General features: G+C 44.7%; 8 protein-coding genes and 2 long non-coding RNA genes across 19 annotated transcripts in view; 5 read left to right on the top strand and 5 right to left on the bottom strand.

Moving 5' to 3' along the window:
• The first annotated feature begins 22,262 nt into the window (after positions 1-22,262).
• On the top strand, positions 22,263-45,506 carry LOC137159650 (uncharacterized). The gene is made up of 3 exons (XR_010921682.1): positions 22,263-22,465; positions 25,643-25,777; positions 45,401-45,506. It is a non-coding gene; the product is annotated as an uncharacterized lncRNA (long non-coding RNA).
• Positions 45,507-67,117: 21,611 nt separating this feature from the next.
• Positions 67,118-330,385, top strand: PHF21A (PHD finger protein 21A). Of its 3 annotated transcripts, XM_067557628.1 has the most exons (19): positions 67,118-67,514; positions 120,428-120,552; positions 121,877-121,919; positions 156,803-156,956; positions 159,987-160,019; positions 167,782-167,847; positions 297,915-298,112; positions 302,830-303,081; positions 304,257-304,343; positions 306,814-307,110; positions 308,936-309,034; positions 311,697-311,748; positions 312,956-313,035; positions 313,489-313,549; positions 316,816-316,979; positions 324,289-324,444; positions 326,105-326,180; positions 326,500-326,603; positions 328,778-330,385. In XM_067557628.1, exons 4-19 carry the CDS (start codon positions 156,903-156,905, stop codon positions 329,024-329,026), a joined length of 2,028 nt encoding a protein of 675 aa, XP_067413729.1. In that variant the 5' UTR covers positions 67,118-67,514; positions 120,428-120,552; positions 121,877-121,919; positions 156,803-156,902; the 3' UTR covers positions 329,027-330,385. The 3 variants fall into 3 exon arrangements, with proteins under 3 accessions (XP_067413729.1, XP_067413730.1, XP_067413732.1); XM_067557629.1 differs by lacking the exon at positions 120,428-120,552; XM_067557631.1 differs by lacking the exons at positions 67,118-67,514; positions 316,816-316,979 and adding an exon at positions 316,739-316,761 and having other exon boundaries at positions 118,891-120,552.
• Positions 111,155-112,216, top strand: LOC137159592 (uncharacterized protein F54H12.2-like). The gene has a single exon (XM_067558084.1). The coding sequence runs from the start codon at positions 111,155-111,157 to the stop codon at positions 112,214-112,216; it is 1,062 nt and encodes a 353-aa protein (XP_067414185.1).
• A 10,413-nt stretch (positions 330,386-340,798) lies between the features above and the next one.
• Positions 340,799-381,335, bottom strand: LARGE2 (LARGE xylosyl- and glucuronyltransferase 2). Of its 5 annotated transcripts, none has more exons than XM_067557622.1 (17): positions 381,217-381,335; positions 372,710-372,908; positions 361,445-361,586; positions 354,679-354,859; positions 352,529-352,800; positions 351,733-351,815; positions 351,060-351,183; positions 349,081-349,252; positions 348,694-348,798; positions 347,531-347,643; positions 346,968-347,093; positions 346,555-346,710; positions 346,120-346,283; positions 344,674-344,952; positions 343,446-343,592; positions 342,920-343,115; positions 340,799-342,761 (listed from the first exon to the last, which is right to left on the bottom strand). In XM_067557622.1, exons 4-17 carry the CDS (start codon positions 354,776-354,778, stop codon positions 342,564-342,566), a joined length of 2,235 nt encoding a protein of 744 aa, XP_067413723.1. In that variant the 5' UTR covers positions 354,779-354,859; positions 361,445-361,586; positions 372,710-372,908; positions 381,217-381,335; the 3' UTR covers positions 340,799-342,563. The 5 variants fall into 5 exon arrangements, with proteins under 5 accessions (XP_067413723.1, XP_067413727.1, XP_067413725.1 ...); XM_067557626.1 differs by having other exon boundaries at positions 346,120-346,277; XM_067557624.1 differs by lacking the exon at positions 361,445-361,586.
• Positions 381,336-381,483: 148 nt separating this feature from the next.
• On the top strand, positions 381,484-389,623 carry PEX16 (peroxisomal biogenesis factor 16). Its single transcript, XM_067557627.1, has 11 exons — positions 381,484-381,704; positions 382,628-382,663; positions 383,423-383,499; positions 384,444-384,577; positions 385,020-385,123; positions 385,773-385,853; positions 386,397-386,549; positions 386,855-386,927; positions 387,307-387,426; positions 388,121-388,185; positions 389,243-389,623. The coding sequence occupies exons 1-11, from the start codon at positions 381,569-381,571 to the stop codon at positions 389,299-389,301; spliced, it is 1,038 nt and encodes a 345-aa protein (XP_067413728.1). The 5' UTR covers positions 381,484-381,568; the 3' UTR covers positions 389,302-389,623.
• A 3,163-nt stretch (positions 389,624-392,786) lies between these two features.
• On the top strand, positions 392,787-395,004 carry FREY1 (Frey regulator of sperm-oocyte fusion 1). The gene is made up of 3 exons (XM_067557621.1): positions 392,787-393,208; positions 393,938-394,005; positions 394,836-395,004. Exons 1-3 carry the CDS (start codon positions 393,144-393,146, stop codon positions 394,970-394,972), a joined length of 270 nt encoding a protein of 89 aa, XP_067413722.1. The 5' UTR covers positions 392,787-393,143; the 3' UTR covers positions 394,973-395,004.
• A 478-nt stretch (positions 395,005-395,482) lies between these two features.
• MAPK8IP1 (mitogen-activated protein kinase 8 interacting protein 1) lies at positions 395,483-443,374 on the bottom strand. The gene is made up of 12 exons (XM_067557620.1): positions 443,175-443,374; positions 430,942-431,047; positions 417,121-417,354; positions 409,782-409,863; positions 408,223-409,098; positions 403,536-403,611; positions 402,009-402,181; positions 401,458-401,567; positions 401,144-401,263; positions 398,900-398,970; positions 398,142-398,240; positions 395,483-396,862 (listed from the first exon to the last, which is right to left on the bottom strand). Exons 1-12 carry the CDS (start codon positions 443,258-443,260, stop codon positions 396,790-396,792), a joined length of 2,106 nt encoding a protein of 701 aa, XP_067413721.1. The 5' UTR covers positions 443,261-443,374; the 3' UTR covers positions 395,483-396,789.
• A 7,671-nt stretch (positions 443,375-451,045) lies between these two features.
• CRY2 (cryptochrome circadian regulator 2) lies at positions 451,046-485,718 on the bottom strand. Its single transcript, XM_067557619.1, has 12 exons — positions 485,468-485,718; positions 479,499-479,607; positions 472,380-472,522; positions 468,661-468,845; positions 460,955-461,043; positions 459,603-459,743; positions 458,691-459,002; positions 457,555-457,706; positions 457,165-457,367; positions 456,634-456,723; positions 454,175-454,316; positions 451,046-453,171 (listed from the first exon to the last, which is right to left on the bottom strand). Exons 1-11 carry the CDS (start codon positions 485,650-485,652, stop codon positions 454,177-454,179), a joined length of 1,749 nt encoding a protein of 582 aa, XP_067413720.1. The 5' UTR covers positions 485,653-485,718; the 3' UTR covers positions 451,046-453,171; positions 454,175-454,176.
• A 412-nt stretch (positions 485,719-486,130) lies between these two features.
• On the bottom strand, positions 486,131-491,672 carry SLC35C1 (solute carrier family 35 member C1). Of its 4 annotated transcripts, XM_067557615.1 has the most exons (4): positions 491,567-491,672; positions 490,623-491,164; positions 489,339-489,872; positions 486,131-486,365 (listed from the first exon to the last, which is right to left on the bottom strand). In XM_067557615.1, the coding sequence occupies exons 2-4, from the start codon at positions 491,131-491,133 to the stop codon at positions 486,274-486,276; spliced, it is 1,137 nt and encodes a 378-aa protein (XP_067413716.1). In that variant the 5' UTR covers positions 491,134-491,164; positions 491,567-491,672; the 3' UTR covers positions 486,131-486,273. The 4 variants fall into 4 exon arrangements, with proteins under 4 accessions (XP_067413716.1, XP_067413715.1, XP_067413719.1 ...); XM_067557614.1 differs by lacking the exon at positions 491,567-491,672 and having other exon boundaries at positions 490,623-491,411; XM_067557618.1 differs by lacking the exon at positions 491,567-491,672 and having other exon boundaries at positions 489,660-489,872; positions 490,623-491,411.
• An 18,430-nt stretch (positions 491,673-510,102) lies between these two features.
• LOC137159648 (uncharacterized) overlaps positions 510,103-527,171 on the bottom strand; it is a 17,550-nt gene continuing 481 nt past the window's right edge. The window contains exons 2-3 of the long non-coding RNA XR_010921681.1: positions 519,562-519,664; positions 510,103-510,200 (exon numbers count right to left, since the gene is read on the bottom strand). This is a non-coding gene — a long non-coding RNA (uncharacterized lncRNA). The remainder of the gene's footprint in view (positions 510,201-519,561; positions 519,665-527,171) is intronic.

The following is a 527,171-nucleotide window of genomic DNA, read 5'->3' as shown; positions in this document are numbered from 1 at the left end:
GCTCATGCAGCTCCTATATTACCAAGCATACTGGAGGGGAAAAACCCTCTGATAGGTGCTTAGTTTACTCTGCCAGCATCTAGGCAGAGGAAGCAGTGTGCTTGTCACTGGACTGCTCCTCATTCTTTTAGGCAGCACCAGAACTGCTGAGGAAATAGATTTGTCAGTCTTCTGGGAGCAAGTGGGTGTCCCTGTGAAGAAGGCGAGAGAAAGAACCACAGGAAAACTCCAACCACTACAACAGTAGAGAAGATATTTCCATCTTCCTCAGAAAAGAAATAGTGGAGTGCTTTTCTCCTAGCTTTCCAGGCAGAGGACTCCTGCTCCTGCCCCCCAATATCTCCTAAGGATTAGGGTTGTTCAGGAATAATGTGCACCAGCGGAACTTGGGGGTGGGTGTGTGTGGCAGGACTGAGGGCTGAAACAGCAGTGAGTGCTAGGGTCAGGACTGAGGTGCATTGGTAGAGCTATAATAGGGGAAGCTTGCACAGTATCTGCCCTCACTAGCTTAATACTAGAGTCACTTTTGTAAGTACTAAAATTCACCCCAAGACTTTTTAAAAATTAGATAAAGCCTTTCTAATTCAGTGTCTCACCCAGGTTAATTTAAGGAAATCTCTTTTCAGGAGCTGAGCTCTGATCACCCTTTACACACAGCAGGAAAGTCAGGGGAGGGTGTGAGGTATAGCTATTGTTTGTATTAACTAGGTAGGAGTGTCATCAGAAAAGGTCAAACAAAGTAAACGTGACTTGTTTGTCTGAACTGCAAATGAAAAACACTTTGGCACATTCAAACAGGGACTTCTCCATCCTGGAGATTAAAAATATCTCAGAAAAAAAAAGTCTGCCAGCCAAAGATCCTGCTTTGTATTTACACTTTCTTCTAAAACATAAATGTTCTAAGCTCATATTCCCCTGTCTCCTGTTGACAGTGTTATATATAAAGAGGTGATGAATGATAATATTGAACCCACCTCACTAATACTTGTGTTGTGATGCCACTATTCTATATCCAGGAGAGAGCTACCATAGCCATGACCCTCTATAACACTTGCATAGGGTATTGAAAAGGTCACATAACATCCTTCCAACTTTGGGCTCCAGCCTGAATCCAGTGAGGTCAATGTAAATGTTGCCATTGACTTTAATGGGCGTGTATGTTCAACTCTTTGTACCCAATGGAAGAATTATTTCTGCAACCTGAATTCAACCCAGGAGTCTTGCATTATACAGAAAGACATAAATAACATAATTGGGGGTGAGGGAACATGTCACATGGTAACATGACACAATCTATATAGGTCACACTGCTCAGAGCTCCCAAGCATTATATTCAAATTCCCCTTTATACTTACCCTATTCTGCCAGAGCATGGTCCAGGAAGGCTGAATCTTTTATTTAATAGGGTCATAGACCAATTAAAAAACCCCCACACAAAATGTCATATTTCTGCAATATCTCATAGTCACACAAAGATAAGGACAAAGCAGTCCTATATGGATGAGCTCAGCTAAAATGGCAGAAGTCTCCCTTTATGGAAAACTATGCAATTAAAGGAAATTAAACCAATAGGGTGGTAATTGATAGAAGTTACTCTAAAAACCTATGGAATTTAACAATTTCTCTAGGTTTATGGAAACATCCTATTGAATGCTATAGAAGAGTTTTAATTTTCTATTTCATTCCATAGCACTTTTCCAAAAAATAAAGATCAGAGAACCTACCTTCTCCTAGAGGAGATTTCATTCAAGGTGCCCCTGATTGTACGCGGTGATGATGAAGAATTTTGACAAATGTACATTTTCCCTTGACTCCCTGGCTATCCTTCTGGGAGAGTCTGAAGACAGAAACAGCACCTTTCTGGGAACCCTGGTTGCTGCAGGATCCTGAGATGGAAAACAATCATTGCTGTAAGTCAGCATCCCAACATGGGGAGTCAAGACCAAAGGTCAGAGCAGGGGCAAACCTGATACTGAGGGTAGTGGAGGAGTTCATAGTCAGGTTCCAGGCCAGGGCCAATACTAAAGGTCAGTCTAAGTCAAGTTTTAGGGTCCAGGTCAGGAGGCAAAGTCTACATCAAGCCAAGGTCAATGTCAGGAGCAGAAACAGTCATGGCAGCAACAGAAGATCCACACTGTTGTCTGGACACTTCCGCTACTGCCCTTGGGTTTATAAAGGATGGGGAGCCAATCAGGCACCATGAGGTTGCTGCCTGTCAGACCCCTTGAGACGGGACTTACCATGGGCTTTGTCCACAGCAGGTCATGGGGCCACAGAGTGCAAGCAGGTTGCAGGTACCACTAGGTGGCAAGATGGAGCTGTCAGCAGCCGGTAGCTCTGCAGGCCTGGGGTTTTAGATCCATGGGGTCTTACACTGTTAAGACTGAACAAGTTCCAAAACTGACACGTGCTGGCCTGTCATAATTTGGTTCCATAGCTATATGTACAACATCAAAATCCTTGCTGCTTATTGGAATTAGAAAACGGTTTTTCATAATAAAAAGGATTCTAATCTTTCTGGATTTCTCTACTGCTGTGATTGAAAAACACAATTGTCCTGATTCTCCCTTGGCTTTCATGATAATGAAGTCATTTATACCTGTAGAAAGGGGGAGTAGAATAATTCCAGCATGGTAGCATTTTACACCCACTCACTCTACACAGATGTACATGATGACTCAAGATGCATGACAGTGGTGAGTTGGTCTCAGTGACCTTAAACTTGTATACAGGAATCTAACCTTTTTCATTTTACATCCTACAAAACAGAGGCTGTTTCTCCAGACAAAGCTATGATGTCTGATAGCTGTATGGAGGTTGAGCGTTTCCTGAGGAATGTGGGGTGAATTGCAAATATCAATGATTTTATGTTTCTCTGTGCATATATTGCTTTATTATAGAAGCAACTGTTTGGGCTGGGTTTCTCCATTCCTTTTAAGCCTAGATAGACAATTTTCTGATGATTCATGCTGTTAGAACTGTTTGTTGGGGGTTCAGAACATTTAGACTGGCTTTTTGTGGTTGCCACCATATCATGGAGTTTTGGCTTCGAGTATGGCTGAAAATATAATTTGACCTGTTTAGTTATCCAACTTGGATGTTCATAGAAACTGAACTGCTAGCTTCTGTCACACATTTTCTGTATAGTCTGTAAGGTTCTATTGAGTCTATTGGATGCAAACTTCAGTGTGTCCTTTGGAATTGATATTTCTTGCTAGTTCTGCCTTTCTTCCTCTCCCTTTCTTTTCTGATTTATTATTTGTTGAATAACGACAGTTTGCTCACTGCTATGCAGAACATAAAGGCAGACAAGACAGTCCCTGCCTGGTGGGGTTTATGATCTAAGGATTCAATTTTATCTTCTCTTATACCCCATACAATCCCTCTAAGGACAACCAAGATGCACAGGGCATAAGTGAGGGCAGAATATCACGCTAAGCAAGGCACAGGAGTAGGGTAGGCCAAAGGTGATCTCATCTCCACACAAGACATACTAGATGTAGTGGTAAGGATCAAACCTTCATGCAATCAGAGCTTTTAGTTTGTTTTTTGTTTATGAGGCTGATTTGACAAGTGTGGATAAGGCAAGATGGAGGATGAGCAACCACTGAAAGGGCTTGTAGCAAAAATGTCTTTTGAGGAGAGATTTGAAGGCACTTGAACTTCCTCTCCCTTCTTTATCCCCCTGCACACTTTCTCATTTTCTTCCAGCTGCTGGTTTAAACACACAGTTTTTCCCTGCAGCCGGATTCAACTGCTTTCCATTTCCTGCTTCTGTGTCTATTCTGTCTCCCTGCCAAGTACACAGAACACCTGTTCCTATCTGCCTGGAAGCACTGGGGGAGGGCAGAGATTAAAGAATCACCCATATCTTACCTTTCTGCTACAACTAGAAGAAGAAAAAAGAGTTATGAAATTAGAGTGCTCATAAATGTACTGCAGCGTTTCAAACAAGGAACAAGTTGTGTCGTGTGTCTTGTGTGCAAATATGCAGAGCTTTCACTGTGTAAATTTCCTTTTCTGTGGCTATGAGTGTATACATACTATTTTTAGTTACTGAGCTCAGACAGTGTGCAAGGTATACAGGTGTGTTTGTGTGTGTTAGAGGCATGTATGTGTGTCAGAAGAATATCTATGCACAAACTATGCTCAGATCAGCAGAAAGAGCAGGGAAAAGTGAATAGAATATTAATTGCATTTTTGTATGTGGCTGAGATTCATGAATGTTGTGGCTTCAGTGAGCATCCTGATGTTATGCAGAGAATGAAGGGGAAGCCACAAATAGAGGTCCACATTAAACTTATTATTTTTTATGGGATGAACTCAGGGCCCTCACACAGAACTAAATCAGCCCTCCAAAGACTGAGTGAGTGAAGAACAAGGAAGTCAGGGAACTAAAGAATTATGGAAAGGAAATAATTTTTATAAGACATAGATCCAGCTGTAAGATCCTAGGAGCTGTTCCTACAGAGTGGCCCTTCACAGTGTTGTAAGTATGATTGAGCTGCTAGTCTCAGGTCTTTATTATATTGGAAAGTTAAGCCTCAACACTGCTAATTGATGAACATCAAGCAACAAGAACTGGAGCTATCAGTTTTAAAGGTGACCTTTAAAGATAAAAAATCAGTTTGTAACCTACTTTGGTTCTTGATGAGGGATAAAGAAGGCCTAAGGCCTAACTTTTTTTTTGATTTTGTAAAGAAAAGTTTGCTTTCTCTGTTTTTACCTCAGCAACAGCAGAAATATTAAGTGTTGTTTTCCTGGTTTTTGCAGCAGTTCTCCTTGGAGGTTCATAAACTGGAGTGGGAACTTTCAGAGCACTTAATTGAAGGGGAACACTTAATTGAAACAGAGAGGTTTTTCCTCCCAACTGTTTGTCAGGCAGTTGAGTTTACTGGTATCAATAAAAATAAACAAAAACAGAATTTAAAACCAATATGAGTAAAAATTACTTCCCCTCTCTATTAATCAGGACACTAGGGTACTGAGAAACAGAAGTACACAGAGAAGAACACGGCCAGATTACAGCATAGACATATACCTAGGGCCCCATCTCCTAGGGTCATGTGATGATATCAAAATATCACCTTTCATTTAAAATTATTATGTTTCTAGCCCTCCTGGTTGTGAGGCAAAGCTTGAAAATGTGACCCAAGTGTAACCAATGCAGTGATGTCTACCTGAGTCCGCAGAGAGCCTGAAACAATAGTTCTGAGGACTTGAATAGTCTCATTCATCTTAATGGTTTGGCTATCTCTGAAACCTGTTGCTCAGTTGGTGGGGATGGGAGAGGGGGAAGAGGAGAGCTTGGTCAAGATTGGCCCAGCACAGGACTGAGGGCTTGTCTACACTTGAAATGCTACAGCGGCATAGCCTATGCCAATGGGAGGGCTTCTCCTGTTGGTATAAGTAATCCACCTCCCCACCATGTGGTAACTAGGTTGATGAAAGAATTCTTTCATCGACCAAGTGCTGTTTAACCGGATTAGGTGGGCTTAACTATGTCACTTAGGGTGTGGATTTTACATACTCCTGAGTGACATAGTGAAACCAATTTAATTTTCCAGTGTAGACTAGGGTTGAGTGTGGGGCACTCACTGTAGCTATCCCCTCATGGCTCTGCTGGGATGGTATTGGTAGCCCCCACACACACACTGGGTCCCATGTTTGGGGGGGAGCAAGGGGCTAGATCCCGCTTCTGGAACAAACCTCCATCTTCCTGAAATAGGGAGTGATGGTCCAGAAAGGGGAAGGGACAACCCAAAGCAGGGTTGTGGCAGGCCTCCAACCAGTCTAGCAGATGGCTTTAGGGTGGGTGGCCCCTGCTATCACCACCAGAGGAAGGGAGGGAATCATAGTGTGGGGGCAGAGGCAGGAGGCTCCATGTGGGGTGTGCCTGGGAACCTGGGTTGCCGTAATTTGGCCCTGAGGAATAGCAAGATACATGGAAATAGAATGTAAAGAAACAGAAAATAGTGGGGGTTCAAGCAGGAAGAAGCTGAATACCTTGGGGAAGAGAACAAGTTGAGCTTTGCTTTGACACACTGTGTGTCCCCTTGGCCCTAGCATCAACATTAAAAACCTGAATACCCAGGTGAAACTCTGATGGGTGACTCCTGCTTTCCTCTTGGCTGTGCTGGCATTTAAACCAGCTCATAGTGGAAGATGCACACGCAGATCATGACCATGTGGGACAGAGTTTACCCACTGATCTGAGCAGAACAGATTCTAGCACAGGCATCCTCGTCTATGTCTCCCTGTCCCTTAAAGGGTTAAAAAAAAAAAAGGTCTGGGTTCATATACCGAACTGTATAAGAGAAAAATACAGACTAGTAATTCAGTCATGTCTCATCCCAGTTCAAATGACATTGTTTTAGTCTTGGCTGCCTCGCCCCTCAGAGGGTAATTAAAGACTTTCACTAGGGGGAAAGATAGACATGGTGGAGGAAACCTTTATTACAGACTCATCTCTCAAAGAAAAATAAACCCCAATGTAATGTCTGAGGCAAGTTGCCAGGATCATCCACAAGAAAAAAAAATTACAGTTAGGGCTAAAATAAAAGGGGAGAAAGTGTTAAGATATCTGAAAGGATCAGAAACATTTTAAGCTAGTTGTTTTACAGCATCTGGACTGGGGAATTCTGAGAATGAATTTCCAAATATCTCTCACTTTCAGGAGTGTGGGCTTTTGCTCTTTCTTCCTTTCTTTCTTTCTTTCTTTCTTTTTGTGTGTGCATGTTCCCATGTATCTGCATATGGAGTCTCCTTCATCACCCTGAACATCGGTCAAGAGAAGAGAGTGTGCCCTAGGTGTCCTAGCCTAACACTAATCAAAGAAACATGCCTAGGACTGGAGGTCCCTAGGTGGCCCCATAAGAACTCTTCCATTCCACATCTGATCTGGATCAAGGGCATGTACCAAAGGAGAGTCCACCTATGCCCTAGGATAGGCTCCTCCTCCTCATTCTTCTCTTTGATCCTTTAGCAGGTATATTCCTTTGAGAGGACACACCGGGACCAAAAGTACCAATACCCTTATGGTGTGAACAAAGGCTGTAGAATTATTTCTGAATAGGACATGTCATGCTTTGTCAGTGTTTATAGGAGAGCTCATTTTTAGTTACATTCAAAGCTTATTTTGTCTACTGACCTTGGTTAGCCAGCACCTCACTGTCTCAGGGTTCTGTTGTCTTGATGCTGCATCAGAAAGACCCTCTAAACCAAAGAGACTTGCTTCTATGTAGATGTAGGAAGATGTGTGTGTAGTGTGAGGGGTGAATTTAATCAGATTGCCATTAAGATGTTTCCAGTGCACTGGCTGAATTTTTATTGTCCTTTTTCACTCAGTCAGTGAGTTCAGAAAAAACATTTACCTTCTGGCCTTTCCATTCAGACATGTTGACATTTCCAGTCATTGCTCTTCTCTGATGGAGAGGATTGACGTCAGGTGGGCATGGACTGATTAGAAGCTTGAATGGCTGTGACTCATTCAGCAAAGGACTGTGCGAAGGATTCATAACGCCTCTCTTCCCTCTTTATCATTTGTTATGGTTGTTTTTAAATAAAGCTAAACCTGATTCACAACTTCAGGGAAAATGCAGCTCAATGCAGGCTCTAATAGGCATCTCCATGGCAACAGACTTTATCGGGCATGCTTGCAAATGTCATTGTTAACAGCAACCCTAATAATTGTCCCTGCCTCGTATTGGAAGACTAGTAAGGCTAGTTTACAGCTCTGTGGGGCTGAAACCAGGTTAGCTGAACCAGACTGAAACTGTTTCAGGATAACTATTTTAAACACAGTTTGACTCCATCCAGACTGGTCAGTGAGATTGATACATTTTCAGGCTAGCTCATTTTAAACAAACACTTAAGGTGGATGAAGCCTTGTTTCCTGATATATGTTTCCAGATCTCTCACCGGAGCTGAATTTCCAGGTGGAAAGCCCTAGGTGGCTCTCCTAAATCTGCAAATGGATCAGTCCATGGTGAGCCCTTTGATACTGCTGTGCACAATATAGCTTTCAACCTGTCACAAACTGAATGTGTGACAATGGCCTTTAAGGTCTGTGACAAACTAGAAACACCGTGAAGTATAAAATACACCTGAGAGCAACAATAGTAAGAAAGAAACTCTTTCAACACCTAAACTGCTTCATCTAATCTCAGGGTCATGAGTGTGCATTTGTGATATCAACTGACTTAAAGGGGGGGAAAATCCAACATTCAAGTTTGTGTGGCATGGGGGTAACAATACTATTTGCAAGTACTGGAACAGGTGGGTCTAGGCCCACCCAAAGCTAGAGGCCAACCCGGTCAACTGAGGGGGAGAAGCCATTGGACCCAATCCACAACTGGATACTGGAGACAGCAGATGAAAAAACAGGAACAGCAGTGAGGTCAAAGTTGAAAATCAGGGAATCAGAAGTGGACGTAAAAGAGAGAACCCCGGAAAGTGCTCACTGACTCTCAAAGGTGTCTAAGGAGTCAGTGGACACTACTCAGAGCAACTCTGCCCAGAGATGTTATTGAATAAGGGATTAGAAATAGGCCCCACAGTTGCAGAGCCCTACCTCCCTCCAACTTCCTCTTCCTGAAGTGATGGATGGCCATCTTGGCCTGGGCCAGGAGGAGAATGATGAGGAGGTCCCACGACTTTAAGGGGTTACAGGTGGGGTATGCATTGATCAGGAGATATGGGGAAAAATGCAAAACCTCAGTGAGAAGTTCTGGAGTACCTGGAAGAGGGGCTGCAACCTGACACACCCTACATAGATGTGCAGCAGGGATGCCCTCTCACCACAAAAGGGACAGAGTTGGAGGAGTTTGTGAACCTCCCCACGTACATGTCTGTGCTCACGACTCCATGAAGGAGCCCATGGGGGTAACATTGTTGCCAAGTTTCATGATTTTATCGTGAGTCTTGCTTTATTTAGTGCTTTTCTTAAAGTCCCAGCTCCTAGAGTCATGGGATTACATGAGACTCTCAGCTTTCATTTATGAAAAAAAAGTAAGTTTCTAGACCTGATGATTGCAAAAAACTGCCTGAAAATGTGGCTCCTAAAGGCTATAACACCAGAAGACAAAAAGAAACCCAAAATTATTTTATAAATCTCATGATTTTTAAGTCAATTTCATAATGTGTTGAGGTCCGATTCATGCTTTCTGAATTTTAGGGTTGGCAAGACTGGGGTAAAATATTTGCAATGAGGCAGTTCAGAGCTCCTGTGCTCCACTTTGTGGATGCAGCAGATCAACAGTTCTTACTACAGAAAAAAGGGAAACGTTTCCCACACCTGTGCAAAACAGCCCCTCCCACAACTCCAGAAATGTTGGGTCAATCAACAGTGCTGGTCAGAGGCAGCAGAGCAGGAGCATGGGGAAGACCCAGCTTGCTTGTGGCCATCAAGAGAAGGGAGAAGTAGTTTACCCAGCCTTGAAGCCCTGGCTCCCAGGGGAAGAGAGAGGCAGTATTTGAAGTTACCCCCACCCCAAACCAGAGATGAAAGAAGTCATGGGAGGACATCATCTTTCTGGGATTGAACACTTAATGTACTCTGGAGCCCCTTACCAAGATTCATGCTGGCAAGAGACACCATGCAGGCAGTCGCTGCAGATTGCAATTTAGCTCTTTCCTAAATGCACTGCAGTGGCCATTGGGTGATTCAGCAGAAGCATCCTTTTCTTATTCCATACACTGGAGTAATTTTAGCCCTAGGGCAGCAGTAATGAAATAAGGAGCAACTGGAAATGATAGGAAAGGACAGACACATTCGAACTCTACAGGACAGGCAGACACAGACCAACCAAAATCTTTCTAATGTAATTTACTGACAAGTTTGTGATTTATTTTCTGGCTTAGTCCTCATTTCATGTTTTCATTTTTTTCCCTAGATGTGTTGTATAAATTTTTTGTACCATAGACACGTTTAAAATCAACCTTAACTATAGTATAGCCCTTGTGATAAGGGCCGCTATGATCTATTGTGCTACAACACATATGATAAACTTCATGAAAAGGTATCAGTTTGATAATAGTTTTAAATACAGCAAATGCTTTATATTATCATATAGATAGAGTCAGTGACTCATGATTTTTTAAAAACATACTTAGAAAATGCAACATTTTCCTGACAGGTATACCGAACCTGGAAAATCTAATTTATAATAAAATTCTGTTCTTTATAGATCTATCTGGACTCAAATCCAAATCAGAATCTCTCTGGATTCTCCAGTGACTCTAGTCTTGTCTAGTAAATACCATGGGTGCAGAGAAAACCACAAATGAAAAGCAGTTCTACCACAACGGCTGGTCCACCATGACTCCAAACCCTAAATTGCTTGCCCTCTGAGCATGGTTTCTGACTGTGAATGATGCTGACAGAGCTTGCTAACCAGCATTTAAATAAAGGGAAGGCAGAAAGTCCTCCTGAATCAGTGTCATTTGCTTTGGGAAGGGCTGACCCAGAGAAGGCCACAGTCAGAGGAAATCAAAACCCACTGTCTCCTCCTGGAATCAGAATTGAAGGTCACAAAGCAAAGACCCTAGCAACAAATTTTGGCATCTGATTTAAAATAATTCACTTTCATGTGCAAATGGTGCTTGGATAAGAAGAAATACTAAAATGAAAAAACTGACCCAAACACCCAAAGATTGGGGGAAATGATGGATGTAAGAAACTTGGAATGAAAAGACAAATGCTAGTATTTTAAACATAAACTTTACACCCAAAACTATTAGCAATGAATGTATGGCCATATTTTTTCTTTTATTTATTTAACTCTCTTCAAAGTAAAACAGGATTGATTTTATGGTACCGTGATTTGAGGACAGATTTGAGAGAAACTTAGAGAAGTCGGGGATGAAAAGCCATTTTAGATCCCATCCAGTCCATTTCCTGGAGTAAGGACAAGATTATTCTGTGTTGTACATTTAGTGTTTTGTCCAGTCTAATTATTATTATTATTCACAAGTTATGGGGTTGTCACTACCTTTCATTTTCACTCTTTACAGAATATTAATAATTTTCAAAGCCAGTAAGGTGGCTGTTATAGCAGGGATTAATTGGACTCTCCCATTTGTCCTTTTCTGTATTATCAGAATAAGTGGACATCTGAAGAAATTAAGGCACTTAAAAGGCACATTCATACATTTAAAACTGATCAAAGGAAATACTTTTTTATACAATGCATAGTTAGCCTGTAGAACTCATTGCCACCAGTTATTGTTGAGGTACAAACTAAGGATCAGATGTTTATATGAATAAGAGTATCCCCAGTTATACCAGCTAAGAGAAAAATTACATAAAATATCAAGATTTTCAAAGGTGACTTATGAGTTTGGGTGCCTCAATTTTGGGGTTCTCCTCTTCAGACATCTTAAAGGGTCTTGATTTTAAGTGAGCAGGGGCTCCACTCCTTCTGAAAATCAAGTCTCTAAGGTGTCTTCAAATACAGAGGCATTTTTGAAAATCCTGGCCTCAACCCTTAAATTTCGGGACACTTCCCCCATAAGCGGGATAGTGCAAAAATATCTATTAGACATTTTTCCCTCTTCCTCTGATACATCTGGTACCAGCCACTGATTGGGACAGGATACTGGACTTGGTGGACCACTGGACTGAGCCAGTTCCTGTGTTCTTGTGACCCACAATAACTTACAAAAGGTCTTGCTTTATTTTACACAAAACCAAGTGCCAGGAGAGACTAAAGGTGTTTCCAGCTAAAAGCTCTGCCTAGTCTTTTGCCCCATCTGATCATTCTCTTTGGTTCATTCTCCATTGTCCCTTCCTGTAGGTTGCTGTACTCTCCTACTTCACCAGCTGCCTGGTGGATTATTTTTGTCTTGTATCACATAGTCCCAATGTTGCAATTACACTCTGACCTCAAAGGCTTACTTTTAAAATTACACTTCTTTAGAAAACCCTCTGTCTAGTGGGTTGTTTTTTATTTTTACATCTAAATGGTTAAATTTTGGGTGTGGATGTGGAGAGAGGAAAAGTAGAAAGGAAAAACAGATGGAATTAGAGAAAGAGCAAGGCAGAAAGAGAAAGACAGTGAGAGCCAGAGATTATTTTCCTCAAGCTGGCAAAGGCTGTGGGTTCTGGAGAGGTTACACTCTGCTCCTTGGAGACCAGAGGGCCTTTTCTTCACTCAGCAGCACCTGCTTCTGCCAGCCAGTCTAGAGCAGCATTCGGTGTAATCCTCAATGGAGTTTTATTCAGTTTTCCTAACTGAGAGACACTATTTCATTTAAAGACAATGACAAACCCCACCCCATTATATCCCTTACTCTTCCAGCCCCCAAATAATTCCTGATACCAAAGCTAAGTACTTCATGTCAAACACTATGTAAAATTTATTATTTCCTTTTGCGCCCACAGGGTGCAAGTCATTTTCTAAACTGAGAAGATATGAACCTTGCACTGAAGTACTCCCAGTCAAGACAGACAAGTACAAAACTTGGGAGTAAGGGAGCAACAGACATATAGTTGTGTTAATAATTATAAGAAAATAGGATGTGTAAAATAGAGCCAAGTTACTCATTAAGCATGACAGTGTCATTGAGTTTCTTATAGGCATCATGATCATATTAAGATTTAATACCTTCCTCAGAAAAAGGTTAGAAAGGAAGCACTTTATCTGGGGAGTGGAGAAGGAAAGGCAGGGGGACTTCCTGTCTTGAACAGGAGGGAAAGGGCAATGGTATATTATTGGAACAATGTACAGATGGGAAGTAGTGCAACAGCTACAGTAACATCACAGAGCTGGGTTCACTGAAGCCTCTCCATCTTGATGTACACTAAAGAAATACCTCCCCACCCCCACCACGCACAAATTCTAAGTAGTTTTAAAATCAATTCAGCTAAACTGATTTTAAAACTGATTGGAGACATACTGAAGACAAGGCTCCCACCGACATGATGTTTTTGAAACCTGTCCTCTTTATAGACATGCTGCTTGGCCAGTAGTTGCTCTTCTATCTACCTGAGTTTGCATGTGCTCACATCATTACATTTCCTCCCATGTGTGTATCACTTATCTCTTTTTCGGAACTTGTTACTTTTCTGTATCTTTTCCATACTCTGACTATTCTTCAGCCATAACACTGTGAGCTTTGATCATGTCAAATTGCATAAGCCAAAAGCATCAGTTCAGGTTAGTACTTGGATAGGAGATTGCCAAAGAAAAGTCAAGAGCTGCAGGATTTTCAGTAGGCGGTACTCTGAGTCAGTTTGACACCAATGTCTCTATGCTGTGGGAGGTTCTTTCTTTTGGATGAGATACGAAACAGAGATCCTGATGAACTGTGGTTATTAAAAATCCCATGGCACTTTACATAAGAATCAGAGTGTTAGTGTTGGAGTCCTGGCCAGAATTCTATTTGAATAATTACATTCTGCCTCCCTATATTCCTCTGGCAGTTTCAAACTGGCTATTTCCCCCTGAACTGTTGTTTAGTATTACTGTGTGCTGTTAAACAACTCATCTGTTTCACCTCAGAGGTAACTGTAATGTACTAGTGGGTGAACTCATTCTTGTGTATCACTTGTGAAATGCTTTGGAATCCTGTAAGATTAAAAGGGACTTTACACACACCCAGGAGATCCTTGACAGCACAGAGTAGGTAGGGATTTCACAGCCATTTTTACCAGCAGATCCAGAATTCAGCAATACTTAGAAGTGGTAACAGGGGAACCGAGCATGTTCTCTTGGCACAAGAGAAATCTAGGCTTCCCCCAGCTGGATTAAATAGGCCATATCCATTTACCAGCATGTGCTGAGTTGAATGTTTGTTTTGCTAGGTATCAATATCCAAGACATGAGCCAAAGATATGAAATCCAGAAGTAAAAAATACAAATTCCAAACTCAGTTCCTGCAATGAGCTCTGATAGTGTGGCCCGGTTTTGTCTGAGGGGTCAATCAGTCACTGCCTCCAGAGAAGCTTAGTTAAGCTCAGATAACACAACAGAGCTTCCAAGAAACCTCCTGCCCTCCCCCTACAGACACATCCTCCTTTGCACATCTGGATAAAAGCTTCCAAGCAGAGCCTAGAAAGATGAATGGCAGCAGTAACTTCAGGCACAGAGTCCCCAAGAGCAGGGCTGTGCTCCCAAAAAGCATTGCAAACTCTTGCATCATACAGAGGCAAGAGAAGCCAGAGCTGCTCACAAGTCAGAAAAGATACTCTGGCAGCTGTTGCCCTAGGGTATTGGTTGTCACTCAGCACAGTGAATGGTGTTTTTATGGGGAAACTCAGTGCCATGATTTATTAATCTTTTACCAGAGACAGAGGTGAGACTCTTCCCAGTTTGCCTAACACTGCTGCTGCAGGCAAGGCTGAGCCTGCCGTTCAGTATTGGTCTGACAAATCTGGCTCCAGCTGCTCTGCTTTATTAATGACAGGAGCCCTGAAGGGGTGGGATCCAGAGGCATCAGACAGAGATTTTTTTCCCCTTCATAAGTACAAAAGACAAGAGGAATGCTCCTGAGGAATTTCTCGCCCTTGGAAAGGATATAATAAATCTCCTTGGTTGTGATATTCCGTTTATTCCATGGGAGAAATTCAAAAGGAAAATGTATATTATGGAGCTTAGCTTGCAGCTTACGCTGGCAAAGGATGTCTTAGAAAGAATGTTTATTGGCACTGAATTTCCTGACTTTGTAAGTGACCAGCCTCCTCTTTAAGAGTCATTGTAAAGCTGCCTGCTGTGACTTAAGTGCGTGAGTACCACCTGCAGGGCAGACTTAGGTATCAGGACACAAACTCCAAACTGGCTGTGAGTTCTCTATTTAGATTCCACCAACCAATTATCAAGTGTAAGTGCCTCTGGCACTATAATAGCCTAAACATGGAGTCAGATGATCCCCTTGGGTACTCCAATCTATCTTGCCATGCAGGTGAGCAAACCTTTGTGATAGATGGTTCCTTATACCAAGGATCATGGCAATATTTGGGTTACTCCCAGTCCCAAAGGACCGGTCACTTAGCCCAGGCACTTTAGCTATCACCCCAAAGACAATGCTTGTAGCCAATCCCATAATGAACTGTATGAAGATTTATTATATAGGTATAGGAAACAAGAAAGTTATTTACAAGGCTAAAGCAGGTAAAATATATACACAAATGAGTAACAATCTAAAGTTTCAAAAAGTAGTAGAAGCTTCTATAATAAGGAAGTTCTATATGTCCTTTAGGACTAACCCAGACTAAGCATTGGGGATCTCTGCTTATGCCTAGGAAACTGCCCTCTCTCGGCCCCCCCCCCCCCCCCCGAGTCTAAGTAGCATAGAGATCCAGTTCCTTCTTATCAGGGGTTTTTATATCCCTCCTCCCTTGTGCTCTGAGCTGCAAACTTAGCTGATGGGAGGAATCCGCTTGCATAACTTATCTTCCCGGGGATGGGGGAAAGTGCAAACCAACAAACGTCTTTTGTCCTCTTTATTGTTCCACAATAGTGCATCTGGTGTCACTTGACCTATATTAATATATACCATGTGCAACATATTGAATTTTGACATTATGTACAGCCACATGCAGGTACTACGCTGAAGGCACAGTCTGCAGGGATGAGATATGAATTGCCTGAACTCTAAATTCTTCGTGTAGTGCCTCAGTCAATTTGCAGAGCCCCAGGGAATTTTCAGCTACCCCTCCACTTGGGAACCCAGTTTTCACTATATACACCTCATCTTCCCTGGGTTTTCCTCAGCAATTGAACTTTCTGCTGTACATGGTATTCCAGATGAGGCCTCACCAGTGTTGTGCACAAAGGACATTTTTATTTTCACTCTAGTCTTAATATGCAATACCTTTGTCTGTACATCCTAATATAGTTTTTGTCAGATCGAATTGAATCAAATCTATTTAATCTCCAAATACTTTATATATGGGCCAGTGAGCAACGGAGTTTCTTGGGTAACATTTATTTTTCAACATATTTGTGACATCTCATTCCACCCACCAGACTTGTGAATATATATAAACCATGGAGGTGTTTACAGTAAAAGGCCCGAGGCAATATCAATAAGCTGAAGGAGTGAGGGTGGAGGTATGAGAAATTCATTTCAGTGAGCTAGACAACTGAGGGTTGCCTTTTAGCTTTTGGAAAGTGGCAAGCAGTGACATAGGATGCCCTTGTCACACCCTGACACCTTTGCAGTCAGATTTTCACAGGGTTTTTCACAAGCTACATTCTGTACAGAAAAGAATACAGGAAATTCTCTAGTGAGATTTCTTTTATACTATAACCTGTTTCTGGAAGAGACATTTATCACTTTATTTTCTTTCCTTTCAGTTTTTCTCTTTTATGCTGAAAGTTGGCTGTTTTATTTCTATGCTCTGTTTCCTGTCTCTTTACAAAAGGAACGTACAACTTGCCAACTGGGACCAATCAATTATCCCATCTAGTTCTGAAACCTGCTTCCTACTGTGCTGGGAGAAACCAGTGATCCACCGGGTCCACTAATGTGTATCACTGTCAATCTTTTAGAAAGAAAATGAGGGTGACAGAGCATCAAGGGGGATGGAGGAGACTGAGAAATTGTGTTCTCTCCATTTCTCCCCCCTTTCATCTTCTCTCTTCTTGTGGATCCCCCACTCCATTCCTTCTTTACTAGTTACTGTAGTGAAGAGGAGGGGAACTGGTTGGTGGTAGAGAAAAGCTGAATGGTTTCCTCTATACAAAGCATTGCCTGTGGGCTGTTGACAATGCTGTAGCATTTGAGTGTGAGAGAAGCAAGCAAGTATTGAACCTTAATGGGTACAGTACTTCCTTGTAGGTAGCCATGAGGGAAGTAAACAGGACCAGGACCAACAGGCCGAAGGTCAGAGGCAATAAGTGTGTTTTTCATGGTGAGAGTGGAAAGTCAGGTCTCCCCGAGGTCTGCTGAATGGGGAGGCTATCGTTCCCTCTATGCTCTCCCTGTTCCCAGAATGGGATCTGGAGATTTCAACAAGATTCCAAATCAGCCACAAAATATTTATGTTACAGGAGACGAAAATGTTTAGAGGATGAATGAGTAAAAAAACCTGAATTTGCAGGTGTCACCATAAAATATAGGTAAATTGACGTCCCAGAAACATGGCTCCTGCTAAGAGACCAGAGGAAGTAACAAAGTAGTCCATTTAAGTTTGTCATCCTGCCCTCTGCCCCATCAGGAGAGATCAATGACTCCATCCACTCTGGTATCTCAATGCCTGCCATACTGTGAAAAATGTAATGGTCCATCTAGTGCAGTGGCTTTCAACCTTTCCAGACTACTGTTCCCCTTTCACAGTGGTGTAGCTACGGGTGGGCCTGGGAGGGCCATGAACCACCCACTTTGAAAGCAGGCCCACCCAATCAGATTTGAAGCAATTCATCTCACATTTTTATCAGCCTCTGTAAAACGCTTGTGACACAAGGCTTGTGCCCACCCGTATCAACCACAGGCCCTGCCAAAAATCAGTTCTGGCTACGCCTCTGCCCTTTCAGGAGTCTTATATACCTTGTGTACCACAAGTTTCACCTCACTTAAAAACTACTTGCTTACAAAATCAGACATAAATATAAAAAAGTGTCACAGCACACTCTTATCGAAAAATTGCTTACTTTCTCATTTTTTACCACATAATTATAAAATAAATTAACTGGAACATAAACATTGTACTTACATTTCAGTACATAGAGCAGTATAAACAAGTCATTGTCTGTATGAACGTTTAGTTTGTATTGACTTTACTAGTGCTTATTTTTAGCCTGTTGTAAAACTAGGCAAATATCTAGATGAGTCGATGTACCCCTGGAAGACCTCTGCGTACTCCTGGTTGAGAACCACTGATCTAGTGGGGCCCACAGACCTCCCCTATCCACATGACCGAGTTGCATTGCCAGAAGCATTCTTCTGAGGGCATCCTATAAAAGGCCCCAGTTCCTACAGAAAAGCCTTCCACACTTGCAGTTTCCAGGAGTAGCCTGACTGTGTATTCAGTGCTCTCCCACCCCTTTGGGTCTTCACACCTTGACTGCCAGGGCTCCAGTCACTACTCTAACAGCAATGAATAAGAATATGATAGAGTAAATGGAGACATTTCCTTTAGTCCCAGATTGTGATGATCATCTAATGTTTCACATGATGACAACTAATAACCTTTGTAAGTTTACCACTAGCTAGAGTAACAGGAGATGCTATATTTATCCATGTGTTCAGTCCTTTCTGAAGGGCATGACCCTATTTACCTTTATAATATCATACAAAAGGGAGTCCCACATCTGTACGATAAAGCAGAATTTTTAATCTAGTTTCAATCTATTGCCTTTTAATTTTAATGCAAGGCCCTTTGTTTCTGTAACATGGGAAAGGGTAGGTAAGAGAGCATGAATGGCCTTCTCCTGAGTGTTATTCATTAGTTTATGTAACTCCACCATGCAAAAGTTAGGGATAATGCACCTTCTTCATCTTGCCTTGTCTTTTCTCCCTTTCAGTTTCTCTATGAGGGCCTAGCACTGTCCCATTTTCAGCAAGGGAAACACGCTTGTGATTGTGATGGATACTCACATTAAAGGAAAGTAACAGTGAAGACATCACAGCCAAATGCAGAAGTGCATGGAAAAACTGCCCTCTGCTGCCTGGACAGTGCAAACACCGTGACGCTCTTGTCTCAGGGGACAGGCAAGTCTCTCACTGCAGCCTATAAAGCAACTGGATGCTCTGGGAGCATCTCTCAACCATACAGCATCCAGATCACTCCAGCCAACATTAGAGTCTAGATAATCCAGCATCACCTTAACCCTTCTCCCTTTCCTTTTTTTTTTTTTTTTTTTTTCCTTTTCCATGATGATTTACATCAAACTCTTTACAAAAAAAATTCACTCCTGATTTAAAAACAGAAATGCCAACTTTCAAATCAAAAGGCTAAAGACCAACCATGCTCTAAGTATATGGAAATGACCCTTTGGAATGGACACTTCTGTACAACTTCAGATAAAGGCACCACTTCACTTTACATCTGTAACAATGTACCTATTTCAGTTTTTTGCAAGACCTATAGAATGGTATGCAGTAGCCTCATAACAATGTACTTACTTTTACACCACAGTTATTAAAATGATTGCGTGAATGGCAAGAAATCCACATAAATGTTAAGACTGAAGTATATTTAACAAAGCTGGCAATTTTTCATGGTTTTAAATTGCTCTCTACACAACTGTCCTCTAACCAAGATCTGATTCATAGATTCTAAGGCCAGAAGGAACCATGAGATCATCTAGTCTGACCTTATATTTAGTCCAGGCTATAGAATTTCCCCAAAATAATGCCTAGAACATAGCTTTTAGAAAAACATCCAGTCTCGATTTAAACATTGTCAGTGATGAAGACTCCACCACGACCCCTGGTAAATTGTTTCAATGATTAATTATTCTCTCCATTAAAAATGTATACCTTATTTCCAGTCTGAATTTGCCTAGCTCCAACTTCCAGTCATTAGATTGTGTTATACCTTTCTCTGCTAAACTGAAGAACCCATTATTAAATATTTGCTCTCCATATAGGAAAATCCACACTCGTGAGTGATGTAGTTATATCAACCTATCCCCCAGGGTAGACAGCGCTATGTCAACAGTAAGACTTCTCCCATCAACAAAGCAATTCCTCTTGGGGAGGTGGAGTACATAAGCTGATGGGAGAAGGTCTTCCATTGGCAAAGGTAGCATCTTCACTAAGTGCTACAGAGTCGCAGCTGCATCAGCCGCTGCAGTGCTATAAGTGTAGTAAGTCCTCTTTGCTAAACTATATAGATTGCGCTCCATGTCTATCACTGTAAAGCAATGTTTTCTACTCCTTTAACCTGCCTTTTTTAGGTAACAGTCTTAGCTGAGGCCAGCTGCAAAGATTGCAGCAATTGGAGGTAAACTGAGCACAGCAATACAGGTTTTTCTTATTCTTATATTCGTTCTGTATCATGGATGTGTTGGTCATGCATGCTCTGTGGTTAAGGTTGTGTTGAAAATTAAAGTTAAAGTAGGGACTTATTCCCTTAGATTTGTAAGTAAACTAAATATTCCCTTACTCACTCCCCTCACCTGTTGAAGGGGTCTAGATGGAATTTTTGTGAATGTTTATGCGACTCTACTAACTATATTACAAGTTAGTGGCATTTAAAATTACTCTTTTGAAAATTTTCACTTCTTTTTGTGTCATTTGGGTCCCCTTAGTTTAATACTGTGGGGAAAAAATCTTCTGAAAAAGTCTAATAAACCTAAAACTTTCTATATTTATACATGTTAATAATGTCTCTAGTATATGGTAGATGAAGAATTTGGTGTCCATTTACATTTTTAACCATAACCATTTCTAATTAAATTGCAATAATTGCTGATGACTATTTGTGTCTTGCTAAGGAAATTTAGCAAGGTCCAAAAAGGGGTTGGACATATATATGAATAACAAGAATATCCAGAGTTATCAGAGTTAACAAAATTTTTGGAAGGGATATTAAGCCTCATGCTTCAGTACTTCAGCCAATCACTATTAGGGATCAGGCTGAGATCTAATATTGGGGAAAATTATCTGAAATCTGTCTACTGTGGGGTTCTTATACTTTCCTCTGAAGTTGGCCACTGTCAGAGAAAGGAAACTGGACCACAGGTCTGATCCAGCATGGCAACATTATGTTACCATGTTCATAGTCTATGTCATTGTCTAATATTTTTGCTGTTGAATATATGCTCCAGGAGCTAAGCTTTCATTTTAAAAAAATCATTCTCACAAGAAATACTTCAATTACAGTATGTTAATGTTGCATCAATATTTATTTTGCAGATCTACTAACTTGACAGTCCCTTTGTGCCAGCAGAGCAGCACAAAGGAGCCATACGTTTGAGAGAGAACTGGACAGTAACTTGCATGGTTTCCCCTTCTGTGCTGTGGGCCCCTCGTTTCCTTTCGCTTTGAAGAAGGTTTCAGTAACAGCCAGGCAGATAGGAAAGATCCTGGCAACTTGGGAACCTTTCTGCCCAGGGACCAGTGGGAACTGGATAGCAGTGCAGAGGCCAGGGAGATTCCGGATTAGAGCGCTGGAATCTCTTGCCTCGTCTGCAGGATATAGGGATCGGGAAACAACACCCTCCCACCCCCAAACTATTGCAAAGAAACTCTTCCCTCCCTAGGAATAACCCACATATAGGGGGTGGGGCTGACTGAAGATCGAATGGGGGGGGGGGGGGATAATTTGGCTGCCTGCTTCTTAAGGCTAAGCGTTGAACTAGCTAACCTTGGGGGAACATCGGATACTCCTGGCTCAATTGAACACATTCCAAACCTCCCTCCCCCGGCTCAGATCCCCTTTTCCAACGGAGCCAGAAATGGAGTCACACACTTTGGAAACAAAGCAGGAGGGAGGAAGGACTTCCTGTTCGAATGGGCTGGGGCAGGCTGCTGCCGAGCCGACACTTACCGCTACCTTTTTAACCCTTGCGCTGCTCTTACAAGGAAAGGGTTGGGTTTTTTTGTTTTAAACCCCCGCCTTTAAGAACGTTTTAAACCCAAGATACGGGGAAAGAGTTCCCTGCAGGCAGGGCTGGCTTGGCAGCCAAAGGAGGGGAGCAGGGGCTGGTGCACATCTTTTCACACACACCCCCCCCCATCATATTATGAAGTTCCCATGGAGGGTGTTTCACCGGAATTAAAACAAAACTAAACCTCGCAGCCCCTGTGTGGCTTGGGGGTTAAGCACGCAGGACCTCTTGTTTTCCTTACACAATGCACCAGGCCTCTTGGTCCCCCCAACTCTTTTCTCCCTCCTCCTCCTCCTCCTCCTCATCATCATCACCGAGCGGGGCAGAAAAGGGAGCCCTGTTCTCCCCGTCCTTTTCTCCAGACGCTCCACCCTCCGATTTTATATCTTAAATACAAAATGGCTCAGAGTCAGAGCCGTCAGCTGGCGCTCAGCTCCCCAGCTGGTATCGCAAATGTCCAGCAGAGGGCACCAGAGGAGAGGGAATGCCCCCAATATCTGACCCGGAAAGCTGCGGGACATGTTTCTCATTGTGTTCGCTGAGCTTTCCTTGCATGTTGCTACTTACCAGCTACAGCAGGGGCACGCTGTTCTTAAGAGCGCTACAAACCTTTCCGATTATGAGGCTCCACAACGCAACTGAGTGCCAACTTTCTGTCTCTCTAAAACCTGATACTCCTCCTCCAGAAACACATTATCTGCAAATGGGCCTCTCCTGGGAAACTCAGATCAGTGTAGTTGTAGTACAACCCCTTCCCCTTCTCATCCACAGCAAAGTACACACACACAGAGCCAAGGAGTGAACATGAGGCCCTGCTAGGAAAAGCTCCTTTCTGATTGCCTGCAGCTGACTCTGCAGTAACATGAGTAGCTGCTTAGTTGTTTAAGAATGCTACTTTTACTTGGGTCTTAAAAGCAGGATTATGAGAAAACAGAAAAATGAACTTCTTGAAGATGACCTGTGCGGTGAGTTTTTGTTAGAGACAAAGTGGGTGAGGTAGTAATATTTTATTAGACCAACTTCTGTTGGTGAAAGAAACAAGCTTTCCAGCCACACACAGCTCTTCTTCAAGTTGAGTTTTTGTTGTTTTTTGTATTGGGGTTGGGTTCATTACATACAGTAGAAGACTCAGTCCCACTGGAATCTTTTATAAAGCATAAAATGCAACGTTAATAAATACGGTGCACTTGTATAGCACCTTCCATCTAGGAATCTCTAAGCACTTTATAAATATGAGTTAATTAGGCTTCAATGCCACAGCAGAGCTACAGCATTCATTTCACCCACCTCTGTGGTGGCATTTGGCAGCTGTTTAACCATGCTCATCAACACTATAAAACAGTCCAGGACAGGAAGAAGAATCTAGGATCCAACTGAAACCGCAGGTGGAATTTCCCATAGATAGAATGGAATTCACTGAGTTGGAATTTGGCCAGAACATAGGATTTAAACACATTAACTCATTCAAATGCAATCTTTAATGGCCAGAGTTTTGTGTTTGTCATGTGAAAAATGGCCACTCCAACATCACAGCACTCCCTAACATTGTGTTGAAGAATTGGTTGGGTATTGACTGAGAGAAAAATGTGCCACCTACTGAATCGCCAGCATTGTTTATAAGCACCCAGGTGTTGCATTTGAAGTACTGACCCAGCACAATAAGACACAGCTTGTGAGAGCTGAAGGGATCACAACATCCATGGGTATGATTGCAGAGCTTGGTAAATAGGAACCGGAACAGCACAATCAGTGGAGCATCACTTTAATCTGAAGGTCCTGTGTTCAGAAGGAAATTTGTAGGCAGATATCTACCACATTAGCATGTTTGATGTAATAACCTGACTAGAGTGCCACATGGGTATGACATTGTCCTAGGACAATTCGACCTCCCCAGCATGCAAGGTTAAGGCACACAGGGCTATACTCCTTATGAGGATACAGGGTCCATTCCTCTCCACAGCCATCCAGCTCTGCTAATCCCACACAGTCCTTGCACGTAGATCATGAATGACTGCTATGGAAGTGTTATCCAGTGTGCTGATTTAGTGTAGTGCTACAGGAACTCCCGGCCTCAGTTTCCCTTCTCTCAGAGCCATTTAAGAACTCCATACAGTCCAAAAGGGTATGGTAAAATTACCCTGCTGGGGCTCCATTTTATTAAATCCAAACAAATAAAGTCTCTTCCCTTGGGCTCAGAGGTTGCACAGTCCTCCGTGCTAGGGTCTATGGTCTCTGGGTGCACCTCTCCCTTAGGAAATCTCTTTTCTATCTTTTTCTGGCCCCAGTGTATAAAGTTAACTTCCAATATGATTATAAAAGAACAAATGTAAATATTATTCTGCACAAAAGAAATTGCTATAAAGAATACATTGCTTGTGTACTTTCTGTTGTGCTCTTACAGGGATTCTAAACATACCCAACAAATAAAACATTACATAGGATTCAAAAAGTCACCAAGTGATGGCATAAAAAGCTCAGGTGTAAATATTCAGTCAAAAATCCTAGAATAATGAAGAGAAGGCTACAGTCAATGATGCAAAATGTACACTAATACCAAATTAGGGAAAAATGTTATATAAAGATGTGATATCCATGTTCTAGCATCCATGTGAAGGTCTCTTAGAAAAGGGCCATTTAAATGGTCAAATTAGACAAGGTATGAGTAGGATGAACTATATCCCCTCCTATGGTTCATAAATCTACACATGGGATCTGTGAACAGAGGAGTGCCAAACTAAGTTTGCCATAACCCAATCTTAACATGACCATTCCAAAACCAAGCCTTTTTCTAACATGCCTATTTCCCTACTTATCATTGCAATACAGTGATAAGTAACCCTAAAAAATTCACAGGCCTGTTTATTTTAGAGATTAAGGCCTGGTCTTAATCTCTTGAAAGTTATACTAGTATAACTATATTGGTTAGGTGAGTAGTTTTTTACTGATATACTGGTGTAAGTCTTAGTGTGGAGGCAGTTATAAAGGTGCCTTATACTACCAATATAGTTTATTTCCATTGCCATACAAGAACATCTATACCAATATAAAGCTCCTTTATACCAGGGCTCGACAAACCAGGTCGCCATGACACCTAGAAATTTAAGTCTGGCGCCTAGTATTTCTCCGGGAAGCAGCCGCCGGGATCCGGCCAGGCCACCACTGCACCTGTGGCAGGGCTGGGAGGGGGGAGCACAGCGGCTGCTGCGCTCCAGCCAGGGCACCCCACCACTGGGCCCACATTGTGGGAGAGGGGCGGGGCTGGAAGGGGAGAGCAGCTGCTGCACTCTGGCCAGGGTGCTTCGCCGTTGGGCCCACGTTGTCTGGCTCCTTAATTTTTGGGCTGGCTCCTAGCTCCAAAACAAATTTGTCGAGCCCTGCCTTATCCCAATATAACTACATCCATACTGGGAGGAGGAGGGGGGAGTTGCACCTCTTTAACTATATTGGTATACTTAAAATGGTACAGCTTTCTAGCTCACACAAGGCCTATACTGCGGTAGTGTCTGAAGGTCTCAATCAATCTCAGGGAGGAAGGATAGGCTGAAGGATAGGGCACTGGATTTGGACACAGAAGCTCTGGGTCCAACTCCTGACCAAGCCACAAACTTCCTGTGTGATCCAGGGCAAATCACTTGGTCTAGCCAGTGCCTCAGTCTCCCATTTGTAAAATGAGTATAATATTTCCCTAACGTCCAGGGATGTTGTGAGGATAAAATTAACTAATGATTGTGAGGTGCTCAAATGCTACAGTGATGGGAGTCATATGAGCATCTAGATAGATGGGGCCCCATTGGGCTGCATGTTGCGCAAAAACATAGCAAGGCCAAAGACTTTGCAACAAGATGCAACATGTGAGTGAAGAATGCAATAACACAAGGCTTATGATAATACGTTTACATGGTTAGAGGTGTGCACAACTTGATGGCTCGAACACAGTTGAAACATTTTTTTCTTTTATAAATAAATAAAATCTGCTGACATCCCCCCATCTTCCCCTCAAGCTAGGAATGATCACTTGTTAGCTGATTTCTTGTAGGTATCTTAGTAGTGCAAGTGCTGAAGAGGAATCTGAAAGAAGAGAAGATAGTGGGCTTGCAGATTAGCTTTTTAATTTGAAACATATCTTTTTGTTTCTTTTTAAGGTTGTGAGATGTTCCACTTCGCTATGAATTGCTGGCTTTTTGTCTGAGTGACATTCCCAATCTGCACTATGCAGGGGATGTCATATCAGCCACTGACTCTTGTTGGAACCCAGAACTGGCCTATGGAGGGGTCAGGTAAGCAGCATTTTCATTATATACTACATGGGTTTTGCAGAGTATTTATGTATACTCCAAATTACATGAAATTTTTATTTCAAAATCTTACAAAACCAGGTAATATTATAAAACAAAAACCAAACATAACTCACCACTTATGGTGCCTCTAGGCTAGGTTAACTCCAGGTTTATAGTGATATTCCAAAATTTATAAGGAGTTCCTAGGACTAGGTCAGAAAGAGAACTCTATATTAAAAAATGATGGGAACTTATAATATGGAAGGAAAAAACATGAGAACGTAGAAATAAATATAACTGGGGTAACCCATGCTTTGCCCAGCTGAGGGCTGACTGAACAGCTCAGATACTACAGAAGGGGCCATTTAAGTAGTGATAGACCAATGTTATCTCACCAAAGTTGAGTAGAAAGTTAAATAAAATGATTCTGAGAAATGTCAGAGAAACTGTTGAGTGGAGCATTTCCACATATGGTTTATGATGGGAATATCCAAGAAAATAAAAAATATGTGGATAGAAATACTAAGGATAAGAGAAACTACCTGCGACATACCCAATTGTAGCCAGTCATAACAAACAGATGTTCAATTTTACTACAGTTCTTTAACAAAGATGGGAAGTCCTTACTGTGAACACGTTAATTGACAATATGAGGCAAACAATCAGGAAAGTTTTAACAAGTATAATCATGTCCCTACCTATAATTCATAGAAAAAGATTCACATGTTTAGATAGCATGAATCCAAAAATGTACCATGGATACTTTTTAGTTTAAATCCATCACATATTTATTAAGGAGCAAAATAATCAATCAACCAACTGGATCTTCAAGGGCCTTTGCAACGTAGTTTCAGGAAATCACATCTGGATCCTAATCCCACTTAAAATTAAGAGTCTTGGATCCAGGATTTTGGTTCATCTAATAAGAAGTTGGTACCAAAGTTTGGGGATGTTCAGATTTAGAGTTTTGTACACTTATTTATTGCTTTCCATAATATCCTGTTACTATTTCTGACCAAATCATCCACCTGCCATGGATATTACAATAAGCAGATTCCCTCAGGCAATAGTTGGATCTGGCATGCTACCAGGTACAATCCCACCCTACTGGCCAAGTGCGGCTTTCTGCACTGGGTGCTGGACATCTCTTAGAAGGTGCTGAGCAGACATTGTGGAGATGCTGAGCATAGTATAATAAACAATTATGTATGCAGGAAACTTACAGTGCTGTGGGATTCACCCTTTAGTGTATATAGCTTCTCCTATAATTCATGAGTATTGTTTTAGGGTAGCATCTATGGGCTCCAAACAAGATTAGTGCCCTACTGTGCTAGTTAATGATCATAAACATAGCAGGGGACCATTCCTGCCCTGAAGAGCTTACAGTCTAAATGGACAAGACACACAAAGGGTGGATGAAGTAACTTGCATAAGCAGGGGCTGGCCTTAGGGAAAATGGTGCCCTGAACTTGCATTTTGGTGACCCTGGCCCCTGCTGCCTCCCCATCCATCCCCTGATCACCCCTGGCCCCCCGCTATCTCCAGGGCTCCCCATACCCTGCATCTTCCTTGGGCCCTACTGCTTATCCCCTTCTTACCCCGAGCTCCCTTCCGTGGCCTCACATCCAGGCCCATTCTGCTCCTTGCCTCTTGACCATGACTCCCCCTAACCACGGTGCCTAGGCAGTCACCCACCCATAAGGCTGGCCTCATCCATAAGGCTGGCCTTTGCATAAAGTCATACAGCATGTCAGGGGCTGTTAAGAACATAAGAATGGCCATGCTAAGTCAGACCACTGGTCAGTCTAGCTCAGTATCCTGTCTTCTGACATTAGTAGGTGCCAGATGTTTGAACAAAACAGGGCAATTTATCAAGTGATCCATCCCATCATCCAGTCCCAGCTTCTGGCAGTCAGAGGTTTAGGGACATCCTGACTATCTTAGCTAATAGCCATTAATGGACCTATCCCCATGAACTTATCTAATTCTGTTTTGAACCCAGTTATACTTTTGGCCTTCACAACATCTCCTAGCAATGAGTTCTACAGGTTGACTGTGCATTGTGTGAAGAAATACTTCCTTATGTTTGTTTTAAACCTGCTGCCTATTAGTTTCATTGGGTGACCCCTGTTCCTTGTGTTATGTGAAGGAATAAATAACACTTCCCAATTCACTTTCTCCACGCCATTCATGATTTTATAGACCTCTATCATATTTCCCCTTAGTCATCTCTTTTCCAAGATGAACAGTCCCAGTCTTTTTAATCTCTCCTCATAGCTGTTCCATACCCCTAATCATTTTTGTTGCTCTTCTCTCTATTTTTTCCAATTCTCATATGTCTTTTTGAGATGGGACAACCAGAACTACACACAGAATTCAAGGTGTGAATGTACCATGGATTTATATAGTGACATTATGATATTTTCTGTCTCATTATCTATCCTTTTTCTAATGGTTCCTAACATTCTGTTAGCCACTGCACATTGAGCAGATATTTTCAGAGAAACTATCCACAATGACGCCAAGATCTCTGTCTTGAGTAGTACCAGCTAATTTAGACCCCATCATTTTATATGTATAGTTGGGATTATATTTTCCAATATGTATTACTTACATTTATCAGTACTGAATTTCATATGCCATTTCGTTGCCCCATCCCCCAGTTCTGAGTGATGTTCCTCAGAATAAGGATATTTGAGAGTGTAGCAAGGCGCTGTAGCCTTCCTCGGAGCCTGGGACTGAGGAAGGGTTGCTCTGTCCCCACTGGACAGAACCAGGCCCTGCAGGCACAACCACCTGGAAACAGAGGGGTGGAGCCAGACCCAGGACAGGAAGTATAAAAGGCAGGACCAGCAGCTCAGTTGGGGGGAAGTTGCTGCCAGAGGTAGACGTATCTCTCCGGAGGCTGCAGCCTAGGCCTGACCCAGCCCCTGCGGCTGTTTGGTATAGACTCCCTGTCACCCGGAGCCACCAGCCCTTGCCGAGCCTACCAGGCCCGAGCGACTGGAGGGGGCTGCCTGACTCTGGTGACTGGGTAGGGCCGCCAGACCCTGGTGACTGTGTGAGGCCGCTGGACCCCAGTAGCTGAGAGGAGCCAACCCTGCCCGCTGGATGGGAGAAACAACCCCGGAGGCCGGTCCTGACCTGGAGGAGCTGCCTGACGCTGGGAAACCCTGGGGGCCCTGCAACTTGGAGGAGCTGCCTGACGCTGGGGAACCCCGAGAGCCCGGTGACCTGGAGGAGCTACCTTCCGCTGAGGAGTTCCCAGACTTACCGCCAACCGACGCGGAGGGACTGGCAGGCCTGCGGCGAGCAGAGGGCCCCAGCAACTCGGAGGAACGGAAAACAGGTACCTGGGGACCAGAAGAGGAAGTGGCCCAGGGACAGCCATAGCCAGTGGCTGAGTCAGGGACTAGGCCCCGTCGGCGTGTTGTGGCGGGAGCCCCGCCGACTGAGTGGCAAACGCCTTTGCCACTGCTAAGGCCCTGGGCTGGGATGCAGTGGAGATGGGTGGGCCTGTGTCCCCCTCCCCCTCTTCCCTAGCCACCCTGGGAGAAAGTGATCTGCCTTGCTGTGACACCCAGCGGAGCCACTGCTTGCTCGCCCGCCCTGCTTAACGGCTGGGGCGATAGACTGCTTGCTCGCCCGCGATAAACTACTTGCTCGCCCGCCCTGCCTAAGGGCCAGAGTGACAGAGTGCGTAAACAGCCTGCCTGTGGGAAGGCCGGGGCTGTAGACTCATAAACCGGCTGCTAATTCCCCTCAGCAGCGGCGCTGTGGCCTTCCTCGGAGCCTGGAACTGAGGAAGGGTGGCGATGCCCCAAGCCAGACTGTGCTGAACGCTTACAGAGAGGTATAGATAAGTCCTCATAAGTAAAGTCCTTGACAGGATCTGTTCCAAATGCTAGCCATTGCAGTGTTGCAAGACATACATAGATCTATCCATCTGTCTGTCAGGCCTCAATTTTTGCGCTGTAACATTTGGCCCCAGTTCTGCATTCTTCTGTTCCAGTGTGTAGATGGCATACTCCCCATATTTTGGGGCAGCCAGGGTGTCTGACTGCTCAGTAGTTAGAGGAACTCATGGCTGCTCTAATTAATGCTTTCTTTCTCAGAGCACCATGAGCCATGGGAAGCAGAGAACAGCCACAGCTAGGGGTGCAGAGAGGGGAGAAAAGGGGGAACAGTTATATCAGGGCCCTGAGCTTATAGTCCCACAAAACATCTGTAACATCTTTGTAAACATAGTGAAATGGGAGGCGGGGTCCCTGTGAACATGATGTGTTGGGGCCCCAAATTTCTCTTGACGGGCCTGGCCACAGCACAGAAGACTTCAGCCTCCTCTGGAATGCCGCCTCCTACTCCTACCTTGCCTTCTCTTGTTCACATCACAGCCTGCATACTAGAAACTGAGCTGGCATTGGGCCACCCCGACAGCTGTATGCAGGCCAAGGAGCTCTTTTGTACAGGGGATATTCCTGCACTCTTTATGGTCCAACTTAAACTGGCAAAGCAGTTTAAAGGGTCTGCATTGTGAGATAGAACTGGGCCTCACATTTAAAACTATAAAAGCTATGAAACTTTAAAACTATGAAAATGAAAGAAAGTTTCAAAATACCAAGACTGTCCCTCCCACCAAGATCACCAATACAGAAGTCCAAACTCAGGGACCTTTTTGTGCCTTAGGAATAGCAAGGCTGCAGACAACACACATGCAAATAATTGATTTCATTGATTTAATTATAGCTATAGGTTTCCTGCTTTTCAGCTCCTGGAAGCTCATCTTCAGTCATAACAATGCAAACATTTTGTAACAGCCATGAGGCAGCACAGGGCACGCTCTATGCATGCACAATAAGGTGTTCCACTCTGCCATCACCAGACACACAAGTAACAGAAAAAATAAAAACCTGTCACAGCATAGAGCAATGGCCTGTTACTCCTGACCAATTAAACAGCCTGCCAGCAATACTTGAGGATGTAATCACACATCCTACAGGTCAGAGATAATCAACAGAGCTGGTTGAAACTCAGAATTTCCATTCTATGAGAAATTTCAACATATTTAAATTTTTCTTTGTGCTGAATCAGAACGGAAAGTTGAAATTTCTCATGAAACAAAATTTCTAAAAAATTTCATTTCAGAAATGTCAAAAGCCACCCTATTGCTACATTTCATTTTGGTAAGGTAAAAGTGCTTTGTTTTGAATGTATCATTTTGGCTTTTATATAATATAATAATGGCAAAGTTGAAGCAAAGAAGTTGAAATTAAACAATTTGACCTTATCAAAACAAAGTGCTCGACCTTATCAAAATGTAATTTTTGTTGAAAATTTTTACAAAATGATATGTTCCCAAAAAACATTTCAATTTTATCAAATCAGCATTTTTCAATTGTAGCAAGGGGGCACGGCCTACCTTCAAGACTAATGGGGCAGAACCACTCTCCACCCCTTGGCTGGTGGAACCAGGCAAGCCACACCCCCTGCCAGAAGCAGAGGCGTGGGACAGGAAGTTTAAAAGGCGGTCTGTTTGGCTCAGTTGTGCGATAGCCGGAAAAGAAAGCAGACGTCTCACACCTGCTGCCAAGCTTTGTGCCCAAGATAGAGCTCTGCCACGCTGAGGACCCAGAGGAGGTGCTGGCATTGCTCATGGACCAGTACCCGGAGGAGCCACTGGGACTGCCGCTGGCCATGTACCCCAAGGAGATGGAGGAATCCCAGGAGACAGAGGTACACTCCGAAGGGTTAGTAGGAAGTGACCCAGGTACACCAAGTCAGGTTGTGTTGCCAGAATTCAGGTCAGCATGTTTCTCTGGGATACCTGCTGACCCAGTAGCAGAACCATCTGCCACTGTGAGGGTCCTAGGCTAGGACCCAATGGAGTAGGGTGAGCCCAGGTCCTCCTACCCTCTGCAGCTGGCCCACCCTTAGGGAGGCCACCTACTCACCTTAGGCCAAAAGGCCTGCATTTGTCTGCTGCCTGCCTGAGCCAAGAGGCCAGGTGAAAGACTACTTACTACTCTGCCCTGCCCGGAGGGTCAGAGCTCCTAGACTGCTTTCTGCTCTGCCCTACCCGGAGGAACAGATCTCTCAGACTACTTATAGCTCTGCCCTTCCCAGAGGAACAGAGCACTTAGACTGCTTACTGCTCAGCCCTGCCCAGAGCGCCAGAGCCCTGAGACTGCTAATTCCCCATTGAGCATTGCCTTTGTAGATCTAAGGTAACGAGAGGGTATGACTTCCCTCCAAGACTGACAGGGAGAGAGAGCCACCTACCCTCAATGGAAAACTGTACTGTCAGAAAATTTTCAACCAGCTCTTATAAGCAGTGAATTCCTTCTTAAAACTAGCTACTAAGTAGACGACAACGACAAAAACAAAAATCACTTAAACACCATACAGAATCCAGGAATAAAGACACACCATCCTATAAAAAGTCATCTCTGAGTCACATATTCCATCTACAACAGTGATTCAAATGTCCCTAGTTGATCTGCATGGTGCTTGCAAAAAAGAATCTGAAACAAGAGTGTTCTTATTATTATGGAAGTAACCAATGTGCACAGAATTTTAAGAAAAAGATTCTTCCAGGTGGAACTGCTCAATCTGTGATCCAGGTTGGGTATTCATGGATGTTTTATGTATTTTTACATCAAAGTGCTTTTACTTGTGGAAGGTGTGTATCACAGGTTGCACTGACTTTCACTGTGATGATAATGTGCCTCTTTGAAGTTTTAATCAATGTAACAGAGAGTGTTCTGATACAGCAAATACTTTTAATCCAAAAGGTGGATTAGGTTTAATCCATGAAGCTTTAAACCTGGTTAGCTGGTTACTCAGGCGTGGTCTACACTAGGGAATTAGTTTGGAATAACTACATCACTTAGGGTTGTGAAAAATCCACACACAGTTAAACCGACCAACCTCTCAGTGTAGACAGCCCTATTTCATCAGGAGAATATCCCATTGATTTAGCTACTGCCTCCTGGGGAGGTGGATTATCTATTCTGACTGGAGAAGCGCTCCTGTTGGTATAATTAGCCTCTTCACTGAAGCTTGCTGCACCACTGCAGTGTTTTAAGTGTAGACAAGCCCACAATGACAGATTTTTTTTAACTCTAACCCAAAATGTTTATGAAAAACTGTTTCTAATTTGTGATGATTCTGTTTATTTTATAGGATGTCTCACAAGGAATTAGTTAGCTGTAAAATATACATTATATCGTGAACACTGGTGGATGGCATAGCAAACATTTTAATACTGCAATTAGATTATTGCAGGTTAAATGCTTCATAATGCATTGAAATTGATCAAATGCAGTGGTTTTTTTTACTGATAAATTCTGGAAACAGATGCTTGCCTTAAGATTAATAGTGTCTGTAATCCTTTTACCCTAACCTACTCTATCTTTGAACCATTAAGCCACATGGTGTGTTCATCACAAAAAAGGCCACAGAGTATATTAACTCTTATATAGCATTTTTCATCTGTAGACCTCAAAGTTATTAATAAAGGAAGGCAAGCAGCACTATCCCATGTTTATAGATGGGAATATTGTCACACAAACAGGTGAAGTGACTTGCTCCATGGTCATGCAGCAAGTCAACCATAGATCTGGAGGTAGTCTCCTGATCCCTCCCTCTCTCCCACCACATAGCCACAGCCAGTGCTCCACCCACTGAGCTACTCTGTCTTCTATTTGCCCATCATTCACCTGCTTTCTTAGTCTGTCACATGCTGTTATACAGTTCTACTGTTATACAGTAACAGGTTGAAAGATAGGAAACAAACAGTAGCAATAACTAGATCATTTTCACAATGGAGAGAGGTAAATAGGGGTGTCCAAAGATCTGAACTAGGACCATTGCTATTTAACATATTCATAAATGAGCTGAAAAGGAGGTAAACAGAGAGGTGGCAAAGTCTGCAGATGATACAAAATTACCCAAGACAGTTAAGTCCAAAACTGACTGCAAAGATTTACAAAGCGATCTCACAAAACTGGGTTACTGGGTAACGAAATGGCAAATGAAATTCAACATTGATAAATCCAAAATAATGCATGTTGGAAAGCATAATCTCAACTATACATATAAAGTGCTTGGATCTACATTAGCTGTTACCACTCAAGAAAGAGTTCCTAGAGTCAGTGTGAGTACATATATGAGAACTGGAAAAAGTAGAGAGAAGGGCAACAAAAATCATTAAGGATATGGAACAGCTCCCATATGAAGAGAGATTAAAAAGACTGGGACTATTCAGTTTAGAAAAGAAATGACTAAGGGGGAATATGATAGAAGTCTGTAAAATGATGAATGGTGTGCAGAAAGTGAATAAGAAAGTGTTATTTACCCCTTCACATAACACAAGAACCAGAGGTCACCCAATGAAATTAATAGGCAGCTGGTTTAAAATAAACATAAGAAAGTACTTCTTTACACAATGCACAGTCAACCTGTAGAATTTATTGCCAGGGAATGTTGTGAAGGTCAAAAGTATAACTGGGTTCAAAAAAGAATTATAGGTTCATGGAGGATAGGTCTATCAATGGCTACTAGCCAAGATGGTCGGGGACACGACACCGTGGTCTGGGTGTCTCTAAACCTCTGACTGCCAGAAGCTGGGACTGGATGACAGAGAATGGGTCACTCAATAAATTGCCCTGTTTTGTTCATTCTCTCTGAAGCATCTGGCATTAGCCAGTATCAGAAGACAGGATATTGGGCTAGATGAACCATTGTTCTAACCCAGTATGGCTGTTCTTATATCATCCCTGGTAGCTAACTTCTTAGGACTCTTTCACAGGTGAATATTCCTGCATAATGTACATTTTAATGAGTAATTCTGATGTATATTAATTAACTTAGTACTCTTCATAAAAATTCAAAGTCTAACAAATAATATTATTACCTCATAGCACTAGTTTATTTTTCAAGATAAACATACCTGCTAAATTCCTGCTCTTCAAAAGCAAAGGACAATATGTTCAAATTAGCAGCTAAACAGTCATTTTGTTCAGAGAGGAGATGCAAGTTAGCAAAGCTGAAGCTAATTTCTGTTTGCCAGTTTAGCTACTCCATCTCCACACTTTCCTCACTACAGACGGAAGCAGAGTTGGTTGATAAACGGGAGGGGGCATCACAAAAGATTTTTTTCAAAATTGTTTGTTTTTCTGTTTTTTCATTGAAATACAAAGCTTAAAATTGAAAAAAAAAAATCAACCAGCTCTGGAACTGATTGGAAAATTGGGAGAAAACATTGAAAAATATTCTCAAACTCTTTTTTTGATCAAACGTTTTTTGTTGTTGACATTGACAAATTAAGACAATTTCTACCACTTCTAGACAGTAGTTTCCTTAATCAAGAAACAGCAAATAATAAGGGCTCTCCTCAACACACTGAACTTGATTCACTATTTACACCAGAAAAAAGTGAGTGCAAAGTGAGTGCAAAGAGTGTTAAATGCTACCTAACAGTAGTGTTTCACATCCACTTTGCACTGGTGCAAAAGACTTGAAAAGAGGTAGGGCAACAGAGAATCAAGCTCATTGTGTAAGGCAGAGGTAGTCAATTATTTTTTGTCAAGATCCAAATTTCTTGGTTAAGGTATAGTCAAGGTCCAGACCTCAGAGAAAATAATAATAATAAAATAACAATAATAGTAATAAGTAAATAAAAATATTTGGGGTCCGTTCAAAAGGGTCTGGCGATTCAGATTTGGCCCACAGTCTGCCTATTGACTATCCCTGGTTTAAGGCCTTGTCCATGCACAGAAGTTCTATTGGTTTAACATAAATCAAGTTTTGATACGATTTTGTAACTTGTACAAAACCCTGCATCTAGACATTCTTATTTCCACTTAAAAATTGTTTATTTCTGATTAGTTTAAGTCAATAATGAATCTACTTAAGCTAATTTGATAGAAGCCACTCTTAAACAGAAGTGAGAATGTTTACACACAAACTTTCCTGGTTTACTAACTCAGTTTAAAAGCACACAGTTAGTTAAAATGGGGCACAATTTTGTGTAGACAAGGCCTGACTTACAAGTTCCAGAACATCCCCAATTAAAGCAACCACAAAATTATGGAAGTCGTTAGTACAAACATTGTCTTCTATGCTATTACAATACATAACTGTAACTATCAGTATGGAAAATTGTCCTAATGTGACAATAGCTGAGTGTATCAATCCCAATCACAGTGTGTGAGGGGTGTGTGTGTCAGGTGTCAGAGCAGCTGATATAGGCTAATACGTAATGAAAAACAAAATCTGTCTGAAAGAACAAATACATAGTAAAATCCCTGACAAATATGCTTTCACTTTGTAAAATAAATAATTGTGAACTAAGGCTAAACACCTCAAACATAGTGTAGGAGGAGTCCATTTAATATGCTTAATTAACATATTAACCAGTCATTTATTAATCACACAAAGTATAAATGGCTGAGAAAAAAAACCACATTATCGTCTTCCTGTTTGGAATCTTCTTGCTCCTTGTGACTTTATAATTTCCTTTACATAACTCTGAAATGGTGTACAAATCCCTCATTGGGTTAATGTGCTGCTCTGGGTTCAGTCAGCCCTGGTCCCCTTCACCTCCAAGAGCTGCCAGGCTTGGAGGGAGTGGTTAAAAGGAGAGAGGCAGCTAAGTTGAGAGGAGGCTGGGCGGGGAGCAGATCTCTGATGGTAGCTCCCTGAAGGAGGGCCTGGCTGGAGCTGGGACCTAATCAGAGACCATTAGATGCCAGAGCCTCCTTAAGGGAAGGTAGGCCAGGTGGTGTGGGACTGTTGTGTTCACTTTGTTACCTGGGACTGTTGTGTTTTCTGTTTGCCCCAGGGTATTGTGTTTTCAGTGCTACCTGGGACCTGCTTATGGTCTGAATCGGTCTACTGGGGATGACTGCCCTCAGTAAGCCTCTGTTGGTTTGCCCCCTGGTGGAATTGATGCAGTGTCATTTCAGGAGCCCTGAAATGCCATGGTCACAATCATGCAAAACATAAAATCCACTGACACTTGCTTTGTTTAATTAAACCCTTACACATTCCTTCTGGCTTCTTCAACATGCCCATTCAATGTGGCACACTGCTGCATAGCAATATACCTACCACTCCTCAGTGATTCTAATTTAAACCCTCACACATTTCTACTGGTTCATTCAACAAGCCCATTCAATGTGGCACACTCATATCAAACATGCGTAGTCTACTAAGAACCATTGCACTAGCCAAAGTGACCGAGGTTGATGGCATTGCACCAGGTACTGTGTAGTGAGGTTTCCAGATCTGTCTTAGTCCTTCAAATCCATGAATCTGTGGGGTGGTCCCAAGGTGACCCAGGTTGGGTCAGGGCATGTACCCCTTCACATATTGATGGAAAGTTAGAGACCACTGGTACTGGTGTGGAGATCATGCACCAAATTTAGCAGAATGTTTGGAACCCCAGCTCATTTCAGAGTGAGCCAAAGTGCTGACTGTTGACTGAATCAAAAGCCACTTTGAAGTCAATATATGCCACACAAAGCAGGAAGTTAAATTCTCTGTGCAGCTCAGCCAGAAGTTGAAGCATCCATTGTTAACTGCCCTGTAGTTAAACCCAATTGCTGTGGACACTGATTATCTGGTAAGGAGCAGCTGCATCCTACCCAGTAGAATGTGAGGAGAACTTTCCAGGGACCAATAACAGTGAGATTGGCCTGTAGTTGTCACACGTGGTGCAAAATCCTTTGCCCTTGTATAGGGACACTATGATGCCATCTTTCCATTCTTATAGTACTTTGCGTAATGCCCACACTTATAAGAACAGCTGATGCAGACTGATTCTTGCTGCTTCTAAGACACCTGTGAGCATCTTGGGTGGAATACCATCAGGTCCAGCAGCATGTTCATTCTGTAACTTTTGGAAGGCCTTTTGTACTTCCCTGAGTGACGAAAGGATCAATGCTCATCCTGGGTCTGCAACTGTTCGATTTGCCAGATCACATAGCTCTAGACAGACACTAGCAGGTCCATGGTTCAGCATGCTTTCATAATTAGTCTTCTATCTGTTCAGGAGCTCATCTGTCGATGAGCAGGGAGAGCTGTCTGGTTTCATGATGAGGATGATAGGTGGTTGCTTATGGCTGCCAGCGAGATGCATGATGGCTTTGTTTTGCCATGACCTGGAAAATGCTATTCAGATGTTTACATTCTTGGACATCTCCCTATTTACGTACATCTGCCTTTTTTGCTAATGTATCAAACACCTCTTCAGAAAGCCACAATTTCTTGCATGATTGTTTTGAAGCCAATTGTTCCAGTGACAGCATGTGATAGAATGTATACCACTCCAAGTGATTTCCACATAGTCTGAGAGGACACTGAGATTACACAGTTGATCCTCAACAGCCTATGTGTATTTCATGGCTCAACAGGATCCTCAGAAAGACACTGGATATTGTACTGTTGATGGACATCTGGCTTGTGAGGAGTTGAAAAATGCAGTGAAAACAGAAGAACAACTACTCTATGGTCTGAGTTTGTTGATGCTTCTGCAATGTGGAAGACCTGGTGAGATTTCACTACGGAATGATTTCTGATGAGAATGTGATTAGTTTCCTACAGGGCATATCCCCTGTTTGAAATCTAGGTCCGGCGATGGTTGTTAAGGGGATTAAACCATGAGCCCATAACAGACAAGCCCTTGGCTGCACACAATGCCAAAAGCTGGGTGGTGATGTCATTTGAGCAACCCGAATTAAAGGGATCTATCACAGTTTCATACCCAGTTCTATTGCAGCCAGCCACAGCAATGAAATCTCTGAGCACTAGCAGCGTGTCATGTGACAGAGTTGTGGCACACTAGTGTATACTAATATACCCATTATTCCTCAGTGATTCAAATTTATGTACCATTTCTATGTTATGAAATCCCCAGTGCAGTCTGAGCATCATTGCAAGAAAATGTATCTACTATCATAGACTACTTACAAATTGTCATTAGATATCAGATGTTACATTAGACAAGCATTTGCTGTTAACTTAGTACCTTCTAACAGCCAGGTGACTGTCTGTTTATGAGTCAAATCTATATAGCAAGGCACTTTATAGCTCCCATCACCATAGTATCTCAGCAACTTGATCCTACAAATCCATGTGTTAGAGCATCTGCCTAACTTTAAAGGAAATCCTTCTTTTTAGGAAAGCTAGTATCTTACACTGACATACTTGTGCTCCCGTAATATAATCGAGCATTACAAAAAGGATAAGGGAAATGGCATGTTTTGAAAAACAAACAGTAATCACTGATGCAGTAATTTGCATCCCTAGATTTTACAATAGTGCCTAAGTGTCACTTTCCCTTTATATAAGGGAAAAATACACATACAGAAATCCAGTGAAGTGGATATCACACAAAGTAAGTTGATAGTTAAAATAGGATTTGAATCTAGATCTTCTCATTTCCATACAATTTCCCTATTCCCTACTGTACGTATGAAATGCAGCATTTCAGAATATGAAATCCCTTTCAGGACTCAAACTTATGTCATATTTCACTAAATGATGCTGGAAGTATCCTTGTACCAGAAAGACTGGATGAAGAGAGGGTGTAGGAGAAGCAACGAGTTACCATCAGGGGAGATGATAGTACTGTACTAGCTAGTACAGGTATCACAGGTATGCCTACCTGGGCTACAATCACACCTGCACTTGCAATGTAGACATACTTTAGGGTTCATGGTGCCCTAAGGGTAGACACCAACTCCTTTAGACTGATTTTACGGGTCTCTTTTGGGTGTCCCTCTATAAGATGGTAGTTACAATTGTAAATACCAAGCTGTATTCAATCCCACCCACCTTGCGAGGGCATTAATCATAAGGCATAAGGTATTAATCAGGTAGGAATCACAAAGCTGTGGCTTTAAAATACTTATTCAAATGTCATGGTGATGAGTGTGATATAAGCATTTCCTAGACAGGCAGTTATCAGGAAGTCACTACCACAGTAACAGAACTATGAAATATTTAGAAGCTAAAAACAAAGATTTCAATATCTTATGTTTGTAGAGTAAAACTGAGCAGTTTTGGCCCAATTCACTTTGTACAGTCATGTATACCAATGCAAAGTGAGTGGAAAATGTTACTAAATCAGAATGATGATAGAATTTTATACCCACTTTGCATTTCGATTTGCACTGCTGAAAATGACTATACAAGGAGCAGGGCAACAGTCAACTGGGCTCCTTAAGTAAAACCTTTACTTAGTTTCCCATGCTTGATGGGTCATAAATGAAGAGGCAATTTGGTATCTATATGTGGGAGATACCATATGAGCAAGATAGACCTAGAAAGGAATGGTTCAAAGAAGGCACATTGCCATTAGCTCATCATTCTTAGCCACTGGGAAGAGTAAAAGGAGTGTGTTGCATCAATTGAGTTGTCGCAGGAATATGTTAATCTCTTAGCAGGCTTCAGTCAAGTTTTTTTTCCTTGCTCACCTGACTATTATATTAAACAGAGCTTCTATTTTCCTGAAGATGTAAACATGATGGTGCTTACAAGACTGAAATAGCAATGCATTGTCATTGTTGTGTGGTTGCTGACCGGCTTTCTGGCCTTCAAACCTCAACAATCAGAAATTTAAGGATGTAAAAAAAGGATATGGCAGGACATTCCAGGATGGGAAAAAGCCTATAAGAAATACTGGAAGAAGGAGTGAGAAATCAATAATTCTGCACTTAGATCAGAGATCAATTAGCTCAAATCAAAATAATTTGGATCAGAGGTGGAGATCAGTAGAGATCAAAGACCTTTTGAATTAGAAACCTAGAGGACTGGAGATCACAGGCAATTTGAGTCAGAACTGGAAATGATTGGAGGTGTGGAATGGGGTTTTATGTGGAGGGATATTTCCCCCCCTCTACTACTGTTCAAATAGCAATGGTAATGTCTTAGATTATGACCTTTAACAGAAAGGGTGGAATATTGGAATAAGAAGGTTCCAGGGGGTGGGGATCATGAATGATTCTTGGGGAATGCAATCAGGTATGTATAACTGCTTAAACAGATAGATAGTGGTAGTTGAAAGATGGCAATTAGGGTTGAACAGCTGAAGAGAGAGGGAGAGACCTAAATAAAGGGTCAATGACAGCAACAGGGCACTCATCAGGCATGGGAATAAGATTGGTAAAAGCCAAAGAAGAATGGATAATAGGGAATTGAGTAAATTATATGAGAGCTGTGAGCAGACAGAGATAGTTAGCTGCAGAAAGGGAAAGAGAGCGATTAAGAAAAAAATTAAAAAAAAAAAAAAAAGAATCAGGGAGAGAGTGAGAACAGAGAGAGGAAAATAGACTGTAAAATCCACCTGAAAAAGATAAGTGAGCACCTAGCTACCATATCTCTCACTATAATGAATGTCTGGAAGAATTAACTTGCTGCCTGAAACAAGTTATGGTAAGAAATAGGGTTTACACATGGAGGGATCTTCTTTCCTCTCTACCGCCAGTCAACCAAAAAAGCTAAAAGTTTTAGAAGATGTCTCTTTTACAGGTGAAGGAACCTGTACTAAGGATTTTACAATGAAGGTTGGGAATGGGGAGTTGGCTCAGACTTATTTTGGAAATTTTTCAATATTTTAAAAGTGTTTGTGGTTTGTTTACATCAAACAAATAAATTTTACAAAATATTCTGGTAAATGTTCAACATCAAACTTTTAATAAAATTGTTATAAAAAGCATACCTTGCTGTTTTCTCTCCCATGTTTTGATTGATCTTTTCTGCAAGATTTAAACAATTTTAATAATTTCTTCCTAATATAGTTTTAGAATCACTGGTCTCTCTTTTGTTGATTTCTCTCCTGTTTTCTTGTCTCCTGATTTTCTCCTTCCCTGTCCCCCTTTCCTCCTGTAGTCCCCTCATCCCTTCTGGGACCCTGTTTCCTTTCATGTCTCCTTTTCCTGTGTTTTTCCCTTCTACCTCCTTTAATGTGCTTTCCTTCCTTGCTTCCAGTCTGAATTTCATCTTGAATTACTCCCTCCTTCTAGTCTCTCCTCTTTCCTTCCCCATAACATATCTGCTATTTCCTCTCTCTTTTTTCATTCCTTCCATCTCTCCTGATCTCCTCTGGAGGCCCATCCTCTTCTTCTATCCTTTCCTCACACCCTGTTTTCCTTCTCTGCTCCTACCTCTTGCCCATTGTCCCTATCTTCTCATGCCCCCCCCCACCCCCTCAATTTACCCTCTTCCTCTGCTTCCTTCCATCTCCACTGCCCCTCAGTTCTTCCATTTCTCCTCTTCTGCTCTGTACCCCTCAGCTTCCCCCATCCATTGTTTACCCCTCCCTCCTCTGCTCCTTGCTGTCTACACTATCCCCATATGTGGGATTGACCTTGCCTAGTTTTACCTTGTGGTAAAACTAAAGTGCTTTGCCTTCACTGTGTTTTTATCTTGGGATAGGTAATGTGTATTAGATACCCTGAGACAAAAAATGCAGCTTTTTTGGCAGTAAAAGCAAGGCCAGAGAGAAAGGGGGAACATGGGTTGAAGGATGAATGGGGAGGTTGGGTAATTTCCTGGATCTTGTCAGACTGAGCAAGGGAGAGGGACTTCCCTCATGGCTCAGTGTGTGGGGATCATAGCTGGGGATCTGGGTGATGAAAGTGAGTGACATTTGTAGAGAGGAGAGTGACAATTTGAAGTGAGTTGGGTAGTTACATCTAGGGTGACAAGAAGTAACAGATCGGGGTGTGACAGGGTGCTGGGCAAGAACTGCTAAGTCAGCCCTCTGTCACACCAGCTCCAATTTAGGGAGCTAATTAGAGAACGGGAGACAGCTACCCACCCAGTTAGCCTGGTGCTGCATAAAGGGCTGAGAGGAAGGAAGCCAGGGTGTGGAAGTAGAGTGATAACTCTTCCCTTCTGGGTGCAGATGTTAAAAGTGCAAGCTTTGTTTGGGAAAACGTCGTGGGAGCAAAACCTGTAAATAAAACTGCACCAATGGTTGCTGAATCCCAGGGTCTCTGAGTGACTTTGTGAGAACAGAAGAAGCGGAAGCAGGGTAGGTTCAGTGAAGCCCTATTACAGGGGGTAATAGGAAGTATCAGTTGGGGTGACAGTTGTTGGAAAATGCTAGGGAGTGATAGAAGGCAGGTGGCAGTTGAAGAGCATGAAGTGCCAGTGGGGGTGACAGGAAGTGACAGCTGGGAGGTGACAAAGTTTCAGTTGAAGGGGACACTTGGAGCTGGAAGGATTGACATTTCGGGGGTGGTAATGTATAAGTGCTGGAGTGATGGGTGGGCTGATAGTGAGTAACAGGTGGGGGTGACATTTGGTTGTACCTGGTGATAGTTGAGGGTGAAGGGGAGAAAGCTGGGAATGGCAGTAAGGGTAATGCAGGGCTTGACATTTGGGAGAGTGCCAGAATGACGGTTGGGTGGGGATAGCCAGGGAGCTGCCAGATATTGACAGTTGCAGGCAATATATGGGGGAGACAGCATGTGACCATGAATGATATTTGGTCAAGTGGGAATAATAGGGAGTGTTGGGGTTTCGGCAGTCTGTAGTGACAGAGTGTGCAGGTGGAACTGACAGTTGGGGAGTGGGCAGTTAGTAGTGAAGTGGAGTGGGCAGCTGGGAATTATCACTATTAATGATATTTGAAAATGGCAGGAATGACAGTTGGGGACTGAACAGCTGGGAACTAAAATCCAAGAATGATCATTGGGAAGTGGGAAGCTGAAGTCTGACAGGAAAATGTAGTTGAGGATAGCACTGGGGGAATGGCTGGAGTGACTTCTTGAGTGTTGGTTGAGGGGTGGCAGGTTGAGTGTGACAGCACTTGTTACTTTTGGGGATAGTGGCGAGCTGAGCAGTTGACAAGAGAAAGGCGTGGAGAAAGTGTAGTTACAGCAGCATGATCCCCTTGAGGAAGAATAGGATTGGGAAAGGCCAAGAGGGTTCAGTGTAAAGTGTCTGAGACGAACCCTGTAAGGAAAATGAGTTGACTCAGTTGAGGAAAGCAAAACATTACAGCAAGAAGAATGAACCAACAGAATCAGGGAAAAATTGAAGCAGACAGACAGACAGAGAGAGGAAAAAAAAAAACAGACTATGATATCCACCTGAAAAGATAAGTGTGTTCCTAGCTATCTTTTACTGCAGTGAATGAGGGTATGTATACACTACAAATGCTACAACTGCAACTGCTCCACTGTAGCACTGTATAATAGACACTTACCACAATGACAGAAGGAGTTTTTCCATCACTATTGTAAATCCACCACTCGAGAGACAGTGGCTGGGTTGATGGAAGAATTCTTTCATCGACTTAGCTACATCTACAGTGGGGTTTGGATGAAGTTTCACAGCCCTGAGCGAAGTAGCTAGGTTGATGTATTTTTTAGGTGTAGACCAAGCCTCAGCTGGAATCACAGACAATCTTATCCCTTATTTAAATGTAAAAATATTATTTATTTATATGTTTTGAGATAGCACCAAAAAGCCCCTAGTCACATCAGAGCCCCATAATGCTTCAGGTTTTTAACACACTAGACATAGTTCTTGCCCTGAAATGCATACAGTATAAGACAAAAAGCAGACAAAGGGTGGGAGTACAGGATACAACTTGTATGTAAAATTGTCAGGGAAATTATATTAGGACGCACGCTGGGTGAGGTAATATCTTTTTACCTGAAGAAGAGCTCTGGGTAGCTTGAAAACTTGTCTCTTTCACCAACAGAAGTTGGTCCAATAAAAGATATTACTTCAACCATCTTGTCTCTCTAGTATCCTGGGGCCAACACAGCTACAACAATACTGCAAACAAAAAGGGAAACAATAGGCATAGGACTTATTAGTTCTACTTTTTCCCCACCAAAGACAAGTAACATGGAGAGTCAGGAAGAGGGATATCAGCAAAATATGTACAATATTTACATACATATATTTTATATATACATTGAATACTTATTTTAAAAAATAAATACACATCACCTATATCCTCAATCTATCTCTTATCAGTCGGGCAATTTTTTGTAGGCCTTTTCTCACACCCCTCACAGCCTTAACTTAGGCCTCACTACCCAACCGCCACCATCCACATGCTCTTGGGATCAACCACATGAGGTAAGAGTCCTCACCACCCCCTGGAAGGTCAGGGATGTCCTCCAGTTGCTGCACTTTCACAGATATGAGAACGTCCTTTGCAATCTTAGAGTGTGCCTCTGCTCATTTCTGCTGACAGACAGATACACACAGAGTCCTTTAATTAAGACTGTGGGTTGTGCTCTTAACATGGGGCATTATGGCTTGAATTTTGGCAAAGAGGAATTTGGCATTTTTGCTCTTACAATAACTAAATATAAATAAAACAACTTTGGTGAACCAATGGGAACAGTGAAATGGAAGGGAAAATAGGTTGTGTTAAATAAAAATAGAAATTAGGCTGGGTAAAAGTGAAAAGAAAAATAACTTTGGAATTTGGAAGAGGGTAGTTGAGGATATTTTTAATATATATATATATATATATATATATATAAAGGAGTTAATGAAATACATAGCTAGCACTGCCATGAACTCTGTGCTTGTATGTTTTATCACTTTCTCCCACTTGACGTCTTTTTTTTTTTTTTTTTTTTTTAGATTATAAGATCTTTGGAAAAGGGGCAATAGCTTATATTTGTCAGCACCTAACACAATGAGCTCTAATTATGACTGGAACACCAATAAATAATGATATCCAAAGAAATCATGTCATGGATCATGGAGGTCATAGTCTCTCTCTGCAGAGGTATGTGAACTATGTAATGCACCTGGAATATTATGTTATTATGAGCAATATGGGTGGGATCCACAAAGGTACTAGACATGGAAATGCTGAGTGTCACAGCACCTAACTTTTAGGCACGTAGAAAATCACAGGAAAAACGCTGTGATCCACAAAGCCGGGTTAGGTGTTTAGGCTCCCTATACAATCAATGGAGAGAGAGAGGTGCCTAGAATGCAATCCACAAAAGCCAGCATACTAGGCAGGGAGCTGCCTAAGCTAGCCAATGGGAGATGCCGACAAGAGGGGCATATGCAAAGTCCCACCCTCTCTCAGAGATATGCATCTAAGTTCAGGCTGCAAGGAGATGTCTAGCTCTTAGTGAACCATGAATAGGAACCCTTCTCCTGGAGTCAGGCAGCCCAGGTGCTTAAGCTGCTTCTTGAAGGAATAAATTCTCTGCATGGGCAGCACTTGAACCCTCACATTCGGGGAGGCTAGCCCATGGCCCTGCGCCTTCTGTCTGAGGTCATATCCCTTCTGCTCCCTCCCTCGCTGGAGCCCCAAGTCCCCTACCGTGGCTGGAAGAGCCCCTCCCCACCTGGCCAGCTCGCCCTAGGCAGCCCGAGTCCTGGCCCACCAGCTGGCCTGAGCCACTGGCCTTGGCTTGCCCCAGCCCCAAGCCACCAGCCCTGACCTGTCCCAGTCCCGGGTGGCCCAAGTCCTGGCCTGCTAGCTGGCCTGAGCTGCCAGCCTCAGCCCTCTCCGTCCTGTCAGCCTCAGCCTGCCCCAGTCCCAGGTGGCCCAAGCACCAGGCAGCCCCGTCCCCAGAACACCAGCCGGGTGGCTCCAGTGCTTGGTGGCCTAAGCGCTGGGCAGCCCAACCGCAGGGCACTGTACAGGAGGCCCCAGCACTAGGAGGCACGAACGCCAGGCCTCGCTGCCCGGAGTCCCAGAGTACCGGTTGGCCCACCCTAGCCCCAGCCCCTGCCCACTTTGGGGGAGAGGCTGAGCAAAGAGGGAAAAGTGAGCAGTGAGAAGAGCGGGACACAGCAGGAGTGGGCGGGGCCTTAGGGTGGAACGTGGCGGAACCACGCCTGGCTGTTTGGGAGGCTTAGCACCCCTGACCTATGATAGCTGCCATCCATGATCCTGTGCTTGATGGGAAGAAAGGATTTGAACAAGGGAAGATGCTCTAACCACTAAACTCTGGGATAGTCTGATTTGGGGCTCCCTCAATATCTCTCCTGTTGAAGCTCTTCCACTCCAGATAAACAATGAAAGAGTGACTGGAGCAAGTATTTATCCACAGTGGTATAGTCATTGAGCTGGGGAGAAAGAGAGAATTTGACTTTTAAAACACTTTTAATAATACCAATACAAAAATACAGTAAAAACAGAAAAATAAATTACAGATTCAAAAACAGTTGTCCTTGCCCATCCCAAAGTGCATGTTCAATAGCCTACTGCTGAATAAACTGATTCAAATTCCTTATAAGAGTATATCTAAACTCTAAATGAAGGCATAAACCCACGAAAAATCTAAAAAACCAAAGAACATCAGCAACCCCTGTACCAAATAATTTACATTGTCTGATTTTTAAAATGGCCATCTTTGCTTGGCCCCAAATAAAGTTTGCAAGGCATACCACAGATCTATTTACGAAACTGTACTTAAGAGCAAAAATAAATACAGTAGGAAAAAAATCAAGGGACAATAACCCAAAAATACCGTGAAGTAAAACAAATAATGGTGGTAACCTGGAATAAGTAAGAAATATATGCAAAACAGTCTCCTCCATGTCACAAAAAGGACATGAGACAGACATCTGCAGAGTCAAACAATGTGCAAACGTTTTTGTGGCACTAGTCCTGTGAAGAATTCTCCATTTGAGATCACCAATCCTCTTTGCAGTCAAAGCCTTGTATACAGTTCACCCTACCACCAGAAGCTGTCTTCTCCATACTGTATCAGGATAATCAACAGACGTTCAAAAATGACAACTCTTTGCCACAAGCATACACAATGGCTTTTGGCCTAATCTATTAAAGGTAAATTCATAAGACTCATTGAAGGCAAGCAAGCTGCCAGGGTTGTCAACATCCCAATCCATAACAGGAGTAACCGGCAAGAAAATAGAAGCATTTGTATAATCAGGCATGGTTCACTCAAGGGGCAATCATCCACACAGGCAATACTGCCCCTAGGAACGGTTGCTTCCACCTCTGATAAAAACTGAGAAACCCAGTGAACAGAAGGATAATCAAACTCAATAGCCAAGATATCAGGTAAGAATCAGGTAAAACTAGTCAAATCAATTAAATGAACCAGTTTTCTTACACCTACTGTAGTGAGGGAAGAGACCAAAACTATTAGAAACAAGACTAGGAATTCTCATGGTAGGGTTATAAACAAGGGGTTCAGCAGACAGTCCTGGGAACTCCAGTTGCCTATCTTGTGGCCTCAGTTTAAAAAATTTCTAAGCCTTTAAAAGGCTTTGATTAAAAACTAGGCAACACCTCAAAATTGAGGCACCCAGGATCCAACAAAAAAAGTTCCCAACCAAAACCCAAAACCCAAAACCCAAACCCCCTACCTGCCCAAGAAAAGCAAAGGCCATTTGCTTCCAAGGAACTGGCTCATCCCGAAACAACAGCTGCTGCAGAGTCTGTAACCAAAAAACAGCAACTCTGCTCAAAAGATCAATGAGACTGTGATCCCCTTCCCCAATGGGCAGACACAAAATACTGTGCTTCAGCCAGTGATGGCCATCCCAGAGAAAGTCCAAAAGAACCTACAGAACATTTTCTAAAATGGGTGGAAGGGAATCTAAAACAATACACTTATGCCACAACATGGAGAAAATTAAATTGTTAATGACGAACACCTGTCCTCGGGAGGAGAGTTGAGGCACACACCACTTCCACCTTTGCAACTTCCTCTCCAACTTTTCCATAACTCCCTTCCAATTCCAACCGAAAATATCATCCGGTTCCAGCATAATTTCCAATGCCTTAAAACCAGTTTGGTTCCACAATAGCCCCACTGGTAAAGTGGTGTGTGTGTGTGAGAGATCACCCAAGCCCCCAGCAGGTGTGTTTCACTCTTCCCCCAATTTATGTAAGCTGAGGAAGCCTGCTTAATAGAGTGCTGACATTCAGTCAAAACCTGGACATCACAATCATGAGTAATAAACACAGTCACACCATCAGCATATGTGGAGACTATCACCAGAGTACAAGCTAGAAAAGGGAAAGAAAGACCAGCAGGGTGCTTTCACAGTGTGTGAAACAAAGGCTCAATGGAAAGAGCATACAATAACCCATACGGGAACAACCCTGTCTGATTCCCCTACAGAGTGGAAAGAGAGTGCTCAAAACACCATTCACCTTAAGTAGACTTTATATATCTTTATGCATTAACTGAATGCAGGAGACAAATCTGGGCCCAAATCCAAAAGCACAAAGGGTGCAAAGCAAATATCCATGATCTACATGATCAAGGCCTTCTCTTGATTGAGGGAAATGAACCCAACATGAAAAATCAAACATTTTTTAGGCCTAAATTACATCCCGCAATAGGAAAATATTATTAAAAATGTTGGGGATCCAAAAGATCAGAGCAGAGGTGGATGACTGAGCCAATCACACTTTTCAATCTATTGGCCAAAGGTTTTGAAACAAGTTTATAGTCGGAGTGAAGCAGGCACACAGGTCTCCAATTCTTCACCTCCCCAAGGTCCTCCTTTTTAGGCAATAGGGTAAGAACTGCTTGATGACAACTGAGTGGCAATATCTTCTCTCTGACGCTTTCCTGAAAAACCTGGAGCAAGTCAAGTCCAGGAAGCGTCCAAAAGATGTTATAAAACTCAATAGACAAACCATCAATACCGTGTGCCTTCCCTGAAGCACAGCCATTTAGGATAGAAGTCAATTCTGAGTGTCAGGTCCTGTTCAAGTCTGTCCACATACAATGTTGAGTTCCTAGAAAGATTCTCAAGGAGTCATCAAGTCTTAGATGGTCACACAGGCTCCACCACATACAGGTCTGAGAAAAAAATCTACAGCAAAATTCCTAATCCCCACAGGATCTAAAAGCACTCGGCCTGATGACATCTTTAAGTGGCCAATCATCTTCCATTCCACGTATTTCTTTCCAGGCTGAAGAAAAACTGAGTAGGCACATCCATTTGAGAAAGGCCCTGAAATCAGGCCCTAAGCAATGCACTGTGAACTTTGCTATCCAACAGGACCCACAAGAGCTGTTGTTATATTTCAAGCTCTCATGCAACCCAGCATCATTAATGCCATGAAAGGCTTTTTCAGGTTCCACAGTCCCCAATTCTAACTCCGGTGAAGGCCCAGGTTGTCTGCTGTGCATATTGCTGACAGAAACATTTACTATTAACTTTACCCACCTCCCTCACCATTGGCCAAGGAGAGGAAAAGATCCTTTGAGGCAACTCTGGCTCCCCCAGAGTAATTGAAAGTGTCCCAAAAGTGAACATCTTTTAGAGTGCAAGTGTTAAAATGCCAGTATGGATGACAGTTTTGCATAGAAGAAAGAGACAACACAAATACGATCAGACCATGATCTGAAATCCCAGTAGGGAGAATACAACTAGAAAGCAAGCAAGACAAATGATGAGTAAAAACAAGAGAGAGAACTGGCACTAGCACTCAGCTAAGTGTACTGCTGTGCATAAGGGTGAAAAAGTCACCACAAATCAGTCAGGTTAGAAGGCTATAAAAGAGTTGCAAGTTGCTGAGTAGACAGTGGATGTGGTTCCAAATGATTCCTACCCAATCTCTCCTTAAGAGTAAAATTAAAATCGCCCCCCAAAATTAAAATATCACTTGTCAAACTATTTGTCAAAAGAGCACCCAAGCTCTGAAAAAACACACACACCAGCTTTCCCTAAAGTAAGAGCATAGACATTGATCAAAAACATTGATATTGCTCAAAAGTCATTTGAACTGTCAATAAACAGGAGCAACATCCTGCACAGCCACCAAATCAGGCTTCATCTTGTCTGCAAAGAGAATGGCAACCTCTGCGCTTACAGTGGACCCAGGACTTAGAAAAACCTCTCTTCTCCAATCAGCGAGCCCATCAGTTTGGTTGCCTGCATCTGTGTGAGTCTCTTGCAAAAATGAAACGTCCATCTTTTTCTGGGACAAGTACTCATAAAGAGCTATATGTTTTTTAATGTTCCTGCACCCATTCACATTCAGAAAGACACATACAAAATTGACCACCAGACCAGTAGTCATCAGAAAAAATAAGAAAAAGACAGACACAGAACCCCCTCCACCCCAAACCTTAAATAAACCACCAACTTCTCCTATATCCATTAAGTCCAAACAGTTCCATGGTCAAAGAGACACATACTTTGGTCATCAGTTTTTTTTAATCTGTACTACTTCTGTTTGTCATATTCAGATACAGAGATACATCTCATAGTATACTGAACAGACAACAAAAACAGGTTAAGGTCAGGAAACCATTCTGCCACCTCTATTCCATGTTTTCCTTTAGTCTCATCCAGAAACCTACCAATAGCATCTGGGGTATATCTCCCTCTCAGGGAGTTCAGGACCAAAGAATCTGTGAGTTCATCATCCCTTATACACTCGGACTGAGAAGCACTACCGATCTCGAATGACGGCGCGAGGGGGGGGAGGGTGGGAAGGACCTCAGAGAGACTGGAGGGAGGGGACTTCTGGGACCGAGGGAGCGAAACTACTACCTGAGAATTCTCCATGCCTCCAGCCAAAGAACCACTCTCAACAGTGTGCTTCCCACTGTGCTGACCAAACTAACCTGCTTTTCAGGACCCTCAGAAAGTGGAGCCTTTTCCACCTTCAGTGATTGTTTTGTTCTGTAAGGCTTTGCCAGAAAGTCAGAATCCTCAGCCACGGATTCCATAGCAAGAGGCTCAGACCTAGAGGCCACCGAGTCAGGAGCCACAGAACCAATAATACCATTTCCCCCAGGTTGGAAAGGGGGACTACTTCCCCAGCATCAACATTCCCAGAGACATCTAAAGCATGTTGGAACCCAGCCTCTGCTACAGCCACTCCATTCTGTGCTTTACTCTCAAAAATGCCCACGTTCCCAGGCAGGGGGTCACCATTCCTGGGGCAGCCTGCCTCTTCTTAAGGCACTGATTAACCAAACATGTCAGCCTCCCTCAATGAAAACAGGCCATGTTCTCAGGGGCAACACAAACACAGTGCAGTCAGACTCCCCAATCCTATACTTCAGGGAAGCTTTTCACACTTTGGAAGCATTGTTTAATATCTCATAAACCTGCCTACAAAGGGATGAGACATGCTGAACCCTTGGAGTTTTACAGCCCAAAGGAATCCTCCTAGTAGGGCTAGTGATCTTACCATAACTTGCCAGGTCTCTAGCCAGCTGCTTATTTCCTAAGAAAGGAGAAACATTAGAGATAGTGACTTTAACTGCAGGTGTTGGGAGGGGCACAACAGGGACAAAAACACCCCACACAGCAATCATTTCCACAGGGCTAAGCGAGGCAACAAACACAAGAGTGTTGCTTGTGCAGGAGACATTCCTCACATTTTTAAACTCAGTCACCTTTCCTGGAGCTAGAACGCACTACTCCACAGAGGCAGAATTTGGAGGCAAAATCCACAACCTATGGCTATGGGTTAAACTCTCAGGAGCCACAACAAACTGAGGTCTCTATCCCCCTTTGCTGGTCATGTAAGTCCAGAGAACAGAAAAAGCCTGCTAAAACAACCTAAGTCCTGAAATTAAACCCACAACCACAAAACTAAAACCCAAAAAACCCAAACCGCATTTGCCCAACAGAAATAGAGAAAACAGCAAATCACACCCACTCTCAAACTTACTCCCAAACACTCTCACAATCAATCCTCTGACAGAGAAAGTGACTCTGTAGTCCAGTGTCTAGGGTACCTATGTGGAGATTGGGAGACAGTGGATCCAGTTTCCCTTCTCCAACTACTTGTTCATTAGTTATCCCCAGTGGATCAGCTTAAATAGAAAAGAGAGAGGGAGTCTCACATCAGAATATCCTATCGCTCAGTGGTTGTAGTATGCTCTTGAGAGATAGGAGACACCTGTTCGAATTCTTTTGCCCTATCAAGCAGAGGGGCAAAATGAAACTAAGTGTCCCATATCCCAGGTGAGTAAGCTAACCTCTGGGCTAAATGGGACACCTCCTCCAGCCAGATTTTGAATGAGATCCGATGAGCCGGGCCCGGGCAACCTCTGAACATGCCAACCGGATCAGGTCCTGCCTGCAACTTATGCAGACAAATGCCTAACTTTCCTGGTTTATGAATCCCTCTAGGCCTTAGGTGGGAGATAAGCATCCAGATGCCTAGAAGAATGCAGCAGTGTGCATGCTCAGATTTAGAACCATAAACACCTAGGGAATTTTTACTTTGAAAACTTAAGTGCTGAGTGAGCTGAGGTCCCTACAGGGTTTGGCAGGAGTTTTGTGGATTTCAGCGGAGCCAAAACTGGGACCTAGGTGCCTAAACTTGAGACTTAAATGCCTAAGATCCTTTTGCAGATCTGGGTCTATGTTACCAAAAAATATTAACAAGCTGGAGGCTGTTCAAAGAAAAACAACAAAAATAACCAGTAAACTGTAGGGGACGATTTACGAGGAAAGATAAGAAAAGCTACATATGTCTATCTTTCCTAAGAGATTTATAAAAAGGAACATGCTAAGAATCAACAAATATTTCAAATGGGAAGAATTATGTAGGCCTTTTTCCTGCCCCGTACAGAGGAGGAGTGTTGTGTGTATTAACATAAGGTAAAAAGTGATGAGCTGGACAGAGAGCACAGGGTACCTTTATCCTGCATTAATGAGACGCTGCTGTGCAGCCGCCAAGTTCCTCATGCCTTGCAGCAGAAGTGAGGCCTAAGAAGGGAGTGAGTATTTAAGTGCCTTACAGACATACTGAGGATCAAACTTAGGCCTTTTCTTTACACAAAAGTTATAACAATTTAACAAAATTGGTTTACAAACTAATTTAATTGAATTGGTGCAACCTTCTTATGTGGACACTCTTGAATCAGTATAAGGCAAACTTTATATCAGTTTAAAGACACTGAAACTTATTTACAAGTGCCCACACAAGGGAGCTGCACTGATTGAACTAAAAAAGTGTCTAAACTGAGTTAGTTAAACTAGTATAACTTTTGTGTGTAGACAAGGCCTGAAATTCATGTATTTTTAGAAATGCCCATTCTCTACCCATACCCTACTTTTTCCCCTTTCTTTCTTTCTTTCTTTCTTTCTTTTTTTACCATGAGCTCTTAAGAGTAACAGAACAGCCGCATAAGGGGCTTCACATGCTTGTTCAAGACAGAGGATGCCACCTAGTGCTCAAACATACTTACCCACAAGTAGCCTCCACTTGTGCTGGAGTGAAAATGTTTTATGTTCCCTGCTGTTCACCAAGCAAGGACTTGCAGGATCAACTTGTGTGATACATAGGTATATAACTAGACAAAATGGCATGAAATTAAGAAAGGGAAAATTTAGGCTGAATCTCAGGAAAATCTTCCTGACAGTTGTCGTATGATGCTATAAATAGTCTCCCAGGAGAAGTGGTGGAAGCCCTATCACTTGGGACTTTTAAACTAGACTGGGACAAAATACTAGAAATGTACCTTTGGGAACATTCCTGCCTTGGCTTCTGGGAGACGGATTGGATGATCTCATAGATTTTTTTTCGATCTCTTGTTCTTTGCTCAATATTTCCAGCCCAGCAAGTCATTTAGATATTAATATGATAGGTAGTTTATAAATAGGTAGGGGTTCAATTGTTCTGAGTAAGGAACAGTGCACTTCACCCCACAGGGAGTTCCAAGAGGCAAAGTAGCCTTAACAGACTAGAAAATCTAGCAGTATGTGTTTGTGCAGTGCCTAGCACAATGAGGCTCTGATCGGACTGGGGCTTTTGGACACTACTGTAAATAATAATAATAATAGACTGTCTCAGGCAATCCTAGCTCATACTAGAGAATTCTATTGCAACCCAGCACATCTCAAGTGTTCCCAGCCTAATCAAATGCATCAATCCCACTTAAGACATTTCTGACATTAAACACATTTTTGGGGGACAATGGAATTCCATCTTATTCAAGACTAGGCAAAGTGATAATAATGTATATTTTTGTTCCAGTATTAAGGGGAAAAATTGTTTGATTCTTTTAAAAGAACTAAACCATTACTTTCTTCATATATGAATCAGAGACTCAGTATATAGCTTGGCCTCCTAGGGAGTTTCCCCAACAAACAGCTCACACTAGCCAGCCAAAAGCAGACATAGTGACCTAGGAACCAAAAATCAGCAAAAATCTCTGCTGTTTCTGCATCTGCCTATGGTGAAAAGGAGCCATCTCGATGCCAGAAGGAGATAATCCGCTGACAGCCGGTTATGCTAGTAAAGGTGAATAAACACAAGCTATTCGATCCCCTCCAAGGATTCTACAGTAGAGAGGGAGTGATGCGCAACAGTTCCTATCCATAAGCTCTTTACAAATAGTAGGAAAACGTTTGTTTCTTGGGAATAATTAATTTTTTTCAGTTAAGGTCCAAAATAGAACTGAAAGGGATGAGGGAGTAATATTGTGGCGCTCTGTGAGTTTTGGTTACATTTCTCGCATTTGCCCGTATTGTGTATGGTAGGTATTTTATTTCCATGCAGGCAAACAGAGTTTGAGGGCTCTTCTCTTTTCTATCAAGACTCCTATTTCTATGAAAGACTTATCTCTTCTGTCAGGAAGGAACTCCCCAAAGGTGTTTTAACTCTTGAATAAATGCCCCAGAAATATCCATTGATATAATTACTTCTCACCCTTGCCATGCTAGATTCTACTCTCTGCTGTTACTGTGGAAAAAAGGCAAGGATGTTGTGTAGACACCATGTGACAATCTCCACATTTACAACAGAAAAAATTATGTGCCTAGGAATTTTAACAGTTTTATCAAATAATAATTTCATGTAACCTTTATTAGAATAATTTTCTTATTGTTTTAATTTGTGTTGTTTTGTCTCAGGAAGGCTATTTTATTGCATACTTCCATCTGCCCAAACCTGTATTCCTGCTGAAGGAATGTGGCATCTGCAGGGTCTCATTACCTAGGGTCAAGTGTTCCAGATAATAAAGGGTATTTGTAGAGGGGTAACTTTTCAATCATTTTTAATAGCTAGTATAGCAAATAAGTCTGGCTCCCATTTCTTCCTCTAATTGTCCCTTTCATCTTAGTGTACCCCCGATAATTGTATTTTAATAATACTTAGCGTTTTTATAAATATTACATGGACTCATATACTCATAGACTTTAAAGTCAGAGGGGATCATCATGGTCATCATGATGTCATCCACATTGCAGGCCACAGATCCTCACCCACCCCATCCTGTAATAGACCCCTAATCTCTGACTGAGTTACTGAACTTCTCAAATCATGATTTAAAGACTTCAAGTTACAGATAATCCACCATTTACACTAGTTTAAACTGTGACTCATGCCCCATGCTGCAGAGGAAGGCAAAACCCAACTCACAGGGTCTCTGCCAATCTGACCTGGGGGAAAATTCCTTCTCAAACCCAAATATGGTAATCAGTTAGACCCTGAGCTTGTGGGCACCCTTCAGGAAGACAACTGGGAAAGAATTCTCTGTAGTAACTCAGAGACCTCCCAAACTAGAGCACCATCACCAGCCATTGGAGATATTTGCTGATAGCAGTCTCAGATCAGCTGCATGCCATTGTAGGCAATCTCATCATCTATCCCCTCCATAAACTTATCAAGATCAGTCTTGAAACAAGTTAGGTTTTTTGCCCTCACTGCTTCCTTTGGAAGGCTGCTCCAGAACTTCACTCCTCTGATGGTTAGAAACCTTCATATAATTTCAAGCCTAAATTTGTTGATGGCCAGTTTATATTCATTTGTTTTTGTGTCCACATTGGCACTTAACTTAAATAACTCCTCTGCTTCCCTGGTATTTATCCCTCTGATGTATTTATAGAGAGCAATTATATCTCCCCTCAGCCTTCTTTTGGTTAGGCTAAACAAGCCAAGCTCTTTGAGTTTCCTGTCATAAGGTAGGTTTTCCATTCCTCAGATCATCCTAGTAGCCCTTCTCTGAACCTGTTCCAGTTGGAATTCATCTTTCTTAAACATGGGAGACCAGAATTGCATGCAGTATTCCAGATGAGAACTCACTAGCCTTGTATAATGGTACTAACACTTCCCTGTCTCTAATGGAAATACCTCATCTGATGCATCCTAGGACTGCATTAGCTTTTTTCATGGTCTCATCACATTGGTGGCTCATAGTCATTCTGTGATCAACCAATACACCCAGGTCTTTCTCCTCCTTTGTCATTTCCAACTGATATGTCCCCAGGTTGTAGCAAAAATTCTTGTTGTTAGCCCCTAAATGCATGACTTTGCACTCTGCACTATTAAATTTAATCCCATTCCTATTACTCCAGTTTACAAGGTCATACAGATCTTCTTGTATGATATTCTGATCCTCCTTCATATTGGCAATACCTCACAACTTTGTGCCATCTGCAAATTTTATTAGCACACTCCCATTTTTTGTGCGAAGGTCCATAATAAAAATGTTAAATAAGATTGGTCCCAAGACTGATCTCTGAGGCACTCCACTAGTAACCTCCCTTCGGCCTAACAGTTCACCGTTCAGTTTAACCCACTGTAGTCTCCCCTTTAATCATTTCCTTATCCACCTTTCAATTTTCATATTCATTCCCATCTTCTCCAATTTAACTAATAATTTCCCCTGTGGAATTGTATCAAATGCCTTACCGAAATCCAGGTTATATTTTTGTCTAAAAAATCAGTTATCTTCTCAAAGAAGGAGATCATGTTGGTTTGGCACAATCTACCTTTTGTAAAATCATGTTGTATTTTATCCCAATTACCATTAACCTCTATATCCTTAACTACTTTCTCTTTCAAAATTTGTACATCTGCAGAGCAGTTCAAAAACGTTATCTAATTCATGTTCTACTTAGTTGTCATTCTTGTAAATATAACCTTGAGAAGGTGGCACTTTTGGATATGCTACCATGTATAGGACAGCAGGGGTCCTCGGACTTTTTCAGTGTGTGGGGCTACATTTTAATACAATCATCTTGTGGACAACCTCTTGTCCTTCTCATCCTATTATTCCCATCACCTGTTCTCCACCCCCATTTCCCATTCATGATCAGAGTAGATAACACTTCTATTGTCACTAAAGCAATTGTTTACATGGAAAAGTAGTGTTAGGAAAGTTGTTAACTACTTTTTATCTTCCATTTAGAAGAGTAGGTCCACACTGTCTGCATTTGCTCTTCATTTCACCTTCTCCTCCTCACATCCATTTCCTCTTTCTCTCTTCCTGGTCCTCTGCATATGCTTCTCTGCTACCTGGTCCCCTTCTCTTCCTGCAGGCTTCCCTGCCACTTAATTCCTTTCTCCCTTGGTTATGCTGACTCACTGCCTGTTCCCTTCTCCCTTGGACACATATTTCCTGCTCACAACTGGCAGCTCCAGTCCTTGCCAGTGGCTCCTAATTCTCCCTCCTCCTCCTCCTCTATGTAGTAGTTCCCTAGTGGAAGCGGATAGTTTGGTTCCTCCTTATTTCCAGCTTCCTTGCAATGAAGAGCCTGGATGCCCAGGCTGGCATACAAGCAGATGGAAACAAGGATGATCTAGCACCAATAACAAGATAGCTCTTCGTAAAACACCAGCAAGTGCTCCACAGAGCACCAATAGTTTCAGTGATCAGAACTTGGGAACTTCTGTCATAACATCAGCATTTTCTGATCCAGCCTGCCTCTTAATTCCAGAAAATATTGTTTTGGGGACTGGAAGTATGATGACACTAATTGAGTTTGTAAAAGTTAGTGGGTAATAATTAAGCAAGGCCTTCAAACAGTCCTATCCATATTTCTTAGTATGAGTTACATCTTTTTAATAAAAAAGTTGCCTCCCATTTCCATAAATATAAAGAGAATACTAATGCATAGTTAGTATACTTTTCTTTTTCATGAGGTATAGACACCATGTAACTAAGGAGTCACAGAATGAAGCCAATTATATAATGTAGGCAACTATGAATAGAGTAGAAACCTCTTATGCTGATTTAAAAAAAAACCAACTTCACTGCTGACCAAATCTTACTCAATTTACTCATGAAATAGTCCAATTGACTATTATTGACTCATTGAAATAGTCCAATTGACTCATATGAATCAGGTGAGCAGGATTTAGGCCTATAACTGGAAGTGGAGTTTTCACTTTGCAATGTATTGAAATAATTGGAAACTTTCATTCTGTTTATTATAGTACACCCAAATTAACGATAAGTGGATCTAATAGAATCAAATCTGAGTGCCTTACAACATATTGGAGGAAACAGGTTTCTTAGTTCCTTTCCACCCTCTAGTCAGCAGCAATTTGTTTTTTGTTGGGAAAGCTAGATGGAAGAGGTTAATAAATGTGTTAACATTACCTATACATCTTTTTCAGTTGCAAAACATGGATGTGTCTACATTACTAATATTAATTATTATTTCTGAATACCCAAAAACATTCTTGGGCAATCTTAACTGTGGCATTTCCTAACTTCTTCGTGATTAACTTTGCAATCTTAATAACATTCTTACAATATAGGCTTTTAATGGCTATAGTAAAAATAAATGATAAATGAAATTATATGAGTGTAGTCATACTTATATATGCACATATAATATGACAATGCCAGTATTATTTTATAGTGCATTTCTAGTATGACACATGACTAAGTAAAAAGGCACATTCTTACTAAATAGATTTACTCCCTATATGTATTTATTTATATCAGCTTTTCTCTGACTGCTCTGATTTTACTTTGCTTCTCTCCAGTCTGTCCAAAATGCAACTACTAAAATCATCTTTTTCACCCATATATCAAATCATGCCACGCCTCTCTTTGAATCCTTCCACTGGACTGACATCCCACTCCCGTCCTGTTCGTACTGGATTATATTTAAACGTCAAGGACCTGCACAGTAGTGTCCCATTCTACATCTTAGATTTTGTTTATCATGTTCCCCCTAACCTCTGTCATTTCATCAGTGATGCTAGTGATATTGCACCTTTGGTTTCCTCCTGTTTCCTCCCATCTTCTGTGCTGATTCTTATCAATGGAATGTCCTTTCAATCCCAGATAACAACGTGATGGATGATGTATTAAAGCGTAAATTTGACATAGTTCTTCCATGATGCTTTCATACACTAAACTGCATCAAAAACAACGAGAGTTCTGTGGCACTTTAAAGACTAACAAATTTAATTTCAGCAGGCATAGCTTTCGTGAGCCTCACTCACTTCCTCAGATGCAGTAGGTAGAAATGATACAGCAAATAGGTAACATCATGATGCCTCCTATCATTTCTACCTACTGCATCTGCACGAAAGCTTATGCCTGCTGAAATTAAATTTGTTAGTTTTTAAAGTGCCATAGAACTCTCATTGGTTTTGCTGTATACAGACTAACATGGCTACCCCTCTGGAACTCTTCTAAACTGCATCAGCTTTCTTCTCACCCAAATATTATATAAGAGGAGGAAAGATATAGAGACTGAGATAAAATTAATAGCCCAGGTTTTCAAAACTGGGTGCCTAAAGTTAGGCTCTGAAGACCATAATTAGGCACTTAAATACAAGTGGCCTGATTTTTAGGTGCTCAGTACATTTGAAAATCAGGCCAGTTAGTTAGGCACCCAGTTGTAGAACTTAGGAGCCTTACTTTAAGCATAAATTTTGGAAACTCTGGTCAGCATTTATATTTAAATAATTAAAAATACTAAGTTATCACCATCCTCTGGATTTTCCAGTACATCTTGTTTGTCTACTTTTCTTTTAAATTGTAAGCTCCCCAAGGCAGGGCTTGTGTTTTTATTTGCATTTTGTATAGTGCCAAGCATATTTTTAACAAATGGAATAATAATAGAATGTGCTGAACTGTCTGTTGGTGTTGTCCTTTCCTGTTTATGTATTTGATTGTTTGAAAATGGGGTCATTTTCCCATGTGTGTTGTTTACTTATTGATATGTCTATTTCTGTAGTTTGTTTGTTGAGATGGTTGTCTGTCTGTGTACAGAATCTGATTGTTAATGACATGTGTCTTTGATTTACTGATGTGGCCTTCTGCTTGTTTATGTAGCTTATAATGTGCTGATGTGATCTGGTATAAAAGTTGTCATTTTTACTTTTGTGAACTCTTAAAAATTCATTAAATAATTTTATTTGCAATCATTGCATTTCTGTATTGCTCTCTCTCACCCTGCTGAGCTTTTTAAATGTAGAGGAGAGGGACCAAATCAGTCTATCTATGGGATCTGGAAGAACGCTATTTGCAGGAGATGGGATGTCCCATGATCACCAATAGCCTCCCTACTTCCTGTAGCAACATGTACTGTGATAACTAGTGCTACAAAATTAGTCTGAATTAGGTGATATTTTGTTGTTTAATAAACACAAAAATTGGGTGTTGGATGCCCCCTTTCTTCTATAAATGTAGCGGCAATTGTTCCTAGGGTTTATTTCATATCTCAGGTATAAAAAATGAATAGTTATTCATTGAAATGTTTCAAATCTTAGCAAATAGGCTATATTCAATTGTAATTTTAAATGGTGTGTGGGGTTGTATGCAGGCTTATCCAGCATAGCCCACCACCTAGGTGTCCTAGACACTGTCTCCCTTGTGATTGCTCAGATCTTCCTAAAAATATCATCTTGATTCCTAAAGACAGATGGCACTGCCTAGATCTTGTTAGTCCTTTGCTATTTGTTGGAAGGGATTAGAACCACCATACTATTTAATAGTGTGTGTATTTCCATATGTATTAAGGATTATTTTATATAGAGAAAGATGTTTCCTAGAGACCTAGAAGTTATAGACTTGATACAGAATTTCTGGGTGAGATTCTATGACTTGTGTCATGCAGGAGGGCAGAGTAGATGATCATAATGGTCCCTTCTGGCCTTAAAATCTAATATTCAGTTAGTACAAATTATCTTAGAATATTCAGCCAATTTCATTGTTTCATTGACTAAGTAAATGGCATCTACTATAATAGAACTACTAACAGATTGAGAGAGGGGCTTCTGAGAGGCCTTCTCAGAAAAATCTGCAAGACAAGGTTCTTGGGTTAGAAACCTTGTGGAATTTTCTTAAAGTCATTGCTTTAAGTTTGAGTTATCCCTCTGGTAGAAACGGCCCACATACCCATGGATCTGCCCAGCTACTGTGAATCCACAAGAAGCACACACACATTATTCCATTGGGGTTGCACCGGTAGGGCTTCCTCCACCTGTCACTACCCCTGCAAGGGACTTGAGGGGAAGGACAAACCAAAGTTAGCTCAGCCTCAGGGTGCCTTACCTTTTCAGCAGGTATACTATACTGCTAGTTGCCAGGGAGTACCCCCCCGACTCCACTCTGATCCAATCAAGCCTTTCTAGTTACACATAGATCCTCAGAAACACAAGGATATAATAGTGCAGTGGAGGTGGATGATCCACCCTCTGACTGTGAAGGGGCAGATTTGTATGCAGAGGCAAACGTCCCTTTGCATGAATCCTGGTGAGATAATCTCACACACAAAATACAGAGATGGAAAAGTCTAAAGGTTCCCAATTTTTTTCTCTTGTGAATGCTTCCCTTTCCCAGTCATGGTTATGTGGACCATGTCCCCTCCCGTTCATAATCATGTAACATCCCTGTCCGTTGACATAGAAAAATGATATTAGGTAAGTATTTAATGTATTTCTAGCTTCTTTTAATGCAGGTTAGCTACCGGAAACCAGGAGGAAAGTGCCACATGATCATCCAGCTCTCAATGGACTAAAAGGTAATTCTCCATGTTCCACAGTTTGGGAACCTCTATTCTACTTCATTATCAACTCATTTAATGAGGTTTGTTGCAAGATTGCTCTCTATGGTATACTAAACAGTTTTCTCCAATCTTTCTTTAAATGTCCCAAGCATTAGCACTATCCCATTATTACCTGGGATGAGGGAGGGAAGGAGGTGGAGAGTGCCAGTGGCATGAGATTATGTAATATTTATTATATTTTAAAAGTAAATGTTTATAAATTGATTTTCAGAGATGCTTCTGTATTAATGTTTCATCTTCATAATGTGGACATTGCCTTCCACTCCTCTTGGTTTCAGCCAAACTGATAGGAAAACACTTAAATATGAAAAGCAATGTCATTTGGAGAAGTTCATATATGCTTTGATCCAAACCTCATTGACATCAAAGATAGTCTTTCCACTGACTTCTGTGGGCTTTGGATCAGGCCCATATATTGCAGCACTTTTAGGAAATATACTTGGAAAGGAATTTGACTGATTACATTACATCTTTGACATTTACCAGAGAAAGTGTAATATTTGTATGGATTGAAATTTGAATTTTAATGAATAGCATCACCACTTTACTTTGGGCACAGGGGATAACTTCTCTTGTACACTAATTGAGAAAATAGCTACAAAGTGTTCTTTTAAATTTTCAGATACTTTCTGGGGTGGTTCTGCTGCCACTGTGAAGGAGACACACCAGGTACATATATGTGGACACGACATTCCATAATAATCAGTGTGTGTAAAGCCTTATCTGGATACCAGAGGGTATAATCAGCTCTGACTACATGTATAAAGCCACCATAAGTACTCCTGGGAATTATGCTCAGACATCCATAGAAGACTCTACTGTTGATAGTTTTATTTACATATCTAATAATGAGGTGGATGAGATCATTTTAATTCACAGATTTAAAAACAGGAATGACATAATTACAAATTCTTAAAACAACCAGTTACATTTCTGATAATCAGTATGTGCGGACACTATGGTAGTATAGGGTCTCCTCACACACACTATTAGGAGATGAAAGTCAATACCACACAATATTTATGTTCTCCCTATGGGTAATTTTCAAATACAAGTAAATGTTCTTTGGTGAATTTTGTCCAATTTCATTAATATACAAGGATAAACTTCTTAGTAGAACTCATCCATTTCTACCCAATACAACTGATTCAAACCGCATATAACAACTCAATAGGGTAAACCCACTAACCAAGTTTTTCACCATCACTAAGTTTATTTTACCTTACATTTTATCTATTTTTGTGGTGTCCTTTTCTAAGCAGAACCAAACATGAGTCGAAATGAGCCCAAGACTAACTATTTTTAGACTACATTGGCACCTTTTTGCCAAAGTCTTCCCACAATAACTGAAGGTAGAAATTAAGTATACACATTAACTAAAGACAGTTCCCTGATCTGCAGGGTCTGAACACTTTCAACTTGCACTGATATCAGTGCAAGTCATTCGGTGTTAGGTGTCTATGCTACAGCTGTGCTGCTGTAGTGCCATCATATAGGCACCTGCAACAGTGATGGAAGGGGGTTTTCTGTTCCTGTAGTTAATCCATTCCTTTGGAGAGGCGGTAGGCAGGCTGACAGAATTCTTCCGTCAACCTAGCAGTGTCTACACTGGGGCTTACATCAGCTTAATTATGTCTCTTGGTGGTGTGAATTCTTCACATCCTGAGCAAAATACCTAGGTTGACCTAAGGTTTAGGTGTAGACCAGGCCTAACTGCCTTATGCCCCTTTAAAAGTCCCAGCCCAGGTAAAGTAAGTTGAGAAAACTGAACTTGAGAAGTTAAGAGCAGGCTCCAATATGGTCAACTATCTGAATGTTAAGTGCTGTATTTGGTTGTTATAGATAGCATAAGCTAAAGAGAGAAGTGTATAAAGTAAAATAAAAATATTTCTTTAAAATGGACAGAGTTAGTAAAAATTACACAGTTAATATGTTCCTGTCCCAATAAAATAATCCAGATCATATGCTGCAATTGCTATCAAGACTTTCATGGCAGTCACAAGCATTTGGCTTCACCTGTTGATTCTCAAGACATCCAAGCAATGCCAATAGCCACTGTAAAAACACAGCTTGGTATGTACTATGTCTAGTAATGCCAACCCTAAGCATTCAAAAATCATGTCAAAACCCCCAAAATCACAAGGTTTTTAAAATATTGGGAGGTCTTTTTATTTGCCTCCTGTTTGAGGCTTTAGGTTGTTTTCAAGCTTGTATCCACAACCCCCCAGACTAGAAACTTACTTAAAGAAATAAATAAAAGTTGATATTCTCTTAGATTCATATGACTTGAGAAGCAAGGGCTTTAAGAAATGTCACGAGACTCAAGATTAAATCATGAGTTGGCAACACCAGAAACTGACTGAAAAGCATGGAAAATTAGCAGTTAATTAAATAAACAATACTATGGCAGCCCAATTTTTAGACAATTCTGATAGGAATCCTTCTGGTAAATCCCCACTCACTTTGAACACATAAGAATTCACCAGATGATAACATTGTATATTACTACCCAATTACAATGAGTCCCTTAGTTACTCATCATGACTGCTTTATGGATTTAGTTTCACAACATAATGAGTTCATCCTGACTTCCTGAAACATCTTTAGAGATTATACACACTTACTTTTCATCACAATTTGTGACAATGTTAAAGAAATAAGACAGCATGACCACTTCTTAAAAAATAAAACCACTTTTGAATTACACAAATAATTGACTTTCTGTAAACATTTCTGAGAATCCTGCAGTGTTTAGCAAATGAACAATCCCACTGATTCAGCAACGATGACTCAAATGGGTAAGATAAGGCCCAAATGTTTTTGAGAAACATATGATACTTTTACAAGCCACAGATACATGTGGGAAGGATATGTGTTATCTATGTTTATCAGTATTATATATTACAGGCATAAAGACTAATACATTACAATCATATTATTATTTATATTCCTGTGGCACATAAGAAACCTAGTCATGGATCTGTGCCCTATTGTGCTAGGTGCTGTACAAACACAGAACAAAAATATATTCCTTGTCTCTCTTTTCATATTTATTTTAAATTATATACATTAAAACACTTTGGATATATAAACAATATTACATTTCTTTATATTTTGATTATATTGCTATTTAAAAAACACCAAATACCCTCATTTGTCTCTCATATATAACTCTTATTGCAACATTAGTAGAGCTAACTTAGCCTGTTTTGATTCCTCCTGAAATTTTAACTTTCCACTATTTTTGAAAATCAGTAGTTTATAGATTGCTGCTGTTTTCTGTTACTCAGTACAACATGAAACCAAATGGCATCATCCAGCACTATAGAATGGAAAACAAACAAATAAATAAACTTAGAAAAATAAAAACAAGTGCATTAAGGGGAAAGAGAAGAGCAGCAGTGAAGGTAAGAAGATGAAATCCTCCCTGCATCCAAAGTAAATGTGTGTACTAATGCTAAAAACAATATGGCAAAGAACTGGCAGTTTGTTGTGGATAGAGGAAGGTTGCTCCTGGGAGGTTATAATTTGCTTTGGGAATAAGGATGTATGAATTTGTCCTCTCTTCCTCCTGCAGTGGTGCATTACCAAACAGCCCCTTGAATCGGGATGAATTGATAGGGAAACTTGTGTTTCTCCTCTTCTTTTTCCCTGATGCATCAGCTTCCTGTGCAGAGCCCTTTGCACTGGGGATGATTATTCTTGTGTTTCTTCTACTGCCCTGTTGCATCAACTTCCTGTGCAAAGCCCCATGCATTGGGGTAATGATTCTTGTGTTTTTTCCTGTTGCCCTGATGTATCAGTTTCCTATACAAAATCCTTTACATTAGGATGAAGATGCTTGTGTTGCTGCTGCCTTAGTGCATCAACTGCCTGTGTAAAGCCCCTTGCATTGGGGTGAGTATTTATGTTTCTCCTCCTGCCATGTTGCATCAACTTCCTGTGCAGAATCTCTTGCATTGGGGGTGAGGATGCTTGTGCTTCTGCTAGTGCCCTGGTGCATCAGCTTCCTGTGCAGAATCCTTTGCATTGGGTGAGGATGCTGATGTTTCTCCCCTTGTCTTGGTGCATCGGCTTTCTTGCGCAGAGCCCCTTGCTTGCATTGAGATGAGGATGCTTGTGCTGCTCTCCTACCGCTGCCTGCCCCGGTGCATGCTCCCTTTCTCCCTCCCCCCCGCGCTGCTGCTCCACTAGAGTTTGCTGCCCTACTTCACTCTACTTTAGTTTCACTCACTTTACATCCGGGTTTTTTCCCTAGGCAATGGGAGCCGTAGTACAGCCCGTTCCTTAGGCAAAGGGAAATAAATTCGCCGCACCAACACGTCAAGTAGTCCCCTCAGGAGGAGCCAGCGAACCCTCCCTCCCCCTCCAGCGGAGGCCGGCGACCCCTCCTTCCTTATGCTCAGGGACGCGGCATGGGGTTTCAGGGAGGGGGAACCCGCCTCGCCCCCAATCTCTGTTTCCTCCCCAGTCTCCTCCTCCTCCCCTTCCCCGCTTCAGAGCCGGAGTAGTTGTGAGAGAGCGTGTCGGGCGCGCGCAGCGGCAGCTCGGGAGCGCGCCCCAGGCAGGCAGGGAGGCCGGCGGCGGAGCGATCCCGGCGAGAGGGTGCTGCGGCCGGGCCGGGTGAATGGGATTGAAGAAGAGTTCAGCTTCTCGGCTTGTTTTTGTGTCACAGTTTCTCTTCTCCTGCGCCTCTTCTGCTTCGTTCCTTTCTTCCCGTCCGCCCCCTGCTCCCCCCGGCAGGAGGAGCCCCCCGGGGAGAGGGGGAAGGAAAAGGACCTCCCAGAGGAGAGAGAGAAGAGGAGGAGGAGAAGGGAGCAACCTACCATCTTCCACTCCCAGCTTAGATTAAAGAAAGTGAGAGGAGGAGAGAGAGGAGCCCAGAAGAGGGGGACAGGGAGGCCCAGAGGAGCCGCAGCACCTTCCCCCTATGAAGAAGAGCCCTCCCCCTCAGAGAGAGGTCCTGCCAGGGGGACCCCAGCCAGCCACCAGCAGCACCACCACCAGCAGGGTGTAGTATCCCACCTTTTGGATTCGCCTCCTCCTCCCCCCTATTCTCTCCTTCTGCTTTTTTCTCTGAGTAGCTCTATCCCTCCCCCGTGCTTTTCTGTCTGTGGCTCAGGGAGTTGGTTGGGGGAGGGTGGAGGAGGATAGCTGGGGTGTGGGGGGAGGAGCAGTCTCCATAGGACTCTTCAGCCAACTTGGAGCTAAGGAGCAACAACTTCAGTGTTGTAACCCCCGCCCCCCCAACCCGACCCCCAAGGGGGTAAAGCCCTAGGGGGCCGTGTCCTTTCTCCCGCCCCTGCATGCACTGAAGTAAGTTTCTGAGGAGGGGGAGAGAGATGGAGGTGGGTGACACATTGGAGCTGTGGTGAGGAGCAGGGGGAAGGAGATGACACATTGCACTGTGGATGGGGTGGGGGAGGGAGGTTTATCCCCTCCTCTGCTGGTTTCCTTCAGAATGATTATTTCCAGGCCCTTTGCTGTTGGTTTGATTCCCCCCCCCCTGTGATGCTGATAGGGAAGTTTTACTATTGTCTTTGAAACGATGCTGCTTTGATGATTGAGAATTTGTAGTAAAGCTGCTACTGCAGTTTTTTTATTTTTGTTTTTTGTTTTGCTTTAATTTGCCTTTATGACCAGAGCAGCACTGGGAAAATTCCGTTTCTTCTGCAACTTGTAATTCAGAAGTATCTCTTGCCCCCCTTATTCTGAGGCTGCCCTTCTTGCACAGGTACACAGTTCAGTGGAAGGACACCTCTGGGATTTCACACTCCTACTTTGGCACATATTTGTGGTGATTAGAGATGTGTACCTTTTCTCTTCCATTTCTCTCTCTGTGTGTGTGTGTGTGTGTGTGTGTGTGTGTGTGTGTGTGTAGGAGGAATGGGGCTGTGTGTGGGACTCTGCCATTTGGTCTAGACCCGTTGTGCACGCTCCTCTCATCACTTCTTTCTCTGTTTGCTTTTTTATTATTCTGAGTTTCGCTGTTGATAGGATTTCTTTCTCTCTGACTGCATTTGCAGCATGATGGGTGCTTGCAGGTCTGCACTGTTAGGTTTTAGATTAATTTATATTGGATCATCACATGGAGTCCTTCATTCAACTTCTACTCACTTGAGTGTCACAAAATGAGTATGCTCTGGTTAGGGTACAAATGTGCATCAGCAGAGTAATTTCCAAGTTCTGATTTTTTTGATGGGGCGAGATTGCTAGTGGAGAGGAGGTTTTTTGTTTTCTTTGGTTTACAAATGTCATCGCAATTCAGTCACATGTTAGAATATTCTTTGTTTAGATATCAAAGTAGGGTATCCAATATGTCCCCACTTTTTATTGTAAGTAATCGTGATCCCCTGCAAGTTTTATAAATTTATAATTGTAGATGTGAGGTTCTTGATGTTTGTTTGGACCAAGCACTGAACTTGACAATGAACTTTTGTTCGTTTTTTTTTTTTTTTTTTTATCACAGTAGTGGATGGATTAAAAAAACTTCCTATTGGGAACAATAATTGGCATGTTGTGTATAGTAGGTCTGAAAAGGGAAACATCTGAGATGGACCACTTGTGCTCAGGAATGTTAACATTTTAATAATTAGAGACTGACAGCTACATTTGCACTCAGGTTAATTTGGAGGCATGCAAGAGTTTTCTCAGTCTAAGTTCATTATAGGAAAGAATGAATTTATCACATTAAACATATTTGCTTGGTTGCAGAAGGAAGACTAAAAGGCAGTTACCCCATATGCTTATGTTAATGGGGCACTTTTACAAATATCTTAGAATTTTAATTATCAAATGTGCTTTCCTCTATTTATAATGTTGGACATCCTTGGTTTGCTTTTTGCATTTCACTCAACTTTGGCAATGAAAATAACTGGTTAGTTTCACTTTCTATTGGATCAGTTTCATCTTTGTGATTTCTTCCTTTGCTTACCCAAAGCTGGCGCTGTTTGGATTTGCTATGCTGTAGGGGAATGTTTAATTTTAATGACAAATAAGTTTATTTTAATATTTAATGTGAAGAAAAATGGTAATAGGTTTTATTGAAGTTTAATAAAAAAAACTTAAAAACAATCTAAGTTTTGTGCCTTAACCTACTACTTGCCAGTGTTCCTGTAAAGATATAATGTAAAAAACAAACACTTCCCCCACAAAATCTAACCTATAAACTTTTGAAAGATTTTAGGTAAAACATATGAATGGTCCTGAGTTCATAATCGTGTTCAACAGTAATTTACAATTTTAAATACAAAGTAGTATTCAATAAAGGACAGTTTTTAAGAGCAAAGCCCCAAACCAACCAAACAAAAACCTCACCCACAGCACAACTACAGTTTATAAACCTATACTAGTTAAAGTAGTTACTCACCCACATTTTAGTATAAACATCATTTTAAAAAAAAATCTGGGAAACTCTTGATTTCTGAATGGAATTACCAGTTTTCCTAGAGTAAAGAATTTAGTATTTTAGTAAACATGATGGTTTTAAAAATGTATTTTTCCATGGAATTGTTTTTCACTGTAAACTTGCAGCTTTATTGAGATGGAGAAATTGTGCGAGTATGAGGTTATACCTTCTAGAAGTTTGAGCAACTGACAGCGGGGATGTTAAGCAGTCCCTTTACATGATTGGAAAATTAAAGCTATCCTCTCCTTTGTAGACTGTCACCTCTGAGGTTCTCTTTTTGTACAAGCAAATTTTTGTCAGGTATTGTCCAGCAGGAGGTGCTTGTGCAGCGAATGCCCATCAGCAGCTGGAAGTCAGCTATATTATACTTGTAACATGCTTGAGCTCTACTGATCTGGGCAATGAAAGATCTGATATTGTTCCCACATTTGGGTTTCAGTTAAGTAACAAGCCTGGCGTACTGATACATAATTAAAAGGAGCCTCTCACAAGGTATTTTCATAATTTAAAAAGTATTTTTACTATTGTCTATTGGACAACTGGAAGGTTAATATTTGAAGTCATTTTTGTTTTCTTTTCCTTGTCCATGTAGAGTTATTTATGCATCCTGGTCTGGGCTACTCTTGCCAGTTTGTTTTTATAAGGGTGCAAAAGCCTGTGGGGTTGCTGGCATTTACTTTCTTCCCTTTTGGAAGTGAAAATATAGAAACATTACCTTTTTTGGGAAGGAGTTGTAGGAAGTCATGGATTTTACAGGTGTGGGTTTTTTGTTTTAAAGAAATATTTATATGTTAAGTTTTGGCCATCCAACTTTGACAGTAAGTCAGAGTTTTAATGTAGGATTTTAAAAGTGTATTCCCCCTCCTTAGTGCTGAACTTGCATTTCTATTCATAGTACAGGGTCTGAGTATTTCTTATCCTGCCTATATTCCTATTTTGCGGGTGATATACTTAGAAGATTTGAAAATGCAAATAGAAATTGTAAACTTTTTTGTATGTTGTTGAATTGGTTGGATATGCACAAAGCAGATCAGTTTCTTGTTTTAGAAATATACAGTTTGTTTTAACTGGGCCTTTGAAGGCTTTGTAATTCTGTATGCTGTAGGAAAGTTCTAATAGTGAAGATATGTCGTCATTGCAATTGTTCATGCAGTTTGTTTTATAATGGAGGTAACTGTCCTTAAATATGAAAATATTGGAGTTATTTAACAGTTCTAGAGTATTCAGTGTACTTTGTGCTCTGGAGAACTTCTACAATTAAATGATATAATTTTAATTTGTTTACTACTGGGATTTCTGGTTGAATCTAATATAAATCTTAAAATTTACAGGGACTTCATAGGATATCTTATTTGGTACAGCAGAAACTCAGAATTACGAACACATCAGGAATGGAGGTTATTTGTAACTCTGGGTATGTCTACATTGACGGCGGCACTGTCAGTGCCTCGGGATCGATTGAGCTGCAGTGGAGACCCGCTCAATCGATCTGGAAGTTGATGGCGTTAATCCACCCCTGCAAAAAGAGTAATGCTGCGTTGACCGGAGGGCATTTCCAGTCAATGCAGCATAGTGGGGACACTGCAGTAAGTAGAAGTTAGGAAGTCAACAGGAGATACGCAAGCTGCTCTATGTAGCTTGTGTATCTCCCATCAACTTCCACTGAAATTTGCCGTCTAAAATGTTCATAACTCTGAACAAAATGTTATGGTGGTTCTTTCAAAGCTTACAGCTGAACATTGACTTAATACAGCTTTGAAACACTACTATGCAGAAGAAAAATGCTGCTTTCCCTACTGTGCTGTATTTGCTTCCCCGCCCCCTGCTGCTGCCTTATTGTGTACTTCTGGTTCCAAATGAGGTGTGTGGTTAACTGCTCAGTTCATAACTCTGGTGTTCGTAACTCTGAGGTTCTACTGTATATTTTAAACACCTTGTGCATATTAGATAAAGTGCCTCTGTGCTCTGCCATTCTGTGCACCTCCATGCATATGTCTGTAATTAGTTGATATCTTTTTAAACTCTCTACATCTTGGTATGGCCACAGACTCTGGAGGAAAGCATCTTTACAGAATTTAAGAAGCTGACATCATCTTTAACTATTTCCACCATGACTTCAGTATTGGGGCAAATGGAGTATAATGCTGTAAGGCTATATAAGTTTTAAGGTGTCTGAACCCACATTGTCCAAGTACTGTGGATAGTAAGAGGCTAACTTGGTTTTAAACTTTTCCATGCTAGGCATGAGGGTACTGTGGGTTTTACCATGCCAACCTTTACTTGTAGAAACAGTCTAGCTGAAATCAATGGAGCATATCTAGTCTCCTTCTCTGTGGATATGGAGTCACCCAAATGAGGGAACTGGTGCAGTTCCACTATGCGGAGGGGCATTCTGTGGGCCTGACCACGCAGGAGGAGAGGCCCTGGTGTGCCGTATAAGAGGAAAAGTGCAAGAAGATCCATTATTATATGCACCTTGTTCTCCCCTGTCCCCCGCATGGGGCAGTGTAAGGCCACGTCTACACTAGTGAGCTTAAAGGAGCACAACTGTACCGATGCAGCTGCATCGCTGTAAGATTACTTGTGTAGCCAATCTATGCTGATGGGCGAGAGCTCTCCCATCGACATAATAGCTACCATTGCTCGTTGAAGTGCTTCTCCCGCCGACATAGAGCTGTGCACACTACCAGTTATGCCCCAGCTGAAGATTGCTCTTCCCTCCTTTCCCCTGCACCGGCAGGATATCACTTCCCTTCCACCTCCATGGCCCCAGGGCTGGAGGAGTTTTGTGCCCTGACAATCATGGTGGGGTTGGGGGGGAGAAGGGGCTGTGCCTTTGCTTGCCCCTCCTGTGCATGCCCCTGCTCAGGAGTATGGTTTTTCACAACCTTGAGTGACATAAGTTTGCCAGCGCAAGTGGCAGTGTAGATGTGGCCTCAGAATCTGCTGAGGCTAGGTCAACCACTCTGAGGTCTGGAGGGAAGATTTCTGCTTCTGCACATGTACCTGTTGCCCCACCCAGTTACTTGTGCCAGAAACTAGACTCAGGATTTGTGCTAATGTGTTCTACTTTGTGTTCTACAAAAGCTTGTAGGATCAAACCATATATTAGTAAGGTGGAAGAAGTGTGGTACAGGTCCATATATTGGGAAGGTGGAACCAGTGTGTTACAGGCAAGATGTCTGTGTCATGTCTTTGTTAATAGTTTTTGTACATGTCCTACATGTTATAGGTGGTGATGAATAGACTAATTTGTCAAGTTTGATCCAATGTCGAGGAGGTGTTTGCCTCATATATCAATTATGAAGGTAAAGACTGTGCCTGTAGAAAGTGGCCTAATTTTAGATTGAGGATATTTTGAATACTTTTACATTTCTTTATTTTCCCAGTCTTTTTATTTTGTCAAGTTATAGGGACTTGACCAATTTAAAAGTCTCTTCTATATGATTCTTTTTACCTACTGTTGTTACTTGTAATAGATTATATCTATTTTGTTAATTATTTGTTTTTTTTTCCTTTGTACATTTTACAACGCATTTCATTTCACCTTTTGTCTATGTGGGTTTTTGACAGCAACAATGGAGAGAAAAAAATCTTAAAATAGTAGAATATGGTTGTACTACAATAACAATTGGCAAGGAGTCTTGGGCAGATGTGGGAACTGAAACAACTACTAATTTATTTGTTTTTAAAACTGACTACAGTATGAGTTGACCTTGTCTCCTTAACTCTCTAGAATTTCATGGCTTTCAAATTACGTTTTAAAACTATATATAAAGCTCTTTTAGGCCCCCTTCACTCCCTCTCTTAAATTTGTCATACTTAAATCCTTAACAAAATTTTAGTCTTGAAATGTCTACAAGTTTTTAAAGAACTTTATTAAGAAATGGTTCTGTGACACATGGTTATTTTAGACTTCAAAAGAAAGGATGTATTGGTCTCTACATTTAAGTATTAATCAATGCAAACCAGTACAGGGTCCCTTGCAGAGTTTATAATCACCATAGGAGTCACCAAGTAATCTCTGCCTAGGAGCTCCACACCCTGATAGCTTGACCTATTCCAGACCCTCTCTGCCTTCAGACTCTTTCTCATATGCTATTGCAAACACCCACTCTTGCGTCAGAGATAATATGTGGGGGCAGTGTTTCTTAAAAAACTGGATCATGTAATTTAAAAATTAACCACACTCTCTCAAACTCTTACGTAGATGCTCTTTAAAAAAAAAATCAGATGGTGTGTCAGGAGTGTAGTTCTGTTTGTGAGTTTTATTACTGGCATATATTTTATTTTAAATTATTTCTTAAAATAGCGTGTATTTTTTTTGTTGAGTAATTTTACATTTCCATGCTACTGTGCTTTAGAGATAAAAGGCCACATTACCAAGTTCATTCACTATAAAAATGGCATTGAGTATGCCTTAAATGAAGGACAAGGTGGGTGAGGTAATATCTTTTATTGCACCAACTTCTTATGGTGAGAAAGACAAGCTTTCAAGCTTACACAGAGCTCTTCTTAAACAATTCTTCTCATTGTATAATTAGGAATGTGCTCTGAAAACTTTAGGTGATGTCACATATTTTTTCATGGGGGAACATCAGATGAATGCATGGTTGAAACAGAGTGAGGAAGAGGATAGGGTCTAACAGGTTGGAGCCTAGTACTATGATGAGCTAATCTTTGGACTCTGTAGGGCTGTGAAAAGAGAACTCAAACACAAGAGCCAAAAGATGGGTTTTGTTTTATTGTTTTGGCTGCATGCAGAATACAAACTCTCAGTACTTGAAAAGAAGAAGGAACAGCAGAAAGGAATTGATTTTTGTCACACACACACCCCCCCACACACTGGGGATTCAAGTATTGTTAACCATGTGCAGCTCTAAATAGTGTAAATGCAAGCAAAATAGTAGTTGATCTCTTCAGTCAATTAGCTATCAGAGCTTTAAACTCTTTTAGCCAAAACTTCCAAGTAATCACAATAATTATTTTCTGATAAACTGGCTGATAGTAACCATGGCAACAGCTGTCTTTGGCCTTATGGACAGTATTATTGCTGTATTGATGAAGCCTTTAGATGCTTTTGTAGCCTGTTGCCTATGTGGTGAAGTGCAGTAGAATATCTTTTAGGTGACTTCAGCAGCATTGCCAGTTGCTTTGTTGTAATGTGCCATTGCCTGTCTCTCTTGTATTCCATAATCTCTTGGACCTTTCTCTGTTGCATATTTGTGGAGGTGCTGATGATGCCTGGCTATCTGGAAATGCAAGAACTGTGCTGTGCCTCTTAGTACAGACTGTACTTGCATTTTTCACTGGTCTTTCAGGAGGGAAAAATAAATAAATATCTTAATTCAGAGTTCAAAATAATGACTTCTGGGTTTGGAACACAGTATGATTTTCCTTCCTTGATGAAGTCTTCTTAGAACAGGTTGGTAGTGGGAGCTGCCCTTCCCTCTATTGAACTGGAGTACGGTGTATGTTTTCAGAGGCCTATACTGAAATACAGCCATTTAATTTTCAGCTAAGCTCAACTCCCTTTTAAGAGAGAGGAAAAGCTGCTGCTTCAGTGCATTTTGATGATGAAGGAAAAGAGTAATGTATTTCTAAAGAATAAGTACTGGGCAAGGGAAATACAACCCTCACAAAAATACTTTTCCCAATGAAAATCAAAAGTGTTATTTGACAACCTACTTTAATGTTAATGAATGTAACAGTCCCGATTAAAAACTCGAGTTTTTTTAAAAGTATGCAATTTCTATATATTTTATATATAGAATTTCTATATATTTTAATCTAGCTAGACTATTGCTGCTTTTTTTTTTTTTTTTTTTTTTTTTTTTTTGAGTTATTGGTGAGTTTAGTGTTTCTGTTGTTCTGTGTTAATCTTAAATTTGATAAATATAATGAGCTAATGTTAACTTTGGACCTAATGTACTTTTGGGATCTCTGTATGGTATGTATATATGATATTGTACAATGAGATGGTCAAAATGTGGCCCATGGAGACGTGTATTATAGACTACATCTGACCTCATCTTTAATAAGAATGTGGCTTATCATGGAGACTACAGGCCCCAGTATGCAAAGCTTTATTTTTATTTGAGTAGCCTGCTTAGATAAAGATGGACCATTGTGTGCTGGGTTCTGTAGTTTTTATGAGCCAAACTTTCATGTTCATGATGATGGCTTGTGAACACTGCTATATTTTATGTAAACTAGATGTGATTCTCAGGCTGCCAGCAAGTTGCTTAAGTGGCCCTTAGTTGGGCAGTTTGGAAATCCTTGATGTTCATATTATGCAGTAGAAATATTCTTTATTTACAAGTTCCTTGTAACCTGTAGTTGAGTACTGTGTTTAGAGAATAGTAGCTGTTGGAAGATTTCTTTCTGCATGTTCAAGAATTATGTAATTAATTGCACTAATATACTACTTGATTTGTGATTGTAAAGGGTACTAATGATTGTTTTTGAGAGTTGTTTTTTTTTTACATGTCTCAGAGTAATCATGTTATAGATGGGTAACATTTGGCACAACAAGCCTTCACTCATCTGCTCCCAGTACTGTTTTCTTCTTCTAAATTAAAGCATTGTAGCTGTGTGGCTCGTACTGCTCTATAGTTAAAGGTGAATTGAAAGGCTTTTTACCTGCCAAGATCTGACTTCAATGTTCTGTGTTTATTGAGGTCCGGTGATACCGTAACTAACCTCTAAAACAGAGCAGGGAAGTGCTTTCCTTTCACTGCTTTAGGGGTTAGTGATGTCATTAGCTGTTACCAGGGAAACACAGAACCCTGAATTCAGGTTTTGGCAGGTAAGAGGATTACGTTAAGTTCAGATATTTTGATTTTTGAGTGTATTTGAGCATTGCTCATCAACCCCTAATACAGTGAGAGTTCCCACTGAAGTCAGTGGAAATCCTGCCTGAGTAAGGACTGCAGAATCATTTAATTTATTTTAGCTCTCTTACAAATACATTGGGCCAATTTAATTCCTTGAATACCTTCTTAGGCTTAAGTGGAGTTAAACCAGAGATGAATTTGGTTCATGCAAGAGCAAAAAATCTGAAATCAATGGTTGAAGAAATAAATTTAAGTATTTAAGGTTCCAATCCTGCAAAATCTTATATATGTACTTGACTTAAACATGTGAGTATCCTGTTGAAATCAGTAAGAATATTTGCATGCTTAAACTTCAGCATGTGTAAGTGTTTGCTGGAAAAGGGCTTTAGATGTATAATCTTGGAATGTGGCTTCTGGGCGTATACAATAATTAGCTTGCATACAGGTCCTTTTGGTAAAATTCTTTTCTCTAATTCACTAAGCAAATCTAGTTGTCTGTAAACTGTGCTTATACCTGCGCAGAATGTTAGAGCTCTGCTATAAAGAACTGAGAGGGAATTTTATCCAGAGTACACATTATTTGAATGCATATTTTCATAAAGACTATTCAAATAGTAGCGCTCTCGTCTACCCATTATATGTATTTTAAAATATTCTAAATATTTTAGATGGTTATAGCGCCTTTTGAGGCATGACATTTATTTTTTTTTCCAGGGCTGGTGTATTGTATATATTAAGCACTTTATTTCTGATGGTTGTCTTTAAAACCCACCTCCAAAAAAGGAAATTAATATAGAAATTTGTTTAAATAATGCCTTGTATACATTATGTATATGTAATGAGTTTGCAATTAGTTAGTCATAGCCATACACCCTCAATTTAACATTTGGAGTAATTGTCCAACATCTCTGTGATTTGATTGGCTACAACTGTATTTCAGTATAACTACTATTCATAAGGTGCTTTTATCTTAAGCAAGTGCTCCAATGGGCTTTTTCTGTTAAAATTCTACACCGGCAACCAGGCATCCATGAACAACCCCTGTAACAACAACCCACCTTGCAGGGCAAAAACATTTCAAGTTTCAAGCTATGGCAAAATTGTTATATAAACAATGCTGAGAAATGTTTGAAGCAGGGGGAGGAGTTGTCTTTTTTATTTGAGTTTGACGCTAATTGAGAGCTTATAAAACATGCCAATTAGCAGCCCTTGAAACTGAAATCTTAAGCTCTGATCCTGCTATGAGCTCCCCTGCCCTCAAGAAGAGTCCTAGTGAAGTCAATAGGGCTCTCTGAACACAAGGGTCTACCCACATAGAATTCACTGCAGGACTAGAGCTCTAGTGACCCAAAGGACAAGTACTGCAGCATGGACAGAAGTAGTTCATTACCAGTACCTCGTTGTGTCTTAGTTTCCCTTTCTTTAAAACTAACATATGATACTAACTGCCTTTGTAAAGCACTTTGGGATCTACTGATGAAAAGCACTATATAAGAGCTAGGTAATATTATTAAAGGCTTTTGCTTTAATTGACCAAAGCAAAGAAGTAGTCAGACATTATTCCCCTTCGTGCCCAAGCTATAGCATTGATATAGTCTCTACCCTCTCTTGCTGGTACAACAGAATGGTTTAAATACAAATGTCCAACCTTAACTTTGAATAAACTATCAGTTTATAACAGCACTGTAAATATATCTTTCTGTAACTTGGAAAAAAGGGACATGGAGGTCTCAGGGGATTGGTAATGAGAGATCAAGCTTTTTCCTGGCTTGAATCCATCTTAAGTCAATAATAAACAAAATTGCATACAATTTCACAACTGTTGGTCTCTGTGAATTGAGATGGTGATCCCAATCCTGTTCCTAGTAAACATCTCTTTTGTCTTACAAATCCACCGTCATATTTGGTATTAATTGGCCCTCTTGTTGGGAATTTCGTCAGAGAGATCAAAAATTGAAAGGATCTGGCAAACAGAACTTCCCCTTTATCCCACAGAGAGGATGTCTCTAGGTTAACTAGTAACTTCAGTGTGCTACGTAAGGGGCAACTTTCTCATTTTAAAAAAAATTGAGGTTCATGTGGTCCCTTGAATCAGAGAAGGGATGAAAATCTGTCAGATCTCTGCTTATGGTCATAGAAAATGTTGGATAGGTAGCACTTCATTGTCCGTCTTCACCCAGTCCTGGCAGAAGTCACTCCTCGGGGATCCATATCTGTGGGTACGGAAGGGCTTGACCACAGGGATAGGAGAGGTTAGGGATGGAAGATGGGTGTTCTCCATACACTATGCTGTCTTTCCCTCACCTCTCTAACAAGGTTAGCTATTAAATTAAAAAAATTAACGCTGACACTACCTTCATTAACTTTTGTGCATTGCCTCCTCACTGTTGCCCCTTCCTGTCTTGCTGGGCTTCCAGAAACAGTGGACAGTAAGAACCATGTTGCTTTTTTAGAAGACTAAAACCTTATTATATTGGTGGAGAGACGGAAGCTTAACTTTGCTCTCTTTGTGGGGACCTTTCATAGCTCCCTATGTTACTTTTTTTTCTGACATGTAATGATCTGTCTGAATTGTGAGGAGTTGAGATTCTCCCAGTATAAACAATATCAGGGAGGAGTCTTGAACTGTATGGAGTGAAAGATGCAAAGAGAGAGAGATTAAAGGAAGGAATGAAATATTTCAGTGGTTTTTTTGTGCATATTGTTTATAAACATCATTTCAGAAGTGGAATAGGGTGATTTAAAACCTTTTTTGGTATCTTTTTCTTCTTTCACATAAAATGTGGAATTTTCCTGCTTCCTGCAACTTTGTTGGTAGCACAGACCTTGAAAATTTGTGTCAGTCAATCTGTACAAAGGAATTATAATAGCCATTCAGAACAGAGATCTGCATGATAATTTTATTGTTGGTAAATGACCATTCAGTGATTTCAAATAAAATACCTATAATAATCAAAGAGCAGGGAATTGCACAAAGGAAAAGAAGCATCTCTCACACTTCTTGTGTTATATGAATAACAAACAATAAAAATGTCCATTTCTACCTCAGTAGTACAGCAGTCTTGCACACGGGCTGTGAATTCAATTTCATTTCACTGTACACAAACTAAAACTGTACACTTATCCAATTTTTATAATCTGATTAGAATAAGTGTTCCTATTATATATTTTATAACATTATAGTTTGCAAATCTCTCGCTCATATTGGCTAAAAATGGCCATCAGAAAAAAAGGATTTGTATTAATAACCGTACAGTTATTTCAATGCCTCATTCTGGCTAGTTACTGCTCTCATAACTCTGTCTGCATGTCCACAATAAATGTGGCCACTCTAGCTTCTGATGCCTTCCCCATCTAATCCCAAATACGACATTAAACAGATGAATTACTTGTATGGAGGGAGGCGAGAGCTAACCCTTCCTTAAGGTCCAAAGAGGAATAGTAGTAGGGAGATAATGGGAGATCTGGGGCTGATTAGATGATAGAGTGCAGAAGGAAGGCCCAAACTGAGGTGAGTAGGTATGCTTGGAGGTATATGGTCTGGAAATTTTGAGAGCAATAGGTAGTCAGAGAATAGGAGTCAGAGAGAGAAGACAGAGAGCACTACAGCAATACAGTATAATAAAGCTTTAGGATGTTCCTTGTTGGCTAATAACATATCCTGGATTGCTAATAATACCATATATATTCAAAATATTTTACAAAGTTTGACAGCTGCTGTAAATAGGCTTAGCTCCATTCAGATCAATGGAGTTATTCTGATTCTCACCATTTGAGAATCTGGCCCATTCTTTTATTCTGTGAGGAAAGTAGACAGCTAGGTATTATTTTCCCTGTGTTATAGATTAGGGGGCTGAGATGGAAAGAAAATGACTTGCTTAAGATAACAGTAAATTAGTTGCAGACCTGGAGCTAGAACTCTGCCCTCCATGATTTTTTTTTACTAATTCAGTAGAATTCTGCCTCCTTTGGTCGCCTTGAATAAGGTTACCTTATGAACAGGAACACCCTCAAGTTATTATGTAGTTGCTGAGCATCAGTAGCATGCTTTGTACTATACAAATAAACAACCCCTGCGCCAGTGGAGTTTACAGTTTTATAAGATGCAGACTGTGCAGTTCAGACATCCAAATATATTGGATGGTTGGTCATTTTTTAAATCCTCAGATTTTTTTTAATCTAATTTATTTTTGTTGGGTTAGCAGTGGAACAACATGGGGGGAGGGGATGTTCTTTTAACCAGGAATTTGAATGAGGAAAGGGAGGTTGTTTGGTGCACAAAGAGAGGAAATGAGTACTAAATGTAGGATGTGACACTGAAGAACCATATAACATTCAAGTTACGTAGATTATAGGGAAGCACCAGCCCCATTATAGTTAAGGTTGATAAGCATTCAAGTTTGGAAATGTAGAAATTAAGATTGTGCATGCAATCTTAACTGCTCTCTTGCATGTGTGCATTATGATACAATCTTTCATTGCATGATCAGGTACTGTTTCTTATATAAGGATAATAACATAGCTACACTTGAACAACCAACACAGCTTTCCTTGGATTTAGTTCAGAAAAAGTCACAGTTAGATGGACTGTGTCAGTAAGTCTTCAATATTATTCTCTGTTTTATCCACTATGTAGTTTGAAGTATAGTTTACTATATACTTTTCACAGTATTCAATTACATGAGTACATATTATCTGTGCAAACAAACAAGGGGGCTGAGTTTTTTAACTTTATTTTTATTGTTTAAGGGGGCAGAATTAAGGTTAAGGTTTTTCACTTTCTAACTTACTTTCACAGCATATCTAACAAGATGAGCACCAAATGAGGCAGTGTGGAGTAAGTGTCCTGCTGTTTATGATACACTCAGTAAAGTTAACCTTGTTCTATGCCATGTAAAAAGCTGCATTATGAGAACTGTGTTTGTAAAGTGAAGTGTTCAGAAGTCAAGAAATGGCAAAACTATAATTCCAAGTACTATCTTGACGCTTTTCCCTTGTGAGTATGCATTACGATCTTTAATTACATGATCATATACTATTAGTTCTCATCTTGTTCATTGTGCTGGTTGGATGTTGTGCAGTTATTGAAGTGGGGATAAATGTATTTTTAAATAACTTGTTAAAGCAAAAGTGAAGATGAAAGATGAACAGAGTCAACTAAAAATGAAAAATGTATTTTTGGACATTACATTATTATTTGTGTCCACAAACATTATAGTAATGCTAGTCATAGATCAGGACCACCTGGTGCTGGGCTCTGTACAAACACAGAACAAAAAGATGGTCCATGCCCCAAAGACATTAGATTGATAAGGAAACAGTACCACAATACATTGACTTCCATCATAAAATAATGTAATATTTTAATTATGACCTTAGTATTATCAGCAAATATTCAGTTGAGGTGTACAGGTTAAAATGTGCAGTGTGTTATGTGATTATAGGGCTAGCATAAAGTTGTAATTAAGGCTTTGTATTATACTGTGAGGGGAAATTAGTTTGTGTTGTATAGAATTTCTCTATCTGTTGGAGGCAGTTGAAAGTTCCCTGTGATGATGTGAGTCTGTTACTCTAAATGGAAATAGTTTGCATAAGCATTATGGTGAAGAGCTATCCCATAATTTTTATGCCCTTTTTAGGGTTTGTGCTAGAGAATATGGCAGGATGATGTTACACTTGAAGTTTAATCCCTTTTAAAACTGAGATTTTGTTTACAGAATATAATATATGGAAATCAGTTACATAGTGTTTAGTAAGTCCATTTGAGAAAGGCAACTGCCATGTTGTATACGTGCCTGTATGGGATGATGTCGATACATACATAGTATACCTGTTATATAGTTAGGGTTTCAGAGTTTGTGGTTTTGCCACTTTGCCTGACACTTACTTGGCATACAAGTTTTTGAGAAAATTTTCTTTTATGGTGGGCATGATACAGATTTATAGAACAATGAATGGTACAAAGAAGGTAAATCAGCTACACTTACTTCATCCTTCCTCATGGTACAAGAACAAAGGGACATTCATTGAAATTGAAAGGCAACAAATTTAAAACTAGTAAAAGAAAATAATTTAATACAATCAGTAATTAATCTGTGGAACTCACTGCCACAATATTATTGAGGCAAGGAACTTAGTAAGATTCAAGCAAGGATTAGATCACATGAATAACAAGAATATCCTCAATTATATAGGATAAACATTTTAAGGGATGTAAACTCTTATGCTTCATGACATAAGGCCACCAATATCTTGGGTCAGAAGAAATTATAACTGTGGGCATGTTTGTGAATAATTTTCTTGCAGGGGAAGGTTTATGCTTTTTAAAGAATTTTATGTTTGCCCCTATTAGACAGGAGATACTGAATCAGATGGACCAACTAGTTAAATCTTGTGTGGCAGTTTCATTGTCCCTGGAATTGTAACAGATCTGTTGAAATAGTTATATTTGCAGTTTCTTCACAGATAGGGAGAATACCAACGGCAATGCATTAGTGATACATTGCGTCATACGAATATGAGTTTATGGGTTATATAAACTGTTGATACCTGAATTGCATTTCAGTTAGGTTTTGTATATGTTACATATATCTATACAGCTTCAAGTTAGCACTTTTCCTGAATGTCTTTTTCAAGAGATGGGAACTTGCACAAATAGTATAAATTCATTCTGTATTACTGTAATCAGTATAACAGTACTATGTTTCTTCTTCTAATGACCTCTTTATATTCCCACTTATAGGATTGATGGTTCCTGGCATTGAGCTGGGGAATATTCTTGATAAGTGTCCATTGGGGTCTTCTCTCCCTCTCCTATTGCAGAGGATTCAGTGGATATAAAAGGGGCCTCAGCTGTCCTTCAGTTCCTTCTTAACTGCCAAATGCAGCAAGCTCATATTGCATGCAGTATCCTTGATGCTTACTTTGCTGGTCTTTCCTTTTCTTTTGCCCTTTCACAGCTGTTTAATTCTAGTTTTAAGTTTTTAATATAAAAGAACAAAATAAAAATGGTACCTATTGGGTATAGGTATTTTCCGGACCTGCATGGAGTGAGAAGGCTGCTTCATACCCTCCTATTAATCCACTGGGTCTGAGGAGCATCCCTCATTAAGTCTGTCAATATGTAAGTCCAGTGTCTATGGAGATCTTCTAGTCCAAGTGTCTCTGTGCTGTGCTTAAGCAGTGATTAGGTCCCCAATTTTAACCAGTTGACTGAGACCAGTGCTGAAGTTATGATACAGTTCACATGAAACTGAGGTCTCCAGATCCCTCCAGGTTGACTTTATTTAGTACCAGTGTCCTGATGCTGTCAATTGTAGTGAACCAGAAATGGTTTGTCCACTTGAAGTGGCTCTAAGATCCCCAGAGCCAGCTAGGTTTACAGAGTCCAGTGCCTAAGTTATAGTACCATGGACTCTCTACCACTGCATGAAAAGGTTCTTGGCCATTTAATGTCCACAGAGCATTCTGGGTCACCTTCATCTGGTGGCAGGCATCTGATACATTAGACTCTGGTGGATCAGTGTACATTGTAAGTGTCACTAAGATCCCTGATTCTACCAGTGCTGAAAATATGCCACCAGTGACTTTGGTAAATCCCTAGTTGAAGTGGTTCTGTACCCAACTCACATGACAGTAGGATCCTTGGGTCTACTTGTTTAAAGTAGTTCAGAGCCAAACATCCAGCACTGTTATCTTGGATAAACCATTTTTCAATGTGATTTGGTGCCCATTATCTGAAATACTCAGGTCATTGGGTTTATTCAGGTCAGCTGGGTCCAGCGCCAACACCAGTAACTGTCCCTGAAGTGCCACTTACTAAAGGTGTGCGAAATCCTACGTCACTGGTTCTCAACCTTCGGCCAAGGGCCGCTTGTGGCCCAATCAGCACACAGCTGCGGCCCATGTGATATCCTCAGTGCCATACAGGTGGTGTGTATATATGTGTTATGTGGGCCACATCCACACAATAGAGAGAGCTGCATATGTGGCCCACAATGACAAATAGGTTGAGAACATCTGCCCTATGTAAATGTCAAGGTGCTGAAGGACTTGCACCCTTGATTTGTCTCTATCAACTCTATGCTTAGCAGTCCAATGCTGAGAATCCAGCGCTGTAGTTTCAGAAGAATTGCATCCCTGGAGGTTCTGTGTCTAGTATAAGTGGCTTATCGGTCCCCAGACCTATCTAGATTGACTGAGTCTGGTGCTGAGCACCTGTCATCACTGACTATTGGTTTTTATAGATGGCACCATAGTCCCCTGAGTCAGCATTCTTAAATCTGAGTCCCCTGTCCTGGAATCTTTACAGTGTCAGACATTTAGTTTCACGTACACACTAATGTCTACCAAGATTTACTTCCAGGCCCTTCAGAGATAGTTGAATGAGCTGCTAGGCATTCCTTTTGTTGGAGTCTCTCCAGATGAAATCAGTAGAACTGTTCATGTTTTCAGTCAGGAGTTCTGAGTAGAACCTGGAATGGCCTGTGTTGGCTCTGAAATCTTTCAACTAGGTTCCCTAGCCAAAGTGTCCTTGAGCTCTGAGACATCTTGGCACTGAAACCTTGGAAACTGTTCCCTGACCCAGGTTGACGTGGCTTCAGTATCTACTGGGTCTGCACTATGTAGTGGCTCTAAAAACGACAAAAGAATTCTCATCTGGTGCTGATACCTTGATTTTTTTTTTAACCATCAAATACCATTGCTGCCTAGAGACACCTAGGTTCCAAACACCAGTGTTAGTGGGTTTTTTTTTCTGAAGATGGACTGTAAAGTGCTTTCCTAGAGTCTGCTTCTTTATCAATAACTGATATAGATTTGGTGAACCAATATGCTTTTCCTATTTATGTGCAATTAACTGAACAGAGATGTCCCCTTAGTTTTTGGGAACAACACTTTTTTGTTTTAAAAAAAATTAGTTTTGGCAGCCACTCCTTGGACCACTCTGCCTTGCAATTGAAGGTCTCAGTTTAGACGGGATTAAGCCTTCTGGTGTCACATCTTCGATGCTTCAGTTTGGGAACCAGTTCTGCTCAAGTGCTTGGAAGAGCTTGGACTTGTATCCTCCATTTGGGGTTATCAGACTCTCTGTTTCGGGTGCAGATGCCTTGGATGTTTTTGATGATTTTAGCTCAGTGGCTCTTTCCAGATTATTGCACCCCTTTCAGGAGTTTGATTTGTCTTGCATACCCCAAGTTTCACCTAACAGCACACTATTACTGAAAAATTGCTTACTTTCTCATTTTTACCATATAATTATAAAATAAATCAACTGGAATATAATTATTATACTTACACTGAAATGTATAGCATATAGAGCAGTAGAAAGAAGTCATTGTCTGTAAGAAATTTTAGTTTGTACTGACTTCGCTAGTGCTTTTTATGTAGCCTGATGTAAAACTAGGCAAATATCTAGATGAATTGATGTACTCCCTGGAAAACCTCTGCGTACCCCCAGGAGTACGTGTACCCCTAGTGAAAACCACTGTTTTAGCTGAACCTGATCACTCAGATAGTGACAGTGCCCAGTGTGAAAGCACTTAATTTGGAATTCTGAACCAAGACTGACACCAACAACTCCAAGAAATTAGTGCTCTGTGGTGCTATTCATCGGCCACCATAGCACATAAAATTAATACCTATAAGGTGATACACGCATTATATATTGCCTTTTTAAAGTGACAAACTCCATATGTTAGTCCAACTATCTGTAAACATCCATGAGCTTCTTTCTTTTAAGCAGCAAACTTAACCTCCCCCCAAAAAAACAAACAAACAAAAAACAAAAACAAAACCCCTTAAAAAATCCACCCTACTATCCTGACCTCATCTTTCTTGGACCTCAGGGTGTTCAGGGCTATATCTAGTAGACTGGTCCGCAGATGGATTCCATACCAGAGCAGCTGGCTGACACCTTCTGCAGGCTATGCTTTTTTGGCAGTCTAATGGATCCTATTGAATAGGAGGCGCTTTTGACTAAACAAACCTCTTTTAATGTTGCAATATATTACACTTTATACATTTAAGAAATGTTACAGATCCTGCCAGGCTTTGTGGATTGTGAGTTCAGCTTCCACCTTCACATGCTCAGAGCAAAAGTCTTCACTCACCTTAAAATAACCTAGTTTATGGAAAGGTTGCATCCCAGTGGGATGCTTGAGGTTAATTGCTTTGCCTTAATGGTTGCTTCAAAGGAAACAGTATTTCTTCTTAGTAATACACTTGGCTGTGCTGTGGACACCATGCATTTAGCTGCCCTGGGGACATTCATTCCATTTTACTTGGGGTTAGGAGTCTTGTGTCACAACCCTTGGGACCAGTAGACTGCTGTTTGTCAGAGTATCCTTTATACCATACACCTAGGAAGATGGCATTCCCCATAGCCATTGCTACAGACCATAGACATAGTGAGATACAGGCCAAATGGCCAGTTCTCTATAAGCTGTAGTTCATATGGGAAATGTGATTTGGTCGATGACCTCTTCCCTCTTTCTAGTCTTAAGTCATCTCCTTTTCCATTCTGTACAGAAAGTTATCCTGTCTCTATTTCCCCAAGTCTCTTTTACACCCTTGTTATGACTTGGTAGATGTTGATTTACTTGCAGATATCAAAAGGTGTTCAGCTAATTTGAAGGTAGCAGCCATTGCATGCTGCCTAATTGTCTTTCTCATAGAATTTGTATAGGTGTTACTTGAAGCTCTGTGTGCTTGAAGTAACAATTCATCCCTCACTGAAGTCAGCTCTGGGTGAGTGAAATTGTGATCACTTCTAATGCTGTCTGGATGACAGGTAAAGAGCTGATTCTCGTCTGGTAGTTTTGCAGTCCTTGTTTGTCTAGAACTCCTCAGCCCACCTTTTTATGGGGTTGTACTGCTCACTCCACTCCTACAAGTGAGAATATGCAGAGGCCATACAAAGGAGAGAGGTTACTTACTATTAACTGTTGTTCAAGAGTGTTGACTCTGCATATTCATATTCCCTGCCCACTTTCCCCACTCTGGTCAAGACTCTCAGATTTAGGGAAGTCGTTGAAGGGTGGTTGAGGAGGGGCGAGTAGCCCAAACAGACACTGATGTCTAAAAGATTACTCAGGTCAAGGCCAGGAGGCACCAATCCCAGAATATGCAGAGATGACACTTCTGAAGAACAAGTTTACTGATAAGTAACCTCTCCCTATGGTTGAGGTGGCACTTTCATTATAAACACCTCATTTTTGGGTGCTTATAATTTTTAGAAAAAATTATCTCTGGGTTGCAATTACTGAAAGGATGAATCACCCAGCAAGTAACAGGTTTATCTGGTTCAGGAGGGTGTACTTTACACCTCCCGGCACTGACTTATCTGAATTTGGCTCTGTATGGACTGCTACCGTCAAGAGGTCAGACCTGTTAGGGCATCATTCCATTTAAGCATTCTTGCACTGTGCAGTACACAGGATATTTTGAACTTTTAACATCTTTCCTCTTGTGGCACTTCCTCGCTCCACAAAAAAAGCAAGTAGGGAGAGTATATAGTCCAGAAAACTCAAAATTATCGTTCTCATAGCAATCATAATCCAGTCCATCTATGCATATATATTTTGATGTAAAATTTCACAGCATATAGTATAGATTTTTACATATCAGTGGTTCAGGGTTATTTAGAATTTCCTGACTTTTGTGCATTTAATAATCTGAACTATGATTTTGTGTTAAAATATATATTAACAAAACTAGTTCTTTGATCAGTATATGTACTTAAGTTTGTATGAATGCATATTTTTAATGTTTGGCAAATTGTGATTATTTTTTTCCTGTATATTAGTATTAATCTCTTGTGGAATTTGAACCATTTCTCACGTACTGTGTAACTGCAGTAGGAACCTGTTAACTGCCAAAAGTTTTCAATTAATAAAAATTGCACTCATACAAAGGGTTTGTATTAGAACTTTCAATCTGACTTCGTTAGGATCGGACTGATATTTCAGACATGCTTGAGAGTGGCAGTCTGAAGTTACTTTTATTTTATCTTTAGAGTCTGATAAGCCAAAGTTGTTTGTTTTTGTTTTTTCTTTTAAATCCTCTGGGAGCCCTCTGCCCTGAGCTGGATAGACTGTTTCATGGATTAAAGAAATACTTTTATTCAAACATCTTAAAGAACTTGCAAACATGTATTGAATTAATCCATGCAGAAGCTCCCTAAATTTAAGGAAGTAGTATTATTTCCATTTTATTGTTGGAGAAAATGAGGCACTTAAGTGATTTCTGCCCAATACAGTGAGTTAATCTCAAACTGGTGATATCCAGGACTCTTGACTCCAAGATCTTGTTGTCTAACTACTAACTAGACAATGTTTCCTTACTTTTAGGAATGGGTAAGTTTCAACACCTTGCCTGTCTGCAAGATTGGCGCTTGTAGAAGAGCAAAGGATTGGCATAATATGCATATATTCTAGTGCCACTACCACCACAAAACCAACACCTGCTGTTTCGTTTGAGATCCTGGAATTTTAATTGTTTCATCCCTTTCTAATTTTTTCAACTCTCTACTGATATTAAAAATTGCACATTTTATTATAGGTTAATGTTGGGGGCTGCTAACCATGATAGCGTTCTTTTTTTAAAAATAAGGATGGCTATCCTCAGAAGTCACTTCTAGTGCTATTAATGTCCTTTTGTTCTAGAACTATATATAACTAAGACAATCACATCTGTAGATTTCAGACTTGATTCACCCTTGCTAGTGCAAGGATGCATATATCTCTTGAGCTGGGAGAGGCTGCTGTGTGGTAGATGGTGGTCTTTTCCCTCCACCTCCCTCTTAGCTAGGGCAGGCAGATCTTGGAAGGCCAGGGATTGGAATAGGTCTTAGAATTCACTTTCTGAAAACAGGTGTTTTCTAGAAATGAGAAGAGGAAGCGGCTGCTCAACTCTTTAGCAAATGTAAATTCAAGAAAAGGACCATATTTAATGAAGAAGGGGCAGTAGGAGTTCAAAGGAGAAAGCCAGCAATCCATAACGATAGATGGGGGACTTCCCAATGTATATATAAGATTTTATATATTTGACAGTATTTTCCCAGGCTTCAAATGCCACTTGTTGTAGATTATGAGTTCTTTGTGGCTTCTGTCTTTGAACATGTTTTGTAAGTATCCAGCCTGATGAAGCTTCTGTTCTGATTGGAGCCTGCAGATGCTACCACGGTTCAAATGTTTAATAGTAGCTATAAAAGTGGGTGGTTGTGGCCAGGGAGGTCAAGTTGTGTGCTGATTCAGTGCATTTTCCGGGAAATCTTTAAAGCCACCCTTCCTTAACTCACTAGTGGAAAGTTGTTCCCTTTGCATACATACTAAAAGCAAGTGGTTATATTTGATATCTTCTGTGTAGTAGTTCTAAGAATGTAATAAAAACTGTTCTCGCCCACACTGTTTTGGGGTGGAGGGTAGTTCGATTTTCTTCCCCTTCTTAGCTCAAAGTTTGTCTAGATTTTATTCATTGGATTTTTATGCACATTTAAAAAATATAAACAGAGAGAGAGAGAGGAGAGAGAGAGGTGTGTGTAAAGTATAGATGCCTAAAGACTTGAGAGAGAAAGAAGACAACTGCTCCTTTTATCTTCGAAAGGCATTTAGTCTCCTTTGGCCTGGAGACATGTACATAAGAATGGCCATACTAGGTCAGACCAATGATCCATCTAGCCCAATATCGTGTCTTCCAACAGTGATCAATGCCAGATGCTTCAGAGGGAATTAATAGAACAGGGCAATCATCAAGTGATCGATCCCCTGTTGTCCAATCCCAGCATCTGGAGAACACCCAGTGCACAGGATTGCATCCCTGACTATCTTGGCTAATAGCCACTGATGGACCTAACCTCCATGAAATTCTAAGGCTTCTCCTAGTCTTTAGCTTTTCATACTGAAACAAAGCCACTGGGCAATCTTTTGAGAGTCAGTGTTATAGTGTGTTGTGTACCCTACATACCATTCAGAGCAGAGCTATTAGAATATGTGTATTGGTGCTCAATCTCATTGCTTCAATTCCTGGGTGACCACAAGAATAAGACCTGTGACTAGGTGGACGAAATGCATACTGGATCACAACAGGTCTTTTGTCTGCCCTGAAGACAAGAGCTAAAGTTAGTGTATGTTGCTGGTCAGATCAACAATATTAAGCCAGATGAGAGAGCCTTCTGACTGGAGAGAATAAAAGAGAGGAGGCAGGCTTCAGAACTGGGCTACTCTGATAGAGAGGTCTTAGATCTGATGAGAGGACTTAAGGTTCCTAATTTAAGTTATGGCCTGAGTACCTCAAGAGTAGCCCATTGTAGGGCTTTGTCTTATTGATAGTTTAATAAAATCAAACCTCAGGATGGGGGTGAATTTTAATCCTGGATCATGCTTCTGGACTGTGTCTTAAAGCAAGTAGGGGAAAATTACTTGCTCACAGGGTGCAACAGGAAGCAGCTGTAACAGCAGTCTTCTTGTCCCTCCACTTCCACAGGGCTGCCATGAAAGCAATAACACAGCCTGACAGAATAAGTCTGATTGTATTTAACAAGCAAAAGAGGCAATCATTGGTGGTATAGAAGAGAAGAAAAACAGCCCAAAGGAAAAAATAGGGCCAAAATGTTGTATAGTAAATTGAGGTGGTTGGCTTTTTTTTTTTATAATTTCTTTTTAAATGAAGAGACTGAAAGGCTTTAAAAAAAAAAAAAAAAAAAAAGCAGACAAAAAGCTGGTAGGCCTAAATTTAAAGGGAAATCATTAGCAGAGATGGTGTACTGATTTATCTGGAACAGGGTCAAATGCAGAGAGAGTCTCCCTGACTCACTCAGGCCTACTGGCAGTTGTGTTGGAGGCCTTAGGAATGCAGATAGCTCAGCAAGTATTTTCTCTCAGAGTGACGTACATGGAGTGTGTGCAGTATGCATGCTAAATGCAAGTGGTTGAATTGACTTAACTGCAGCAGTTCTGAGAATTAATAAAATTCATTCTCACCCATTCTTTTAAAATTATTTTTTGGGGAAGGGTGAATTAAATTTAATGACCCTATTTTAGCTGAAAGTTTAAAACTATTGTTTTACCTCATTTTTTTCATTTGATTTTTATGTACATTTAAAAAATAAAAATCCAGAATCATGTGTTCTTATAAAAAGCATTGATGTTCTTAAGTGTTTTATAATAATTTATCTGTCCATAAAACTAAAAATCCATGAACACCTTTGTGGTGGTGTTTATTTGCTTTGTATAATAATCTATATGCAGAGCATATTGTTGTTGTTTGACAAAGGTGATCTTGTTTTGAGTGGGCCTTTGTGCTCAGGGGAGATTAGGAATGCCAAATTGACAACATAGTATAAAGAAATAATGGCCAGTGAAATAAAATAAATGTTCAAGTAAGAAGCAAGCCAGATACAAATATGGAATGAAAATATCTTTTAGTAAATGTTAGCAGACTATATTGGGAACAGATGTTGCATTAATTCAAGAGTATAGAAAATGTGGCAACTCTATGATGGCAATGGAGGCGCAACAGTGGTTCTAATCTTTTATTGGCTTCCTAGAACCCAAGACCCAACAGTATCAATGAAAGTTTATTTCCTTTTCAATATCTGTAGGCTTTTATAAAAATAAAAAATTGGATTCACACACTTAAACTGCCTCTATCCTTTTTCTGTAGGATTCACTTCTAGGAGGTGACAGGGTCATTTTAATGTACGTTCAGATTTTGGCTTATCATGAAATTTTAAAAACAAGGAGACAAGTATTGCTAATTGTTCTGTTTCCTTTGTCATCTGAACACTTCTTCAAGTAGGAAATCATTTCACATAGACTACTGAATTGCAGGTGACAATAACCTATATTGATCAGTTAGCTAAATCTGTATCAAATAAGAACCAATGTTATAAAAGTGGAGGGCTCTATATCTTATTTCCAATGCTTTTATCAATCAAACATCCTTTTTTTCTTTTTTAAAATTATCCTACAAAGATAAATTAAACTCTCTTGTATTATTTTAACTTGGAAATACTTACAGCAGTAAGCAAAACAAACATGAGATTCAGCTGTTTACTTGAATCCTCAGTTCATATCCTCAAATGCTGTCTGTACATTACGCAGTTTAATTTTCAATGCACCTGCTAAAATAAAGAAATAAAATACAAGGAGTCAGATCCTCAGCATGTGTAAAATCATTGTAGCTGTAGTGGTTCAGTGGAGTTACACAAGTTTATGCCAGCCAAGGAACTGGCCCAAGTTTCTGTTACAACATGTTAACTTTAAAGGTGACCTGCAAAATGATTTGTGCTATTTTTGCTGCTTTGACGTATAAAGAAGGTCTGAGATGGCTTTACTGCCTTTTTTTTTTAACATTAGAAATACATGTTTTCTCTAGTTATTTACAGTACCTTCCAGGTAAAAGGTAAAGAATTGGTATGCTTATAATATCAGATACCAAGCAAAAGTAACATGGTCAAATAAGAGGGGAAGTGATTTTTATTCTGACTTTAAAATTTTGTGTTTTGTTTTTAAACTCAAATGCCTGACAAATAGGTGGGAAAAAAAAGTTTTTTCAATGATTCAACAACCCATGCACTTAATTTAAACTCTGAAAGCTCCCTCCCCACGTTCTCCGTCCACATGTCTGGGATATCAAAAAAACAAATACCTTCTCCCCCCTCCTCCCCCCCCACCACTTACCAGCAAAACAGGAAGACACAGAGTAGACGTTCCTGATTATTCCAAAATTAAAACAACCCCCCCCCAAAACACACAAGTAAGGAACTATTAAAATGTTATTATACATCATAAAGGGGCCTGGAGAAGGAGTAGTCCTAGCTGTTTCACTGGCCAGGGTGGAAAATGTTTTTGATTTCCTTGCCACAAAAATAACTGAATGGTATATAGGTCTGGTAGCCCCTGGAAATTGGTGCCCTGGTTGCCTGCCCCTAGAACCAGCCCGAACTAGGGGGCCCAAACCCATTTTTTTCTCACCCTTTCCCCACTTTGTAGGACAACCTTAAAGGGAGACAGTCTGGTTTGATGAAAGCAAAGAAATTTCTTCAGGTAGAACTTGAATTTACAGAGGCCCAACAGAGAAAGTAATTTTAGTATATTGAGGCATTTAATATACTTTCCTTTACATTGCTCATTCAGATGTTTCATGAACAAATTGAGAAGAGATTAACAAAAATACTTTTTTCATGTTGAAAGCACATTATAGACTTGGAGCTAATTATTTAATGTTTTAAGGTCACTTACCATGAGATTGCTTGCATTATATACTATAGTCACCAGTGGCCTGAACTCTGAACCTGTTTGTGTTTATTAAATAAAATATACACCTTTAGTGGGAGTAATTTTTTGACCTATCTACATAAGAAAAAGCAGAAATTGTGCAGCTAACCCACATCTATGGATCACTGGGAATCTACCCCTTAATGCTTTTGGATCTGGTACGGCAGTGCATGGCACTGCCATTGACCTCCGTGGGAGTCTCATGTGGAGAGATTTCAAGATTTGGTCAGTCGTGATTTTTTTTTTCTTGCCTTTAATGCACAAAAAGTTTGTTTAGTGGTGTTTTACTATTTAATGCAAAGATAAATTAAAAAATCCCCCAGCTATGTATTAATTGAAAAATGCCTCCTGTAATCCTGTCCATTGCATTTGAAGCAGAAAATACATTTAAAACACAGATTTATTCCTTTAACCAGTATTCCATCAAATGGTTTTCATTGTGCTTTGTTTCTATGGAAATGGTGTACAGCTAATATTATTTACAAGATGGAAGTAAAATAAGGTGCCTAATGGGACCCCCTACTGCTATGACAAAGAGACTTAGGAAAAATCCAGGCTCTTGGGATTTTGTACAAGGTTGATGGAAGTCTTCTGTAATGGAAAATCTTTTTGGTTGTAAAAGACCAGCATTAACAATAAACAAAGTTTATTTTCACTATAGGTCCCTATGTCGGATAACATTTTAAAATTCATTTTCTTGTTTTGAATTTAATTTTCTACATATTGCTTCCCAGAGTGGAGTGATTTAAATAATTGATTTTAATCATGATTTAAATCAGTAAGCCGGAAACCTTGATTAAAATGAATTATTTCAATCTTGTTTGGGTTTGTACTTTTTAGTTATTTTCCTAAGGAAAAGTTGACTCTTATTGGCTGGTAACCATTAAAACATGTTGATTTGCAACTACGTTTAGATTTTACACTACATTTGGTTCTTCTTTTTGCTAACTAGGACAATATTCTGTGTCTGTACACATTTATTTAAGCCGTTATGTAGCTTAACCTATTTATTCAGATTAATAAATTAGAAAACGGTGAATGACACATTTTTTTATTTACTGAGTGATTTTTTATTTGTGATTTGTGTCAGCTGCAATTGGATGGAAATTGGAATTCAATTAGAAGTGTGCAAAAACAGCATTTTATTTATTAACTGAATAAAATTACCTTAAATATGCTGGATACATAAGAAGAAAAAGTTTATCAGAACATGTTTTGCATTTAAAACTAACAGATATATTAAACAAAGGAAATATCAGTAGTTAGTGAATTGTGTTTCTGGTCACCATGCTCTTCAAGATTTAGAACTGGTAGAGCTCATCCTCTAGTTTTTATCCATAGATTAGAAAAAGAAAACAAGTTTTAGTGCTTTTTCAACCCCTACTTGGTTTCTTTACTTTTGAATGAATTAGTCACTGAACTGATCTAGTTGAATAAACTGGAATGAAGAAAATATTCTCTCTGCACCTGCAGTAGGACCAGCTGCCATCAAAAGCTGGCTTAGCATTCAACAAACTCTGGTTCTTCTTTGAGTGATGGTCCCTATTAGATTCCTCTGAGGGGTTATATGCATGAGTCATGCATAAACCCCTTAGTTGAATATAGATAGGGACCACACATCTCGAAGAACCTCCAGTTATAGGTAAGTAACCTCCTCTTCCAGGTGCGTAGTCAGTGACTTCTGCCAGTTCAGTGGTTTGATTTTAAAACTTGGGAACAAATAGGTACAACTTAATTTTTGTTTTATTTAAATGGTTTTAATAGATTAGCTTTAACATATGTTGTCATCACTTCAAACTTAATTTTAATTAGGCTTATGTTTAAAAGCAAAAATGTATTTAATTTAATTAACATCTGATTTAAAATCAGATTTTATTTTCTCTTTAAAGAAATCATTGATTTTTTTTGCCACTCTCTTAATTCTACAATATGTCTTAATTGCTCTGCACCAAAATGTTAGTTGGAGTTTAAGAAACATTGTAATCTATTCATAGTTAGTGTCTGCTAAAATTAGGGCCTCAAAAGTGTTCTCTATTAATCTTTTTCACTTGCTTATAATTTTCTGAAATACTTATGTATTGTAGTTTGCCCAAAGCTGATTTTTGTTCTGGAAAAATGAGTCAAAATCTCTTCGGTTATGAATACACAATAAATATACTTTCTCCTGAGTGGGTACCACCACCTTCTTCTGCTGCTGGGCTTTCTGCTTTTGTCCCAGGTTTTGGAATTAGAGATTCATTTTGTAAATTCACTTGTTTGCCACCTCCCCCTGATGGTGCATTGAGAAACTGCAGTCTCCTCAGCTTCTGCCACTGCACTGGGAGGTCACAGCTCTTCAAGTATCCTTCTGTTTTAGAGGCAGGATACTGTCTGCTTTTCTTTTTTTTTTTTTCTTTCAGTCTACCAACAGTTCTGGCAGGGAGATGGTCTTTAACAAAGCGTATAGGGAAGGCTGGGGTTTTCACCCTGCCACAGCACTTCCTAGCAGTAGTTGTAGCCCGCCTAGCCCTAAAATCAAAGGGGTCTACTCGCTCCTGACCTCAGCACCTGCTTTCTCTCCCATACTCACCAGCAGCTGCATTAGTAAGACTACTTGGAGCACTTTGAGTTTTTTTTCAGAGACAGAACCTTGCTTTTTTGGGCTTTCCTGCCAACAACCCAGTGAGATGTATCCAGGAGGAAGGAATTTGGTCAGTGTAATGAGGAAAAAAGCCCCTGACATGTGGGATCCTTCACCAGACTGTTGTAGTTGCAAGCTTTTTCTGCCCTGAGCGGTGAGAGTGTAATGTGGGGCAGCACCAGTGCCCATTCCCTGTTTTGTTATTGTTTGTAATCATTTTAGGGGTTGTTTGGGGTTTTTCCATCCTCCTACTCAGGGAAAGCTCTGAATTCCATCTTGCCTTGTACTCTCAAAAGAAACTCAGATCCTGCTATTTTCCACCTTGTGTGGCACTAAAAGTTCAAAGTGCTATGTTTAACTGCCTAGAGTCCCATGTGTGTTCCCCTTCCCCCGACCCATTAGTGGAGGAGAGAGAACTGTCCTGTAGTACAATGATTTAGGATCTTTTCCTGCAGTGCAAAGTAGATTAGCTGATAGATCTTATTAATTTATCCTTAAGGATAGTACACCAAGCAACTCAGCCCCCCCAAGACACCCTTAAGAAAGTAGTCTTTCCTATACCAAAGTTACTGGAAAACGAAGTGGACTCAGAATGTATTCCAGAAAGGATAACATCTGTCAGCTGGGCTGCCAAAAGCTCTACCAAATTCAAGTAGCTAAGGCTACCAGATTTGGCCTGGCTTTTCTCCGGGATGGATCCTGAAAAATTTCTAGTTTCTCAGATCTCTGAGAAACTTGCTGCAACATGTTTTTTGAGACCTGAACATAGACACCGTCTCCAGGAGGGATCTTATCTAGGCACCCTAGGTGACTCTTTTTGGAGGATCCATAAGGAAAGCATTTAAGGATTCTTTGGACCTGAAAAAGATCATGCTTGACCAGCCCACTCCTAGAGTTTACAGGGGAACTTAATATTCTTTCACTACAGCTTTCAACAGTTCTAAAAGTCCTATTCCTTTGCTCCTCTTACTCCACCAGCACCAGAAACCATTTTCCAGACATCAGCCAGATTGCCTCTCACCTGGCCTCTCCTGCAGACAGTGAATCTTTGTCAGTTCCAGAAACCTGTCCATACTGAAGAAAAAGTTCCTTAGTCTTCCTTCCAGACCAGTACCACATCAGACACATTGACTCAAAATAATTCAGGAGGACTCCTTGTAGTATGTCAAGTTCTACCCTCCTCAATCCTTTCTGTCATCTCCACCATCTCCACCTCCATCAAATTCTTGTTAGCATGGCAAAACACATCTCCTTAGAGGACATGATTTCTGTGCTAGCCAGTTTTCAGGTTTCTATTAAAGATTCTTCATGGTAGAAAAGAGAACAAGAAATCTCCCCCCCATCCTAGATTTGTGTAGAGTGTGCACCATGGGAAATGGCTACCTCTTCACTCCCTACAGAATTTTCTCTTTCATTGGCGTTAAGTGGGAGTTAACTTCTGCTGATCCTTCTTTCGTTAGTGTAGCTCTCTCTTTTTTGGGGTGGAAATCCCAACAACATTTAAGAGCAAGCCTCCGAGTGATCTGCCAGTGATCTGATTAATAGCCGACATGAACCTGTCAGATAGGGGGCACAGATAGGCTCCCTCATTATTCATGGCAAATGGTTTATTCTGGAAATCTCAACATATCATCCAGTTTTTGGAATTGCAGGCAGTAAAGAGCATGATATTTAGCCTGTTTCCAAAAAATCCTTGAGAATTTAAAACAATAGGGGAAAAGCAACAACAAAAAACAGTTATGTATCTGTCGTAATAAGGAAGGAACAAAAAGCAAAATGCTGAAGAATGAAACGAGAGAACTCCTGCTGTTCCTCAGAGCAACAGGATCAATCCATGAAAACCACATACATGCAGGGTACCAGTAACAGCCAGGACAGCTGGATGCAAGAGAATCGAAGTAAATCCACAGATTTTTCAACCAGGTAATGGAGGAATGGTCTTTCCCTCTTTAACCTATCAGACAATGAAGCTTTGCTCCCAAAGTGTGGACACTTTTCTTTGACAAGCAGTGCTGCCTTATGTCAGTTCTCCCTTCCAATTGCCAAGATGGTGGCCACATAAGAGCTTATGTAAACTTATCTCAAAAAAATGGGTGCCTGTTGCTCTGCCAGTATCCACTCTGGACTGATTAATGGAAAAGCTGAACCTGAAAAGTCTTCTCTTAGCATGGAGAGAACTTATTTTTTATCATAAGATGGGAGCTGGATGGAGAGAAATTAAATGCTTTCTGCTTTCAATTTGGTTACTTGATTCTGTGTAGGAAAAAATTTTCTTCCTGTATATTGCTCTTTTGTTTTCTAATTTTATTCTCTAGCTCTTCAGCTATGGCAATATGCTTGAGCTTCAAACACGGGTGCAGTACTTAAAGTGTGCCAGCAGGGGGAGCTGACAAGAAAACATACAAAAAACAAACCCTCCCAAACTGCCCCAAAACAACACAAGCGGAATATATACCTCTACAGTGTGAGATGAAGGCAGAAACCCATCAGTACTGGATTGATAGGGCAGGAGGAATACAGTTAGAAAAGAAAACTACAGGTAAACAAACTAATTTTCTTTTCCCACTCAGAGAAAAAAGGAAGACTTCAAGGTAATTCAAATGGTTATTTAAACTTTGAAACATGGTACTTAGTGGTCAATGGAGCCGGTCAAAAACAGGAAACTGAATTTTTCCTTGGGGGGAAAAAAAGATAATGTTGAAATTCAAAAAATTTCAATCAGCTCTAGTTGTAAGAATTTCTTGAAATAAGGAAATCTGGGTTCAATTAGGAGTATAGCTTTTCCAAGTCTGAAAAAACTGGCTGTATAATAAGCTAAGTTAAATTGAAAACACATCTGAGCATGGTCAGAAGACAATTGTTTTTTTAGATACAAAAGTTCTTCCCCTTTTTGTGGTGATAGTGCTCGTTCTCTATGACCAAATAGGCTAGGGATTGCAGTTCTGAAGCTGCTGAAGGAGCAGTTTGTATGAGAGGTGGTTAATGCCTCATTAAAGTGCATACAGCAAACTCCTTCCCCAAAACCCAGGGACAGAAGAAAGTCATAATTGACAATAATAGAAAATCTTGTGACTTTATGGTCTTTCAGCAATTTTTGCTGTATTCTTCAACATTCCTCAAATTCTAAATTTAAGTTTATCACTTTCCTTGACAGTCCTGTATTTGGCACCATGTAAACAGATATGCTACTGCCCTGTTATTCTGGTTTTGCACCCAAACAGCAAAAGTGTGAACTCTCTCTTCCTCCGCCTACTGTTAGCAAAGTGTGAATTTCAGATCTTAATTAGGGCTATTTATATGCTAATATTAATAAGCATGAGACATTAAAATTAAATGCAAGGACTACATTAAAACAACAAAGTTGCTCAGTTAATAATTCAGAATCTTACATCAATATGAATTTAGCCATGTTGCACAGCTTAGGTATTTTGTGGTATAGCTGTAAAAAGAAGCAGTTGGCTGAGTGAAGTCTAACCCTCAATTCAATGACATTTTTCTGTCTGTAATGCAATAACTTGAATGTCACATCTAATCAATTCCAAAATTTCAGGGAATGTTATAGACATCAACGAACAGAATCCTATTGATTGTTGGTTAAAATCAAAAATCAGAAAGAGGGACTTGGGGGACATAGAGAGCCCCTTATATCTGGTTAGCAAAATCGTTCGTTTCAGTTGTGTATGTCATTTGTCTGTAGATCAAAGAACCAGTTGATAACAGCAGTTAACATCTTCCAGCATAACAGTAACCCCATTTCAACTCTGCCCTTTCTCCCAGGATAATTTTAAAACCATTGACAGCCTTGAATGACTTATCTCTTAGACACAAAGAAAAGAAATAGGGGCACACAAAGCCACTAAATGTTGGGTAAGAGGAATGAGGGGCACGTGGAGTCCCTGATGGTGTGGTGGGATGGGGGAATAGTGGACAATGGTATGGGGGCAGGGAGATGTAGGAGGGATGGGGCACAGGCCATTGTCATGTGGCAGAGGGAGAATGGGGGGACACAGAGCTCCAGGTATAAGTGGGGAGGTTGCAGTGAGTTCCTGAAATAAAGAGGGGAATAGGGAGGTGATGGCACACAGAGAGCTTATGGGGGGGAATGGAGGAATTCAAGTTGTTGTGTGCAGTGAAGTTGGCCTGCATAGAAGCAATAAAGTGTTCAACCCTCTGGTATAGTTTTAATGAGGAAAAGTAAGAGAATAAAAAGTAAACAGAATGTTTACTTAAAATTTTTTTAGACTGCCATCAGCTCTTTATTTAAAGTGGTAACTGTTACGTGTTTTTGGTTCTTGTGGATCATTGTTCAGACCCAATTGTTTTAATGTGCCAGAAGTGTACTGTTTCATCTCTAGATGTGGGGAAGAAAGTGGAAATATCTAAATATTTGTTTATTTTAAAGATGGCTTAAGTTGCTAATCATTGATGAATTAAATGAATGCTGTTAACTTTTGCCTTTGAAATGTAAATTATCTTTAGCTCAGTCATATTTTCTGATTTTGAGAAGTATGCTAGGCCTGTTCTGAGAGGTTTTGGTAGATCTGAAGCAAAGGTGAAAGAAATTATCCTCTAGTTTTAAAATGTATTTACACTGTTTTCTATAAGTCAAAAGGAGACTGCCAGTTTTTCTCTGCTACTGAGTGCAATATTGCTGTTGAGATGTAAGGCAAGACTCAACACTGTAAGGTGTGGTAATTTTTATATACTTAATTTTGGTCATCCACAGATGCCCGAGATTTTAAACTGTTTGTCTGGAAGTACTCCTTAATTACTCTTGGCTGCCGTACAGTAGGAGTTTCTCTTTCTCTATATATGTATTTTAAAAACAATAATGTAGAATAATTGTAGCTGTACTATGGGAAGGTTTTTTCCTTTGCACTATGATGCAGCTTTAGGGTTTTAGCACTTGGCCAATTTGTGTAATGTTACTGCTTTTGTGAAGAGTTCTGATCTAGAATTTTTTTTTTTGCATGTCTTGCCATTGTTTGTTTCTAAAATTTTGAAGATAAATTTTAGTGTTATGTTTAGCGTGGATGAACAGAAGTATTTTTGGGATAAATAACCTTTGGTGTTTTAACAGTGGCCTCCTTTAGAAGCTTAGGGCCAAATTCCGCATTCCAATGCATGTGTGGTGCTCCTGCTGCAGTCAAAGTTGTGTGTAAACAGGCAAGGATAGAATTGGACTCATAGTCTGAAATCTGTGTGCTTTGGAAACTCTGTTGGGCTGAGTGTTTTTGTACTGATGTGTACGTGTAACTCACCGAGTAATGTTAATGGGAATCACTTGCCAGCATCAGTGGGGAAAATAGAAAGAAGTTCTATACATACATCTGACTGAGGCTTACTCTTATTTCATTGCACTAGGATTTACAGATAGATCTCCGTTAATGTTAGTAAGAGTCATTTGCACAAATCCCCACACAAAAATAAGAGCAGACCCCTTACACTGTCATGAGGATAACTGGTTTGATCTTTGTTGTTGCTGATGAGTTTTTTAGTACTGGTGCTTCTGACTGAGTTATTGAAACGTGAACCCTGTAATCCTGGGATAGTGAATGATTTACAAATTACAATCTAATTTTTTTTGTTAAATCTTGTCAAAATCTTACATGCCTGGGGCAAGTTTTTTTTTTTTTTAAATTGGCAAACCATGTTAAAAATCCATACTTAATCATTTTCATGGCATGCAGTTATTATCATTATTTTTGGTACTGCCCACTATGTGTTACGTGCTTTCCGTTTAAGAAACATGCTCTGAGTAGCTGATAATGTGAAGTCAGAAAGGAGGTCAAAGGAAGCCCCATCTAACATTTTCCCCTTTTACATGTAGGGGCTTCCCTACATAAATTTATAGGTCACTGCTAGCTTTCTCTACAAACAACAAGGTTCACTATAAGTGCAGCAGAAGTGTGTCTTGAAGACGTTTTTAAATATGAACAAGGTAGGGGACTTAGAGATGATCTCAAGGAGGTTGTAACATGCATGGGGTCAGCATAAAAGAAGGCATAGAGGAGATTGAGTGAAAATCTGACTAATGGCAGACGAGATTGAGAGCATGAGGTGGGGAACACAAAGTTTGACAATGGATAATAGGTAGGGAGAGGCAGAGTTATGTAGAGTTTTTAAGGTGGTGACAAGAAGCCTAAACTTGGTGTAATATCATATGGGAAGTCAATAGAAGGATTCAGTAATGTGATCAAAGATAACTTTAGCGATGGCATTTTATACGAACTGAAGGGGAGTACTGTATGTGTGTGCATGTGTGTTTGTTTGGGAGGCCAGAGAGGAAATGTTGCAGTTATCAAAACAGGATATAATGAGGGGATAAATGAGGGAGATGGTTATGGTGAAGAGGAATGGACAGATCTCGGAGATGTTGCAGGGGAAGAACCAATAGGATTATTGGTGGCATAGTTTTAGCACAGTTTTCCTGATTAATATGGACAAAAAGGTTTGTTTTGTTTTTTTTTTTGTTTTTTTTTCCCCCTGATATCCATGCTACAGGGCCTGTCTAATTTTTACTGAGTATATAACTGAGTCCACATACAACATGGTTCACAGATATTTCCTAACATGTTTCAGCTTTGCTCATGAACAGAACTGTAATTGGTTTTTAACACTTACTCTGCTATATAGATGGGATGGCTTTACAGTGGCTATGTAACTGGGTCAGTCAGTCCTACCTGTCAAGTCTGTGCACAAAGACTTCAAAAGTGCATTGCACCATGGGAGAAACAGTCACAATCCTCTAACTTTTGCATGAACAGCAAAGGCAATATGGGATATCTGCCCAGAATTTTCCCAAATGCATTGACTTAAAAACAGTTGTGTTGTGAGGTGTGTGGATAGGCCAACACTGTTAAAGCACTACTGTGCTGGGAAAAAGGTTGCTGTATTCACTGAATTGTGTTATCGTGTGCCTGACACAGTAAGAGCTAGGACATGATTATGCTTCATGTGGGTCTACTTATAGTGTGGAGAGAGCACTAAATCATCATGTATAGGCAAAGCCTCTGTCAACACTAGTTTCAAATCCTGTTTAGAAATACCCTGTTTCTAGAGACTGAAAAATATCTGTGATTGGAAATACTGGGCTAACCATGACTTTTCCTTTGTATCCCATCCTTCTTTCTAATCGTAGTTTTTTGGTTACAATAAAGTACATTTACATTTTATAACTTAAAGCTTATAATAAGTATCTGATTTTCATAACAGAAAACTTTGTTATATAATATATTTAGTATGAAGATTAAAAGTGCTATCTAAAAAGTGCTGTACAAATATTAAATATTTAGGCCCCAGTCCTGCAAACACTTGTCTGTGTTTAACTTTAAGCAAGTGTGTTGTTCTACTGAAGTCCGTGGAGGCTACTCATGCTTATAATTAATCACAGATAGAAGTGTTTTAGGATTGGGGCCTTAATTTTTACAACACGCCTGTGAGAGATAAGCAAGTATTCTCATTTTAGAAACTCTGATAGAGAAGTTAAAGTTGACCAGAAAAGGTGGGCGTATATATGCCTTTTTTGTTTTTATATATAAAGAAAGCCTAAAAAGAGTATGAGTGATGTCTTTTTATTCAGGAAAATAAACTTTTGGGGATTATTCTTGCTTGTTTGTACATTAAAAATATGTTGTTTCCCCTGCTTTTCCTGGAATATTCTAGGAAATTGTAGGATTATGGTTTTTCAGAAACTGAAAAGTAAAACCTGATGGAAAATGAGGGAAATGATTTTTATTAGGACTATTAAAAGCTTTGGTTTTTATTAACAATTGTTTAACTCAAACGAAAGAAATTCTTTGACTTAAAAACTTCTGTTTAGCAGTATTGCCAACCTTAGGTGCTCAACAGTCGAGTCAGGCCTCAAAAACCATGATATTGGCCTAAAAATTTTAAGATTTTTTTTTTTTAATTGGAGGTTTATTTTGCCTTTTGGTTTTTGATCTTAGAGGGTGCACTTGAAAACATGACCCAAACATTTCTCTGCAAATGTGAAGCATTTTTTTAAATGAAAGTGGAGATTCTGACGAACACATGGCTCCAGAAGCCAAGGCTTTCAGAAAAACAGCAAATATTGTGAGACTTGACCTTGTTTGTTTAGGGATGAGAGAGCTTGCAGTTTATATCTCTGGATCCTTGAAGGGAAATTTTCAGCAACATGGAAAAGACAGGACTTGATAGTTCTGAAATAAAACATTAGCAAGTAGACATTTTCTCCCACTCACTTTAAAAACAATCAAACAAAGTAAAACTCTCAACTTTTCATGCCTTTGTTACAGGAGGAACAGTAGCAACCCATATATTTAGGTTGCCTGATATTTTTGAGTATATACATTTTTTTTGTTTTGTTTAAAGCACACTGGATTCCTGCTGCAAACCATGGAGGCTTTAAATTTGGCAGGGAGATAGTCCTGGAATCATAGAAGTACCTTGGACCTACGGAAATCTAGTTAGATAGGGCAAGCGATGAGTTGTTTAAAATTGCCTTTACAGCTGCATGTCATAGAATTAATTACATGTCCCTCGGAAATGACTTGCTATAAACAACTATGTAAAAAAGAATGTTAAGACTGCAATCAAGTACCCAAAAATTAGGAAATGCCAGAATTAAGTTTGCCTATAAAAATCTTAAATCTGTTTTCTTTTGCATATATATTATAATAGTCCTTAATTACATTGTTATATGAATTAGAATTAGGAGTCAGTATGTCCCAAATCCTAATCTTGGCTCTGCTACTAACTCAGTGTGTGGCCTTGAGCAAGTTACATTGCCTAATTTTTTCTATTCTGTGAAGTAGGGCAGTAACACCTATCTACTACACGGGAGTATTATGAGGATTATTTAGGCAATATCTTTACATAAAGTACTATAAAAATACTAAGTAATTAAAAAAATTAAATTCTAGTGTCTTAAATTGAGAGCCCAATTACTGAGGCACTCAACATTATTGGAGACTTTGCAAATTTTGGCTTTAATCTCTTTGTGCCTCATTTTGAGGTAAACTTCCTACTACTTCACAGGGTTGTTGCAGAGAAAAAAAAATCAATGTTTTTTAAGATCAGAATTTTCTATGATGCTTATCACCATAGTATCTGTGAGAAAACCAGTAATTCTTTATTCACTTCAGGGCTTGGTTAGTGTACAGTAAGTAAGGCCTGGGGCTGCACGAATGATCACGGTAAAAAGAAATATTGAACAGATGCCTCATTCCCTAGGCGACAGCCATCCTCTGTACTGAACTAGGCAGAGTTCCTGTGGGAAAAATAGTATGTGATCATGTAATTAAATACTGCATCATAATGTATATATGCACACAAGGACAGAATTAAGGTTGCATAGGCAGTCTTAATTCTGGCATTTCATAACTCTTGAGTTCTTGACTTTTCAAATCCTAACATTCTTTTAACACTTCTTTAATGTAATACATTTAATGAAGAAGTGAAGAGGGCACAAGCCTGTTTTTCACCTCTTTAGGTCATCTTTTAGTGACTTGCTCAAGGCACACACAAGTCACTTTACGGAGCCTGAATTAGAACTCTGGAATTTGTGTTTTGCTGTCCTTTGAGTTCATAGATGCTCTCAGGCTGGGGATTACAACTCTTCGCCTCCTTTCCTCTTTCCCTCCCTCTAGCCCAAATGGCTACAGAGAAGTGTGTGGGTTGTAACCATCCTTGCCCTTCCCATATTACTATACTGGAAGGGGGTGGGGTACTCACTTGATGGAATTGGGGCCCCAATATGGAGGAGGAGCATTACAGCACTGGGACATCCTCTGTCTCTAAAAATGGGTGATTCCTTCTTTAAAACAGAGAAAAATATGTGTTTTCTTGTACTTCCTACAAATGAATATTAAGACTTGCTCACTCTAAGGTTGTAGTTAGAGGTCTTGTGAAAGCTTCTTTGCTTAGCTTTCTACAGCCACAGCCTTTTATATCACTCAGACATAGTCACAACTTTAGTATGTTGTTGATGAAAGGAGACCTATTGTGTTTGTGGTGGTTAAATGATCTCATGTGTGTGCGCTTTAGAGCCAATGAAGGGGCTGCTGATGAAGGAAAAAAATGCAACCAAATGTGGGGTTTAAATGAGAGAGAAATAGTTATAATTTGTGAATTAAGGCTTATCTTGAAATAGCTGTCAGTGATGTGGATATTTCAAATCTTGTACTGCTTACATCCAAATTACTGTTGTATAGGTTGCTCAGTGGACCCTTACACAGAAATCAACCCCCCAAAAAAACTTCACTTCACCAACATTTAGAAATTGTTATAACTTTCCTTAAAACTTAAAAAAAAAAAAAAAAAAAAAAAAAAAAAAAAAATAATAAATCCAAGTGCCATACTAAGGAAAAGATTAGTTCTAAACGCACAATCCAAAAACTCTGACACTAAGAGGATATGCATATTCACTACGCAACAGTAGGCATTAAATTTCCTGCACAGATTCCTCCCCAGTTCTGTAAATAGATTAGCCAAGTGCAGTCTGTCTCCTGCATTTGCATTGAGTCCCATTGACTTTGGTGGGAGTGCACATGATCACATGAGTCTTCGCTAATGCATCTAGTTGTAGGATAGAGGCCCAGAGCCTAAGCTCTACAGTGGGATACTATTGATCATGTTGTAAGATCAGGGACTAAGATGGTTTCTAGTAAAGTAAAAAGACTGTTTTGGATTTTTAGTCTGTGACAAAGTTAGTTGAGCCTAAATAAAAATGAGAATGCACTTGTAACCATCCTAGTAAATATCTTAGAGCAGAGCTATTTTAATTGAAGTATGTATGGGGTCAGGCCCTAATCATGCTTGGACCCAAGCTTTGCTATAATTTATTGTCTCATAGACGTATAAGAAACAATGATGGTCAGTGGTACAAGGGGCCTATCATCAATCAAACGTTATCCCTGTCCACCTGTTACTGGAAGTCCCGCCCCATCCGCCCACCCGTCACCAGAAGTCCCGCCCCATCCTGTCACCTGACTTCCGGCCTGACCCGGGAGACCCCACCCCTTGACCCTTAGGCCCAGTCCCCTCACCCTTAAGCCCCGCCCCTGTCACTGGAAGTCCTGCCCAACCAGTCACCTGACATCCGGTCCCACCCCAGGTTATGCCTTCTGGGTCAAGATGGGCACCTGACCGGAAGCAGGTGGTGTGACCCCTCCAAGAATGCCTCCTGCCCGCTCCCCACCAATGGGAGACTTTCGCCCTCTGGGACCGCCCCGAGAGCGGGATTGGACCCCAGATGGCCACTTGACCAGAAGGAGTGGTGTGATCCTTCTGCCAATCGGTGTACTTTTCACGCTGAGAGCGGGATTGGCCCAGATAGGGCACGGGGAGGAACGGGGCGCCCCCTCCGCCAATTGCAGCGGGCTTAGGCTGTCCCAGAAGGGAAAGATGCACCAATCAAAGATGGGGTGGAATCTCTGGGGCTCGACTGTTGGTTGCCGCCCCCGGAACTCTCGGGGCCTTTAAAGCGTCTCGTTTTTGAGACCGCGTGGTTCACAGCTCGTGGAAAAACGCCGAGAGGAGAACATGGACACCTTCACCCCTCCCGTGAGGCCTTTGGAAGTTGTTTTGGCTCCTGGGGGTCTTTAACTGCCTGTGGAGAAAACGCTGCACCAGCGACAGTTCTGAGGACAGCCCTTTGGCTCAGCTTTTGTTCGACATGCCAGAACCCAAAACCTGAGCGACCGTGAGCCAGCCCGATGAGCCTGACTGCCTCACGTTGTTCATCCCTACAGAGCCATCGGCGGGGCAGACTGAAGGAAAAGACGCGGCGCAGGTAAAGAAATGAGCATGGGTGGGGAGTGTGAGGGGATTAGTAACCAATCCGGGTCGTGTAGATCTAAAAACAAAAACAAAAGCTAAGCAGTAGAGACTTACAGCTATTTCTTTTCTGAAAATCTCTTGACAGGTCAACGATGCCTTTCTACGGGCCTTTGAGAACCTACACATCGGTAGCCCTGTGAGAGTAAATCAATCATGCGTCAGCTGTTTTTGCTTGTGTGTGAAACACCTATCTGAGAGGGAAACAGCAAAATGGAAGAATGAACCAGCTCACGGGACGCTGTAAAAGGGCGTGTTAAACCAGGCGGTTAATAAAAATAGTTTAAATTTGTCAGCGTGACCATGTTCCTCCATACTTGTGTTAGAAAACAGGTATTACGAGTGACAGCCATGTTAACGCAGGCGGCTCTTTTAAAAAAAAATATATTACACCCCTGGGGAAATTGGGAGCTTCGGAGGGGTGAACTCTCTTTTTCAAGCACCTGAAAAGTATAGTGAAACTTTGAACAGGGGAGCAGTAACAGCCTGGCTGTTGAACCAGGACACTTACACAAACCATCTTGAATACGTTTTAAAAGAACAAGATAGTTGTTTCTGATGTGGACGCACAATGGCAAGCAGATTTGGTGGATATGCAAAGGTTCGCCAAACACAACAGCGGTTTTAAGTACATCTTAACAGTGATAGACATTCTATCCAATTATGCCTGGGTCTTAGGCCTCAAAAACAAGATGGGCGGCAAAGTAGCTGAGGCCTTTAAAGGTATTTTCAGCGAAGATCGCGTGCCTCAGAAATTACAAACCGATCAGGGAAAAGAATTTTTAAATAAACCTTTAAGCAGGTTGTTAAAGCAGCACGGTGTTTGCCATTTTGTTACTAATAACGAAGTCAAAGCAGCGGTTGTGGAGCGATTTAACAGAACTTTAAAATCTAGGATGTGGAGATATTTTACCTCCTGCAATACCTTTTGCTACATCGACACGTTACCTGAGTTTATAAAGAGTTACAATCGGAGCTTTCACAGAGCCATACGCACCAGACCCGTCGATGTTAACCCCTCAAATTCTCTGAAGGTGTGGAAAACGGTATACAGAGACGGTTTAGAAGTAAAACCGGTTGTTGTCCCTTTTAGAAAAGGCGACTACGTGAGAGTATCTAAAACCAAAGGAGCTTTTGAAAAAGGTTATGAACAAAGTTTATCAATGAGATATTCATATTGGATGAAGCCTTAATTAAGGGACAGAGACCTGTATACTGATTAAAAAATTACGTGGGCAAGACAGTTGCTGGATTTTTTTTTTACCCTGAAGAATTAGAAAAAAGTGAACCCCAAATGGGACAAGGTTTACAGGATTGAAAAAGTTCTAGCGGGAAAAGGGAGAAAAAAAGCAGCTGTTGGTGAAATGGTTGGAGTGGCCCGAGAAGTTTAACAGCTGGGTGGAAGCTTCTCAACTCTGCGACGTTTAGACGCAGAAGAAAACGATTACTCCTGTAAAGAGAGGGGAAAGAAAATGAGCGATGGGGGCTTTTACGTCACTTCGCTCAGCAACACCAGCTTTGGGGGTTTTCCCCAAAACACCAACTCGAACTTTACCGTGCAGCTAATTAAACCCTTGGATCTCCCAGATGCCTGGGAGGTCGGTTAGTGGAAATACAGTACACGCACAGCTGGAACAACATCAACGAAGATACCCTTTTCAAAATCACCTTTGTAGATAAGAAATGGAGTTTCGTCCTACGACGAGGTTATTACTCGTCCATGGCCAAATTACTGGATCATATGAACAGCACCATGGCTCGTCACACCGGGTCACCTGAGGTGGTCATGAACTATGATCCCGTGGGTAGAAAAGTTAGACTTAAGACTGCTGATGTTGCTTATATGTTTTCTTCGGTCGGAAAGCTGGCTAATACTCTGGGTTTGTACCCCAAGAACAGCGTCCATAAAATCCCCTTCTCGGCAGACATCACACGGGGGTTTCAACTCTTTGTATCTGTACATGGACATCGAGGAACATCAGTTTGTGTGGGACTTTTCTGTTCCCCTGTTACGCTGCATTCCCATTCGAGGAACGAATAACGAGTTTATCACCATCACCTACGATAAACCGCATTATGTCCCTGTCAGTAACCACCTCAACACCATCACCATTGAAATAAAGACAGACCAGAACAGACATGTCTCAATTCGCTCCGGCAAGGTGATCGTCAAGCTGCACCTGTGCTCCCAGAGAGAGGGAGGCTTCTAAAAAACAAAACAAAACAAAACATGGTGATCCTAAAAAATTACGGCGACCCCACTGTCTACAGCAACTATTACAGAGCCCAGGCTGGATATGTCCTTCCCGGTTATCACGGGTCCCCTGTGATATATGGTGCTGGAGTGGGTGGAATATTCTGTAGCCTCTTCAGAAAAGCCATACCGCTTTTGAGGAGTGGGCTAGAGATTATTAAACCCCACGTCAAAACCGGGGGGAGGCAAAACGTGGTAGGCAACGTCTCCCGGGCTGTTTTGGAGAAGGTGAAGAAACCGCCTGCGCAGGAGGGGTCGGGGTTGATGTACATTAAAAGGAGAAAGAGAAAGAGGAACGTGTCATACCCACGACGCACGGGTCCCCTGAAGCCCTTTAAAAGAGAGGCTGTGACGCATGGGGCCAGCCATAAGCGAAAGACCAAGGGAAAGCGTAGGAGACGCTCACCACCTGGTAAAAAAGACATATTTTAATCAACATGGCTTTCTTTCACTGCGGGTCTGAAGAGTGCGCCAAATCTGAGCTAGACTTGTTCCAAATAGCCCCCACCCAGACCAGCATCGAGAAAAGCATCTACATCGAGGTGCCACTGCTATTGGCCATTACGGAGGCATCCCATCTCAGCTTCTTTATAGCCGAGAACGGCATAGATTATATGGATTTAAACAACACACTTCTGTACCTCTGTTGTAAGATCGTAAAGGGAGACGGAATCGCCCTTGCCCGCGACGCCGTGGTGGGCCTGGTGAATTACCCCATGGCTTCTATTTTCAGCCAGCTGGATGTCATGCTGGGAGACCGCTTCATAAGTCAAAGCAATGACTGTTATCCTTACAGGGCCTTTATAGAAGCGATGCTCAATTACAGTGTCGACACCCTCGCCACGCAATTTTCTGCTGGCCTCTTTTTCAAAGACACCCCCGGACAACACAAAGACACAGCACTGGACAGCAAGAATCTAGGGTTTGTCAGGAGGCCAAATCTGACGGCCCAGAGCAGGATAATAGAGCTGTTGGGCCATCTGCACAGCGACCTGTTTTTTCAAGAAAAACTTTTGTTGAACGGCGTGCATGTGAAAATTAAACTGACGCGCAGCAAAGATGCCTTCTGCTTAATGGGCAATGGAGCCGAAGGCTATAACCTGCGCATCGTCTCAGCGTTCCTTTTTGTGAAGAAAGTACGGTTGGCCCCGGGCATCCGCCTGGGGCACACTGAGGCCCTGCTCATCGCTAATGCTAAATACCCGGTGGACTGCATGGGAATGGAAGTGATTAGCATCCCTGCAGGCAGCAGGGTCAGTAACCATGAGAACCTATTCTTGGGACAGCTACCCAAAATGCTTGTTTTGGGTTTTGTGGATAATGATGCCTTCAGTGGAAGTTATGCTAAAAACCCCTTGCACTTTAAACATTATGATATTAATTTTGTGGCCTTGTACGTGGGTGGTGAACAGATACCCACCAAGCCTCTGCAACCGGACTTTGAGGCCGGGTGCTGCATGAGGGAGTACATGAATCTGGGACAGACAGTAAACACATGAAAGATTGTGCGCTGCTCATCGACCATGTGGAATTTGCACAGGGTTACACATTGTTTGCCTTTGACCTGTCTCCCGACCAGGAATGTGCTGACCACTATTCCCTGATTAAAACCGGGAACCTGAGAGCAGAAATACGTTTTGCGAAGGCTTTAACGGCTACCTTCAATATGATTGTGTATGGGGTTTTTGACAACGTCATAGAGAAATCAGAGCAGAAATGTTCTTTGACTACATGTGAACATGGACACCGTGCAGCTCTTGTGCGTCTTATCAGCGGACCCTGACACGAAACAGGGTTTCTTAGATGTGTTCCCTAGCGATTGGCTCCCCGACGGCAAGCTGTCTTGGAGACCCCTGGGTTTGGTGGTCAACACGCATCCGCACAACCAACTGGGTGAACGCTGGCTGGCCTTGTACCTGAAGAAGCGTGACCACTGAGAGTTTTTTGACTCATACGGACACCCCCCTCCCCCCCCCCCGCCCCAACAGCGTGTTGTTTCCTAGAAGCATTATGAAATTTTTAAACAAAAATGCCACCGATATTGCATTTCACACTAATTACAAGACCCCTGTTTTGTCGCCTGTGGCTATTTTTTTTTTTTTTATTTTTTTTAAACACCACCATATCAAGGGTTTACCTTTTGACCAGATTTTAAAATTGTATTCTAACAACTTAGTGCAAAACGACCAGATGTTGGTGAATTTTGTAAGAAATATAAAAAGTAAATTCTTGGGCGTGCCTGGTCTTGCTCAAAACATGTTTCAACAAGCCCAGACGTGTGTATCTTGTAATGACTTTCATAGCTGTATTTCTCAATAAAGCGCCCCTGGCGAGGGGTTTAAAAAAAAAAATTGATGTCTGGGTTTTTTTATTAAATTGTTTAAAGAAAAAAACATACTTTTTTTATTTAAAGCAAAAACATTACCATTTTAGAGCATGAAAAACATTACACGCTGAGCCATTCAGATCTTTTAGCCAGCTTTTGGTTTTTAGGAGGCAAAAAAGGTTTATGATCAACCCTGGCCGCGGTCTTCAGGTGCTCCAAAAGACCCCTGTTGGCCACGTTGCCCATGATGGAAGATGGTGTGTTTAGTTCTGCCATGATGCCTATCAACACGTCCCATCCTTTTGGTTCGTGCTGGGAACGGAGCGTGTTTGGGTGACGGCCCTGACACACAAGCCCCTTTATTGTCCCACGAAGATTTATTTTTATCCTGTCCCAGCTTATTTAGCAATATTGTTGCATTTTTCTTATAGCACTTACCGACACTATGCAATACTTCCTGAGCAACAGGGTCAAAGGTTTTTGGTGGTTCTAGGAGCGTGTTCTGTTCCTGTTTTGGTAGAAAGAGACTTATTTTCCCTTGAGCCACGTCGCGCTGCTTCATGTACATTAGGTACCTCTGAAGCATGGTGATGTATAGTTTAGCCTTTTCATGTTCATCTAAGTCAGTCCTCTGAAGAACAGACTTCATTGCAGCATCCAGCAAGCGAGTTGCGGTCTTTCTGATATTTTTCTCCGGGGGAGCCCTTAATTGCTTCAACTAGCGGCTGGGCACCAGGTACGTTTTTTCTGCGTGCTCCATTATTGATTAGTCAAAAGGTCAGTTGGTAGAGGGGTAGCAAAATGTAACAGAGGTCCGATAAACCCTCTGGACTGCTTCACCAGATCCTTTTTTCTTTTAAACGAGACCCTCTTATTACAGAGAGTTTTTATAAACGTGCGTCTCTTTTTCAGCACGTGCCCTTGATTCTATGTCAAAGGTATGTTTCCTTTTAAAGTATTCAATGCTATTTCTGAGATGGCCGCCACTAAATCGTCAGAAGCCGAACACAGTATAGCCTTCCTTTGCTGTGGGGATGATTTGCTAAGTAATTTTAAAAGGACCAAGTTTATTTTCATGCAGCTGGACATGTTTTCGGCCAGCCAGCCTGACTGTTTAAAAAGGACCTACCGACAAGTCATCTCTTTTTATACCCGGCTGTTGTTCTTTTTAAAGCGTAAACCTCCAGCCAGTCTGGAGGGAAAAGACTGGTTCTTGGTCTATAAGCCTCTGGTGTGGAAGCGTTTAAATACACCACCAGGTAGCCGTAAGATTTTTTTGGTAGCATCCTCAAAAGCTTCTAGAAAGAATTGTGTCTTGCTGGGGTACATTTGCTGGGTGAGCGTGGCGATTTGTAATTTATTCCTGAGGTTTTTTTAACAGAAATGTGTACTTAGCGTTTAGGTCAACCGTGTGACTCTTTTTTCCCTGACAGAACATGTTCTGAACTATATACATAATGCTCAGGTTCCTGTAATGCGCATACTTGGTAAAGGTTTCTCAATTTCATCGCTTTCACAAGCAGAGTTCATCAGATCGTCTATGATAATCATATTTACTTTATTTACTTTACTTTACAAATGGTCATCGTCAAAAGAATCGGGCAGCCCCTCTACAAAATTGATGAAGGGATATTTACCAAGCAGTTCTTTATACAGAGGCTTCCAACAACTGTAACACCACGTGATGTTCTCACGCGTGACAGACAGCATTTGCTCGGTGTTATCCAACATGTTTTTTATAAAGTAACTTTCCCCACAGTTGCTAGGCCCCACGAGAATTACAGAAAATGGGTGTTTCCACCGCATGTCCATTTTTTCAAAAGCTGTAGGGCAGCGTTTTAAATCCTTCTCTGAGGACCCTCTTGTTGTAAACAACTTTCTGCGTTTTCTTACGCATCTTTGTCTCTATTTGCCATTGGTTTTTGTTCCTGACGATAGAGGGTTGCTGCACCTCTATTTTTTTTGGAGGTGTTTTCCCCCAGGTCAGCGCTATAGTGCAGGACCAGATCTTTCAAACTGTCAAAGTTGATCTTTTCACAGTTTGCTACGTTCAGGGTAAACCCTTTGACTTTCATACAGGCCTTTCCTCCTGACAGTTTGTACTCGTACGTTTTCGGACCGGCTGATACAAACTCGGTGATGTGCTGATCTGGAGGGATTTTGCCTGTGAGGTCCCCTAAATAATCCCCCAGAGGGGGATTCCCGTCACCCTCCCTTTGCACAAATATCACCGAGTCCGTGTCATGGTACAAGCACCGCTCTTGCAACCTGTCTAGCAGGTTGTACAGTTCCAAACGGGCATAAGTGGTGGTGAAACAGGCAGTGAAGACATTGGTATTGCCAGAGACCGAGTAGCGGTCTTTCGCATGCTTCCAAGACACGCATGCTGTTTCATCATCGATAAACCCGCAGGACGAAACCTCGTAATTGGGGGAAAGGTACCCAAAGAGTTCATTGGGGTCTCTCACGATGCTGGTCTTGGGCAGGTTTGTTCTTTGGCCAAATTTACCCCACAGAGAATTTAAAAACAGTTTAGCGATTTGACGCTTAGCAGGGTTCATGGTGATTTTGTGCGGGTGTAAACGCACACCTTCTTTCTGATAAAAATCATTAACGTACTTATTTTGCTTTTCTTCGTCCGCGCACCAGCTGGGATACCCCGAAGCAGGTGTAATTTTATGTACTCTGAAAAGAGTTTGTCAGATTTTTCTTTGAAATGCCAGATTTCGTAGATTTTTGCCACTGCGTGCCCGTTCACTACAGCCGCGTTCAGTTCCACCGTGCACCAAGTCCCCAGGAGGGCCCGTTCCTCGTCAGTGTGGGTGCACGTCTCCCGCTGCTCAGTTTCCGCACAGGTTTGACATAGCTCCCTATCCATTTCTATCACCACCTCCCATTCATGTCCCCAGAGAGTCCTGACTACATATCCTAGTCTTTTCAGATAGTCGATCTTGGGCTGTGTTTTGTAATAAAGAAGCCCGAAAGTTGTCCCCATCATAGGGTTCAGGGCTTTTTCACGGTAACAGGTGACGCAGCCGTGAAAAAAACACCCGTTAAACTCAAAGGCCGTGCGTACCCCATCAACGATGGTGTAACCGTCTAGAAAGTAGGGGCCTACCTGTAACTCCCTGCCCCGTAACGCGTGACGTATCTCCATATTTTCTTTGTGAGCGGTATACAGCAGCCACTGAATAGATGGGGTCAAATATCTCTTTTTCTGCCGGTGATAGTTGTCGGGAGGGAGAAGGGCTACCATGTTAGACTCTAAAAACATAAATCTGGACATGGCCATGCAGACGGATGCCAGAGTTATGTACTGGAAAAGATCTACACACGGTTTCATCTCCACGAATGTGCTAGAGCCTCTCTCTACCACATCTGACTTGGCCGTCATTTTCATGATCTCTTCTCTGTACAGCATACAGGTCTGTCTCAAAATTTTGACATCCTGCTCACAGTAATACGCAAGCTCTTTCTGCAAGTCAAACATATCGTTTTGGTAGTCCTGGTACTAGTTGAGAGAGTCTGCTTTCTTCTGGGGCATCATGCTGTCGATGCTGTAGTGCTCCACCCCGGGCACAGGTCCCACATAATTTTGGTTTTCTAAAGTGTTAAAAAAGTGTGGGAAGTACCCTTTGCTGCCTTCAAAACCCATAGCCTGGGGGAGCTTGCTAAGCTTCATGGGCAGGAAGTTTAAAGAATCTATAAAATGGATGCCCAGAGTCTTAACTTCCACGCACAACAGTTTACTGCCCTGAGCTATCAACTCTACGCCCATCTTTTCCTTCAGTAACTCCCTGATGGCAAAGTAAGCGTTGTAACCTTTGGAATTGTGCGCTATGAACATGTAGCCCCGAAACTTTTTGCTGATAAAGGTTTGAACAAAATTAGAAAGGTACTCGCCACCCTTGAATTCCCAAGATTTTTCTGGCTTTACGGACATAGCGAAAATGTAATTGGTCACGTGCAACCCCGTCTCCTGCGTGCACTCAAAATTGTAAAAAATATACTTTTCTGACTTTTCAGGCCTTCTAATGCTGTCCATAAAACACAAGTGACCATCTACACCACCGGTGGTAAAACCGTGACACTGCTTACAGCGCTGCCCTTCGCACTTATGCCCTTTGTCCACGTAAGATTGACACTTATCGCACAAAGTTTTAGACAGGCATTCAACTTGGTTTTTGGATGCAGCTTCTGCATGACCATCAAAACACTCTTGAAACCGACAATACAATCTGCAGCTAGGACATCTCAATGAACACGTCAATGAACACGTCACGCTCAAGCAGAGGCGGCAATGGTATCCGCAAGAGTGGTCGTGACTGAACACCATGTGGCAAAACTCAGTAATTTTTTGCCCCAAACAACCTTTTCACATCCAAAACCCCATAGTAATGTTCATCATGCTGCAGGATGAAAAATGTCTCGGGGTATACCGGACCCACCGTTTTAAAAAAAAACAAAAACCCACCTCCCTTTCGTCTTGTAAAGCACCACCTGTATGTTGTCACGCAAATGCTGTTCACGTGCCGCCATGTCACTGAGCATAACCTTTCTTTGGTCTGACCAACCGAGTTTTTCATGCAACTTTCTCGCCCCATCTAACAATTCTGCATCTGTAGGTTTGCAGTTGGACATGACGGCCAACAATTAAAACATATCACCGTGTTCTCAACTACTGCTTAGCTTAGCTCAAGGCCTGCCTAACAAACAACAATTCAAGTGTTAAAAACACACCACCTTTAGCACAAAATAAAAAAATCCCCCCAGAGTCATTTAAAACACCCTTATCTCTAGCCCAACAGTAACTCAAACTTTAAAAAAAATTAAAACACGCCATCAAAATACTTTTCAAGAAACACACTGCTTAACTTAGCTCAAAGCCTGCCTCACAAACAACAATTCAAGCATTAAAAACACACCACCTTTTGCACAAAATGAAAAAAATCTCCACAGTCAATTTAAACACACAAAATAAACCCTGGTCTCACCAACTTTTAAAAAAAAACATTTTAAAACACAAATTCAAAAACCAATTGCAAATATTTATCTTCCACCACATGGTAAAAGCAAGCTGGCACATGTGTAGCTGCACCTTTTGAATGGAAGAACAAGCATAATTTGAGTTAGTATGATACCACAAATGCATCAAACCCTCCACCCTGCAACCTATTTAATACCCAGGTTTTAAAAAAATTTAAACAGCATTAAACCCAACTATATAGTTTAAAAAATAGGGGTTTTACCTTGCCCTTGTGAAAGGCTGCTTGAAGGTGCTGTTTCCATGATCAATAGATCACACTGCAATAAAGACACGTATCATCCTTAGTAAAGATAGCATGAACAAAAGAGTAACATTATATAATATATACATTTTTCGGAGTTAAGAATAAGCAGCATGCCTAGTTCAGCAGCAGCAGTTCAAATAGTGTCTGTTAGGAGAAAGAACAGTCTCCAAAAAAGCTGAGGTTTTTATACCATTCTGAGTCTTTCAAAGTCCAGTTAGCAAGTTGATTTAATCACTACACCTCTTTAATTAATGGATACCCCACCCCAAATGTTCCCTTCTGTAACATGCACAACTGGTTTTTGAGACCTGTACAACTGGGATACTTTTTTTTTTTTTTTAATTTTTAAATTAAATTAAAATTTTTTTTCCTATTTGAATGAAACTGTAGGGCTTTCTTATAGTATTAAACAGTAATCGCCATACATAACAGTCCTTAATGTTACTTTGTAAAGCAGCGCCCCCCCCCCCCCCCCCCCCCCCCCCCCCCCCGCAGGACCTTGCAGATATCAATGAATGGCTTGGGTTGTTTTTTTCTTTAATGATTAAAAGTTTTGAAATAAAAATGGGTGTACCACAGCCATAGTAAGCACCCATAGCTTTTAAATGTTTGATTGTTCTTACAATATTTTTTAAATAAAAAAAATATGCTGAAACTTTAAAATAAAATGGATGTACCACAACCACAGTACACACTCTACAAATAACATTGATTGTTATTACAACAAATGCTTTTTTAAAAATATGCAAGGTATGGTGGAGGCTTTGATTTTTTTATTTTGGTGGTTGTTTAATATAGTATTTTAAACCTGTCATGACTTTGAGTTGCTAGAAGAAAAAATGACCCACCAGTTCCTTAGGCTTTATTTTTTAAACTGTCCAATTGTGTTCTACAAACCCCCAAGGTAATATTTAAACTATCCAATAACATTCAGCCACCTCCCTTACTGTGAGTGAGGCCCAGCAGACCTAATTACCTGATCACTAACTAACCCTGGTGGAAACAAAGGTTGGCTTCTTGGAATTCAGTGGGGTGGAGTGATGAGTCAGAGCCATTGTACTCAGACACATGTCTCAAACATTTCTGTTTTGTACAGATGTTTTTTCCTTTTATTTTAAACACTTTTTTGGGGCTTCCCCCCCCAGGTTTCTACTACACACATTTCAGCTTTTTGCTGTAAATACACAAAGACACACTATCTGGGTTCTCACAAAAACGTTTTTTATTTAAAAGACATGCAGCCATCTTGAAACATTTATCATTATTTTATTTATATATATATAATGTAAGGCCCACACAGACCATCTTACAGAAACACAGATAGTCACAAAGCCCCATTTCAATACTTTTATTTACAGCTAACACACCTGATATCGCATGTAGGGCCCCTTGCCATTCTCTAACTTAATCCTTTTGAATTTCTTATGAATAGTGTGCTTCCTAAGTAGGACTCTGTAACTTTTTGTGTGGACCAGACGATCCATATAACGCTCTAAACAGCCATCCTCTGGTTTGGTCATTTTCTTTAAAACACTGCCGGGGTCTTGACCGAATTGCACAGCCTTTACCAAGGTCAACCCTTGTGCTAAATGTTTTTGAGTTAAGCAGAGACATTGCATAACATAACGTATGCCAATGACAGAGTTCAACAAGCTTTCAAAACATAGTTCAGCACACAGGTCCCAAAGCTTGCAGTTTATATCCTCTGAAGTGCAAGTCACGCAGTCATGGTCCCATTGGCCTATGACACAACCCTCACAATCTTCAAAAAGTTTTTCCCTAAGACCGTGATTAAGGATAGCATAAACAGCAACACATACAATAGGCTGCATGACTTTTTTATGCTCACGACATGGCACTGGCTCAGTTTGTTCCATGCCAAGACTCCTCTTAAACTCCACATAGGCATCATAGCACTGGAATGGGTTACCTAGAGAGGTGGTGGAATCTCCATCTTTAGAGGTTTTTAAGCTGTGGCTTGACAAAACCCTCACTGGGATTATTTAGATGAGGTTAGTCCTGCTTTGGACAGGGGCTTGTACTAGATGACCTCCTGAAGTCCCTTCCAACTATGATTTTATGATCATCCTCAGGGTCATCCTCTTCATCGATTTGTATCGGAGTTGAGCAGAAACAAGACGAGCCCAATTCATCTACGCTGCCTGATGCAACGTTGTTTGGGGTCACCTGTCGAGAGATTTTCAGAAAAGAAATAGCTGTAAGTCTCTACTGCTTGGCTTTTGTTTTTGTTTTTAGATCTACACGACCCGGATCGGTTACCAACCCCCTCACACTTCCCACCCATGCTCGTTCCTTTACCTGTGCCGCGTCTTTTCCTTCAGTCTGCCCCACCGATGGCTCCGTAGGGATGGACAATGTGAAGCAGTCAGGCTTGTCGGGCTGACTCACAGTCGCTCAGGTTTTGGATTCCGGCATGTCGAACAAAGGCTGAGCCAAAGGGCTGTCCTCAGAACTGTCGCTGGTGCAGCATTTCCTCCACAGGCAGTTAAAGACCCCAGGAGCCAAAACAACTTCCAAAGGCCTCACGGGAATGGTGAAGGCATCCATGTTCTCCTCTTGGTGTTTTTCCATGAGCTGTGAACCACGCGGTCTCGAAAATGAGACGCTTTAAAGGACCTGAGAGTTCTGGGGGCAGCGCTGCCGCCCGACCAACCATTGAGCCCCAGAGATTCCACCCCATCCTTGATTGGTGCATCTTTCCCTTCTGTGACAGCCTAAGCCCGCTGCAATTGGCGGAGGGGGCGCCCTGCTCCTCCCCGTGCCCTATCTGGGCGAATCCCACTCTCGGTGTGAAATGCACGCCGATTGGTGGAGAGGTCGCACCGCCCATTTCTGGTTAGGTGGCCATATGGGGTCCAATCTCGCTCTTGGGGCAGTCCCGGGGGGTGAAACCGTCTCCCATTGGTGGGGAGCAGGCGGGAGGCGTTCTTGGAGGGGTTGCACCACCTGCTTCTGACCAGGTGCCCATCTTGACCCGGAAGTCATAACCTGGGGTGGGACCGGATGTCAGGTGACCAGTTGGGCAGGATTTCCGGTGACAGGGGCGGTGCTTAAGAGTCAGGAGGCGGAGCCTAAGGGTCAAGGGGTGGAGCCTCCCGGGAGTGGAAGTTAGGTAACTAGATGGGGTGGGACTTCCAGTAACAGGTGGGCGAGAATAACATTTGATTGATGGTAAGCCCCTTTTACTACTATAGTCAATTGTTTTTTCCTTTAGTTAAAGTGCTCTTTTTTTAAAAAATTTCCATGCCAATATTGGTAAAGGAAGACCCTCATTTCACTTCTTGCACTTTAATTTTACAATAAGAGGGAAAGAATAGAATTATAAGCACCTGATGTTCTTCCCTTGCTATATCAAACTGTTTAGGTTTTTTTTTCCTTCTCAGGTGGATTTCATGTGTGTCTACCACATCTTTTAAAAAAGAAATCATTTGTGGATTTACTAACCCCCAAATTTCTTTTTATTCCAAACCCAAATGAAATGTTATCTGATGATTCTCTTTTTTTGTTTTGTTTTGTTGTAGAGGGGGCTAGAGAGCTGAAGGGGAAAATTGTTTTCCAGAACTGGTAAGTACTTTGTGCTAGACAAGTATAGCTTCCCTGATGCTAGATAAATAATAACCCGGAAAGTACAATATACTTTTATTAAGAGCTAGCATCCGTAAATGAAACAAGAAATGTTGATGTTTGACTGAAACCAAAATCCTATCGAGTTTTGCATACAGGAACAATGTTAAAAAACTGACTAAAACTTAAATGTTGCTAACTAAGGCTCCAATCCTGCAAGTGAAATCCTTGTGTGTGCAAGGATCACTGTGCAGTTTGAAGGACTGGGGCCTAAAGTTCCAGTAATTTTAGAGATCCAGTAAGCTTGATTTTAGATTACATTTTAACAGATTAACATTTAGATTAACATTTAACATTACTGTTTAAAATGACTCTGTCAGGATCCTGGGTGAGGTAAGAGGGACTAGTGGCAGGAACTTGGGATCTCAGAACTGAATCCAAGGTCAGAGCCAGTATCAGGGTAAAGAGTCAAACTGAGGTGAAGAGTGAAGCTGAGGGTCAAGCCAGAGTCAGGAGCTAAGCCAAGGGTCAGAGCCAGAGATGGTCAGGAATTGGGCTGAGGGTTAGTTCCAGTTATCGGGGTCTGTTTTAGGGTTCCAGGGGTTGATCAGGAGTCAGAATCTAAGTGAGAGCCAAGATCAGTCCCAGAAATTGAGGAACAGAGACGCAGGGAAGTCATGACAGCTAGGTAGGGATCCATGTCATTGCCTGGACACTCCTGGATTTGGTTTCCTGGACATGGTTTTATATAGGGTCAAAGGCCCAATCAGAGATCATTTAAGACCACTGTCAGTCAGATTGCACACCACTGGAAGTTCCTCCTCAAGCAATCTCAGCAGATTGTGGGTCTAAGGGAGGGGCCAGGTTCTTCTGAGTGATAGTTCCTTTTGTATTCCACACATCGGTACACATATGCGCATGCATGTGCACCATGCGTTGAAATCTGGAAATTCTTCAAAGTAGTGTCCATTGGCCCTCACATGCACAGTAGATCCCTTGTGCTTCTGAGCACGAGTATAAGGGGTAGTCTGGTTTGATGCCTCTCCTGTACCTTCTTATTGCATCTGTGGCCTGACTTGGAATTGTGTCCTCCTTCATTTGGTTCCATAACCTATAAAGAAAACATTTATAAATAGTTATATTCTTAGATTTGTAGGTGGTAGTTAAAGTTTATAATATAGTATAGAGCAGGGGTGTCAAACTCGCTGATGGTGATGGGCCAAATTCACAGGAACTGCACTTCACAGGGGCCATGCAATACCCTCTGCCGAAAAATTCAGGTCATCTTCCCCTTTTCGGCGGTGCGGCATCAGCCCTTTTTGGCAGCGGGATTTCACGGGGGACCCTGTTGCCGGACTGACTGCATTGCCGCTTTAAGGGATTTCTAGGAGCAATACCTTCCGCCGAAAAATTCAGGGCGTCTTCTGCTTTTCGGCAGCTGGGTTCTGCAGAGGAAGGTATTGCCGCTTTAAGGCTCTCTTAAAGTGGCAATGCCCTCCGCCGACAAATCTCTTAAAGTGGCAATGCCATATGCAGAGAAATGTCGGCAGCAGCACGACTCACTTAAACTGGCCGAACGCGGGCCGGATTAAAAAGATTCGGCCCGTGGGCCGTATGTTTGACACTCCTGGTATAGAGTGTTTCTTTCTCTGGTTAGGAACCTCTCCCCAGCTCTGGGACTATGCCCAGAGTCCCAGGGTTCAACAATTGAGTCTCCTGCCTTTGATCCTTCTCCATCAGTGACAAACATCAGCACTGCCTGTACAGTCTGGATGAGGCACATTATTTCTGTGAAGTGCAGTATCTGTTGCTCCTTCCCATCCAGAACTTAAGAATCCTGGGAGCTTCACATATGGAAGCACTTGATGGAGAAAGCTATGATGCCCTTCGTCAATCTGGGACAAGGAGACCCTCCTCCATGTCAGCCTTAACTGACCAGTAGTGCCCCTCCAAGCACATTCCTTGGAGCAATGGCCTAAACATATAAGCCCAAGGACTCTTCTTCCAGGACTCCCCATGAGAGTAGAAGGCACTCTCATGGGCACAAGGATAGATCCCCATTGAGAAATGGCCATGAGAAATGTGCTTTTCCCTGAGCCTGTCCAGGTCAGGTGAGAGTTGCATATGGAACCTAAGGAACTGGCTCCAATGACGACCCACAGATTGAAAGGCAAGATACATAGACCTGCCAATTCCGTCAGTCACCTTGGTACCAAAGTGTAAGGATAGATGTTCACCCATTCCAAATATGAATGCTGGTCCAGACCATTGTCTCTACCACCTCATCTATCTCAAGACTGTTTGGTTGCTGCAGCTGCACTGGACCTGCCAGACTTAACTGTGGGAACTCGATGAGACACCAGGATGTACTAAGACTTGTAAAACGCCAGGGGATGTATTCCACCTTTATGTACAATCTTCACTACTTTCTGACCTTACTCCGGAGGAGGAGTCAACATCATGATCCCAGGAAATATCTCATCACCAGCCATCTGCCAGGAGTGCTGTGGTACCGATGGTGCTGCTGATTTGAGCAGTTCTCAGACTGATGAATCAGCGGACATGGCTGCACAGGTATCTCCATGGATGCTGTTGAGCTCCGATAGACAGTTGAGAAGTTACGCTCAGCAATCCGCTGCTGAGTACAACTCCTAAACCCTGACCCCTTCTCCCCAGGGACCACTGGTGTGAATTTCTTTGGGGTCCCTGCAACTGATGATTATTCTTTGAGTGCTCCACTGTAGGTGCAGCAGCGCCTTTGTGTCTGGAGTTAGAGATCTTCAATTACAGTGCCCGTCAGACCACACATGCACATCTCCCCTCCCTCACATAGTGCGTGGGAAGTATATGTAGCACTGTGTGATCTGACCACTCTGTTTCTTCTCTACTGCCTGTGATCTGGAATTTAACCCTTAGCAGAGTGTGGTTTTTTTTTTTGTCTTCTCAAATAGTTCTGTAGTAAATGCTCCTTTAGTTAGTCATTTTTGTTTTTTCCCCTCTTTCTTCCTTCAAAAAAAAAATTATCATTAGTATTAATTATTTCCTACTACTTAATTTTACTTTCTACGATAGTACATATTCAGAATAGTGTAGGTTTCTGTTTTCCCTCTTCCCTCTCTTTCTGGTCAGGAAGCTATTACCTCACCCTTATACCTAGTTCTCCTGATTTAAGAGAAGTGTCTCCTGTGGGGCTGCCTTCCCAATAACAGACGGCCACACACAACGCATTCGTTGTTTGGGAGAGGAACACATTCCTCAGATGTGCTCCCACTGACTTGATTTGAAACCTAGAGTAAGGAAGGATAGGGACATCAGACTTAAATTGCTTCTGATGGAGAAGTCCCTTCGTCAAGCCTCTGAGCCCAGCTCACACTCCTTCCTGGAGAGGTTCTCACGATCGTCAAGATCAACTACCGATCCTCACTTTCCATACCCAAATAAGAGAAAAACATCCTTTCACTGGGCTGAGGGTAAGAAGAGAAGGGCTCCCTCTCCAACCCCTGAGGCACAAACCCCGAGAATGGTGTCCCTCGCTAGATCTGAGGTGTCAATGGCATCTGACAAGGGATAGGGTGCTGTAAAGAAACTGAATTCCTCAGTCTATAATACAAGGTTGAAAGACCATCCTAAGGCACATCATCGGCTATCGGCACCACCTTCTATTTGCAATTACCAAAGCGAGCCCTCGACCTCATTCGTGGCTCAGAGACCCTTTGTGGCTCCGAAATAGCAGATGGCACCAGTTAAGACATTAGTACTAACAAAGACCTCGGCACTGACCTCCACTGCTGTTATGCCATCAGCTCCGAAAAAATCTCTGGCGCTGCCTGCTGGCCGTGCTGAAAAACACACCACGGCACCATGTACAACAGTGACACCATTGATGTTCAGATACTCTTAGGTCTGATATGTATCTGATACTCTGGAGTCTCCGTTCCTTAAACAAGACTTACCTCAAGTCTCACAGTCACCTGAGTCAAGCCGTGCCTCACTGTCCCCGTTGGGATTGGCTTCCCCCTTCCCGAGTGATGCAGAGGAAAAGGAGTACGCTGAATCATTGCCCCATCAACATTGGGGAAAATAGTGCTGGCCTTGCAAGCTTACCCTTCAACACCTCAGGGTACCCAATCCTGGAAAGGTCTTCCCTGGATGCAACCACACATTCCTCTTCCACCTAACTGGCCATATTGGGACCGTTAGGCCATGTATAGGGCTCAGTTTGGTGACCCACAGGCATGGCAGATACAACATCCTCTGTCTGTTCCATCCTCAACAATCTCACAACCTCCAGATGTACAGCCTTCACAAGCACAAGAGGAAGAACCAGTGCAGCAGCATGAAGAGGAACATGAGGACAATCAAGAGGAAGAGGCACCACTGGCCCTGTCCTCCTCATCAGCCTCACCTGGTGAGGCCATCATGCCACTGCCTTCTACTGTGGCCAATGATTTTAGACATTTTCAGGGCTTTTTCCGCAGAGTGGCAGGTGCTCGGCACATCCAAAGAACAGCAATATCAGCTGATTGACATTCTCCATACCTCCTTGGCAGCAAAAATCGCACTACTTGTCAATAGTGCACTATTGGAACCGGCCAATCTTTTATGGCAGACCCCATCCTCTATCCTGCCTACATGTAAATGTGGGATAGAAAATACTATGTACTAGCAAAGAACACCGAGGTCTTATTTTCAGTCCCTGCTCTGAACTCCCTTGTTGTTAATGTGGTACAAGAAAAGAATTGTCAATACCGATCCCAATCTGCCCATCCTGACCACAATTGGAAACAACTAGTTTTATTTGGGAGAAAATATTACTCCTCCACCATCCTCTAATTTAGAATTTCAAACTACGAGGCCCTCATCGCAAAATACAATTATATTAACTACTCCAAATTGGAGAAATTACATCAAGACCTCCCAGAGTCAAAAAAGGAACAGTTCTTACCCCTAATAGCGGAAGGCCATCTCATAGCTCGCACAGCTCTTAAAGCCTCTGTGGACTCAGCTGACACGCCAGCCTGATCTATTGCAACCATGATAGTAATGTGGCAAGCCTCCTGGTTACATCTCTCAGGATTCCCCAAGGAGGTACAAACAAAGGATGAAGACATACTGTCTTGGAGCGTACTGATAGTGCACTACACTTGCTAAATGATTCCCGAGCTACACTCAGATCTCTGAGTATATACACTCAACCCAAAGAGGAGATCAGGGAAATACCAACTTTCCCCAAGATCCTGGCTTCAGCATTATTATCTGCAGTGGCTGTTTGACAACCAATGCCACCATCAGTGCCCTCTCAATAATCACAATAATTGCAGACAGCCCGTTGCACAAGGGGCAATGTCTCGTGCACCTTCCAACAAACAACAATTCTGAAGGTGTAGTTGAGTGCCCGAGAACACCCCCTTTGTTCCACCTGTCCCCACCATCTGACACTGCAAACAGACCACCAGTTCGGCAACTGATTAGCTCCATTCCTACTATCTTGGATGCTTATCACTTCAGAGAAATGGGTCCTAGAAATAATCAAGGAAGGGTATTCCATCTCCTTCTTAACTATGCCGTCCCGCCACTTCCCCCTCCCTGTCCTCCTTCAGGGACCCCTCTCATGAGCCCATCGTCAGGGAGGAAGTAAACCATCTTCTGCAACTGGGAGTCATAGAGCCGGTCCCTGTACAACAGAGGACAAGGATTCTACTCCCACTACTTCTTGATTCAGAAGAAATCCAGTGGTTGGCATTCCATTCTGGACCTTCACAACCTAAATAAGTTTGTCATACTGCAATGATCAAGATGGTCACCCTCTCCATGATCATACCAGCACTTGAACAGGGGGACTGGTTTTCAGCCCTCAACCTACAGGATGCGTTCTTTCATTTCACCATACATCCCACTCACAGAGGCTTCCTACAATTCACAGTGGACGCAGTCACTTCCAGTACATAGTACTGCCTTTTGGCCAATCGACAATGCCACAATTTTTTCCAAATACTTACAGTTGGCTGCGGTCCACTTAAGAAAGAGAGGAATCGCAATCTTCCCATACTTAGAAAATTGCGTCCTCAAAGCTCCAGCCGAGGCCAAGTGCTCCAAGCAGTTCACACAATGATGAATGTTTTCAAAAGCTTAGGTCTCCTGATCAACCCCGAGATTGGTGTAAACATTGAAATTAATTGGCGCCATTAATCGATACCATACAAACGAGCATTTCTGCCACCTCACAGGTTCACAGCCATAACAGACTTGATCTCAAATGCACGAGTGTGCCTCCGGATTACAGCACACACATGCCTCCAGTTCTTGTGACTCATGGCAGCAGCTACATTTGTTGTCAGACATATAAGGTTACGTATCAGATGTCTCCAGAACTGGCTGCATACTCTGTACCTTCCTCACAAACACAGCATGCAGAAACTATTATCCATGGCAGACACGTCAAGGACTGCTCTGGTGGTAACATCCCAGCAACATTTGTGCCAGAGTCCCCTTTCTCCAACCCTCACCTACCAGGATTTTAACCACCGATGCCTCCTGCATTGGCTAGGGAGCACATTTGCTCAAACACAAGATTCAGGGCAGATGGACACCCACCAAATCCACTCTTCACATCAACTTTTAGAACTAAGAGTGGTTTGAAATGCCTGTCAACATTTCTTGCCACCCCTCAAACATCAGACGATATGAGTGATGATAGACAATCTTGTACTGCATGTACTATATCAACAGGCAGGGATGTGTGAGATCCCATTTTCTATGTTCGGAAGCAGTCAAGTTGTGGAACTTCTGTATCCAAAATAACATCTCTGTTCGGATACATAGCTTCTCGGGCATCAGAACATCATGGCAGGCACACTGAGCAGGACCTTTTCTCACAAACACAAATGGGAACTAAACATTATAGCACTCAGCTCCATTGACAGAATATGGGTTGATCTTACCATAGACCTGTTTGCCACCCAACAGAACACCTGTTGCCCCCAGTTGTGCTCAAGAGCAAGTCTGGGACGAGGATCAATGGGGGGGATGCTTTTCTCATGACTTGGTATGGACCACTACTGTATGCATTCTCCCCTTTTCCTCTCATGTTCTGAGTCTTATGCAAAATGTAGGATAGCCCCAACATGACCTTGAAAAGTATGGTACATCTGCATGCTTCGTATGACTCTATGCTGGCCTGTTAACCTACCTTCGGTATCATGGCTCCTTTCACAGGCCACTGGGTGTGTTCGTCATCCCAACCCACAAATACTCCATGTGAAAGTGTGGCTCCTTCTTGTTACAATGGTCCAGAAGTAGCCTGCTCTGACACAGTAAAACGCATCTTATTACATAGCAGACGTGACACCACTAGACGCATGTAGACACATAAATGGAATAGATTCCAACATTGGTGTGCCCATAGGCGTATCAAGGCAGCTAATGCCTCATTACCACTCATTCTGGACTACCTCCTCCAACTCAAACAGGGTGGACTAGCCAACAGCTTGGTTAGAGTACACCTGGCTGCTCTCTCTACTTTTTGCCATCCTATTGAAGGATACTCTGTATTCACACGCCCCCTCGTTAAGCATTTCATAAAGGGCATTCAAAATCTATACCCACAGATACAAGCCTCCACCCCTACCTGGGACCCAAACCTCGTCTTACGATCTTTCATGACATCCCTGTTTGAAGCAATGGCAACATGCTCACATTTACATCTAACTATGAACACTGCCTTTCTCGTTGCCATCACCTCTGCCTGACTGGTGGGATAAATCTTAGCCCTCATGGCACACCAGCCATACACTGGGTTTCATAAGGACAAAGTGACACTTCATCCACATCCCAAATTTCTTCCCAAAGTCATAACATCTTTTCATTTGAACCAACCTATACACCTCCCTATCTTTTTTCCCAAACCACATAATAACCAATGTGACACAGCTCTCTATATACTGGACGTAAGGCATGCATTATCATTCTACTTGGATTGAACTGGACCATTCAGAAAATCACCATGTCTGTTCATATCTACCACCAAGAGGTCCGAGGATGATGCTATATCGAAACAATGCCTCTCTAAATGGATTTCAAAATGCATACCTCTCATATGAATTCTGTAATGAACAGGCTTCTACCTCAATAAGAACACACACCACATGAGCACTGTCAACCTCCATTTCATTTCTTAATAACATTCCAATTATTGACATATGCAAGGCGGCGACCACATGAGTGTCCTTTAGATGCATTCTCCCAATACTATGCTGTTATACAGGATTCTTCTGCAGACACTATCCTTGGACATAGTCTTGGCTATACAAGCCACTCCGAAGCCCCAGTCTTCCAGCCAGGAGCATTGCTTTGTAGTCACTTACAGTGGAGCACCCATGGGGACATCACTCGAAGAAGAAGAGAAGGTTATTCACCTTGTGCAGTAACTGAGGTTCTTTGTGATGTGTGTCCCCATGGATACTCCATTATCTACCCTCCTTCCCTCTGCTTCGGAGTGTAACATATGGGCTCTGCACCAGAGAAGAAACTGAGGGTGATCAGATTGCACACTATTGTATATACTTCCTGTGCACTGCATAAGGCAAGGGAGGTGCACATATGTGGTCTGATGGGCACTTCTGTTCAAGATCTCCAACTCCAGACGCAAAGGCGCTGCTGCACCTCTAGTGGAGCACACTTGGGGTGGGGGGAGACACCTTGAAGAACCTCAGTTACTGCACAAGATGCGTAACCTTCTCATCCCTCTTTCTGGCTTTATTGGGAAGTCTGTGGGATCCTTATGATGGGTGTCTGGGCCCCTCTCAAGAGTTGTACCACTCCTCTCCCTCTCACCTGTCAGTGTATGAGGAGAAGGTGGTGAAACTAGATCCACAAGTACTGGTGGGTGTCTCTTCATCATCCCCAGACCAGGTGGTCACTCCTTCTCTGTCAGACCTCCAGTACCAGACGGTGTTACAAAGAGTTCCCATTGACCTTCAGATCCTATTAGAGGAGGTACAGGACCCTCAACACCGGCTCCTGAATGTATTGCAGTCTCAGGGGTCGAGTAAGGTGACCCTGCCCATCAATGAAGCCATACTGAAACCGACTGGAGTGGCATGGCACACTCCAGCATCCTCTGCCGTACACCGAAAAGAGCGTAGAGGCAATACTTTGTTCCTGCTAAAGGAGCTGACTTATTGTTTTCCAATCCTGCCCCCAGCTTGCAGGTGGTTCAGATGGCTGCTGTAAGGGTTAGGTCGCACTATGAAAGGGCCAACCTGGCAGATAAAGAGACAAGCTCCCGGGGAGGAAGGTCTTCTCTGCAGGCTTGCAATTTCATATTGCTAACTATCAAGCATTGTTGATGAAATACAATTTTAGTACCTATTCCAAGCTTGTGGACTTCACAGACAAGCTTCCCACAGCTTTTCCCCAATTTCAGCCCCTCTTAAATGAGGGGAAGCTAGTGGCAAAAGTAGCCCTCCAGGCTGCAGTGTGCCTTGTCAGACGTGTCTTCCAGAAGTGTGGCCACTGGTCTGGTCATGAGGAGGGATTCCTGGCTGCAATTGTCAGGGTTGTCAATTATCAGCATGCAGGACCATCTCTCTTTTGATGAGTCACATCTCTTCAATGAGAAAACAGACAAGTCCGTGCACTCACTAAAAGACTTGAGATTGCCTCTGCATTCCCTTGGGATTTATACATTGGCCCCCAGGAGGAAACACAAGAGGCAATCTTATAGACCAAGGCCATCTCCTGTTCATGCACCTTAGTACCAGTGGAGACTTTGTGCAAATGCCAAAAGATTTGGAGGCCTCGCTTCTCAGCCCCCTCTACTGTCACAGCCACTCTTCTCTGTCAACCAACAACCACTTTGACTTACTGGTCGAGACCTGTGTACCACCACTAGTGCCAACCATCCTGTCCTCTGTCATCTTTGGGGGCTGTCTTACACTCTTCGCTCACACCTGGAATAAGATCACTACAGATAGCTGAGTTCTGGAGATTATCCACCAGAATACTCTAGAGAATTTCTCTCCTTCCCACCTCAGAAATCCATTTCCTGGTCCTCCGTTGGGGACCTCTCTCATGAGGTAATCTTCAACAGGAAGCAGAGTCCCTTTTACATTGAGGGGCAGTATAGTGCATCCTGCCTCTATCCATATTTCCTAATGCCTGAAAAAGACGGAAGACCCATCCTGGACCTTCGGCAACTCAACCTCTTTATTTGAAAGCTGAAGTTCCGGACGATTATGCTGGCATCTATAATCCCCTCTCTTTAGGAAAGGATGTTGTTTGTGGCTATCCACATGAAGGATGCAGATTTTCTTGTGGACATTCACCCATCACACAGGAAGTTCCTTTGTTTCGTGGTATGGCTCCAAGACCTATTTACAAAGGTTTTCTCTTTGGTAGCAGCTCAGATGAAATGCTAGGGCTATACAGTGTTCCCATACCTGGATGATTGGCTTCAGATAGGCTGATCTTGTTAGGAGGTGAGGTTGGTGACAAGATTTCTGATAGAACTTTTAACAGCCCTAATCTGTTTTGTTACCCACAAGGTCATAGAGGCAAGGTTGGGTTCAGTTTCTGCAAGAATGTTCTTCCCCTCAGAAAGGTTTCATGCAATGGGCAACCTGATTTCACACATCACCCACAGACCACAAACCACAGTGCATAAATGCTTTTCACAGTTAGGCCTCATGCACCTATGTGACTCCTTTTGCCAGACTCCATTTGTAGTGCTTGCAGACTTGGCTCCACTCGATTTATCGACTAAGCAAAGACCAAATCAACTCCAGAGTGGTTGCGCCTGCCAGAGTTGTCACCTCCTTAACTTGGTGGTTGAACCTGGAAGAAGTCATGGGGGAGTTCCTTTTAGCCCTCCCACTCCCAGGAGCACCATTGTGACAGACACCTCCGTTCTGGGATGGGGTGCTCACCTGGAGAACCACACTGCTCAGGCCACCTAGACCCCATGAGAGGCCAGGCTGCACATAAACTTATTGGAACTGAGAGAAGTCTGTCCCGTGTGCAAAGCCTTCCTTCTGCTTATATGCTTTTTCCATATACAGATAATGTTGGACAATATTACCACACTGGTCTATCTAAACTAACAGGGAGCAGTGAGATCTTGCCAGGAAGTGGTCAGACTTTGGAACTGAAGCATCAGAAACCACGTCATGATACAGGCAGCACATATTCCTGGTATTCACAATACCCTGGCAGACAAATGGAGCAGAAGCTTCTCAATAGATCACAAGTGGGAGGTTCATGACATGGTCCTAAGCACAATATTTACATAGTGGGGTACTCCGCTTTATGTCCCAAATGAACAGAAAGCTCCCCCTATATTGCACCAGGGAAGTCATGGGTTGTGACTCCCATGGTGACTTGTGCCATGGCCTACTTATTCATGAAGGTGGCCTTTGTAGTAGCGATCACCTCAGGGAGCTCAGTGCCATCATGGAGGATCCTCTTTATACGGTGTTGCACAAAGAAAAGGCTTCTCTTCAACTAGGCCCCAAGTTTCTCTCCAAGATTATTTCTAAGTTCCATATCAATCAAATGACAAACTTAATTGTATTTTTCCTGAAACCGCATGCTTCCTCTGAAGACAAAAGACTATATTCCCATAACATTCAGCATGGGCTGGCATTCTACGTGTGAAGAGCCAGGCTTGTTAGGAAATCACTGAGACTCTTTATCGCCATAGCAGAGAGATCATGTGGGCAAGCCATATCCTCCCGGAGGATTTCTGAGTGGGTCTTCGGATGCATCCGAGTGCTACAGGATAGCAGACATTTCTCCATCTGGGAGTGTCACAGCTCATTCCACATAAGCACAACCTCCCTCCATGACATTCCTATCAGATGTTCTGCTGCAGGAAATCTGCAAAGTGGCCACCTGGAGTTTGATCCACATGTTTGTAACACACTACACTCTGGTCATGCGTCGGCTCTGGATGCAGTGGTGGAATTGGCAGAATTGCAAGGATTTTTGCTACCTGCTTCCTTGCACCTGCCTCCAGGCTGGACACTGTTTGCCAATCACCCATGTGTGGAATACACATAAGGACCATCACTTGAAGAAGTACTTACTCTAAGTGGAAATTCTTTAAGATGTCTGGTTTCTATCTGTATTCCACTACCCACTCTCCATTTCGTTTGCTTTGGATCTTGTTGGATTTGCGGTAAAAAGAGGAACTGGAGAGGTGTTGATCCGACCTGCTGCCTCTTATTTCCTTGATCAGGGGCATGAGGAGAGTCTACTGTGCATGTGCGTACCATTGGACGCTGCTTTGAAGAATTTCTGGACTTAAGTGTATGGCGCTTATGTGTATCTACTTGTGGAATATAGATAGGGACCACACATCTAAAGGAACCTCCAGTTACAGTAAGTAACCTCCACTTATAGCTGCTGTTGGGTGGCAGTGTGTGGATGTTGGTTGCCTGGGAGCCCTGCAGACGTGTTCAAGTCCCATGATCCTTACGCTATGTAGCATGAAGATTAAGAATTGAAATGAACAAAAGTAATGAAACATAAAAAGTAAGGGTTTCTTCACCAAAGCTATCCCTGTCCCCTTGCATATAGCTTTTGTATTCCTACTTAATATGCTGTTAAATATTTGTCTTTGATATATACTACATTGGCGAAATAGTTGGGTTAATGTTGCACTGAGATCTTTAATTTTGAACCTGTCTAACTTTTTTGTATTTTTGTTAATGAAAAATGGGTACTAGTGCTTATATGTAACTGCTGTGACACAGTATAATAAGTATGTCATTCAATATAGCTATTAATATTCATATTTTATATATAAATATATGCACTAACTTAATTGAACCACATTGGGCTATTTGTCTGATCGTAGCAAGGTCTTGAAGTAACTAAATATCAGTGAAAGATTATTCTTATTTCTGAAGAATCTATTCCAGCAAGAAATTGTACTGGGGACTACTGCCTCCAAAAGCAGAAACGTATCAAGCTAATGGCAAATCTGCTTCTTTTGTCAGTAGTATTTCTATTTGAGGCTTGGAAGGAACAGTCTGATGTACAAAAGATATATATTCCACAGTCTTCTTTTTTGCATTGGTGATCACCAGTTGAAGTACAGAGTAAAAGTACATCTCTCCTTTCCTTTTTAAAAACTAGATGAGATGAAACACATTCAGGCCAACACAATCCTGCTCTTTCAGGTGTCCATCTACTGCCTATCTAATTGCACTATAATTTAAGGTTTGATCCATGTCATTAAAGTCAAGAAAAAAACACCATATACGTCAGTGGGAGCAGGATTGGGCCCTTATAAATCCAAAAAAGCATTTATACATCTGCAGTGTCACTTTCAAAGTTTTTAATATCAGATTCATTATTAAATCTCTGAACCTGTACAGATGACATAAAATGCTAATGAGTTATCTTGTAGAAAAAAGGTGATGAACCTGCATCCTTTTATTTCATTTAAGTTCAGGTCCATTAAAGATTATAGTAGACTTGCAAAACGTGCTTGAAAATTTACCAGCCCAGACACAATCTACTCATTTTTGCCTTTTTATCAAAGTTAATGAAAATACTTGTGACGTTTAACTCACCTGTTCCAATAGGTCTAAAAGATTCTAGGTGATCCTTGCTCTCCCCTCTCTAGGATTGGTAGCACCTAATAGGAATGATCTCATTCATAATAAGAGTGCAATGCTCCAAAAATTAAGTTGCATGTTTAAAGTTCTGACCTTGACTGTTTGATAGTAAGTTACTTTTGCCTACAGCTGGGAAACTGTCTGTTCTTTGACTGCTGATTCTTGTGGGTATTCACTGTGGTTGTATGCATGCTTCGTATGCCTGGGACCAGAAATTCTTCAATAGCTGTGACCACTCATATGCAGCTGTGCCACTTTGTGCTGCCCTCTGTGGGCATAAGGGCTGGAGTGGACCGACTGGCCCCCCATTTCTTTTTCTATCGCTTGTGGTTGGGAATGGAACCTCCTGCGTGTCTGTGTCTTTTCTTTGATGTTTGTCTTTGTTGAGTCTGTAAATACTATAAAAAGTATTCTTAGTTAGTTAGCTTAGTTTAGTGCAAGTTTGTTGGGGATGGGAGGGGTCTTCCCTTACTAGTTCTCCTTTTTTCTCTAGTGCATCAATTTATGCCCAAGATGCCAACGTTTGCCTGGGATGCCCCTGGTTTTTCCTAGTGAGTGTCTTCATGATATTTGTTTGTATTACCCTCAGGGAATCGCATATCTCCCTCAAAGTACAGTATCTGTTATGCCTTTCTTCCGTGTATCAGACAAACCTGTGATTTCAGGCTCAACAATCACCTTGTGTAGCTTTCAATGAGGCCCTGTTAGGATTTGGGACCCTCCCACTCCAATTCCACTCATCCGGAACCACCAGCCAGTACATTGCTGGTGTCCAATGCTGGCAGTTTGGAGTCTTTCCCCAAACACAAGAACTCCATGAAGAAGACACATGAGACAGACAAAGGCAAACTTTCCCTCAAAAAGAGGGACAAATCCCTGCATAGGTCCTCCAGAAAGATGCCTACTTCACCCCTTTCCCTGGCGCCGCCAGAGATCTGCATCCCGGAATGAAGCTTGTACATCAAAGAAGACATTGATGATACCGGGAGCTCACAGTACCCAAACCTGCACATGAACAGACTATCAACAACCCTGTGCCTCATATGGATAGGAGGGACTATTCTCCCCTTCTCCAGCAGTACACCCATGCACAGATCTTTTGTCTATAACACAGCATTGAGGGCCCTGACAAAGCCCAGGACCCTGGACAGCTCACCTCAGGCAGGTCCTTGATATGCTCTCCTGGAAGACTTGGCTATCTATGAAGACCTAGAGTTCTCAATTTTCATGGAGCCAAACTGTTTTGGGAGAGCCCCGTTCTATCAACCTAGCATTTGCTGGAACTAAAGCTTAGCCAGGAATTGGACGCTCAGCCTCAGTCTCTTTCCCATTCATTGCTCCTGCTTCTGATCTGATGGAACCAAATCCCATGGTATCCCGGCTCCAACGACGAAACACGCGTCTTTATTGGAGAAATGTGATCCAATACCGATGGTCCCTCCAGCTAGCCGATGGAAACTAACAGTCCAGGCAGGGCTTCCAGATCCACTCTATCTCCGTGCCTTTGTCAACAGCAATTCTGGCCCAGGGACCAATGGTCCACTATGGGGGCTACCTCTGTTCCCCTATAATCTATTGTATTGACCAAATTGGAGTCCCTGGAATCCATACTTCAAGGCATCTGAATACAAGGATCCTACACATAGGAATGATCACCACCAAGCAAAGCACAGTCATGGGAGCAGTTGATGGGGTGCCAACAGTACTTGAGGTACTCTCCAGATCCTCTCCAGATGAGGCAGTATCACCAGCCTCTCCCTCGTCTCCAGACAATTTTAAGCAGTACCAGGACTTTCTCAGAAGGATTGCAAACACTCTCCAAAGTCCTCTGGAACAGGTCCAGGATTCAGCTCACAAGCTTCTAGACATACTTCATGCTATGGCTTCATCTAAAGTAGCACTCCCAATTAAAGAGGCCATCATGGAAACTGATGAGTAGTCTGGCATACACCTGTGTCCTGTGCCCTGCCCAAAAAGTGGGTTGAGAAACATTGATTAAATTAGCTAGAGACATAAAGGGTAACAAGAAAACATTCTGCAAATACATTAGAAGCAAGAGGAAGACCAAGGACAGAGTAGGCTCATTATTCAATGAGGGAGGGGAAGACAATAACGGAAAATGTGGAAATGGCAGAAGTGCCAAGTGATTCTTTTGTTTCTGTTTTCATCAAAAAGGTTAGTAGTGATAGGACGTCTAACACAGTTAATGCTAGTGAAAATGAGAGAGGCTCTGAGGCTAAAATAGGGAAAGAACAAGTTAAAAATTATTTAGACAAGTTAAATATCTTTGAGTTGGCAGGGCCTGATGAAATACATCCTAGAATACCCAAGGAGCTGACTGAGGAGATAGCTGAGCCATTAGTGATTATCTTCAAAAACTCATGGAAGACGGGAGAGAGTCCAGAGGACTGGAAGAGGGCAAATATAGTGCTAATCTATAAAAAGGGAAATAAGGACAACCTGGGGAATTATAGACCAGTCAGCATAACCTCAGTGCCCAGAAAGTTAATGGAGCAAATTGTCGCGTGATCTGTTTGCAAACACTTAGAAGAAAAGTTGATAAATAACAGTCAACATGGATTTGCCAACAACAAATCGTGTCAAACCAACCTAATAGCTATCTTTAATGGATAACAAACCTTGTGGATGGGAGGAAGTAGTAGATGTGGTATATATTGACTTTAGTAAGGCTTTTGATACTATCTCGCATGACCTTCTCATAAACAAAGCAGGGAAGTACAGCCTAGATGGAGCTACTATAAGGTGGGTGCATAACTGTTTGGAAAACCATTCCCAGAGAGTAGCTATCAGTGGTTCACAGTCAAGCTGGAAGGGCATATCAAGATCCTATGGGGATCGGTTCTGGGTTCTGTTCTGTTCAATATCTTCATACGTGATTTTGATAATGGCATAGAAAGTACACTTAAAAACTTTGCAGATGATACCAAGATGGCAGATGTGCAAGTGCTTTGGGGAGGATAGGATTAAAATTCAAAATGATCTGGACAAACTGGAGAAATGGCCTACAGTAAATAGGATGAAATTCAATAAGGACTAATGCAAGTACTCCGCTTAAGAAGGAACAATCAATGGCACACATACAAATTGAGAAATGACTGCCTAGGAAAGAGTACTGCGAAAAGAGATCTGGGGGTTATAGTGGGTCACAAGCTAAGTATGAGTCAACAGTGTAACACTGTTTTACAAAAAGCAAGTATCATTCTGTGATGCATCAGCAGAATTGTTTTAAGTAAGTCCCAAGAAGTAATCCTTGCACTCTGCTCCATGCTGATAAAGTCTCAGCTGGAGTATTGTGTCCAATTCTGAGTGCCACATTTCAGCAAAGATGTGAACAAATTGGAGAAAGTCCAGATGGGAGCAACAAAAATGATTAAAGGTCTAGAAAAAAGGACCTAAGAGGAAAAATTGAAAAAATTGGGTTTGTTTAGTCTGGAGAAAAGAAGACTGTGGTGGGATATAACAGTTATCAAGTACATAAAAGATGGTTACAAGGAGGAGAGTGAAAAATTGTTCTTAACCTTAGTATGACAAAAAGCAATGGACTTAAATTGCACCAAGGGAGGTTTAGGTTGAATATTAGGAAAAAATTCCTAATTGTCAGGGGAAAGCACTGGAATAAATTGCCTAGAGGGGATGTGGAATCTCTGTCATTGGAGGATTTTAAGAACAGGTTAGACAAACACCTCTAAGGAATGGTCTAGTTATCTATTTGGTCTAGTCCTGCCTTGAGTGCAGGGGCTGGACTAGATAACCTACTGACATCCCTTCCAGTCCTACACGTCTATGATTACTTTATTACCTCTTTGTCCACCGTTTCCATCCTTTTTCCAACAGAGGACATGTGAACTTCCCAAGAAGTGGCAGAAGACCCACTGGGTTAGAAGTTGGCACCACCGTTCTTTACTTCTCAATCTCAGCCACCTTTCAGGAGGGCATTTTGTGATGCCTGAGGATCCACAGCCAGTTTCTGTAATGCCTGCTACCATCCCTTTTGGTGTCTGGCTGGCCCATTTTTCCCCCTGATGTGGCTGTGGCACACCATCACAATGTACTAATGAGTTCTGGATATTGTATCAAAAGGCTGTTTTAGATTTTCTCCTGTCTCCTTCCCCACACCCCCAAAACAACAAACCTCCTTCTCCCTGTCCCTTTTCAGGGACCCCCCCCACCTCTTATTAGAAGATTCTCAAACAAGAGGTGTACTCCCTTCTTCAACTGGGGTCAATAGAGCCCCTCCTACTCTTTCATGTAGGGAAGGGCTTTTATTCAAGGTACTTCCTCACTCCCAAAAAGAATAGGTTGAAGGACCCATTCTGGACCTCAGACAGTTGAATGTCTTTATATGATTCTCAATGTTCAGAATGACACCTTGGCCTCTATAATACCCTCCCTTACCTCAGGTGACTGGTTTATGACCACTGATTTGAAGGATGCATATTTGCATTTGGACATTTATCCTGCTCACAAAAGGTTCCTGCACTTCACAAAGCATAGGAGCTCCCTTTTGGCCTCTCCACAGCCTCAAGGATATTTATGAAAGTCCTTGTGGTAGTGGCCGCATATCTCAGCAGTCAGAGGAAACTGGTATTTCCTAACATGGACGATAGGCTGCTTGTTTCAGACATGCCAGGAGGGTACAAGCAACAACCACTACTGTACTTCCAGACTTCAAGTCAATTTAGACTAGTCCATATTAATGCCCTCACAAATCATACAGGTGTCTTTTCCATGGGTTGTGCTGACATCACTCAGCTGGTGGAAAAACAAAGACCTGGAATGTGTGAGGTTCCATTTTGTACCAGCACCACCTCAAAGACACTTAACTCGGCTGCCTCCCTACTGAGATGGGGCGTATCTCAAAGACCAGACAGTCCAAGGCTCCTGGTCCCTTCAGGAATCCAGGTGCACGTCAACTTACTCAAGCTTTGAGCAGTTCTCAAAGAATGCAGGACATTCCTGCCCATCATTTGATCTATACACGATCAGGTCAGGTCAGACAGTATGACTACCGTCTACTATATAAACAAGCTGGGAGGAGAAAGATTCCCTCCACCACCACTTTGCAGAAAAGGGATCCTCTTCTAGAACCTGTTGCATTGGATTACCTTCTCAGCCATTCACATCCTGGGGGAATTCACTGGCTGACAGTCTCAGCAAGTATTTCCACACGGACCATGAGTGGGAACTTCACCCATCAGTAGCATAGCATGTCTTTTGGCAATGGAGAATCCTGATTTGGGAACTCTTTACAACCAAGCACAACAAAACGCACCTGGCTTACTGTTCCCAGCCAGCCCAAAGCCTCAACTCTGAAGTAGATATCTCCTTGGTACAGTGATCAGAACCTCTGTGTGTCCTCCCTCCAGTCTCACTGCTTTCTCGGATACTCAGGGAGATCAAACTCAACAAAATGACAGTGATCTTTATAGCACTCTGGTAAACAAAGCAATTCTAGTTCACCATATCACAACTAGTCTCTTCTCCAGGCATCCAGCTTCAGCTATTCCAGGAACTACTGTCCCATAACAAGGGTAGGGTGAACCACCCCAATCTAGCTGTCAAGCTGTCCTGCAGTGGCTCAAGAGCATGAGTACCAGTCTCAGGGTAGACTGTTGAGAACCAGGACACAACCTCCAAATTGGTCGTGAGGTCTGTACTTGGATTACACTCACTAATTATCCAATATAAACTCCTCAGGCACTAGATGAGCCTTAACATGGAGTCACAGATGGTTTCCCTGGGAACTCCTATCTGTCTTTCCACACAGGTAAGCCTATCTTTGTGATTTAGATGATCCCTTACAAGGATCATGGCAATATTCAGGTTACTTCTGGTCCCAAAGGATGAGATGCTTACCACAAGTCAATTGCACTAGATCTCACCCTAAAGACAACATTTGTAGCCAATCCTATAATAAACTATATAAAGATTTATTATATAGGAAAAGGAAATGAGTTATTTACAAAGTTAAAGCAGGTAAACATATATATATATATATAAAATGAGTTACAACCTTAAGTTTCAGAAGGTAATAGAAGCTTCTATAATAAGCAAGCTATATGTGTCCTTTAGGGCTAACCCAATCTAAGATGCAGGGGATCTCTTATGCCTAGAAACCTTGCTTCCAGAGTCCAAGGTACAGTTCCACTTTGTTAGGGGTTTTATTCCTTTCCTCATTTCTGCTTTGAGCTTCAAATTCAGCTGATGGGATGAATTCACTTGCAAGATGCCTCTTCATGGGGGCGGTACGAAGAGCACAAAACCAGTCTTTTGTCCTTTTTAATGTTCCACTCTAGTCTCTCTGGTGTCAATGGGCCTTCCTTGTCAGGCAAGGCATAACACATTCTGTTGGAGACTAGCATTTCATGCTTTTTCATGTCTCTCTTGTTTGGTAGTTTACACAGTTACAAAATCTTACAGGGCAGATGCTCAAGTATTACTTTAAATATGAGATACAGATGTTATAAGTGAGATTAATGCATGCAGCAACTCACAAGCATTCAGTAAACACATTCTTAGAATTCTAATACCTATTTTAATAATACTAACACACAGGTGAGCCAGTCTGATTTCATTGATGTATTTGTCAGTATTCAATCGAAGCATGGGGACCTTGGCATGAGCTGGCACCTGGTCTGCCAGCATCATATCAGTGTCCCTGCATGTGACAGTATGGCTTTTGGATAGACAATTAGCATAGAGTGAGCTTGCTCTAAGGGAGTTCAAGCCATCCTTCAAAACAGTAAGAGACCCGCTAAGTGAAAATGCTATTCCGATAACGGGAAATGATTCTTCCTTCAGTGCCAGCAGCATCACCTATTTGTGGAGGCATCATGTATTCTTCTCATACTGGAATATCTTCTGTTTTAAGATATCCAGCTTGTCAATTAGCTCCCTACTGGTATATTTGGCAGCAGTTAGCACTTTCCAATCCCCAGTAGAAGGCTGTTCTGTTTTTACTCATTCCATTTCTGTAAAGTTCCTGAACAGCATCATAAGGACGTTTCCTCCAGTTTTGAAACTGGTCCCTTCCTGGGACCTAAATCTTGCCTTGTCTGCCTCACAAGATCACCTTTTGAGGCTTCAGTCTCTTGTTCCCTTCTGCACTTGTCCTGCAAAGTCTCTTTTTGACTGCTAGCATTTCTGCTTGAAGGTTAGCATAACTTGGAGTCCTTATTGCAGACTCACCTCATGCTATTTTTAACACAGAGAGAGTTTCTTTGCACCTGTATCGTAAGTTTTTACCCAAGATGCCTTCTGAGTTTTACCTTAACCAAGCTGTACACCTGCCAGTGATTTATCCTAAATTTCACCAAAGCATGGAGGAAGCAAGATTCCATTTCCTAAATGTGTGCAGGACTCTTGCCTTTATCTGCACAGAACAATACCTGTTCAGAAGTCTCCAAGGTCGTTTGGTGCTATTGCCGTAAGAATAAAAGGGAAAGCTATCTCTTTCAGACTCTCTAAGCGGATATCCTCTTGCATCTCTCTCTGCTGTGACATTATTAAAACCCCTCCTCCTCAGATTGTCTGGGTCCATTCTACAAGATCTAAAGAGATGTTGGTAGCTTCCTCACAGGGAATTGCTTGTCTTGGAGATTTTTGAAGACACTGCCTCGGGCTCTGTGCACACTTTCACCAGACGTTATGCACTGATCCAAACTTCAGCTGCAGATGTGCCTACTTTTCACTCAGTGATTCTCCACTCTTGTATAACATACTTCCTCTTACCCTTCTCAGTGAGCACTGCTTGGGAGTCACCCACAGTGAATACCCATAGGGATAGCACTTGGAAAATAGCCTTTCTTTCTTATAGTAATATGAGTTCTTTGACTGGGGTTGCGTGGTCCCTATGGATATTCATGATCTGCCCTCCTCCCCTGTGCTCGGGTTAACCTTTATTCATAGTAGAATCAAACTGGGGGGCAGTTGGTCCAAACCACCCTTTATGCCCTTGGATGGAAGCATGAGGAGGTGCATGGCGCAGGTGCAGACTAACGGACACTGATATTGAAGATTTTTTGGTCCTGAGAACACACAGCGCAGGTGCACTGCATAGTGAATACCCCTAGAGACCAGATATCTTGAAGAACTCCAGTTATTATAAGATAAATAACCTTCCTTTTGGGTTCCTTTTCACTACTTGTGTCAAAAGTCTGCACTTTTCCCCTGGAACAGTAATAGGAAATTTGGGGGCCTCAAATCCCTGTAGATTTTGGGGAGGGATAATTCAAGAGCATACAGGATGTTCCTCTGGGAGGCCCTATGTCTCTGCCCTGGCTCCTAGCAGCCCTCTGTTGCCCGATGACAGCATGATTCTTGTATTAGTCCTGATTTGAGAAAATCTTTGGCTGTTCCTCTGGATCTGTTTTTTGAACGTGGTCAGCGTTCGTTTGTGAGGATTCCTCCTGAGCCAGTGAAGTTAGGGGTAATTGATGCTCTTTTTGGGGGGCCTTACTGCACTGCTTAGACCCATCTGCTTTTTGTTCTCTGCTCACAGAGGCAGATAGGAAGATATGATTCTCAACAGCACCCCACCAGTTCTGAAATGTGGCTGAGTGCAATAGTGGGGGAAGGGGAAACATGACATTTTGTTTGAAGTACAACAGCCTGATAAATGCTGTTGGCTAAACTTAAACAAAACTCTTGTTTTCCCTTCAGACTATTTGGGATTCAGCAGCTCTTCAGAACTGGCTAGACTATTAGGCAAATCGATTCAACTCTGTCTCAGATTTCCTATCTGTAAAATGGGGATAATGCTTGTAAAGCACTTTGAGATCTACTGATGAAATGCTATATAAGAAGTAAGTACTATTTTTATTAGTAATAATGCATAATACTTACACTGTATAGCATTTTATATGTAATTTTAACTGCACTTTAAAAACGCAGAATTCGGAACTGCTTCAGGGATCCTAATTCCATTTTTTTGAGAAAAAAATAGTGCTGCTATCTGATTAAATACAGCAGCTAGGCTGGAAGGATGGTTAAGAGGAAAAAAGTGGCAGTTTTAAACTGCTTCCTGTGGACATGGCTGACCTTTTCAGAGCTGGTTTGTGCTCTTAGCCACTTCTGGGTTGTTCCCCGTCCCCTTCTCTTTATAAAATAAACTGTTTAACACTCTCAGTTTAGCTCTGTCATTGAAAATGAATTGAAAGGACTGTTGGGCTAAAATCAGTTCTTTTGAAAGAGTAACTGGGGTTGTGGGATGAGGGGAAGAGGAGAAAGGTCACGAGTTTAGTGAACTTAAGAGGATGAAAGGTTAGAGAAAGGTGTTCATTTTCCTTGCTATTTTCTCTTGCCTTCTCTAGCTTGAGTTCTGTGAGGTGAATGTTGGGCCCACCCAGAGCTATTTTTATATGGAGTCTGTTCCAGAGACCACTGAAATTTAATGAACTGCCTAAAATCCCTCCAAAATTATTGGTGTTCGTGTATTTATTTTGAAAAAAATAAAACGGAAAATAGAAAAAAACCCAAAATCCTAGACTGTGCGTTAGTGAGCAACTGATGCAGTTCTTGACTGGCTTTGTCTTTGACCTCATGCCTGCCACAGTGTACCTGTTATGTGCACCAATTGCCAGTAATGCACACCCACTTAATGGTTATTTCAGAAGGAAAATAGTGGACTACATATGCTTGAATCTGAACCTTTGGATTTAGCATGGCCCAGGCTTTTTAGCCTGCACATATGCAAGTTACTGCATATACTAACGCATATTTTAACCTTTATAAAAATTTTGAAAAAATATTTGATTGGTTATTAAGGGTTTTTGCAGAATAACTGAACTTTGCTTTTCATGCCCCACTAACATATTTGACAAATGAATTTGAACTGTCAGCCCCTCATTAATGGTAGTTATGTCTTTATATTTTCAGTGCTCTGTTATTTTTGACATTCAATTTAAAACACGTGTGTAAAACCTGATTTTACTTATTCTGCAGAGTATTGTGTTTGACAGCATGGTTTCTTAATTTTTCCTCTTTTTTCACCTTTTTTGTTTTAAACTATTGTAAATTTGCAATGTTTAATACTCTGTTAGGTTCACATAATTATGGTATGTGCTAGCTACCATAACAGATAAGCACTAGATTTAAAGGCCTCAACATTCTCAGTATTAGCTCCTTTTTCATTTGTAAAAAAAATTCCTTTTGGACAGAAGGTTGGCAGTCTAAAAAGTGGAGCTATTTTTCTTGGTTTAAAAAAACAACAAACAATTCTTCTTCGAGTGGTAGTCCCTGTATGTATTCCAGATGTGGGTGTGCACGTGCCAGAGCTGGAAGATTTTTGTAGCAGTGTCCATTGACCCACACAGTGCATCGTGCATCGGATTGTGTCTCAGGCGAGGTTATATTAGGCCATGTGGGTCGATGCCTCTTCAGTTTCCTCTTACTGCTGCATGGTCGGAGTCGGAAACCCTGTTTCTTTGTGATTGTAGTTTAACTGTGAGAGCATTTTCGTCCATTTGTTTTTTCGTCTTTAGTTAGCTGTAAGTTGTTAGCGTAGTTGGTTAGTCTTTGTTGGCCTGTCAGAGTCCAGCCCTTCACTCCCCCGGGGACTATGCCCTGCATCCTGGACTTCAAAAACTTTGCTTCGTGCTCTTGCTTGTTCTCAGTGAGTGACAGACACCAACATTATCTTTAGTGTCTCAGGGAGACTCATCTTGCCTTATAGAGGAGGCTCATGCACAGTCCAACCCAGAACTGTCAGTGGTGTGAATGCTGCCCCTGGTTTGTCCCATGCCCCACTCTGATAGCACTGACAGTCCAGGACAAGCCCAGGCAGGAGAGCCAAAAACACTCTCATGGGCATCAGAGCAAGTTCCCGTCATGGATTGCCTCTAAGTGTAGCATTTCCTCCCCGAGCCAAGTCAGATCAGGCAAAAAGTCATGCGCTGACCCCTTCACCTCACTGCATAAGCTTCTTTACTCCGAGGACAAGGCAAAGAAGGAGGAGGACCTGGCGATACCATAGACCGCCATATCGGTCGCCCGAAGAACTGCTTTCCAGAGCATGCCCCACCTGTGGTGCCAGTGTCTCCATGCCTATTAGTCCACTCAGCACCATGGATGCCACCATGCACCTCAGGCACTCACCAAGGCATTCCCCGTCGTGAGCCCTTTCTGTCATTGGTGCATCTCAAACTGCCCTACCTGCCTTCTCCATTGCTCACCACCTGGGAATCACCACTCTGGCGGACAAACCATTTCTGCTCCAGGAAGGACACTTCCCAGCTGTCTGTTGCAGACTACCCATACTGTCTGTTCCACCACTACTGGACGCTTCATTGGACTCAGACAGCTTCTCTGAGGAAGACCTGACATTCTCCCCTGCTTCCAGGAGAAGCTTGGACTCCCACGCATCTCACCCACTGGCATACGACCCAACACTGCCAGCGTGGTACCGGTACTGCTGGGTACCACCATAGTTCCAGCCCACTGGCCACCCTGAGACCCATATTAGTGGCCCTATCCACCTTCTCAGGCATCAGGCCCTTCTGCCCAGGGCCCTGCACCAGAGCCATTGGGCTTGGAGGAAGAAGTAGAGTCAGAGTCAGTACCGCCAGTTCTGCTGCTCCCTATGGCTGCTTCCTCTTCTCCATATGATGCCCTTATACTTCCTGCTTTCTTGACTCCTGATGACCATAAGCAGTATCCTGCTGTGGAGGGTCACTGTGGACCTGGAGGAGGTGCAGGACCAGCACCATCAACTGCTGGACATCCTCCAACTGCAGGGGCCCTCACGGGTGGCGCTACCCATCAACAACACTGTCCTGTAATCTGCAAGAGCGGTCTTGTACACACTGGTTTCCTGTGCCCCCACTATAACAGGGATGGAACGCAAGTACTTTGTCCTAGCCAAGGGGGCAGATTTCCTTTTTTCCCCAGCTCCATTGCGGTGCATGCGGCAACAGAATATGCCAGCCAACACATGCAAAAATCGACTTCTCTGGACTGGGCAGCCAGGCGCCTAGACCTGTTGGGCAGGAGGGTCTACTCCTCGGCAGTATTGCAAACTACCTGGTTCTGCTGGCGAAGTATGATTTCAACAACTGTGCCAAGCTAGTGGAGCTCCAGGAGGACCTGCCACTGGACAAGAGACAGCGCTTCTGCATCCTCATGGAGGCAGGCTGCCTGGTGGTCAGGATAAGCCTCCAAGCAGCCATGGATGCTGTGGATATGCCCTCCTGTTTCCTTGCTACAGGCATAGTCATGTGCCACAGCTCTTGGCTACAATCCTCCGACTTCCCACAGGAAGTCCAGACCACTATACAGGACTTCTCCGACGAGGACAAGTTCTTCTTGGCCAAGATGGATGAGTCCCTTCACTCCCTGAAGGACTCGAAGGTGACACTCCGGTCCCTGAGGATCTACAACCAGTCATCCCATTGCAAACAGCAATGACAACCCTGCCATTCTGGCATTATGCACCCTACCTGCCCTTCTATCACAGGCAACAAGAACCCCTTTGGAAGCAGCACCACACACAGCACCTCCTACCTGATCCACCAACAGCCCAAGGCTCACTTTTGACTCACAAGTTGAATGCTGGGAACCCTCCCCATCACTGCCCCCAGCTCTCCCAGTCATCTTTGGGAGCCATCTTGCCCTCTTCGCCCACAATTGGGGCAAGATCACTACATACCGTTGGGTGGTGGAGATCATCCACCACGGATAGTCAGTTGAATGCCTTGCTTCCCCCCCTGCACAGGGGCCCCTCTCGGGTGCCTACCAGGGATTCTTCCCATCACTGCCTCCTGGAACAAGAAACAGCCACCCTTCTAGTGAAGGGCACCATAGAGATGGTACCCGGGCCCTTCCTGGGCAGAGGATTTTACTCCCCATACTCTCTCATCCCGAAAAAGAGTAGAGGGCTCCACCATGTACTTGATCTTCGCTTCCTCAACACCTTCATCAGAAAATCTTAGTTCCATGTTGACACTAACATTCTCTCCCTTCCTCAGAGAGCCTGTTTCGCAGATCTCGACATGAAAGATGCATACTTTCACATTGACGTTCACCCAGTCCACCAAAAATTTCTCTGCTTCTGCATGAGCTGCAACCACTATCAATTCAGAGTTCTCCCCTTCGGCACTGTGACAGCCCCATGGATCTTCACAAAAGTCTTTGCAGTCATGACGGCACAGATGCATTGTCTAGGTAACTCAGTGTACCTCTACCTGGATGACTGGCTTCTAGTCACGCTGTCATATGACGAGCTTACTTCAGCCATCTTCTCTCTCTGCTCTCTCCTCACTGCTCTTGGGGTCTGTATCAATGAGGAGAAATTAGTGCTCATGCTGACACAGGTGATCAACTTCATTGGCACATGTCTTGATTCCGTGACAGATGAGCCTTCCTCCCTGTAGACCGCTTTGAAACCATGACTGCTCTGGTTATGGATTTATGCTGCAGCCCTTGCACCACGATGTGTCATTGCCGCTGCCTCCTCAGGCACGTGGTAGCCTGTAACTCCGTGACATTGCATGCCCGCTTACACTTGTGCTGCCTCCAGCTGTGGCTCCTGACGGTCTTCAGACCCCACACCAATCACTTGGATGCCAAACTGCTCATCCTGCAGTCGGCTCTGGCCTCTCTCATGTGGTGGACTGACTCTTCCAAGGTGATGAAAGGTATCAGCTTTGCCGCCCCTTTCCCAAGCACCATGACCACATGATGCCTCCCTTGCCAGTTTCGGGTGCTCACCTGAGCCATCACACTGCCCAACACATTTGGATGCCATGGGAGGCCAGCATGCATGTCAATATACTGGAGCTGCGGGCAGTTTGCTTATCTTGCCCGGCATTCCAGACCCTATCTGCTCACGACTTGTTCACCTCCTCTCTGACAATATTGCCTCAGTGATGTACATCAACAAACAAAGGAGCACCAAATCCTTATCGCTCTGTTCAGAATCCGTCCACCTATGGAACTGGCGCATCTGCCATCAGATCACACTCCAAATGGTGTACCTCTTGGGCACACACATCTCCCTGGCCAACGTGCTCAGCAGGACCCTGTATCCCGGCCACAAGTGGGAGCTACATGACCCCACTCTCCACTCCATCTTTCGCACATGGTGCTCCCCTCGCTGGGACCTTTTGCCACAGAAGCTAACCGTAAGTTTCCCCTCTATTTTTCGGGGATGCCATGGGTAGCAGCTCCCAGGGTGATGTTCTTCTCATATCCTGGAGGGGCGACCTCCACTACGCCTTACCTCCCATTTCCCTCCTTCCACAAGTCCTTTGCAAGATCTACAGGGACCAGCCTACCATACTCATAACCCCATTCTGGCCCCACCTGTTTTGGTTCATGGGCCTGTTCAGGCTCTCCGCCCGCCTGCCACTCCACCTCCACGTGCTCCTAAGCCTCCTCACCCAGGACCATGATAGAGTCTTGCATCTCAATCTGGGCCCTCTTCACCTCATGGTCTGATTTTTGATGGAGCTCTCACATAGACAAAACATGCTCTACACCAGTGAACCACTTCTTTACCCACAGCAGAAGGGCCTCCATACATGCCTGCTCTGCAGCAGAATGGAAATGTTTCACATCCTGAACCTAACACCATCACCACATGGACACGATATCCATTCCCATCCTCCTGGATTATCTCTTAGAGTTCAAAATATCAGGCCTTGCCTTCAGCTTTGTCTGGGTCCATCTGGGAGTAAATTAGTGCATTCTTTCCACCCAAGGATGGATGCTCAGTGTTAACTCACCCTGTAGGCCATGGGCGTGGTTGTTCTGCAGCACTGACCACATTTTGCAGCCTGTATGTGGGCAGTGTTTTAACTAATCACCATTTACATATTCACAAGCCAGCTGCCGAAATCAAAAAGAAAAATCATTTAGGAAATACAACCTTGAGTCTTGAACATCTCCATGAGTAATATGATCGCCAAATAGTTTTAGCCTGAGAAATGATGTTCAGTTCTGTTTGTTTATACTATCCAAACTAAACTATTATGATAAAAACATTGTAAATAATTAAAGATTAAGGTGGATAAGTTAAAAGTCACTGGAAAAGTATGTGAAATATCCATAAAGAACTGCCATGAGATGTCATCAGCTGCTACGTACCAGCCACAGTGGTTGTGTACAAATGGACTATAAAAATAGTGTACTTGGGCTGTCAGGTGTGCATTCTGCCACCTGAATCCAGCAGGAATTCTGCCAGACTGGCCATCTGATGAAGATTCCCGAAGAACACTCCTGTGCATAGCTATTGGGTGAGAACTTATTTCTATGGGCTTGCAAGTATAGCATTATATTAGTATTGTATTAGCTATAGTGAATCTGTTCTCATTAAATTGCATTATCAATCTGCAAATTGGATGTTACCGTATCTCACTGGTAAATTGCCACTGTTTGCTGATACCAGCCCTGTGCTACAGCTCCACCATTCCCATTGTTTGCTTCATGAAAGGCCACCTCAACAGCTTCCTGTCAGTACTGCCACCTGTACCCCTGTGGGACCTCAATCTTATCCTCGCCACGTTCACCAGACCCTCCTTTCGAACCTCTGACAATGTGCTCTCTCTCGCATCTTCCATGTAGGTAACCTTCCTCATGGCTATCACTTCGACCAGGAGGGTCAGTGATCTGGTGGCCATGATGGCTGACCCCTTTCCCCCCTCACACTGTATTTCATAGAGACAAGGTTTCTTTATGACTGCATCCCAAGTTCCTCCTGAAGGTGGTCTCAGTTTCACCTCAACCAGTCTATTCACCTTCCAGTCTTCCATCCTAAGCCCCCCGTCACCTCTGCAGACAGGATTCCTCACTCCCCTCAATGTCCGCTGTGTGCTGGCTTTCTACCTGCACAGAACTTATTCCTCTGTTGCTGATTGCTCCAAGGGCCAAGCCCTCTCCTCCCAGCAAATCTTGAAATGTGGCTCAGGTTGCATTTTTGAATGCTATCAGCTGTCCAACCCCCCTCTGCCTCACGGAATTACAGTACACTCGATGCTGTCTCAGGCGGCCACATCCACCTCCCTAGCAGATGTCTCCTGGCAGGCCATCTGCAGAGCAGCGATATGGCATTCTATACATACTTTCACAACCCATTACACCATAGCTCAAGGGACAGCGGAAGACCCTGCAGTGTGCTGTGCCGTACTACAGGCTGTGCTGTCTTGTATCCTCACACCCCTTCCACACTGACCACTGCTCGATACCCACATTTGGAATACATGTAGGGATCACCACTTGAAGAGATTATTAACTTGCAATTGGAGGTTCTTCGAGATAGGTGTGATCCCTGTTTGTACTCCAGTACCCACCCTTCATCCTCTTGCTGCAGACTGGTCTGCTTGGCGGTAAGAGGATGACTGAAAAGGTGTCGATTTGCATGGCCTTAACATAACCTCGCCTAAGACACAAGGCGAGACATGCACAGGCCAATGGACGCTAGAAAATCTTCTGGCACGTGGTGCGCATACGCACCCACATTTGAATACAAATAGGGACCACACATCTTGAAGAACTTGCAGTTACAGGTATGTAATCTCTTTCTTTCTGGGTGAAAAAATGTAATACATAAAATAGGATAGAATATAGGTGAATTGTTGCATCGTTTTGCACTTCTATAACTCAAAGGACTAATATTTTATTGTAGAATACTAATTGTTTATAGGTCCTCCTGTTATTTAAAGAGATCTTTTTCTCCAGTGGTTATACCCATGATGAAGGGTTTGGGGAGAGCAGATCTCCAAGAGGAATCCCATGCAAAGGTTTCCCTCATGTCATCCAGTTGGGGGCATGGGGGATTGGCCTAATCACAGACTGTAGGGCCTGCTCCCAAACCTGGTGGATTCCCTGAGGCCTATGGAAGATCCTGTGCCTCTGCACCTCAGCATCCACCCCTCTCTTAGCTCTCTAGTACTAAGTTTCAACTGGAGTTGCATTAGCAACTTAACCAGGACATGGGTGTTTCTGGAACCCAGGTGGGGGCTCTATGCAAATGGAAAGAGAGCCTAAAGAGTTGTTATTGTCTGATTAAGGTCTGTGGCACCAGAGCCTGTGAATGATGTGTAGTTCCCCACCTAATTTCCATCTATTCACCCATATAAACCTCAAACCTGAGGAAGAATCTCTGGGTGGGTGGGTGGGGATGCTGCAGAGGCAGCTGCCCCTCCTCCCCTTCAGTATCAGATGTTGGGAGAGCCACACACAGATGGTCTCTCCATTCACAGTTTGAGGAGGCATGATCAGGGTGTCTTCCCCCCCCCACACACACACACACACCTTTTTTTTTTTTTTTTTTTTTTTTTTAACACTTTACCTATAACTAATGATTTGTTAGATTTTAATTCATTCAGTTTTTAAGTTTAATAATTATATTTTCAACATTTATACTCTGTACTTTTTGTGATTTGGGTCAACTGGGCAGTGAAATTAGACTGGTAAATTTCACTTTGTTCTTAATCAGTTTCATTTTCTGGATCTCATGCATCAGCCCAACCCTGGTTTGTTACCATTGACAGAGAATGTTAAAATAAGACTTTGACTTTATTAATAGTCAGTGTGGATTGATATAAATCAGTGATTTTTATATCATGGATTTTAATCATGATTTAAATCAGCAAACAGGAAACCTTGATTGAAATTAGGTTTTAATCTTGCTTTGCATTTGTACTTCAGTTGTTTTTCTAAAGAGAGGTTAATTTTCACTGGTTGGTAACCGTTAAAACACGCTGATTTGTAATTAAATATAGCCTTTACACTAAATTTGGTGCTGCTTTTTGCAAACTAGGAGGCTGCACTATATTTACACAAGTTTATTTTAAGCAGTTCTAAAGTTTAACATACATTTATTGAGATTCCTAATTTTTACATTATTGGTTGTTAGAAAATGGTGAATAATACATTTTGTGTTTGTGTGTGTGTGTGTGTGTGAGTGTGTGTGAGATATTGTGTCAGGCTTTAGTATGGAAATTCTAATGCAACTAAAAATGCACTAAAACACAACTTTTTTTAATTTAAGTGCGGCCTTAAATATGCTGAATACGTAAACTTTTTTAAAAGAAAAAATTATCACGTTTTGCATTTAAAACTATAAGTGATTTACTGAATGAAGCATTATCTGTAGTTAGTGAATTGAACTGATTGTTTCTTGTCACCATGTCATCTGGATTTTAGAACTAATAAATCTCATCCTGTCACACCACATTTTTATTCATAGATTGGGAGAGGAAAACAAGCTTTCATGCTTTTTCAGCTTCCAATTGGTATCTTAACTTTGAATTAACTAGTCAAATTGAAGTGAAGAAAATATTTTCCCTGCACTTTCAGAAGAGACTATTGCTGTCATAAGCTGGTTTAGCATTTCAACAAACTCTGGTTCCAGGTACTTAGCCAGTGACTATCACTAGTTCAGTGGTTTGACTTTCTCAAAACTTCAGCAGTAAACATGTACTGCTTGAATATTGTTTTCCATTTTAATTTAAGTAGTCTTAATAGATTATAGAGAGACAAAGCAGGTGAGAGAATATCTTCTGTGGACCAGACTCTGTTGGTGAGAGACAATCTTTCGAGTTTACACAGAGCCCTTCTTCCAATAAAAGATATTACCTCATCCACCTTGTCTCTGTATTATCTTGGGACCAATAAGGCTACAACAATACTGCATACAATAATAGATTATAGTAAATTTAGGCCTTAACATAGGTTGTCATCATTTCAAATTTATTTTTAAAAATAAATGCTGGTTTAATTTAATTAGAAAAATCCAGTTTAAATTAAAAAGTTCAAATTTTTTATTTTAAAAGTATCACTGTTAATAGTTCTTAGGTGTTTTTGAAAGCCGAAATGTATGGCCTAAGCTAAATTGACAGTGTCCCTTTAAAAAGTCCCATTATGAAGGTTTTCTGCTTTTAAAAATCCTTTCAAAAATATATCCTCACTATATTAACATCCTAGTAATTCTCTAGTGTGTAACACCTGATGTGTCAATAATGGCTCCAAAGATTTGGGTACATAATGAGTTCTGAAGATTTTAGAGTAAATATTTACAAAATATTTTGTTTAAAAGCCATGTAATTTCAAGACTCAGATTCCTTCATTGTATTTAAGCATGGGAAGATGATCCAGGAATCCTAATCCTGGCTCAGAACTGGATATTTTGTGTTGTTTTGCAAATAACCAACCCTGTCTCATTTTTCTCCCTTCTGAAAGTAGGGTCATGCATACCTATCTCTCAGGTATTATGAGAAATAATTCATGTTTGTAAGGTGCTTTGAAGATAGTAAGCAATATTAATGTCACCAAGTTCTGCCTAGTCACTGCAAAGGCTCCCAAAATTAATGTTTTCACATCTCAGCTGTGCTTCTGAAAAACTGCTTCGAGGTATTTTATTTGGAAAATACTGGAGGATTTATTTTAATCTCACACAAACAGTGGACTAGATGTACAACACTTAATTAATTATCTTAATGTATAGCTCCTTCAATTCTTTACAAATTTTGGACCATAGACTTCATCTGAAATGCACCCATCTCTGGGGTGGACAGAGTCATCTGTTTAACAGCATGCATCAACACAGCAAGATATTTTAGAACAGCATGGCAGCACCACCCTCCCTGCGCTCCTTTTGGCCTGCTATTGGTGGTACAGCTTTGGGGCTTCCTCTGTTTCCCTCCTAGTCCCCACAGTAGTCCTGCAAGTGACAGGCTTACCTTTTTTCAGGGAGATGTAGGGTGGCCACTCATGCATTCCTGGAATACCAGACATTCCAGTGGTTCTTGGAATGGCCTGAGCCTTCCCCTGCCTCCATAACCTTGGATACACAGTATGTGTGAGGTCATGTCTCATGGGAGCAGGGAGGCATGCTCTGAAAAATGCCCCCCCATGTGTCATGACCTCAGATGCCTGGTTCATGAGGTCACACCACATGGGGGCACCATTTCTAAGAGGATGGTGCTCTGTCCATGCCAGCGTTACCTTATGTCCAAGGTCACGCTGGTGGGGGGTGTGGAGCAGAATGCTTTTCAAAATGGTGTTCATGTCTGATACCAGACAAAACCACGTCTGAGTACTGGAAGGGGGACAAACCCTAGAAAAGCAGAGCTGTCAGGTTTGATACCAGATGAGTGGCCTGCCTAGGGATTCTCTGTCAAGTAGCAATCTCTAGTTCAAATAAAATATAAAACAAAAGGGTCTTCTGCTCGTCCTGGGGTACCTTTCTGCCCTGCGCTGAGTACTGACCCCCTCAGGGTTTCTTCCCGGAAGTCCTTCCCCCAATCTAGGTCTGTATTCCCAGTCTGCTTCCAGGTCATCTGCCTGGGGATTGGTCTCTTTTCCACGGGAGGCTGTTTCCCTTCTCCAATCAGAGCCATCACAAAAGGCAACCTCCTTTCTGCAGTTCTCTCCCAACTGAGCTCTTCCAGCCCTTATGGAAATTTCCCAACTCTTTCCCGCTGGGTCTGATAATTAAATTGAATCACCTGAGACTCAGATGATATGGATTATCTGGGGGAGTGGTAGTTGAGCCATCACAGGGGAGGCTGAGCCAGTCTTTTCTTAAAGGGCCAGCCAGCCTGTATCAGACAGAAAGAGAATATGACTATCCATCCATTTGAGAGTGTGGCTTTGTCACATCATGGGAATAACCCTGATTCAGTAATTGGTGGCCTGCAATTAGTATAGCTGTGCTGGTGCTGACCCCTAAGGATAGAAAAGGGCAAATTAAGTTTTGTATCAGTTGAAGTTATCTAGGTTTACCCCTGCTTGAAACCCCAGTCAGCTCAATTAATGCCAAACTCAGCTTTCCTCAACACCAGTGCAGTGCAACAGATTGCTGAATTGGGACTATTCCCATGTGTGCAAGTGACCTGTGTGGGTTATTAAGATTGACAGAATGTCATGGGAAGGAAGATATGTTTTAATCCCTCCCATGCAGCACTGTGAAACTACATTTGGTACTAGTTTAATTTGTAAATTGATAGAGTGTTTGTAGGCAAACGTGTCTGCTTGCAAACTTTTAACACAGGGAGCAAGAATGTCAATTTTAAGGCACTCAAAGTTCCAAGTCAGGTTAAAAGCTCACAAGGAAAGCCTTCTTTGGGACGCTTTTAGGTTTCCCTATGTTTGCAAAGATCATTTGCATATTAAACTAAGATGCTATTACAAAAGATGGTCTATTTGTTTTCAGTATTCATGCTTTTTATTATAGTAGAATTTTTAAAAAACTGTCTAATTTCTGACTTCTGCTAACCATAAAATAAACAATTTATTCTACAGCAATAGTGTGGAGAAAAGGAACTTTCATTTTCTGAAGCCAGAGACTAAAGGCACTGTGGAATTAGTAAAGAGACAGCTAGAAAGAGTGAGAAGGTAGAGAATGGAGTTGCAGACTCTACAGGAGGCTCTGAAAGTGGAAATTCAGGTTCACCAGGTAAGTTGTATTATTTGTTTCTTGGTTTTCTTCTCATATGTTTTAATGCAAGTAATGGTTAGTCCTAGGAGATCAGGTATAGCGATAGCCTATTAAGTTTGGAAATTACTGTAGAGCTTTACACTTTAAATTTTCTGTTTAGCCATCAGTGGGTTCTTTATGCCAGTAAATACTTCATAAATCCATGGGTCTGAATTCTTTTTCTTTCTTTCTTTCTTTCTTTCTTTCTTTCTTTCTTTCTTTTTCTTCTTAAGACAGGCGTTAGCATTGGTGAACCAATCTGAGTTTATTTTCAGTGAATTATGGCTGAGGTCTTTTTGTGGTCCAAAGACATACAGCCAACATCAGGGATAGGAAAATAATCCTGGAATCATGAAGAGAGATGTTACAGTGAGAACATGCTGAATGCTGGTACTTAGACACCACGGTGATAGCCATTCGAGTGGTATTTTAAATAGAAGTCAAGATTTTTGGTCGCAAAAACAAAAACTTATTTCTCCTGAGCTCAAAGAGAATCTTTCTTTTTTAATGTTAGGATGTTTAAGCTCTGTCTGTCAGATGCTAAATGACAATAAAAGCACAGTTAGCCATTCCATTACATCACAAATGAGAAATTTTAGGTGGATGGTTATAGCTTTGAGAAACTTAAGTGGAGGTGTGTCAAAATGGTTCTTCAAATATAAGATAAGGTCACAACCAAAACTATGGAGTTACTGCCATAATGTAGTGTTATCTTTTCAAAGTGCTGTATTAATATAAAATCAACTAACCCTCTGACTAGCTCTGTGGGGCATGTGAGAATTGCTATTCCTGTTACACACCTGAGTAAAATGAGATGTGTGTGGGATATTGTGATCAAGTTGATAGAAGACTTGAATGGTAAACTTGGTTCTGACACTGAATTGCTGTGGGCAAGTCTCTTCACTTCTGTGTTCCTCAGCTACCATGATGAGCATAATACAAGAACTTGGATGGATAGATCAGTAAAATGAGATAACTATATTTGATCACAGGGATATTGTGATCTCTAACTGAATAAAGTTACAAAGTGTTGAGACCAAAACATGGAAGCGTTTGGAAGAGAACTCAAGCTTTTCCTGTATTCTAGTTTTCTGTGAATTCCTCTACCATGAGGTCTTTTACTGGGAACAGGTGGATCATTTTAAGAAAGCCAAAACCCAGCTTTTAGAATTGCAGATTAGTATTATGTGCTTCTCAGGAATTTAAAGGTCCTTATCTTCCATGTGGAGTTCATAAACTTTTGTATTGGGGCTCTGAATGCTTTCTTAATGGCCCTTATAGGGTTTTGAAGTATGCATCAGGCTGGTGCATGTTTTTTAAAATATGTGCCAACTGGTATGCAGTGTTCAGAATGCTGTTTTCACATTGTGTCCTACATATATTCCAAATGCTTACCAAATTACTCAAAGGTACCAGTACTTAATGGGAACTGATGTTTTTAGGGATAGCCCTACTAATTTTTTTTTTAAGTTGAATAATGTTTAGGAAGAAAAAACAAATTTTTTTTAAATAGACCCATGTATTTCCTAATTTTTTTTTTTTTTTTTTTGGGTCCAGTTTGCCTTAGGCTTTTCCAAAAAATTCTACCCTGAGCTAAGATTGATTTCAGGCAAATTGAATTTGATGAGGCAAAGTTAGAGGTGCCATCATGACAGAAGGTTTATTTCAACCCTAGTAATGGAAGTGTGTAACATCTCTCCATAAAAGAATAAATTTGCTAAAGGACTTTGCTTCTTGCTTTCATTCTTATTTCTACTAATCATACCTTTTTAAAATAAAAAATAACTTTTTCAGCAGCATGTAAAGTGTATCAGTAACAAAGTAAAGATGGAGTTATGGAAGCTTCATTGTTTGTTGCTGTACAGTTTTTTTAACGTAACCTTCTCTGAGATACTGAGCACTGACGAGCTAATGAAAATTGGCTAAGAATACTTTGGGAAGATATCAGCTTCTCTGCATGACTAAAGTGCCGTGTCTGATATCAGTGTCTTTTTTAGGATATAAAAGGAGACTTTAAAATTAATAAATTACAAATAAAGGCTGAATCCTCTAAGAAACACTAATTCACATAATTTTTGAAGCAATATTGATGTGAGTGAAATGTAGTGTAGTAATTTATCTATTTATGTTCTGGATTTTTTCCTCATCTTTTGTTTTCTTTTTTTGGTAAGGGGATAGAGAAGCAAGTGTGGACTTTACCATGTCCCCTTCAGTTTCATAGATAAATGATTTGATGTGGTGAGCTGGCCACCACTAAAACAGGAGTTTGAGTTGTTGACTCATCATTCTGGGCTTCTGGTTTTCCTGATAACTTCCCTCTTGCTTAGCTATACAGATAGCACCCTCCTACAACTGCCTGAAGGAATTGAAGGAGGAAGAGCAGTGAATGTTAATCATCCGTCTACTTCCCCGTGGATATGGGTGTTATTTCATCCACGATGATCTCAGTCACTGTTAACTTAGGGAATGAAAGTGGAAAAGTCACTTCCGAACATGGCTCTCCCATGTGGTATCAGCCAAGTGAACATACAAGCATTTCCTTACTGCTTAAAATGTACTGCGTTTGATTTATACATACAACTTTTGTATGTGAAGTATTTCAGTCTGTTCTGTATTCCTTGTGGCTGTGGGCAAAGAAGGCAGACGTTTTAGAGGACACACAGCTATTTGATTAGGTTACCCAGATGGCTTAAATTGTCCTTAAAGGGAATCTTTTTTTTTTGTAGGAACTGCTTAAAAAGGAGGAATGTAGTAGCATCCTTCATCTAAATAGGAAAGGCGACAGGCTGACTATAGTATTATTAGAGATGTTTCATTACATTAATGACAATGTTTCTGTGAATTATAAAATAATCTGTTCATGATGAGCTAAGTCTTGCTAATATTTTTAAAATACTGATTGTCTTATTTAAACTCCAACTTCTAATTACGGCCATTTCATAAACTGTCCAATAAACACAATCCTGATTGAACTCTATAATGTATTGATGGATATCTCTTTCTTTCTAGAAACTGGTTGCCCAAATGAAGCAAGATCCACAGGTAAAATATGTATTTTGTTTTATACTGCTTTTATTACTCCTGTAGTTAAACTGTAAGAAATGTGATGCACTAAGTCCATGACCTTTTGTTTGCCACAGTTTATTTGCTCATCACCTAGTGCCATGCTAAAGTAATGCTTTCTTTTTCTTTGCAAGTTATAAGTTTTAAAAATAAATGGGGAGTATTGGATCACTGAGGGATTAATATAGGATAAGGAACCTTTCAACTCCATATTGCCAATGTTTTAAATTCAATCCAAGTCAGTAATAACTGCAATTTATTATTTAATGGTTGTTTGATCTGTTTGAAATGAGTCACTGGTCTCAGTTCAGTGGCCAGGGATACCTTTCCCCATCATAAATGCTACCACCACAATTGGCACTAATTGACCTGTTTTAAGCACTAATAAATCTTAAGATTGTACAAGTAATAAGGAAGACGTGGTTCCAGTCCCAAGGAACCTGCAAAATTAAGACACAATTCATTGATTGACTAGAAGAAAAAGTTATCTTAGCATATACAGTTGCCTATTTTTGTTTGCTCATTTGTTTAAATGAGTTGATGTACATTGATGGACTAAAGTGAGTTGCAATGAGGCATTTGAATAGAGCGAAGGAGTTTGAAGTGTAGGGGCACTCTGAAAGAAACAGGATGGAAAAGAAACAAAAGGCAGTGAGGAGGTGTTTTTCTTGTATACCTAAAAGGGGCAAGAAGGCAAGTAGTAAGAAGTAGAGAAGGCTAGGGTGAAGTAGTGTAGCGTATAGAAGATGACAGAATTTGGTTGTCATCTCATCAGAGAGGCTAATGACTGAATTAGCCATGCTCACATAACTCCCTCTCCTATTACTATCAATAGTCTCTTAAGATCAGGTTTTAAGGCGTGTTAGCAAAGGGATAGATTTGGCAGGAAGCTTGCAGGCTGTTCCTGCTCTTTCTGCTCTGCAAATAGAGGACTTTAGTTTCCAGGGCTATTAACCTGGCTTATTTCTGCTAGCCCTAAAATCACTTCAAGAAATTAAGTCAGTGCTTCACCTATTGGTGCAGATCTTTCCCCCCTCCCTGCTTTAAATTACTAACCCTTTCTTTGTTGTATCTGAATTGGGCCCAATAAATGCACTTCTGCTATCTTGTATAATTTCCGTTATCTGGGTATATACTTTGGTGTGTAGACTAGTGTAAGATAGTTCTTCGAGTGGTGTCCCTGGGGGTGCTCCATGTTAGGTGTTGGCGTGTCCTCGCTTTCCCCAATTGGAAATTTTTACAGCAGTACTCATTGGGGTTGCGCATGCGCAGCATCCATCTTGCAGTGCCGTTGGCACCTATTTGGTGTGAGCGCAACCTGACCCCCTCAGTTCCTTCTCAGCTGTCTGAGGTTCCAGACAGAGCTCAGCAGTTCTTATCAAACTCATCTTCTTTCTACTTTTACCTGTTGGAAAAACCCTTAGTTTAGTCAGTAGTTCCTTTTAGCTAGTTAGTACATATCCATCTTACCTTAAAAAAAAAAAAACAAAAACAAAAAAACAAAAAAAAAAGAGAGAGAGAGAGAGCACGCATTGCAGCAAGCTCAAAGCCAGAACCAGAAGAGAGAGAGAGAGATCTTAGACTTAAGCTAATTTTGATGGAAAAGTCTTTGAGACCCTCTTCTGACCCAGGACCTGACATCCTTCCTCAGATCAATCAGAAAGACCCTCAAAAAAGGGAGCATCAACTTCACCTAGGAGGGAACCACCTAAGAAGAGAACCTCATCCCAAGGGGTAATAAAAACCCCAAAGCCAAGTACCTATGAAGTTTCAGGCTGCTCGGTTACGGAACGGGCTGTAGAACCTAAGGGCTCCCAACTCCCTGGTGCGGAGTCGAGACGCAAAACTATGCAGACCTCATCCAATAGGGCACCATCAAGAACAACGGTACAGACATCGCAGGCTAAACAGCCAAACAAGAGTTCCTCGATACTGACAGAGAGCATGGCACCGACAATGGCACCGCATAACGCAACGGTACTGATGGCTAGCATGGCATCGACTACGGCACCTCATAGAAACCGATAATATACACAGCATCACTGAACACTGATATGGCACCGCCAGTGATGCCAGCACTGTCAAAGGCACCGACCATGGCATCGAGCCATGATGCTGCACCCACATCAGCTCCAACACTAAAGAGAAAAGAGAAAACAAAACATCTCCAGGAACCTGAGAGGACACTAACCTCATCTTCTTATCTAGAGGAAGACATATTCTCAACGCACTTTGCACATGATGAGTCTCTTTCACCAATACCCTTTTCTACCTACAACGACAGCGGGAGTGACAAAGGCAAATTCTCTTCCCTCCTCCCCTACCGGACCAGTTTTGGAAGGTTCCAGACTTACACCGCAATCCAGACAAAATGCGTACTCATGGTACGGGCCACCGTGGCATGGACCACCCTTCCCTTATTGTATGCGATGACTGGGTTTGGATGCTTGGTCAAATTACAGTAGGACTCTTAGCAAACCACCCAGCTGTAGTACACACAGATCTAAATCTTATGTAACATCGGCACCATCAGTCACTGAACCAATGCCAGAGACTGCAGATGAAGGTGAGGAAAGTGTGGAACAGTACACAACACCTCCTGAACAGGATTCCTCCTCCTCACCAGAAGAAGCAATAATGCCCCCTCCACCTACCAATGCAGACGACTTCAAACAGTTTCATGAACTGTTTAAAAGGGTGGTGGAAGATCTAGAAATCCCTCTGGAAGAAGTCACAGAATCACGACATAAACTACTGTGGATTCTCCACACCACCACCCTCATCAAAAATAGCACTGCCTATTAACAATGCGCTACTAGAACCCACCAACATCTGGCAAATGTTGGCTACTATACCACCTACCTGCAAGAAAGCAGCTAAAAAAAAACCCTGTGTCCTGGCCAAGGAGAGGGAATTTTTATTCTCACGCCCTCCCCTCAACCCCAGAGAGCCAAGAAAACCATGTACAAGTCAACACCTCATGACAAGATTGGAAGAGGATAGCTCTATTGTGGAGGAAAATATATTCCTCAGTGATGCTTCAATTAAGAGTAGCCAATTATGCAGCTCTGTTATCAAATTATGACTACAATAACTTTACAAAAATTATGGAATTATTTGTGACATACCAGACAACAAAAAAGACCTATTTAGAGCAATCATAAAGGGAGGACAGCTCATTGAAAAAACAGCTGTGTAAGCTTTCCTCAATATGGTGGACACAGCCGCCAGAACAACAGTGATGGTGGTTGTAATGCTCAGGATGTCCTGGCTCCACTCTGCAGGCCTTCCCAGAGAGTTGCAGGCAAAGATAGAAGATCTTGCATTTAATATATCCAAACTCTTCACAGAAAAAAACAGATAAGGTGATTCACAGGATGAAGAACTCGTGAGCAACATTATGCACACTCGACATCTATACACCTGTAATGAACAGAAGATAATTCAGGTACCAGCAAGACTCACGCCATAGACACTATGACCCACAAAGGAACAGACAGGGACAGCCAAGACATCGACAACCTAACCAAATGCCATCAACCTCTTATCCAACATCTAACAAACAACAGTTTTGAGGTCTTGGTCAAGGGTCTGAACGACCTGCCTCATCATCCGTTGTCACCAGTAACATCTACCAGTTTTGAGTTCCGCCTACAATCTTTCCAACACAAATGGCCAAAAATAACATCGGACAAGTGGGTATTAGAAATCGTCCATTGTGGATATATTATCCCTTTTACATGCATTCCTCCTACCCAACCCCCCTCCTCGTTTCTTTTCAGGGAGCCATCTCACATGCAAATTTTACAACAAGAAGTGAACCACCTCCTCCTTATAGGAGCAATAGAGCACATTCCACAACAACACATAGGAAAGGGTTTTTAGTCCCATTACTTTTTTATTCAAAAGAAGAATGGAGGATGGAGACCCATATTGGAGCTTTGAAGACTAAACAAGTTTATAAGGCAGCAAAAAATTCATGATGGTCATGTTGTCCACCATAATACCAGCACTGGAAAAGAGGGCTGGTTTTCAGCCCTTGACCCTCCAGATGCTTATTTCCACATCCTGATCCATCTGGCACACAGATGCGTCCTCAGATTTACATTGGCACACAACCATTATCAATACAAGGTACTACCATTCAGCCTCTCTACAGCACCGAGAGTTTTCTCGAAGGTGCTAGCGGTAGTAACAGCAAATCTGCACAGGAAAGGGGTCACAATACTCCTTTACCTAGGTTATTGCCTATTAAAGCACACAGACAAGACACAGCCTTCCAAGACACACAGCAAACAATATCACTCTTCCGAAGCCTAGGACTCATGATAAAGCTTGAGAAGTCCATTTTAAATCCAGCACAACAATTGGAATTCATAGGAGCAGACCCTGAACTCGATAACAGTGCGGGCATCATTACCATCAAGCAGGTTCCAGGCCATAATGGACTTCACTCTCTCAATAAGAGACAGCCCAACACTATCTGCTTGCACAGCCCTTCAATTACTAGGACACGTGGCAATCACAACCTTTGTAGTCCAACATGCACGACTTCACATGCGATATCAACCATCTACAAACCATACAAACACGGTTTGAACAGAACACTAATCATGTCAAAAAAGGTCAAAGAATCACTACTATGGTGGACCCAAGCCACCAACATGTTGACAGGAATCCCATTTGCACAACAACCACCCTCAACTATGATTACTGATGCATTCCTAATAGGTTGAGGAGCACATATGCGGGACCAGACAATTCAAAGCCGATGGTCTAAAACCAAAAAGGGTCTGCACATAAACCTCTTAGAGCTTTGTGCAGTTCAGAATGCATATTGCCATTTTCTTCCGCTCATAAAGAACAAAACTATAAAGATAATGACAGACAATATTGTGTGCATGTTTTATATAAACCATCAGGGAGAAGCAAGATCCCACTCCCTATGCACTGAAGCAATAAAACTATGGAATTGGTGCATCAAACACAATATCAACATAGCAGCAGCGTCTAGGATGCCAGAACACCACAGCAGACGCCCTCAGCAGACAATTCAGCCAAAACCACGAGTGGGAGTTGAACACTATGGTTCTGAAAAACATTTTCCGGCAATGGGGTCAACCAGTGATCGACCTCTTCGTGAACACAAAAAATAACAAATGCCCCCTGTTCTGCTCAAGAGCAGGAATAAGAAACTTATCCCCTATCAAGCCCTTTCCTATCGATCGGAGCGAACACCTTCTGTATTCATTTCCCCCCATTCCTATGATACCCAGAGTTTTCCACAAGATATGCAGGGACAGAGCAATTGTGATAATGATAACGCCCACATTGCCCAGATAAATCTGGTACGCCTATGTGTTTCAAATATTGATGGTCACACCGATCATTCTCCCACTTTGCAAAGATCTTCTCTCTCAGGACAACAGCTGGACTTTTCATCCGAACCTACAGAAGCTTTATCTGTCAGCATGGTTCCCAAATGGTTCAACACAGAAGAACTAGGATGCTTGGAACAGACTAAACACATCTTGTTAAATAGCAGAAAACCAATGACAAGGAAAACGTACCTTCAAAAATGGTGTAGATTCATGGCCTGGTGCAAAATGGACACATCTTTGCCACAGCTGTACCCATTCTGACCATGCTGGAACACATCCTAGAATTAAAGAGATTGGGACTATCAATTAGCTCACTAAAAGTCCATCTCACATCCATTACATTTTTTCACGATAAAATCAATGATAAAATTGTTCACTCATCCAATAGTGAAACTATTTATGTCAGGTATAAAAGAAGCATACCCTAATATACGCACCCCTACAATACCATGGGATCTGAACCTAAGTACTGTGGACAGTTACCAAAACTCCTTTTGAACCGTTAGCAACATGCTCACCTTTACATATGTCAATGAAAGTGGCCTTCCTAGTAGCTATTACACTGGCTCAACGTGTAGGAGAGATTGGAGCAGTAATGGCCTATATGATTTTCCACAAGGACAAGATCACGCTCAGACCTCATTCTAAGTTCCTTACAAAAATAGTATCAGGTTGCCATATAAATCAACCTATCCACTTGCCTACCTTCTACTCTAAACCTCATTATAACACGCAGGAAGCCATGTAGCACAACCTAGACGTAGGTGAGCAATAACCTTCTACCTGTACAGAACAAAACCGTTGAGGAACTGGAGAAGCTCTTTCTCTCATGGTGGAATGCACAAAAGGCAAATCAATATCTAATAAGAGATTATCAAAATGGATAGCAGGGTGCATCCATTCATGCTACCAACTAAACAATTTATAAGCTCCTTTAGGGACTAAAACACATTCAACTAGGGCAATGTCCACTTCTGTAGCATTCCTCAACAATGTCCCTGTCCCAGAGATATGTAAAGCAGCTACATGGGTCTCGGCACACACGTTCACGAAGCATTATGCTATTGATCATGCATCCAAAGAAGATGCCGCCATAGGACTTTCAGTACTGTCAACTATCCAAACAAGAGTCTTCAAAGTCCCTTCCACCAAATAAGGGGCACTGCTCTAGAATCACCTAAAGTGGAGCACCCCCAGGGACACCACTCGAAGAAGAAGAGAGGGTTCTCCGAGATGTGTGTCTCTGGGGGAGCTCCACTACCCCCCCTTCATTCCCTCTACTTCAGAGTTCATATGCTGGTCTCTATGGTAGAGAAGGAACAGAGGGGGTCGGGTCGCACTTATGCCAGATAGGTGCCAACAGGAGCTGCACATGCGCAACCCTGGCGAGTACTGCTGTAAAAATCTCTGATCGGGGGAACATGAGGATGCGCTGACACCTAAAGTGGAGCACCCCCAGGGAGATGCATCTCAAAGAACCTCAATTACTGCACCAGGTGAGTAACCTTCTGTTCTGTTTTATTGCTATAGATACTGCAGGTCAGGAATCAGTTTTTTTTGCAAAGCTGTGAAGGGGCCCAGGATTGGAATAGCAAGGGAGGGATGAGGGCAGAGATTTGGAATTGCTCTTGAAGCTTTGTTTTTTATTAGATTTAGTAAATAAAAATGAAGTTTCCTTTCATGTCCTGTACAGTGAGCTGTTTATGGCTCTCAAAATCTTAAACTTAAGAAAATGCCCTTGTAGGCAAACTGCTAACATGAGTGATGCATTGTTAAGGCTGCTGCAACTGTTGCAGCTTTTCTAAGTGTAAGCTAAGGTCTAAAAAGGCATACACTACTGTACTGAAAAGGAGGAGGAAGATCAAGTAGCTATATTCCACCTCTATTGATAGATATTGTCACTGATGTCCTAGACAGTCAAATGGTGTCTGTCTGTGTCCCTGAAAAAGTAGTAGAGATGAGACAATGCTTTAGGTAGTACTAAATGTGGGGTGTAGAAATCCCTAAGATATAAACATTTTCTTCTGGCTTGTCTGACCTTAAAATACAGTGATATACAAACTAACCTTATTACAGTATATTGTGAAGCATCCACGGATGTTTTAACTAACTCCTTCCAAACTGAGCTCCATCTCTTCCTTCCCCCCCAAACATATTTCTGAACACTGAAAAGATCCACTAATGATTGTTGCATTAGGTGACTTTTGAATAAATCTCTCCTTAGCCATTTGGATAATCTGATTAGATGTACATCCAGAGGTGCTTTATTATGTGTAGTATTCTATGCAAAAAGTCCTCCTGCTACTATTGTCTTAACAAATTGAATATCTTTCTCACAGATATTTTTTCTTTCTAATCAGAATGCTGATTTGAAGAAACAGCTTCATGAACTCCAAGCCAAAATCACAGCTTTGAGTGAGAAACAGGTAGGGAAACGGATATTTTTAACACTGTGTTCTAAAGAAATGTCTGCTCTCAACTTCCAAGAGCGCTCCTAAATTTCTTTGTGTGGATAAGTGTGGGCAGCCAGGTGTTTTGTGTTTTTGTTTAATTTCTCTAACAAAACAAAAAATAAAGACAAATAAATGGAGCTTGAATAATCAGACTAGTATATCCAATGGCTTGGATTGATAAATGTGGAAAGAAAGCCTTCTGTGTTTTAAACTATATTTTACCTTGTATGAAACAGAAGTGGGAAAAGACTGGCAATTTGTCACAGTGATTTGAACTTAAGAGGACCAGAGTTACAGTCTAAAGTTCACTCACTTTATTCTAAACCAAGAAGTCCTTACTGAAGCAAAACTCTTTTCATGTCTGTTACACGTTATGGACTGAGAAACTGAGTAAGGGCTTCTGGATTCATCCCTTTGAACACTGGAAACTTCTTAGTCCATGGCAAGCCAGTCTGTTAGTCGTTGCTAGGGTAACTGCTCATCTTCATTGGCACTTGGTTTCTAATGGACTGCTCCACAATTGACTGCTCATGGCATTAGCCACCTCGTGGGGATTGCGGCATATGTAGACAGTCAATGACCAGCATTTTCAGACAGATGATTGCTCTATAGAATGTCGAGAGGATTTGGAAAGCCATATGGGTAACTATTCGAATTTAGGTTTTCTTGTGATGGGATACATAGTTTTGCTGACATATGCATTATTAATATAACACCAACCAAAACCCCCTGATTTCACTGTTCATGTTTGCAATATTACCATGAATATATAACTGCATCAAGCCAGTTTTTGGTCACTATGGCCTAAATTTACTAGGACTTTATTGATTTTTTTTTTTCCTTCATGGAAGAAAAATAGTTTAAAATATGTTTAAACAGAATGTGAACTGTATCCCACATCACACGTAGCTTCTTGCATTTGTATTTGTCTGACCTTGTGCTGCATATATTCTGTTTAATAATTAAATAGTCTTTATCAAAGTAAAAGTTTACTTCCATGAGCTGTGTCGTTTCAAGGGGAAGGTAGTAGGAATCAATTAACGTTATTTTTTAAACTTTGTTTGAAGATGCAGCTTCTTCACATTTTGTTTCCTTAACTCATTGTCCAACTACTAAAATGTAGTGCAAAATTTTAATGATTAAATTATCAATATAATGAAGAAAACAGTTTAAATTGGAAGGCTGAAAACTAAAACTGAAGTTTTCTGTTTGTGTTGTGTCTCCTGTGAAGGGGACACAAAAGCGCGGTGGTTCTTCAAGTGCTGGTCCGTATGTGGATTTCATATGTAGGTGCGTATGCATGTATGTATGGAGCCGGAACTGTTTGTAGCAGTCTGTCGACCCACGCGCCATGTGTGGTCCACGTAGTTACGTCCATGGTCTTATGAGGCTGCACGGGTTGACGCTCACTCAGTTCCCTCTTATTGACACATGGCCAAAATCAGAACACTTCTCTTGCTTTTGAAATCTGCGTAGCAAAAAAAACCAAACCCCAAACCCCCCCCCCCCCCCCCCCACCCCCCAAAAAAAAAAAAAAAAAAAAAGGAGAGTGAGTTAGTTATAGTGTGCATAGTCCGTTTTGTGTTAGTTGACTAGTAAGATTGTTAGTATAGTTAGCCGTTGTCTTTGGATTCTCTCTGGGAGTCTCATCCATTCTGGGGGACTATGCTCCAACAAGTCGGGTTCAAGAACTGTGTTTCTTGGCCACTCTCCTTTTCAGTCAGTGATGAACATCAGCAATGCCTCTACTGTCTGGGTAAGGCCCCTATTGTAGCTCGGTGTTCAGTTTGCTGATCCTTCCCAACGCAAATCTGCAAAGTTAGAGAATTGAGACTCTGCAGTGGAAGAGGCAATGCGTCCACATGTGCACTCCAGAGGGGCACTGACAGACCTGATGGAATGCTGGGCTGTGGCGACAGAATGTTTGTCACCCACCGGTACATCTCGGGCGGTGCCAATGGCTCCAGCGAAAAACCTATAAGGCCCATAAAAAGCATAAGGGGAACTCCCTGGGTTGGACAAGCCCCAAGCGAAGTGTTTCCTCCACAAGCCGGGATAAGCCCGGCGAGAAGTCGTGTGCCGACCCCAAGGTACCTGCTCTGAAAAGGTCCAAGGCAGAATGGAAAACCAAACACTTGGACAGGCCACAGTTGGTGACTACTTCAACCAATGCGCCACTTGTCCCTCTGGCCTCATCCATTCCACCAGGCCCGTCGGACCCATTCTGGTAGATGCCAAGCACACCCCCAGTGCCTCATACACCAGGCAGACTGTCACCACTGACAGAGCTGCTTCAGCCACTGGATAGCTCCCCGCTCCAGTATTGAGTGTTGGAGATTGGACAGCCTCCTTCTCCAGCGGATGAACCACCCCAAACAAGGCCCATGGAACTGACGCAAACAGGTTCAGCACCACTAGCTCCATTGGTCCCAATGGCTCCACCCTTCCTGGAGAAACACTAGGACTCAGGGTGGTTATTGGATCCAGGATCTACTCCCCCTATTTCCTCATACCAAAAAAGGGAGGAGACCTTCACCTTATTCTTGATCTGTGGGCATTAAACCAATTTATCTGAAGATTCCAATTCTGCATGTTGACTCTTTCCCAAATCATACCCTCCTTATTCCCTGGAGCATGGTTCGTAGCTCTCAATATGAAGGATGTATACTTCCACATAGACATCCACCTCACCCACTGAAAATTTCTCCATTCAAATTTTGAGTACTCCCCTTCGGGATCACCATTGCCCCTCCTGTGTTCACAAAGGTCTTTACCAGAGTGGCAGCACAGATTCACTCTTTCTTTATTTGGACGACTGGATCCTGGTGGCGACATCACGCGACTACCTCCTTACCACTACCTGCATGTTGTGGGAACTCATTGCCAGTCTGGGCATATGCGTCAATGAGGCAAAGTCCACCCTAATAGTAACCCAAACCCTTACCTTTATCGAAGCCTGTCTGGACTCCCGTGTAGCCAGGGCATTCCTTCCACAAGACTAGTTTGCCACACTCACAGCCTCAGCATGAGACTCCGAAACCACCCCCACATGATCCTCCATCACTTCCTATCGCTTCTGGGACATATGGCGGTGTGCACTGCATTCACACCATATGCCCACCTACACATGAGGTGCCTTCAATTATGGCTTCACTCAGTGTATGACCCACAAAGGGGCCACCTCAACAAACAGATCCTCCTTCTGCCCACAGTGCTAGCCTGTCTGTCCTGGTGGTGTGACCCATCTAAGATCATGGCAGGCACCCCCTCCATCTCCCCACCCTATATTCTGTCCATGGATGCCTCCCTCGTAGTCTGGGTTGCCCACATACAAGGTCATACAGCACAGGGTCTCTGGTCCCCCCCAGAAAATCATGGCTGCACCTCAACACTGATAAAATTTTTTATTAAAGATAATGTTTAAAAAATGATCAGGTACAGAGTTTAAACAAAGAGTTTCTGGACATTCAGGCATAATGTATAGATTATCAGTGGGTACAGAGTTTGGTTGGAAGTCGGAGAGTACGAGGAAAGCATAATCTGCATTATCCTAGATGGAGGGTAATAGGTTTGACGGTTAAAAATTCAAGCAGTTGGGTAAGAGGGTATGTTGTTCATACAAAAGTTACGTTTAAGCGTGGTTTGTAGGAAGTAGATACGGTAATGAAAGCAGGTTGACCCTCGTGTGAGAATTATGGTGTAGATAATCCTTCAGTACATACAATCTATCAGAGAAAGGCTTTCGATTCCCATATCATTGCCAATTCATGATGGCACTCTGGCCCGTTCTTCTTGGTACTGACGGTATCCAGTGCTGTGCTCCATGTAGATGTCCCTGGACCATCAGATGGTGTCCAACACCATGAGGCGCCACATGAGCTGGGAGTAGCACTGACCGATTCCCCAGGCTCACAGCACACACTTGTTGCAGGTGTCCCAAGTGCCCAGCACTCTGACGATCTCTGGTCCCCCAGAGAATCATGGAGGCACATCAACATACTAGAAGTTTGTTCAGTCCAACGCGCGTGCCAAGCACTTCTGCTTTTCGTGAAAGCCAGACACATACAATTTCTCTCGGACAAGACCCCGGTCATTTACATCAACAAACAGGGAGGCGCCAGATCATCTACACTCTGTCGAGAGGCTGTGCGACTCTGGAATTGGTGCTTATGGCCCATGTCATACTTCATCTGACACATTTACCAGGGACAGACAATAACCTTGCGCATGCCCTCAGCTACCCCTTTCGCTGCAACCGTGAGTGGGAATTGCACAACTCCACTCTCTAATGCATCTTCCAGCTTTGGGGCACACCGCAATGGGGTTTCTTTGTGATGGCCACCAATCACAAACTTTCTCTCTTCTGCTCCACGAGTGCCATTGGACAGGGCTCACATGGGGATGCTCTCCTTCTCCCCTGAATGCTAGACCTGCGTTATGCTTTCACTCCCATGCCACTTCTCCCGCGAGTACTCTGCAAGGTGAAGCAAGACTAGACAATCCTCATACTCATAGTCCTTTTTTGGCCCCACCAATACTGATTCATAGAGCTGCTTCACCTCATGATTTGCTCACCAATACATTTTCCTCCTCTCTTGAACCTTCTCACTCAACAACAGGGCCAAATCTGCCACCTCAACCCAAACCCTCTTGGGGCTCGCGATTAGAAAGGGCATCCTCTATGTGAATAAGGAGCATTCTTATCAATAGTCGACACCCCGCCACCAGTGCATGTTACCAAGTCAAGCTTCACTGGGTGGGCCGCAGTGAACTGGCAGCCATGAGTCAGTGAATTGGCAGCCATGGTGGCAGAACTGTGCCGTTCATGATATTCCATAGGGATGTCGTCTCCCTATGACTACACCCAAGTTTCTCCCCAGTGTGGCTTCGCCTTTCCACCCCAGTCAGGTCATGCTTCTTCCAACCTTTTATCCTTAGTCACACACCTTCACCAGGGCATGTACCCTACATTCCCTTGACGTCTGCTGTGTGGTAGCCTTCTACTTCCAATGTACCCGCGCTTTCTGAGCCTCACTGAGACTCCTTATTGCTATAGCGGAACACTGTAGAGGCCGCACTCTTTCTTCCCAGCGCATATCTAAATGGATCTCCCACTACATCATGGATGGTTACTCTCTTTCACGAGTCTCTCCATCACTGGGCGTTACTGCCCACCCTACAGGAGCTCAGGCTACCATGTTAGCCCCACTCGCAGACGTCCTATGGCAGGACATTTGTAAAGCAGCAACATAGTCCTCCAGCCACACATTCACTACCCAGTATGTCTTTTCCCAGTTGGCAGCGGCAGATGCAGCAGTTGGCCGGACAGTGCTACAAGCACTTACTTCTACTAAGTCTCTGCTCTCGTCTCCTAACTGAGTACTGCTCAGTAGGCTACCCATGTATGGAATCCACATGGGGATCAGCACTCGAAGAAGAGAGGGAGGTTACTTACTGTAACTGATGGTTCTTTGAGAGGTGTGGTTCCCTATCTGGATTCCAATCCTGCTCTTCATCCCCTCTGCTATGGACTCGAAGATGAAGATGAGTAATATTGATTACTAGTTCATGTGTTCAGGCACGGATAGGAAGTGAGGCACTAGAAGTGGAGAGGAGGATCTTCAAAGCTTAGAAAAACATAGGCATCTGTCTTATGGTGACTTTATAATTCTGATGTGATATTCTTTAAAGTTAAATTATGAAGAACTGAACAGAAGATCTGGCCTGCAGTTGAGAATAAGATAGTTACTTTTGGCTCTATTTTCTCTTTAATCATTGTTTATGGGAACATTCATCTAAAGAGAAGCTGCACCCTTTTTGCTCAGCATAGCATTTTAAAATTTCACATGGTGAAGCATTTTTGGTCATGTGATAAAGCATGAATTGTATTTTAAAAGTTTTGATTAACTCAGTTTCTGAATTGTCAGCTGCCAGTAGTCATAAAAAGGGACTTCATTTCTGACACAGGAAGTGTAAAGTGTTAAATTGTAAACCAGTTTTCTACGTCATATTCCTATTGTTTGTTTTGTATTGAACAGTGATGTTCCTGTGATTATCGAAATTCTAAAATAGGATGTAAACTGCTTTATCATCTCTACCACTGTGTCTGTGAGCTGTGTCCCCAAAAATTACCCTTTTAAAATAGCATTGCTGCAAAAATGAGGATTATATCAAATTGTTTTTAAACTGAGCATACGTTTTGTACATGAAGAGAAGACATGCTTCTTGTTTATACAGCAGTACTGTGCATGTGTGTGTGTGTGTGGGGGGGGCTTTTATGTTTCTATGAGTCTGTAGACACAGCTGTGATTTTGTAAGGCATAAGAATGCAGAATGTTAAGAGAGCGACACTGGCCTTTTGATGGAGTATTTACTTTTGTTCTCATTTTCATTATTTTTCCTTTATAACAAATGTAACTGACAAAATATTGGTTTGATCTTTGCATATGGGAAAAATAGCATCCAATAGGCTAGCTTCCAAACTGTTTTTATGAGCAAAAATGGTGTGTTCTCCTTGTTTCCTCACATCTTTTACATACATTGCTAAAGCACTTTTTACTCTCATGCCTCACTCGCTTCTTCTGGCTAAGGGACTGTGTGGCAGCACATACTTAGTTTAGTGAGACTCAATTCTAGAGCTTTTGACTAGAAGGGAATCAGGGCTCCCAGTTTCTACTGTCCCAAGAATTGGGGACTTAGCTCTCATTTCCCCAAAGGCAGGTCCATGGAGCACCTAATTTAAACCACAGCACTGGGATGATGATGGTTCAGCTTTTAATTTATGGACACATTTGCCATTTTTTAATCCGTTTTCGCTGAAGTGAGGTGTGTAATGTTCTGTCTTTCATAATGTCCCCCCTTTTATGCCTGAGGACAGAGTGAGAACCTACAGTTGTAAAATTGAATTAAATACAGTATTGTTGCTGAAATGTTATAAACCATTCTTTGCTCTCTCCTTTATTGAAGATGCACAAAGGTTTCAAGTGCATGTTGCAAATCTGAGGCAGTTTAGCCAAGGCTTCCAGTTGCTGTAGAACTTCTCTCCATTCTGAAGCTTTGTGAGAGTAGTGCTAATATGCTGGAATTTGCTGTCTGTCACTGGAGTGATTCATGGTGGTTCAGGCTTCTTGCTGAGAATTAATAATGAGAGCTCTGTTCAGAAGTTTGTGAAATTGAAGAGAACTGGCAATCTACAAGGAGAAAGCAAGTAGTCTGTATCATGTGTAGGCATAAACTTAAAAAGAGAAACTGGTTAGTTGATGCAGAATTAAGCTGTACAGCAAAAGGCATGCCACAAATTCATTTAGTTGTTGAAATGTAAAGTATGGTAAAAGTAAATGCTTTGATTAGTTTCACTTGGGCGATAATGAAGCTGTGCACGCTGTAGGTTTCACTGAGTCACATGAAAGGCAGCTTTAAAAAGGTAACAAACTCTTTTTTAACGTGTTTCATTTAGAGGGGGAGAGTAAATTTTAAATGATTTACAACAATTCTTTTCCTGATTGTTTTTAGTTTAAATAATTAACACTGAAAATTTAAAAATTCACTTTAGTTTTTGTTTCTCATCTGGGATAGTAAAAATAAGTGAGGTCAATTTGGCTTTTGTTTTAAAGTTAGTGATTTCAGTGCTACAGGGTTTCAGCTGCAAACTACTGCAGAAGAGTGTGTTTGTCTTTAAAAAAAACAAAAACCAAACAGTTGGACTTTTTAAAAAGGTAGTGTTTCTTAGGTTTTGCACAAGCAGTTTTTACCCAGTCTCATTTTGGGGCCAGATTTGATTGTCCTTTTAAAACATTTTTTACATGTTAACTTGCATTTTCATCCCAGTTGATATTAAGATTTTTGTACCATAAAAGAGATGGTTAATCTTTACTAATTTTTCACTACTAAGTGGCAAAATCTCTGTTTCCTAGAGGGGCTTGCCATGATTTCCTGATAATAGGACAATATGCTTCTACATATTTTGTGAACATTGTTCTTAGCTCCCTTGAACATGTTTCTATGCTCTTGGGCCTTTTTTTGGTGGTGTTTCACTTTCCTTCCCCATTTTACCATCTTGGCCAAATCCCCAGTAACCATTTAACAGGTAATTTTAACATGGGCTCTACCCCATAATAATTTTGGCAGCAGAAATCTCATTACGTGGCATTATTTTCAAACAAGAACAAAGCGGAAAGGGTACTCTTTCTGTAATTAAATAGCAGTCAAATTAAATTATTTGTCCAGGTTGTGACCTGTCCATGCCTAGGGTGGACCACCTGAAAATGCCAAGGTCAGGGCATGCTGCAAAAGGAGAGCAGATTCTCTCAGCACTGCTGGGTAACTCTGAAGTTAGACTCCACAACCAGCTACAAATCATTTTTCTTTTTCCCTACACTGGTTATCAAGAAGCTAAAACAAAAAATACACAGCCCCCTTTACTGCATGTCAGTCTCTGGGTCCCAATCAGCCACTAGGTCTGGTAAGGAGACTAGTAAGTGCTCTTTACCAAAAAGTTCTCCTGACCCCAAAGGGTCAGCCATATTACCAGATCAATATGACTTTGGATCCTACCCAAAATACCATGCTGCCAGCCAATCCTTTAGTAACTAAAACCAAAGGTTTATTATAAAAGGAAAGAAACAAACAAGGTGAAGGTGTTATATGATTAAAGCAATCAGATAAATACGATTTGAAAGTCCACGTACATCAGGTTTTCAGTAGAATTGTGGAGTTTGCAAGCTTGTATAGTCTCTCTGGTGTACATCCAGTATCTGGATGGGTCTCAGTCCTTTGTTTCACAGTTTCAGTTGCAGATGAGTTGGTCCAGAGGTAGGAAGCAGGAATGAAGACTGAAGAGAATATGGTTGTGGTTCAGGTGCCATTTATATCCCTTTGCCTTGCTGCTTGTGGAAATTTACAGAAATAAAATGGAGTCCAGGGTCACCTGCTCAAGTCCTGGTGACTCAAAGTGTAGCCCCTAGGTTCTCTCCCTGGGCTCATAGTATCTGTGAGTTCCCTTAATGGGCCATTGAGGAAGCTTAGTGCTGCTGCCATTTTGTTTGGGGTGTCCCCCCAGAAACAGCACAAATTGAAATACAGATATATTAAACATAGCCATAATTTACAATACAAATAGAACACATGCACATAAACAATATCACCTTACTTAGCAAATTATAACATTTTTTAATGGTACCCAACATGGCATATCTCATGAATTACTGTAATTTTGAAATATTGATGTTAAATAATATCATAAATGGCCCCCTAATCCAGACAGCGTCACACAGGTTTCACAGAATTTGTTTTCTTTCTTGTGTTGCACTTTAGTGTGTTTTTCTTAACAGTGCACTAACATTGAAGGAATTGAGAGGATCCCTTTCCATAAACTGGATAATGCTGGAAACAGGTAACTTGTGTCAGAAGATATCTAAGTTTTGGTGAACTTAGATACCGAAGTGATAATTGCTGAACACAATTATTTTAAAAAGCACAAAAAGTAGTTCTCTTCCTAGTGATGTTAGGCTATTTTATTTATTTTATTATTTATTGTTTTATTTATTTTTCCTTCAGAAGGAAGTCTACTAATAAACATGTTTTGTTGTGGAGAACAGACACTGCAAAAGCAAACCATTCTGCTTTGTCTCTTAAGGACTGGAAAGTTTATTCATTGTGTTTAGAATGTAAAGCAACTCTAGGCGGCCCTTTTGGATAACTGAGATTATCAATCTTCATTATGTTTGCTTATAATTCGCCAAGATCTCTTCAATCTTGCTACTTAGTTGGGTGGAATAAGATAAAAGGTTTGGTTTTATTATAAAAGTAGTAATGATGAATAATTAGCCACAATTATAGCAATAAGTAGTTGATATGCAAACAAATGACTAAAGTGACAAAGGAAAACTGCCATAACTGAAGTCTTCAAAACTGTATCATGAATTAGCTTTCAGATTTATTAAAGGGATCATATCAACATGAAGAGTATTGTAAAATTGAAGGGTGCATAAATGTATCCCAGCACTCTACCCTTCTTGCATACTGAGCACTAGTAGTAGAGTGAGATTTTCATGAAACCCACTTGAAGGTCTACACAGTTTGTCTTATACCAGCATACTTCACTCAAAACATGTTTTGTGGTCTCCACTGGGTATGCAGGCAAATGGATTTTGTTGAGGAAAGAAAGCTCAAGATATGCCATAGAACATAGGAGGAGGAGAAACTGATACAAGCAATCAAAAAACATTCATAAACTATGCAGAAGCATTTCTGAAAAGGAAGGTATGTAAATTTTGATAAGCCCAAACATTTTCTCTCATTGGGGTACTGTTCTTGCACAGCAGGTAATCCAAAATAATTTTGGCATTGCAGGCTAACATGCTTGGGTATTTTTCTAGCATAGTAGGGCTACACATAGGCTAAAGTTCATGGACTTAGGTGCTTATATTTTAGGTATTTAAATTCATAATTAGGAACCTAAACAAGAGCTAAGTTTTTCAGATATCCTGAATACCTTGGAATCTCTGAAAACTCAGGCCACTCCACTCTCAATTTTGTAAATTATGCCCCAAGTACCCAACAAACAAAATATACCACCAAACCCAATCCAAGTGCATGTTAAAGTGCCTTTTCTATTGCCAGTGGAGGAAATGTGCAAATATGCCATTTGAATTTGTGGTAATTAATATAATTGTGACATTAGAAAAAAGTGCCAGGGACTGTTGGTTTATTTTGGTGATCTGGGACTGCTTCTACTAAGCATAGATCATTTCCCCTTTGAATGAATAATATAAAAGATAAAAACAACTATTACCAAGTGGTTGCAAGCAGACACCTTTCCTAATCTGTTTTTAAACACAGTCCACACAGCATGAAAAGTTCCTATTCACTTCTTTTCTATGGTTTGGCTTTAATAATAAAGAATACAGGAGTAAGATATAAAACAAAAATTAGCTTATACAGTCTCCCCAGAGTTGGCTACTTCTAGGCTTCCTTCGTGATGGCTGCTCAGCCCAAGTGTCTTTCTTTTTAGACAGACACTCCTACTTTCCTTATGTGCAGGTGGGATGAGTCACCTGCCTCAGTGAGTAAACAGAACCCGCTTAATCTTTTCCCCATCTGATCAACACCTGCCAGCAGTGTGGGATTTTGGACAAAACAGTGCCAAGCTGTTAAAATTCCAATTCCAGCCATAGAATTACAAAATAATACATTGTCTTGGAAGTCATCATAAAAATACAGACCTATTCTCAGTATGAGAATTGAAAGGTGGTTAAATGGGAGGCTACAACTGGTTATATTGAATGGTGAACTGTCCCCCCTGGAGGAAGTAACTAGTGGAGTTCCTCAAGGATTGATCTTGGGACCTATCTTATTTAACATTTTAATTCATGTCCTGGACCCAAAAAGTGGGAATGTGCTAATAAAATTTGCAGATGACACAAAGTTTGGAGTTATTGCCAATATGGAGTGGGACCAGAAGATCATACAAGGAGATCTAGAGGACTTTGAAAACCGGAGTAATAGAAATGCGATGAAATTTAATAGTGCAGGGTCATGCACTTTGGGACTAACAAGAATTTTTGCGTTAAGATGGGGACATATCATTTGGAAGCGACAGAGGAGAAAGACCTGAGTTGGGTGATCACAGGTTGACTATGAGCTGCCAATATGATGCGGTCATGAAAAGGGCTAATGCAATCCTATGATGCATCAGGCACAGTATTTCCAGTGGAGATAGGGAAGTGTTATTGCCATTATACAAGGTACTGGTGAGACCTCACCTGAAATATTGTGTGCAATTCTGGTTTCCCCGTGTTTAAGAAAGATGAATTCCAACTGGAACAGGTGCAGAGAAGGGCTACTAGGATGATCCAAGTAATAGAAAACCTTCCTTATGAGAGGAGACTCAAGGAATTTGGCTTGTTTAGCCTAACTAAAAGAAGGCTTAGAGGAGGGAGATATGATTGCTCTCTACAAGTACATCAAAGGGATTAACACCAGGGAAGAAGGAGATGAATTATTTAAGTTAAGCACCAGTGTTGGTACAAGAATAAATGGATATGAAATTGGCTATCAACAAGTTTAACCTTGAAATTAGAAAGTTTCTAACGATCAGAGGAGTGAAGTTCTGGAACAGCCTTCCAAGGGGAGCGGTAGGGGCAAAAAACCTAACGCGTTTCAAGACTGAACTTAGTAAGTTTATAGAGCGGATGTTCTGATGAGATTGCCTACAATGGTATGTAGCCCATCTGCGACTGCTAGTTGCAAATATCTCCAATGACCGGAGATGGGGCACTAGATGGGGAGGGCTCTGAGTTGTTGCAGAGAATTCTTTCTCAAGTGTCTGGCTGGTGGGTCTTGCTGGAATGCTCAGGGTCTAACTGGTTGCCATATTTGGGTCAGGAAGGAATTTTCTCGCAGGGCAGAGATTCTGGGTTTTTTTTGTTTTTCTTTTTGGCTTCCTCTGCATTGTGGGGAACAGGTCACTTGCTGGTTTAAACTAGAATAAATGGTGTATTCCCTGTAACATAAAGTCTTTAAAACATGGTTTGAGGACTTCAGTAACTCAGCCAGAGGTTATAGGTCTGTTACAGGAGGAGGTGGGTGAGGTTCTGAGGCCTGAAATGTGCAGGAGGTCAGACTAGATAATCATCATGGTCTCTTCTGACCTTAAAGGCTCTGAGTTAATATGTAATGGAGGGAAACAGGTTTCTTCTTATTGGGAGGTGCAGTAGATTGTGTTTATTAGCAGCCCCTCAGTTGCCAGCAAAAAAGTTGAAATTGTCTGGTAGTTGCCAATAAGTGGGAGGCAGTTTTGCAACACTGTGGCCAGCGAAGGAAGGGCAGGCATGTGTCTTCTCTAGCTGCAGCCCTGCAAATCTGCCTGTGGGCAGGACAGCAGTGGGGAGGGTGGCTGCAATTCTAGGATGCCAGATTTTCTACAGGAATTGTGGGTGCTTGGGGCCCATGGAGCTGTACGGTACCTCTCCCTGCACTCTCAGGGAGTCAGGGCTTAGCACATCCCAATGTTTTCTTCTCTGAGTGCAACTGTCTGGCAGGGTGCAGCCCGGAGAGCACAGGGGGATGTACTGTACAGCTCCAGCATCTGCGCTGTTGCAACCCCTCTCCCCACTATTGCTCTGCCCACAGTCTCCCATCCCACCCTCTAGCCCCTTACCTCCTATGTGATCCCTGTCCAGGCAGGTTTGCAGGGCTGCATCCCCAGAAAGAAGCAATGGAACAAGCTGAGCAGTGGCTGAAGGCAGGTTTACAGGGCTGCTGCCAGGGAAGACTCATCCCAACACTACGTTCCCTGGCCGCAGCCTTGCAAACCTGCTTACAGCAAGGCCCTTTCTTCCAAAAATGTTTTTAATAGGCGGCATCCCATTGCCAGTATCCAAATCTTGTTGCCATTAAAGCTAATGGGATTGGTTCCCAGTGAAGTGTTGCTATTAGTCGGAAGATGTTAATCTGTGTGGTTGTTAAGCAGAATCTACTGTTTGTGCGGATGTGTCGTCATCTCAATGATGAGAGAGGTGAAAATATTATATGAACATTGACCAGTTGGAAGGGAAGGAGAATCAGCTGCCAAATGTCCATTTTGGAGCTACAGATGTTTGTGTCTGCTAAATTTAAAGACCTAGCTACTATCCAAAAAGCACACAGTGAAAGGCTGACAGTACATTATGGTGTTTCAGTAGTAGCCAGGCAGTTGTAAAGAAGAATGCTTCTCTGCAAGGGGGAGTAATCCCTCCTTTTTGAGGGTAAAGGATCTGATTGAAGGACATCCCCAGATTCTCCAGGTTGGATCCTGGTATTTGAAATAGAGAAGTCTTTGTTTATGTGATTCTGGGATTTAAAAATTGAGATGCTGTGTTAACGTTTCCTGCTTAGAGGGCAGCCACGAAATCACTTAGCTGTCTCATAAAGCTATCTACTGTTTGCACTGTGCTTTGTGATCCTGCATGACATGATATGCTAGTATTCCTGGGTCATGTTGACAGTTCATTGCCTTTGATGCCTCTATATACTATCCTTGCTGGATACCAACTCCTCCATTGACTCCTTCCTGGACTTGGCACCACCTTCTGATTAGTACTGTTCTCACTTTGCACCAAGGCATGGTTGGTTCTTTCTACTCATGGCTGAGGCAATTCCTGGGGAGCCTCGAGTTGCCTATGCTTTGAGTGATGTCTGCATGGATACATGAGCCCGATAATCGAAACAGGAAACAGCAGAAAATATTGTCTGATAATTCAGTGAACATTTTTTCAATCACATTGAAGGCCTCTGCACACTACACCAGTCTTGGCAAACTGAAGCACCACTCCAATGCCTGGACTGCTTTGACCCTCAGTGTCATGGGAGCCATGATCATGTTAATGCAGTTACCCAAACTGCAGGTTCTTTGATTGCTTGCGCATGTCAATAACATGTTAGATGTGTGCGCACCCACATGTGTGGTTGTCAGAAATTTTTTGCCGTAGTGGTATCCATAGAGCTGTCTTTGGCGCTCTCTGGAGCCCCATGCTCATGCTGTGCTATATGAAGCACCACTGGCCCAACGCCCCTGGAGTTCCTTCTTTCTGCTCATGATAGTTGTTGAAATGGCTTTTCTCTCTTGCGTTCTCTTCTCTTCTCACAAGTGCCTAGTGGTTTTATGCTAATTCTAATTAGTCCTTGTAAATAGTTATTATTCAGTATGTAAGTTAGTTGTAAGTTAAAAGTAGTGATCCTTTTGGGGACAATTACCCAGCAGTGGGGCGTGCCCTGGTCCCCAGGCTTCAAACTGTGTACTGAGTGCCACAAGCCCTTTCTGCTCAACAATCCCCTCGATAAGTGCTTAAAGTGTCTGGGAGAGAGACGTGAGGGGCAGTGTAAGATCTTCAAGGGCTTCAAGCCACAGATTATAAAGGACAGGGATATTCGCTTGAAAGCCCTGTTAATGGAGGCAGCATTCAGACTGGCCTCAGAGCCTTCCCACTTGGACTCTGCACTGAGCACCTCAGTGTTGGTGTGGAACACCCCACCGACATTGAGCTCTTTGCGAAGCCACTCACCATCGCCTGTGCTGAAGAGGAGACAGAAGAAACAACGCGGCCGCTTCACTGCACCAAAAGAGGATGGGAAGGCAGAGTCGGGCAAAGGACTGCATTGGACCAATCACTGACCCCAGAGCAGCTAAAACCAACTTCCCCACCTAGGGCTGGAAGCCCCCCCGAGGGAGCCACCCCCAACCCCTGGGGGCAGAAAAGGGCCCCTCAGTCTAACAGTGATGTCAAATACAGAGGCCTTTAAGGCGGCCAGGGCCTTGATGACTGTACCTGTGCCTCCTACTCTGCTGGCCTTATCCCCTGCAGCAGAGCTGGTGAAGGTGCCCGTTTACAGGGCCAAACAAGCCACTATCTCTGGCACCATGTTCCCTGTTCCTGTCGCAAAGAAGAGTCTTACCAGCACCAGGTCATCGATCACCGTCTCCTTGGCACTGGTTGTTGCCTCCATGGCACCATTCACTGGCACAGCATTAGTCTCCAGACACCCAGCACCAGTCCCCAGCACCATGAAGCTGATTGCACAGTTGGACGCTGCCATCTGGGCACCACTTGCTTCCCACACAGCACCATTCAGGGGAATCTTACCAAGGTTTACCATACCCCTGGTACCGCACTGCAGCCACCAAGAAGAACCACAGTTAGCACTGCCGTGGTCCCCGAGAGAGGAATGGTCCTCCTCAGACTTGGAGGGTGAGCCCAGTCACCAGCCCCAAGAACATAAATTGATTAGCACACTGACATTTGGTGCGGATCTACTCATGGGGGCCTTGCCTCGGACAATGGCCAGCCCAGTGGCCATACTGGAATCTGGGGGAGATCCTAATGGCACCAAGGCCTTATTCATTTCAGTCCTCCATTGCCGTTTCAGGAAAACGGTCAACGGCACCTACTGAACCGGTGTGGGAGCTGAACTGGGGCTCCGACACTGGCACTGAGCAGCGGCACCTGGAGGTGGAACTAGCTTCCCTGGAAGTGGTGGGGGGAAGGCCTCGCTCCCTCCACTGAAACTACCATCATTCTCCTCATCCCCGGATGAGGACATGTTGGCCCAGGCCCACCAGTGCCAGCGGATAATTTTAGGGCCCACCAAGAGCTACTTAAAAGGGTGGCATCCAACTTAGGGTCAGAGGCTGAGGAGCTTATGGAGCCCACAGACGACCTTTTCTAAATCCTTGCTGCTGCGACTCTGACTAGAATTGCACTGCTGGTCCAGGAAGGGGTGCTAATGGTGGTCAGAGATCTCTGACAGACTCCATCCTCCCTGCCACCTATTTCCAAAAAAGCCAAGAAAAAATATTGCGTTCCAGCTGAGGGCTACAAATACCTGTTCTCCCACCCTCCGCTGGGATCTGTAGTGGTGGCTGAGCTAACGAGCAGGACAGGCAAGGGCAGGCAAGCTCGATGCCCAAAACTAAGGAGGTCAAGAAGCTGGATTTGTTTGGAAGGAAGATTTATTTCACAGCCAGCCTCCAGCTCAGAATCTCCAATCAGCAATATTCTGGGGACATATAACTATAAGTTATAACATCTGGGACACAGTAGCCAAGTTCAAAGACTCCCTGCCCCAGGATGTTAAGCAGGAGTTCACATCCATCCCGGAGGAGGCAAGTCAGTGGCCAGAGCCTCCCTCGAAACGGCACTGGATGCTGCTGATTCCACAGCTAGGTCAATGGTTCTCTCTTCGAGTGATTGCTCATATCCATTCCAATATAGGTGTGTGCGTGCTCTGTGCACAGATCCCCGGAACCTTTTTCCCTTAGCAGCCCTGCAGGGTCGGCTCAGGCGCCCCCTGGAGTGCTGCGCTTATAGCGCGGTATATAGGATGCTGCCGACCCCGCGGGCCCTCAGTTCCTTCTTTCCGCCTGTGACGGTTGCTGGAACGTCTGCCTTGCATATCGCAAGTAGCCTCCCTTAGCATTAGTGCTTTCTTTGTTTAGTTGACTGTGGTTTTTACAACCCTTTAGCAGTTAGTAGATTGTCAGTAAGCGCCCTTCGGGGCTACGTTAAAGCCATGCCTGGCTCCACTGGTTTCAAAGCCTGCACCTTGTGTGCTAAAGCTTTTCCCGTGAGTGATCCTCACGACCGCTGCCTCCGATGTCTCGGAGAGCAGCACAGATGAGACAAATGCAGAATCTGCAAAGCCTTCAAGCCACGCACCCAAAAAGAACAGGACTCCAGGCTGAAGGCTACCCTGATAGAGTCCACAGTCCAGCCGGACTCCGAGCCATCGAGATCACTGGCGGCACCGAGCGTCTCCTCGGTGTGGAGCGCCCCACTGGCACCGAAGCCAGTGGTGCCGAAAAAGAAGAAGCGGCCCGAGGCCGCACATATGGACTCCTCCCTGCGACTGGTACAGCAGGGAGCGTCACAGGAGATGCCCCAGCCATGTGCCGTGGAGGTTACTCCAGCACTGGCATCTCCTTGCAGGGAGCCTCCCCCAATTCCTCGGGGTGGGGGAGCGCCTCTGCAAGGGCCGTCAGCGCTGGAGGCTTTCGCGATGGTACACGCCCTCATGGGCCTGCCCACGCCTCCGTCCCCCCCTCGGCCGAGGGCTCTGGGCCCGGCGTCTTGGGGTAAACCCGCGCTGGGTTACCCCGGTGGGTGGAGGAGACAGGAGTCGAAGTCTCCCCCCAGATGGTCAAGGAGGGTCGAGAGTGCGGGCTCCCCTCCTGGCTCCGACTCGGAGTTGTCAAGCGCCTCAACACCGCGGCATCGAGGGTGGTCGAGAGGCAAATACGCAAGGCGGCGCCGATCCACTTCTGCCTCGTGCGGGGATCACAGCTCCGGTTCCGATGCCTCGGTGCGTAGCCTGGAGTGGTCACCGTCTCCGACGTGGGAGAAGGTCGCTGCACCGCCTGCCCCGGCACTGCATCCGAGGGCACCGCATCGGAGGGCACCGCTTGCCTCGGCACCGCCTGTGAGGGCACCGCTCGCCTCGGCACCGGCACCGGCCGCCTCGGCACCACAGAGTAGACCACGCTCTCGTTCGGTCTCGAGGAGTTGTAGGCGGCACCGCTCCCACTCCCAGGGTGGGAAACAGCACCGGAAAAGATTGAGGCGCAGGGGGAGTTCTACATCCCACTCCTCCAGCAGCTCGCCCCCCCGACGACATCGGAGACGTCGGCACAGGCGCTCCTCATCGTCCTCTAGGGGCCGTTCAACAACCCGGGGCCGCAAACGATGATCTAGCGGCTCCGGATCTCATGCACGCCAGCCTCTTCAAGCACCGATGTAAGCAACGGCGTGGCCCCAAGTCCCCTGGCAGTGGGCGTACTGGGGGCCGTGGGGCACTCAGATGAGCCAGGGCACTGCGTCCATCCACTCTTCGATGGCCCATCCGGCACCCCTGCCATCCCTCCACGGGGCCCCTCCCACAGTCATCGTCCTCCCCAGATGAGGCAGCGGCTAGGGACCATAAGGCCCCCCTCTTTGACTTTAGAGCCTACCAGGACCTGCTAAAACGGGTGGCGGACAATCTGGGCATGGACCTCAAAGAGATGTCCGAGGAGGAAGACCCTCTCTTTGGGTCATCTGGCTTCGCAGGGCCATTGCGGGTTGCCCTCCCGGTGCACGAGAGGGTTATGAAACTCGCCAAGGCCCTCTGGCAGACTCCTGCTTCCGTGGCTCCTACCTCCATAGTCGCGGAGAGAAAATATTATGTCTCCAAGGAGGGATCTGATTTTTTTGTATACCCACCCTGCCCCGGGTGCACTAATTGTTGATGCTGTCAACCAGCGTGACCGACAGGGTAGCCAGGGCAGCACCCCTAAAGATAAAGCTGGACCTTTTTGGACGCAAGGTTTACTCCACGGTGGCACTGCAGCTACGTGTCGTCAACCACCAGGCGCTCCTGGGGAGGTACAACCTTAATTTGTGGTCCTCACTGCAAAGGTTCCAGTCGGTGCTGCCATCAGATCAGGCCGCAGACTTTGCCACTGTGACCCAGAAAGGAGCAGCAGTGGCGAACGCAGCATTACAATCAGCCAGCGATGCGGCGAATGCCGCCAGCAGGGTGATGGCTTCGGCCGTTGTCATGTGCCGCTGCTCCTGGCTGCAATCTTCAGGATTATCCCAGGAGGTCCAGCAAGCAATACAGGACCTTCCATTTGAAGGGGAAGGGCTCTTCTCTCAAAAGACGGACGAGAAGCTCCATGCTCTAAAGGATTCCCAGGCCACCCTTAGGTCCCTAGGGCTCTACACCTCCCAGGCCGCGAGGCGCCAATCTTGGCCTCAGGCCCAGAGGCAACCACCGCCGCCGCCCAGGCCAGGCCCCAGACCTGATCAACCCAGGGGGGGTCGGGACCGCTTCAGGGCGCCCAATTGCTGTGACCGCCAAGGGTCTTCGGCGGGGCCCCAGCAAGGCCCAGGCAAGGGTAACAATGGGGAATGCTCTATTTTCAGTGCTTACTTCTAGTAGGCTTCATGGCCTAAAAGACTCAAGGACCACACTGTGTTTCTTCGGCCTGTACACACCACAGGGATGCAGGAAACATGGTCATCAGGCACCTAGATTCTCTGGCCAGCCGTGGCAGGGAACCTATAGGAAAAGGACAAGGTTTAAATGCCGTTGTCCCACCTCCTCCTCCTCAGCTGCCCAGGCGGGGCTGGCGTGCCATCAAGGTGGCTCACAGTTCATCAGGCATTTTGAGGGTGCACCTGAGGACAGTGCCCCAGTCTGGCCCCAGGATCCACCCGTCCCCCCATTTATTTTTGAACCATTTATTCCCCTTCCTCTCTGCATGGGGCCCAAATTACATTGGACTGATGTTCAGGAACACTTCTCACAAGCAACTCCTCATTCAGGAGGTGAAAACTCACCTACAGGGAGGACTCTGGAAGAAGTTCCTCAAGACATGAGGGGCGAAGGGGTTCTACTCCCATTACTTCCTTATACCAAAGGGGGGCCTCGGACCTATCCTGGACTTGTCACCTCAACAGATAAAAGAAGTTGAAGTTTCTCAGTCTCCCTAGCCTCTGTCATCCCATCTGTGGATCCAGGGTACTGGTACGCTGCCCTCGACTTAAAGGATACATATTTTCATATCTCAATTTTCCAAAGCCAGAGGAAATTCCTATGCTTCGTGGTGGCGGTTGTCACTATCAATTCATAGTGCTGTCCTTCGGCCTCTCTTCCACCCTGAGAGTTTTCACAAAATGTATGTCGGTGGTGGCTACGTTGAAGGGTACAAATTTATCCTTACCTTGACAACTGGCTCATCGAGGGAAAGTCGCAGCACCAGTCCAGTACAGCCTCAGTCTGGTGAGATCCACTTGTCAAAACCCATGAATGAGCAAAAATTAACTCTCTCCCCCCTCCAACGGATAGAATTCATTGGGGCAATTCTCGACTCAATGCAGGCCTAAGTTTTCATTGCCGAGTCCCAGTTCCAGGTAATGTCAGGCATCATTATGAACATCCAATCACAACTGCTCGTTCATGCCTCAGGCCTCTAGGCCACATGGCAGCATGCACATACGTAGGCCAACATGCTTGTCTATGACTTTGCCTCCTGCAGGCATGGTTAGCATTGGTCTATGTGCCCAGCAGGTACAGTCTGGATTGCATAGTTACAGTTCCACAGAAGGTCCTGTCATCTCTTTCATGGTGGACAGACCCTTGCTTGGTGCTGTGGGGAGTGCCCTTTCCGGGGTTTTCTCCCTCAGTGATGCTGGTTTCCAATGCTTTGGAGCTGGGTTGGGGAACTCACTTCAAGTACAGCACACAGGGACTCTGGACTCAGGAAGTTCTTACCCTCCATATAAATGTAAGGGAGCTCAAGGTGGTACGATTGGCTTGTCAGATGTTCCTTCCCTACCTGGTGATTAAGGTAGTTCAAATTCTGACGGACCATACTGTCACAATGTTCTACATAAATTGGCAAGGTGGAGCCTGGTCGTCACTTCTATATCAGGAGGCTATCTGCTTGTGGAACTGCTGCATTCAGAGTGCCATCCACATCATAGCTTCTCCAGGCTTCAAGAATGCATTGGCAGACCTCCTCAGCCAGTCCTTCTCGTCTCACCACGAGTGATCATTCCACCCAGAGATGGCCCAGCATGATCTTCCAAAGGTGGAGGACTCCCCAAGTGGATCTATTCGTGTCCAGACAGAACAGGAAGTGTCACCAGTTCTGTTCCTTCCGAGGGCATGCCAGAAGCTCTCCGTCCGATGCCTTCCTGTTTCCATGGCTGGGAACGTTGTTGTATGCCTTCCCCCCAGAGCCATTGGTCCACAGGGTTCTGTTGAAAATCAAACAGGACAAAGCAAAGGTGATTCTAATAGCCCCGACATGGCCTTAACAGCACTAGTTCGGCATGCTGCCGGATCTCTCAATAAAATCCCTGCTGGAACTGCCTCTTTGGCAGGACATTCTGTCTGAGGACCAAGGCTGTCTGTTGCATCCGGACCTAGCATACCTGACAGCGTGACTGCTGCATGGCTAAATGTGGAGGAGTGGGCTTGCTCAGTGCAAGTCCAACAGGTCCTCTTAGGCAACAGAAAACCTTCTACTAGAGCTACATGCTCAACAAATGGAAGAGGTTTTCCTGTTGGGCCTCAGATCGGAACCTTGATCCTCACCAAGCCTCAATACAGTGGGTACTGGACTATCTGCTACATCTCAAACATCAAGGTTTAGCCCTTTCATTGCTTATGGTACACTTGGCAGCCATCTTAGCTTTCCATCCTCCAATCCAGAATAAGTTAGTCTTTGCCTATGACATCACAGTCAGGTTCCCAAAGGGCCTGGAAAGCTCTACTCACAAGTCAGGGATCCTACCCCTTCCTGGGACCTGAATCTAGTTCTTGCAAGACTCACAGGCCCTCTCTTCAAACCACTAGCGGCTTGTTCCCTACGGATACGCTTGTGGAAGATTTCCTTTCTGGTGGCGATCAGCTCAGCATGAAGGGTTTCTGAGATCAGAGCCCTCACCTTGGAACCACCTTACATGGTGTTTACTAAAGACAAGGTCCAGCTGTGGCCCCATCCAGCTTTCTTACCATAAGTGGTGTCACAGTTCCACAGTAACCAAGATATATTTCTACCGTGTTCTTACCCAAGCCATACAGATCCAGTGAGGAGTGGAGATTGCATACTCTAGATGTTAGGTGGGCTTTGGCCTTCTACATCAATAGAACTAAGCCCTTCTGGAGGTCGACGCAGCTTTTTGTCACAGTGGCAGAACAGATGAAAAGCCTACCATTCTCCTCCCAGAGGATCTCTTTGTGGATGCATTCAGTTCTGTTATGAACAAGCAAAAGTGCCTTGCCAGCAATCATAACAGCTCAGTCAGCCAGGGCACAAGCCTCATCAGTGGCCTTCTTGGCGCAAGTGCCTATCCAAGATATTTGCAGGGCTGCCATATGGTCTTCAGTCCATACTTTCATGTCCCATTATGCTATCACCCAACAGGCCCAGAATGACACCAGCTTTGGTAGAACAGTATTACATACAACACTTCCATAAACTCTGAGCCCACCTCCATGGATACAGCTTGTGAGTCACCTAACATGGAATCGACATGAGCAAGCACTCAAAGAAGAAAAGACAGTTACTAACCTTCTGTAACTGTTCTTCAAGATGTATTGTTCATATCCATTCCATGACCCGCCACCCCTCCCTCCCTTCTCCCCCCCCCCCCCCCCCCCCCCCCCCCGCCATAGTTGGGGTTGATGGCAAGAAAGAACTGAGGAGCGTAGGGCCAGGAGCGCTTCATATATATCAACATGATCACAAGGCTCCAGAGAGTGCCAGAGCCAGTCCTACGGATACCATTAAGACAAAATATCTCCAACAGCCATGCACGTGGGCATGCACACATCTAACATGGAATGGACATGAGCAACGCATCTCAAAGAACAAGAGTTACAGGTTAGTAACCATCTTATCCTCAATGTAGCTGGAGGCAGTGCTGTTGCAGGTGACATTTCTGCTGCTTCTTATGTTGGTCTCAACACCGCTGATGCTGAAGCATTCTCCAGTAGCACAGCTTTATTTTTCACATAAATAGAGCAATCTGTTACACCTGTTTGGGATGTGGGAGACATTGAGGAGGAAGATCAGAATGAATGTTGTTTGGACACATAGGAGACTAATGACTCTTCAAAGCTCAAATACCTTTCTGTCTGAGAAGACACAAAGGAAATTATCCTCCCCAGTATAATCTTACTTGCCCACTACCCTCTACTGGTTGGAGGCTTTTTTTTGGTCTCAAGCCATTCAGTTTCCAAAGTTTAGCTGGGACTGTCAGGCCTGAAACTGGATGTAAAAGCTGGGAGGGCCTGCTTATAATGGTACATTTGGCAAGTATATAAAGATTGGTTTATTGTAGAACAATCTCTTTGCTTTTTAATGCTTTGTTGTCCTTACGTTTTTAAACTTATCACCAAGAGGAAAAGATGACTGTCCTTTAGATATAAGACCTTAAGCTAAGTGAAAATGCAGTGTGAGGTACTTGAATATTTATCCTCAATTGGTCATATACTGGGCAAGCTGGGCTATTTGATAAAAGGCTGACCTAGATGAGGAGGGAAAGAAACCTGGCAAAGATGGAAACAGTCACTGTACTCCAGTTACGCTTCATGTTGTACTGGGAAATGAGACCTAAAGGTGGGAACTCACTATCAGGACATTTTATTGAAATCTTTACTTCAAGAAATGTTTCCCATCTTCCTCACCTTCCTGCACAGCACTGAGTACAGTGACAGGTGCGAACCCAGTGCTCTGCCTTGTGACATTCCTTCTTACAAAAAGAACAAAGAAACATACACCAAACAGCAGAATCCCTTGTTTAGCAGCTAGATCTTGTTTGTGTTTGACATTTCCATTCCTAGTGCTTAGTAAAAGTAGTTGTGACGTCTGTAGCCAATTAGTTCATTTTATCATTCATTTATTGTGTGTTGTGTGGTTTTATAATTAACTCATATGCTATAGAATCATAGAATCATAGAATATTAGAGTTGGAAGGAACCTCAGGAGGTCATCTAGTCCAACCCCCTCCTCAAAGCAGGACTAACCTCAGCTATATCATCCCAGCCAGGGCTTTGTCAAGCCTCAGCTTAAAAACCTCCAAGGATGGAGATTCCACCACCTCCCTAGGTAACCCATTCCAGTGCTTCACCACCCTCCTAGTGAAAAACCTTTTCCTAATGTCCAACCTAGACCTCCCCAACTGCAACTTGAGACCATTGCTCCTTGTTCTGTCATCTGCCACCACCGAGAACAGCCTAGCCCCATCCTCCCTGGAACCCCCTTTCAGGTAGTTAAAGGCTGCTATCAAATCCACCCTCATTCTTCTCTTTTGCAGACTAAATACAATCGTTGTATGCTAAATAGATTTAAATTGTGGGATTATAGAAGTATAAGATTGATAAGTATTTAGAAATGATAAGTATGTATTAAGTATCTAAGTAAGTAGGGCTGAAACACAAGGTCTGCAGGCTGAGGCCTGTAGAATTTTAGCTTAGCCATACTAAGCCATAGGCTTAAGAAATGTTTGACACAAGTCAGTGACCAAAGAATGACCCTATGCCATTATGGGAAAAGATGTGCCAGTGGGTGGTATTGCGAAAAATTGACTGTAAGGTTAATTTTGGATTACAAGATGCCCGGTAGTCACATTTTTTTCTAACACATGCCCTAACCAATGTGCATAAATGCTAATGAGAATACAAGGAACTATAAACAACTTATGAAGAACGGGGCACCCCAGTATTCTTGGGGGACACAATACTAACAAGGGAAAACACGGTGGACACCTTCATACACATGCACACAGTGTTAGGTGTAATCAGAATCACAAGATAAAAGTGTGCTTCCCATGGGGTAAAATGAGTTCCCTTTAATAACTTGTAAAACAGACTAGACTTTGTACTTGTGAATGTATTTGTGGTCACTATTTTTGGTCTTTGAGTTCCTAGAGGCTCTAAATCTGAAGCAAGTAGCAGAGGTGACTTTCACTCTGTTGAGCTTGAAACTATAGCAACTAGAGCTGAACCCACAATGATGTAATACAACATTACTAAATACACTTTAAATAAAATAAAAGGTTACATGTTGGTAATATTAGGCATATTGGCATTGTAATTCGTATCATTGTGGGGTGTGCATATAGGTGTAAGGGTGAGTTAAAGTTCGACATGTTAACCCAATTTTAACTCTGCATTCCTTGCTTTTTCAGGTTTTAAATCACTCTTGCCATTACTTGTTGATTTTTTTTTTAAATGAGATGAGTTAGTTTAATTCACAATGATCAGAGAAAGTAAAATGACAGGTAGTAAAATCGATCCCTACATAGGAAAGTGGATATATTCTGTGTCTCCATTGTAAGCACATCAGCCTTATTCTGGGTTCATCCTATCATGTTACCTTTGACTAACACTCCCATATAACCCATCATGGCCCTTATGATCAGCCAGAACATTCTTGCCATCTGTCCCCAGAATTGAATTCCTGGAGCATGTAAGTGAGTGAGTAAGTTTTCAGGTGAGAATCTTCAATTTTAGGATTCACTTCATCTTGCAGGACCTAAGGGACATACTTTTGATGCATGTATTAAACCTATCTTTTTGCCTGGAAGAGTTTGTTACTGGCCATGAGGAGGTGGGTGGCGGTCTTTCAATAGGTTTAGCTTTGTAAGCAGGTTGGGATGAAGGAAAGTGAGTGACTTAATTGTGTGGACTTATTGTTTAGACCTTGGTATTCTATATCTAACTCTTGTCCAGATACTGCATAATAATTAGCACATAATAAATCAGGCAAATGGTAACTAGTTATGGAATATATTTCGTGTGTGTGTGTGTGCCCTTCTCTTCCATAAAACTCCCCAGTTGTTTATTGCCTTGCCAGGAGTCCACATATAGCTGGTGTCTCAAGCAATTACACCTTCATCTTTAATTTCAATTTACTTTTCTTTTATTTGCAATTAAATTTTTAGTCATAGATACAGAAAAGTAGGTGGCAATAAGCCCTGTACGGTATTGCACTCCACTTTGGAGTTTTTTTGGTCACCTTCATGTTTCTACTTGCATCTTTGGGGTTGTTTGTCACTGTGTGTTTTGTTTTACCATCACAAGAATTCGGTAGAGGAAGAGGACCTTCCCCTGGAAGAAATTACTCATTCTGAGTATCACTGCCCTAGTACTTGTCTGCTGAGTTGATTTTTTTTTTGCCTTGGTGTACCTGCTTATATAATTTTAAAGAGACATTTAACACTTGCTACTTGAAGATCAGATAGTAGCTACAGCCAGATCAGCTTATTTCCATCTATGGATCTTTGAAGCTATCATCAATGCTTTTTTTACTTCAAGATTAGACTATTGAAATATACACTCCATTCAGAACCTGGAGCTGGTCCAGAGGTCAGTGGCAGCTTGTTAAGCAGTGTTTCGTTTCATGAGCCTGAATCTGTGCCTCCAAAACTTGAACTGGCTGCCTGTTGGTTTATGGGTTGATTTTTAAGATGTTGGTTTTGACCTACAAAGCTCTAAAAGGCTAGCACCCCCTATCCAAGAGACACTTCTCTCCCATTGTCACATTGCTCCTGCAAATGCACCTGACTGGATCTCCATTGGTACAGTAAAGAGAGGACAGCTGTCAAGATGGCAGGTGTTCTCTGTTAGGGGCCTCAGGCCTTTGGAACTTGCTTGCCTCTTACCCCATTCCTTCGTAAGGGTCCAAGTTTTTTGTCTTAAGAGTATGCTGCAAGGTTCCATTTTTCTCTCTCAAACATAATGAGATAGGTAATAGATAAGGCTGGGCAGTGAGGAGTATGGGAATCTGGCAGGGACTTTTTGGAGAGTTTTAATTTTTGTTGCTAGGTTACTTTTTTTACAGAGTGGTGCCATGGAATTGTGCTGGGTCAATACCCCAGAAGTTAATGGATCAACTCTGCTGGTTTGCTTCTCTAAGTGAGAAATAAAAAAGCTGTGGCAAAGGGACTATGGTAGAACCACATTTATCCGACCCTCCATTATCCAGCTCTCCATATTAACTAAACAACCAATGCACACAGGTCCAGAAGCAGGAGATCTCTCCTGTGGCCGCTAGATGGTACTGCAGCCTCTAACTTTCCCATTTTCTGGATTATCCGAATTTTTGATTATTCAGTTTGGCCCCGGTCCCAATTAGATCGGATAAACGAGGTTCTGCTGTAATAGGATCGTTGGATGTATAAACAGGGGAATCTCAAATAAATTTAGAGAGGTTATACTACCTTTGTATTTGGTATTGGCGTGATCCCCCTACTGGAGTGTGGTGTCCAGTTCTGGTGTTCACAGTTCAAGATAGATGTTGAAAAGTTGGAGAGGATTTAGAGAAGAATAGTGTGATTAAAGGATTGAAAAACATGCTTTATAGTGATAGACTCAAGGAGCTCAATCTGTTTAGCTTAACAAAAAGAAGGTTAAGAGATGATTTGATCACAGTTTAATTATCTACATGGGGAACAAATATAACCTGATCCAATGACTGGAAGTTTAAGATGACAAATTCAGAGTGGAAATAAGATGCAAATTTTTAACAATGAGGGTAATTAACCATTGTAACAACTTAGCAGTGGCTGTAGTAGATTCTCTCTCACTGGCAATTTTTAAAATCAAGACTGGATGTTTTTCTAAAAGATATGTTCTAATTCAAATAGGAATTAATTCAGGGAAGTTCTATGGCCTGTATTATGCAGGAAGTCCAGAGCAGCTGATCAGTCGTCTCTTCTGTCTTTATCTATGTATATTGGTTTATTCATGAGACTGTCTCTATGTAGTGGTAGTGTCCCCTATATTTAGATTGCTTAAATTTGGATAGGAAAAAGCCCTTAGGTTAGAAAAGTACAATTCTTTGTCCCATGAAATTCTGTTCAGGTTTAGCTGAGTTATAAGATAGAAACAAAAAAATCACCATTCTTCTTTGAGTAGTGTCCCAGTGGTACTCCACGTCAGGTGCGCATGTGCCCCTGCACATTTGATTGGAGATTTTTGGTAGCAGTGCCTGTTCAACATGCACCCATGCCCTACGCATCCTCACATCCCATATCGAGATTATATAGGGCTGCGTGGCTGAACTGCCCTCAGTTCCTCCTCAGCTGCCTTTGGCCTGAGATGGAGTCTAGCATGTGCCTGTTTGCCTCTTTTATTAGCAGTTAGCTGTATAGTTAGTTAGAGTAGATTTAATACCTTATAGTTGGAACGTTTTGTTCCCTTTTCTTTTGTTTTTTCTTTTCCCTTGTTGAGGGGTTTGAGTGACTTTTTTTTTTTCTTTCGGGGTTGCCGGGCTTCCCTGGGTTCAAAAGGTGTTGAGAAGCAATCCCTTTTAGTGATAGGCACTTCCACTGCATCTTTTATTTGGGAGACTCTCACATTCCTAGCAAATGTAAAATCTGCTCATCCTTTAGGGGAAGAGTCTGTAAAAACAGGGAAATCAAGTATGGACTTTAATGATAGAGCAAACGGTATGACCATCTTTGGACCTGGGTTCAGAGAACTCTCCTGTACAGGGACCTTCCTCATCTGTCTTGTTGTTGTCAAGACCATGGTTACCAACACTTTCCTTGACTGAGGTACCAATAATTGTGTCACCAGTACTGAGCATTTCCCACTCCAAGTATAAGGAATGAGAGAAGAGCAACAAAACATCAAAGAGTTCCTCTCCAAAGAAGATTGGGTCACTGGAGACCTCAGTCTCCTCCTTCAGCTATCCACGAGGAGGGGTTGTTACCTGCTACACAGTATGTGGAGGAGCATTCTGATTTAGACTTGGAACTTTCAATTCAAGGATCTCCAGATTATTCTAGGAAACATTGTTTTCCGTTGCAGATGCAACAAAGGCAAGACACCAGACCACTGCCTTCCAGCATTTGGGAGGACCAAAGCTGCACTTCCTGCCCCCCCACATGCCGCATGCCTTATGATCTCCCTCCTTGCCCATGGATCCCAGTAAGATCAAGATTTTTGAAGAACCATAACTCAGCTCCACAGGGAACACAGAAGATCAAATTCCTCGATACCATCCATCCCTCTTCCCTATTTTGAACCCAAGGAGACTTTTGAGGAGCCAGATGCATAGGAGGCTATCACCCTTATAAACATCTTTTCATCATCACCTGTCAAGGCAGTAATGCCATCACCGCCATCATTAGCTGATGACTTTAGACAATTCCAGGACTTGATAAAGTGGGTCACTGACACCCTGCAAATTCCCCTGGAGGAAGTCCAGGATTCCCATCACAAATTCCTGGACATATTGCACACACCTACCTCACCACAGGTGGCACTGCTAATTATTGAAACCCTTCTTGAGCCTGCCAACTCCATCTGGCAAACTCCAGCAGTGCCCCCCTCCCTTCCCATGTGCAAGAGGGCTGATTACAAAATACTATGTCATGGCCAGGGATGATGAGTTTTTATATTTACCACAGGAACACTCAGAACAGTTCAGTGCCATAATAAAAGATGGTCAGCTTTTGGCAAAGACTTTACTGCAGGCTTCACTAGATGCTGCGGACACTTGAGCCAGGTCTGTTTCCATAGCAGTACGGATGAGGCAAGCTTCCTGGCTTTTGAAGGCTAGAAGATTTTTGCAGATTCCACAGACACCTCACTTCACACACTAAAAGATTTTCTAGGGATATATGCAACTGCAAATAAGAGAGAAATTTAACCAATCTCATTTGGCGCATAGATCCCACTCTGCTCAATTTTCCATCTTTTGTGAATCACCGAAGCCACCAGCTAAGAGGTCAAGATATTCAAAGAAAAAGCCGGCGACTACCTTGACTGCATCTTCCCAGCTTTCAATATCATCCAAACATGGGTTTTGATGTTTTGATCAACAGTCCAAATCATCCCATAACCAGGTTCTCTCAGCTGCACAGCACAACCCCTCATCCTCAATTTGGGCACACCTCTCTCTATTTCATGAAGCATGGGGGGCTATAACATCGGACAAATGGGTAATGGAGGCCATTTCTTCAGGTTACTATCCAACTTACTGGCATCCCACCCTTCCACCCCCCTTTACCGTCCCTCTTCAGGGACCCCTCTCACAATCAGCTGCTTAAGTCTAGAAGCCACTCCCACTTCATCACAAGGGAAAAGGATTTTATTCAAGATATTTTCTAATATCAAAGAAAAACAGGGATTGGAGGCCAGTACTGGATCTCAGACAACTGAACAAGCATGTCAGATATTCAAGGTAATATGAAGGATTTGGTTAGTTCTTGGTGAATCTGTTTACAACAGCCCAGAACTCCAGGCTCCCAAAATAGAGCACCAGATCCCTGATGACTGGAAAAAAGCAAATATAGTGCCCATCTTCAAAAAAGGGAGGAAAGAGGATCCAGGGAACTACAGACCAGTCAGCCTCACCTCAATCCCTGGAAAAATCATGGAGCAGGTCCTTAAGGAATCCATTTTAAGGCACTTGGAAGAGAGGAAGGTGATCAGGAACAGTCAACACGGATTCACCAAGGGAAAGTCATGCCTGACCAACCTGATTGCTTTCTATGATGAGGTGACTGGCTCTGTGGATGTAGGGAAGGCGGTGGACGTGATATACCTTGACTTTAGCAAAGCTTTTGATACGGTCTCTCACGGTATTCTTATCAGCAAGTTAAAGTAGTATGGGTTGGATGAATGGACTATAAAATGGATAGAGAACTGGCTAGAGCATAGGGCTCAACGAGTAGTGATCAATGGCTCCATGTCTAGCTGGCAACTGGTCACAAGCGGAGTTCCCCAGGGGTCGGTTCTGTGGCCGGTTTTGTTCAACATCTTTATTAATGATCTGGAGGATGGGGTAGATTGCACCCTCAGCAAGTTTGCGGACAACACTAAGCTGGGGGTAGTGGTAGATACCCTGCAAGGTAGGGATAGGATACAGAGTGACCTAAACAAACTGGAGGATTGGGCCAAAAGAAATCTAATGAGGTTCAACAAAGAAAAGTGCAGAGTCCTCCACTTAGGAAGGAAGAATCCCATGCACAGCTATAGACTGGGGACCGACGAACTGGGCAGCAGCTCTGCAGAAAGGGACCTGGGGGTAACGGTGGATTAAAAAGCTGGATATGAGTCAGCAGTGTGCCCTGGTTGTCAAGAAGGCTAATGGCATATTGGGCTGCATTAGGAGGGGCATTGCCAGCAGGTCACGGGAAGTGATTATTCCCCTCTATTCGGCATTGGTGAGGCCGCATTTAGAATATTGTGTCCAGTTTTGGGCCCCCCACTACAAAAAGGATGTGGACAAGTTGGAGAGAGTGCAGCGGAGGGCAACAAAAATGATTAGGGGGCTGGAGCACAGAACTTATGAGGAGAGGCTGAGGGAACTGGGCTTGTTTAGTCTGCAAAAGAGAAGAATGAGGGGGGATTTGATAGCGGCCTTTAACTACCTGAAAGGGGGTTCCAGGGAGGATGGGGCTAGGCTGTTCTCGGTGGTGGCAGATGACAGAACAAGGAGCAACGGTCTCAAGTTGCAGTTGGGGAGGTCTAGGTTGGACATTAGGAAAAAGTTTTTTACTAGGAGGGTGGTGAAGCACTGGAATAGGTTACCTAGGGAGGTGGTGGAATCTCCATCCTTAGAGGTTTTTAAGCTGAGGCTTGACCAAGCCCTGGTTGGGATGATATAGCTGAGGTTAGTCCTGCTTTGAGCAGGGGGTTGGACTAGATGACCTCCTGAGGTCCCTTCCAACTCTAATATTCTATGATTCTATGATTCTATAGTCAATGTTCTCCATTCAAAAGGTGAAGGTGGACAAAGAGATGTTGATCCTTATCAGCCTCTGAGGTTATGGTTTTCCAAGTGACTGGGATCTCTGATGGCCAGAGAGTCATCCTACCCTCCCTTCCAGACCTACTTTCCTAAGGTCTTCTTTCCTAAGTGTACCAGAATACTATACTTAAAGACAGGTTCATGAAAGGAGATACCTCAGACAACTAGGTTAATCAGGCAGAATTATTGGAACATGTTAAAGCACTGAAGCTATCCACTTCAGAAGAATAGTGCAAGATTCTTCTCTCCATCTTCCAGGTGTTAAAGTACCTTCAGTAGACTTAGCCAAAGAGTTGCATCTTAATATCTTATGAAGGAAATGGTCCCCTCTAGGGACCATTAAATACCAAATACGTAGTTATTGCCTGTGTCACACTGTCTGGAGTGGCTCATGACTGAGAGTGCCAACATCAAGGCAGACTGTCAAAAGCAAGGCTGAAACCCCAAACTGGTGGTAAGCTCTATAATTAGATTTCATCAACCCAGTAACAAATGTCACTGTAACAGTCTTACGTGGAGTCATAGATAGTCCCTTTGGGCTCTCCATTCTATTTTGCCACCCAGGCAAGCTGGGTTTATTGATAATTGGTCACCTATATCAAAAATCACAAAAACTTTAGGTTCCTTGTAGTCCCAAGGGACCAGCCACATACCTCAGATCAATTTGTAACCTAGATCTCACAGAAAAGACACCTGTGGCCAATCTTTTAATAAACTAACTAAAGGTTATTAAATAGGAAAAAGAAACTAAAGAGTCATTTACAGGTTAAAATTAGCATACACACACAAATTAAGTTACCATGTATGGTTCCTGAAGATGACAGAGATGTCATAATCTGTCAATTCAAAATGTCTTGTAGTGTGGATCCAGGGTAGTCCCTGGGGATCTCTGCCTTATTTTACGGTCCCTGTCCCTGTGAGAATTCAAACAGCAGAGATGAAAAATTTTCTTGTGACCCTGTTTTATCTTTTACATTTAGCCTTCCAGTCCATGAGATGAGCTCCCTTGCATGAAGCATTTCCAAGGTGTGATAAGTCCATTGACCAATCTTTCTTTGTATCGTGGTGTTCCTTAATGGCCCGTTTAATCTCAGTCGGCCTTTTGAATGGAGTGGGGGGAGGGGAGAGGAGAGGATGAATCCTGTACTTGGGTTAAAAAACTCAGAGTAAACATTTTCAAAGTTATAAAACAAAATGTACATATTTCCTTATAGCATGAAAAACATATTATAAGCAAGATGAATGCATGCAGCAATTTACAAGCATTTCATAGTGTAAACACTAAATACATTCTTATAAGACTAATACTTATTTTGAACAAAACTAATGGACAAGTGAGCTAGTTTGGTTTCCAGCTGTGAGTTTGTCAGTGCTCAGCTGACCCAGACAGACTTGGCAAGGGTTGGCATCTGATTTACCAGCATCACAGCCTGTTTTCCCATTCTTTAGTGGCCATGTTCTTTAGAGAACTGTTTCCCAGTTAAGTAAACTTAAGTGCTTAAATAGAGCAGTCCTATTTCTTCCAACTCTTGGACCTCTGTTTCAGAAGCAAATCAGACTAATTCCTACTTTGGACATGTACCAATAAAACCTGGACATTTTTGTGTGTGATGTGTTTTTATTAATTTTCTTTAAGATATTATCTATCACAGAACTGATTTGAGTTTTAATATTGTTCTATAGAGAACTTATTATAGAGAAGCAGTGGCCTCTCCGTAATTAAGATTGCAACTAGCTTCTGTTGCAAAACCTCATTCAAGCATTCCTGTAGCTTTGGCTTTGAAAATGTATTTGGCCTAAAAAAATCCCAGATTTACTCTGAAAACCAGGGAGTGTTTCTGTGAAGTTTAAAAAAAATTGTCTAAAGTTTGTCTCCTCCTTGCTCAATTATGGCCTGTTTTGTTTTATTTTTTAAATTATTTCTACTGGTGTGTGTATGCATATGTAGTTATGTAGGTGTGTAGTAACATGCATATCTTTATCCTGTCATAGGTGCTTTGGATCAGGCCCTCAACAAACATCAAAATCAATTGGAATCTTTCCATTGACTTCATTGGCTAAATTAGATCCTGAATGAGACTGGAGCCATTACTAATATCTTGGATAGTGCCCTTCACCACTTTTATTGTAATAAACTAAAGAGCCCTTGGTCCTGTATATTTTAAAATTTTAAAGAAAAGTGCCTTCATTTATCTACACAAAGAAAATATTTCATGTAAATTAAAAAAAAAAAAAAACTAAAACCCCGCACCTGGGAAATTTCTCCCCAAATAAATCCCTTTGCTTTGCAAACCCCCCAAAAATTGCTATACTCACTCATGACCTCAAGTTCAAAGCACAAGCACTTAAAAGCAAAGAAACGAATAGCTGAGGACATAAATCTTAGACTCCTCACATAATAAACTTTAGACACACTGGGCCTGACTCACTGATGTTCTGTGGTGTCTTTGCACTGGCTAAACAGACATAGGCTTCAAAGGGTTTTCCAGCTAAATGCAGAACATGTTGTGTGTGTGTTTTTGTTTTTTTTTGTGGTTCGGCAGGGAGACGATGGAGGGAACAGGGGTTGGGCCAGGCTGTCCCTATATTCAGGCCAGTCTCTGGCTATTGCAAGGCTCGTAGGAACAATGGTAGCCAAAGCACAAGCTCCGGTAATCCCATGGTAGAGGATGCATATAGATAAATTGTGCCAGTTATTCTTATTCTTAACAAGTGAAATACCACATTTAATTGTAATACGACAAACTTAATTCTGATGCCCAAATAAATACTGTTCTGTTGTCTGTATTCTTCAAATATAAAATACAATTTTCTTAAAATTGAGGGCCAGGTTCTCAATTGGTATAGCTTTATTGACTTTCCTTTTTTCATCTCGATATTTTTATTTTTTGGATTAGCTTAAAAATAGTGTTTATACACTCTTTGGTGCTGGGACTGATGTTTACTATTTGTGTATTACAGGCCCTAACACAGTAAGGTATGATTGCAGTGAAAGCATTAAGTTCTACTGTAATACAAATAAACAAAATAATATTTGTGTTGCACTTATAAAAGGCAAGGAGCAGGGCTGTCCCTAGGGAGGTGCAGGCCCTGGGCCAAATCACATTTCCCCCTCCCACCCCACCTGGGATGACTGACTGGCAGCCGTGCACCCCAGGGCCTGATTTGTGCGGGCTGCAAATCACAGCCAAGCCAGGCTGCTCCTGCCACTGGGTCCGGGCAAGCGAAGGAAGTGCACGGTGGCTGGTTGTCAAACCATTGGTGATGTATGCGGGGGGCACAGCGCAGGCACATTGCAACACAGACTCTCCCCCTTCCGTGGGGTGGGAACTGGGGAGGGTTGCTGATGGGTGCGTGAGAAGAAATGTAACATGACACCGTGATGTCGAAGCATGGGTTCCCCTAAAGCACGAAGCCCGGGGTGGTCGCTCCAATTTGCCATACCCTAGGGATGGTTCTGGCAAGGAGTAAGTATTCCTCCCCATTCCCATCTTTCTGATGGTGTGTTAAGAGTGGGATAGTGATGTACAAGTTTATTTTATTCAAGAACCTCATGGTAGGTATGCCAGCAGTCAGAGTGAAATACACAGAAGCAAGCTTGATGTATTTATTCTGGAGTCATCATGGGTGCATCTAAACAAAATTGGTTTACACAAGTCACTGACCTGTTTTGAAACTCTGCAGGTGAAAGATGTCTACCGCTCTTCCCCTCAACTTTTAATTACAATTTAAAGGACTGTTATTTTATTAGCTTTCCTTTATTATATTTCTCTCTGCAGGAAGCTTTTTTTTAAAAAAATAATGAAAGGATAGTAGCACTAAGCGGACAGTGTTATCTTCTCTTCCTACCATCTCCTGTATTAGAAAGAGACCAATTTCACTGATGTATAAACAATCATTCCAAGCCTTAGCTTTCAAAAACATTTTAGTAGGTCAGATGTGTCCAAAAATTCATCACATCCTTTATTTATCTTTAAAATATTAATGTTGTGCTCATGCAAAACACTGATGGAGGCTAGAAAATGCTGAGATGGGGATTCATTTTACTAGTTCTAGCTTACAGAATTTGTTTTGCGTGTAACTAACCAAACAAATCTCTAACACCTCTTGAAGTAGAATCTTCTCTTTAAAGGGTGAAATCCATTTCACTTACATAAAATCCCAGTAATCAAACTCTGCCTGGGAGAAATGAGGCTGGGTTTCTAGAGCATAAATCCAACCCGACGTTGGTACAGGGCTGTGATATTGCCCCCATGTGGTTGCTGTCCAGCACAAAGGTTGGAGTAATGGCCCCACATTTTCTGTGACACTTGCACGCATGATACTAAGACCATTATCTGTGAAAATGCGGGCCCTGCCTCGTCCACTTTGATTATTGTTTTCTACTCCATGGCTGGCTTAGAGACTCTATCCACAGTGCATATGAGTTGTTCAGGAAGTTCTGTATTATCAATCTACTTCTAGTTCCTAGCACATCCCCCATGCAGGGCTTACTTAGTGCAGACGGTTTTGCAATGTTCCTCATCACCACAGGTTAATTTCACACATTCTGTTTTTCTGTCCTCCTTTGGTGGAGCTACTTACTTTCTCAGTTATTTATGTGTTTGTTTTAAAGAAATTATTGAATAATTTTATATACATTTTGAATTAAAACCCTTAAAAAACAACAAACGTACTTCAAAAAGGAGGCTGCTGTAGTATTATGGTTCAAATAATTCACTTAGCAAAAGTGATAAGTTTGTTTTTTCCAAGATGTCAGTCTTCCTGTTTGGTATGCTACAGTTCAATAGGATTATTCTTTTATTCAGATGTTTGTTGCAATTAGTTCTTTTAGTATTTGATGCGGAGTGACCCTTTTAATCAGTCACCTAGACTAAGTCTACAATTCCAGTAGGAAGATGAGATTGCAACATGTGTGGATATACCTGAGCTAGCTCACTAAAAAGAGCATTGTTGCTGCAGTACAGTCCTGCCTGGCTAAAGTCCTGCCCAGGATCCAGGTGGCTAGCCTGTACCACTATAATTACACTGCTATTTGTAATGTTAGCTCAGATACTTCTACGTGTGTTGCAGTCACACCTCCCAGTTGCAGTATAGACATACCCTTTGTTTCCTTTTGTATCAATGTGTTTTAGAAATTAGTGTTATAAGTTTATAAAGTTAAGTTTCCCCCGAGGAGTGGTGTAATATAGTGGAAGACTCAGTCCTTGTACTAAAATGCAGTGCTCCTTTGAGTAGCCACCCTAGTCTCATTTCCTAAAATTCTACAGTAAAATTCAAAGTAATCACTGGTGTGTTATGCTGAAAGATGGGTCCAATTAACTTGGATCAGAATAGGGATGAGAGTGTATCTTGAGCCAGAAGGAGGAGGAAACCCTGGAGGGAAACCCTATTTACAGCTAAGTTTGGGGAAGAAGATGGAGGCGAGATTTATGTTGTTGTATTACTAATAAAGCCAGACCCTAGGAATGGGAATTAGTTTAAATACTAACTCAGGGTCTGTGCTCTCTCTTGAGGACTGGGTAGGGACTCTGTCCTTTCAAAATTGGTTCCTTTTGTCTGTTTACAGGAGGAGGAGGAGGAAGCATTTGTTTGTCTAACTGTAACTTAGCCTTTCATATTGAAGAGGTCATATCATACACTGTACATTCATGCCAAGAGAAATACTGGTATTTGAAACATGAATTCTGAATTAGAAGAGCAATTACACTCAAAAACATTTAGTGGAACTGCTTAGAACAGGTTATTGCCAATCACTCATCTAACTTTGGCTTTACATATGATGCTTTTCCAGTTACTATTGTTTCCATTTCGTACATCCCACTAAAGAATGCTCTGTGTAGCATTGTGTGACATATTCCCTTCAAAGCATTCTCCACTAACTACCTTTATCTGCCTGGAGTTAAAGCTCTCTTCAGAACATCACCTTTTGTCATTGGAGGGCTAGCAGAGCCACTGATGTGGTAACTGATATTCTTTTCCTGTACTATGAGTTGTGAGAATGGTGGCAGTAAAGAATCAGGCTGTTGCCCTGCCACATCCCACAATGGCCTATGGACCTGTCAGACTGCAGAGAAGTGAGCAGGTTGCACCATCTGAAGGATGGTGTAGCTTGTAAATATCCTAGGTGCAATGGTTATCTTAACAATCCATCTTCAAGTTCACTCTGGGGCACTGCAACTCCACATTGCCCCCAGAGCAGCTGTCCTTTAAATGTACAATCTAGCCTCAATGGTAAGCTCTAACTTCTAGCCCTTAAAAGTAGCAAGATACTGGACTTTTTCAGCCTGTCATTGTCATAAGACTGAAAATTGTCTATTGTAGGCTTTTGGTCTGTTCGATTTTTGGGGAAAAAATACTTCTTAGGCAATCTGATGTTTAAAAAGAAGTTTGTTTTGAAGTTGCTCAAGTGTTTGGAATATCAGAATAAGTCCAGCAAGAGGCATACTCATGTGCAGGTATAACTCTCTCAGTTCCTTCTTACTCCCCTGCCCCTGGTCCGCAGGTAGCACCATCGAATCTGCTCTTCTCACAGGCACTGTTGAGTCTGGTGCAGGATCAGCCGCCGGTAGCAGGGGCACATCATAGTACCAGTGGGATTGCAGTGCTGTCCACCCTAGAGACGTTTGTTCCAGCCAGGGACTTATTGGTGCTTTCGATACTGCCGTCTCCAGCAATGCAAGAGCCAGCACCGGTGGTGGAGACGTGCAGAAGGAAGCATGTTGCCTTGAGCTATTTGGTACTGTCCAGAGGGAAAAACACCCTGCTGATGTTGGCTAAGGCTTCCCCACTCTGGCACCATTCCCCAGACCTTTGACATGGGCCGGTAGAATTGATGGGTACTGCTTCTCCATAGTCCCTGCAGTCTGACTTGTCACTGGAGTCTGAGGTGGAGTTGTGCAGCCAGCTGAGGGGCCGGTACCAGTACCCAGCCAGTCAGCCCTACGTTCCATTGAATCCTCTATTACCAAGCCCAGTTAAAGATAATTAGGATCTGGAGCTGTGGGATCTGCTGGTGCAGGCTTACCCCCAACCCCATCCCTGGTGAAGCAGTGTCGGGGATGGGCGGTTCCATGTCTCAGGATGACTTCAATGCTCACCAGGAGCTATTGAATAGAGTGGCCTCAAACCTAGGGCTGGAAGTGGAGGTACATAAGGAATCCTCCAACAGCCTGATTGACATCTTGACTGTGGTAACCCTGTTTGAAGGGTGGTCCTCCCCCTCAGTGAAGCTATTATGGGTCCATTCAAAAGCCTATGACAGACATTGTCCTCTCTGCCCCCCACGTCGAAAAAGGCAGAGAAGAAGCAATTAGTACATATTCTAAGGAACAATTCAAAGTAGAGTGGCCCATTAACATCTTTACAGTCATAGGACAAAAAGGGGGGATAGTGGATTACAAATTGTTGTAATAAGCCATAAATTCAGTGTCCTTTCAGGATGAGGACTGATAGGTCAGATATAGAGTGATAGCCTTGTGAAAGGTATTTTTCTCTTTTATCTCTTTCTTGTGTGAGTTTGAGAGCACAGTGATTGTCTGGTTTCACCCATATAGTTGAAGTGGGGCATTTAGTGCACTGGATGAGGTATACCACATGTTGTGATAGGCATGAGAAAGTCAGGGATGAACACCTTAATTCACTCAAACAAGGACTCTCCACCACAGAAGTAGATCGCATCATGGAATGAGTCACCCAAATAACCTGGGAGAGCCTGCTTCAATTCAGAAATAAACCCCTTCCAATAAGCCCACCCCTAGTTGTCACCTGTTCCCTTCCCCTCCTCCCCCCAGAACCCATACTGGGTATCATCAAACAGCTACCACCCATGCTTGATGGTGACCCCATCTTGAATGAAATCTTTCCTGAACCCCCTCTTCTGGCCTTCAAACAGCCCCCTAACCTCCCCAAACTCATCGTCAGAAGCAAGCTCCCCACAGACTAAGCCACACCAACTCAAAGCAGCACCAGACTTTGCCAGCACAACAGATGCAAAACCTGCAGACATTTCTCCACAGCCACAATGATCATCACCCCCAAATACACCTTTCAAGATTCATGGATACTACACATGCCTATTGCAACATATGATTTCAAAAGACAAGCCTGGGAGCTTAAATTCATAATTCTGCTACACACAAAAAATTGAACAGACACTAGATTTAAGGTTTATTACAACATTCTGTAACCTACCAGTTTCCCTTTTATCTTATGACTGTAGAGGTGTTAACAGGCCACTCTACCTTGAAAGGACTCTTACAATATGTGTGTTAACTACTTAAGCTAAACTATGTGTTCCATCTTGCATTTAGCTGTGATGCTTGGAGTACCTTTCCCAGACCTGAAGAAGAGCTCTGTGTGGCTTGAAAGCTTCTCTCTCTCACCAACAGAAGTTGGTCCAATAAAAGATATGACCTTACTCACTGTGTCTCAGGAACATTCTAAGGCTGAGTTAATGTAGCCACTGCTGTCCTGCTCCCCTGCACAGGAAGAGAAGCAGCAGCAGTGTCACAACACACTAATAGAAATAGCTGGGAGCCTCTGAACCAATTGTGTAGAAGTGAGGCGAGCCAGGCTGCGTCCACTCCCTGGACTTGGCTCATGGTTCCAGTGGCCCATGGCCCTCATGCCAGAGAAACCAAATGGTGTAGGAACCACTTCCTATGGTTTGGGGAGATAAAACTGGCATGGACTTATATCCATCTCACAAATCCACTTAGACACAGCATTTGGCCTCAGCAGCCCATCCCCCTTTCTAGGGGCACCAGTTGGGGCAGGAGTGCTCCCAGCTCCTGCCAGGGTGGAGAGAGATGGTGTGTGGGAGAATGCTAGATTGGAATGTACCCTCTGTTCTCCCCCACCACTATCGCTTTGGGATAAATATTCTCCTGCCAATTGTTAATGTAGCTTTTAGCTCTAAAGAAGAAGTGTGTTTCAGTAGTGAAAGGTCAGGGTTCAAACCCTGCTGATCATGCATAAAGGAGGTTGTTAGATACACACAAAAATTTTTTTTTTTTTTTTTACCTTTTTTCCATTAAAAAAACAAACCGTAAGAAATCGCATACAAAAAACTAAATTAATACAACATTTAGATTTCAATGTCAAGCACTGGAAAGCTAGGAAACGCTAGTTTTTTGGTTGCTGTGCAATCTTATTTCTTCCTCCTTGTGAGTAAATAGCACTATGTTACAGTCTTTAATTACATGATCACATACAGTTTTTTCCACAGGACCCCCTCTCATTCAGTGTACAGCTTGGATATACAAATACACAGAATTAAAGTTGCATAGGCCGTGTAGATCTGGCACTTCCCAAATTTTGAGTGCTTGAATTTGCAGCCTAAATACTGTTCCTTTAATGTAGGGTTTTTATTTAATACATATATAAATGAAAGAGAATTTGTGTGTGATTGAGAACATATGAAACAAAAATATGTTATGGTTTATTAGGTAATTTATAAATGCAAGTAATGTAATTTTTATTTTAAAAAATTGCTATATTTCTAATATTCCTACTTTTTTCATATTGACAAGTTGTGGGAAGATTGAAAGGGAGGATGTAATTTTACTACTTCTTTAATTTTCATGTATTTAATACAAAAAAGTCAAAAGGAAACCCAGAACATCAAGCCATTTGAAACAGTTCGCTAGTGGTGTTCTTTGAGGAATTGGTAAAGGTAATGACATCTTAAGTTTGTACACTGGGAATACAGGGATCAAAAAAATCAATGTTTTTGCAAAGGACTGCTTGTTGATGAGAAGGAGCAACCAGAAAAATCCCAAAGTAGCTCTAACCATTTCTTGTAATAAATTTCAAACTAAAGTGGTACCTCTGCGGAGTGTACACATTTGAAATAAATATTTTTTTCTGAGCATTTATTTTGTGAGAGTTTGAGGTGTTGGATTTGGTTAATCTAACTTGTAAATCAGGCAGCAAGGAGATATCATTGAAACATTTATGGACAGAGGTATTTCTTAACAATACACGTCAGTCCCTGATTTCATGTGAAATCTGCTCACACTGGTGCATGAGCCGAACTTGGGGGAGGTGAGGTAGTTTTTCTCAGTGGAAATGGCTAAAATCCATATCTACATGGAAAGACACTGGATTTGGCACTTCTGCCATTGTCATCAGTGTGGTCACCCAGGTATAACCAAGGACTGAGTTTGCCCAGCTCTGGAAATTTGGTTAACAAATCTGTTAATTATGTATGAGTCAGAATAGAATTTAGCTCCCCCCCTCTGAGTTTCATCAGCTCTGCAGAGCTAACAGGAGTAAAAAGTAATAAAAACTAATTTCTGTCACTAGAATAAACAGGCAGGAGACATGAATGGGGCAGATCCATTGAGTAAGGTAGACCATACTTTTGTAGTCACTTTTCAGAGTGGAGCTGAATCAGTGACAGAAGTTAGGGGTCTGATTTAGCCAAAATTACACTCTCTATCAGATGCTCAAAAGGCCTCCTTCATACTCTGGGGCAGAATTATCCTACTCTAACAACAGTGCAGTGCCATTTTGCTTAATATGTGTCAGAACAAGCTATACAAGTGTTAGAAAATATAAAAAGAGACACATTAAGTCTCTGTCAGAGGTAGATATGGTACATCAAGCATCATCCCAGGACGGGTTTATAATGTTCTTGGAATTTTCCTGCTCCCCCCCAATAATGGAGTCTCTTCCTCTGCCCAGCTCATTTGCTTTATATGGTAATGGAACTCTAGGGAAGGATGTCAGAGAAATTTCACAGAGCATGCTCAGCGAATTTCTTCCAGTATGCTAATATGAGGCAGATTCTTCCCAGACACTCTGTCAGCCAGGAAGAATTTTAAAGGTGCAGTTGCCCAAAAGTATTGGGCAATCATTAGGTGACAGTTCTGTTCTGGAGGTCAGCCAGAGTGAGAAAGGAGCCTGATTTTAAAAAGCAAAAACCCTAAAGATTTAAAAAGCAAAACTATTTATTAAAAAGAGGGGAACGTGCCCCCTAATCCTGTGGACTGTACTTGAATATGGGAGAGTGTCTCCCAAAGACTCCTATGACATTGGGGAAAGGAAGTCTCCTTTTCAACATGGAGGAAATAGGAAACATCATAATACAATACCAGTTGTCTTAGAATTTCCAGGTAACTTTTTTAAACACAGTTCTGGGTAACTGAGTGGGCCCAGTGTACTTAATTCCTCCTATAATTACACAGCACATTGACTTCAGTTTTTAAGCCAAATTAACTCCTGTAGGATATAAAATCTCAGATGTGGATTGTGGCCCAATGACAGTTAGAATCAGGATTACTACAACATGGACGATGGGAGCTCCTTACCCCTTGGGTTATCCCCACAATTATTTGTAATATGGTAAATTTGTATGGGTCTTCTCTGGCAGGTTAATTTGGCCTCAGACTGTGCATTCCTACCATGGAGCCTGATCCATAACTATCCTGTGCTCATGTACTTCAGAAGCATGTGGATAATTTATTTTAGATCAGGCCCTATGTTTTTTCCTAAATTTTCTGATCATCTGTCTCATATCGCTTTGGAGTATGTAAATAAATTTTTAGGACTCTGTTTTCTTTTTCTCCATTCCTACCACGAGTCTGATCCTTTGCAACATTGGAAGGTTGTACAATGCATAGTGTGTACCCTTCAAAGAGTGTGCTGCTGTAGAAACATTTGAGAGAGATGCAGACAAGACTGAAAAGTTTAAAACATGGTTATAGATCTACCCATTGTGCATGGCACATAGCATCATTATTAGTTTATAAAGTGCAATTAGTGATATTCACCTAATAACAAATAACCTCTGCCAAAGCTAGTCCCTGTGCACTTCCTGGATACCAGCTTCCTAGAAGAGAAAACAGTGTACTAGATTTGCATTATTTGAATGAAAGTGCCGAGTGATCCAGTTTCTCCATTTCCACTATGCAAAGATCCAGTCTGCACTCAGTTTATCTACCACCAGTCTGAGAGTAATCTCACTTTTATTAATTGGCAAGCCTGTTTTCTTTGCCTAGGAATGTATCCCCTATCAGTACTTTCAAGAGCCCCTTCCTAAAGTCTTGTTCATGTTGAGGATTTTCTGAAATTCTCCCACTGTTGCATTAGTGCTGGTGCAACTCCACTGGTGCTAACAACAATGGGAGCAATACTGTAAGCAAGCAGCCATTTTTTTCATTTTTTTACTGTGTTGTCATCTAATCTTGCTTTAACAAAGGTAGACAATGCCCAGGCTACTCCCATGTTCCCAATCATTGCTAACAGCAGAGGAGCTACCCTGGTATCTTTTGTATAGATGCAGTCTTAGGCTCTAGTCAGCTTTGCATTTGTCTTATCTATAAAGCTTGATCCAAGCCCTGAACAAAAAATTTAAATTCAGTATTTCAATACCACTGTCTGAGATGAGGTCTGTCCTGGTCATACTTAACCTGATGCTGTCTATGAAGCCTGTATTTTCTTTACTGATTTTTTTTTTTTTTAAATGGGGATGGGTGGAAAACGTATAATATTCATAAATGGTTTTCCTTGACTATTAACCTTCTTGATGCTCCATATCGATAAGAAAAGTAGCTCCAGAAATGACTCTATCCCCTATATAGTAAATTAAAACCCTGCTGTGCATCTGGATTTCTACACTTGCTGTTCAGTGATGTGTGTGAAGTTAGTGAGGAACATATACTCATAGGCATGCACATGCAGAAGGGAGAAAAAAATCAAAGAAAAACAGAAAACAAAGATGGGACAGTACGTGGCTTGGTAATGAGTCATGCTGAATGCCAGCGTGTGCAAAAATTGGGAATCTTGCATAGAACAATAAACCATAGAAAGGCATATCTTATCTTTGTGGGGCAAAAGCTAGTTAGTTCTAATGTATTGCTTTATTTCCTTAAGAAACAAGCCATAATAAACAAGAATTCCTGGGCCTTTAGTGCATGCCTTTAGCATGTTTTAAGTGCTTTCAGCCACCTGTTAATCCCCCAGTGGCTCAGAAATACACAAGCAGATGTGGCTTACTGTTGTTATAATAGGACTCCCTTAATTGTACATTTCATGTTTTAAAACAAAAATCTTTAACTCCTTCTTCCTCCCTCCCCTCCCAAAAAAACCTCCAAACAAACCCCAATTAATCAATCTTGAGGAATCGTCAACTTTTCATGTCATAGTTAAAATTCTCGGAGGCCAAGCTGGCTGTAAAACTCTACAGTGGTAGAAAAATGTGATTGTTCTCTTGGGTTATGTCCTCTGTAACCTGGTCCCTTACCTGGGTATTATCCCAAGCCTCCTCCCATTCACACACAAAAATCTTGCACCTGAATTAAATGGTTTTTTTCAGCTTCAATTAGCTGGCATGACTAGGGGTCTGGGTTAGAGCCAGGGTTCCCATTTCACTCCTGCTGGTAGCCTACTCGCTTTGCATTGATGATGCAGGCATTACTTGAGTGCTGATGGTCCTCCAGTGTCTTCCCACAATTCCCTCTGTGTGCCCAGAAGGACAGATAAATTTTTCCACATTTCACTGGGACAGAAACATAGAGCCCCTCAGCTTTCTATAGTACAAGAGAACCATAGGCTATGGTGCAGAAGTCCGACTGACGGGGGGAGCGCAGTACCAGTGAGGATACAGTATCCTAGATGTGGTTTTGCAGTGTGGCTTTTTACATCTGGGCTAGTCTCAGCTTGGATGTAGAGACATAAGTACTGATCACCTGAGCTAACTCTGCAGTGAAGATATATCCTTGGAGTTTTGACCACCAGTGGTTCTTAAGAGTCTGAATTTCAAATAAAAATATCAGGCTTTCCTTACAGCCCAGCTATGGGCATTTTAATGGCAATGAGGCTGTTTTAAAATTTAATTGTACATTAAAAAAAGGGAGTATTCTGTTGTCCACATGTCCGTTTCTTATATCAAGTTAAAATGATAAAAAAGCCCAAGCATCTGCAAAGCCCAGCAGCTGGCTTGGAGGAGGAGAATGGGGAGAACTGATTGAGATATGGGGAAAAAATACAGTTTTTGGCTATCTTTGCTGCTGAAGCTTGTGATATTTACTTAAAATAAGAGGAAAAGATATTGTCTGTCTATCGTTTCCCTTTTTTTCTCCATGTTCTCTATGTTTTGGGCACTTGGCAGTCCATTGTATTAAATGAGAAGACAGAGTGGTCAAAAGCTGGAGTTAGGAGCTTCTCTGAATTCTAATTTCAGTTCTTCCATTATTCATGGGGTAGCCTTGTACATTGTACTTCACCTCTATATCTGATTTCCTATGAAAAAATGGGAATAATAATACTTTGCTCCTCAAAGTAATGGTGAGGATTCATTAATGTTTATAAAGTGTGTAGAGATAGAAAGTGCTAAATGTTATTATTTATTAAATGTAAATGAGGTGATTTGATTATATCATATGTGCACATGTATTCAGTGTCACCAGAAAGGCCCAGCTAGTAATGTGGACCATGGCTGTAGATAACCATTGTCCAAAACCGCTTTCTAATTTTTATTGCAGATACTTTTTTAGAGTTTTAAGAATGTACTTCCAACTAGCTATGATTTTTTTCCAGAGACAGTCTAGTCCCTCTTTTATTTCCCCATCTGTATTTTTCCTTGAAAATAAAGTTTGTTCACTAGGCAGTTTGTGTAAGATAGTGGTTAGGAGTCTTTTCGCTTGACTAGTATAAATAGAGAGCTGTTGTAGAACAAGAAAAGGGGAATTAAAGATTGTCATAAAATAATTAGAACATCAAACAAGATTGGATATAAGGTTTTAACAGTGCATATTTTTCAGTTAACCCACCTCTAGATTATCAAATTAGGGGATTTGTAATTCTGTTTAATTTCTTGCACAGTATCACCAGTTCAGAGAAAATTGATCAGAAGCTGGCAAATAGGAGTTAGCCTTCTATTCAGGTTAACAGAAGCTTGATCTGGACAGAAAGAATATCTCCCTGTAAGATTTTGTTGTGGGTTTGTTTTGCAGACTGCAATGTTTCTTCGGTTATTTTCTTGGAGCATGCTGTATAGTTACCACAGTCAATTTGTTTTAGCAGCAACACTCACGTTGGAACAGGATTCCAGAAAAATGTTATGATAGGTTTATCCTTGCCTAAAACATAAAGCTCATCTGTAAAGCTTTGTAACTGTATGACAATGATAGAAACAAATTTACAACCGTTAACCACAAATCCAAACTTCTCCAGTCCGCTTTTCTACTGGAGATTAAATAATAATATGCCTCATATAAATCATGAAATGTAAATTTTTAAGTTCTACCAGAGATCCATCTTTCATTGTTTTCTTCACACACAACCTCTCCCCCACCACCACCACTTCCTCCACAATTTGTAGGCTGAGAATTGATGAAATTATTAGAAAACTGTCCTTTGAGACTAAGCAAAACATTGTCAGTGCTAGTGTGTGGTAGCAGGATCTTTTCATATCAGAGCAGAAGAGCTATAATAGGCAGTCAGGATGGAATGTTTGCTCCTTGACTCATCTTTTGATTTAAATATTCATACTTCACCTGGAGGTAAAAGCTACTGACTTTTGAAAGTGGGTCAGGGTTTTTTTTTAAATGGGTCTTTTGGCACTTTGCTATGTGTTAATGCTACTGGGGCTGGAGAATTGTTTGGTAATGTATAGCTATATACATATGTCTATATTCAGAGAAAGCTTGGATGGGCTTTCCGTAACTTAATCCAGACACAAGGGAGATCCATTTTGGGGAAATTTATAGTAGTTCCCCTGATTGAGGGACTTCAACAGACATTTGTAAAACAGATATGGAATTTTAGAGGCAGGACTGTTCTTGGATGACCAAATAGTGCCTGTGGCCAAGAGACCTTTTTCTCAGCTGCATCTGGTAAGAAAAGCACAGTCTTTCTGTCTGAGAAAGTTGCCTTGCCCATTCATGTAGGCCTTTGTCAATTAAGTTTAGACTTCTGTACTGTGCTTTGTATGGAGCTATCCATTGAGATCATTCAGGACTGGAAGACAGTGCAGCATGCAGCAGCCCATTTAGTAAGCAAGTTTCACACTGAGAACTCACTACACCAGTCCTCCAGAATGTGCAGTGGCTGCCAGTAAGCTTGCAAATGGAATTTCCTGTGTTGGTGTTTACCTTCAAAGATCTAAGTTAAACTAAGAATAAACTAGGATGTAAATTTAAAGTGCAGTAGCTATTCCACACTAACTACATATGTGGACATGCTTCCACACTAAGCCCTGGTCTACACTTACCTGGTGATTCGATGCCAGTCAACAGGAGTTACACAAACTACGCAGAGTAGCTTGCGTAACTCACATTGACAGCTGTGCTTCCCTTCTGTGCGCTGTCTACACTGCGCTGCGCTGTTCCCGTCGACATAGCGCTACACTACTTGAGGGGGTGGTTTACCAGCATCGACTTCCTGATCGATTGAACAGGTCTACACTGACCGCTCAATCGATCCAGAAAAATCGATCTGGTGGTGGCGAATTTGCCACTATCAGTATAGACATGGCCTAAAGTGCCTTCAAAGGGAATTAAACTAAAGTGTGCAAAGGCACATTTACTGCCAAATAAAGCGTGTCCACACAGAGAGAGTTAATGGAGAATATCTATTATGCTTTACATTCTTATTGTAGCTTTTCTGCCCAACTTCCTGTGTAGAGAAACCCTGACTTCGCTCTGATTGGCCTATCCAGAAGTAATTACATTGGAAGAAGCCATTTGTGTATAAAATAGGGAGTCAAGTAAGCAAGGGGACTGTTGGAATTCAAAAAACGTTGCTCCAACATATACACAAAATTAATATACCTTTGTGCAATAATTTTTTTTTTAAATAAAAAGTCTGGATTAATTAGTGAATGTTTGTGTAGTGCTCTGAAAATGTTAAGTGCTTTATATAATGAAGGGATCAGACAGTATTATAACCCAGTTTGGTTCCTCATATACAGGCAAAACAAATTGTGTTATAAACACGGTTGGTTTAATACAGTCATGGTAGATTTGGTTGTATAGATAGGTCCATAAGCATGCAACTAGTGTTGAAAAGGCCAAAATGTCTATCATCTTCAAATTGTGAGTCTGGACATGCCTGCATGTTTCATTCACTATGTGGAAGTGATAGGAAAAAAGGGAAATAGGAAGTGTAGACAGATTCACATTTGATACTCTTCAACCTGACAAACATATTTAAATAATATAAAAGTTAGCTAATGGTTTTCAAGGACGCTATAAATGTTTAGATTGTACAGTTGTCCTTTCTTTCACTGATATTTTATGATCCTTCACTGTTTTTCTGGTGATTGTTTCTCTTGGAATCTCCTGTCTTTGATATAGGGGAAGCCCAGGAAAACTAAGAATACAAGGGGGACCTTTGGATAGATTTTAGTTGCCTGACTATTACAAGGCAATGCTTTCCAATCTGTATGTGACAAAGAAGGAAGAGAAAGGCAGAGAGAAAAGTAGAAGCAGGAAAGGAGGTGACTGTTACATTCTGTGCATTCAGTGCACTGGACGTAACATATTGTTGTTGATTTTAATGACTTGTAGCTCTGTGTACCTATGAGCATTTCCCACCTTTTCTTTTGCTAAGCTTTGGATGACCGTGAATCCTTTTAGTTAATTCAGTTTGTTGATCAATACATCTATTGGAAAAATTAGATACCTAATTGTACACAGTATGTAAAATGGCTAACTAGTGGGTGGTTATTGTACACCATTCCTTCAAGAATTTTGGTGCTTTCTAGAGTCCAGTGAACCTCAAAGTGATAAAGCCATAGAAAGTGAAGGGACACTGGTAAGGTTTACAAGTCTGAAGTTCTGACCTTCCTGAGTATTGGTATATGTGACAGGAAAGTCAAAAATCTCTTTTTTTGTCACAACATCTAGAAAAGAGACATTACTTATCTCTATCTCACAAACAGTGCTGTTCTGGGCTCCCTCTACTGGCTATGTAGCATCAATAACTATTAAACACTATTTCCTATCAGCTGTACTGACATTTTCAGTGCCACTGCTGCTTCTGCAGAAACTAAGCTGAACGAATATTATGAAAAGAAGTCAAGTACAAATCTCTGTGTATTTCATATGTGGGTACGCACACGCACCATGTGCCCAAAACCTGAAATTCTTCAAAGCAATGTCCATTGGCTCACACATGCACAGCAGCTCCCCTCGTGCTTATGCTGAATGAGGGCATAAGAGGCAATGCAAATCGATGCCTCTCCGATTCCTTCCTACCACCGCTTGGCCTTAGTCAGAACTGTATCCTCCTTCACTCCATTTTATAATCTACAAAGAAGGAAAATATTTGTAAATAGTTATATATTTAGCTTAGTTAGTTAGTTCAAGTTATAGTTAGCATAGTATTTCCTTCCCTGGTTGGGGAACACTTCCCCAGCTCCAGGACAATGCCCAGAGTCTCAGGATTCAAGAATTGAGTCTCCTGCCTATGATCCTTCTTCATCAGTGATAAACATCAATGCTGCCTGTGCTGTCTGGACAAGGTGCACATCTCTGTGAAGTGCAGGATCTGTTGTTCCTTCTAACCCGGAACTTGAGAAGCCAGGAGCTTAGCCTATTGGAACACCGAATGGAGAAGTTTTATGAGGCCCCTTTCTGATCCTGGCCAAGGAGACCCCTCTGTACATAGGCCTCAACTGACCAGCAGTGCCACTCCAAGCATTGTGCCTTGGAGCGGAGCCTTCAAAGGCTCCCCATGAAAACAGAGGGCATTGTCATGGGCACAAGGACAAAGCCCTTTAGAGGACTGTCCATAAGAAATATGCTTCTTCCCTGAGCCTGCCTAGGGCAGGTGAGACTTCGCATATGGAATCTAAGGAACTAATCCCACTGAAAACCCCCAGATTAGTGGGCAAGGTGCATAAAAAGAAAGATCCACCAGTTCAATCGGTCACACTTGTTACCAAAATTTAGGAACATGTTCACTAGTTCCATCTATGAGTGCTGGTCTGGACCCATCGTCAGTACTGCCTCGTTCATCTAAAGACTGCCTGTCTACCCCAGATGCACCAGATCCTTCATACTTGACTGCTGGAACCTCTCAGACAACAGGGCATACGGAAACATACATGAACACCAGAGGATATATTCCTCCCTGATCCACAGTCTTCACTTCTTTCTGGTCCTGCCCTCCTGAGTGATGTCCTTACGCTGGAGGAGAAGTCTGTATCAGTGTTCCAGGAGTAGTCCCATGTTTAACCATCTGACAGGAGTGACCCGGTATCAATGGCACAGCTGTTACCAGTGGAACAGTTCTTGGACTTGGATGAGTCAGAGGAGATAGCCATATTGGTATCTCCGTGGAGACATTCAAGCCCCGACAGACAGTTGAAGAATTACGCTCATCATTTCCCTTGATGTGAGCTCACAGGGACTGTTGGTTCCGATTCCCTTAGGATCAATCCCTCTTTCTTGCATCATTGGTGTCTGGAGGATCCTTATGGCAGGCATCTGGGCCTTTCTCAGAAGTCCTACAGTTCCTCTACCTCTCACCAACTTGTTCTGTCTGTGTACATGGAGGAAGATCCAGAAACAGAGCCCCAGGTACCGACTGTTTCAACGAGAGCCTCTTCAGTATCTCTTAGAATAATTTCTTCTTTAATTTGCTGGCAAGAATACTGTGGGAGACCGCATCAAAAGAGTTGCTAAAGCCATGATATATCACGTCCGCTGCTTTCCCCACATCCACAGAGCCAGTCATCTCATCATAGAAGGCAATCAGATTGGTCAGGCATGACTTGCCCTTGGTGAATCCATGCGGACTGTTCCCAATCACTTTCCTCTCTTCCAAATGCCTTAAAATGGATTCCTGGAGGACCTGCTGCGTGATTTTTCTGGGGCCTGAGGTCAGGCTGACTGGTCTGTAGTTCCCCAGATCCTCCTCCTTTCTTTTTTTGAAGATGGGCACTATATCTGCCTTTTTATAATTGTCTGGGACCTCCCCCAATTGCCACGAGTTTTCAAAGATAATGGCCAATGGCTCTGCAATCACATCAGCCAACTCCATCAGCACCCTCGGATGCATTGCATCCGGCCCCATTGACTTGTGCATGTCCAGTTTTTCTAAACAGTCTTGAACCTGTTCTTTCAGTACTGAGGGCTGCTCACCGCCTCTCCATTCTGTGCTGTCCAGTGCAATAGTCTGGGAGCTGACCTTGTCTGTGAAGACAGGGGCAAAAAAAGCATTGAGTACTTCAGCTTTTTCCACATCATCTGTCAGTAGGTTGCCTCCTCCATTCTGTAAGGGGCCCACACTTTCCCTGACCACCTTCTTGTTGTTAACATACCTATAGAAACCCTTCTTGTTACCTTCACGTCCCTTGCTAGCTGCAGCTCCAATTGTGCTTTGGCCTTCCTGATTTCATTTCTGCATGCTAGAGCAGTATTTTTATCCTTCTCCCCAGTCAACTGACAAGCTTCCACTTCTTGTAAGCGTCCTTTTAGTGTTTAAGTGCCTCAAATATTTCTCTGTTAAGCCAAGCTGGTCGCCTGCCATATTTGCTATTCTTTCTGCACGTCGGAATGGTTTGTTCCTGCATCCTCAGTAAGGTTTCTTTAAAATGCAGCCTTGAGGACACAGGCACTCCTTCTTCACCTTCTCTCCTGGATGACCATCATTAGGACCAGGAGCTGTTACAAAGAGTTGCCAGTGACTTACAGATCCCATTAGAGGAGGTCCAGGACTCTCAGTGCCGGCTCCTGGACATATTGCAACCACAGGGACTGAGTAAGGTGCCCCTTTTGATCAATGAAATCATACTGGAACCGACCAGAATGGCATGTCACACTCCAGCATCCTATGCTCCTACACTAAAAAGAGCCAAAAGGTGATACTTTGTTCTTTCTAAAGGAGCTGAATTTTTATTTTCCCATCCTGCCCCCAAATTGCTGGTGATACAGGCAGCTACAGAAAGAGGTTGATCACATTATCAAAGGGCCAGCTTGGCATACGAAGGACCTAAGAAATTGGACCTCCTGAAGGGGGAAGGTATTCTCCTCTGTAGGCCTGCAATTTTGTGTTGCTAACTACCAAGTTTGGTTAGCAAAATATGACTTTAATAACTATTTCAGGCTTGTGGACTTCAGAGGTAAGCTTCTCACAGAGGACAGGGCCCAATTTTGTTGCCTTTTAAATGAGGGGAAGCTAGTGAATGTAGTAGAAAGTAAGAACCTGAGACATGAGGCCTAATATAACAGACCAGGTATAAGGCCTGGGCATAAGCTAAAGTAATAGTCCAGCCCTGCTATTATAAAGCATAGTTAGCAGAAGTCAGGCGGTGAACCTGCATGTAGATTCACAGAAATTGGCTAGAACAGGCTGGTATTGCAAAAACACACATTCCTAGAGAATTGATAGGCACTGAACATGCAAGCACATTCCAGAAAGATGGTACCAGAACATCCTGAGACCAGGAATGATACAAGATCATTCCTCAAAGATAAGGAGGGCATACTGACCTCTGAGGATGACAATATGATGGATAGAGATGTTTTGACTGAACCATCTGGTGGAAGGTAAAGGGTGATATCTTACCATGTCAGAGGATGTCAACTACACACATCAGAGGGGCAATGAGCAATTTGTTTGTATCAGTGTATAAAAGAGGGTCTCAAAGGGAGTGTCTTTGTCTGGCCGAGTGAGGAATGGAAAGTCCTGTTGTTTACTAAGCTGGTCCATTGTCATGGTCATACATATATTAAGTGTACTTATATCACGTATAGTGTGCTTTTTACCGTGCTGGAAATAAACCTGGCCTGCTGCCTTCATTACTGAAACAGATCTCTGGTTATATTGGGTAATCCAATCATGGCTTGCTGTACCGGCCATCTGCATGGAGCTGGGACAATATACACACTGGGAGAACATACACAACAGTGGCAAAAGTATCTCTCCAGGCTGCAGTGGACACTGCAGGCACAGCTTCCAGAAATTTTGCCACTGATTTAGTCATGAGGAGGGATTCTTGACTACAATCAACAGGGTGGTAGGGATGTCCAAAACACTATCCAGGACCCTCCCCCCCCTTCCATGAGTCCAACCTCTTTAATGAGAAAACAGATGAGTCCCTGCACTCACTAAAGGACTTGAGATCGATTCTACGTTCCCTGGGATTTATATTCCAGCCCCAGGAGGAAATACTAGAGGCAGCCCTATGGACTAAGACTACCTCCTCCTCATGCACTTTATTACCAGTGCCCAGACAAGACTCTGCACAAATTCCAGAGAAGTCAGAGGCCTTGCTTCTCGGCATCCAATACTGCCACAACCTCTACTCTCTCTCAACCATCTGCCAAGAATCATTTTTGACATATTGATAAAGACCTGCATACTACCACTGATGCCACCCACCTGTTCTCCTGTAGTCTTTTGGGGGCCATCTTACACTCTTTGCCAACAACTGGAACAAGATCACTATAGACAGTTGGGTTCTAGAGATTATCCATCAGTGATACTCCATAGAGTCTCTTTTCTTCCCACCTCACAATCACCTTTTCTGTTCCCCCTTCAGGGACCACTCTCACAAGATGATGATTCTCATGAGATGATGAGGTGGAATCCAGTTTACACCAAGGGGCAATAAAGTATGTCCCACCTCATTACCAGGGGCGGGGAGGGGGGTGGTTCTACTCCCCATATTTCCTAAGTCTTAAAAAAGACTGAGGATTGAGACCCATCCTGGACAGGCAACTCAACCTTTTTATTCAAAGATTGAAATTCTGGAAGATTATGTTGGCATAAGTAATCCCCTCCCTTCAGGAAGGGATGTGGTTTGCAGCTATCGACATGAAGGACATTCCAGTCCAGGTGCATGCCACCACACAGCCTGGTGTTCGGATTAGCATTGGAAATAGAACGCTCATGCTTGGCCCCCATTCAGAAGATCCTTAACCAAAGTAGAAAGGACTCAACTAGAACCTGCTATCTGGCCAAATGGACATACTGTTCAGCCTGAGCACAACTCAACAACATTATACAGACATTCTGAGCATCCTGATTGTCTTAGACTATTTCCTGTCCTTGAAGACTTCAGATCTCAATTTTAGTTTGCTGCGAGTACAGCTAGCAGTGATAAGTGCCTTCCTCCCTCCAGTGGAAGGATGCTCCATCTTTACTCACCCTTCTACAATACAGTTTGTGAAAGGTCTGATGAGGACTTTCCCACCAGTGCTTAAACCTACACCTCAATGGACCCTTAACCTCATCCTTTAACACTCACAGGTCTGCCTTTCAAACTCATGACGACATGTGCCATGACCCACCTGTCCATGAAGGTGGCGTTCTTAGTGGCTGTCACTTCAGCCAGGAAGGTCAATGAGCTCTGAACCATCATAATGAATCCTCTTTATGCAGTATTTCATAAGGAAAAAGGGTTTTCTGTGACTACACCCCCAAACTTCTTCCCAAGATTGTGGTCTTGAGTTCCATATCAATCAAATAATACATACTGTATTTTTTCCAAAACCCTATGCTTCCTCTGAAGACAAGAGACTTCACTCTCTCAATGTTTCATGTGCCTTGGTGTTTTATCTGCAAAGAACATAGCCCGTTAGGAAATCACCAAGAGTCTTTATTGCCATGGCAGAGAAATTGCGTGGGCAAGTTGTAACCTCCCATAGGATTTCTAAGTGGGTTTTGGGATGCATCTTAGAGTGCTACAAGAGAGCAAACATCCCTCCCTCTGAGGGTGTCACAGCTCACTCCACATGAGCATAAACCGCTTCCATGACATCCTTATGCGACTTCCCGCTGCAGGACATCTGCACTTGGAGTTCTTCCCACACGTTCGTGACACACTACACTTTAGTTCATACTTTAGCTGCAGATGCAGCAGTGGGATCAGCAATATTGCAAGCATCTTTACTACTGGTTTCCTCACACTGGTTTCCAATCAGCCACCTGTGGAATACACATAGGGACCATCACTCGAAGAAGTAGCGGAGGTTACTTATTGTAATTAGCGGTTCTTTGAGATATGTGGTCCGTATCTGTATTCCACTACCAGCCTTCCCTCCCCTCTGCCTTAGTTCCTGTTGGGTTTGTGGTAAGAGGAGGAACTGGGGCAGGAGCATGAGGGGAGCTATTGTACATGTGTGGGTCAATGGACACTGATTTGAAGAATTTCCAGACTCAGACGCATGGTATACATGCATACCCACAGATGCAAAGATAGGGACCACACACCTCAAAGAACCTCCACTTACAGTAAGTAAGTAAGTAACATCTTTATTAATGATCTGGAGGATGGGGTAGATTGCACCCTCAGCAAGTTTGCGGACGACACTAAGCTAGGGGGAGTGGTAGATACCCTGGAAGGTAGGGATAGGATACAGAGTGACCTAAACAAACTGGAGGATTGGGCCAAAAGAAATCTAATGAGGTTCAACAAAGATAAGTGCAGAGTCCTCCACTTAGAAAGGAAGAATCCCATGCACAGCTATAGACTGGGGACCGATGAGCTGGGCAGCAGCTCTGCAGAAAAGAACCTGGGGGTAACAGTGGATAAAAAGCTGGATATGAGTCAGCAGTGTGCCCTGGTTGTCAAGAAGGCTAATAGCATATTGGGCTGCATTAGGAGGAGCATTGCCTGCAGGTCACGGGAAGTGATTATTCCCCTCTATTCAGCGTTGGTGAGGCCGCATTTAGAATATTGTGTCCAGTTTTGGGCCCCCCACTACAAAAAGGATGTAGACAAGTTGGAGAGAGTCCAGCGGAGGGCAACAAAAATTATTAGGGGGCTGGAGCACAGGACTTATGAGGAGAGGCTGAGGGAACTGGGCTTGTTTAGTCTGCAAAAGAGAAGAATGAGGGGGATTTGATAGCGGCCTTTAACTACCTGAAAGGGGGTTCCAGGGAGGATGGGGCTAGGCTGTTCTCGGTGGTGGCAGATGACAGAACAAGAAGCAATGGTCTCAAGTTGCAGTGGGGGAGGTCTAGGTTGGACATTAGGAAAAAGTTTTTTACTAGGCGGGTGGTGAAGCACTGGAATGGATTACCTAGGGAGGTGGTGGAATTTCCATCCTTAGAGGTTTTTAAGCTGAGGCTTGACAAAGCCCTGGTTGGGATGATATAGTTGAGGTTAGTCCTGCTTTGAGCAGGGGGTTGGACTAGATGACCTCCTGAGCTCCCTTCCAACTCTAATATTCTATGATTCTAACCTCCACTTTTTGTTAAAAATAGTCAGTTTAATTTTATTACCATTCAAAATACAGGGGGGGAAATGCTGGACAGAGGAAAGAGGAAAAAAATTTCTTGGAGAAGTTTCTTCTCATGGTTTCCTAAAAAGCAGCATAAATAACAGAAGGTAAAATAAATTAAATCAAAATTACTTGACACTGTCCTTGGAATTTCACAAATATTAGTACCAGAGTATTTATATCTAACTTGGTTATTAATAGCAAAAATGAGCAGTGTGTGGTCTTTTAAAATCTGCATGGATTATTAGATTCAGCAATATTTAAGAATAAAGATTAATAAAAGCACTAAAATGAAAGGGATCTATGAAAACTGACCTAGATATTTATACACGTCAATCTAAAACTAAAGAAAAAAGATTGCCTAAACTGTATATAAATTTCAGAAAGTGTGTGTTTGGGGCTCATTAATTATTGAAAGCAGAATGCAGTTCATACTATCCTAAGGTTTGATCCTGATCTAGTAAAATACATAAGAGTTTTTCTATTCACTTGAATGGGAGCAGGATCCAAGCCCTTATAGAATAATCTTATGTTCTTAGTACTTGGTAAATTTTATAACAGGGAATATCAGGAATGATTAGAACAATTAGACTATGAGTCTCCCCTTATAATGAAATCAGTAAGCTTTCCTATATTGTTCAGATCTGCTTTTTGTTAGCTAGCAGTAGCAGTGGGCAAGAATGGAACGCAGAAGCATGTCCTACCTTTATGTATACTGAGTGTCACTTATTCTTGGTGAAATCTCTTGAAAGGGTCCTGGCTTTCTCCTGGCTGGTCCCCTTCAATCTGGCTTTTTTGCATCTCTGCTATACCAGGCCTTTCTGCCTCCCTTTCTCACTCTATTCTCTCTCCACTGTAGAGGGACTTGTTTTCTTTATTGGTTACAGCTGTGGGTGCATGCCTCAATGATTGGCAGTTCTGGCAGCTGTGTGGAGATGTGGTCTGCCTGTGAAGACTGCAGGGAAGACTCTCCCCTCCCTTCTGCCTATGTTTAGTATGGGGTTTGTAAACCCTATTACACTGGGCAAGACTGTTTTAAACCATAGAATTCTAAACAATGAAGAGTAATTGTATACCAGATTGGTAGGATGCTATCAAACAATGGAAAGTTAACACATTTGTTTGTTAAACTCACAGCATTTACAGTCAGTGTTCAGTCCAAAGGCGTTTATGAATCTTAATGGATTATTGTATTCATATACCCATTATGTTTATGTTTGAATTTATGTTTTATAGTCCAGATTTAAGAGAACTGGGCACTTGACAGTTGGGTTTTAAAATATAAAAACAAAGGCAAGATAGTTAGCTATGTAGTGCAATTATCTAATTAGTATAAGTATGCAGAGCATTTGTTTATGGAAGTAGACACAATATTAAACTGTTTTGTGGCCTCAGCAGGTGGAAGTTCAGAGCAGAAATGGAAACTATCAGGATTTTAGTAGATTGGCATTTTAAAAGGGCACTGTCAGGTTAAAAATTATGGGCCAAATCCTGCATTTGGGCAGGTACCCACTGAAATCAATGAGTATTTTGTCCAGCTGAAAAATGAGTAAAAATTGAGTGAGGACTACAGAAATTGAGCCCACGGATTTAAAAATTCCTTGAAGGTATTGTTAACAACAGCCCATAGCATATTAAAACCAAAGGATTAAAAAAATTAAATGCACTTTTCACTACTATGTATTTTGCTTACTTTTTGCAATATGTTCAAGTTTAGCTTTAGCTTCTCCTCAGTTTTATTAATTATCATATAATGTGTGGATTGCAAATATTGTTAGGAAAAATTGATATACAAACAAACTTGTTTTAATGGGTTGGTTTTTTTTAAATCATGGAAAGATTTGTTAATCTTTTTAAAAACATTGCTTTACATAAACTATATTATGGGCTTTGCTATACCTTACTATGACCCTTTTAATATTTGAAGAAAGACACCAGAGTAAAAAGCACCTATAACTCATTTTCAAAACTAGGACTCATTGATTTTAAATGAGGCTTAGGCTTTTAAATCCCAAGTCACTTTTGAAAATGAGACTTAGACTACAAAGTCACTTCAGCCTTTTTGAAAATTTTACCTTAAATCTATTATAGTATTCAAATTAATTTGTAAATGTTGATTCCTAACAGTAGCATGGAGAAGATATGTAAAATACAGGCAGTTTCTGGAGTTCTTGCAGAACAAAATATAAGATAGAATGTGGTTTTCAATATTCATATTGTAGCCAGAAATGCAAAGTTACTTCTAAACACTGTGAAACATTAAATAAATATCAAGAAGGATTAATCAGTGGAAAAAAATGTGTCAGGACATAAAATGCGGAAATTGCCTTAGATCTAATGTTATGGCTATAGGAGGAAGAAGGGCATTTTAGGTCCTTAGTTAGCACTGTGATTTCGCCCTAGTATTGCAGTGGGCCATAATTAATCTAGATGTGTTCATAAACTTCATTTTTATTCTAATTCTTTTTTTATCATAAAATCTCCAGATCAGTTATTTGGTGTGACATCTATGCTGTCACACCTATGACATCTCCTCTTAGATGTCAAGTTGTCAGTTTAAATTTAACATGGCCAAACCGAACTCTTTGAGTGAAACCCTGACCCCACTGAAGTCTATGTAAGTTTTTACATTGACTTCAGTGAGGCAGGATTTTGCCTCTTCTCCTCTGTCCCAATTCCTCTTCACTCATCTCTTTTTCTATCACTGCCAACATCTCTGTCATTCAGGCCCAAAATCTGGAGGTTATTTTTAACTACTTCCTCTTCTACTCATCCAGGCCATATCTAAATCCTGCCACTTCTTCCACCACAGCATCTCCAAATCATGTCCCTTTTGTTGTATTTCCACAGCTAAGACTGTCATTCATGCCCTCATTATATACTGTCTTAACTACTGCAGCATCCTCCTCCAGGACACACGTGCATTGTTGTCCTCTAGTCCATACAAAATGCAGCTGCTAAAGTAAACTTTCTTTACTGTTGATTTAACTCCATCACTCTTCCCTTGGTATTCCACTATTGGCTTTCTATCATTGTATCAGATTTAGTTTCTTGTCACTACCTTTACAGTTCTGTATAGTTCTACCCATTCCTACTTACCTTCTTCTGTCAAGTTTTGTCTTGCTTTGCATTGCTCCCCACCTCTTCCACTTCTCTAAGGTTCCCAGCCTCATTCTTCTTTTCAGTTTCTTGCACTGTTGCCGCCATACATTCTTCCATTCTACCCCTTGTGCATAGTATGACCTCCCTGAGCTCACCCACAAGGCCCCTACCTTGTCTACATTTAAGCCTCTCTTAGGGTATGTCTACACAGCAAAGAAAAAGCCATGGCTGGCTGCACCAGCCAACTCGGGCTTGTGTGGCTTGGACTGCGAGGCTGTTTCACTGCAGTGTAGACTTCCGGGTTCTGGCTGGATCCTGGGTTCTAGGACCATGTAGGGGAGGAAGGTCCGTATTGGCTGGCATGGGTCAGCTGTCAGTTTTTCTTTGCTGTGTAGACATACCCCGAAATACCCACTTCTGCCATACTGCCTGTAATTAATCTAGTTGACTTGTATTAAAAAAACAAACCAAAAACAGCCATATTTATTTTCCTTCTTCTGCTTTCTACCTATTTGTTTGTCCACATATACTATGCATTGCTCAGCACAGGAACCATCCCTCTTTGAATGTCTGGAGAGTTCCTAGTATGTTGTGGGTGCTGTCACAAACAAATAATAACTATGCTGTAAAAATGGCTCTTTTTCAGGTTCATAAATTGTTTAAACATGTCTGACAGTATAGCCAACATTATATTTATGAAAGGTTACTAGTAGATTTAAAGCAAAATGTGCTGTCACTCAGTAAGTGAGTGGACAGTAATGAAAATACCTTACAAGTTGATAGTGACAAAACACTTGAGAGGTAAGAAAAAAGCCCAACTCTCATTTGTTTGCCTGTCTGTCTCACTTACATTGCTCTGGTTACTGTTCCATTTAGATAACAATCCACAAACTTTAAACTTCAGCATGGTCTTAGTGAGGCTGTGTTCTTTGTCCATCCTCAAGAGAGGCATTAGGTCTTGGATTTTCATTTATGTTTGTTTTAATTTGTATAACCGTTCCTCCCCTTATTCCAGCTCACTGGCCAGAGTGTCTTTACTTCTACTGAGGAATAGCTAGAAAAAACAAATGAGTCTTGCCTCCTTTAGAGCACAATGCAACACGTAAGTTCATACTGATCTGTGAGAGTTCTACAGCTGGGTTATTTCATTGAGAACACCTTGTCTCCCGCTCCCGTGAGTTTTATTCTGGGAACCAGTAGCTGCATTATTATGCCTGTTGATTTCAATATTCAGTGGGCAGTCTGGAGTGAAAGAGGCAGTTCCTTATGTAGTTGATCCCACTGAAAGCTCTCTGAGGCTGGTTAATATTGAGTGTGTACATTAAAATGAAATATCGTGCCTGTACTGAAAACTGTCACTAACCAACTAAACTTGAAAGTTATACATCTGAGGAGAATAAAATGAAATTCAGGTGTATTCCAAATCAGAGGGAACATCAGAGGATTGTAACCATTGTTCCTGTTTCCCCTTAAGCCCTTTAGAAGATTTGCAACCCATGCTTACAGAGTCCTTGAACTCCCAGCATTTGCCTATTATTTGTAATAACCCTGTTGAATGATATAGTAATGTCCTAACATAACATGTTTATGCTTTTAGGGTGAAATTAAACTAATGCTTATCTGGCAGTGAGGATAACTTTTCCATAGCCAAGAAAAACACATAACAATCACAGGGAGTAAAATTTCCAAATAGGCCAAGTAGCAAGGCTTAATGTGCTGTGAACAAGAAAATAAAATATAGACCACCTTTATTTATTAAGTATTTTCATAGTATGAATTATATGCTGAAACTGAGATAAAAACAAGACAAGAATCATTCATTAAAATGGATGTCCTGGAATACTAGTTTTAGTAGGGCAGTTTAGATATTTCTATACATAAAGCAGGAAACAAATCGTGTTTAATCAGAGCTTTGCATTTCAGTACTTTAGTAATGAAATATGAACTGGAAAACTCTTTAGCACTTGGCTTTATTACAGTGGTGTTTGAAAAAATCCTAAACATCACATTTAGCTGATTGGTTTTCAGCCTTTATATGTTAAAGGCATAAAAAGCGTGCATAGTATCTTGTGATTTTTTTTCCTGCACATTTCAGTGTTCAGGTGTTTATAGTGATTTTCCTTGTGTCTGGAAAGAACACGTTGCTCAGTTACCTTTTTAAAGGCAGTGTCTTGGTTGGCTGTGACTTAGTGCTGAATTATAATTCTGTGGATTTAATTTACAACAGAAACTGCAAGTGTACAGACCTGTTAATCTGTACATATATAAATAAACCAAACAGTGGCAGATTAGTATGGAGTTTTGTTTGCTATGAATAATCTTAAAAACAAATGTAATTGTGCTTGTGCATGTCATATCTATTACAGGACATAGAGAAAATATGCAGAAATCACTATATCATGTTAGATATCTAATAGAAATGGAGAGAGAAAGCAGAATGATGGGAGACAGCTGCTGCTGTTGCTGCCTGGATTGGCAGCCTATTTATAATCATGCAGACTGGTAGCTAGAGTGTGGTGTGGTGCTGTAACACATCAGATAGGAATGATGATTGTGTATATACTCCCAGCATTTTAATATTTAAGAAAAGGACACACATTTCTCTTCTGCTAAATAAATTAAATAAACTGACAAAAGCAAATTCCCAAAGTTCTGAATAGTTAACTGTTTTGAATTATGTGTGTTGTTTTTTCCTTTAGGAAAAAGTCATTTAAGGGTACTTTATGGAAGACCTTACATGAGCCAAGCATAGAAAATATTGGGCCTTCATTGCATTGTCTATGATGCTGCCTGAAATGACCAAGTCACATATGAATGGATGTGAAACATTTACGTACTTTTGGCTATATGTGAAAGTCACACAATAATAATTGCCAATGCCCTTTTAAAAAAGTTTGATTTAAATATACAGGAGTACTGCTTAGTATTTCAAATTTTTAAGGTGAAAGTAATTCTATTCCCACCTCACACATGGAATTATAAAGGAAGGCAGTCACTCTGCTTGGGGACAGTTTGTTGGATAGACTTTTTTCAAGATAAACAGGCCATAGGAAGTAAGTGAAATATTTAATGTCTCAAATTCTGGAGGAGGAGCTTTATCAAATAAATTGATTTCTTTAAAATGTGAGGACTTATCTGCAAAAAAAATGGCATTTATGTAGTGCCTTTCCTTCAGCTGTCCTAAAACTCTTGGCATACATTGCATATTATACACTGTATGTTTGTACAAAAGGATCATTTCAACCATCATTGATGTGTAGCCGTTAAATAGCACATAGCAACACTTGATTTTTTTCTGTCCTGAATTGCTGTGTAAAATATCTTGTCCAGGTGAAACTACAGGGTAAAATGTAATTTACTGGTGTTGGAATCTGGTTACTTAACCTCTCTAATTTTCCAAAAAGTTCCATGGGATTTAATGACTACAATGGCTTATGCCCTGAACAGCATGAGGTTTCCTATCTCTTTGTGACAAAACTGACCCTACCTAAAGTAAGTGTGGATGTTCTCATTATCCATATAAACCTTTCTAATCCTTTTGTTGAATCCTACTAAGTTTTTTGCCTCAGTGATATCTTATGGCAATGAGTTCCACACGTTTTAAAACAATTTTTTTTCCAATTTGTAATGTGTTGCTTTCAGTTGAATTGAATGTTACCTATTTCTTGATTTTTAAGAAGAGATAAATAGGAGCACCTTACTTACACTCTCTATACCTCATTATTTTACATACCCTGTCATGTCCTGTCTTCTATAAAATAGATGGCCTCAGTTTTTTCAGTCTTTCTTCATATGAAAGTCTTTCTGGGCCTTTGGTAATAGTTTTTACTGACTTCTGGTCCTCTTCTGTTTCTGGTGTATTTTTTGTTTTGTTTTGGTATGGTTGTTTGAAATAGAGAGACCAGAACTGAAAACAGTTTTCCAGGGTATACCATTGATTTATATAATTGTATGGTATTATAATATATTTGGTATTGTTTTCTATCCTATTCCTTATATACCTTAAACATTTGTTTGTTTTTGGTCACCTTTTCAAACTGATTGGAAATTGAGCTGTCTACATAGAGAACCAGTTTTTTCTTTTTTTGACTATTGTTAATTTGGAACTCCTCAATGTGTGTATATATATATTTACAGTTCAAACTATTTATTCCTCCCTACATTACTTTGCATTTGTCAACAGTGAATTTCATCTTCTCTTGTGATATTCATTTACCTAGCTTTGTTTGATCTCTTTGAAGGCTCTTAGTCTTTCTAATCTTGATTAATTTAAATAAATTGTGTCATCTACACATTTTACTGCCTCACTTTTCACTCCATTTTCCAGATTATTAATAAATATATTAAACGGCACTAGTCCTAGAATGGAACCTTGTATTAGCCTTGTATTAATATTTTGCTGTGCTGAACATTGACCATTTATTCCTATGTTTCTTTTCTGTCACAGAACCAGTTTCTAATCCATGACAATGCTTTACCTCTCACTTTATGATTACTTAATTTCCTTGGTAATCTCTTATGAGGGACTTTGTCAAAGGCTCTCTGAAGTCCAAACAAGTTATATCGACTCGTATATCTTTTACCCATTACTTTGCTGACTTCTTAAAGAATTCTAGTAGATTAGAAAGGCATAGATTCTGTTTACAGAAACAAAGATATGTCCCTATGTCATCATAGTCATCTATAGGTACTTGATAGTTCTATTTTTATTTATTTATTTTTATTATTTATTTCTAGGAGGCTTTTCTGTGGTAATCATTCAGTAATCATGGTATTGAAGTAAGGCTCACTCATCTGTAATTCCTAAAATCGTCCCTTACATCTTTTTAAAGATAGGTATAATATTTGCTGTTCTCCAATCTCCAGGTATTGTATAGAGTACATATTTTTGTTAGTAGCTCAACCACTTCATTCTTATTCATATTAGATATCTCCCATTCACTTCTGATGACTTGTTGATCCATAATTTTATCAATTTGTTCCAATTGCTCCTCTTGTGGTACCTCAATAATCATGTTTATTATCATATCTGAGAAGAGTAGTTGTGGCGTAGGAATGTTTTCTGTGGTGAAGACTGATACAAAGAAATCATTTTATCCTTCTTAATTATTACCTTTACTCCCTCCTGGGGTAACAGATTTAGTGATTTTTGTAGGCTTTTTGTTTGTGAAATATTTAAAGAACACCTTGTTACTTGTTAATATGACTCTGGTTATTTGCTCCTCAGGTCTCCTAATTTCAATTTTTCATTTTACTGACCAATGACAAATGACACTTCCTGTTACTGGCTTCACTAAGGTTGAATTTCTTTTCTGAAGGATACCTGTTTGCCTTTGATACCTTCTTGAATCTTGCCATTTAGTCAAATTGGTATATTTCTTGCCTATTTGCTTACCTTTTTGTTTAAGGGCGTACATACTTCTGTGATTCTATTATGTTTGCTTAGGTAGCCTCCTTGTTAAGTCTTTGGGTTTTAATTTTCTAACTTTTGACTGGAAAGCCCTTTTTAACAGCTTCATTTTTCTGAAATTCTCCTGTCTAAAGTTTAATGTTAGTTTTTGATATTCCCAGTGCAGAATTCCCCACCAAATCCTGTCCTGAATTGTGCCAGTGGATCCTATGCAACTGTGAAGACAGTATTCATAGATATACTGTGCATATGTGTCCATCTAAAAATGTTGTATGCTTCTTGAGTCAAGGAATTTACAAACATCACTGGAGAAGCTGGTGGAGCTTGTAAGCTCTGCAAGCTGAATAGCTCTGGATTTTGTTTTTTATTCTCTTTAAAAAAAAAAAACAGAAAACCTATGAATAGTTAAGTGCAAACAGCTATAACAAGTCTTTTAATTTTGGCTGGGACTCCAGGAGATGCTTCAAATCAGAGCATCCTCTCGTCAGCATCCCCTTGCCCCCTCTCCAGCCAATGCAATCCATTATAGGCTGCACTGGCCCCTTTTGGCATCACCCCTTCCCCTTCTGCACAGTGGAGAGGGGGTGCCTGCTTTACACTGTGGCAGCTCCGTTCCCTTTCTGCTCTTCCTCGGTGGAGTTTCTGACACTGGGGTGAATCTGTCCAATATACAAAGGATGAATCTGACTCAATATAGAAATACATATGTATTGTGGGTACGCATGCTGTCACACTTGACAGCTTCAGGAACACATTTACTTCCCTTTGCCATTAGAATCTAGATTATCAAATCTCATGGATAAATGTAAGACACAAGTTTCTTGTTTTCTGGTAGCTGTAGTAATGAAATCTTGGTTTGCAGCAAGAGGATAGGAGCCCCATGGAAAATATTAGCATTGTCCCAAAGTGATGTCACAAGATCTTATTCTACAGATTCAAAATGTGCAGATAAAATGTCATATCAGAGAACTTTGTTAACTGGCAAAGAAATAAAGAGGCGATATCATTGGTGCCCTAAAAAGGAATGGAAGTCAAGTTAAGAGTAACTATACATTCATTGGTAGGCATTTAACCCAGACCAATAGAGCACAGGACACATTGCTCATTTTCCTGTGGTAAATACCAGAATAACCAAAGAAGAGCAGTGATGTATAAAGTAGGTTCATGTTTAAAAATGTTTTCACAGAGCGGGTTTGGGCTTCACTTCAGGCTGTCATCCTGTCAGATTTCACACAGCAAAATGAGCCCAGGTCAGTACTTAGGCATTCCTTAGAGGTGTCTCATCTAAGTACTACAGAAAGTGGTGTTGATTCAGTAGCTGATTTCTATTTCTTATTACTTTTGTACCAGTGCCCCAACATGTATGTTTGTGTGATATATTGGGACACAGCTTAAATTCATGAAAATTTAGCAGAGAGTGGTGGGGAGCATGGACTAGAGAAATGAGCAGAGGACTAGGGGACAGGAACCCCACACTAATCACAAGGATTTTGTGAGGATTAATCAGTGTTTTTAAAGCACATGAAAGATAACTTGCTGGATAGTAGTAGTACTATTGCTGTGAGATATTAAACATTTGCATGTTTCATCCCAAAGGCAGTTGAATAACATGTTCAGTGGTGGATTAAATAAATCCTGCATGTAGTTAGCATATCACTGGAAATGCACCTGATAATATACGTATAACTGCAGAGCAATGATTTCCTTTAGGTGCTACACAGTGTATAGGTGACAGAGCTTTTCCCAATATGTGTCCATCACTGTTTTCTTGGTACATGCTCAGTTTTGTCCATAATACATTATCCGTGTAGGCAGTTTTCTTTGCTTGGGCATATGAAGAGGGAGGTGTGCAGAAGGTGGGAGGTTGACAAAACCATGCTCCTGTTTTATTGCAGGCAGTCTGTTGTTGATACAAGATTTTAGTGACAGGATATCAGATACTCATATTGCCTTAAATGTTGAATTTTAACTGACCAGGTAGACACTTCATTTTTTTATGTAATGGTGATTCTAAAGTGTGGCATTTATTTCAGAAAGTGATTGTCATTTTACTATGTTTGGTATCTTTTTCCATTTTTTTTCCATTGGAGGGCTTTAGAATGCAGCTTGCTTTCCGACATAGTATGAATTATGAATTTTGCATATAGTTATAACATAGTTTTACCACACTTGTTCTTGAATGATAAACTGAGTAATATTCAGTTGATTTGATTTGATGTATCTTTATTTGAAGCTCAAGTTCTGAGCTCATCAGAAAGTATTTCTAGTGGCAATTTAAAATGCTGATGCTTATTTCTGTCACCTGGAAAATATTAAAACTAGCTCCTTCTTTCTATATTCAGAAAAGAAAACAAAATCTTAGTTGAAAATTAGAGCTGCAAAAGTTTGGACAATGTAGTCTGCATCTCACAGAGCCTTCACAAGGATGAAAAGTTATTAATTTTTAATCTGAGCCCATTAAAGACCTGCTAAAGCTGCATGAGAAATTATTTTTAAAAATTCTTTTTAGAAACCATTGTGCTTTATAGACCATGGGCCAAATTTTCAAAAGTGCTCAGTACCTACTTTTGGGACAGGATTTTCAAAACAACTCAGTTCCCATTAGGCATTGAAATGAAGTTGCCAGATTTTCAAATGAGAACTACTGGGTGATGAGTACTTTTTAAAATCTGTTTCTATATTATTTTTGTACATTCCTCCCATTATTCATTACAATTTAAACTAAGATTTTGTTTTAATGAATTATTTGTGTTCATGTTGCTTATAGTGGTATGCACTAATTTTTCAGTTGTCATGAGATGTGTTATATCTTTTGCCATCATCTTGCACCAGGCTGCATTATTGTGGATTGTTGTCCCTTTAAGAGACAGGTGTACATGCTTGCAGGAACTTGCAGAGATACAAATACATGCACTGCGTTGTCACGCTATAATGTGTCCTTAACACCTTTTTTTTGGTATTATCTACCTTAAGGTGGGGTGTGTGTTTGGGAGGGTTTTTTTGGCATCACAGTAATTTCTTCAGCAACTGAATGTAGTGATGCAGATTTCTTCTCTTTGTGATCTTTTGGGCAGCATTTACCCATGCAAACATTCCGTTGGAATAAATGTCAGTTTTGTCCGAACTGATTGCAAGATTAGCCCCATATGGTTTTATGTCCTATTACCATTCATTTCTTTGCCTGATTTTTTAATCCATATTGAAGTCTGTGGGAGTCTTGCCATTGACTTAAATGGAACCAGGATCAAATCTTTACAGTTGTAACTTCATAGAATTCATTTCTATAAGAAAATGAGTCACAAAAACAGTTTTAAAAGAAGTTCAAATGAAATATTAATAAATATGGTATATACCATGATAGAAGCTCCATCCAAATTGACACGGGATAACGGATTTTAAGGCCAGAAGGGACCATTATGACCATCTAGTCTGACATCCTACATATAACAAGCCATAAATTTTACCCAATAATTCCTGTGTCATATTTTTCTTGCAGAGTTTGGGAAGAGGAAGTTTTGCCAAATAACTCACCTGTTCAATTGTACAAACTTATGTGTGAGGCATGGATTTCCCCTGATTACTGAGTGCAGGCCACTGCTGCAGGCAGAATACTAGACCGCCCATTGGGCAGATCTGGTAATGCAGTTAATTTATAAGTGTACTTGAAGCTGTCCTCTTTTGTAATGTATATATTTTGGTTTTTCGCTGTAGAGAGAGAAGGAAAAAAAAATAAGGAAGATTTGAAATAGAATTAGCATTCTGATTTACTGAAATAACACCACATTTTTCTTTTTGGAGGCATCTGGAAACAAAGAATGTTTAATAATGTTTAATGCAATGAGACTCAATTGAATAGCATTTGACAACTGAATGCAGCTTACATTGCAATGCAGTGTTCCTCTTTTTGTACACTGATGTGTTAAAGAAATACAGTCTTCAGCAATCAAGCAGCATAGGATTTATAAATTGTAACTTTAGTGGGAAAACCCCTCTTTTGTTTACATTATCTTTAACTTTTCTAAGAGATTTGCAAACAAAAGGAAAGAAGAAAAGAAGCTATGAATGTTTACTAGTACAAAACTGAATTAGTTATCTCCAGTGAGACCTAGCAATATGTTGATTTGTACAATGAGATGGTATGAATTAAAAAAGCTAGCTCTCTAGAAAATTGGAAAAACAAATTCCATCATGGGCAACCATAGTCGTACCCCGGCACATGGTTTAACAGTAGGATTTAAACTAGGGACCTACAGCTCCTCAGTTTAGTGCTATCCTCCAGGTGGAACAGCCAGTAGTGGGTAAAGTGTTACTCACTTTGCCAGTGGCTTAGACAACAGCCATTTGCTAGATAGCAACAGAAAGTTGAGTATCAGGATTCCTGGGTTCTGTTCCTGACTTTGGGAGGGAGTGTGGCCCAGTGGTTAGAGCAGTGGTTTCAGACAGTTTAGTCAAGTACTTGGATTTGGTGCAAAAATCTGAAAGGCAGTGTAGCTGCATGGGTGAAAATTGTTTCTGTCTGGTTAGAAACCTGTGCTCTATTTTCAAGTTTGCAAAAAGTGCCGTTGTGCAATCTCCTGGTTAATTCATTTGTAAAATGGGAGGAATTGTGCTGGCTGCTTCTTCGAGTAGTGTTCCTGTGGGTGCTCCACTGTAAGGGTTTCTGAGTCCCTGCACTGCTGATTGGAGAACTTCACTAGCACTGCCTCTTGGGCCCGCACATGTGCTGTTTCTCAACCAGTGTTTGGGAACTAACTGTCCTCAGTTCCTTCTCAACTGCCCCTGGATAGAGATGGAGCCTTTAGCTGTCCATTAGCAGATCGTTAACTCTCCTTTTCATTTGTTAATCTTAAGCTTTAGAAACCTTTTAGCTTTCTTCTGACTCTTTATGTGTCTGTGCCTAGAAGAAGAAAGAATTCCATCAGGCTGAGGACCTGGCTATGCTGGAAGCACTTGACTCTCTGCCTCTTGATACCGAGATCATGGCAACAAGCCATGGCTGACCAAGGGGTATTTCCCCGCAATCATGCCATGCTCCTTCGTTGTCAAGGGAGAGATTGGAAAGTTAGCTGGAAGGAGTTTCTCAATATTCTTCCCAGCCTCCATATGGGACCCAATATCAACAGGGTCCAGGAATGTACCACCAGACGGCATTGCCACTATCTTGGCACAGTGAACCGTGGCCTCCACCAGGCCCTGTGCCACCACAGTGGCCATACTGGGATCCCTGGGTGGTGCACCAACAGCCTGCCTCAGGAGCACTGAGCATTACCCAAGAACCTTCCAGGCACAACAGCCACAACATCACAGGCCTCAGAACCTCAAGAAGTGGAGGAACAAGAGGTAGACACAGAAGAGGGGGCAACACCCAAGGCCATATCCTCTTTGCCGGACAAAGCAGTCATGCCATCACCTCCTTCTGCATGTTCCAAGAGCTGGCGAAAAGAGTTGCTGACACCCTCTGCATACCATTGAAGGAGGTTAAAGATACATACCACCACCTCATCAGCATCCTCCATGCTTCATCTGCTTCCAAAATTTCCCCCCCAATTAACACAGCCATCCTAGACCCAACTAAGACGATGTGGCAAACCCTGGGTTCAGTGGCCCTGATATGCAACCAGGTGGCCAAAAAATATTATGTCCCTATGAAGGAATCAGAGTTCCTGTTCACTCAGTTGCCACCCAGTTCCATTGGGTGGATGTTGTGAACTCTTGTGGCCAACAGTACCACTCTAGCAAAAAACCCTATGACAGAGACTAGAAGCGCCTTGATCTCTTAGATAGGAAGGCGTACTCCTCAGCCACCTTACAGTTTTGAATTGCCAACTACTAAGGCACTTGTGGCAAAGTATGACTGTATGACTACACGAATTACAATAAATTACACAACTTTATTGATAAACTGCCAGAGAGCTCCTGGCACTCCTTCAAGGCCATCATCCAGGAAGGGCAGCTGGTAGCACAAACATCTTTTTAATTGGCCCTTGATGCCGCCAGCTCGGCTGCTAGGACTATATCCATGGCTGTGGTGATGAGATGTGGTGATGAGATGGGATTCCTGAAGAAGTGCAGACCACAGTGGAGGGACCTCCCTTATGAGGGTGTCAAGCTCTTCGTCGAGAAGATCGAGGCCTCCCTCCACTCCTTCAAGGATTCCAGGGCCACTTTCAGGTCACTGGAAATCTACACACCAGGGTAAAAGAGACATTTTAGCCCTCAGTACCAACAAAGGTCTTATTTGTCCCAATTCCCATCACAACGGCACCATGAGCCCCAAAGGGGAAGAAAGGGAAATTCCCAAAACGGAAGCCTTCGGGCTTCCAGTCCTTGATTCAACCACCTGCCCCTAAGCACCGTTTTTGACAGGCAGGTCCAGGTACTATGAGACCTCTCCTTACTTTTACCTGTGCCCATGAATCCATTTAGCCTCCGTTTGGCAGCGTTCCACAGTGCCTGGGAGCGCATGACATCAGTCAGATGGGTTCTAGAGTTCATCATATCCAGTTATTCCATCCACTTCACCTCCCTACCCCCTCCACAGCACCCTTCCCGATACCCCTTCAGGGACCCGTCTCACAAGAGTCTATTAAGGAAGGAAATAGATCGCCTCCTGCAATTAGGAGCCATAAAACCAATACCTCAACATCTATGAGGCAAGGAGCCCTACTCTCATTACTTCCTATTACACAAAAGGAAGGGAGGTTGGAGGCCCATCCTGTTCCTGAGAGCTCTCAACAAGTTCATCAAAGCTCAGAAGTTCAAGATGGTTACTTTATCAATGATCATTAAGTCATTGAAACAGGGAGACTGGTTTTTGGCCATCAACTTACAAGACACCTACTTACACATTTCAATTCTGCTGGCTCACAGATTCTTTCTCAGGTTCACACTGGGACATGACAGCTACCAATACAGAGTCCTTCCCTTTGGACTTTCATCAGCCCCGAGAGTATTTTCCAAAGTTCTCTCAGTGGTGGCAGCCCATTTATGATCACAAGGGATAATGATCTTACCCATACTTGGACAATTGTCTCCTCAGAGCCCGGTTGCTTCAGGAGGCTTGTCGAGCCACTGAGGACATGATACACATTTTCACAGAAATGGGCCTACAGATCAGTTCTCAAAAGTCGACCCTCACACAAGTGCAATGCTTAGAATTCATTGGGGCCTACCAAGACGCACTACAGGCCAAAGCCTTCCTACCTCAAGACAGGTTTCTATTCCCAATCTCACTTATAGACACAGCTCAGTGCAGCCCTGAAGTGCTAGCCAGAGTCTGCCTCCAGATCCTGGGGCATATGGTGGCAAGCACAGTGGTGATTCCGCATGCCAAACTTCACATGCAATGCCTACAGCTGTGGTTCAGTTCAGTTTACAGACCAATTTACAGACAGTCTGGACAAATCTCTGTCACTGCCCAGGATCAAGAACTCCCTGGACTGGTGGAAGAACCCGGCCAATGCATTCGAAGGGATCCCCTTTTTTCAGGCACCATCTTTGTCACTCCTTACCACTGATGCATCCCTCATTGAATGGGATGTGCATTTAAATGCAAGGCAAATGGTCACCTGCAGAGAGATTCCTCCACATCAATCTCCTCTAATTGAGAGCAGTCAGGAATGCCTGTGCCCATTTCCTCCTTCTGATAACAGGATCACATACGAAGATCCTAATGGACAATAGCCTGCATGTATTATTTCAACTGCCAAGGAGGAGCCAGATCGCCCTTTTTATGCTCGGAGGCAATGGAACTATGGAACTGGAACTGGTGCATCTTCCACAACATCAACTTATCCGCGGCTTAACTCCTGGGTACACAAAACTCGATCGCGAACAAGCTCAGTCACAAATTTCAGCATGACCACAAGTGGGAGATGCTTCCCAACTTGTTCTCACGATGGGGAACACCGTCCACAAATCTGTTAGCTACTTACCAGAACAAGAAGTGTCCGCGATACCGTTTCAGGGCGGGGATCATTCAGCACTCTCTGGGCGATGCTCTCCTCCTCCCGTGGGACAAAGACCTTCTTTACACCTTCTCTCCATTTCCTGTTCTGCTGAAGGTCCTGCTAAAGATAAAGAGGGATGGAGTTCACATAATTTTGATTGCTCCCACGTGGCCGAGACAGACCTGGTACCCTTACCTGATGCAGCTTGCGGTGTGCCCACCGATATCCCTTCCAGCCACTTAGCACCTTTTCTCTCAGGGCAAGGAGCATACCATACATCCCAATCTGGGGGTCCTCTACGTTAAGGTATGGCTTCTACATGGTTCCAGCACCTACAGAGCTCATGCTCAAAGGAAGTGCAAGAGGTTCTACTACACAGTAGAAAGTCCTGAACATGGCGCACTTACCTGCAGAAATAGTCCAGGCTTCAGATTTGGTGCATATCCCAACAAATCTCTCCAGTGTCAGCAACTCTTCTACATATTCTGGAATATTCCCTGATCCTTAAAAAAACTGACATTATCCCTGAGCTCTCTCAGGGTCCACCTAGTAGCTATTACAGATTTTCACCAACACAGTTCTATCTTAACTGACCGCTAAAAGGTTCCTTAGGGGAATTATAAACCTCTTCCCTCAACCTTTAATTCCTACTCCCTCATGGGACCCTAACCTACTGTTGAAGGGGCTGAGTAGGCCCACCACCTGTTCACTAGGATACCTATCGATGAAAATGGTCTTTCTGATTGAGGTTACCTCAGCTAGAAGAATAAGGGAAATAGCAGCTCTGATAGCGCATCCCTCATACACAGTGTTCTTCCAAGATAAGATTACACTCAAGTTGCATCCAACGTTCATCCCTAAAGTGACCTCCTCGTTTCACATGAATCAGGCTATTCACCTTCCTGCCTTCTACTGTAAACCTCACCGAGACAATATGGAAGCCATACTGCATACCTTAGACATCAGGAGAGACTTGGCATTCTGCCATGATAGGACAAAAGACTTCAGGAAGTCTCCTAAACTATTTATCTTCATGGCAGAAAGGTCTAATGGCTCAGCGCTATCAGACCAAAGACTCTCTAAGTGGGTCTTGAATGGCATCAGACAGTGCTACCAAGTCTCCAGACTTGATCCATACATATGCCACAAGATTAATCTCCTCATCTGTCTCCTTCTTTAAGGTTGTTCCCATCTCAGACATCTGCAAAGCAGTGATGTGGGCGTCCACATCATCACAGAACATTATGCGATCACTGGGTACTCTGCCTCTGATGCTATCTTTAGCTCCATATTGCTATCATCTGTGACTAATCCGATTCTGAAAACTCAGCCCTCTAAGGGGGTACTGCTGGAGAGTCACTTACAATAGAGCACCCATAGGGACACTACTCGAAGAAGAAGAAGAAGAAGTTACTCACCTTGTGATTCTTCAAGATGTGTCCCCTTATGCATGCTCCACTACCCACCCTCTTCTCCTCCACTTCAGAGTTCTTTCTATGATTCTGCAGTAGAAAAGGAACTGAGGACAGTTAACCTGTGTGCACTGGATAGTCTCAGGGTTCAGCACGAGAGACAGTGCATGTGTGGGCCCAACGGACATGGCTATTGAAGTTCTCCGATCAGTAGCACAGGGACATAGACACACCTACAGTGGAGCACCCGTAGTGGGACGCATCTCAAAGAACCATCATTACTATACAAGATGAGTAACTTCTTCCCTCCTAGAGTAAGGGGTTTGAGACCATGTTTAGTGATAATGAAGTGCACAGAAATATAAACAGCAGTAAGTGAAAGAGGTGAACTTAGCAGCCATGGCCTTTTGGCTTGTAGTTCATTGCACCTTCCCCATGGCTACAGAGTATTTTATTGGATATACACCATACGCTCTGTTCCTTCCCAGATTCAGCTTGGTGGTGATGCATGACAGGGAGGTTGATTCACTCAAAATGTTGACTGTGCCTTGAAACTCAGGACACTCGAGAGGTCAGTGTCAGAGGGAAATAGTGAGAGAGTTAGCTATTCTTTTATAGCCATAATATTTGCATTACATGTATAATTTTGGGCCAGATTCTCTGCTGGCTTAAATCTATTGAAGATATCAGAGTTATGCCAGCAGAGAATTTGGCTATTTTATATTTAAGTAATGTTTTCTGAATTTTTTCTCTACTGATTATGGATGTGTAATCAACCTTGGATCATTTTTTAGTTGTTCATAATCCAGTGAAAGAAAGATGGGGGTACATAATATGATGATGGAGAGAGGAGAAAGAAAAGGAAAGAGAAGAGACTGGAAATGAAAAGATGGATGAGTGCTTTGTTTAAAAATCAAACAGTGAGCCAGGTTCTTGGATCCAGTCAAGTTGCAGTTAGCACAGGACTAGAGAAATGTGGAGAAGAGCAATGATGGCTTTAAGTAATCTTTTATGCTCTTTTGATCCTGGGACTGGCTGGAGACCATGCTGGTATCCATTGTACATTAAAGCAACCTGAGGACTGCTGTGTCTTTCATCTGGTTGCCCACAGCCCATTGCGGCAGTTGGGGAGGTATGGAAAATGAGGAGGGTGTATGGAAGTCTTGGTAAGAGTATCTAAGGTCCTGCAGTGAGTGGTGTATGAGCTTCTGTGTCATTTGGGGTTTCCCTGCATTGATGGAATCCCTGGGTTGCTTCTTATGCTGGGTTTCCAGTTGCTTTGAACTGATGGAGCAGTGCAAAGTGACAGGAGTTGGATTGGAGAATTGTTTTGTTTTCAGTTAGAACCTTTGTAAATAAGGTAATGTGTTGTGTTTTAACACTAAACAGTGTCATGCAGGAGACATCCAACACTGACTATGGATCCAGAGGGGTAGCCATGTTAGTCTGTATACAGCAAAAGCAACGAGAGTTCTGTGGCACTTTAAAGACTAACAAATTTAATATTTGTAGACATAAGCTTCAGTCTCTCGAAAGCTTATGTCTACAAATATTAAATTTGTTAGTCTTTAAAGTGCCACAGAACTCTCATTGTTTTTACTGACTATGGAGTTAAGGCTACAGTAATTTTATGACTGTAAGTTAAAGATTGACATGAACATAGGGTGACCAGATAGCAAGTGTGGAAAATTGGGACAAGGGACTGGGGGTAATAGGCATCTACATAAGACAAAGCACCAAATATCAGGACTGTCCCTATAAAATCAGGACATCTGGTCACCCTACATGAACAAAATAACCTTACATCATGATTGTATTATTTCAGAGTTTTCATTGCAAGCAAATTTAGAACATTTTTAGAGGATTGAGAGATCTCAAGAATTAAAGAAAAGAGATTTACTTCTGTCAAGAGGAATTTCCCCATCCTTTAATTAAGAGTCTAATCAGAACACACTCCTAATAGTGTAAATAATAACTGCTATAACCAGCTTTTGCCAATTGGTTTTAGCCAGTTGGTAATAGCTGACTGTAAACTAGTTTAAACTGAAATACCTTTAGTCCCACTAGATGGCATTAATTCATTAAGTGATGCTTTTTCCCTTACTCTCAGGAAGGCAACATTTCATGGAAATAAGTTCATTTTTGATTCTTCGCTCTGATGTCATAGGAAATGCAAAGTAAGCGTCCTATAGCTCTAACAGTCACACAGTGATATATACAAGGCAAATAAAAGGGTGTTGAGCTCTTAGGTAAGCAAAATTCTGACTGGTGCAGTCTTCTTATGTGAGAAAATGATTGGCGCACTGATCCTGAGCATTAAAAACTCACAAGTAAGAACAAGTTATAATACTAAGTATTAGAGGTTTCTCTTTTAGCATATAATAAGTATTTGTTTAATCTTTAACCTTCTACTAGTTTTTATTTATGAATACCCTAGAAATCTGTATAAATTGTAAAGTTGGCATTTATCTCTTGAAACATGCATCTTGCCACTAGTTTAAGAATTTTTGTATATATTTTATTTATAACAATTTAATTTATAACAAATGGGACTAACAACAAACCCAGTTGTTGGATATTTTGGCTGTTCAGCCACCATATATGTGACATAGAAAAGTAACTTCTCAGTTGTTTTTATATTTCTCTTTGTGATGAGTTATTTATAGTCTATATAAGAATTTTTTTTAATCATCCAATTTTCAAAAAAGGAAAAAAGTATTTCTATATGCCATTGTGGGCATTTAAATAATTGAAGCATATTATTTATATACATTCATTAAGTTATTCTTCTTGGGAGACCATCAGTTAATAATTTCAAGGTGCAGTGATGGCCTACAAACCCCTTTCTTCCAAACCAATTTCTATATCCTGTTGGAAGTGATTTTCATTCTAATCAGATGACCACACTTTTGAATAGTGAGACTACTTCTAGACCAGTGGGACAATCAATACTTTGAACTGTGGAGGCTTAATTGTGCAGCACACATTAAGCTTTTTGGTACATGTGGGAAAACCTGATTGGTACTCATGCTGTCTCTAATGCTTGTTTTGCAGTTGCTAGTTTGTTGGAATTCAAGTTTTGCAATGCAAAGGCTGTTTCTGTCCTCATTCATTTAACTTACAGAGAAACACTTGCAGAGGAATGTTTCTGAGGATACATATTTTCCTGTTTGTAAAATGATCATATGTATAACAGTTTGAAGTAGGTTTTAAACTCATTTTAGAAAAAAAAGACAATGGTGAGAAAGACCATACCAATTACTTGTGTGATGACAAAGTAATCAGGTGCAGTACTTGAGATTTGAACCAAAAAGCTTGATTCCGCTTGAAAAGATGTAGCAAAACAGCTGAAACACTGTATTTAGCTGCCTTTAAGAGATAATTACTCACTCCATGTTGTGTAGACCTGGTATAACTGAAAATGTTAATGTCAGTTTGATAAGTGTTCAAAGAAAAGAATCTCTGAAGATGTCTTGTCCAATAAAAGGATGCATTTTAGAGGCAACAGTTTCAAATAGTTGGACATATAAAAGCATGCTGTCAACTACTTTTTGTTTTTATAGCGTTTAATACCTTTTTTTCCTCTCCATTGATTATAAAAAGCCTCTTAGAAATTTGAAAGGTATTTATTTTCCACCAGCTATATCCTTTCCATGTGGCAAATCTTAATGTATTTCCTGTGTTTTTTGTGGAGGTGAAATTAACAGAACTCTTTTGGGTGATTTTCTTGTTTGTGCACCATCATCACTGATGGTGCTGGCACAGTTCTAAAATTAGTATTTAGCTGCTGCTGCAGATCATGTCTTCTTGTCTTTCTTATTGACAGAAAAGTAAATTTTTAAAAATACAAATATATAAAATCAATAAGAAATAAAAGCCATAAGGCAAAGTATAATCAAACATATTATGGATCTATTTGACCATATTCCTTTTTAATTTTCCATTCCTCCAGTCTTTGTAAATCTAAAATAATTTATCCACCCTTTTTTTAGGTGGATTTTGGATGTGCTCTTTTAAAGGAATCAATTGCAGCTGAAACTTAAAATATCAAACAACTTTTAGTTTGGGGTGGTATATATTTATATAATGCTGTATGTCTAAGACTGAAACAACAGGAATGTTAGGTAAAGATTGCATCTTTCCAGGATAGGTTTGAGTGTGCTTGGGTGAATAGTATTGAATAGAAACACTCAAAAAAGGAATAATTTATGAAGGCCAAGTGTCTGCAGATTTTAATAGAACATTTTAAAGACATTTGCACAGGCCCAGATTTTTAGGCTCTGTGTTCCAATTTTAAATGTTACAGTCCCTCTAATTTTGGATTATTTTGAGTAGGCACAGCTGTTTATCCTTTCTGTCCTCTCCCGCCTCTCCTCTCCCCAAAGAAGATAATCCTCCTAAAACAATATAGTGATAAGTCTTGCTATGAGCCCTGTTAGCTATCATACATTTAACAATGACTATCCACTACCTTGTGTTTGGATTGAAAGAAGGAGGAGAAGAAATTTAACAGGTGCAATGACTGATGGGGAAAAATAATCTCTCTCAAGGTCAGATGTTGAAAATGTACAAAATTGCAAAATAATGTATTGTCCATTTAAAACACATCTTCATTAAGGAATCCTTAACTGGATTTGAAATGGGGACTGTGTGTGAACTACACATTTGAAAACAATACTTAAAATTCTTTCTTCAGGGATATTGACTAAGGTAAGTTAAACAATCTTGCCTGTTACTGCTGTGTTTCCAGAACACTCTGTCACCATGTCTAGTAGTAAAGTTGCTGCCATTGATAAGAAATACTTACATCCACCTTTTATAACAGTTGGCCAGTTAATGTATTAAAAACATACATTAGTGTTTTTGCAACATCACTGTTAGTGTCACCAAAGCATTTCACTTCTACAGTATTGATAATCTCATTTCTTCAGTTAGAATGAATGTTGTTATATATGCCTTCTGCAAACCGGTCAAGGAGGACTAATGCAGAGGCAGATACTGAGGGAAAATGACTGAGAAGTACCTCATAGAGTTAAACTAGTCATGAAAATACAGTGTGATGACCAATGTGCCTGTTTATAGTGATTTAAGTAAGTTAATAAAATCCATGTTATTTTTGGGTCCTGTTTTTCACTCTTGATATCTGATGGTAATTTTCCAGTAGTCTAGTTTTTAATGAAAACATTTACTCACGTAAATTAGGATTTCAGTTTTTTGGTTTTGACTTTATTTATTTTTATAGAGAAATGTGACTTCTTTCTCTATCCTTTGTTCCCTAAATCTTTGAGCCTGTGGCTGAAATGTCATCTTTTTTTGACATTCGTGGTTTTTGTTGTGGTGGTTGGGTTTTTTTTCATTTTAGTTTTTTATGAAGTAGTGCAAACTCTGGCTTAATTTGATTTGGCATCCCTGCAATTGAACATTTGTAAGTATTTTGTATTGTGGCCCATCTGGGTTGTCATAGAAACCAGAGACCTCCATCCTCCTCCTCGTTGTTAGAATTGGAATGCAAACAGGGCATCAAAGTGACGTTTTTCTAGTACAAGTGACAGCCTTGTGAAGAACTGAATGGAAAGGTTTCCGATTGGCTTTATTCTTTCATGGCCTGTTGTCACAGTTATTATAATGCATCCAGTTTTCTCTTGAAAATCTGGCAACTGTGAAAATAGAAAAAATGTAAGCATCATGAAAAAGCCTAACACGTGGTTAAATTTGTTCATGCTTTTTTCTTTTCTGTCTTTAAAAATACACACACACTCTCGGACTGCATTGCTAAGTAATGTGTGTGTGGGGAGGGTGGGGAAGGGAGCGGTTGTTGGACTGCATAAGCTGTTGCAAGTAAGCAGCTCTACTAGTGGTTGAAAGAAACAGTTATGTAGCATATATCTATGTCTTAATATTTTTGCTCACAACTGGACTCCTAACCTACTAACAAACAAAAAGACTGATGTAAGTTTTCAGCTAGAACCAGGAATAATCTGCACTGATCATTCAGAAGGGTATGTATCTAACAGATATGTTTATAGAAACATATATCATTTTCCCACCCCCAAGTATTTTTCAACCCTGTCTGTGTTCAGCAGTATTTCAAGCTATGTGAGTATCTGGTCTCCATGAGGAATCTCTGAAGTCCACTAGTGAATCCTGACCAACTCAGCTGATTGTGCTTGAGAGTTCATTTCCAGTATGGCTAAGAAAATTATTTTCTAAATAACAACTTGCTCATCAAGAGGCAGGCTTATTCAGTGCAAAGGAGGCACAGGAACAGTTTGGTTTTGTGTGTGGGAGAAAAATCTTTTAGGACAGTCTGTTCACTTTGAATATACTGTTGCTGGCCTGAAAAAAACTGCCTTTATAGTTCCTTCTATTGGTGCAATTTCTCAAGCAATGTGGTTCATTGGCCAGGCTTGCGGTCATCTTTAGCCAAGATGAAGGAAAGCAGTCTCTGCCCCCTATGCAAAAGATGAAACCACTGGTGCAGACTGTCACTGAAAACTAGAAGCTGCACAAAGGTATTCAGAGTTTGGGGAAAGAGTCTGTACTTCATCACTGCTTTACTCTGCTATACTGGAATAGAAAAAATTTGGGGAACTCGAACAGAAGGATATAATCCTTTATTGTTTGTCTTGCACATAATAAATATGTTCACAATGTGGTTCAGTATAAGAATGTCTGAATTATTAATTTTAGTATTTGTATAGTTCTGAAGTGTGCTGGAGGCTTTTCAGACAGATTTTTGAAGACTGGGTCTATGCCCTAAAGAACTTACAGGATAATTACATGACAGTCAGGGCATTAGGGGGAAGAGAAACAAGGAAATCAATGCAACTGAATGGTGAAGTTAAGCATATCTTTCATATTAGTTCCACATGATCTATATGTCTGTGTGTGTAATATGTACATCTTCTCCAGTGGGATAATTAAGCTTGTGTTTAATACATTGAAGCAATTCTGATTAGAGCATTGTCCAATGATACCGTCCTGCACTTCCAACATTAACTTGGGCTACTTGCAGAGCACAGGCATCATATCAATGATAGATGTTTTTGTGCTTGTCAAACTTATATGTCTTTCTTTTCAGAAATGCTTCTACATTGATCATAAATGTTCTTTGCTCCCTTGTACCTGTTTCTCCTCTTTTTCTACTTTCTCTGGCCTTTTTTGGAATTTGTTTACTTTTCTTTCCAGGCTCCACACAACCAGTGACAGCTTGACCATATCCCCACTGTAGACCAAGAAACATGTTTTAGATGAAGTGTGCTGGTAATTAGCATGTTATGTCGTCCTCCAAACAGGTTCCATGAAAATCCCACTCTGCTAATGATAAAATAGCGTGTAGAAAGGGCAAAATCCCAGAATGTATTTATGTACCATTCTATCTATTCATGTTGATAAGACATCTTTTACACACTTAGCAACCTTGACACTTTTATTTCCATTCATGACCAGTTTTTGAGACTTTGGTGATAACATTTCTCTTTTTGTAGCTTTAAAGTAACTGGTCTCATTTATTCAGCTGCACTTTAGCTCCTTGGTGCTGTAGTTGAGATAGATTAGATAGAAGACTGATTTTTCCAAAAGCCTTGAACCCTTTCCTCCCATTCCACTCCAGTTCAGTGGTGAGATGAGATGGGAATGTTTGCATCATGGACAAACAAAAAGCAGATTTTATAGTTTGACTGATTCAAGAGACTCAGCTCCAGAGTTTCTTTAACTCTAGGTTAATGACAAGTATGAAAACTCAGCTATGAATAGAGTTTCCAGTCCTTATGACAGACAGTACAATGGTTTGCTTTTGCAATATGCACTTTAGCTGCTTGGATTCCACATTCTTCCAGCCTCTCTCCACAACCCTACATGTGTGTTTCTTTAATAAAAAAGAAAGAAAAGAAAACCCAAACACCCCACAGAACTATGGATCTGAAACCATGGGGAGGAGAACTACTATTTCATGCTTTTCAGCCCTTGGGTACCAAGGTGACAAGTGTGTTAGAAATACCTAAGACAGACGATTGATTGTTAAAGTTTTTAGGATGCTATGAAGGAAGACAAATTGTGTTTTCATTCTCTTCAGTATCTGGGTCTAATGCTTCCACACACATTCACAGTTGAATTGTCATATAATAAATGCTGATTTAGGTCCAGTGAAGTAACAATTCTGAGTTTCACTAAGATTATCTGTTGCCTGCAAGAGCAGGTTGAGCTGGTGGAACTGGTTTGCTGCATGAAACATGTTTACCCAGCAGTGTGTTGATGTGCTGCACAACAAGCAACCGGCATAAACAAAAAGAAAAAAGAAAAAAAGTTGAAACAACGGATTGAAAAGGTATAGGGGTTTTGCCCAATTCTTACACCAGCAGTAAGTGAAAATTAAATTTGCAATTTGTTTTTAATGCTGGCCTGCAAAGGCAAAGAAAAAATATTGTGCATTTGTGCCCCCCACTCCCACATACTCTGTCTCTCTTTTTATGTTTCTTTATGATGTACAAGGAAGGCCTGAAAAGGGAAATCTTATGAGTTTTTATTGTCCGCTGTTTTTTACGTAGAAATAGCAGGAATGCCGAGTCTTGTCTTTCCTTTTGGTGCAGAACTCCTTAGAGGACTAGAGAATTGAATGGAGAGCTTTTTCAGACCTCATTTTGAATCTGTAATATGGAGAATTTCCCTCCAAAATGTTTTTGTCAAGGAGTTTGAATTAAGTCGTTAACACACATGCAGGAGTCTTCATTTGTGATATCATAATTCCTCTGGTTTTCAAAGGAGCTTTCCTGCAAAAAGATTAGAAAAAGACCTGATATTTCTAATCTGAAAAACAAATACATTGTGCATCTGTGTTTAAATAACATATAAAACCAAAAAAATCATTAGGCCTTCTTTATATACCAAAGAATCAAAGCAGTGTGCAAAAAAAAATTTTTTTTCTTGGCAGGTTACCTGTAAAACATAAAGAAGCAATTATAGAAAAAAAAAAAGCCTTTGAGTTTTTTATAATACAGTAAAAAGTATTGGGAATAGGAGAAATGCCATGGAAAATTTCTGAAGCAGCAACATCTCTCTCTGATGATAAGAGATGATCTCTTCAGCTTCAACATAATGTTCTTGAGAGTGGTGGGGTTTGCTCCAACTGTCAGTACATAGTTTTTCAACTGCATTTTATAGTGACTCACAATGTTCAGAAACATTGGTACTCAACACCTTTGAAACCCCTTTGCTCTAAAAGTAACTTCAACAATGAAGTCTTAGAAATCATGGACTCAGGAGTTTTCAGACATGACTCTAATACGTACTCTGAGAAAGATTAAAAAGTTGTGGCGGTATTAAGTGAAATTAAAATATACACAAATTCAAAATCTCTCTGCTTGCAGAAATAAAAGTGCAGTGCAATTCCAAAATATGACCAAGTGTTCTGAAAAAATATATTAACCCTCCAAAACATTCAAGAAATCCTAAGCATAGTTACATTTCCAAAGGATTTAATTGCCCTGTAGCATTGAGACAATTTTCAAAAGTACATAAGTGATTTAGGAGCCCAAGGCTATGTCTATTCTAAGAGCACTTCACCAGCATTGGAGTACTGGTATACTATATCATCAAAGTGGTCCTAGAATGGACTCAGCTGTATTGGCAAAACTTCGCTCTTTATTGGTATAGTAAAACTGCCCCTACAAATGAAACAAGCTACATTGATATAATCGCATTTTTGTGGTATAACTCCATCTCCACAAGAAGCTTCTGCTGGCACAGATGTCAGTCCAGGATCCCCTCTCGCTTCATGTCGCTGACCAACACAGATATACTGCTAGAACTCTGTAGTGCAGACAATGACTAAGTCTCACTTTCAAAAATGGAATTTGTCTACACAATGGGTTAATCATAGGACTAGAAGGAACCTCCAGAGGTCTTCTAGTCCAGTCCCCTGCACTCAAGGCAGGACTAAGTATTATCTAGACCATCCCTGACAGCTGTTTGTGTAATCTCCAATGACGGAGATTCCACAACCTCCTTAGGCAATTTGTATCAGTGCTTTAAGAAGTTAAGAAGTTTTTTACCTAATGTCCAACCTAAACCATCTTTGCTGCAGTTTAAGCCCATTTCTTCTTGTCCTATCCTTAAAGGTTAACAAGAACAATTATCTCCCTCCTTGTAACAACCTTTTATGTACTTGACAACTGTTATCATGTCCTCCCTCAGTCTTCTCTTCTCCAGACTAAACAAATCTATTTTTTCAAACTTTCCCCATATGTTTTCTAGACCTTTAATCATTTTTGTTGCTATTCTCTGGACTTTCTCCAATTTGTCCACATTTTTCCTGAAATGTGGTGCCCAGAAATAGACACAATACTCCAATTGAGGCCTTATCAGAGTGGAGGAGAGTGAAAGAATTACTTCTTGTGTCTTCCTTACAAGACTTCTGCAACAGTGTTACACAGTTGACATATTTAGCTTCTGATCCTTTATGACTCCCAGATCCCTTTTCATAGCACTACTTCCTAGGCAGTGCACTCTATGAGTAGAGCCATGCGCAGATACAAAAATTTGGATCTGCATCAATGATAATTAGCTCATATCTGACCCATGATCTGCACTCCACCTTTTATATCTGTCTAGTATCCTCTAGAGCAGCGGTTCTCAACTTGGGGTCCATGACTCTCTGGAGGTCCACAAGCTGGTTTCAGGGGGTCTGCAGGACTGAAGCCCAGAGTCCTAGTGGCCTCTATGGGGCTGGAGCTCGGCACCCCACCCCCACTCCCTGCACGGCTGAAGCCTGGAGCCCCAGCCCCCACCTGCGGGGCTGAAGCCCAGAGACCCAAGCCCCAGTGCTCCCTCCCGAGTCCCCTAGTAGGGCTCTGGGTTTCAGCCCTATGGGACACCGGGGTGCCAGGCTTCAGCCCCATGGGGCGCTGGGGCTTGAGACTCTGGGCTTCTGCCCCACAAACCCCCTGAAACTGGCTTTCAGCCCCCCAGGGGGCCACAGACTTCCAATTGAAAACCATTGCTCTAAGGCAGTGCATAGATACAAAAATTTGGATCCACATCCAGTCCGCGATCCGCAAAGATGGTAAACAATACAACTGCATCCATAAAGTGGATATCCACGGATTTGCAGGGGTCTATTTATTAGGGCATAATTTCTAAAGCACGCTGATATTTTGCACATTAATTGGTCTGTGGAGATCCTGCAGTTGTGGCCTAAAGGCTTTAATACAGTACTGTTTGAAACAACACCTACCTTACAGTGGACCAGTTAATACGCAACACATGAGTGTGCGTTAGAAATCACACCCCGGCAGACTGTGTTACCACACTGTGTTGATAAGCCTTAAGTCTCCTTTTGAAAATGTTACCCAAAGTCTTAAGACAATTTGTTTCATATGTATAGCAGAACCTCAGAGTTACAGACGCCAGAGTTATGAACTGACCAATCAACCCAAACCTCATTTGGAACCAGAAGTACACAACCATGCAGCACCGGGGCCCAAAAGAAATAAAAGCAAATTCATTACAGTAGAATGTTAAACATGAACTACTAAAAAAAAAAAAAAAAAAAAAAATCTTAAAAATAAAAGATTTGACAAGAAAACTGTTTCTATGCTTGTTTCATTTAAATTAAGATGATTAAAAGCAGCATTTTTCTTCTGCATAGTAAAGTTTCAAAGCTGTATTAAGTCAATGTTCAGTTGTAAACTTTGGAAAGAATAACCATAATATTTTCTTCAGAGTTACAAACATTTTTCTTTGCGTGCTTGCTCATGTCAATTCCAAGTAGGTGTGTGCACGTCACATGCACAGTCACTGGAAGGATTTTCCCCTAGTTGTATCCATTGGATCCGTGCAGGTGACCCCTGGAGTTGCACCTCCATGGCGCTGTAAATAGGGGCCTGCTGATCCGCTACCTCTTCAGTTCCTTCTTGCTGCCCCTGATGGTCATTAGAGGTTCTATCTTCTCTTGCTTCTGCAGGTGTTTCCCCCGTGGTCTTCTGCTGTGGTTCCTGTAAATAGTTAGATTAGAATTAGTTAGCAGTAGTTAGCTAAAGTTTTCTTTAGGGTGGTTCCCCTCTACTACGTTTCCTCCCCCCTGGGAACTGGGGCATGCCTCGGTCCCAAGGATTCAAACCACATGGGAATTGCCATAAACCTATGCCTAAGGGCGATCCCTGTGAATCCTCCCTGAAGTGTCTGGGTGAATCCCACCAGACTTATCACTGTAGGATTTGCAGGGGATTCCGTCCTAGGACCAAAAATGAGAGGAATGTTAGACTTAAACACCACCTCCTGGAGACAGCTCTCCCTCCCCAACTGGCCCCAGGCCACTCAGCCCCAACACTGAATACCTTGGTGCAGAGTGCACCAGCCTCTATTAGAGAGTCTACGGGGCCAAAAAAGGACTTGGCACCGAGAGAATCCCAGTACCGACATTCCCTGGCACCAAAGATAACCCGGCACCGCTCCCACTCTCCAGTGCCTCACAAGAGGCTTAAAAAGACTGATCTAGGGTGTTCTCCCACAGTGAAGCCAGTGGAGAGGGACACTAACAGTGTGCGTCCTGCACTGGGGCACCCAGCACTTACCCCATTGAAGGTGGTACCATCAACTTCAGACCTGCAGAGGGTTCCGTCGAGTCTGATGTCAGGGGACTCACCCGTAAGGGAGAGTCAGATGCAAGATTTGGACCTCCCTTCCACCCCAGACACTTTTTAGGTGGCTAGGGACCTGATAGCCATGACAGTACAGCAGTCCCCCTCCAGAATGGAGAGAGTGCTGGAATTAAGACCTCTGGCACCACAGATAAGCACAGTGACATCTAGAAGCAACCCTACCATGATGCGGCATGGTCACCTTCCCTTTGGCACTGCTCTCCAGCACCATCTGTCTTGGCTCTGCTGTGGTCCCCACACTTGGTGTCATCAGACTCAGAGACAGAGTTGTACACCTCAAAGTGTAGTTGGCACCAGTTGGAGAAGAAGGGAAGAAAGGGGCAGGCCACCTTCATGGAGCTGGGCCAGCGCAGTGGCCCTTTTGGACCCAGTGGACATACCACCAGGCTCAGGGGTCTTATTCTAGGCATCCCCACTTGATCACCTTTGATAAACGGGCTTCCTGGCTGTACGAGGAACACTTGACACCAAGACAGACGTTGATATCGATGCTGAGGCTAACATGGAGTACGGTGTGGGGTCCAGCATCATCGCTGATCCTGGCCCAATGCTCAAGTCCAAAGAATCAAAGAAGCTGGACCTCTCCGATAGGAAGGTGTACTCCACCTGGGGGCTCCAGCTTCGCATAGCAAATCAACAAGCAATATTGAGCCAATATAATTTTAATTCATCTGAGACTATAATAGAGTTCAAAGAGCTGCTCCCTGCCTAACCCAGATTGGAATTCAGAGCAGTTGTGGAAGAGGGCATGGCAATGGCAAGGACCTTGTTGAAGGCTGCCCTGGATGCAGCAGACTCGGCCACGCGAACCATGTCATCCGCGATCGCCATGAGAAGGAGCTCTTGGCTGCAGGTGTTGGGCCTCCCCCCAGAGGTCCAACAAACAATTCAAGACTTGCCCTTCGAAGGGTTGGGGTTGTTTTCAGAGCAGACAGGCTCCAAGCTCCACAGTCTGAAGGATTCAAGGACAACACTAAAATCCTTAGGGCTTCACACGCCATCCATCCAAAGGAAGCATTTTAAGCCACAGCCTACTTGGCAGTTTATCCTGTGCAGCCTAGGCAGGATTACTCTAGGAAGTAGGGCAGAAATAACAGGCGTTAACGAATCAAGGCTAGGACTTGCTCAAAGCGAGCATTTTGAGCGTGCATCCAAGGCCGGCACACCAGACCAGATCCCGGATCCTTCTCCCTGCTTCTTGAACTGTCTATCCCATTTCTATTATGCATGGTCTCAGATAAGCTTGGACAGATGGGTGCTATGCATGGTAGAATTGGGTTATTCTCTCCATCCTGAGGTGGATGGTTGCTCAATCTTTGCTAACCCGATGGTGACCCATTTTCTCAAAAGCCTGAATAGGATATACCCCTAAGTTCGCTGTCCAATACTGGCATGGGACTTTGACCTGATGCTCTCCAAACTGATGGGACCTCCCTTTGAGCCCTTACCAACATGTTCGCTCCTCTACCTCTCATGGAAGGAGGCATTCCTGGTTGCAATAACCTCAGCTAGGAAGGTGTCAGAGCTCAAGGCCCTGACATCTGAACCCCCATACACGGTGTTCCATAAGGACAAGGTCCAGTTGCGACCACATCCGCCGCTCCTTAAGGTGGTATCCCAGTTTTGTATGAGCCAGAACATCATCTTCCCAGTATTCTTCCCTAAACCACATGCCAATAACAGAGAATGAAGTTTCCACTCCTTGGATGCTAGGCAGGCACTGGTTTTCTACATCAAAATGGTCTCTGAACCATTTCATAAATGAACCAACTCTCTTTTGCAGCAGCAGGCAGGATAAAGGGTCTCCTGGTGTCATCCCAGAGAATTTAATCGTGGATCATGTCCTGCATTAGAACTTGCTATGATCTGGCTAAGGTGCCAGCTCCGGCACTGACAGCGCACTTCACGAGGGCGCAGACCTCCTCTGCAGCATTCCTGGCACATGTCCCTACGCAGGAGATCTGCAAGGTCATCGATCCACATGTTCATCTCACATTATACCATCACCCAACAGGCCAGGGACGATGCCGCATTTAGCAGAGCAATGCTTCAATCAGCGTGAGTTGTGACCCCTCCTTCTATAGTCACCTTGGGAGTCACCTACTTGGAATCAACATGAGCAGCTCAAAGAAGAAAAAACAGTTATCTACCTTCTTGTAACAGTTGTTCTTCTAGATGTGTTGCTCATGTGCATTCCAAGACCCACCCGCCTTACCCTCTGTTGCAGCCAGTCAGCAAGAAAGAACTGAAGAGGCGGTGGGTCAGCAGGGCTCTATATACAGCACGATGGAGGCACAACTCCAAGGGCGCCTGCACCTACCCAATGGGTGCTGCTAGAGGAAAAACCTTCCAACAATTGTGCACACAGCACGTGCATACTTACTTGGAATGGACGTAAGCAACACATCTTGAAGAACAACAGTTATGAAAAGATAGATAACAGCTTTTTTCAGAATTACAAACAACCTTCATTCCCAGGGTGGTCAGAACTCTGAAATTCTACTGTAGTAGATATATTCTCAGGGTGAATCACTGTCTAATAGAGAGGTTGTATCTGATACTAGTACCCCCTCCTATTTCTGATCACACAAACTCCACATACCCTCCATTTGTGATCAGATCATCCCTTCAACTACCGTCATTGTTTACCCCAGAAAGTAATATTATGAACGTATTTATACATTTGTAGCTTCTTGTAAAAGCAGTAAGTGCTCTGTAACTTCCCAGTTTTGGAACCAGAGTATTAGATTACAAGCTGTGAACTTTGATTGAGATTGCTGTGTCATAAAGACTTTGACTATGGGGTTAGGCTAGTCTGTACTAAAGTCTGAATTGACATTATTAAATTCAGTACAATCTGAGAAAGGAAGTGCAAGATCTTCAAAATTAACTTGTCATTTTGGGTGCCTGACTCAAAGTATTAAAGGGATCTGATGTTCAGAGTGTTGAGTACACTCTCTCTGAAAATCAGGCCCCTTTAAGGAGCCTCAAGTTGGGCACTATAGCTGTGCCTTACCTTTTTTCTCATATAGCACTTCTGCCTCAGTTTCTGCCTCACTGAGTCAAGTGAGATCTTTATATTGCTGCCCCTTTCCCAACATGCATTGTTTGGGGCCTACAAATCCTTTCTGCCCTAGGAAATCTTCCCAGATTCTACTGCTTCTGGGCTGATACTAGGATCAAGGACAGTGCTGGGTCTGTAGCCTGTTTTAAAGGGCCAGCATGTCCTGTTTCAGGCACTCCAGAGCTACCAAGGTTTTTTAAAAACCACAAAAACAAAAAAACAACTTTTTAAAAACTTGGCTAATAGTTACCAAAATGTATCTTTAAAAAAAAATATTTGTGATTACATTTCTGTCTATGAAGATGCATACAGGTGCCAATAGCTCAGTGTAACAAATAATAGAGGGAGAATGGTGAGAGATAAGATCAATTACAAGAATATTGATTGATACCCACTTACACACACCAGCTGTGTGCACAACTAGTTGGTTCCAAATAATTTGAAAGTATTTTTAAAATATGCCAGTAGATATTATAAAATGCCATTGTTAAGAGCAGGTTTTATAGCACTTTTTTTTCTTTTTTCAAATAATTTAGATTCTATTCCAGATTAATTGCCCATAGTGCCTCCTTCCCAAATTGGTTTCTGCTTTATCTGTAAAAGCATGTGCCAGCAGTGCTGCTCAGTGTAGACAAACACTAATCTACTTTTGTGCACATGGAAAACAGTATTCCTGGCACTGAGTTAAAAACTCGCAGAGAATACATTATTAATAGGATAAGTCTCTCTTTCAGAAAGACGTATCATTTTATGTGGTCACTGTTGAGAAGGCTATAGATAGATCTAGTGTTGTTAGTTAACCATGCTGGTCTCTTTAAAAAAAGATACTAAGAAGTACATGGAGAGATTTAATTTTAGAAAGTAATTTCCCTTTTGCTATACTCCATTTGCAGACACTAATATGATCTAATTATAATGTTGTGTCACTTTCTTTTATATTTTTCCATATGCTTTAATACTCTAAACAAGTATTTCTTGGGAAGTCTCTGCAATGAAGGAAAAGCATAGTAATATTCAGTTTAATATAGTGAATAATTTCTCTGTTTTGTAGAATTGAATTTGTCATGCAAGGTCCAGATCATACTTTCCTATAATTTAAGAGGGGGGGTTGGTGATGTGTATGTGTGCATGTGTGGGAGAGAGAGTGAGAGAGGGAAAGCATGCGCTACATATGGTTTTTGCTTAAGTCTGTGGTATTAAAGTGTTCCTTTTGTTACATGTGCTGGACTTGGAGACGCTGTTGAGCCTTATCAAACACAGCCAGTTGGTGCTGCTGGTATGAAAGCATAGGGGAGCTCTCATGTGGAAGGTTAATGGAGTGTAATTATAAAGAAAAATGAACTGCTCAACCATTCTATCTCACTCTACCTGTACTGAGAGTGACAAGTGCTCTGATCTTTTATAAACCCGGGAGCAGAGGTTTAACAGGCTAAAATTATGACTCTATAACTGTCAGACAAACACCCTGTGAAGTATGGTATGAACTTAATTATAGGAATGTTTACATTCCCTTATGTGTGATATCTGTTAGGAATGACATACCTTCGGCCACCAAGACAAGCTTCTTGTAAAACATAATTCTCTTAAATTGCCTGCACTTTCTACTCAGTTTGTCCATTTTTCTTTTCCCAAAGGTGCTTTTTTCTTGTTGGGTAGTGTCTTGATGAAACAGTGTCTCAAATGCATTTTTCTCTAAGGTGTCCATCAAACAGGTGACCTGCATGTTCCATGAGTGGCTTCCTCATCCCTCCTCTTCAGATCACTGTTATCATGACAGTTTACTTCCTGCTGTGGAGGAAGTGATTGCCTCTTTCAAGGCACTGTGCCTATACCACTTGATAGATTGAACTTCAGCAGGGCAAGTATGCCACCTCTCAGGAGCTAAACATGGTTTGGGATTACATGCTGTGCTCTCGTCCTAGTATTTTATTAGTCATTATGTATGTCTGCCTAATTCATCATGTTGAAAGTGTCCACTCCCCATGACATCTGGTACATAGATGTCTTTTTGCTTTAAAATAATGTTAGAACGCTTTAGTTTTGAAAATGTAACAATGGAATAGAAGGGAGATGTTAAGGGAGATTGGATGACTTGACCCGATCTTGGTAATGGAGTGTTTTTGAGTATCTGTACCTTTCCCTGCCTCTGAAATATCTGAAGGGTAAGCAAAGCTATGTTGATTTTAGAGCCTTTGCCAAGTGCACATAGGATGGGAAAGAGTGATGGCAACAAAAGTGAAAATCCTGACTTGTTCTTACAAAGTCTAAAACATAACCCACTTAGTGAGGCTGTGCTTCCTACTGAGAGAAATAAACACAATGTTATATTCACTAGGCCTCTGGAGGCTAAGCAAGACTGATGGATTCATTGCTTTCAGAGATGCATTATTGACTGATCCATGATCCTTGGTATGATTAGAGGAGGGCAGTTGAGGCTAGCAGTGACCACCATTGCAAAGGGAAAGCGGTGATTTAAGTTTAATTTTGCTATGTAATGCAAACATTTTTCCTTGCCATATTAGATAGATTTTAGTCATGCTTGAATTACTAAAGAGAAAAACAACAGTGTAGCTTGAGTTTCCTTGGCTATAGTATACATAGTCATGCTACAGTTTGAATGAATGAAAATTAAGCTTGGTGTTGAGCCAAATCATGGTCCTGCGGTCTAACACCTTGTCTACACTGTGAAATTGAACCATTACTACTAACATAGTTGTCAGCTGTTCAGCTGAACCAGTGTTGAACACTATTAGCTGTAAGTATAAACAAGGGTAAACATGTCCAGTACTGTTTCAGCAACTGTTTAATCCCTGCTGAGACCTTTACACCTGTCCTCCATTTCCTGTTATCTCCAGAGCACTGAGGAAAATTCAACAGGACAGAGACAAGGTGATCTTAGTAACAAGTTTATTATGCACTGTGTAAAAAGAGAAGTTCCTTTTCATTAAATTTGTTCCCATTCAATTTAATTGAATGTCTCCTTGTTTTTGTACTGAGAGAGAGAGAGTAAATAGGAGTGCCCAATTTACATCCCGTATATCATACATTATTCTGTAATTCTTTATCATATCCCTTCATATTCATCCTTCTCTACTCTAAATAGTCCCAGGCTTATCAATCAAGGTTTGATGTCTGTAAAGCATTTTTAGATGTTAAATGCTAAAGTGATGACTAAGTGATGTTTTTGTCAATATCAGGCAAGGTTAATTTACTATAGATCATTGTACAACATATTATGGAGACCAATCCTTTTATTTCTAAATAAGGTCACTTTTACTGTAAAATGAAACTAGTCCGCTTGAAATTAATACTTTTGCCTTTGACTGTGTGAAATGCATAAATATAAATTGTATGTGCTTTTCCCCTCACAACCGGTAGGCAATGTGTGATTCAGTCTTGGGAGGTAGCTATAGGTTGCACCAGTGTACTGCTGAAAGTGAAAATGGCTTTTCACATTCAAGGGATTGGGTCACTGTGTAGTAGTACATAATATAATGATCTGATGTACAATACCTTCCACTTGTGTTATTCAGAAGTGTTAGGATTCACCAGAGCAGATTATAAAGTAAATTGCTTCATTTAAGGTTGGTTTATAGTTAATATGTTAAACAAGAAGTTAACTAATTTAAATTGCTTCACTATACCTATATAACCCTCATCACTTCAGTTTTAAAGATGTCACTTGACACATACTGGTAGTTGTACCTAATATGAGTTAAATGACAATTGAGAGAGAAAGAAATAGTTGCCCAGTGATGTTTATCTTAAACCAGTGGCTACCATGTATATATATTAGCTGCTTCCCCATAAGGGCTGTTCCTGTGTATACACATGTGTAAGAAGAATAATCATAAATATGCCAAGCTTCAGCCTATGACAAATGTTATAAGGCCATGTTATACACCTCTTTAAAACCAGATTCATATTGGAATCACTGACACCACTTTAGCTATAGTGTTGCAATAATATCTTGAAAGCATACATGTTAACTATCAAAGCCTACTATATGCACAGTATAAGCTTTAGTTTATTCGTCTTTGAATCTTACAATCGTATACATTAGATTTAGATTAGACCTATGAAGTCACAACCCTTTTAGGACCAGTGCAATATAGTTTTCCACAGAAAATGTTCTAGTTCTTTGTCCAAACTGCTTTTAAATACTCAGTCATGGAATGTCAACTGCTTCTATATTTTTAATATTACTATTTATAGGTGTTCCAGTCAGGGATTAGGCACTATACCTGGCACTTTACACACAAGTAACAAAACAGTCCCTGCTCCAAAGAGATCACAGGTTAGGTATATGAAAAATGTGACAGGTAGATGAAACTGACAAATGAGAGGGTGAAGGAGTGGGAGGAGAAAGTAACACTAAAATAAGAATGTTTTGACAGGCTGGCTAACCTAGTGAGGAGGGCTTTAAACTAGTTTTGACGGGGGACGGGGACCTAAGCCCGAAGGTTAGTGGGGAAGAGGGACACCGCATGGAAGCAGAAGGAGGAGGGGGCAGCAGGGGAGGCCTCCCGATTCATACTGTGGAAGTAGGCCAGTCGGCTACTTATCTCAAGTGCCTGTACACAAATGCAAGAAGCCTGGGAAACAAGCAAGAGGAACTGGAAGTCCTGGCACAGTCAAGAAACTACGACATGATTGGAATAACTGAGACTTGGTGGAATAACTCTCACGATTGGAGCGCTGTCATGGATGGGTATAAACTGTTCAGGAAGGACAGGCAGGGGCGAAAGGGGGAGGAGTTGCACTGTATGTAAGAGAGCACTATGACTGCTCTGAGCTCCAGTATGAAACTGGAGATAAGTCAGTTGAGTGTCTCTGGGTTAAGCTTAGAAGCAAGAACAATAAGTGTGATGTCGTGGTGGGTGTCTGTTACAGACCACCAGACCAGGAGGATGAGGTAGATGAGGCTTTCTTTACTCAACTGGGGAAAGGAATGGGTTACCTAGGGAGGTGGTGGAATCTCCATCCTTACAGGTTTTTAAGCTGAGGCTTGACAAAGCCCTGGTTGGGATGATATAGCTGAGGTTAGTCCTGCTTTGAGCAGGGGGTTGGACTAGATGACCTCCTGAGGTCCCTTCCAACTCTAATATTCTATGATTCTATGATTCTATGATTGTAGTCAACAGTTTCAGTTTGCCACCTGCCCAGCTGTTGTACAGAGAGAGTATTCACATTTTTTAAAACTCTCACTATTGTTAGGAGATTTTCCTGATAATAAGGCTAAATATTTTTTGTTTTTCTTCGAGTGCTTGCTCATGTCGATTCCAATTAGGTGTCTGCGTGCCTCGTCACCGGTTGCCGGAAGGCTTTTCCCCCAGTAGTACCCTTAGGGTTGGCTCTGGAGCCCCTTAGAGTCATGCATCCATATAAGGGCCTGCTGACCCTCCGTCTCCTCAGTTCCTTCTTACCACCTGTGACGGTCGGCTGGAATCATAGAATCATAGAGTTGAAAAGGACCTCAGGAGGTCATCTAGTCCAACCCCCTGCTCAAAGCAGGACTAATCAGGACTAACCTCAGATAAATAATCCCAGCCAGGGCTTCTGTCAAGCCGCACCTTAAAAACCTCCAAAGATGGAGATTCCACCACCTCCCTAGGTAACCCATTCCAGTGCTTCACCACCCTCCTAGTGAAAAACATTTTCCTAATGTCCAACCTAGACCTCCCCCACTGCAACTTGAGACCATTGCTCCTTGTTCTGTCATCTGCCACCACTGAGAACAGCCTAGTTCCATCCTCCCTGGAACCCCCTTTCAGGTAGTTAAAGGCTGCTATCAAATCCCCCCTCATTCTTCTCTTCTGCAGACTAAACAAGCCTAGTTCCCTCAGCCTCTCCTCATAAGTCTTGTGCTCCAGCCCCCTAATCATTTTTGTTGCCCTCCGCTGGACTCTCTCCAACTTCTCCACATCCTTTTTGTAGTGGGGGGCCCAAAACTGGACACAATACTCCAAATGCGGCCTCACCAATGCTGAATAGAGGGGAATAATCACGTCCTGCGATCTGCTGGCAATGCTCCTATTAATGCAGACCAATATGCTATTAGCCTTCTTCAAGCCATTGCCTCTTGCTTGACAAGAGCCCTTTTCTCCCAGTGCTTCATTTGCTTTGTATCTGTAAATAGTTCATTTAGTGTTAATAGTTAGCAGTTAAGAGCAGTTAGTAGTTAGTTAGGAAGTTTAGGCAGATCCCCTTAAGGGATCAGTCTGTTAGTCCAGGGACCGGGGTATGCCTTGGTCCTCTGGATTCAAACCATGCGAGGAGTGCAAGAAGCCCATGCCAAGGAGTGACCCACACTCCACGTGCCTCAAGTGTCTCGGGGAGGCACACAAGAAAGACCGGTGCAAGATCCGCAGGGGATTCCGTCCTCGCACCCAGAAGGAGAGGAGCCAGAGGTTGAAGTTCCTCCTGATGGGGGAGGCTCTCCAACCATCTCCAAGACCTTCGGAGCTGGTGCCCAGTGCATCGGCATCAGTCAGAAGTGCCCCAGCCTCTGTCCATGACCTGGTGCCAAGGAAGGACTCAAGTACTCGAAACCATCGGCACCGTAAGGTGTCACCAGTACCGAGAATGAAAAGTGCTCGGCACCACTCCCATTCACCAGTCCCCAGGAAGAGGCATAAAAAGTCAAACAGGGGTCGCTCGCCCACTCCAAAATCTGCGGGGCATAAGGGAAATCATGCAGTGAGACCCATGTCAGGCCACTTGAGCACTACTTCTAGAACCATGGCACTGTCAACTCTGGCCCCGGGAAGGGTTACGTTGAGTCCAGTGCCAACCACTCCCTTCACCGGGGAGCTGGATGAGGTGATGGAGGACATCCAGTCACCCTTCACCCCAGAGACATTTGAAGCGGCTAGGGAGCTCATCAAGAGCATGGTGACGCAGCAACTGCAGTCCCGAGGAAGACCACAGGAGGCGGCAGATCCAGTGCCATGCAAGTCAGCATTTTCCAGAGCGAAGCCCGCCCTGTTGCCCCATCAACCTTTGCCTCGGCACTGGTCGCTGACACTGAGGGGCACCGCACCACCATGGTCTTCAGAAAGCGAGTCCACATCAGAGTCGGAAGCAGAAGCCTTTACCTCGCAGAGGAGCCGGCACTGGGACAGGACTCGGCACCAAGGACAAGGGATGCCTCTGTTGTTCGCGGTACCATGGCCACCCCAGTGGCAAAACCCTCAATGGCCCTTCTGAACCCTATGGGTTTTTCATCAGGCACAGGGATCCCAATCTGGTCAGTCCTTGTCCTTAGCATCAGGGAGTAGACTCTACTGGGCTAGATTGGAGAGCATCTCCCAGCCCGAAACTGGTACCAAGCAGGAACTTGACCCCGGACACGGCACCGATTATAGAGGCACCTATGCCAGTACTGCGTCCGACGATGCCGGCACCATGGGAGAGTCAGGCCACCTGGTACCACAAGACCCTCTAGGTGCCGAGGGGCAAGAGACTGGTCCTCTAAGGGAATTGTCATCCTCCTCCCCAGATGAGGCAGTGGCGGGCACCACTCCGGCACTGGCATCTGAGGACAATAGGGCGCACCAGGACCTTCTCCGCCGCATCTCACAGAACCTGGGAATCCAGGTTGAGGAGGTCACTGAAGGGGAATTGGACCGTATGACTGATATATTGTCCCCATCGGGGCCGTCATGGGTGGCCTTGCCTTTAATAAAAACTATTGACAAAAACATGGTCAATTTGGTAAACCCCATCCTCTATTCCTCCAATCGCAAAAAAGGTTGCGCGCAAGTACTTTGTCCCATCTAAGGGTTATGAGTACCTGTATATCCACCCTTCCTTGGGTTCCCTGGTCGTCACGGCTGCAAATGAGAGGGAAAGGCGGCAGCCAAGGCCCTATATCTAAAGCCAAGGAGGCCAAGAAAATGGACCTATTTGGCAGGAAGGTGTATTCCACCGGGGCCCTGCAGCTCTGGATGGCAAATCAACAGGCTGTCCTGAGCAGATACTCTTATAATACCTGGGGGGTCTATCCAAAAGATCGCAGAGTCTATCCCTGCCGACTCCAAGAAGGCCTTTGTGGCCCTCGTGGAGGAGAGCAAGATGACAGCAAGTGTGTCATTACAAGGGGCCTTAGATGCAGTGGATGCAGCAGCCCAGATTATGGCCTTGGGGGTATCTCTGCATTGCAGCTCTTGGTTGCAAGCATCAAGCCTGCCCCACGAGGTCCGACAAACTGTGCAAGACCTACCCTTTGAGGGCCAGTCACTGTTCTCTGACCAAACTGATGCAAAATTACAGTTTGAAGGTCTCCAGGGCTACCCATAAGTTCCTGGGGCTGCATACACTGGCGCCCCTGATGAGACAGTTCAGGCCACAGCCTCTCCCCCAGTTTTACCAACCTCATCAGAAGCAGGACTCCAGTCGTAGGGGGTCAGAAATAATAACAATAATAGAAAGAGGCCCTACCAGTCCTCATCAGGTAGAACCGAGGGCCCCGCAAAGCAGCCCCTGGGCCCAAAACAAAACTTTTGAGGACGGCATAGCAGGTCAGAGCTCAGATCATCCACCCCTATTATTTACAAACTGTTTATCCCATTTCTGCCATGCGTGGACCCAAATTACTTCAGACAAATGGGTCCTACGCATGGTAGAACTGGGATACTGTATCCACTTCCACTCCTTCTCACCCTTATGTCCCCTCCGAAACCCCGTCCCTCTTCAGGGACCCCTCTCACAAGCAATTTCTAATTCAAGAAGTTCAGCAGCTCCTGGAAGTGGGAGTGGTGGAAGAGGTCCCCGTGGTGTTAAGGGGAAGGGGTTTTTATTCATGGTATTTCCTAATTCCAAAAGCCAAGGGCATTCTCAGGCCGATCCTAGACTTAAGGAACCTCAACAAGTTCATAAAGAAGCTGAGGTTTCGCATGGTCTCCCTGACATCAATCATCCACTCTCTGGATCCAGGAGATTGGAATGCCGCATTCGACCTCAAGGACGCATACTTCCATGTGTCTATAGCCCCGAGACACAGACCCTTTCTTTCTCAGATTCATGGTCAGCAGTCACCATTACAGTTCACGGTGCTTCTGTTTGGCCTCTTGACAGCTTCCAGAGTTTTCATGGAATGCATGGCGGTGGTGTCTACCTTCCTCAGAAGCGGGGGATACAGTCTTCCCATATCCGGACGACTGACTGATCAAAGGGAAGTCCAGACAACAGGTAGAATTGGACATAGCATTCATAAAGTTAACATTCACCCGTCTGGGCCTACTGGTCAACACACAAAAGTCTGTCCTCACTCCCACACAGAGGATAGAATTCATAGAGGCGGTTCTGGATTCAAACAAGTCCAAGACCTTTTTATCATACTCTCGTTTTCACAATATCCTATCTATCATAGACAAGTGGAACCTCCATCCTATGGTCACAGTCAGGAATTGTCTAAGACTGCTGGGACACCAGGCAGCCTGCATTCAGGTGGTTCAGTACGCCAGGCTACATCTCAGACCCTTGCAGACCTGGCTGGCTTCAGTCTATCGCCCCTCTTGGGACTGTATAGATAAGGTGATGTCGATCCCAACAGCATGTTAACTTCGCTCAGCTGGTGGCTAGACCAGGGAGTAGTCTGTGCAAGAGTTCCTTCTTGAGCCCACAGGCCACCATCACATTAGTAACTGATGCCTCGGACATGAGTTGGGAGGCCCATCTAGGCCAGATAAGAACTCAAGGCCAGTGGTCGCAGGAGACCTGTCTGCTCATATCAACATGAGAGAGTTGAGAGCAGTACAATTAGCATGTCAAGCCTTCAAGGATCATCTGGTGGGCAAACTTCCTCAGCAGGTCACTAGTGGCCCAGGAGTGGTCTTTACACCCAGACGTGGCAAACAACATCTTCCAGAGGTGGGGAATTCCCCAAGTAGACCTGTTCGCGACGAGGTCCAATAGGAAATGCAGGAAGTTTTGTTCATTCCAAGGATGCAGTTGAGGCTTAATAGCAGATGCCTTCCTCATTCCCTGGTCAGGTCGCCAGTTTTATGCTTTTCCACCAATCCCGTTGATACACAAGGTCCTTCTGAAAGTGAAGAGAGACAAGTCGGTGATTATCCTGATTGCCCCGGCATGGCCATGCCAGCATTGGTTCACCAAACTGCTTGAGCTTGCTGTGGAGACACCTTTCAGTCTCTCATTGCTCCCAGACCTGATCACTTAGGATCAGGGTTGCCTTTGTCACCCGAACCTACAATCTCTTCATCTCACAGCATGGAAGCTCCATGACTAAACCAGCAGGAGTTGCAATGCTTAGAATGAGTCAGGGAGATTCTAATGGGTAGTAGAAAACCTTCCACAAGAGCTACCTATGAAGGGAAGTGGAAGAGATTCTCACTCTGATCCCAGCAGAGAGGAGTTTCCCTGGAGTTTTGATCTATACTGCTGATCCTGGACTATCTCTTGAACCTTAAGCATCAAGGGCTTTCAGTATCCTCACTGAAGGTCTATCTAGCAGTGATCTCCGTGTTCCATCCATGGGTGGAGGGGCGTTCAATCTTCTCAAACCACAGAGTGAGCCGTTTTCTCAAGGGCCTCGACAGATTGTTCCCTCAAACTCAACAGCCAGTTCCTCAATGGGACCTTAATTTGGTGCTGTCCACACTGATGAGACCACTGTTTGAACCATTGGTGACATGCTCCCTCTTGTACTTGTCATGGAAAGTGGCCTTCCTGGTAGCCATTACATCAGCTAGGAGGGCATTGGAGCTGAAGACTCTGACGTTGGAGCCTCCCTACATGGTGTTTTTCAAGTACAAGGTTCGTCTGTGACCATACCTGGCATTTCTCCCACAAGTAGTCTCTCAGTTTCACTTTAATCAGGATGTTTTCCTCCCAGTCTTCTTTCCTAAGCCACACGCTAGTGATCGTGAGTGAAGCCTTCATTTGCTCAGTGTTAGGAGGGCTTTGGCCTTCTACATAAAGATAACGATGCCTTTTAGGAAACCCCCCAGCTCTTTGTGGAAGTGGCGGACAGAATGAAAGGCCTTCCAGTCTCCTCCCAGATGATTTCATCGTGGATTATGTCATGTATTAGGACCTGTTATGAGCTGGCAAAAGTGCCAGCCCCCGTTTGACAGCCCACTCGACAAGAGCCCAGGCAACCTCAACGGCCTTCATAGCCCAGGTCCCAATCCAGGATATTTGCAGGGCAGCGATGTGGTCTTCCATTCACATTTTCGCGGCACACTACGCCATCACCCAACAAGCCAGAGAAGATGCAGTAGGGGACACAGCGGTCCTGCAGTCAGTTCTATGTTGAACTCCAACCCCGCCACCTAAAGGAATACTTGTGAGTGATCTAATTGGAATCGACATGAGCAAGCACTTGAAGAAAAAAAGATGGTTACTAATCTTCTGTAACTGTTGTTCTTCAAGATGTGTTGCTCATGTCCATTCCAAACCCACCCACCTACCCTTCTCTCGGAGTATCTCAGCAAGAAGGAACTGAGGAGGTGGAGGGTCGGCAGGCCCTTATATGGAGCGCTATGGACGTGCAAGTCCAGGAGGCTCCAGAGCCGACCCTACGGGTACTACTGGGGGAAGAATCTTCCAGCAACAGTGCATGAGGCATGCGCACACTTAATTGGAATGGACATGAGCAACACATTTTGAAGAACAACAGTTACAGAAGGTAAGTGACCGTCTTTTTAATTTCATCCTATTTCTCCTAATTATACTCCATGTCCTATTCTTCAGGGATTCTTCCCCCTCCTTGAAGTTTAATGTCATATTTGTATACTGGCTGAGCTATTCATATTTAGGTGTTTTAATTTTTCCTCACACATGAATCCCTTCAGACCTTAGTAATTTAGTTGTTCTTATCTGAATTCCCTCCAGTTAATAAATATTTTATATGTAGAGGAGATAGAGATTCTAAATTTGCTCATTTGTAGATCAGAACAAAACTTGCAGGACTGCAGGTTCAGTCTCTATTCATTACCACAAGCAACAATAACAATTATTGAGTCAACACTAGCTGTTTAATTCTGTTGATGACGCTGGCCCTTTCAGAGATGAACTGGTTCTGTGGTGCTGGCAGTGATAAAGATTTGGTTTTGCAGGTAACGTAAGCAGGAAGACATATACAGAACAGACATTGCCAGTACCAATGTGCTATCTTCATAGTCACTTTTCTGACTGACTGTATTTTTAAACTAAATAAAAATAGTTGGTAAGCACATTTCAATTAAGAATGAAAGACTTACAGTAGTCTAAGGGTTTAAATGACCTGCTGACCTTATAAAGAATTTCTAGTGGTTTTGCAAAACATTTTAAAATTTAAATTTTTGTTTGTTTTCCAAAGGAATGAAATTTCACATTCTGTCTGAAAATGAGGAATGTTAACCCAGGAACTTCTTGTAAATTACTGAATTATGCATCTGGAGTTTTGAGTAAATAGTCCAAATGTAAAATATAGTGAAGTGTCATCAATCGCATAAGATATGAGTTCCAGTCATGTTCAGTTTAACAGCACGTAATATTGACAGAAGCGCTATTCACATGACATCATCTCAATATTACGTAATAAGATTACACAGGTTACATGTTAATGAAGATTTCTAAGCAGTTGAATGTAGAATCATGGGTATCCCACTTTATAATGTACATAATATCACATACAAAAAACTGTTAAAAGAATGTTAAAGTTGCAAATCCAAGAACTCAAAATTTAGGAAATGCCAGAATTAAAATTGTCTGTCCAACCTTAATTAATCTCACTAGTGCATCTGCATTATAAGAGTATTGCACAAGTTATTATATAGGCAGTTTGTGGCAGAGCTCGGAATGGAACCCAGCTATCCTGAGTCCTACTTCATTGCCTTTAAACACAAGAGAACATCTTTTTTTTCCCTATGGACTGAATGAGGCAGGTATCCTTTAGAACAAATAGTATGTGCTCATATAAATAAAGATTAATTCATAATTGATATGTGAAATGGGGTTGAATTAAGGTTGTGTAGAAGCCTTAATTCTGACATTTCCTAACTTTTGAGTGCTTGACCAGGCAATCTTAATGTTCTTTTAAAATATGGTTGTTTTTATTTAATTTCCTAGAGTCTAAATAAACAAATTAAAAACCATTAAAAAGATAGAATTTCTATCATACAGAACCATACTAACCCCACCCCGACCCCCACCTCCCACATATGGGTCATTAGCAGGTTCTGAACCCAAGATTTTTAATCACAAGAGGAAATTGGTAGCAGTAGTTGGCTGTTATCCTCTACATGAACAAACCACTAGAGGGAGATACAACACACACTTTGCCAATGTTTTACACAATTATTTGCTAAATTTCAGAGGAATATTGAGAATCCACAAGCTGTAGAAGAAAGCCATCTAGTGGACATAGACAGCACAGCCAAACATGTAAATTTGGCACATTAATTCTAAAAGTCATTGAGGCTGTGGCTGTAAAGTAGGTCTGCAATACAATATTAAAGACAGGACTATATTATCAGCTATGCTAGAAATGACCTTGTGTAACTTCTCAGTTACACCTTCAAGGAAATGGGGGGAATGATACTTGCCTGACTTCAGTGAGAGTGGAACAATGCAATAAAACTGAGGTTCTCAAAATTCAAGTTCTTTAGCCTGCAAGGAGGTGTATAATGTAAACATCATCATGGCTTTGACTACTACATCAGAATGTATTTTATATACATGTGTGTATTGTATATTGTACGTGCAGCTCGGTTTCTTCAGTAAAGCAAGATCTGCATATTTTACAGGAGTCCTTCAGCATATATGCTCCTTCCCTAGAACAGCCACCATTTTGCTTGTGCCTCCAACAGTTATATGCATGTAACCCTTCTGCCAGACCCAGTCGGCCGCAGCAAGGGCCGGGTTCTATATATAGGGGTCCCTGTAAATGATGCAACACCAACTGGCTCGAGCCCCCACCCAGTCACCTGGGAAATTACACACTATCCCCTGGGCGCCCTCCAAAGGGCAATACTTCCCCTCTCGCAAGCACAGAGTCTGAGTGTGGAAAGAAACCTTTTAATAGCAAAACAGAGATAACACCGCACTGGTTTGGGAAACAGTGCGAACAGAGTTCATGAACTCAATGAGCCCAAACCCATCCCAGAGTACAGGGCGTGTCCTGCGCCTCTCCCTTCCTTCTTGCCCCTGTACTGACCGTTGTAGTTGCAATATCCACCTCTCAGGTGTGACTCCGCCCCGTCGGCTGCAACGGTCCAACACAGGCCCCCACTGCCGCTGGCAACGACCACGCCGATCTCCCACCGACTGCTGGCTGGGCTGGCACCGACTGTGCCCGGCCCCTCCGCCAATCGCCTTGGGCTGGCACCGACTGTGCCCGGCCCCTCCACCGACCGCTGGCCGCCTTGGGCTGGCACCGACTGTGCCCGGCCCCTCCGCCGACCGCCTTGGGCTGGCACCGACTGTGCCCGGCCCCTCCGCCGACCGCCTTGGGCTGGCACCGACTGTGCCCGGCCCCTCCGCCGACCGCCTTGGGCTGGCACCGACTGTGCCCGGCCCCTCCGCCGACCGCCTTGGGCTGGCACCGACTGTGCCGGCCCCTCCGCTGACCCTCGACCGCCTTGGGCTGGCACCGACTGTGCCCGGCCCCTCCACCGACCGCTGGCCGCCTTGGGCTGGCACCGACTGTGCTAGCCTCCCACCAGAGTTGCCTGTTGCCCACTTAGTTCTGTTAGTGGTCAGGCAATGGTTCAGCTCTTAGTGATTTCAGCTCCTAGTGATTTCAGCTCTTAGTGATTTCAGCTCATAGGTAAACCTTCTACTGTCATACAGGAAATGTCCCTGCTTTCAAGAGACAAAAGACTCCAAGATGAGTCATTAAGTCTACCTTTTTACAATGGGAGGTGAGAGTCACTCCCTGCCTGGGTCAGCCCTCTCACTTGGCCCCTGCAATCTCAATAGGCTCCACCTCCACCTTTTTCAGGCTGAAACATCGGCCTGCCACCCTTGGGGAGCTCTGTTTAGTTTAGGGTGAAGTGCTCTATCATAACAGACTAAACACAGTTTTGCTGACATCTGTTCATACAATTGCAGGACAACATTTCATTACCCCAGCAGTTAACACAAAGTAGTTTGTAACCCAAAACCAGCCATGCTAACCATTTCCCATTATGCTCCACACCTAGGTAAATTATGCTAAGTACTTAATTGTACTCCTGCAGATACCAAGCCCATGCAAATGATGTGCCCCCCTTTATTCAGACACTCAGACCTTGCTTACATGCAAAATTATTGTAGCCTTGTCGGTCCCAGGATATTAAGAGAGACAAGGTGGGTGAGGTAGTATCTTTTATTGAGCCAACTTCTGTTGGTGAGAAAGACAAGCTATTCTAAGGGACCAAAAAATATCTTCTAACTACTTTTGCTAAACTATCTGTTCAATCTAATATTTAGCTGTGACACTCTGAGTACCTTTCCCAGATTTGAAGAAGGGCACTGTGTAGCTCAAAAACTTGTCTCTCTCACCAACAGAAGTTGGTCCAATAAAAGATATTACTTCACCCACCAAATCTCCTGTTAGTGTTTCAAATTAGCTGTGGGAAAAATTATTCCAAGGATATTTTGTTTTCTTCTCCTTCAATTTGTCCTTAATTCAGTTTGTGAATGCAGTTTGGCAACCATCTATCAGTGCCCTAAATGCACCTGTCAAATATTGTAGAGCAGCCTGGTGCTGCGTTCGTTATTATGGCAAGTTGGATTCAGTTATTAACTTTGCACCAGTGATGATATGAAAGGCATCCTGCACAACTCCAGTTTCCAACCTTCTGGTCCTGGCTGGCATTGCTCCCCCAGCGATTTGGCTTTAAGGCAGGGCCCTGGCCTCATTACTGTGTGCAACTAACTATCATAACAGCTTACTTCACAATTTTATCTTATTTTATGACACATGAAGAACACTGGCTAAAGTCAAGACACTCCTTTTCTGAAATAGTTGAGCCTCTCAGACAATACATCAGACATGATCTTTCTAAGAAACAGTGGCTATAGTTGGTGTAGGACTGTGTTTTGGATTGATGGTGCATTTCTTGGCAGATGGACAGTTCAGATCTGCATCCCCTAGTTTTTCCAGATCAGCTCTCATATACGTCTCTTAGAACAACCTCATGAACCAAAAGATCTTTATTCATTATAACAGGGTATGTTGTGGTCATGGGAAGTTTAACTTCCATTTTTACCATTGGGGCTTCTTGAACACCCTCTTGCCCCATGGAGCTGAAGAACAAACAGCATGCCAACTGGTTATGGACTGACCTCTTTATCATCCTGTTGGTGAATGGTGAATGGATTGATCTCTCTGGATGCTGCTGTCATGATAGGGTCGTTATATTACTTATCCAATATCTAATTCACTGTTTGTGCCATCAGAAAACATATGCCAGAAGAAGGCAACTTTTTAGGAAAAAAACAGTAAATCTGGAGCATTTTTAAAATCACTTTTCCCTGATATTTTTTTTCCTCCTTGAGCAACTGCAGCAGTGCTCACACGTCTGCACCCCAGGAATAAAATAGCATTGTAGAGAAGCAGTGTAGGAAGAAGGGGAAGAACTGCTCCTTGACCCTGATTGAGTGTATAGCCAGGGACTTGTACCTAACCTGTGACCAGGATTCTCCATCATGGCACTGACCAGGAAGTGATAATTTAGCCTCTCCACTATTGGCCTCTGGCCTTTTGTTTTAGTTTGGGGCCAGCTTCTCTGTGGCTGCTGGCTCCAGCTTGGGCACAGCAGCTATGGAAGCTCGTCCCTTTCTAGAAATAAAAGTGAACAGCAGATTCTCCCACCTTTTCAAAAGGGATCAGCATCTGACAGGAAGAACTGAAGAAGAGGGTGAAAGTTCATTCAAGCTACCTGAGCCTGCATCACTAGCCACTACTGATGAGAGCAGCTCCACTAAACCTCAGCTACTGCTCACCCGTGCACTCAAACTATAAAGGAAGGAGGATATACCCTGTACAGACACCTTCCTCAGACACAACCAAAGGATTCTGAGTTGATTTCATTAGAGTTGTTGATGCTCAGTATCTCTGAAATCAGGAAACTTTTATTTGAAGAACCTATGTTTATGAGATATGTTTCTAACTTTAATCACCCACAGTGAAAATGTTGTCCTACACCTTTAGACCCACACAGGAGTCACAACACTGCTAAAAGTCAGTTGTAGACTTTGCTTCATTGAAGAACCGGAACATTTATTTGTGCTGACTTTAACATTTCCTTTCTTCCAGGCAGGACAAGGTCCACAGATAAGGCCCAAGCTGGGTGTAACTGAAGAGATACAGAAGGGTCTATGTAATAGCATTCCATATCATAAAATAGCAGTTGTAATGAGTAATCTCTAATTCTGCGGTATGTTGTTACTTTACTTATCAAAGTTTTTCTTTGAGTGCTTGCTCATGTCCATTCTGATTTAGGTGTGTGTGCATGCCACATGCACCAGTTCTGGAAGTTTTCCCCCTAGTGGTACCCCTAGGGCTGACTAGCACCCTTTGCAGTGGTGCACGTATGCACTCGTAGATAGGGTGCTGCCGGCCCCCCTCCCTTCCAGTTCCTTCTTATCACCTGTGACAGTGCTGGAACAACTCTCTTGCTGTCACAAGTCTCCATTTTCCTAGTGGTTTCTAGCTTTCCTAGTGTACATAGTTTAAAATTGGTTGTTTAGTTAGTTACACTGTTAGTTAAGTTCCCAGAGTTTGAGGTATGCCCCGTTCCCCAGGGTTTAAGCCCCATGCTACTTGCAAGAAGCCTATGCCACTGAGTGACCCGCATCAGAGCTGTTTAAGGTTCTTGGAGAAGCTCACCTCTCCGTGAAGTGTAAGATCTGTAGGAGCTTCTGTCTGAGAACTAAGAAGGGCTGGGACATAAGACTTAAGGCCTTTCAAATGGAGGTGGTGCTCAGACCAGAGTCAGCATCGAGATCAGACTCAGGACTGAGTACTGCGGCATCATTAAAAAGTACTCCTCCGGCATCGGAGTCAACCAAAGAAGCACCAAAAGAAGGTGCACTCAGAGAGGGAGCGCTCGCCGGCACTGAAGAAAACTTCAGGGAAGCCAGAGTCAGCTTCGAAAGGGTCTCCGCCTGGATGGGTGTCAAGCCTAGCACCCATGCTGCCGCCGCTGTCGCCTCCAGGAAGCGGCAAAGGCCCATGGCACCTATTGGTCTCTTCCACGCCTGAGGTGTTCCAGGCGATGAAGGACCTATTGGCTATGCCAGTGCCGCCAACATCTCAAGAGAGTAGGCCTACGCATCGAGGACTGGACGCCCTGGCCGGGGGTTCATTGAAAAGGATGCTAACGTCGGCGCAACAGCCTCATACCCTGCCAACTGGTTGCCGTTTTCTGACCTCAAGGTGCTCTTCAGGTTCTCAGCACCAGTCGCTGGAACCGCACTCGGACAGATCAGGTTCGGGCCGACAGTTGCCAGGCACTAGGCACCAATCCCCAGAGCATTGGCACCGCTCTGCCAAGTGTCGGCATCAATCTTCGGAGCCCTGAAGTTCGCCAAGCCTGCGTCGTCATGACTCAATCATCACTGGGACTCAGCAGGTCACCAGAGCCCTGGCACCGCTCAAGTCCTTACAGGAAACCGAAAGATAAATTGTGATCGAGACATGGCCAACATTCTGGCTCCGGACATCTCTTCACGACGCCGGAACTCCAGCGCAGAGACATGGAGAAGCAGGAGGCATTGGCGCCCCTGTGGTCACCAGATATACCACCTTGGATTCGGGGGAGAAAATTATAGTCCCCCCTGAAGGGCAGGCTGCTAAGCCCCCACAGACGGGGGAATGGCCTCAAGGAAATGGACTGGACCTTGGCAATACTGGAACCTCTGGTGGTTCCCCCATTCCACAGTGCCCTACCCATTCTTGTTTACAGGAACTTCAGTGCCAGGCATTTCAAAAGACCCTGCCTTGGCACCAACCTTAGACGTTGACTTAGAGTATGGAGAGTTGCTCTCAGGAAGTCCATCAGTGACCACCCCAACTAGGGAAGAGGCTCCAGCAACCCCCCAGCTACAGGCCGCCTCCTTCTTGTCCTCCCCAGACGAGGCAGTAGTGGTCCCCTTGCACGCTGCCTGACTGGACAATTATAGGTCACATCAAGATCTACTGAAAAGGGTAGGGCCTTAAGATAGAGGAGCTTAAAGAACCCATGGATGAGCTCTTTGGTGTCCTAGTGTCCTCAGCCTCTTCCAGGGTGGCCCTCCTGGTGCATGAGGGAGTAGTGAAGCTGGTTAAGGCTTTGTGGCAAACCCTGGCATCTCTGTCCCCCACATCCAAGCAGGAAGAGAAAAAGTACGATGTGCCCTCTAAGGGTTTTGAATATCTATATACGCACACATTTCCGGGCTCACTGGTGGTCGTGGCAGCTAACAAACGCGACAGGCAGGAGCAAATGAGCTCCACTCCAAAGAACAAAGAGGCAAAGAAAATGGACTTATTCAGCTGGAAAATTTATTTGACAGCTAGCCTACAGCTAAGGATAACCAGCTAATCAGCAGGCATTGCTGGGGTGATACCATTTTAACAACTGGCAATAGCTCGAGAAGTTTATTGATTTCCTCCCCCAGTCCTCCAAACAAGAGTTCGAGGCTATCCTGGAGGAGGGTAAGACTGTGGCCAGGGTTTCCCTGCAGGTGGCCTCAGATATGGTAGACTTGGCAGTGTGGGCAATGGCATCTGCGGTGTCTGTGAGGAGGGCTTCGTGGTTCCAATCATCTGGTCTCTTGACGGAAGTCCAGCAGCCTATCCAGGACCTTCTGTTCAATGGTGCTGCTCTGTTCTTGGATCAGACCGACTCCAGGCTGCATGGTCTGAATGACTCTAGGGCCACATTGCACTCAATGGGCTTTTATACCCCGTCCTCATCAATGAAGACCCTTGAGGCCCTCACAGTAGCAGCATTTTGGAGGCCAATCCAGAGGAGAGCCCTATAAAAAGAGAAACAGAGGCTACAAACGTCGCCGGGGCAATTCGTCAGCATCTACCTTGAAACCAGGCCCAAGCCGCCATTCCTTCGGCGGAAAGAGAGGCTTTTGAAGGGGTGCCCAGGGGGCAACCGACCATTTTATACCCGAGATCCAGTTTCCTATCCATTCTCCTTCCGCCTTGCCTCTTTTCTCCTGGCCAGGATGGCCATTACATCAGACCGTTGGGTGTTACACACAATGGCTACTGGCTACACCCTTCACTTCGTCTCGATCCCTCCCTCCCACTCCCTTTCCCTGTCCCTCTTCAGGAACCCCTCTCACGAGCAATTCCTCATCCAAGAGGTACAAGCCCTCCTGCAGATAGGAACGATGGAGGAGATTCATCAGAATTTGAGGGGCAAATGATTCTACTCATGGTATTTGCTGATCCCAAAGGCAAAGGGAAGCCTTAGACCCATACTAGATTTAAGGGCCCTAAACAAGATCCTCAAAAAGCTAAAGTTTCACATGATCTTCCAAGCAGCCATCATTCCTAATCTGGATCCAGGCAACTGGTTCGCTGCCTTTAATTTAAAGAATGCTTTTTTTCATATTGCTATCTTCCCAGGCCACAGGAGATTCCTGCGGTTTACAGTGGGCATGCAACATTACCAATTCGCAGTCCTGCCATTCAGCCTTTCTACTGCGGCCCCCCCCCCCCCCCCCCATTTTTACCAAATGTATGGCAGTACTAGCGTCCCACCTCAGGCAGAGGGGAGTGCAGGTGTTCCCTTACCTGGAAGATTGGCTCATCAGAGGCCACTCAAGGGAACAGGTTCGTCGTGACATACGAATCGTGAGAGACACGTATCAATCGCTGGGCCTGTTAATAAACTAACAGAAATCGTTACTTACGCCTGTTAAGAGAATAGAGTTTATGGGGGCAGTCCTGGACTCTATCCAAGCCAAAGCATTACTGCCCAACTTCAGAGTCCAGGCTATAATGGAGCTTATAGCCAGCCTATGGGACCACTCAGTTACCATGTGAGGGTATGCCTCAGCCTCCTGGGATATATGATGGCGAGGCTGCGTTTTCAGCCACGGTATATTCTCCATCAAGACCCTCCCTGGACAGGGTTCTCACAATCCCATTCCCCCACATACTTACCTCCCTGTCATGGTGGACAAACCCTCATCAGGTGCTAGCAGGAATACCCTTCGTGGCCCCAAGAAAGACGCTGTCTCTGGTCTCGGATGCCTCGGATGTGGGGTGAGGAGCCCACATTGGTGCCCTCAGGACTTAAGATCTATGGACCAGGGAGGAGTTAAATGTTCACATAAACGTCAAGGAGCTCAAGGCCATCCAGTTAGCCTGCGAGGTTTTTCTGCCACATCTGTCCAACAAGGTGGTGTGAGTCCTCACGGACAACACAGCCGCAATGTACTATATCAAGAAGCAAGGGGGAGCCAGATCCTCAGCCCTGTGTCGGGAGGCCATACATCTTTGGGACTTCTGTGTGGAGCACATCATCCACCTCGAAGTGGTCCATCTGCCAGGGCTGAAGAATACCCTAGCAGCTCATTTGAGCAGGTCCTTTTGCTCTCACCACGAGTGGTCACTCCACCAGGACGTGGCCGACCACATCTTCCAAAGGTGGGGAGCTCTCTGGGTGGACCCGTTTGACACCAGGGAAAACAGGAAATGTGTTTGCTTCTGCTCTCTCCTGGGGTCGGAGGACAGCTCCCTGACGGACACCTTCCTCCTCTCATGGTCAAGGGGTCTCATGTACGTGTTTCGCCCAATACCTCTCGTGCACAGAGTTCTGGTGAAAGTCAAGAGAGACAAAGCATGAATCATTCTGATAGCTCCAGAGTAGTCTTGCCAGCACTGGTCCGCGATGCTGTAAGATCTCTCGTTGGCTCATCCTTGGTCTCTGCTGCTGCGCCCGGATCTCATTTCCCAGGACAGGGGTCGGTTACTTCACCCGGATCTAGCCTCCCTGCATCTGACGGCAAGGCTGCTGCATGGCTGAACAGGGAAGAGTGCCACTGTTCAACCCAGGTCCAGAGAGTGCTGTTGGAAAGTAGGAAGCCTTCCACCAGGGCATCTTACCTAGCAAAGTGGAAGCGCTTCACCTGCTGGGTGATCTGTTGGAATGTATGGCTGACAAAGTCTCCTATACAGGTGATCCTGGACTATTTGCTTCATTTAAAGCAGGAAAGCTTAGCCTTTTCATTGGTAAATGTTCATCTGGCAACAATATTGGCGTTTCGCCCACTGATACAGCGCAAATCGGTTTTCTCCCATGAGATGACAACTAGATTCCTTAAAGGGCTGGAAAGGCTCTTCCATCAGATTAGAGAGCCGGTTCCCCAGTGGGACCTAAACCTTGTCCTGACCCGGCTCACTGCTCTGCCTTTCGAACTGTTGGCCTCCTGTTCACTCACGCACTTGTCCTGGAAGGTGGCTTTTCTAGTTGCAATCACCTCTGCACACAGGGTGCTGAAGATTAAAGCCCTGACCTCGGAGCCGCCTTATACGGTGTTCTTCAAGGACAAAGCCCAGCTCCGCCCGCATCCTGCATTCCTCCCGAAGGTTATTTCCCATTTTCATGTTAATCAGCACATCTTCCTGCCAGTATTCCGCCCTAAGCATCACAGCTCTCGTGAAGAGAGGCATCTGCAGTCACTCTATGTAAGGAAGGTTCTAGCCTTCTACATCGATAGGACCAGACCATTTCACCACTCCACACAAATCTTCATAGTGATTGCTGACAGGATGAAGGGCAAACCAGTCTCCTTGCAGCAAATATCATCCTGGATTACAGCCTGCATTCGCGCCGGTTATGAACAAGCTGGAGTCGTGCCTCCAGCATCCCTGTCAGTCCATTCCACAAGGGCCCAGGCATCTTCAGCAGCTTTCTTGGCGCATGTGCCTATTCAGGATATTTGTTAGGCTGCTACATGGTCATCCATACATACCTTCACGTCCCACTATGCCATCACGCAGCAAGCTCGGGACAATGCGGGATTCGGCAGAGCGGTTCTGCAATCTTCACGGCCATGAACTCCTGCCCACCTCTAGAGACGTAGCTGGTGAGTCACCTGAACCAGAATGGACATGAGCAAGCACTCGAAGAAGAAAGAATGGTTACTTACCTCTTAACTGTTGTTCTTTGAGATGTGTTGCTCAAGTCCATTCCACAACTCATCCTCCGTCCCCTCTGTTGGAGTTCTGGCAAGAAGGATCTGGAAGGGAGGGGGGCTGGCAGCACTTTGTATAAGAGTGCATATGTGCGCCCCTGCAGAGAGTGCTAGAGCCAGCCCTACTGGTACTACTAGGGGAAAAACTTCCACCATCAGTGCATGTGGTGCATGTACACACCTAAATCAGAATGGACATGAGCAACGCATCTCGAAGAACAACAGTTATGAAGTAAGTAACTGTTCTTTCCATTAGGTTTAAGTTAGTTAAAGCTAGTATGCTGAAGATCCTTTGTAGGATCTGTTGACCTTGCTCCTAAACACAAAAAACTTTCAGAATAGTGAAATTTTCTTAATAAGAATTTAGAAGACTGGGATAGCCAAAGTGTGGCCTGCAAGGCAGATATCCTCAACAGAATTTGAGTGTTCCACTTAGCCTGTGTAATCTTTAATCCAGATCTGTGGCTAAGGATACTACAAATCCCACCATGTATTTCCAGCAGACTACTTATACAGAGCTAGGCTTACAAACACAGATTCATAACTCATGGGTCAGTCAAATCTCCTCCCCCCAGCAATAAAACTGAATGGAAGGCAACTTTACCAGGACCCCTTAATCTCACTTTTGTCAATGAGGCAATTTACTACCCATTCTCTCCCTCTTATGACATTTTGATATCCATCCACTACTCCTCCCCACCACCTCACTTCCCCTCTATTCCACTCTGGCCTCCTGTGCTGGGATTTCTGTGGAACTAGCTCTGCTCTGGGCAGGTTTCAGCGACAGAGGACTGGAACATCACTATGCTTCAGTGAAGAATTTTCCCCAGTTCTTAGTCTCCCAGCTCAGTTCTTAGTCTCCCAGTAAGTTGTACAGAGTTTAGAAGTTTCTGTGTTAAATGAAGTATTGGGAAAATGTAAGCATTTGCCTATTAAGATGTAAATAAACTTGATAAGAAAAATGTAAATTGATACAGCTCTGTACATTTCAAACATCACTCCCAGTAGATCTATGTCCTGTGGATATGGCACTTCATTCCCATTGATGATAATGGTAGTTACACGCATACATCAAGAAGAGAATAGATCCCAAAGAAAACATTACTTTTTTCCAATAAAACTATAACCAGTGCTTTAATCAATACTGTCACACATGGAATCTTGACTTCCTGCTTAATATGTATTCAGAGAACCAAGCACTTTCTAAATTAGTGGGCTTGGGTTATTGTTAACAAAATGTTATGGGTTAAAACCAGCACAGTAGTCGCTTCATTGTTTCCGAAAAGTGCAGACTAGCCATGCACATATCTCAAAGGTTTTTATAAACCTTGAATCATTCTGTCAGTAGAATAAAGTTCAGTTACTTGTATACCAATTTCTGTCCTCTCTGGCCTAGAATCCTTTATTATATCTCTGCATCCTCAGTCATATTCACTGATACAACTTTTCATTTTTTACTATCTTACTATTGCAGCATAGTTATATATTTGTCCTCATTAAATATACATACATTTAGCTTTGCCACTCCTAAATTATGACTTTAGTAAATACTTTCCAGTTTTAAGAATAAATATATAGACGTGTTCCATAATTAGCTCTGTTGTTTTCTACAGTCTACGTTTTGGTATCTTTCTCTTTTATTTAACAGCATAGCTATTATATTTTCCTATTGTTTTGAGGGGAGTGGGGAAAGGGAAGATTGCCTTTAATAAGTTCTGGCAAATACATATTTTTCCCAGACAAGAGTACTTGGCTTATTTGAAATCATTATTTTATCTTGCTGTTTCATTCTCAGTAGTTGGCAAATCTTAAATTCTAGAGAATGTTCCTAGTGCATTGTGAAAATGTACTAGAGTAGACTTAATAGTCCATTTCTTGAAGTTGGTGGAAAGTTACAGCAAGTCACTAGCAGGCAGCTGGTACATTGAAACAGAACCAGTTTTGTTTCCATGGTAGAAAAATGTGTAAACTGTGTAGCCTTGTAATATTCTACCTCTCTGTCTCTGATATTTTTAAACAATAAAAATAGCATGTCCTTTTTATAGGAAACATTTTTGATGGATATACTAAAAAGAAAATACAAAATCACCAAAGGAAATTTAGGCACATGGTGCAAAGTTGCTAAATCCCTTGCAAATTGTAAATATATATTTTTGGTTAAAAATAGAAATAACCCTTAGCTAGTAAAGTTGCACTTTAAAGTGTGAAAAATATAGTCCTGCTTCAGGCTGAATTCCTGACAGGCATCTTATGAAAACCATTGCATCCAGTTTATCTGGATGAGAACAATGAGTGGACCCAATTTAAAAAGAATTGTTTTTTGGTACTGAGGACCATAGTAGCCCTGGAAATTTTGGCCTATGCATCATGGAAGTCAGGAAAAGTTTCTGCAGAATCAGACCTGAAAATTCTTTTTATGCCTTAACAAGGAGCAGGCTTGCTACATGAATGGAGACAATAGCCTCACTGAATGTATCAATATTAATAACAATTACAACCTGTAAGAAACACTCACCTAAGATGTCAAGGACTCTCTGAACTCTTCACTTTGAACAGAACTTGATGATACCTAATGATGAGTACATCAAGGGAACAGGAGCCCTGAAATTATGCAGAAGATTAAGGAGCTGTGTTTGACAAATCGATTTTTTTTTAAGTGATCTGATACTAGCCACTGTAGAGGACTGGCAGTTCTTCTTTGAGATTATAGTAAAGAAATAAAGTGAAGGGGAGTGTGTTTGTAAGTTTCCCTTTTCTCACAAGTGGAAAGGGGTGGTTGGTATTAGGCTTCAGATGGAATTCAACCAACTTTAAAATGAGAGGCAGGAAACCTTTCATAATTCTCCAGTATTGAGAAAAAGCAACTATAGGACATATTTGAAAACCTTTCCTTATGTGTGTCTGATGCAGAAAAGACAATCAAATTGTGTTTGATAGTTTCTGTGAGTTTACAAATTTGAAGAAACTGTTAATAAAGAGATAAGAATGGGGACAAAAGAGTTGCAAGTGTCTATGTTTTCATACCACATTGTATTGCATCATATTTCATACCATATTGCAAGGACCTCACAGATCTGATTGCATAGTATGGAATTGTTTTCAGTGTAGTACAAACTGGCACCATTGTTAAGCAAAGTTTGAAAACTATTTCAGACATGGCTATGAACTCTAATATGGACAGGGCCCATAGGAGTTGTATAGTAAACTGTCTGCTTTTGCAAGTGAAGCTAAATTATTTGTGTATGTACAATTCACAACTGTCCTGAGGCTCTCTGACTGTGGAGTAATTTTGTAGCTTCAGTGGAGGTGTATTTTTATTGACAGTTGTTAGAAAGAACTTAACTGTCAGAAGTAATTGGTATCTCCCACAAATTTCAGTTTTACTTATGGTTCTTTCCAACTGGATAGCTTTATCATAAATATGGATGGTAAAAAATGTGGCTGCCAAGCAGCTCTCAGCATATTCTAAAAGGCCAGAGTAGACTTCCAACAAAACAACTTTTTTCACTTACACTAACTGTCCTGTGCCAAATATGCAGAATCTTCTTTTTTCTGCAAGGTAATAATGGAAGGTTGCAAGTGTTTCACTCCTGTTTTTTCTCCTTAGCTTTCCTGGGCTTTGTTACAGGGCCCGGGGGAGGATCAGTTGTGAATGTGATGTGACTCACTTGACGCCTACTCTCCTAGTTCCTGTTCTGATTGGCTATCACCTTGCTGTAGCAGTATGGCTTAGGAGTACTCACGCCTGACTGTCCTTTTTTCTGCTTAGTTTCCCTACTGTTCCCTGCTGTTGTAAAGAACAACTGTGAGAATGAGTTCTTGCATGGTTGCTGCTGGTTTCCTTGAGTTAGGGAATCAGTAGTAGAGCACTATTATTCCTGAATGTCATATGAATGGCTTCCTGTTTGTGTCGGGTACAGTAATTCTTTAGTCTTCTGTGCAGTTTTTATGTGGAGTTCATTTTTGGCAGGTATTAAAAATTTGTGTTATATCCTGTTCTCTGCTCTGTTTTCCTTTCCTCCCCCTCAATTTGGGTTGCTTTCTGGAATTGTTCTTTCAGTTCCTGTCTCTGCTTGCTGACATGGCCCTTTAGCTTGTTAACATGGTTGATGTTTTCAGAAAGCACTTTTAGATTATTGTTAAATTGTTGTGTATGAATGAACTGACAGAGACAGACCAGCTAAATCTCCATGTAAAATTCTTGAATTAAAAAAATATTATGTACATTGCTGTCTTTTGCTATCTGCTGTAGGAGGAAACAAATTCAGGCTTTGTTAGTCCTTGGCAGTTTTTGGCACTTTTGTGAATATAAGAAGAAGTTGTTAGTTTTCACTTTGGTCATTTGCAAACTGCCAAATTTTCAGTGACTTTGGATCTGCTTTCTTTTAATCTCTAGTATCTGGCATACAATTATGGAGAGGGTTGTCAACTGACCCGCCTCAAAATATCAAAGATCATTTTTCACAGCCAAATTGCCTTTGCTCATTACACTTGATAGTTAGAATCATAGAATATTAGAGTTGGAAGGGACCTCAGAGGTCATCTAGTCCAACCCCTTGCTCAAAGCAGGACTAACCTCAGCTATATCATCCCAACCAGGGCTTTGTCAAGCCTCAGCTTAAAAACCTCTAAAGATGGAGATTCCACCACCTTCCTAGGTAACCCATTCCAGTGCTTCACTATCCTCCTAGTGAAAAACCTTTTCCTAATGTCCAACCTAGACCTCCCCAACTGCAACTTGAGACCGTTGCTCCTTGTTCTGTCATCTGCCATCACCGAGAACAGCCTAGCACCATCCTCCCTGGAACCCCCTTTCAGGTAGTTAAAGGCTGCTATCAAATCCCCCCTCATTCTTCTCTTTTGCAAACTAAACAAGCCCAGTTTCCTTAGCCTCTCCTCGTAAGTCCTGTGCTCCAGCCCCCTAATCATTTTTGTTGCCCTCCGCTGGACTCTCTCCAACTTGTCTACATCCTTTTTGTAGTGGGGGGCCCAAAACTGGACACAATACTCTAAATGCGGCCTTACCAATGCCGAATAGAGAGGAATAATCACTTCCCGTGACCTGCTGGCAATGCTCCTCCTAATGCAGCCCAATACGCTATTAGCCTTCTTGACAACCAGGGCACACTGCTGACTCATATCCAGCTTTTTATCCACTGTTACCCCCAGGTCCTTTTCTGCAGAACTGCTTCCTAGCTCGTCGGTCCGCAGTCTATAGCTGTGCATGGGATTCTTCCTTCCTAAGTGGAGGACTCTGCACTTTTCTTTGTTGAACCTCATTAGATTTCTTTTGGCCCAATCCTCCAGTTTGTTTAGGTCCTTCTGTCTCCTATCCCTACCTTCCAGGATATCTACCACTCCCCCTAGCTTAGTGTCATCTGCAAACTTGCTGAGGGTGCAATCTACCCCATCTTCCAGATCATTAATGAAGATGTTGAACAAAACCGGCCCCAGGACCGACCCCTGGGGCACTCCGCTTGTGACCGGTTGCCAGCTAGACATGGAGCCATTGATCACTACTCGTTGAGCCCCATGCCCTAGCCAGTTCTCTATCCATTTTACAGTCCATTCATCCAACCCATACTTCTTTAACTTGCTGATAAGAATACTATGAGAGACAGTATCAAAAGCTTTGCTAAAGTCAAGGTATATCACACCTACCGCCTTCCCTACATCCACAGAGCCAGTCACCTCATCATAGAAAGCAATCAGGTTGGTCAGGCATGACTTTCCCTTGGTGAATCCGTGTTGACTGTTCCTGATCACCTTCCTCTCTTCCAAGTGCCTTAAAATGGATTCCTTAAGGACCTGGTCCATGATTTTTCCAGGGATTGAAGTGAGGCTGACCGGTCTGTAGTTCCCTGGATCCTCTTTCCTCCCTTTTTTGAAGATGGGCACTATATTTGCTTTTTTCCAGTCCTCAGGGACCTCCCCCTGTTGCCATGAGCTTTCAAAGATAATAGCCAATGGCTCTGAAATCACCTCAGCCAACTCCCTCAGCACCCTCGGGTGCATTGCATCCGGCCCCATGGACTTGTGTATGTCCAATCCTTCTAAATAGTCTTGGACCTGTTCCTTCAGCACTGCGGGATGTTCGCCTCCTTCCCATTCTGTGCCACCCAGGGAAGCAGTCTGGGAGCTGATCTTGTCTGTGAAGACAGAGGCAAAAAAGGCATTGAGTACCTCAGCTTTCTCCACATCCTCTGTCACTAGGTTGCCTCCCTCATTCTCTAAGGGGCCCACACTTTCCCTAATCTTTCTCTTGTTGGCAACATACCTGTAGAAACCCTTCTTGTTCCCCTTCACGTCCCTTGCTAGCTGCAACTCCAGTTGTGCTTTGGCCTTCCTGATTTCATTCCTGCATGTTCAAGCAGTATTTTTATAATCCTCCCTAGTCATCTGACCAAGCTTCCACTTCTTGTAAGCTTCTTTTTTGTGTTTAAGTTCACCAGAGACTTCTTTGTTAAGCCAAGCTAGGTGCCTACCATATTTGCTATTCTTTCTGCACATCAGGATGGTTTGCTCCTGTGCCCTCAATAAGGTTTCTTTAAAATACAGCCAGCTCTCTTGGATTCCTTTCCCCCTCATATTAGCCTCCCAGGGAATCCTGCCCATCAATTCCCCGAGGGAGTCAAAGTCCGCTTTTCTGAAGTCCATTGTCCGTATCCTGCTGTTCTCCTTTCTTCCTTTTGTCAGGATCCTGAACTCGACCATCTCATGGTCACCGCTGCCTAGGTTGCCACCCACTTCTACTTCCCCTACCAAATCTTCCCTGTTTGTGAGCAGCAGGTCAAGAGAAGCACGGCCCCTAGTTGGTTGCTCCAGCACTTGCACCAGGAAATTGTCTGCGACACTATCCAAAAACTTCCTGGATTGTTTGTGCTCTGCTGTATTGCTCTTCCAACAGATGTCAGGGTGATTGAAGTCCCCCATGAGAATCAGGTCCTGTGAACTGGAAACTTTCCCTAGCTGAGTAAAGAAAGCCTCATCTACCTCATCCTCCTGGTCTGGTGGTCTATAACAGACACCCACCACGACATCACCCTTATTGTTCTTGCTTCTAAGCTTAACCCAGAGACACTCAACTGGCTTATCTCCAGTTTCATACTGGAGCTCAGAGCAATCATAGTGCTCTCTTACATACAGTGCAACTCCTCCACCCTTTCGCCCCTGCCTGTCCTTCCTGAACAGTTTATACCCATCCACGACAGTGCTCCAGTCGTGTGAGTTACTCCACCAAGTCTCAGTTATTCCAATCATGTCGTAGTTTCTTGACTGTACCAGGACTTCCAATTACTCCTGCTTTCCTCCTCCCAGGTTTCTTGCATTTGTGTACAGGCACTTGAGATAAGTAGCCGATTGGCCTACTTTCACAGTATGAATCGGGAGGCCTACCCTGCTGCACCCTCCTCCTTCTGCTTCCTTGTGGTGTTCCTCTTTCCCACTTACCTTCGGGCTTAGGTCTCCATCCCCCGTCGAACCTAGTTTAAAGCCCTCTTCACTAGGTTAGCCAGCCTGTCTGCGAAGATACTTTTCCCTCTCTTCGCTAGGTGAATCCCGTCTCTTCCTAGTAATCCTTCTTCCTGGAACAGTTGCTGAATTCAGTCATTTGCAAAAAGGTCAGTAATGTGAATTCACAAGTTTCAGTTGCGTACTTAACAGGAGTTGAATTTCCTTTCTAGTGGGCTTTTTTAAAGTTACAGATCTGAAATCCTCCAATTTGGCATCCCACATCTACTGCTTTCTTTCTCTGGGAGCTTGGGTACTGGTGTGAGCATAGTCTTAACTTTCCTTAGGCAGGGACTTTGGAACCAAGAGGATGGAATATTTCAACTAGAGTTGTGTAGAGGACAGAAGTTCTGGTTTGCTAAGGAATTTGAGTTTTCAAAATTTAGCTTTGTTCTTAATCAGTGCAAAAATCAAAAATTTCAAAGTTCTCCGCAAAGTAAAATTAAAAAAAAAAAATTTTTTTTTTTTCAGGTAATTCAAAATGTTTCATTTCAATTTTGACTTTTTTAAATTTTGTATTATATTATAAGATAACACAAAATAAAAATTAGTTTCAAAACAAAAAATTAAAATGTTTCATTCCAAAAATATCAAACAGGATATTTTTGAATTATTATAATTTTTCTTCCTTTAAATAAAAAAAATCCAGCAAAATCAATTCAATTTCACAAAAGATTTTGATTTTGATGGTATCACATACTCAGTGGAATTTGATTCCATTAAAATTTCTCTGCTCAGCTCCAACTTTAGCCATGTCTTTTCTACTAAACCACCATTTTTCCCATTTACTTCATTGCTCTTGAGGCGGGCACACAGTATAGCTTCATTGGAGCACATGACCTCATAGTCAAAGGGATTTTACATGCTGCTCTTTAGACTTTAAATCTGTCCTAAATTGACCATTGGAGTGGGGAGGGTATATGGGAGAGCAAGATAGCCTTCTCCTGTGCCCCTCAAAAGACTGAAAGTATTCCATTCGTGTTGCTCCCAAACCCAGCCTGCCATAAGGTGTGAGTGTGAAACTGAGCTTATCCCAAGTTGCCCAGATGAGGCAGCCAGTCAGCCCTACAACCTGTAAAGTGATCCTCTGAGGATGAAGAAAAGTTATCAGGAGAGGGAACTTTTGTATTAAATCATCCTTGCCTTTCATAAAATCTATAAAATAGTAGGAAACCTTTATTTCTTCTTCAAGTGATGTTCCTGTGGGTGCTCCACTTTAGGTGTTGTCGCATCCCGCAGCATAAAAGCAGTAAAACCATGGTTTTCTCTCCATATGCTATACCAAATGTGATGGCACGATTGGGAAGCCTGCTCCAGCTATTCTAGAGCATACAATAGACCTACCAGCTCCCACGCAGGTAGAGCCAAGTCACCTAGTCAGTCACATCCAACTACATCTGCTAAGGCGGCAGAACAAACACAAGCAACCGAGGTAAATGGAGAACAGGAAACATCTCTCCCTACACATGACTCATCTTCATCACCAGACGAAGCAGTCATTCCAACTACATCCACTCCTGTGGATATCCCCAAGTAGTTTAATGACTTGTTCAGGAGGGTCGCACAAGAGTTAGAGATCCTACTGGAAGAGGTCACAGAGTCTCATCATAAACTACTGAAAATCTGCAGACCACAACATCTTCATAAATCGCACTCCTTATGGATGGGCGTTAATGAAGGCAGCCAACATCATATGGCAGACGCCAGCTACAGTTCCCCCCACTAATAAGAGGAACGATAGAAAATATTATATCCCAGCCAAGGGGATGGAATTTCTATTTACACACCCACCTGCAAACTCATTAGTCACAGATGCCGCAAACCAGAGGGGAAAACAAACAAGCTGTAAGTCAACCCCGCAAGACAAGGACTGGCTTGACCTCTTAGGAAGAAAAGTATACTCATTTTCTACCCTGCTGATGAGAGTATCAAATTATTCAGCACTACTCTCAAATTATGACCATACTATCTACAAGAAACTAGCCCTATTCACAAATGAATTACCTGGCAATAAAAGGGAACAATTCAAATCTCTACTCACTGAGAGACAACTTGTAGCCAGAACTTCACTACAAGCTTTGGACGTAGCAGACACGGCAGCTAGAACCATGGCCACAGCCATAGTGACGTGCAGGGCCTCTTGGTTTCAAGCAGCTGCTCTTCCAGGAGATCTACAAACAAAAATAGAGGATCTTCTGTTTGATAAGACCCAGCTTTTTTCAGAAAAAACTGATGACATGTTACACTCAATTAAAGATTCCAGAACCTCACTACGGACCTTAGGAATTTATACTCTACAATTAAAAGGAAGCAGTATAGATTCCAACCTTATACCTGCAGGTATCAGTCTCACCACCGATATAGGCAATATGAGTCACAGAGAGGTCATGGACATAGATAACCTCAACAAACATCCTCAGGAACTCAGTCTGCGCCATCCAAACAGTAGTTTTGGTCGACCTTGGTCGAGGGTCTGAGAAATCCCAGTCAGCATGCAGTACCAGAACCATCCATGACAAATTTGGAATTTCGTCTCAGACAATTCCATCTAAATTGGTCAATGATTACAACAGACAAATGGGTAACAGAGATCATCAACTCGGGATACACTATCCCATTTATATCCATCCCCCCCACCAACAACCCTTCCCCGTCCCTCTTCAGGGACCCAACTCACATGCAAGTTTTGCACCTACAAATAAACCACCTACTACAAATAGGGGCCATAGAATATGTCCTGCCTCAACACAGAGGCAAAGGATTTTATTTCCACTACTTTGTAGTACAGAAAAAGAACGGAGGATGGAGACCCATTCTAGACCTGAGAGCGCTAAACAAATTCATGAGGTGGCAGAAATTCAAGATGGTCACACTATCTGCAATAATATCAACACTGCAACGAGGGGACTGGTTCTCAGTCCTTGACCTCCAAGATGCTTATTTTCATGTTACGATCCACCCTGCGCACAGACGCTTCCTAAGATTTATGGTGTCAGGCAGCCACTACCAATACAAAGTGCTGCCATTTGGCCTTTCTACAGCACCAAGGGTTTTTTCCAAAGTGCTCGCAGTCATCACTGCGCACCTAAGGAGACAAAGTGTTACAATCTTCCCATATCTGGACGACTGTTTAATAAAGGCGACCTGCAAAACTTTAACGAGACGCCACTGCACAAACCATAACACTATTCCACCAATTAGGCCTCAAGATAAATGCTGAAAAGTCCACTTTGAACCCAACACAAGAACTGGAATTTATTGGGGCACAGCTCAATTCGATAACAGCCAGAGCATAATTACCGAGGCCCAGGTTTCAGGCCATCATAGACCTAATATCACGAGTGAGGGTCATTCCAAGAATAACCGCATGTCTTGCTCTTCAGCTTTTGGGGCACATGGCAGCCACGACATTTGTGGTACAACACACCAGGTTACATATGCGAGCTTTCAGTCATGGCTAGCAACGGTTTACAGACCAAACAAATACAGCCTCAACAAATAGCTCACAGTGTGAAAGAACATCAAAGACTCCCTATCGTGGTCGACACACGAAAGCAACATGATGTCTGGAATTCAGTTTGCACAGCTTCAGCCAACACTTATTATTACGATGGATGCCTCCCTTATAGGCTGGGGAACACATTTACACCACCATACGATATAAGGCAGGTGGTCAAAACCAGAAACCACTCTTCACATAAAAGTGCTTGAGCACAGGGCAGTCTGCAATGCTTGCCGACACTTTCTACCCTTAATAAGAAACAAATCAGTAAGAATAATGACGGACAATATATAGCATGCATGTTCTATATCAATCGCCAGGGAGGACCAAGACTCCCTACGTACCGACTCAATATGACTATGGAATTGGTTCATACAACACGACATCCAAATATCAGCAGCATACCTACCAGGAAGAAAAAACATTACTGCAGACAGCCTAAGCAGAATCACAGAATCACAGAATCACGAATGGCAGATGAACAGCGAGGTCCTATATAATATTTTTTGACAGTGGGTTCTTCCCATAATCGACTTATTTGCCACAAAACAAAATAGAAAATGTCACTGATTCTGTTCCAGGGCAGGACTAGGAGCAGGGGCCACGGGCGACGCATTCTTGCTCAACTGGAGCAAGGGACTACTCTGTGCCCTCCCACCCATCCCAACGATACCCAAGACTATCCACAAACACAAGACCGACAAAGCAAAGGTCATCACGATAGCACCAGCATGGCCCAGGAAGACATGGTTCTCAGATCTGCTCTGTCTATTGGCAAGCAGATCAATCACACTCCCCCCCCCCCCCCCCCCCCCCGGGAAGATCTCTCAAAAGACGACAGTTGAATTTATCACCCAGAAGTTACACAAATTACACTTAACAATTTGTTTCCTAATTGGTTCCAACCAGAGGAGTTGGAATGCTCTGAACATGTTAGACAGATACTGTTAAATAGTAGAAAACCTACAACTAGGAAGGCTTACCTTCAAAAATGGCAGATTTGATTCCTGGTGTACAGAAAGACTGATCACAGTGACATCCTCATCTGTACCAATCATCCTAGACTACACCCTAGAACTAAAAAAATCGGGGTTATCAATCAGTTCTTTAAAGGTTCACCTGGCAGCAATTTCAGTATTCCATGACCATATCAATCAAACTATGGTCTTCACTCACCCCATGGTAAAATGGTTCTTAGTGGGTTTACAAAGAAACTTCCCTGTCATATGTTCCCCAATAACACCATGGGATTTAAATTTGGTATTAAGGGCTATTACAAGAGCACCGTTTGAACCGCTGGCAACATGCTCGTTGTTGTATATGTCCATGAAAGTCTTATTCTTGGTTGCTATCACATCAGCCAAACGTGTAGGGAGATCAGTGCACTCATGGCAAATCCCCCATACACAATATTTCATAAAGATAAGGTCACGCTTAGACCCCATCCAAAGTTTCTGCCAAAGATTGTCTCACATTTCTATATTAACCAACTCATCCATTTACCTACCTTCTATCCCAAACCACATGTGAATCCATAGGAAGCCACACTCCACATGCTGGATGTCAGACGGACTTTATCGTTCTACCTAGAAAGAACAAAAACATTCAAGAAATCAAATAAATGGTTTATTTCATTGGCTGAACATACAAAGGGCAAGGCCATATCCAGCCAAAGGCTATCCAACTGAATAAAATAATGTATCCATACATGTTATCAACCAAAAGACCTATAGACTCCATTAGGTACAAGATCTCACTGACCAGAGCGATTTCCACTACCACGGCATTCCTAAATAATGTCCCTCTCACAGATGCATGCAAGACGGCTACATGGACCTCAGTCCACATGTTCACCAGACATTACGCAATAGATCAGGCATCCGCCAACGATGTCACAATAGGTCTATCCATACTTTCATCTGTACTCCAAAGTCCCTCCACCAATTGATAGTCACTGCTACATAGTCACCTAAAGTGGAGCACCCACAGGGACATCACTCGAAGAAGAAGGAATGGTTGCTCACCTAGTGCAGTAACTGATTTTCTGGGTGCCCGGCTTCAAACAACAAGGGCCAGATTTGCAGAACTTCTGAGTACTCCTTGATTGGAGCTGTATTTTGAATGTATATAGTGATTAAAAATGCTAAGTAGTCTGAAAAATCAGGCCATAGGTGTCCCACTCAAAATTAGTGGACATTTTTAACCTTAATTTCTCTATGCCTCTGTTCCCAATTTGTAAAACGGGGGTAATAATGCCACCTACCCTGTATAATGATGTTGTGAAAATAAATTCATTGATGTTTGTGAAGCACTTGGGTAGTACAGTGAATGCACCATGGAAATGCCCAGGAAGAAATTATAGTTTTATATTCAGGACAGGGGTTGGATGATGTGTGATAGATAAGACCTGAAATCACACTTTGAATGAGGAGGAGAAAAAGAATATTGAATAACAATCCACTCACTGAGCACTGTCCATTTTGTACACACTGAATGAGGCTGGGATCTGTGGGAAAATATAGCATGATTTCGTTTAATTAAGACTGTCATAATGCATACAAAGAAGGGGGCCTGTGATGGGATATGTCAGGCCTTTTTTGGTTCCCTGGGTTTTCCTTGAGCAGGAGTGTTGTCAGGCCTGGGATATCTTATAGGAAATGATTGGATTCAACCACTACAAGATAAGACAGGCCCTGAGTTCTCACACCCAAGAAACAGGTACAGGTTTTCCTGCGGCTGACCAGCTGTTACTAAATGTTCATATCCCATTTTGCAACCCTTGTGGCATCCTTGACAGACTTCATGAAAGCCACTGCAAGCAGAGTGGTCCAGTGGATAAATGTATGTAACAAGGCCTTTCCCAAAACAAAGACTATCCTACGTCAACAGTGTCTGGTCTTTTCATGCTTATTTTTACTACAAATTCAAACTTCCACAACTGCTTTGGGAACACTGTTGTCATACAATTTTCAGGGTGTGGAACAGCCAATATTATAAATTGGAAGCTGATGCGGGGAAAGATTAGATACTCCACCATCAAGCAAGAGTGCTGGGACATCAAATGGGCTTTAGGGACTTTACATTATTATCTTTTAAGGGTTCCCTTTGACCTAATAATGGACCACCAAGTAATGCCAGGATTAGTGTGAAGGACACTAATCCTGGCATTACTGAGTAGCATTTGGTGCTGCAACAATGTGCCTTTCACGTGCAACAACAAAGGGGTTCACAGCACTAGGTTGTGATCTCTTTTTCCCAACACAGTGGGGTTATTGCAGAAAGGGGAGATTGGGCCATCAGGCCTGTTCTGCAGAGGGAGGTGTGTGATGAGGGTTTATCAGGCCTTCTCTGGCTCCTGCTGAAGATGTCAGTGCCCTGACACCTCCCTGCTAAAGAAAAACCTGCTCAGACCATGCTACCAGCAAGACTTAGTCCTCCAGAGGCCTACAAGGGCCAGGAGAGATACTGACCAGTCGGGAGCAAGCAGGCTAGTTAAGAAGGCTTGCCTGCTTTTTCTCAGAGATCTGTGTCTCATCCACTTCTCAGTGCAGGATGAGACTGGGACAGAGGAGGAGCTCCTTGGTGCTACATGAAAACCCCAGGGCCAAATCAGGGACTTGCCCACATGCACTGCAATTAAGACCTTGCTTTTGAATTTTGTATGGCTGGATGTATGGTTAACTGTTTAGAGACTGATGCCAAGCTTGGTCTGAGCAGGTTACCACAACTTGTGAATTAAGGCAGGAAGAGCCTGCTTGGCCATGAAGGGATACTGTGGAGCAGCCTCACTTGTGACAGGGTCATTTGCTAACTTGATAGCTTGACTTTGCAACCTTAATGTTCTTTTACCATAGGTTTTTGATGTAATTTCTTAATGTTTAAGAAAAAAAACCCAAATGAAAAACAAAATATTTCATTATGTGGAACCAAGCTGATCACTGACATGGGTCATCAGCAGGGTTGATATATTTAGATCTACAGCACAGTCCTCTAGTACTTGAACTAATGGAATAACTGGTAGCAGTAGAAGGCTATTATCTTGTGTGTGTGTACCTGCCAGGAGAGAGGATGGAGAAACATTTTACAGGTGGGTTTCATAGCTGTTTGCTAGATAGCAAAGGAGTGTCAAAACTCAGAAATAGTGCAGTCAGTTCCAGATTCTGTAAAGAAATGTGCTGTAATCATTATAGTGCCCTCAGCCTGTCAGTCTCCTTCTGATCCTATCCCCCTTTTCCCCTACTCCTACCCATCCCTCTGCTCCTGCCCTTGTCCCTACCTCTTGCCCATGACCGCTCTCTGCTCCTCTTCCTTCCCATCCTTGGCGTCTACCCTTCTGCCAAGTCCTAGCCCTTTTGCACCTATTCCCCTTCTGCTCCTGTGCTGTCTGTCCTGGCTCCTGCTCTAAACCACCGTCCTCTCCAGGTTCCTGTTTCCATCCCCTCTCTTGTCCCTTATCCCCCCTCCCTGCATCACTATCTCTCACTCCTGATCCTCACCTCTTTGCATTCAGATTAGACTGTTTCCTGGATGCCAGCAGTGGGGAGCATTGAGAGCACAGGAGAAGCAGTCTCCCTTCTCTCACTTCCTGCGCCAGGCACCATAGTGACTCCCCAGCTGCCGGGAGGAGTAATTGCAGGGAAAACCCTGTTCAATCCCTGCAGCTGCTGCAAGCTGGAGCCTGTTCAGTCACTTTGTAGGGATAGGGCATCTGCAATCTGGCTAACATATAGGTGCTCTGAGAGGAAGGAACAGGCTCGTGCAGATGGAATCTTCAGATAATTTAGTTCCCAGACTCTTAACTGTTGAGCATGTGCCAACTGAGATTTTTCAGAAGCTTATGAATTGGCCAAATTTGGGTGAGTTTTCATAGGGACAGCAAAAAGCCCATCTATCACTAAGGTGACATCCCTGCCAAACTTCAAGTCCCTGATCCAAAGAGAGACAAGTCACCTATTAGGCCAATGCAGAGTTGAGAATAGAACCCCAATCTCATGAGTCCCTGTCCAGTGCTCTGTCCACTAGACCATGCTGCCTTCCAAATCCTGAAAAAAAGAAATCCTGCTGGAACTTCTGAACAAGCCTTTATTTCAGTAACACTTTACTATTTCTTCTTAAGCAGTTCAAGATAAAAGGATTTATTTTAGGCAGTGCTGGGGTCAGGATTTATTTTATTTCTAAACATATGACATGTTTCTCTTACCAAAGTGACAGTATGAATCCTTTGTGTTTTGGCTCCATAATCCAGTAGAAAAGGTCCTAAAGCATTATATATGCAACTAAATTCTATAACCATTTCTGTTTGTGTTTCTGTTCTCTGGTAGAAGAGAGTGGTGGAACAGCTGAGAAAGAATTTGATAGTAAAACAGGAACAGCCAGACAATAAGTTTCAAATACAGCCATTGACACAGTCAGAAAACAAGCTACAAACACCACAACAGCAACCACTACAACAACTACAGCAGCACCACCATCATCAGCAGCAATCTACTGCACCCTCTCCAAACCTGATTGGATCACAGGTAAAAACAGTGGAAGCCTTTCTGTGCTGTGTACTGCATGTTGCTTATTTAAGGTGAAATTCATTGCTGTGCAGAGGGATGAGCATAAAAGGCCAACTTAAGTTCTTAAAGCAGTTCAAGTGGGACTTAAATGGTGTGGAGGTTTTGTGGTGGCCCTCTGCGCAAATGTATTCCCCCCTTTGTGCATACATATGTGGTAGTCGGTTCCCAGTTCCTTCTTTTGCTGTCACCTCTAAACAAAATCAAAATAAATTGCAGTTTATGATTTTTGTTGTTTCTTCTAAAAGTGGGGTGAGCACCTCCAAGTTCAGGAATGGAGCAAGTACAACCTTTCTAAAAAATAAATTTTAGCCAGCATATCTTCTAGTATACAAGGGCAAGAATTGTAGCCCATAAGGCATCTATACATCTGAAGGAGCAGTTAAAATCTATTATATCAGTATGACTCATCCCATACAGTGGAACAGTTTTCTAGTTCTGATGCACAGAAGAGCAGAGGTTAAAACATAATACACAGTAAAGCAGGTCATGTTTATATATGTAAGAGTATGGTAGATTTCACTCTTGGAATTCCCTCAAGCATAAGATTCTTTCTTTTTAACCTTCAGGGGTCTACTCTTCATGTAAAACTTTCACTTGGAACTAGGTGTTCTGTGATCACATAGGCCCCAATTCAATACAATACTGAAGTGCTTAAAGTTAAGTATATGTGTGTTTTGATGAATCAGAGTAATAGTTTGGACCAGTTATTCAGTTGCTTTCCCTGGTAATCCTTTTCCTTGGAACAGTGGGGGAATGATTGTGGCATAGAAGTCCTAATTAGTTAATCAGACTGACTCATCTAGCTGTTTGGATCCACATTTTAAAAATGTTCTGTTTAGGAGTTTTAGCTAATTATATTATTTGTGATATAGTAAAAAATAAAAAGGAAATACAACAATTGAACAAAGTCAGTTTCTGTTATTGAATGTTGAACAATAAAATTCTATAAAAAAAATAAAAAAAAATCTAACTGAGAGTAGAGGGAACAATATGTATTAATAAATGTGTCTCAGAATATTTACAGTGGATCACAGTTTGCTATGTGATTGGCCTTTGTGCTTTTTGTTCAGGAAACTTGATTGCAAAAGTAATCTCCTGTTAGTCCCTGTGTTCCATGTTTTGCATTTGTGCATTAACTTCCAGTTTTTGAGTTTTTGTTCAAAGTTGAAGAGCTCTCTAGTGAAACTACCACGAAACTGCCAGACACAGATTTGGAAAAAGATATGGGATTGTGGTGGCTAATCAGCTGAACGTGAGCACCTAGTGCAGTACTGTCCAAAATAGCTAATGTGATCCTTGGATGTCTAAATGGAAGTCTCACAGTTCAGGGCAACAGCACTTGTATTTCCCTTTAATGGCCCGACAAGGGCACCCAGTCTCAGGCTTCAAGCCCCCAAGCTGTCACCTTTCTTGGGTGGAGACTCATATCTTTATCCCGTCTGACCAGTTCATGTGGGATTCCCCCCAACTATTTCCAACATGGGCTCTGGCAGGTGAGTCCTTCAAACCCCTCAGAGGGATCTCTTTTTTTGTCACAAATTTATTACAGGCTCTGCTCAGAACTAGCACACTTATGAAAAGTTTAGTCCCTCCTTTATTCAGTTTGGAGGTCTTTGAACTAGACCTTTCAGGAGAAGGTAATCAATAGATAATCGGATCTGAAATGCATCATTTGCATTTACCTTACTCCCAAGAATTTCCTAGGAAATCCACTTCACATGTATTGTCCCAAAAAGTCATTTGAAGTTCCAAATATCTTCCAGAGATTGCATTAATTCTTCTTCCTTTTAAAGAAATTCCATGTAATCCCACAATAGTATACAAACATTTGCATTTTCAATAGAATGGATCCCAGTGATATTAAACATAATTCAGTAAGGTTTAACTTAATTCCATAAGGTTTTCCCAGGTTATTGGAAGATACTGTCATATCTGTCACAGGGAATCTCAAGTAGGAGCAGAGATGTTATATTATCTTTGTATTTTGCATTGGTGTGACTACTGCTGGAATGCTGTGTCCAGTTCTGGTGTCCACACTTCAAGAAGGATGTTGATAAAGTGGAGAGGGTTCAGAGAAGAGTCATGAGAATGGTTAAAGGATTAGAAAACGTGCCTAAACTCAAGAAGATCAATCTATTTAGATTAACAAAGAGAAGGTTAAGGGATGTCTTGATTGCAGTCTATAATTACCCTATATGGGGAACAAATATTTGATAATGGGCTCTTCAAGACATCAGAGAAAGATATAACAGGATCCAATGGCTGAAAGTTAAAGCTACACAAATTCAGACTGGAAATAAGATGGACATTTTTAACGGTGAGGGTAATTAACCATTGGAACAATTCAAGGGTTGTAGTGGATTCTCCATCACTGGACCTTTTTTTAAATCAAGATTGTACATTTTTCTAAAAGCTATGTTCTAGGAATTATTTTGGGGAAGTTCTATGGCCTTTGTTACACAGGAGATCAGACTGTTTGATCACAGTCGTCCCTTTTGGTCTTGGATTTTCTGAATAGGAACAATTGCACTTGGATAGCGTCAATAAACTGAAGGGCAAGTGACTCTCATTGGAACAAAATGAATGAACAGTTTTGCATCCTAAAAACTATTCTAATCTCAATTACCCTGATATAGGGTAGGGATGTAGGGATAGGATACAGAAGGACCTAAACAAACTGGAGGATTGGGCCAAAAGAAATCTAATGAGGTTCAACAAAGAAAAGTGCAGAGTCCTCCACTTAGGAAGGAAGAATCCCATGCACAGCTATAGACTGGGGACCGACGAGCTAGGCAGCAGTTCTGCAGAAAAGGACCTGGGGGTAACAGTGGACAAAAAGCTGGATATGAGTCAGCAGCATGCTCCTGAATACTCCAGTATTCTCCTGAAAATGATCCTCTTACTATTATATCTCACTGAAACACTTTGATCAATGTCACTGCACAAAAGGAAGGAGGTGTCTTGCCCTGGAGAGAGTGCCGCAGAGGTCAATAAAGAAGCTTATGAATCTAAGATACAAAAAAGGTTACGGGAGTTATATTTTGTTATTTTTGTCAAAAGACAAAATATGGTGAGTTGATAACATTTATTAAGGGTTAAATTCACTGCTAGTGCAAATAGTTTGCATGTGAGGGGTTCAAAAACTAAAGGATATAATTTAAACATTATAAAATTAGATGAATACTGGTAATTAGGGCAATATAACTTCCTGAAGAATGTAATAAAAGTACTGAAAAAATTACTTAGGAAAATAATTGAAAATACAAAATTGAAATTGGATTCTTAAGGAGGGGAAAGAATGGTGAGATTAAAATAAACTGACATAAAACATGTTAGCCCCAGAAAAAGGACTACCTGTTCCTTGGCCCAACGTATCTTCTGTTCTAGGGCATAGTAGCCCTTGCATTAGGAAGATGTAGGCCGTGGTTCCCATTTCATATTAGGAACATTTGATCATTCCATCAGAAAGTCTGGAAAGGTGCAGTGACATCAGTATAGTAGATCTGATGAGAAAGAAAGCAAGTTCATTCACCACTTCCTTTAGATGCCATTTGTCTTCATTTTTTTCAGTTTACATTTTGATGTGGCATCACATGGAGATAGTTGCCTTGTTCTCTTTTGTATAATTATTTCTCCTTTCCCATCTCTCCTTAACAAATATTTCAGTAAACAGTAACATTTAAAGGAAAGTATTGCAGTTGTAGTCTCTTTGTTCCAGATTTTTAAAGGTACTTAGGCATTGCTTTGTTCAGTGTTGCAACACCTAACTGATTTAAGAGCCTAAATCTCATTTCCAAAAGGGATGTAGGCACTAGGGAGCCAAAATCCTATTTATAGTCGATGGGATTTAGACTAAGTGCCTAAATCACTTTTAAAAATTGTGTTGCATCTGTTTACTTGTAACACAGAAATAGTAATGGAGGATTTTTCCACCAAGCTTATTATTTTTCTAGTTTCCTTCTGTAGCTGCAGTTAGCCAGTTGACCTCGTGCTGTTCTCAGGGAAGAGTCCAAATAGCTAAATTATTGTACATATAACTAAAAATAAAAAATGGATGTTCAAAGTTGAAGTCTAACTTTGTCTTTAAAGATGTCAGTTTTAAAATGTTTCCTCCTCCTTCCTCTGATAAAATGATCATTTGAGATAATCAAATGATCTGGAAAATAGAAAACTTTCATCTGAAGGTTTGGATCTCAGTTAATAAGATAGATGCTGGGACTATGTCTTTTCTAGATGTGCTCCATAAACTTTCACATTTAAAAGGTTGAAACTGAAACTGACGCTCCTGACAATATACGTGTGGAAATAATATACAGCTAAAAGATGTAAGAGAAGTAGCTGTTATGCCTCTACTAACATCTGATTAATCTCACAGTGTGTTTACCAATGTTCATGCATACTATACATGCATTGTTCACAATACTTTCTGAGTGATTGCAAGTTTTACTAAAGATTTATCTTAGGGCTTTCCCAGATGGAGGGATTCTTTCCATTTCTCCACAGAATTTGTAGGCATAGGGTAAAGTGTGTGTATACAGAAAGTAGACAGAATGTTTTTTTTCCCATTTCTACCCATCATTTCTGACTGGCTGAGCTCAAGTATAAGCAACATCCTGTCCAATATGTAATGTTCCAGTTTTTAAACTATTTTCTATTTTCTTTCTATTTTCCTTAGAAGACAGTGACTACAGCTTCTATGATCACCACTAAGACACTACCTCTCGTCTTGAAAGCAGCAACTGCGACCATGCCTGCCTCTGTTGTGGGTCAAAGACCTACCATTGCCATGGTTACTGCAATCAACAGTCAGAAAGCGGTCCTCAGCACCGATGCACAGAATACACCAGTCAACCTCCAGACAACAAATAAGGTTACTGGTCCAGGAGCAGAGGCAGTCCAAATAGTGGCAAAAAACACAGTTACTTTGGTAAGCCAGAAGAAGCAGTCAGTGTGTGTGAATATGGGACTATGTGCACCTGTGAAGCTGTATATATTTACAAAGAAGGACGACTTAAAAATCTTCTTATAAATAGGCTGGTTTTGTTCCACAAAAGGACAAATGAACTCTTACACATAGGGACATGCAGTATCTCGTTGCTGTTGTGAGGCTTGAAGATTGATAAATCTCTGCTCAGGTTCAGTCCTTACTGAATAACTTACCCTGGTCCATAGAGTTGATCCTCTTTTAATAATCACTAATGATATGTGTTTCTGTAATGTTTCTATGAAGGATCTCAAAACATTTTCCCAAGTATCAATGAAGCCTTACAACACCTTTGTGAAGTGTTGTTATTACTATTTGACATGGTTGAACGGAGTTACAGAGAGGTGAAAGCCAACATTTTCAAGTGTACACATGTCGTGTGTGTCAATTTTGGGTGCTCAGCTGAAGACATGTAGGATCTGCTTTTCAAACATATTGGGCCATAGTAGCTCCCATTGATTTCAGATAGAGATGGGAGTGCTTAGCTCCTCTTAAAATCAGGACCTAGCTGTGTCAAGCTGGATATTCAAATTAAAAGTCACTTTTGAAAATTCAGGCCTAAGTTATTAATTCAGAGTTCATGCACTGTGTCATTTACAACCCTAGAAATAGGAGACAGGAGTTCTGGCTCCCAGACCTTGTTCTAATTACTGGAGACACTGCTTTATTCTTCTGAATATCATTCCACATGAGACAATAGAAGTGCTTTTACCATGTGAAGGTCCATCTGGCAGGGCAGCCAAATCTAGTTTTACTTTCTATCTTTTGTGAAGGCAGTTTTGACTTTTAAAACAAATGTGAAAGTTCATTACTTCAAAGGAAATTGTTTTAGATGCCAGAGCCTGGTATTAAGTACATTTAAATGAAACAAAAGGATGGTTAGCTTCAGTTTGCAATCCCCCAGAGTGAGCAGGAACTAAAGTGTAAGGCCAGCTCTTTCTTTAAGGTAGTTCTGATACAGAAACTGGTGCTGTGAGAATTTATTTACAGTGGAAAAATGAGCCTAAACTGAGGAGCATCAGGACTGAAAATACTATCAGGATATTTGGTTTTGATGAGTGACTTCAAAGCTATTTTCATCTTGTTTAACACTCTCTCCATCTCAAATGTTTGTATAGCAGGTTCAGGCTACGCCTCAGCCCATCAAAGTGCCGCAGTTTATCCCTCCTCCCAGACTCACTCCTCGTCCAAATTTTCTTCCACAGGTGAGTGTACCAGGAACAAGAAAGGTAGGAGGGAAGTTGGCAATAAAGTAAACAAGGGATATTTTCTTTTCATTTCTTACTTTCAAGATGTGTGAAATGAAACTCCTGGAAGTGTAGGAGCAGAATCAGACTGTCACTGACGGCTACAAAATCTATCCAGTCAGCATCGCTCAGTATTCAAGAGCAGGAGAAGAGAAATAGCAGAAATCTCTTCTGCAGCTTCCATTCTCTATACTGCTTGCAGCTGAGCAGTACAACTTTAAATTCTTTTACTTTGCACTGTTTTTAGAAAATACACTGGTTGCTTCTTCACACTTTTTGATGAAGCATCTTAAAGAAGAAGCAAGGAGAGACATAACTTGGAATAGAACTGGGGGTACAAGGATGAAATTAAGAAAAGAAACTTTAGGCTGAATATCAGAACAAGACATTGGGGCAGTGAGATCTATTAATTTGTGACTTAGTTTTCAGAAGTAAAGGAAGGAGACACCCTGTATTTTTAGTAGAGGTAGAATGAACAAGATACCAGAAAATGTATGATGGGAAACAATCTTTTATTGGTAGGGAGATGGATTAGATCATAGTTTCTCAAACCACAGGTAGGGGGTATGCGGCGAAAAACCCAGTGAAGGGAGGTGGGTGGCAGCTGTCAACTTCTGGGGAAGCCAGGCAGCAGCCACCCGCTTCCTGCCCAGTCCCGGCTCCTAACTGGGAGATGGATGGCAGCAGCCCCAGTTCTGGGAAGCTGGGCAGCAGTCGCCAGCTTCTTGGGATGCCAGACGGCAGCCACTGGCTTGGATGGCAGCCGTTGGCTTTTTGGGAAGCCGGGCGGCAGCTGCCTGCGTCCTGCCTGGTCCCAGTTCCCAGGTGGGAGCCTGGCAGCAGCCTCCTGCACCTTGCGAGCTGGGCTCACAGCTGGGTGGCTGCCACCTGTGATCTGGCTCTGAGCCGAGAGACAGCCTCCCACTCCCTGGCTTGAAGATGGGCAGCAGCTGCCTGCTGCCTGCCCACATCCCCGGGTCCCAGCTTGCGCGGAAGCCTCCTCCGTCCCAGCTTGGAGCAGGTGGCAGTTGCCCATCTACCAGACTGGCAGCCAGGCAGCCGCCTGTAACTTGCCCAGGTGGCAGCTCCCCTTCCCACCTCAAAGCCCGGTGCCCAGAAAGCCAGGCACTAGCTGAGCAGTGAAATTGACAACTATGATAGCCCCAGATTTTACCAGTATAAAAATCTTAAGAAGGGCCCACACAATGTGATTTGCCCCAGGCCCGCACCCCGCTAGGGACAGACATGGGGAGCACTACTATCCACTCTGCTGGGCCACTAGTGTCTGCTCATACCTCACAAGTTCCCGCCTATGTGAGGAGAACACCACGTGACCCCGCCATCAGGTCATAGTGATTGGCTGGCGTTGACCTTTGCTCCTATATGGAGGAAGTGGAGGAGGAACGAGGGGAGAAACAGCAGGGGGGTTTTGTGATCTGCCACAGCCACACAGCATTGCAGAACTCAGAACTCTCCTGCTTTATGAGAAATATAGTCATTCGGCGGCGGTTTTTTTTCACTTCTGTTTTCTATGAGATACTGGGATAACTCGGATGATGATGATACGGCTACTGGCCCACGGCACCCCCATAGCGGACAAATGGCAATATGGCTGTAAAACCGCGTTATTCCGCCGAAAAGGCGGAAACGGCGGCGGCATTTCGGCGGCGAGGGGGTGGAGTCGGCGTCGGTGCGGTTCCGTGGGGGGGCGGGCAGTTCCTGCCGCCGAAACCCTGCCGCCGTTTGCCCCTTTTCGGCGGCAATGGGGGGAATTCGGCGGCGGAATCGGCGACATGGCCCGCGAATGAAGGTAGGAATATCAAAATGGCCCTTGGCAGGGAAAAGGTTCCCCACCCCTGATCTAGCAGGACCAGTTTCACTGTGTAAAAGGTTGTACAATGTATCTGCATAATGCTTGGAGTCAACACAGGTCATGGTGACTTATTGGACATCTTTGAAAACTTTCTTTTAGTTCTTGGGTCAGCAGCTTAGATATTTACTCTCCTGGCCAGTGTAAAAAGTGCTACAGTATTAAAAGCTCTGGAAAGTTTTTGAAACATACTTTCAAAACTGGTTGCCTAAGTTGCTCCTGCAAATATTGCAAGGGCATCTGTTGTCCTCATAAAACCAAAAACTAGATTTGCACATACAAAACAGTTAGCATTAAACATGCAAATGAGTATTTGTGCATGCAGATGTGTGCAGGAGTAAAAGCTGTGTGTGCAAGTCTTATGGATGGGTTTCATGCAAGGAATTTGAAAATGTGGTTCTTTATTGTCATTGCACACTTATGACACTATTATAAAAATGTATTCTGTAAGAAATGATAGTTTTGCAGAATTTAGACAAAAGATTTAAAATTAAGGATTATTAAATAAGTTCATTTTAAATATATTTCTATCTGAGTTTGTTTTTTTTTCCTTTGTAGGTTCGACCCAAACCAGTTGCCCAGAATAACATTCCTATTGCCCCAGCACCACCTCCAATGCTTGCAGCTCCTCAGCTTATTCAAAGACCTGTGATGCTGACAACAAAGTTCACACCCACCTCTTTACCCACCTCACAGAACTCCATACACCCAGTTCGTGTTGTTAATGGGCAGACAGCAACCATAGCCAAAACTTTCCCTATGGCACAGCTCACCAGCATTGTGATAGCAGCCCCAGGTACCAGGCTCACTGGACCTCAGACTCTACAGATCAGCAAACCAAACCTTGAAAAACAGGTACAGATGTGTCTACTAAATGCTGCAGTTCTACTTTTGTCGGTTAGTGCTGCCGATGTGGAAAGGACTAACAACCATGGGGGAATTTTCAATGGAGAATTAAATATGAGAGTCCCACTAACAGTGCCCTACTATTAATAATACAATGACTTGGGAGCGGGGATTGAGAGAGACAAGCCCGGTTCATAGGACAGAAAGTTTGGTGTTCTTTCAAAGGCCCATCAGAATCAGTACAGTTCTTCAGCAATTTGGTGCTCCCTCTACTAAGTCAGCAGCAAAAGTTCATCTGAGGTGTGCTGACATCTCTGATGAGGCTGGCACACAGCCAAGATAGTAAACCAAATGTCATGTTCATGTGAGATCCTTTAGAAACACAGGGAAAATATTTTTTTTTAAATTTCTAAATGTTTGATAAACAATGGAGAGTAGAGGAATAAAAATATTCAAAATATTTAACAAAGCCTGTTTAACAAGAAAATCCTGCCACATTTGCTCTAATGCTGGAGCCTATTGATTTGTGTTCAATTGTCTGATTCCCCCTTTAAATTGCAGGGAAACAAAATGGTCACAGTCAACTTCTTGAGGTTGGTCAAGTCTCCCATGACTTACCTGAGTTTGAATGGATAGGAAAAATGCCTCAAAAATAGAATTTCTAGATATCAAATCTCACTTTAGGAAAGAGCAAATGGGGAAGGGGTCCCACAGAATAATACGCAACTACAGACAAAGTGATTTAATTGGATCATAACTGTAGATTCTTCCCACTTCAGTTTATGTGAAATCTTTGATTTCACTTCAGACACCTACATGTAGATTAATGTACCTTGGAGTTGTCCATGAAACTGTGGACAATCTTGTGCATGATAGATGCACTATCAACTCACTAAATTCACAGGGGTAGGTTGTTGTGTATCTTGGAAGGCAGCTTTACAAGATGTACTCTGCAAAAGTGCATGCTTGTTACCTCTGAGCTTGATGAAGCCTTGTGCTGTATTTCCACAATGTTGCATCTTTGATGCTGATATTTCTTTGATGTCAGCATCATTTGTTTATTCTTTAAAGAACTGCTGACAGTCAGGAAAACTTCGAAAAATATTCAGAAACAAGTAACAATGGTTTAATTGTCTGTGTACAGTCTTTTGGTACAACTTCCTCAATCTTTGATTAAGGATGTTTATAGGAAACAATTTGTTCCTCATCAGCATTCATCTTCTCACTCTGAGTTTGTGACATCACAGTCATGCCACAAACTGAGGGTCACCATGCTGGGGACTGTGATGTTTAGAGCAGAGGATTCTGACTTCAGGGAGGAAATAAGCCACAGGAATATCTGAGCTCTTAGGAGTCACAGTGCCAGTTTTCAGGCACATTACTCATAATGAATGAAGGGAAAGAAATGGAGGATGCATATACCATTCAGAATGGGTTCTAAAAAGGGGTTTTCAGAGAATGATTTTCCATAAGTTATCAGCTGGTCTGTAATTAGTCCACTTCTCATGCAGCTTTATAAATATTTCTGCCAAAAGTGGTAACTGTAGGATGACCTTTATCACTTGTGTGGTTGCTTGATTGGGTTGCCTGAGTTGCTATGATGCTGCACATTCTTGGGTTTGGGCTTGTTCTGTTTCTTTGCCAAAGCAGGACATATTATTTAAACTTCTCTCACCGCCTCAGATTCTGAGAGAAAATCTTTTTTGGGGCACTGCCAGTTGGTTCTTCAACTGTTTTTCCATTGTTCTACTAAACTGAAATTACTCATTTCACTGAATTTTTCCCTAACTAAAAAATGCTTTCTTAGTATTGAGTTATACTTGTTTCTTTTCAGACTATTAAACCCCACGTGGAAGCAGAGGAGAAACAAACAGAGAGTCGTACCATTACTCCACCGGCTGCACCCAAGCCAAAACGAGAAGAAAATCCACAGGTATCAGAGCAAATGCATTCTTTCTGTAGGAGAAAAAGGAGAAGTTCTGTCTTTCAAAAAACACCATAAACCCAAGAGGAAAAATAGTGTATTTGTTTCCTCGTTTCCCCCTCATGCTATACATACACACACTTTTTCTCTCTCACACACAATTTCTTTTTCCCCCATTCTGTTCTCAAGACTCGTTTGCGTTATTACTGGAGAAGACTGGGAAATAAGGATGGGGAATAATAAATTTAAATGTAAATAGTGCTTAAAATTGTTCAGAACTGGCAGAATTGTGGATGCTGAGCCTTTTACTCCTAAAAGTTCAGAATATCCTTCAAACAACTTAGCCAGGCTAATGAGAAAGCATACAGTACATCTGTTGATTTCCATACCTTTGAGATTTTAGACTTGTAGAATTATTCCCTAGGCTGGAGAGTTATCTTTATCTTGTTTGAGAAGATTTTACCATCTTGACACCTTTATTCTAGTAAACAGAAAAGAAAGGAACATCTTGGCCCTAGAGCCTCTTCTGTTGTTACCCCTTTTGACCTTAAGACAGATAGGTTATGAACCTATCCCATCTTAAGTCCAAATGATCTGATCCCTTTTCCTGAATGGAGTGCAGTGTAATAGTGCGTATCTAGGCTATGTCTACATCGCCGGCAGAGCAGGGTCGATTTTTGCAGGTTCAACTGAGTGGCAGTAAAGACTTGCTCAATCGAACCCAGAAGTTGACTCTGTAAATCCACCCCGGCAAGAATCATAGCACTGTGTCGACGGGAGGGCATTTCCCGTTGGCGCAGCACAGTGGTAAGTAGACATTAGGAAGTTGACGGGAGATATGCAAGTTGCTGTACATAGCTTGCATATCGACCGTCGCCAATATCTGTGGCCAGTGTAGACCAGGCCCTAATCATGTTGCAACCACGTTCCCTAACTCCACTGTATTTTATAGTGTAACTGGTTTCATAGTGACCATTGGGTTCACTTTTGAGTATTGTCAGTACAGATTCCTATTCTTGAGTGCACCCGTGCCTTCTGCACTGTAATAAGAACCCTCTAAAAAGCTGTGACCATTAGAGAACTGCATGTTTAGAGCTGAAGTGATATTAGGAGCCACTACTCTGAATGTTTTCAATTTCTTCCAACTACAATAGCAGTGTGGTGGTAATCTGCGTCCTTCCCATTCTGTGCTCCATCATCTGTCGTTTTTGCCCTCTTAGCAAATCGTTTGTAAACAGTCTTTCCAGTTAATATTGAAAAGCTATTTACAATGAGTGAATCTGTTAGTAATTGAAATATATAGCATTGTATTATTACTGGGCCCTGTTTACGGTTCTGACAGTGCCATGTTAAGTCCAGTGCTATAACAAAGACGTGGCCAAAACTTTAAAACAAAAAGATCAAACAAGTTCAAATGGTGCTCATCTTGCAGTGGAAAGATATTGCCAATTCTAACTCCTGTTATTTGAAGTGCTTTGAGATGAGTCACTTGTCATGGTGGTGTCCAATTTTTGTATTATTTCTCACCTCCTCCTCTCTCTCATGCTCATAAAACTGAAGTCTTTCTCCAGTCTTTCCTCACAGAAAAGGTACTAAAGGCCTCTCAAACAGCACCTCTCAGGTGCAGTTTCTGAATTGGTACCCAGCCCTCCTTCTGTCCCATGGGACAAGCTGAAGTCCAGAGCCACCTGACCACAGATCTTGAGAGGGCATGGAAACTAAATAAGATCAAGGATAGATTCTGTTGCCATCCTTTTCACTGTCATTCACCTAGTTTCCACTCAAGCTCAGATCCAAAGGCAGGTTGGTACAAAAAGAGGCCTTGAAACTATGAGAACCTCAAGGAGAACCTCCACTTTTCTCAGTGAGGGGTGGCCTGTTAGATCTAAACACAGCTGAGGATCCAAGGAATGGCTCCAGGTTTATTGGGTTATCCTTGCCACTTTCTAGTATCAACGGTTTGATTTACCCAAAAGGGAACAGTTCCCTGCCACCCTCTGGAGTACCTGAGTTGTAACTGCAGTCTGGAGTCTAAGCACCTCTGCAGTCAGCTTCACTGCCCTTCGGGATGAGTTTAGAAGCTCCCTCAAGGAGCCCTCAATTCGATGAGGATGATAACCTGAATTGATTCTGACTGCCAACATGGTAGAGTTGTTGAAACCATCTGTTGCTAGTGTTAGAGTAGTAGTTCTTGAACTGTGGTTCTCAGAGTATTAGTGGTTTCCAGAGCCCCTTCCTGTTGGCTCACAATGTGAAAAACTTTGGGATTCAAACAATGAGAATTATGTTGCTGTTTAACCAGCAATGTTTAACTGACAATTGAACTGTGTTGGTAGCTACTAAGGGCTGGTGATCCAGTGAATTCGTTACTGGTCTGGGAGTTGAGACCTTGAGTCTTTTTTGAACTCTGCCAGTGACTTGTGTGACCTTGGGCAAGTTGCTTCTCCCTGACTCTCTCCCTGTATTTGTCTCCCCATCTGTAAAATAGGGCTAGTGTCTCTCCTTTGGAAAGCAGTTTGAGATCTACAGATGAAAAGTGCTATATAAGAGCAAAGAATTATTAATATTTTTCATATTTGGTTGGCTATCAACTGACTTTGCTGAGCTAAATGAATTAGCTCCTAATAATGACTGTAACTGGAATTAACTCTGTTCTCTCTCTCTGGCACAGAAACTTGCCTTCATGGTGTCTTTGGGACTGGTTACACATGACCATCTGGAAGGTAAGAAAAGTAACTCAGCAATTCTAGATTGGAAGTAAAAGTCCCAAATGTTCTTGTGTGAAGTGCACTCTTTTTTTTTTCCTTGCACCAAAGTGCAGATTCTGTTAGAGGAAAAAGATCACACTTGGGCTGTTCTCAGACAGCACTTTGGGTGTAACTTGTTCCTGCCTCCTCGTTCCCTTTTCCCTTATTAGATGGAAACAAAGCAGTTGCTTATCTATGCTCTGCTGGCTGGGAGGGAAACTGTGACAAACTAATTGATTGCTGTGTAGCCCTCATGTTTGAAGAAGTTACCTAATAGGTTAGTATACCTTAGCCCCTTCTCTGGATTTGTCACTCATTTGACATGTTGTAGATTGGTAAACATGCTGGGTTACTGAATTTCAATAGTTCTGATCATTTCTTTAGTCCTGGATTACAGTGAAATCAAGCCAAAATCTGCAGAAATTAAAAGACTTGCACATTGCTGTACTAAATTTAGGTTTGGCAGAAGTCAATTTTTATTTTTATATAATTTCAACAGATAATATAAATGTTTATTCTTAAGCATCTTCCTATTTTTATCTATTTAAATTTTCACAGTTGTTGGAAATTGTGCGTCAGACAACTATTATTTAATGACAATAGAAGTTAAGATTAAAAAAGTTAAAGCTTCATAACCATTAAAATACAAATTGTCAACATCACATGTCGAAGTATACAAAGTAAATAGCCTTTAATAAATTCTAATAAGTTTTCAGGCAGTATTTTTCTTACTTTGCCTATCTGTAAATTTTGATTATCATCAATGGAAATTTTCTTTTTGTCAATTTGTGTGTTTATGGTGAAATCGACTTTTTGACAGTTGCTGATTAAAATGGAATCCTTCCAACCCTAACTATATATGCCTTAAATATCAACAAGGTTTCCTTGCCTGCTACTGGATTTACATTTAACCTTACTATACTATACTATAAAATATCTGTGTTCAGATTCTCCCATTTGGGATGGATAGGCAGCCATTTCGTAAACCAGTCTGGCAATGTATTTATTTTTACCATTATCCATTTTCAAACCCAGGAGTGTAACAGAGATGGCTGTCTTCAGCATTGTTGGCTTCCCATGGAAAGCCTCACAGTCAGAATGTGGTTGCTTGCAGACTGTATAATGTAGATGTTATATGCTTTCTGGATCCTTAGTTTCCAACCTGAACCTTTCTTTTCACAAGAAATCCAAAGTAAGAGACAAGAGAGGAAAAGAAGAACAACAGCAAATCCAGTGTACAGTGGAGCCGTTTTCGAGCCTGAGGTATCAGTCCTTTGCTGGGTGAAAGCTGGCAATTTCATTCTGCATTTGTATTTACTGCTGCCATGTTACTACCTACTAAGATTTCTGAAGCCCAGCTAAATAGATAGACTGTCATTATAGTTTGAGAGACCAAAGTAGTGATGTAACCATCAGGGTTTTATACAGTAAATACAGTTATTTCTGCTTAATACTTCTCTCCCCCTCCACCACGATCCCATTAGAAATCTGGCATTAAAGGGCAAGTAAGCATTGGTCCTGCCATTAGGAGGTCAGCTTGTGCACTGGTCTGCAGCAGTCCAGATGTCAGAAGCAGTATGGAAAGCTAACATTTACAAAGTTACGTTCTCAAGAACAGGACAAACTTTGTACTGTACTGCTCTGCCTGAGCTATTACAGATTTAATTACTGACAAAAAAAATTAGCCAGCTAAAGTTCTTTTCCTCCCCTCTAAAGCGTAAGAAGAGTGCAGTCACATACCTGAACAGCACAATGCATCCTGGGACACGTAAAAGAGGTGAGTTATTTTCAACAATGCCACCCTGCTGTATGCATATTTCTCTGTCTTCCATCAGCAGTCCCCTTGCAGACTGAAAGAAAGTGAAATAGTGAAGTATATTGTGATACTACATTTGCACAATAAATGCCCATGGTAAACAAGTACTGAAATTTCTGGGGTTAGCGCAGCTGGCTTTATGGGGCAGCTCAATGCAGCATTTCAGTCTCTCGCTACACAAATGAGACAATATATAGAATACAGTGTAAGATAAGGTGTTTGAACACCATTTAATGGAACAGAGTTGCCGCCAAGGTGCTCTTAATACTGCCTAAGCTGCATTGCTGCTGCCAGGAAGCAAAACAGTATGGAAAAAGTGTACTTAATCTTACAGGAAGGGAAATTCAGAGTGTGAAGAGCTCATTCCCCACAATGTGTTGCTTTTCAAGGGAAGGATCCCCCAAAGCATTTTCTCTTCCACAGGGAAAGCTTCCCCACTCTCCTTAAGCACTCTTCAAAAACAACTACCATCCTGGAACCTTAAAATGCCACCTGTCCTACAAGAAGGAATTGTCTTTTTTATAGATACTATATGTTATTCATTGGAATTCACCTACAGGGCAGCAGTTCTTATGCAGAACAGGTGACATTTTAAAACGCTTACTTTTAAAGGTAAAATTTATCTCTCAGAACATTACAGTGGAGCTTGACTATTTTGTTCTCTTTCTATGTGTGGTGCTGAATATCAGAACTGAGCTCTGCCATGCAGATCTGGAAAGAAAATCTTTCCCTAACTTCTAACGCTCTCCTTTAATGGCTCTTAATGGTTCCCAACATCTCTGCTCCTTGGTTCACTGTTCAAAAACAAATGACTGAGCATTCTAACATCATGACCCACCCAAGCATGCTGTATAGCAGTGGTTCTCAAGTAGGGATACACAGGACCTTCCAGGGGGTACATAACTCATCTAGATATTTTCCTAGTTTTACATCAGGCTACAGAAAAAGCAGTCAATACAAACTAAATTATCATACAGACAACGACATGTTTATACCACTGTATATACTATACACTGAAATATAAGTACAATATTTATATTCCAACTGATTTATTTTATAATTATATGATAAAAATGAGAAAGTAATCAATTTTCAGTAATAGTGTGCTGTGACACTTTTGTATTTTTATGTCTGATTTTGTAAGCAAGTAGTTTTTAAGTGAGGTGAAACTTGGGGTACGCAAGACAAATCTGATTTCTGAAAGGGGTACACTAGTCTGGAATGGTTGAGAACCACTGCTGTATAGTTTGTGATTAAAGTCAGGGTTCTATGTATTCCATGTGTGATGTGATGAACCTGAGGCTGTGTGTGCAGCAGTGTATTGTATGTTGTGCGTGCATGTGCATGCATGTGTAACAGACTAGATGGCTCAGTATTTTAGGGATGGAATACATAACATTTCACCTCAAAGTTATTGATTTGAATCTGGCCGAGGACAATAGTGACTGAAAATCTTTAATTCTTTGATGGTTGTTTGGTGGCCTCTATGAGCTGATGATCCCAGTCCAGTCCATATTGAACAGGTGCCTACATGACATAAACCATGATCATAGCTAGCACTGATCATTTCCAATGTTGGTATTCTTGGCCAAAAGGTCTGGTATTCAAATGACCCTTGCTCTCCTTGAGATGGTCTCTTCAGTTCAGGATGGAAGCTCAGAGGTGGGGCAGTACAAAGAAATTTGCAATTCTATTGGCATGCTGTCTCTGAGTAAATAAAGGACATCAGTCTCCAGAGCCACCTTCCATTACCTTAACTGTGTTTTTAAAAAAGAAAGACAATAAAACAAGGGTGTGTGTGTATGTGTGTGTGCGCGCACGCACATGTGTAAAATACTACATATGCACTGCACATAAGGATATGTTCCTTCATATAACAATGTTTCCAATGACCTTTTAATTCCATTATAAAACATTGTGTGAAGAATTACTTATAAATTTTTAAATGCACAAGAATGTTATATATGTATATATGGTATTTTCTTAGACTGTTTTTGCACACTGCTGTCTTACTGTCCTTATTCTCATTCTCCGTTGTGAGTGTGCACCCCTCATCAGCACCAGATTAGTAAAATAATTTCAGATGGGATAGATAAAAGATTTGGGATATACAGTAATTTTATTATTTGAATTAATACAGCAGTATATTAAGAGGATAGTTTGTGCAGCCCTGTGCCCTGTAGGGCTTTGGTTTAATTCTAGATGCTGCTGGTCATGTCAGGAATTTCAGCTATGGACATCACCATCAAAGATTCCTTCCAAGGATGTACTTCTTTTTGAAAAGTATCTAGAACTCAAGTGCAAGGTGCAGCATGTACTGGGTACAGACTGGCAACCTATAAATACTATTATAAGATCTGGGTAATTATTCCTAGACTTTTATTCCTTGTGATCTTTCCAGACCCACAGAGTAACTTAGTATGTGGAAAGGTGGGTTAAACACATATAGTGTTTATGCATAGTCATACAATATATGACTCAGTTGTATGAAGGCTGTTGTTAGCAGACTTTGCACTTAGTGCTTTTTCTAAAGGAGTCTACAATATATATGTATGATTGGGTCAGTGGATACGTGACTATAGGAGGTTAGGAAAGAATCTAAGAATTGGGAAGCCTCAGCTGGGTAGAATTAGTTTTGTAGGTGCTTGGGGTCATGGATAAGACAGTAGCACCTGCCCTTGAGATAGTGGGCATAGCTCTGGGATAGGAGGTGCTGGCCTAATGGAAATGTAGGGAAGAAAAGGAGACTTGGGATGGTGAGTGCTGGTTATAATAGAAGGACCTTTGGGTAGATGTATGCTGGCATAGGATAGATAGGGAGATGTGGGATTAAAGGTGGAAAAATTGAACTGGAAAATCAATGCAGCCTGCCTGTGGTTTTGATGCCAACACATTTTCCTGATAACTGGGCAGTCTCATTGCTTGGAATGAAATGAGGCCACAGTCCGCACTTATGGGAGTGACCCCTTTGACCTTTCTCACAGCCTATTTTCACAATCCTCTGATATGCATCTTTCAAGCATTCATTTCTTTAAAAATTCCACCTGTACATTTCTAAAAAAAATGTTTAAATCTTTGTTTCTCTCCTTCCATTTGTGACTCCTATATTAACTTCCTCTCTGTGCTACATCATTTCCTTTTTCATGCTAGCCAATGAGGACCACTGGCCAAAGGTATGTAAGATCATTTTCCCCCCCTTTTTTTTGTTCCCTTTTGTTAATGTGTAGGTCGTCCACCTAAATACAACACGGTGCTGGGGTTTGGGGCACTGACCCCCACATCCCCTCTATCCAGTCATCCTGACTCCCCTGAAAATGAAAAGACAGAGACCACATTTACTTTCCCCGCATCTGTTCAGCCTGTGTCCCTGCCTAGCCCCAGCTCCACAGACGTAAGTAATTCTTGGGGAGGGGTTTGCTTTTGGAAAGACGTGGAGAACCAGCCACCTTGGAAACTGCTTCAGATTTTGTTACTTTAGACTCAGTCACTGTTTGTCATGGTTCAGTGCAGTGAAACATGCCAATGTTCTTTTATTCCCCAACCTTCCACTTTTTACTTCTTGTGCCTATGTTATAGTACTGCAGATATTTTCTGTGACATTCAGTCATTGATTGGCATGTTGGCATACACTGGGCATGCTTAGATGAGCATGTTTCCTCAGTGTGTATTGTCTGAGATCTTGTGTGACTGAATTAAATCTGTATTCCAGTGAGGAACTGGGAAGGGGAGAATGAGTCCTGTTATTTGAGACTATAGTAGCAGTAAGTTGCTGGTGTTTCTGTAATAAGAGGAGGAAGAGAACAATCTCTTGGATCTATGTTCATCTCTGAGTTATTGATTTGATCTTTATGATGTATTTTATGTTCTTGAATCACCTGGAATAGCTGGGCACAGTGCTCAGAGCACTTGATCACACAGTGCTCAGAGCACTTGATCACAGGGTTTTCGTGTCCTGGTGTGACTGAGTACATTGCCTCTGCACTCCCGTACTATATGGGGAATAGAGGAGTGAGACAACTAACACAAGAATACTCAGCAGTCAACGTGCACTTCTAGTCTGAAAAGTGATTTTGTAAAAGTTTATCTTTCAGTAACTCCTGTTATATGGGCTCAGTTTATAGGTAAAAAGATGCTTTTTTATTTTCAATCATCAGTGCTGCAAAGTACCCCTGGGATATGGGAGGCATGCTGGACTCTTTCCTTTACATACATCATCAGCAGTAATAAAAGTTCTAAAGTCCAAAATGGGTCCTCGATAACTCCTATGCAGCCCCATTGACTCTTATGCACAGAAGTAAGTGCTTGGAACTGAGTAGCCAATTCTATTGACAATGCACACAGTGGAATAGAATCCATCTCCCTCCCTCTGAACTGTACCAGCTCTGCAGGGGTAACAGGAGTATACAACAATCAAAATATACTTTAGTCACTAAAGTTAGCAAATGCAACCCTGGTACACAGGGAGGGAGCACATCTATGGAGTAAGAAGGAATCCTTTTTAAATAATCACTTTTCAGAATGGAACAGTATTTGAACATCAGGAAAAATTACCTGACAGTCAGATAAATGAGGCTGTGGAATAGACTCCTGAAGGAAAGGTGCAGCATTTCCATCTCCTGGGACTAAACTGTACAAACCACTAGAAAATATGCTCTAGAGAACAATCCTATGCTGGCTCCAAGAGATGAACTAAGTCTCGTCCATCTCTGATATCTGTGATTTTTTTTTACCATGCCCTGTGACCAGAGCATAACAGTTCTCAGAACAGTGTGATGTGTTATCATATGTATTACAATGCCTGGCTACCACAGGCTAAGTTAAGGACAATATTATTCCAGTGTTACATCCTGATTCTGAATTTCTTGCCTTTGGTGAAATTGGTTAATATTTAGGTTCAGTGCGCTGTGATTTAACATACTACTTTAATTAAATGATTGTATTTTAAAAAACACAAAGACTTCAGAGGAAACATGCAAGTTGACACAATAGATTATTAAAATATATAATGCATATTCATGCATTTGGATAACTAGTTAAAATTATCTCTCAGCTCAGCGTAATATAGTGTGTCAGCAAGTAGCACAACATTCCCCTCAGAGTAATACAAATCTGTATACTAAAACTTAGACAGGTTACCCAGCTTGTGCACAGAAGAAAACATTAAAATATTAATATTATTGCTTTAATTTAAAAAAAGAATTCCATCCAAAAAACTCACCCAGTGCACATTTTCCACCAATTGATATAGCTAGCTTTGATTTTAAAAGGAAATAGATACCACAGTGATAGATGCCTTCTGAAATATCTAAGACCTATGAATTCTAAAAGCAGAAAATGTATCAGAAATGATTCATTTATCATGAATCCTTTACCTTAAAAACAACTCCATGAATTTGTTTTTAAAAATTGTGCTTTCACATTTACACTCACCAGAATAGTGACGGCTATTAAATATATGGTCATTGCATGACAGATTTCTTATTATATTATATTCTAATTATAGTTATTATGAGGAAAAATGGTCTTTTGATGTAAGCACAGGGCTGAAAGTCAGGAGATCTGGGTTCTGTTCATAGTCTTTCACATTGTGTAGCCTTTGGAAGTCAAATAATTTCTTGTGGCTCAGTTTCCCCTTCTGTAAAATGGGATAATAGATTTCCTTAGTTCATATGGGTATTGAGACTTAATATTTGTAAAGCACTTTGAGATTCTTGGCTATAGAAATGCAAAATATTAATTATTTAAGCACCAGCAATATGATTGGTGCTGTACAGGAATACAAAGAGAAAGATACAGTCCTATGCATCAAGGAGCTTACAATCTAATTAGATATCCAACACAAGATATACTGGGATACTCAGAGAACAGTGCTAGTTTACAAAGATTTTAATTTATTATAAGTGGTGCATGTAATGCTATCTTTGTTAAGGTTGCCTGACACTTTCCATTTTAAGACCCTGTTTTCAATTTCTGACAACTTCGCCAAATTTAAACATGAAACTTTCCACACTGGGTGTCTAACTCAAGTTGAATTTTTTTTTTTTAAAGTTCTACCTAAAACATTTCAGCTGTTTAACAAAACATAATTAGGGGAAAATATATTGTTTTGTCCAAGTTAAAAAAGTCTTGTAACTGGTTTTTTTTTTTGAGAAACTGTGTGGCATACATGCTTTGGAGTAGGGGCTTGAAATTTAGCATGGATATGGCCTTTGAATCAGGGGTTTGCCTTTTGACATCCTCATGAAAATCACCGCCAAATTTAGCCATACTATGTCTGTGAAAAATCTGTTTGCATATGCTCAATAGAGATCTGTTAGAGTTTGGCAGCAAAATTCTCTGATGATTCCAGCTACACTGAGCATGCTCCATCACCTCACAGTTCCTACAAGCTGACTGGATTGCACATGCAGAATGACTGGGCATGCTCCATTCTGGGGCTAAGCGGGCCTTTTACTGCAATTGCTGCTCCCAGCCAGGCACCAGAACTGAGAACAGTGAGATTCTCTCTCTCCTGTGCTGTTAGTACTCTCCCTGCTGGCACATAGGCAGTTTGGAGGAAAGGAAGGAGACAGACTAACTTGAATGCAGCAGGGTAAGGAACAGGGTGATGGAGTGGGAAGAGATGCAGAGAGAGGGACAGGGACAGGAACTCTAGCTGGGAGGAGGGATAAGAGCCTAGGAAGGATCAGGGTTAGGAATAGGAGCCAGGAGGGAGGGGACAGGTACAAGAGCAGGGAAGGGCACATGATGAGAGTCAGGGAAGTAGGAACAATTGGTAGGACAGAGGGGTGGAAGCTGGGCTGGTGGAGGAGAAGATGGGCAGGGGCAAGAGTCAGGCAGGGGGAGAAAAGAGCAGAAGAGGACAAGGAGAGGGCTGTGAAGACAGGGGTGGAAAGGTCTATAATCACTTGAGCACAATCTCCTAAAGAACCTGGAATTAATCCTATTATTCTGGTGTCTTGACATTCCTATGATGTCTAGTAAATTGCTCTAAAATCTACTGGCAAAGCGTGTATCTCCGTGCCACCCTAGTGGCAGGTCCACTTAGAAGAAAACAGCCTTCTGTTGCTGCTAGTTACTCTGTTAGCTGAAATGGTAGAGGATTATGCTGTGGATCTAAATATCCACAGTGATAATCCACATGTGGGAGTCAATATGGTTCCACAGGATGACATTTTTGTCTTTCAGTTTTTAAGTTTTTTTAAAAATTGGGAAATTACATCCAAACAACGTTTGTTCTGTTTGCAAAGGCAAGCTCTCAAAAATTAGGGGATGCCAGAATTAAGGTTGCCTGTGCAACCTTAATTCAGTCCTTTTGTGCATAAGCATAATGATACAGTCTTTAAATATATAGAATCATAGAAATGAACAACTCAAGGGGACTTCAGTAAGTTATCTAGTCCAGTCCCCTGCACTGAGGCAGGACTAAGTATTATGGTCATATACTCATTTTTCCCACAGGCTTTTTTTGATGTAATATACACAGAGGTGTGCACAAGGGGGGGCAAGCAGGAGCTCGCCCCTCCCCCAAAAAATCCATGTGTCCCTGCAGCCCAGGAAGGGAGGAAGCAGCAGGGTGGCTGGCTGAGCTCTTCCTCCCTCACCCCTACAACTGCAGCCTGCTCCTTTTCTTTCCCTGCTGTTGTAGTCTCCCCATCCATTGCTTCTGCCTCCACCCCGACTCACCTCACGGGCAGTCTGCAAGTGCAAAGCAGACAGCAGCACTGGGATTCCAGCAGCAGGTTCCTCCCTTCCTGGGCTGCAGGGATATGGAGAGTGCTGTTGCCAAGGCTACTCCTCATTGCTGGGTGTCCCCCTCCAGAGGTGTCTGGAAAAATCAGGAGGGTGGGGGGGTGTCACGCAAACCTTTCTTTTGTGTGTGTTTAACATGCCCCTCCAAAAGTATTCAAATTTAAATTTCTGAACATGCCTCTGAACATACATATGAATATAGAGATTACACACACATGTACATATAGTGCTGGTTTATTTTTATATTTGTTTCTCTGACAGTGACATCTAAATTCCAGGGCCCCATTGTTCTAGGTACTGTGCAAACATAACAAAGACCCAGTCCCTGCCCTGAAGAGCTTACAGTTGATTTTCTGTTCTGTCTAAGCTTCGCTTGGTGTAGAAACAGAGGAGGTGAGGCCAAAAGTGACTTTGTTACCTTTTGTGCTTCCCCTATTCTGGAGTCAGCTGCAGGTCTTCTCAGTCTCCAGCATGCATTAGAGCAACCTCAATTAAAGCTGCTCTGATTTACACTTGGCTGCTTATGGCCCCTCGGAGCTGTTCCAGAAGCCTGTAGCCAGAGTGTAGCAATGTGAGGGGGACATACAACAACAATCTGGCCCATATTATACATTCATTTATTAACAACAAATAAGACATGGAACATTTCCTGGGAATTAAGTATTGGTGGGGGGAGTTGAGGAATCACCCACCAGTTATTAATTCCCACAAAAATGTCCTGCACTATTGCATTATTACTTTGATAAGATGAAAATAGGGCTATGGGTGCATGCGTGCATGTGTGTGTGAGAGAGATTCCAGTTGGCACATACGGGGCATTACTAGAAAATTAATACCTCACACATTAACCCATCTTGTTACATGAATCATCAATCAACATTCCACTGAATTCTAAACCTGAATTGATAATCTCTCATGCAAGTGTCAGTTGCTCAAGGAAATCACCTGCCTAGATCTGATTCTGTAGGATAGCAGATGTCTCAGTGCTTAATGGGTCTAATCCTGAAAGATATCGACTATGTGCAGAATGCCCTCAACTGCCTTTGTATTCAGTGGTAGTTGAGGATGTTCAGCACTTCATAAGATTGGGTTATTCATTAATGGAGAACTTCAAAAGGCTCTAGGATGACTTTCTTTTTAAGACTGGGTTGCAGAGGATTTTCTCTTTGCCTTTATCTTGTTTCTTATCTGCCTTCTGTTTCTTCTATGCATTCACACAATGCAGGAAAGAGGAAAAGGAAGCTCTTGCCAGCCTGGCAACATAGATGTCATTTCAAAGGAGGCATGAAATCTCACTGATTTGATTCTTCAATTAACATTTAAGAACTCTCTTTAGTATTAAAGATTAACCAATTTCAGAACCCAACACTCATTTGATTCACAGAAGTTATGGAATCAAAACATAGCACTGAGCGTCAAGAAAGATTGACCCTGTAGAAAACAGGACAGTAGTGCTAACCTTGGAAGATAAGGGATGAAGAGCAGTTCCCCTTAGAGTAAGACTTATCTGTCATGGAGTCTGAAAGTTAAACCAAAAACAGATTGTATTTGTGTATGATTTTCGTTGATAATATGGTGGATCTCTTGTTGCATACATTTAATACATTATCCATAATAAAGAAAAAATCCACTTTTTCTTGCCCAGCCACATACTGTATAGGAGTGAGGCAAAGTCTAGCATAATTCTAGATGGCAAAACTCCTCAAATCTATAAACAGGGCACTCAGGAACATTGCATGCCCTGATATTTCATATTAAAGAGGCATACACTTGCAGTTTGCTTCATTTTAGACAAATTAGGGTCAAGATCCTACAGTTGTTCTGTGCATGAAACTTAATTGAAGTCCATGGGAATTGCATGTTTTGAGGGCTTGAGAGATTGGACCTTAACGTGTGGCAAGTTGCCAGAGCAGCCCAGGTGGATGAAGGGCAGCGTTTGGGTGTCCCTATTCTGCTCTCTGTTTTTTAAGCTGTTTTCCTTGTGTGTTCCTCTGTTTAAACGTCTACTTATTTAGAATCACAAAGCATGAGATGGGAATGATGAAAGAGAGAGAGGAAAAAAGAGACAAAAACAGACCTGACTTTGCTATGAACTTTTCACTGGGGGAGTCATTGAGGAGTGAATAGTTGGGAAAAGGAAGTGCCTCCAGTAGTAATGCAAAAATAGTTAAACATAGATTTTTAAAAGGACACTATCTACTAATTTTTCAGTTCCTTGTGAAAGCCTCTTATGGCTGAAAATAACATTTTTTTCCCTCTTGATTTTGTCATCATTGATCTCCCCTCACGTCCCTACGCTAATGATGAAGCAGAAATCAATAGTTATTGTGAGGCATGGGCAATTAATTTTTAAAATATAATGGGTTAAATGTATCCTGGTATAACTTTAGTGAAGTTAAAGAGTTACCTCAGGGATGAATTTGGTCCATTCTCTTTAATTTACAAATCAGAGCACTAATCTCTTTTAGTATAACAGTTTGAAAGGATATCACAAGTGCTCTAAATACTTACTTGATGGTGTTCTTTTAAAGTTCAGTATTGCCCTATGGAGGTTTCTTAGGGAAGACTGTGAACAAGAGGCAACCTCATTTGTATGCTCCCTCAGGTGGAGCTGTGCTTACATCCAAAGATTAGAAGGACCATGGAAAGTGGGTATGTTACCAGTGCAGGCTGAAATATTTGAAAATCTTCCTAAGATGCATGGTGGGGTAGAGATTGTTACTAAAGACTGTGGTATCAAGTGTTCACTAGGGCCTCTCACCTGGGGAGGGCAGAGGGTGTTGAACTTCTGACATCTTTGCTGGTTTTCCTGTTAAACCTCTTAAAAAGAACTGAGCCATAGCTGTAGCTTGTGCTGAAGAGTTTACATTCAACTAGGATGTAGATGTCAAAGGTCAAAGTTCACTTTTTGCCTTCTTCTTTCTCACCCCCTTCCCTCAATTTTATAGGGCGATATCCATGAGGATTTTTGCAGTGTTTGCAGGAAAAGCGGGCAGTTGCTGATGTGTGACACATGTTCACGTGTGTATCACCTGGACTGTCTGGACCCACCTCTGAAAACCATTCCCAAGGGCATGTGGATCTGTCCCAAATGTCAAGACCAGGTATTGTTTGAAAGATAGGGAGTTACACACAGTGCACTACAAAGATTTCTCCAAGTTAAAGAAAATAACCTGATCACTTGGCTTAGTAGATTGGGACAGCCTGACATTGAGCAAATCTATTTGATCTGTAATTAGGCTTGTGTGAATTTCATCAAATTGCCACTGTTCGAATGCTCACAAATACTAAGCCTTTAAGTCTTGCTTTTGTGCTCCCAGACTCGGTCTTTTTGTGTTACCCTTGTGTTTCAACTCTGCTTTTCTGGGGCAAAGCACACAAACTTTTGGGAAAGGTTCTCTATATGACCCATAGGGATTTTCCTGTAGCTTTTTTACTCAGAATTTCAGTGAAAGGTGGTAGTTCTTTGTCCAAAATAAATAGTATATTTGCACAAGCCTACCCTTAATAAAGAGGGAAAATACTGAGCCACTGCTTCCTGGTAAAACCCAAACATCAAAAAGTTTGTCATTCCTGTTCTCTTTCGTGGTACATTCAGTTTCAGAATAATGACTATCGATGAATGATTTGGACCTTCTTCCCTCAAAATCCCTCTTTAAAAGTATACAAATGGATTGGAATAATAAGATGTTATTTCATCCATTAATGGCATAAAGATTATAAGATAAAGAAGTAAACTGCTATTTTCATTTCCCCTATTTTGGAACTTCAAGAATTAAAATGGGATTGCTGTTGAACCAACAGCCTGAAGCTATTAACATACTGTCTGACCTAAGAGAGTGCTTTGATTGTCCATGTGAACCTCTATTAACCAGATGATAACATAAGAAAGCAACCTGGCATTTCCACATTCATATTCCGTAACTCAGGAAAAACAAACAAAAAACCTCAATAGATTAAGTGATTCAATGTGGTTGTAGCTGAAAGGGGGGGGGGCGGATAGCCTTCCTTTCATCCCCTTCTCCCACCACCATCTCCTGTTTATTATTTTACTGAAGGATTACCAGAAAATAAATTAAGTGTCAGAGAGATTTTGCTTTAGAGTGACTCGGGCCTTGATCCCCTAGTTCATTCCTTCTGGTGGGCTACCAAGGTTCATTCTTCCTCTCTAAATAAGGTATCTTAGGAGGGAACCTGTTTATGCTCTAATGACAAGGATGATGCTTACCCTTCTAAGGAGGGTTTGACAACACCAATAACATGATCCTGAGAGCAAGTGGAAATGGGAAAGTGTCATGTCTTATGTGTTGGAAAGTGTGAAGTTCATATGTGTGGTGTGGAGGCTGTTCTATGCCATCAGAGGGTTTCTCCCAGGAACAACTTAGATCATCAGTTTGTCTGACCCATAGTTATGTACCTGTCTTCTGGCAAGTTTGAGAACAGATATGTTGTCTTTTCATTCCTCTTTAACTTATTAAGTTTCATGAGCAGAAGATGTTGTGATTATGAGGGAATGTGAGAAAATGCTGATATTTGTGATAAGCAGGCCTCCTTTGTGGGGGCTATAATACAGATGTGAATAATTCCCTCTGTTGAACCTTGGAACAGGATTTTAAGGCATTATGTTTACAGGTTGTATCTAATGATAGCCATGAAAGAAACGCTTTTTGTCTTGCCCTCTCTTTTTATCTCTTCCCATTTTCTTTCTCCCTTTCCCAGAGGTAAAATATGTGCCAGTTAAATGTGCACACTCTTTTCTTTCAGATGCTGAAGAAGGAAGAAGCAATCCCATGGCCAGGGACTTTAGCAATTGTTCATTCATATATTGCATACAAAGCAGGTAGGAAAACAGAGAACACCTTTGCTTTCATGTTTGTAAAATGTTATTTTGGGAATGGGATTGGGTAGGACTTGTTTTAAAGAGGAAATTAAGGGGAAAACCTTTGATAAGTAATAATAATAATAAGCAATAATGTGAAAGAGCAGTTTAAGTACTTTGTGAAAGCTTCATGTGACTCTTCATTTATGCAGGTGCTATTTCCAATGTGCATTTCATTTTGATCCAATGTGTCTAAAGTAACTTGGAGACTCCATCTGAAAGGCATAACAGGGACTCTTTAAATATGCATCATTGAGAGGATTACTATTCCTTTTTACAGCAAAAGAAGAAGAGAAACAGAAGCTACTTAAATGGAGTTCAGATTTAAAACAGGAAAGAGAACAACTAGAGCAGAAGGTCAAACAGCTCAGCAATTCCATAACAGTAAGTATTTTTCTCCCCTTTAACTCTACTCTTGTTCTCTGTAGCTCTTTCATTCTAGCACCATATAAATGGGCAGAGCACAAGTCTAGAGACTGGTACTGTAGACCTGATCCAACTCCCATTGAAATTAGTGGGAGTTGGATAAGTTTCTGTTTGTACCTTGCTCCTTCCCCTGCGCTTTGAATCTTTTGGATGCTTAAAGTACAGCCAACATGAACTCATGCTAGCTGTACCTTGCAGTTGTACGGTAACCCAGAATACCAACAGCTGACACACAACCCATGGAGAAGTACAGTGGACCTATGGCTCTTATCTTTATTACAGAAGAAAAGCCTAAGTAGCTACAGGTCCTAATATCTGATGCTTCACTTTATTCCAAGTCACTAGGCTGAATTGCATTATGGGACTTACAGCCTTGGTGCACGACCCCATCATATCTGAAATGAAAGCAACTGCAGTGTACTCCATGTTACTCACAAGTTTGGACCTCAGGCTCCTGGCTAGTCACCAAGGCAGTCTTCGTTTGGGCAAACTTTAGGTGCCCCTGCCTAATAGTAATTATACCTTGCCATGCTTCTTCCCCCTAACCAGAAACCATGCTTTCCATCTTGTTTTGTAACAGTAATAATTGGAACCTATGTGTTAGCATGTAATTGTTTCTCACTATAACAAACAAGGTGGACTCCTAAGTCACCACATGTAAACATGAGATCCTCAGGAGGGCCCATGTTAATATCACAGAACTATAAATGCTAAGTTCTTTTCCATAGCCAACGTTTGCGACATTATACAGTTCTAATTTATTTCACTATACTCACCCTCACATACTTTGGGATTTTTTTTTTCTGTTTAAAAAAAATATTTATAAGGTGTTCCATGCCAAAAAACCTCTAATGCTGAACATAATAGAATAACTCAGATAAATAAGCTGCTTTCTTTGAAGAAATTAAATATCATAGTGGTGGTGAAAGGTGCTGGATTAGCAGCTTGGGGACTGGAGTATTCTCTTTATCACCAGAAGGCTGGTGTTGTCTGGCATGGCAAGTAGCAGAGCACGTGCTCTCCAGCCATGTTCATGGGCAGCACCCATTCATCGATGTGCTTCAGCCCTGACCTAAAGGGATTATCTATAGGTGAAAAGGGAATTCAGTCTCCATGGACCACTCATTATTTACCTCTTCACTCAAACTGCCAACATTGGGTCAATTAGTGCCAGTTGTGGTGGTTATTTTTATGATGCTGTCATATATATATATATATATATATTAAAAGTTGGACTGAGACCAGGGGGGTTTGAAGATCAATGTAGAAAAAAGGCTTCAAAGCTTTTTTAAAAGATACCATCTTCCTGCGGGACATCTGTTGGGACCTATGTGTGTTTTACATAATTAAATTGAACCACATCCATAGAGAAGGTATCGGCTGCCTTCTCCTTTTTCTTTTAGAGAGTTTCATCTGTGAACTCCTAAAACATAAAGTGGTTAAGCTAATTTGCCTTGACTGTTATCAGAGCTTCTGGAGTTTTTTGTAACTTGACCCCCCCCTGCAAAAAAAAAAAGGCCACAAAATAAGAATTTTAATGAAAAGGGCACTGCGTCTTTCTCTTCAAGTCACCCTTTTTATTTATGAAGAGGAAATTATGTTTCTGCTAAAATAGGTAAAAACTGTATATAAAAGCAATATCTCAATAGCAGGACATACGTGCTGTCAACAAAGGCAGTGCCTACAGGATGCCTGCATTTGCAGAACTGAGTTGGAGGAATTTCAGATGCAATGCAATACTAGTAGAAAATAATAAAAACTTGCTAGTTTCAGCTGGACATTAACCCCATATTTTCCTCCAAAAGAAACACAATAGGATGGAGGAATCTCTGGTGATTTCCTAATCTATAAGGGAGATAACATAAATGGAGGCAGAGCAGGTAGTAGTTACCTGCTGGCAATTGAACTTACCTGTAAATATTAATTAAATGTGTGTGTGCAGCTTTGAAGTTTATCTTCCTCCAAGCTGGAAAAGTGAATTTCTAGGTGCAGTCCTTTCTGGAACTACATTCCTTGCTAGGTGCCTATATCTGGATTGATGAACATCCAAACCTTTTCTTACCCTCTTCCATTCCACTAGTTATCCTTATGGGTGTAGTGGTTGAGCTTTTTGTTGTTCTAATTTGCTGCAGAAATGTATGGAAATGAAGAATACCATCCTGGCAAAACAGAAGGAGATGCACAGCTCCTTGGAGAAGGTAAAACAGCTGATCCGCCTCATCCAAGGCATTGACCTTTCAAAACCCATAAACTCTGAGGTCAATTCAGTAGCCATCTCCAATGGCATGGACTCCACTAACAATGCTAATGCTGCCACCTCCACTCCAGCCCCTTCCCAGAGCTGCATGGTGAACTGTAACAAGGGCGATGAGACTAAATAACACAGTGGAGTAAGAAAGAGCCAAGGGAGGTGGCGGCGAGGAGGAGGAGCAAAATAATGAAACTCTAGAAAAGCAAAACCGGATTTCTTCTGGAAAGTGCAGAATTCTTTAGTTCTTTGGTTCCAGAGAGAGCGTGAAGATGCTTGTGCCAGGCGGCACCAGAGTTTGCCAATTGATCCTTCTTATTCTGTGTGTACATGCAAAGTTTGGATCATGTTACATGAATAGTGCCAGCTGGGGGTTCTTTGCCAGCACCATGCCAAGTGAAATAATATATTTACTCTCTCTATATTTTACACCAGTGTGTGCCTGCAGCAGCCTCCACAGCCACTATAGGTTTGTTTTATTTTTGTTTGGGGTGAGGAGCAGGGATAAGGGAGGAGAGCAGGTTTCAAATCCTTATTTGCGGAACAGTTTGTTTAGCTAGGGAAAAAATAAGTCCAAAGAGCCTGTGGGCTTTTCCTGTTTCTAAACTCTCAGTACTATTAAACCAAAAAGCAGAAATATAAATTAACAAATCCCAGTGCCCAGAAGGGACAAGTCTATCAAATAAGCAGTATTTACTATTGTTTAGACAGGAGATGTACAAAAAGAAATGGGGATGGATTTTTCACTGAGTAACAAGCACATGTGCAGGCTGGGGATTTACTGTCCTGGCAGCTTTGGGTTAACCCTGTTTCTTCACAATAGACAAATGAAATGCATTGGAGAATTGGATTGGTTTGGATCTTCAGGTTGATCCAGGAAGCCTTTGTTGGCAGAGGAAGAAGAGGGGATCGAAATGGTTGAGTTGAAGCATTGAAAGAGGATGTGTCAAGGGAAAATGTGCATCAATGATTTTACTTGAAAACGAGGTTCCAACTCTTTTCTATATTTATAAAACAACAAAAATATCCTGAACAAAGCAGCACATGACCCAGATGTGTGAACTGAACAGAGAAACGTCCTTTTCTTTCATTTCCTCTCTTTCTTTTGGTAACGAAAAATAAATAAGGAATAGAAAAGCTGTTATTCAGGCTGACAGTCTAATTAAAGAGGTAGATGGGACCTTGCATGGTATAGATTAGAAGTAATAGTGTCAGTGAGATACAGTGAGTCTTTGTGAGTCCTTGTGTCATCGTTTTGGGCACTGTTTTTTTATGCAAGGGCAAAATCTTTGTATCTGGGGAAAAAAAAAACTTTTTTAAAATTAAAAAGGAAAATAAAAGATATTGAGGTCTTCCTAGTGTTACTTAAAATAAGATCAAGGTAAGAAACATTGTAAAAATTACAAAAGTGCTATTTGTTTCCTAAACAAGTGATTTCTATTAAAAAGGTGTCAGAACTGGAGAAAATGCTGTGTGCTTAGAATTTTTTGACACAGACTTTGCCTATTATGATGACATTCTGCTGTGTTTTGTGTTTTAAAATCCAATGGGGCAGGTTTCTGTAGGTTATATCATACACGCCACTTGCTGAATTCTAAGCAGAATCAAATCATAAAGTGCTGCAACTCACTCTCCATCGGAAGGAGCTCTCTGTCTTGTCTCTCCTGTTATCACATCTCCCCATTCTTTCATGTGTTAGTAGCCCAGAGAAGAGCACTGGCAGCATGATTGTTAAAGCCTTTATGCTTTTGTAATATTTAAATATGGACTGATTAGAGCACAGGTATAGAATTAATGGGGATGGAAGATAGTGGATTTGTTACACCTGAAATCTTCTTTTATTTTATCGCCTTATTCCAGAATTCTATCTCTTTAGCATTATAGTGTGACTATGAGTACCTGAGCCTGTCCTGTGAGTTGAATTGTCATAGGGATTGTGTCAGTTAAGAGTGCTGATCCCGGACATGCAGTGGGTGTGTCCCATGGCTACCCAGTTCCGCTAATATTAATATATGAATACACTGGGCCAAAGACTGTTCCCATTGAAATCAATGGCCAAAATCCCTATGCCTTCAGTGGGAGTCGTGTTTGGCCCTTTATGCAGATGGACTCAGGCAGAGCTCCTGTGCAGTGATGAGTGGTACATGTGTTTTAATAGCCAGGCAGACCTGCTCTGCTAGGGGAATGGAACACTGAAAAGCTTTGCATTTTGCCTATGATGTTCTAGGCAAAGCAGAGTGAATACCATGACCCTGGTATAGCCTGAGTATGCCACAGCTGCATATGCTTCTAGAAGATTCTTGGAGCCATTTCCTTCACTCTCCTTTAGTGTCCATTTCCACTAACACTTTGTCCCTCAAAGACACTTTCCTTTTTCCAGTGAAGTGAACACTTTTTGCAGCTGTGAGCCCAGGAGTTGATCCTCAGTTCTTATATTTGTCAGTAGATTTAGAGGAGGAATTCTTGTGTGCTCTTCTCAGTTGGCCCTATGATAAACTAGACTTTATCTTCAAATGTCTGTATTCTGTTCTAAAGCTAGCTAAGCAGCAAGGATCAGTTAGCAGGAGTGGTAGAGCAGGATTGCAGCCAGCAAAACCAATTTTAAACTGATCAAAGGAAATACTTTTTTGTAACAACACGTAACAAACCTGTGTAACTTGTTGCCATGAGATATCATTGGGGCCAATTGCTTAATAGGATTTTTAAAAGGATCAAATATTTATAAGGATAATGAGATAAAATAAACTAGAAATACAAGACCTCTTGCTTTAGGGCATAAGCCAGCCACTATAGAGGGGTTTCTTGCACCTCTCTCTGAAGATACTGGCATACTGACAGGCTACTGGGTTAGAGGGACCCCAAGTCCTAGCTGGCATGGCAATTCCTATGTTCCTATGATTCTCCCAGTGTTATCTTCACAGTGCTACTTGGAGCACTGTGCCATTTGGGGTCACAGAGTGTGTTTGAAAGCTGAGAACTGGCTTGATCTCTCCTCTGCCTGTTACTGGAAGGGGCTAAGGTTGGAATTCAATGGTGGTCTTACTTGTTTTGAAAGGCATTGTATCACCCAGAGGATGTTAATACCTTGTCTTTCTTATGCCACCCCTGTGAACACACCCACTGCCTCTTTCCCAAGGTGTCTGTTTGTCTCTAGTCTTGGAAGAGATATGTCAATTTACTTAGGTCTAATTTCTACCCGTGTTAAAGTTTTGGTTGGAAAAAGTCCTCCAGACTACAAAAGCCTACCTTAAATTCCACTATGACCTGTCAGAGAAATGATCTTAGCTTAGAGCTTTTGATGTTCTCTGGTAGATTGTTGTTTCCTTCTCTCTGATCCTTTTTGGTATGCTTCCCCTATTGGCTCTGCAGCAACATCAGTTAATAGGCAAGTACCATTCCAAGGGCTGTGCTAACATTAGCAATGCTGCTGCTGCATAGACATTAAGTAAACAGGAGCCACTGTGTGCAGTTAGAAACATTGGGCAGTGAGGGAATTGACATTTACTAAATAGAAAATAAAATATACATTTTTAGCTGCTCAAAAGGAGTTTCAAACAATGCAGAAATTACAACTGTTTAGTAGTTAGCTTTTAGCTTGTATTAATATCTGCTGCTATTTCTTTCCTGTCATATTTGGTATGGTCTGAGTTTGTATTGAAACCTTTCCAATTCTAAATTCCTCTGAACTGAGACCATGTGGGAAAGCTCCATACAATAATTTTTAGCATTATATATTTCCTAAGCAGCATACAGACATTAGCTAATCCTTACATCACTGCCAGGGAGTAAGTGACTTCTTTTCCTCATTTAAAGATGGAGAAATTGAGGCAGGGAGCTAGAGTGAGGCCACAAAGGGAATCGGTATCAGAGACATTCCTGGCTCCCAGCCCAATACTCACTGCAGTAAATCATGCTGCCTCTCTCACTGCTTAGAAACAGAACAAGTGAATTTTAGAAGTAGGTTTTCCCTTATCCTTGCAATCAACACAGCTGAAAGGTGCATTTCTCGGATATCACGCAGCCTTGGCAGAATACTTAGTATTATGGTTAGTTATTATTTGTTTAGAGCCAGCAGCATGCTCAGTGCTGTACAAAACAGTCAGCCACGAAGTAGTACTGGTATGGATTATTTGGTAGACAGTGTGGGAAACTTAATGGTTCTTTGAGTGCATCACTGGCAGGTAATTATCAGTGGTAGGATAAAATGATTTGCCCCTTGGGAATCCGGGTTAATAGGATCTGTTAGTTACCCGAGCAAGACAAGAATCTTATTCGCCCTTAGTTGCAAACATGATTCTACTGGTAATGATGAGAATTTACATCTGCCTACTTCGAGTTAAAGGTTGTGGAGATTTTGTAGGCAGATCTGTTAGTTTAGTTGTTGGCAGGAAGTTGGTGATGTATTTTATTGATAGTATGAGAAGGCTTCAGAAAGCTAATCCATATCCAAGTTCTCTGGAGATGTGACTATTCATCCTGACCTCCTCAACTTCAAATCATCCTCTTCAGGGACTGTCCCAGGCCCATCGCTTGTACTCTGAGTGTGGCCAGCATTCACAAAGGCCCAGGATGAAATCCTCCTCTTGTTGCTGACTGAGATACATGAAATAAATGGAGAGGTCCTTATAACACAGATGTAGCGAAACATCATCAGTGAATTTGCACTGCAGCTGTTCCCCCTAGCAAGGCTTAACCATGTCTGCTTTGCTTCCTCTGCATCAGCTTAATACAGTGTGAAAATTAAACCTGTTTTTAAAAAATGGAATATTCAGATATCATAACCTAAACTGTTTCTGCTGGAAGCTTCCCCGATCCAGTCTTAATTGCAGCCTTCTCAAAGGACAGAAGAGTAGTGATGACATGACCACGCATAGGGTAATATGTTTTGTTGCACCTGCCACTAGGCACTTCATCTGCCAACTCTATCCCCATCCCCACTCAGGGCACAGCCAAGAATTTTGATTGACATGGGGTCTGAGGTGAGCAGTGGGCCCCACTCTCCTCTGGCCACCTTCCAGGACCCAGACTAAAGCAAGTTTGATGCAGCTCAGTCCTTGTAGTGGCCTATTAAGAAGTGCGGCATGCCTGAGCTACAGTTACAGCCTCTTCTCCATGCTCCACCATAGTAAGAGGAGCCTCAAGAGCAGTGATTCCATGGTGTTCCTGCACCAGAAATAATTTTACCACATGCCGTCTTGGTTCTCTCTCCCCCTCCTTCACACATCCATGAAGGGAACATGCTAAATACTCATTCAGCAGCCCAGCTGCGATGACCTATGCTGCCCTGCTCTCCCGCCCCATGAGATTCGCCAGTAATCATACTACTCTCTTCCCACCAACAGGGGCACTTAAGCCACATCCACTGTAAAGCTTCTTCCCCTCCCCTTGTTCTGTTGGCAATAGCAATTTCAGTCTGGCAATAAGACTTGAAGGGCTTCTTGGATACTGAGGATTTAGGGCAAGCTCAATTTTGCCAGGTTGCCACAGAAGATTTCCATTTCTTTACTGCCAAGACTGCTTCTTCCAGGATTCTTCCGTACAGAAGAGAACCTGCATAGATGGCTTTTTCAACCCAGAAAGAAAGCAGATAAATATTTTCCCATGCACCTGACTTGCTTGGCATTATCAAGGAATCCTGGGCTAGCTTGGTCAGCAAACTGCCTTACCCAAGGCCATTCACAAGCTGTATCACCAGTCAGAAGAGAACTCTATCTTCTCAGTTTGGAAGACACGATGTCTCTTAAGGCCTCTGCAACAGAAAGCTAAATCTCTAAATGCACCTTGGCTGAGCAGCTGCAGCATGTTGCTTCAGATCCATTCTGTTGGCCATCAGACGTGGAACGGGATGCCCAGGGAATCATAAGGAGCTGGAACTCCAGACTGATCTCTAAGCTGCCACCCTCTTGTCATTCAGATCCCTCATGTAAAGGGCTCACTCCTTTGATAACATCCACAGGAAGGGATGCAATGCTACTTCATAAATCCTTGTGTTATTCCCTCCTGTGGGCTACCCAGTGTATCCCATCTTTCCCATTTCATCTTGTAGACTGGAACAAGGATTGTCTGTATTTTTGTGTCCTGTACAGGATGAGCATATATGAGCACATAGTTGGAACTTAAACAATAAAATATAATTATTTATACATTGCTTTGGTGTGCATGGTCTTAATAGATCAATAAAATGACAGGCCTTTTTCCCAGTTTCCCCACCATTGCAGTTCCACCAAAGGCAGCAACAGCAGGAACTATACTGTAGGCAAGGCACTGATGACCCTCTGGTGTTCTAACTGCTGTGTTGCCTGGACCTGCTCTGCTAAGGTTAAATGACAGGCAGCTGGTCCATGCTATGCTCCCATGGGTGAAGTTGGAGCAGTGGTAGGATATTTTAAGAGGAAAAAATACTAGTGTAAACACAGTTTGTGACTCTGGGCAGTGCAGCGAATGTTAAGCCTAAAGGCATATATGCTCAGCCACACTGCCACCATGTACAGAAGTTACTGACCAGCCTTGACCAGCATCTATGCTTCTCAACTCCCTGTTCTGACGGGATGGGCACAGGAGAAACAAAAAGGAGCCTTCTTCTGAGAGCAGGGGCCAAAGGCCTGAGAGTCAATGTGTGGTGCAGAGAAAGTAAAGGAAAGAAGAGGGGAAGAGCTAGGATGGGAAGAGGAAAGGGAGAATAGATGGGAGGGAAAGGAGAGATGACACGGGGGAGCATAGGAAATATCACAAAGGAGCACAGAGACAAAGGAGGGCTCAGACCAGAGGAGCTGTGCTGCAGTTATAGGATGGAAGATACAGTAAAGGGGCTGGGACTAGGACCCTGAAGAGCAGATACTCTCTTTTTCCTTCTCTTGATCTCTTCTGTAACTTGGCTTGATTCTTTTTCCAAAAGAAGAATTTCCCTAATTTAGGCAAGCCCGTCAAATGATGAAAGGCAAGTGTCTTGAGAAGCAGCAGTGAGGGCCCATTGCCAGAATCTCTAGGAGCATCGATCTAGGTTAAGCAGCAGCGCATTGGTATCAGACTGGGGACAATTCTCATGCAAATTCAGTGTGCAGGTAAGGGACAATTGTTATTACTCTTACTAGCTGTGCAGTGCCCAATGTGTGCCCAGGTGATTCAAAAACAGAGAAAACCCTGACCAGAAGAGCTGACTGTTTAAGTGGACAAAAGGCAGGAAAAGGCTACTAACTGGTCCCAGTTGCTGTGTTGATGTCACTCTCTTGTCATTTTAGCAGCATTTTTACCACTTTTGGATTTGGTTTTGTTTTTAAATTACTTTTATTTACTTATTTACAATGCTGGCAGCATAAACTCAGCCACTTCCTACCTCTTCGTTCTCTGGCATTCAAAAACTTTCTTTAGCAGTGTTATTGGAAAAAAATGAAGAACTGGCTGCTGTCTCTGAGCCAGAAAAGAGAGAGGATTTTGTTCTCACTAAGAAAGCAGAATTACCCAGTGGACTGAACACAAGGCTGGGATCCAGTAATTCCTGAGTTGTAATCCCAGATCTACTACTGGTTTATTGTGTGGCCTTAGGTAGGTCTTTAGGGGCAATTTTTCAACAGTTGCCTCTGATTTTTGGGTAGCCAGAATAAGAGCAACGGCCAGATTTTTCAGAAGTACTGAGGACCCACAACTCCAGATTAAGCAAGTGAAGCTGCCAGGGTTCAGTACCTCTGAAAATCAAAATGAAGGTGTCTCAAGTTTGGCACCCAAAAAATCAGTGGCCACTTTTGGGGAAAAAAAACAAAACACACAACCTCTGTGCCTCAGTTTCCCCCTCTGTTAAATAGGGATGGTAATTTTACACTTGCTGTGTAAGGGCCAAGTGTTATTTTTCTCATTTTTTGGTCACCAGGCTCTGATAATACTGAGTAAATGGGCACATTAACAGTCAGAGATGAACAGAGCAGAAGGCTGCATGTTATTGTTTGCTTTGGGCTACTCTGTAATTCCTAAATGGGTTTTCATGTGGTTCCTCATTTTAATTGGCATTGGCTTAAAAGTAGTTGACTGACTTTCAGGCTGAGAGCAGCATTTAACAGTGCCAGTGCCTCTGGCCTCTGGGTCACTGACTGTACCAGCTGAGACAGGCAACCAGGGCTCCTTTGGGAAATTTAAAAATAATCTCCCCAGAACAACGCCAGCTTCCCAGCCTGAACCCACCAGCCCCACCCAGCCATATACTCCTGGAGATTCTACTGTGAGCTCTCACATTCAGGCTAGGTCTTCACTGGCACAAAAACGTGTTTTCACCATTGACTAACTAATGTGTGTGTTGTTGTGCTGAAAAACCTAGGGAAGACAAGGCATCTGTAGTTTTACAGGAGGCAAACTAGATGCGGCAGTTGTGGGTGAGGATATAATGTTGACCTCGCCTACTTTACCTCACAGTAAATGCAATAAGTACCTTGTCTCCATTTAAGATTTTACAGTGAGATAACTAACACAGGATAGTTGATCTCACTGCAAAAATCAAAGGAATAAATTAAACCTTTCTGTCAGTGTAGACGGTGAGGGGTTTAGCCTTGGTGTAAAAGGAAGGAGTGGCTGGGATAAGCTGTAGTTGTACAGTGGCTGGAGTGGAGGACTCATGCAGAGAACTCAGTACTTTGGAAGAGGACTGGTCCAAACTGAGCTGTGTAGTGCGTTATGAAGGAGCACCAGGTATTAGTGGTGCTGACTAGCATCATGTTTAAACACTCCTCTTTACCAGTGTCATTTTTTACCCTTTATGTACAGGGACCAGGTGTAAGGGGAAGCACTATTTTGGGGGTCAGATCAGTCTTTGACCTCTGCTGCACAGGCTAATGAAAGGTAAAATTAATGCCAGTGAGGTGATGGACTTGGTGATGTAGAGACACTGGTCCACTAGGAGCTGCAGTGAGACCTAATAATTCATTTCACACACGAGCCCTGTCAAGCTTTTAAATTGTCATGGGTCATATTGAAGCCATTGAGCTAGAGGAAAAAGACTCTATATTTTAGTCCCAGTCACCTGAGCCATCCTGTTCTCCCGCATCCACCTGAAATGCTCTTTAGTTACAGACCCCTCCCCACACCTGTGCCTTCAGCCCCTGCCTTCATGTACCTGTTAGCTGTCTGTGAGCTAATTCCAAGTTGCTGTAGAAGGGGAAAGCATCAGACAGGCTAATAATATTTTGGGCACTGGGTTCTAGATAAAGAAACAGGAAAGCAGCTGTTTTGAAGGGGTCCTTAATTTCTGTAACAAGGCAGTGGCCCTAATATCCCATACATCTCTGACAGGATGGAGCAGTACGCTTGACACGAACTCCTTCAGTATAAATGCATGTGAAAAATAAGCAGCATAAGCCCTTGGTGGTCCAGGGCACTACCAGGGAAAGTAGCAGGTTTTGTCTTTAGTTGAATAGATTTCCACAGCCATGTGTGACACAATTAGTCATGCACAGGAACAAAACACATTAATATCCAGATACCATGCAACCTCTCCTCACCTCTTTCTCTTTTGTCATTCGTGCCAGGCAACCCCAACATCTCTTGTGCTGCCTCCTATTCCAGAGAATCCCATATCATTGCAGGCCTTGGTGTAAAATACCCTTTTTTGAATGGTACCACTTTGTTTTCACAGAATTGCATAATGAGAATAATACTGACTCGTGAGCTGGTTTGGTTTTTTTAAATATCTCTATTTTTTTTAGCCTGATGCTAATAGTGAATCGCAGTCTCTTTGCTGCCTTCTCTCTGTAGCCTTCAAGTCCCTTGTGGTTTCAGTTTTGGTACAACTGTGTTTAGATTTTAGCAAATTAAAGTAAGGGGAGGGAGAAGGGAGGGGGATAGGGATACAGAGCATCTGATCAATTTGTATTTATTTATTTTAACATTTTACTAAATAAAACAATAAAATCTCTTGTCTCTGTAGCCATGTTTACCGCTGGGGGCAGCATCTCCCATCACTGCATGGACACCTGGGCCTGAAAGAGCTTTTATTGTAAAAGCTCACAAGAAAGTGATACAGAGCCCAGAACTAATCTCAGTCTAGAGGGAGCTCAGGCTTCACCTCAAGCACTGGGTGAACTTGTTCAGCCCCAAGTCAAGGTTGAAAGTGTAGCTTTGTCAAACAGCTATACTTCCCACAAAGCAAAAAGGGCCACTATCCCGGCCAGACAGAACTCATTTCTGCTTATAGTAGTTCCCGCTTAGGTACCAAAGCTGCAATTTTGTTCATTAAGGGTGTGTTCAGGGGCAAGAACAACACAGGGCTGTAAATCCTGCTGATTCCCTGATGTTGCAGCGTGTTTATCTCACACATCTAATCAGTGGTTCCCTCAAGATGACACACACCCAAAAGCAGCACTGGGGACTCAGAGTGGACTCAATTTTACTTTGGGACACTGGCTCTTAGTCTTTTTTCAAAGCATAGACCACACCTTATGGTTAAGGCCATGTCTGTACTAGAAAAGATTGTACTGGCAAACCCTCTTAACATACACAGCTTATTTTGGTTGGGGAAGTGACACTCTCTAATGCCAAAAAACACTTTTGCCAGTGTAAGCACTTCTAAGCCAGGATAAAACTACATCTAAACTAGGGTTTTGGGAGCTAGAGAAATGTCACCAAAAAACCCCCACCTCTAGGAGGCCTTACTATACCCGCAAAAATTTCTAGTGTTGACATGATCTAAAAAAATTGGTCAAGTTTAGGCAGGCTTAGCTAACATTTGCTAATCTGATTTATCATGTTTCTCCTAGCAAAGATGCAGGATAACAGCATTAGCTTGACTTTAGTGGGTTATGCTCTAGCCTAGACCTATGCTGCTTTGTTTACTGCTGGGCTCTGCTTTTGTTGTGAAGATGCCAGTAAGAAGGAACTCTTAATGGCTGGGGAGCTTTTCCTGTACTAATTCACAAAGTGTGTTTGGTCTGATGTAACTTACAAATTGACTTCTTTTAGCCTCACTGCTCCCTTAACATCAGAGCTTCTGCCCTTAGGGATTAAACCATGTTCTTAGTGCTCTGAGCCCCAGAGCACCAACTCAGCTCAGCACACAGAGCTGGACTCCATTCCAGCTTGTGTGCTGTCAGTAGAACTGGGTACTAGGTTCTGCTGGGTTACACTTGTGCAAACCTGTGGAAGGCCACAGGACTGCAGAAGTGACAGTGAGGGTAGAAGGTGCTCTGCAGAATGTTTGGGCGATAGTCCCAGCTTGATGGTTAGAGCCCAGGGGCTGCTTATAGCAATGGCAGAAAAAAAGAATACATCTTTTTACTTGTCAAGAGGGCCTCTTTGACCTTACATTAAGCAACACCAATCATGGAATCTCATAGCTTCTAAGGTCAGAAGGGACCCATATGATTATCTAGTCTGACCTCCTGCACAACACAGGCCACAGAACCTCACCCACCCACTCTTGTAATAATCTAACCTAAGACTGAGTTATTAAAGTCCTCAAATCATGGTTTAAAGACTTTAAGGTACAGAGAATCCACCAGCACATGAGCTGTGCCCCATGCTAGAGAGGAAGTCGTAAAACCCCCAGAATCCTACAATCTCCTTTGTACAGTCACTTTTGGGGAGCACACCTGCACTCTCAGCCACAGCCTAACAGCACCTATCCACCACCACAACAGTTTTGGTAGACTACGCTTGTACACACACACACACACACACACACACACACGCTTGCTTTGATTGAGCTAGTGCACATCTACCCTAGTTAGAAATTACACCTCTAGGGCAGACAGGCCCCCCCCATGGGTGCCCATTCTTTCCCAGGCTTGGGACACAGGATCAGGTCCTCACCCAGTCCTCTCCCCTGGGAAAGAGAACTGCACTCTTTGAATCAGTCCCTTGCCCTATAAGCCCCACCCCATCCCCAGGGTAAAACAGATTGCAACAAAATAACCACAGGGCTCCCCCAAGGATTTGAAAAAGAATAAAAAAGCTTTAATTAAAAAATGCAGGAGACATTTGTGCACTTTCCATACAAAGCTGCGTCGGGCAGGGGCATCAGCCCCTCAGACTGCCCCAGCCTGGCCGGAAGGTTTCATTCCCAGCATGGTAGCGGCTCTTGTGGTTCAGATTAACACCAGAGTGGCTGGCTGTGGCTGGTCTGAAGATACGTCAGCACCATCAGCGAGGAAGAAATAGGCTAAAAACCCCAGGCCATCCTAATCATTTACACCTTGTGAGACATCACCATAAATAACTTAAATAGTGAGGAAAGTGACTGTGCCCTCCGTGCTCCAGTGTGTGATGGCTGTGGAACAGCAACTGCCCGAAGCTGCTCCCAGCTGAAATCTCTTGGAGATTGTCAACATCAGCTCTATGAGATTCAGGCTTTTTCCTTCTGAGACTTGAACTGACTCCCACAGAGAGGTTTCATCGAGCTGGTAGCCCCCCCCCCCGCGGACACTTTTACCTACTCCCAGGGTGGCAGAGACTGGATTTCGCAATACATCCAATACTGGCTCAGCTCTAAGGCACAGACCAGAACCAAATGTGCTGTGGGCCCCTGCAGCTGACTGGGGCCTCACACCTGCAGCACCAATCCTCACTCAGCATGCGTGGGAGAATCCAGGGCTGTGATAGCAAGGGGCAGCAGCCTGAGCTCACATCCAGACAGTGTGGGGAAGATGGACAGGACTTCTCATCCTCCGTGGAAGCTGCACATGGAGGCTAGTGGCGTAGGCTAGCCAGACACAGAGCCAGTGCAGGGATCTTAGCTAAAGCCTGCATTTTTTTGAAAGTGCAGAAACCAAACCTTCGGGGCAGCAACAGGCAGGTGTTTTGTGTACAGCCCCTCAGAGATGGGCACACCCTTGTGCACATACAGCCACATCCCCGCAAGCAGGGAGGATCCCAGAGTCTGGACTCCAGCCTGAGCCCACAAGTCTACACTATAGCCCTGCACTCCTGGCCGGCAGCCCCGGCCCAGCTGGGGATGTCTTTCTGCAGTGTAGGTATATCCTAAGAGCCCATTTGGTAGGCCTCGTTCCAAGGGGAAACCAAGAAACATGAAGGCGCTTCAGTTCCCTCTCCCACAGACCTGCAGGCACAGGGAAGGAGTTCAGACAAGAGTAATCACAACTGGGGGGGTACAGGTTCAGTAGGAGACGCGATTAAGAACAAAGTTCAGCCTGTCGTGCAGGGCTAAGCTACACCCGACAGCACTAACTGTGCAAGGGCCCCAAGGAGGCAAAGCTCCAGAGGGTGCAGTAGGGAGGAGCTGGTGAAATTGAGCAAGGCAGGTAGAGCTTTCGAGCAAGGAGACTCATAAGGCTGAGAAACAAGTGTCCAAGGGGCCTGCATGTGAGCCCCATCATGGGGGCCATTTAAAAGCCCTGGAAATTTACCACTCTCACTCTTGCCCTTGAGGTGGGCTCGCTGTAGCCCCCTTGCTGAGAGATTCACAATGTCTGGCTTAGACTCTGGCTTAGACTTTCAGCTGCTGGGAGAAAACCCTCAGCCCTGCTCCTCCACTCCCTCAGCCAGTTAGGAGCAGTTTAATGACCAAGAGCCCCTTGGCTCTTTCCATCCCTAGCAGGAGCTACTGTTCCTGGGCTGGGAAACTGCTGCAGGTTTGACCCCTTTCAGGCAGGAGCTCTACAGTGAGCCATGTAGGAAGGAAGTGAAGTGTCCAGTCCCCTTCTCCCTCCAGCCCACTGCCACCCTGTCCCTGGGCATCACAGGCTCCTCTCGGCAGTGAGGTATTTGAGTGCGGTGGCGCCATATCTGCGTGACAGGTCCTGGTGGAACTCATCCCGCAGCGTCTGCAGGCAGCCCCGGTAGCCAGCGCTCAAGCGGAACTTGGAGATGTCAAAGCTGGGAGCATGAGGCATGTGGATCATGAAGGCGTTGGGCAGGACCAGCAGCTCATACTCCTGGGGAGAAACAGGAGGTCAGCAAGCAGACACAGAGCAGGGCTCTCCCCACCCCGCTGGGGGCCAGACCACCTGCTCAGGGGTAGGACAGCTAAGTCTAAAGGAAGCCTCATGCTGGGCCCTCCTTGCCCAGGAAATCCCATTGGCTTCTCACTCACCTGGGCATCAAGCTCCATGATGTGGGACACCTTGTTCCAACCGAAGCCCACAAATCTCTGGTCATACTGGGGGCAGTCATGCCTCACTACAACGTAAGGCTCAAAGTCCGGCTGCCACTCCACCTTGTATGGCACCGTGGCTGTCCGCCACTTGGCGTAGTCGGTTGGGGCATGGCCCTTTGGCCACACGTGGTACCTTCAGAGAGAGATGGAAATGAAGCACCACACAGATGTGACACACAGAGGGCCCTCAGGTCCCAGAGACAAACTACAAAGGGAGGCCAGCAACCCACTGACCCCTGGGGCTACGGGAAGAGGCTCACGGCTACTCCTCTCACTACCTACAGGGCAGCAGCGTCAGAACAGAGATCCAGACACAGGCACAGACTCCGGAGGTGGGGACAACACATGGGGAGCTTGGGCCTGGACTGAACCGTAGCCCCTATGAACGGGGAGGGGCCAGAGAGCCGCCTGCTGCCTGTGGTCTGGGCCCTACTGGGTAGAGAAGAGCAGCTCCAGCACCTACCTGAATGTGTAGAGGGAGCCCATGTCCAGCATGGAGAGCAGCTCAGCTTTGGATTTGGGAAAGGCGAGACGGTAGCGCAGGGTCTCAAATGCTGGCACGATGAGCGCTGCCTTCCGCTGGGACAGCTCCAGCTGCCAGATGGAGTTCCTGGAGCAAGGAAGGGGTGAGTGTGAGGCCTCACTAGGACTGCGTGGAGGTAGCAAGAGGTGACTGCCTCCCACGCCACTGGCCACACTGTAGGAGCTAAGAGCCCCAGGCACAGCCATTTTCTTTGGCCCCAAGGGCCCCATTAGTAGATACTGGAAGGGCAGCAGCAGGCTCTAGAGCAGTGGTTCCCAACCTTTTTGAGTGAAAGCCCCACTAGTTAACACTAGGTAAACCATGCGCCGCCCTGCCCCCAGCCCTTCATTGGCCATAAACACACATAACCCCTAAAAACATATGATAACAACAACAACACTAAACTGTAATAATAATAAATGACTCTTACCTGAGTATAAAGCAAAGCCTTCCCTGGCACAGCCACCACCGTATGCCCCGTGTGGCCCTGCCTCGTCCCATCCCTCATGGACTGAGGGCAATGGAGGCAGGCTCTGGCGAGTTGGCCAGGGCTGCTCCAGGCCCGCATTGGCATGGGGCTGCTCCTCTCCAGCCGGGCATCTGGCCGGGGCAGGGCTAAGGGGCTACTCCTCCACTCTGGCCAGCGCGGAGCTTGAGGCTGCTACGTCTGGCCTGGAGCTCGGGGCGCTAAATGACCTCAATCTTACTGAAGCCTCATGGCCCCCCTATAATCTTTGGCGTTTCCCCCCCAAGGGGGTCCCGCCTCCCATGTTGGGAACCATTGCTGTAGAGGATCTTGTCCTACGTTAGTGCGAGGCTGGTGGTAGGAGAGTCTAAAGGCCCTCAGGATCCACCGTGCAGGGAAAGGACATAGCACCTGCAGTCACCGGTGGTGTAGAAGAGGCGTCTCTTTCCCCAAGTAAGGTTTCATTCCCACCCGTGACAGCAGGACCCTCCCAGAGGGCTCAAGCCCGCGCCAACAGAATGAGAAGCTTCCTGACAGCAGAGCTCCCCGGCTGGGGAGTCACCTCCTGAGAGAAGGGCTGGGAGCCCCATTGTTTGGGACAGTTAAACTAGACCAAACCTTTGGGAACAACCCCGAGGGAACCATCGCACCTGGGCCCCTGAGAGTGAATGACTAGACTGAGCTGGATGGAGAAGGCCGCACCTGAGGTAACTGTAGAGACCGTACATGGGCAGGAAGTCGATGTCCGTCAGGAAGACGTAGGTCGTCTGTGCATTGGTCAGCGCAACGTTGCGCAGCAGGTTGACAGGGTAGAACTGCCCCTCCTTGTACACAATGTGGTAGGCGACGTTCCTGCGGCTGTTCAGCACCTCCGAGCCTTGGGCATAGCGCAGGAACTGCTGGGCCTCTGCGTCCGACATGTACAGCGCCAGGCTGATGGGACCTTCCCAGTGTTTGCAGATTGCCTCCAGCATCTGTAACCTGTAAGCCAAAGGGAAACAGCATGAGATTGACAGGGCCTGAGCCAGCCACAAAGAGAGAGCTTCAGATAACTGAGCGGGCAGGAAACAGCAGTTGACACAGCCAAGCCAAGGAGATCAAGCCTCCCGTCCTGCAGTCTTGATGCCACTCAATCTTGCCCTTTTGCCATTGCCCCTGCTGCCCCTTTTTCCTTCCCTCAACAAGCTACCGCAAAATATAACATCCAAGGCCCTAGAGCATACTGTACAGCAACAACCTGGATTCTGTAGCAAGTTCCCCAGATTCCTTGGCCTTTGCTGGAAAGGATGGTATTCTGTGGCAGCTCCAGGCAAGTTCCACAGTGCAGGTTTCTATTTAATTAAACATGAAAACGACTCATCACATCAGTCGAGCAGTCCCTTGTGGTGTTTGTTTTAATATTGAATTCAATGTACTTTACTCACTCCACATTTTCAGTTTTTGACATGCCACAGATGTGTGTGTTAGCATATAACTGCACTAGAGAAATCAGGGGAGTTGGAGCGTTAAACAGCAATCTACAGGGCTTTTGGCATGTGGGGAGAGAGCCTTGAACTGGGGGATAAGCACATTCACTACCTATTTCTGCTACAATGTTCAGCAATTAAATAGTTAATGTTAACATTGGAAGTGTCATCTTTAGGTTGCAGAGTTTACATCCCCCTGAGGTGAAGCAGTAGTTCCCACCTCTTGCAGCTGGTGTTTCAGGCTCTCTGCAAACTCAGGCAGACATTGCTGCATCAGTTACACTAGGTTCATAGTTACAGTGTTTTCTTTGCAGCCATGAGAGCTAGAAACATTCCTTTTTAAAAAAAATACAAGTTCAGGTTTTGGGGCATGATTCTGTGGTGAAGAGTGATTCTGCAGTCCCAGAATCAAAGTACAAATACTTCATTTGTGGCACAACTCCCATTTGAACCTCAGTCTCCAAAGGGAAAGTTCCTGCACCCCCTGGTGTTTCTGTCAGTGCACAGCTGGCCTTGGGTCAGTCTGACAGCATCTCTGCCTGGGTAGAAAAGGTCCAGGTGATGAAACTGCTTACAGAGCCCACAGGTGACTGAAATCAACAATGGGAGCCGCCCCAGAGGGGGCAAGATGGCAAGGATCTCCCCCTTCCTCCATCCCTTCCTCCCAATCCTTGCCAAGTACCTGTCCATGGAGAGCTGGGCCACCAGGGTGACATCAGCAGGGTCAGGTGAGGCAGGAGCCTCGTACTGCAGGAAGAACAGGTGGATGCGGTGCAGCGTAAGGTGCTGCCGGCGGAAATCATAGCAGGGGTCATCCTCATCTAGGTCTTCCAGAGCTTGCTGCAGCTAGGACACAACAAGAATGAAGCAGTGCGGGGGGCAGACTGCAGCTAGAAAACACCCAGGGGTGGGGACAAGATGGGGGCTGCAGCTGGAACACATGGCATGCTTTCAACTAGATTGGACAGAGCCCTGGAGATGAGCCATGCAGGCACCAGGAGATGGTGAGGCTGGAGCCCCTTGGGGGGACAGACTTCGCATGTCCCGTTCCTCACACTTCCACATGTCATGGGCAAGTGAGGATCAGGTGTGGGGCTAGCAACCAGCAAGGGCTCACCTGGTTTCTAGGTGGGTTGGGTAGGCTGGCACAGCCGAAGAGCTCCCTGCGCAGCAGGTTCCCGTCGTACTCCAGGAAGGTCAAGTAGAGGTTCCGGAAGAACTCCACATGCTTGTTCTTCACCCGCAGCTTCTTGGGCGAGTTCCAGTGGATCACCTGAGAAAGATGGGCTGGAGCTTCAGGGACACAGGCAAACACTGTGCTCCCTCCCCCCCAGCCCTCCCTTGGATCCACCTCCCTCCCAGGCCTGGATGCATGCTCCACCACAGGACCCAAGACCCCATCCTCCAGGTTCAGTGCCTGCAGCAAAGGATATGTGAGGCTCCTGGGCCCAGCCACAGCTCTCTCCTGCAATGCAGCTCCTCCTGGGAATGGGGAAAGTCCGGTCCCTAGCCACGGACGGGGAAACCCACCTTAAGATCAGAGACTTCTGAGTAACACTGCTCTGAGAGGGTATGGTCGGACAGCTGCACGTTCCAGAAGCAGGGGAGCTGGTACACTAGCACTGGGCTCTGCTTAATTACTGCATTAAAGATGTCCTAGAAGAGAATCAACAGTGAGCACATGGGGAGCTGGGCACCTCTGGACACCCCCTGAGGGTTGGAAGGCAAACCCTGAGTAGGGGATAAGATAGGTCAGGCTGGGGGGGTCCTCCATATTCATCCATATCATACAACCTCCCCACAGCTGGATGTGGTAACCAGACCCTGCTCCGGGGTGTCCGGGGCTGAAATACAAGGAATGCTGCAGATCAGGATTGAGGCTGAGCTGATGGGGCGGAAGGTTACAGGTCTCTAGCATGGGCCCCACTGCACCCACGCACAGCCAGTGTTGTCTGTCGTGTCAGCAGCATCCCAGGGCCCCCGTGTTTGCTCCCCCACCTGCAGCTTCCTGCATCTACTTTGCCCAAGAGTCAGGAGCAGGGGAGTGGGGTCAAGGAAGAGCCGGCAGGTTGGGGCTCAGTGTGGCTCCATACCTGATCTGCCAGCGAGGTGGACAGCATGCTCATGAGCTCCCGCTCCGCCGTCAGCCGCCACATCTGCTCCCATCCAATCCGGCGCAGGCGCTCCAGCAGCAGCAGGATCACCCCTGAGAGGGGGCAGGCAGGTGGAGGTCACAGGTGTCCCTGCCTCACCCAGGCACCAGCCAGGCCAGCTCTTGTGTTTGATGCAGTCGATCCAGCCTTAAGCAACCTGAGCTCAGCCCCAGACAGATCCCTTCTAGAGAGTGCCAGGTCAATGCCCTGGGACGCCATCCCCACAGCCAGTTCTCTTCTAAACAGCAAGGCCCTTTGCTGGGCGTCCCAGATGGGGACTGGATTCCAGGCTTGCTGGCTAGCCTGGATCTGGACTGGAGCCCCTCTGTCCCACACCCCTCTCAACAACAGGGCCTCCTGCTGGAGAAGGCTCAGGAACTCACCTAAGATAGGAGTCCCAGAGGACAGGGAATGGGTGGGGCTCTTACCTCAGGAACTTTCTGATTGGCCTGCGTGGCTCTGCTTTTCACACACAATCAATAAAGGAAGGGCCTAAGTGAGCGGTCACCTCTGTGGGGTGCCATCTAGTGGCGCTAGGAAAACACCCCTGGGGAAGCAGCTGAGTGGAGGGCAGCGCTGGCAGCCAAAGAGCCAAGGCTGGCACGTGGCCACGTGGCATGTGGCTCTAATTCAGAATCAAGAGACATTAAGTTTAAGGGGTCTCAGTTCAGCTCCCTGGGACCACTTGTCCCCAGTATAAAATCAAAGAGCAGCAGGCTGTGTAAGACAGGCCCTGGGCTGGATCAGCAGGGTATGGTGCCAGTCACGACAGAGAGGCATAGGTGGAGTCACTGGGGAGACCTGCCATGAGCCCAGAGATCAATTCCCAGGGGATTTGCCAGCAGGGACCTGAGCTAGCAGCTTGCTTCCCAAGTTACAGTGGGCAGCAGCAGCAGCATTTCTCGGGGACGAGATAAGTCACAGCAGCAGCTCCTCCCTCCTTGAAAAACTAACAGTGACAAGCAGACAGAGGCACTTCCTCATCCCAGCCTGGCCCTCCCAGACATTCCGGGGGCCACGCCCTGCACCACCCTCACCTCTGACAGACACACAGAATAGACCCTCGGCCAAGGGGAGCAGAGCTGTGGATGCTCTGGGCTCACCTGTGTTGAAGCCCCGTCCCAGTGCTGGCCATGGCTTGTGGTTCTTCCAGAGGTTCCCCAGGTACCAGTCACTCTGGTTCTCCACCAACCCGATCACCTGCTTGTCTGGAAAGGGAAAGCGAGACAAATGCAGATAGCCCACCTCACCAGAGGCACACGTGCCCCCCACAGATCCATGGCCTACACAGCCCCCCCACGCCAAGTACCCATCTGTCCATGGAGCACAGCAAGTGGCTGGCAATGAGGATAGAGCCAAGTAGAACAGGCCCCTAAACGCCACCCGGTGCAGAGGGGCAGCAGGCTTTCAGATGAGCCAGCAATGGGCTTGGCTCCTCTCCCAGAGGTACAGCTGACTCTACCGGTCCCATGGCCCCATCTCCCCCTCACCGGAGAACTTCCCGAAGACGGCCCACAGCTCGGCGATGTCAGTGGCGAAGGTGATGTCTGTGTCCAGGACAATGACTTTGGAGAGGTTGGAGGGCAGTGCCTTAGTGAGCGTCAGCTTCATCAGCCCGTAAATCCCAGAGTAATGCTTGTTGGGGATCCATGACACCTCCGGCTGCAGAAGGGACAGAGGGAGCCTTCAGGCCAGGATATGGCCATCCCCGAATCCCCCCATGGCTAGACACATAGCACCAAGCCTGTACCACAAATCCCAGAGGCTAACGAGGCAGCACAACTGTGGCGCAGAGCTTCAGAACCATCAGGTTCTAAGGAGGCATGAGCGAGTACCAGGCGCTGGCAAGGTAAGGGGGCTGCGCTTCAAACGTGGGGGGGAGGCACACCCCTTGGATCTCAGGGGTTATAACACGGGGGGATTTTACTGGGGCACAATACAATGATCCTGCTGTTCAGGTGTCTGCACGGGGCCTGTCCCACAGATTGGATCCATCATGGCAGCTGCCACAAGGGGGCACATAGACTCCAAGCTTAGTCCAACATATTTTCCACTTGCAGTGTTTAAAGCAGCTGGGAACCGGAGACCTCCATGGACCCTGTCCACCACCGCCACACACACACTGACTCAATGCCTCCAGCGATCCACAGGCAGCAAAGATGGAAAAGGACCAGGAGAGCAGCCAGTCACTTTCCCAGGGCCCACTCAGGACCGACCCCCTACAGCCCATTCTCCACAGCTCGGTTCCATTTAGCGTTCAAAGTCCCAAGCAACGGACTCCCACCCCGCCCAGCCGAGTGTCAGGATGTCTCCATCCTGAGACTCAGCCAGGACTACAATGCCCCTCACTGCACCCTCTGTATCAGCCTGAACCATCTGAGGCACTTACACCCCAGATATCCACAGACACCACATTCTCCCTCCCCTGCTTGCTGTCACTAGCCAAGTTGGGTTGATTCCGTTCTTTAATTGCTCTTCACAACCCCTTTCATTCCTGTCATCCTTCCCTGAATTCCCTCCAGTCTGTGTCTCAGCTCTGGGCCCCTCAGTACCAATGTCAACTGTTGGACACCCCTCCCTGCTCCGTGAGGAGAGATCCCAGGGACTCGGGTGCCCAGAGCCATACAAAGCGGAGCTGTCCCCTCCTGGCTTTGGGACATGAACCCTCTTGCATACACAGCCCCAGGTGCATTGGCCTTTGTGCAGCTCTGCCCCACTCTCCCCAGGTTCTCTCAGCCCCTCCCATCAAGGACCTGGGTTTCGAGTTATTTTTCCCCTGATGCATTAGCAGGGTTTCCTTAGGCTGAGTCTCACTTTATTCCTGCCCATGTGTCTATTCCCTTTTGGGCCCTTTGGGATATTTCCCTGTGCTCTCTCCACAGCTCCTCCCTGTTCACCATCCTCTGTGCAGGACATTAGTATGGCATGTACTGCTGCTCTCAGATTATTCACGACCCGGCTGGACTCTTGATGCCCAGGCTCCCCACTGCCCTGTAGCATGCCCCGTCGCTTCAGAGGACAGTTTTGAATCTAACTGGCTGTTTCATATCCAAGCCAATGAGCCTCACCTCACCTTGGGGGGCCCACTCTGGGGCGAGAATGGCCCAGTCATGCCTGGCTCTCTGAGGAGGCTGCTAACCCAGGCACCAGTTAGCGTCACCTGGGCTAGTGGTTGTGTCATTTTGACACGTGCTTGCTAGGAATGGGTCTGAGACTCACCAACTCGTCACACAGGAGCCACCTGGGAGCAGATTTCAGTCACTCCAGACTAGGGGCCAGCGCCCAAGTGTAGGAGAAAGGCCCCTTCACAACTCCCACGCCAACCAAGTGCCCCAAAAGAGTGAATAGTCTGGTGACCTCCCTCCACCACCAGCACCCTGCCTTCCTGAGGGGCTGCTCACTTCACTGAAATACCAGTCTGGAAAGAGAGGCTGAGAAAGGGGTGTGGGAGGAAATCTGGGGCTCCTGCCTTCAAATCGTCTGCGTTGTAGAAGCTAACATGGACGGAAGGCACCATCCAGGACTGGAAGAGAGTCTGCAGGATCTGCTGAGCCACTGAGTCCGTAATGAGATGGAAATGGAGAGGGTTCTTCCTGCCGGGGGGAAAGGCAGGCCGTTGTCAGAGATCCCTCCTGAGCCACTGAGCCCATGACAGCTTCCTCCCACCACCAAAATTGGTGGCACCTGGGAAGAGCTGCCCCATCCTGAGCCAGGGTCAACCTGGGACAGACCCACCCACCCCCAGCAGATGACAGGTGGAAGATAGAGAGCCCTCACCACCCACCACCCCACTTAGCCCCTACCCATACAGCACGGCCCCTTTCAAACGCTGGCCACAGTAACACAGCATCCTGGGAGCTGTGACTGGGGAGGAGGGACAGGTTAAATTCCCCACCACCATCACAGCCTGGGCTTCCCCGCTTGCACACCTCCCTTCCCACACTCCTCTGTGACTGGGAAGCCAAGATGCAGGAGTGGTTCATATCTGACCCCCATTTTATCTAAACCGCCAAAACTCATGGGTCTGAAATGGGGACAGAAGCCCATCAGCAGCCCCTGAAGACGAGACGATTGCAGTGTAAGAACCTGTATAAAACAGCATAACATAGCACAGTATCCCCCAGCACCACCGCCTGGGCTACCTGTGGAAGAGGATGGATTTCACCAGGGTGACCACGTCTCGGCTCGCATTGTGACCGGCACACACAATCGCTACGTGCAGGAGCTGCCCAGAGACAGAAGGCAGTGTCAGCCCTGCCCAGAGCAGTGCCCCAGGGGCAAAGGGGTCCAGCATGCAGCAGCCTCCGGGGCAATAACACTGGATAGTGTCATCCCCCACCCCGGCATCCTGGTGCTGACTGGAGCCCTCTTCCCAAGGCAGATGGTGATAGCTGCTGAATTACATTCTGGTCTGTCAGTTCTCCTACCTGCCCATCTCACCTCACACAGCACAATCGCATACAGAAATCCCCAGGGATGCAGGTCAGGGACATTACCCATAGGTGACAGGAGCCGAGGCACAGGGGAAGGACTTGCCCCAGATCACACAACAGGTCAGTGGCAGAGCTGGGGACATGACCCAGGAGTCTTGGTGCTGCCTCCCCACCCGTATGCTCCCACACTTTGTGGCACTGAGGAGGGGCACTTTCTAGTGGGAGGCAGGAAGGGGTCATTCTTTTGGCTGTCAGCATCATGCCCTCAGTTGCAAATAAAATGCCCAAGTGTTTTTGAGGCATGGACAGTCGGGGGAGGCCTTGGCACAGCCAGTGCGCTGAGGCAACCATGCAGAATGGGCTGACCAAAGGACTCACCGCTGCTAGGCCAGGGCACCACCCCAGGCCCAGGGGACCCTCAGCACCCAGTGGCTTTGGTTATATGTGCCTCAGGGTGCCTGCCCTCCCCAAGGACAGTGCCATGAAGCTGGCTGCACTCACTCACCTCACACTTCTGCACCATCTGCTGCTTGGGGCAGCTTGTGTGGTTGCTCCTCTCTTCCCCTGGGATGTCCCCGTCCTCAGAGGAGGCTGTGTACTGCTGGCTGCCATTGCTCCCATCCACAGCTCCAGCTTGTGCCTGAGACTGGCTGAGCTGCAGGCGCAGCTGCTGGTTCTCCTCTTCCACCTTGCGCACCTGAGATGCCAAGGCCTCTCGCTCCAGGTCCCGGCTCGGCTGGTCCCCAAAGCAAGGAGACAACAGGAGGGAACGACCATCTGTGGGGAGAGAGTCCCCCAAACAACTATGAGTTCAGACCATGGGACATGGTTGGGATCTCAAGCAGGACAGCACCTCCGACCATGGAAATGGGGAGCGAGAAGAGAGAAGAGTTGACCCTGTGTGGGGAGAGAGCACCCCAAAGCCACAGTGAGTGTAGGACCTGGGGAGGGAGGGGGATAATATGGAGGTGGCACTAGTGGCTGGGGACAGCCATTTGTGGAGAGAGAACGTCCCTAATCCATGGAGGCTATAATAGGGCTGGCTGCAGATGGATGGGCCTTCAATGCCCGGGGCCAGTTCATCCAGGGCCACTAGCTGCTTCTCTCCCTTTTCCTGGTGGGGCACTTGAAGGAATCTGAAGGTGGGATGGGATCTGGGGTTAATCACGCAGCCCCCCACAGATCAGCACTCACAGGGACAACCAGCGCAGCCTCTGCTCTGTGGAGCTCAGCGCCTGGCAACGCTCCGTGAGGCCATGCAAGGAAAGCCCACAACTTAGTGCAGGGACCAGCTAGGCAGAGGCAAGAGGAACGAGCAGAGAAGCAGGCACTTGTCTCACCCCATGGCTCAGACTCTCCCCGCCCCATCTCCAGCCCTGTTACCATGGGTCACGGAACCCCAGCCCGGCTCCACAATGGTGCTTAGACACCAGACCCCCAGTGCAGGCACACCCGTCCCAGCTTTATGCTGCACTGTGATCCACAAAAACCCCGCCCAGCTGTCAGCGCCTAAACTCACTCAGCCTCTATATTTTTGCTGTAAAGTTCGCTTAGCACCTATGTTCCTGTCTCCGGGCTTGTGCACGGCTGCCTCCCTCTAGGCTCCGGACACCTACCTCTCGCCTGAGCCCCCGAGCTGTTCACCACCTATGTCACATGCACAGCCTGATCCAGTAGATGATGCATTCAGAGGCTGCCTAACTCCACACAGCAGCTTGGGGTGGGAAATATTCTGACGTGGGTCTCCCTCCATCTCTCCTATTGTAGTTATTCCAGTTATTGTATTAAATAATTAAACATTAATTGGGCCAGAGAATGAGCTATCAAGTGATTCTCACTCTGTGGTTAGAGCACTCACCTGAGAGGCAGCAGATCCCTGTTCAAATCACGTCTCCACTTCAGGCAGAGGGGAGTCTTGAACCAGGGGTCTCCCACATCCCAGATGAGCACCCGACCATTATAAAGGTCATGAGAGAGCACCACCCCCGCTGTTTTGTGTGGCGTTAGGTGGCCTCTGAGCAGGTCTATCAGATCAGGCCCCAGATGCCAGGGAAGCACAGGAGCACCTATCTTTCCCCGGTTTGTGGACCCACACCGCAGCCCAAACTAAGCCCAGAGGGCGGAGCTTAGCACACCCCTCCCGTCAGCATCTCCCACTGGCCAGCTGAGGGGGCTCCCTCCTCGCATGCTGGCTTTTGTGGATCCCATTTTAAGGCGCCTGGCTCTCCCCATTCCTTGTACAGGCAGCCCAGGCGCCTAGCTCAGGCTTTGTGGAGCCCAGTGTTGTTCCTGTCATTTTTTACACACCGAAAAGCTAAGCACTGTGATGCTCAGCGTTGCAACCCCAAGTCCCTTTTTTGATCCCAGCCTTGCATCCATCTCTAACCCCCTCCATCCACAATGCTTTATACACAGTAATTTACTTGTCCTCACCAGCGCCCCTTCCGCTCCTCCCCAGAGACAGGGCAGTGGCATCACCCCATGTTACAGCAGATGAGGAAACTGAGGCATAGAGAGGGGAAGGACTGAGCCCACAGAAAGTCAGTGGCAGGACCAGGAGGAGATGCCAGGAGTACTGGCTGGCAGCTGTCTGTCTGCTGTCACTCACTCCCCTGTCCTGGGCCAGACCTTAACCCGAAGCCAGGTCACACTCACATTCTGAACTGCCCACAAAGACACAGAGCCACGAGAGGAGGATCACCAGCGTTACAGTGGCGAGCAGCAGCCTCAGCTTCCCACGCCAGGAGCGCAGCATGATGGGCGGGCAGGGCGAGGGCTGGAGGTGGTGAGGCTCATGTGGGCAGGTCTAGCCTAGCTGGCCCCAGCATCCTAGAGCCTGCAACAGAGAAGCACATGGAAATGACACAAAGAGACCGACAGCCAAGGCACAAGCCTGCAGGGCTCTGCCCATCTCAGTCCAACATCTGGGCACTAGCTCAGAGTATCTGGGAGAAGCAACTCACGACGGGAGCTCAGCACCAGCACAGTTCTCTCAGGCATGCCGAGAGGGCACCCTTTGCCCCTTTCAGGGATTACAGTGCAGCTCACCAGGGGAGTCTGGGGACACGCCTCCTCTACCCACTGATGAAGGCTCCAACATTGCTGGATTTACCCCTTTTTACTGTTCAATGCAGCACCTTGCCTGGCCCTGGATTATTACTGGACTGCAGCTGTCACTGCAGGACCTGAGTGAGTACCAATTACTAAGCGGAGACCCAATCATGATAGCCCAAAGCTGGCAAAAGTCTGATCTCGTGAAAGAGAAGCCAGCGGATCTCGCTGATCTCGCTAAGGAGAAGCGGACCACATCCAGCTCCACAGCAGCAACCTTACTGCCTGCCCCAGCCCCCCACATGCTCCTCCACGCACTCAACAAGTCACCATCCACCCAACCTCACAGCCCCCCAGCGCTGCATCAGGATCATCAGCCCCATGGCACACAGAGGGGAAGGGATTCCCCCTGCCACGTACAGTGAGTTGCTGGCCAAGTTGAGATCATCTGACTCCTGATTCAGTGCCCTATTCTAATCCCTAGGCCATACTCCCTCCTCGCCCTCCGGCAGGTCAGCTCTCTGGTGGCAGCTCAGAGCAGAGGACCCTCCCCTGAGTATACTCTGCCCCTGGCTCCCACAAGCTTGGGCTGGGGGCCACCAGCTAGAATGAACCCCTCCTAAAGGGCACAGGGAGAGGGCTCTCAGAGGTCCGGCCACTTAGAGACTGACAGGTAACAATCCACAGCTCAAAATCCCTCCAGACGCAGACCTGAAGTGTCCATGTTGGGCTGGAGAGGGCCCCAGGGACCCTCCAGGAAACAAGGGGGATCCCCTGAGGCTCAAGAGAGAAGCTGTCAGTGGACAAGTACAGAACAGGCTGGTCCCAACCAGGGCCCAAGCATAATTTTTTCAGGCCCAGTACAAACTTGTAACACGGGCCCCCTCCCACACACACACCACAATCCCTTAGCCCATACATACAATCTCATGAGCCATGAACATTTTTTTCCTCATAGTAATGGGGGTTGCAGCCTGGGCCGGGCACCCCAGGGCCTCCAGGCCCTGGTAAAGTGTACCCTTTACCCAACGTCTGGCACCAGAACTCTAGGAACCCAAGCTGGGAGTCTGCCATGGAAGAGGGAGTGCAGCGCTCTACAGACTCACTCTGCTAACACCTGGAGTGCCATGAATGGGGCTGGTTACATGGGGACACAAGTGAGAACCCTCTCACCCGTACACCCTTGCATAGCCACTGAGGAGGTGGCCTGAGAAAGGTGTGTGGGGAGAGATGGGATGATGTCTTACACCCTTTGTGTCACTCCCTTTGGAAGGGGTCTTTTTATGGCCATGGCTGTCGCTACATCTGACCGGAAACTGCCTCCCTACAGAAAGAGGTAAAGCGATGCCCCATTGCTGGGGCACTTCCATCGACTGCCCCTCAGTAACCTCAGCAGGCACTGCAGATACTAAACCTGTGACTCCCACAGGATCCCATGCCCAAGGCCTGGCCCCCAGCCAGCTGTTGAGCACAAGATGGGGTTTAGTAAGCTGCTCTCACAGAGCTCTGAGCCACTGCCAGGTCACCTGATGTTTAATTAAACCTGTCCTTGAGTTCAAGAACAAATTTCCCCTCCCCCGCTCCCGCTGGAGGGGCCGGAACTGTTCCCAGGACACAGGACTCAAGGACAAGGTGCTCGAGGCCCGCACTGCCCTGGGATCCTTACCCAACCAGAGATAAGCAAGTAGTCAAAACTCAGCACTCCGGCTCCTTTCCACACAGCTGACCAGAGGGCTCCTGTTGAACAAAACCATGAAAATCCCTGGGCTGGCTCCCAGCTGGCCACGCAGTGGCTGGACTCACAGCCAGACGCCTCCCCTCACTCCCTCGCTGTGGATGATTACCTGCGCTAACAAAGTTTTACATTGTGTGGAATAAGGATCCTGACTGCTCGACTGGGCGTCACGGGCCAAGCGCACCTGCCTTAAAGTGGCATGCAGCCCTTTCACATGCCTGAGCCGGAGAAGGGCTCTCCGAGACCAGGGAGCTGAATGCCACAGGCCCAGCCAGCAGATCCAGGTTCAGTTCCCTGTCTGAGTGTCCTGTCCCCAGGGCTAGAAGTTCTGTGGGAACAGCCCTTGTGGGGAGGTGCAGAGCCCGTGATAGCTCACAAAGGCAGCTCCTGGCCTCCTGAACCGACACGCTTGGGGCTGCACTGCGGGGAGAGGAGGTGCACAGAAATGTTCACCTGGGGATGAGAATGAGACGCCCGCAATTCATTTCACTCATCACGAGCCAAGTGTCAATCTCGCTCTGCAGAGGTGACCGCAGCACACTGTAGTCCCCAGCTCCGCGGAGTCTTGCCCCTGCTCAGTGAGCTGCACTTACCGTAGCACCTGAGCCAGGGCAGAGCCTGATCAGCACAGACAAACAGGTCAAGTGACCATGCCTGACTTTACAATGGCTTCAAGCCAGGGAGGAACCAAAGGTTTGGGGAAAGTTCCACCAACTTGAGACAGCAAACTGAGGCATCAGTATATTGTGCAGATCACCATAAATAAGGTTAAGATTTTGTCACCATTATTTTTAGTAAAAGTCAGGGACAGGTTGCGAGCAATAAACAAAAATTCACAGAAGCCCGTGACCTGTCTGTGACTTTTACTAAAAATTAACAAGGGGGCTGACAGCTCCCAAGCCCCCGCCTCCCCACAAGAGCTGAAGAAAATGTCACAAAACTCTGAAAGTTATGGAACCTGTGACCTCCATAAACTCTTGTTCTTAACCCTAATAGTCTCACCCTTTTCTTTCTTAAGAGCTTTGCTCAGCAGTGAAATAGCTGACAATGGGGAGAGTTAAATGATCATTGTCGGTTTCAGAGTTAACAGGCCCTTGAGTTCACACCCCTCACAGCTATTGTTTCGGGCTGTCTGCAGTCTCAAGCAGATGTCACTGCATCAGTTACACTGAGGTCATGTTTTTAATGTTAATGTTTGCAACTGTAAGTGCTGCAGACTTAATTTTTTAAAATTAAAATGGAGTTTCTGGGGCATAAGGTGGCAGCCTTGAGAAAAACTGCCAAGCTTACGCAGTTGTTGCACACCAGCCCTGTCCAGTCCCTCAGGGGAGTGACGTTTGAGCTAGTTAGACACATATTGGTTAGAAATAAAAGATTAGCCACCTACTGCAGCAAACTGCCCCCCTCCCCAGCTGCACTGGCATCACTGTGAAGCCGCTAAATCAGCTGTGAGAAACATGGGAATGAGAGAGTAAGTCAAGAGAAAAATAAAAGGAGAAAAGCCAAAAAACATCCCTGCTTCAGGGGAGAGGACGGACACATCAAAAGGAGCCAGAGAATGAAAATTCAACTACTAGCCTGGAGGCCATCAAATAGGGAATTCCATCCCCCACCCCTACACTCCCCACCTCCACCAGTGATCTTCTGGAGGCACATGCTCCCCTCCCCCTCCTGTCTCTGACCCAGGACTGGCAGGTACTAAAGGGAGGCAGAGATTCTCATGTGACTCTCCCCCGCCTTCAGCCTCCCTGCTGTTCACTCAGCTAATCTCCAAGCCTTGCTGCCTCCAACGATGCATGCGTCTTCGTTCTTCAGACACTCGTGGGACAGTTACCAACTAGATGGGGGCCTCTGCTTAGGCTGAAGGGCCCGCAGACCAAACCTCGTGACAAACACCATCGCACCCTATGGCTGATTTCTCTTCTTCCCCTCATCTCCCTGCTTGATCCCTAAGAGTGGTGAAACTTCAACCCACGCTACACCTCCCAACATCTTCCCTAAAGAAACCCCAGGGACCCGGTTCTCCTCCGCCTTGCACCTGGTATGGTCATCGACACCTGTGTGATGGCCGCACAAGATTCCAGCACAAAAGCTTCCGGCCCTGGAGACGCCCCAGAGAGGCACAGGGCTGCCGCCGAGCACACTCCTCTCACCCAAGAAGAGGATGGGAGAGCGGCAAAGAGAAGTTGCTTATTCCATGGAGGAGAACAGGTTCAGTCCCCAGTTCTTCACAGCACCACGGGGTAGTGATATTTTGCCTTTAAAATGGCTGTTTGCCTTTGATTCCAGAGCAAAGACTGAAATACGCATGAAAGGCTCAAATCCCACAGGCCTGGCCAGGCCCCCCATATACTCCCCTACAGGTCCAGCCAGTCCGAGCTGACCCCACACCACCACCACCAATTAGGCTGGCCCAACAGGACCCTCTCACAGGCCCAGCCCACTTCTCATCTCGGTCTGCACTGGCAAGTAACTGATCACTGATCCCTGCCCTCTACACAACTTCAGGAGACCATTCAAACAATAGCCTCCCTCCTGCCAATGCCATTCGACTCAATGGGCCTGGATTGGGCACTTCCCTCCTAGTCAAAGGCCCAAGCCTATTGATGTGCAGATGCTTCAGATGAGCATTTAGTTCCTGTGGATAATGAGGTAAGCATTGGTCAGTTAGCCGGGGCGGGGGGGGGGAGGGGGGGTGGAGGGGCTGTTCTTCTTCCTTCGACAGGGACTGTGAAGGGCACCCAGTGACACTGCCCAAGCAAATAGTTAAACCCAATAGAAGTGATCAGTGAAGGCTGAAACCCCCATTTCTCCAGGCTTTGCAGCAGAGGCCTCTGGCTGAGCAATGACACATCCACTAGGCACAAGGACACGCAGCGATGAGCTTTCCACAGAGCAGCTTGGACCATGAGGCCCCACTAGGAACCATCATGACTTGGCTGCAGCGAGTCTGCCTCTGTCTCTAGGGCAGCCAAGATCTTGATGGCTTCTCCACAGAGCAAGCATGTGGCAGCACCCTGCCCGCTCTGGGATACCAGGCTGACTCCAGGCTCTCCTCCAAGGACATCATACTGCCCTGCCCAAAACTGTCAACAATGTCCAGGAAGCCCCAGGGTTAAATCTACTGAGCATACGATGGAGCAGACTGTGGGCTACACATGAGGACATCTGCAGAGACTAGGCTCCCCGGAGTGCCATGCAGCCAACTACTCGGAACAAGAGGGTGCATGGCATGCAGAGACTTGTAGTTTCCAGGGGTCTGCACCCTCAAAACACAGAAAGGGCCACCAGCTGCACTGCAGATCTCTGGGGGCCTCGTTGTGTCTTTTGCTCTTTACAGAAGACAACATGAAGTAACCACACAAGCTCAGTAGGGTCTGAATAACCACAGCATTCTGGGATGTATTAACAGGAGTGTAAGATGTAAGACACGGGAGGCAATTGTCCTGCTCCACTTGGTGCTGTGAGGTCTCAACTGGAGTGCTGTGTCCAGCTCTGGTGCCACACTTTTTCCGTGTTCAACTCAGAGAGAGTCCAGAGGAGAACAACAAAAACAATAAAAGGTTTAGAAAACCCGGCCTACGAGGAAAGGTTAAAAATATTGGGTATATTTAGTCTTGTGAACAGAAAACTGAGTGGAGAGGGGAGGGTAGACCTGATAACCGTCTTCAAATATGTTAATGGCTGTTACAAAGAGAGCAGTGATAAATTGTTCCTCATGTCCCGTGAAGGTAGGACAAGATAAAATGGGTTTAATCTGCAGCATGGGAAATTTAGGTTAGATAATTAGGAAAAAGTTTCTAACCATAGGGGTAGTTAAGCGCTGGACTAGGTTTTATGGGAGGTTGTGGAAACCCCATCATTGGAGATTTTTAAGAACAGGTTGGACAAACACCTGTCAGGGATGGTCTAGATATAGCTGGTCCTGCCTCTGTGCATGGAGCTGGACTAGATAACCCCTTGAGATCCCTGCCCTTTGGTCACCTGTATTTAGCTCTGTTCCAATGCCACGATTCTCCCTCCCTCCTCTCTTATCTGGCCTGGGACCAGGGGGATCCCCTTAACCCTAGCTCCATTGTGTCAGTCACCAGATGCTCACGGCTCACCAAGCTTAAAGGTCAGCGGACAACAAGCGGGCAGCTGCAGACCACGTGGCTGTGTCCTTAGCAGTCTGATAAACAGGGCTGTTCAAATAAGCAGATTTAGTGCTGGTTGGGATTAACAGTTTGGCAAGCACACCAAAAAGGCAAGCTGGAGACGGGTGGCAGAGGAGAAAGACACCCCGGGGACGAGCCCAAGGGGAAGGCTGGCCAGGCCAAGAAGAGCAGCTTTAGCTGCTCCCATTCCCAGTGATCTCTAGCTGCCTGTCTGAACCTGGAAGGTGAAACGGATGGTGTGGGAGGTGGGCTGTCTACTAGAGAGCGAGCGTCACTCCCCGTCTGCAGCCTGGCCCTGTGGACAGCAGAGGGTCCAACCACGGAGCATAGCAAAGAGTCTGCACCTTCTATCCAAGTTCTCCTCCTAGCGAGCCAGAAAATGTCCCCAGCTCACACAGGCAATCACTGTCACGGCATCAGCTCCACTGATTCCCTCCTCCATGCCCCACTGGCTCCCCCACCCCCCAGATCGCCTTACCTGGCTCTCCCCTCTCGTCATCCCAGCCGCGGCTCCCAGCCCAGCGGGCGGCCTGGGGCTCCCTTTCCTTCCTCACCCCTGCCCTCCAGAGCAGCTCCGCCGCGTCTCCCCTCTCGGCTCTCGCAGCCCAGGCGCTCCCGCCCTGCGGGAGGGAGAAAGAAGGCACCAGGCAAACACGAGGCGAAGTTGGCGCTCTGCTCGGCGAGCCCCGACTCAGAGCCAGGACGGAGCCCGGCTGCTGCACGCGCACGTGCAGAGAGTAAAGTGTTAGGAAGGAATTTGCCTTAAGCCCCACCTCCACCCAGCTCCCCATCCCCCACCCACCTTGACTCACACGTCCCCTCCCCCTCTCCCTGCTGTGGCTGGGTGGGGGGGGGGCCACTGGGCAGGAGTCGGACAGGGAACAATCACCCACCAGGCGTCTGGCTGGGCTAACCCGGTCCCCTTCCCAGCCCAGGGCTGGGCTGGGGCAACCCGCCGTGGCCGCAGCAAACCTTTGCGGTCTGCAGAGGAGAAGGCTGGGTCAGCCCTTAAAGTCCAAGGAGTGGGGAGCGCAGCCCACCTGCCATGGAGCAGGTTACCGGAGGCGGCACTGGCCCCCCACCACAGCCAGTGCAGGTCTCCAGCTCACAAGCTGAGCCTGATCAGCGACAGGGCCAGGGCCAGGGCCCAATGCTGCAGCTCCCTAGGGTTTAGGAAGGCAGAACGAGCAGGACTGGGCATCAGGCTGCCTAGGCTCTGTTCCCAGCTCTGTCACGGTGACCCCCGTTTCCCCTTCTTTAACATAGGGCTCATGTCACGCACCTCTCATGGGAATTGGGAGGGTTTTACAAAGTGCTTGGAGATCCTCAGCTAGGAGAGCACCATGGATACTGGGGGAAAGGGGCACCCCCTGTAACCCAGCTGTGGAGGGCAGGGCAAAGGGAGCAAAGGTGGAGATGGGAAAGAAGGGGAGCACCTGTAACGTCTAAGGGTCGGTCTGAGCCAGCGTGTGGAGCATGGGGAGATAGGCAAGGTGCGGGGAGGCTGCAGGGCAGTCTTACCTTCTGTAGGGCCTCTAGTTATACATTACATAGAATGAGCAGAAAGCAGCACTGTCCCAAACACCTCGAGAAAGGCAGAATAGCTCCCCAAATGACCCAAAACTGCCTAGGGAACATGAACTGATCAGGGAAGGCTTTTCCTTGTGCAGCAGAAGCAAAGGGAGGAGACGGGCCCGTCTGAAGAGCCCCGGCTTGGAACAGAATGCTAGCTATGCGGAGGCTGCCTGTACCTGCAGCTTCTCTCCCTCCTCCTGGCCTCCAGGGTTACAGAAAGCCAGCCAGGCTGCACAGACACTCTCTCCACTCTGCATTTCACTTCAGAAGAACAGCTGGGACTCGGGAGGATGCAAAGGGTGTGGTGGCAGGAGGTAGAAAAGGGAGTGGGTGAGGAGTGACAGTCACAAAGTAAATTGCCACCTACCCTCATAAGTGAGAGGCACTAGTAAAACACAGTTAGGGCCAGCAAGCACAGACCTGCCAGCAGAAAGATATCATCTCCTCCAAGTGCAACGTGTACCTGCCGGGCTGGGCCTCGACATGTGCACAGATCACAGCCGCAGGGGAGACATTTACCTCCAGCCCAGGCAGCTCTTTCTTGTCCTTACGAAACCCCAGTTCAAACATGCAATTGCTCCTTAATAGCACCTTTATATGCAGCCCATCCCTGGGTAGGAGGTAGGGGTCTGGGGCTGCCCTACCCACACATAGCACATGACCTGCTGCATCCTTCTGGGCTGGCACAGGAGCAACACCGTACCTCCTAGGCACACCAGCAGGGTCTCCTTCCTTGCTGCAGGTCACCAGAGACAAAGGCAGCATCATATGTCGGGGGGCATCAGCTAGTGGTTACAGCAGAGAGCTTTAAGTCTTTAATGTTTAGGTTCCTACGTTGCACTCATCACCACAGTATCTTGAGTGCCTTCCAGTAGTGCATTTAGTGCTGTGCTGAACCTTGGGGGCGATGCTCCTATAGGGGGCTGTCTTGTTTTGGGAGAGTTTTATTGCAATGTTTCCCAAACTTTTTGGCTCAAGGGCCACAGCTATCTTTTTTTACAACCTTGAGAGGCCACCAGCCTCCGCCGGCAGCCCAACCCCTCACTGCAGCCAGACAGAAAGAGTTCAGCGAGGAGGCTGCCTCCTCACTGATCTCTCCTCTCCCTGGCTGCAGCAGGGAAACCGCAAGTCCCATAGCCCCGTGCGCTCCATCTGGGTCCCTAGGCAGCAATTCCCTTCTCAGTCAGGGGAACGGAAGAGCAGTGCTTCCCTCCCTCTGGATCCAGCAGACACTGGACACTGCCCCTTTCCCCCACCCACACAGCACTGGCCTCTGTAGAATACCCAGCTCCTGCCCTGAGTGAGCAAGAGACCCAACTCCATTCCCAGCCCCGTAAGGGCCTTTCTTTTGACCCAGTCCTATAACATGAGAATCTGAACTCGCCTGCTGCTGGCATCACCCAGCTGGAAGGAACCTTGCTCTGGGACAGGTGGAACTGACAGCTTTGGGAAGGAAGACTGCATGGGGCATAATCAAAGCTGGGGAGTTTTATGACAGTTGTAGCTCTGCAACTGAGATAACAATCAGGGAGATCACAGGGAGAGCCAGCTGCAGGGTAAAAACTGAGCAGGAAGCAATAGCCACCGCCCCCCAGGAGCAGCAGCAGGGAACAAGCAGCAGGTGCACAACAGGAGCGAGGGTAGGCATCGGAAAGGTGAGAATCAGGTATTGGCCACTGCGGGAGCCAGGATGGACCTGAAATAAAAATGCCCATGTCTCTGTTCGCCCAGGGGCCTGCCTACACAGAAAGAGGTCTGTGCATGAGGGCACCCCTGCTAGGTAAAACCGGGGCCACAGATTGGTGCATGCATGCGAGTAGCTACACACATCACTTGCTGTATTCTGCTTTCTTTATGCTTCCCTCCTGTAGCAGATCTCACCCCTTTGGCCTCGCAGGGGTCCCTCCCTCTCCAGCCAAATGCTTATCTCACTCACTCACTCCAGCCACATGCTGCCAGTGGTAAGAGGAGAGGTTTCCCACTAATGCCCTTCTCTGCCACCCATCCCCATTAGAAGGATACAGAGTAATGAGGACTGCTCATAGCGAGGTATTGTTCCTGCTGCCCCAGAGCACAGAACTCTGCTCACCAGATGAGCCACCTCTGCAGCTTCCAGCCCAGCAATCTCCCCGTCTCTGGCAAACAAACAACGGCTTCTTTCTGCTGCTTTCTTTTAAAGTCACCACCTCCTCTCTGCCTGCTTGAAGCACTTCTGGTACTGGCCACTCCCAGGAAGAGCCTTCTCCCTTCCCTGAGCCTAAGGGCTTACCTTTGCATGACAGCTCCGCTCCTGCACAACCATGACAATAGGACCCATTCAGGGCCCCAGACGGGCTGTCCCTTCCCTATTCAGACTATTATCAGGTGAACAATTTGTGTTTCTAGAATGCTGGGGCTGGGAATTTCTTCCTTGATGTGCGCCATTTCCCCCCAAGGTGCTCCTCACTTAGAATCTCATACACAAAGTGACAGCACCTCAGTAGGGTCCGTGGTCACTTCCTCATAACAAATCTTACCAAAAATTATTCAGGAAGCCATTGTGTTTGAAGCAAGACAGTTCTAGCTCCTAGGTTCAGTGTTTTTGCCAGCAGCTCCCCTGAGCCTGCTGCTTATCCCTTACCTACCATCACGACACACAGGTGGGACAAGAGGAATGTGTGTCAGAACTTCCTCAACCTGTCTGCAACTGCATGCAGGGTGGTGACAGCAAAGGAGATTCAAGGCCTGCGACATCTCCTCCAAACATTACAAAAAAAGGAGGAGGGGGTCTTGCTCATTTTCAACTATTAGAAGTGTTAAATCAGTTTTTAATCCCTCCCTGGCCTTCTTTCTCCATCCAAGTAAAAAAAAAAAAAAAAGAAAGCCGTTACTTTTTCCCTTTTACAGGTTGCCTTTAAATCTCAACACCACAGCGACATAGGTAATATAGGTATAATTTCACACACTGCTGAAACGCAAATACCTCTGGGATGGAGTAAGGCAGCAGTTGAATATTACCCGGCTGTTCAGAGGAGCAAAGGAAGTGAGGAAGAACAAAAGTGAAACTGCAGAAGGAATTTACAGAGGGAGAATGGAAAGTCAACCAAGACAACAGAATTAACACCTCTACACTCAGGATTATTATTCTCTGGTTTTATGACAAGTGGGATCTTTAACAAGTAGCAGGATCTTGCTTCTACATCCCATCAGAAAGATAGCAACTTCGAGCAGAATAGCCAATGTATTCCACAGTCATAGAACTGTGCTCCAGAACATGAGTTTTAATTAAAAAATAGTCTAGTCTCCCTGGCCATAAAGAAAACCCTGAAACGGTTAACATAATGTAACTGATGCAGGGATGTTTTCCTGAGTCTGCCACCAGCCTGCATCACGCTGTTCATCTGAGTCATGCCCATGTATCAAACCCCCCTCCAGCCAGTTGGATCATTATTACACACAGTTCTATGGCTACAGCACCTAAGCTCATATTCCATAAATTAATAGAAAAATTACCACACCCTCTATTCTCTGACAGAATTACAGTGCTCAGATAAGGAACCAGGACAGATTCCCCCCCTCCCCCCCCACACCCTAATCTTATTCTATAGCAGCTTGCTCCATAAATCTATGGAGTAAGGATATTAGAATCTAGTCATGAGTAATGCCCCCAGAATCTCAGGCTTTTAAGTAACGTTGCCACCATAGGTACAGGTAGATACCATGGGAATTTAGAAGGGAAAGAGTCCAAGTAGGCCATTGAAACAGTAGCAGTCCCCATCCTTGCATAGCCTCACCTACACTTGGAGGGACATTTTTTCCCCTTTAGATGTCAGTGTCATATCTATGCCACGCCTGAGTTAATGCTTTCCCTCTTCTCTCTGATAGGACACAACAGCCTCTGATGGGACACACTGAACACCCCTCTCTACCTGCAGTCAAGCAAGAGAGGGGAAAAGGAAGAGTCCCCTGGCTGATGGGACACACCCCATCCACCTCTGCCTTGCCTATGGAGAAGCTAGGAGCATTCACCCAATTTCAGCCTTCAGACAGACAGCTTTGTGGGGATACAGAGGCAGCAAGAAATGATGTGCTGGGCTGAACTCAAGTGCAACAACCTGGACAGCAGGCATGTGAAGTCAGCTTTCTCCCATGCCACAGGGAAAGCCAGCAGCATGAGGACATGCACCAGACACCTGTGACACCAGCCCAACCATCAGAGCCAGTCCAGTGGCTGTAGCAGCTGCTGCTCCTTGGCTGGTCTCCAGGCCCCTCATGGCAGTTTCTCACACACAGTTCAGCAGGGAGCCTTTTGGACATGGTAAATGACACACCTGAGATAATTTAGTGCTGATAACAGGCCATAGCTGAGCAGACCTTGAAAGAACCTGTGTGTGTCACACTTGCCAGAGCCCAAGGCCAGGTCTACACTAGAGACTTTTGCTAGTATAACAATGTCAAGGGGGTGATATTATTCTGACATTTCTGTACCAGCAAAAGCCCTCGTGTGCCACAGCTTTACCAGCAAAAAAGGGCTTTTAGCGGTGTACATTTTTTGCTTGCTGAACCAATGTACCAGCAAAAGCACTTCTTTGCCGTTATAAGCTGCATCTACAGTAGGAGGCTTTTGCCAGCATAGCTCTACCAGCAATCCCTCCTAGTGTAGACCTGGCCTAAATGAGATCTCCGTGCACCAGCACCAACCTCCAGCTCCCCCATGGGCTTAAGTAAAAAGTCTTCAGCCTTCTCCCTCCCTTCCCCTGGATTGCACACACAGCAGGCAGCCAAGTGTGATGGAGGGAGGAAAAGCTGCCCCAGCAGGGCCCCCACTCACACTGTGGACAGTTTGAATTTATTGCCAGCTGGGGAAGGTGAAGTCCTTCCCTGGGAGAGAAATGAAAACAAAGCATCATTATCAGAACGTTAAACTGATCCAAGCCATAAAATCAATCCAGACAGTGGATGGACAGGAGGGTTCTGTGCAATAAGTACTTCTGTGGGATGATCAGTCATCAGGATGATGATGAACAAGATGGTCATGTTTTATGGACACCAGAGGACAACAGTCCATAGCCAACATCCCTGCTAGTTCTTGCCCTCCCCACAATTCACTTTCAATAACTTGACTGTATGAGGTAGCATTGATTTTGGCAGCCCTGCCCCTCTCTCTGCTGCTCTCCCAACCCCCAAACTCAGTGTGAACACAGAGCTTGGCATGTTTTTTTAAAAGTCTCCCTATAAGAAAGACTTTATGCAACCCTTTTCCCTGCCACATCTGGGCCCTGAACAGAACAGCACTGGGTTCAGGGATGCAGCAAAACTGACCCCAGGGAGCACTGCTGACCAGGGAAGGGGAGACGGGGAACACACTATCAATGGGGCCAGGCCAGTATCATAGTAGTATCATGGTAGTCCCAGAGGCTCCAGTTGAGACAGGGCCTCACTGTGCTAAGTACTGTACAGACACACCGGCTAGGTTTACACTTAAAATGCTACAGCGGCACAGCTGCTGTAATGCTTCAGTGGAGACACTTACTACAGCAACGGGCGGGGGTCTCCAAACCAGATGCCAGCTCATGCTAAAGTCCCCATGTCTCAATGGAACACTGACAAACACAATTGGAATCAGTCTGGCTTACCTGTGTGCTAGCATTGTTAAAACATTCTTCTAATTTGAATACTATGTTTAATGTTTAGACTTTAATTAATGCAGCAACTCACAGGCATTCAGTGACCTCACTTATGACATCTGTATTCCACATTGTAAGGTAATATTTGAATGGTTGTATTGTGATCCTCTGTGACTGTGTAAGTCACCAGACAGGAAAGAGACATTCACTAGTGTGAAGTACTGACCTCCTACAGGTTTTATGATCTGCCCAATGGGAAAAGTCCAGTGATACCAGATGGACTATTGTGGGACATTAAAGAGGACAAAAGACATTGGTTGTTCTGCACGCCCCCCCCCATGAAGATGAGTCATACAAACAGATTCCTCACATCAACTATGTTTGCAGCTCAGAGCACAAGGGAGGACAGCGATAAAAAACCCTAACAAGAAAGAACCGGATCTCTCTGCTACTTAGATTCTGAGGGGCAAAGTTTTCTAGACATAAGCAAGAGATCCCAGTGTTTAGCATGGGTTAGCCCTAAAGGACATACTTATTACTTTTTTGTGTAACTCATTTGTGTATATATGTTTCCCTGCTTTAACCTTGTAAATAATTCTCTTTTTTTCCTTTTCCTACTTAATAAATCTTTATATAGTTTATTAGCGGATTGGCTACAAGCATTGTCTTTGGTGTGAAATCTAAGGTGCAATTGACATGGGATACGTCCCAGTCCGAAAGGGCCAGTCAGCAACCAGAATGTTGCTTGGTGTAAGGGACCATCTATCACAAAGATATGCTCACCTGCGTGGCAAGATAGATCAGAGTACCCAAGGGGACCATTTGATTCCATGTTAAGGCTGGAATAGTGCCTGAGGAGTTTACTCTGGATAATTAGTGAGTGACATCTAAGTATAAAACTCACAGCGAATCTGAGGTTTGTGCCCTGGTTCTTAACAGTCTACCCTGAGTTGGTACTCATGCTCTCAAGTCACTGCAGGCAGTTTTACAGCTAGGACAAAGAATTATTTCATCGACTTCGTGCTGTCTACGCTGGGGTCAGATCAGTTTCACTATGTCACTCAGAAGGGTGGATTTTTCACACTTCCAAGATGAAGCTATGCCAATGTAACATTTCAGTGTAGACCAGCCTATAGTGAGAGGCAGGCCCTGCCTCGGAGAGTTTACAATCAAAATAGACAAGACAGCGGAAGGGTGGGAAGAGAGGCACAGAGGGGCAGTGACTTGCCCAATGTCATTCAGCAGGTCAGTGGCAGAGTAGGAATAGAACCCAGGTGTCCAGTCCCCCAGGCCAGTGTTCTGCCGACTAGCCCCCTTTCTAGGAGCTTGCCATGCAGTGAGAACAGAACAGCATCATGGGGAATTAAAGCCCATGCTGGGGAGATTCTGACTTCCAACTTGGTTGATAGATTAATTCCTCTGTCCCATTAGCTTTTGCTATAACTCTTGGAAGAACAGGTTCAGGAGGAAGAAGAGCCATGTCTCCCCTTCCTACCACACATATGCCCTCACTGCCAAAAGGAGGCAGCACAGACTAGTAACACCAGGGCTGGCTCAAGCCTGCCACTCTGCAACTGTACCTCTCTGGCTGGGGGCACCAGTGAGAAAAGATATCTGCCCTCCCCTTCACACTGCTGACATTTGTTACTAGAAGGGATTTTATTTTCCATATGAAGCCCAAGGTAGCTTGAACTTACTGCCAGCCTGGTGAGGTAGCATTGAGCCAGACTCCTCTGCTCCTGCCTCCAGTCTAACCAGGGTGCCCATAGCAGGTGGGTAGTATAAAAAGAGTGCAGTACCTGATGCTAGGACACAAGATAGTGTGCCTGCTCTGGGACATGCACTGCACTGGAATACCAAGGGATGGGGGGTCTCTGTAAGAGGGATGAACAACATGGGGGAAGATGAGCACTATATGCAGATCATAAATTATTTGCAAGCTGGCGATGGAATCACCAGCCATGACAGTGGCTTTCTAGGTCAAGTACTTTGCAACCCAGCTGAACTGCATGGTTGATTTATTCCTGTGCTGAGTCCACCAGCCCAGCAATTATCCTGTAAACACAGAAGGGGAAATGTGTGCTCACTTTGACGGAACATTATTTTGTTTGACTGGAAAGGCATAAACCGTCTATAAAATCACTTTAACCAAAGAGGTTTTGGTGGTCAATAACAAGCCAACCCAGGGAATTAAAAGGACAAACTCCCCACACCTGCATAGCTTATCTATATCTGTGTTTCTCAACCTTTTAAGTAGCAAGTACCCCCTAACTTCTGAAAATTTTAATAAATACCCCAACACTCAATTTTCCACTCTGGGAGCTGGGACCGGGCAGGAAGCGGCCTGCCTCCCTTCACTGGGTTTTTTGCCACGTACCCCTTGCCTGTGTCTCACATGCTCCCAGGGGTACACGTACCACAGGTTGAGAAACTATGATCTATATCATCCCTCTGGACTGTGTGTGTGTTGGGAGTGGGGGGTGGGAACTGGGGGTTCCCTTTCCCACAGGGAAGGGACAGAGGAGTGAAATAAGCAAAGCTTTGGAGTTTGGCTAAGCAACCTCCCTGGGGAGAGGGAAATGGTAAGAGAATGCAAATACCTGAAGGGCATGAATGAATACCAAGCAAGGAGAGGGATTAGTAACACCAAATCCACACACTTCATGGCCTAAGCACTTTACAGAGCTCTCTAATTAAAGCATTGAGAGTGCTGATTATTTGGGGAGGGGAGATGAGAAAGACAGGGATGAAGGAAGGATATAGGCTGAGTCCTAGGAAAAGCTTCCTAGAGACTGGCAATTAGGAATGGACAGGTGAGGATGCATTTCACCCTGTAGTGGCTGCATCACTATGCTGGGACTTCATGGTTTTTAATTTCTCTTGACAATTTAACACTGGCCGTGAGCAGAGGACAGAGGAGATCAAGAGAAAGTGGGAGAGGGACGTTTGAGGGGCTTGATGAGAATGCTAAGGGTGGGATCAATCAAAAAAGTATCAAAGCCACACTGAGGTCTCCTGCCTTATGGGAAGGTCTGACCTTGACTATCAGCTGCCGAATCATCCATGCTGTGTCCCCCAAACCAGGTTAGTCACCACCTCTCAGATATAGCTGCACAGAAGGCCCTTGTTCAGAGTCCTTATCTGGCTCAGGGTGGGAAGGAACCAGAAACTACTGCTGCTGAATGTCCTGCAGAGATGCCAGGAGCCGTCAGAGATCTGCACTGGGCTCCTTAGGGGCAGGTTGCCCAGCTGGCTAGCAAGAACAGCACTTTGCTAGTGCAGGTGATGAAGGAAACATCTCAGCACAGTCACATTAAAAATAAAGAAGTAAAAATACCAACCCACTTACATTTGAGATTCATTTGGGTCCCCACAACACAGTGTCCTGCTGGGAAGGAGGAGGCCGCAGGGCTTCTCGACTCTGCCTCCTATCACTGGTGTGGGTATGTTAGTAGGCAATGCTGCAGCCTGGCCATTTAGACCAGAGCTGTCTGTGTTATGAGGTCAGCAGTGGAGGGAATAACCTTGGCTGCACCAGACCCCCAGCACAGGCAGCAGCTCCGTAGGAACATGACCAAAGCGGCAAGCTCAGGCTGAACCATGAAGCCAGCCCATGGCAGAGCTGGGAACAGGATGTAGGAGCCCTGACTCAAACAAGAGGCAGGGGTAAGGCACTGCCTTCTGAAGTGAAGTGCTCTGGCTTTAGCTTTGCCCCATGAAAGCAGGAAGGGGGAGGAGAGCAGGGGGCAGCCTGTCACTCACTCCTATTCTTAGGCCTTTTCTTCTCCCATTTCCTTTGTTTCAATCTTCAATGAACAGGAAGAAAAGGGAAGGAGCCTTGACAAATCCGATCAAGGTTCAGACAAGCCAGGCCATGCACTAATGAGGGGAGAGGGGGGCAGCAGAGAATGGCAGCCCCAAAAAATGTTTGGTGCAGAGAGGGAGAGAGATTCATGCCAAACAGGGCCACGAGCCACAAAGGGTAGGTCTCCAGTCTGATTTTTAAAAATTGCTATGGGGTCCCTTCTGAGCCCTCCACTCTAAAATGAATCTTTCCATTGCTCTCCCGAATCCTTTAATTCTCGAGTGAAGCAGCCCAGGCCTCTGCCACTGTGTCCAGCTGAGCTTGGAATTCAGCGATGAAAGGTTCTCTGGAAACAAGAGGATTTGAGGAGGGGAATCTCCAAACGTGCATTGAAGGGACATGCCTTTATAACAGACACAAAGGCAAGATGATCATCCTTTGCCCACCAGGGTTTAGGTGGACAAAAGGAGGAATGTTCTTCCTTCTCCTTTTAACAGGCAGATGCTGTGGGAAGCTAACAGGAGTCCCAGGGGCTATCCTGTGGACTCAGCACACCCCATACCCTGTCATGAGGAGTGGTGCCCAGCAGCAAGGGACTGAGTAGGGCGTACCACTAAATAGAGAGGGAACCAGCAGTCCCAGTGTCCTTCCCCATCTTACATTCTACCCTAAACTCACTGGTCTGGGCAAGAGGAGGCAGGAATAACAGGAGAATGAGTATGTTTAACATCTCTGCAAGAGGAGTAAGAAAACCAACCTTTGGAGGATGCTGAGATGACAGGGCTATCAGGAACTCTGGGAGCAGCTGGCTCCTGTGCCGCAGCTCTGGTGGTAACACATTGGTTGAGGGCAAGCTCCCCCAGTTACAGGTTCATGGCTTCAGGGGGCAGAGAGAAGGGGTCGCACCGGGGCTTCTGGTTCCAGTTAAGTTTGGGGTCGTCCCTTCTCACCATCACCTGGAAACCCAAAAGACAAAAGTACCTAGTCAAAACAAAGGGAGAGGGGGAAGAGATCAGGGGCCAGCCCCAGGAACAGCCCCAGAGGTGCAGAGGGCAAGGTGGAAAATCCTGAGTGTGAAGTCATCCTGAAGAAGGAGACGACCAGGGGCACAAGCATAGAGGACCCTGCACCTTTACCAGCCCCGTCCCCTATAAGTCCCAGCAAGGGGACAAACTCACTTGAGCAGACTCCTCAAATCTGGGCATCGGGTCACTACAGTAAATAGGCTCAGAGCTGCAACTCAGTGCGGCCCAGGCCCCCAAGTTCCAAGGACTGGCTCTGGATGGAGGTTTATTCCTTCAGGATCCTTGTATCTCTGGTCAAACCCGTCTTAACCAAACTCTCAACTGATCAGCAACATTTGGTTGCTCAATACAGCTGGTCTAAAGGGTGAGGCTGTAATGAACCGGCATGGTCCTGTGGAGAAAGCAACGGGTTGGAACCAGGACTCCTGGGTTCTGTTCCTTTCACTGGCTGCATGTGGTCTTGAGAGAGTCCCTTCTCCTATCAGTGCATCTCTCGCTTCTCCCACCCCAGTGAAGTGCTTTGATCTCTATACAGGAAGTGCTACACGTAGTGTCAAATTGGACCAGAAACTTTGGGGCTACCAGAGCATGATTAAGACAGGTGTTGCCTGTTGGGAGTTCTCCCTAGTGCAGGACTCTGGCTTTTCCCCTTCATACAGCATATGCAAAGGAATGGACAGAAGCAGCATGGAACAACATTTGTTTAAATTGGTGAGCATCAAAAAATTAGCAACCCTGATGTGAGCCCCAGGGACATACCATGGGCAGACACACATGAGAAGAGCCAGGAGTATCCAGACAGGGGCTTTCCAATACTAAGCAGCAGTAAGGCAGGAGAGAAGAACCATAGCATTATTGGCATGAAGCAGACACTGGTGCCTTAAAAGTCTCTTCCACCCAGTTTAGGTGAAACCCAACTCCCTCAGGCAGAGATCTCATTCAGCAGTACTTTCCCCTTTCCCCAAGGTCATGCAGATTCACTTGCTTTGCCTGAGAAATACAGGCTAGGACAGAGGAGAGAGTGAGCTGCCATGTGCAAATACTACAGTTACATAGCAGTATGGGTGGATAGACAGTGTGACATGACGGATGGCACATCTCCTCTCTCCAAGCCACAGACATCCTGCAAAGGCTCTTGCATGGAGACAAGTGCAGGGCTCTGACCTCCAGCTGTACTTGGTGATTCCCAAGATTCAACATCCCCTTTCACGCCTCTTTAGCCTCTGACGTCTGACACTAGATTCAGGTTATCATACCAGGCCCCAAAATAGAGGAAAGACATTTACTATTGTATTTCCCTTCTCTTGTGCATTTCATGTGAGCACCTCATGGCAACGCTTGGCCAAATTTACTCCTCACATCCATCCCACCATGAGGTAGCAAAGCATCATCTCCATTTCACAGACAGGGAAATGGAGGCACAGTGTGGTGAAGTAATTTGCCCATGGCCATACAAGAAATTTGCAGCACACTGTAAAGAGAACCCTGGAGCTCTCATTCTAAGTCATTGCTCCCCACCCTTGTTCTAATGGCTAGACACCACGCCCTCCCTTCGAGAAACACAGGAGCTGTGGAATAGCAAGAAGCACAGCAGAGCATGATTGAGGTGCTCTGGTAGGGTGGTATAGGGGAGGTTTTCACAGTACCAGTAGGCCTGGGCCCAGCCCATAGGCTATTGCCCTGTTCAGGAGAAGCCCAGGATTCTCTGGCAGGTGGGGTAGAGAAGAGACACGCACTTTTCAGTTTTCTTATCACTGAGGCTTTGGGCCCCATTGATGTCAGATGCTCTGGCAGTGAGCCACTGAAGATATGGTCTGCAATCCGATTCTTCATCTTCCAAATGAGACTTCAGGGTAAATTAAAGACCAGTTAATGAAGTTGTGGTGTAGTTGTCACAACTCTGCTGTGAGAATTCCTGCTGGCTCCACTGTTGGCAGCTCTGCCAGGAGGAGACAGGATGTTCCCATAGTTTAAATTTTTCCTACCTCAGCAGGAGAAGCGCCTCCTTCAAAGCTGAGTATGGGAGGGAGGGAGGGGAAGTGGGGTGTGCAGGAAGGGAACAACTCCATATGCCAGTTAATCCTGAGTTAATGAAGTTGGAAGCCTTGTCAGACTAATTTTTCTGCCCTTCAGGAGATGTAAGGCTTGACCACCTTCCCCGAGCGAGCTCTAGGCTCATTATAGAGATCTGGAAAGAAAGAGCATCCCTTTTGTACCCTTTGTGGGTTCTTTATCAAGTACAGAGTTTATGTAAAAATTTAACCTGGACAGGTTATATATTTTTACATTTTAAATTCAGGTCTCATCTTCCCTACTTCTCCTAGAAGACTACGACCAACTGGAGAACTAACACCACCACACAAAAGGCACCAGACAGAGAAGAGACTGGAACTTTTTAAGGTCAACCCAAACTTTTTGTCAACCCAAAGAGTTGGAAAAGAAAGCTTTCACTAATGAAGAGTCAAACACCTCCCTCCATCCCTTTCAGTCAAGAGCTGAAAAAAAGCTCCTATTCCACTTCACTCCGTACCCCGCAGAGGCCTCCAGCAAAAACACGGAAGACCAGACTTGACCCCGATGCTGTTCCTCAGGGAAAATGCAGATAATTTTTTTGGAGAATGGGGAAGATGCTCTCAGGCCCCTTTCATCCACCATAAAGAAACAAAGGCACAAGCCCAATCTCTCACCAACACATTTTGGAGATCCCCCTTTAACACAATACACCAAGCCTAGCACGCTCCCAAGCCCCAAGATGGCTCCCTTCCATTGAACTCCACCTCCTCATCACCGAGAATGAGCTTGGGAGAACAGGCCAGGTTTGTAGCATTCCAAGGTTCACCAAAGCCAGGCACTGACACCAGCCCTCTCCAGGAGGCCATTGGCTCATACACTTTAAATGACTGCACCTTCCATGCTATCAGATGGGGAGAAAGGTATCACTCAGGTCACTAGTTCCCAAACTCTACAGAATAAAGCTAACACTGTTGCCGGGTGAGGTTTGAAATCCGACAGCACATGCAGACCCCAGAGCTCAGGTGCACCTGCCATCTGCTCTAGCTGCAACTTCCTGATTGTTTCAAGGTGCAGCCCCCTGCAAAGCATGGTCAAAAGCTTAACTTTAGCGGGAGAAAGGCCCGGATCACCCAAGCAAAGTCCAGACCTAAAAGGAAAAGGTGCAGTTACCTTGCCAATCTCTGACAATGAACAGCATACCTCACAACTGCTGCCACCTAGACATCCAGGAGCAGATGGGAACCCAATAAGCAGAGGCAACTAGAATCCTTCCTTTTGGAGTTAGAGACGTGTCAAGCACAGCACAAAATACATACTTAGGGCAACTGCTATGGTATGTAACAGTCCCCCACAGTATCTAGCTAGAACAAAACGGAAGTATGCAATCTCCAAGCAGGCTAGAGAAGGCAGCAGACAGACAAGAAAGGGAGTTATAATGACTTGTGTTAATAGAATATGAAAGTCTATCCTGCTTTCCCCTCTCCTTGGAAAACCCCTCCCACTGCTTTTCCTGAACTGTCCTCTGGGGTCTTGTCTCATCTCAGACTGAAAGGTCTTCAGGGCAGGAAGCCTCTCATATTAGGTTTGTAAAATAGGTTGACTTCACTGTGAACACAGTACAGTTCCCTGTCTGCAGAATTAGCTATTCAATGTCAGTTGTAACTGCAGTTAGTGGGCTCTGCTAAGGGAGCGTATTCTTCTAATCTAGATAATATAGTCTTAGTAACTATCTGCAGCAAGAGAGACCTCAGTTAAGATAGAAACTTCAATTATCCACATGGAACGGGGAAGGGGAGGAGGAGGGAATGGGATACAGAATAATTCAGATGAATATGGAGTTGGATAATTGAGGGACCTTCCAGTGTAGTTAATATACAGTGGGGAAGCCAATCGTGTTTTGATTAAACAAGGTTCTGATGATGCATTACCCATAGGGGTCCTTAATACCAGGAGACATCAAGGTCATAGGGGAAGTGACCTTTCCAGAGACATGTGGCAACAACCTGCTGCTCCTAATCACCAAGGAGCAGCTCACCTCACACTGTCAGATTCCAAATACTCCAAATTGTTTACAAAGTATCCTGGCTGGGACCTGTGAAAAATTCACAGCCTGGTGGGACTGAGGCTAGGGCAGCCTCCCTCTTTGGGATAACAGAGAGGAAAGGGGGACACAGTGAGGAAGGGTTTTAAGAAGGCAGCCATGCCTTGGGAAGGGCAGAAAGATCTAACTAGTTTAGGACTGGCTGATCCCTGGCTAATAACAAGAAACCCCAAGCCATTGTTACTCATCCCCAATTGCTGGATTTCAAATGGCACCATTCACTTCAGATTCTGGAGAATCAGAACAGCTTCTTGCTTGAAACTCATTCATCAATTCAGACAGATTTAGGACATTATCGGAAAGATAACACAGCAGTGAATATGCTGCCAATGATTCAGACAGAGAACACAGGGACGCTGGGATAAGCGAGGGGCCAGAAATAAAAGGCATTGCCAGTATGAGCAATTCCAAACAACAGGAGCCAAATAATGATAGCTCCAGGCCCTGGATGGATTTCTGGAAAAGGCATTCGGACACATGAGGCAGACACCACTACCCTGTAACTGTGCTCCATGCACAGGAGGTGTTACTTAAACAAGACACTGCACTTAATCAAGCAGAAATTAGCCTTCTTGGCAATGTGTCCTGTCCCAGTTAGAGACAGGAAGGGTAGAGGCACTAGGAGAGCAATGGTAGGCATTTGGACCAGGCTACAAGAGGTAAGTATCCCCACCTCTGGCCCAATTGCCCCAGCCCTGGCCCCTTGCTCCAGGGACCAACCCCCTTCCCACCCTCTTGCTCCAGGGGCCAACCCCCGTCCCACACCATGCCCCGACCGGGCAGGCAGGCTCTGTGTCAGCTGCTCCCAGCCTGGCTCTGTAGGCAGCAGGTGAGTCTCAAGGGAGAGGGGAGTGGGGTAGAGAGCAAACAATGGGGAGGAAGAGGAGTGAGCAGGGGGGTGGAGCCTTAAGGGAAGAGGTAGGGCAGGAGGTGGGGCATCAGGGAAAGAGGCAGGGTGGGGCAGGGGTGTTCAGTTATAACCTTCAGACTCCTGGAAGTTGTGCCACAATGTCATTTCAGGTGCTTCTGGCTTAGGAGCAGCATTGCTAGGAATAACTAAGGTTCTGTGCCCAACTCTACAGGAGCTGATCTCCCCAAGTACAGTCTAGACTGGCAGATTCTAGACAGCTAGAGTGCAAGCTGCTGGCAGAAGAGCAAGTTGGAGATCTTGCACTGAGAGGATGGAGCACTGATTGGACTGCACAGTCGGTTTCCTTTCGGTTTTATTCTCATACCAAGATTAGTGCGGAGTCTGCACTCTTCCGCCTTACTGTTCCCTGAACTGCAGCCAAGGGACTTCCAGTAACCTACAGCTTCCATTATCCAAGCTGAGCTTTAACAGCAAGTTGTTGAGAAGCCTGAACTTTGATTTGCACAGTGAAACACCTTGCCTCACCCATGGGCTACTTCCCACATACCCCAATGAGTCACCTTCCTGGATAGGGGCGGGTGGGGTGGAGAACAGAGGTGATTTAGCCAAAAAGGAGAGCACAGAGGGGGAACAGATACAGAGTAGATCAGGGAGGTTTGCACCCTGGGTGAAACCTCTGCCAGAGTGTCCCGTACTTAGTGACAGACTAGCACTGTTTGGTCATGTCCCAAGCCAGAGGACTCCAACCATCTGATTAGATCAGGCTGCCCAACAGCTTGTCTTCAAAGCTGCTGTCTGGCAGGGCCTGGGCGTTTCATTGAAAAATTACATCACAGCAGCTCAGATAGGTTGCAGTTGATATCATGAGTGCTGCTGCTGCACATCCCCAGAGTCAGGGTCAGCATGTTCCCGGCATGAATTTAGGCTCAGCACCTCTCAAGCATGTGTTAAATTTCTTTTCACACACCTCTCTTCTGACACAAGACGTTCCTTATGCTCAATACCCCATCTCCAGGTGCTCTGTACAGGAGAGCCCAGAGGTGCTGCTGCATGTAATAAGAAACTGGGCCTAACTCATATGATTAAGAGATTGGAAACGCCTATGAGATCCCATCTACTCCAAACTGGGGCAAGACTGTCCGCTGCAGTCTATTCTCCAGGACTTTGTCCTAAACTAGTTATAAATATGCCCCAGCAGTAGGGCATCTGACCTTGTGAGATGCTTCTACATCGTATTTTAAGGGGAGCGGGAACTGTAACATCATGTATTCCCTGGCAGATAAGCCAACTGCAGCACACCGAGAAGTCCTAGCTTCTAGCCTCCTCTCTGGCCCATTGTGACCTGTACATGCTTTCTTACCATATATTCACACAGCAGCTGCCAGTTCAAAAGCAAGTGGAGGAAAGAAAAAACCCTGCCAGGTGTTCAGGCGAGTCCCCAATGTACACCAGGGTACCCTCACCACACACCAGGGCCTGCCCAAGGATCTTGTGTGGGAGCAGATGGTGCAGGGCATGGAGACTCCAAGGAGTTTATAAAGGTACAGTATGGAGCATTCTTTGAGGCCCCAAAGTTTATTTGGCCTGAACACAGGGATTTTAGTCCTTTGATGTGAAATCTCACAGCTCTCCTCCAGGGTCAGATTTTAGCTGATGTTTACACATCCATATTTCACTGTAGGGGGATGGAATTAACCTTCCCACACTGATTTCAGAGGTACCAGAGATTGATTCCCCCAAAATACCAGGCACTGTGAATTGTGTTAGTGTAAATGGGGCTCTTCCTTCCCCAGTTATGAAGAGTATCAGTCACATCCAACATGTGATGGTAGGAAATCCCAGCTAATGTCCCTTCCTTTAGAGACATTCAAAGCCTCTTTGCCTTCCACTGGCAGCTGGTTAGCCCATCAGTAGGGCTCACAGCCCTAAATTAAGGTTCCCTGCAGAGCTGTGCTGGAGGTTTCAATTATGTGAAACACCACACACATCCCAGGTCCCAACCCCTCCCCCTAGCTTTGCCACAAGCCTTAAAGGGCAGTGGCCTCATCACACATTTTCAATCCCACTCATGTTCTTCAATCCCCTCTCTTTTAGCTTCATTAAGTCTTTTCTACATTTTCAGAAGCTTTTTCTCACTCTCCACCCCCAAACTGTGACAATTTTTGTCTTTACACCCATCCTTCTCATATACCCATGCTGTGAGAGTGTTAGAGCTGCTGAAAAGTGCCACACTGATCTCCCCCCCCCCCCCAATAGCTGCAGCAGAGACAGTGTGAAAGCAAGCCCCTGCTACTCTGCACTATTATTATTATTAGAGTGCTGTAAATACACAAGAGCACTTTCCGAATCAGGTCACCAGATCTCACATCTGCCCTAGAGGGACCCTCCACTGGAAAGCAGGATGAGGGGGAAAAAAAGACTCCAATGTCTTATTAATACTTGGCTTCTCTGCAGAGTCAGACACCAGAAAGGCCAGTTAAATCTGCATCAAAACAGCGTGGACATCCTCCTACCGGGAAATGAGTGAGACCAACCAACGCGTCTCCCAGTGGGCACTGAACGGCCCCACGGTAGGGACTGATCACTACCGACCCAGCCTCGACTGAATCCAGCAACCTCCAGGGGCGGGGTTTTGTCTGCTCTCACTGACCCTCTCGCCGCCAGAAGAGGCATCTCCGTCACAGGCTGCCGAGCGGGCTAAAGGGAAACGTGACCGGCCAAACCTCGGGCTCCGCCTTCCGCCGCCCCCCCGGTGCCGGTGCCGGTGCCGAAGGAGGAGGCGGGAGGGAGCCGGGCTGCTGGGGGCACCGCTTGCCCGGCACGGCAAGGGGAAGGGGAAGAGCCCCTCTGCCGGCGGGTGCCACGACACCCCAGAGGCGTGACGGGGCTTCTCGCCGTTCAGCGCCGCAGCCGGATTGCGGGGGCCAGCGGGGTCATTTCTGGGCACCGCCCCGCCCCGCTGGGGATGGAGCCGCTGCGCGCTGGCAGCCGGCGAGCCCGTCCCGGCAACAGCCCCGAGCGACGGGCCGGCGCTAGGGGGATGAAGGCGCCGGAGAGCCGGCAGGGAAGAGCGGCCTGAACCGGGGGCGCCCACCCTCAGCGCTGGGAGGCGAGCGGGGACCGCCCGGGCACAGCCCGGGGCAGGTGCGGTGCGGTGCGGCGCTGTCCCCAGCTAACCCTGCGCTGTCGCCCCGCAGTGGGGGGGGTCTCTCTCCCCGCGGGCCGCAAGGCCCACGCGCCGCCCAGCCCCGTACCTGAGACCGGCGCGGTGCCGCTCCTGCAGCGGCCGCCACGCTTGCTCCTCGCTCCCTCCCTCAGCCCTTTAAATCACCACACACGGCTGCGGATCGAGCCGCTCCGCGCTCGATTCGTCCGCCTTCCTGCTCTGCGCTCGATTCAAGGGGCTGGCGGGTCTTGGCGGATCGCAGCTCACCCCCTCTCCCCTCCGGTGCGCAGGCGCAGAGGGAGAACCCAGCGAGTGAGGCGTAGGTCAGGGTGGGACTGCGCAGGCGTGCATCTTCCTACCCGGAAGTGTACGAAGGGAGGTGGGAGGGGCCTGGAAGCGGCGCGGCGCGTGCCCCTTGTCCCGGGGAGCGCGAGCCAGCCATGGCTGCCGCCGCCGCCGGGCCCCTGGGGAGGCTGCGGCGCCTGTGTCACCGCTACCAGGAGTACGTGAGGCAGCACCCGGCCGCCACTGCGCAGCTGGAGGGCACCGTGCGGGGTCTCTCCTACCTGCTGCCAGGTACCGGGGCGAGGGAGCCCTGCCCTGCCCTGGGGACTTGCCGACCCCGCGGGAGGGGCTGGCCCGGCGCCCGCCCCCGAGAGCCGGAGCGGGGGGAACCCAGGAGTCCGGGCCGGGCCGCCCCCCCGCTGGAGCCCGCTCCCATAGCAGGGCGCAGGACCCCAGGGGTCCGTCCAGGCTCTGTTCCGATGAGGACTCGAGGAGCGCCTCCCCCGTGCGCTACAGAGACGTCTGAGCCACCTGTGTGAGCCAGGCCCTCCCGTTAAACAGCTGGTTTGCGGTGGTTGATCTGTCCCGAGTTGCGCTGCCAGGGCCCCCTTACACCGTAAATGCGGCTCCGTCTGCATTGCCTCGAGTCACTGAGGTTCAGATAAAGATGGACTTGCACCTCTGCGATTAACACGGCGCTGCGCAGGATCAACCTGCTGAAGGTGCTGGCTGCTCTGAATGCAGGCACGGGGTGGAGGGGACAATGAAAGTCCGTGCTCCAGGTGCTGCCCACACTGAGCTTGTGCGTTTGACAAAGTAAAAGAACAGTGCATGGTTAAAGTATTTTGGCACATTAGTTTTGCTCTGTAAGACTGCAAAAAAGGAAGGAGCATCTATCAGTCTGCAGGCCACCCACTCTCACCCCTTGGACTTGTGCGGATATTGGAAGATTGGGGAAAAATGTAAAGCATCATTTAGTGCTTGAGGAGAAGGATTATCTAGGGCGTAACCTGATTTTTTTGAGTGCAGAAGAAAGTTAACCTCTGGCCTCTTTGAGGGGCATTCTTGATGGATACTTCAAACCCTTTTACTAAGCTAAGAATTCTCTACTAGTATTGATTAAAGTAACTGTTTCCCTCGGAAGCAGTGATTGTGGTGGTTTTCAACAGCATGACAGACCTTCCTCTAACATTTCTCCTTTGTTTGTTTCCCAGGTCGCTTTTCTGATTCCCATGAACTTTCTGAGCTTGGTATGTATGCTAGTGAATTGATATGTGGCACCAGAACTGTGTCATCTGCAGCTCTGTTGTGTAGATAACTGGCAGACTTTGGGGAGGGCAGGCTGATCAGGGAAACAGGTGCAGGTCTGAAATTGAAGCGCTGCTGCTGCATGGCTGGGATTATTCAGTGGCTACTACTCCCTAATGTTCCTGCAAGTGTCACTTCAGCTGGGCCTGTGAGGTGAGGTGCTCCCCTTGGGTGTGATGGGAATGTTTGTTTCTTTGCCAGCTGCTAGTCTTGGCTCTAGTGGGGCTCCCTATCACCTCTGATGCTAATGGCTGCTATTTGACCGTTGTTTTTGTTAAGTTTGTTAACTTTGCCAAGTAGCAAGTGGGCATTCTTCTCACTGTGTTGTAGGAATCTGGTGATCTGGAGCTCTATACGAGCTACTATTTGAATGAAACCAGAAGGAGTGGCCAAGTGAATAAATTGGAGTTGGCCAGAGTCCCTGCCCCATGGCAAGCTCAGTCTATCCCCCATTCTGCTGGGTCAAATTCCGGGAACATGATCTTCACTCAAAACCCATCATTCTCTTAACTTTGCTCTTGGCTGCATTGCCGCTCTTAGCCATCAGGAGTCTGTCCGTCCCACCCATTCATTTCCCTCAGTGGAAAGAATTCTTTCCTGAACTCTCAGCTTCAGCCATATCCTCCAACTGGGTTGGGGAAGGGTTCAGTCAGTGGGCTGGGTCTCTTTCCCAAGTGAATCACTGTCTTCTCTTTTCCCAGTGTACTCTGCCTCCAACCTCCTGGTGCTGTTAAATGACTGGATCCTCCGAAAGGAGCTACAGCAGACCTTGCTTGTGGTAAGGCTCTTGTGTGCAGGGGGAGGGGTTAGCACATGCATTTCCCATGCTCATCTAGAGGATGTGCTTCCAGAAATATTTCTGTAGAAACTACTGGGCCAGATTCCAGTCCCTGCTGCAGCCCCTTTACCCTATTTTACTCTGGTAGTGTAAAGGGGCAGGAATAGCCCTCTGAATATCTGCCTTGCACTAGCTCTGTGCTGCCCTGGCTTGCAGCCCCTGGCATGGGGGAGTGACCTGAGCACTCTGCACTTTGGCAATTCTGGAAGTCCTTAGGCAGCCCATGTAAGGCTGCCATAAATTAGAGCAGCCTCTGACTTATGCTCTGGACCACACCATTCACTGAGATCCTCCGAAAGGCACAGTGGAGGCATAAAGCCACCTTTGCCCTTCCCCTCTCCTGGGCTGCCTTTCCTGACTGGTGCAGCACAGAATCAGGCCTCTTGTGTCCCCCTTTATGCCATTCTATGTACAATAAAACAAAATAAACCCAACCCTGACTCCTTCTTTCTTGTAAAAATCTCTCCCTACCCCAAGCCAGCTTTCAGTGATCACTGTGTTAGGGATCACATTTTATCTGCTCTGATAACCTGCCTACTCCCTGGACTTGGATGTGTCTGGCCCTGTGCCATCTGGAGAATGCAACTTTGTAGCCAGGATCTCAATTGTATAGTGAACAAGAATGTTGAACTGGATGGGCCTCACTGCTCTGGCTTTTCACTGCTGAAGGCCACATGTGGAAGGAGTGGGATCTCGGCCAGTCCACTTCCTCAGTGGGCTACACAGTGTCCGAAAGGAAATCTTTCATTTACTCCCATGAGCCCCCATCATACCCCTCCTTGATTCATCCTGAAAGTTGAGCTTTCAGACTGGGCCAGACTTACACCCCGGGTGACTCGCAGCCAGAACCTGCTGCCTCTCACTCTCCTCTTTGTGCTTTGCAGTCGCTACCCCAGCAGAAGCTGCTGACCTGGCTGAGTGTGCTCGAGTGCGTGGAAGTCTTTGCAGAGATGGGGACTGCCAAGGTGTGGGGTGAGATGGGCCGATGGACCATCATCATCCTCATCCAGCTGGCTAAGTAAGTGCTCCAGGTGGAGGGAAGAGAGTGCATGTGTGCAGAAACGGGCAGTGTAGGGGGCTCGTTGCCAGGCTCGTGAGTGAGACGTTACCTAATGAGCATCCAGCAGCTCTGAGCTCATGGAAGAAGATGGTGAGGGTCTGTTCTATGAGCCTGTGCATGCTTGGGGCTGCACAGGACACTAGATTCCCCGCTGCTGGGACGCTCACCTTTGTGGTACTCCTGTGTGTGTTCAGAGTAAGCGTGGGGAAGGGACAACCAATGACGAGCTATGTACCGGTTCCTGTTGCCATGTGCAGAGTGGGTGTCTGAGCCCCATTTGCTCAGTGCAAAGCAGGGGTTGCCTGTTCTCTCTCTCCTATGGCTGCTGCCTCACCATGAAGCTGGGTTTCTGTAGTGTGTGCCTCCTGCTTACAGCTCCTGGCTTGTCTGTGCCCCATAGAGCCATCCTGCGCCTCCTGCTCTTGCTATGGTATAAAGCTGGCATCCAGACATCTCCTCCCATCATGCCATTGGATAGGGAGCAGCAGCAGCTCCAACCAGAAGGTGAGTCGATTGCACTAGGTTTGCCTCAGCTTCTTGCTACTTACCAGACATTTGGTGGTGTTCAGACACTTTGCGTGTCATTCAGTTAGCCCTACTTGAAAATCCACGTTAGCTAAGTGGTTTGGGCAGCAAGGGAGCTGTAAGAGTTCCACAAGCCAAGCTACCAGAACTGTGCTACTCTCCAGTACCATCCTTCTCCCCAGCTTGTACCTACGCACACCTTGGTTAATGTAACCGTACTGCTCCCTTAGACTGTCAGCCCTCATGGGACAGCTGGTCAGTGGGCCTAAGCTTGGAATAGAAAGAGGGCTGCAAGTTTGGCAAGAGGTGGGAGAAGGGGGCCCAGGGGGCCCAGGACTGGAGTAGCCGGCTGTCTGTGCGAACGTGCACCTTCCTGCACTTTGCTTGGCTCTGCTTAGTGTTAGCAGTGTCAGAAAAGCCAGACTTATTGGCTGAAACATAAAGCCCTCAGACTGGCTGGCCTCATCCAGTTAGTGCTCTAGATAGAGGAGAAGGGCCTGCGATGAGAACTTTGTCCTGGGAAAAGGGTGCTCCTATGACACCTCAGAGCAGTGTTAGCAGAGAGCTGCAGGGAAGGTTAACCCAGAGTTGCAGCCCTGGTCTCACTGTGGTGCCTTTCCCCTGGCAGACAAGGAGGGCAGCTCGGCAGGGACGGAACAGACGTATGTTGGGAGGCGCTCCAGCCGCGTTGTGAGGTCCCTCGAAAGCAGTAAGTACCTCTCCCTGGTCAGAGTATGTCCTGACACAGGCCCCTCCACTTTCTGGGTCTGTGTCGGCTCTGGGGCCAGGCTATAGGTTCCTCTTGGAGTATAACCGGCTGGAGCTGGCTGGCTTATCCAAGAGGGTAATGGTCCCACCATTGGCTGATCCCCCTCTGAGACCATCAGAGCAGGTGATTTGTGCTGGGCTGGGCATCAGGATCATTTCAACCTAGGTTTACCTGTGTCATGGAGTGAGTCTTCAGCATGGCTGTTCAGCTCCCTGTGCTTTGAAGTAGCCAGATCCCCAGGGAGGCCTTCTCTGAGTATCTGCCCCAGCTCCTAGGGGAGCTCCCTCTGTGTTGGCTATAAGCAGCTTTTTCTCCATGCCAGGGGAAAGCCAGAGCCACAGCCTTTGCCACATGGCTGTAGCCCTCAGAGTTTTCCCATTCTACCCCTTCCCCTGGGTGTCATTGAAAGGCCAGTGTTTGTGCATTGGATGCTTGGGAAAGGTATAGTTTGCATTAGAAACCTTGTCTACAACTCTGTTTCAGCCCCAGCCTTGCAATCCAGACATTGGGGATCTCCCCAACAGAGGGAGGGTAAACAGAACCGAAGAGCAGAGGAGATGAACCAGGCGCCCACGCCTCTGGGGCTTCAGGAAACCATTGCAGAATCCATCTACATCACCCGGCCTCTGTTCCACTGTATCCTAACTCAGCTTTTGTTTTAGTGCCAGCAGTGTGCCTTGTACAACTACTGCCTCAGTGCGCAATCTTCATGAATGAGCACGGGAGAGGCACTAGCCGGGGTCCCTGTGTGTGCTCAGCCATTTGGGCTAGAAGAGTGGGTCAGGCCAGCCTCTTCCCTGGCGCCCTTACAGCACTGACTTGTTAGAGCTTAGCAGCTGTTGCCTGGCCAGTCTTGTATGTCTGCCTGGAGGGTTATTTTGCCTACACAGCTCCTGCCAACCATGCCTCTTCTCTCCATTCCTTGACCCTTCTGTTCCCAGTGTTGAGTTTAGGGGTGTGGGGCCAGAGATCATGGAAGCCCTGGCTCCTCTCAGGAATCCTGGACATCACAAGGTCAGTTTGAGGGAAGGCTGCCTAAGACTGCAGCGCTTGGGTTCCGTTTGGGTGTTTTGGGGCTGAACTCCCAGTCTTGTTTGTCTCCATTATCCCCATTTGATCCCACTGGTACCCTGCTGTTCAGTGCTGCATAAGCCCTGTAGGCAGAAGCAGAGGTGGGGGGTGGGGGTGCAGCTGCAGGTGGGAGCTGTCATTTGTAATAGCAAGAAGTTGCACAATCCCCAGCTGGGTAAGCTAGCTTTTCCTCTGAAGAGGAGCTGGTAAGCCTGCTCAGCGCTCCACCCCACAAGGAACTGAGAGCAGTGGGGACTAATGCTAAAACCTCTCTGGCCTGGCCATGGGTCTCTGTATTAACTCCCTGCCTTTCTCTTTCCAGCCTCAGTTTACTGAGTGATATGAAAGATGTGAATAAGCGAGAACGCTTGGAGCTGAGACGCCGAACCATCCTGCTTCTGTACTACCTGCTGAGATCTCCTTTTTATGACCGATACTCAGAGTAAGGGGTTCTGCTTGCTGTTTTCTGAATGTGTACCCCCTTTAAAGGATCCAGTCCCACAACAGGATATTTAATGAGTGAGGTGTTCTAAGAACATAAGATGAGCCATGCTGGGTCAGACCAATGGTCCATCTAGCCCAGTATCCTGTCTTCTGACAGTGGCCAATGCCAGATGCTTCCGAGGGAATTAACAGAACGGGGGAATTTCAATAGACCCATTCCCTGTCATCCAGTCCCAGCTTGCAGTCAGAGGCTCAGGGACACCCAGAGCATAGGGTTGTGTTCCTGACCATCTTGGCTAATAGCTATTGATGGATCTATCCTCCATGAACTTATCTAATTTTTTTTTGAACCCTGTTATACTTTGGGCCTTCACTAATGGGCTTTGGTGCCTCTGCCTAGGGTAATATTAGCTAGGAAGCTAGAGTGGGCTCGGGTTATACTGAAGATCTCAGGCGCCTTTCACTCTGACCTGCTTCACCTGCCTCACTTTGGTTTGCATTAAAATCCTGACATGGGCAGTTGTGGGGAGCTGGCAATTTGAGGGTGCAGGATATTCAAGGGCAGCAAAGCAGCTGAACTGAGAGAAATCCAGTTCCCATTACCAAAGGAGGAGGCCTCTCCTAGTGCATTTGGCAGGCTGGAATGTAAGGACATTGCACTAGATTCATCCGCCCTTTTTCTTTTCCCCTAGGGGCAGGATCCTCTTCCTGCTACGTCTGCTGGCTGATTATGTCCCTGGAGTTGGGTTAGTCATACGTAAGTGGGTAGCTGGAGTGGCTGCATTTCCACTGGGAAGGGCTGGAGTCAGGGGGTGGGGACAGAGCCTGACTGGCAAAGGAGAGGAAAAGCCCCTAGTATATTTACCACCAGAACATGTTAACACGCGTGTGCTGGTTAAATCCAAACTGTAAGGGGTTAATATCTTTCTGGCATTTAGGGAGTTAAGCTCCATGACTGTAATAATTTAAATCCCCCTGCGGCCAAAGGTGGCTGGATTCTAGTCCTGGGTTCCCTGTCCTGACCTCCAGTGTGCTGTGCTATGCCAGTCCTGCTGTGCCACCCATATACAGCTCTGCTGTTGCCCCTCAGTGCCATCTTCACTCACCTCATAAGCACTAAGCTGTGCCAGGCACAACCCAGAGTGAACAGTAACGCTCTCCAAACAACTAATGGGGACACTTGCTCCAAAGTGGTTTTGGATGGACTGTAAATTAAAGAATGGATACAATCTCTGGCATCTCTTCCAAAAGGATCCCACAGCACTTTTCAAACCAGTCTCCTCTCTTCTCCCACATCCTGCCAAAACACAGCCCTGGGCCGTGGAAGCAGTGTAACGCTGCATAGCAACATTACATGAGTTTAGCCAGGAACTGAGGGAGACTGTGTCTTTGCAGCTGATCTTTGGTGCTGAATTGAGTTACTCCCCCTCTCCTATCCCCTGGCTGGGTCTCTCCTATCCCGCAGGTGTCTGCCTGTGTGGGCAGCAGAAGTCCTGGGGCAGAGGAGAAACCCCTTCTCCTTTGCAAAGGTATCAGTGCCTCACCAGTTGCCTCTGTTGTCCAAGTGTCAAGGCCTGCTTTGGTCATATGAGTCTTATGCTGTGGGCATGTCAGAGCCACCACCCAGTGTAACGCAGTTGGTGATTTTGCATGGGAAAAAGCTAGGCATGGAATAACGGGAGGCTGTGGGCTGGGATTGAGGGGCCTCAGCTGAGGCATGTGTGGGAAATCCATACTCAAAAGATATAGCTTTAAACTCTTGTTCCCCCCTCCCTCTGCCTGGCTCACCCGCTCCCTCTGTTCTGTCATTTCAGGACCCATGATGAATTATTTGCCAGCGTGGCAGAAAATCTATTTCTATAACTGGGGCTGATAGGGAAATGGCCCTTTGCTGCTGTGACCGGGGCTGGCTCAGAGTGGCGAGAGGATGTCTCTGTGGAGAGCGAGCTGGCTGGAGGGATGTTTCTATCGTATCTATTTTTCTGTTAAACTATTGATTAGAGACTCCCATTCTCCAGGGGAACTTGTAACTTTTTTTACGTAGCTAGCTGTGAATAATGGACACTATGTGGGGTGGGAGACCTTTGCCACTCCCTACCCCGTACAATACGGTGGCTTCAGTGCTGGTCCGGGACCTCTTTTGTAAAGCACTTGATTTTTGTATGGCTGCACAGTAATAAAATCAGGCAATGGCACCAGTGCTTTTCGGACTGTCTATCTGCTCTGCCTCTGGGTGCTGGGACAGACCCTGTGCACAGCTTGTCTTACGGAGACCTTTCCCTCCTTGCCAAAATGACTGGAGACTTCTTCCTTTGTTTTATGAATTAAGGCTGCAAAGGGCAGACTCCAGAGGGGAAGTGATGGGCAGGCACCGCAATAATGGCCACTGCTACCAAGCTGAGCTGCTGTTTCTCCTCCCAGCCCTGAAGCCTGGACATAAAGCTGCTCTCAAGCAGGGGCTCTGGCCCGGATGCCTGGGTTCCGAGGCCAGGTGTGCAGCCTGGGCAAGACCTGGCTAATCCTGGTGCTGGCATCAGTGGCTCTTCTCCTTCTTGTCCTTGGACTTTTGCTCCTTCTTCTTTGGCTTCTTCTCCTTAGCTTCTTTTCCTTCTTGTGCTCGTGGCCAGGGCCAAGGGGCTGCCTGTGGTCACTCTCGCTGGAGCTGCTGCTGGAGTCCAAGGAGCATCCATGTCCAACCTCGTGCTTGATGGGATGCCCAGTGTGAGGCGGGTGCTGCCCTTTTTTCCCCTCCAGTTTCTTGGGGTCAGAGCCAACAGCCACTGCCAGGTCAAAATCCATCCTGCTCTGTGCCCAGCTTCCCCAGCTCGAGTCCTTCCTGTTGAGGAAGTTGACTGTGCTGAGGGGGCAGCCTCAGAGCCTTTGTCCTCCCAGGATTTCTCCCCGAGTCTGAGTTCTCTGCCCTGTGCTTGCATCTCCCCCCACCCCTAGGGTCACCCCTGCTCACACAAGTTCATTCAAGCGAGTTCTTTCCCTGCATGGCTACTAGTCCAGTAACACAGCTGAGTGCTGGGGCAAGAGAGCTTTGCAAGAAAGGAACATTCTCCCCCACCTCCCGTCCTCTCCCCTTCCCCCAGTACTTTTTTTAGCTTGTGCATCTCAGGCTGCTGCGCAGCTGACCCCACCATAGCTAGCTCTAGCAGCAAGGGCCACCTCTGCAATTCCCTGTTGCAGAGACTCCCACTAATTGTCATGGCCACCATCTGTCTCTCAGGCACTCCCTTCAGTGCTCTTTCCCCTGGAGGATGCAGGCTCCATCATGCCCATGTGCTGCTCAACTAGAGTCTGCCTTTCCCACCGCTGGGATTTTTGGTGGTTGATTCAGGCTGTTTAATTTCCTGCAGCTCTCCTGTGGGTATTGCATGCCATGGTTTGGACATTGCTTTTCTAGCAGCTAATGTGCACTAAAAGGGCTTGCTGAACAGCTGCCAGACAGAGAACGGGGACTGGGAAAGGGGGGAATGCAGACAAATCAATTCAGCAAATATTTACCTATGTGCGGAATGCAAAGCTGAATTACCTAGAGCAACTAAAGAAACAAGGTGCTTGGTATCTTCTTTACTAGCTGAGAAATGGTAGAGGGAAACAGCATTGTTCTGCCAGAACTATGCATGGAGCAGCCAAAGGCCATGCAGACTCCCATTCACAGAGCAACTGAACATCAGGCCCTGTAGCGTGAGGTTTGTTCTAGTCCTGGGTTTCTCTTGCAATCTCAGTCCTGCCCAGCTGCCCCCCTGCTTATAAGCTCTTTCAGTCTTTCTCTGCCAACACCCCTTTGTTCTTTCTAGTCTAGGGTATACCCTGACAATAGGGGAACTGTGGCCCTGTTGCAGTCTGAGCAGCTCCGATAAGTCTCTCACTGAGTTCGGTGTATCACAACCATCTTCAAGTCTCACCAGTCCTTCCCTTTGTTGCAACTTTCACACAACAAAGGAGGCTGCCAGCAGTCCTGGAGTACTTTCCCACTGGTTATCAACAGCCAGAATGACACCTCAGGGAGAAGTCATCTCAGAGTGGGGCACAGAACAGGGACTGAACTGGAGGATGTAATGCTCCTACTTAAACTTGCATGGGGGCCCCAGATACTACAGTGATGGGGGTGTGTGACATACATCTCACTGGAGTGTTTGGGGTAGAGCCTGTAATGGAGCAGAAGCAGCTGTAGTCCCTGCAGGGCAATCAGACTGACCAGTGAGAGAACTTGGGCCTCTGGGCTGCTTCAGTACAGACAGTTTGGATAATATCATTTATGCAGATGCTCCCACCACTGCAAGTACTACACACATCAGCAGGCAGTGACAGCACATGGTCCAGACTGCAGCAGCATGTAGCCATGGGCTCAGGAATATGCTCCACTGAGTCTAGACTCTAGAGGCTCCTAGTGAAGGGAGAGAAAGGAGGACTTCACCCAGTTGAGGAAGACAGAGCTGTGATGAGGCGGATGAATACAGGGAAACTGCAGAGAAGGTGAAGATTGCAGGAAGAGATAAAGGCTTTGAGGCAAACATTTAGAGAGTAAAACACAAGGAGGGCAATTCTGAACTCTGTCAAAATGATCCAGTGGAGACTACACAGGATGAGGTGTGCACAAGGCAAGATTGCTGGGGCTTTGCAAGAAGAGAGTGGAATCAAGGCAGCAGCTTGGAGAGTGAGGATAATACTTTAGGGTCCTATTGCACCTATTACCCAACCATCACACATCTCTTTCCAAAGGTAGGCCAGCAGTATCATTCCCACAGAGGGAAGGGGAGACAGACGCAGAGCCCAGATTAGAACCCAAGCCTAATGCCTGCCAATGCCACACTTACCTAAACCCACTGTTTGTTCAGCTAGAGTGCCAGCCTGAGGGGAGCCCAGGAGGCTGTTTGGGTCCCGTGTGGAGGTAAAGGAGTGCTCTTGAGTCAGGAAGAGCTTCAGGAGCGTGAGCTGCATGTGGTGAGCAGTGGTCTAAGAGCTGCTCTGGGTGAAAGGTTTAGGAGAAGGAGCTGGAAGGCAGCTAAAGGACTGTAGATTGATATCAGCAAGCCCCACCAGCCAATTAAACTACAAATCTTTGTGCGGCTCTCTACAGCAGAGTTAGCTAGCTACCACCTCTGATTTAGCTGGGAGTCTGGGGCTGGACCCTGGGTGTTAAAGATTCTTCCCATCAGGTGCTAGAAGGGGAACTGCTGCTGCCAGCTGTCGCTGGCCTCCAGCAGGAAGAAGGCTCGGAGCTCGTGCAGGATAGCCTTTTTAAACTAGCTTATGGGGCTGGCTCCATGCTGACTCCCCCACTCTCCCAGTTCAGAGAGTCTCTCAAAGTCTCTGTGTGGGCTGCTTTGATGTGAGGTGGTAGGTGCCGTGTGGAGGCTGAATGGGCTAGATGGCTGTTGCCATCACAATTACATTCAAAGGCGCTAACATTTTTGGCCAGACACGTACATAATTGCTCTAACACCTGCATCATCCCCAGCCTGCTGCTCTGTGCCAGGCTTGTCTCTGCTGCTATACCTCCAGGCCTCGCCTTCTGCTAGCATCTCCCTATGTGGTACCCAGCCCTCCTGCTACCAATGCAATTGCTACTTCATCTATTAGCTCCTTTTGTGATGTCACTGTAGGGACCATGATGTTCCATCAATGACAACCAATGAAAGAAGAGGAGGATAGTCTGAGTCCAGCCTGCTTCTGCAAGGACAGGACCTAATTAGGCTGGGTGCCATGAAGCTGCACCTCCTGCTGCCACTCCTGCTGGGGGCTGTACTCTCTGTGCCACTTCTTCAAAGGTAACATGGCCCCTGCAGGGTTTGTGCCCACTCCCTTCTCCCCTGGGTGCCTGCCCCAGAAAACATGCAGGAGACTCAGGCATGAGCTGAGCTGAGCCTGTGCTAATCCCCATCTGGGAATTGGAGCAGGTGAGCTGGCTACCGGGGGGGCGGGGGGGAGCACATGGTTCAAAAGTTTAGGCCAAAATGCTGGGATTTGCGCTGTTTGGACTATGCAGTTAAGCCAGTGTGTGCACAGCCTAGGTGCTGCACCTTACACAATGCCCCCGCCCCAACCCTGGGGGGGGGGGGGGTGCTGTTCCTTTCAGAGCCCTCTTTTGTCACTGCACCACTGCAAGCTGTGCAATGCATCCTCCCTTACTGAGGGAAGCCAATGCACAAGTCACCCTGCCCACATGACGGGCGATCAACCTGTTTCCTGGAGCCACCCCCACCCCGCATTACTGCGCCACCATTTCAGCTCTAACAACAGTAGTCTGAGTCGCTCCTAGGCTCAGTGCAATTACCCACCTTCTCATTCCACCCCAGCTACCGGCTGGTATGCCCAGCATCCTAAGACCAGAGGACAGAACCCACGCTGAGGAGGTGGCTGTTCCTAGAGAGCCATGAGCTTCATCTGGAAATGCTCAGGCAGCCCCAGCCTTGCCCCTGGAGGCAGAGACTGCAGTGAATGTATCAGCCCCAGGAGCATCCTGCTCCTTTAACCCTGTGTTTGTGTTGCAGGCTCAGCCACTCAGTCCCCGAGGAGTTCTCTGCTCCTCTGGAGCTCCCACAGCAGCACTTCGGCCTGGTGGACGGTACTAACTTACTTACGCTGCGCTTATGTCGTGGGGGGTATGGGGACATGGACACGTCCTGTTTGGCCTGCTCAAGGCACACAGCAGCTGCACGTCCTCCTGCACCATCAAAGCCCAGTCCCCCCCCCCAGGGAACGGGAGGGAGGAAGGCTCACTATGGGATGAGGGGAAGACACTGGCTCCCTCATGGGCTCACTGGGGGCTGGTCACTGTAATTCAAGCCTTGTGCTGTGCTCCTGCTTCCAGGGGCAAGGACACGCTTCCTGCCCCCACCCTCCCACAGTGAGCATGGAAGAGCCTGGGCTGCCACATAAGGGATTGCTTCAAAGCCTCAGCAGGGCTCAGCTGGGGCCAAGGAAGGATTATTCGCCCATGGGGAGCCGATTTCAATTGAGGAAAGCAGCTCTAATTCCCTGGTGTGGGGAGTGAGTGACTATGTCACAGGCTACTATTAATGACGCAGCATCACTGAGCTAGCAGGGTCTTCCATCACTGGCAGCTCTAGCTCACCCAGTCAGTTCAAGCCACCCTCCTCCTCCTTGGTGCTGATTTTCCCTCCCAGTGCCTGAACACTACTAGGCCCATGCTAGTGCTGGCTAGTCTCATGCATGGTGCAGAAGTTGCTGCTCCCACAGGGTGATGCCTGCGCTGCACTAGGAACAGCCTGGGCTGGGGTGCTACCACCGCACAGCCCTGCTTTAGTGTACATAGCTCCCAAAAGCACCCCCACCCCAGGAGCTAGATCCAAACTTGACTCATGAGTGGCTGCAGGCAGTTTCTCCACAGCAGAGGCTGTTTTGGGCCCTGCGTTTCTCTCCCTCTTTCCATAGATTATGGCATTAAACCAAAGTACCCCCACCTCCAGACTCAAGCACCGCGGAAGCAGCCAGCAGGCCTGTCCCAAGCACACAAGAGCAAGCGTGATGAGCCAGACATGGCAGAGTATTATGATGACGACAGACTGTGAGCAGCCCAGACACTTGGTGCAGTGGAGTCTCCACGAACCCCATGGGGTAGGGACTCCTGCTGTGGCCCTGTGCACCGCCTGCTTTATAAAGATGCACTGTACAGCGAGACCAGTTGAGAGGTTGCTTAGGGTTGTGTATGTGTGAGTTTGTGAAGGCAGGACCCCCCTGCTCCAGACTAGTCCCTTCAGGTGCATGGATGTTTCAACTGCTGGAGAGGGAGTAACTGAAGTCCCCATAATGAAGATTACCTGTCGTCTCCTGCATGGGGGAGGGACCCCAAGCACAGCGTACTAAGAAAGGCATTGTGTGCTGTCTTCTCAGCTGCTCTGCCTTGATGCTCCCTCACCCTTGGGCTTGAGGAGCTGGGTGGGGCTCTCTGAGGGGAGCAGAGGCCCCTGGGAAGGATAAAGTTGGATGGAGTGAGGATGCTCCTACAGCAAGGGTGTGACAGAAGAGCTGAAGCCCTCACCCAGTGTTCTGGTGCGACATACAGAAACATGTAGTTCAGCTCCAGGAAAGTTTATATTTAATAGTTGTTGTCACGACAGCAGATCCAGCTGAAGCCCAGAGACCTACCTGGGAGGGGAGAAATCTCAGCCCTAGCTAGTAGGGCAGCTCATTGCAGTCCTTACACCCTTGCTACTCCTGCTTATCTCTCAGGGCCCTGGTGCCTCTTCCCCATGATGGGGCCAGTGCCATCCTGGAGGCCAGGAAGCAATTCCTGTTGCACTCATCCCAGTGTGGATGGGCCAGCACCACTGCCTCTCAGCATCTCACCGACTTTCAAACTTGTAGCCCATAGCTTCTGGGCCCAGCAGCTGGCAGGGTGAGGAGCAGAGGAGTTCCTCCCAGCTGGAGATTCAAGGGCAGGGGGACTCCACTAGAGCTGTCCTTGTACCACCATTACAGCTTGTGGGGGGGACGCTACTGACTGACTTCTGCTCCCAGCTCCTCCTCCTCAGAAAATCACTCCTCTCCAGGAAGGAGAAACAGGGCCCCACAGTCTCAGCCCAGGCTAATGCTCACTCCTGGAAAGCAGAGGGTTCTCAGGCTGTCCTGGTGGGAATGGCAGGAAGGTTACAAACCGGGCTGCTGTTCCCTCCCAGGACGAGTGCAGGGGTGAGTCCATCTTCCAGGCAATACCCATCACCTCTCTTTGCCATGCCCATGCTCCCGTCCCTTGGGGGCCCCAGAGCTACCTCCTTTTCCCCTCAGTCAGGGTCTGGGCTGGCCTGCTCCTGTTCTGCAGCTGATGGGGCTTCACAGTGTGAGTTCAGTGCTGCCCTGCAGTCAAAAAAATCAACCCAGGGGACCAAGAAAGGGAGCTAGAGAAAGATGTCTGAGGCTGGAGCCAGGCCAAGAGGAGTCCTTGCTCCAGCCCCCAGGAGGGAGGGTTACAAATGTTCTCCCCTCACACCAGGCCAGCCCTTTCACTCACACAGTGACAGGGCCTGCTCTGTCCTAGGCCAGCACCAGTGCCACGGCTGCACTCCTGCCCCAAGCCGCCTCTTCCCCCTAGAGAGCCCACAACCATGCCCCATCCTGGGCCATCACAGCCAAGCCTGTGGCATTGGTGCTTCTTCTTCAATATAATAAACTAAAGGAGTATTTTACAATAAACCCCATTTGTCAGCCCCTCCCCTCCCATCCCCCAACCCGAGGAAGGGGAGTCCTGAAAAGAGGCAGTGCTCCATGCACCAAGGGAGCGGGCCCCGGTTCCGTTCCTCCTCAAGTCTCAAAGCAGTTTGTCCATGCATGATGGGAAATGGGTGAGTTCACTGGCCCTGTCTGTACAGAAGGGCGCCTGGCCCGGCCCCTACTCCAGGTAGATGTCCTCTGTGGGGCACGTGTACTCCACATACTCCTTGTAGAACTGCTGGAAAGCCCTCCTGCAAGACAGAGCAGAGAGCAGGCTGAGGGGGGTCTGCCACTCCCTCATCTAAGCCACGTGTACCTTGCATGCTCACTCCCCCTTTGGTCGGGGATTCTGAGCAGGCCTCCACAGCCCCTATCCGAATTCAGGGATTTATTTTCATAGCGTTCTAGAAGCTTCTAGAAAGACCCCATTAGGTGCTATCCAGTCTATCCCCTGGGGCCCCGGCCAGGATTGGCCCCTACTGTCTATCTCCCAAGGCTCGGTCAGTCCCTCTGGAATATCTCCAATGATGGTCTCCCCCACTTTCCCTTCGGCAGCAATCCCTCAGTCTCCTACACATCCCTGTTACTCCTTTGTGTAACGCCGTTTGCACATCCTGTCCCCAAGAGGCTCAGGTCCTGTAGCCGGGGCTTGTTTCTGTGCTGGCAGGGTTTGGTTCCCTTTAACCCAGCACAGGCTTGTTCCTGTAACGGTGGGTTATTGAAGCAGCCCATTCCAGCTGTGAACTCCCAGGATTCCAGGCGGCTGTACAGCTCTTGGGCAGTAAGAGGACAAAGGTCTTAGCCTGGTGCTGTTCTGCAAACCCTCTATTTCTTTGCTCCCCCCCCACCACACACACACACACACACAGCAGTGGTGTGTGAATGGAGGCACAGATGCCAAATCCATCCCTGCACCATTCATCTGACATCCCACAGCTGTGGGGAAATGGCAGGGACAGAAATCCATAGGCCTCAACACCAAGTAGCTAGAATGACTCGGGTCAGCCCCGTGGTGTCACTAATGAGAGTATTTGTGTGGGACTCAGCAGCATGGAGCGGCACAGAACAGCAGTTCCAAACCTGGTCTGGACAACTCTTGCCTCAGCTGGTTGGTGCCTCCTGTGAAATCAGCTGTTGAGTCTAGGTTCAGGGTCCAAGTCAGAGAGCCACCATGCAACAGTCTCTCTCTAACTGGCCCCTGTCCCTAGAGGACGTCAGCCCCCAGATCTGCTCTATGCAGCACCCAACTGCCATGGAAAACACTTGGGAATTCAAGTAGCCTAATCCTCACTCTCTCCTGCTGCCTCAACCAGCGCGCCCCACCCGCAGTTCAGCTGGGTGCTTCCAGTCCATAGCCCGGGGTCCATAGCAGGTGAGAGCACCAAAATCCAAGACAAGGCAGCAGTGCCCCAGAGCACAGCCCAGCCTCGTCTCATAACAGAGGCAGGAAGTGGAGCCTGCAGCAGGGACTGGAGACTGCTGCCCTAGAGAAGAAATCTATCCCCTCTTCCAGCCGCCCCCTGGACTCACCCTACAGACTCCGCAAGCGGCTTGGTGGACTCCTCGGAGACGAAGACGTGACAGGCAAATCTGTGGTCAGCTGGGTGCTTGGTGATAAACCCAAAATATCTGGGAGAGGAGAGAGCAGGTGAGGCTGGAGTTGAGGCCATGCACAGGGCTGCTCTGGAAAGGAGGCCACTGCCCAGGCTGCATGCCCATTACAGCTACAGCCCAGGATCCAGGAAGCATTCACATCAGGGCCTGACAGGCTGGGGAGTGGAAAGGGCATGGAAACCGGGATCCAGCCACTCTAATTCTGGTGGCTGCGGGACAAAAATTAGGCTGGGGAGCCCCAAGAAAGAAGGTCTCCAAAGAGTCACTTGTGATGCCCAGCCCTGAGCATGGTGAAATGGGGATAAAAGGGGAAATTTTCCAACAGGAAAAGCCCTTCCACTGTCCAGTGACTCAGCTTTGGTCCGCTAACAATCACACAACACCTTCCTAACCTCCCCATCTTTGGAACCCACTGCAAATACCCATTACCCCTCGCAACATCCTGGGGCCGAAAGCATCAAACCCTCAAGGCTGGTCCATGCCTGAAGATGCAGGCAAGGGTGGGTAGCATTTACAGGGAAGGGAAACCCATAGAGAGGAAGAGAAAGACAGCTGGAAAGACCCCTTCCCTGTTCTTGCTCCCAGAGACAATAAGTAGAGAGCAGTCTGAGAAGGAAAGGGGCCTCTCCGCCCCAGGATCTGGCGTGGAGGCACTTGACCCCTGGAGCACTCACTTGTTGTTCTTTGGATGGTATCCACAGAAGGAAATGTTCTTCAGCTGGAAAAAATGGCTACATTTATTTCCCTGTGGGACAGAGAAAAGAACTGTCAGGCTTAGCCTGCCCTCTAGGGGGCACAGGAGGGTAACACACTGCCTCTCTCTCACCCATGGAGGTCCAGAATCAGGTCCCACATGCAAGTGTCTCTTGGCCTGACCCCATTTGTGCCCATCACAAACCTCCATACACAATTGGATACAACTGGTGACTGCTCTGCGGAGGGCTGGACTGCAGTACTGCAAGGTGCTGCTGGCCAGGACTGGGGAGGCATGGCCAGGGCTGTGGTAAGACTCCAGGGCTGGGATAACATATCAGGATTGAGGTGCATGAAATGTATGTAAAGCCCGGGACTGGAATTTCAGGGGCCATTGTGAGTGAGGGCTGAGGTGCATTGTCAGAGCTGGGGGAAGCTTGCACTGCATTTGCAGGCACTTTTCCTGGCTCTAGCTGGTAGCTTGAACCTCTGACTGGCATGAACTCTAAAGGGGCATGGTCTACTTGTGAAATCACATCTCTTCTTGGAACGATTATAGCTGCTTTTGTTACAGGTTAGGCCCATGATTCCCATCACTGACAGCTATTAGCATTCACAGCCAGCATAGCATTTTCTCGTGTGCGTGTGTGTTTCCTTTGAGAGACAAGGTGGGTGAGGTAATATCTTTTATTGGACCAACTTCTGGTAAGAGAGACAAGCTTTCAAGCTACACAATTCTTCCTCAGTTCCTTTGTGTTTCCTTTGTGCATCTCATAGATACAGATAGACTTTAAGGTCAGAATGGACCATTATGATCATCTAGTCTGACCTCCTGCACAATGCAGGCCACAGAACCTCACCCCCCTCCCACTCTTGTAATAGACCCCTAACCTATGACTGAGTTATCGAAGTCCTCAAATAATGGTTTAAATATTTCAAGGTACAGAGAATCCACCGGAGACTCCACCAGCAAGTGACGCGTGCCCCAGGCTGCCATTCCCATCTCTCCCTAAAACTCTCATCCAGGCTCTGATGCTGGCAGTGACAAATGCAACCTTGCCCTGCTCACACCCATTCAGAATGCTGCATCACCCACCTGTTACATTTTCAAACAAGCACCTTTGCGCTTTCTCCTGTGCTGCCCCACCTGACTGGGAGGAGCTCCTTGTGAACATCTGCAAAACTAACAAGTCATTATCCTCCCTAAAACTCCTCCGCTATGACAACCTACAAAATACCAGACAACAGTTAGGCTGCTGGTGTGCTGAGAACAACTGCCTATCGTGCTGACCAGTGTTGTCTCATTGTTTCCTCGTATTCCACTGTGGTCTCATCTTATACCTAGCCTGTCAGCTTCTTGGGACAGAGATCGTCTTTTTGTTTTGTTTGTACAGCACCTAGCACAAGGGGCTCATGATCCCTGAATAGGGCACCTAGGCACTATGGTAATACAAAATAATAATAATAGGAATTAAATCCTTCACTCAGGCCCAACTGTTTAAAGGGGTCCTATCAGAAAATGGATTTTTAAAATATTAGTTTTAGAAATAATCAAGTTGACAGCGTCCCTTAAATATCATCCAAATCGAGTAAGAATGCCAGCCCCTCGCGCCCGGCACCCTCGAATTACTCCAGCAGGGTAACCGCTTCACCATTTGGGAAGGCTTTCTGAATGCCTTTGCCTGAAAGGCCTTGTGTGGCTCTGCATAGGCTACTTATGCGGAACGCTAATCAGAAGCCTCCAATGTCCATCTAAAGAGCTTTGCTGCTCAGATCCAAGAGCACCACTCAAAATAGTAGCAAGAAGGGTTTAGAAACAGCTCACAGATTATCACAGCAGCTCAGCTCATTCACATTCCAGTGAAGCAGTGCACTCACGGGCTGGGAGGCTGAATCTTGGTGCTAGGGCCCTTGAAGGGTGGATCTCACTCTGCTCAGGCCCTGGGAGGGTGGATCTCTGGTGTGCTTGGGAGGAGTGGATCCTACTATATAGATTCCAACCCCTCAGGGTGCATTGCTGGGGCACAGGAACAACCAATCAGGGACAGGTGCAAATCACTGACATCTCATTGTGTAGATGAATATTGTCCCTGGTTTAGTGGGCATGAGCTAATTTGGAGCTGTGATTTGGAGGGCGAGATGCTGGGCATTGGGAATGTGATCAGGCAGAGCAGGGATAGCCCTGAGATGTATGTGAGCAGAGCTGAGGGCTGGGGGTCTGTTACCTTGTTGTGTTCCTTGGAGTCGTCAGATTTCACAGCAATCTTAACTCCTCGCACATTGATCTCCAGGATGCAGCTGGAGGGTGGATTAAAGTGCACAGTGAGGCGGCGGGTGGTGGCGATCTGGGAGGAGACAAAGGGACAGACTATGGCACCCACAAACCACATGAGCCCCCCCAAATGAGGTCTCTGCCCCCTCCCATTCCCAGGGAAATGATCGCCTTGCTCCTACATCTTCCCAAGAAGCACTTTGCTCTGCAGGCAGGAATATAGGTTCCTTGCCCCCTGGGGAGGCCAGGACTTGGGGGCTGCTATACCTTCTGCATAGCCGCACACAGCACGTCATTGCCTTTGTGATATGGAACCTGGACTGAACCAAGGAACTTCACCCGGAACTGATCCATCCAGTCACTGTTCTTGGTCAGGGCTGGAAGATAAAGCCCAAGGCAGATGAGAATGTGCAAACCCGCCCCCCGCCCCTCCATATCAGCACCCTTCTCCTTCACAGCATCAGAGCAGGCATGTGCACACACATGCAATACTCCAATCGTGGCATCAGTGCGCATTCACACAACCACACACACGCCCATAGTGTCTCAGGCCTAGGGATGCACCCTTCCTAAAGTTCCAAGCAGGCAGAGGCCCTGGCCCTGGGGGACAAGGCTCTGAAGCTATGAACAGAAGTTGGCTAGGTCTCTCCTTGCTTCTTCGTTCAAGTTTGTGCACAACATAATCCTCCCTCCTCCCCACCAAGACTGGCACAACTGGCAGCCTCTGCTCAGGAAACACCGGAGGCTGAAATAGCAAGGGGCATGCTGCAGGTTAGGACCGAGGGGAAATAGCAGAGCTGTAGAGAGGGGCCCAGTACCTGTTATGTGGTCAGGATCCTTGGTGACCTCAATCGCATAGTAAGCAGGGAAGATGCCCCGGTCACCTGTCCTCATGTTGTAGGCCTCGTACCAATAATCTTCTGCCTGCACCTCCACCAGCAGAGGGTCGTCCACCTCCAGCTCCAGCTCATCCGCGTGACGAGGCACAAACCTGAGGAGGGAGTCACCAGCACTTTGCCAACCAGAAGCACTGGTTGCTTAGCAGCTAGGGACAGGGAGTGATGGAGAATCCTCTGTGCCACAGTTTCAGGGTAACTGCACCTGTATCTCCCCCCAAACCCCCTCCATGGTCCACTCCAGGAGTACCCAGTCAGGTCTCCAGCTGTCACTTGTCTCTAGGAAGGGCCCTTGTCCCGGTCCCTTCTGCCCAGGGTTTTAAGGCTGCACAGCTCCCTGCCTTACACTGTGATATCCCCTGCAAGCCAGTCTGTCTAATGGCCAGTGCCAGTGTGTTGCTGTCTCTCCCCGAGGGCCGAGAGCAGTGCATTGCCAGCAGCTACAAGTTACCACACAGCTCTTTCTAAGCAAGGACAGTTATTCTCACGGTAAAAGCATTACAGAGAAAACACAATAAAAACAACAAACCCATTTAAACACACACTAAACATAGAAGGAGTCACCGATCAGTCGTATGGAGCCCTAATAGGCCAAAGTCTTCCCAACCCTTCCGCGAAGGTTGGGGACCCCTTGGAGAGAAGGTCCTGTCCACTTCCTGGATCAGAAAGAAGGCCCTGAAGCGGTTCAAGCTCATCCTTTTATACCAAAAGCCCTCTGTGTGTCTCAGTCTCTGGGAGACCCAGTTTGAACCAGTACACATAAGCCACTGCAGAGGATGTTCTCTCTTTAGAGTTGTTGGGTCTCCAGGACTTGCCTTAATCACTCTCCCCACTGCTTTTAGTTCCTGTTGGATCTGTGGTACCCCTCCCCCCTGGAGTGGAGCACAGTCTTACCTAAACCATTTACAGATTTAATACCATCTGATCCCCAACATACCGCCTGCGACTGCAACGTGTCACACTCTGTCCAACAGAAACAGGCAAACTGGCTCCCCAAGAGCTGCAATCGGCCAGCACGCCAGGGCTTGAGTAAAGAGCTCGGGGATCCTTATTGACCACGGTGTGCACAGTGCCCTCAGTACCACCCTGGAGCTTTGAGGTCAGCACTGAAAGTGGCCCCTATTGAATCACCCACAGCACTTCTGGATTTCCTTGGAGGTCTCCCACCCCATAGTGACCAGGCATGATATTGCTTAGCTTGTGCAACAGCAGGAAGTGGGATGGATACAGGCTAATTACAAGAGTTGGGCCACGGGTTCTCTCCCTCCCTCAGAAGCGTGTTGGTGAGAGGGAAGCAGAGGTTTGGATTGGGCTCAGTCCAGCCAGGCATAAGGCATCAGCTGGTGTGAGGAAGGGCCCCCCGCCCCCCACCTTCTGGACCACAGGCAGGACAAGTGCTCTGTGAAGAAAAGCTCAGTGGCCTGGGGTGTCGGGTGTGTCTGCACCCACCTAAAGACAGCGCGGTGAGTCTGCTCCTGCTCCTCCCCATTGATCATACAGGAGAACAGCCCAAACGATTCTGCACCTGTGAATGCGAAGGGGAAGGTTACAGCCTCCAGGGAGACCTGCTTCTCCGAGCGAGCGAGGGAGGGAGACTGCTCTCTGGACCCTCTCTGAGAGCAGCTGCGCCCTGGCATGGACCATAGGGCTCCCGTATGTGGTATCCACAGAGGGGGGTGCTGTGTTCAGGACTGGCATGTCAATGCCAGCCGGAGGAGATGAGTGCCTGGTAGAACCGAGTCTCTCCTCACCTGAGGACCAGAGAGCTCAGCCTGGCACAAAGCTCCAGAAAGCCCTTCAGTAGGACATTGGTGCCATAGCACCCGACCAACAGCACTGGAGCTGAAAGACCTCTAGAAATAGGCACAGTCCAGGCAGCAAAGCCAGCTTCCTCACAGCACACCTCAGTCTGGCTCTGCTGCGACCCCACTGGGCAACACGGGAAGTTGAGTTTCCTGGGCCCATTCTACCTTGGGCTGCTCTGCTGAGGATACCAGCAAGGGGGTAGCTGCACTGGTGGCTTTGTGTACAAAAGGACTGAGGCCCACAAGCTGCTTTTGCATAGGTACCACTGAGCAATTGTCAGGTGGAGAAGGGAAACCCTTTATAGCTCCTGCATGGGGCAGGTGGGGAGCCCTATGGAACCGGCCAGGCAGGTACTGCTGGCTGGCAGGACTCTGCCCAAAACTCACAGGAAGAGAATAGGTCGCAGGAGAATTAAGTGATCAGAGTTTGGCCTCCATAAACTGGTCTCGGCCCCAGTTGGACTCAGACTCTCTGCTGAGTCCTGGCCAGGGAACTGGACAGCAGAGCTGTAGTGGGGTAAAGGTGGGCAGCTTTCTTAGGCACCTCAAGGGCCAGAAATGAGCCCTACCCCCCAGAAATGATTCTGGTCTCCACAGCTCCGACAGCTGGAGCACCATAGGTGGCTTCCTGGTTGCAAGTCCCTGTCTGACAAACCAGCTGTGGTTCATCAGAACAGGACTTACAGCCATTGAACTCCACCAAGGCAGAGCATATGAACGGGGCATTAGTGGAGACAGGGTGTATTTCTGGGGGAGGGAAAATACAAGCAGCACGGCCAAAGGAGGGAAATTCAAGCTGAGGGGACATGATTGGTGGTCAGTGGGAAGGTTTACACAATCCCCACCCTTTCCCCGGTATGCTACTCTCAGCCAGCAAACCACCAGCTGAGGACACAAGCAGGAGGCAGTGGTAGAAGCCAGAGGGGTATTTCTGGGGGGTACGGAGAGGGACGTGACTGGGGGGTCCTATTTGGTGCAGTAAGTGCAAGTAGGGATTTTTTGCACATGTCTGGAGATCAAACTACTGATGTGATGCAGGTCAAAATGGGAGTCTGTCAAGCTTAACCCCAAGGTAGTGCATGGTGCCCACTAAATCTCTCAGGGACCCAACTGAGAACGGCAATCAAAACAGTGTGTGTTTTCACATTGTGCATGGGCCACTACAGAAAACCGGCTAGATTCTTTTATCCCACCATTTTATATGCTTTAAAACTCCACTCTTGTAAGTATGCTAAAACCTGAATGGTTACTCGCATTGCTTTGAAATTTGATGTGCCGCATGGGGATGCAGGGTAGCATTAGAGAAACATATTTGGGGTCATTTGAGAGAGAGGTTCCTAAATTACAGGCCTCCCTCAAAAATAGTTTCCTTCTGTTGCCTTGTACTGTTAAACAGAGAGGCACTAATGACGGGGTGAATCACAACAGACTCGTTGATGGCTGAGAGAACTCACCCTTCCATTACCAGAACTAAGGATAAATTAATCACAAATCCCTCCCTACCTAAGACAAAAGGAGGCTTGAACAGAGTGGCTGGAGGTTGCTTCAATTTGTGAGTCATGGATGGGAATTTTATTCTGGGCAGAATGTAATCAAAGTCTTTGGGGAAAAAAATTAGACACGTGAATGTTTCCTGGGAGGGGACGGGTAATTATGCGGTAGAGGAGTGGAGAAATAGGGGGAAAGTGGTTTGGGACTGCCGTGAGGGGAGGGAGATTATGGGATAAATGGGGATGGGTGATAGAGGAGAGAAGAGAGGTTGGGGGCTTAGGTGATGGAGGCATAGGGTTTGGAGGAGGAGGGATGGGACATTGGATAAAGGGATGTGAGACAGAGACGGAGCTGTGAGGAGAATAGGGACGGGGCACCTGTCAGCTCCACATTCTGCCTTCCCATGTGTGTGTGTGCGTGCGTCCAGATCTCAGGAGTGGAGGGGGGCTCCTGCACTTCTAGGGTGATCTGAGCCCCTCTCATAGGAACTGGGATATGGGGAGTCTTGCCTTTCTGAGATACCTGAGCCCCTTTCACTGCTCCCCACATGTGTCTGTCTCTGGAGGGGGTGAACCAGGTCTTGGGGGTTGTTGCCCTTTTTGGAAGGTCTGGTGCTTCCTCCCTGTGAGCTAGGGAAGTCCCTGCCCCCTAGGGAGCTGAGAACAATCATACTTCATACATATCACAGACTTTAAAGCACTCAGGAGGGTATGGGAACATCCATTGAGATGAATGGAGCAGTACATATCTCTCAGAGCTATTGTCTCAGGAGGTATTCACCTTCATGGGGTGTTCTCATTCATTTAAGAACATCACATTGAGATGAATCGACCATCTCCAGAGCCCTCCTGTGCTGTGAATGGATGTGTACAGGAGCCCTGTCCCTCTATCCTTCCTGTTTAAAGGACAATGTTCCTAAGTGCTCTAAAATCCCCAAAGGAGTATGGATCTTCTTGAAATTTGCTGTGCCTCATGGGAGCACAAAGTAGGGTTAATGATCCAAAGTTGAAGCCATTTGAGCCAGGGGTTCTAGAGATATAAGCCCCTCGTCTACCACCACCAAAAAAATAGCAATTTTTCAAAACGTTTCTAGATTGATTTTGTTTGTTTGTGCAGAGCTAGAGAGGACACTGGTGCTGTGATGTGGGTTGAAAGGGTCTCAATCGGTCACTTTTTACCCAACATAGTCTATGGCACCCACTAAATTTTTGGGGGGACCTAAACTGTGAACAACATTTAAGAGCGTGTTCACATCTTCACCTGGGTAGATCTACAGTCTGGAAGGTTTCCAGTGCACTCGCACCAATAAAAAAAACAAATGACTCAAACGGTTTCTGTGCAGCCACGGTATGCTTGCCTGGTAGCTTGAGGGAATGTGCCCCCTACCATCAATGTTCCTAGTCTGAGCCTTTGTGCCCTGTGCACTTAACTCATATTGCTTGCTGCAAGTTGTCTCTGTTATAACAGAATATGTATTTATTTTATGTGGAGGTTTACTGTGAATACAGCAGAATAGTCAGCAGCCAGCCTAATAAAAAATGTGTTGTTCAGGTGGGGAGGGGCCACAGATACAGGGCTTTGTGTGTGGGGAGACAGGGACTGGGGTTGCAGCTGTACAGAGGGCAAGAAATGAAGATGGCGGATGTAGGCAAGCCGTGGTTTGGTAGTTTGAGGAAAATCTGTATTTTACTAGCTCCTGGGGGAGCTGGGGCAGGGGGGAAGGAGGGGAGTGACTACTTCCTGATCTTGGGGCAGATGAATGTGGTTTCCAAAGACATTTACCACAGAGTTTGTTGAACTGAGAGTGCCGGTGCCTTGACCACTAAGAAAAAGGGTCACCAACATGTGGACTCTGGGTGATTTCTTATGTTTGCAAGAGAGAAAGGAGTACACCATGACTGCTGACTACAGGCTGATCTAGGTGGAGAGAGGTGGCCTGCATTGGCATCAGGTTTTGGCCATTCTGCAGTGCCTAACCAGTGATTTAAGGGGTTGGGATATACTGGACATTGTGGCAATTCACTTGGACAGAGATGATCTGGGCCTTATTGCTGATATGTACCTCATACCGTGCATGAGAGCAGAACTGGATGGCACCAGAGATGTGTGTCCAGGAGCTGAAATACTTTTCTCCGATTTGGCTGAGCAGCTGAATAACTACGGTCATGACACTATGAAAACTACTAATAAAGTGATGGAAGAACATCAATCAGGAAAGTGGAGGGTTTATGGCTGACTAGAAAAAGCGTGCTGTATGGCACAGAAACATTACAAGTTCACTGTTTCTCAGAGATGGGGTACACCCATTGAACAGGGGCCAGAGACCTCGAGGCTGCATGTGGAAAGATGGGAGATGCTTGGGGCTCTGACAAACTTTGACAACCAATGAGATTTGCTGCTGTCCTGGGAAAAAATGAGGCCCTGCCTCACACTGAGGGGCCTGGCTGGGCTTGGTCCTAAACTCTGGGCTGGACAAAGGCAGCGATGCTGGTTCCAGGTGTCAACACCAGCCCTCACCAGCTGCTGCCCACAGCCCAACGGGTTTCTGCAGTCACTACAGCCTCATTGACCCAGGGACATAAACACAGAAATCAGAGACCACAGCAGGAAAAACTGGGGCCTGTGCCCTCTGGAAATCTCCTCCCTCATACTGCCTCATATAGGCAGAAGCAACCAGGACACACAGCAGGGTGAGCCACACAGGCTCTTGGAGGTGGGAGGGAACCAGGGTCATTTTGCAGTACAGTTATAGACCCCCTTCGACCTCCCCCAGGCCCAGCACTCACTGGAGGAGGAGCCCCATCTATGTTGAGTCCCCCACCCCGAGGCCCAATACTCACTAGAGGAACGTGACCGGCCGCTCATGAAGACGTTGAGGAACTTCTTGGAGAAGTGGATGTCAGCCTCAGGGGTGGAGTCCTCAGACAGGCAGACCGAATCACGCTTCAGCGCATCCTCCTCATACTCCTCGCCGATGGCCGACTCGTAGGGCGAGGAGACGCAGTTGTCGTAGACGGTCGCTGAGTCGCTCTCGTCGCTGTACCCCGAGTAGCACTGCTTCAGGCTGACTAGCTCCAGCTGCACGTTCTCATCCACCACCAGGGTGTATTTGACCGAGTCGTATGAGAGGGCACTGGTGTCTGAGCTCACTGACGCTCGCTGGAGGCTGTGCCTGTGCCGGTAGCCACCATTGCTGCTGCTACTGCACGAGGTCCTGGGCAGGCTCATCTTGTCGGGTGAGGACATGTAGTCCAGCACCTCGTCCTCCTCGCTGATGGAGGGGTTGGGCTTCCCCGTCAGTGCGGGGTAGCTAGAGGCGTCAATGTCGGAACTGATGGACATGCGGGTCTCACTGGACTGCGACAGGAAGGGCTTCTCAGGCTCCAGTGGATCCGAGTTCTTCTGCACCGGTGTCAGGTAGATCTCCTCGGTGGCCTCTAGCCTCACGTCCGTCTGGTAGCGGATGCGGTCCCGGTGGGCTTCTGGTCCCCTTGTCACCACCACCACACTGGGGTTGTGGGGTGGGAGCCGGCCGGCAGACTGGTGCTTCTCAGGCACCCGGGAGGAGGCGACACAGGCAGGGGCAATCTGTGTGGCAGCCGGGCGCCGGCAGGGGCTCTCCGTGGACGTGCCCCGATCTTTGGTGGAGGTTGTGCTGTTTTGGTGATTGACCTCATCACTTAGGCAAACGTGGTCATGGGGAGGGGTCTGCTCACCTGGGGGGGTGGGCAAGAGGGAGAAAGAAAAAGAGCAACATCAACCCATCCAATCCAGAGCACAAGCGGCCTAGGAGCACTCTGTGCTGGGATACAAAGTGAGGACACACCCAAAACATCTGCAGTGACAGCTGCCACCAGCCCCACCACCCAGGGGCTGGGACTGAGGTAATGGGCCTGAGCAGAGTTTCCTGCTGAGCCTATATCCCATGCCAACTGCACAATATTCAAATTACCCTCCTGCATATCCATATGCTGCAGTAGGAACAGGAACTTTCCCTGGGCTCTGCCCCCTGATCGCCACCCCCAGAGAAGCTATTCATGCTCCAAGGTTGCTACAAAAACGCCTCAGGAAAACCCATGTCTCAATTTTGATCCAAGCAGGAATGTCACACAGCCTCCCAGGACACCAGGAAAGGAAGGACCTTACCAGGTGGGGACAGGGACCCAGTAAAAGGGGGCTGGCCTTTTCAACTCCCAGCTGTCCGAATGTGCCTCCAGCCGCCTGTGAATCAGTGCAGCACCCACCTCTCTGGGCACAGGCCAGAGGGAAGGGGCACTGGGAGGGTGCAGGCCTGCAGTTGCTCCTCTGAGATCCAGGCACTGGAGGAACTGCCGGGAGATGGAAAGGGAAACTGGAGAAAGTGAGAGAAGCTGCCTCCTGCTGAGGGCCTAGGACTTACCAGTTTTCAGGGGGGATGACGACCGGGACACCCGCTCCTGCCAACTGTGCTTTTTCCCTAGAGAGTTGTTATTCAGAGTGTCCTGCAGAGAAGAACAAAGCTGCCTTGTAGCTGGAACAGTAAACAGCGCATGGCACAAAGACGCCCTGTCTCTCCCCCAGCCCACCACTCCGCCGCCCCAGCCTCCCCCCACAGCAGCCAGCTATTCTCCATGTGCATCAGGGGATCTGGCTGCTCAGGGGGATCCACCAGCTAATCCCAGCTGCAGCTGCTGCTGCTGGGAAAGTCTGGGCAGTAATTTGGGTGCTAACCCAAGGCACAGGAGGGAATGAGCCATGAACTATGAGAAAGAACCTGATCTGGATTTTTGTATCCCAACCCTAGAGTGGACTCAGGGTACAGCCCCAGAGACCCACACAGATTTTGTTTTCCTTCTGCAGGAAAATCCCGAGCAAGCCTTGCACCTGCCTATGATTTGTCATCTACACATTGTGTGCGTGGACTCTCACCTGCATGCGCGGTTTCTCCCCATGTTCGCTTTGCAATCTTCACTGTCCATGTTACCCAGGGAGCTCATGAATTCTAGCAGCCTAGAACCACTAATGAGAGGCACATTAACTCCCTGGCTGGTGAACGTCAGGGGACAGGTCACGCATCTGGCAGTGCTTGGCATGAGAAGCTCTAGATGCTGGGTATGTGGCACAGGAAGTACAGGCCCTTCAATGTCATTGGGCACAGAGTGCCAATAGAAATGCTTGTGAGCATGGCAGGCACTGCTTCTGGCCCTCTGCGGTGTCCCTTCTCTCTCCAGGGCACAGCCAGCACAACGTCCATATGCTCTGCTCCCATCACAGCAGACCAGGCATGAGAAAAATGACCTGCTATCGCCAAGACCAACATTTCGCAACATAGCTGCCCCACTGCCTATCCCACACGGGATATGAGGGCTGCAGAGGTCACTCTGTTCTGCTCCTGCCCCAGGACCTGGTCTTTCTGGCCTAGTCTGCAGGGAAACTGCATCATGTTAGAAAATGTCATAATTGTGGTGTCTTAACTAATGTGATGTTGAACCCAATTTTGCCCTCACTGTGGACAAGGCAGGCATGTTTAAAACATGTGAGCTGGTCATGGTTAATTCTAGGGGGGACCTGTTGCATTTTCCCAGTGTAGACATGGCCTCTGTGAGGGTCCATTCAGAGAATCAAGCCGGTACCGGGCATTAATCATCCTGCAGTTGCTACTCCTGAGTGTTCCTGGCAGAGCTAGAGAAACCCTGAGAGCAGCCAGATCCCACAAACCCCATCAGCTGCTTCCAGGCATTAGCGGACAAATTCTGAGGGCACTAGAGTATGTCTAGACTGCAGCTGGGAGCAAGCTTTCCCAGCCTGGGCAGACAGACGCACACGAGCAAGGCTGGGCTAGTGTGCTATAAACAGCAGTGTGCACGGTGCAGCACCAGCGGCAGCTCAGGCTAGCCACCAGAGCTCAAGCCACCCTAGCCCCTAGGTCCAAGCTTGGGTGGCTAGCCTGAGCCTCTGCCAGTGCCTCCGTGTCCACACCGCTATTTTTAGCACACCTGAGTCTGTCTACCCAGGTGAGGGGGCTCGCTCCCAGTTGCAGGGTGGACATACCCCCAGTGAACAGGGAGACAGACCATCCAGTCTGGTACCCCTCTCCCTTCTGTGCCAGAGCAGACCAATGACCCATCTAGTCCCTCCATCACCTTCTCTAGGGCTCTGTCCCAGTCTGGCATTGTGGGTCCCACCCCATCCTCTGTAGACTCATCCATGTCTCACTGAGAAGACATCCCCCACGGTTCAACCAAAATATCTCCTTTGCCTCACCCCATCCCTCTAGTTACACCTCAGTGTATTGCCCTGACGATCCCTTCCCCTCCTTGGGGTTTACATACCTCAGACACCTGAAAACATCACCTTCCCCCTCCACGTTTAGTCATCGCTGAGCCAGCCTAGACAGAGCTTTATTAATCTCGTCTCGTAAATTGACCCCTCCAGCCCCAGGTGTGAGCTCTCTGGGACTGAGGGCCCCAACACTGAGAGCAGGATCTGAGGAGAGGTCTTTCCAAAGGAGGACTGGCCCTTCCCTGCTCTGGGACTGAGGACTTAGCAACCCAGCCCCCAGAATATCACGGGTGTTGTGCAGCCATTTCATTGTAAACTCCTGCCCTGTTTGCTTCACCCTAACCCCCGAGTCTGCCTCAGCCATTTCTGCTCCCAGGGTTCCCCTCCCATTGAGGTTTGGGGTTATTTTTCCCCAGCTGCAGGATCTATATTGCCCCAGGCTGTGTCTTACTTAGTTGTTTCCCAGTCTGTGTGTCTGACCTCTCTGGGGCCCTTTGGATTTTCTCTGCCCTCATCAGGGTTTGCTGATCCTCCTAACAGTCCTTGCCTCCCTCCAGGAGAGGGACTCATATTTGTTAGGGATTTCCTAGCTCAGAGAGTCTGCCTAGGAAGGGCTAGTGCAGGCTGCCAACATAACCCCAGAAGCCCCGCTCATGCCAGTGCAAAGAACTAAGTGTCCCCATTTGCCTCATTGCAGCTCCCAGTCACTTGCCAGAATGGGATCTCAGCCAGCCAAGCTGCCATAGTGACCACTTCTGCCAGGATTCCTGCACACTGTGCCCAGAGGGACAGACCTGGCTGCAGAGAAGAAAGCAGCTCCCAGCCCCGTCTCCAGCAGTGCATGAGCTGGCCAGGGAACTATAAGAGCATGCAGGGCCCCTTGTGGTAAGGATCCCAGGCCCGATGCAGCAAATCCAGCATGGAAAAATGCAGGCAGCTCGCACAGCGGCCCCAGGATAGGCACACCTATTAAACCTATGATTAGGATGGAATGGAGAGAGATGACAGCCTTGTGCAGCTGGAGGGATGGACAGAGGCTGAGAACAAGTGCTATTTGCCTGCAGATCTTCTGGTTCCCCAGTGTAACTTTCTCATTGGGAGCTGCAGCCCCTCTTCAGTGCCAGTGAAGCCATGTGCTTTTACAATCACAATCTTTTGTCTGATCTGTAACACCTCCAAGGGCAGTTCGGCTTCCAAGAATGACTCTATACAAGTGACAATCAAATTCCATGATTAGTGACTCCAGATCGCATGGGCCCAGACTGCAAAGAAAAGGGCGTTCTTCCTCACTGCCCACACCACATGCTCCCCTTGGGATCTGGGATCCAAGCTGGGCTCTCTCCAGGTCACATTCAGCAACTCATAATACAGGTTCCGTCACCAGAAGAGAACAACAAAAATGCTGCTGATGTGTGCAGAGGACAGAGCTTCCCGCCTTCGCAGCTAGATAGGCTCTGCGGGGCTAACAAGAGGAAAGAGCACTCAGAATGTATTTTAGTCACGGAAGTGAGCAGCTCTGACTCCAGCACACATACACACATGGGGGAGCAGGGTCGTGGGGAAAGAAAGGGCCATCCGTACAGGTGGTATGTGTATATTGCAGTCACACTGTGTGACTGCAGGCTCGGGAGACTTCACTGGCAGCATAGGCTTCAACATGGCAGTACAAGCCACCCGGAACCCCGGACAATTATTCCGGTAGCTGGCCCACGCTGAAGCCTGCGCTATCATGGCTTCACTGCTCCAGTATCCAAGCTAGTAAGATAAAGGCTAGCTTGGCATGTCTACACAAGTGCAATCACACCCTGTGATTGCAGTGTAGAGTTACCCAGAGTCCCGTTCCAGACTAGAACTACACTCTGAACTTGCGTTTGCACTTCTGATCCAATCAACCTACTGAATCGCTGAGTGACACACGCACTCCCAGCCCCAGCCAACTCCAGGGGAAGACCTGACGCATCGACTAGAGTTGCTAATCAGAGACGGTAGTATTTTCCGGGCAAATGGTGGCTGCTGCCCCTAACAAAGAGGTTATAATGGCAAATCCAAGGAGGAGGAAGTGAAAGTGAAGGAGAAATCTCTCCTTCCCACGGTGACTCTCACTTCCACTTGCTCTACTCTGTGTAACAGCAGGTGCTGGGAGGAAGCATTATCCTATTGTTAGAGGCGCACACACCGCAACAAAGAGGTTCCCCCTCCCATTCAGCTGTTACTCTCTTCTGCCCCCCAGCCATCCTCTCTGCACCAACATCCCACCCCCCTTCACTAGGGTGCTGTGTCTACATTTATTGTCCTTTTGCTGTAACAAGAAGCCCACCGTGCCAGCTTCCGCACAGCAGTGCCCGTCAAAGCTGCCCTGTGCCAGCAGCACCTAACCAGGATGTGACACTCAGATTCGTACTCTCGCAAGCCTGTTTGCGGACACAGGGCCTGAAAGGATTACAGCAGGTCCCAGCTGTCACTGCCAGGCACATGGGGCTCTGCATTTGTCTGTCCATCTGGCAGCTCCACATGCACAGGACCACGTGCAGTTGCTCTGAAAGACGGCAAGAGCTGCTTGGAGAGGAGTGTGCCTGCAAGCCTGACTGGCCAGGAGACCCGCTCCTCCCCCTGCCTCAAGTGGGAAGGACATGCTGGCCAGCCAGGTTGGAGGCCAGCACTGCTCCTGGACAAGACCAAAAGGAGCAGAGATATCCAGCCCCCAGAGATGCAGATGGCTCCACTTACAGTTTTCCCTCAGTGAAAAGCCAAGGAGGCAGCCCCCAACCCCTAGCCTGGCGTGAAGGGCCCTTCCTGGACAAAGGTCCCCCCACCCCTCCACAGTACAATCTTCACAGCTCCTCTGCGGGCAGCCAGGCCCAGTTGCCTAGATGTACCAGTGAAGAGGGGGAACAGGAGCAGAACTGGGGGCAAGTTCCAACCCATATTCTGGGGGAGATGACTCAGCCCTGGTGACTCTTTGCAACACAATGGAGAGCAACAGCATCATAAAGTATTCAACAGCCAGGGAGGTCAGCCAGTTCAATAGGGCCTTTCAGCCACAGACACTCCTCACCCCAGCCAACCCCGCCCCACTGTACACACCCGCCCTAACCCCCGATCCTATCCGTCCTCCTCCCACCTCCAGGCACCCATCTTCTCCCCCCAGACATTCCTACCGACCCACTTGGCTCCTGCCCCCAACCCCTCTTTCCTCACACACTCCCACCCGTCTGGCTCCTACCCCCTCCGCATCTGTCTCTCTCTCCAAAGCCATTGTCCTGGAATTTCCCCAGGGACCTGCTTCCTGGATGAAACTTCCTGATTCAGAGGGTGGAAGAGGAGCTGAACACACCTCCCAGCCCTAAGCTAACAGGAGAGCAGGGCATTCCCCTCCAGAGACCTAGTCCTCTCCCCTGAGCTGCTAAGACTCAGCTTCATCTCCTCACTCCCTCTCTGGTGCCCTCTGCTTGCTCCATCTCTATCTTAGCTCACCTTCCTCTCTACCAAGGGTTTGCTACTTGGTTCCACTCCAGAATGGCAGCCAGCTCCTGTAGCTCTGTGGTTACCACACCTCCTCTTCCTACTTCCAGCACAGCCCCCCAGTCTCCAGCACTTCTGCCCATTCTGGCATCACCTGTCCTGTAAAGGTCTCCCACCTTCCTGAGTCCCATGCCATCTCAATTCAGCCTGCTTCTCCTCTGCCATCAGCGACAGCTCCTAGCTGGCCCACTCTATGGCTGGGGAGCTCTAGCTTGGTCCTTTCTCCTCTCCCATCTTCCCCGCTCCCCAGTTCCTCAACTGGAGATTTCAGATCAGCTGCCAGTTTTATGCATACCTACTGACTCTTCCCCATCTGCCACACAGAAATACCTGCCTCTCATTTCATTCTCCTCAGCTGAACGTCACCAAGAGGAAAATCCTCTTACTTGGCAAAAGAAGTCACATCTCAACACCAGAGAATGTTAAAAATAGCCGTCCGTATGTATCGCACCATTCACTGCTTTGCAAACTCCGCAGCAGATAGACGAGTGAAGGGATTCCTGCCAGTGCCCACAAGCATTACACACAGCACTGAAAAGCAGCCCCCCTCAGCGCTGCACAGAAGAGGAAGTGAAGAAGAATCTTCTGTCTAAGTGAAGCTGCAGGGGGGATTTAGGGAGGCAGAATGGAATCAGGTCAGGTACCCTCGGGTTCCTGTCTCACTCAGAAGAAAGCCCCAACACAGCACCTTCTAGCACTGTGCTGGGGCATGGGTGTCAGCATTAACTCAGAGGAGCAAACATCCCCGACCGAGTCACCCACACTACCTGCAGCAGCCCTGAATGTTCACTCTTATGAGCTCTCCTATCCACAGCCTGGCCAGGCTGGACCCTGCTTACCCTCTGAGAGCAGGCAGGGGAGATAGCCTATCTCCAGTCTCCAGCTGAACCGTCCATCCTCTTGCTCTGGCTGGGAGCATCCTGTTTCCCCCTGCAACGCATAGCCTCCCGGATGGCTCCCGCTCCTGCCACTGGCCCAGCACACGCTGCTCAATGGCTCATTCATAGATTTCTCACTTCATGCCTCATTTACTGAAGCTCTCCCCTGTGGCCTCCCAAAGCTGCTCCACACCAACTCCAGGCTTCTCAGACCCTTCTATCCCCAAACCCCACAAACTCTTCTCCGCCACTAGATTGACCTGCCATGGCTACGTCCCCATCTACCTCCTCTCAAGATCCACCTCTACCCCCAGAGTCTTTGCCTCTGTCACACCAGCACTCCTGCCCCATCACTCCCTACCTTACCAGTCCCCCCACACACCCAGGCCTCCATCACTGTCCTGGGGTGACTCACCCAGAGCCATCACTGTCTCCTGCTCTCCAGATGTTGATTTCTAAGGGTCAGTAGGACAAAGTGACCCTGGACAACCCCACAGTAACAGCATCTCTCCCAGGCCAGCATCCTGGTGCTGCCCTCTTGGAATGCTTGCTGGGAATCTCAGCCAGGGGCACTGTATCCCTCCAAGCCTCACCTAACGACAGGGGTGTTAACGAGTAACCTCAGAGGAGACGGACGTGCGACTCTTCTGCCATTCTATGCCTACAACCCAACAGAAGGGGAGATTTCAACCCCCGCCCCCACCTTCTGCCTGCCCATCACTCTCATGGTTTCAGCCACTTCCATTCACTAGCTGAGTTGTCATCCCAAACAAAAGCCCCTGGGGAAAGGGATTAACCCCCCTCTTCACCCCACACCAGGGGCTGAGTTACACAGGCTGCAGTTCGGCCCAATCCCACCCAGCAGCTCTCACCTCCCCAATTGCTACTGCCACTGCTCAGCTTGCCGGAGGCCCAAGGAGATAACTGGCATCTGGGAACATTGGGAGGTTGAGAATGCTCCCTGCAATCCCTAGGGACGCAGGGGATAGGCAAAGAGAGAGGGGGCTTTAAAATGCACCCATCACCCTAGGTTCTAGGCCCCCCTCGTCACCTGGAAATTCTCCAATCCAGATTTACCTGGGTCCGAGGCACCTGTGGGAAGAGGTTGAGAGTTGTGGGCCGCTTGGGTCTGTAGGTATCCATGGTTACAGGCAGGGGCTCCTTCTTGAGCGGCTCAGAGGCGGTTTCCTCTTCGGCAGAGGTCTCCCCGGCAGCATCGATCAGGTCCAGCTGAAGCATCTCTGCCTGGAGCCGGCTCGCCTCCCCGCCGCCCACCCCCAGGCCGCTATTGGTCTGCAGGCTCACATGGCTCTGGGAGGATTAAGAGACAGAATCATGAGACTGGGTGGGAAGGTCGGGCAGTCGCATCACATCACATCAGCCTCTGAGGGAAGGAGGGAGAGAGCCTGAGCTGGGATGCAGCAGCAGCAAGTCCATGCTGAGCTGCCTTTTATGTTTAAGGGGACAGGAAAAAATATTCAAGTCTCCAAGACCACCTAAAAGCAAAGGTTTCCCTGTTCCCCCTCAGCAGGCATAGGGGCACTGGCACAGCTTCTTTATTAACCCAGTCGCTTCAGCTCCCCACAGCAGCTACAACTGAGCATCATGGCTATTCTCCGGTTCATGACAAGCATAAGTGCCATTGGCAGGGAGGGAGGGACACACAGGCACTAAGATTGCACTGGCTGATACCACGAGAAACGCAGGTTACACCTGAAACACACAGTTTGAAAGTCAGTCCCTCTGTCACTCTGCAGAGAGAATCACAGACAGCAGAAAGATCCTATTAGTTCAGCAGCTCCTCCTCTCAGGACCCAGGCGGGACTGGTTCCTACGGTCGATTCCCCAAGACTCTGCTGTCCCAGTCTGATGGCACCGCCACCCCTTCCCCCGGGAGACTGTTCCAGACTCTCACATTTCACTACCATAAAGCATCTCCTGAGAGCTTCCTTTCCTCCATTTCACCCCATTCTGCTAGCCGTGCCTTTACGTATCCTGTTAAAGAGCCCACATCGGTCTGGGGCACAGCAGAGCTCGTTCCCAGCTTTTGGGCTGTCAGCAGTAGAATGTTTCCATTGTCTCTTTAGGAAGGGGCTTTGGTGAAACTGATGGGGCTGTACATGGTAAGAACTGGATTTTAAATATTAGTACAGGCAGCCTGGCCTGGGGTAGATACCTACAATCTGTTGTGCATCTATGGATGCAACTAAATATATAAATAATTCCTCTCTGTCAGAAGGGCGGCCCTATCCACAGCACCCTCATGCAGCAGGCCATGGCCCAATAAGTGCACCTGCCTCAGTTTCCCTCCTTCTGAGTCCCCAGAAATCGTGCCCAGTCTTCCCAAGTCTAAACATAGCCCTTGTGAGGTTCATTTCTTACAAAAGCCCCATGCATAGAAACCATAAACAGAAGTCCCACAACCACAGTGCACGTTTCCCCCAGCATAGTCCAACATGCAGCCCTCACTGCCCTCCCCTCACCAGGGGTCTCCAGCACAGCCCTGGTGTCCTGCCCTGCCCTTGTACCAGGACAGCTGTTCCAGCCGTTCCAGCTGGAGTGCAACCCCCCGTCTTTGCAGCAGGAACCCCCACAGCCTCTTTGCTGGGGGCATCCCTCACTCCCCTGGCCCCCTCATGGTTCCTCTTGGTCCAGCTCGCTGACCCTGGAGATGCCAGCAGATCAGCTTCTCTGCTGCGCCTCTGCCTTCAGCCTTCTCCCAGGAAACGCCTTCTGCTTCTTTCCAGGACTCCCCCAAACCCCTGGTAGCTCACTTCCACCCTTCCTGACTGAACAAGTCGGCTCAGACTCCCTGGGACTCCATCCACCGCCAGGTCCCTCTTTTGCCCAATGTCCCTTCATCACTGGGTATCCCCCATATCCATTACAGCCCCCAGTTGCTGACCCACCCTCTTACCTTGCCAAATGGGAGCACCTGCTCTGGCACAGGGGCACTAGACCTACTTCATTTACTGGTGCCAGGCACCTTGTGACACTCTCCCTCCTGAATGCTTACATCCTTCAAAGCACTTGTGAACTGTCTGCTCCCCCTCTCCTGGTTGTTACATAGTTAAATTGGACAGATTGAGCTTCTTCTTGTTTTCGGTCTTGGTATCCATATTGGTGCCAATCACCAGGGCATCAGAGTGCCTCATAACACCCCACAACTATAAATACAACCTGTCTTGGTTTCTCTGACCCAGTTGGTTGGATTCTCTTTTTGTTCATCTCTCACAAGCACCTCTTCCGGTTGGGCACATCTGCAGTCTTTAAACAATCCCAGACCTGGTACTGGGCCAAACCTCCAGGGCTTGGTCCTGGAGGCAGTGGTTTCCACCTTCCTCTTCACTGGAGAGCTGGGCCACTAAGTACTACAGATCCCCTTCAGGAGGTTTATTACTGTCCAGTTGTAGGGCCACTTCCCCAGTGGCCTATGGTGGGGACCCACGCCCACCCACTACCCTGGGTTCCAGCCCAGGGACCCTAAGAATAGCAGCCACATGCCACTATGTCCCTTTAAAAAAACTGCTTTCAGTTCCCTTGGCCACTTCCCCACAGGCCCAGCCATCACCAATGCTTCACCCTTAGCTCAGAGGTTCAGGCCCAGCAGCCATCCAGGAGCTCTTTCTCACTCCCTGCCAGGACTGAGCTGTCCAGGGCACTGCAGTTCCCTTTGATCAGCCAGGCGTTCCACATGCACTCCTCTGGCTCCAGCAAGGAACTGCCTGGTCTGCCTTACAGTTCCTTTTTATATGGCCCTTCTGGGCTCTGATTGGCTGCTTCCCCTGCAGCCACTCTCAACTGTTTGGAGGGCTCCTCTACTGCTCCTTTCCTGGGATGGGTGGGGCAGGACCTTGAGTCCTCCAGCAGGGGGAGCCTCTGGGCCTAATCTATCCCATCCCATCATCCTTTATTTGTGCAAATGCCAAGTTCGTTCTGCTCTGAAAGTGCCAAGACTCATGGCTCTTCTGACCCCTCCCAAGAGCGAGTCCCACAGCTGCAGAAAGACCTCTGTGACCGCAGGTCTCACCCTTGTGGTTGACAATTCCACTCTCCAGAGGACTGTAGCTGCCATGGATCACAGGGACCTCAGGGGGTAAGGTGAGCCCTTAGGCAGTCTGAACCCAGCGGACTCCAATGCTGTAGCCAGACCTGACATCCTCAGAACAGCCACCCTGGATACAGGGAGGCCTTATGGTGGCAGTGGGTTCTTTTAAATGCTTCCCTTTCCCCATGAACATCACCTCCCTCTTGCTTCAAAAGTCAATCCCTCTTGCCTTTCATGTCTCTGCCAGGATCCAGCCTCCCATTAATTTTGATAGCAGTAGCTGCTGCCATCACACACACCTAAGATGAGCCTTTTGCCCTAATGTCTATGCTGTTGATACTGGTAGCTGTTACCAGAGAAATTCAGCCTCCTGAGCTCAGGTCTGGCAGGGAGTACGTGAGCACCTGCAGAGGACGCATCACTCTGGCCTCCCACTGAAAACCAGCCCAGATGTAATCTATAAAGCCCTGCACAGGATTGGCAGGGGCCACGGAGAGGTCTCTGTGCCCCACTGCAGTGTCATGGGGAGGAACACTGAACAGCAAACAGGAAAGCATCCTTGATCCTTGAACTGCACTCTAGGCTTGGCCTTTCCACAATCTGACTCCCATGCACAGAGGGATTCGCCTCAGAAGTGGTGGGGAACAGCATGGATCATGAGCCCACGGAGTCCAAACAAGAAAACATGAGTGTGAGAGCAGCACGTCTGAAAGAACCAGCATCCGTCAGTACTAAGGCCCCAGTCCTGCAATCGGATCCACACAGGCAGACGCACCCACGTGGTGCCCCACTGAAGTCTGTGGGACTCTGGGCAGGCATGGTGGTCATTGCTGGCTTGGGGCCTAAGGCAGCAGGGGAGACAGACAGGTGAGGCTGCTGCTGCTTGTAGCCCCAGAGAGGGGTTCTTGCAAGTGGAGATTCAGGGTAATTTCGTGGGGTGCTGCACAAAGACAGGTCCGACAACTAACTGGTCTGTAAAACAGCAAACGCCCTTGCACTCTAATCTTGTGAGTAGGTGTCCACATCCCCCAGTCCTGGGCTGCTGCCTGCTTCTTCAAGGTCCTAATGATGGTAGCTGTGACCAGTGGCCCTGCGCCAATTTTTCCAGCTTATTTTTATATAAAGTGGGATTTATGAAGGAAATGCTGAGCAGCTCCAAAATGGCAGCGCGAGAGCTGTAATTCCTTCTAATATGATAAGCCAGGCTTTACCCTTTAGCCCTCCCCCTGCGTAATCCCCTGCAGCCTGAGAAAGGCAACTGCATCCTGTACTCACCATCCCAACATCAGCTGTACTGGCAAGGTGGTCCTATGATACAGGCAGTACTAACCAGCCCCATCCTGGGCCTGCAGACAGGGTCCTCTTACCCACATGCTGTTGCCCCTGGCCTCCGCTGCCACCTACAGGGCAGTGCCGAGTACAACAATGTTATCATAAGGGAACAAATGGTGTGACACAGGGGAAGTATGGCTTTGCTTTTCCAAGGCATTACCAGAGAAACAAGAGGGCAACACTTTCAACTGCGGCTGAAATCTAGGGGAGCTGTGGCTGCTGTGGAAGAACTTAAAACTTAGAGGTTTTTACTTACAAGTTTTTTTGCTCAGCGGATAGTCTTGAATTAGCTAAACAACAGATTTAGCAAAGTTAAAGTTTATTCTTTACGTAAAGAAGGTGGTCTCTTTGAATGTAAGGAACGACACTTGCTTTTAAAAAACTGACTGTATTTATAGGGTGGTATAAAGTTTTTACACATCACAGTTTTTATGGTCATACATACTAAAAAATATTATTTAGGAATTTTTTAACTGAATACTTGCAACTTTTTAAATTTAAGTTACAAGATCTTTCTCTGCATTTTATTTTTACTAGCGTCTAGACTTTTAAACTATTTTATTACTTTAAAACATTTTAAGATTAAATAACTATTAAAAGAACATTTTTTATTTTAGGCTTTTTACAGCCATTTTTAAAATCAGTTTTCAGCAAAAACAGAGACCCCATCTTGTTTTCCTTTCACACTGCCCAGCACTTCTGAAAATCAGACCCGTGTCTCTAGCTCTGCACCTAAAAACTGAAGCACCCAAAACTAGCTGACACATTGAGGCAGTTTGTTTACCCCAAATGTTTCAAATGCGGGGCCACCACTTAGACCCAGGGATGCCCTTCTCCGAGGCAGGGGGGCGTGGTATTCAGCAATGTCTGAGGCAGGTTTGGGGCAACAGAGTTATTTAACAAGTCAAAACCCATATGCAGTGAGCAGGATTACGGTGACTGAACTCTAGCCTGGCTGTATTTCCTGTCTCAGCCTCTGCAACTGGTTCCCCATCTCTGTGAAGGAGTTAACAAGCCATGTGGCACTGGACAGTTTCTGCAGGAGGGGTGGCAGCTATAAGCTCAAGCTTAACCATTCGTAGCCGGCCTTCCCTTCATAATTTTGTATCATCCTAAATGTCCTGCTTGAACAAATTCTAACTAGAGGGACGGTCAACTTTTTAAATGTTGTTACGCTCAACAGATCTCAGACCAGCTTTTTGGCCATTTCAAGAGTCTTCCAGATGTACCATAAAGCAAAATGCCTTTCCATGTCTTCAATGGCTTGTTCAGTCTCTCTAATGCAGTCCAGCACAGGATCAATCCAGGACGGTTATTGTACACCCATTGTATCTGCTCTCACTCTGCTCACTGCTTGTTTGCTCTCTCAGCCACATTCTCAGGTACCTTAGCAGACGTCTGAGCAAAATGCTATCACTTTCTGTGGATCATGAAATATGAATGAGATGACATTCCTTTAATTCCTGCAGTCTGCACTGGCCACTAACTCTCTCTTTAAATTCAAACACAGTGCTTCGATATTTTTTTAAAAAAATAATAAAATAATTTTAGTAGGGGTCTTGTACCTCTGTTATAATTTTCTATCTGTTTTAACTTCTCTGATCTCTGCTGAAAATCAGTTACTTGACACCCTTTGGTTATGCCTTTTGTCTGGTAACAGGCCATGTCTGTTGTTATATAGACATTTTGCTGGTGGTTTTTCACATCGCAGATGTGTTGCTCTGTAGCTGAGCAATGCTAAATATACCTCTGCTCTTGAATCAATAGCTTTTCTGAGCGAGTCCTTCCCTGTACTCTACATTCTGCTAATCCATTCATGTCTTTGCAGAAACTTCTGAATTTAAACAAAAATTCCCCATTCTTGAGGTGTGGTCCCCTGTCCGTTACTACAGACCATGGCATTTTTCTGTAATTCCCTGATATGCAAACATTGATTTAATGGGCCTGAGCTGGATTGCATTGAAGTTGTGATACATTTGTGTGTTGGTTTTGGGAAAGTTGCTAAAATAGTCTAGGATAAGGTCATCATGTTTTTTCCAGAACAACCAAAGCTAATTCAGACTGTGTCCTCTGGAGGTGCAGGCTGTGGTTGCTGTTGCACAGGTTCTGTCCGTTGTACATCTCTGTACTTCCAGCAGTTTCACACGCTCTCACCATTTTGTCAACATCACTGTTCTTGCTGGCCAGAATGTGACTTCTCAAACTCTTCTTTTTGAGTACTTCCTCTATTCTTCCTTACAGTTCCCGGTCATGGGGGAATGATGTGTCGAAATGACTATATTTGTACCTTTCTCTGCAGGCTCACTTGTATGTTGGGAATGGGAGGGTGAGGGATGTTGATTTCTCCATCCATTACCCATAGTGTGTATTACTGCTCAGGGTGTTTCATCCTTAGTCTATTTTCCTCTTTCCAGTCCATCCCACATTCCTAGTGATACGGTATGAGGCTTTTATCATTAGGTTCACCCACATGGATTATCACTGCTTGTTCCAGGTCACCTCATCGGTCAGCAAGTGGAGCACATGGTGGTCTTGATGGTGCATATGCAACTACTAGACAATGCCAATAATTGCTATATCCTTGGCTGTGCTTCTCCACATCCTGTCACTGGTTTATGGTCCATTTCAGGTTTGAAAGGTACAGACATAGAAAGTCAAGAGTCTTTGTACAGCCATAAACAAGGCCTAGGATCTTTTGATTTGCAAATTCTTTGATACTATCATAGCTCTTGAAGCATATGTGACAGGCAGCCATTCAGTCCCATGTCTCCTTTTGAAGCATCAGTTGAGTGTTCGAATTTTTCAGGCCTTGTCTACACTACAAAGGTAAGTCGACCTAGATTAGGTTGACTTACAGCCACTGCATTAATTACTGCAGTGGCTGATGTCCACACTACCTTCCTTGGGTTGGTGGTGCGTGTCCTCATAAGAAGCACTTCCACCAACCTACGAGGGGCAGACTTGTGGGAAGTTGAGAGTCTGGTATCTTAGTTCTGCTGGTAACTCCCCTGCCGGAAGCACAGCTGCCCTACAGGCTCCTGGTGGGCTGCCCTTCCAGGACTTCTCCCCTCTCCGTTCCCTGCCAGGAGCCAAGGGAAGCCACCCAGGGCTTCTCGTCCCCAGGGAGCGGAGTCCAGCTGCCCCAGCTTCTTGTACCCCCACTTGCCTGCTCCCCGCAGGAGCCTGGCAGCCTTGTCAATGTCATGGCTGAGCCATGAAATTGACAAGGCTGCCTGGCTCCCAGCAGCGAGCAGGATCCAGCCTCTCGGGTCTTCTCACCCCATTCCCAGCTGGGTCCAGCCGCTCAGCTCTCCAGGGGAGTCAGGGTAGGGGGTGGGGGACACAGCTGGGCTCTGCTGCTGGGCTTTCTTGTTGCTGGAGCTGTGAAATTGACAAGAATGACAGACATCAGCCAACAAGGAGGTAAGGAACGCAGTGTCTACAGTGACATTGCATCGCCCTAACTACACCAACATAAGCCCTCCACCTCTCATTGAGGTTGCTTTATGATGTCAGCACAGCAGGGGAGTTACATCGGTGGGAGGAGCATGACTTTTGTCGACAAGACTGTCCTGTGGAGCAGCCCTAGTGTGTCGAAGAATTGTAGCACTAATGCTCAAGTAAGTACATACTACAATTCCTTGAATGCTGTAATACTCCAGCATCCAGGGCCATACCGTATCTTTGATAAGGCATTGTTTTAGGCAAGTTGTTTGAGCTGCATAATTGGTTACAAACTCACTGATCTAACTCAAGATTCATTGACTGTCGTCTCAGAATTCCTTTATCTTTGGGTCTCTGCATGTTCACTATTATTTGAATCTAAATCATCTGTCACCTTTTAGGGTCAGCTTCTCTGCTCTGTACATAATTTCAGTAACTCAGAATGGACACTTGGGCCCTGTTTATTTTAAGGTTGTTTCTTCCCATGGTTTCCAGTCCCCTCTGCAGTTGTTCCTGAAGTTCAGTGGTGGAGCTGTCCCTGACTCTGATGGCATCAGTGTAACATTTTCACTCCTTAGAGACATTTCTGCATCTGAAATACAGAGAGAAATACTTCCTGCTGCCAAATATATTCTGAAAGGCAACCTCATGAGGCAGCCAAATGGTACATTGAAAGTGCAAATCCCAAAGCTTTATGTCCGGAGTATCTGCCAAAACCCTGCTGATGCATCCAATTTGCTAAAGAATTTGGCTCATGCCATCTCAGCAAATGTTTTTTTCCTTATGGCAAGTGGAAATGTCTCCTTGTGATGTTTTTGTTCATTTCCTTGGGTCAGCACCAAGTTTTGAGTTGGCCCCCCATTTCACTCAACAGTTACTAAGGAGTTGATTCTCCTATTCTTTGAACAATGCTGTCTATCATGTTTTGCAACTTTTTCTCTGGTTTCTGTAAGAACATATCTGCTGGCATGTATTACAGACTCCTGCCCTCCTGTAACTATCTGTGTCACCTGGAAACACGTCTCCTGGGATCACATCCTCATGTGACGCAATTTGTGCTTTCACATCCGGTTCAAGTTTAATAGCCATTATTCTGATTCCCTACGGGATATACCCTCTTGACCATGCCAAGCATCTCATGTGCAGAAATCAGCACCTGGTTGCTTTCTTCAATGAGCTACCATAAATTCTTGTTTTACTGTCTTGCCTCTGTTAACTCACCCGGAGCTGGAACTGGATTGAAAGTCCTATTTCACCTTATACAGCTTGAAAAGTCAACTTCCTTTAAACCTCTCTATTGCCATTTCTATCATTGCATTTGCTTGTGCTCCTGGGGTGATTTTGTATGTCCCAAGTAGGCCATTTGTGCATATTTTTAGAAGCCATTCTTCTGAGTGTGAGTTTCCTTTTGTAGCGGTGTTTATGAACAGCTCATTCTCCCTCTCTACAGGAATCCTCAAATTACACTTTTAACCAATGCATGTTTCTGCTGTCCCTGCATATTTTTGCAAAGTGGTTATTACAGATTTTACACGTGTGTATTCATTACATGACAGACAAAACACAACACTAAGAAAATGTTATGCTTGCAAAGTCAAGCACAGCACTCAAATATTAGGAATTGCCAGTGCAACCTTAATTTTTCCCCCGGTACATATGTCTTCTGACACATACTTTAATTACACGATCATGTACGATTTTTTTCCTACAGGACCCCTGCCTCCTTCATTGCACAGGATCCCAAGTCAGCGTCCCACTGCCTCCACCACTAGTCTCTCCATTGGCCCCTCTCTTGGCTGTACATTCCAGTCTCCTCCTCATCCCAGCATCTCCTCCCTTCTGCATTCAAGTCAGCCTGTTTCCTCATCATCATCCATGCTGCCCTGGTGCCAGGAGAGGGAGCACTGAGAGCACAGAAAAGAGTCTCTCAGTTCTCAAGTCCTGTGACACCATGGCCCCTGGCTGCCAGGAGAAACAGTTGCAGGGAAAGTGCTGCTCAGCCCCTACAGCCCTGGGCTGGAGCACGCATAGCCTAATTGCCACAAATGCGCTTCGAGGGGCTGGAGCATTCTCAGCATGCACAGAATCTTCAGAGAATTTAGCTGCCAAACTCTCGTAAGTCTCTATTGAGTTTTTGCTAGCTGATTTCCAGAGGCTCACAACTTGGTCAGATTCGGGTGGATCTTCACAGGGACAGCAAAAGGCCACATCCCTGATGCCAGGGCCTCCCTGACAAATTTCATGTCTCTGGGTCAAAGTACAGAGGCATTAGAGCTTCTCAACAAAATGGTTCCAAGCATTCATTTTTAAATGGGCAAAACAATGTATTTTCCCCAACCTTGTTCCAAAAAACCACTGAACTGTTTTGGCTGAAATCTTTTGGAAAATTTCAACCTGAGGCTGATATCTAACATGAAGAACTTCAGCCCAGATAGTTAAAGTTTGGTAAAGTTACAAGCGACTGCAAATAGGGTCTTATAATGGCAAGCATTGGGCAACCTTACGCACATGTCACTACCTGCACCACCTTTAATATCCTGGATATTTTCTCAATACTGGATACCCTCTCTGTGCTAACTGCAGCTGCCACACTCTTACATCCTTCCTTGTTTGGCATGGTTTCTCTTCCCCTTTTATATTTTGAAAGCGTTACCTACTTACCTACCTACTACTTACCTGGTGCATTCAGCCTGCTGGCCTGTATTTACATTTCTAGTCATTGCACAGCAGATGCACAATGGCCAAGAACTGCTTCAGTGTCAAGATTCTCTAAATGGACCAGTGGTTTTGGGTTCCCAACTTGAAACACCTTAAAGTGGCGTGATTTTCAGAAGACACCCATCCTCTCTAAAACAGGTCCCATTAAGGTGTCTCAGGTTGGCCATCCAAAAATACTGGGTACAGTAAAAAGTCCTGAGCCCTGCCTTTCCAAGTATCATATCTATGTCCCTCTGTTGCCCTTCACACACCTCTTTAATACTGGACCCCAAAACTACTCAGTCTTCAATGAGGAGTTCTGATAATCCAAATTCACAAAATTGGCTTTTTAATTTTAAGTCTGGGATGAACTCCTCTAACATTTCCCCTGCTTTCTGGCTCCTTAGCCAGAAAATCTGTTTTTCCTATGGAACATCTTTTCTCGAGACAACGATCCTCACATCTTTATATTATTTCTTCAAAGCTTTCTTCCCTTTAGGGCTACTGCCAAAACCAATGCAAATTTGCACTCATCCTCCATTTCACTAGTCTCTGTGGCTGTCACAGACAGTTCAAATGCAGTTTGAACCTTTTCCAGGTCTCCTCAGCATTTTTCAGAATGTTTCTGGCTGGTGAGGGATTTACATGTTGCAGATGCACAGGCTCCAGAGCAGCCATTTTTATTTTACCCGTCTCCTCACTGTAGTCCGTGTCCCTTTCAGCAGACATTTGTAGTCTGCTTCCTCTTTCCCTGCATTCACCTGCACTCAAGGGAGAAAATCTGTGCAAGTCGATAGGACATGCAGCACTGCATGGTGCAACTTAAAACTCCTTGCTGAGGTTTAACCCTTTCTAGCTCAGCTGGCACATCCTTAGATTCCAGCTAATACAAATTCCTGCAGCAAGAAGAGGGTTAAGGGAACACTTACAGAGCGCCTAGCCCCTTGGTGCTAGAGGCTGATACAATTTTTAGTTCTAACACACAAACAATGGAGGAAATTCCCAAGTCTTGCCTTATCATTTTACCATCCCCAGCAATGCCATAAAACCCACCCCCAACCCCAACAGTCAGAGAAAACACAGGAGCCCTTCAGCACGGCTTGAAGGTCAAGCAACTTTGGCTCTGTCAGACCAGCAGAGAAGTGATGGTCATTTCCAGACATGAGGGGCACTCTCAGGAGCCCGCTGCCAGCTGCCCCCTCTTTTAGCCAGATGGCTGTAAGCTCAAGCACCCCTGCAGACCTCAGCAACCACAGGACCCCATGAAGAGAGGTCTCTCTCTTCTAAAGAGGCCCCAAACCACTTAGAGCCATATTTTCCAAGGTGTTTAGAAGCCTAAAGAATCAGATAGGCTCCTAGTGGGATTTTCAAAAGTACCTAAGCAGGTTAGGCATCTAACTTCCTTAGATGCTCTGAAAATCCCACTTTGCCCCTAAATACCTTTAAAATCTAACCCTTATAGGTCAAGACCAACATCGCCAACTCCACCTGGAAACTAATTCTGACCAGCAGCGATCCCTTACTACCTGTGTAATGCACCCTCTCTGAAACACATCTTAATAAGTAGGCAGCTGCACTCTGCACCAACGTCAGATCCCACATGCTTCTAAGGTGCAGCCTACGTAGAGTGCATTGCAGCAGTGTCATCTCAGGGTGCCACAGGCCCCAGGTCCAGATCTAAATGATCTGTGCTCTCTTTATACAGCGTATGACTAGTAAAGAGTGTTCTTAGCCATAGCTACTGCCTGGGTATCCGGGAGCAACTGGGATCTAAAAGGCACCTGCAACAGCAGGAATGACACTTACGCCAGGAGGGGGTTGATATACATTCTGCTGTTGCTTCCACTGGCCCATGAACAAATCTTGGCTGACCCTCAGGCAGCTTTGCCCTCAGCCAGACCTGGATAAGTTGCTGTGTTGCCAGACAAAGAGCTGAGTGTCCTCAAGGGAGGTCCTTCCCATGGCAGTCCACTATGAAACTGGAAATCAGGCTAGGGCACAAACATACCAACTGGCTCCCCATCCCCTATGACATCAGATCCCAGCTCCTCACCCACCTATAAAGCCCTACAGAATATCACCCTTCACCCATCACCCACATTTTTGCCTCTACCCTACACCACCTTAGCCCTTCCACTGTCTTGGATCTGGTTCTTCAGTTACTCCGCCCTATGTGCCTGGAACTTAGTAAGATTCAAAATGGATTCCTCATTTAAATGGATAATGGGAACATCCAGAGTTACATTAGCTAAGGTTAGAAACACATAAGGAATACAAATTCTTCTGCTTCAGCTGAACCAGCCACTAACAGATGGGGTAAAGAGGAAGCTTCCCCCGTGAACAGGGAACTCTCTGATTGTCCATTTCAAGGTTTCTTGCACCTTCCTCTGAAGTGTCTGGTACTGGCCATAGTCAGAGAGAGGCCAGTACCACAAGAACAAAGTACTACAAGAACAAAGGGCCTCATCTGGTATGGCATGTCCTATCTCCTTGTGTCATTGTCTGTCTAATTCTCTCTCATTCAAATCCCCCATGAGATCCTCCAGAAATCCTCCTCCCTTAAGCTCCTGCCTGGATCTGTATGGAGACTCCCTGGGGACAGAGCCATGTCTTTAGTTGTGGGGGGACTAGCTCATTAGCACCTTGTTCCATGAATAAAAGAGAGAGAAGACACAGATGATTCCCTGGCCTGCTCCCAGCTGGTCAATGGCCTTTCACCTTTCACTTCAGCCCCTCTCCCAGTGAGAGGGAACCACTCGAATGGTGGCCCAGTCGTAGTGTTGCTGACAGGAACGTCCAGAGCTTGGTGCCTTGGAACCATAAGGATATCAGCAGGAAACATACTGATTTGCCTGGCATGGTTTCACATGCAGTTTTTAGGTTTCAGTTTGACCCAGCTGCAGACCCTGGAAGAGCTCTCCCTTGGGCTGGGGATAATGGGATCTGGATCAGATGGGAAGATTACCCCCTGCCTGGGGAGCTGAGATGATGGGGTTTTGCACAGGCATCAAAAGGGAGAGAGGGCCATCAAGCTGGAAGGTGGGAGGTTAATGGGATCTGTGCCAGAGTCAGATGGGGAGAGATTTCCATTAGGCTGCGGATAAAAGGGTCCATGCTAGTCACAGCATGGCCCATAATGTTCAGCAGCATGGCCTGATGCCGCCTTATCATTCATACAAATGCAGCTGATGGATACTGCAGGACTCACAATTGCCAAGCTCCGTATCGATCCACGCAGCCAGGCTGCAAGCTGGGGCCTGCAGTTTCCACAAGCCACACCAGTGTATTCAGAATGAAGTCGTATGACTTTGCCCCTCCCAGGTCCCTGGCTCTCCACTCCACCCCACCCCACCCCCATGGGAAGTTGGCATCCTTACCCGGGGGGCCAGGCTGTCCTTACATTGCAGGCTGATTCCACACTCATCAGTGATTTCAGAGAGATCTTCATCCTCAAACTCCTCAAGGCTGATGTCATGGGTGAGCCTGGCGGAGGCAAAGACCATGCAGTTACTGCCAAACACACCTAAACTGCTAGGAAATGCCTACAGAGCTGCCTGGGCAGTGTCACGCTCCCAGCCACTGGACCCATGAGGAAGGGTGAGAGGGTGCATGACACTTACAAGATCCATTGTGAAATGGGGTGCATAGCAGCAGGGAGTAGTGTACCTGGGCTAGGAAAGAGAGATTAGGGGGCAGTTTCTCTGGTCTATATTGGGAAGACATGTGAGATCTACCTCTTGAATGGGGGTACGGCCTCCCACCTTCTTTGCCCCTCGCTCAGTGTCAGGTTTGGATACAGTCAGAGTCTGTGGTGACCCTGCTGGATACCTGCTGTCGAGGTGTTTTCAGCATCACTCTTCATCAACAGGGCCGAGAAAGCTGTCACTCCACATGTGTTGGTGGGGAGGCAGTGGGCAGACCCCATCTGGGGAGTGCTGTAGTCTGATGCTCTCCTGGCAGAGCCTTGGGGCTTTCAGGGAGACAAAAGCTACCGTACACAGAGCTGCTGGCCCTGTGCTCCAAGAATACCTGCCCTGCATGCAAAGGAAAATGCCCCCTAATGGGTCCCCAGGATGAAAGTAGGAAAGGGGTGAGGAAGGAAATGGATGGGGGAGAAAGAATCTGCATTCTCCTGGCCCTATTCCCACCAACAATGCATAGCTGGGTAGAATCAGAGAATTAACCTTTTAGGGACAAGATCCTATATTAAGAACACAGGAAGTGTCAGTGCAGCTCAGGTGGACTGGGATCCATCTAATCCAGTAACCTGCTCTGACAGGGGCCAGTCCCAGATGCTTCAGAGAAAGGTACAAGAACTCCCCAGAGTGGACAATTTTGGAATAATCTTCCCACAGGGGGAAAATTCTTCCTAACCCCTGGCAGTTAGTGGCTGGTTTATGCCCTAAAACACAGGAGATTTATATATTTTCCTTTATTTTTTACATTTACTATCTAATGTCATTGTGGATGTTATTATCCATAAAAAATGTTAAATCCTTTTTTGAATCCTGTTAAACTCTTGGCTTTCAGTGTTACTTTGTGGAGTGAATTCCACAGAAGAATTATGCCTGGTTTACCAATCTGTTTCCTTTTAGTGGTTTTACTGCATGCCCCCTTGTTCTTGTGCTCTGAGAGTATGTGAATAGGAGCACCCAATTTCCTTTGTCCAAATATTTGTTATTTTGTATACCTGCATCATATCTGCACTCAGCTATCATGTCTCTAAACTAAACAGTCTCTGGCCTCGTCTACATACAAATGTGCATCATTTTTAACTAGAGGTGTGGTTTTCATAGAATCATAGAAGATTAGGGTTGGAAGGGACCTCAGGAGGTCATCTAGTCCAACCCCTTGCTCAAAGCAGGACTGATTTTTAAACTGATTTAGTAGAATTTTGTTGTAGACACTTATTTCAGTTTAAGAGTGGCTTCTTTTTGTTCAGCATAATATGTTTAAAAACAGATTATAGTAAACCAAAATAAGCTATTCTCAAACTGAAATCAGAGTTGCTACACAGAGCTTTGCACCAGTTTAAACTTCAGTCAGTTTTTAAGCCAGTTTAGTTAAACTGGTACAAGTTGTGTATGTAGACAAGGCTACAGGCTATTTTCTTTCCTCACACGGAAGACCATTTTAATCACCAGGGTCTGAATCCAGCTGGAGCAAAGATTTTGGCCAGAAAACCCCAGTGGCTAACATGGTCCATGAAGAAGAGAAGGCCCCAACAGGAGAGTGGAGAGGAACAGAAGCAAAGGCCAGCTCACCCTGGGGATGGGTCAGCTCTCCATGCTGGGATCTTGAAGAGCAGGAAGGGCAATGAGTCAGGATTCCAGGTAATGCAAGTGGGGAAAGACAAGGGATAACTTACATGATTCACTGCTTCTCAAAATGACCTTTCAAAGACCTTTGACCCATCTCACCCTACAGGTTTGTTTAGATCTCCATGGGTCCTGGATGCAGCAGGAGCGCTTTATATAACACTCAGAGTTATACAGCCAGAAAGCAGGAACCCATCCCAATCATGTCCTTGCTGAGTCCCCCCAAGACACCAAGGCAGCAGGAAGGAACATCCTAAAACATCCTTAAGAACCTCAAGGGAACAGAGGGCATTAAGTCTAGAAAAGAGCATTTCAACCTGTCCACTCCTAGAGAGAGACAGCGGGGGGAGTGGGGGGGGGGGGGTAATCTTCTCTCCTAGGTATTTCTAAGGATCTACCTCCCCTCCCATGGTCACTCTCACATGCAGCCTCCTGCCAGTGTCCAGCAGTGTGGGAAGGGCCATTTTGGCCAAGGGCATTGGGGCAACTTCTGGGTCTTTTACTATCTGCACAGAGCAGAAACAGGAGTTGGAGGAAACGAGAGCCTGCATCACCGAGCCCCCTTTAGCTGATCTTTATTGCTGGGGTCGGCATCTGCACAGCTTCCTCAGCTGCTCTCAACAGATGTCCACTCTTGGCTTCCTCTTCACAGGCCTGAGCCTCCTCTGCCTTGGGACACCTGATGTCACTGAGTATCCTGGGACAAAATGAGCATGAAATGCTGGTGTTCTGATCTGGGGGAGTTTCACACACATACTTTGCATGTGATGCACAAGGTGGCTGGTGAGGGGGAATCAGACCCCATGTTCCCCAGCTGCTCCCCCCTCAACCTGCCATTCTGTAGGGAAGCGGGGAGAGAAAGTCTAGCCATGGACCTTCAAAATATGAATCAATTCCTTCTCCGGTTACCCAGGGCCAGACAGGATCTGCCACTAATGCTCATTATCTCATGCACTGCTGAGAGTCAGGGCCCTGCGACACAGACAAAGACCACCTGGTAGCAGAGCAGAAAGGGGCCCTTACAAGACCCACAACTTCTCAGAAAGGCCTCTCAAAAGGCCGTGGCTGCCCCCACTCCAAATGCTGCAGAACTGACCTTGGAGTGGCAGCTCCAGGACTGGCCAGTGGGATGGCTGGAGAGCAGATACTGCTCAGCTCTCTCTCTTGGACAGGGAGCAGCCAGGCAGCCTCTTACACAACTGTGCACAGAGGGCTGCTTGCTGCAGTAAGCCTGATGGCCTGGCACTGGGGAACCCACAGGGTTATAGCCAGCCACAGGAAGCAGAGATGCCGGGCCAGGAAGAATCATCTGGGGGCACCAGGATCTCCAATCCCCTCAGTTCTCCCTTTTCATAAAGCTCTGCATTAATGCTTCCCTTCCCTAAGGAGGGTCCCCGGCTCTCAACCCTTCCACCTGCTGTTAAAATAAACTAATTTTCAGCAACTGCTCCTGCCTCAGCCACTGAGGGGCTCCCTGAGCGTGAGCACAATTGCTCCAATGGGGAGGAACCAGCAGTCTTGGCTGTTCTGGTCTCCTCTGTACCCACCTACCATGCAGCCCCATATGCAACAGATAAGCTATGGGCCAAGCAAGTACCAAATTTACTCCTACTCTGCAGGAACCACATGCAGAAGGAAGGGATGCACTCAGAGATGCTTGACTGCCCCCTGCCCTCCCTTCCCACAGTTCCCTACCATTTCTCCCACTGATCCTCCAGCCAGCTCTCCTCTTCCGCGCTCGACTCCATTCTCAAAGCCAGCTGCATTTAAGAGGAACCTTTCCTTGGGGTTTCAGGGCCAAAGTCCCAGGAAGTTCTCCCCAGGGAGAGGAGCCAGGCTCAAAGGAATTGAGCTCTGCATGTGCTGCCCCTCTGCCTGTCCCAGCTCAGAGCCCGTTGCTTCCTGCGCCACTCACTGCCTCCCCACTGCATAATCTAGGGGAGCTCATTAAAAATGGATAGAATCAGCTGTCTTGGAAAAAAAAATAACCCACTGAGCTGAGATGGTGCCAGGCCCTGCGCTTTGCTTGGGTCCTTGAGTCTTTCAGCCAGCCAGGCTCCTGATCAATAGCAGCTCCTGAGTCCTGCTCCACCCTCCTCCTCACCGACAGACAGGGTAGGGGGCGTCGAGTTACCACATCACTGACACCCGCTCTGCCGAGCCATCTTCTCCTGCCCTTGCAAGGCCCCTGCTCAGTATAGCAATCAGCCTCTGCATGGGCCACAGTCCCAGGTGGGAATAGGGCAGTCTGTGGCTTTTACTTGCCAGTGAGAGAACAATCATTTCAGCTACAAAAAGAAATTTAAAGGGGCAGCACAGCATTTAGGCACACATGAAATTGCCTGCCGAGGACAAAGAGCTGCTCAAGTTTCATGCGCTCTCAGAAATGGTCTAAAAAAATCCTCAGACTCCCAGCCTTCCCCCCACAATCCTTCTGCTGGCCCATTCTGTGTATAGTCTCTCTGCCCAGCGTCTGGCAATGCTGTGGTCCAGGATAGCGGTGAGCACAGCCAGATTCCTCGGGCCAGGTGCTAAGGATGGGTTCACTTCAAGCTTTTAAGAGAGTGGAGGGGCGTTAGAATAACAGCAACAGATATTCTGGTAATCAAGCATTCAATTCCACAAGCTTAACAGAAACAAGCAAGAGCTGCCCAATGAAAGCATCACAAAAGACAGATCCCTTGTTGCCAGGGAGCCCTTCATATTTTCTTCACCCTGACACAGGGAGAACAATAATCAGGGCTTAAAACTCTTACCCAAAACCTACTAGCCCAAGGACTAATTTTACCAGACAGGGCAAAATCCCTGTGTCACCATGCCCCCAAACCACACCCCTTATGTTGCAAGTTAAATCAATAAAACCATGTGTACTTTTTAATGGGTGCTGCACTGAACTGTAAGGTGTCACTAGTGAACTTTCTATTTAATACACTTTAAAAAGTGTAATTTACATAATCTTCCTGGCTTTAATTCCACTTTCTGTCTCTTCCTGGCTTCATTCCACTTCTCCTCACCCCCTTTCTTTCCTATAATAAATCATGATGCATCTTTGCCTGTATTGTTTTTGCTTTCTGTTTCCTCTCTTCCCTCTCCTTTTCCCTACATTTTCTTCTTCATATCCTCTCCATTTTCGCTCTAATTTGTTTTCCCATCTCTCTCTCTCTCCCCCACCCATCCCCTCATGCTGAGGTGTCTGGTAAAATTTCCAAGCCTTAGGAGCCAGAGGAGTACATCTGTTAAGCTAAAGATCAATGAGAAGATGTGGGCAGCCCACTGTCCAGTGAGAAGCCAGCCCCAATCCAGCTGCTTGGAAATGCGAGGTGCTGGGACCCCTACCATGGAGCTGTCTCTGGACTCTGATTTTCATAGATTTTAAGGCCACAAGGGATCATTCTGTTCTTCTAGAGACTGACCTCCTGAATAACACAGGCCTTCACCAAGTGGCTCCTGCATCAAACCCGTAACTTGTAGTTGAACTAGAGCAGATGTTTTAGAAAGACATCCAGTCATGATTTAGAAACTTCAAGTGATGGAGAATCTTCCATATCCCTGGGGTAATTCACCATTGGAACAGTTTACCTCACTGCTAAAAATGTGCACCTTATTTCTAGTCTGAATTTGGCTAGCCTCAGCTTCCAGCCGTTGGATCTGATTATATCTTGGTCTCTTAGATACCACGTAGGTACTTATAAACCATGATCAAGTCATCTCTTAACTTTCTCTTTAAGTTAAATCTAAATAGAGGTGAGCTTCTTTTGTCTCTCTCTCTGTAAGGTAGTTTTCCGGATCTCAGGTAATTCTTGTAGCTCTTTTCTGAACTCTTACTAGTTTGTCAGCATCATTTTTAAAGTGTGGACACCAGACCTGGACACGGTATTCCAGTACTGGCCACACTAATGCCATATACAGAGGCAATAACACCTCCCTACTTCTACTCATTATTCCCTTCCCTGTATACCCAAAGATCATGTTTGCTGTCTTAGCCGCAGCACCACATTGGAAGCTCATGATCATTTGATTATCCACCATGACCCTCAAATCCTTTTCAGACTCTCTGCTTTCCAACATATAGTCCCCCTTCTTACAACCGTGACTTACATTCTTGGTTCCTAGATGGACATTTGACTATATTAAAACACATGTTGTTCAAGTGGGTCCAATTTACCAAGTGATCCAGAGTGCTCTGTAACTGACTTATCCTCGACACAAAAATTGGTAAATGATGATATCTGTAAACTTTATCAGCAGTGATTTTATATTTTCTGGCACATCATTGATACAGATTATCAATGGCTTAGGAAATCCATCTTTTATATCAGCTAGTAGGTGTCTGATACATTTTAAGACCCCACAACTGATGGAAGGGAGAAAGAGTTCTCTCTACATGTTTCTCCTGTCTCTACCTCCCCCCCCCTCCCCACTCAAAAACCTGGCTACTGCAAGGGTAGGTCTCCATTTGCCCACCTCCATTTCTGATTCTCCTCCCCAGTGACTAGCTCCTAGCAGGCCAGTCTCCTTGTCATCAGTGACACTGTGTGTAGCAAGAGTTTCTACTCAAGTAACTTAACATAGGCAAGGCAACTGTGTCACTGCAGGTGACACATGCTGCAGGTGACACAACCTGAAAAGCTGCTGACTCCAGTTGGCAAAGAAAGTGTTAAAAACTGCATTTAAATAAAATATGTTTTTCCAGGACACTAACATACAGAAGTCACTTGACCTGCCACTTTAACATGGCTACCTCTAGGGTAAGAACTGGCAGCTGATTAACAGCCACACAGCCATGCTACACAACAATTCAGAAAAGGAAGTGAAGAATAATTCTGTATTCACCTGAGACTATGGAGGGAATGTAGGAGCACTGAACAGAATCACCTGAACTGGAATTTGGCCAGGATAGCAAGGCTAGTACCCCAACACTTACGAAAGTGCCAGGAGATCTGTGCTGAACAGAAATGCTCAGGGCTTTGTTCTGATATTCCATCTGCAAGTCAGCACCAGGCTGGGGCATTTGCTACAGCACGAGTTCAGAGGGAAACATCTCTGGCTGGGCTCCAGTGCCTGTTCCCCACCACACGAACCAGAGGCTCTTTGGCTTACGCCAAAGAAACCTCTTCAGAGAAACCTCACTTTGTATAACATTAAAACAAATGCCCTGTCCATTGACATGCTCTGAGCTGGATACTCAGACATCCAACACATATGACAGACAGATCAACCTGCAGCACAGGGCTAGATTTTCATCTCTGTCTAGACTCCCCCGAGCTTCCTGGGGCAATACAAAGAGGTTCCCTTTTCCTAGAGACTGACGGCTCTTTAAAAGCCCTTCAGATAGACATGCAGCCCAGCTCCCTTTGTTACAGTCAGACTCTCAGAGGGATTCAGATACTCTGTCTCAACTTCCCTGAACCATGCAAATAGCTCCTCTAGAGGGTAGCTTTCTCAGGAGCCCGGCTTCCAGCATCTAAACAGATGCAAGGTCTCTTTATTAGGAAAGCTGGAAGTAATGTGCCTCAAAGCCAAAAGATAGCCCCAAAATTGCCACCACCCCTTCTGTTAAATTCCTAACACCACTTCGTGCAGCATCTCCTCCAGGTTTTCCCTGGATGTCTCCCTTCCAACTACTGGACAAATACTGTTAACTTCAAAGTTCTTTGCAGACTTACAATACAAGGGGAGCTACCCCCACCTCCTTTTTTCCTTCTCAGACCTGGTCACTGTTGAGGATGGAAGACAGATTCTTTGGTGCTCTTCATTTTGTGTAGTCATTTACCCCAGTGCAAAAGGGGGGGGTGGGGGGGTGGGAACACCACCAAGTCAAAATGCTTTACCCCCTTGGTGTCAATGACTACACAAGGTGCAGGGTTGTGGAGAATCGGGCCCGGGATCACTAGCAGCAATGAGCTTTGCATAATGCTTTACACCCCACTCCTGCTTTAAAAGTGAAGCTCCTATGTTAACTACCCAGAGCTCATTTAGTAACAAAATTTCAGGTGAAGCAGTTCTCAGTTACCCCAACCCCATCCCCTCCTCCCTGGGTATAGAGTAGGAGTCACTAACCCAGCTGCAGCAGCCTGACTCCTGTCCCAGCTCAAGGATGAACACTAAACAGTCCTTCCCCAGAGGGCTGGCAAACAGCTCTTATGCAAAACCCTCTGTGAAACTCATCCTGGCTCAGATGGCCCTGACACACTTTAGCTCTGACCTGCACAACTGGCCGTTCCCGACATGGCCATCAGCAGACTACAGAACATTAGCAGCCACACTGAGTCCTCTTCCTCCGACTGACAGGTAATTTAGAGTTAGAAAGTCCCGTGAGTGACAAGGAAAGTTTCTGACATTAATACTGCAAAGAAAGGTATCTTGCTGCCCTCACTGAAGAACGGAATAGGATTCATCTTGGATCAGAAAGAGTAGATATGGGGAGCCTTCTCTTCAAGTCCTGTCATCCCGCTGGAGACAAGTCAGACAGGGATGGGGGGGAAGGGGGGTAACCAGAATCACCTCTTTCACAAAGGGGTGTGTCATAGGGTGGCTGCCTCCCAGACGTCCTTGTGGCCTCTGCTTCAGTTTCTGCCTTCATGAGGCTTCTTCAATAACTCACAAACCCTTCTGTCCACCCTTACTCCTTCTCAGGTGCTAGATTATTACATTAACAAACATTCTAAATAAAGTTCTCAAGTCCTTCTTCAAGTTCACCCATTTACTCCTGTATCACGTCACTCCCAGGACTTTCCTCCCCCAAGTCCTGGGTTTCTCTGCTGGAGCCAACCTGTTCCCCACAGCCCTGTGCTCACTCTGCATCTCTCTCAGCAGTTCCCGGATCTCTCAAGGTTCGCTGCTAGAGCCTACTTACTCCTTGCAGCATCTGTCATCTCTTTCCATCCCCACACTGGCCTCCTTGGGGATTTCCTCTGGATAGCTTCCTGCTGCTCTTCATAGGGAACTTAGCCAATGGCTGGCCAGGTGTTTCCTTAGTAACTAGGGTTGATTGGCCCCAAGACTCTAGCCCTTAAGGGGGCAAACCACCCTGCTACAGGGTAGAACTAGGAATTGGAGGATGAGAGAGTGCAAAGAAAAACTTGGGCTGAATCTCAGGAGCTTCTTGGCAGTGAGGTATGTGAGGCTGTGAGATTGTTTCCCAAAGAAAGAGAAGGGAGCCCCATTACTTGGTATATTTAAAGCTGATAGGGCACAGCCCTGGAGAATAGATTGTAGGGACCAATCCTGCCTTGGGCCCAGAGGACAAAAGGACTAGATGGAACCTAATGGGACTTTTCCATCTCTAATGTCTAGAATTCTTTGGGTCCCCTCACTGAGACAAGGTGACCACCCAAGGAGGCTGCCCTAGAAAAGAAGGGCCTCATCCCACACTCTCCCCTCACTGTTGCTTCCCAGTCCCTTCTCAGATAGTGTAAGGCCTTCATATTGGAGATGGTGCCTAATCAGAACTTCTCACCTCTGTTTTGGGGCCCGCTAGCAATGCTGATTCTCTTCCAGGTTAAAAGGGACACACCACCTGATGGCTCAGCTGTCCTTTGCCAGGAGACGTAACAGTGGGAGCCTGTGTGTTGATATTCAGAAGGGATAGGAATAGTAGCAACAAATGTGGGTGGGATTCCCTTTTTGCTAGGGGCAGTGTTCACATGTCCTCATGGGTCATTCAGCACTTCGATAACCTAATCTGATTCTTCATTCTTGACTGAAGTCTCTGCTGCTCTTTTCAGCCCAGAATAATGGAGCCCTAAGGTAACCCAAGGTGATGGAGCTGAATTGGCTAGAGCAGGGAAGGATGGATCAAGAAAGTCCTCTGTCACCTCGGTTACTCTCCTTTTACACGGTTTCCACCACTCCCCAATGCCAGATAACACTTCCTAGTGGGGGAAAAAGTAGGGGGTCCAATTCCCCCCATATCCCTAAATATTTCAACATTATCTCTGGGTCCTCAAAATTCTCCCCCAAGTTTAGAGAACGCAGAATCGTTTCCTTCAATCCCAAGAATCTGATCCCACTCAGGGCTCCTAGAATGATTTGCCCTAACTTCAGAGAATCCTGAGTTCTCCCCAGTAAATCTCAGGGCTCTGAAACCTCTGCATACAAGAATGACTATTCCCAGTTCCCTTTCCCACTGAAGGTTGCTTCCTGAGAATTTAGACTCCACTTCTGGAGACCAGGACAACAGAAGGAGCTGGCACATTGCTCTTCCCTCCCTGGCTGTTGCTGTTTACAATGGAGAGGACAGAGCTCAGGAGACAAATGTTGTATCTAGGACTGCAGCACACAGTGAGCGTGAGACTGTCACGGGACCAGGCTGATCTGAGCTCTGCTGCTCAGCTCACATTACCTAGCTCTGTGGCTGAGCCTCTTCTCCATGGTGGACCTTTCCAGAGACAGCTTTAATTGCTTAATTTGCATGGTTTATGCAGCCATGTTGCATGCAATGGCTTCAAATGAATCAAACAGGCAGTATTAGAACTACAAGGAAGACAGCAGACTGCTGTTTGCTGAGTCCCACTAAGTTGCTTAGCAGAGAAAACTCCAGAACCAAATGACAGACTGCCTGCACAGGGGGAAGGCCCCTACAGGTAATCACCCAGCCCCATAATGCCCATACAACACATCAGCTTCCCTTTCAAAATGATGGCAGATAATCTCTTTCCCCAACCCTCAGACCCTGGAACCCCTACAGAATTAAATGAGAAACATTTACCTGTGATCACAGGTGTGGAGCATCTCTCCTGCCCCCCCAATGTCTTTCAGCATAAACAACCCAGTACAGCTCTCACCTTCCTGCCCAGCTCAGACCCACTTCTAGGCTACTAACTACCATTCAAGACACACACATCAGATAAACAGAGAACAACTGCTCAGAATTTCAGAAATCAAGCCCCCCAAATCACAGAAAAAAATAGTGATACAGCCGATACGTGGCCAAATGCCAGGCGCTGCCTCTGCCCCCAGTGCTAATCCTGCCCCCTAAGCCCATCTGTACCCTTATCTCAGCTAGGCAGCTGTAGGTTCTTCGGTCCACCTCTGCTCCTGTCCCTGCTTCTGCATGGGGCTGTCAGCCCCTATTGGGAGCAGTTTCACAGCATTCAGATTAAAGGGCTCCATGTCCCAGATCAGATGGGGGCTTTCAGTATTTATGAGAGGATCCATTCTAAGTCCGTTGCACCCTCCTGGGTTTGTTTTCTGTTTCAGAGAGCTGGGGGAGTGTCTGGGGTGGGGGTCGGTACCTGGGAGTGCATATATAGGGGTCTCTGAGAGGGGGAAAGGTGAAAGGGGTTGTTTGGGAGGAAGGAAGGAAGGATTTCCTGGGGAGGAAGGCTGTCCTGTGCTTTGTGTGTGTGGAGGAAGGCTTTTGAGTGGGGGGAGGTGTGGGGGGGGGGTGGGTGGGTTGGGGCTTGGATGGGAAGTGGGGGGTGAGAGGACTGGAGGGAAGTGTGTGGGGTTGGGTAGGAGGTTAGGGGGTATTTGGGGAAGGGGGTGTGGGGGCCAGGAGAGTCCTAGAGGAGGTTGTGGAGAGATTTAGGGTTGTGTATGCAGCCCCACCCAACAGGAGCGCTCCTCCACGGCCCCCCCCCCCCAAACAACGGCGGCAGGGAAAACACGGTCCAGAAGGTAGATGGCCGCTGTGCCCGGAGCCCAGCCCTCCCCACTGGGCGGCAGGGAGACAGGCACGAGCCGCGGCCGGCGCTCCAGCCTCCCAGGCCCCCGCCGCCTCCAGAGCAGCGAGCGGAGCAGCGCCCGCGGCAGACGCCACCTGTTCCAGGGCCGACGGCTCCTCCGCAGGCGCCCCGGGCGGGGAGCGCGGGTTTGACCCCCTGGCCTGGGGAGGGTCACACACTGCCCGCAGCGGGGTGGCCAATGGCCAAGGAGAGGGGAAGGGGAGCGGGCTGAAGCCCCAGCAGGCAGGCAGGCAGGCAGGCTTTGTTCCCCCCCAGGGCAATGCAGCCTGTGCACGGCCGCTCCAGGAAAAGGGCGGAGGGGGGGCGGCCTTCACCTTCCGCTGCCTTTCCCCCCTTCCCTCGCCCAGCCTCGGGGGGGCGGGTAGCGGGCACCGGCGCCCAGCCTCGGAGGCGAGAACCCGGCCAGGGGCAGCTCCCCTGCACGCAGCCGGCGCCGGCCCGGCGTGGTGAAGAAAGGGCGATGATGCCCCGGGTGCCCAGCCCGGCTCTGCGGAACGGGGGCAGGTGGCGGGAAGGGGCAGGGCCAAAGAGATCTGCCGCGATCCCCAGCCTCCGGGAAAGGGAACCGAGCGGCCCGGGGCGGGGGGGGGGAGACTCCGGTACCTGAAATTGGGGGGCGAGGCGAGGTGCAGCCCCAGGAAGGGAGACGATCCGGCCGGGGACGTGGCTCCTTTCTCTCTCTCCGCCATTCTCTCTCTCCATGCGGGCGGAGCGAGGGAGGGGAGATGGAGGCGGCGGATGCTGGCAGGCGAGGCGCGGAGAGCGGGGCGGCCAGCTCAGAATTCACCTGGTCGGGGAGGGAGACCGGGGGGGCGGGGAGGGCGCCTCTGACAGCCCAAGCCGATGAAGCCCCTGGAGGGGGCAACTGCACGAGAGACGCCCCGCAGCTGGATGCCGCAGCCCGGCCTCCCTCCTCCTACTGGGAGAGCGGCAGCAGGTGAAGGGTGCCCAGGAGTCCCACGAGGGCGCCCTGCTCCTCGAGGAGCCCCCGCGCCAGGAGGGGGGTAGCGGGGAGAAGGCTGAAGCAGGAGCAAGCAGAGCAGGCGGGCAGGGAGGGGGGCGGGCTGCCAGAGGGGAGAGGGAGGGGCAGTGGCAGAGGATAAGGAGATGGGAGGGGGTTGGGCTGGCAGAGGGTAAAGAGGACCTGGGAGAGGGGTGTGGGGGACTGGCAGGGGGTGAGGAAGGCGGTTGGCATGGGATGAAGACGTGCCCTGACACTCCCTGTGAAAGGCTCCTGGGGCAGTGGGTGCAGAGCAGCGGGGTGGGTCCTTTGAAGCTCCTTTACATCAAAAGCAGGTGCAGTCCCTAACCTCTGAGCATCCAACGACGGGGAGGGGAATAAGGGACTATCGAGCCTTCTCCTCAAAGCCAGGCACCTTCTTTCCGCCTTGGAGATGCCCAAAGTGGCAATGCCCCCAGAGTCCCAGGGGGATGTCTCAGCACAGCCTTTAGGATTGCAGGGAGAGTGGTAGAATCTGCCCCCAACCCCTGCGACTTGGCACCGAGTGGCTGAGGGGAGTCCATCAAATGCGCTATGAGGGCTGCAGCCTGGTTCTGGGCCAGCAGAGAGGGGCAGGCTGGTGCCAAAGCTGGCAGGCCTGGCTAAATCTGCCAGTAGCCTGGAGAGGGCAGGACAATCAAATCAACAGGTATTTTATTTTCCCTACAGCGGTGATGCCGAGTCAGCAGTTCATCTGCACCCACCCCCCAAATGGGGAGGGGGAGTCCTTTTCCACCCCATTTCTTTTATTGTTTAGAATACAAATATTTTTCCAAGAGCTCTTTCAGAAATGGATGAGAGTGGCGCTTCCTCTCCTGCAGCATTACTTTCCGCACAAATGCTTCAGTCCCTGCTGCTCAGGCACAAGGCCAAGGCTGACCTGTATGCATTGTGGCCACAGCAAGGGCAGGTTTGAAACCAGATTTCAAACAATAATTTTCATTGAACTGAAGAGATGGAGCCGTTTCTATTAATGGCAGGGTCTACCACCACACTCCCTCCACTCCCAACCCTTTAAATAGCAGGAAGCTCCCCTGTCTCACCAGGCCCAGGAAGAACCCCATGCTGACTCTGATATTTAATCCATTCCTATGGCAGTTGTTACACTGCTTAAGGAAATAACATACATGAAGCCACAGTACCAGTTTAGCGTGTCCTCCCCCATCTACGACGTGGTATCCCATTAAGCTAAACTGTTTGTACTATAGATATACAGAAGCATATAACAAACAGTTTTTGTTGCTTGGGGCAGGGCCCCCACATGGAGGGGGGGGGAAGGGTACACTTTACTGGGGGCCGGACCCAGGCTGCAACCCCCATTACCATGAGGAAAAAAATTTTCATGGCTCATAAGATTGTATGTATGGGATAAGGGATTGTGGTATGTGTGTGGGAGGGGACCCATGTTACAAGTTTGTACTGGGCCTGAAAAAATTATGCTTGAGCCCTGGCTTGGGGTAGTATTTCTAATCCTCCAGTGGGACCTTTAACATGCTGCAAAGTGTAGCCACACTCAGTATGTTAGCAATTTATTGTATGTACAGGTATAGTGACAGCTGTGCCCTGGAATACTGTGAGCAGGTGGCACTGGATTGGCCATTTCAGTCTCTTTCCCAAGATGTGAAGACAAAGCTATTTACTTCATGACTAAAATCCAGTACATCATCTGCTTCTTCAGAGTTGAGATAACAGAGTGGTCCCAGGTGCACATTCCAGCTTTGAGGTGTTCTGATCTTCCAGACATGAGTTCAAAAGGGATAATGTTCATGGATTGGTTTGGAATCATGGGCCTTTACTCTGGTGAGATGGAATGAGTTAGGAAGTTATCTAAGAAGTGATATAGCTCCATTATTGTGTTAGCCTTTAACAGTGCCTCCACAAACTCAGACTCTGTTTCCTCCTGAAGAAAGATTAGGATATTTGGAGAACTAAATAGTTTTCCTTTTGAAAATCCTAAACAGACCTTCTAATAGCTCAACCTGAGCAAAGACACAGACAGCCTCACTTGTAACATATTCCAACCTTCATGGTCAGGTTCTGAGAACTGCTTCAGAGCAAAGGGATCACCAGCTCCTGCTCTGATATCCAAATTGACTAGGCAGGCCGAGTGAGTCCATGATCCTCCCCGAAGAACCACTACATCCACACATTGACCTGCCTGTTTATAAAATGGGTAGAGGCTGTACCTGCTCCCAGTGATGCAGCCCTAACAACAGCTACAGGTCTGATTAATCATGTTTTCAGTAGAAGGGGGTTTGCCACTCAAGCTGGATTCAGGTGGAGGCTCCCACTTTACCACTGCCCTTATGGAGGCACTCTACAGCACATTAGGGTACAGGGAGTTGTCTTTTTATTCCTCTGAAGAGCTCTGTGTAAGCTCAAAACCGTCTCTCTCTCACCAACGGAAGTTTGTCTAATAAAAGATATCTCACGCAGATGGTGGGCAATATTCCTATCACTGTCAGTCCCCTGGGCTAGTCCAACACTGGAACCAGATAGTGATAAATATCCTTAGAAATTAGTCTCAGAAAAGGCTGAGTGGGCTCTGAAACAGCCCCTGGCCTTGAATTTGTTCCCAAAGTGGTCCACAACTGTTACCCTTTTTGAATTCACTCGCTGACCCTATCCTTAAATTAGTACAACAAAGCATGGGCTGCTCTCCACGGTGGCAAAGTGGAACTCCAGCCAGAAAATGACCTGGTAGCTTGCATTTCAGCTTTGTATTTGTGGTATAGGGATCTCATGTCAGGACTGAGAATTACCATCTTGAGTTAGAGCAGGGGTCTATCTCAGTTGGTTCATGTGTCTCACGTAGCATTTCAAAAGGAAGATGCAAGGAGCACCATGAGGGACAATTATGGAATATGCTGCCTATAAAGAGAAGTTTCTTCCTAGACCTAGGCCACTTGTGTTTGGGATATGGCCTGAAACAAAGTAATAGGATTTATTTTTAATTCTCTGTTATAGCCATGGATGTTCACATTATCCATATCAACATCTAGTCTTGCTTTAAAACACTCCTCCAGGGCTCAGTGAGTTCCACATGTCTCTTATGCATTGTATGGAAGGGTTTCCTTTTGCTAGGTTTGACTTTTAGATTGCATAGTCTTAATCAGGGTGCCCACTCTTGTTCTATGACAAGAGGTATCCCCATCTTTATACCATATCGCATCGTGTATACCTCTGTTGTATCCTCTCATCTACTCTCTAGACAATCCTGAACTTCTCACTCTATCCACCTCTCATCATTTTCATCACCCATCTCTTTCTATCCATCTATTACTGCATTTTTTAGCTTATTTTTTTTATTTGTGTGAGTGAGAGAGAGAGAGACCACAACTGAGACAGTTTCTTGCTGCAAAATTAAGTCTCATCACTAGTTCAATATTTCCTGCTGCAGAGGTGGCTCCTAAGGTGGCAGATGGAATGCTAGTTAAACAAAACCTGTTCTCACTATTGTGTTCACATCACCTTTGGCCAGGGTGACCAGTTGTCCCAATTTTATAGAGGCAGTCCCAGCATTCAGAGCTTTTTCTTATATGGTTACCTATTACCCACCACCTGTCCTGATTTTTCACACTTGCTATCTGGTCACCCAACCTTTGGCATACCCTCTTCTCCATATGTAATTGTTTCCTACCCACACACCAGTTAAGTTTTACATTAGTTTGTCCTGTTGCATATTTGTTTATGAGCTTTGCTCTCAAACTGAACAATATGAGCCACTGTCGCCCTAAGAAAGGGAAACTCCAGAGAAACTAACTGTGTACATAAGCAACATCTTACATATTAATGCATACCAGTAAGTATATTTGTTCTAATACAAACCTCTAGAAAAATCTACAAAAACAAGGGAGTGTAGGCCTGTCATCTAGAGGGAGATTCCTATTATAAAAGTCATAGGTTAACCTGACTTCAAAATTAACAGAAAATGAGACAAAACACAGCCACCGGATTTTAACCCTGACCCCTTGATGAGAATGCCCACTGCTATATTTAATTAACAGACTAGCACTCAGTGCTTCTGATACGTTTTTACTCACCATACTCCCACCACCCACCGCAACATACATCTTTCACCCTCCCCTACTTTAAACAGCTTTTATCTGGTTTCCTCCCATTTTTCCCCCACAGCCAAAGTAGATTTTCTACCTTCACATCTTAGAGCCAGTCTCTTCCGAAGCCACAGGCAAGGAGGCAACTCTTTACTCCATCTCAGTCAGCTTGGTGCCCAAGATTAGCCAGAGCCAAGACAACTGCCCACTGCTTTGTTTTTTATCTATCTAACAATAGGTTGTTGCTTGGGATTAAAGATTGGGCCAGAGGATAAGGGCACCTCCTGTAGATCTGTAGTTTCTAGAGTTAGTTCGAGGCCAGACAAAACTGATGCTGGGATAATGCTCCCAACTTTTGGTTTAGGGAGATCCTGTCCCTGCCACTGGATTGAGCAACTAGTCACTACTTACTTGAAGCTTGGTGTGCTGCTGTTACTGGGGTAGCAGATTGCTGTGTGTGACTAGTCTGCTGTAACTCCTCTTGCACTAATCCATAGCCCTTCACTCCTTGTATCCTGCACTGTACAGAGGAGTCAAAACTGTTTTGAACTGTTAAAGGTTCATTTAGCTGCAATCTCAGCTTTCCACCCTCTGAGGCATAGGCTGACAGTCTTTGCTCACCCTGCAATAACCAAGTTTCTGAAAGGCTTGTGCTATGTATCTGATCCTCTCCAGTGCACAAACCACTTCTGCCATGGGACTGGAATTTTGTTCTCACAAAGCTCATGGGCTTCTGTCAAACTGTTCCCTACCATCTGTCTATAAAGTTGGCTTTTCTCATAGCCACAATATCAACCTACAGTTAAGGAGGTACATGTCCCATGATTAATACACCTCTTATGTAGCGTTCCATGTGGATAAATTAGCCATGCATTCACACCCAAGTTTCTGTCTAAAGTGATCTGATTTTCATCTTAAGCCATTTGCCTTTTTTTTCTTCTCACACATTTGCTTCTAAGGAGGTCAGTCTTCACATTTTAGATGTCAAAGGGTTTTTTTAAATTATAGTGATATTTCATCATCACTATAATTGAGGTTGCATCATGACTCTGTTTAAAGGTTGACCTTCCTAAGTCCTCTAAAATCGACATGCTTAGTTGGATTTAATATTTGCTGTGCCCCAGGAAGGTGCAGGGTTGGGTCAGTGACCCAAAATTTGAGTCATTTGACCAAGAGGTTTCAGAGATATAAGCCTTGGGGTGAAAAATAGCAAAATTTCAAAAAGTTTCTAGTTTTTTTGGTCAGGTTTTACAGAATAGTACATGCTGCCCTCTAAATCTTTGGGGGATCCAAACAGATGTTTTAAGACTAGATTTTTTATACTGCAGATGTACCAACACAGAAAAATGGCTAGATTGTTTCCATTCCCACTATTTTATATGCTTTAAAGCTTGATTCTTATAAATGCTCTAAATCCGACTGGTTGCTTTGAGATTTGGTGTGCTGCATGGGTATGGCATAGTGTTAGTGATCCAAATTTGGGGTTATTTGATGTATTCCCAAATTGCAGCCCCTTCTCCCCCCCAAAAGCCCAGTTTCCTTCTGCTGTCTTGTAGTTAAGCTGAGAGACACTAATGCTAGGATGAATCACAACAGGCTACCTGATGGCTGTGAATTTATCCTTCAATAACATAACTAAGGATAAATTAACCACAAGCCCTCACCTAAAGCAAAAAGAATTTTGAACTGAGTGGCTGGAAGCTGCTCTGATTTGTGAGTCATAGGTGGCAATTTTATTTTGGGGAGAATGCAACCAAAGTCTTGAGGGGGGAGTGAGAGGAGGAAGAGGGAGAAAGGGGCCAGTGAATACTTCCTGCCAGGGGAGGGTCAGGGCATTAGGGGGTGGAGAAGGGGGAAATAGAGGGAGAGTGGTTGGGGGCTCAGGTGAGGGAAGCATGACACTGCAAGCTCTGCCAGTGCACTTCAACCCCCATGCACTCCACAGTACTGTCAATGCACCCAGACCCCTGCACACCCCAATGAGCTTGCAGCCCCAGCTCTGCCAATGCACCCCAACCACATTGTACCTCAGCCCTGCCAAATGCACCCTAAGCCCTCAAACTCCCTAGCCTAGCCAGTACACACCAACAATATTCAAACATAGTTCTCCTTCACTTCACACACTGCATGTGAATCAGGTTATGGGGGGGGAGGGGTAAGAGGAGAGTAACAGCAACAAACATTTGCATACCAGAGTGAAGACTTCTGAGAGATGCTTTCCCTGCTTGCAGCGGGAAGGCCTGAGTACAGTAGTGGAGAGGCCAGGCAGCAGGAGGGAACACATTGAATGGGTAGAGGCATGGCTCGGGAGATGTGCTGAAGCAGAGTTGTTGGGGCGCAGCTGATGGATGCATGCTTGGTGGGGAAGAGATGCATGGGCAACCTTAATTTCCTGGTTTTTAGAAGTTCCTGAGTTTTACTCAACGTGGGGCAAGGGGATGACAGCACCACGCAACTTTAACTCTATGTTAAGGTAGGTCTTTTGCCATTGAAAATGATGTCTATCCACAGTTTCCCTTACTTCTTGTAGTATACAAAAAGGCAAGCCATCCTGGCTCCAAAGCTGTACAAATGCACTTGAGAAGCCTCTACAGTGAAAGGCAGAATACAAAATTTAAGGTAATCTCCAGTCCAGCATGTGCTTCCTATTAACTATACTCAGATTTTACATTGCTTGAGGCTAGTTCTCCACCTATTAGTCTCTAGCTAAGCCAATCACTCCTGTATTTGCAAACCATCAGTTCCTGGTTTGGCTGAGTTAATCACAGAGGAGATGAGTCTGTCACTGACCCCACCCATTTTCCATCACTCTGACTCAATCTAGATATCATTTTTGAAACTCCCCCGCTCACTCCTTTGTCCCTTCCACCCAGGCAGTATCCAAATTCCACCATTTCCTCCATAACACCTAGGATTTAACTGTTTCTCCACCCACACAGCTAATATTCAGCAAGATCCTCATCTCCCACCTTGATTAAAAACATGGGCAGAGCTGTGAACACTAGTATGTCACTCAACCTCTCTGCTACAATGATGGTGGTCTCAACACTCCCATTGGTTGTTGAAGAGGGTAGTCTCCACTCTTTTCATGTCTCTCTCTCCATGTGGAACACCCCCTAAGATGGTCTGAAAAGCCACTACACTCTCATCAAGAGATAAAATAAACCGAGTACTTTACCTTCACATTTATATCTTCTCAGATTGAGAGCTCTTCAAAGCAGCGTGTCTGTCTTGTATGAACTGCACTAGCACATTGTGGGAGCTCCGGCTTCCAGAATACAAATACTGGGAACTGAACACACTTCCCCCCCCAGCCCCCCCAAAAAACTTTCCAACAGGCCTCTTGAAGACTTTCTGTCCAGGCAAAGAAAGTCCCTCCAAGCTACATGTGCACTTGAAATGAGTGAAAACACAGCAAGTAGAGGGTTAAAGACATTTATAAAACAATGTCATATTTACAGACAAATGATTGTATAAGCATGAAACCTTCTATATGACAGAAGTCATAGTTTCTGAATTCTAAGTGTACAAAGTGCATTTCTTTCCCCTTCTCTCTGCAGCAGAAGGCAGGGGTCTCTCCTTTTCCTAGTCCCTACTGCTACTAGATTATAGAGGCCCAAGGTAAGGATTTGGGTAAGGATTTGGAGACAAAACCCCAGCTATGCTGGATTACTGGGTTATCCTCTACAGAGGACCTAGAAATATTAGTCTGCAAAACAAGGTCAGGAGGGGTGACTCACTGTTTGCTTGGAAAATCTGGTCAATAGATTCCACTTGAAAAGGAAATCTGTGGTCAATGCCCGTGTTATTAGTAGGAGGGAAAGGTTATTTAGCTGCTGTTTAATAAACTAACTCTTGGTTCTGATACAACTGCCCCACCTCCCCATTTTGTAATCCTTTCAGTTTCCTGAGTCAGTTTCTACTTGTAACCCCAGTGTCATTTACGACTTCAAAGTCTGGGTCCCAAAACTGAATCTAAATCCATTCAAGATGGGAAACTGTTCTCTTCCACTGCCATGGCAAGGGAGCTGGCTATTAGTATGTGGGGCTAATGTGAACCTAAGCAGCTGTTTCAGCTAAGGGCTATAGCTGTGCCAAGTAGGGGTTTCAGACTGGGAATAAACATGTAGTGCCAAGAATAGCTACTGGAGACAATTCCTTGTGAAGGCTGCAGAAACAGAGATTCTTCTACTCTATTTCACCCATCATCTGAGGAGGAAGCCTGAGGGCCTGTGAGCACCCTATTAAAATAGAGCGTGAAAGACTGAAGACGACCAGGGGGTGTATGGTTAACAGCCTGTACGTCCTACAAAGCTGTCAGGTTAGAATACAAAGCACTGAATGCATGTGTGAGGGGAAAGGATGCTGTGCAGGGTACATGGTCATAGGGTTAGACAATGCAGAAACCAAAAACACAGATGCAAATGCATTGCAACCTACAGGTGGAGAAGGGGAGCGGATATCCACGCAGAATGGGCTATGGAGCCCAAGGAAGACTCGCTTATAGGAGCTGCCCCACAGCCCAGCCTCACTAGTGGCACATTCACTCCGTATCAGACACTGAACAGGCTCCACACTGGACATTACTCACTCTTTGTTTGAAGGGGCTTCCTCTAAGGGAAGGAAAAAGTGCTGTAAGGGTAGAGCCCAGACCTCAGTAGGGCCAAAATGGTTTTCCCCACCAGGTGTAGCTTTCTCTACTACTCAGAGGAGCACATTTCTGGGAGAAAGCTTCACCTATGATCAAGTCATAGGCTGATTCTCAGTAGGGTCGTTCTCTTGAAATTTCCTCTCAAGATGACCCCTAAAGCCAAATGCCAGTTTTCAACTGCCCATTCTAGTCATCTGCCCCCTTTGAGAATGGCCAGGATCACATTCTGGCACCAGTATAAATGTTATTTGCTCAATGAGTTTTAAAGGGCTCCCTGGTCCACTTTTGGTGGTCACGGTTACTGAAGTGCTGATGTCCCATTACTACATCTTCATCCTTTTCCCAATCCCCCTATTTTGCTGACAATTTCAACATGCTTTGGGGCTGGAGTTCTTGAACAGATATCCCCTTGATGCCACTGGGAGCCCCCTAATACCATGCAGACAGGAGAATATCACCCCAAAACAGGCCAAGACATCTCACTCTCTGCCATTTAAGTCAGGAAGGCTGAATATTTCTTCTGAGGCACTCAGATGCTGCTCCTTGTAATTAGGCAGCAAATGGATCACTACATGAGACAAGTGGGAAGAAAAGATACACCTGGGAGTGAATGGAAAACTCTTGCACCCTCCAATCTGGGAAGATTCCAGGCTTGGCTGACAAAAGACAGGTTAAGTCCCAGGGCTTTTGTATGTCAGTGAGACAAAATGTACCTAAACACAAGTGATGCAATGCCCCTGTGTGGCAGCCAACAAGAATCACACATTCACACACACACCCTGCATTTTCAGCCGTTGGTCAAAAGCTCTGATCCCTCTGGAAGCAGCACCCCTCTACTGCTGTGGCAAACACTCCAGGACCCCAACTCTTCCATTGTGAATCTTCCATCTCTATCTGCAAAAATATGAGAGAGAAAGCAGAATTTAGGTATCAGTACTCTTTGCAGAACTAGAGCTAGAACAGAATACAGTCAACTCCTCTCCAACAGGAGTGTTGTGAGCATTTCAAGCAGAGTACGAGGAACAGCACCCACCATCTTGCCCTCACAAGGGTGTGCTGCACTCCATCCCAGCCTGCACCCTCAACATTTGGTGCAGACTGGGCCCAGGCTATGAAGTCTGATTCTGTGGAACAGCTGGTTCCTGTGAGAAGGAAACACCACCTAGCAGAATAGGACCAGAGGTTAAGAGCAGTTTGTGTTTGCTACATTAATAATGCTGATGCCCTCTGCTGGCCAGCTAAGCTAAAACCTTACTAGACAATATAGTGACATGAATGTAAGAAACAAGAGACCCATGAGAACAGTGGTTCTCAACCAGGGGTACATGTACCTTTGGGAGTATGCAGAGGTCTTCCAGGGGGTACATCAACTCATCTAGATATTTGCATCATTTTACAACAGATGTTTAACAGGTGTTAAAAAGCACTAGCAAAGTCAGTACTAAAATTTCATATAGACAATGACTTGTTTATACTGCTTTATATACTATACACTGACATGGAAGCACAATATTTATATTCCAATTGATTTATTTTATAATTATATGATAAAAATGAGTAAGTGAGCAATTTTTCAGTAACAGTGTGCTGAAACAGTAACACTTCTGAATTTTTATGTCTGATTTTGTAAGCAAGTAGTTTTTAAGAGAGGTGAAACTTGGGGCACACAAGACAAATCAGACTCCTGGAAAGGGTACAGTAGTCTGGAAAGGTTAAGAACCACTGCGTTAGAGGTTACTTGGTAGAATTATGGAGCCATCAAACCACAGTAAAACAGATTTAGATTTTTAAACTATGGACATCATTTAAAGTTGGACACTACCAGCTGTGAAGAAACAAGACTGAGGAGGGCCACAGCCCTGCAATCATCCCAGAGCAAGATCATGGGGCTACTCACATTCACAAGTTCTTGCTAGGGATCTCTGGAACATGCAGACCCGTCACTTTGGCTCGTTTGTACAACTCTTCGATGCACAGCTCCTCCACTCCCTCATGTTTACGCTTTGGAGAGGTCTGGCCAGAGTGCAACAGCCTCTGCGCTGCAAGACATAAGAACAGCCATGCTCGTTCAGACCAATGGTCCATCTAGCCCAGTATCTTGTCTTCCAATAGTAGCCAATGCCAGGTTCTTCAGAGGGAATGAATAGAACAGGTAATCATCAAGTGATCCATCCCGTTGGCCATTCCCAGCTTCTGGCAAACAGCAATCCCTGCCTATCCTGGCTAATAGCCATTGATGGACCTATCCTCCATGAATTTATCTAGTTCTTTTTGAACCCCATTATAATCTTGGCCTTCACAACATCCTCTGGCATGGAGTTCCACAAGTTGACTGTGTGCTGTGTGAAGAAATATTTCCTTGTGTTTGTCTTAAACATGCTGCCTATTAATTTCATTTGGTGACCCCTAGTTTGTGTTATGAGAAGGAGTAAAGACTTTTTTTTTTTTTTTTTTTTTTAAATAACCACCCCAAAACACAACACTTTCTCCACACCAGTCATGACTTTATAGACCTCTATAATATTCCCCCCTTAGTTGTCTCTTTTCCAAGCTGAAAAGTCAGTCTTCTTACTCTCTCCTCAGATGGAAGCTTTTTCATACCCTTAATCATTTTAGTTGCCTTTTTCTGTACCTTTTCCAATTCTAATATATCTTTTTTGAGATGGGGTGACCAGATCTGCATGCAGCATTCAAGATGTGGGCGTACCATGGATTTATAAATAGGTAATGCGATATTTTCTGTCTTATCATCTATCCCTTTCCTAATGATTCCCAACATTCTGTTAACTGTTCTGACTGCCGCTGCACACTGAGCAGATGTTTTCAGAGAACTATCCACGACTCCAAGATCTGTTTCATGAGTGGTAACAGCTAATTTAGACCCCATCATTTTATATGTATAGTTGGGATTATGTATTCCAATGGGCATTACTTTGCATTTATCAACACTTAATTTCATCTGCCATTTTGTTGCCCAGTCACCCAGTTTTGTGAGATCCCTTTGTAACTCTTCTCAGTCTGCTTTGGACTTAACTATCTTGAGTAGTTTCGTATCATCTGCAAATTTTGCCACCTCACTATTTACCCCTTTTTCCAGATCATTTATGAATATGTTGAACAGTATTGGTCCCAGTACAGACCCCTAGAGGACACCACTATTTACTCTCTTCATTCTGAAAACTGACCATTTATTTCTACCCTTTGTTTCCTATCTTTTATCAATTACTGATCCAGGAGTGGACCTTCCCTCTTATCCCATGACTGCTTACTTTACTTTGACCTTGTCAAAGGCTCTCTCAAAATCTAAGTATACTATATCCACTGAATCACCTTTTTCCACATCCTTGTTAAACCCCTCAAATCATTCTAGTAGATTGGTGAGGCATGATTTCCCTTTACAGAAACCATGTTGACTCTTCCCCAAAAAAATCATATTCATCTATGTGTCTGATAATTCTGTTCTGTACTATAGTTTCAACCAATTTGCCTGGTTCTGAAGTTAGGCTTACTGGCCTGTAATTGCCAGGATCACCTCTGGAGTCTTTTTTAAAAATTGGCATCACATTAGCTATCCTCCAGTCATTTGGTACAGAAGCTGATTTAAATGATAGGCTACATACCACAGTTTCACATTTGAGTTCTTTCAGAACTCTTGGGTAGATACCATCTGGTCCTGGTGACTTATTACTGTTTTATTTATCAATTTGTTACAAAACCTCCTCCAATAACACCTCAATCTGGGACAGTTCCTCAGGTTTGTCACCTAAAAAGAATGGCTCAGGTTTGGGAATCTCCCTCATATCCTTAGTCATGAAGACCAATGCAAAAAATTCATTTAGTTTCTCTGTGACCATTACATTTGCTCTGGCTCTGGGGTTCTCACATTTACTGCTTCAGGCATCTAGTGTGCAGAGACAGCAGGGGAAAAGGAGAGCATGTGATGCCAAAGCAAGGGGATGTGCAACCACAACCTCCCCACAATTTTCTTTGACATAAATCTTAGTACAGACAGGATACTGGATCTCAGCAACTCCCACCCAAGACAAACAACAGAGTCTTCCTGCTCTAGTGAAGGGCCAGTTTTATACAAAATTATTTCCATCTCCCGCACTTCATGTCATGTGTGTCTAGACATGGAACTGGAGTACATGCCAGAAAGAATCACTGACTAGAGTTCTGTGGGCTTTTTATGAAGAGCTCTCTTGGGAACTCCCAGCAAGTCTACATGAAAGTGAGTACGATCTATACCTTTCTACCCACACACATCTGCTCCTTGCTGAAGTAACCTACTAGCAACCTATAGGCTTCAAGTGTTCATTAACTTGTCCAGGTAATTTTTCAACAGCTCCTGCTCACCTGTACTGGCGCTGCTGCCCTGGGATGAAGTTGGGTCTGTGACTGAGCTGCTGAGATCTTCCACACAGGAAGGGACTGAAGCCAACAAACCTGGGAAAGATAATAATCGATGAGACTTCCACTGAAGAACAGGCTCTAGCTTTTCATGGGGAGCTCAGTTGGCACAGTGCTTGCTGGGGACCCAGGTCCTGGCTTCCCATTCTCATTGGGATTCTCATGGGCTTTAGGAGTGAAGCACTGGGTTTCTAGTCTCCAGCAGGCTCCTGCCCAATTTCAGTCCTGAGAGCTACTCCCAACCTCCACAACTGCCATACTGAGGTGCTCAGTCTCGTCTGCATTCCCAGAGAAAGCATGTGCCTTTAGATAAACTTTTGGCAGAGGCCATTTCCTCCTCCAAAGGGCTGGTCAGGGGCACAGCTGCCATTTGCTATATTGGAAATCCGCCTCCCATCCCAACCATCTTATTTCCTTCAGTTGATACAGGGTTAAAGTGCAGAATGCAGCAAGTGTATCACAGCTGCTGGTACTTACAGAGGCCCCTGTAGCGTGACAGCTGCTGGTAGATCTGTTTCATGCGTTCAATGTTTAGCCGACTGGTCTCTGCATGGTTCACCATGGGTTTGGGATAGTCAACCCCAATGATGCACTTGGCTGCCTTCTGCACTGACTCAGGTGCATTCCAAGGCTCGTAGATGTACCGTGAGGGGAAGCCCTTTAACTTAGGCAAATACCGCCTGCAGTACATATAAAGAGATACATGGACAACTTATTCAGAGTATAGCCACAAAGAATTCACAAGTATGGGATAAGCAACAAGTCAGCCAGCTGAGTTACCCTACCCACCCAGGCAGACAGATTGGGCAGATATGTGTCATTGGCATGCTAGGATGTATGTGGGAAGCACCCACCCATATTACTCACCTAATGTAGTCACCACTGGGGTCTGTGCGGCGCCCGAAACCTACGGGACAGTAGCAGTGGAAGAATTGCTGGAAAAAAGCACTGCATGAAAGCCACATCCAGCTGCCAGCATTCACGCTGAAATCTGCATCCAGCAGCAGCTCATCAAACACCTGCAGCAACCAGAGGGAAAGCTGGTGAGGGAACCAACCAGCAATGGAAAGACTCAGCAGCAGGGAACACTAAAAGATTACTTCAGATGCTAAGCATCAGGTTGTCAGGAAACAGATCTTGGTAACTGGAACAGAAGCAGAAACGCAGACATCTGACCAGTTAATCAACCATGCTTCCTTACATCTCTACCATTCCCTATGCGAAGCCTTGCCTGGTCATGTTTGCAAACACTGCCAATTAGCTCCTGCTGCTTTGGACTCTGCAAGATTTGGACATCAATCTAAACTTGGAAGTGTAACAAAAGTATGCAGCATAGACCCTGAAGAAACAGAGCAGTTGTATGCAGCAGAACGCTCAAAAGTGAATAAGGGTTTTTCCTTCTAGGTCTCTCACTATCCATCCACCACTCTGAGGGGAAGCAGAGTTTCAGTAACAAACCACTGAATTCCTATCTGATTTGATTCCTAGGAGTTGTGTATTGTGTATTAAGAGTTTTGACTGTCTATTTGAGTTTTCAGCTCCTTGGGGCAGAGATACCTCTATCTCTACTTTCAGCAATGAACACAGTGGATGGGTTCAATTTTTTTTCTTTTTTAAAATGAGATGGGACTCCAGTGTCACAGTCAGGGAGCTTTCCCTGACCAGCAATAAGGAAGAAGGCCCAGTCATATCAAAATACAATGGAACTGGCAGACATCACAGATGGGCTGTGAGCACTTTTTAATAACAAACCATATTAACCAGTGAGTCCCATTTACTTAGGGTAACTGGAGACCGTATCATCTTCATTTTTAGGATCCAATGGAACGAGGCAGCAAAAGGCAGGCTTGTGACAGATGCAAAGCCACTAGATCATCCTCTCTTCTACACTGCTTTACATGCCAAATGAGAGCCATGCCAGTACTGCCATCCATGCAGGATGTGTCAATAGGACTTTGCCCGCCACATGCTCTGCTGCCTAATTCTGGAAATGCCAGACTCACCCTGACTCCAGACTCCCAGCTGATCCAGAGGTCACCCCTGGTCAAGAAGCAGGCCACAGCGTGCCTGGCCAAGTGGTGGATCCAGCCTTCCTGTTTCAGTTGGGTCATGATAGCATCAATCCAGGGGAAGCCCGTCTTGCCCTCTGCCCATTTTGCCAAGGCTTCAGCATTCCTGTCCCAGGGGATCTGGATGCAGATTGGGTTCCCCTCCATGCGGTCAAATTTGGGATTGTTGGTGGCTGCTGTATAGAAAAATTCCCGCCAGAGCAGCTGCCCATATAGTGAGAGTGGTGGTGTGTTGTTTCGCTTCACCTGTGGAGGAGGGGAAGCAGGGGCACAAAAAGAGATTAGCCTTTTTCCAGCTCCTGCACCTGGACAGCTCAGCTCAAACCCACCCACACATTCACTACAGGTAATTCCCACCCAGAGACCAAGGCAGTTATCAGCATTTGGAGCAGTGGAGCTATCCTCTAAACAGCTTTCACCAGAAACCCAACTCACTGGGGCTGGAAACACCCATTTTTAAGCTGGTCTGATACATTAAAGGAATTGATCTGTCCAGAACAAGAGGACAAGCACTAGAGCCAACCTAGAATTCATGATTATGAGGGCCCAGGCTTAAGAATCCAAATAACTACTTTTAAAATCTATTAATTACATCCAACAAGAGTCCCACCATTTTTGTAAGTTTCCCCCAGTAGGGGCAACTATATTTAAAGAGCTGAGCACTGCTTCATTGCCAGAAGAGTTAGAGGCAGGGAGAAGAAGGAAGTGTCAACTTGTAGCTTTTAGAGTCAGAAACAATGGAATATGATAGAACTGCAAGGAATTAACACTGTCCCTCGGCTCAGAACTAGTCTGGTCTCTGGCCTGCCTGCTCTGGAGGAATCCCCCCCATTCCCCTTTTCTCACCTTCTTATACAGCTCCCAGAGGCGGTAGTAGAATAAACGGCAGGACAAGCAGCCAAAGCGCAGGTAGGGACTGAGCCCAGTGGGACTGGCCAGCAGCGAATTGGCATTCATCCTTGGCCTTTCGTAGTTTGCAACCCAAGCCTAGGAACATTTGGGAAAGAGAATGGATTTCAGAAATGCAGCGCTTGAAGGAGCAGACCTCAGGGCAAGGACATAACTATCTCCACTAGGTTCATTAAAGCCCCTCACATTCTCTAACACTGAAATGGCTTCATCCATTTGTTGGAGATGGCTCAAGCAGGCAATTCCAGCACTTCCACAGCAGTGAGAGGCACACAAATCATTCCTCATTCAAAGGGAACTTGATCTAGTCATGTTGATCTAGGAGGGGCTATTAGCTTCTTTGCAGTGTCGGTCTGGGCCTAAGACCTCCCACAGGTTCATCCTAGTACATCAAGTACATCCAACTGTGAGCTGCATGAGGAGAGATCTTAACTGTCTCCTTGACATATGTGCTAGGTGAGACTTCAGGAGAAAGACTACCATTGAGCATGGCAGTCTGCAATAATACAACACTGAAATTCAGCACTACTTGCAGAGTATTATGCTGAAGTTTTATTTTCCCTCAATGCAGCTAGACAGGATGCAAGTTGTCAACTGCACATCTACCACCAAAAAAGGCTAGCATTAAAGAAACAGTCATTTCTGGCTGAGTAATTTTATCTTGTATTGTTACCAAGATATACCAAGAGTATTTCTGTTCTTATTGTTTCAATTTGTTTATTTTATGCTGTGCAATAAAGGGAACAATGTCAATAGAAAGTGGCTCAAGGTACACCAAATAACGTGGCATACACTGTATTAACAGTCCTCACGTGCCCTGCCTGTGGAAAGCCCGGATGTTTGCATTTGTCCTGTTAGTGTACCTGCATCAATACAAATGTCTCAAAGTGAACACTAAAAAGGAGATAAAAGGCAGTCTGCAGCCAGCACTGTACCTTGGTGGAAGATTCTCTTAATCTATTCTAGCCCAAAGAGAATGGGGTTCAACACCCTTCATGCTCCAAGGGAGCTGCAACACCAGCATCACTTGGTGAGTAAATTTCACCCTATGTGCATGTACACCAGCGAACTTCCACCTCAGTTTGGGTCCTTTGAATCCTAGAAGTGGGGAGGCCACGTTCTCTATGCCACACACAGCCTGGATGTTACAGAGGCATTCCCATTAACGCAGAGCTAGGTCTGTTGCTACAAGTCGCAGAAACTAGGGTAACAGCCAATGTTGATATTTCTTAGCCAGAGGCCTCAATATGCAGAAAGTACCATTTTCTGAATGAAAGGGTGTTGATTACCTTTCTTTCCAAATGCTTATCCAGCCGGGCCAAGGCCTCTGTCTCCCCTCCTTTCCAAACTGCTGGAGCAAGACCATCCGTGGGGAAACCTGAGAGGAACAAACAGGGTGGTAAGGCTGGAAGCCAACACTAGCCAAAGGGCGGAGCAGGGCTCCAGCAGCAGAAACAGTATCAGACTCAAAAAAGTCAGCTCCTCTGAGTTCTCTGAATATTTGGGTTTTTGTTGCTACTCTGATTCTTCTACAGCAAAGCAAGACATTTGGAGCCAGTGAGCACGAGTGCTCTGACACTCCAGTACAGTTGTCTGTCACCAAATCAAGTTCTCCAATTAGCATTCTTGTGGCACCCCACCAACATTCATACACAAACCAGACCAATGCAGAGTGATCATCAGGATGCCACTGCATCCTCTTATCAGGCTCAGTATCAATGATAAACAGAACAGCCAGCAGGGGGCATGCTGTTTAAATTCAGATTAATTATATGGGCACAAAGAGATGATGTAATCATCATATTCAGAGAAGCTAAGGCACAAAATGAGTTAAATCTAGCAAGGGACATAAAAGGCAACAAGAAGAAGATCTTTAAATACATTAGGAGCAAGAGAGATGAAAAAGTGTAGATCCCCTACTTAGTGGGGAAGAAGAGCAAATAACTGATGACATCAAGAAAGCTGAAATGTTTCATGTCTATATTGCTTCCATCTTCACTAAAAAGATTAACGATGACCAGATACTCAAGATAATTAATATTAACAACAAAGGGAAGGGAATATAAACCAGAATAGGGAAGAGCAGGTAAAAAATATTGAGATAAGTTAGATGTATTCAATTTGATAGGATCTGATGAAATTCATCCTAGGGTACTTAAAGCAATCTCAGAACCATTAGCAATTATCTTTGAGAATTCCTGCAGGGCAGATGAGGTCCCAGAAGACTGGAGAAGGGTAAACATAGTTGCCTATCTTTAAAGAGAGGAACAAAGAGGACCCGGGGAATTACAAACCAGTCAGCCTAACTTCGTTATGTGGAAAGATATTGGAACAAATTATTAAACAATCAATTTGTAAGCACCTGGAGGATAACACCATTATAAGGAACAGCCAGCATGAAGTTGACAAAGAACAAATCATGCCAAATCAACTTAATTTCCTTCTTAGACAGGGTTACTGGCCTAGTGAATAGTGGAGGAGCAGTGGATGTGATATTTTGATTTCTGGAAGACTTTAGACACAGTCCCACATGACATTCTCATAAACCAAGTAAGGAAATATGATCTAGTTAAAATTATTCTAAGGTGGGTTCACAGCTGGTTGAAAGACGGTACTCAAAGAGTAGTTATCAATGGTTTATTGTCAAACTGGGAGTGCGTATCTATTTGGGTCCTGCAGCAGTCAGTCACTATTCAATATTTTCATTAATGACTTGTGCGACACTGGCTGGATTAGTGGGACCATTTATGATATTATTTAACATCAATATGCCAAAATTACAATAATTCATGAGATATGCCATGTCAGGTAACATGAGAAAGGTTATAATTTGCTAAGTGTGATGATATTGTTTGTGTTCATGTGTTATATGTGTATTGGAAGTTATGGATATGTTTGATGTATCTGTATTTCAACTTGTACTGTGTTTTTGGGCGACACCCCAGACAGGATGGCTGAAGCACTAACCTGCTTAATGGCCCATTAAAGAAACACACAGGTACAATGGACCCAGGGGGGAAGCCAGGGCTACACCTGATGAATCACCAAGACTTACTCATGTGACCCTGGACTCCATCTTATTCCTGTAAATTTCCACAAGCAGCATAGCAAAGGCCAAGGAACATAAAAGTCAGCTGCAGCAGCAGCACCACATCCATTTTGTCTTCAGTCGTCATCAGTCTTCACTTACCTCTGGATCAACTCTTTTACAACTGAAGCTGTGAAACAAAGGACAGAGACCCATCCAGGTACTGGATGTATACCAGATGGACTATACAAGCCTGCAAACTCCACATTTCTACTAGAAACCTCATGTAAATGGACTTTCTAATCATTTATATGTATGTGATTGCTTTGATCATTTAACATTTCTCTTATAGTTTTTCTTTTTATAATAAACCTTTAGTTTTAGTTACTAAAGGATTGGCTAGCAGCGTGGTATCTTGGGTAAGAGCCAAACCTATACTGATCTGGTAATGTGGCTGATCCTTTGCAGTCAGGAGAAGCTTTTTGGTAAAGAGCATAGAGTTTTAAATAACTGGTCTCTTTACTAGACCTAGTGGCTGATTGGGAGCCAGAGACTGAAATGCAGTAAAGAGGGCTGTGTATATTTTTGTTTTAGCTTCTTGATAACCAGTGTGGGGAATCAGAAGCATTGTTTGTGGCTGGCTGGGAAGTCTGACTTCAGTGTCTCCCACCAGTGTTGGGAGAATTTGCTCTCCTTCTGCAGCCTGCCCTGACCTTGGCATTTTCAGGTGGTCTACCCTAGGCACGGACGGGTCACAACTTGGATAATGGAGTGGAGAGTATGCTTATAAAATCTGCAGATGATACCGAGCTGGGATGGATTGCAATCACTTTGGAGGACAGGATGAGAATTCAAAATGACCTTAACAAATTTGAGAATTGGCCTGAAATCAACAAAATGACATTCAAGACAAATGCAAAGTACTTCATTTTGGAAGTAAAAAATATCAGATGCACAATTATAAAATGGGGAATAACTAACTAGGTGGTGGTACTGCTGAAAGGATCTGGGGATTATAGTGGATCACAAATTGAATATGCATCAATGTGATGATGCTGCGAAAAAGGCTAATTTCACTGTGGGTTGTATTAATAGGAGTGTTGTATGTAAGACATGGGAATTAACTGTCCTGCTCTGCTCAGCACTGATGAGGCCTCAGTTGCAGTAGTGTGTCCAGTTCTGGGCATCACTCTTTAGGAAAGATGTGAACAAACTGGAGAGACTCCAGAGGAGAGCAACTAAAATGATGAGATTCAAAAACCTGACCTATGAAGAAAGGTTAAAAAACTGGGCACTTTTAGCCTTGAGAAAAGGAGACTGAGTAGGGACCAGATAACAGTCTTCAAATATGTTAAGGGCTGTTATAAAGAGGATAGTGATCAATTGTTCTCCATGTCCACTGAAGGCAGGAAAACAGTAATGGGCTTAATCTGCAGCAAGGGAAATTTAGGTTACATGTTTGGAAAAAGTTTTCTAACTGTTAAGCTCTGGACTAGGTTTCCAAGTGAGGTTGCGTAATCCCCATCATTCGAGTTTTTTAAGAACAGGTTGGGCAAAGAGAGGCTAGACTGGATGACTTCTCAAGGTCCCTTCCAGCCCTACATTTCTATGATTCTATAACCCAATCACTCTCCAACATTAAAGAGTTGGAAACAAGTTCTCGGATTTGTTGTACAAAAACCTCACCCTGCCGAGCAGGCAAAATCACTAATTTAATTAAAATTAAAAATCCGGGACGCACACAGGACGGACACAGTTAAAGCATTTGAAATATAAGTATTGAGTAAGGCTTTCTTTTTAAAAAGATCCCTGGCTCCCTTTCTCTTGAGAGTTTTTAGAAGGAAAAACCCCCTTCTTTGACAATGTCTTAGATTGTATTAAAGATGGTAGTAACTACCCTTTTGGGGAAGATGGGCCGGAGCTGCTACCGTTAAAGTCAGATCCGGTTTCCTAGAAGACGAAACAAGACAATCTTATCAGCTACTCCAAGACCTGGCAAAGTTGTACCAGTGTTTAAGACATTACATTTAACTAGTTCTTTCTGGTCACAGGCTTACAGAAGCATTGCAAAATACAGTCTTGGCTGGCTAAGCCAGACTCTTATTAGAGAGAAGGAAGAAGAAGAGAGGTAGGAAAGAGAAGAAAAGGTAGGGAAGGAAAAGGACACATGGAAGGTGGAGTTGAGACAGTCTCACATCCCAGGTAATGTTTGGGATTCAACTGAAAGTGGCCAAGTCATCTGGGTCTGTCCCTCATCAGGACATCTCTCAGGATCAAGGGGATGAAGGCCCAGGGTCCCAGAAGGTGAGAGTAGGAGCCATGAAGATGAAGCATGCTCCAGTAGCCAATTTTCTTTCCCAAACTCTCTTTCTTTAGGAACCCAGAAGGGAGTGATGGGTGGAATAGTCCATCCCCTCATTATTTTGTTCACCAATTAGGCCTAATATCCAATATTGCAATTTTGGATTATTAATTTTCCAGTTCCACCCTTTTCTTGTATACCAAGCATGACCTTAGCACAGTTCTTAAGTTATACAAGTCCTTTTTGTTTGGACTAATTCAGTCTGTCTCGCTTTTGCATTTTATCCGACCAACATTTGTTGTTATACATTAGTGGGACATTTTATGAACTTATACTCACACTTTTTACAGTTGAATTCACAATTAGGGTAAATATGGCGACCCAATCATCACAAAAGGCACCTGTGTCCTATTGGATTTGCCAATCTATATATCTGCTGGCCCACCCTGAAGTATCATCACACTGTCTGTAAGTCAAGTGAGACTTCTATACTCTCATTCTGGTACTGGTGAAGATATTGGACTAAATAGCACTGAACACCTACATCATAATGATCCCCAGAACAAGTACAATATGGACAGCAGCAATGCAGTTTTCCTATACAGCTCCCTGCTCACAAGGAGCCTTCCTCAATGGCAGATTTCTACACTTTGATCTGAGATGACTCTCAAGAGAGCCCAATCCCCCATGATTTTAATACACAAGGGCTTCTGCTGAGCCCTACCAACTTTTCACACAGCCCTTCCCTTCCCAGCCAACTGAGGCAGTGTACCACAGTACCCAGATACTACTGGAAGACTGACAGCTGCACTGTTATCTACATATGAACAATACTCCAAATGTAAGCAATAAACTGGCCCTTTGCTTACATTTAGGTTCAGATCCTTGATCTGGGGTGGGAGCTTGTGCATTATCCTCTGCCTTGAACATTCTTTTTCGAAGCTGTAAAGCCATCAGTGGCTGATGAGATTGCAGTTGACAAGCATGGAACTGGGTCATCTGAGTGTTAGCATTGTTAAAAGAGATGTTAAGTTTATAAGACTGTGTTTAGACTTGAAATGCTTGCAGGATGTTGCATATACTGATCTCACTCATAACATCTATATCCCATGGTATAAAGCTATACTGAGTGTTTGCATTGTAAACCTCTAACTGTGTAACTCAGGAAACAGGAAAGAAGCATTAATTAAAGTAAAGTGCTGGGCCTGCACACAAGAAGGCCCATTGAAACCAAATGAGCCATTCTGAAACATCAAAGGACAAAGACTTTGTTGATTCTACCCACCCCACAACTTATGAAAAAGACAGGCGCAAACACTTGTTTCATCAATCTGAACGTCGAGGGAAGGGAACACAAATCCCTAACCAGAAGAAACTGGAATTTGGAGGGGGCAATATTTCTAAGCAGAAGCAAGGGATCCTCAAGCTGCTTAGCTTGGGTTAGCTCAACAGGACATAGAAACTGCTACGATATGCAAGCTTTCTAACACCTTTTGGAATCTAAGATGACTATAATTCAGTGATACTCCAACCTCAGTGGTTCAGGAACAAAATTAGCGATCAACATTACCCAAAAGAGCCAAAGTAGTATGAATTCATTGTTTCCATTTACTATATATAATTCTCACAGCAAAATGACTGACCAAGTATTAATTTCAACTACAATTGGTTACTAACATGGTAAAAGCATCCTGATTTGCTACAAAGAACTGCAGGAGACACACTGAAGACCCACTTACATCTTCTGAGTCTCAGTATAAGACCTAGTCTACACTAGAGAGTTTTGTCAACCAAAGTCAGGTGGTGTACATACTGCAATCAACCCCCCGCCGACAAAACATCCCCGCTTTCTGGACAAAATAAAATCTTGCATCAGCTGTGATTCTTGTCACCAGCAAGCCCAAGAGGCTGGTTCCCACTCCCAGCTGCAAGGGGCAGCCATGTCAATTTCACAGCTCAGTCCTGTAATTGACAAAACTGTCCAGGCAGGAAGCAGGTAGAGAAGCACCCAGACTTCTCTCCCCAGCTCCCAGCCAAAAGCAGTGACCAGCAGCCTGAACTTCTTGTCCCAGCTCTCAGCCAAGAGCAGGAACCAGCCACCTGGGCTTGCAGCAGCCTGGGCTTCTCACCCTGCTCCCAGCTGTGAATGGGGCAAGAAGCCCAGGCTGCTGATCACTGCTGGGAATGGGGGCCAGAAGGCAGTGTTCTCCACCTGCATCCCTGGGGCAGTCTTGTCAGTTACACAGCTGAGCCATGAAATTGACATGGCTGCCTGTTCCAGAGGACAGCAGGGAATGGAGAAGTCCCATGGGGCTTCCCCTGGCTCTCAGTAGGGAAAGGGGAGGGGAGAAGTTCCTGGTGGTTTCCTCAGGCTCCAGATTGGGACCAGGGAGTAGGGGGGGGGGCAGCCCACAGGGAGCCCGGGAGCCTATGGACTCCTGGCAGGGAGCTAAGAGATGGGACTCTCAGCTCCCCAAACCGCCCCTTAGGTCAGTTGAAGTGCCCCTGGTGAGAATGCACTGCACTGACCCAAGGAGAGTAGTGTGGACATCAGCCACCACTGTAATTAATGTGGTAGCTGTAAGTCTACCTATATTAGGTCAACTTATTTTTAAGTGTAGACAAGGCCTCAGTATCACTGCTGTAACTCATTTTTGTGTATGTGTTTACCTACTTTAACTGCATAAATAACACATTCCTTTTTCTACCTTAATAAATTATAGGATTGACTACAAATGTTGTCTTTGGTATAAGGTCTCAGGTGCAACTGACCTAGGGTAAGTGACTGGTCCTTTAGGCCTGGGAGTGACTTGAATATTGTGATTTTTGGTGTAAAGGACCATCTATCACAAAGGCAAGTTTGTCTGGGTGGTAAGATAGACAGTTCCCTTGCATACTCCATCTGACTCCATGCTATAATGCTTGAGGAGTTCACACTTGTAGCTTGGTTGGTGCAATGCAAGTATAGAACTTTCAACTAATTTGGGTTTATGCCTTATTTCTTGACAGTCTTCCCTGAGGTTGGCACTCATGCTTGTGAGCTACTTCAAACAGCCGGACAGGAACTATCCATACATATTTTCTCCCTCCCCTCTTCCAAGTCAAATCCAAGCACTTATATCACTTGGAAGCAAGTACTGATTCCCACAACAACAATGGGTAGCTAAGGGTGGATGGTAGGGCTTTCAACAAAAACTTCTGTCTCTGCGAGTCCCCAAATTAATCCTTTTTTTGTCATAGTGAAGCAAGTATGATGGTCTCAGCTTAGTACAATTAACAGCCCCAGATCTGTCACAAGCAGGCTTTCAGGGACCAGGATAGTAGAGGATGCAGTGGGTCAGGACTGAGCAGCACTGTGAGGGCCCCAGAGCTGAAAAAGTGGACAAAGATGGCAGGTCATGCCCGAGATGCATCGACAAAGCTATGGGAAGGAAGGAGGGGCATTTGCACTAGAATCAAGAATAACACAGAGACAGACAGACAATCAGTGGCTCATTTGCACGAATTCCAAGACTCACTGAATGCAAATGCTTTTTCTAAGGCTGTAGCCTGCCCAGGTTACATGAAAACAGTGAAACCATTTGGGAAGCATTCTAGCTAGCAGAAACACATTCTAACAGACCTTGTTTGGTTGGCAGTTAAACCCCCTCAGCCCTGACACATACCCAGTTCCTCCAGAGATGGGACTCCATATATGTCATCATGATTCTCCTGGATCTCAGACTTGCACTTCTCCATCTGCTGGCTTGTGATGCTGCTTACTGGCTTCTTGGGAAGCTCCATGCGGCTAATGATGGTCTGGAAACGCTTGTAGGTGAGAGGTGGCTTGTGGCCATTAAGCTCGATTATTCTAGACAAAGGGCCAGGAGACAGAGTTAGAAAACAGCTTTATTCTCATGGGAGGGGTGAGGAATAGCACCCAATCACTAGCCCCCTTGGACGCAGGGACATTCTTTTCTCAGGAGAGAGAAATCCCAGATAGACCCACCATTCTTCATTTGGATCTGTCCCCGCAGGTAGGTATTAAAGAAACTTCAGCTAACCAGTCCCTATGCCATCCCTCAGGGAGAAAAATCCAAGCTTGAGACAATCTGTGCCTGCACCCAAAGTGAGAAATCCAACCTGCACCCATCACTCCCTTTTCTATTGCTCCCCCAGATGACAAATCCTCATCTATATTTCCCCACCCCTCACTCTTTAGATCAGAGAAATCCATGCCTCCATCATTTCCTGTGCTCCCCACCCATCTGTGAGAAATCCGAGCCTGCATCCGGCCCCCCCCCCTACACTAGAGAAATCCCAGCCTGTGCTTGTTCCCAGTTCCTCCACACGAAAATAATCCCAGTCCATCTGTCATTCTCCCTTCCTCTACCCAACCCAGTGTGCGTAATTCTTCTCCTTCCCTGGGAGCAGAAAAATCTCCATCTCTCCCTCACCCCCATATGATTACAAGCTGGTCTGCCACATACTCAGTATGACATTTACTTTTTAGTGTTCTAACCCATTTCAACTCAAACCAGGAGCACAGGCAGCAAGGTAGCCACAGCTTCCTTCTACCTTCCTAAGTGCCCACAGCCTGTCCAAATCTCTAATGGCTGTCCTGGGAAGCCTCATATTTTATTCCCCGTCTCTCTCCTCTAGGGAACAGAGCTAAATAGAATTTGGAGAAGACCCCCTGGCAAGGCAGAGTCTCCGCGAGTAGAAACAAGGGCATTTTTCCTTAACACTGTCCCCAGAACAGTGTCAGGAGCAAAAGAGTTAACAGGAAAGCAGGGAGAGTTCAGAGTGCCAGCTTTACATAAAGCTGAAACAGCCAAGGCAGCACTCGTGCAGGAGGATTTAAAGCTGCTGCAACCCTCCCCACTCATCACAGTCAACAACTTATGCAAGAGGCTGAGCTTGGAGCCTAGTGTTTCAGGAGGACACGTGCCTTCAGCTGCACGTGAAGAAGGGAGGAGCTCCATGCTGGCCTGGGGCCTTCACAGAGCTACTGATCACATGTGATACTGCGTGACCTGACTTCCCAGCCTATACAGCAGCCAGGAGGCTGCGCCCTAATAAATCTATTATAGCTGCTGCTGCTAGGATCTAGGTCATAAATAATTCAAGATCTCTCATGCGTACTGGGGAAGGAACAGGGAGCTTTTTAAAGACAGAACATGGTCACATTAAAGAAAAATTTGCAACAGAGACTCCCACCATTCCTTCTCATTTCTTCAGGTAGATAAGAAAGATAAGGTAAGATACAAGGTAGGAAACATCGAAAGGGGGGAAGCATTTGCTGGTGTGTAGCAAAGTCACCCCAACAAGCCCTGTGCAGCTTGGATGAAGCTGTTTGCTTCCCTGCACTCTTCAAAAAGTAATTCAGAAGTTTCCACCCTTATGAATACACCCTCATCCCCTACAGTTTTCCCCTCACTCTGCCACCTGTCCCCTGGACTGCCACACCGGAAAGAGGCAGGAGACAAAGAAACCTGAAACCTTCAAACCTGTCCCTTCAACATATTGTAAGAAGCTGTACATCTGCATCAATGATGTAATAGGAGCATGAGGCCTTGCCTATTACAGCAACTGCTCCTACAACAGGTGTGTGCTAGAGTGCAGTTTTGTCTCACTCAGGAGTACTATCTGATAGTGCTCTGCAAGTTTCCCCCCTTACTCAATTCCTGCTCAACAGAGGCACCTCAACCCTGCCCTGCCACACTGTCCAGTCCTCTTTCACATATGTGTTGATGCCCTCAGTCTGGATCTGCAGTCCCTACTACTACTCAGCCCTAGGATTCCCACCCACAGTTCTGCCAGTGTACCTTAATCATGACAGTAGAAATCCTCTGGTCACAGGGCATCCCTTGAACAGAAACCACAATTTGGACCAAACTGGGCTTTTGTGATGAGCCCTTCTAACTTTCACTAGAATTCAAACAAGAACGAAATAATCCTCTGAGACTCCTCAACTCTCAACCAGCAAGTTACTGTGGTAGGATCAGGAACAGAAGCCTTCCTAAGAGATGGGGCCTGGATGTCACCTGCTATATATTTTCACAGCACTTAGCACAATGGTTGGGGCCTCCAGATCCTATTAGTGTATTTTTTGATCACACCTGCCCACTCCACAGTGCTACTTTGCCTCAGGGAGAAGGGCAACCAGGGCCTGAACAAGCACATTTATGACAGTTATATGAGTGGGTTACCAAAGGCAGTTTGTAGTAGCCCATGTAAGGACTTTCCCAGGTTTTTTTTTTTATTTTTTTTTTCCTTTTTACACACAGCATCAGATTTGAGGACCATAGCCCCAGGGACTTTGCCTTCTGAGTCAGTCAAATGCCTGCAAAAGCCATTCTTCTGGGTTCACCACAGCTCCTTCTTCAGCGGCATCATTTCACTGGCTGGCTTCCACATAGGAACCCTTCTTGTGTATCAGGGAAAAGGACATGCTCACCCATTTCCTGTCTGTGAGCAAGTTCTCAGCCAACACTTGCGGATCATGCTGCTCAACTGGCAACACAGGCTTGGATATGACGACAATCCATTTGTGACTACTTGGACAACTATGATAATTAGTTTGTGCAAATTAATCTGTCTACTATTCAGTCTCCCCATGTCAGTTTATTCAACTACTGTGATACAAATACTGGATGAGCTCTCTAAGGTGGAGACTGTGCATTATTTATATGTACAGCGCTTAGTACAATTTACAAACTGGGTTTTGTCAGGTGCTGAGAGGAAACTGGAAAGTAACTGTGGAGTACAGCCAGCCAGGGTACAGAGGATGGACTGTTCCACTTCTCCAGATAGCAGCAGGGCAAATATTATACAAGAATATCGAAAGTTAAGAAGTGCCTTGATCAGTCTATAAATGCCTACTTAGGGAGAAGATATCGGATACTAGAGGGCTTTAAACAAGCAGATAGGCTTAACAAGCTCCAAAGACTGAAGGCTCAAGTCAGGAAAATTCAAAGCAGAAATAAAATGCATTTTGACAGTGAGGGCAATTAGCCATTACAGATCAGCCACTTGTTATTGGCATGATGCAGGAGCTGCTTAGTGAAATTTTATGCCTGTGCTATAATAGGTGGTCAAACAACATCATAATGCTCTCTAACAGGTCACTTCATAGTGCTGTTTCTTTTTTTTTTTTTTTTTTTTTTTTTTAAAAAGGCCAGACCTGCCTGGCCTGGAATCAGGGAGAAACTCACACAATGGCCATCAGCAAGTTTGGACTATGAAGGATTTAGATCCCAGGGAACAAAAAGCAGGGGACCCAGTTGGAGGAAGAAAATGACCTGCCATCAGACAATACAATAGGACTCTCCTACAGCCCTCCTCAGACAGCACAATATGAGCCCTGCCTGAGCAGTACAACTGCCTCTTCTCAGCCTCTTACCTATCCAGGTCATAGAGAGTGTGAGAGTTCTCTATCACCACCTCCACTCCAGCTTCCTTGGCCAGTTTGAGGATAGCTGCATCTCTCTCCTTCCCAAATGGTTCAGAGTCATACTCAAAGGTGAGACGGGTCACTCCCCATTCCTGTGAAGAACATAAAACAGAGTTGTCACTACAGATATCAGACCCCCCACCGCTCCCCCCAGCAGCTAGCATGGTCACTGAAGAGAATGACAGGAATGCCTTAAGATCATGCCAATGAAGTTCTGGGGTCTTTTTCTTTACAGGAAGCTAGGATATGGCAAGAGGAACCATGGAGGGAGCCCTGTGGACAGATATGGTAATAACAGATATGGAATAGAGACAATCAGGAACTTTGTTCTATCACCTTTATGAAAGGTCAGGGTAAGAATTTCAGCATTATACTAACCCTCTCATCCATGTCACTAAACCCCAAGATTGCAGAAACTTTAAGAACCTCATTCCTCCCTCCTCCCCCAATACATATGCTTCTTTCTGTCTGCACTGCTCTCAGCTTGACCAGTAAGACTGCAATGGCTTGGTTTATTTCCCAGTTCTCTGACACCACCCTAATGCTGAAATATTAGAGCTAGAAAATGCAGGGGAAATTTTCAACACAAACTGCTTAAAACTTATATATTTATACTGAGACTGTCAAATAATTTAAGCCAACTTGGTTCTGAAGTACTTTTCCAACATCCCTATAAGGCCACCACACAAGAGAATTTATGTCCTACTAGGCACCAGAAGTGTAGAAGAGAAAAAACCAGGACAAGGAATGAGCCTAGGTATAACAACGGAGTAGGGTTGTCAATTTTGTATTTCAAAAATACAGCATGGACCTCAGACATCAGACGCTAAGCCCAAAACAGCCAAGCAAGTTGCATGTCCCAACTCTGACTTTTCAAGTTGTATTATAGGAAAATACAATGGTAGTGAGGGTCATTCCTTACAAGTAGACTAGAGCTTTGATATGCAAGTGTACTGTTGGTAGTTATTTGATGTCGTTTACATATCTCTTGTTAGACTTTAGCAGAGTAGATAAACTGCTTTCCTGTCTGTCACTGTTCTATTGATTAAGAGTTCAAAAGGAACATATGAACATTTAGATGAAACTTTGAATGTAACAATACTATTGTTTGTATTTCTCTTTGAAGTTTAAGTAGTAAACACCTGTGAACGGTTTGTAAATGGCCAATTACCTTGTGCTAAAGTAACTAGTTACCGCTGTGCTCAGGACATGGGAGAGGGTACTTCAGAGTCCCAAGTAATCATCTATTAATTGTTCAAGGAGATACCTGCTGTCAAGAAAGTATCGGTCAGCCTGCATGGATCTACAAAAGACTCTATGGGACTGATCCTTTTATCTCAAATCTGTCCAAACTTGTCAGGGAAACTTGTCAGCTGCTGCGGCTCCTGTTCAGGTGCCAGAGTCAGAGCACTGACTGATCTCTGCCAGCTGCTGCACTGTATGACACCAACGGTGGGACCTAAAAGGGGTGTGGACTGGAGCAAAGACAGCATCTGAAGCAACCAGCAGGGGCACTGTTTCAGATTTCAATGGAAGAGGCAACTTTCAGTGGTGGTCCAGGGATGGAAAGGCAGCCAGCCCAAATTTGAGTGGTATTGAGACCGTGTGCACCAGATTGTAATGCCACTCAAATTTGTCCCAGCTGACCTTCAGTCAGCAATGCCACTTGAATTTGTCTTGGCCCCCGCTCTGTCGGGCACAATAGAAGTGCAGGCAGGCCAAATTGAGTGGTGCCATGGTCCCATGCACCCAGTCAAGTTGCCAACCAGCGGCACTTTGCAAGGTGATTTTGTACTGATTTAGTATGAGATAGGAAATTTATTTAAATAAGGGATGTCCCTTATGATACAGGACTGTTAGCAACCCTTCACTGGAGGAAGGAGAAATCAGAACAAGAGGGCCTGATTTCTTCTACAGAATGGTATAGGAAGCTGATGGAATCCAGACTTGGGGCATTCATCCTCCAAATAGGCGTACTGCTTTTGCCTTATCCAAGCTATGAACCTGGCAGGACATCAGACAAGACATATCTAAAACACTTTATAGATGACATGGTCTTGGCTCTGAAATACACAAGCCTGAGAAGAAAAGCTGGGCAGCTTCATTCTCTTTCAGCCCTTTGCAGAACATGATTTGCTTGCCAAATCCATGGCCTAGTTTTCTCAGCAGATGAGTGCTATGAGGAGGGAGTTAATGGTTTCCACAGTGATGCTTCTAAAGTTACTGTCAAACAAACAGAGCTAATCACATCTGTGGGCTGCAGCAAACATTCTGCTGAGCATAGCCAGAGAGTCAAGGGGGGAGGCCAAGGCTTTTTAAAAAAAGTCACAAATAGGAGGCTACGCAATCAATACAGGGTCACCTTTTCCAAATGGAATGCCGTAGGACACACCCTCCTCATTTCCAGAGGCCCAGGAACCTCTGAATAGCTATGCGGCAGGCCTTGCCTTTTCCTGAACAGGAGCTGAGGGTTTTAGAGAAGCCATCAACACAAGCAAAATGTGACAGTAGAGGTTTTGCAATTTTGCATGAACTACACAGGCTGAAAGGATTCTGGGGGCAATATTGGGAAAGTTCACAGCAGGAAACAACTCCCCACTTGTCCCCACATGGAAACTTATCAGTCTTCTCCTCATAATGAGGTAAAGCTGGTTTGCAAGGAAAACATTATAAAAACCAGTCTTAGAAATTAAATGGGGAACGCATTTCAAAGTCAATATCCACTCCCTTCCAACTTCACACTGACTGGCTTCACTTGCCTTTCCCCAAATGAGGAAGAACAGCATTAACAAAACCCGCTATCCAAGTGTTTAGGCGCCTTTCAAAGCCAGTTCTCTCCCCATATTGGAATTTGATTTGTCATATTAATTTTAATTACATGATAGATTAACAAGGAACATCATCATTGGGGTCTCACAGAAAATACAGGTTTCGTTTAAAAGAACATGTATGCAAGGGGGAGGAGGGAACACATTTTATTTATTGTGATAGAGTGAAATAACCTCTCAATATTCAGATATTTCTTTATAGTGTGGGAAAGCTGAAAACAACGGCACTAGGCTAATAACAGGCAGCCAAACATATCTGACTAGAAACCAAGAAACTGTCTGATAAACTTTAAAATATATAAAGAGTAAGTTAAATGTTTCAAATGCAGTTTTCATCCTCCATATTCGTGAGTGGCAAGAAAGCGTTTGATTAAAATTTATGTTAAACAGTATTTCTATAAAAAAAAGTCACCACAAGCCATTTTGCAGCCTTGAATGACTGGAAGGGCTATCCCCCCCCCGTGAAAATATTGAACTCCAGAAGACAATTTAAGTACAATCAACCAGCCGGTATCTGGATATAATACAGACCGAAGCCAAATCCACACAAATACAAAAATAAGTCAGAGAATGTAAAACTCTACAGCAGAGAAACACAGTGGGGGCTCTTAATGAACTGTGACCTATCATCAGGTAGCAATGACCACAATGATTCTGTGCAGAAGGTCAAATTCCAGATGACTGGAAGGAGGAAAGGGGGAATTTTTTTTTGGTAAAAAGATGCTTTGTGGTAATGACAAAGCAGCAGAGCAAGCTGCATGTGCCATCTCCCATTGAAACAAAAATCCTTTGTAGCCTAATTTTCCACAAATGCATCTCTACCAGCAGTAGCGACATTTGAAGCTGTAGTGTAGACACTGGTGTTGCATTCCCACTGTCACCTAGTCCTACTGTGAGTAGCATTGAGAATCATGGCATGAACACTTGAGCCCTGTTTCTACTGCCTCCTTAGTTGCTACCACAGCCAGAGCTGCATGCTTGAAATAAATCATAGCTATGAAGTCTGCTACTACAGACATGCTCAAGAGCATGGTCTGCAAACTTCAACCTGCCTCTTTCTAAACCCTTTGTATCCTCCCTCTCCCACCTCAGTGGTCATTGACGAAGTGGGTTACAGCCCACGAAAGCTTATGCCTGCAGAAATTAAATGTATTAGTCTTTAAAGTGCTACAGAACTCTCGTGGTTTTTGCTGCACTATTTATAAATACTAACAGGCAGTCACCCCATGTTCTGGCTACCCACACAAAACACACCACTAGACAATCTCTAGATATGTTCTAAGACAATCTAAGAACACCCCTGAAGGAAAACAAAGTAATCACATGTCTATGCCAGCTCAGTTCTGCACTGTTGGGGACACTAGCTCTGCAGAAGTTCTAAAACCCAACAAAACTCCTTACACTCAAGTTTAAAAAGCTTTGTGAACATTTCTATTCAGATGCAGTATTTTGTGCCTAAGCAACCTAACAGTGTCTATCAATCAAACCCAACTATCTAGGAACCATGGGCTACAGTGAAGTTCAGCTGACTCCTCTCTGGACAAGTCAATTGCAACTACTGTTCTTTAAATATGGAACTCAGCCAGTTGCTTTATAGTTATGAAAGGAGTTAATATGTTTCCTTTGCTTTTAATAATCCTGGGACTATATTTAGTCCTTAACTAAAATAAGGAGAAGACAGACTGTAAACAGTCCGAATTTATTTGCCTAGAGATAAAACCTAGAGACAAAAATAACCTGGATTCTGGAAAGGCTAAAAGCATTACAGAGGCTATTTATGTCATGTGCTAAAACACAGAAAGAATAGCAACATGCCTTCTGACCTTGGCAATCTGATTCCCCCGCCTTTCTTGCCCATTGGACAGCTATAACTGTTTACTGTGTCCCGAAAAGTGTTCAGACTCAATTGAACTGAATATTCTGCCCCTATCCCCAGCAGGAGCCTCCTCTACAGAAGGCTTTGGGAAGTAGGGTGGATAAAAATCAATGATTTTTTTAAATTTAAAATCAGATTTTTATTTAAAATTAAATACCCTTTTCTTTAAAAAATAAGTCTGTTTAAACTATGAAAATAAAATAAACTATGTTAAGGCCTAAACTTACTGTTATCTATTAAAATCGTATAACTAAAAAATGCTGCAAATTTAATGAATTAAAGGGTGCTGCTATTTTAATTATATATAGAATCATGGGAAACATCTTTAACTTTTGAGGTTAACTCAGGCAGTATAAATGTGTCAGAATATCATTTACTACATTATCTATATTACTTTTGGCCTTTACAATGGATCAAATGTTGTTATCTACACTTTTCCAAACGTAAGTAGTTTTGGTTTCTGTTGTGCAGAAAAACTTTTACCTTAATGCCTTTTGGTCTCAATTTAGCTAGCAGATGTAAAGAAAATATTTTCTCATTTGGACTAGTTCATTCACTAGTTCATTCACAATACTGATTCAGAGTTGAAAAAGCAGGAATGCTTGTTTTTGTTTTCCAGTCAATAAAGATTAGAAACATGCGGGAGAGAAGGAGATGGGGTCAGATTCTTAAAGATAGCTAAGCGCCTAGTGGGATTTACAAAGCACCTCAGAATGTTAGGCACATAACTCCCACTCATTTCTATGGGAGTCAGGCACCTAGCTTGCTCAAACACTGCTGTTAATCCCACTAGGTACCTGTCTGCAACTATAGGTGCCTAAATACCTCTGAAAGTCTAACTCATGGGGGCCAGAAACAATCAATTCACCAACTACAGGTTAACACTTCCTTTGTTTAATAAACCAAGTTTATAAATATATAACATGTTTTGATAAACCAACAAAAAAAAAAATTCAGCATGTCAGATAGTTTTATTTAATAAAAACTTCTTTAAAATGGCATTTTTGTACATAAATTTCCAGTTTCTAGCCAAATGGAGCTAGGCACAAATCCCCCAAAAAATCATCTAGTAAATAAGTATGAGCCATTCACTATTTTAACAGAATAAAAAAATAAAACATACATTTATGTAGCTTCTTAAACTATATTATTGCTGAAATAAATGTGTATAGTTATCCTCCTGGTCAGCAAAAAATAGCAAACGTAATGAAAAGGCTATATTTATTTGCAAGTCAACATACTTTAACAGTTATACCAAACAGAAGAATGAACCTCTCCTATTTAGGAAAAGAGCTAAAAGTGTAGAACAAGATTAGACTCAATTACTTGAATCAAAATTTCCTGCATGCTGATTTATATCAAGATTAAAATCAGTGATTTAAAACCACTAATTTAAAACAGATCATCCTGTTGGTGTAAGAAACTCAACTTGATAGAGCTACTATGTCAGTATATGACAGATACAATTTATCAGGTTATTGAGGGGCCCACAGATTCCTCATTCAGTTAGCACATATTCCCACTTGCAATTAAGTTTAGTGAAAGGACTTAGTTTTTTCAGAAGTGCTTCAATGAAGTCAAAGAACAGAATCTTAAATAGGATAGGCACAAGCAATCCTAATTTAACATTCTTTGCTCTGAGAAACCTGTGGGAGACCACCAGCTGCTGTCATGACAAATGTCTTAGTAAAATATCTTGACAACCCACAAGTGACCATGAAGTTACTGCACCTTCCACAAGCCTGGATGGTACTGCATCAAGACATCTGCACCTAGGATGTGCACCTGTTACTCAGCTAACTAAAGAAGAGTACTCAGCCCTTCAATCAAAGCAGAAAGGGTTTACTCAGCTCATATAAAACGTCTAGAAACACACATTTGGCCCCAAAATCAAGACAAAACCTCATTTGTCCCCTAACATGTAGCTCAGACTGTTTCTCAGTTGTCCGTAAAAGTTTATATAAGCAGCAATCCCGTCTAGAAGAAGCAGATGAAAAAGTTTCTGCATGGAGGAAATTCTCACTCCATAAATTAGGATTTACATTGCATGCTTGTGGATCTTTAAATGCAGCTACAGAGATGCAGATGTCACCATGATAAGAAACAAAGTTACAACCTTCTCTATAGCTGAAACATCTTAGCTTAGGAGAACAGGCTCATACCACCGAATATGCACAAAGAATCACCCTGCCGGCTGGGTATATTCCTGCACTCATACCTTCTACACCCCAAATAAGGCTGGACAACAACTTGAGGACCATCAGTGGTTAGGGGACAAAGACATAAGGAGTCAAAATGAGAGGATTTACAATGGGGTCTTGCTTCTTACTGACCAAACTAGAGAACACAGGTTTGGCCTCTTACTTTGAAAAGTCTTGGGAAGACATCTGTTGGCTGCCCTCGTACCACAAACAAGCGGGAGCTGAGTTTTCTTAAACTGTTGTCCAAGTCTTCCAGGGACTGGAGTAGGAACCTGTGAAGGAGAAATAAAACTAGTCAGCAGCAGTCAGTCTGAGTACAGCTCAAGTACTAATGTTAAGATCATACAGCCAGTAAATCTAAGATGCCATTCAGGTCTCTGAGCTAAATTTTAAGCCAGGAAATATGGCCCAAGAATTCTGCTCAGCCCAGCAGTTGGCAGAAAGAACAGGAGACTGCTGTACCAGTCAATTCCCTACCAACTACACCAACACTGCACAGACAAACGTAAGATGTGCAAGATTTCTCTAGGTCCTTTTTGCTCTTGTAATCCTTTCTGCTTATGCTAGTCACTTTCATGGCTTTTAGTACCCATATGGCAATTAGAGTGTCCTTCAAACTGAGATTTCTCACACATGGTAATATCTATGTTGAGAACTTAAGACAACATAGCACCTGGCAGAATATACCGTAGAGAATAATTTTGTGCTGGAGGGATTTTAGATGTGAAATAAATAGGAGACTGGAGGGGAGAGACATATTTCAAAGCAGTGTTCCACAGAAAGTCATGGATTACCCCAAGGATGACAGTTCTGGGTAGATACAGGCCATACCAGGCTGCAGCACACACATTCCTATCCCATCAGTAAGAGAGACCAAACATACAACCCAGACTTCCAAAGATGCAGCATCAGGACTCAGCATAACTGCAACTGTGCTATAATTTGTATTCCACTATGACCTTGTCAACTAGGTCATTTGTCCACTCTGCATCTTCTTTCATATCTGCGATAACTTCATTCCCTGAATCAATCCAAAAAGCTGCTGTCAAAAATTTTGTCTAACTATTTTAACCTCATGTTTCTCACACACATACCACTTCACTAACCATAGCTAATGCTTCCTTTGTTTAATACATCAGCTTTAAATACAAAACATGTTTGGATACACTTATTTCTTTCTAGTGTATCCAGCACAGTGAAGGTAATTTTATTTAACAGAACAATTTTAAAATGATGTTCTTGTGCATTTAATTGAATACTAAATTTCCAGTTTCAGATAAATCACAAGTAAAAAATTAATCTAGTAAATAAGAAATACATCATTTACTATTTTCTGACAAAAAATTAAAAATCTGAATAAATGTATGTAAGTTATATGACTGCTTAAATAAATGTGTCTAGATAAAGTGTATCTTCTTGTTTAGCAAACAGTAGTACCTAATTTAGTGTAAACGCTATATATAGTAGGAAATCAACATTTTAAAGTCAACAGCCAATGAGAACCAAACTCTTTGGGGAAAAAAACTAAGTACAAATGCAAAACAAGATTAAAATAAATTACATAAATCAAGGACTTGCTGAATTAAATCTGTGATTTACATCAAGCCACCCTACTTCATTGCTCCCCTCTGTGTTGCATATCAAGTTCAAGTTTCTTGTCCTTGTTTTCAAGGCCATTCAAAAAGCATCTCCCCATCTACATCTCTGCCCTGGTCTGCTTCTGCACAGTCAATGGGTTTTTTGCATTGCTGCCAGCCTTAATAAAATGTTCATCTGTTCACTGGCATCTTCATGATGCCATGATACTTGGAATCCCTTCCGAAGTTTATTTGCCAAATGTCTAACTCACCTCATTCAAATTACTCCTAAAAGCCCACTTCTGCAGCATCACCCACAAAACACTAGTGCCTACAATTTACATTTAAGAAACCTCTACTTACTATCAGACTGTGGGTGTATGGCTAACAACAATTACATCTCAAACCAGAAGCTTCCTCACTCCTCCTCTTATCTGCTTGGGATCTACTAGATCCTCATTTATGTATCAAGAACATCACTTAAACTGCAAACTCTTTGGGGAAGGGACTTACCTATTCATTTCCTGTGAAGCAGGAAGACAGTGTTTAAAGGAAGGGGCACTGGATTCACAAACTGGAAATCCAGGGTTCCACACCCAGCTCTGCTGCTTACTCACTATGCTACCATGAGACACTCAGTTCCCCTCTCTCTTGGTTTCCCCATCTGTAAAGTGGAAATAATACTTACCTCACCTACCTCATTAGGGTATTGTGGGGGTTAATAATAAATGTAGGTATTAACTTCATAACACAGGTATATGCACTAAGACAATATAATTTCCAACATGACAGTTAAGTAAAACATGGGTTAACACATCTGCCTTAGGGTGCAGCTTCTAATATAGGTCACCAGTGAACGTGAGTGGCAGAAAAGTAAGAAAAACACAAACCTCTCCTACAGAATGCAATAAGTCCCAGTTAACAAAATATATTTACATAGTGCCTTTCTGCCTAACAATCAGGTGTAATAATCTCATACACTGAGAATTCTGGCTATGGGGACGTAACTGTAGAGAGAACATAGAATTCCTAATAAATTCCTATATAATTCAAAATATTCTCGTAATAGGTTATTCAGGGCAGGGGTTCCCGAAGGTGGGTCATGACACAGCCCAGGGTGGTCTGGTGGCACAACTGCATTCTCCAGTCCAGCTCTTAGTAAATCTTTAACCCCATGTGACTCATGTAATCTAAGTAAAAGCTAGATAAATGTAATGTTTTGAGCTGTATATGTTGGACAGAGTATAGAAAAAACTATTTCTTTAAAACAACCAACCTGCGAGTTTAATTCTCTCGATTACAACGGTGCATTTCAGTAAAAGGCAACCTAGAAATGTACACATGGTTCGCTATTTACAACTGTAAAAAACAACAAGCAGTATTGTTATCTGACATGGATTGATTTATTTTTCAAAAATGAGAAGGATGTACTGGTGGTGAAGATAATGAAAGTTCTGGGCTGTCTATAGCTATAGAAAATGAGCCAGCCAAAAATATGAACAAAGCAGTAAGAAAATATGACAACACATCCTTGAAGTCTGGATTCTCCTTTACCTGATTGGATGAGTGCCCGTTATCCCATATAAATATATGGTAACAGATATACTATATTTACAATATTTGATTCTTTTCTAATTAATAGAGAGTAGGGTTGGGTCTTTAAATACACCATACAGATATACAAATTTTACACTAAAAAATTGAAAACAATATAACGTTCAAAGTTGGACAGCTATTTTGTTTTAAAATCAACAAATAAGTGTTTTTTAAACAATTTTGTTAACATTGTGGTGTTCCTCATTGTTCAATTTTATACAGAATTGTTTTCCCTATTTGAAAACCAACTTTTGCTCTCAACATTTTTTTAAAGTGTAGTTTTACTAAAACAGTTTGGTTTCAAAGATCTTGAAGCATTTCTTTGAGTGCATATTGCTAGGGATTTCTATCATTACAATTGTTTACATTAAAATGAAAAGGAAATGTACATTGTTTATTTACAGTGTTATAGTTTATACATATGTAATAATTAAAATTAATAATTGTCTTTAAGAAGTATTAATAGTGGGCCATACTGTCTATTGCAGCTGCATAGGTGGGCCTTAGGAAAAAAAGTTGGGGAACCCCGAACCAGGGGACCAGACAGCTTGGACTGGGGGCATTAATGGGATATGGAGTCTTTCCACATCAGTTTAAATTGGAAGGGACAAAGTCATATCCACCAATGCCGGAGGGGTGCAAAAAAAGAAGCGCACACACACATAATGGCTGAAAGTTAGAGACAGCGTGTTGTTCATTGATATCGTATAGCTCTGAGGTTTCAGGGACTTGTGCAGAGTAATTGGGAGAAAGGCGTTTCCTAAAGTGAAACATGCACCAGCCACAGCTGCTTTAACATACGCTCTACCAAATTGTGTGTGAGATTTTTCTAAAGCCCATAGCACCTTTCCACATGGTCAGAAATGAGCTTCCCAAGGCTGCAACTGGGCTGGTGATATGAACAAGGGAACTTCTGCTTGGAACTGGTTTTGAGTAAAGATAGAGTTGAAAGTCAAGGGTCAGGGGTAGCATGTAGAATTTTTATGGCACAGAGAGACAGAGTAGCAGGATCAGCAAGACTCACACAAATAAAGTAATACCTCAAAAAACCATTTGGGGAGACAATCCCTCCCATCCCCCCAGTCCAAAAGCAACATATCTTTAAATTATGTGATGTTATTCTCAATGGAAGGATGAACTAACTTGGGGCAGGTACTTTTATCATCGAACTTCATTGGAGCATAGAATATTTGAACACACGCTGTTTTTCAGGGCCAGGATCTATCCTTTACCTGCTACTTTTTAAACACAGCAGAGTGACATTTAAGGGCACCAGGCCTCTCATAGATTAAGCATTAGAACAATCCTGCACTGGCCCCTCATGATTAACTAGCTGTGATATAACAGGGCTTTCCCATCTGTAACATGTAGGATTCTATACACTGGGTCAAGGCCAACTTCCACATTTCAAGCCTTTCCAGACCAGTGGAACAGGAATGGACTACTAATTAAAGAGTCGCAGCACCGGCATTGTATAGCAACACGTTCCAAAAACTGAGCCAGACGTCAACAACAAGATTACTCCCATCTCTGGCCAGCACATCCCAATTTTTTCCAGATCTAAAGAAACTTTATAGTCTGATAGAAGTTGGTCTGCAGTCTGTGTGCTGGGGAGCACTAGGCATGCAATCAGCCGTTCAATTATGTGAAAAAGAAGGCATTTATATATTGTCTAAACTGCCCTCTCATTTCAGAGGGGATCACAAAACTCATCAAAACAGTGGCCAATGACTTAGTTTCCTCTAGGGACAGCACTTCAAAACACCACACACAAAACTCATAGGTGCCTAACGTGCAGCTTTCTTCTTTTCACTCTCTATTTAGAGACATAATGACTCAGAGCAGACAAAAGGCTTGTCTACTATTGCAAGTAAAGGTCAGCACCCCATTGCTTGTTCTAACTAGCATCAGGGAGCATAGCTAACCATGGAGATGAAACACACAAGGTGATGCACTTCTCTGTTGCTGTATCTCACCTTACCTATGTTGTTTGTGGACCATTAAGATTTGCTTCTTTACTGGTTCAGTAAGTATTTGGGCATAGAGTCTGCCCCTACTGAAGCAGCAAGCAACAGAATGACGTAAAAGGCAAAGACTGCTTAGGTCTCTACAGTAACGAAATACATACCCACAACAAAATATACTCAGCCCCTGTGTTAAATAACACATTGCACAACCATCCCTAAAACACTGTCATAGCCTGAAGCATTTGACACTTCTTGCTGACATGTTATGATGATAAAAGGGAAGCCTGGACTGTTTTCACTGGTTCTGATCTCAGAGTGACCCCAATATCTATGTAAGGGGCTCAGATGTGTCTCACTATTTGCTTATGTCAGGCACTCGGACAGACTGGTGACCTGTAACCCAAATGTATCAATCCCAAAAGGGGGAGAAAACAGCGACCAAAGGAACACGCAGCCAGGTCTCTTACCTAACACACACGCTCTGGGGGCGAGGACATGCCATGCCCAGGGGACCGTAGCTTGGCAAAGGCAGCAGCACTGGAGACTCAACAGAGCCAGAGAGGGGTGGGGGTAGGGTGACCAGACACCCCAGTTTTATAGGACAGTCCCGATATTCAGGGCTTTGTCTTATATAGGCGCCTATTACCCCCCCCTCCCCATTTTTCACACTTGCTATGGGACACCCTAGGTCGGGGCAGGGGGGAACCCTCCGCTTTCACTGCTGCCGGTCCCTCCCAGCCACAAAATCCGGGCCCCGTGCCCCAAACAGCAGCGGGAGGCCGCGCTGGTGGGGAGGGGGGATGTCGGCCCTTCTCGAGCCCACCCTCGCGGGCACGGGGAGAAGACGGGCCGCTGGGGAGGGGCTCCCGGAGGCCCCAGCCGCGTCGCGGGGCTAATACACGGGCCTCCCCGCCCCCTGTCCGGGGAAGCCGGGGAGGGAGGGAGGAGCCCCTCCCCCCCGCGCCTGGCGTTACTCCCGCTCCCTCGCTCACCGCCAGCGGTTGATGCCCACGGCGGAGGAGGCGGCGAACCAGGGGTCCAGAATGTAGATGCAGCGGACGGAGCCGGCGTCCCGCAGCGCGGCCTGCAGCGCCGGGTTGTCGTGGAGCCGCAGCCCGCGCCGGAACCAGTGGACCGAACGGCCCAGGCCGGGCGGCGTCGAGCCCGCAGCCGCCATCGCCGCCGCGAGTCTGCCCGAGAGAGAGAGAGAGAGAGAGAGAGAGAGAGAGAGAGAGAGAGACGCCCGCCCGCCCCCACTCCAGCCTCGCCCGGCACTGACGCACCCCCTCTCCCTGGCCGCCTGCCTGACCCAACCCCCGCGCGCGCGCGCGCGCCGTCGCCCCGCCCACCGCGCTCTACTGAGCGGGAACGGGGAGTCCATTGGACAGAGCCAGCGCGGCACGTTCGCGCCGTTATGCGCGTGCCGAGAGGGCGGGGCCACGGGGCGGTTGCGCCTATGGGGCGAGAGAGAGGGGGGAGGTAACGGCAGGACAGGCCGGGGGCGGAGGGGGAGGGAGACTGTCGGGGCGGGGCCTAGGGGAGGGGCGGGGCTGGTCCCGCGGTTTAAAGGGCTCTGCGCTAACAGCTGGAGCAGTGGCGGTGGCGCTGCGCGTACCCTCTAGCGGTAATGCGATGGCGCTCCCCTTCTCGCCGGCCCCGCCTGGCATTAACTGTCCCGTCCATAGATCTCCGTTTACACTGCAAGCTTCTGGGGTCCTGGCGCCGCTACACAGCGATACCGGCCTTGCCACCCCCCGGGACTCCAGCGCCGCACGTTAGCCCCCCCAACTCCTGAGATTCACAGAGCTACATGCTGGTAATTGTGGATAGCTGCCGTCCGGCCTTTGACCCTCCAGGTTGGTGGCTTCACACTGATCTCAGCCCTAAGTCCTGAAAACAATGTTAATTTTTTTAAGGTGAGATTCAACCCTCTTCACATGACTGCAGGGTCCAGGGCTTTGAGAAAAACACCCACTATTGCAAATCTGATGTTAAAATCACAAGCGTTGGCAACATTTTAAAAACTGTGTGTTCTGTCTAATTTGCTCCCTCCCCCCCCCCCCCCCATCCTTCTCCTTCCTCAGTGACCTCTGTGAGCACTGCTAACAAAGTGTAGCTGTTTCCACAACTTTTCGGAAATCCAGCTGACACACTGGATTCAAAAGAGTTAATCAGGCTGAGAACTCCTCCTCCTAGCTTACCTGTGAATCCCAGGGAAACTGGCCTGCTCACTTCCGTGCACACATCCACTGGCAAGCACCTTAGTGAAGGGGAGGCACCCAGCAATAACATCAAACAACTCAGATGCATAGTTGACAAGTAGAGGATACAAATGATTGGGGGGTGGGGGGGAGGAGGTTCAGGTTGCCAACTCATTACATCCTCCTTAAGAGTGCTATCTTACAGAAGAACGGCCAGAGGGAGTCAGACTATTTGGTCCGTCTAGCCCAGTATCATGTCTTCATACAGTGGTCAATGCCAGGTGCTTCAGAGGGAATGAACAGAACAGATAATCATCAAGTGATCCATCCCATCAGCCATTGTCAGTTAATACCCATTGATAGGCCTATCCTCCATGAACTTATCTAGTTCTTTTTTGAACCCTGTCATAGTCTTGGCCTTCTCAGGTCTTTTTTCAGGGTCCATTCAAAAGTGTTTTGCAGTCTGGATTTGGCCTGGCGTCCACCTGTTGACTACCCGTCAGACTACCAGAACAATTCCTTCAGTGCAGCCAGCTGTGCAGAACGCAGAAGGAGTGAGTCCTCCCCATCCACACAGCAGTGTATATGCACGGAGAGAGAAGGGTAATGTCCTTCATGCAGCCGCAGCTGGGGTCAGTGCTGAAGAGCTCAGCGACTCCAGTGAAAATGGACCACATCACCTAATAAACAGGTGAAACTATGGCTCTCAGAAAATGATTACAGGACAACAAATCTGAGGGGAAAGGGTACAATGACAGTTAAGTGACAGGCTCAGGCAATAGTTAAAGGCCAGGACTGGTACTAGGGTAAAGTAAGTAGAAGGAATCTAAGGTCTCCCTATGTGCTAGAAGCACTGCAGAAACCACTGATCACCCTGCACCGTTTGCCAGCTCTGCAGACCAAAACAGTCCCCAAGGTTCCAATTCGCACTTTTATTAAACAAGTTTTACAATCACAGGTTGGTGTTGGCAACCTAAAATTTATCCCAGTAGAAAAATTAACAGAGACCATGGAGAAAAATCCACCCCCCCACCAAAAAATGTGGCCTTCAATGAGGCCAATATGATTCAGATCTCCAGTGAGGTTTAGGCTCCTGGAATCAGGAACAACTCACCCAGCAAGAAGGGGAGCGGAAGAAAGTAAAAAATATCCTACTGCTTTCATGGTAATGGTCTGGTAGTACTTTTTAGGATCTTTTAGTGCACAGTGGGAGAGGTCACACCAGCTTCTGCCATACCTCACTTTAGTAATCCTTAGAATGTGAAGGAGCTCAGTGTTTAGATAAGGCTAAAACAGTATTTACTATGGAGGGGGAGTTGATGTCTGTGAATCAAGAGGAGAAAAAAGAAGCTCTGCTGTAGCCACCATGGTACTTGAATGAAACAGAGTATGGCAGAGGTTTCTATGCTACTCAGACTCTTAAGTGGGAGCCTGGATATAAATTCAGCCCAAATGCATTCACCCCCTCCTCTGGGACTGGGTTTTCTTGGTAAAAGAATTGCAATTTCCCAGTAAGTTCTTGGTGCAGCTGAATTATGGCATTTTCCATGCTCAAACTCAGTTTTCACACAGTGGGCACCTCTTCTAGTGAGGTTCACCAGGTAAGGCAACCATAGGGGGCATAGAGCAACTCACTCTGAAATTGGCCTAATTAGCGAGAACATTATTGCCAGAAAAGCACCTTTACCCCTAATGCAGAAGACAAATGAGGAATGTCTTGAACTCCCAATTCATTATTATGCGGTACTCACTCTAGGACAGCAAATGGTTCAGAAACTCATAAGGAAAGAGAGCCAGCTACTTTTTAACCAAGGCAGAGTCCCTGGTACACAGTAAAGGAAGAACCCAGCAATATTTTGTGAAAGGGCCAGCACCATCACACCGCCTAACACAAAGACAGTTGCTAACTTTTTTAAATGGGATCAAAATTCTGTCCCACCCTTGTAGTCATTTATTGGACAAGCACATTCCTTCGGTGTGGGAGAAAAAGAGAATTTGCATACAACCTAGATGGACCCCCTCCAAGAAATACTAACTCTTTGAACAGGCAATTTAGAGGCACCAGAACTGCTGGTGAGAGGATTTCCAAGTGTATATTGCAATGGGCTAAGAAGAGGAAGAACATCTATTTTCATTTATAATAGGAGGCAGGCGTAGCCTGGAAAGTTTGGCTACCTGCCCCTCTCCTACATTTAGGTGTAAGATCTACCCACTTAAATTCATGGCTAATCTAGAAGTAGCCTTCATCTGTCCCCAGACACGCATACGTCAAGCCCTATTTCCCCCTCCATTACCAGTGGAGCAGTAGGGTGTCCATATGGTGTGTAAATGGTAGCAGCAGTTGAAAAAAGCCCCAGTGTTGACAAAAAGTCCCCTAGTACACCCTCACCCCATCAACAAATGCCCTCTCCTATTCAAAAACCAGGTTGAAATCCAATGGAAATATCATTCTCCTCCCCTCCATCACAATTGCAGTAAACACACTGTATACATGGGAGGCCTTCAGCTTCATTCCCAACACCCTTCCCTATGTACTGCATAGTTCAGTGTTTTCCTGCCCTGAAGGTTCCTGATCCTGGCTCCTTTCCCACTGAAGCTCTATAGGCACAGCAGCAGAAGTGCAGACTGGAGCTGGCTTAGACACCAGTCTCATTTTTCTCACTTGTTTTTGGAGTGGATTCCTCCTGTGCCTTCTTCATTTCCAGTCCTTTCACCCAAGTGTAGGCAAAGGAGCCACCCAGAACCATCATGTTGCTCGTCCACCACAGAAAGCTTTTGGTCTCCTCATAATAGCAGACAGCCAACACTGTCTGGGCACAGGCCTTGGCCGTCCCAGAGACATTGTGGGTGAGTGGGCTGGTGAACTTGATCTGGAGTCCCGTCACATAACCGATTGCAAAGCCAAACACTCCACCCAGGGTCATCATGCTCCAGAAACCAGGGTTCCCCAGCTTGTCGAAGTGGTAGAGGGTGCGGAACTCACCGAGCAGCAGCATGAGGGGCAAGAACAGGACACAGGCATTCATATTGTTGTAGAAAGTCAAACGCCAGATGCTGCCATCCACAGCGGGCAGCACTTTCTTGGTGTAGATGGCATTGAGTGAGACACAGAGACTTGCTAGGATCCCAAAGAGTATGCCGGTCCATGACAGAGTGCCCTCTGCTCCCTCCTGGTCTATGCCCAGCCAGAATCCACCTACAATCAGACAGAATTAGTGACATACTGAGAGGGAATTGGAGACACCGGAGACCCAAACACTACATATACGCAATTAAAAAAAAACAAACAAACAAAAAAAACCCACATCACTAGTTGTTTTTTAAATGGGTCTGTGCCTTTCCCCTCCACCTTATATGAAGGATGATGACCAGAGTGCAGAACCAAGGTTAAGGTTCTCCCCTACCCCTTCTTTTTTATTTAGAATCTTTACAATCTGAGGAATGTCAAATCTTGTCTTCCCTGGTTTTTTTTGAGGATGTGTATTATGAGGTCTCACGTAGCGTTCAAATAGCCACTGGAATAAGATAAGCATTAAAAAAAGCTCCCAAGAACTGAAAATTCCCTAAGAACTAAAACAGTCTAGCTAAAAATCCCTTCTCTCAATTGGTCAACTTTCATTCTCTTGGTTCCAGGGATGTCATTATTTCTCTACTTTTCCAGTCACTGTAGAGTCTTCCAGGCTAGAAAGGAACTAAGTTTCTAAAGTTACAAAAAAGGGGGCACACTGTACAAGACAAAACAAAAAACAAACAAAAACCACCTCAAAAAAGCCTCCCAGGTTCTTTTTCTCCACCATGAATTGTGGTGCTGGAGAGAAGGAGGAAGGAAAGGTATGAGCAACTATTTTTCTTTGAAGGTCACCTTTGAAGTTCATCAAGTTCTGAGCTATTGAAAGACATCAGACTAGACATACAGGTACAGCCAGACTTGACAGGCTCTACTCACCTATAATGACCCCACAGGCCAGCAGAGCATAGACTGAGGTGGTTTGCTTGAGGAGCAGGTAGGAGAGCAGGACATTGAAGACGGTGGTGAGTGAGCGCCCCACGTTGTAGAAGGCCACGCCAACGTATTTGAGGCACAGGTTGTTGAAGGTGATCATGCAGATGAAGACCACCGAGAGGGGCAGGATGCTGCGGGACACCTTGAGGTCCATGCGGATGGAGGGGAAGTCCAGGTAGCCCGGCGGGCAGCAGGAGGCCAGCAGGCTGAGGCCCTTGCAGATGAGGACTGTGATGGCACACTGATAGAAGGTGACAAAGAGCGGGGTGTCGAGGCGCAGCGAGGGGCTGTCCAGGAGGTACTTGTTGAGGAAGACCATGGTGATGGAGATGAACCAGTAGAGAGAGACCACCAAGGCGATCTGGGCAGCCTTCAACAGGAAGGGGGGTTCCTTGTTGCTGCTGCCACCCTCCTCCTGCTGCAGCAGGGGGTCCGAGGAGCCGCCCAGAGCCATCCGGAGGATCCCCGAGCGCTTCAGCTGCGTCCTGTTCATGACAGGGGGGGGGGGGGGGGAGAAGCAGCGAGCTGAGGTCAGTCACGCAGCGCAGGGCCGCTCAGGCCACTCGCCGCGCAGCGCGGGATTCCGGCGCGGAGAGGAGCAGCCCCCTGCGCGGCACGGCCCGAGCGCGCCACTATGCGGGGCAGCAGGGCGGGGACGCCGCGTGCAGCGCGAAGGGTGCACAGCGGGAGCGGGGGCATCCGGCTGGAGCCATCGCACTCCCTTCCGAATCCTCTTCCGTCCCGCCCCAGCCCTCGGCCCCGCCCACACCGACGGAGCGCGGTGCCTTGGTAAGAGCTTAAAGGGGACGTGCCCTCCTACAGCCACCTCCCTATCTCAGGCACCCACCACCCGTCCCGGAGCCCCCCCAGTCCGATCTGTCGCTCACCTTCCACCTGTGCCGGGGCTCCGTGCTGCTGCTGCTACCGCTACCTACGCTTCCTGGAGCGTTGTGGCTTCCTGATCCTGATTCCTGCCCTGCACCTGGAGCCCCGCCTGGCAGCTGCTAGCCTAGGGCCTTTTGTTCCCACCCCCTGCAGAGAAGGTGTCTCACTCCCATTCGCCTCCCTCCCTCACCGCTGCTGCCCGCCTCCTCCCGCCCTCCGTTTGGAGGGGACACCTACAACAGACCAGCCGGGCTCCCACTCAGGACTGGAGCTCAGGCACCTGCCCAAGGCCACAATAACGTTTGGGTGGCAAACACGGCAAGGAAAGCTGTTTCCAGCACGATTTTTTTCAAGCCAAACTGGGCGCGTTCCTGCCTTGCTAAAGCTTATTTGTACAATCCCTTAATGTTGGGGCCAATATTGATGGTGACTTTTAAACCCCAAAAAGAACTTTTCCACTGAAATAATAATAAATTTCGGAGCACAATCTTGCTAACATTTAGGAGCTATTAGGAAAGGGATAGAAAGTAAGATAAAAATATCAAAATCCCACTGTGTAAATCCATGGTGCAGACACACTCTGAATACTGTGACCAGTTCTGTTTGACCCATTTCAAAAAGGGTATAGTTGATCAGAAGCGGAAGAGGTTCGGAGAAGGGCAACAGAGGTGACCAAGTATGGCTTCCGTATGCAGAGAGATTTAAAAGATTAAGGTTGTTCATCTTAGAAAAGAGATGACTAAGAGGGAAATATGAGAGAGGGCTATAAAATCATGAATGGTGTGGAAAAAGTGAATGGAGAAATGACCTTTTCCCACAATACAAAAACCAGTGGTTACCTGATGAAATTAATAGGCAGCAGGTTTAAACAAACAAGAGGAAGTATTTCTTTACATAGCACACAATTAACCTATGGAACTCATTGCCTTGTGATGATGTGATTGATGGCCAAATATGTAACTGGGTTAAAAAAAGAACTGGGTAAGTTCATGAAAGATAGGTCCATCAATAGCTATAGCCAAGATGGTCAGAGAAAGAATCCCATGCTCAAGACAACCATAAACAACTGACTGCTAGAAGCCAGAAGGGGAAGACAGGTAGATCACTCCAATTGCCATGTTCTGTAGACTCCCCCTGAAGCTCTGGTACTGGCTACTGTCAGAGACAGGATACTAGGCTAGATGGACCATTGATCTGACCCAATATGACAATTCTTATGTTCTAATGTTTGTAATATATCTGCTTAAAGGAGACTGTCAGACCTACCCTCCCCACTATAAACTTTTTCTCTCCCCCACCAGGATAGTGCTATGGCTGCCCTTTGACAGCTGTTGGGTGCCTGCCATGGTAACCACCTGTAAGATCCTGCACTTGGAAGTGCACAGGCAAGGGTCACAGGAGGATCTGATTACAGAATCAGTGCTAAAACCAGTCTAGAAACTGGGCTACTCACAGCTGCATAACCGCCTGTTATGTTGTGCTTTGCCTGGGAATTAAACAGCATGGTAAGGAAGACTGACTTGTATGTTTTTAGGGTCCTATGGGAACGGTGTGACCCATTTTGCAACCTGACTCCACAGACAGAGCAGCAACTGTGCTCTGACTGGCGTCAAACCAAACTAAAAGGGGCTTTTCCCCTGGCCTGCTCTGATGAATCAGGCCTGACACGTGATGCTAAAGAATAGAACAAAAAACCAGCAGTCTCTGCACAGGGACGCACGTTAGGGGCTGTACCTATCATTCCCAGGTACTACTGCAACAGAAAAAATAACAATAAAGAATTATCCGTTTTCTCGGTAGCGAATGTTAGTGCCCACACAAGGGCCTCTGTGCCTCTGGTTTGCTGTGGGTGCTGGAGAGGGAGAAACAAATAGCTCCTCCACCTCTCTCCATTCTTGCTGTAGGAAAATATTACAGCAAAGGTGTCAAACTCCTGTGGAGAGGGCTGAATTCCATTTTTAATTAGGCCTTGTCTACACTAGAAAGGCTTTTGTCAACACAAGTTACAGCAGTGATCAAAAAGCGCTATAATTACAGCGTTTGTGTCCGTACACACACACTCACGGTGTTGCCGAAGTGCATCCATACTCAGTGCTCTAGCATCGACATTAAAAGCAGTGCACTGTGGGCAGCTATCCCACTGTGCAACACGCCACTTTGTGCAGCTAGGAGTTGTGGGAAGGCGTTTGGGCCACAATGCATCATGGGTGTGGGCTCTACATCCCATGATGCACTGATTTCCGTCCCATCATTCCGTGGGTTTCCGACTGCATTTTGTGGCATTTTTTCAATGGCCCGTTTCCTGAGTGTCCGCCCTCTCTATCTGAAAGGATGGATCCTGCACTGCTTTCCATTGTTGCTGTCAGTGTTCTGATCACATTGCGGATGGTCAGGCAGTATATCATGACAGCCCAATCAAAACTGGAATTCGAGGAGCCTGACCAGTTGTGTGCCATGCAAACAAACAACACTGGATTACTGTTTGCATTCATGGAGCATCTGCACACAGTGAATTGCGAGACAAACACGGAGTGGTGGGATTGCATCGTTATGCAGGTCTGAGATGACGAACAGTGGCTGTAGAACTTTTGAATGCGCAAAGCCACCTTCATGGAACTCTGTGCTGAGCTTGCCTCTGCCCTGCGCGCAAGGACACCAGAATGAGAGCTGCCTTCTCAGTGGAGAAGCATGTGGCGATTGCTGTGTGGAAGCTGGCAATTCCAGACTGCTAGTGGTCGGTCGACAATCAGTTTGGAGTGGGGAAGTCCACCATTGGCGTTGTGTTTTTGCAAGTGTAACCCTTCTGCCAGACAGAGTCAGCAGCAGCAAGGGCCAGGTTCTATATCTAGGGGTCCCTGTCAATGATACAACACCAAACTGGCTCGAGCCCCCACCCAGTCCCCTCTCGCAAGCACAGAGTCTGAGTGTAGACAGTAAACCTTTTAATAACAGAAGAGAAGTAACACAGGTTTGGAAACAGTGCAAACAGAATTCATTAACTCAATGAGCCAAACCAATCCCAGAGTACGGGGCATGTCCTTCACTTCTCCCTTCTTGCTTTCTCCTGTACTGACCATCGTAGTTGCAATGTTCACCTCTCGGTTGGGGATGCAGGCTTCACCAGGCCTCCTTGGCTGCTGCCTCCCACCACCTCTGGGCCTCACCAAGTCCCCACTGCTGGCTCTCACCATCTGCCGGCACTAACCACGCCTGGCTCCCGTGTCTGCTGGCCTCCTCTGTCTACAGATGCTAACCGATCCTGGCATCTGCTGGCGTTGATCGCTCCTGGCTCCCGCTGTCTGCTGGCGCCGACTGATCCCACCATCCACTGGCATTGACCGCTGTTGCTCCTGCCATCTACTGGTGCCAACCAATCCCACAGCCTCAGGTGCTGCCCACTGCTGGCACCTCTCTGGGGGTTGTCAGTCAAGGATTCCCTAGTCTCTCTAGTGATTCAGCTCTTAGTGAATTTCAGCTCATGGGAAAACTTTCTGCTGGCACAGAAGTAATATCCCTGCTTTTAACAAACAAAAGACTCCAACAGGAATAATTAATTCTACCATTTAACAGTGGGAGGAGATCATCAACCCATGCCTGCGGGTAGCTCTTTGGTAGGGCTAGTGCAATCTCAATAGGAGACTTCTCCTTCCTCCTTACAATGCTGAAACATCTGTCTGCCACCCCTTTTGGGCTCTATTAGGGTGAGAGTGAATTTTTTATCAGAACAAGCTAAACACAGATCTGATGTCATTTGTTCATACAATCAAAGGACAACATTTCATCAGCCCTGCAGTTAACACAAAAGTGACTTGTTACACAACACCAGACACATTGACCATTTCCCATCATGCTCAACACCTAGTGTGCTTATGCAATTTGTACTCATGCAAATACAAAGCCCATGCAAATAACATCCCCCCCTTTCAGCTGCTGAACAGGGAAAGTGCCACTCAGACCTTGCTTACACAAGCATGCAGGGGCCATTAATTGCATTCTGCTAGGAAGGACTGTGACTCTGGGCAGTGTTCGTGAAATAGTGGATGGCTTTGCAGCAATGGGATTCCTAACTGTGGCGTGGTGATAGATAGTATGTGTATCCCGATTTTGGCCCGGGATCATCTTGCAACAGGGTATATATATACAGAAAGGAGTATTTCTCAATGGTACTGCAAGTGCTTGTGGATCACCATGGGTGTTTCACTGACATCAACATTGATTGGTCAGGGAAGGTACATGACGCACGCATCTTCAGGAACACTGGCCTGTACAGAAAGTTGCAAGCAGGGACTTTCTTTCCAGACCAAAAGATTCGAATGGGGGATGTTGAAATGCTCATAGTGATCCTGGGAGATCCAGCCTACCTGTTAATGGCATGGCTCATAAAGCTTTATACAGGCAACCTGGATAACAGCAAGGAGCATTTCTATAACCGGCTGAGCAGGTGTCGAATGACCGTTGAATGAGTGTTTGACAGATTAAAGGCTTGTTGGAGGTGCCTTTATGATAGGCTAGACCTCAGTGAGGACAATATTCCCATGGTTATAGCCGCCTTCTGCATGCTCCATAATTTATGTGAAGCTAAGGGTGAAAAGTTTGCGCCTTGCTGGAGCACAGAGGCAGATTGCCTTGCAGGTGACTAACAGCAGCCTGATAAGGTGTCTTTGTAAACAGCAATGTGTCATGCTGACTGCTATCCAGCTTTCACTGCATATCAATGAAAGGCACAACCAGCACATGCAAGAGACAAATAAAGAGTGCTTATTCTTCAAATGTTATGTCTTTATTAAATAACAGGAATTGACGACAAACACAAAAACGGGGCTGGAGGGGAGAAAGAGGTGAGGAGCAGTGTGAGTTATCACAATTGGGTGTAAGTCCAGCTATCATTCTGGTAGCTGTCTGAAGGGGTGGAATGAAGGGGGTCCTGACGGGCTGGGACTTTGGTAGGCATGTGTGGGTAGAGTCTGCGGAGGGCACAGAGAGCAGTTCTGTACTGGCTACAGGCAGGGGTGGGGTGAGCATGCATTATTTCAGTCTGCAGCATGATTAGCGACTTTCGCAGCTCCATTTGCTCCTCCATAGTTTTTATCATGTGATTGTGACCTGTCATCACATGCTCCTCGTTTTCCTTTCTCTCCTGGTGATCCATGTGTCTCCCTGCCCTTTTTTCTCTTTTGTCTGCCGCAGAGGAGTGGAGGAGTTCTTGGAACATAAATGTGGGGAAGAGGTTACAGGTGGGAGAATGTTTGGGGTCTCGATGCAGGTCGAGAGGGACAAAATTGTAAATTATGCCACCATTCTCTGCAGGTGGGGGGGCCATAGATGCTGATATCTCACTCCTCAGAGTAAGCAGGGATTCTAGGGCGCATCTCCTCCATGCAAGCAGCTTCCCTATGCTGCTCGCCTGTGTGATGTTTTGATCCCTGAAGAAGTGAATTCCGATTGGTGCAATAAAGTTTCCTTCAATGGTGGAAGGAACAAAGCTGCTCTGCCAAGGAACCTTTGGCAGATGATTTGTGAGTACTTCCAGGGAAGTTTTTTTGAGATCTCTCTGGAGGATTCCCACGAAATCTCGGCGTGCATTAACCCGCTTCTCCACTACACTGCCTAGTTGAAGAGGGGGATGGGAAGCACATGCAAACACATTTACTGTTGTGCATTTCTATCCCTTCAACCACCTCTATAATGCAAAAAACAGGAGAGTTTTACCTCATGTACACAAGCAACATCCAATTAAAAAAGCCACTTAACCGAGCACCCCTCTCCAGCATCTGGCACGCCAGAGATGTAGGGCTGGGACTGGCTGCAATCTTCTGGGGTCGAGAAGAGCTCCTGAGTCCTCACCTCACCAAATGAACTGGTCCCTGGCTTCGGGTTGTCCTCCAACTCCACCTCCTCATCAACGACTTCTTCATTGGGGTGATGCCAGTGTTTGCTGGCCCCAGGGCTGCGGTGGTATCCATGGGTGTCTTGGGGGTGCAGGTGGGGTTGATGCTGAGGATGGCTTCCAGCTCCATATAGAAACAGCAGCTTTTTGGCTCTGCACCAGAGTGACAGTTTGCCTCACTGGCCTTCTGGTAGTTCTGCCAGAGCTCCTGGATTTTCATTCGGCACTGCAGCGTGTCCCATTCATAGCCCTTCTGCGCCATGACTCGAGAAATCTGGCTGTAGGTATATTTCCTATGGCTAGAGTGGAACTGGGACTGCACGGCTGACTCTCTCCAAATACCAATCAGGTCCAGCAGCTCTGATGTGCTCCAAGTGGGAGAGCGTTTGGTGCATGGAACCACCATGGTCAGCTGGGAAGATGAGATATGAGCTCTCCATGCCGACCAAGCAGGAAGTGGAATTAAAAATTCTGTGACTTTAAAGTGGCAGGTGGCTGAAGGGCAGTGGAGTTCAAACTGATGGCCAGAGTGGTCAGGATAGGCATTGTGGGACACTTCCTGGAGGCCATTTCCTGCGACATAACCAACCACGGTGTCTACACAGATGCTTTGACGATAAAAGTTTGTCAATAAAAGCTCTATGCATCTCGTCGAGGTGGTTTTATTTTGTCGAAAAAACATGGCAGTTGCATCGGCAGGGGGGTGATTGCAGTGTGTACTCCAGCAGTGTTTTGTCGACAAAAGCTTACTTTGGTCAACAAAACTCTCTAGTGAAGACCAGGCCTTACAGGCAGCCCCTAATACTCCCCTCAATCTACTTGGGAACGCCCAGGGACATCAATAGGTGGTTTGCACAAAGATCAGGGGTCAAATATGGCTCTCATTTACTAATCTATGAAACTGTTTCTTTCCCATTTCCCTGGTTTTTTGTCTCTCCTCCTTTCTTCCCTCTGCATTTTCTTCCTTGTAGCAACTCCCAGTTTCCACTCTATATGCGTCTCATTTCCATCCACCCCCTGTTCTATTTGCTAAAATGATCAGCAATGAGATGGTTAAGGATGACAGCATTAGGCTTTAGCCTCAATACCCTAATGAGTTTTGTATGGGTGGGGGAGATCACACCTCTAAGACTCATGGTTTCAGGCTGTATGCAGACGCAAGAAGACACTGCTGCATCAATTTATACTTGCTTCACATTTGGACGATTTTATTTGCACTCATGAAGCCTGGAAACTTACTTTTTAAATAAAAGATTAGATTCTGAAGAATCTGAATGTCATGTGGGCCACAGAAATATATCAAGTAGGCTGAGTGTTTGACACCTCTGTACTACTGCCTATAGTGTAAAGGATTTGGGTTTGATTAATAACAAATCCTATTCTGTTGAGGTGTGGTATGAAAGAATAGAACAGAGGTCATCTTGCCATGGAACAACCTACTTCTCCATTGCACAATTCACAGCATCAAGGAAGTAACTGACAGCACGGATATTCCTGGAACAGGTGCTGCTGGCCCCGACTCAACATCCTTTATGTGCTATTCAGAGTCAATACAATCATGGTCCTGTTTACTCAATGATTCTGCATGTGTGGGTTTTGCTGCAGTCCACTCCTTGCTGCAGATTTGTGCTCCAGAATCTAAGCTTTATTTAAAAAACAAGTTTCTAGTCTTTATGGTTGCATATAAAACCTTTCCAATGTGACCTATATGATATGGAACTGATACAGTGATATCTACCTGCATCTGCAGTTAGCCTGAAAAGATAGCTCTGACGGCTGTGAACTGTCCCATTCTTTTCAATTTTCAATACAGAGCTTTGCAGCATGTTGCAAATTGAAAATATTGGGACAGCATAAAATAAATTAAAATTAATATAAAACTAAATAAGGCCCAGGAGATGACAGTGAATTTATACCCTCATTTAATTCAGTAGTACCTTCCATTTCTTAGTTTAGCTGAAATTATTGCAGAATCCCTTGCCTGCTGTACTGGAGGCTGCAGATTTATCTGGCTCAACTGGAAAAGTTCACATTTGAGGTCAACATTTTCAAATAGTCTTTTAGGCTCAAGTGGGAGGTAAGTGCTGAGGAGATTTTCAAAGTCAGTGTCTGGGTGGTGCCCAGTTGTTTCAATGCTTGCTCTAAACTGGCCAGCCAAATCCCCTGCAGAGCACCCAACAGCCACCTTTTGAACATTCTTCTGTATGTGTGCAAAACATCAGGTTTCACAACAATGCTTTAGCAGAGGATAGAGCAGTACGCAGTAGACACCCGTACAATCTGATCAAAACATATGCAATTCCAGGGGAGTTTTGTCTCCTTCACTGACATAGATTTCAAGGTCAGAAGGAACCTGAGCCCTATAACAGGAGTTTCGTTTGTAAAGTTGTGTTCACTGGAGAAGAAAAAAAGCAAACATTTGGCTATTTGTATGGGTACCAGTTAGATTCCGAGGATCCTGATGGCTCACCATTGAGGGGGCTAAACTGTGACCTCCAAATGCTTGGATTTCTCTTATGCTTGAAAAAAAAAATTGCTTCGCCTGCCAATAATATCACAGCTATGACACACTTCCTCTCATGAAGTCATCATCAGGAACACATCATACTTTTTTGTCTTCTACCTGCCAGTGTCATTCAAAATAGTTTCACTAATTTAATATAAATATAGAAATTAGAGATGGAAAAGCCCCATTGGGTCCCAGCTAGTCTGTTCCCACAACAAATAAAAGATTGTTCCCTACACTATATTTGCTAAAGCTTTGTCTGAGAAGTGTCCCCGTCATTGGGGTGTTCATTGCTTCCTTTGGGAGACTATTCACTAGCCTTACAGAAGTGTGTGTCTGTACAAAGTAGCAAATGTGTGCTACTGTGCCTATATAAAGTAGCAAATTGCTTTGACAATTGCTCTGATTAAGGGCTTGTCTACATGGGGAAACGGACCAGCATAATTTTTCAGCGATAGCTAAACTGGTGTAACTGTATCATGTGGACACTATTCTGGATTAAAGGTGACTTTATTCCAGAATAATTATTTTGCTATAGCTATGCCAATTATTTTTCCCTTTAGACAAGCCCTAAATCGCTTTTCCAGATTCTGGGTTGTAGATTAACGTACAAGTACATATAATAAAGCAGCAGCACCTCCTCCCTTCCCCACACACCTCTCTTAGAAGGTGTCATGTCATGCAGACTGAGTGCTTGCAAGATGCACTGTTGTCATTGGCTTAGATCTCAGACTGGAAAATAAACAGCTTTGACCGGCCCCTCATGTTGGAGAATTTGGCCATGTCTGAGATATTGTTGTTCAAATATCCAGACAGGCATCTGAACTCAGCCCTTCTTGTGGCATCCCTTTCTTTGCCCAGCCTGCTGAGAAAGGTTGACATGAACGCACACACTTACTCTTTAAGTTTAGCCATTTCTTATGTACTAAAGAAACTTTTAAAAAGATTTAGGGTCTTGGCTGATCCTCAAATATATATTGGAAGAATGGACTATAAGGTGGATAGATCATCAGGCTCATGGGTAATGATCAATGGCTCAATGTCTAGTTGGCACCCAGTAACTAGTGGAGTCCCCCAGGGGTTGGTCCTGGGGCTGGTTTTGTTCAACATCTTCATTAACAATCTGGATGATGGGGTGGATTGCACCCTCAGCAAGTTTGCGGATGACACTAGGATGCAGGGGGAGGAGGAGAAATGGTAGATACGCTGCAGGGTAGGAATAGGATACAGAGTGACCTAGACAAATTGGAAGATTTGACCAAAAGAAGTCTGATGAGGTTCAACAAGGATAAGTGCAGAGTCCTGAATTTAGGATGGAAGAATCCCATGCACTGCTATGGACTGAGGACCAACTGGCTAAGCAGCAGTTCTGCAGAAAAGGACCTGGGGGTTACAGTGAATAAGAAGCTGAATATGAGTCAGCAGTGTGCCCTTATTGCCAAGAAGGCTAATGGCATATTGGGCTGCATTAGTAGTAGCATTGCAAGAAGGTCAAGGGAAGTGATTATTCTCCTCTATTCAGCATTGGTAAGGCTACATCTGGAATAGTGTCCAGTTTTGGACCCCTCACTACAGAAAGGATGTGGACAAATTGGAGAGAGTCCAGTGGAGGGCAACGAAAATGATTAGGGGCTGGAGGCACATGACTTTTGAGGAGAGGCTGAGGGAACTGATCTTATTTAGTCTGCAGAAGAGAAGAATGAAGGGGGATTTGATAGCAGCCTTCAACTACCTGAAGGGAGGTTCCAAAGAGGATGGAGCTAGGCTGTTCTCCGTGGTGGCAGATTGCAGAACAAGGAGCAATGGTCTCCAGTTGCAGAGGGGGAGGTCTAGGTTGGATATTAGGAAAAACTTTTTCAGTAGGAGAGTGGTAAAGCACTGGAATGGGTTACCTAGGGAGGTGGTGGAATCTCCATCCTTGGAGGTTTTTAAGGCCCGGCTTGACAAAGCCTTGGCTGGGATGATTAGTTGGGGTTGGTTCTGCTTTGAACAGGAGTTGGACTAGATGACCTCCTGAGGTCCCTTCCAACCCTAATCTTCTATGATATGCACATTCAAACAGATCCACTTGCCAGTCTTGTGGCATTAGTGAAGGAGGCCAATGCAGAATCCAGCCTTGCTTTAGCTGAGAAGAATAAAGGCAGTATTTATATAAATCTTTATGTATCTGGCACGGATCAAGTGTGATAGAGAACAGAAATATCTTAATGTATTTCCAGAGTCAATATTTCTCATTTGGATACTATGTCTTTCAGATATCTCTTCCCAGATGAATGAGAGACACGGGCATAGTCAGAATGATGCTTTGTTAAACATGTGTTAATTACTGAAGGTTCCACCTTCCTCTCTTGGTTCTTTGCAGGTTCCTGGAATTCCCTGCTGTTGGCTGAACTATGTGCGTGTGCAAAGCACTCAGCATAATATGGCCTCAATCCTGGCTGGGACCATTAGATGATACTGTAATGTAAACTGCTACTGACAAAAAGATCCTCACAGAGATTTCTCTGTTTCTTTTCAGGCTTGGCCAATCTCTACAAGGATTTTGATCTCTTCAATAGTTCTACCTTGACTAGGGAAACTCCAGTGACCAGCCAAAACACGTTAGAATGCAAAATGAATTAGAACACTTAGAGGAGTTAACATTTAAACAGAAAGGAGTTCTCAACCTTAACTATAGCAAAACTGGCGCTTCACTATAATAACGTTTGAGGTGCTTGTATGTAGAGCCATTGGCTAAAACATACAAAGTGACACTAGAGGGCACCACAAACACACAGTTAGAAACGAATATCCTACCAAAAGGAGGGATGGGAGCAAGTGAGTAGGTAAAATCCATTCCTGTGTTGCCTTCTGGATTCTAGTGTGGGATTTCCCTGCCATTTTCACAGGTTAAAAGTGGGACTGAATAGGCCCAGTTTAGTAAGGACTGGGAGCTCTGCTCTGTGATTTCTTTATTATGTGATCTGGAGATGCTGAGGCCTAGGGTAGATCCAGATGAGAGTCCCTGGCCTGCCCATTCAGGACTCCTGCTTTGGCACTGATGTAAGGGGTAGTCATCTTTGCAGGGCTGTCAACCTGAAATATTAAAAAAAAATCCTGAGGCAGGTCACAAAAATCATGGGATTGGGTTAGATTTAAAAATATATATTAAACGTTGGAATCTGTTTATTTGCCTTCTGGCTTCTGAGCCCTTACGGTGCACTCACTTCACATTTTCAAGCTTGTCTCTGCAATCAGGAGAGCTAGAAACTTAATTTTTAAAAACTGAAATCTGAGATTCTCACCTAAGCGTTTGTCTCTAGGAACTGTGGCTTTAACACATCAAATGTTGTGAGATTTGCACTAAAACCATGAGAGTTGGCAACAATGCAGTCTATGCTAGTTTTGCGCCCCTCGGACATCTGATCCATCAATAACCAAGGAGCACTGGAGGGCCCTGTGGTAGACACTGTATCAATCAAGGGCTGTATTAAAATCATGAGGTGGCATTAGCTGCAACCTGTATGTGTCCTTCTGATACTCATAGGGTTAAGAATCATAGTCTCAGAGATTCTTTCAGAATGTTTCAAATAATTTTTTCCTCGCTCTTAATTCTAATGTAATAAACTGGTGTGTGTGTGTGGATCCTCCCGTGTAGCATAGAAGCACTTTTAAACCCCATCACAGTGGAGAGGTTACTGGAGAAATCTCCCTTTGTGGTTGCTAGGAGCAGCTTGTTCCCAGCCCTGCACACTCCCTGCTCTTGGTGGCATCTGGCCTGCCTGCATCAGTCTGTAAAATCCTGAGCAACTCTTGCCAGCTTTGGTTAACATCAATGTGGCAGTGACCCATCTGCATTTACATTGTGGCAAATAAAGGGACAGGCAGATGGGGAAGCAAGCCTCTATCCCCCACTCAGACAAGGCCTGCTTCCTGCTCGTATCCAGGCTATGGGACTGTCACTTTTTTCCCTCCCACCACCAAGCTTATTCCCTTGGAGACACCTGTCTCAGAGAGTGGAGCAGGCAGGTAGCACCTGGTGATTTATTGGGCAGGCCCTGGAAGCTCTGGGAACCCAGGGTCTAAGTGCTTCTGAATGGCGGCATTAATTGCTATTAAAAACACACATTTATATCTCTCTCACGTGCTTTAAATCCTGTGAAATTAGATTTCCCACCCATCCCCTCCAGCCTTGGTAGCAGCTTGAGGTGTTTTATGGGCCTATAAAGCCCTGCAGTGCCTGCAGCCTACACTGGCTCTTATTTATGAGGCCTTTCACAGGCAACCTGGCTGCATAGTCTGAGTCCCCCTGATGATTTCATTTGTTTCCCTGGGATGAAAAAATCTCCTCAGCTTCTGTTCCTCAGAGTTTCTTTTTGGGGGGTGGGGAGGGTGGGAGGAAGTGACGCAGAAAGCAATTTGCTGCTGCAAACCTTGGCAGGGAGCATCACCTGGAGGCATCACCCTTGTTAGAGGTGGGATTACTGTGGCTGGAGTTCATGGGTGCTGGAGGAATATTTAATGGCAGCGCTGCTTCCTGGTTTCCTACAGCATCACCTGTTGGGAGAGGCTGAGGCTGGAATATCTGGGAGCTCCTCACAGCTAGTGTATCTGTCCCATTCTCTATAGCACCTCCTGCTGAGAGAAGCTGGAGCTGGCGCAACTAGGAGCTCTCCATAGCCCTCAGTGTTTGGAGGGAGTGGAGAATTTGCCTCTGCTCTGGCCTTGGTAAAGTCCCTTCAGCACACATTTTCAAAAGTGGCCTTCATTTTGGGGTGTCCAGGTCGAGACTCCTTGGGCCCAATTATCAGAGGCTGAGCACCCACAATTCCAGCTGAAGTCAGGGGAACTTGCAGGTGCTCAGAAGTTTTGAAAAGTCAAGCACAAAGGCTGTCATATTGGGCACCCAAAAACTGAGGCACCACGAATTCCCCGTTTTTGAAAACTTGGCCTTACCTTCTCTGACTTGGTGTCTGTCTGTAAAGTGGGGCTAAAGATTCACCCACCTCACAGGGGTGCTGTGAATGTGTCATCATCCTAGATTTGGCAGTCACTACTGGATAGCTGCCAAATATCACCAGAATGCAGAATCACCAGAGCTTAGTGAGCCACAGACCGCAGATTCCTTTGTTGCAGAGCTAGCAGAGTGTGTAGGTCTTGCATAAAATAGTGACTATTACTATTTATTTGAAAATATACATATATATTGGCAATGGCATGGGCAACCTTTTCCTACGAGATTGCAATGACTTTGCAACCCCCCACCTGTTGAGCGTCACCTTGATGGTGTGTGTAAAGGTACACTAGACATGTTGACTGATAATTGAACCCTATTGCACTGTGGTGAAATTCTCCTGCTCCTTGTCAGAATTGCCAAGGGCAGTGTGTGCAAGGCTACAGTGGAAGAGGGAGTGGAATTAGAAAGTTCTGTTCCTTCCAGGGCTCTCCCATCTAATTTCCCTGTTGCTTGCTCTGGCCTCGAAATGCTTCCAGGTTCTCAGATCTGTTGGAGACTGGATGCATCTCTGGGAAATTGGCCAGATTTGTGTGCTAGTGTCAGCTTGCCAGGGAGAAACTGATAGATATCTCTTTCTCCGAACTCCTGAGCTGAGCATGTAAATTTATAGATTAGATCTGTCACTCCTGATAAATGATCTCTCACTTCCCTAACGTTGCCTTCAAAATCAGTTTCTAAGGCAGGGTCAGCTGGGGAAAACAAGGGGCGACTCTTCTCTTTCTTTGTCTTGGCTTCATTCTCTCTGTTCAAATTGAAATTAGATTTCTGCTTTGGAGCCGGGGTTTGGGACAGGAGCATTTGGAAGAAGTCAGCATCATGCTAATGAAACTTCCCTGGCTACATGATTCCGACTGCCACAATGGTCACCTCAAAGATGGCCCCATAGTTGTGTCATTCTCCTCAAAATCTAACTTACACCCACTCATCTCAGGAGAGCTCCAGCCTATGCTAGCTTTTCCTCTCTCTGTGACTCCAGCTACTCTGGTGAAAGGGACTGAGGCGTAGGCAGTCTTACCTAGCAGTCACATCTGGGCTGAGGTTTTCCCACCCGGGGCAGAAGTCGCTGGGCTTAAGTTAGAGGAATCGCAAGGCCAGCTTCCATAAACAAGAGTCAGGCTGGGGTTGGAGACTGGAGATAGTACCAGGTTAGAATCGAGAGGCATGAATCAGGGTCAAAGTCAGGCTGGAGTCAGAGACCAGAGATCAGGAGACAAGGCAAAGTCCAGCTTAGTTAGGGTGACCATATGTCCCGTTTTGGCTGGGACAGTCCCCTTTTTAAGCCCTGTCCCAGACACCCCGACTTTTTTGGCAAAAGTGGGCATTTGTCCGGTTTGCTCAAAGGGGACTGTTCCGGCCAAAAAGGGACGTATGGTCTCCCTAGCTGCAGGGTAATGGTCATTCTGGGCCCACAGGGCTCCCTGGCTGCACCTCTGCAGGCCCTGCCACTGGCAGTGTGGGAATTTTGGCCACCCCAGGCTCTGCAGACCTGGGTTTTAGTCCCTGGGTCCTTACATCTATCCCCTCACACAACAGCTCCAGTTCCCAACTCAGCTCCCCACTGAAATGGCTGCTCTCTCAGCACACTGGACAAAAGCAACCAGCATCAATACTCCCATATGGGAGGGGCCCCCTAGCCCTTTATCAGCTATGGGAACCAGCTGGGCTAACAACTGCGCTGACATACCCTGCAGGGCGGGATGGTCAGAAAGGAAGAATCCTGAAACACAGCAGCTGCATGCGGTGTAGATGCAGTTAGGGTCCATTCAGGGAGATGTTCCCCCTTTTCTCCTCTAGGTGGCACACAGTTTCTTCTTTGGAGCCTGAAGCGTTTTCTGTGCTGGGAAGGGATCCCTTCCCTATCACTCTGGGTGAGGTGGGGAGAGAGGACACTCACAGGACAGGATCCTGTATCCCTTCTCATGCTGCCACTTGAGAGGCTTCTCCAGTAGCTGATGGATCTGCCTCGGCGGCCGTTCAGCTGCTTATTCTGCTTCCCACGGCGCTCCTATTATTTAAGGAGTAGCTCCCGGCTTGACAGTCTGTATGGACAGCTCTGGGGCTTTGGTGAGTGCATGTGAGCAGGTGTGAAGGGCTCCTGGGAGCGTCTGGCCTCCTGCTAGTGAAGAATTTGGGTTCAGGTTTCATTTCAGGCCTAGAAAGAGGGCTTTCCGGCTTCTCCACAAGCCATTCTGATGAGCAGAGCCCTACAAGAATCGAGTGTATTGGTTCCCTGCCCTTGGACTGCAATTCTTCCTGCACTGAGGATGCCACTCCCAGTTTTGAGAGCAGGCAAAGCAGATTCATCCAGCAACTGGGGAGAGCTGAGTGTCTGATTTTTCTCCCCTGCTCATGGGTGGTGCTGAAGAATTGTCCTCAACCCAAAAGTTTAGGGCTTTTAACTGGGCAAATAGTATCTGGATTAGTATTTCTTCATCAGTCCCAACCCCTACCTTCCCAGACAGCCACCAAGCCAAGACCCTACTCCCTGCCTGGCCTGCCACCCAACCAATCCCACCTGAGATCCTTGGATCATTGTGTTCTCTTGCTTACACATAAAGCCAGGAAGAGGGGCAAAGTGTGTACAGCCATACCTAGATGGTGATGGGGCAGGTGTGGCTATGTGGCCTGCTGCCATGTATCTTGTTCTACAAGGGAGACTGCAGCACTGAGTCGTCAGTAGAGCAGGTGCTACTGCTGCCAAACTAAATGGGTGTCTGGGCAGCCCAAGAGTGCTATTCTCAAGAACTCAATGCACAGTGGGTCTTAGCTTCTTAGCATTCGGTTTGTGCTGTGAGCTGGGTGACAGGGCTCACAGCTGCCTAACGGGGATTGATGGCTTTGTGTTTCCTAAGCCAACAGTGTGCAATTGCAGCTCCCAGCCGAAGCAGCAGAACCAAGAAGTGAGAGTGGTGGAGCAGGCAGAGGGAAGGGTTTCACGACGCCTTTGCCAAAGGGCCTGGCAGGGGGAGCAGGTGCATGAAGGTGACTGTGGCAGGACACACACCTGGAGACCTAGGCTGAGGCAGAGCTTTCACCAGGCAAGGGCCTGAGAACAAACACCCTCTCAGGAGAGATGCAGCAGGCAAGGTGTAATGCTGACTTACCTCTACCCTCCACCATCCTCCCCCCGCCACACACACATACACCCACACTTTGTTCATCTAATCATAAACATGAATGGGAAGAAATTACTCTTCTATCCCCTTCAGGTCACTGCCTTCAAGTTGGTGCATTGGAGCAAATTCTGTATCACAGCAAGTGCAAAGAGAGCTGCAGGGGTAGGTGAAAACAAAAACAACATGGATAGCACAAGCAGGGCAGTGGAAGCAGCATGAACAGGAGTGCAGCAGGTTCAAGCTGGGCACTGCAGTGGGAGATGGGGCAGCGAGAGCAGGAACAGGTGCAGAGAGGGCAACCAGGGAAGAACATTCACATTTATCTTTGTAAAGCACAGGCAGTTTGTAAATTTCTCTGCAGGCCTTTGTCCTGCACCCTAAAGGCCACTTTCAATGGCCCAATCCACTGTCACAGCCTTAGCCAGCCCACTGCACAAAGCAACCTCTGCTGAGCCAAGTGGACCTGACTGACCAAAGAGGCTCAAAGTGCTTGTACCACATGACAGACAACGGATACCCTCTGTCAGGGAGCCCCATGGAGGGAGAGCACCCAGGTCCTCTTTAGTGCCTCCACGAGAAGGTTGGATGGCTGTAGTTGATGACAGGTTTTTCCTTACATATATGGAACCAATGAAGTCTCTAACCCATCTTGGCTGATTCCATGGCACAGAAGCATTGCTGGGAACTTCCCTTCCCCTGATCATTCATTTTCTAAAGAGCCAGGCCATGTCTGCTGGGCATCAACCCACTGGGCACTGAAAAGCTTTGGCTGCATCAGCCTGTGCACAGGAACTGGTGGACACTTTTCCTCAGCAGGGGAAGCCATATTTATTGTCTATGGCTGGCTGTGTTCCATTCGGGCCAGAGCAGCACACTCCCTGCTCCACAGAGCTGACTAACACTGTGAGACACAGGTGAAGCATCCTGGACTAAGCATAGCCCCCTTGTAACTCTATTGAAGTTGACATAGTTAACCCATGGACACAGTTATGATCAGGGCTCTGGGTATTTTGTGATTCAGTTGCCATGAAATTTGCCAGAGTATCCATTCCCTGCCCCTGATATGTGCCCCCCAAGCTGAGCTTTCATTAAAACAAAAAGAGCTAGGAAAAAATCCCCTCCAAATGTGACCAATGTATAACTGATGCAGCAAAACCTGCCTGAGCCTGCAGATAGCCTGAAACAATGGCTTGCAGACCTGTGAACTTCCTCATTGGTCTCCATCATGTGTTAACCCTGAAACCTAACAACACACTTTCCATTGTTAACTATTTTGGATGGTCATTTTAACATTTGAGTAATGCACTTATCACCAGAACTATCTCCCATGCCTTCCCAGGTGCCAAAAGTTCCAGCTGTCCCCTCCCCAACTACCAAAGCTTTGAATGCACAGCAATGCAGTTACAGTCCAAAATTCTGCAGCACACGGAACATTAAAAATTTTGGGGCAGCGGAGAATAAATTGAACTGAATTTCAAATTAAATAAAAAAAAAAAAAACAACACAGGAGGGATGGCTGGGTTTTCTGAAGCTGCCACAGAATCTCCCATCAGCTGCACTGCGTGCCGCAGAACAGGGGAGTCTTGCTGCAGAATTTAGGTCAAACTTACCAGGGAAGGCACAAGGCCTTGGTTATTATTAAATGCATTCAGTTAGCACTAATGCAACATTAAGGGGGGCGAGATCAGATCCTCACCAGGATTCCTGCTCCAGGGCCAAAGAATAAGGGGTACCCAAGAGCTGCTGTGCTCCAGGACTGCTGAAGGGAGAGCAAGGGACAGCTCTGAGGCACTGGGGTCCAGGTCCTTTATGGGGCAGGGAAGGGTGCCCTTACCACCAACAGCTTGAGGAGGAAAATGACTTTTTCAGAGATAGCTAGGGAAGAGGTAGCTAGCAGGGCAGAGCTAAGGCAGGCACGGGAGAAGCTGCTGCGAGCATGCCAATGAGCAACACCCTCTCCTCGGTCCCGTCCTCCTCCCCCCACCAGTCATTCCAGTTGGCTGCTCAGGAGCATTATCACCGTAATTATATTTGTACTTTTTAATCTCTGACTCTAGCTGGAGTGATGCTGAGCAGTCTCACACCCAGAATATTAACGATAGCATTGCAGGGGAACAAGGGAGCCAGGCACCTGCAAAAGAGACAAAGGGAGGTGAGCAACAAGCCCAAAGAGACACCAAGCCTGCAACCTGCTCAGCCAGCTCCACTGGGTCACCTCTGGGGTGACCTGGGAAGACCTTGTCCATTGTTTGACAGGGGACGCATTAACATGTTGTCCCAAAACAGGAGATGAACAACAGCATCAGCCTCGTTTCTGGGATTGCCTGGGAGCCCAGGCATAGGGAGGTCACTGGGGTCTGGCTGATTGCTCCATCAGGGGAAATGAGTAAAGGAGAGAGCTGGCAGTGGAATTGACATGGAGCTGGGAGTGTGGTTTGATACCTCAGGCGACACCAGAGGAAGCTTCATTCCTGCTGGTTTTTTTAACAGGGACTGTATTAATACATTGTATACATACAAAATAATGAGGTTTAAATGAGCTGTTGTCACTGAAGAAAGTCACTGTCAGTGGTTCTTTGAAAACATCTGTTCAAAGTGCAGCAGCAGTTAAAAAAGCTAATGGAATGTTAGGAATTATTGAGAAAGGGATAGATAATAAAACAGAAAACATCATAATGCCACAATATAAATCCCTGGTACATCTACACCTTGAATGCTGCGTGCAGTTCTAGTCACCCCATATCAAAAGAGATACATTAGAATTGGAAAAGGTACACAGAAGTACAACAAAAATGATTAGGGGTATAGAACAGCTTTTATACAAGGAGCGATTAAAAAGACTAGGACTGTTAAACTCAGGAAGAGATGACTAAGGAGGATATGACAGATGTCTATAAAATCATGAACGGTGTGGAGAAATTCAATAAGGAAATGTTATTTACCTCTTCACATAATACAAGAACTAAGGGTCACCCAATGAAATTTACAGGAAGCAGATTTAAAACAAAAAAAAAACAGGAAGTACTTTACAAAACACACAGCCAACCTGGGTCATTGGTTGACCCACTATGACCATGCTTATGTTGTGATGTTGTAGGAGGGAAAGCCTGTTTAATGGATAGAACAGAGACTAGGACACCAAATTCTAATCTCAGCCCTGCCACTAGTTCCTTGTGGTACCTGGGGCAGTTTCTGTCTCCTCTCTGTGGTTCTCAGTTTCCACATTGCTTTGGGTTTTTGGATGGAGTGGGTTGCAGAAGGGCTGAGGGATGTAGATTCAGCTTAGGGGAGGTCTGGCTTTGTCTTGCAATAGCTGGTGAACAGGAGTGGGCAGAGCAGGCTGGGCAATGGAACAGAGCAGGGTGAATGGCTGACTGGTATCTAGTATCTGTGTTAAGCATAGCCAGGGCTAGCAAAGAGAAGGTCCACGTGCCTCCCGCCCAGGGAAACAATCGATGTGGCAGGGCTCCTCCTGAACATGGCAGGAGTATTAGAGGATAGGTGGGGGCATGGCGTTTTTAGCATCTGTTAGTGGGGGTTTTAATAATGAGCCTTTTTTGCAGTGGAAACATCTGTTGGTTACACTGCCCTGCATGCTGAAAGGGAGCTGAGTGGGGAGGGAGAAAGGGCAAGAGTCTACATCATAGTGGGTCATTTGCCACAAACCTCAGGTCCCTACCTGTCCTTACAAGGAAATTACAACATGCCATGTGAAAGGGAGGCGGAGGGGAAGAAGACCCGCAAGAATAACACCTCTGACATGCTTCCCATTATCCCCCATCCTACAGCCAGCCCTGACACTTGCAACGATTATTGGTAGTGCTGTTGGGACCTGTGTGTTTCAGGGCATCCCCATGGGCAGGAGATTCTGTCATGTGTCTAGCAGGGAATCTGGGCCTGGAGGACGCTTCACCATGAAGTGTCGAGGTCCTACTGTCTCACCAAAGAGCCTGGAAGTGGAACACTCAGAGCAGACTCCTTTACACATCCAGGGCTGCTGTCCAGGTGTCATTGGCACCCTCCCCTAACCCACCCTGCCAGCAGCTCATGAGATGAGCTAGTTCATGGCAGAATCCCTTCCCAGTGTACAGGCTCAGGTGAATGGAGAGCCAGAGTCAGGACTTTATAGGGAGGAATACAGCTAATCAAAGAGCCAGCCAAGGTGTCTTTCCTCTACCCAGCCATACTGAAATGCACTACCTGTGGAGTGGATGGGGCAACCGGGTGGACAATATGTCACAAGATTAGGGAGAGAGGACAATTTAGCCAAGAGCACGAGGACAACCCTATTTCCTCTCAACCAAAACCCCCTCTACTGTTTAATTGGCCCTCATCAGAATCCTCACTGTGGGCATAGGGCTGGGGTGGGGTGGGGCCTGAACCCTCATGGAAGTTAGCAGCCTTATGCACAGGGACATTCCCAAACTGCCCAGCATCTCCTCACACAGGAAGCCCACTCACCTCCAGAGCTCAGAGGGACACACTGCTTAGAGCCATTAGCAACCGACCCACTCTGCTGTTCTCATCCACTGCAGGAGGCTCACTCCAGTCTGGAGACAAAAGGCCAGATTCCTTCCCCCCAGCTGGTTGCTATGTGTGGTGTATAAGCAGCCCTACACTAGTTCCCTTGTATGCTCCAGCAGGTGGGGTGGGCCAGCAACCTGACGGGACCCTAGCATGTTATAGTATGGGAACTCTGTGCTATTTGAGACTGTAGAGCAGCCCATAGACAATGCTCAGAAGGCTACTGTAAGTTAGAACAGCCCTTGGCTGCTGTAACATAAACCAAGGGCTGCTCTGGTCCTCACAGCAGCCCAGACTCTTGACAGCACAAAAGCAGCTTACAACCATTTTTGTCCTCCCTCTGCCTGGGCTGCATCTCCTGGAGAAGAAGAACAGAGTTCAAATAACATCTTTCAATGTCTCTAGACTGCACAGATTTCCTTTTTGGGAGGACAGGCCTTTTAGCCCAGGAGCATAAGAATACAACAATAGCCGTGCTGGGTCAGACCAATGGTCTGTTTATCCCAGTATTCTGTCTTCTGATAATGAGCAGTGCCAGATGCTTCAGAGGGAATGAACAGAACAGGACAATATTCGAATGGGTCCATCCCCTGTCATCCAGTCCCAGCTTCTGGCAGTCAGAGGTTTAGGGACACCCAGAGCATGGGGTTGCATCCCTGCCCATCTTTGCTAATGGCCCTTGATGAACTTATCCTCCAGGAACTTATTTAATTCTTTTTTTTTTTTAACCCAGTTATACTTTTGGCCTTCACAACATCCCTTGGCAATAAGTTCCGCAGGTTGACCGTGTGTTTTGGGAAAAAGTACTTTCTTATGTTTGTTTTAAATCTGCTTCCTAATAATTTTATTGGGGCACCCCTGATTCTCGTGTTATGTGAAAGGGTAAATCACACTTCCTTATCCAATTTCTCCACAACATTCACTAACAGGCCTCCTGTGTCATACAACTACATTGGACATTTCCTCCACCTTCTCCCAGCCTGTGTTAGCTGCCTTCTACCATTCCCCTCACCTCTGCAAGACAATGCAGTAAAAGTAAATGAACCATTATGTAGCCCCAGCACCATCAGCATGAGTATTACCAGTGTCTCCATTTACAATCACATGATGGTGAAGCAAACAGGCACCTTGATGCTAAGAATTGGGCCTGAGCTGCTGATTCTGTCTCCTTCCTCACTAGTGTTATGTCCTGGGTTGCTGGGTGTTCCTGACATTTAACAGCAAGGCATATGACTCTGACAATGTCTACACTGCATGAGTGTGCCCACGATACCAGCTAAACACTCCAAGTCCTGTCCCAGTCCATGCTGGCTTAAGACTTCCTTAGTTTATTAGAAGTCCTGCTCAGGAATTAGAGGGGACTGATCCCCAGGTTGTTTCCTATGATCCCATTTGTCTTATTTGGGTCAATTCTAGTACTGGTGCAAATCTCCAGTCTCTTGGATGTTTGCAAAGACTTTGACCCAAAGATCTCCAGGTGTGACAGCAGAGGGTTACTCAGCCAGTCACCATGATTAACTCTAATTATTTGCATACTGCAATCCCATTGGTCCAAAGATTTCCTGGAAGGGAGCAGGCCCTCAGGATTTTTGAGGGCAGAACCATGGCCCCCTTCATGGTGGGCAGTCTAGCTTCACCTATTAAATCTCTGAGACCTCAATTAATTCTTAGCACTACAGAAATGTTAATTATTGCTCATAGGCCTGGGAGGCAAGTGAAGATCATTATCCTCATGTTACGGACAGGGAAACTGAGGCACAGACAGTTGCCCCACAATCACTCAACAATTCTGTGGCAGAGCTAGAAATAGTGCCCAGGAGTCCTGTGCTGAGCCTACTAGGCCAAGCAGCTTCCCATATAAATACTGAATAGCAATTTCAATATTATCTAATAACAGAATTAGATTAATCTCCATCCCCCTCCCTCGAGCAAACACCTTCCCCTGGTAACCACTCAATCCCCAGAGGGACAAAAGGTTGCTTTCTGCAATATATGAAGTACAATAGAATTCAAACCTAGCACCAAAATGAGTTCAAAGCTGCATGGAGAGGCCAAGACACATTGCCCTAACCCCCCCATGTCCCCATCAGATTGGATGCTGTGGCAGGGCGGAGGGGGCCCCAGAGAGGAGCAGGTGCCAAGGTCCAGTGGGGAATCTAATGCAGGGCTGGTCCTGCTAAGTAAGTGATTCCGGGGCAGAGAGAGGAAAGGCCTTTCTGGATCCACCCATCAGGCCTCAGGTGATCACTGTGCAGGGGTGAAGAGAGGGCATGAGAGCCAAAGGGAAACAAAGCCACTGGGGCATGAAACACCTAGAGGCAGCTGAGGCAGAGAGAGATGGAACCAATACAGAGCTCTGGGGTGAGGAGGAAATTAAACTAGTTGCCATTCTGTCCAGAGCAGATAACTCTGCCCCTGTGCCCCCATCTCTTTACCACTCAAGTTTTGCAGAAGAGGGTGGGGGTGACATGCTGTCCTCTGGGGGCCAGAGGGTGGCTGCTCTCCTATTTAGGTGAGAGCCTGGCTCCAAGAATTCTCCTCTTTCTATCTTATGTCTTGGCAAAGATTCCCAGCAAATGAGAGGCAGGCAAATGGCATCACTATCCCATCTCCATGGCTTACCCTGGCTTTGCCAACAGATTCCCCCATAACTGCACTCTTCCCCAGGACTGAAGTCAGTGTCCCTTGGCATGTCAGTGCTGAGCGTTAATTCTGCAGTAACCAGGCTGTTGTGAGCCTAATGGCCTGATAAAGGTAATTGAATCTTATAGGTTACCCTGGTGTTATTACACGGAGCCATTTAAGGGAGTTAATGGAAGCTAAAGTGCTGGTGTAATCTCTCCAGCCCTTGCTGTAGCATTGTAGCTGCTCTCTATCCTGCTCTGGTTCCCTTCCTCAGCCTGGATCTAAGTTCTGTCTCTGTCTCTCTGCTGGATGGAGAGGCTACACCTGCTCCTGGGACATCTGCACTCTCTGGCCCCTGGAGTTTTCCCTTCTCATTTCAAGGGGCTACCTCTTGAGAACCGGTTCATTTGCAAAATTGCAAGAGTGGGGGGTGCCTGAGCCCTCCCGAAGAGTCAGCTGGAAATGGCGGAGGAAGCTTCCTGCCCTGGGGATCCTTGCATAGCCAGTGAGAGCTGTTCTGGCAATGTAATGTTTTTAACTGGTGCCTCATTGGTTGCATAGAATCTCTTCCTTGTGGATGCAATTGAATTAAGCTTATTATTTTCTGTCTCACTTCCCTCGGAAATATGATCATGCCAAACCCACCAAAATGATACCATAGTTACCTACACCCAGGCAAAGAATCTTCTGGAAGGTCCATTTTTATTTCCATTTCCCAATCCACGGAGTCAGCTCACACAAACAGCTGCATTTCTTACCTGCCGCCTTCAAAGAGAGGGGTAGAAACATGCTTCTCTGCAGGGCCAGAAGTGTGACTGAGACTTGTGGGTGAAGGGAAGTAATCCATATGCCCAGCTATTACAGCAAGCACGGGGAGAACGATGTGACACACAGAAGTGTTGATAAGAGACTGGTTTTTATTTCCTGGCTCCAGTCACCTTACAGGGGTCAAGGTCTCTCAACAAATGTGCAATGTGCCCAGCCATTTGATGGCATTCAGTCATCATCAGCCAGGTAGAGAGCTGATAGCCCACCATCAAAATAAGTCAGTGGGCACTCATCAAGGATATCGCGGCAGTCTGAAGTTGACTGCAGCTGCATCATGGATCATTAGAAAAACCCCATTTAAAGAGAATGGCTGCACAAGTGCCCTGTCCTGTTCAAAACCAATTCAGAGATGACCACAAGTGTCTTTGCAGATCAAAACCTGATGAACAGATGGTTAGGTCAGTGATGAGAGAATGGTTAACACCTATCATTGCCGACCATTTGTTGTGCCAAACAGATTCCACCATCATGTCCTGTGGTGGCCTAAATAACCATAAAGAGCATCTAGAAGACAAGCAAGCTAGTGAGTGGTTGAAGAGATCTGCGTACAAAGGCAGTTTGATGTTCTCACAGATCTTGGCCAGCAGCATGACAGAGGCCTTCTCACGGTGAATGTGGAGCGGTGCTATGTTACTAAGTATCAGCAGCCATGGCAATAGAGTTGCCCATAAAATCCAGGTAACAATACGCATAGCTTTGTTAAGCCTTACATCACGGGTGGGGAACGTCCGGCCCGCGGCGGGCCATATAAGGCCCGCGAAATCATTTGTTCTGGACCTGGCGGTGGGGGGGAATTCGGCGGCGGCGTGGTTTCACGGCAGCGGTGGGGTTCAGTGGGGGGGGCCGTGCCCGCCGCCGAAACCCTGCCGCCGAAAACCCTGCCGCCGTTTGTCCCTTTTCGGCGGCGGGGGGACTTCAGCGGCGGGCACTGCCCCCAGCCTCCCACGGAACCCCACCGCCGCCGTGAAACTGCGCCGCCGCCGAATTCTCCCCCACCACCAGGGCAACCATCAGGCCCTTGACATAAAAAGGTTCCCCACCCCTGCCTTACATCAACCAGCCTCATGTGAGATGAGCGACACCAAACGGGAGCACAGTACTCTGCTGTTGAAGAGCAGAGGGTAAGGGCTGATGTTCTAAGCGTCCATGTGCTCCCACCCTAGGTTGAACCGGTCAATTTTCTGAGCACGGTTTTTCAGAGTGCTGACTTTGGCTGCTGTCTTCCAGTGGTTGTGGTATATTAATGACCTATCCAATGTCACACCAAGGTAAACTAGGGTTTGGATCATGCTGCAGACGTTAGCTGTTGAGGAAAACGTTTAACTTGTGGCTTGCACGTGCATTATGCCGATGAAATACACTAGAAACCACATTGAAAAGCTAAGCTGCAGGCACCATTGACTACAATAGTTTGCCATGAGAGTCATATCATCATTCAAGACCTCGTCAAGGTGATAGAAGATTAATACCATGGTCACACAGCTGGGGACAGCAGCCACTGTTTCTAGTGGCTATAATCTTCCCTCTTTCTTAAAAATCAAATGCAAACAAAATCATATCAACTATACCCAGTGCAATCAACTTAATAAAACCCACAGCTATAGATGTCTACAATGAAGGTCAGGGTAGGCCATCTGAACCACTGGCAGATGGAAGAAGGTCTCTTATTGGATATCTGTCAATAACCTCAGTGGCTTTCTGACTACACAGCCACTTCTTGCTCACAAAGATAGTTCTTTTGGCAGTGGCCTGTTCAGATGCCAAGATGGTTCTGCCACATGGAGCCAGTGGTTTTCCATTGTCAGTGACTAGGTGGGTGTATGTTACTTCTGTCCATAGGAATCTGGATGTCTTTGAGAACCATTGTTCCCCTTACTTTGTGGGAGGTTTTCTGTTCATCTTGGGGGACTGACCCTCGGAGTGGTCAGATGGCAAACTACCAGCCATCTTCTGTTTGGCATCTAACCTTATCTCCCACTTGCACTGGGGGAAACTGTTTGGTATTTTGTACATAAGAACAGCCACACTGAATCAGACCAATGGTCCATCTAGCCCAGTATCCTGTCTTCCAACAGTGCAGTGGTCAATACCAGTTGGTTCAGAGGGAATGAACAAAACAGGCCATCATCAAGTGGTCCATCCCCTGTTGTCCATTCCCAGCTTCTGGCAGTCAGAGGTTTAGGGACACCCAGATCATGGGGCTGCATCCCTGACCATCTTGGCCAATAGCCACTGAGGGACCTATCCTTCATGAACTTATCTAATTCTTTTTTTTTTTAAACCCAGTTATACTTTTGGCCTTCACAACATCCCCTAGCAAGGAGTTCCACGGGTTGACTGTGCGTCGTGTGAAGAAATACTTCCTTGTGTTTTGTTTTAAACTTGCTGTCTGTTAATTTCATTGGGTGACCCCTGGTCCTTGTGTAATGTGAAGTAGTAAATCACACTTCCTTATTCATTTTCTCCACACCAGTCAAGCTTTTATAGACCTCTATCATATCCCCTCTTAGTTGTCTCTTTTCCAAGCTGAAAAGTCCCAGTCTTTTTAATCGCTCCTCATACGGAAGCTGTTCCATATCCTTAATCATTGTTGTTGCCCTTCTTTGTACTTATTCCAGTTCTAATGTATCTTTTTTTGAGATGGGATGACCAGAACTGCACGCAGTATGCAAGGTATGAGCATATCACAGAAAATATCATAATGCCTCTATATAAATCTCTTATTATCTATCCTTTTCCTAATGGTTCCTAACATTCTGTTAGCTTTTTTGACTGCCGCTGCACAGTGAGCAGATGTTTTCAGAGAACTATCCATAATGACTCCAAGATCTCTTTCTTTGTGTGGTAACAGCTAATTTAAACCCCCTCATTTTGTAAGTATAGTTGGGATGATGTTTTCCAATGTGCATTACTCTGTATTTATCAACATTGAATTTCATCTGCCATTCTGTTGCCCCAGTTTTGTAGCTCTAGCTTCCTAGGTGTGGCTCTTTTGTAACTACTTTAGGGTTAATGAGCTCCATTTCTTTGCCAGGTTCCCTTGTTACTACTAGTAGTACTGTGGTAGTGCAGAGAGGGCCCAACTGAGATCAGAGCCCTATGATGCTAGGCACTGTACAAACACATAGGGTATGTATACACAGCAATTAAACACATTCAGCTGGCCTGGGTCAGCTGTGTTGGGCTCCAAGGGTTCGGGCTGCGGGGCTGTGATATTGCTGTGTAGACATTTGGGCTCCGCCTGGAGCCCGAGCTCTGGGACCCTGTGAACATGGAGGGTTGCTGTGGGTCTTTTATTCCAGTGTAGACGTACCCATAGTGAGAAACACACTCCCTGCCCCAAGCAGTTTACAACCTAAAGAGACCAGATCAACAAAGGGTGGGAGAAAGGAAGGGTTATTATTACCCCCACTGTAAGGATGGGGAATGAGGCACAGAGAGATTAAGTGATTTACTGAAGCCCACACAATGTGTCTGTGGCAGAGCCAGAAATGGACCCAATCACATAGCAGTACCTTGAGTATAAGATCAATCGTTTTCTCTTCCAGACTAAGATTTGGGGGGGAGGGTGGTTTCATTTGCTCCATATTTGTCAGGGAAAAAAAAGTTAGGGCTTGCCTAGAGAAGAAGGAGAGAAATTGAATTAGCCTTCTGTTAGCAGGAAGCACCCTTACAGCCACACACAAGTTATCTACAATGGATTTTTCAGTGCCCCATCAATCAGTACAAATTAATTCAATAATTTGGAGGGGTAAGCCTCAGGGCATTTTAGCTCAATATTAATGCACTTGGATGCATTTCACCAACAAGATAACAAATAGTATTTATTTAGTATATATTTCCTAGCACCCGCTGGAGGTATCCCATAACACAGAGCAAAAACACTGCCCTAGATACATAGCACCAGTGAGCTCCACCAAAAAACTCTGGCTAATATAGATGCATGACAAAACTCTGAGTGTGTGAGAGAGATCTTACAGTGGCACAGCACCACACGTGTAGACACCCTCAAAGTTTGAATGAACATGTTAACTCAATCAATTGCTATTACACAGATTGGTTTTAAACAGAAGCCTTGCCTACAGCAGTATTTATACCACTCTGTAATACGGATCGACATACAGGAGTGCTGGAAAGAGACCAGTCTTCATTTCCACACCAGTCACCTAACTTGGCTCAAAATTACAAAAGATTATATCTCCTGCTGACATACAGCCATAGGCGTGCGCATGGGGTATGCTGGGTGTGCCCAGGCACACCCTAATGCAGGGCTCAAGAACACCGCCGAAAATAAGGACGCCAGTAGTTTTTCCGGTGGCGGGGAATGACCTGGCGCACGACGCGAGCTGCCGCTGAAAATAAGGATGCTGGCAGTTTTTCCGGCAGCGGGGAAGACGTTGGGCGCCAGGTCGCCATAGCCGAAAAATAAGGACGCAGGTAAAATTCCCTAGGTAATGTGTGCACACCCTAATGAAATGTGCTGCGCACGCCTATGCATACAGCAGGAGTCAATATCCACCGACTCCAGTGGCTGCTGTTAGATTTCTCCTTCCATTTCCGTGCCCACCTCAGTCCAGCCTCCGATAAAAGAGTGCATTGTGTGTTTTGAGGTAGTGCGGCATTTGCACTATGCTCTCACTATGTCTACAGTTTGGCTTTTTGAGGGGACAGTCACCCACCACTTTATATTACAAGGATCAGGTGCCGTTGAGGGGCTAGCTAATCAGAGGCCTACTGTGGCTGCAGTCTTCATGGCTGGGATTTCATGAGCCTTGGTGGAGGGAAGGGGCCCAGACAAAAGCACAGATGTTTCATCTGCCTGTTGGATTCCATCCTGTTTTTTTTCCCCTTCCCCTAATTCCAGGATTTGGCCACATCTCTTGTCCAATTCATATTCTAATGTCAATGCGGCACAATTTTCCCTGAACGCTGACAGCTTCTCCTCAGATCTTGAGGGGGAGGGGGAAATGAGCCAGCTCAGCACCAACCACAAGTGGAAGAAGTTGTAAGGAGGTAGCCGAGCCCTCTGTGGGACGGAGGGAACAAGAAAAGGGGGTCTTCTCTACTGCACACCTGTCTGTTCTCCTCTCTTCTTCTCCCTTTCCTCTCCTTTGTCCCTCTCTTAGTCATTTTTTTGGCCACAAGTGAAATGAGTTTGCTGGTCCCATCCCAAAGCTTGGAAATTGTTTGGACTGTCAGCTGAGTGGGGTTAGTTTAACCACTTGGTATCCCGACTGTGACACCCCCAGACGATGACTATGGAATGGACCCATGGTGCACCTGGCAGCAAAATGTTGCGGGAGATGAAGGAAGAACACAGTAATCTGTCACCTCCCACTGCTAGCTGCCCAACCAACAAGCAGCTCTCCTCTGCCTTGAGCGGCTGAGCCCTGTCTCTTTATGCAGACAGCTCCCATTGCAGCCCAGTCTGCTGCCCTGGGGTTCGCTGAGCCATGCTGTTGGTTGGTTTGGCACCAGCGGAGCTCGTGGCAGCTCAGACAGTTTCACTCACTAGCCTCCCCCTGCATCAAAACCCTCAGAGAATCCTTTTTTTAAAAAACAGCCTTTGAAGATACTAGTTTCCATGGAAACATGCTTTAAAGAGTGCCTTTATTTCTTTGCTTGATCTTGAGAGCCTGTTTCCATAGCAACTGAGCCCTGCCCATCCCTTAGCTCAGCCACCCTATTGGGTTTTGATCTCTGAACCAGGTCATCATCATTTGCTGAAGAAAACAGTGAAAAGGGGGTGAAACCTCAAAGGAGCCAAGTGTGTTGTTGATGACCTCTGACTGTGTGTGAAAGGTTCTGACAGTCCCTCTTGAGGACAGCCCACCCCATCTTTCTCTGTCATTAGGACTTCCCCTAACTGTAGGGAGCAGGGAGAGGGGGCACTCTTAATGTTGAGACCTGAGAGGCTTTTCTGACACATGCAGAATCTTACCCCAGTGGGGTGAGGCTGTGTCTTCCGGTCTCTGTTTTATGGTAGCACACAGAGATCCCCCATCAGGATCAGGGCCCAGTTGAGCTGGGCACTGTATTGACACAGAAGAGCATGGCCACTGTCTCTGTGAGTTTAGATCTCTGCTGTCCCTGGGACAGCTTTCTCCTGGTCTCACTTGTCTGTCTGTCTCCCCTCACCAGGGCTGCGGCAGCATCTCTGCAGTGGGCCCTTTAATTAACAGGGAGGGTCGCTTAGTGGACGGAGAAGTGGACTGGGATTCAGGAGACCCAAGTTCTATTCCCAGCTCTGCCCCTGGCCTGCTGGGTGACCTTGGACAAGTCACATCCCATCTCCGTGCCTCAGTTTCCCCATGGGGATGATGATACTGACCTCCTTTGTAACATGCCTTGAGATCTTCCGATGAGAAGCAACATACAAAATCTATTTGGTGTCATTAATTTCCCCCATCTTCATCTGGCTGTTTGGGTGGCCAGGTGAAGTGCCTGGATTTCAGCTTGCGTGTGATGCCCTGTAGTGCCTGCACAGTGATGCACATGAGAAGAACGCATACTTGGGTGATGGTCTTTTGAGACGGTGCCGTTTTGCCAACGCTTTGTGCCTTACAAAAATATAGCCCAAAGAGAGGGCGAGAGCCTAGTTCAATGAGCCCCATGTTGGTTACTGTATTCTCCCCACATGGGAACCGAAACTGCTCCTGCAAGGGTTACTGGAGCATTAGAGGCAGAGACTTCACATAAGCTTCAATGGCCATGGGGGAGGGACAAACAATGGGCTGTAGAAACCTCATTTTGCTGCCTGCTGGGAGTAGGGGCGAGTCCCAAGTGAAGGCTACACCTGAGTGAAGAGTCAATCAACCCAGTAACAGTGTCTCTAGCAGAGGCCCCATCCTACAGCTCACAGCACGTAACTAATGGGGATCCTCTCAGATCAATAGTTTTAAAATAACTTTCACTCGGAGCTTGTTCAAACCGAGGGGATTTTAAATGTTAAATGAACTCCTCCTCCTCGCTTTCCGCTTCCCAGGCGTATTCTTTTCAATTTCGACAAGGAGAATAGGTTGTTCAGTTCCTCATTTATTTCCAGCCAGTTTTCCATTCTGGGTCTCACGCACTAGCCCGGTGCTGCAATGCTAGGGCTGCACATGCAGTAGAGGAATTTCAAAATACTGGATATCTTAGTTCCATTGGAATTTTTTAAGAGGCAATAGCAATGTTTCCATTTTTGTTCAAATCCTAGATTTGTGTCAAATGTCACCTAAAATGTCACTTCAAACTAACACAATGCACAGCATCAGCTTTGGAGCAGCCTGTGACAGCTGCAGGACCTTGGAAGCGCAGGAATTTCAAAAGACTATTATATTGAGATGTGCCAAGCCTGATGGGCCCAGGGATTAATTAAACTTTTGAATCTATAAATGTTATATGTACTTCTGGGAGCTGGAGATTGTATTCTAGCTCCATGGGGGAGGGTTACCAAGCTTCTCCCAGGAATCAGACCTAGTGTATGTGTGTGTGTGGGGGGGTAATTACTGCAGATCCAAGGGGAGCTAAAAAACAACACCAGAGAAGCATCATCTCCTGGGGAGAGTTGCATATACTGGTTCAGACTGGGTTCAAAAAAGGCCCAGCAGACAAAGAAAGGGCGTGTGGTATAAGGAGTCAGCCTGAACTGGCTAAGGGGGTCTCACATTTTGATCCAAAAATTGACATGAGATGGTAACTGTAAAACCCTGCCCGAAGGGTTGACAGGAGCCTGCCAGGCACTCTCTGTGGAAGAGTGGTGGCACCTAGGGGTAGGCTGTTTTTTGCTTTAGGATAGGTTCTCTGCAATGCTTTTGTTCTTGTGCTGTCTTTTGTGAAAGGTGGCTGGACATGGGTAATCGGGGCAATGGACCTGGGGATGGGAAGCAGGGGGGGCCAGCGCCCCAGCAATGGAAACATTGTGGGGGCTGATCTAGGTTTCCATCTCCATGCGTTGTTTCATTACACACGCTGGGAACCAATGTTCCTCGTAAACTGTGTGCACACGTGTGTAGGGTTGGGGAAGGAGGCGAGAGTGGGACCCAGAGGGGCTGCAGAGGCTGTCACGGTACCTGAGATTAGACTAGAGAGCTGGTAGGAACCAGGGCAATTGGCCTAGGAGCAGCCAGTGAAAGAGATGCAAACTTCAGGGACCTCCCTTCCCAGCCTGGAGCCAGCTGCTCCCCCGCTGAGTCTCAGTAGCTCTCCTCACTCCCCATGCTAGAGCACCCCCCACCCTCCCTTCCTCCATCCATCCCCCACACTCAAAGTGAGCTTCTGCTGCCTCTCCTGGTAATCGCTGTCATTGTCCCTTGTGAGAGAGTGACTCAGGTGCTGGAGCAAGGTCAGAGCTGCTGGGATGGTCACAGCAAACTGCAGCCTAAATCCTCAAGTGTGGAGGGAGAGCGACAGGTCCCTGCCCATAGAGAGGTGAGGCCTGAGCCCAAAAGGGGCACCCTTGAGCAGCCCATAAAGGGGGCAGAGTACAGCAAACCCTGGAGTTGTGACACAGGCCCCTAGAGGGAGGCGATCGCTGTGATTCACACACACCTTTCCATTCTCTCCTCGGGCCTCTGTCTCAGACACGTACCAATCTGCCTGCATGCAGGCAAACACGTGAACGCATAGTTATGTGTCTTATACACACACTCTTCCCCCTTCATACACTCCTACCTTGTATGCATGCACAGACATCCCCTGATACATTCACCTCTCTCGGCTGTGCTGAAGGGAAATTGTCTCCACCTTCCATTTACAGAATTCTTTTAAATTTAATATTGAGGATGTGCAAGTTGCAAGAGTGAGACACTAATGGGGGAGCTGGAGCCAGGTACAGTGCAGACAGGCACCACATAAGATTTCCATGAACAGCTCTGCCAGTGCACTTCAATCCTGACCTGCATCGGGGGCTCAACTATTTCAGTCCTAGGCTCCCCACACTCAGCTCTACTGACACACCCCCTGGCTGTTCCAGATGGGTGTTTCCTACATAGCTCTGTTGATGGCCCTCAACCCTGATCCACAGTACACCCTGCTGTTCCAGTTCTGAGTTCCCACATGAAGCCTTTTCTGAGGCACCTCACTCCTGACCTGCAACATCTGCTATGCCGATCAGGGCTTCTTCTAGATAAATGCCATTTACACTAAATTTCATTGAGGATTTGGAGTGTGGACAAATGTACACTAGAGATTAGGCTGAGACCCAGCAAACTTGTTCCATTTGTGTCCTACCACAGCTTGAGTTAAGTCCCCAGAGACTTATACCCCATGCAGGTAATGTCCCCCCATCCTCTTTCATTTTAAGCCCTGTATGGGTAATAGTAGCTGCTTTTCTGCACCATTTATTATAAAGGCCTTGATTAAACAATTTCTCTACAGATCATTGGGCAGCTCCTGGAAAGAACTTGAAGGAATATCTGCGTTTAACATAGCTTTAATCTCCCGGATGCCCTAGGCATCTGCCAGTCTTGACTCCTCTCTTTAAGAGACCACAAATGGCAGGGCCTCTTGTCCTTACTGTAGGCCTCATCCTGGAATGTCTGAAGGAAGCATAAAGACCCTGTCTTTCTAGGATAGGACCTCCTGACTCCTTCACCTTAGCCTAGGAGAAGAGGTTTGGGCCAGGCATGCTACCTTCTGCTGCCCATGCTCTGGTTGCCTCACGGCAGCAGCCCTGCTAATCTAGTTTCCATTCCAGACAAGCTGTAGCAAATAACCTGTTTCCTTCTAATTTGATTTACAGCCAACAAGCTGCTGTGGCCGCAGCTCCAGGTTCCGCCTCAGCAGCTGAGTGGCTTTGCATGTGCTTTGAATCCTGCACAATGGGTGCTGCCATCTGGGAGGGGAAATTTGGGATTGACAGCAACAAAGTGACAGAGGAGCAAAGCAACCCGCCTTATCCACCCTCCAACAGCTTTCCAGTTGTTGCATGGACAGTGGTGGGAATTTATGGTCATGAAAGGGAAGACAGGAGATACACAGCACCTGGGGCCCAAAACTCTTGCTGAGCTCCATCAACATCACTCAGTCCTGACCCACAGCATACACACTGCTGTTTTGGTCCCTGGTTTCCTCCACAGCTTTGCCAATGTCCTTTACCCCTGTCTGACAACATTCCTGCTATTCTAGCCGTGGGCTGTCCACCCAGCTCTGTTAAAAGCACCTCAAGCCTGACTTGCAGCCCCACCTTCCCCTATTATTCCAATCTCAGGTGTGGCCTGAACAATGGCTTCCAATTGAGTCAATCCATCATTCACACAGTTATACTAGAAACCAGACTGAGACCCAGTAAACTCATTTCACCCATGAACAATCTGAAGATTTGTATCCAGGCCACCGTGGATGAAACACAAACTCACTAGCACCAATCTCCCAGGTCTCTTCCTTTTTTCAGAAAGCCTAAGGACTCAGCTGGGTTTCTAGGGGCAGCAGAGATAGCACAGTAAGAAATTGGATTCTGACCCTTATAGGTTTGCTTCTTCTACGTAGATAGCTATGGAGCCAAGACTAACTGAGCACGCATCCCTGGCTGCAGCCATTCCAATTAATGCCCTGCTTGCTTTAGTAATTACCTGCCAGTGGCTCAGAGCCCACTTACAGATGGAGAGCAGCTGTCAGGGTTTAGAACAGGCAAGCAAGGAGCAAACAGGCAGGGCACTCTTCTCCAGCAAAAGCCCCAAACTCCAGAAGACTGAAATCTCCCCTCTGACATAGGGTTTGTGCTGCATGCTTGCCTGGGGGCGGGTGTATGGGGGAGAAAGTCCTAGGGAATGGTGGGAATAAGCCCCTCATATTAGCAACACATGCTGTGTGAGTTCCAGAAATAGGCAAGATACACCCCTACCTCTGATGGTAACTGTGAGTGGGAAGAGGCCCAAATCTCCCTGGCCACAGAGTTGTTAGATCCAGATTGAGTTGGTGTGCCTGTCCCTGTTGGTAAAGTACATAGCTGCAGGTGGGGTAGGAAAGCTGTTGGCACCAAGGCTGCTTCTGTGGTGATGTCAGCCATACTTTCTCTACAGCCTTTTAGCTGAACCCAAGAAAGGACGTTACAACCCTCTGCCAGTGCTTCACAGACAGATGATAACACTAGCCAAATATTTGTAGACCTAAACAACAGACACAAACTGCACAGGAAAACTAC

Source organism: Emydura macquarii, unplaced genomic scaffold (genome assembly GCF_026122565.2).
Source record: "Emydura macquarii macquarii isolate MOO-44397 ecotype Brisbane River unplaced genomic scaffold, CSIRO-AGI_Emac_v2 contig_1876, whole genome shotgun sequence".
In the NCBI taxonomy this organism is placed as follows: Eukaryota; Metazoa; Chordata; order Testudines; family Chelidae; genus Emydura; species Emydura macquarii.
Note: the sequence above shows the minus strand (reverse complement) of the source record. Positions and strands in the feature narration are given on the sequence as shown.

Coding starts and splice junctions, on each gene's coding strand:
- LOC137159592 (XM_067558084.1), top strand. CDS start 111,155: ATGGCTTTCTTTCACTGCGGGTCTGAAGAGTGCGCCAAATCTGAGCTA.
- PHF21A (XM_067557629.1), top strand. CDS start 156,903: ATGGAGTTGCAGACTCTACAGGAGGCTCTGAAAGTGGAAATTCAGGTT. Junction 167,848..297,914: donor CAGCTTTGAGTGAGAAACAG/GTAGGGAAACGG, acceptor GTTCTCTGGTAG/AAGAGAGTGGTGGAACAGCT. Junction 311,749..312,955: donor TACACATGACCATCTGGAAG/GTAAGAAAAGTA, acceptor TCTTTTCACAAG/AAATCCAAAGTAAGAGACAA.
- LARGE2 (XM_067557622.1), bottom strand. CDS start 354,778: ATGCTGCGCTCCTGGCGTGGGAAGCTGAGGCTGCTGCTCGCCACTGTA. Junction 351,816..352,528: donor AGATGGTGCAGAAGTGTGAG/GTGAGTGAGTGC, acceptor GTCTCTGGGCAG/CTCCTGCACGTAGCGATTGT. Junction 346,284..346,554: donor CCAACCCACCTAGAAACCAG/GTGAGCCCTTGC, acceptor GTTGTGTCCTAG/CTGCAGCAAGCTCTGGAAGA.
- PEX16 (XM_067557627.1), top strand. CDS start 381,569: ATGGCTGCCGCCGCCGCCGGGCCCCTGGGGAGGCTGCGGCGCCTGTGT. Junction 385,124..385,772: donor GCAGCAGCTCCAACCAGAAG/GTGAGTCGATTG, acceptor TTCCCCTGGCAG/ACAAGGAGGGCAGCTCGGCA. Junction 387,427..388,120: donor TTTTATGACCGATACTCAGA/GTAAGGGGTTCT, acceptor CTTTTCCCCTAG/GGGCAGGATCCTCTTCCTGC.
- FREY1 (XM_067557621.1), top strand. CDS start 393,144: ATGAAGCTGCACCTCCTGCTGCCACTCCTGCTGGGGGCTGTACTCTCT. Junction 393,209..393,937: donor TCTGTGCCACTTCTTCAAAG/GTAACATGGCCC, acceptor TTGCAGGCTCAG/CCACTCAGTCCCCGAGGAGT. Junction 394,006..394,835: donor GCACTTCGGCCTGGTGGACG/GTACTAACTTAC, acceptor CTCTTTCCATAG/ATTATGGCATTAAACCAAAG.
- MAPK8IP1 (XM_067557620.1), bottom strand. CDS start 443,260: ATGGCGGAGAGAGAGAAAGGAGCCACGTCCCCGGCCGGATCGTCTCCC. Junction 401,568..402,008: donor GGATCCTGACCACATAACAG/GTACTGGGCCCC, acceptor TTTATCTTCCAG/CCCTGACCAAGAACAGTGAC. Junction 398,241..398,899: donor TACCATCCAAAGAACAACAA/GTGAGTGCTCCA, acceptor CTCCTCTCCCAG/ATATTTTGGGTTTATCACCA.
- CRY2 (XM_067557619.1), bottom strand. CDS start 485,652: ATGGCGGCTGCGGGCTCGACGCCGCCCGGCCTGGGCCGTTCGGTCCAC. Junction 457,368..457,554: donor CCCAGTGGTGACTACATTAG/GTGAGTAATATG, acceptor TATGTACTGCAG/GCGGTATTTGCCTAAGTTAA. Junction 454,317..456,633: donor GGGCAGCAGCGCCAGTACAG/GTGAGCAGGAGC, acceptor TATGTCTTGCAG/CGCAGAGGCTGTTGCACTCT.
- SLC35C1 (XM_067557614.1), bottom strand. CDS start 491,172: ATGAACAGGACGCAGCTGAAGCGCTCGGGGATCCTCCGGATGGCTCTG. Junction 489,873..490,622: donor GGCCTGTGGGGTCATTATAG/GTGAGTAGAGCC, acceptor GTCTGATTGTAG/GTGGATTCTGGCTGGGCATA. Junction 486,366..489,338: donor GGAATCCACTCCAAAAACAA/GTGAGAAAAATG, acceptor CATTGTTTTCAG/GACTTAGGGCTGAGATCAGT.